The sequence below is a fragment of the Eleutherodactylus coqui genome, chromosome 1 (assembly GCF_035609145.1).
Source record: "Eleutherodactylus coqui strain aEleCoq1 chromosome 1, aEleCoq1.hap1, whole genome shotgun sequence".
NCBI lineage: Eukaryota > Metazoa > Chordata > Amphibia > Anura > Eleutherodactylidae > Eleutherodactylus > Eleutherodactylus coqui.
The window spans coordinates 391,453,455-392,030,170 of NC_089837.1; the positions used below are offsets into that span (position 1 = coordinate 391,453,455).

Sequence of the window (576,716 nt, forward strand, 5' to 3'; positions counted from 1 at the left end):
GTAGGAAACCCGCCACTCAAGGGGTTAAGTGGCCCCCCGTTCCAGCACAGTTACCCCACCCTACCGCTGCAGTTGCCAAAGCCCTATGCAGCCATTCCATACCTTTCTTTGTTCACGCAACCGCTGCAGCCAAACGCCGATTGACTGCAGTGGTCATGTGACCAATAAACATCACATAACCGCCGAAGACTGAAATAACGGGGACCGAAGAAGCTAGGTTTGACTGGGACAAAATTTAGAGCATGAGCAGTGCCAATTTCTTTTTTCTTCTTTTTATTTTAACCCATTCCATGCTCATAAAAAAAAATTCTCGCTGATCTTGACAAAACAGGTCCGAAGTCTAAGGCTGTACTAATTAGAGATATGGATAAGCTTACCCATTCTGACTTCTATCTACAGCATAGTGGTCACGGAAACCTGGCGTAGGTCCAATCACCTTTGCATCCATAGATGCACATATTTCCCAATAGTTATGACAAGTAAGTAGAAGTTGTTGTACTTGATGATTTGAAGCCACACAAGGTCTCTATGGCAGCACTGCAAGAGACAAGAAATCAGCCCCCCTCAGCGGTGCCACCCAGGCTACACTACTCCAAGTTATGAAGGGCCTTCGTTTTAATGGCTTAGTCAGAAACCAGTGACGTAGTATAACCAGTTGGGTACGTGTCACACAAGAGCTGAGCCGCTCTTCAATGCATAGTGAAACTAACAATTACTTTACATTGTGCTTTGGCACGGCACCAAAATAGAAGGCAACCATCTTCTCCGGCACAGCAGGTGGTGGAAGCAGCTAATATACACCACAAGGAGAGCTTGTGTCCCTCATATCTACTAGGAGGAAACCTCTTTATTACACTCAGAACCTACTGAAGCTTTACCAATGATATTAACCTCTTAGGGCCAAGCACAGTAAATATACGGCACTTGGTCCTGGGCTTTAACCCCTTCCCGCTCCAGGGTGTACATTTACGTCCTGCAGTGTCGGGGTATGTATAAAGAGATTGCAGTGCGACCCCGGAGGTCACATGACCATAAGGTCCCCCCTGTTACTACAAAGCTGCAGGGCCCTAGCAGACCCTGTCAGCTCTGCCAGTGACTGTTGTCACTACTTGGGGATGTTGTCCTCTGTACCTAGGGCTCATATGGATGCCCCAGCTACAGTGGAAAAGTGTGGAATTAAAAAAAAAAAAAAAAAATACTGAATAAGTAAACATGCATGAAAAAAAAAAAAAAAAAAAGTGACCTGCCCCCAACACCACCTAAGACTGTCACCATATGCGCCCTGTAATCCAGAAATGTACATATTATACATCAAATGTCCAAAAACAATTCCCATAGCTCTATATATACTTAAGGGGTTACGCTGGGCTCACACAGGGTGGATTTGCCGCGGTTTTGCCGCAGCAGATCCGCCCGCGGCTGCTAATCTCGGGATTAGCCAGCCATGTGTATGAGAAATCTCGTCCACACGGGACGGCTAATCCGCTGCGGTAAATCCGGTTGAAACCGCGGCTGCGGCCGCCGTGGTTTCAAAAGATTGAGCATGTCTGTTTACTTTCTTTTTTTTGTTTATTTACGTCGCGGCCGCGCTCTCCTCTATGGGAGCGCCGGCCGCAACGGAAAAGCAAGCGTCCGGGCCGCTTCAAAGCCGCCGCGGTTCTCCCGGTTTTTGCTGCGGCCAAACCGCGAGATTTCCGACGGGAATCCGCCCTGTGTGAACCCACCCTAAAAGCTACAACCAGGCTGTGTGACATTACCATTTACAGAAAAATATACAAAGTATCAAGGAGGATGTGGGGTAAAACATAGCAAATACTGACTGCTCGGACAGCCAGCTATACTGGGAGGGCTGCCTGAGCTGTTCTGTCCTCCGTGTAGAGATGGCTGTGCACGTGCGGTCCATCTTCATCCAGCTCTACAGGTTTAGAAACGACTGAGGGACCGTGCCCAACCACTGTTGTATCCCCTATAAACCAATAGAAGGTGACCACACATGCCAGGAATACTACTCACTGAGGCCTCATTCACACAGTTGGATCTTTGCTGTGGAATCTGGAGCAGGTATCCCCCTCCGGGTTCTGCAGCAATAACCCTTCATAGCATGCTATGTAAAAATAATTCTTCATGCACACGAGCGGAAACCAATTGCGGTTTTTTTTTCTTCTGCAAACAGAAACTGCAGCACGCTCCATTTTCCTGCGGTACCCGCACAGACAACTTCCATTGAAGTCAACGGAAGCCGGCCAGCCCACGGATTCTGCAGGAAAAAACAGGAGTTTACACAAAAAAAATTTAAAAAAACCCCTTTGTACTGTGCATTTCCAACGGCTCGTCGTGCGGACCATCCGCAGTACAGAAAAGAAGAAAATGCAGGTATGCGCAGATGCCAGCTGGGCAAAGGGTCAGGTTCCGCTGCGGGCTCTGGCATGTGGCCTTACAGTGCTTTCATACACTTTTTGGAGGGAAAAAAAGAAAAAGTGACGTCAGCCAAAGCCAGAGGTGGATTCAGCTGGAAGGACATGTATAAATAAGTGCTTAATTTGTTATTCCCTTATTTTTTGCATCCACTTCTGGCTTCTGGGGGGGGGGGGGGAGAGACCAGAAAAAAAACAAAAAACAAACAAAAAAATAACTTTTTTTAAAAACAGCTTTCTGTCTAGTAAGTAAATCAAAGGCTGGAAGCAGAACACTGATTTTGAGGGAGCCCAAACTATCTACATAACCATTTACCTCTCCGTTGGACACGACTGCGCAGAAGATCCTCACCAGACATTTATTGCATTTGCTGCTCATTTCCCCAACAAACTACAATGTAAGTCAAATCTGCATCAGTAATCCAATTTGTATCCAAGTTACTATTAATGGCCCTTTGACATGGGCCCACAGTGGGGTAAACGACTGCACAAGTGCCAGCGTCACCGCTATGGTCACTGCCGCTGGTGCAGAGCGTTTACACTGAGACTTCACCGCTCAGCCTTTCACCTTCTATGTGAAACGGGGAACATTTAAACGGACGACAAGCCTGCGATCCAGCGATTGTTTTTAAGCTGCGATAAGAACCTGTGCACAAATAGAGCAAATTGTGTTTGCATTTACACTGCACGGTTATCGCTCTAATTCATTGGTTTCAGCGAATTTTAAGCGATAATCGCCCCATTTAAATAGCCCATAACTGAGAAATGGGGGTAAACTTCCTGCGATACAATATTAAAGGGGTTTTATCATTAAACACTTACCTATTCCTCCCCAGGCAGTCTTCTTACAGCATCTTCTCCAGTCCCCCGGCTCACCTCACCTACAGCCCGATCCTCCTCTTCTGTGTCTCGCGGCAATAGTATATGAACAATCGCGGCAAGACATTACACGCAGTCACGGCAATTGCCCGGCATTTCTTGCTAGGCAGTGAACGTTACATCACTAGTGATCTAGCATACACTGACCTGCAGGAAGCAGAAGGCCTATGAATGGACGTTACGTCGCATGAAGAGGATCCGGCTGGCTAGAAGTGAGGTGGCCCGGTGTTCTAGAGGAGCCAGGAGCAGATCGGCGAGGAGTAGATGCGGTAAGCAGATTGCCTGTGGAGGAATAGGTAAGTATCTGATTTTTTTTTTCCTAATGACAACCCCCTTTAAGTAAAGTCTGCATACCCAGCAGCCCCTTCTGTTCTGAACGATGCATCTCAGACCAACATTCTCATACACTGCTGTGCTTTCTTATATTTATTCTCTTTATGATTTACAAGGCTTCTGATTAATAGACAAAATAGCATACAATAACTAAACAGAAAGAAAATAGTCAAAATAGAGAAAAAGGAAAAAAAATAGAGAACCAATAACCAAAGTTTTATCTATGAAAGAGCATAGTGTTACTAGAGATATTTGCACATTACCAAAAAAAAAATCTCTATAATCAGAGCTCAAGGTGGTCATTTCTTCTTATGTCAGGCAAAACTATGAGTCCCTTTCATTCTGATCACGTCGGCTGAAAACAGGCAGAAATGGCTTAGTGCAGTCAGGAGTTTAGCTCAAACAGTCCTTAGAAGACAGAAGTTAGGAACTTGTGGATATGATACAGTGCACTTACTGCCGCTGAAAGATACTTTCAGTTTTCTTAAAGAATTGCTTTGTCTACACACTTATTGCTGAGGCGGGTAGAAAGGTGGCTGGGGTAACGGGTAACCAGATGGCTGCGTTGGGTAAGGTGCCTGACCAGCCTGGGGCTGGTATAAGTAAGGAGGCATGGTTTGGCCATACATATATGGGTTATAGCCAACCGGCATAGGCATCCCGTAATACCCTGCATTGTATCCTGGGTAGGTGGGGAACGGAGGACCCTGTGCTTGTGATGGTATAGTGCCTGGGAGTGGCTGTGCAGGGGCTGAAGCAGCAGCACCCGCTAGGGCAGGGTTCATACTCTGAGCTGCGCTAACAGGGGCTGGGGCACTTGTGGGGATTGTTGGAGGAGGAGGACGAGGTGGAGGCTGCTTGTTGTTATAGACAGTTCTTGGCGCTGGTGTTGGAGTGCTCGAAGCGCCACCAGCAGCAGCATTCTGGTAACTTGGTATAGCTGGCATTGACGGAGCGCTTGGCTCTCTGGCGATACTTTGTTGCAAATCCTTCAGCAATTCATCTCTTTCCGTCTTCCGGGCAAAAACAATATCACTGCATTTCCCTTGGAATTTAAGCAGAATTTCTGTAAGGTCGTTGTAGAACTTTGTGCCTTCTCTCAAGTTAGCTACAAGTTCAATGTAGCTGTCATGGCCAGCTGCTAGTTTTTTCAAGACTTCTTCTCTTAAATTGGCCTCGCTGTTTGATTGCTTCATCTTTGAAAATTCCTGGTGAGAAACTTGGATCTGCCCGATGAGGTCCTCCTGCTTTGTAAGGTTCTTCTGTACTCGGTCAGTATAGCTTCCATAGATTCGGTCAAGCTCGGTCACAGACAGAGCTTCTTCGTTGATGGCTCCATCTTGCGCCAAAGCAGTAAGAAATTTGGTTGTCATGTCAAAGTTCACAGTTTTAATATCATTCTCAAGTTGCTCTCTTTCTTTCTTGACGTCATCCAACTTGGCCAACAGAGACTTTAAGGTGGTTACAACCTCACTGCCCTGCATGGTTTTTGCAGGGTTGGCTGAAGGAATTGATGCGTTGAGATCAGCTTCCCCCTTACATAATATGGCGATGGCTTCACGCTGAGACTGGTAACGCTCTTTCACAACCGCATCCGCTGTAATGGCCTTATCCAGAATATTGCGCAGGTTGGCGCCTTCACTTCTCAGAGGCTTATACAGTTCAATAGAAGGGGTTCTTTGCCATCTTTCCTTGAATTTGGATTTCAGCTCATTATCAGTCGCCTCTTCCTCATCCAGAAACTTAAGTGACGCGTCCTGAATTTCTCTATTGCGCAGGAGCAGCTCTGGAAGGTCTCGGATTAGTTGATCGATGGTTTGGATACCACCTTGCTCAATGACCGCCTTTGATTTCTGCAGAATGGACTGAGGTATACTGTCACCAGAAACATCTTCGATGGCAGCTGGAAGGTTCAAAGACGCCAGGACCCCATTACACAAGGTTGTGGCATCTCTCATCCTGGCAATTGTGCCGTTGATCAGTTCCGCCTTCCTCTGGTTATAGACACTCATGGACTGTTGTACAGCAAGCGGTACCATCTTCTCAAACAGGTCGGTGTACTTCTGGCTTAGCGGGACCGAGATCGGAGTAGGTTTGACCAGAGGAGCTTTTCCAATTGGATCAAGGTCTTTCAAGTCAGGGACTCTATCGTGGTAAATAAAGTCGTTGTCTTTCTTGGCGGCGGTCAGCGCTCGGTTGACTTTGTCGGACAGATCCTTGACGCTGACATACTCATCGTATCTGGAGGTGACAGTTTTCACCAGATCGGCGGCGTGCTGTAACCTGCTAATCTCTTCCCCAAACTTCTTCTGTTGCTTTGCCAGCACTGACTGGTGGTAGTCCGCATGGGCCTGCATGGTACAGTGCTTGGCCGCCAGCACCGGGAACACCTCCTTGGGCAGAGCGTCTTTATACTGGCACTGCTTGAGGGCATCTCCGTAGAAGTCTGCCGCTTGGTTGGCCAGCTTGGCTATCACTGCGTCCTTCATCTTATCTCTGGTGGCTTTCAAGAAGAAGACCTCTTGGGCCTGGGCCAGCATGATGACACTGAGGGCGCCCACCGTGTCGGGGGAGATGTCCACCGTGGGGTCCCGGTTGAGCGAGGACAGCACAGTGTCCTTGATGTGCGAGAATGCCCCGCTGGCCAGCTGGTAGAACTTGGCGGCGGCCCTTAGCGCCTCGTCGTTGTCCAGGTTCTGCTCGGAGGCGATCTGGCTGGCCAGGGCCCCGATATTGAAAAGCACGCAGGTCTTCTCATAGCCCAGGCCGGCCAGGCTGAGCTTCACAGAGCCGCCGAACAGGGAGCCCTTATCGAAAGCGTCCTTCCAGGTGAAGGTGAGGCACAGCGCCCCCTCGGTGAACGGGAACTTGGGCTCCACGGAGCAGAGCTGGTCGTAGTAGCGCAGCACGATCTCCAGCGAGCTCTCATGCTTGTCCAGCGGCCTCCCCACCGCGCTCTTGCGCAGCTTGTTCAGCTCGTCCACCGCCCGGCAGTACTCGGCCTGCTCCTCCCCGGACGGGTACGTGTTCTGGATGAACTTGGACAGCGGCTTCACCAGGTCCACTTCCGAAGTCTTCTTCAAGGGAACGGAGATGAAGGCGGCCATGGCTGCCCGGGAGAAGCTGCTTGTGCTCAGTGTCGTCCGAGCGGGAGATGTTTCCGGGTGCCGCCTCCTGCTCGGTCACACGGCTGTGAGTCACCTGCAAGAGAGTGCGCTGTCACTTCCTGCTGCCCTCCAGCCGCACCTGCCCTGCCCGCCCTCTACTTACATGCACAGCCGCCGGCGCGGGGGCCCAATGTGGCGCTTCAGTGGGAAGTGTGCGGCGGCGGTGGCTGTGTCCCGGCCCTGCACTACACGGAGCAGGAGGAGGAGGGGCCACGAGGGGTTGGCTGACGGACGACTTCCTGGACTCTCCCCTGTTTATGATAAGTTACAGAAGTTGTGCACAAGTGAGAGGGGCTTCACCTGAGGGGCCCCCGCTATGTGCCGCCAGCTGCTCCCCGGCCGGACACACTTAGGGCGCTAGGTGATTGCTGCCTTCTCCATAGTTGGATCATGATGAAGAAGCCAGACCTGAAGGTGGTGCTGCTGGGGGACATGAATGTGGGCAAGACGTCGCTGCTGCACCGCTACATGGAGAGGAGGTTCCAGGACACGGTCAGCACGGTCGGGGGGGCGTTCTATCTGAAGCAGTGGGGACCCTACAACATCTCGATCTGGGACACTGCAGGTAACGGGCTGCAGCACTGAAAGGGATCTCTAGCTGCACAGCAGTGTGGCTGCTACCCCCCAGCTGCAGGGGGTATTAGGAGTATGTGTGACCTCCAGGGACCCCCAACACTTAGGAGTGCTTCTTGTGGAGGTCCTCAGCTGTACGGCGTAGGCCGGATTCATATGACCGGATTTGCACACGCAAACTTTGTGCATGCAATACGCAGTGAATAGAACCCGCATTTTGTGGGCGCAATTCCGTCATGCAAAAAAAAAATGCAGCATGTCCTGTTTTTTTGGTGTGTTTGCAGGGAAATTGAATGTATAAAACTAATTAGCCCATCTCTGTGCGGACTGGAGCTGCGGGGCTCTTGCACGCACAAATATGTAACGCCTGATGTGCAAATATGTATATGCTTATGTGGATCCGGCTTTACAGATGTGCTTCTCTGTACCCCACCTGTCCCCGGCACATTGGGGGGTCATGTATGCTAAGTGTTGTATTTCTTTTGAGACCAGGAAAATGGGGGTCATCATATTAAAGGTTCAGGCACCCAGCCCTTAAAGGGATTGTTGGAGATAAAAAGGCAAACTACACAAGTTGTTCTAACTCTTATAGTTAGTGGTCTGCTATGCTGTATAATCCTCATCTACGGTTCCCGGCTGTTCAGGCTTTCCCATTTTTACATAAGACCTTTAACCCATGATCACTAAACCTCTCCAAGTTGCGCTGTCACTACATTCACAGACGAACAAACTGAAACTTCAATATTGTATTTACTAGTGACAAAGTAACTTCTATGAAAGGACATTTATTAAATGTACCCCAAACTATCATCAAACTAAATAAACTTCTTCCTTGCAGTCATTGCAAACCGGAGCAATGTGTTCGCCACGAATGGCCGTGCCGCAGGAGTGGCATGAGAACTTGGTCATCCTGTGCTTCTGGTATGGACAAAATGTGCAAATTCTGCATTTGTTTGGCTGTGCTTGAGAAGTACTTGCAACGGCACTCAGTTTTCAAAATATCTTTGATACTTGCTATAATATCCCTCCTAAAGTCACAGTATGGGACAACCACGGCTCAGCGAGGGTATCTGTGAGACGAATGTGTAGTGATCTAGGGTTAAACCGGCTTCACGCCTGCATTGGAACGTCCAGCCGGAGATTCCGTCGCAGATCCAGCTGAAAATACTGGAAGAAAAAGGGCTGCATGCATGAACGATGGCAGCGTTTACACGCAACGATTATCGCTCACTTGCCATCATTTGAATGAATTTTGAGCGATAAGCGTTGCGTGTAAATGGGGATTTAGTCTTGTGGATGGCAGCTGTCACTAAATAGATAGAATCAATCAGCATCGCTGCAGGATGTTTGTAAACAGAAGTAAAAAAAACCTAAGGGCGCTTTCACCTAAGATGGAATATCCTGCTGGACGCTGCTGTGAAATAATTCGCCATGCAGGATAATCCACACCAAAATTCATACGTCTGACTTGCATATCTTCGTGCAAAAAAGAAAATGCGAGAAATTCTGCATCGAAATCTGCATTTAGACCTGGTGATTGTGGCAGTGGATTATTTCGGTGTGTCAAAGCATCCTGCGGTTGTGTTCACACTTCGCTGATTTGGTGAAGTCTGCTGCAGGTTTGCTCCAAAATTTGCAGCAATTGAGCGATGCGTAAATGAACTCTAAGGTCGCTTTTACACGGCTGAGAAAATTGTGCAAGTTTTGTGTGTTGTGAGACACCAATATGAACCCCTTTCTTTCGAAGATGGTCATATACATAAACGATTCATTGAGCAGGGAACTTCGTGGCATGTCCTACCTTTGAGCGTTCCCTTGGAATGCATCGACCATTTTTTTTTCAAAGGGACAGGAAAACACATTGCACATGAGTGATGCGCATGCACTGAAAACAATGAGAAACGATGAAAGCCGCGCCAGAGGATCTCAACTGTACGGAAGTGATGGGAAACGTTTTTGACACCAAAACGCCTCACATTGCTGTGAAAACGCACGTTGGCCTGCACAGTATTGGGCCAAGTTTCACAGCCCAATATTGCGCTCAGCCGTGTGAAACTAGCAAAAGGGTACGTTCACTCCTAGCGGAAATGCTGCAGATTTTCGGCAGTGGAAAATTGCATGGCATTTCTGCATCAAAATCATGGGTGTCAATTTTGACTGAAAATCAGCTGCAGATCTGCAGTTGATTTCTCCCTGCTGCTGCTCTCGCCTCGCAATCAGCAGCCCTACACTGCAGCGCAGAACAGCCCTCACCCGCCAACCACGACTAAGCACTGCGGCTGCCAGTCAGGTGATGTGCCTACTTCCACATCGAGGTGCTTGGTAGCAAAAAGTATAGTAAAATGTGCTGAGGAACGTGAAAAAACGCATCATAATTTAGTCGGCAAAATAACAGCGCTGAAGCGCACGCAAATGTGCCTGAGCGCTGTATTAGAAGACGTAACAGGGAGTTGGGGGCTGTATTTTTATTTTTTTTAATACTTCAGTGATTCAGCTCTGTCAAACTTTTTAGGCATTAAACTGCTCACACTATAGTCCAGACACGGGCCAGGCTTCAAAGTGTTTGATGGAATTAGGATACAAACCCATAAAACATAGTTTTCTATACATGTCAATGTAAAGGACTTATTATTTTTTTAAGGCTCCTACCCACTAGCGATTTATTTATTTTTTTTATTTTTTCTTGCGCTGCGAGAGCGAGTGAAAACACACGCCTCGCAGCGCAAAGAAAACTTTGCAATATCGCTAAATGCTTTTAATGGGGCCACAGCAGCGCCCGCCCCATTGAAAGCAATGGGATAGCATCCTGGAACTTCTGCCACAGCTGTGGCAGAGGATACCTTTATCCCCGCGGTCCCCATGGGGATGAGGGAAACCCCTGTCACAGCTGTGGCAAAAGTCCGTGATGTACTCCCTATGTTTTCGATGTAGCTGGCGCTGCTGCCGTCACTGGCCCCGTTGAGAATACTGAGCGATATCGCAGATTTTTTTCTCTGTGCTGCGAGGCTGCAGTGAAAAAACGCAAATGAGTATAGAACCATTGAAAATCATTGGTTTCATAATTATCGCTCTTGCAGTGCAGGAAAAAATATCGCTAGTGGGTAGCCACCCTTATTAGGCTACCCACATACTTTAACCCTTTCCAATCCAGTTTGTATCCTGGTTTTCCTAGGGGGCTTACTCTTTTTCTGCCGTTATACAACGGCGCTATATGTTGCCTAAAGCCAGTACTGCATGAGGTGACACGTTGGATAGGCTCCGACAGCAGAGAGGCTGGCAATATACAGTAAGAGAACCCCGATGGACGTCTTCCAACATCAGAGCTGTACGGCTTGGAATCATAATGTCTTCCGGGGTGAGACGGGATTGGAGAGGGTTAATTCCAAATGAACATGTGACCAAACAATGATGTTACAAGTCCATGGGAGAGCATGCGCGCGGGAACTGAAAAAAGTTCGGGTTTTTTTGTGCCGTGTGTCGACTTCACTGTGTGACTGCGCTGCATCACAGGAGCAGGTGTATATAAAAAAGACATCACCTGTGTCCATGTGACTTAGTTTATGGCGTTGTGGGGCCGTGACGGGTTCTGTGTACTAAGGCCGGGCTCACACAAGCATGTTGTAAAGTGCTGCATGTATAATGCAGATCTAATAAAAACTGCCTGTTCACTATGAATGGGGACAGGGAGGCCTGAATGATCCCCTGCCGCGCCACCTCCTCTTACTGTGTAGAAGCAGAAGAGACATGATCCCTGGGGCGGCTGTCGGGCACTAAGGTGCCCAACAGTCATCCTGTGTAGAAGGGCCTTTACCTTGGGTACATTCCACAGTCCTGTCTGTCAAGTAAGTTCTCCGCCAACATCATTTGCCAAAGCCTCTAATGGTTATGGGGTTCTTTTATTCAGGCTTCATTCACATTTACATTTTGGGTTCCGTTTTTCTGCTGCGTTATGGGAGCTGGAAAACGAAACCCACTGGCTGAACGAATCTTCTTGACTAATCAGTCTATTCGGTTTCTACCCAGCATTTTACACAATGAAATACAACTGCATGCAGCACCATTCAGTATTCTAATGGAAGTCCGCTACAGAGGCTTCGAATGTAACCTCTGCGCCGATGTGAACGAGGCTAGTGACCTCCGCGCCGATGTGAACGAGGCTAGTGACCTCCGCGCCGATGTGAACGAGGCTAGTGACCTCCGCGCCGATGTGAACGAGGCTAGTAATGGAAGTGTTCATCTTTAGATTGTGCTACGGCTACCTCAGTAAGCTTATCAATTTGATGCAAATCCCTAGGCAAATGAATACTACTAGTCAAAGGGATATTCAGTCCTGCAATTGTGGAGTCCATGGAATCAGTTCTACATACAGTTGCAAAAATTATTCCATTACCCAAGAATACGTGTACTAGTTGTAGTCAGCCATGCGTCTCTCCTGACGCCTGAAAATATTTCCAGATTAGATGCTAAAGAACGCAAATCTGGATCTACAATATAGTGGCAAATATTGCATTTTTACCGTGGCTCTGGAATTGGAGTTGGTAGAAATGTACGGATTCTAAGTCTGGCTCCAAAATAAATAGTGGTAATTCTATTAATATACAATATTAAGCCTCATGTTACCTTTTTAATACTGTAAATTTGTTATTGCTAATTATGTTGTTTCTGTTAGCCGTTTAGTCGTTCACAACCCTCGGGGACTCCAAGGCTGGGTTCACACAGGGCGGATTTGCCGCGGAAATGCCGTCCAGAATTTTGCCGCGGCAAATCCGCCTGTGGCCGCTAATCCTGGGATTAGCCAGCCATGTGGACGAGATTTCTCAGAAATCTCGTCCACACGGGATGGCAAAGCCGACACTGCGGCGCGGATAAGCCGGCCGCAGCATGCTCACTCTTTTTCTTCCTTCGCTGCGGCCGCGCTCTCCTCTACGGGAGCGCTGGCCGCAGAGGAAGAGCGAGCGGCCGGGCCGCTTCAAAACCTGCGGCTAAGTGCCGCGGGTTTTGAAGCAGCGTTTCTCCCGGCGGAAATCTTGCGGTTTTTCGCTGCGGCCAAACCACGAGATTTCCGCCAGGATTGCGCTGTGTGGGAACCCAGGCTAAAGGTTCCCTCCCTCCATGTTTTTCGGTTTTGCACTGCTTCTTTCAGTTGGTTGATCTCCATGTCAGTATCTGCCTTTGACAGGATGCATAAACTATTTATGAGGGAATTGAAGCTGGACGTTTGGCCACAGTCTGGACTCTCGGTAACCTGAATCCCAATCCCTCCTTACTGTAATCTGCCCGATACGTATGTCTGATTCTAGTCTGATTTTTTTTTTTTTTTTTTTCTACATGAGCCACCAGTCTTTGTGAAAACAGCCCGGGTGAATAGCCTTACTGGCTACACTGGGTCTGCTGCTGTCCGTGGCATACATAGACTGGGTGGGCCCTTATAGCTTGCTGTGAAAAATGTTACCACATCTCCAAATTCCCATGTATTGAGCAACTGAAATGAAGAAGTAAGCAGCCCAGAACGTCCGCTCCTCTTGTGGAATGCATATTCATCAGTTGCTATCACAGTTATAAGTGATTCAAAAATATGCATTCAGTGGGTTCTGAGAAATTGGGTAATGGAGATTCTCATAGAGACTTTGGGATCCTACTGTTGGTGTGAATGTCGTGTAAATTTGTGTCCCACAAGCTGGTTTATAAAGTATGACCCATATTATTGTTGATGTTGATCATACTTTTTGGCTAATCTCACATATGCGCTCAGCATAATGCCGCAGCGTTTTGCCGCAGTTTTTTTTTTTTTTAATACTTTCGTTTTCGATCACCAATTCCTTCCTCTGACAGCGGGTTTTAGCGCATCCCATCATTGCAATGAGTGATCGGGTGCGCTAAATGCTGTTAAATAGAGCAGACAGCGCTCAAAAGGTGGTGTTACAAAATCCCGCCATCAAGTGCATGTCTGCAAGGCCCCATTGAAATCAATGGAAAGGTTATACTACGGCATTCAATGCGCCACAGTAAAAAGCCCATGTGTGAGAGTGGCCTGTGATGCAGGTTTTGTAGGATTTCATTTTGCTTATCAAAAGCAAGGATTTGGAAGAAAAAACTAATGGCCCTTTTACACGGGATGATTATCGTTCAGATTCCTGTGCTTCTGTGGAAATCTCAATGATAATTGTCCCGTGTAAACACATGCAGCAACTGAATGAGAATTGTTCAGTTATTCAGTTTCTGCATCCAGAAAACCAAACAACATTGCATTCAGTGTAAACAGCAGTCCTTCACTTCTGAATGACTGTCTTCTTACTGTGAATGGAGGCGGCGGGGGGAGAACGCTCCTCATCTGCTCCACCTCTACGGTGGCAGTGATACTCGCTCCTGTGTAACAGCACGGCAGCGAGCATCACTGTGATGTGTCGGGCATCGTTTGTCCGATGGCTCATCCCGTGTAAGAGCGGAGCCTGCAGAGAAAAACTGTAACGGAAAGATTAGTATCTCCTCCTCTGTTTTGGACCCCTTCCTGCTTTTGGCTTACACATACTGACCAAAATACAAAAGTGTGTAAGGGTACCTTTACAGGGGCGACTGTCACTCTGTTTTTAGGTGAGCTGAAAACTGCAACTTCAACAAATGAGCGATTGTCACTCCCTTGCCCTGTCAGGTCCCGTAATTACTTGAGTCACCGTTGGCATACCTAAAAGTACACTAAGTGGCCTAACGGAGCTTTTTGTTCTGATACATGGCTGAAAACGGCCTACTCCCCAGCACACAGCCATCTATTGGCTGGCTGCATGTCCCTTCCGCACCCATTGAACTCGGTACTAGCTGTGTGCAAGGAGCTCCCCCCGAAGAGCACCTGCAGGTTACCCTCACTTAGGCCTCCTTCCCACAAATGGATTTCCGCCGCTATTGAACCTAATAGTGAAATCTCCCGTCCTCGCCCGCGGCATGCTCTATTTGCCGCGGGTGTACGCGCTGATGGCTTCCATTGCAGTCAATGGAAGCCGTCAGTTCACGCTATCTCCCGCTGTAACACAGCGGAATATAGCGTGATAACGCTTTCCCGCCTACCGCCGCCGCGTCATATGATGCGGCCGGCGCGTCATGTGACGCGGTGGGCGTGTCATGTGACGCGGCGGCGGTGGGCGGGGAAGCATCATGCGGGAGCGAAGACGCCGGATCCGCTGGTGAGTATGGGGTCTCTGGGGGGGGTGCCGTGACGGGCTTCGCCGCGGAATATTCCGCGGCGGAGCCCGTCACGCTCGTGTGCAGCCGGCCTTAATGCTTCATCTTCAGTAGCGGAGGAGCTGGCAAAGTAAACGGTCTCATGCTTTTCCTTCTTTATTTTTTTTTCTCGTAACTTGTGTAAATCTCTTTTTATTGACTAAGGCCGCCTTCACACTGGCAAGAAAACCGTGCGAGATTTGTACGTTATGAGACAAACCAATCTCGCACAAACATGAAAGACCTTCTTTAAATGAGTTGATTCACATAGCGATGTTTTCCTGAATGACACGCGATGTGATGTTATGCACGAAACAAATTGCAGCATGTTCTACCCCATTGCTTTCAATTGGGCCTGCGGCAGCAGCACCACCCCATCGAAAGCAATGGGAGAAGATCGCGATCCTCAGTGACAGTGATGAGAGGCTGTTTTTACATGAAACCGCCCCGCATCCAAGGCGCTTTCACATGGTAGGGAGTGAGATATCGCCCTCACCAGTGTGAAGGAGCCCTAAGAGAACACAGTCAAGTTCGCTTAAGATCTCTTACACAGACTATGGACATCTGTCTCTATAAACATGTAGTATAGGAAATGACACCCTTGGAGAATCTGGTTGGTCTACGAATATGTACGAAATTCCCACATTATTTTAGACATAGGATCCCAAAGAGGGGGGTGTACCCAGGGAGCCTAAATAACAATTTGTTGTAGAAAAAAAGTAATCCGGTAACTCAAATCCAATACTTTTAAGTTCGGCTTGGTGAGCAGTCTGGAAAAGAGAAATCGACATCACCCATTGATCTCAATGGTAATAAAATCCTGTTGTCAACGGGCTGATGCATTTTGGCATCATTTGGAATCGTATACAAATGATCAGGGTTCATCATGATATTTTTCCTGTGTAAAAAGTACATATGAGTAGAAAATATTAGGACTCCCCATGTCACCTTTACTGTAAGTGACTTCAGCTTTAAAGGGGTTTTACCAGAATAATAAGTTATCCTCTATACATAGGAGAACAGGACACTGGAGTCCCGTTCTCAAGAACACCGGAGGTTACAGTGGTGGAACCCCCCACAATTAGCAAGTTATCCCCCATCTTGTGGATAAGAGGTGGTCTAGTTCATCAAGCTGTGTCCTCTAACCCCTCAGTGAAAGCCCTATGGTGTTCTTACGTCCTGTAGATGCAGGACATGTATGAAGGGAGATCGTTGGGTGATCTCTCTTCATACATCACGGGCCCTGGCTGTTTCTTACAGGCAACAGCTGCGGTGAGCCATGTTGCTCAACGGAGCCGTTAACCTTTTAAATGCCGCTGTCATTTCTGACAGCTGCATTTAAATTCCCCGAACAATGTTCAGTGGTCCCGTACAGCTCCCCGTGATGAGATCGCACAGAGTCCTGTGGGTGTCACGGCAGCCAGGGGACTTCTGAAAGGCCCCAGGACTCTCATGGCAGAATGCCTATCAAGGCATCCCTGTGGGGTGGCTTGATAGACTACCTGCCCTATAGCAGTATGATAGTCATGCTATGGCATTAATATCATACTGCAAGAGCGATCAAAGTATCACTAGTTGTGTTCCCCTTTGTAACAATAGAAATAAAATTTAAAAAAGTAATAAAAGGTCAAAAAACACTTTTGCCATATTTGTAATACAAGTATCTAAATAATAAAACAAAAATACATATTTGGTATCACTTCATCCGTAAAACTCAGATCTATCAAACTAACACATTATTTACCCCGCACAATGAATGTCGTCAGAAAAAAAAATGCAATAAACATCCCTATCTCCAAAAAAAAAAAAGCAATAAAAAGCGATCAAAAAGTTGTTTGTATTCCAAAATGGTACCAACCCAAACTACAGGACATCCTGCAAAAAATGAGCCCTCGCACAACTATGTTGACAGAAAAAAATTTAAAAAGCTATTGCGCGCAGAAGATGGCGGCAGAAAATAATTTTAAGTACCGGTAAATATCTTTGAAAAAAAAATACAAGTAGCACAGCAAAAATAGAACAATATAAGTTTGGTATTAGTGTTTCTTGACGCCACCAGGAACTCCTGGTGGAGACAAGACTGATGGGGGTGACACCCCCTGTAGCTGATTGGCTGCAGACAACGCTCCTCTCCAGGTCCTGGCTGCCAACTATTCTTGTGATGCTGCTGCTCGCGCCGCTGATCGAAGTGTCCCCGCAGCTGCTGTAATTATCGGTGGGCATTCCCAGCTGCTGTTCCAAGTGTTGATTGCTGGCTGGTCACTGTATTGCAGCAGTATGCCCTCCCTGCAGTATCGGCTTCCCACCCTCAAGGAAGCTGCCCCCTGCTGCTCATGTGACTGTGCATGACCTCCCGGGGTCTGCTGTGTCCTCCTGCATTCTGCTGTTCGGGCAGCCGTGTGCCGCTGTGGCCTCCCTGCTTCCGACGACACTGAGCGTTGGGAGGGGGGGAGGGGGTGGCGCTGGTTTCGTCCGACGGGGGTGAAGCCACTTCATGTTGCTGGCTTCTCCCTGGTACCGACACCCCTCCACAGTAAAAGGCAGCAGGGGGACCTCTTCTTGCTCGGCTGTGGGGAAGGCGCTTTCAGCTGTGGGGTGTGCTGCAGCAGACCCTGCTGTCTGCATCGCAAGGAATGGAGGCACGATGTACTCCAAATATATTTGTGTCGGTGTTGATGGCCACATTACACGCCACTGATGCCTGGAGGGGCGAGGTCCTGGGAAAGTGTTCGCTCTGGGGGATTCAAGCCTCCAGGGCAGATAACGTAACACGGCTTCCAAGCAAGCTCCTAGCAGCGTCCTTTGCTTGCATACAGGCTGATAGGGCCTTCCATACTTGCACCAATCAGGAGCTGCGGGTGTGAGAGGGGCGTTACTCCTGTCAAACCCCTAGCTTCCGGTGGCATCAAGATGCACTAATACTTATAAGTTTGGTATCAGAGTTATCGTACTGACCCCATAGAATAAAGTTATCAGGTCATTTTTGTTTCAGTTTGTGCGCTGTAGAAACAAGACGCACTGAAAGATGGCAGAATTTCATTTTTTTTCCCCCATTTCTCTCCACTTGAAATTGTTAAAAAGTTTTTCAGTACATTATATGGTACATAAAATAGTACCATTGTAAAAATACAACTCATCCCACAAAAAACAAGCCCTCATACAGCTACATCGATGGATAAATAAAGGAGTTGCGATTTTTGTTTTTGTTTTTTATTTTTTTTTCAAAAGGGGGGAGGTAAAAACGAGAATGGAAAAATGAAAAAAAGCTTTGTCACTAAGGGGTTAAACAGTCTAGAATACATTCAGTTTTGTGCAGTAAGGCTCTCTTCACACTTGTGGTTGATGTTTCAGTTAATAGACTGTTATGATAGTGCTGGATCTGGCACAGGATGGGCACGAATGGTTTCTACGTTCTTTCCATATTTGTATGGCTTATTCTACAACTGCATGTGTTCCTTCCAGACATGACTTGTAAGGGCTAGAGGGTAGGGCTGCACTTATCTCCTAGACAGCCTCAGGCCATCTGTCATCTATTCTCAGTTACTGAACAGTTCCAGTAATACACTGGAATTTAAAGGGAAAGTGCTATCAGAAAAAAATAAAAAAATAAATTAAAAAATATATATGTTTTATAATTTATTATATTAGAATTCTCACATTTTTGTGTTTTGAACATAATTATGATAAATTGTTTTTTATTTAATTTTATGTTTATCTGTATCCTAAAGCCCTGCATTTTTCTCACTGACTACAGAGCTTAATAGACTGATATTCCCTAATCTGTAGAGAAAGCTTCGCCGCAGTCGTCTCACTAACATCACAGGTAGCATTATACTGAGAGCTAACGCCTATATGTTGATAATAGGGATGAGCGAGTATACTCGCTAAGGCACTACTCGCTCTAGTAATGTGCCTTAGCCGAGTATCTCCCCGCTCGTCCTGAAAGATTCGGGTGCCGTCGCGGGGCGGGGAGCTGCGGGGGAGAGCAGGGAGGAACGGAGGGGAGATCTCTCTCTCCCGCCCGCTCTCCCCTGCTCCCCGCCGCAACTCACCTGTCAGCCGCGGCGGCCCCCGAATCTTTAGGGACGAGCAGGGAGATTACTCGAGCGAGTAGTGCCTTAGCGAGTATACTCGCTCATCCCTAGTTGATAACAGTCACAGATTATATCTATTGGGAATGGTGGATCCTATCTGCTCCCCCCCTCCATGCACATTGACCTCTGCACCAGTCAAGGAGCATATCTTGATAAGAAAATGAAGGGCTAATTCATACTGCTATGATTTCAGCGCGTATTATGTACGCCTGCATAGTACATGGTTAATGGAGTCAATGAAAGTATATTGATTTTTCATTGATTCATTCAAATGGATTAGCGTGTTAAAAAGATCGCAGCATGCTGTATTTTATTGAGTATTGCGCATGAACAGCCCTATTGTTCACTATGGATAGAGTATGCAACGCTGCCCATATGCAATGTATTGCCAACGCTGCCATGAGACAGAGCGGGGAATACGTTTTTTTTTAAAGTTCCACTGTGCATAACCGCGTGCGTGAGATACGCTGTCATTTGCAGTGCACTATCGCTGCCATATACCATGGCCGGCTCCTAGAGCAGTAAAACTCATTGTGACCCCATGCAGCGTTTTACGCATATGCTTGTGGGAATGAGCCCTAAAACATATTGGGAAAATGGAAACTGTTTCTCTATCTGGATTTAATTCATTTTAAGAAATTGGTGATATCGTCCCTTTAAATTCCTTCTATTTATATGGAAATTTCCCCATGACATCATGACAGCATACGCTGGAGGTTGCTCACCTGCTGACCTGAAGGGACAGGAAGAGGCAGAATATAAAAAGCACCTCCCCTCCACCAACACCAGTGTTTTTCCTGTCCCTTCAGGACAGCAGCGGCAGAACTCCAGCAACGCTGTCCCATGCCGGAGGAGGACTTACCGGCGAAGCGGCGGCGTGGATCTTTCGGGCAGCCCCGGCAAACCCAGTGGGAAGGACCCCATCTGGGAGCTTTCCGGGGACTGCGTGGGCCGGGGCCCAAGTACGGGTTGCCGGCACCACTGCGGCCGTCATTTCGGGCGGCGGCCGCCATCTCCGGTGGGCCGGGGTCCAAGTACGGGCTGCCAGCACCACTGCGGCCGTCATTACGGCGGCGGCCGCCATCTCCGGGTCCAGGGCCGACAGGAGCGCTCCAGGGGGCGTGGCTTCGGATACAGCGCGGTGACGTCAGGCGCTCCGCAAAGGGGGCGTGGCCTGGCGCGGCCGGCGCCAAATTCAAAAATCTGCTGCCCCTGCATCAGCTGGTGGTGTTTCTCCACGCTAAGGAACGATCCTAAGCACAGGAAGCGTTCCTGCAAGGCGCAAGATGTCGACCAGAGAGGACCCAGAGACCCTCCTAACTGTAAGTGGTCCAGTGGACCAACCTACACCTGCACTACATACACTTCCCGACTAACAGAGTTTCCCTTGTCTTACAGGACAGGGATACTCAAAAACCGAGGGAGGCTAGACGCAGGAGTAAAAAATGTCCAGTATGTCTAACCAAACTTGACGACTCCTGCACCAAAACGTTATGCGCTACCTGCTCCGCGAAAATTATGCAGGAGGAAAAAACTTCCCTTATGGCCGAAATTCGGTCAGTTGTCCGAGAAGAAGTGCAGTCCTCCCTCTCAGACCTCCAACCTGGGCCTTCCGGGGTTACACGCAGGTCGGTTCCGGCGGTGTCTGAGTCTGACTCCGACATAGCGGAAAATGTGGATTTTGACGGGGAAGTGACGCAGGAGGACAAGAAATATCTTTTCTCTACCGCGGACATGGATCAACTGCTAAAAGCAGTACGCAGGACCATGCAGGTGGAGGAAGATGTGCAGCAACCCCGCACAGTCCAGGAGGATATGTTCGCGGGGTTACTCCCGCAACAAAAATCTTCATTCCCCGTAAACGCCACGCTCAAGCAGCTGATTCTAAATGAGTGGGAGAGCGTGGATCAGGCTCCGCTAATCCCCAGGGAATTTAAAGAACGCCTGTTATTTCCGGGAGATGAAGTGTCCTTTTTGGACGAGATACCTAAAGTCGATGCTGCAATTGCCATGGTATCCAGAAAGTCCGGGTTGCCCTTTGAGGATACGTCCCACTTAAAGGACCCGTTGGACCATAAGGTGGACACATCCATGCGTAAAGCCTGGTCTACTTCCGGTCTCATCATGAAAGCTAACATCGCGGCCACTTCCGTGGCTCGTTCCATGGCAATCTGGTTGGACCAATTCGCAGCCCTAGTGGACCAAAAAGCCCCTAGGGAGGAGTTCGCAAGCGGCATCCCTCTGCTGCGAATGGCAACAGGGTTCCTGGCAGATGCTTCGATGGAAACAGTCCGCCTCGGAGCCCGCATGGCAGCCCTATCGAACACCGCCAGAAGGGCAGTGTGGGTGAAAGAGTGGTCAGGGGACGCAGCGTCCAAAAATAGGCTATGTACCCTACCGTTCCGGGGCGGGCGTATATTCGGACCAGACCTGGATCGTCTGCTGGAGAAAGCAGCTGACAAGAGTCACGGACTGCCTGCCACCAGACCACCCAAGAGACCCTTCACCCCTCATCCCTCGTCTACGTACGCCGGGAAGGGAAAGACCGGAAGATGGTCTTATCCAAAGGGCGGAAGGGGTAAGACTTTAACTTTTGTCCCTCAGCCCATACTTTCGGGCCCGGTAGGGGGTAGACTGACTCGCTGTGCCAATAGCTGGCGTAGTATTACAACTAATGAGTGGGTACTGCACCTAGTGGCGGAGGGGTACAGGATCGAGCTACTATCCCGCCCCCCGGACAGGTTTATGATAACCCCAACCCAGTCTCCAGGCCTAGAACAGGCTCTGTTGGAGGGCGTACGGAACCTGCAGGGTCTCGGCGCAATTATCCCAGTCCCTAAGAAGGAACAGGGAAAAGGTTTCTATTCCCCCCTCTTTCTGGTTCCCAAACCAGATGGCTCCCACCGCACCATTATCAATTTAAAACAACTGAATAAATTCATTGAATATAGGAGATTCAAAATGGAAACCATTAGAACTGCAACTCCTTTAATTGCCAGGGATAACGTAATGGCTACAATAGACCTTAAGGATGCCTATTTTCATATCCCTATTTACGCCAACTCACAAAAATTTCTGAGGTTTGCGCTGAGGGTAGAGGGGGAAATCCGCCACGTCCAGTTCGTCTGCCTACCATTTGGAATCTCCTCGGCTCCGCAAATTTTTTCCAAGGTCGTGATGGAAATGGTGGCCTTCTTACGAAATCAGGGTGTCATGATCATCCCCTACTTAGACGACTTCCTGTTGGTGGCAGATTCCCCGTCTGCTCTGAGATCACACTTAGAGTCCACATTGCAATTATTTAAGGAGCTTGGCTGGATTGTTAACGAGTCAAAATCCAACATGGAGCCAGAAACCAGGAAGAAATTCCTGGGTGTCATCCTGGATTCCAGTCTACAAAATTCGTCCCTTCCTCCCCTAAGAAAACATCTTATCATAGAGGAATGTTCCAACCTATATAAAAAACATAGGGTAACGATAAGAGACGCAATGCGGATCCTGGGACTAATGACTTCGTGCATCGGCGTGGTCCCCTGGGCCCAATTCCACAGTCGCGGACTCCAGTCACTAATTCTCCAGAATTGGGACAAGTTGCAGGCTTCGCTTGATCAGACAATCCCTATTTCTGCGGAAGCCAGAGCTTCACTCCGTTGGTGGGTGTCGTCGGACAACCTGTCTCAGGCATCCGATTGGAATTTGGACCCGGCCGTAATAATCACGACCGATGCCAGCGCCAAAGGGTGGGGGGCCCACTTTGAAGGCGGTTATGTACAGGGGGCCTGGGACGTTCACGAGAAAGCTAGCTCATCGAACTTTAGGGAGCTTAAAGCTGTATGGAAATCCCTGCGTAGCCTGCAAACACGATTAGTGGCGAAACATGTGAGGATCTTCTCAGACAATATGACAACAGTATCACTCATTCGCCACCAGGGTACCACCAGGAATCCTCCACTACAACGACTGGCGGGGCGGATCCTTCAATGGGCGGAAGGCACAACAAAGTCCCTATCGGCCTTTCATATAAGAGGAGCCGAGAACTCAGCCGCGGACTTTTTAAGCAGAAGTAAAGTGGACCCAGGAGAGTGGGAACTCCATCCAGAGGTGTTCAGCCTTCTTGTGGAGAAGTGGGGGGTACCAGAAGTAGACCTCTTTGCGTCAAGCGCAAACACCAAATGCCGGCTTTTCTTTTCCAGAGGCGCAGAGAAACAGGCCCTGGGCACGGACGCTCTCTCTCACCCCTGGGATTGGGACCTAGCGTATGCCTTTCCCCCTCTACCACTAATCCCGCTTCTGCTAAGGAAATTACTGCAGTCAACCCTAACAGTAATTTTTGTAGCACCATATTGGCCCAAAAGACCGTGGTTCCCCCTCCTGAGATCCCTGTCAGTGGGAGAGCCCTTCCACCTTCCAACAAGACCGGACCTACTGTCGCAGGGCCCTCTTCTTTACCCGGAAGTTCACAAGTTCAGGCTTACGGCCTGGAGCTTGAGCGGGTAAAGTTCCTAGGAAAGGGTCTTTCCCCTAAGGTTATTTCCACCATTAGCGAGAGCCTTAAACCCTCGACACACAAAATCTACTCCAAAGTCTGGAAAAAATTTTCGGAGTGGTTAGGCCAGGACATCCAGCAGCTGGATCAGCCAGACGTCCGGAAAATCTTAGATTTTCTCCAGGCGGGCCTGGATAAAGGTTTGAGTCCGAATACGCTCAAAGTCCAAATTGCGGCCTTGGGGGCATTCTTCGATCTCGCGCTAGCGGAGCACAGGTGGATTAGGAGATTTCTTAGAGGGGCGAGCAGATTACATCCATTCACACGGGCCACGGCACCACCCTGGGATCTAACCATAGTCCTTCAGGCCTTATGCGACCCCCCATTTGAACCGATTACGGATCTATCCATCGCCTGGCTGACATACAAGGTAGCCCTGCTTGTGGCAGTTACGTCAGCCAGACGCGTGGGGGAAATCCAGGCCCTCTCACGAAGGGCCCCATATATGACTATCCACCCGGACAAAATAGTTTTTTCTTTAGACCCATCCTTTCAGCCTAAAGTATTGTCAGATTTCCACAGGGGCCAACCAATAGTTATTCCAGCATTTTGCCAAAATTTCAAAAATGCAAAAGAACAAAAGCTCCATAATATAGACGTCAAAAGAGCGGTACTAGCGTACCTCGAGGCAACAGAAAGTTTCAGGAAGTCTGACAAACTTTTCGTTCAATTTCAGGGGCAGGCCAAAGGAAAGGCCGCTTCTAAAGATGCGATCGCCAGGTGGCTCAGGAGAGCCATCCAGGAGGCTTACAAGGCCAAGGGCATCCCCCCTCCAGAAGGATTGAAGGCCCACTCAACGAGAGCGGTGGCATCCTCTTGGGCGGAGAGAGCGCACGCATCGATTGAGCAAATCTGTAACGCAGCCACATGGACTTCAGGCCATACTTTCATCAAACATTATAGGCTGGACTTTAAATATAGTCAGGACGCATCCTTCGGTAGGAAGGTGCTCCAAGCCGTAATCCCTCCCTAAAAAGCCCATGCCACTTATTTGGTATTCCTCCAGCGTATGCTGTCATGATGTCATGGGGAAAACGGGAATTTTTTCTTACCGATAATTCCCTTTCTGGAAGACATCATGACAGCATACGGGCTTTTTCCCCCCCCTTACCAACATGGTTACCCTAGTTTGTCCAACACATGAGGTAATGTGTATGCTTTAACTTTGTTTTCTGAGGTGTGTGATGTCAATAAAAACACACCTTCTGGTTAAGTAACTGGTCACTGTGGTCATTTGGAACGCACTGGTGTTGGTGGAGGGGAGGTGCTTTTTATATTCTGCCTCTTCCTGTCCCTTCAGGTCAGCAGGTGAGCAACCTCCAGCGTATGCTGTCATGATGTCTTCCAGAAAGGGAATTATCGGTAAGAAAAAATTCCCGTTTTTATGGCAAAATAACTAAACTAGATATCGGTACTGTAGCGTTGGTTAGATAAACTTTTGGAATAATAACATACAGAATCACTTTATTAATTATCATAGTGAACGTACAATTAGGAAATATTCAGACATTAAGCTGTGGGTTTCTTTCTGCATAAATGCAGTTGATTCTCTAGAACTGCTGCAAAACAGCGGGATATTGGTGCAATCGCAGTAAGAAAAAAAAAAGGGGTAACATGACCTCTACATCCGAATATACCCTTCTTAAACATATTTGAAAACTACATGAACAGCAGTTCCCAAATAAATGCTGATTCAATAATAGGAATATATTATAACATTATGGTCTATGTAGTTCCCTAATATGTAAGGTCAGCAGTCTAATGACACAGTACGTAATTCGGGCAGGATTACAGGTAGTCTAAGTGTTTGGGCCTTGTCTATTGTGGGCTATAAGACTTGTTTTTACAGCATTGGAAGTTAGGCTGTATTAGATGGCTGTATGAGAGCTGCGCCGAAATACATCAGGCGGAACGTACAGCGAGTAGCACACAGACACCTGTCCTCGTGTTGTCTTATATTCACAGACCCCGCATAGTGCAATCCGAGGAGGAGCAGAAGTGTTGCAGATAAGTAGGAAAAATTGCAGAGGGGGTTGAAAAAAGCAAATCGAAGTTTGTTCGTTTTTTTTTTTTTTTCTCTATAGTGTATTTGTATAAAAAAAATGAAATGTTAGATGAGCCGCAGAGTGCTGACCTAAACTCTCCACCAAATGTCACCAATCTACGCAGGCCGATTATCATTCAGATTCCCATGCTCCCGCAACCTTTCCCCAATGTCAATTGCGGAAGGGCCACGGATCGGATGGCTTCCATTGACTTCAAGAGAAGCTGTCCACGTGGAATCCGCTTAAAAATAGAACATGCTACGATATTTTTTATTTTTTTTTCCTACGCAAGTGGAAAATCCCAATTTATTTCCACTCGTGTACAGGAAAAAGTAGTCTTCTGTACCATGTTATGGATGGTATTTGCTGCAGAATCCGGAGGCAGACGCCCGCTCCTGATTCCGCAATGCAAATATGCCCGTGTGCAGCCGGCCTAACTAACATCCTCAAGCCCTTTTCCATGTCAGTTGTAACCAGTAGTTTCCCATCTAGTATGTAATTGTGATATGTGTTTCTGTTCCCTTGTGCATAACCCTACATTTATCAGTGTTTAACTCCATTTGCCACTTTTCCGCTCAAGCCTTTAACATCGCCAGATCAGTTTGCAACCTTTCAATATACTCTCTTCTATTAAAGGGGTTTACTGAGACATTCACTATTTATGACCTGTTCTTCGCACAGACCATCAATAGTTGATTGTCGAGAGTCCACCCCTTCAGGAACCCTGGCAGTTGGTTGAAACCCGGGCCGCTGTCAAAAGGTGCTAGAAGCAGATGGCACTGTTACCATTGAAGCCATCCGGTTTGCTACATTGAATTGTTTAGGAGCTGTGCCTCCAGTATCAAATCAAGCCTCCATATTATGGACAGTGCCATGTGTTAATTGGTGAGATCCCAAGTGGCGGACCCCACTACTGATAACCAATAGTTAATGTCCTGGATGACCCATTTAATTTATACCATTTTGTATCGTTTGCAAATTTTTGGTCTTGCAGTACAATCCCACTATGAAATTGTTAGAGTACCTTCCCTTCTGCTCCATTGGCCGCTCCTTCTGGCAGCTGCATTTAGTGCTATATGGGTCCGTTTTCAGCTGCCGAAAGCTCTGAAGTGAAAGCGCAGGTACTTGATAATATATTAGCACCCTTCTCCTCTGGTTATTTTGTATAGTGCCAACTTATTCCGCGGCTCTTTCTAATCAGTGCAGCTAATTTTGTTTATTAGCCCCCCAGCAAGTTGCGTACTCATTTTATTGACTTTGGAAGGATGGAAGGCTGAGTCAACCTCAAGCCATATACCTGAACCAAGCACCTTCACATCATGGGTGACAGCATTCTGTTGCCTTAAACTGTCCGCGCCACATGAGGCCTCTATGATGTACGTGTAAATTTGGGTGGATGGGCGAGACTAGTAGCGACACATGGATAAGCTGGACTCGTCTCTTGCTTGGGAGCTGTAGGAACTAGCTGTAAGTTCTTAACCACTGTACATCACCTTTTGTAAGTGACGGACTACTGTAGTTAGCATGTCTTTCTCCACTTTATGCTACCATCGGTGAGTACATGACGTGCTCTCTTTATAGAGGATGGGGCCCAATACTGACAATTTGTGGTACCCTACCGGTAATTGTGACCCAATGAGAGTATATACCATTAATAATAACCACCCTTTGCTTTCAGCGGGTCACCTACTTTTAGTCCATACGCTTAGCTTATAGGGCTAAAGGTAGGTTGCAGATTCCCTTTATTTCCCTTGGAACACTGAGGTGTATGGCCGTCGGGACCCAGATCTTGGACTGTTTTAATCCTTTTAAGATACTAATGACCTTTAATGGAGAGTTTACTTCAATCACTCAGTATTTCACTTTCCTGTGTGAATACCGTAGCGTAAGGCCTCCTGCACACGGTCGGATTTGCATTGTGAAATCCAGAGCAGGATTCTGCCTCCGGATTCTGCTGCAAATCCAGCCTATATAGCATGCTATGAGAAAACGTGATTTCCTGCTCATGAGCGGAAATCGTTCGCACTTTTTACCGCTCACAGGTGAGAAGATGTGTTTCAAGGACATGCTTAAAACTGTGGGCGTTGAGAATTAACCCAATTGTCTGGGGTAGAACATTCCAGAGAATTGGTGCCGCTCTACAGAAATCTAAAAGACAAATATATGGAAAGGTTTGACTTAAAGGCTACTGATAACTTTCCTATGCGGGATAGACCTGGAACGAACAGCATATATGTATTGTTTATAGTGAAATGAACACACATTCCACATAAGTAGATTCTTAAAAAAATTTCCTATACTTGTGGAATAAACAGGCTATACATAGATTTTTTTTTTGTGTGTGTGATGTACATATTCCACATAAATAGATACTTGCTTGATAGATGTGGAATAAACAGGATATATGAATGTGTATATAGTTTTATAGTAGAATGAAGACCTATTCCACATGAGTAGATACCCAATTACTCTCATGGGCCTGATACACATGGAATGAACAGGCCATATGAAACGTCTTATAGTGGAATGAACACATTTCACAGAAGTGGATGCCTAATACATTTTTCTTGTGCTTGGTAGTCATAGAATGAACAGGATATATCTATACTTTACAGTTTAATGGCCACATTCACATGGAATGAACAGAATTTGTGTATAGGTTATACACCTATTCCATGTAAATAGCTGTGTATGCAGTTTCCTTTGCTTGTTAGAAATGGAATGAATAGGATATATTCTAGTTTATATTGGAATTAATACAATTTTAGCTTACGTAGACCTTATTATAATTTTGCTGTGCCTGATTGACAAGCAATGAACCAGATAGAACTGTGCTTTATAGTCAAAATAACACGTATTCATCACATGTGGATCTGGACTGGTCTGGGTATATATGCAGTGTTATACTTAACCCCTTAATGACACGGCCTATTTTGGCGTTGAGGACCAAGCGTTTTTTGGTATTTTTCCATCTCCATTTCTCAAAAGCCATACCTTTTTTATTTTTCCGTGGATGCAGCCGTATAAGGGCTTGTTTTTTGTGTGGCGAGCTGTAGTTTTTATTGCTGCCTTGTTTGGGTACATAGCCTATATCGTAAAACTTTTATATATATTTTTTTTTTTATGATAACAGGGAGAGAAAACGCATCAATTCTGCCATAGATTTTCTTTTTTTGTTTTACAGCGTTAATCATGCAGCATAAATGACACACTACATTTTTTCCTGCGGGTCGGTACGGTTACAACGATACCAAAATTGTTATTTTTTTTTTTTTAGGTTTTTACACTTTTTTGCAATAAACCCCCCCTTTTTTTTGGAAATCTTTTTTTTTTTTCTCTATAGCTGCATTCAAAGTCCTGTAGCTTTTTTATTTTTCTATGTACAGAGCTCTATGAGGGCTTATTTTTTGCGAGACGAGCTGTAGTTTTTATTGGTACCATTTTGAGGAATGTACGGCTTTTTTGATCACTTTTATTGCATTTTTTTGGAGACAAAATGCTAAAAAATGAGCATTCTGCCTTTGTTTTTTTTTAACGCTTTTTGTCGTACAAAATAAAAAGCGTATTCAACTTTTTGTACATGTCGTTACGGACGCGTCAATACCCAATATGTGGGGTTTTAATTTGTTTTTCCCTTTTTTTATGCTAATATTAGAAAAAGCATAAAAAAAGGTTGTGTTTTTTTACATTTTTTTTTTTTTTTTACATTTTTCTTTTTTTTACGCTATTTGAGTCCCTCTGAGGGACTTGCAGCACTATGCCTATGATCGCTGTCATAAGGCATGGCAGAGCTACTGCTCTGCCATGCCTTATCGCTTATACAGCGATTATAGGCAATACAGGACGCCAGTGTCTGGCGTCCTGTTGCCATGGTGACAGGCCAGGCTCTCGCGATGACATCGCAAAAGCCGGCCGGAGACACAGAGGGAGTGCGCTCTCTCTGTGAACTCTTTCCCTGCCGCGATCTACTTAGATCGCGGCAGGGAAGGGGTTAACAGCGGGACACCGGCTGTAACTGACAGCCGGCTCCCGCTGCGGGATAGCGCGGGATCTTATGTGATCTCCCGCTATCCCCAGGACGTACCGGTACGTCCTGTTGCGGGAAGTACCAGGCTCCCAGGACGTACCGGTACGTCCTAGGGCGGGAAGGGGTTAAATACACAATTGTTCATAAGGGCTAATGCCTACGGATGGATTATCGCTGTGGAAATCGCGGCCAGTAACCGCCACGAATTTCGCAGCAATGACTCTCCATAGACATGCTATGTAAAGCAATTCTCCCATGCCCACGTGTGGAAATCAACTGTGATTTTTTTTCTTTTTTTTTATTTATTTTTTTCTTTCTGTTCACGGGGGAGAATCGTAGCATGGTCTAATTTGGTCCATCTTACAATACTTCCACTGTGAGCACAGCGGAAGTACCGCGGGAAATCCCATCACCAACCACCGCCGGCGCGTCAGGCGCTGGACTGCACATGCTCACCGGCAGAGATTCTCGCCGCAGATCCATGGAGGTGAGTATGGGGTATCTGGGTGGCGCCGGATCTGATTTCGCTGCGATATTCCGCAGTCTGAATCTGACCCAGCATGAGGCCTTATGAAAATGTGTTTTTTTTTTTTGTGTTTTTTTTGGTAGGAACTACAAAAAGTCCCTGTTCATTCCAGGTCTATCAAGCACTGGAGGTGGATATGTATTAATTCCAATATAACCTATACATAGATCCTGTTTAAATATATTTCATGCTAAAAACAGTCTATTCTTATATGGAATATCTACTTATGTGAAATATCTGTTAATTCTGGTATATCCTGCCCATTCCAGGTCTGTCTTGTACAGGAAAAGTATTAGGCACCCACTTCTATGGAATATGTATTCATTACATTTTAAACTGTACGTAGAGTCTGTTCATTTATCATATCTCTTGTCTGTTCCATGTATATTAGGCACCTAGTTATCTGGGGTTGGTGCTCAGCTCAATAAAAACTGTACATCTATCCTCTTCATTCCACATCTATGAAGCAAAGAAAATATTTTAGACCTCCTTTTATCTGGAATATCTTTTCATTCCACTAAGTACCACACACACACACACACACACACACACACACACACACACACACACACACACACACACACACACACACACACACACACACACACACACACACACACACACACACACACACACACACACACACACACACTAAAACGATTAGGCATCGACTTGTTAGGAATAGATGTTCGTTCCACTATAAATGACATATATTCTGTTCATTCCACTATAATGCCCAGTACACATACCTGTCCTGGGTTCATGCTGCCATTGGTGTGGGTGGTATGAACATGGCGACTGCCTGAGTTCTCTAATGGCCCCCGCCTTTACTGGACCTCTGGCTGCTATAGAGCAGTCTTGGCTCCATAATCGCTTCCCACATTTGTGTAAGTTATGTCAGAAAGTGGTTAAAAGCCACTTGAATAACATAGTGCCTGGAGTATTCTGGTATTGATGTATCTTGTCACCACTGGAAGCTTAGCAGTTTGACAGGGCTTGGCTGCAGGAACACCCCTCTCACACCCATAGTTCCCGATTGGCTGAAGTCAGTAAGGTTCTAGCAGGAGCGTGTGTAATGACACTTGCCAGCCCTGGAGGGTTAGGGATTGTTTTTCTGTTTAGGATTACATTATTAGTTGTAAATACTTCCATGTTACACCTGTAACATAGAAGCATTTACAGTTAATAATTTAAGGCTAATGTTACGGTATCCTACCCACCGGTACGCAAGCCTGGGTTGCTCTAGAACTTACCCGCAACCCCCTGTCCCTGCCTACTTGCCTCCACTCCTTGCTAACCCCAGGCGGGCAACTGGGCGGCGGTCCGTACTCTCACTAGGGACCAAGAGGGGACACTGGCGTGCCAAGATGGAACAAGGTAGAATACCGACAGGATGGGCAGATGATACAACCAACAGAAAAATACAAGCAGACCAAGGCAGATGGGAGAACCTGGCAGATATAACAGAACAAGCTGACACGCTGGAGACCAACAGAGACAGGATGCTAGCACGCTTAAAGAAACCAAATAACTGGCAGTGAATGCAGGTCACTGCCTGCCTTAAAAACACAAGCCTCCACCCAGGGGTGGAGGGAGATAGACACTCCCACAGCACCAATTTAAAAGGTGCTGATGCACGGAGCTGACTACAGGTGCGCGCGTGCATGGCGCCGCCCGGACACGCGAGCACGCGTGCGCAGCGCACCAACAGCTCCACGCCAACCAGCCACCCACGCCCCCCGCAGCCAGACAACCAGCCGGGGGGGGGACACGCGCCCAGACCGCGGGACCCAGCGCCCCGCCGCCCCGGGAGGACCCACAGCCGCCGCACGGTAACAGCTAACGGCAAAACAATCCCTAACCCTAACAGGGCTGGAAAAGATCAATACACACAATGAAGCAATCAGTTTCCCCGTACCAGCTGCCCTACTTTCATCTCCCCTGCTCAACTGGTAGCCGCCACCTTCGCTGACTGTGTGATGCTAATGGCACTGCAGGAATTCCCCTGCAGTGAGGCCGTCCCTCCACTCCCTCACTGCTCCGGCTGTGTGTCTGCTGCCGCCCCCGGCGCTCCCAGCCTTGCCGCTGTGGTCCTTGACGGACTGCACTCTCCTGCCGCTGCTCCGGAGAGAAGGGAGATAGACAGCCAGGGGCAACAGCAACAGGGAGGTAACATCAGGGCCGGGGAGCTAACATAATGGCCGGGGAAGAGACTGCGAACACGCGCAGCGGGGAGCCAGGGAGAGTGACACCAGCAGCGGGGAGGTTAAATTAGGGCCGGGACCTGAGACAAGAGAATAATACTGGCATGCAGGGGAGGCATTTCTGCAGCCAATGAGGTATAGGGAGCGTCACCAGCCTGTCACTCTTGTCTCCACCACTACTTTCTGGTGGTGACAAGGTACAATAATACCCAGTATTCTGATGCTATGTCAAGAACATATACAGGCTAGGCAATAGTTGACCCGAGCAGAGTTTATGACCCAGAGCTGCCAGGCCGGAGTACTTACCAGTGAGCCATACCCAGATCCCGTGTTCTGAAAAACTGTATCCTCATAGGGCAGCCGCTAATGCAACTGTAGGTGCTGAGTGTCTAGTGCCATAGGCTCTGCTCATCATGTAAGCCATGCCAAAAGAGAGAGAGATTTGCCTGCACTTACAAAAGCAGGCTGGTTGCACATTACTGTATGTGGGACTATGTGCTGTCTGTTTATCCACAGACAGCACCCAGCCCCATAATAGGCCTATGAGGCTATGCACATTCCTTAGTCGGTGACTTTTCTAAACTACCATCCTCCATTTGTCTTCTACCCAGCGGTAAGGCTCGTGTCCAGACCACAGGCTGATCTCATGCCCAGCATTTCTTCCACTCTCCACTGTATTCTCTTTATGCAGTTCCAATGCATATTGCTAAATACACTTATTCAGAAGAATAAGGGCTCATGTCCACGGGGAAAATAGGATTTAGGATCCGCAGCGGATTTCCTGCATGCGGATCCGCATCCCATAGGGATGCATTGACCACCCGCGGGTACATAAATACCCGCGGATTGTCAATAAAAGTGATTTTAAAAAAAATGGAGCATGAAAAAATCTGGACCATGCTCCATTTTCATGCGGGTCTCCCGCGGGGACGGCTCCCGCGGGCTTCTATTGAAGCCTATGGAAGCCGTCCGGATCCGCGGGAGACCTAAAATAGGAATTTAAAGCATTTACTCACCCGCAGCGGACCGCGAAGCTCTTCTCTTCCTCACGGCCGCATCTCCCTTGCTTCGGCTCGGCGGATGTGCCCGGCGCATGCGCGCGGCACGTCGACGACGTGCCGGCGACGTGCCGCCGGCGTCAGGAATTCATCCGCCGGCCGAAAATGAAGATCCGGCCGTGAGGAACAGCTGATCTTCGCCGTCCGCGCCGGAAAGGTAAATGCTTTAAATTGCTATTTTCGGCGCTCATGTCCGCGGGGCAGGAGGGACCCGCTGCAGATTCTCCATGTAGAATCTGCAGCGGATCTGATTTTCCCCGTGGACATGAGGCCTTAGACTATGGGCAGCCATTTGGTTTACGCTGGGTCCACTCTGCTTTTTTTTAAAGAATGTTGTAGGTGTTAGAAAAAGTGGGGAAGTGCTTGATAAATGTTTATGATCGGTGCTCTTTTGACCATTTTGACCTTTTTAAATTTTAAATCCCCGGCTGCTGAGAGAACTACACTACACTGCTGGGGACCAAGCAGAGAAATCGCACCTGAGCCCTAAAAATCGTTGCAGGGGTTGCCAGCAGCCAATTGCTTTCAATAGGACTGCCGGCAGCAGCTTTGGCCCCATTGAATGCAATGGGAGAACATTGCGATCCTCTGCCATAGCTGTGACAGCTATGAAGGGGATTCTTTACTCCTCACGGGGATTCCCCTTGTCACTGAACACTGACAGTGCTGTCACAGAGTTCAGTGACAAGGGGACGTCCCACGGGAAATATTGACGTGCAGCACGGACCTACGGTACACGCATGTCCTATGTTTTGCAGGTCAGTGCGTTTGCACGCCTGTAAAACACGGACATGTGAACACACCATAGGGAACCAATGGTTCTAATAGGCACGTGGTTTTGTGCGCACCTATGTACACACACGCTCGTGTGAATGCACCCTTACTGCTAGAAGTTACTTGTCATGAAAGGAGTCTGTCATAACCTTTTTGAGACCCATATACTACTATGGGGCTCAAAGGTGCAGGAATGGAGGTTTGGGTAGCTGTGCCCCATTCCTGAGCTGTGTCCCTGCAAAGCTGACATGTTCACACAGCTGCATTCTGTTCATTCGGTTCTGTGTGAGCTCTCCTGTAGAGATAAGTGGGAAAGTGCATGTGCACAGCCGCCTGACGAATGTGAAGTTGTGTGCGTGTGCCAACTTCATGGAGACACAATGCTGGAACAGGGCACCCCGTGATTCCCTTCAGTTAAAGGGGTATTCGGCAGACTGCAAAATTCTTAAAATTTCTCTAGCGTTTCCACTTGTTCCAAACATCCAGCTAAATCCTCAAACTGAACTCCAGTACATTATTTATTTTACATATATTCTTTTTGGCCGACCTGCGCCCCCACTGCTTTCCAGACCGCTTCACATTTTCACGTTTTTATCTACAATGGCCACTGGGGAGTATAAAGACATCTCCCACAATGCCCTATCACTGATGAATGCTCATTCATGGCTGTACAAACTGTGTCGTCATTACAGAATGTGAGCAGCCTGACCAGTAACACGGCGGATCGTACAGGACGTGACCGTTGGATACCAATGCAGAACCAAGTAGTTGGGGCAGGTGGGGGAGCACAGAAAGCAGTATCTCTGCAGCTTTGTAAAACCAGTTCTAACATTCTATTTCAAAATGTCATGTTATCGCCTTCTGTAACGTGTAACTTTCCCTTTGAATTGCCGGAATACCTAGAATCAGCATGCCTTGTATTTCTGTGGGCAGTCTATATAAATGTCCGCCTTCCTTCTGCACGGTCTATAGGTGATTGTTCCTGGCATTAGGGTGGGAGAGCCGGCACACTGTTCTCTCGGCTTAAACCCTACGACGCTGATGAATGAATACCTGGAATTGTTGTGGTAGTTAATTAAAATCAGCAGATTAGTAAAGCTGTAAATGCTGTGGAATTTCAGAGCAGAAAATCCACAATAACCAAATTCACACTAACATCGTTTGGTTTTGCCGCGGCTTTCTGCATTACAAAGGCATAGATTGTCTTGCTGCAGATTTCGAGTGAAATTTTACTGCTCTTTGTGGAAGAGAGTTGCTAAAGTTACATTTGTGCACATAGCTTGTAGAACGTTTGCAGCCTAAGGCTACTCACACGTGTTCACAAAGCCATGTCCAAAACCTTTTCGAATGCATGCTACATTTTTGACAGCGGTACTTAACGCACCCTACCATTGTGATGGGTGATGAGATGCGCTAAAATGCACGAAAATCGCCGTGTTTGAGTGCTCGTCTCTGAGGCCCCATTGTACTGAGATTAGCGCAGCACTTCAAATGCCATATTAATTGCAGGAAAAAGCGGGCTGTGTGAGAGTGGTCTTAGGAAGCTAGTGCTCCTAGCGGTTCTCTGCTGCAATACGCCGATTGCAGTTCACATTTGGGCTCGTCTTATTGTTTGAATTGATGAATCGTTGTGCCTGTTGCAATCAGCGGTGCTCTGTCTGGGTTTTGCGGCGGAGAATCGTTGCATGTGCGTTCACACAGGCTGTATATGCTGTAGATTTTCCATAGCTAACCTGCAACAGGTGCAGAATTCCCATGATTATACTCTTTGCATAGCAAATAATTGACATGCTGTAGATTTAAAATACGCCGGGTAATTACACGTGGCGATGCCGAAATGATAAAAGTGACTTTGGACGTTGCACTAAGATACAATCTGGATGGGAGTGTCTGATCTCCCTGAGGAGGAACAAATAGCGTTAGCTAGACCGTTATATGTAGCGCGTAAATGGATTGCACAACACTGGCGTTGTGAACACTCCCAATACCAAGTTTTTGTGGGTTCTTTCAATTAGCTGTTGACATGGGAAAAGGCAGTATATATTAAAAGAAAGGCGGGCCCAATGTCCACAGGCAGATTTGATTTGCATAACCTGAGCGGGGTACCCGCAAATCAAGCTGCCCATAGGGATGCATTAGCGTCCACAGGACAGTAAAAAGCATGCAGATGTGTGTTTTTTGTTTGTTTTTTCTTATCCGGCGTGTGGATCGCACACGCAGGAAGAAACTGTAGCATGCTCTTTTTTTTCCTGTGGATCCCGCACGGACGGCTTCCATTGAAGTCAATGGAAGCCTTCTGATCCGCTGATGTCTTAGGCCGGCTTTACACTATTAAGAAAATTAATGAAAGATTTGTATGTTGCAAGACGCACAAATATGAACCCCGTTCTTTTGAATGGGGCCGTATACATCAGTGATGTTTTCCTGCATGGCACTGCAATGCTCTGCGGGAAACAAATCGCGGCATGTTCTAGCTGGTTGTGTGATCTCTCATTGCAGTGCCCATTGTTTTCAACGGGGCTGATGGCAGCAGAGCCGGCCCCATTGAAAGCAGTGGGAGAAACTCTACGATCCTGTGACAGCCGCGCTGGAGGATCCCTGCGTTTACAAAGTGATGCGAGGCTCTTTTCCCATGAAAACACCTTGCATCCCTGGGGATTTCACATGGTGGGAAGCGCAATATGGGGGCGGGATTCATGGCCCCATATCGCGCTCGCCTGTGTGAACTTAGGCCCCCCTGTACACGGGCGAGGCGGAATAACGCTAGCAATATTCCGCCGCATGGGAGAAAACTAATAGTTCTCTGCGGTGAGCCTATCTGACAGATAGGATCACCGCGGAGAATCGCTATAATTCTCCACTCATGGACAGGGAACTGCACTTTCCATAGCAACACTATATGGAAAGCGTGCACTGCGTTACCCACGGCCGGATTATCTCCATAAGTAGCTCAATGCACTATCGTGCGTGGACAGGAGCCCTTAGCCTTATGGTGCTATTTTCATTGTTGGACCTTGTATACCACCTCCTCAGGTCCATAATAGTCCAAAGAACACCACGACTACTGCAGTTGCTACATTTGGAACTTATTGATATAAATTATGACCATCTGCACTAATTTCTGTGTAGTTTGGATATCAGTAGGGAGTAAAAGGGAGATCGGAGTTGACAGGTTAGGGTCTTTGTTTTTTTTTGAAAAAAAAAAATGTAATAAAATTATTCAATCAAACCAAAATAAATGCAGGGTATGTCATTTTCTGTTGCATTTTTCTGCACCAAGCGGACAAGATTTGTTAAGCCTCATCTACATTGTTTGTACTATAAATGCTGCAGATTTTTTTTTTTAATAGAGAGTAAATTTACACTTCGTGTGAACATATCTGTTGGCTGATTCTAGCCAATAATGCATGTATTTTATTCCAGAACATTTCTCTTAGACTTCCAGATTCAGTGCCATTAACATCATAAATGTGCCTAATACTGACATGCTTTATACTACTCACATATTCTGCATACCAAGTCAAGTCTTCCCACTTCTGTAAAAATCCAGCATCCCACTGGCCTATTAGACCAATAGCTTCTTTGTTATCGCCATGCACGGTCTTCATGATGTACGTGGGGCAGTAAAATTATGGTAATACAGACCTAAAGTTCCAAAAGTTTGTATATCGGTCCTCAAAATTACCATTTTAAATAGTTCTATCTTTGCACTCAGCTGATATATTGCTGGATTACCAGAAGCAGTTCATGCTATTATAAATGGGGGCTTTGATGATTCAGTTTTCTATTAATGCCGTATTTAGCTGAAAATGGTTACTACAAAAAATAAGCACTTGAAATTTTTTTTCCTAATTTTAACATTAAAAAAAAAATTTTGAGTTGTGGCATCCATAAGAGTCCAATCCATTAAAATAATGTATTATTTATCCTGCATGGTGACCACTAGAGATGAGCGAGTATACTCGCTAAAGGCAATTGCTCGAGCGAGCATTGCCTTTAGCGAGTATCTCCCCCGCTCGAGACTGCAGGTTCGGGTGTCGGCAGCGGGGGAGAGTGGGGCGGAACAGAGGGGAGATCTCTCTCTCCCCCCCCCCCCCCCCCCCCCCCACTCCCTCCTGCTGACAGACGCTACTCACCGCTCCCCCACGCCGGCACCCGAACCTGCAGTCTCGAGCGGGGGGAGATGCTCGCTAAAGGCAATGCTCGCTCGAGCAATTGCCGTTAGCGAGTATACTCGCTCATCTCTAATGGCCACCGTAAGAAGACAAAATAGACAACACCAGAATAGCAGGGGGTTTTGGTTGGCCAGTCTCCTAGCAAAAAAAAAAAAAATCATAAAACTATCAAAGTCCTACGTAACCCAAAATGGTGGCAATTTAAAAATGCAGATTGTTCAAAAAAAATAACCCTTCACACAACCCCACTGATGGAAAAATGTATAAAACGCTATGGTGGTCAGAAGATGGCGATAGAAACTCATTTTTAAAATCTTTTGTCGTTTCAAAAATAATATATGGAAAAAAATTAAAACCTATTTACATTAAAGGGTATGTTTCATCAGACTGTTAAACATAATTAAATTTTTTTTTATATATATATTTTTTTTAGATAACACAGGATTCAGCATTCACAATTAGTGTGACCATTTCCCCCGATCAATGAACAAGGTCACAGAACATGCCTAGAACAGTCTCCCATAGGGGTCAATGGGTCCCCTCCTGTCCAGTATGTTAATGGTACATAAAGCTACTGTAAAGTATATCCCTTCAACCCCTTAATGACACAGTACAGACAGTTATGTCCTACGCGGTCGGGTTCAGGAGTCAGCTGTAAGAAGCAACTGGCAACAGCTGCCATCAAACTCATGCTGATCACAACTGTTATCCCTTTAACTGCCATCAATTCTGACAGCGGCATTTAAATGCCCCGCTCAGAATTCAGGAGTTCCAAATGGCCCCCAGTGATGAGATAGAGGGTCATAGTTGTCATGGAAGCCAGGGTTTTCTGAAGGCCCCAAGGGCTACCATTGCAGATTGCCTAACAAGACATGCCTGTGAAGTGGCTTTATGGATTGTGGTATAATGTATACATCATACTGCAGGGGCAATCAAATCATCGCACATTCTGGTCCCCTATGGGGACTAAAATAAAAAACAATCTGTTTTAAAAATTCTTATTACATTTTTTAAAATTATTTTTTTAATAAGTTCAAATAACTTTTTCTATATTTCTAATTTTAAAAAAAGAAAACGATTTGGTATTGGTGCGTTCATAAAAATCTGATCTATCAAAGTAATGTGTTATTTACCCCATAGGGTGAAAATCAAAGAAGAAAACTAATTCCTAATGACCCATAGAATATAGTTTGTTTTTGCTGCAGTGTAGCTGTTTACACCCATAGATGAGCATTTTTATGCTTGCCTAAACAAGACTTTTTCAGCCAATGAATGAATGTTTTGAATGAGTTGATCGCTCGTCCTTGTATACAATCCGAATGAGCATTCATAGGCATGTTCAGGCCTGATAATTGGCCCATGTAAAAGAACCTTAAATCATTTAAAAGCAGTACCAGAAATTCCACATGACTTCAAGGTTTGTGACAAAACCCGCAGTAAAAATAGCCCTTTGAACTAGTTTGGCAGCTTTGTGAATAGTTTACTTGTAGTGAAAATGATGAGGCTGCCAATGAGGTAACGGCCAGAGTACAAGAATGTTGTTACCGGAGTCTTGCAGACTTTCACTGTTTGTTTTCCTTCTGTTTTAGGGAGGGAACAGTTCCATGGATTGGGCTCTATGTACTGCAGGTCTGCTTCTGTTATTATCTTGACTTACGACGTTTGTAACATGCAGAGTCTGGTGGAGCTGGAGGACCGATTCCTGGACCTGACGGACACCGCCAGTGACGACTGCATCTTTGCTGTAGTGGGCAATAAAATCGACCTCACTGATGACCTTGAAGCAGCAGAATCTGATGGAGAAAGGCTTCGTAGAGGTAGTGCTACTAAACTTCGTAAACAGGTTCATACCGAAGATGCTATTGCTCTGTACAAAAGGATCATGAAGTATAGAATGGTGGATGAAATCCATGCTCCAGCTGCAGACAAGATGTGCTTTGAAACCAGTGCAAAAAACGGATACAATGTCGATCTCCTGTTTGAAAGTGTATTCAACATGGTTATACCACTGATTGTAAAGAAGAAAGCAAATGGACCAGATGATACAGTCAACCTGGCACAGAACCATCATGTAAAAAAGGCAAAAAGTGGCTGCTGTTAACCTGGTTTCTTGATGGTCCTGTCCAACTGGTTGGATTAGGCAATTTTGGTATAACAGCCGTTCTGTACTGTCAAATGTTGGATACATATACGGTATCCTTAAAACAAGCAGAAATTTGCACTAAAATAAAATGCCAAATTGTACTTTACTAAACAACTACCTACTAGTCTTTCAAATAAATCTCTACACTCGGGTTCCTTAAGCACTGCCTTTATAGCTCTCAAACATACAAAGATCATTTTAATGGTTCTGTTATGTTCTTGCTTAAGTCAAGGAACTTGAGCCGGTTTACTGCAGTTATTTATAAAATTCTGTTAATGTTCCACTGCATAAAAAATTCATCTGGAAATCTTTTCCTCACTCTGACTTGATTCAAGAAGTTTCATATCTGTGTTCAAGAAGTAACTTCATTTTGAAAAGATACTTTTGAAGATAAATTGTGTCCATTATGATTATTCAGAAATGATACTAATGTAATGTATTTTTGTAATGCTATGAATGTATATACATATATGATGTATAATTATATATAAATTATGACCATCATAACTGATGTGATTTGTCACTAATCTGTATCAATGACTGACTTAATATTAAATTCAAGAGTTTTCTTACCTACGTCTATTTTCATTGTCTTGTGATTGCTGCAGCAAAGGCTGAAGTCCTAAATATTTAGAGTTTTTGTATATAACCTTGAAACATACCAACTGTCTAATAAAGAACACCTGTAGCTATATAATGAGCTAGAATCCGTGTCCGACTAGAATATATTCAGTAATTATGTCTCTTGCTGTTTTATTATAACCTATTTTAGGAAATTTCATAAGGGGGGCGCTTGTAGATGTTTTGGATAAATGTAACAAACAGTTGTTCCATTGGTTAAGCCAGAGTTACAATGTGATGTAGAGGATGTGTCCCTATTAGGGCTCCTGCCCACTTGCATTTTTTTAACACTGCATTAATGCAGTTTTTTGTTGGTTTTTTTTTTAAATATTTTTCCAACCACATTGGATTTTGAGTTTAAAATGCCAAATCCAGAAGCGGACATGAACACAATAGTCTTCAGCATGAGTTCCCTTTTTCTGATCCAGAATATAGTCAGGTGTTGTGGTCAACTTGTTACGAAAGTCTGTCCTTTTGCAAGAGTCACAAGATTTCTCCAACATTCATGAATTTAAAAACAAAACTTTTATATTAGCATCCTTAAACATCCGCATACAAGCAGATGGGGAAAAAAAGGAGAACGATTTACATGTTTCAATCCCCACAAACTGGGCTCTTCCTCATGTCATTTCCAACCCAATACCTCTGGTTAATAAAAGATAAAATTTTAAAATAATTTTTGTTAACATTAGAAAAACACATCTTTATAAAGCAGTAATCTCTATAAATAAGAAATATTTACCTATTCTACACATGGTTGATAAGCTTAAGGGGATATTATAAGCAGGTTGTATCTTTTCTGCGTAAGTATATGACTATAGGAAATTTCCTTTCTCTTTCAGTTCTAGAAAGGTCTAATATTACGGCTAGCTACTAAGGGTTCATATAGATATAGCATGTCCATTTGTAGATGTTGCAAGAATATGTTGCCCAGTAAGATGTGTTTTTCTAATGTTAACAATAAGAATATTGTGCATTCCAAGATGCACCAACCTCGTGCGAATATGAACTCCATTCTTTGAATGGACTTATACAAATGAGCAATATTTTCCAATCTCCCATTGATTTCAATGAGACCTTAAATACATTGCAGGGTTCTCACATTCTGTGTGATGTGAGGTTTCCCATTGAAATCAATGGGAAACGCTGCCGATCACCTTTCACGCAAGAGGACTGGAAATTTTACAGAAGTGATACAAAGTGTACATGCCTGAAAATAGTCTTGCATCTGCAGGTAAAATTCACATGGCTAAATGTGATATCCAGAGGAGTTTCTTGTATCATTTCAGGCTCTGGGTCTTGAGAGGGTTAAAAAGCCTCATAAAAGTGGTGAGTGGGATTCAAAATTGAGAAATGGAGAAGCCTTTTGGATAATGGTTCCGGACAGTCATCATCCTGGAGTTTTGAATTACCGTTCTGAATCACTTTTATATTTATTGATATTTTGTGTTCGCATGTTCAGTTGACACTCACTGGTGGGGGTTAAATTAATGAGATACACACTGATGAGTTAAATTCCTCAGTTCACGCACTCACACTGGCTGCTTTCTCCTGTCCTGCCTGTGTGTGAACTTACACCAGGCTCACAGTATAATGTCATCAATCCTCTGCCTAACACTCAATCCAAATATTGCAAACTGATGAAAAAGTAGTGACAGCATATGGGGAGTCTGGCATAAGATTGCACAGGCAGGACAGCATCCAGTGTGAGCATATCAGCAGATGAATTTAACCCCTACCACCAGCTAGAGCAGGAACCGGTGGCCCTAAACATGCACAGGCGGCCCAGCCCACCCCTGCCTACGCTGCAGTCTAAACCTGACCCATTGCCATCAGTACACCAGATTACTGTAATCTACTTAAGAGCCACTAAGATGAATAATTTAGGAGCCAAATCAAATTTTAAGTCACCATGGTTAAATGTACATTTGTATTGTTAAAATGTATCTGTTTGCTATGCTGTAAATTATATTGATGCATTCAGAGTTCCACCACAGTACAACATACACCAATCATCCACAGCTCTTCTCCCAGTGATTACAGTATGTACATATCCAGAGTAAGTCCCCTTAGTATGATATAACCAGGGCTGCACCCTAACATAAAAAATCCAGTGTGTCTCCACTTGTGGTATATTAGTCACACCAGTGGCACCCCCTTCCATTATAATAATGACACATGGATTACACTCTACTGCTGCAGGCTTGACATTCAGTGGCAGACCAGAAAACAATGGCTGCCTCCATCTGCAGGCCCAACCTCCACTTCCAGGAGGGCACTGAGTAGCTCTTGCAAAGTTAGAACCAGGTGGCCTGCTTTGCTGTTGGAAAAGCACCAAGTGACCCCCTCAATTTGCAGGCCTAAGCTCATCCTGTAGGCTTCACCTTCATTTCCAGAAAGGCAAAAATGGTTCCTTCCTCCTGGAGGCCTAACCTCTGTTGATAGGTGGAGACTGAGTGGAAACTTTTGCTTTCTGAAAGGAACCAAGCAGACTCCTTCATTGTTAGGAAACGACTACATTTCCCCTTCCCCAATGTAGACATGAACTCCAATGCCAGGAGACAACTGGTCCCCTCCGTTGCCAGGAACGGACTAAGTGGCTCCTCCTCCTGCAGGCCTAATCTTCATTGCCTGAAGGCGAAAAAATGCCCCCGTCCTCCTGCAGGCCTGACCTAAGCTGATAGAAGGGGACTGAATGGCTCCTTGCCTTCTGCAGACCACAACTCTGATGCCAGCAGGGGAATTACTGACCTCTAATGCCAGAAGGGGGAAAAATGGCCCGCTCCTCTTGTTGACCTAATGTCCTTACATGATTAAAGGGACACTGTCATCACCTTTGAGCTCCATAAACTATGTTATGGCGCTCAAAGGGGAGGGGACACGTGGTCCGGGGAGCTGTGTTTCATACTCACGGGATGCCCTGTTCCTGCACTGGGTCCCAGTAAACTCCGCATGCACCAGCAGTTTGACACTTTCTGCTTATGCTCCTCCCATAGAGATAAATGGTACCACTGGTACCAAGAGGGAGTTACAATATCTGTCTACTGCCTTAGAGCTTATTCACACAAACGTATATCTGCCGCTGATTTTATGGCTGGCTGATATACTCTACTATCTGATGCATTGGATTCCAGTGCATCAGATCACACAGGCATATTCCTGCGGTGTAAAAGCGCCCAGCCAGCTGATGTACACCGGGCAGCAAAGCTAGTCCTAAAACTATCTTTCTGCCTGGAATATGTCGGACGCTGCATAGACTCCTATGGGAGCCAATGAGAGTGGCCTGGAGAAGGCAGGAGGTGGAGCTAGGCTTCGCCCCCTCCCATTGCTTATTGCGGACAAGGGGAGGGGGTGAGAGCTTTAGCTCCGTCCCCTCACATTGTAAACAACCGGAGGGGAGGAGGTGAGCTGGCAAGGTATTGCGGCCTCGACGTACACGCGCCAGACCTGGGCCGTCTGAATGGGCACACAAACATTAGATTTGTGTGCCCGTTCACATGTTCTGATGGTGAATGCACATAAAAATGCCTATGGCCATGTGAAGGAGCCCTTATTGTAAGAAAATGTGATCCATCGTCATCTTTCACCAGAGATTCACTATAGTATGTGCCAGAATTGCGATCAATTACAGCAGCTAATACAACTTTCTGTATAAGTGGGTGTTGAGTAGCCATTTGGGTTGTGGCCACACGTTGCCCATCAGATTTCATGAAGAAATGAGCCTGCTGCTACATGGACAGATCATAGATCTGTTTACCCTGTGATCTCTAGCAGTGCGGTGTAATTAGCCGCATGTCTAGGCTATGTATCAGTTGAAGTGCTGTGTCATTCTGAACTGTGTAGGTTACTTTTCAACTCCCTAACTTTTTTATTGGCATGCAAATAGAATACTTAAGTGCTTTTATTGCCTACATGATCTGTCCCCTGATGAACGAGCGGTGCTGAGGAAACGCATTGGGACCAGAATTCTATAACTGGCCCACATTTACATATTTAGCATTCTTCTTCAATCTCTTGTCATCTCTATTATTTTTGTTTGCATGAAATGAGAAGACTTTGCACTTTACTACCTATGAACTGGGGATATATATCTATTCAATAGTGTATCTCATCAAGATATTAATTCTCTGATATTCAGTACTGTATTGTGTTCGACCGGGTATGAAGGCTACAACATACAATAGACACATCAAGAATTATAAAATATACTTTTATTCAGGATAATTACAACAGCATTGACTTGGGAATCCCCCAAATCAAAATCTGAACACAACGAAAGCTAGTAATAATCATGATTACACCACTAGAAGCTGAACTATTGGCATGTAGTCCTAAAAAAGAAACTGTTGGCTGTTCTGCTATGTCTAGGTAAATATTCTCCATAGACTGACAGTTCTGACATCCCTCTGTTATTTCTTTTGGAAATCTATATGGCTACATCTCCAACTTGACATTACAATTCCCCTTGTCGGCTGGGTGTTTACTACAGTCTGACCTCACACTTGTGTATTTCAGTATTTTACATCAGGATTTGTAAGCCAAAACCGAGAGCGGAACGTGGTATAAAGTATAATGGAAAACGGATAAACAATACTGATCATATTATGTAAGTGTGGATGAGGCCTGGCATTATCAGCCCTGATTGGACAGCATCATGATATGGTGACACTCGTCCAGATGGGGTAAAATATTTGCTGATGTAATCATACATTTCCAATATGAATATCAGAGAAACCGTATAATGCAAAGTTCTAATTACGTGTGCTCCAGCATTGGTTTTTGTGAGGAATTAAATCTGTCAGCTGGAACACGTTGTCCAAACTGCAGACATGATGCTATAGAGCAGGAGGAGCTGAGCAGATTATATATAGTTTATGAGGAAAGATTCAGTATAATTTGTACCGCATTCATTTACTGCAAATATCTGCTCATTAGGATTGTATAGCTCCAGTGGGCGGTCCCTTAAGTGAATGACCATTATCTATGTATGACTGTGCATACAGAAAGAGATCTCCATCACTGATAGCTCCGCCCACTGGACCTTTAAGCTCAGAATAAGCATGGATATAAATGAATAAAGTACAAGTTATTCTGAATAGTTCCCCATAAACTATATACAATCTGCTCAGCTCCTCCTGCTCTATAACATCAGGCCTGCAGTTTGGACACCATGTTCAAGCTGACAGTTTCCCTTTAAAAACAGACAAATGAAAAGAGCTGAAGGGTCCTATTTTAGTGTTCTGAATATTTTGTGCATATGAACCCTATAGTCCGTGTGATTGGTTACATCTTTCTCTGATTTGCAATTAATGTTTGAAATTCAATAGTCACCCAGAAGTAGATGAGCTCAATTTAGAACTCCAAATGTCATGTAGTTAGTCGTTGTGCCTGCAGTCCTCTAGACAGAGGGACACGCTGGGTAAAGCGGAGTCTGCGTTAGCTCAATGTGCCTTTATGGGACATATTAAAAGGGATTTTCTTAACCCTTAACAACTCCCAAATGGTATTATGCTAATGTGACACGATTGGGGTTATCTATATGATCTTTATGCTCTGGATTTAAAATCCTTTTATGAATATAGAGTTCTTGGTGAATACCGTAAATCAACAGATTATATAATGTGTTGACCTGGAAATAAGGCCGCTGCAGAAATATTTGCTAGCAATGCACATATTTTTGTACTAATATATAATACTTTAATAACTGCCAGTGAACACTGTTAAATTGCAAGAAAATTGGTTGAAATGCTTCTTAAAGGGGTTTTATCACTAGCACAAAGCTCTGTTAGCAGTCGGGCCAGGCGTAAAATAAAAAAACACAGTACACTCCCCTCTCTTCAGCCCCACGGACGCTGCTGAGCCTCTCCCATTGCCCCAGCTGCCTTCCAGATTGTACAGGTGGCAGAAGTCAGGTGACTGCCGCAACCATTTAGTGACCGTCCAAACTCCTGGCATCAGTCCTCACATCCTGGGTGCCACAACGTGAGAACTTTGGGATAGTGACACTGTGGCCTCTGATTGGCCATTTTGGTCACCTGACTTCTGCCGGCAGTACACTCCAGAAGCCGGGACAGTGGGAGCCACTCGGCTACCTCCCTGGGGGCTGAAGAGAGGTGATTATATGATGTTATTTTTGCCTTGACTTTTTGTACTAGTGATCAATCCCTTTAAACAATGGTGCTCCTATTAATACATGACACTACATTTTCTTCTTGTAAAAACTTTTTTGGAACAGCAATAGGGTCAGAGGAATCACATTTAAATGTCTGGTGTTGCTGTGCCAATACATATGGTTAAACATTGTTACACAATATAACAGCAAAATAATCATGGCGACTTACTGCTAACAAGCTGCTGAGTATTAAATGTAAACTATATACTGTACGTACAAACAGTGATTGTTAGGCCTGTTCACAAGTAGTTGTTGCACCATCTAGTGTATAACATTCAGCACTTTGTAACCCGCGGCACATAAACTTGTCTGCTGATACCGAAAATAGGACAGACATGGCGTTCATTTACTACATACTATATTAAGGCCTAAAGATGAAGGCAATACCACATAATGTTACATTCATTTTATTTACACTGTTTTTACTAGATTTTATGTACAGTATAACATTTGTATTTGCTTAATCCTATTGCCATTCTAGCAAGTGCATCAGGGACCATAAGTGCAAATAATAATGTCTGAATGATACAAGTTTACTTAAGAAACAAATGATATATAAAACATAAAGGTTTATCGATACAGCGTTGCAAAGACTGTGGAAGTACATGGTGGCAATCTTTGTATAGTGGTAAAGAATGGGTATAAAAAAACCGATATAAGCAACCAGTATGATGTGATGCTGTGTGGTCTACGATTCTTCATTCTGAAAGCAGAAATACTTTTAGCCCTTGTCGTAGTGTGACACATGCTCCGGGTGCTAGCTGACAACTAAAGGATACTTGGATATGACTATAATGTGGTCACATTTTAGCTTTTTGACATTGGCCATTCATCTGGGTCACCTTTGGTTCTACTAAATTAAACATAAATTACCACAGTACTCTATAGTGATCTGACGTCAGTTCAGAGGACCGCCGGAGAGCCAGAGAGCTGTGGCCTTTCTGCGGCTGTGTGAAGCTAACCAAAAGTGTTCTGCTGGTTTGGGGTTGAGCCACTATAAGTCTTATATCATGGAACTGCATAATTTGCCTTTTTTCAGGCAATGTTATAATTAGAATTTCTCCATTTTACAATCAGCAATGTAATAATAGGCACCAGAATAAAGGTGCTGACAGAGGCAGGCATGATGCCTATTAACATGTAGGAAATGCTTTCCATTTACAGAAGAAAGTGTCATATCCACGATTCTGTACACGAAATTATTAAAGGGTGTGGCCCTTATCTTTTACCGGTAATCATTACAATTCAGCAATATAATCCACACTGGTCCTAGACAATGCAAAAAAAAACAATAGGGAAGGCACAAGAAAGAAAACGGTAAGTGCAGCAGTCAGTTCATTCACCAATCACTTGTTTTATTTTATTTTGTCTATAAAAAACAATCCAAATACCTTGTAGATAAAGTACTACAGCATGTATAAATGGAATTCTGAGTGGAATGACATTGATTCCAAAGGAATGGGTGAATAATAATATTTGTTTGTAACAAATGTGAAACCAACTAGTGAGGTAATAAGTTAAAATTGAGCACCAATAATACATTTGTTAACTTTTGCCTTATAAAAAGATAATAGACACAGAATTAACTTTATAGATTCTTCATGCAAACTTGGCAGCGGCTGATATGAGTTCGAATCAGGCCAGCTTTCAGTGTATCTGCAGATGGAGAACTCTGGAATGTCTTGTCAACAGTTGTAAGCCAGAAGCTATATTTGTTAGCAAAATAGTGGCAAGTTCCACGACCTCCATTGCATTCAATGAATGGAGTTGCTCTGAAGTCTTCCAAGCAGCTGCCAGGAGAAGACAGAGACTGTCCACCTCCCTCCTCACCGGCGGCCGTGTGCTGAGACAGAGATAGCAAAGTTAGAGTTGGATACAACTGTAGATTAGCAAGATAACACATAGCTAACACAATAAAATTATACCAATTAGAAAATACAAACCATTAGGTAGGAGTATCCAATCCACAAGCTTCTCCAACCATCAGGACAGAATGGGATGGAAGCATCTTGGCTATGGACGGCAACTGCAACTGCAGGAGCCTCACATACAGTACAACGACTTATATAGGGTTTAATTTCTTCTTCAACTACAGGCATCATAGGTATTGGGGCTGTTGTTGATAGCCAGTAAGATTTATCATTGCGACTGGCATAATAGCACAAATCACCAGGGTTGCAGTATAGGAAAGGCATTGTACTGAAGCGCTGCAGACAAGACCCAGCCAAACCTACAGGAACACAGCAAATATCATTATAAAATAGGATTGCAGGCTTTAATATATCCATTATCTTTATGACAATTATCCATGCTGGTGATGATGTCTACACATAGTCATGTCAGACTGCAGTTAGACAATCCACACAATGATTTGTAAGAGTTATTTCTTAGGTATTCAAATTTTTTCTTGGAAATAGGAGCAGATAGAAACATAGGATACATTTTAGAAGGTGCGGGCATTCTTCAGGGATGAGTGAGAAAAGTAGCATCGTCCACTGTGTAGAACTAACGTGACAGCAGCTGGAGTTTTCAATACTTAAAAAGGTGACATTCATGTTCCAAGAACAGCGAGTAATCATCCATTTTCTCCATTCGTATGGAAAAACACCCATTGACATTCATCTTCAGTTGAGTGAAACATACAATAAAGGTGTCATGAACGCGATAAAGGTGTGTTCATGGGTGTGACAGTTCAAAGAAGGCCGAACGTTGTGTGAGAAAGAACCAAAGGAGGGTTTCCTACGCACCAGCTGGTCGGACAACATGATTGCATGAGTAGTGTATGTGGTTATGGAGGACTGCTGAATGTGGAAGAGGTTGCCTGCAAAGTAGACATTTCCATAATATCCTGTATGAACACCTGAAGATGTGGAAAGCTTCCTGCAGGTGGGTTCCAAGAATGTTGACCAATAATCATAACACTGTGTGTGTGGCAATGTGTCAAGCGAACTTGACATCTGATGATGGCATGAATAGTGCCTTCATTCCATCAACTGTCACAGTGGATGAGACGTGGATGAAGGACGCTCTAAGTGGTCGCATATTTTCCAGTTGTGCCACCCTTGCCTTAGAAATTTTTCAGTGGGCAAAATAGGCTCCTGAAGAAGAGCTCACATCAGGCATGCAATTATGGTGTCAAAATTGTCAAAAATGTGTAAGTCAAGGGGAAGATTACTTTCAGAAGTGATAATACTTTGAGCTTTCTGAGGTAGGTAGCTTTTTAGAAAAAAAATTGGAGACCTTAGAACTTGAACACACCTCGTATATAGATTTACAAGTGGACAGCAAGATAGTTGAAAAAGAAACTTTATAAATAAAGAAGCTTACGGAGTGTCATTTTAGGTGACTTTTCAGAATGAGCGGTACATGACTTGTATCCACCATATATCAGTGCGTTCCCCTCTACAGGCTCTATATTTAATATTTTATTAAGGCTATAAGAAACAGCTGGCACCCGCATTGTATGAAGCGGTATCGACCCCCCTCTATACATAACCCGAACCTCCAGCCCGTATATGTACACACTATAGCATTAAGGGGTTAAAATAATATTCTGGCGATTCTCCATTGATTACGGCCTGTATGCTACGTTATTTTACTAGCCGAGCAGTGCCTTCACTTTCTGTAGTGACCACATGGTTTGTATAGTAGAACCAAATAATGCAAACGCAACAGCACTTGTGCGCACCTTATCATATAAGGGAGGCTCCCTTTGGTGTGTGTTGCGAGCTAACGAAAAGAGTCTGGATCCGTGACTCCTATAAAGTCCAGCAAGAGACTTGACAAAAGGCTGCGGCGACAGCCGAAACGTTGGCATCAAGCCCTGGCGTGGCTTTAATAAAGATGGAATTCTTTTAACTTTATACATTAAGGTATTTGGGCACCCTGTTTTGCGGCTCCAACATAATATCTCTTGATGGTTTGTATAGTCGTAAACACAGGCTTCTCAGTAACTGGCAGTGGGACATTGTGGGAGATGTAGGTTTTGTACTTCTGTCTGTTACACGTTTTTTTCAACTTTGAAAAATGTAATTAAAAATTAAGTTACCTAAGTCTTGATTGTGTGCTTTCTCCTGTCCTTCAAAATACAAGAGACTGTATCCACTCCACAATTTAGCCATACCAACAGGACACATAGGCTCTTGGTCGGTCTGGCTGTGCTTCACTAGGAGGTAGCCAATGTTCACACTTCTTCCTGGCATACCTGGCAATCCAACAGTACCTGGTACACCAGGGTTTCCTGTCAAAAAGAAAAAAAAATGTATGTTTCTACCAATCTAGTCCTAAAAATGTGCATTGCTGACATTACAAAATAGAGTCCAAAGAAATACTGCCGGCACAACCATGGAGCCCCATTGTAAGTTCTGTAGTCCAACTTCACAACCTAGAGCTTACCGACTGTTATAAAGTGCCATTTTTACTACTTCATCTGGATAAACAACATGTTTGGACCTTCATTAGCCTGAAAAAGACCTCAAGAGACCTAAACATTGAATGTATGGTCATTTTTCCAGATGAATCAATAAAGGTGATATTTTAATCCATCCTGTTACTTTGTAGTCTGCAGGTTACACAAAATGTGTTGAGCGCAATATATTACTGGATGTTCAAGAAATACAAAGTAGGTAAAAGCGCATTATCCTCAGTAATTATTGTAATGTAATACTGCAGCCATCCTTATTGTGTTACGGTTTTTCCCTGTTAAAGGGAACCTGGCACAGATATGCACAGTGCCCTCATGTAAGTGTTATTTTCAAATGCTGCAGCATTTCAGAATAAACACTTTTGAAGTTTGCCTGTTTGACTCGGTAAGGCCCCCTGTCCACGGGCGTTGTGATATCCTGCAGCAGAGATCCGCCGCACGAGCCGCCACCGGGCAGCAAGAGCCAGCTAACGGATCTCCATGGTGAGCTTATCTGACAGATAGGCTTACCGTGGAGAATTGCGGCAATTCGCAGCATGCTGCGAGTTGCCAGCCGCAAGTGGAAAATCGCTATGATTCTCCGCTCGTGGACAATGCTATGGAAAGCGTTCACTGTGTTCCCTGTGGCCAGATTATCGGCACAGTGAATGCATTGAAAATTCGCCCGTGGACAGGAGCCCTAAGGGAGCACTTAAGTCAAAGAGGTAGGTCGCTCCAGGCCCTGCCTGACGGTGTCATGATACGCAGGGAGATAAGCTATCACTGCATGACCCCTGGCAGGGAGTCAAGCACGGCTCGCCTTTTTGACCGGACTGCTCCGTTGCCGGCATGTTTCAGATACCATGGATGTCCAGCAGCTGTGTAGGAGCTCTAGTATGTAGAGCTTATCAGAAATATTTTAGCATCCAATATAATTAGAATAAGTGTGTAATATCTGGGCTCAACTAAAGCAGCTGACATCATTTCCTGGTTAGTAAGACCAAATGTATTGTAAGGATTCTAGCTCATATGTCATTCCCTTGTGTACTTCCTGATACAGTCTTTTTAGAAAATCACATCTGTACAGACTGTGAATTTTCATTTGAGTTTTAGTATAATTCAGTCAGCTACATTAGTTAGTAGACGTGCTTACCTTTAAATCCTAAGGGACCCCTCTGTCCTATAAGCCCCTGGTCTCCCTGGATGCCAGGTGCTGCATGTCTTCCAGCTACACCCGGAACACCTTGTTTACCTTGTGGACCTTGTACACCTAGAAAACAATTATATTTCTATATTAGATTTTGGTAATTATTCTACAAACTCAAAATTTTCCAGTATTCAAAACATCGCGGTAATCAGAGTAAAAGCGCACACTCCTTTCTGACACTTCATCTTTTTTACCAGGAACCTGATTTAATTTTTGATCAGTTAGGCTGCATTCACACCACAGTTATGGACTATGTCACAAATGCAGTACCAGTCAAAAGTTTGGACACACCTTTACATTCCATGCTTTCTTTTTTTAAAAGGCCACTCTGGTGATTTTTTAAATTCATCCATTATGCAGATATTTCACAGTATATAAAAGTGAGCTTATTTTACTTTGATTACTTATTCCTTTCTATTTGAAACTCCTGAGATAGTTTTCCTCATGTGATTTCAATTCTAAACAGCTCAACTCAGTTTGGACTTATGGATTCATTTTCTATTCAGATCCTCAGTTTATGTGTTGCTGTTACATGGATGCATTATGTAAACTTCCTACAGGGGGATACAGGTACTCGTATCATAGTTACTGATGATGATCACACAGCTGCTATCACACAGTTGTAGTAGAGGAGATCACAGCTCATCCTCCTGACTGTATACTTATGGTCTGTTGCTTATTTAGGTGAATATAGAAGGCAATGATAGTTAAACCATCTCCTCAGCAAGCAGAATGGTATAACTTTAGCTAATAGTGTGCTCTTGTATTATCGGACTGATTTGAAACAGAGTAAAAGATAACTCCCAAGATGGTTCCTGATCAGCATCAGACGGGAGGCTGCACTGCATATGGAAGTGACTGGAATACACAGAGGAGACCAACAGAGTGTTACAGGCAATCAGGTGAGGGGGCAGATATAGAAAAATGCGTTTTCGCCACAGTGGCCCCTTCATTTTCTAAATTGTAGATTCATATCGAAGACACGAAGACGATGAGCACATATGGAATTAAGTAGTAAACAAAAAAAGTGTTAAACCGGAATGTTTTATATTTTAGATTCTTCAAAGTAGCCTCCTTTTGCTTTGATAACAGCTTTGCACACTCTTGACAATCAATCAGCTTCATGAGATAGTCACCTGGAATGTTTTTTTAATTAATAGGTATCACTTGTCGATAGTTATTTGTAGAATTTCTTACCTTCTTAATGTGTTTGAGACCATTAGTTGTGTTGGGCAGAGGTTGGATTGGTACACCGTCCCTGGCTTACAGTATTTAGCCCTATTCAACTACTGGTATAATTCACATTGTGGCAAGAACCACTCAACTAAGTAAAGGGAAATGTCAGTCCATCATTACTTAAAAATATAAAGGTTAGTCAATCCAAAAAATGTCAAGAACTTTGAAGGTATCTTCAGCGTGAACTCATGAAAACCATCAAACACAACGATGAAAGTGGCTTTCGTGAGGACTGTCCCCGAAAAGGATGGCCAAAAGTTACCTCTGCTGCAGAGGATTAGTTTGTTAGATTTACAAGCCACAGAAACTGCAAATTGACAGCACTTCAGATTAGAGCCCACATACATGCTTCACAGAGATTAAATGCCAGACATATCTCAACATTAACTGTTCAGAGGAGACTGCGAGAATTGGGCGTTTATGGTCAGATTGCTGAAAATAATCCACTACTGAAGAACATCAACAAAAAGAAGAAACTTGCTTGGGCCATGGAACACAGTGAATGGATATTGGATCAGTGGAAATCTGTACTTTGGTCTGATGAGTCAAAATTTGAGATATATGGTTCCAACCGCCATGTTTTTGTGTGGTGCAGAAAAGGTGAGCGGATGGTTTCTACATGGGTGGTTCGCATCGTGAAGAATGGAGGGGGAAGTGTGATGGTGTTGGGGTGTTTTGTTATTCACGACCAAGAAGGAGAGTGATAAATCAGATGAAATATCCTCCACAACCACCCAAATGAGATTATTTGGGGTGAGCTGGACCACAGAATGAAGGAAAAGTAGCCAAGATGTACTCAGCACCTCTGGGAACTCCTCAAGACTGCTCGAAAACCATTTCAGTTGACTAGCTCATGGAGCTGATTGAGAAAACGCCATTGTATGCAAAGCTGTCATCAAAGCAAAAAAGGGCTACTTTGAAAAATCTAAAACATATTCTGGTTTGTTTCACACTTTTTTATTTACTACTAAATTCCATATGTTGCTTCGTCATGGTTTTCATGTCTTCAATATGAATCTACAATGTAAAAAAAAAGCTTGGAATGAAAAGGTGTATCCAAACTGGTACTGTATATATTGCATTACTTACAGAAATTACCAGTACCACACTAAGGTCTAAATCAAATTCCATCTTCGTTTCACCACATAAAACACAGTATATAATTAAAAGTTAACCAATTCATGTAACATTATATACTGCAGAGGAAATATATGCAAATAGAATGAATAGAGTTGTTCTTAAACCAATTACTTTCCAACACTTGAAACAAGGTGTATGTACTCTTTTTGTAATTTTGTAAATATGATAAATTGCACTTAAAGTGTAATATCTGTGTGTAAGTTGTATATAAGGGTAATTAGTCACTTTATGTAGTAGAAAACATTGTGGGTCATATTTACTAATACTATACAAAAATTCCTGTTGCCACACTGATGATGCGTCTGGGAGGGACTGACTTCATTTGACTTGTTTGATCTCAGTCCCTCTCCTTATGTGTGTTGTTTAGGAAGTATTGGTAGTAGACTACTGAAAATAATTGGGGTCAGTCTATGATTGGTTAGGCAGGGGTTTATAAGGATGGAATAAATAAAACACAAATCCCCGGGGGAAGGGAACAAAATGTGTGTTGGGGATCTACTGCACAAGTGTATAATGTGACATAATTTGGAGTAAATTTGATTGTGATATTGCACTTTATTCATGTTTCCTTCAGCTATTCCTATCATTGTTTTGTGCATTTTGAGACTATATAATTGAGAGATTTCTGAGGAAAGAATTTACATGTTTTTTGTAATTGAAGTTGCACTTTCATGTACTCCTTGGCTCAAGTGTTCATATCTAATTAGCCTTATATGAGCTGCTCCATAAATTGTATTTGCTACATTTGATATATCTCTCCTCCATTGTGCAGTAGTATATAATCTTACAGAAATTTGTCTATTTTTTATTATATACTGTGTTTTATGTGATAAATAATAATGATGATATTTGATTTATATATTGGCGTGGTACTGAGAATTTCTGTAGGTAATATATATTTGTCTTCAAGGGCAGACCAGTTTTAATGATCTATTAGGTTGGTAGTTAGCCCTTTAAGGACGCGGCTATTTTTTCTTCTTCAATTTTTGATTTCTCCACTTTGGAACATCATAATTCTTTCATTTATCCATCTACGTAGATGTCTGAGGGTTTGTTTTATGTGGGCCGTGTTGTATCTTTCAATGGAACTAATTAATTTACCATATAATGTACTGAAAAACTTAAAAAAAATTGGAGTGCGGTCTTGTTTCTATGGTGTACACATTGCAACAAATCTTACACGATAACTTTATTCTGTGGGTCAGCATGCTTATGACTATACCAACTTTATAAAGCTTTTGCCTTACTACTTCTAAAAAGTAAAATATCTTTGGAAAAAATAAAATTATTTTCTGCTGCCATAACTTTTTAATTTTTCCATCAGCATAGTCGTCTGAGGACTTGTTTTTTTGTGGGATGACCTATAGTTTTGTATTGGTATCATTTTGTTGTACATACAACTATTTGATAGTTTTTTATTTGATTTTGTCTTGGCGTCATGGTGACCAAAAAAAGCGCAATTCTTGCGGTGTGTATTTTTTTTAGACGATGTTCACCGTGCAGGATAAATATTGCATTACTATGATAGATCAGACACAGTGATACCAAACATGTTTATAGTTTTTATTTATTTTGGCTTTTGTATTATAAATCTAGGAAAAGGGTTTTTTTTCTTCACTTTTTCAGCTTTTTATTTTTTCTTAAAGGTACTCCAATGCTAAGGAGGTGTAATTCCAGCACCAACTTTCACACCACAGAGAAAAAAAGGTATTTGTGTCTAACATAACATACCTGTGCGACTTTTTGATGAATTTGTCTCATAATAGATCAGTACTTAGACCAAAGGTCGCACACGAAAGTCATATATTATAAATCACAACCTTTATATATTGTGTCTGCTGAAAATGTTCGCACCTTTTTCACCAAAAGCACCTTGGGGTCCCATATCTCCCCTGACGCCTTCAGGACCTATAATTCCTGTTATACCAATAACACCTGACTCCGCTTCCATTCGCAATGGTTCAGCAGCTGACCCTGGCGATCCAAGTACACCCTGCACACCTGTAAAAGATTGTTATAAAATGAAGGAAATCCCTGCCGTCATAATAAATCATCCATTATTTTCCAGACAGACAATACAGTTGATCATACGTCTTGATTAACATTACTTGATAGCTACAATTTTGTTACTCACCCTGTGGTCCTCGGTCACCCTTGGGTCCTTTAGGACCTCGGTCTCCTGGGAATCCAGATAATCCAAGTGGACCTCCATTACCTTGATCACCCATTTCACCTATTAATATTAAAAGCTAGTGTTATATTAACAAATATATAAAGAAGCACAATGAAGCTGCAATGGCAATATCATACACATTACCTTTAGCTCCCACATAACCAGGAATACCAATAAATCCTTTTGGTCCTCTGTCACCTGAAATCCCTTTATTACCATCTTCTCCTTGTGACCCATGTGGTCCTGGGTCTCCTTTAGCACCAGGTCGTAAGGGCACACCTGGTCTTCCTTGGGGACCTGGGTAGCCTAAAAGCAAATAAAACACAGCTCAAATGTGAATATAAACTTATGGTTGCGTGCATTTATGAATGGAATAATGACAAAAAAGAAATGTGTAATGAAATCCTAGGATATCTGTTAGTAAAGACAAAAATACCTGGCTGCCCTGGAGGACCTGCAGATCCAACATCTCCTGGAATCCCTGAGTAGTTAGAAAGGCCAGGAACACCTTGAGTACCATCTAATCCACGTAAACCCGTAACACCAGGCATACCTAATAAGTACAAAGTCCAGTGAATAATTTCCTAATGGCATATCTGTATGTGCAAATAGTTTAATACGGTAGCAACACACAAGACAAACTGTGGCAAAATAACAATAGTAGTGGACTGGTTTCCTCCTTTACATATAATGCTGGACTATACACTAGTTCCTTTCTACAGTATCCTTCCAAACTTTTTGTTCAGCATCCTTGAGGTCCAAGACTACTAGATCTCCTGGAGTACTCAACCATGGGTATGTCAAGCCACAACTAAGTAATTTTACAAATGTGTTACACATTCACTGGTTCAATGCCTCCCTCCGCTAACCAGCTGTTTGCATGCTTTTATTCACTCATTTAGAAACATGAAATTCATTGGGTGGTTCTGGTGAAACATTTGGCATAATTTTTAATGCTTGACCTGTGGGTATCGCATTAACCATATTTTACTGAGTATCTGGGAACAATCCTCAGGTAATATCTACATGTCCTATATATGCCTTAAGTTTAAATTTTCAGCTGGCTTTTTTGAAAAATGCTATTCACAAGAGGATTGTTCTTACTCAATGCTATTCTTTTAACAGTTTTTAATACTAAGATGGAACATACTGTTTCCAGTAAACATGGCACTGACCTGATTCTCCTTTGGCTCCTTTTAAACCTGTACTCCCAGATAACCCAACAACATTACTGTGGTCACCCTGGACACCTTTTTCGCCTATGGGGCCTTTCAAGCCCTGTTGTCCAAATGAATCTGAGCCTATAAAAATATATATACAAACATTGACATCTAGTTCAAAACTCGATTACTGTATTAAAGAGTTGATGTTAAGCATACCTGGTGTGCCTTGCTGTCCCTTAGTCCCTGTCAGACCGTCAAGTCCAGAGAGTCCTCTGTATCCAGGAAAGCCTGAAACAGAATGAAATGGGGAATTGTTCATGAAACACAGTAAATAAAAAACAAACAAGATACTTTTATCATATTGTGATGTTTTATATGTAGGTGCTTCATATTTATAACAATTACCACCACTCATGCAATTGCAAGAAAAAATGTAAGTGAACCCTTTGAAATTACCTAGATTTCTGCATGCATTTCTAATAAACTGTGGTCTTATTGTTATCCAAGTTACAATTATAGACATGCACAATCTAACTAAACTAATAACACACAAGTAGTTATATCATTCATGTTTTTTATTGAGCACATTGAGTAATACTCATAGTGCAGGGAGAAAAATGATGTGAACCTCTGCGTTAATTACTTCTCTAAGATTTGAATAGCAAAAGGTGGGTTATCTGCCACCACTTTTTGGAGTCTACCCATTTGACGATATCTTCCAGGCTATTGCCATGTTTCTACCACCTGAATAATATTATAAATATTTGTTTTGGAGAAATAAAAAGTGTTTAAGAAATAAATTGTGTTTTTTTTTAACGCATATGTATTGGCAAAACATTTGTAGCAGATAATCCACAAGTACGAAAAGGTGTTTCAGTTAAAGACATCAGATTGAAAGTACGGGTTTCATAGGTACTGATAAAAAGAAATTAAAGAAATACACACAAAGCCAGGTTACTGATGAATCTATTCATTTAAAAATAGAGATGAGCGAACCTACTTGTTTCGAGTAATTACTCGATCGAGCACCGCGATTTTCGTGTACTTCCGTACTCGGGTGAAAAGATTCGGGGGGCGCCGGGGGGAGGCGTGGCGGAGCGGGGGGTAGCAGCGGGGAACAGGGGGGAGCCCTCTCTCTCTCCCTCTCCCCCCCACTCCCCGCTGCAACCCCCCACTCACCCACGCCGCCCCCCGAATCTTTTCGCCCGAGTACGGAAGTACTCGAAAATTGTGGCGCTCGGGTGAAAAACGGGCGTGGCCGAGTAGGTTCGCTCATCTCTATTTAAAAACAGATTAGTTAGAGTGAACCATGTCTTAATGTAAACAATATTTGGAAGATGCGTTACAGAGACACATGAGGCTGGAATCAAAAGTGTTGTTACTCTATAATTCCATGAAAAACTCCAGTACCAAAAAAAGATGAAGATAAAACAAATAGGCTGTATTTCATCATTTAATAGTGAGTAAAACACCCTACACATTTTGGACACATTATGTCCTGTAGAAGTGCAGTACATAGAATGGCCTGTAAGGGACTGTAGACAGGCATTCTGGTGCCTAAGATGAGGGAAAACACCTGTGAGTGTAACAGAAAGTAGGATAAAAGTGTCAGTTCCTACCACACGGGAGGAGGGTGGGGAGGGAGGTATTGAAAGCCAGAGAGAGAGGTCCAGGTAGAGACTTGGACTGACAGCTAAATCGTGTGTCTCAGGAAAGCAGTACTGGTGCATTATGTCTCCACCAGAATTATGGGTGGAGACCTATAGAGTGACAGGTAACGCCCCCCAAGTTCTGGATTGGCTGACGTCCTTGTCTGGTAGCAGTGAGGGCACAGAGGATCTGGAGCTTCCCTGCGGATCACTTCAGGAGCACAATAGGCAATCCTGAAAGAGCTATGAGAGAACCCAAGGAAACAGCAGAAAACTTAAAAAAGACTCCTTAAGCTGTAAAAGCCTCTATTCATGTTTCAATTAGAAAAGCACTGAACGGGAATGTTGTTCCTGAAAGTATTCCACAAAGGAAACCATTGCTATCCCCCCCAAAATTGCGTCCTGTTTCAAGTTTGCCTAAGACTACCTGGATGTTCTACAATAGTTCATGAAAAATGTTCTATGGACTAATGAGAGAAAAGTGTAACTTTTTATATATATCTGGAGGAAAAAGATCACTGCATCCCAATATCAAAACCTCATCCCAGCTCTGAAGCATAGTGGAGGGAGCATCATGGTTTGGGGATCATTTGCTGATGTAGGTATTGGAAAAAATCAGCGAGGGATCAATGAAGTTAAAGGTGCAGCCAAATATTTTGTAGGACAATATAAGGGCAGCAGCTAGAGATGAGCGAGTATACTCGCTAAGGCACATTACTCGAGCGAGTAGTGCCTTAGCTGAGTATCTCCCCGCTCGTCTCTAAAGATTCGGGGGCCGGCGTGGGTGACAGGTGAGTTGCGCCGGGGAGCGAGGGGGAGAGAGGGAGAGAGAGATCTCCCCTCCGTTCCTCCCCGCTGCCCCCCGCCCCCCGCCAGCCCCCCGAATCTTTAGAGACAAGCGGAGAGATACTCGGCTAGGGCACTACTCGCTCAAGTAATGTGCCTTAGCGAGTATACTCCCTCATCTCTAGCAGCAACCCTTGATCTCAAGCATGTTGTAAAATGTAATGTAATTGCGCATGTACAGCTTTCATTATGACCCGATAGAGAGCAGTAGGAATCTATCGCGTGCAAAACGCAGTAAAATAGAACATGCTGCATTCTTTTTTACGTGTGTATTATATGCAATATATATACGCAAGAGAATAGATCAATAAAAATCGATGTACTTTCATTGACTCCATTCACCGTGTATTATGCGCACGTACATCGCAGGTGTAATACGCTATTAAAATACACTCTTGTGAGCCTGCCCTAATAGTTTTACCTATTCTAAATGAAACATAGCATATCATAAAGTCTGGAAAAGTAAACCTGGGTATAGGCTGTATGCTTTCCCCCACATATAAACTGTAATCCTAAGAGCAATTTGGCATGGGATAGAACAATACAAAGAAATGTATTGAAAAATAGGTTTGCAGCATTTATGTCACAGATGCAACAGATATAAAGAAAAATCTAACACTAAGGTGTTTATTAAAGGAAATATCTATTCATTTACAATCTCACCATTTTGAATATTAAAAACGGAGAACTATGCTAAGTTTTACCTTGTTGACCAGTTAAACCAGAGTTACCAATGCTTCCTTTTCCACCGGGGATACCAGAGAATCCAGGATCACCCTGCGCTCCAGGTAAACCTAGAAGACCTGGTAAACCTAAGGAAAAAAAATAAACAGAATCATTATGCATTGCAGCAAGTTCAAAGATCTAGATCCTACTGATAAATGGATTAACTCGAAAAAACAGCAACAATTAATAGTAGAAGTATGTAGTTGCAATCTACACGGACAATACCTATGCTGCCCCTTTCTCCTGCTGGTCCTGTTTCTCCTTTCATTCCTTCAATTCCTGAAAACCCTGTAGTTCCTTGGAATCCCTTGTCTCCAGGTCTTCCTTTGATTCCTGCAAACTCAAGATTAATCTAGTTATGTACTTTGTTCATATGGCATTATAACCCGCACATGCTTTACATAAACCATTTTTGATTGTATGATGGCAATAACTGAATATTAACTAACTAACATCTCTGCAACTCGTTTACTTCATTTCTGAATTAGCTGATTTAATAAGCTGCGTCTACAACCACCAATCTATTATGGTAGGGCACCCTGGAATTAGAAATACTAGAGTGACAAAGTGCCGCTAATTGGTAAGGGACATGCATGAAGACATCCTCCCTATTTATTCAGTCTACAGAAAATGTACATTTCGGCTCTGCTCACATATGCGCCTGTCTTTACCGTTATTTGGCTCCATCACAGGAGCCAAATAACAGAAATGACGGAAATGCCAGATCCAGTACAGAACAGGCACACATGGTGACTGATGGACTCTATTGACTTTAATGGGGTTTGTCAGGTATATTTCATGCTGCCATGCATTTCCTGGACAAAATAGTGTAGCATGCGGCACTATTCCACTGGGCATTTTATACAGAGCCTCCGACACAGATGTGAACAAAATAACAAAAAGGAATAAATGGCCAAAAATATAGAAATGTTATTAATTCATTAATACATCAAATAATAGAAATATGACAACTACTAATGAGGCAGATGAAAAATGGGAACAAGAGACTTCACTTCATAATTATAATATATAGGTCACTAAATTAGGAACTCCGCTAATAATTTACAGTTCAAAAAGAATATACCCAAAATAGATATATAAACACTAACATGAAAATGAGAAAGGGAGAGCAACAGTAACCATAGTCAAACAGCCATAATATTAAGTCCAAACATGAAAATATCCATTCAGCGTGGCTAATGCTAACTCTGACTCAAGCGCCAAACACAAAAATGGAAACACGCATCAATGCGCAGTCAGCTTCGTCAGGAGAAGGTTCAGTTTTTTCCATTATATTTGGAGTATAGAAAAGTGTAGTGGGCTCGGTTATTCTATATTCCAAATATAACAGAAACAGACACCTTATGAAATAGACAACAGAGGGGTGTCCATTTCACTAAGGCAAGTCAATGGTTCCGTTCCTTTCTATCTGGGGGTTCTGTCACAATGCTGTTTTCGGCAGCTGTGACAAATCCTCCTTTCACAATCCTGCGGTGTAGTAAAAAATGCTGTGTGAATGCTCCCTTAGGCTGCTTTCACAATCGCATTGGGGTTCAGTTTTTCTGCTCCATTATAGCAACAGGAAGGGGGAATCCCCTGGCTGAAAGTATCCGTCTTATGAAGGAAACGAACAGCACTGAACGGATCCCATTGACTATAATGGGGTCCGGTTGGTTTCCGCTCTGTTGTTTGGCATTAAACCTGACGAAATGCAGGACTTTTTCTTCCAGTATTTTGTGCCGGATCTGCGTCGGACCTCTGAAAAGAGGTTCTAGTGCAGATGTCAAAGCAGCCTTAGCTACACAAAAAACACTCATAAAAGAAAGTATATAAGGAAGTTTACTGAGTATCAATTTTCCCAACATTGATGTAAAATTTTCGTATGAATGCTCTTGTACTTTGGTTGATTAGTTCTCTAAAGATTATGTACCTGGTAATCCACTGTCGCCTGTCAGACCCTTGTATCCTCTCTCTCCAGGTATTTCAATAGTGTCTCCTCTTCCTCCTGTAATGAGAAATATGAGGCAACAATAAACCATTTATATACTTAATTTTATTGTTAGTTCATGAAAAACATTATCTTGACAGAACTTACCTGCATCTCCAAAAGAACCCCTTTCACCTGGAAAGCCAAACATTCCAGGCATGCCCTTTGAACCCTGTGTATGAAAGGAATGAGTGAAAGTTTTGATAATATACTGAAGCCGTAACAAGCTTTGATGGAACATCATTGTAAAATGTTGATGTGAGCCTAACGATTCTTTTGCTTAGGACCTGATATATAGATTTTCTTATTTTTGTATGACTGGCCTACAAATGTAACAAATCAGCTTTGGTCCTGAACACTCAATCCTAATACAGTTCGGTATTAACAACAGGATACAATCATAATGCTAGTATGCCCCGCCCCAGATGCCACTTTTATAATTTATTTCATAGAAAGTGAATGTAGAGAAGTCAATCACTATTTCGTCTCCTGATTTTTTTAAACACTTCCCAATGAGATGAACGTACCCTAGAGCCAGTAAAACCTGGAAACCCACGAATGCCTGGTGAGCCAACTTGGCCTGGAACTCCTGGAAATCCACTGTGCCCAGATATTCCACTTTGTCCTATATCACCTTGGTCATAGTTTGGCATTCCAGGTAAACCAGGCTGCCCAAGTTGTCCGGGATGACCTGGCATTCCTTTAGCTCCTATACAAATATACATACAATATTTAGTAAATCAATTTAATTATAGCACTGAAGTAAATTATATTTATAAAAGAATGTAAAAAAATATAATAATTAGGGATGAGCGAGCGTACTCGGAAAAGCACTACTCGCTCGAGTAATTTGCTTTATCCGAGTATCGCTGTGCTCGTCCCTGAAGATTCGGGTGCCGCTGCGGCTGACAGGTGAGTCGCAGCGGGGAACAGGGGAGAGCGGGCGGGAGAGAGGGAGAGAAAGATCTCCCCTCCGTTCCTCCCCGCTCTCCCCTGCAGCTCCCCGCTCCGTGCCGGCACCTGAATCTTTAGCCCCGAGTACAGCGATACTCGGATAAAGCACATTACTCGGACGAGTAGTGCTTTTCCGAGTACGCTCGCTCATCCCTAATAATAATGTCTATTACATAGATTTACTAGCCTTACCTTTAGGCCCTGTGAATCCTTTAAATCCAGGAACACCATGCTCTCCTTTGATCCCCTTCATCTCCATTAACATTTCTGGCTTCATTTCAGGTTTAGGCCCTGGTGAGCCAATCTGTCCCCGATCACCTTAAGGTTTACAAGCAGAAGGTAAGTTTACTTTGTTTTAGTTAGGATACTACTTATAATAATCTTTATATAGTGATAATATATTCTGCAACACTTTGAAAATCATTGGGTCTATTTACAGACAAAATCAGAGATTAATGCAGTATACAACTATTAACCAAACTGAACAATAGAAGTGATGGCCCTGCTTGCAAAAGCTTATAATCTATTTTATGGCATAGGGGTGGCACATGAGGTACAAGTGTTTGTTGCGTACAATGGTCCAGCTATTTTATATAAATAGGGTAGTATACATAAAGCTGCATGAGACGGTCAGCAGCCAATAACTACACATGTGCACATAAAAAGGATGTATGGGGTGTGAGGGATACTGTGATCAGGTTTGAATGGAGGGTGTAGAAATGGAGTAAATGGGAAAAAGATAGATTAGGGGATATGATATGCCTGCCTAAAGATATATATATTTTTATGGCATGCTTAAAATTTCTATTGAGAGCTGTTAATGAGAGATGATAATTACAATTATAAGCTGCTCAATTACCAACAGCTTTGAAAAATCCTGGACATATCTGTTTTTTGATCCTCTGTAAGGGGGCTTTCACACAGTGCAGTAATTCCGCCATGGCCGTATCCCCATGTCTTACATGCAGATTATATTGCTCTTAGCAAATCCACAGTAATTTTATGTCAAAATCCGCATGTAATGCATGTGGATTTTGATATGGGTTTTGTCATGGTAGAATTTTCTGCCACATGTGAAAGCACCGTAAGGATATGTTCACATTTGTGCTATGTTCACTTACTCTTCTCTTGTGTCCTAGAAAATGCTCGGTGATATTCCAGAAGCTGGACAGACCTCACTGGAGTCTAGGTCCAGCATATGCCTAGAATGAAGCTGAGCAACGGAAACTCAAAGTGCCTGTGTGAACCTAGACTAGTGTACTTTTACACAGGCTGATAGTTTAGCAATTACAGGCAACTTTGTTCTGTGTAAACATGGGGTCTGACAGTGCAAGTGAGTGAGAATAGCTCACTTGCCATTGTCGCTTGTTTTTTAGCTGAGCTTAAGACTGTTGGCCCAATAAACAGGCAGTCATTCATTTATGAACTGCCTGTTTACTCTTAATGGAGTTGGGCAGCTGGAAGACATCTCCGGCAGGCTCCAACTCTATTCAGTGAGCGAATATCACTCCTATGTGAAAGCACAGACGCAATAATAGCTGGGATGGCTGATGGGTGCCTAAAGGCATTGTCCAGTTGTAAACTATTATTGGCCTATCTGCAGGATAGGTCATCAATAGTAGATCAGCTGAGGTCTGCCGCCCGTGGTAACCTCTGATAAGCTGTTTGCGAGGACAGTGTGCTCATGCACTGAGCCGATTCCTGCAGGAAGCAGACAGCTCTGTTCTCAATGCAGTGGCCTGGTTTGGTATTGAAGGCACTGAAGTCAATGGGAACTTTGCCTGCAATGCCAAGCCTGACCACTACATTAAGAACAGAGCTTTCTGATCCCTGCAGAAACTTTGCCTGCAATGCCAAGCCTGATCACTACAGTAAGAACAGAGTTGTCTGCTTCCTGCAGAAATCAGCTCAGTGTATTAGCACACTGGCTCGGTGAACAGCTGATCAGCTGGGATCACAGGAAGCGGATCACCGCTGATCTACTATTGATGACCTAACCTGCAGAGAGGTGCCTGACAGTTGTCATGTGTAAAAGTACCCTTAGAAGCTGTTTCTACTGAGAAAAGAAACAATGTGTAAGGCTAAGTGATCATGAAAAACAGGCAAAAGTAAGAAAGGAGGTTGAGTTCACTAATTTTTCTGCATGAGCTATGCTATTTAAAGCTTTCAAAAAACTTAACACATTGTGTAGTCTTTGAGTAGTTTTATATTACGTATTCCTAATCAAAAATCTCAAAGCCTTCTACAGATAGTACGGAAATATATGTACTAAATATGAACTGAAACATCCTAAGCATGACATGCATATCCATTCCCAACTGAAATAAAATGTAAAGCATATTAATCTTTAGTGTAATAAATACAGTATTAAAAATAACCAAACTATTACTTATGCAAAGAAGATGAAAAGCTGCAAGGAAAGGTGTGATACTATTTATAATATCATTTTTAAACTGACCTTTTGTGCCTGGATCTCCTGGAATACCTCTATGTCCTGGTGCACCAACATTGCCAAATTGTCCCTTAGGTCCACTCCATGCAGGTCTTCCTTTTTCTCCCTTCATTCCTTCAAATCCTGACATACCAGGTGAGCCCTTTGCTCCTATTTTAAACACAATAATAAAAATGTTAACTCTTAAGGCTCTTTCACACGAGCTTAAGCGTTTTTACGTGTGTCCGCCCTGTCGTTTGTGCGCCCGTTCAAATGGCCCGGGTCCGGCGCATATACGCCAAGGCCAGATTGCCATCAGGCGGGGGAGACAGTTTAGCTCTGCTAGACTGCCTTTCCCCTTTCTGCCCCCTTGCTGGCTCTTGGCAAGGAGAGAAAGCGGGACAGGGCTGGAGTTAGTGTGCTAAGCTCCCACCTCCTCTCTGCCCCTTGTCGGCAGCTAGCAATCGGAGGTGGCAGAATGGGGTGGGAGCTAAGCAACTAGCTCTCGCCCTGTCCTGCCCCCTCCCATTGCAAACAGCCAGCAAGGGTCGGAGAGGAGGAGAGAAGGGGGAGGATGTTTACAAGTCACGCTGCTAAAGTCCCTCCCACCTCTCTTCTCCGACAGCTGTCATAGGCTCCAATAGGAGTCTATGCAGCGGCCAACGTACTTCGGCCAGAAAGATAATTCCAGGACTTTCTTTCCTGGCCGGCATAAAAGCGCCCATCCGAAATGCGCTATTTTGGCCAGCCGGGCACTTTTATGCAGCGGAAAATCACCTGTCTGATCTGATGCTTTAGAATCCAATGCATCAGATGGTAGCGTATATTGGCTACCTGTGAAAACGGCGGCCGATATACGCTCGTGTGAATAAAGCCTTATGCCATGAAGAACCAAATCTGGGCATTATTGAACATGGGAATTGGGAATTATTTCTAAGCACCTGACCAACAACATCACAGTCAGGTAGAAAAGCAATATATTTTGCTAGAACACCTTTTGTGAAGTTGACAAAAATATAAAAAAATTATATTGAAGCTGAATTTATTTACCTTTAGCACCAGGGTGTCCATCCATCCCAGTCAGACCAGAAAAGCCTGGATCTCCTGGTCTTCCCCTTATACCAGCAATGCCTACATTGCCTTTGTCTCCTGACTGTCCTTTCATCCAGGATTGTCCAGGTAAACCACTATCACCTCTATCTCCTCTTGGTCCAGGAGAACCTGTGAAATGTTGGCATAAACTTTGTAAAACATAAATAGTTAAAATGCAGTTTGAGGAAAAGCAGTTGCATTATAAAGATACAATATAGTGTAGGGTCATTCTTAAATTAAATTGAACATAAATTAGGCTGATGTTCTCAGTACACAATGTGCAAATTCCAGGGGATACATTCCAATATCTCTAAGGCATTTTCAATTTTATTACAGTTATTTAACCCCAGTTTTGCTTGTGTATGGAGATAATGCAAGTAAAGTAGTGTACATTATAAGAAGTACCATTATTTATCAAAAAAACACACATCTTTCTCCTTTTGTTTTTTACTGCTTAGATTGAAAAGACCATGAAAAATGCCATGACATGGTATTTTCTGTTGATACAAGGGTCGGGAAGGGTATCATCTCTCCTTAAGGAGACACCTAGGAAGTAAATGAGGAGACTTACAAGTCATCTCCTAGGTGTCTTCTCACACACCTTTTAGTTTCTCTCCTTAAGGAGAGATGATACTCTTACCAACGCATGTCATTAGCCTCTCACTAGCCAAGACAAAACCTACTGCCTATTGATGAAGGACAAAAACCCTGAAACAGCTGTATATGTATGGTTTTCTAGCTTTTGGTCTTCAACTCCCAATCATTGTCTTAAAGATTTGTTTTTTTAAAGGGTCTGACATTGATTTGCAGGAATGCTGCCATCTAATAGGTGGCTCTGCTGAGGTATTGTTCCATCTTCCTTATCTGTTGATACAAGTTAAGCCCCATTTACATGCAAAGATGATCGCTCAGAATTTGTTCAAAAGATAGTATGATTAACAGTTTGAGCAATCATTTTGCATAAAATACTAATGGGCACTAATGTCCATTAGTAGCTTATTACCTTCATTTGCATGTAAATGAGCCTCCCTGAGCTGTATGCAGATAATAGCAGGTGGTCTCTTATCTGCATACAACCCTCTTTGTTCTGCTGTGGGATTGCAGCTGAATACAATGTTATCAGAGCTCCTGTGGAAAATCACAGCCTGCGATCCCTGCTATCAACTTTCCGGGCGAAGGATGGATTTTAAACTCAACTAAAAATCATCGTTTGGACGAAAAAAGTAAATGATGGTATAATTTACATGCGACGATTATCGCTCAAAAGACATTGTTTGAGTGAATTTAGAGTAATAATCGTTGCGAGCAAATAGGGCTTAGCACTGCAATACATTGCTGATGGGTTTCATAAAATAATTTTGGATTACTACAATTAATGAACACTAATAATAAGGTGGGGGACCCACAACTTAAACTCTTTCAGTTTGCTGAATTCTATGAACACATGTACTCTTCCTCTTTTATAATGACCAGCTGCAGCAAAGATAACCTTTGCTACCTAGATGAGTCTGACCTTCCCTGTGTTTTGTGCTAAATCCTCACTTTCAGACTTGGCATTGACATTAAGGTACCTTTACACGGGCCAATAGTCACCCGAACAATCACTCAAATGAGCAATTATGGGCAACTGTTGGCCTGTCTACACACGTCTCTGACAGGGCACTGGGCGAGAAGTTGCTTAGTAGTAGTGTCTTTCTTATATCAGTATTGCTGGTCGTTCTGTTTCAGCTCACTGAAATAGAACAATTACTGAGCGGCTTCTTGCTCAGTGTAAACAGGAGTTGCTCAATCTCTGAGTGACTGCCTATTTACAGCAAATGGAGGTGGGCGGCTAGAAGTGATCTACATCCCATCTGCCCCCATTCTCTGCCCAACTGTCGCTCAGAACGGCTGTTGGTCACTTATTTGTCTGACAGTCATGTTCAGACAAAAGTAGTTTTTGCACACAAGTAGCCGCACAAAACAATCACCTCTCGCTTGTGCGCAAATCACGTGAACGGTGTAGAAGGCGCAGACTCTATTCACACATATATTACCTCTTCACTTGATCGCAGGTGCATGCTGCATGCTATCCAGCTCCCAATAGGAGTCAATGGAAAGTCCTGTGCAGCATGCAGCAAAGATAGGTCAGGTCCTTTAGATGCGTGTATGGCACTCGCATGTCCTATATTTGTTAGGTGCGCGAAGCTTCACGCCCCTAACAAATATTCATGTCAACCCTTTTTATAGCAACCTATTAGTTCCTTATAGAAGCGCGTTCTGTGTGCTGCTAGCAGCGTGAAAACTACGTCCCTCTGAACGAGGCCTAAGGTACTTTTATCCGTCTGGACCATACTGACTATATGCTCGTGAACACTACATTTTAAAGTGGGAAGAGCTGAAATACTAGACATTGGGCCTGAATGACAATGACATTGTATCTGAAAACAATGAAAATAGGCTGCGGCACATATTGGACCCCTGATATACAAAAGACGCATGTGGCATGCTATATTTGGCTCAACATGCCAAGCATATTAGACACATTTATGTTTCTTAAGCCACCTCATGGCTGAAGCACATCTGCAAAAAATCATGTACCTTTCCCTCATCACATTTTAAAGCTGGTAGGGTAGGTGTAAAAGGCATCAAGAACACACAATATATTTAGGGCACAGCATGACCTGCATTTTGACATAATCTGCGATACAGTTTTTCTCCAACACTGAATGGCTACTTTATCAGAAACATGGCCCGTTCATGGTTTGAGATCCCCTGCATGGAGATTAGACAAGCGTCCCCGGAGTGCAGCATAAAATCAAGTGAGCAGGTTTTCTGTGGATCAGTTTTAGCGTAAATCCAGTGATCTGAGTAACTTCCAATGAGGCATGGTCATCATGCCAGACTAGCCAGGACCAGCTGCCAACCTTGTGGGGCGTGTTGTGTATTGGTGTCAAGTGCATCCTGAAAATAGTCTGACTGAGGAAAAACATCCAGGGCAAGGGAATCCCGTGGACATAAATGACTCATCGATGAAAGGGGGTCAGAGGAGGAAGTCAAGAATCCTTCTGATGAATGTGCAGTGAAAAGTCAAGCAAATTGCAGCAGAATTCAATGCTGGTGCTTCAGCTAAGGGCTAATTCACAAGGACGTATGACTACAGCGCTGCGAGTCTCACAGCGTTGTACTCATCACAGCCTATTCGCTCTGCTGGCAGAGATCGCTTACAGGCTGCGATAGACATTGTGCACTGACGTCACGGACATGCACTCTGTGACTTTTTTTTCAAATTCCCCGCTCTGTGCAGAGCGGGTCTGCATATTAAACGCTGCCTTCTTGCAGGCATTACAAAGGGGCAGAGTAAGAAACGCAGAGAAATAGAGCATGCTGCGATTTATTTCTCCTGCGTTTTATACGCAGTGTCCCCTCGCAGCTCCAACACAGGTGTGAATGGAAGAATGACAGTGCCTCTATCTAAGTTGCAGTAATTGCAAGAAACTCTTCTGTCCGCACACGCCAATATTACCGTAGAACAATTTCAACTCCTATTGGAATCTATGCTATGATGAACTGCTGCGGTTCTGAAGGTCAAAGGAGATCCAACACGATACTTAATAGGTGTCTCTAATGAAGTTTCCATTCAGTGTATATGAAGCAACTGTTTTGTAACAAGTCATCTTACCTGTAAGTCCAGGGGAGCCAACTATTCCCGGCGTTCCTTGTTTTCCCGGCATTCCTGGAAATCCACCATTACCTGACAGTCCTGGCAAACCAGGAGCACCAGGAGTTCCAGCATCACCTTGGATACCTTTCTGTCCTGGAGTCCCAGATATACCATTTACACCTAGGGGAGAATAGTACAGTGACTCATATGAGCAGCACACATGTATAATGTAATCATTACATAAAACACACATTACCTACATCATGAAATGTTATATCAAGTGAACTAAATTTGATTCTTATTTGATTACTAAATATGGAATATAGCTCATAAAATCTCATTAATGTACCATTGGTGCTTCAGGTTGGAACTTCAAGCAATACTATATGTTTTGCTTGCACTAGTCTCTCTGGCCACAAGGTAGAGACTGTGTGCTGGTCTAGATCTTTGCTGTCTTAGGACCTCAGTCAGAGAAACTTCAAGGAAGAGAACCGCGCCACAGACTTTTTTCTTTTGCATGCAATTAAAATTCAGATCTTTATGCTATTGTGCATAGGTTTCAATAGTATATTACTGTGACTGTAGCAACATTTCGGATGCAATGTCCTACCTTGGTCTACAACAATAAAAATGACTAAACATAAGGTATGATTCATTAAAATATATATATACACTCTCAATATAAAAAACATAACTAGTAGAGTAATCAAACTACTAACGACGACCTATCTGTCTGAGTGGGTTTGTGAGTGACTTACATGCTCTGCCCCTGATCACATGACGGTGATGTCATTAAAGATCCTTCATCCCCAGTGAGGGAGTTACATGCTCCGCCCCTGATCACATGACTGATATCATCACACATCCTGTATGCACACAGTTGCTGTCTGGCTAGGTGGAAGTTATTCACTCGGGATGAGCATCACCGTCATGTCATCAGGGGCGGAGCATGACAATGACGTTATCACAGGTCCTTCATCTCCAGTGCTGTGCTGCTTCTAATCCCTGTTGTATGGGATGAACAATGTATGTAGCACAGCTGTGTGTGTGATGTGCATGTAGCAGAGCTGTGTGGCACATTGCGGCACCAGAAACACTGGTACTATAATTTCCTAATAATTTCTAGTAGACATATCTGGCAGAAAAATGAACAGTGGAGCTGTACAACAAATTGGCCATAGACTTCCAGGTCCCATCAGAAAAATTAACTGGTAGGTCAGGATATCCAAAATGTGAACAGAAGATGATATACAGATGATATATTGATGGCATCAAAATCATAGCCGATGTCTGGATATCTTTAATATTAGGTATCCTTAATCTCAGTTTGCAATAAAAAGAACCTATAGTATGGACAACAGTCGTATTAGAACAGATGGAGAGGCAGAACCCAGGTGGGAAAATCCACGTCAGATTCTGTGGTGTGAATATACCTTAGTGTGCGTGCACAACACTGCGGAGAAAATCCACAAATTCTCATGCGGATTTTGACTGCAGAATTCACTCACTGCATTACAAGGAATGAATTGGGGCTTAATCACATGAACAAGAAACTCATGCTAGTTTTGCGTGACGCGCACAAAACTCACACAAATATGAAATCAATTCTTTTGAATGGATTTATTCACATGAGCGATTTTTTGTTCCTTGCAGCAACGGGAGGAATTTCCTGTTGTTTCCAATGGGACTTGGAAATAAAATCGCATGGCAAACAAGCGCGATGTAATTTTTCCCATTGAAGTCTATGGGAAATGCTTTCTATCCTTAGGATAGAAGTGTATCCTTTTACAAGTGTGAAAATTGCAATTTCACAGAAGCGATGCTATTTTTAATCAAAAAACGCATCGTTGTGAAAATTGTACATTGGCCCGTGTGAATGTAGCCTAACATGGTAAAAATCGGTGTCAATTCTACAACAAATTGCACAGACTGCAGATTTCAAGATCTGTAGCATGACTATCTTCTGCAGCAGATTTTTTCCACTGTAATTGAATGGAGTTTGTTAAAACCCCATAGACTGACACTGTACAGCCCAAATTCCACAGCAAATCCATGATGTGTGAACTCAACCTTAGGGGGCATTCATATCACTAATTGGCCCAGCAGCCCATTAATTGGCACTAGTAGGCTGATTAGTGGACTACTGGGCCAATTAGTAAACTGCTGGCCATTCGATCCTGCAGCCCACTTGATAGCCATGAGACATCAGTCAGGGTGCCCACACTGCCAGGCACTGGTGGTACAAATCAAAGTTCTGCTCAGTGCTCATCACTTGCACAGTGAGAGGACAGCTGCAGTCTGCAGAAGTTAACTCACCCAGACCATGCGACTCACACAGCAGACAACGCTGGAAGGTGTCCTCACAAGTCAGGGAAGTCTGAGAGATGGAAAGAGCCTGGACTGTGGACTCCTGCATGAGCAGGTCTACAGCCAAACTACAAAGCCATAGCCGAACAACCCAAAGAACAGAACTGGGGGAGGAACTGCTTAGTCTTGAAGGAATTGCCTATTCTTGAAGGGACACAGGTGCAGCCCCATTGGGAAGTGGAGCTAACATGGCCACCTACAAGCAGAGGCAGCTTTAGCTCCCTGCCTGCAGTCAGCATCAGGTGACCAGTCACTGAGGTCAGGTCAGTGTACTGAGGGGGTGGAAATTAAAACTTGCTTTCCGTGAATGACAAAAACAACATGAGTGGCCCCCCCGATTTATCAGGTAGCGTGACCTACCTGTTCACATTTTGGATATCTTGGCTTACCTGTGAATTTTATCTTATTGGACCTGGGATCCTATGATCAACTTTTTGCATGGTTACTCTCTTTATTTTTCTGTCAGATCCGTCTTTATTTCTCTATGTAATGTTTTTTTCTTTTTTTTTTACTTTAACTATATATATGTATTTTAACCCACTTAGGACAAAGCCATTCTTTGTTTTTCCAGTTTTGTTCTCTCCACCCCACTTTCAAAAAATCATAACAATACCAAATGTATATAGTCTCTTTTTGTACTACTTTAAAAAAATAAAGTCTTTTTTTATTTTTCATTTCTATCGCCATCTACTGACCACCAAAAGTTTGTTTTTTTTGTCGATGCAGCTATGTGTAAGTTAGTTTTTTGCAGGATTTCCTGTAGCTTCTATTGCTACCATTTTGGAATATATACGACTGTTTGATTGTTCATTACTAGAGATGAGCGAGTATACTCGCTAAGGCTAACTACTCGGGCAAGTAGCGCCTTAGCTGAGTATCCTCCCGCTCGTCTGTAAAGATTCGGCTGCCGGCGCGGGTGACAGGTGAGTTGCGGCGGTGAGCAGGGTGGAGCGGGGGGGGGGGAGAGAGGGAGAGGGAGAGGGAAATATTCAGCACATCTATAGAAGTCTGGGGCTACAAAGTGTCAAGCAGTGTATGTAGAAAATATAAACATGAATCGATTATGCAACTTGCAGTATATATTAGATCTAGACATTTACATGGATTCTATATTTGGAGTCAAGAATGTATATCTCTCCTCTGGATAGAGAACAACTTTATCTTTTTCAGCCTAACCACAGCTGACCATACACAACAAGAAAATCATATATAGCATTGTGCCAGCGGTCACCAGCTTCATATGTAACATTAATTCAGCTGTCTAATTCTTACAAAAACTCCTTATTTGACATAACAAGTAAACCATTTCTGATTAAACATATTCAGCACATCTATATAACAAATGGAGATTGTGGTTTACTGCAGATGTAGTAAGTATCAAATTATACTACCTACTGCATTTTTAAGGCAGTTCTCAGTGACAAGCAATACATTAAAGGATATTTAGTTGTAAATGTAGAAAAATATTTGGGATGTGTTTCTAACATTTTTTGTTAAATGCCAGCGGCATGAAAAGACCAGCACTAAGAGTGAAATACCTTGTAGTCCTGAAAAACCTGGCTCTCCCTGCTTGCCTTTTGGACCTGGGAAACCATGAAGTCCAATATCTCCCCGAGTTCCTGACGGAGCACCTAGAAGATCACCAGGACCGCCCTTTTGACCATTAACTCCTTTAAAGCCTAGATTACCCTCTAGGCCAGGTAGTCCAGGTAAACCTGGAAATCCAGGAGTTCCGCGGTCTCCTCTTCTTCCTGGAAATCCTGCAGAAGACAGAAAAGATAGTGCTATAACTATAACCACAACTAAACTCTTAGTACAACACTACAACTGGATAACAACAGACAATAGTGCCTATGCCTAAACGTCAAAGTAGCTAGTTAGTGCAGCTAATTTGAGATTATGAATATTCTTAAGAGAATGTATATTACATGATAAAGATAGAATTATTAATAAATGTTAAGAAAAGAAGTCCTATGGCGTCCTAGTAAGTAAATAAAGTAAATGAATAAATAATGCTGGCTAGTTGGTTGGGCAGTGGGTGCATAACAGTGCAGAAGCATTGAACTGATCAGCATTGCTATGGGGGCGATATAACTGACTATTACATGGGCACTTACTTTTATGCCTGACATTTTTATGATGCATTGCGGCTGTTGCTGTTATAGTGGTACTGTATAATGATTTGACTTTAAGTTCCCTTTGAGTGTTTTTTTTCTCCAGCGAACTTATTGAATTTCAAAAAAGATCTAAATCATTGTTATTGAAACATAAAAATGTTTTATGCTCCACAACCGTATTTCTATATGCTGCAAAATATCAAAATAGAATAGTAGGTCAAGTACAAGTCACTAAGAATGGCATAGTAGCTTAAGAGACCCTGTCATTGTTTTTTGGGTTGCAATCAATGCTAGTTAATATATCCTTTGTTTATATTCAATTACTTTGTCTTTTACTGCATAAGTTACATCTACATGAATGGCGGGCATAAAACGATTCTTTACTTACGTGTATTCTTACAAAACTCTGGTTGATTATGGCTTCAATTGATGTGTTTTTTATTCCTTTTCTGTCCTCTATTTAGTACTAGTTCATCCTTGAGCAAAAGTTATGTAAGTAATGTGAGACAGAGCGATTGCAGAGGATGGACTGTATGGCAACTCTAATTTAACCCCTTAGTGACAGACCTTTTTTGCTTTTTTCCATTTTCGTTTTTTTCCTATCCCTTTTAAAAAATTGTAACTCCTTTATTTATCCATCGACGTCGCTGTATGAGGGCTTGTTGTTTGCGGGACGAGTTGTATTTTTGAATGGTATTATTTAATGTACATATAATGTACTGAAAAACTTCTAAGTGGAGAGAAATTGAAAAAAAACCGACATTCCGCCACCTTTTGGTGCGTCCTGTTTCTACGGCGCACAAACTGCAACAAAATTGACATGATAACTTTAGTCTATGGATCAGTACGATTACTATGATACCAAACTTGTAGAGTTTTTTTTTTGCTTTATTTTTTTTTTGGACCACTTTTACCGTGCAAAGTAAATAATACATTACTTTGCTAGATCAAACCCTTACAGACGCAGCGATACCAAATACATATTTTTGCTTTATTATTTAGATTCTTTTATTCCAAATATGGCAAAAGGGGTTTTTTTTGAACTTTTATTTCTTTTTCTTTTATAATTAATAAAACGTTATTGTTTTTTATTTTACACTTTCTTTCAGTCCCCAGGGGGGGACCACAACCAGTGATGCTTTGATCGCTCCTGCAGTATGACGTAATGCTACAGCATTACGTCATACTGCTTTTTGACAGGCAGTCTATCAAGCCACTCCACAGGGATGACTTCATAGGCAGTCTCCTAAGGCAGCCCTGGGGACTTTCAGAAGGCCCCTGCCTGCCATGACACCTGCACGGCTCCCCCGATCTCACAGCGGGGGGGCGGGGGAGGGGGGGGCGTACGGGACCCCCGAACATTGTTCAGGGGGATTAAATGCCGCTGTCAGAATTCACAGCGGCATTTAAAGGATTAATAGCTGCGATTGGCCACGCGGCCGATTGCAGCTATTGCCTGCGGGTGTTAGCTGTAAAAAAAAGCTGACACCCGCGTTGTATGGAGGGAGATAGCAGTGCGATCCCCCTCCATACAGGTCCTGTAATGGCAGGACGTGAAAACACTATTGGGCCGTCACTAAGGGGTTAAAGTGAATCCCTTATGTCATTTGAACTGTGCTGATTAATTTTTCAATATATCTGCATACCAGTCAGAGTTTCTGATCCAATTTCCTATATAGAGTATAAAGATACCTGTAAGCACAACTAGGGGGAGCATAGTGAGTGCTATCCTATTATTCAGCTCTGTGTAACAGTATGTAGTTAGTTACTAAACCTCCTTTAGTGGCAGCTGCAGGTAGTCAGCACGTCATGTTTTACATCTTACATCTATGAAGCGGGATTCAGAGCTCTGACTCGTAACAATGCACAAATCGCACATAAATATGAATCTTTTGAATGGATTCATGTACATGAGCAATTTTTTCTCGCACCACATAGCAGTGCAAGAAATAAATTGCAGCATGCTCTATCTTTGCGGAAAGTATCGCCCATTGTTTTCAATGGGACAGGAAAACACAACGCACGGCATGCGATGCTAGGACTTCCATCGAAAACAATGGGAAACAGTTGCCGATCCTCCAGCGCGGCTGAAAGCTGCGCCGGAGGATCGCGACCTCATGTAAGTGATATAAGGCGACAGAAAAAAACGCCTTGCATCCACCGCTACATCGCACGTGTGTGATATTGGTCCGAGTTTCACAGCCCCATATCAAGCTCGGCTGTGGGTAGCCTTCGGCTACTTTCACACGGCCGAGAAAATCGCACAAGATTTGTGTGTTGCAAGATGCACAAATTTCACACATGAATATGAAAAAACCACATTCTTTTGAATAGGGTCATGTACAAGAGCATTGCAATGCAGGAAGAAATCGTGGCATGTCCTATCTTTGTGCGTTCCCTCAGAACACATCGCCTATTGTTTTCAATGTGGCCTGCAAATGCATCGCACCGCGAGGTGCACGTAAGTGTGATGTGTAGTTTCCCATTGAAAACAATTACACGAAGACGCCTCGCATCTGCAGTAAAATCGCATGTTGGCAAGTGTGATATTGGCCTAATATCGCACTTGCCCATGTGAAATTAGCCTAGGGTTAACCCTGATTTGCCTGCAGCCAGTTTTGGCCTTCCTGACCAGGACCCATTTTTCAAAAGCTACATGTTACACTTGTGCTTTAACTTAAAGGGGTTGTCCCGAGGCAGCAAGTGGGTCTATACACTTCTGTATGGCCATAATAATGCACTTTGTAATGTACATTGTGCATTAATTATGAGCCATACAGAAGTTATAAAAAGTTTTATACTTACCTGCTCCGTTGCTGGCGTCCTCGTCTCCATGGTGCCGACTAATTTTCGCCCTCCGATGGCCAAATTAGCCGCGCTTGCGCAGTCCGGGTCTTCTCCTCTTCTCTATGGGGCTCCGTGTAGCTCCGTGTAGCTCCGCCCCGTCACGTGCCGATTCCAGCCAATCAGGAGGCTGGAATCGGCAATGGACCGCACAGAAGCCCTGCGGTCCATGAAGACAGAGGATCCCGGCGGCCATCTTCAGCAGGTGAGTATGAAGACGCCGGACCGCCGGGATTCAGGTAAGCGCTGTGCGGGTGGTTTTTTTAACCCCTGCATCGGGGTTGTCTCGCGCCGAACGGGGGGGGGGGTTTAAAAAAAAAAAAAACCCGTTTCGGCGCGGGACATCTCCTTTAAGCAAGTGATTCTGAGTCTGTTGCTTGTGGCACATTGTACTTTATATGAGTGGTGAATTTTGGTTGATATGTTTTGCAATTTTCAAACTTAGACTTTTTCTGCTTGTAAGGCCTTAGTCACACGGGCGTTTTTTTCCAGCGATTTGCGGATCGCATGACGGACGCGCATCCGCAAATCGCGTGACCGGGGCCAAAAAATCGCCCGAAAAAACTGCTCCTAGCCGCGTTTCAATAGAAATGGGCCAGAGCAGTGCAGCGCTGTCCAGCGCATTGAATTCAATGGAGCCGGCAATACAGCTGGCTCCATTGAAAGCAATGCGCTGCGGGCGATCTCACGATGAATTTTCGGGAAGGGCTGATTGGCCCTGCGCTGAGCCAATCAGAGGCAGCACTCACTCACCCATTCATGAATTCATGAATGGGTATGAGTGAGAGCTGCCTCTGATTGGTCAGGCTGTGACCAATCAGAGGCAGCTCATTCAGCAGCCGGGGATTTTAAATCCCCGGCTGCTGAATACTACAGAGAGCAGTTCAGGAGGACTGCCGCCGGCCGCGGCTGAACTCCGTCTGCCGGGACCAGGTGAGTATATATATATTTTTTTATTTTTACACATTTCTGGATGAATTGCAGGGAAGGGCTTATATATTTAAGCCCTTCCCGACAATTCATCCCGCGCTCGCCGGCAGCCCATTGCTTTCCATGGAGCCGGCTGTATTGCCAGCTCCATTGAATTCAATGGGCAAACATCGTTCTTCTCTGCCACAGCTGTAACAGCTGTGGCAGAGAAGAATAATTTGTCTAGTATATGTTCTCAATGGGGTCGGCGCTGCTGCCGCCGGCCCCATTGAGCGCATATAGAGAAGAGAACAGAAATAGGTGCGATCTGCGATTTCTGTTCTATAATTTATCGGACGAGCGCATAAAAAGCGCTCATGTGTCCGATACCATTGCAAAGCAATGGTTTTATAAAATCGCCGGACGCATGCGCATGCGCAAATCGTGCGAAAAAACGCCCGTCTGACTAAGGCCTTAGGCTGATTTTACACATTGAAATCAATGGGTTTCTATTCTCTGTGTTTAGCATGTGGAGATTTTGCATGCTTAAAAACATGCACAAACACACTCGTGTGAAGACGCCCTAAGATAATCATACCACGCACAATAAATGCGCTCTGTAGGTTGGTACCTTGTTGAAAGCATCCTTTTATTTATTTTGGATGTCAAAAATCATGTAATTATAGCAACATTTATTCTAATTCAGTTGAAAATTTCCAAAATCAATTTTTTAAGGGACTATGTATTAGAAATTGAAAACAATGGGCGATGCGTTCTAAGGAACGTGAAAAGATAGGACATGTAGCGATTTTGCAACGCAGCCTTTGGGGATGAGCTGTTCAAAAAACACACTTCATTTTTTTTAAAATCTGTTCACATAAGTGATGTTATCTTTATTCTGCGGGACAGTGAAGTTGCAGCAATACCACATAGCTATCTATCTTTTTTTTTTTACTATTTTTGTGGAATTTTTACCTTGCTTTACATTATTTATAAATGATATGATATCCTTATTTGTGGGTCACTGCGATTCTGACGATACCAAATGTATATGGTTTTTTTAGATTTTAATACTTTGGCACAATAAAAGCATTTTTCCCCTCCAAATTTTTTTTTCTTGTATCTCTATGTTCAGAGATTCATAGCTCTTTTATTTTTCCATCCAAAAAGCTATATGGGGGCTTGCTTTTGATGTTTCCATTTATGTCATTTGTTATTTCGAGTGCCTACAATTTTTCGATCACTCTTTATTTTGTTTTTTGCGAGGCAGGATAATTAAAATACATCATTTTGGCATTGTTCTTCTCTTTGTTTTTTATTCGAGATATGGAAAAAATAACATGTAATTTTATAGCAGGCATTGTTACTAACGCGTCAATAAAAATTTTGTGGGTTATTTTAACCTGCATTTTTCTAATGATAAATATTATTGGAAAAAAATACTGATTTTACTTTTTTTCAGGACCGGGCTTAACATATGAATACATTATGATTTTTTTTATACCACAATTGTTCATCTCACAAGGGAACGTGAAGATGCAATCATTTGATCACTCAGATAATACATTGCATTACTTATGGATCACAGTGAGAGAGAGAGAGAAAGAGAGAGAGAGAGAGTCATGCACCCTCCCCTATGCAGAGCATGGGGTACCTTGAAAAATGCTCGAGTCTCCTATTGACTTCAATGGGGTTCGTTACTTGAACCGAGCTCTCGAGCATTACAAAAAGCTCGGCTCCAGTAACGAGCACCTGAGCATTTTGGTGCTCGCTCACCTCTAATTGTCACATTCTTCACTGACAATACAGCCCATTATCGTCAGTGATAACAGTGATCCTCATAGGCCATCATACACGGCATACCTGGAGGTCATGATTTGACCCCCAATTTCCATGGCAACCATCGGCACCCCGTGTTTAGATCACGGAAGTGCCAGGGGGACAAAGGAAGGAGCCCTGTCCCACTCCAAACCCTCTAGATGCTGCTGTCTGCATTGACAGCAGTATCTACAGGGATAAATTGATTTGATTGGAGTGAAGCTCCATCCAAATGGTTGCAGTGGGACCATGACTGTAAGTCACAGTTGCGATACCACTCCAGTTACTGGGCGCTTGGCTTCTGAGTCCCCTGGTAATCAGCGTAAACTACTAGTCTGCTGAGACGTACATGTGTGGCATGTGTCGAGAAGGAGCTAACACAAATTAAAAATAGAACAAAAAGGAATGCAAGGACATTTACAGCTATAACAATGCTGTACTCTGCAGATGAGAAAATGCTTTAGCAATTTAAAAAAGCAATATTACCTGGTGGTCCTAGCGAGCTGTCAGGTCCAGGATCACCTCTGTCTCCTTTAAAACCTTGGATGCCATTTCGACCAGGTTCTCCCACTTGACCTTCCAGGCCTCTGATACCTAATATCATAAAAATAAAAGACATATACATTAAATAAATTGTGTAAATATATCTATAGGTACATATATATGGCTTGTGAATTACAACGTAGATCCTACTACATAGTCACTGGTTGAGTATGCCCAACAAACTATCAAAAGGAAAATTCTCGATAACACAGACACAATCCGTTTTGCTGGGTGATCTTTTCAAAATCAAAAAGTGTTTGTTCACCATTTCATGGATTACAGAAAACTTATATGTAGAAAATATTGAACAACTTTGTAAATTAATTGCATTAATGATCCTGAGTTGCATCCTGTATTACTTCAGAGCTGCATCCACAAGTCCGCTGGCCTCAGACCATTTTTTGTAGTCCCATAACATGGTCTTCTGATCTGCATCCTTCAGTGCAATGTATTTGTGCAGTGAACAAGTTAGTATTGGCACATAGCACTGTACTTTTTTGCATGCAAGACCTGTTCACATGTGTGCGCAAAACACCTTTGCCATGATTTAAAAGGTTATTTAGCCTAATGAGGTCCAGATATGTTCTCTTTTTCACGGAATTGCGCAGTGTATGCAACTCAGTATAGTAATCTGAAACCTGGAAAAAATAACTGTCCATTGTTTTACAGGAGCTCAGCTAAGCTGTTAGGCTTGCGCCTAGTTGTTAATCTGTTCTAAATAAAATCACAGAGGTGAGAGGAAAATTTACAAAGACATAACTCACAAAAAAGGAAGCCAAATATGCATCACCTGATAAATGCAGGTGTTACTTTGCATTTTGGCCAAAACATGTAAGCTGATGGGCCGCGGCAAGGCCACCACTCGTCAGAACCTATGCTATCTCTCTAATAACTAAATAAAATCACAGAGGTGAGAGAGAAAAAATGTACAAAGACATAACTCACAGAAAAAGAAGCCAAATATGGATCACCTGATACTGCAGGGCAGGCTCAATAACCATATCCCCAAGTAGAATGCAGACAGACAAATTGCAATATGAGGGAGCGGTTTTTGCCCTTATGATCAGTGCAAAATAGGTGAAAAAACAACTGAATTTATAATGTTACTCAACTTTTTTTATATAGACTATATATACAGTGTGCTGTAAAATGCTGCATGAATATGCAGTACCTTGAATTTAAAGAATAATATATGATATATGGGTGTATGTTTTGTAGCGACTCCATCAGTGCCATTTAGTTTTAAAAGTACCACACTATTTTTGCTCTACAAGTAGCAAACACATCATTGAGTGAAGCTGGGTTTTGATCAAAATATCATACATATAAATAATATTATAAAAGTTCATTACCATTAAATCCAGGCAATCCTGAAGGCCCAGGTGCTCCTGCTGGTGCAGGTGGTGGAGTTAAAGTACATCCATTGTCTGGGAATAAGGAGGTACTGTTATTTTTCTTAGATATTTCAAATCACATTCTCATAACACTGGCTTCAACTTTGTCTCACACTGGAGAAATTGACAGTCACATAGAGAGTAGTATTGCTAAGATGCCTTAAAGGGGTATTTTGGTCTATTATAACTGATAACCTTTCCCCTGGATAGGTCATGAGTAGTTGAGGGACGTCTATCCATCAGCTAATCATCCAGCCTGCTGCATTCTGCAGCTCTGGCTTCACTCCTATTGAAATCAATGGGAGTGCCACGCTTCCCCTATATTTCCTGCTCAGGATAAGATGTGACATTCTGACCATAAGAGGCGCAGGAGGCAGCATGGTGCTTCATTGATTTAAATGGGAGTGAAGCTGGTGCTGCCCCTGCTTCCTCTCACCATTAATGATGACATATGGGCGGCTTATGGACAGGGGGTTGGTATCACAGGGGATAGGTCATCAGTCCTTGATGGACAGAGGTCTGACGCTCCATTAACACTTTAATCATCTTCATATGCATGTAAAAGGACCTTCTTTTTCCTCCAGAAGTTGTTTGCAGAATATGTTTAAACACATGCCCAGTTGTGTAAACATCTGCTGGCAGATTCCATTGTTCTCCTCTTGGCAGAGTACACAGTGTACTCATTATGTCTGCAAAGCAAAACACAATCAGTACACTGTGTATCCTGCAGTTTTTAGAAAGATGAGTGAAATGCATTCAAATGGAATGTATTTGCTCAGTCTTTCAGCTGCTGAACGATTCATTTTATGCAGAGCGTAAATCCATCGTTCAAACGAAAAGTGCATGATGCTCACATTTACATGTAACGATTATCATTCATTTTCGGCCGATGGGATGAATTTTGAGCAATAATTGTTACGTGTAAAAGGACCTTAAGGCCTCTTTCACAAGGGCTACAAAATCATGAGATTTTGTAGTGATGCAACATCGCTACAAAACGCATGTATGTGAAGCCCATGGTTTCCAATGGGTTCTTAGACATGACAGATGCTTTGCAGCCTGAAAGAACCCACTGGAAACCATTGGCATCACATGCATGCATTTTGTAGCAATTTTGTAGGCCCTGTGGAAGAGGCCTTAGGCCGTCTGCAGGCGGCGGGGTCGGATCCCGCTGCAAGAATTCTTGCAGCGGGTTTCGGACCCATGCCCCTGCACAGCCCTGCGGCTCACCCACTCCCAGCGTCTTGCCTCTGCACTATGTGCTGGCTGCCGCACAGTCGGCGCATGCACAGAGCGGGGCTGGCCTGTCACCAGTGAAATAGAACACGCCGTGATTTGTTTTCCATGCATTTTTTTTACGCTGACAAATCGCAGCCATCTGCATAGGATTGCATTATCTAATGCAATCCTATAGCAGCGGGCATAGGTGGAAATTCTGCGGGAAATCCCGCCGCGGAATTTCTGCCCGTGTGCAGGGGGGCCTTAAGGCCCATTTAGACACAATGATAATCGCTCAAAAGGTGTCGCTCAAGCGACTTTTGAGCGATCATCGTTGTGTCATTTACAGTGCAAGATGATCGCTGAAGATGAGCGATCACCTTGCGCTGCCAGTGGAGGCTGCAGAAGACAAGCGAGGTGTCCCCGCTTGTCTTCTGCATACAGCTGTTTTCCCGCTCCGAGCGCCAGCTGTTATACAGCCAAGGGCTGGGAACGGAGGATGCAGAAGACAAGCGGGGATGTTTTCTGCACGGGGCACCCAGCTGTTATACAGCCAAGCGCTCCGTGCCAGGTATGGAGAACAGAGCTGGACCGCTCTGTTCTTCATACCCAGCCCGTTATCAGGGAGCGGGATACAGCTGAAACAATAGTATCAGCTTTATCCCGCTGTGAATTCCTGATGAGGTTCATCATTGTCTTTGAGCACGCTGAAAGACAACGATGAGCGATGGCTTAACGAAAACTGCACGATGTCAGTGCAATTACACACAACGATTATCGCTCAAAAGACAGCTTTTGAGCGAATTTTGAGCAATAATCGTTGTGTCTAAATGGGCCTTTAGACTGATAGGAAAAGATGCATAACAGCAGGTGGTAATACAAGAGTTAAAAGATTGTATGTAGATGACAAGAAAATCATCTGAGTTGATAAAATTTGAACTGTCTCAATGTGGCATGAAGTTGAGTGCAAGTACTATTCAGCGCAAACTGAAAGAATTTGGTCTAAATGCTAGAATTTCACAAAAAAGGACACTTTTATCACTTAAAGTTCGAAAGGATTACATTGGGTTAAAACCCATGTTAACTGGATGAAGGAACAATGAGACAGAATGATCTGGAGTGATAAGACCAAAATCTCCCTATTCGGTAGTGATGGCATAAAGCATCTTAGGAAAAAAATGGGGAAGGTTTGCATCCTGATTACCTTATAGCTACCATGAAGCACCTAGATAGTGTTATTATCTGGGGATGTATGACAATAAAAGGTATGGGCAGAACTGGTGTGATTAATGGTACTGTAAATGACATTAATGACAAAGTATAGCCCAAACTGAAGCTTTGTGAATGTGATCTTTTACAAGAAGCTTTTATATATTTCAGCAGGATTCAGCTACACGAACAATCATATTCCACTGCTAGAAGGGCCTGGAAATAGCCCTGATCGTAACCCCACTGAGAATCTACGGAGCCGAATAAAGAAACCTGTTAGTCAGAAGCAACCAAGGAGTAAAACACAATTATTAGAAGCAATAATACAATCTTGGTTGTACATTATAACACCTGAAGAACTAAAATAATTGCTTATCAGGTGCTATAAGGCTGTAATTAAGGCTAAAGGTTTCCCTTCTAAATACTGACTGACATGTTGAGAATTTTTAAATATTGGATTTTTCTATGAGTTTCAGTTTTCTTGTCTATAACTGCTGTTGTACTATGAATTCTTTCATAAAATGTTGCATTACATTCTACATTAAATTACCTTTGCAATGATAGAATTTTAGGATATTACTACAAAAAAACCTTTGCTGTTATGATCCATCAAACATCAAAAATGCACTTTTTTCAAAAGGTTTCCACAATTTTGTCCACTAGTGTACTTTCTACTGTCTGTCAGAAGCATTTATTGAAACAGAAAAAGATGGATCTTGCACCAAGTTGCAGAGCTACAAGTTGCACAGTTTCATCAGTTGCTATTTACAGGAATATTCTATCGATAGGGGCTAAAGTGATATTAATTCTTATTTTGTTACTTAAGAGTCAAGATTTTTTTCCATCGTCTCATTCCAGAAACCATAACTTTTTTATTTTTATATCAAAGTAGCTGCATGAGGGTTTGTTTCTATGGTATAATGTGTATTTTTCATACATATCATGTATTTATTAATTGACTTCTGAAATCAATGGAGTGGTAGTGAATATGTGTAACCCCTACTCCCTTCATACGAGGACCTTTGGAATGCTTGATCTTGTAATTGGGTCACAGTGGTCGAACCAATGATATACACTCTTTCTAAAAAAATTCAAGCACCTAGATGGAGTTGTCGTTCTGCTTCAAAACTCAGCAAATAGTTACATCTTAGGCAGATATGCAAAACATTAGAGTTCTGACGTGATTAGATGAACAGTCTTGCCATATGAGGCCCTAAAAGTGGTTCCACCCTTGGCCTATAAAAAGGCTCTCAGCGGATACTTGTGTGTAGCGGACCTCTTTTTCCACTCGTGTAGACCTTGTTGACCACTAGACGCCGCTACGCTGCAATCAGAGAGATTTTGCCCAGTTAACAGAGTTACAAAGGTGGCACATTATTGGAAAGCAAGAAGCTGGATTTTCATATTAACGAATCGCTCACCACCTGGGGGCCATTCTGACCAGACTGTTAGGAGGTGTTAGGAGCGGTGAATGCATGAAGGAACGCACACAAGGCAACCATGCTAAGGTTGCCTTCGACAGACCACCAGCGGATCGTCTGATTATCCAACAAGCACGAGCAGCTCCAACTGTTTCATTTTCTGCCATCAAGAGACATGTGGCACCATTGTTACAGGCCACTGTGGCTGTCAAAAGCATTTCCAGGTGCTTGACTGAAGGACATTTGGTCTTATAGCGCCTATTATGTGTACTGCCTTTGCAAACCACCATTGCCTCCATTTGCTGTGGTGTCATGAACGACAAAACTTGTCATGTGTGGAGACCTTTGGGTTGAGCTCCTTAATCCTGCCTTTGCTGTGGAGCAGCACACTGCCCCCACTGCTGGTGTGATAGTCGGGAGGGCCATCACATATGACAGTCTGTCCCCCGTAGTAGTGGTGCGAGGGACAATGACAGTTCAGTGATATGTTCAGGACATCCTGCAACCACATGTGTTGTCTCTCATGCCAGGGCTTCCAAGAGGCATTTTCTATCAGGATAATGCTCAACCACACACAGCAAGGGTGTCACATAAATGCCTCCATAACATTGCCATACTTCTGTGGCTTGCCCCAATAGAACATGTATGAAACTATCTGGGGTACTAACTTTTACAACCTATGAGTTTGCACGATCTAGAGGCTCAGTTACAACGAGTGTTGACCGATATGCAGCAAGATACCATATGGAACCTGTATGCCTCCATGTCTGCCCTTATCACATCTTGCATCCAAGCTAGAGGCGGCCCAACAGGGTGCTAGAGCCTCCATGCCCGCCCATATTACACCTTGCATCCAAGGTAGAGGTGTTGGAACAGGGTACTAGAGCCTCCATGCCTGCCTTTATCACATCTTGCATCCAAGCTAAAGGGGCCCAACAGGGTACTAGAGCCTCCATGCCAGCCTGTATCACATCTTGTATCCAAGCTAGAGGTGGTATAACAGGGAACTAGAGCCTCCATGCCAGCCCATATCACATCTTGTATACAAGCTATAGGTGATACAACAGGGTTCTAGAGCCTCCATGCCACCTGTATCACATCTTGCATCCAAGCTAGAGGCGGCCCAACAGGGTACTAGTGCCTCCTTTCAAGTGTTCAGTTTTCAACAATAAATCATGCCTTTTCTCTGATATTGTATTCATTTACTTATATCAATGTTACAATCACACATATAAAGTTTCATTGGATTCCAACAACTTCTAATAGGTGTTTGATTTTTTTAAAATGAGTACTTATACCCTGTCCTGTGAATATGGGATAACTCTATTACATGAGACAATCCCTTCTTTTTAAGTTTGTCAAGTATGGCCAAGTACGTAGTACCAATCATAGACCTGGGGGACTTTATTAGGCCTCTGGCTGTAAAGGTTGCCCATTGTTGCAGTGTAATCATGTTCCCTCCCTCTGTCGACCACCACTGTTGATCTCACAGGCTTATGTGCCATGACATGTATATACAGTGTGTGTATATATATATATATATATATAGCACTGCGTCCTTAAACAATGGCATTCCGTAATTAACATGTACATCATGGTGAGTCAGTGGGATAAAATAATATTAATAAAATATCTATATTTATAGAATTTATTCTAACGGTCACATTTGGCAAACAATTTTTTTACCCTTAACTTAACTTTTTAAATTGGATTGGATCAATACCGCTTAATACTACCGTAGGTTGAGACAGATTATTTTCAGAGTTCAAGAACAACCATACCCATGTGATATTGATAATGGCAAGTGGCTTGCTGTATGGAACTACCTTGTGCTAATGCCAGCAAGATTGTGCAGCCATGTGCTGCCAGGAGTGGTCAGAGTCTCGTCTGCAAGGGGTTTTGTGGAGACACAGCCTTATGACTTCTTGCCAAGTCATTACTGACATCTAAAGACTTAATTCAAGGAATGGAGAAGAATCTTATTTCTGGACAACTACTTGTTGCAGCTGTGCTGGTATCATCTTCTTGCTATCAGGCCGAGCCAGGTTTTTGCTTTATCTATGCCTTTCCTGGTACTGAGGGGCGTGGTGCCAGGTGAGTGATGTCAGCTCTCACCTGGTTCTATTTATTCTGCTCTATATAGCCTGGTTTAGGCTTGATTGCAGCACTGGTCAATTTAATATCCTCCCTCGATTGCTGAGGTGCACAGCCCGCTTCTGGAGCTCCTGGTCTTTCCGGAAGACTGCTGCTAAGCTAAGTAAAACTGTTGTTATTTGTTATTGCTGTTTGTATTATGTTCAGGGTTTCCTGGTAGGGACTTCTTAGTGGCCGAGGTTCACATGCAGGTCCGCTCTTTATCAGAGCGATCGGCCTGCTGATTAAGTAGTGTCACCTCCTGGGTAAGGGGTTTTTAGCGATGGATTTTCTCTTTAGTTTTGTTTCCTTTTTGCTACTGTTTTTTAGTGTGATAGTGGTGCTGATATTTAGTTTTATGTTTGCTTTTCACGGTTGTGCTTTGCTTGTGTTTTGCTGGTTGTGCTTCTTTGCGTTTGACTGCCCTTCACGTCCAGTCTGGATGTAACACTACTGTCATTTCTTATTACAGTCTACATAAATTATTGAGGCAAATCTCCGGGATCCACCCTAAGTAATGGACCTTTTACACGTCTTTCAAACGACTACATGAGCACTGATGTCACTGCTAAGGTCATCAGCGCTCGTGCAGAGCATTTACACAGAGAGACTTGCCGCTGGATTGCAGGCTTCTTGTCCACTTCTCACGCAGTGCTTCACCTCCAATGGGAAGCGCTGAGCGGGGAGCATTTACACAGGGAGAGAAGCCTGAGATCCAATAAGGTTTTTTAAGCTGACTGAAAAGTCATCTTAAACAACCGCGAACGACAAGTTTGAACAAATTTTGAGCCTTTACATTAACTGTTGCTCAATAATAAAAGTGAGGCTACAAAACAGGCCAGTCAGTTCACAGATAATTCAGGTATTCCAAGAGGGTTGGACAGGAACAGAACATCGCATTTTGATACTTTCTGATTTTGCTCACACATCAATCTGCACAAGGTTTACCTGTTCGTCCATCTGCTGACTGCTTGAAGCAATCACCTGTAATAACAAATATAATTGAATTAAAAAATGTATTTGTTTTACAGAAAAGAAAATGCCATTAAGGCCATTTCCACACGGGCGACTTTATTGTGCAATTTTGTCACAATGGGACAGTACTACAAATCGCATGTATGCAGAGCCTATGCTTTCCTATGGGTTCTTCCACACAAGCGATGTTTTGTAGCCTGCAACATTGCGAGACTACAAAATCGCAGCATGCTCTATACAGACACGATTTGCAATTTTTTGTAGCCAATGTTTCCCTATGGAGCCTTACTTTCTGTTGTATCGCATGAAAACGTGGTTTTCGTGCAGTGCGATGCAACTTTTACAGTAGGAAATCGCTGCGGTAAAAAAACAAACAAAAAAAATACATCGCCCAAGAAGCGCTATCATCTCTGGCACGGGTCTCCTCTTCACCTCCAGCACTTGTCTTCAGTCTTCTGCCAGCCCTTCCTGGATTAGAGGCTGGCAGAAGACTCTTGTGATTGTTTCATGAGCGCCGTGACTCAGCCAATTAGAGCCAGCGCTTGATGAACCAAACACAATCATTCTTTCAATTGGCTGAGCCACGGCGCTCATTTACCAATCACAGCCAGTCCTTTCTAGAGGAAGGGATTTTGACCTTCCAATCCAGGAAGGGGTGGCAGAAGACTAAAGACAAGTGCCGGAGGTAAAGAGGAGACCTGCACTGGAGATGACAGTGCTACCTAAGTGATGTATTTATTTTATGTTACTTTTACTGCAGCTAAAGCTTATTTTTGGGATAGGGCTTATATTTCAAGGCCACCCCCCCCCCCCCCCAAAAAAAAAAATCCTCGCACATGGTGCTATAAAGTCTTGCGACGTTGTAGTGACACAAAATCCTGTTAATGCAGCTATGTCATACAGGATGCAGATGCGATATCGCTGTGATTTTCTCGCTGCGATATCGTTGTTGCCCATGTGGAAGCGGCTTAAAGTACATGTAGATTTTACAGGTCATAAATAACTTCAACAATAGTGCGAGGTGTGGGGGAGACATAACTGTAAAGTAATGATATAGGAGTAACTAACTAATTTAAAGATCTTGTTATCTCACTCAACCAGAGTGCATATACTGTTTGGTTTCGATTTATGTAATTGTATAGTCCTTAAGGAAACTTAAAATGTTAAAGGGAATGTGTAATCAGAAAATGATTAAAATAACTGATGTAATTAATTGATGTAAGGGTACATTCACATGTAACGGAACTGGAGTGGATTTTCTGCAGGAGAAAATATGCACCAAAATCTGTGACAAATACCGCATTACAACAATAGTGCAGATTGTAACGCGTATTCACAGCAGACTTCACCCCTTCAATTGAAAGTCAAAATTTGCATTAAATGGTGTAGATTTTGACAGAGATCTTATTGTGCAGTGTTATCCGCAGTGAAAAATTGCTGCATGTGAGTATGCCTGTGTACATTTTATTTCTAGATAAATTATTTAAAATGAACCATACACCATACAATTATTAGTATAGGTGAATGTAATAGAAGGGGTTCGCTTGTGGTGTTTCACAGTACTTCCAGCTTCCCTCTTCTCCGATCTCAAACTGACAGGACAGTAACAGAGAGAGGCTGTTACAGCTCTTAAATGCAGGGAAAGTTTGTTACTACAACAAACCTTCTCTGCCAGCTCTAGGAGTTGTTGTCACACTGATGCTGTCATCAGAAACTGAATCAATCAGGTCCCACAAACTGCAACCAAACCACAGGCTGCTGGTAGTAGAGCATGCAATCCCCCATTGAGTGAAGAACATACATCTACATTGCTGCTACACAAAGTCCATCAATTAGCGAGTGCGACATAAATTTACAGTGGGCAATCGTGAAGTGGTTAAAACTCTGAAGCTCTGTTTATCATGACTGACTGTATTCACTAGTAGTCATTTCAAACAAACTTTATTCTTTCACTCATCTTAGCAAATCCACTCAGTGTAAACCAAAACATGTATTACCCAAAAAATCTATTATCTAAAATTAAATGAAATGCAAGTAATGTGCCAATCATCTACACAATCACTGAAAATAGCATTTGTAATTCATACCTGGAAAACCTGGAAATCCTGGAATTCCTGGAAATCCATTTTGACCTGGTTGCCCTGGAAATCCCTGTTTGCCTTTTGGTCCTGGGAATCCTATACCTGGCTGGCCAGTCTCACCTTTAGGTCCTTCAGAACCTGGAAGTCCTAGAAACCCAGGGTCGCCAGGTAGTCCTTTGGCAGCATCGCCCTATAACAGAGTATATGTATAACATGATTTTTTGAACATTCTGGATATCTCAGTATTTTATATATTTGCATAAGAATTCCAAAAAGAAGCATCAATCATGAAGCCACACATACAAAATATTTAATTACACTTTCTTAAAAACACTTAAAATCGATCATATCTCTTTTTTTTAGAACATTGTCATGAATGCTAGACACTATATTCTATATAATAAATGGCTAGTAACTATTAGCAGCCCACTTGTATGCTTTTCATTATTTCTGCTATGGTCTCAAGGGAAATGATTACTCAATAGTGTTTTTTCTTTTAAAAGCAGAAATCATGTATATTACTAATGGTATATTTTGTAAATGCATACATATGTATTGTATATACAAGGTGGATATGGAATGCAGCATACACCGGATATTATAAGTAATGCAATCCTATCAAATTATGTAGAGGTTATTGCAGTCACTATTAATTAGTCTTTATTCCGGTGGCAATTGTACTAAACATTTAATTGCTTCTATATTCCATGCATTTGGTTTTGGTTGCAAATTTAGTTTTGTTGGTTTACTCACAGCAGGGCCTGGGAAGCCAGGAATCCCATTAGATCCATCTTTTCCTTGAGGTCCTTCAAATCCTGCAATGCCAGGTATACCCAGATCTCCTTGAGCACCCTTTGCACCTTAAGGAATATGAAGTGTTAATTATTCACATAAACTACAGTACAGGTCACGACAATACTAAGCATCAATGTAGACTAAATCCAGAACAGTTATGAACAGGACATATATTGTATATTCTTTAATTACTATGGTGTTTCTAAAATCAGTTCCCGGTGGTATTATTGCCCAGCCGATATTCACTGCATGTATCTATTATTCTATATAACATAGTGCTGCAAGGTATTCATGCTAGTATGCACAAAAGACCAGTCCATAATGGCATACTGAAATGTTTATTGCAATTTGTAATATATTGCTCAATGTTTTCTTACTTTGTAACTTTCTTGAAGTTTCTGATTACTTTTGGTTTTAATGTATTCTTTCCTTTAGAGCAGTGCTTTCTTAACATTCCTAAGCCAAGCACTGCCGACTCAAATAAAGTACGTCAAGCTACCCCTAGGGTTATGATCATATACTATGCTGCCTATTAAAAGCATAACATGAACATAGTGAGAGGACCCCTTAGAGATAAGACATGCACCTCCTTGGATACATGTACTGTACCACAGCTTCTATTACTTTGTATATGAATTGATGGGAGAAGAGTGCAATTATATATGCAAGTATACTAATGACACATAGGCACTCAGCTATATAATGATATGCATAAGTGTCGTGTTAACCTGTGTCCAATGGGCATCTGGGAAGTGGCAAATGGGATGTGCACGTTTTATGAAATAGTCAACTTGACAAAAAGACAGTCTATGCTGCCGAAACACGTTATTGGATCTTTTGAGATGGTGCTCCATAGTCTTGTGCACAGCATAGAGATAACCTGGTACTATCCATCATATCGACGTGGTTGTATGAATGGTCTCACTAGTTTTACATAGTATGTGACTAAAACATTGGCTTACACAATTGTATACTATTTTACATACAAGATTGTTAAACTAACAAGATAAAGAATGCTTATTTTTGTAATATTGCAATATCTCTACTATAGGGAACCTGTCATCACCTTTAAGCCCCATAAACTATATTATGGGGCTCAAAGGTGAGTGAGCGGGAAGTCTGGGGAGCCGTGTCTCATAATTTCCAAGTTCCATTCCAATGCTGTGTCCCCTTAAAGTTGGCGCACACACAAAGTGACCCTTTTCAGATGGCTCTGTGTGCACACTCTCCCATAGAGATGAATGGAAATACACTTGCACTGAAACGTCTGAAAAGAGTTCCCCTGTGAGTGTGTGCCAACTTCACAGAGACGCAGCACTGCAACATGGCACCTGTGAGTATGAAGCACAGTTCCCAAGACTCCCCGTTTATTTTTCTTTTAGAATAGAATAACTCATTAAGCCAGAATCCAATGGAACATGTTGTGATTTTTTTTTTTAGCAAAAGACTGTAACTGTATATGAAATTGGAAGCATACGAAGTTACAACAGAAGGTTGTATGAAGCTGTAATACTGCCATGTGCATGAGGCCTAAGTATAAGCTATATAAATTCATATGGACCAGAAGAATGTGTAACATTGTCTGGAAAATTAGATATTACACCTATGAAGGTATGCTTTGAGAAACAATATTTTTCAGCAGCACAGAAAATTACAAGTGTGGATCATATATACATATATGTGAGCGCAGAGAACACTTTCACTCAATATGTATTATTTTTTTAATCTACATACGATTTATGTGTTAGACTCTGTTCACATTTATGCCAGAGGCTCAGTTCAGATCCAGTATGAAATACCAGACAAAAAATGTCTTGCATGCAGGACTTTTTCATCCAGGAAAATGTCAGACAGGATGAGAAGAGCTGAACGGATCCCATTATAGTCAATGGGCTCTGTCTTATTAAACGGAACCATTCAGCTAGGAAATTCCATTTTCCTGCTCTTATAACAGAACAGGAAACAGGGATCCCCACTGCAGATGTGCACATAGCCTTATCATTGCATTAATAACTTTTCTGCAATGTTCAGCATACACTATGTTGACAGAAGTATTAGGATACCCACCAATTCTGTGCTGTCAGGAGAAGGGGATATGCAAATTGGATGTGTGAGCATTAGGTATAAAGGAGAGTATCACACAGGGATATCTCAGTACAGAAACTATCAGAATGTCACAAGGTGTAGAGTTTACACAATTCCAACAGGGTGTGGTGGTGAGATGTTACCTAAGCAACCAATCAGTACAGGACATCGCAGTGCTTTTGGACTTTCCAAAGTCCCCTGCTGGCAATGCTATTCAGAAATGGAAAACATCTGGTATATGGGGATGAGGGGAAGCCACGAGGGTTCCGTTCACCTCCCCAGGGGTTCCCTTAATCCCAGCGGGGACTAACAGGAGTTTACAGCTGTACGTTTAAAACGTGCGTATGCGCTGCAAGTTTTAAATGTCCCGCTGTAAGCAATGGTGACTTCCTCCAACACCACTGCTGGGCAATTCCCCAGCATCGTGGGGCGAGAGAGTAAGGGATGCCCTCCACCTCTCCCCCCAGCATGGGAATCACAAGGGATTTCCCCATAACAGGAAGAGAGAGGGGTGGGGTTACAGGGCTCCCCTGAGTGTTTCCCCAAGAGCTGGGGTAGAGCTAGAGGGATTCACCCTCTAGCCATGTTCCTCAGAGTTGCAAGGGGGAAATCCCAGAGAGGAGACCTCTAGCCTCTCTCCGCTATAGTGATATCCCTCAGGGATCCCCTGTTGCTCTGCCTCCTCTCTCTCTGCATTATGGGGATATCCCTTGGGGATCCCTCGTAGCAGGAAGAGAGACAGAGCAGGGCTGTGGGTTAATCCCCCATAGCAGGGAGAGAGAGCGAAGCTCTGGAGGATTAACCCCTAGCAAGGAGAAAGAGTGGAGCTGTGGGGGATTAACCCATAACAGGGAGAGACAGAGCAGGGCTATGAGTTAATCCCCCATAGCCCCGTTCTCTCTCTCGCTGCTATGGGGAAATCCTGAAGCCCGGCGGGACTGCTTCTCTCTCTCTCTCTCCTCCTGGAGCAGCTGCACTTTTTTAAGCGCAGCTGCTCCAGTGAATGGGCGATTTTCATGTGAATGAAGCTTGGGTCTTCTGTGCATGAAACATTGCCCATTTTAGTGCAGTATAAGCACGCTTTCTTTGTGCACTTAAACAATGCTCATGTGAATGAGCCCAAATGGTCATCTTTGAAATGAACTAGAACACTGAATCCGTGCACGTTCAACACATCCATCATCCCCCGCATCATTATATGAAATGCCTCTCAAGAAATGGAGGCAAATCCCTCCACACATCTATTGGAATTTGGTGAAAAGCGTACCACGGGGGGTTACTGCAGTCACTGAGGCCAAAGGCGGTCCAACATCATATTGAAAAAGTGAATAAAATCAAATTTCCTCACCTTCTATGTGTGTCTGAAAACATTTGTCAACATAGAGTATTTTAGAATTTTGCACACTTCTGTAAATACAGATGTTATAAACATGCACAGTAATAAGTTACCTTTATCTTTAACAAAGATCATGTCTCCCTTCTCTCCACCAGGCCCAGGAAGACCGTTGAGGCCTGGAAGTCCCTTTAAAATTAATTGATAAATGATTAAATGACTCTCAAAACCATGGTCCACTTACAAAATGTTTTTACTTTAAATACTATATTACACATCACAAATTAAAGACAGCATTTTCTAGTAGTATTGGTATGTTGTGGTGGGTACATCTACAGGGTGGGCTACAGAAAAATAGCCCAACACCACAGTCTTATGAAAGCTGTCTAACAGAAAATCTGTCTTTGTTGCCCATAGCAACCAATCACAACACAGCTTTCATTCCTTATACTGCTGTGCTGTGATTGGTTGCTTTGGACTACAAAGATTTTCTTTTAGACAGCTTTCATAAGAGTGTGGTGCTGGGCTACTTTTTCGTGGCCCACCCTGTATTAAGAAAAAAATAAATACATGTTAGTTTTGTGCTCTTAACAATTTAATGAATTAAAACCTGACTTGCATTAAACTTCATCATACCCCCCATGCATACAAGCATGGGAAGTGGATCTGTCGCTGAAGACTGACTGGATTTAAATGTAGCTACCCATCTCTAAGTGCTCAATTAGGCCTCAGTCAGACGGGCATTTTTTCGTGCGATTTGCGCATGCGCATGCGTCCGGCGATTTTATAAAACCATTGCTTTGCAATGGTATCGGACACATAAGCGCTTTTTATGCGCTCGTCCGATAAATTATAGAACAGAAATCGCAGATCGCACCTATCTGCGATTCCTGTTCTCTTCTCTATATGTGCTCAATGGGGCCGGCGGCAGCAGCGCCGACCCCATTGAGAACATATAGTAGACAAATCATTCTCCTCTGCCACAGCTGTTACAGCTGTGGCAGAGAAGAATGATGTTTGCCCATTGAATTCAATGGAGCTGGCAATAAATAAGAATTTAATTCTTATTTATTATTAAACATATGGAAACACCTCAGAGGACCACCCCTTTGCTAGAATTAATAATTACATTTACATATCCTGACCTGAACACACTACATGGAATGAAAAGATTGCCTCTCACCAAAATCTTTTCACCTTGTCGATGTACACTAAACGATTGAGGTTATAGTGGAAGTACATAATGTTTTTTGTATACTCTCTAAGCTTCACACACAACCATCTTTTAAATTGAACTTTTGGTTTTCTTTTTTTACGGTGAACGTCTTTGTGTAAATAAGACATTAGTATATAATTAGACTTAATAGAGTTCTATATATAGGTGTCGGTTAAACAGGAATGATCGTTTGCTACCCTGTATATTCTGTTGCAGGAACAATTGAAATTCGGTGAGGTTCACATAACAGTTTTGCATTCTGTTGAAAAGTTTTTTCAAGAAGAGAAAAATGCCTTTAAATGGATGTAACAATGGGCAGGTTTACTAATACTGTCTAAATAAAAAAAAAGTTTTGTTTTTTTTTTCTTTCTTTTTTCTTTCCCTTTCCTTACAAAGGATTAATAGTGGTTGATTGAGAACCCCCTAAAAAGAGTTACAGGTGTTTGGTGGGGTCCTTGTGGTTAGGTTAATATGTATTAACTAACAATGAATCCGGTAATACCAAAGCATGTTAATACTAATCACAAGGAATTAACCTACGAGGGGTTATGACCACTAACAATTGTTTATTTATATTGTTACTTTATGATAATGTTGATTATAATGGTCAGTATTTTATTATGCAGATTTGCCTATGGTATTTGAAAAATGTATTAAAGATATATAACTAATAATTAAAGAGTACAAACTTAGACTCAACTGTCTTATAATGTACCACATTTATCTCAGTGTCTGTTGGTTGACAAACCTAGCAAATCTTAAGAGTGCCTAACTTTATACCACCATATTAGTTGCCCAAATTTATGGCAAATATTTGGCACATGATGGCACATTTCGGTCATCTTCCATTTCCACAAAGCCACATCGTTTTTTTTTTTGGTGCAGCCAAAAAAGCGTACAAAACACATCATTAGTGTGGTGCAAAGCTTGTAAAACAGTTTACTGGTGCACTTTGTGCTAGAAAACTGTCAAACATTTAATAGAAAACCTGCTCCAATGTATTTCCTGTTGCATCCAGTAGGTTGTGACTGGTATTGTAAAAATATATATCTATTCAGATCCTGTTCTTCAACATGAAAAACAAACCCTTCACCTTTTATTTCTCTCAACAGAAAAAAGGGTTAACCTGTGCTTCATTTTACTATTTTCTTTTAACACAACAGAGAACTCTCACCTCTATACCCGGTGCACCAGGCAGACCATGAACTCCCCTATCTCCTTTGTCTCCTTTACGACCATGTTCACCTGGTAAACCTGAAAATCCTACAGGCCCAGGCCCTCCAGCAGGTCCCCTTGAAGCTTCATCACCAGAGCATCTGCATTCACCCTCTTCCCCTGTAAAGAATTAATGCTTGAGCAATTCAACCATAAACATAGTTTTGAGCATCATTAAAAGTATGCTGTAATTAACTTATATAATTCAGATTATGAAGTACTTTGCATACTTTCATTAACCCATTAAGGAACAGGCACGTTGCCTGGTCCTGGGCTTAGAGCACCGCTGATAGTAAAATTACGGCAGTGCTTTAAGCCTCCTGACTCTGCAATCAATCAGAGGCAGGAACGGGTTATCAGCTGTTAGTAACAGCTGATAACCCGGAGAAGAAGGCAGGAGGGGTTTTTAACCCTTCCTGCCTTCTGCTCCCCCAAGTACACAGTGCTTAATGAGCACTGTGTACTAGAAAGTGAAAATACAATGTAACTTTCACATCAGGAGCCCCGGGGGTCATGTGACCGCCTGGGTTCCCTGCAACAGCAGAGCTGGAGGGTCAGACTAGACCCTGGCCAGCTCTGCCTGTGACTAATGTCACTACAGGGGTTGTTTTCCCCTGTAATTGGGCCTCCTATGGATGCCCCAGCTACAGTGGGAAAGTGTCAAATAAAAAAAAAAAAGAATGTCCCCCAGAGGTCTTACATGACATCATGGGGGACATAGATAGTAAAAAACATAATTGCATACATAAGTAAAACAACAATACATAAATAAGAAAGAAAATAACACAAAGCCAACGCCAACAAAAACAGTCATCGTACATGCCCTGTAAACCAAAACCATACATATATATCAAAACACCCGAAATAAATAGAGGAACCCATTCCCGTACTTTATTTTAGCATAAATATACTAAATTAAAAAAAATAACCATAAATGTTAAAAAAAATCATTTTTTAGCATTTTACTTCCAATAAAACTAAAAACTGAAAAAAAGTCAGTGAAAAAGATATTTTAAAAATTGCCCTATATGTCATGGAAAAAAAGCGCAGTAAAAATAATTTTGGTAGCTAAAGGAAACAAAATAGGGCAGTAAAACTGCCACATGGGTAAAATCCCTAAAAAGTGTTTGGTCCTTAAGGTACAAAACAGCTTGGTCCTTAAGGGGTTAATTTCAAGTCACCTTTGCTTCCTTTTGAGCCAGCTAGGCCAGGGAATCCATTTACACCTTCTCGTCCTTGGGGTCCAGGTGAGCCTTTGCGTCCAATGCGTCCACCTATAAATATATATTTAGATGTAAGACAAGAAGAGTACCTTTAGGTATAAAGCATAAAATCACAAAACACCTATAGAATAGTGTTTCTGTGGAAAACATATTTGTATTATGCAGATGTGTGCACAATAATCTTTCTGTCATAAACTTTATTACCAGATCATTAACCACTATATTTCAGTTTTGTTCCCTCACACTCAACCCACTAGGCAAGATGGCTGCCACCATATCCAGGAATGAATGGAAAGGTCTCAATATGCGTTTTCAGTGTTTTCTATTCAAGTTTTTGGGAACTATAGAAACAGATACATTCCTTGCCTGGCAAATTGGGAGCCAGAGGATCCCAGTACTCCTGACAGGAGCAAGTCTGATAGGTGAATTTCCCATATAGAAGACATATATTGAACATCTTTTGGGGATCACTGGAAAGCTGTCTTCATAAAATAAAGAAAATACTTTATTCTATTTACCAGGATATCCAGGTAATCCAGGAGATCCTTGTTGTCCAGGCTCTCCAGGTTCTCCATCACTTCCAGGTTGAAAGGCAGGAAAGCCAGAATCCCCTTGGGATCCTTTCTGACCTCTTTCACCCTTCAAGCCTCGATATCCTGGCGTTCCTATATAAAGAAATGTGAGACTAGCAGCATCGATTTACCAAGATCATGTAGTTAATATAATGATAATTAATAATTACCAGGGAATGGACTTGGTCTTCCCATTAAACCTGGGAATCCAGTATCTCCTTTGTCGCCACTTTCCCCATCAAGGCCGCTATTTCCAGGGAAGCCAATGTCTCCATTTGATCCTACAAATAAAGAGAGCAGATACAGATAATCCTTAACAGAAAAGTGCTTTATCATAATGTGTATGGGTTAGCTCCAAATTACAGAGAGAAAAAATCTTCAAGCTCGGATAACAAAAATTGTATAAACGTGTTATACTGTATGAAGAGTAAAGTGAACATATTTTTAAAACTCTTACAGTGTACACAGAAAGAAGTCTGCTTTTAGTCATGACTAGTGGTTGGGTTAGTGGGGTAAAGTCTTTGACTGCTGTAATTGCCATAGATTAATTATCTCAATGTTAATAGCACTACATAAGGCCCTTTTATATTTTTCCATCCCTTTGGCAAATAAAACATATAGGAACATATTCTTGAAATTACTCATTGTTTTCTATGGGCCAAATGTATGTCAATGTATCTCATTTTGGCATACATACTTCCAGAAAATTTCAAGAATACGTTTTTTTTCGGTGTGCTTTGGCGGAAATTTGCTTATTTTTGGTCTGCATTTTTTTCAGTTCACAGTTTTGGTCTGCATTTTTTTTTCAGTTTACAATTTCTTCTTAATGTTGCAAATACCATTATTTGATAATAAAAGCGAAAAAAGTTGACTTAGTCAAACTCATTCAAGAATATGCAATTTAGCCAGCTTCTTACATACTTTTGTAAAGTTTTGGGGATTTTGAAAAAAAATTGTATACTTTGCCAAATGTTATATAATAGTATTTTAATGAATATCTTAGGAGAACTGCAATTCTTAATGTGATTGTCAGAAACATCTACTTACCTTTTTGCGTTGCAGGTTGTGTAACATAGGTAATAGGTCCTGGAGCACCTATAGCACCACGCTCTCCCTGAAGAAAAACAGCGATAAAAATAATTGTGCTGACATACAATATTGCCTTGCATTTGCATAGTGCCATCCACAGAACAGACACAGTACTTGTTTTTTTCATACAAACACAACATGTTTTGTACAGTCTTTAAATATTATTTGGCACTTGGTTGTGATGTAAACCGTTTAATGTAATTAGTTTACAGTGTTGCACAATTTTTCTAGCTAGTGTACTTTACTCTAACTTTACATGTACTTTTTCCTTTTGTATGTTCTTTTGTAGTGTACGGGAATCCCATAGCTTCAGGCAGCAGACAGTAGACACTGTCTAATTCTTTCATCATTTTTTAGACTCTATATACTCATAGTTTCCTATTTGTCTGTAACAAGAAAGGGGATTCCCAGAAAACAAAGTTCCCTTTGAAATATTCCTTCAATCAGTCAGTCAATAAACCTATTTTCTTTTCTTTTGGCTATATCCTGCTAGCAGCTAACAGACGCAGTGATGTGGGAAGGTCTGAAATGTCTCAATGTAAATGTTGTTACTGCTTTTTTTGGATACATTCATCATTATATCTCCTGTGTATTTCTCCTGCTAGATAAAATGGAATAGAGTGGTTTAGTTACCCACTGTGACTCAAGGGGGTTTTAGATTTCATTCAAGATGTGCTCATAAAAAAGTTAACACAAAAAGCTGTGCATGAGCAGACATCTAAAAAACCCTATGTACTGTATATGGAAACGTTATAACCTATTTCCTCACATATGTGAATCAGCAAAGAAGCTTCCCCAATCACTGATTTTCTTTTTAGCTCTTGTTTCTATTGTTTCCAATATGGTTAAAATGTGGCTATGTGTATAGCCTCCATTGGCTACATCATGGCAACATATGGCTCAGAAACAGAAATTTGCTGATGGATGAACATGACAACTTTCAATATTTAATTCACAACACTTGAATACAAATCCTCTTTCAAAATGGTTTTAAAACTGGTAGCTAATAAGATTCTATCAGGAAAGAAAAAATCATCAACAGTTACAGGTATTAAATTTTGGTCACTTAACCTAAATGATGTACATTCTACTAAACTCTAGCCCCAATCTTGTCAACCTTGATACTCCCCTTGTTCCCCATTGCTGCGGTGTCCGCCTGCGAAGTCAGTACTCACTCTTTTTCCGAAGACTATGCACACACAATCTCATTTATCTCTATGGGAGTTCACATGCACTGCCTTCTAAAAAGAGTCACACTGGCTAAGTGAACACTGACTTTGCCAGGAATGGGGAACCCCATGAGTATGAAAAGAAGCTTCCTGGACTCCACGTCACCAAAACAATAATCACCAGAACTTAGTTTGTGGAACTTAGGGCCCCTGCACACTAGCATTTTTTTAATGCTGCGATATCGCTGCATTTTTAAAATGCAAATGTCAATGAGATGTTCTAATGTTTAAAACGTTTTGCACAAAAATCACAAGTTTGTTCTTTGCGATTTTTGTGCGATGCCTTTTTAACATTAGAAAGTCCCATTGACATTTGCAGTAAAAAAAAGCATCGATATCGCAGCGTTAAAAAAAATGCTAGTGTGCAGGGGCCCTCATGGTTAGTGATAGGTTCCCTTTAAAAAACACCTGTCATGTCTTCACACAACTGAAACTAGCTGCATACCAATACAGCCGGCTCTTCACTGATTCAAGTGCTGTTTTTTTTTACCTTCTAACGCCCAATTTGTTCACAGTTGGTTTTGTTAGTGTCTGTGCCCAATATTAGTAAATTGTCAGGTGGGCAGTTCCACCGCCTAGTGCCAATGAGACGTCACCTCAGCCATTGACACTGAACAGGGGAGATCGCCCACCTGACAATTTACTAGTATTGGGCGCTGAAAATAACAATATTGTTTGTGGACGAACAAGGAAAGGAAGGGGCTGTAAGGGTACACAGCCAGTTTCAGTTGTGACAGTATGTGACAGGGCCCCTTAATAAAGCAACAACATTAATTCCAGTGAATATGTATACAATCCTGTTTACCTTTATTCCTCTAAAGCCAGGTATTCCGGGATTACCATTTATTCCAAACCGTCCCTAAAAATAAAAGAACTTGAATTAATGTAGATATATTGAAAGGGCTCTCTACTTTGGACAATCTCCACTTATTAAAAGGGTCAGTTGATAGCTAATCACAAACTGTCCCTTGCAACCAGCTGTAATCTGTCGGTAAATCTGGTATTAAGTGTTCAATCTACCTGCAGCAGAAATTAAGAATTACACAGTGTGAATTCACATCAATGGGTGTTCTATGTAATGCAGCACACGGCAGATTCTACAGGTGTTTTTGTAATTGTTCTCTACTCTGCCCAAAAACTAAGGATCCTGATTAGAGAATCCCCTCAGTTAAATCCCAATTCTCTTATAGGGTATATGAAATTGAGTCCCTTTAAAGTAGATAGTGCTTCAGCAGACAAGCCTAACTGTATGCGATTTCTAGTTTGGTCAGGCACATTTTATAGTTTTTCAAGCAATTTTCAATATCTTACATTTTATATGTATGTGCTACATTTTGGCTGGATTTTCACATAGGAGCATATTTACTAAAACTGTCTATAAATCCACCTTTTAATTGGCTTTGTCTATGCCAAACATTTGCGCTAAACTTTTGTTACAATTTTTTTTTAACAAAAGAACACCCTTTTCTCGGAAACAGCAAAAAAAAATGTCCGAAAGTATCTAAAACACATAGCACATTTACTAGTGCATTGGCGCAAAGTGTTTTTCTGCATTTTTTGACATGTTTTTGTTGCCATTTTTCATGGTATTTTTAGGTCACAAACCCTTGCACATACGCAACTACATTTAAGAAGAATAAAACCAGGAAGACTGCGCATGACAGTGTGTGTGAGATACGCTGTCACGCACAGTCAAAAATCGCAGCCATAAGCGACGATACACCAGCTCACACAGCGGTAAAATGTTGTGTTATACATGCAGCATTTTACCACACACTCGCAGTTAAATATTGAAAAATGTACAAATACAGCGTTTTGTTGTATGACAATTTTGTTAAGTTTTTGGGTCTGTGGCGTTTGTTAAAAAAACACAGCAAGGATTGGGTAAGGGATTTTCTCTCTTATTGCTCCCATAAACTTCCCTATAGCACATCAAAAAATGTTATTAAAATGCATGTTAAGAATGTTACAAAAATCTACCAAAAACAAATAAAAAAGCATTAAGAAAAACTCTGAAATACTATTTCATGCATATTTTAAGGAGCCCTTTAAGTGAACCAGTCATGTCCTCCGATTAGTGGGCCTGGCCATATAGCTTTGCAGCCACCACCCTGCTGGCTCTATCACACCTCCTCTTTTTTCTGTACACCCGCCAATTGCCCCACACTGGTCTCCACTGGAATAGGTCTCCAGAACTTTGATTCTTTCTAGTGAGCAGTCTCTTCCACTCAGTGTCAATGGGTGTCGTTAGGTTTTCTTCACCCACTGATATCATCCATTCAAAGTAAGCGGAGGAGACTGCCCACTTGACAGATTCAAAGCTCCATGAGGGCCACAGATTGCAAAGCTATGCAGCCGGCTGCACTGATCAGAGGACATGGCAGATCCTTTCTAATGTTCAGTGAATCCACATTTCTTTTTTATAAACTCTTTATTGAAAGGTTTTTTCGAGGAAATAAGCATAGAAAGAGCATTAGGGAAAAAAAATACTATATCAATAAGACTGAAAAAATAGGAATATAAAAAGGAGCATAGCAGTATGAAAAGTCAGAAGCACTGCAGCACAGCTTCATCTTCCTGCAAATCAGTAGCCTACCACCTGTGCCTCTTCACTTCCTCTAAGTTCACAACTTCCTAGCATGATCTCTCTCTGAGTGCCAGGACATGCAGGGACTGGTAGGGTAACACAATCTGGTATGCCACCGGTTGCAGACCACTGCCTGGAACTAAGAGCTACAGATATGAAAATGTTTATCAAAACTATTGCCTGTATTCAACAATAAAATTACACATTATTTTAGTGAAGAGTTAACATTGAGAATGATATAAGCTTACATCATTTCCTGTTTCACCCGGCTGTCCATCGCTGCCAGAAAAACCCTACAAAAATGATTATTATTAATGTGCTGTTCAATTAGTATTTCAGATAATTTCTACTATCAGTTTTCATTTGATGAATTCATGAATAACAATACATATCCAACAAGATAATCCAAATTGACCTTTTACACAAGAAAAAATATTCCACAACATCTTCACGGAATATGCTATCATGGAATTCCACCAAAATCAGCGTGGCTGACTGCACATTGTGATGTGGAATTCTGCATGCAGAGCTTTTTCTTCCAGTAAAATGCTGGGTTGCTGATCGGAAACCCAATGGTCCCCATTGTAGTCAATAGGGTCAGTTTACCGCTGTTGGGTTCATCATAAAATGTAGCCATTCGGCCAGGGGATTCCCCTTCTGCTCCCCGAACGTAGCAGGAAAACAGAACTCCTGCTGCAGATGTGAAAGCGGTCTTGGTTCTTTATGTGCTGTTCACACTGTCTGTTCTATAGGCAAAGCTAATATACTGCACTACTACGGTAATACATTATATGAAAGAACTGTTTACAAGAATATTTTGCTGTAATTCTAACATTGTTTGATATACAATTTAACTTTATTAACATTGCCCTAGTTTATGAACTTTATTAACATTATTGCCCTAGTTTAGCTCCATAATAATAACATAAGAAGTTTCTACTCTAAGATACCATACAATGGCTATAAATTCAAGGATAACTCAGAAATTGTAAATTATCCTGAGCAGAAAGCAACAGCCCAGCCACGTTTATGCTCCCTGTTTTCTATTCAAAGTATACTATAGCCACTTCCTCCATTGGTTTTGAATGTTAGCGTGTCCTGCTTTTTTTCAACTTTAAAGGGGTTCTGACATGAAAAAAAGAAAAATTTTTTACTCACCTTGCCTGGCCAGGAGTGATCGCCAGGCATGTCCCTTCCATCCGGCATCTTCTTCTGTGGCTTCGTAAAGCAGAGCTGGAGCGGTCAAAATGACCGCTTCCTGCTCTGCTCCAACCGTCAGCTACTTCCGAGGGGAATGGACGGGCCGCCCACTGCAAACACGTCACAAGCAGTGCTTGCTGTGGGCGGCCCGTCCGTCCTGGCTGAACTCCAAGATTCTGCGCGTGCGCAGTGGAGACGCGACAAGGCCTGACTCCTCTCAGAGTGCACCTGTCTTCTGCGCATGCACGCAATCCTGGAGGGGGGTGGCCCGTTCTTGGCTCATCGGAGGAAGAAGACTGCCTGCTGGGAGATGACCCCCTGATGACAACAACAGAACACAAGGTAAGTATTATGTTTTTATGCTTTAACAGCCAGAAAACGTGGGTTCCCTGTCTCCATTAGGCAGACCAGAGGACATTGGCTGTTAAAGCATGAAAACATTATTTGTGTCAGAACCCCTTTAACTTTATGACATATTGGGGTTATCATATAGGAAATACTCCGAAGAGGAGTCTAACAATAACATTTTAGGATTCTGCATTATTCGTATTGACCTGTATAGTTCTGATTGGTGGTTGCACTTATTTGTTTTGACAATATACACCATGGAATAGGAGAAGGGGTAATGGGGCTACAAAAGCGCATCGTTTAAATCTCTCGCCCAGAAAGTGTTCAATTACATGCAGAAACACCTGTTAGAGAAAAGCACTTCTGTATACAGATCAAAGACATAAAACTAGCCAGGACACGCACTCACAGTGCCACAGGCCCCAGCATCCGTGGGGGGAGACATATGTGTGACAAGGTGTATACCTCTTAGATGTTATTGTTACTTTAAGAGAAAACAAATGCAACCAATATGCAATTAGATCCAATAATCATATACATTTTTTATATATTTCATAACATATGATTCACCCTTGTTCCTGGGAAGCCCATTACGCCTTCCTCTCCTTTTTCTCCGTAAAAAGCACTTCGCCCCTAAAAACAGAAGCATAATATACACTAAAAATACTTGGACAGGAAAACAGCATAATTATTATTATCTCTGGAATATTTTTTTCAATCATAATGTAACAATGCTTAAATGACGATAAACGATATCATTTTATTTAAAATTACTACAATCATATAAACATTATATTCATATTATCACAATTGTCAAAACACATCCAGTTAAAGTGGTTTTCTAAGGATCTAAAAAAAATAAACTAACTGATTGGCTGCAGCAGGGCATTGTTATATGGAACATCTTCACTGCAGGAGAATGAACAAGGACCAGCAGAATATCAGGGCCATTTCCTGCAGTTAGTGTGATTCCTTAAACTCTCAGACGACCCCTCTAGCTGTTCTTGTGCAGGTCAAAAAAAATATTTAGCAATGTTTCCATACTACATATAAAAATGTCCCTTCTAAAATACTGCAGTAAAGATGAATCTATTCAATGGATTATATGCTGGCACTTCATTGGGCTCTGAATGGAGCGCTATCACGTCCTCTTGCGTGCATAACTGCGCTCCTTTGGGCCCAATGTCCACAGGCGGATTTGTGTTCTGGAATCTGCACAGGACACCGGTGCAGACGGTTCGCAGTTCAAGCCGACCATGGGGAAGCATGGGGCATCTGCACTCTAATTAACACCAGCGGATTTGATTTGCGGATGCCACACGCAGAAAAGAAGTCGCAGTATGCTCCATTTTACCGCGGATTCCACGCAGATGGGCTCCATTGATCTCTATGAAATCGAGCGATCCACAATGCACCCGCAATTCATTTGCGGATTTGTAGGCATATACCACTCTGGCTGGTAAGAGACCAAGTAGGGAGGTGGGGAGGAAGGGGAAGGCAAGCATTTTGGGCTTGTGATTTTTTTTTTTCCGCGTGGACTATCTGCAGTACATCCACTTACATCTGCGTGGAAAAAAATTGCATCCACGATCGCCAGCAAGTATTTAAAAATAATTTCTACACTGACACGCAGGCCCTCTGCTGTGGAAATCTGCATGCGGAATACGCTTGTGCCATAGACATGAGGCCTTACTGTAATTTTTTTGCACTGCCGGGCCTGTTTACATATGCGCGGGACACTTGAATCGGCCTAGCAACTTAGTAGGAGAGAAAGCTTAATTAGTCCCTTGGGTAATCGATTAATACAGCGAAATCATGCAGTTCTTCGCACGATTTTGTTCAGGACAAGTGCGCATTTGCGTACCCCATAAACTCCTATGGGGCCTCAGGTGCACAAATGTGCACAAAAATAGAGCATGCTGCGTATTTTTTCGCCTGGTGGAAATGTGAGGGGCCCATTGAAATCAATGTGCTTTACTGGATGCGGTATGCATGAGTGATTTTGCGTGGGAGGGGGTGGGATGAGGGTGGAGCTAAGTGCTGCCCCGTCCCGCCTCCTCCCATTGCAAAGAGCGAGTGGGGAGGAGAGCAGAGGAAGGGAGTTTAGCAGCCACACTGCCAAACTCCCTCCCACCTCCGGCCACTGTCATGGGCTCCCATGGGAGCCCATGTAGCGGCTAACAGATTCCGGCCCAAAAGATAGTTCCAGGACTATCTTCTGGGCCTGACATTAAAAATGCTTGGCGCTATATTGGCCGGCCGGCGCTTTTACGAGAATATGGCCATGTGATCTGATGCATTGGAATCCAATGCATCAGATGACAGCGTATATGTGACCGTGAAAATGGCGGGCCGATATACGCTCGTGGAAAAAAAGAGGCCTAAGTGTGGATTTTGTTTTAAGGGCTTCTTCAGATGGGCGTGATTTAGTCCCATTATGCGGCTGAGATTTCAATGGCCACATAACAAGACGAAATGAAACCAATGATTTCAATGGTTTCGTTTTTACTAGCAGTATTTTCGGGCATGAATAGATGGGACTTGCTGTATCTTTCTCACATGTAGTTAATACTATGTTTAACAAAGATAGGGCAGGATCTATCCTCCTTTTTTCAAACTCGAATTCAAGCCTCAAATAGATAACAATGTGACGCAGAAATGACCATGTGGATTCATTCCGTCCCGTGTGAAAGGGCCCTAAAATAAGAAGCTGGCTGCGGTCAGATGTTATTCATGGACCGCCTGTAATTGGCTGAGCGTTCACATGCACAATGAATGACATCTGATTGCTGCAGCTTCTTCTGGGTTCGGAGTGGCCAGGATTGGGGCTCTGCACTGGTCCAGGGGCCACTGAAGGAGGTCAGTATGGCTTATTTCTTTATTTTACCACATTCCATGACTAAGGCCTCCTTCCCACGAGCGTGACGGGCTCCGCCGCGTAATATTACGCAGTGAAGCCCGTCACGGCGCCCCCCAGAGCCCCTATACTTACTTGCGGGAGATAGCGTGAAATCGCTTCCCCGCCCACCGCCACCGCGTCACCGCCCACCGCCGCCGCGTCACCGGCCGCGTCACGTGACGCGGCCGGCCGCGTCATATGGCGTCATATGACGCGCGGCGGTGGGCGGGAAAGCGTTTTTTCACGCTATCTCCCGCTGGTTACAGCGGGAGATAGCGTGAACGGACGGCTTCCATTGACTGCAATGGAAGCCGTCAGTGCGTACAGCCCGTCCTCACCCGCAGAAAATAGAGCATGCTGCGGGTGAGGACGGGAGAAATCGCGGTGCGTAATTCCGCGGTGGAATTACGCATCGTGAGCATTGTGCTATTAGGTTCAATAGAACCTAATAGCTGCGGGCAACGCAGCGGATTTTCGCCGCGAATTACGCGGCGGAAATCCGTTCGTGGGAAGGAGGCCTAACAGATTGTTTTTGACTCATGGGAAACCCGTTTAAACAATAAATCTGTTACATGAGAACAGCAGGCAACATGAATCAATCTGAAACAAAACACAGAGGTAAAATATTGGTTTGTAAACACATAGGGTCCTTACTTTCAATCCAGGATTTCCTCTCTCTCCTTTTTCACCATTCTCTCCCTAGAAAACATTAAGAAGAGATGCTTATTTAACCTCTTAAGTATTTGGACTTTTTTTTTAGTTTCTGCTTCGCACTTTCAGAACATCTTAACACTTTTATTTTTTCTGTCAAAAGGCTTGTTTTTGCAAGACAAGTTGTATTCTTCAATGGTACTATGTAATATATAAATAATAAATATTTTATATAATAAAATCTAAACATATAAAGTACTAAAAAACATTTAAAAATTTCTCAGTGGAGTGAAATTGAAAGAATCCCACAATTGCACCTTATTTGCAGCGACATTATTTTTACAAAGTACAAACTGTGTCAAAAATGTAATTATAACTTTATTCTGTGGGTCAGAACAATTACAACAATACCAAGTTTGTTGAATGCTGCCTCTGATTGGCTGAGCGGTGTGACCAATCACAAGCAATTCACAGCTGTCATTTAATGAATTGCTGAGCACTGCCTGTGGTTGGTCACAGCGCTCAGCCAATCTGACCCAGCGCTTTCAGGAGGCAGGGGTTTTTAAATCCCCAGCCAGGAGAAAGTGCTTCAGAAGAGTGTGCCAGGAAGCCAGGGAGAAGACGCGCCAGAGCTGGACAGCGGCGGAGAGTTGATGTGTGTGTACACACACACATATATATATATATATATATTTTTTTTTTTTTCCCCAGCAGCTTTCCAGTAGTGCCAGCTCCATTGAAAGCAATGGGAGCACATCGCGATCCTCTGCCACAGCTCTGACAGAGAATTCTTTTGTTCCGGCTGCTGTCCCCTCATCACTGAACAGTGTTCAGTGATGAGGGGACCTTCGTGAAACAGCTGCGCTTCTACAAGCACAGCTGCTCCACTAGTATGGAGCTTCGGTCATGTGCATTTTGAATATCCGCGCAGCTCATTTTTTTGGTTGCAAAAAAAATGCTCGTCTGACTGAGCCCTAAAGATGGATTCAGGCGTGCGTACTTTTATATTACCTTTCTTGTCTGCAATGTACCCACGCTGCAAAGTGCGCAGCAAGGCCAGTGATAGGTCCTTAACCCAAAGATAACCTATTTCAGTGTTGCTGCAACTGGTGGTCCTGGAGGGCTCAGTGGTCTTCCCCATGGTAAGTCGATTGTTAAACCTGCCTGAGATCCCTCCCATCAAGGAGGCCTTTCCCATGCCTACAGCTGTTTATGTACACTTAAGCACACATATTTTAATGATGGTTGTATTGAAATCTACTTTTTGATTGACACGACAAATAAATGCATGACCTACAGAGTTAAATGTTCCAGTACTAATACAATATGAAAGGAAACAAGGATCTTACCAGATAATCTAGTAAGGATACATCAGACGGCCTCACCAACTCTAGGTGGCATGGTGCACCTGTGGGTCCTGGGGCCCCTGGCTCGCCCTGAATAAGTAGGAAAACATCTGTTGCATTGTTTTGGGACTGTAAAGCCCTGTATGTGTAATCACGTAACAGACAATTTTGGATGAGATCTTGAAACATTTTTCTTATTTTCCTAGTACTAAAAAATAAACCAGTTTCTCATGTTTCCCATAAACAAAAACAAAGATGGTTTAGGAAAAGTAAGAAAAAATACAGATGGAAAGAAAGTGCCAGACAGAGACTGGTTTTCTACGTGACAATAGATGTGCTGCTGTTGCTAAGGTTGAACTACATATTCTTTCCATGTACACACACACAGAATGCGATCGATACAGATCTACTAAGGGGCATCCATTTCATTGGATGCACTATTAAAGGGAAGGTCTGTCTGTAGTGGACACTGATTTGTTGACTGGTTCTCCATTTACTGACACCGATCAGACAGTGGTTAGATATTATTCCAAATAATGTTATATTAGTCATACCAATTATAAAAGGACTGCTATACATTTATTATAGCATTTCTGTTACTATTATCATCATTACTATACTCTATTTTACATTTTATATCCTAAATATTGTTTACCTAAACCTAAATTGTGGCGTTCATGTCTAAAGTGAGTACTTTTCATGGCCAGCTAATTTTATTTCTTATTTAAACATTGAATAAAGTGACTTTTAACTAACCGGCACTAGGACCTGGGAAATGTATACATACAGTAAGCTGGATTACAAATGAAAGGGAAGCTCCATGAAAATGCCATTTTTATCATTACCCCCACACTAGGAGTTTTCAGACCATGATCTAGGTTGATAGGGCATACACAGGAAATGTTAAAGGTGTTGTCCAACTTGAGTTTTTATCTACAGTCTACCCATGTGGAACAAAATAATGCTCACCTCTCCCAGCAACCCACTGCTCCGGGTTTCCTCTATGATATAATATAGTTGCAGGAGGCTGAGCACTGATCGATCAGCTCTTTAGTATTGCAGAGACGTCCCGCATAGAGGCTGGTGCAGCCTGTAAACAATACATTGCGGGGCAGACCCAGAGCCCTGGTACTGTACATAGCAGGGAGCTGGGAGAGGTGAGTATTAGCTGATTTATTATTTTTTCACACCGGCAGCCTCTTTAGATAAAAACTTAATAAGTTGGACAACCCCTTTAAATCAAATACCTCAAATTAGAAAGTAAAATACAGAGCCTAACATCAGACAGAAAGAAGTTTACAAAATTCATAAATGAAGGATAAAAGCAAAGTCATGATCTGATTACTGTTAATTGGCATGGAAGGCCTGGCGGTCCAGGGGGGCCTTGTTCACCCTGTAAAGGTAGACATAAATATGGTGAGAAAAACCTAATAAGGTGACAATTCTCATATATTTCATATTCAGATTAACGCTCAAAAACATGATAGATATGGGGTTTGCTTGCATAATCAGTTTTCTAAGCTTATCAAATATGACTTTCTTAGCTTTAGCAACATCAACATCCCAGTATTCTACATTTTCAGAAGTCAGTAATTAAAAGACACATCACAATGAACAGAAGAAAGAGTAGCCTTGTTGTATTGTTGTAGCCAATAACATAATGAACAGCAACTGAAATTCAGAGAGGTAAACTATTTCAATGGTTAGGACTAATGGTCAACACCATTAGTTAACCATTAATTGGTTAACTTAACACCACTAGTTCTGCTTTGGTAATATGAGTAAATTGCCATGTAATACACTAAGGCTCACACTTATTTGTTCATTTTCTCCAGGTATTATGGCACACTCCATTTTTGTGTAAAAATGTGTGACTTTTTTCAGCACTTGCCTGTTTGTAAAGTGCTGAGAAAAGTCAGAATGCTTTACGTTGAATGGACATGGTCTACAACTTTTAGACACATTTATTAGTCCTAAAGCCAGAAAGTTGTGCAAATTTTGGTGCAAATCTACATCTGCTCATAGTTTTCTTCTTATGACTTAAAGACAGTCTGAAATGTGCCGTATTAAGAGGCACACCCCTTTTAATAAATTAGAGGCAATTTAATCCAACAATCTTTTTTTTTTTTCAGGCTGGCATATGAAATGTCAGCCTTAATCAATATGGACCCATGATTTCTTATAACAGCTAATTAAAATGGATCACTGCCCCAGGCTTGATTTAGTCTAGTGCACACTTGCATTAAAAAACTTGTTTGTGTTGCGTCCGTAAAAAGACCGTTTTCCATACATATGTGGTTCCGTATGAAGTTTTTGTGTCCGTGTCTTTACCTCAGTATGTCATCCATTTCTCATGTCCGCAAAAAAAAAAAAACAGCCCGTCTGCCTTTTTTTCTGCATTTCCCTAAACAAATAGACAGTAAACAGATGGCATCTGAGTGATGTCTGTGTTTCTTCTATCTCCACAGACTTGAAAGTGCGAGTCTGGTCCATAAATCGGATCAGAACAGTGCATACTCTGAGGTTTTCTTGCAGTCCTTCTGTGGTGTGTGTTGTGACACTGAATAATCTGGGTCCGTATGCTGTTTGTGTGGAGTCTGGTTTTTAATCAGACGTCACACGGGCATCAGTCATAGTATTCATTTGTGCTGCATATATGGAGGATATTTCTAAAGGCTGGTTTAGACACAACAATTATCACTCAAAAAATCTTTTGAGCAATTTTTAAGCAGTAATCGTTATGTCCCCGCTTGTCTTCTGCATCCAGCTGTTCCCCGCTCAGAGCACACGGCTGTCTTCTGCATCCAGCTGTTCCCCGCTCAGAGCACACGGCTGTCTTCTGCATCCAGCTGTTCTCTGCTCGGACCGCCCAGCTGTTATACAGCCAAGCACTCCGAGTTGGGTATGGAGAACAGAGCTGGACTGCTCTGTTCTGCATACCCAGCCTGTCTTCAGTGAGTGCGATACAGCTGAAACAGTAGTATCAGCTGTCTCCCGCTGTGAATTCTTGATAACTGATCGCTGATCTTTTAGCATGCTGAAAGATCAGCGACGGCTTAACGAACACCGCATGATGTCAGTGCAGTTAAAGAAAACAACAATTATCACTCAAAAGATGGCTTTGAGCGATTTTTTTTTTTTAGCAAAAATCGTTGTGTCTATAAGGGCCCTAACATTCTAATTAGCCCTGTGAACAGACCATGTTCTTGGCATAACCACTAGCTAATATTCCTTTTTTGATAGGATTACATATAGCATTGACTGAAATATTTTCTTGCATAGGAAAGTGTTTACCTGTTCACCCTTCTGTCCGTAAAATCCAATGCCTTTACTACCCTTCATAGAAATGACAAAAATAAGAATTAAGGTATAATGAAGAAGAAGAAGTTCCTAATAATTGACTAGTAATATTTATTTCAATATATTAAATATCAAATTGTTTTATGTTACACCCAGCTCCCCCGGACCTGATGCAATAAAATGACTCCAAAGTATAACACAAAGGTTACCCCACTATACAAAGATACTCATTTGCATTACCTCTTCTAAGTAATGTTAACCTGCCATATTAACTACAAGTTGCATGAATATTCAGGCAGCTGATTTCACGTGTAATGAGTAAGCTAGTAATATTTTATTCACAGAAAGGCATTTACTTGCAGAATGCAGAAATAAATGGACATAATATTTTTGATGTTCTATACACTAAACATGTTTCAGAAGGTTTAGTTTTTACTTTAGTTTAATAAAGTAGAATTGTTGACTATATTGTATTTCTATCATTCTTTTATAGTGTATATATTTATAACGTGTGTCTTTATAAAACTTACAGGTGGTCCTGGTGCTCCTGGAGGCCCTGCAGGTCCCTAGAGAGAAATCACACAGTATGTTAGAATGAACTATAAGTCATTTGTATGTTCTTTGAGCTTCACCAGCTATGCAACATTTTCTCTGTAAGGCCTCGGTCAGACGAGCGTGTATTTGTGCGCACAAAACCACGCGCCTATTACAACCATTGTTTTCCTATGGTGTGTTCACATGTCCGTATTTTACAGGCGTGCAAATTCGCGCACCTGCAAAAGACAGGACATGTGGTGTATAGGTCCATGCTGCGGATAAATATTTACCGTAGGGAGTCCCCTCATCACTGAGCACTGTGACAACACCGTCACAGTGTTCAGTGATGATGGTGCTGCACGCGGGGAATATTTACGCACAGCACGGACCAATGTGGTGCACGCATGTCCTATCTTTTGCAGGTGCAGGGATTTGCACACCTGAAAATACTGACATGTGAACACACCATAGGAAAACAAAGAGTCTCCTGCCACAGCTGTCACAGTTGTGGCAGAGGAGCATGATGTTCTCCCATTGCGTTCAATGGGGCCGCCACTGCTGCCGGCGGCCCCATTAAAAGCAATGGGCTTCAGCCAACCACTGCTGTGATTTTCAGGGAAATGCTTTAAATAAAGGCTCTTTTTTTGAAAATCATTCCTAGCTGGTGTAAAAAAAATAAAAAATAAATATATATACTCACCTCTCCGCCGCTGTCAGGGCTTGGCACATCTAGCCTCTTGGCTTACCGGAACTGTGCTAAATCTCTTTCAGCAGGTAAGGATTTAAAATTGCCGCCTCATGAAAGGGCTGCGTCTGATTGGCTGAGCGCTCAGCCAATCACAGGCAGCGCTCAGCCATTCATTGCATTCATCAAATGGCTGAGCACTGCCTGTGACTGGCTGAGCGCTGTGACCAATCACAAGCAGCACTCAGCTGTCATTCAATGAATGGCTGAGCGCTGCCTGTGATTGGCTGAGTGCTCAGCCAATCAGACGCATGCCCTTTCAGGAGTGGGGAATTTTAAATCCCCACCTGCTGAAAGAACTTCAGTACAGTGCAGGCGAGCCAAGCGGCTAGACGTGCCGAGCCCTGTCAGTGGTGAGTATATATATATGTTTTTTACACAAGCTAGGGATGATTTTCAGGGAATGGCTTATATTTAATGCCCTTGCCTGAAAATCACTGCATGGGTTGCCAGCATCCCATTGCTTTCAATGGGGCACCGGCAGTAGCGGCGGCCCCATTAAAAGCAATGCGCATGCAGCTTCGTTCACCCGCTTTTTTTATGCACATCTGTGCAGCGCTGTATTGCACGCATATGTGTGCGTGCTAAACAACGCTCGTGTGAATGAGGCTTAAAGCATTTTCTAGGTCTACATCTAATCCCATCATTCATACTTTCATTCCGTATTTACTTCACATTTAACTCAGTTATGTAGAGTAGATGTCTCTTCTTATGATGACCACTCTCTTATGTCTTACCTTACATTAGTTTCTATTCAAAGCATATTCTAGTAAAGAAAGCGTTTTACAAAGATTTTAAGTTTCATATGGGATGTTAATATCTTCTCATTTCGGACAGGTCCCTGTGACATATCCTTGCTTATCAAGGTAAATTTGTCAATTCATTTTCAATAGTTTGATTTTTTTAAATGTAATCATTGTATTATGTAATCGAGTTAATTTTGCTTGGAACTTTTGCATAAGGAGAGAATCATATTTTAGTACTACACAGAAAATAATGTACGAACATGTTGTATTTTAACAATAATGGAATAATAAGTTCACATAAAAAGTTAAGTGACTTTGTATAGTAAACGGTTTGCTGTGCATTCAGAATATACCTCAGCTCACATTCTGGTGTACATACCGATGTGCTGAAAGATTTCATAAGTCCCTTTAGCTTACAGTTAGCCAGTATGGCACACAGCGGTTTATATATAATATAAAAAAGGAAGAATATGATATTCTCAAAAGGCAATTTTAATATAGTGGCCACTCATATAGTAGTCTTATATTTGAATAGAATTATTGCTATACGCAATAATTAAATAAGTAAGGTCAAATGCACTTACAATAAATCCAGGTTGACCCATTGGGCCAATAAATCCTGTAACTCCAGGTGAACCTCTGGAACCCTGCAAAAGTAAAAAAATTATGACCGTTGAACAGTAACAAGACTAAAAATGTAAATTTCATAAATACAATAACTTACGGGAACTCCACTAAATCCAGGTTCACCAGGATCCCCCTGAAATGAAAAAAATCCAACCACATTAACAAAGTATGCATAAGCAACTTTATATATAGTAGAACTTCCTGTGCTCTTGTATGTTTTGTGCCCTGCGATAACTCACTGAATTTAGATAACTAAGTATGTTTAGGGACTTTTCACAGTATATTTTTTTGAACTATAAGTCATAAAAAAACATTATAGAAAAAAATCATTTGATGCATATCATTCATTTTGTAAAAACATACTAGTTTTACAGAACCTAAGACATGTAAAACATATCTGTTGGGTCTCAAGAATAGAACCAAATGCATAAGGTTTTATTTAAATGGCAGTGTAACTGTATGCTGTCATACAGCGATGCAATAGGGATAAATCCATAGGGGTACACAGGACATCACTGTACATCAATATGCCTCCAATGTGAACAGCATTATTTTCTTTCAGACTGAATACTAATCCAACACAAATAAAAGTGTGGCATGCTCCAATGTGCTGTATTATAAAGCAGGTACCGGTATTTCCTTTCATGGGGCTAGAAATCTCCAAATTATGGCTGTAGATGGTGGTCATTTTGTTAGTTTACTGGACTACCACTTTAAGTGCATTAGGCATTAAACTTGCCATATATTTTGTAGAATGTCTCCCCTACATAATTTGGCTTCATAAACATCCTATTGATATAAAGATTGCATAAATGCTACTTATGATTTAAAAAAAATTCTCATGATAGTGACATGTAAGACATTTAGACTAGTAGGTTTTCAGGTACTGAGAACCCCACAAATTGCTAATACTAGGGAGCATGGTGTTCATCTGAGTGCTTCTGCTCTTTGTATTGGTGGAGGTCTCAGCACCTGGATCACCACTGATCAAAACCTCAGACATATCAAAGTTTGTTTTTTAATTATAGGTATCTTTTAAACTATAATAATGATGAACTTACCCTGAGCTTCATTTTCAGGTCAAATGGAATGTGATAAGGTTCACCTTTCAGACCCTTGAAACCTTGTTCACCCTGTAATACAAAATAAGTTCATATTTAATACATGGGTAACACAATTTAAAAAAATCTAGTCCTCCTTTACAGGGCCACTCGAGCAAATATACATTTTTCCATCACTGCACCCCTCATTTGATTGCCTGTCACATTCTGGATGTCTCTTCTGCATAATGTATGCATTTCCATGCAGTGCAGCCTCCTGCCTTATATATAGCAGACACCATCTTGATAATAAATTTCTCCCTGTCCACCCCTTTCCCCCATGCTATGCTAGCAATTTCATAATGCATCAGTACAGCAACACATGGCTAGCGAGCGCAGTACCATCTCTGACTTCTGGAAGGACAATAATATTACCTCCTATGATCTAGATTCACCTAAATTAGCTAAAGACCATAAGTATACAGTAAAAACACGGAGTATCATGTATTTCATTAGAACTGTATGTGTAGCGATCTGGAATAGGGTTGGAGTCCCTTTGTTGTAACCACTGTGGATCAGTAGCATGGTCAGGGAAGCCAGAGGTCAGTACACGGGTAGTATCAGTTGTGGTACAAAAGGGGTAGGCAGGTAGCGTAGTCAGGGAGAAACCAGAGGTCAGTACACAGAAGCAGCAATTGGGACAGGAGCAGTTGGTAGAAAAACCTGAGCTGTCTGAGAGAACAATAACAATCCTTGCAGATTCTTCATATAGGTGGTTGTGATGACTGAAAAACTTGGCTTCCTGAGAGAGCACAAAGCCAAGTAAATCTCAGGTAGTCAGAATGAGATCACATGACCCACCTTAAGAGAAGGACTCCAGTAAGTTTCTGATAGAGAGGTATAACTAAACAAGGTAGTACTAGCTAACTCATCATCCTGCCTAGACTTTTCACATGGGTTTATGCAAGTTGCACCCAAGATCCTCGGGCACAACTTTCACTGGAGAGCACACATACACCCCATGTGTGTGCAGTCCGATACCCATGGGCAGTTGACATACTGCACTTAAGGAACAGCACATGGGTGAGAAAAAACGACTGTGGGAATGAGCTCTAATTCTCTTGCACCCCTTCAATTAGACAGGCGTCTCAAATCTGCCGCCTGTCTAATCTACCTATTTTTTGTTACTTCTCTGCCTCTACCCTTTGCCAACCCCTTCATTGATTTGGATTGATCCAAGGCGTGCTGACATAGATCATGGCCTCCTAGCATGCTTGTCTTTCCATGGCAATGGCCCAAACACAGTAATGATATGTTCACAGGGGGCAGATTTTCAAAATCATATCCACACACTGTGGAAAAAATCTGCACTAAATCAGTGTGGAAATTAACATGCAATGCAACATTTAAAACCGCAGCTTGTCAATTTTAGCAGTGGATTTACGATGCAGATGCCACCACTTTAAATAAGGGAGTGAATTCTGCACCAAATCAGATGCGTATTTTGCTCTGCGGATTTGCTACAGAATTTCCACTATGGACACACCACATCTAATCTGCCCCAATGGGAGATTATACCCTAAGAGCTTCGACAGATGAACGTATGCACAAAAAAGCGTATTTGCGCATCAACAAGTTTGGAAATGGCAATACTCAGGCTGACACTTGCGTGTCAGTGCATAGTATTGTAAATGTTGTGCTTGGAACGCCAGTTGACATGAGCGCGTTACTCCCTTTCCATTAAATAGAATGGCTATCTAAAGCCTAATAAAGGCAAGCAGTCTTCTTTTGCCTGCATTGTCCCCCTTTTCTTTTAACCTGCCATAGACTTCTATGGCATTTTTCAGCGTAAAACGCAGAAAGACAGGGTGAGTCCTATCTTTTCTCGCGCGCAGGAAACATGTTCATGAGAACTAAGCCACTGAAATCAATGGGTTTGATTCGTCACATTTTGTGGGCGTGAGTTTCACTCGCGCAAAAACATTCATCTGTTTAAGCCCTACGGAAGCATACTGCCTGTTGTCCAAGTGCTAAACACGACGCTCACGTTGCAATAAATATTATTCTTTCTTTAAACCTAATTTCAAAAGAGTTATTCAGAGATGCTATCTAAATATTACCATATTTTCCATGTATATATTACATAGTACTTACAGGGTAGCCTGAAGAACCACTTGGACCTTGTGGCCCAGCCTCGCCAGCGTCACCCTTTGTCCCATTACAACCATCCAATCCTGGCTTTCCTCTTGGACCACCTTGTCCAACATGGCCCTGTGCACATTATAATTTGAAAACATCACTGTACACAGAAAACAAGCAAACTAAATACATTAGTTTTAAGTGTCACATTAAAATGTACATTTAAAACCTAAAATTTTGAAGAGTTCATGTAATTTTTAAAAATAAATTGTAAGAAAAGTGTAATGCTGTCATACGTACAGGTACGCCATTCGCCCCTGGAAATCCGGTTACACCACTTTGGCCCTATAATAAAAAAAGAGTCCTGTGAGCCCAAACTCTTTTAGATTAGTCACCAAGATCCGATACATATGGGTACGGTTAATGGGAAACTATCACATAAATTATTGTTAACTTCTTTAAAATAAATGGCCATTTTAAGATTTTTATCTCAAAATCAATCATTTTATATAAATGTACATGTATTGCACTTTGCTCCTTCCTGGAAGCAGTACTTAATGACCCACTCTCCTTTTACCTGTTGATGAGAAATGCTTTACAATCAAATTAATAGACTTTTTTGGACCAATATATAGGGAATCATGTTTGGCCACCCAAACATTCCTCAATAACTTTTACATTTTTGTATATTTCCCTATGAAAATTGACATGCATAAAGATTATGGAGGAGATTTACAAAAACTGTCTAAAAGGTTGCCTTTGTTGCAACCAATCACAGAGTAGCTTTCACTTTTGAACAGCACTATGAAGAATGAAAGCTGAGCTGCGGTTGGTTGTTGTAGAAGATTTTTGTTTTAAAACGTTTTATAAATCTCCCTCTAAGTCCACCAAGCCATCACACCTCTGAACAAAGTGGACTGCACTCATAACGTTAAGTCATGACCTGCCAAACAAACGTTTGACTCGGTGTGCCACAAACATGTACTCTATTGAACACTGTGTGTTTATGGTTCATGAATACTGGCAAACTGGTTCATTTAAACATGGCAAAGGACATCTAGGAATAAGTATAGTAAAGGAAGTTTAACAAAATTTTGTATTCACAAATTTGAAAGAACCGGAGGTGTTACTTTCAACGAGATGGCAGAATATGCCACACATCTACTGAAAGCTATTTTAGTGACTGATTGTTTTAGAAAATTCTGTGGCCATCAAGATCCCACCACTTGCTTTCTTCTTGTGAGGTTTATTGAAGGGCCAAATATACAACAATAAGCTGCGAACAAAGTTGCAGCCATTGCCAGCATCATATTAGCAGATGTCTTTGCCAATGTGCAGACTCATATGCAAAAGTCCTTGGATTCTGAAGGGCCATCTGCAGCATATGCAGCAAGGTAAATACAGATCATCTTTCATAAGGAACCATACAAGAGTACAATAAAAGAGTTATTGAGGAATGCTCGGGTTTCCTAGCCAGAGAATCACCTGTAGAATACTATTTAACTTGGGTGAAATGATAAAATAAAACAAAAGAATAAAATAAGTTCTGTAATGATAATGTCTCATTTTACCTTATCTCCAAGCGGCCCAGTGATTCCTGGCTGACCTCTTTCACCTTTGTCTCCTTTACGACCCGGTAATCCATCTATCCCAATGAGTCCTGGTGGCCCTGAGATGCCTTGATTTCCAAGTTGTCCTGGTTGTCCCTGCGTAATAAAAGTATGAATATTAAAAACAGCATAGGCAATATGTTATCTAAAACATGTTGTGTAAAAATGGTTTTGACCAGATATGAGTGAACAATCCTATAATATTCCCACACCTTCAACTCCAGTGGGTCAAAGCAAAAAGCAAAAGGTGCAATGCAAAAACTTTAGGGAGAAAAGTGATCATCATCCAATAGTTTATACATTCCTTATTTGTGGCATGAATGCTCAATTATCTGTCATGAAGATTAATCTTTTTTTCCCCCAATTCTATAATTACTTTATTAATAGCTGGAATGAATATAACAAAAATGGAGGCTAAAGTGAAAAGTGATTAGATTTGAAGATGGAGTAAGCTATTCAAGTGGCCTCCACATACTTTATATGGCCGAAATTACATGGACACCTGACTGTCAAACCTATTTGAGTTTAGTGGATATCACATTCCAAAACCATGAGTGTTAATATGGGGCTGGGCGGTCTTTTATGGCTATAACAGCCTTCTCCCTACGGGCATTTGTGAACATGATAGCCAAAAGAGCATTTATAAAGTCAGCCACCAATGTTGGATGAGAAAGTCTGACTCACACTCAGTGTTCCAATTCATCCCAAAGGTGTTTGATGGGGTTGACGTCAGGGCTCTGTAACCACTTCCAAATCAAACATGTTAAATCATATCTTTATGAATCTCGCTTTGTGCCCAGGTTTACAGTTATTCTGGAACAAGAAGGGGCCTTCCCCAAACGGCTGGCACAAAGCTGAAAGCATACAATTGTCTAAAATGTCTTTGGATGATGTAGCGTAAACATTCCTTTTATTGTAAGTGAAGTAGCATTAACCATAAAAATCAGCTCCAAACCCTTGTCCCTCCTCCACCAAATGTTACTGTAGGCACCAAATGTCCACCAAATCCAGATTCATCCCTCAGACTGCCAGATAGTGAATTGTGATTTGTCCTTCCAGAGAACCCGTTTCCACAACTCCAGAGTCCAGCGGCAGCATGCTTCATGCCACCCCAGCAGATGCTTGGCATTGTGATATTAGGCATATGCTCAGCTGCTCAACTATAGAAACCCATTTCATGAATCTCTCGAGTCCCGACACACAGTGTTGTGTTCATGTCATTTCCAGACACCATGTGGAACTCTACAATGAGTGATACAACAGTGGGTAGGTGATTTTTATTTCCCACTATGAATTTGCATGGTCTACTGCTTCATGGCTGAGCTCTTGTTACACCTCCAATACCTCTGCTTTATTGTAATAACCCTTACAGTTGTCTGGTGCAGGTCTAACAGATCAGAAATTAAATGAACCCACAAAATGAAGCATCATATAATAGTATCATGTTTAAAGCAGCTGGGTTCTTCATACAATTCTGACAACTACAAATGTCTGTCTCTGAAGACTGGATGGCTGTGTGCTTGATTTTACGCACCAGTTTGTAATAGGTATGGCTTCACACCTGAACGCAGTAATTAGGAAGTGTCCAAATGCTTTGGCCATTAAGGGTGCTTTCACATGGGTCAGAATTAGCCCACACTACGCACCAAAAACGTATATTTGCTACTTATTCTACTGCTGCGGAATGCCACTCTAAAACCCAAAGGTCTAACTGCGGATGTTAATGTGGAAATGCAGGAAGATTAAAGCCATTCTCAGTTACGCATCAAAATCCACAGGTAGTCCTATGAGTTTTGGTGCCGAATTCACCACGTGTTGCCGTGTGTCTTGTGGATTAATTCTGCCCGTGTGAAAGCACTCTAAGGGTACCATCTCATGTAGCAGGCTACCACACGGCTGGGTTACTGCAACGATATAGCTGACAACTGGTAATGCGGATCCATGCGGCTTGCTAATGACCTAAGTGTTCACTAGCTGTAAGTTGTTAATGCTTGCATGGTTTTAAAAATTAACAGCTAGTGGCCACTTAGTTCATTAGTAAGCCGCAATGGAGCTGCATCACTAGTGGAGTTGTTTGACCATATCGCGGCCACAACCCAGCCACGTGTCAGCCGTGCAGCGGCCACTAGGTGGGACTGTACCAGTGTATCTTGTTAAGTAGCAGCTAAACAAAGGGCAGTTGTGCCAGAGCCTCAGATCTGAGATATCTGGACTCTCATCTATGAGCAGACATTTCAGTTAATGCATTCCAAGTTATATTGATTTTTTTTTCCAACAAACCTATACACGCACACACACAACCAGTGGAAGGAAGAGGCGAGGGCAGCCATGTGACTTATTTCCCATTGTTCTGTATTTCCTTTTTTTTTTACTTTTTTCAGCTCTTTCTTTCTTGTTCTTCATTTAAACTAAAACTGTGAATTTCAGTTTGTATATAATCATGTACTTATTAATGTTACCAATCTTGTACAGCAGAATATTGGGAAAGTAAGTCTTACTACTGCAGTTTCATTTTCTTCCAACAGATGGCGACCTAACATAACATTAGACAGCAAAGTCAATTTTCTATGTGTCAATGCCTTAATCTGGTAAACAAAATTTGAGGAAAGGATTTGTCATTTAAAAAAAAAAAAAAAACATATAAAAAAGTGACAAAGTGACTTGTTCATCCAATATATAACAAACCAGATATGTGAATTATAGAAAAATATGGGAGTTGCAGAATAAAACAATATAGTGCTTTATTACAGAGCCTCTGGAAATAAGACATATAATATTTTTTTTAATAAAAACGTCTTCCAAAAATAAAAAACAAAACTATATGCTTACTATCATGTGCTTACAGATGTTTGCTCATGGCAGCCATGGTCTGTTCTCTATTTTCAGTGCACAAAGTGGGAAATTTGTGCACTAAAAGTCTTCTGGTGTAAGAAAAGCACAAATTTTAATGCACTCCATATTTGCACTAAAATTTAGATTTTTAACTCTTTTGATTTTTTTTGCTGCTTTCGCCACTTATAAAAGGCAAGTGTGCTGGCAGCGGACCCACCCTCATTTTCTGGTTTTGGTTGATGCCTCTCACACAGTGAAAATCTATTCCTGAGGAGCAGATGCTGTTTCTTCACTAAGTGCTTCTCGCATTCAATGCAAAATCTATAATAGGGCACTACCTATCACGTGGCTTTTATAATACTGGCATCTATGTCTGTGGTAGAGGGGCTTCTTGGTCCTCTTTGAAGACAGTGTTTTATTTTATAATTCCATAATTTGCATCCCTGCCAGATCAATGATGCCCTAGGCAGCTGTTTGTTCCTCCTACCTCTCATCCTTGCTCTGCTTGGAACACTATGGAGTCTGTAATCTGAATAGGACCCATAACTATAGTGCAGCATTTATAATACTGGCGTCTTCTTATATGGTGGAGGGGTCCGCTCTGGCACTAGGGCTGAGTTGTGACTGATACTGCTATGCTCCCCTATAGCTATAGCTCATTATCACATCAGCAATATCAGCAACTTGTATGCAGAGTACAACTTTTTGCACAAAGAACTTTGAAGACAGTGGCTTATTGGTTTTGCTCTTTTAAAGTCATTTTTATGAAGATGCAAAAAAAAATTTCTTTAAAATGTCACTCAATGCTACATGTGCAATACCATACTATTAGAGATGAGCGAGTATACTCGGTAAGGCGATATACTCGAGAGAGCATCGCCTTTTTCGAGTACCTGCTGGCTCGTCCCTGAAGATTCGGGGGGGGGGGCGCAGGGGTGAGCAGGGAGTCGTAGAGGGGATCGGGAGGGAGAGAGAGAGAGGGATTTCTCACTCTCCTCTCCGCTCCCCCTCACTGCTCCGCGCCACCCCCAACCCCTGCTGCCCCCCGAATCTTCAGGGACGAGCCAGCAGGTACTCGAAAAAGGCGATGCTCTCTCGAGTATATCGCCTTACCGAGTATGCTCGCTTATCTCTACATACTATATAAATTAGTAATCTCAACTATGTTTTATACGGTTAGTTTATTAAAGGGGTTGTCACATGATGGGTGTGCCACCATCCGACTGGCTTACCCACAGTGATCCATGCATATTGCTGAACCCAAATCTAGGCTTATATTTTGGATATATAGTATCATATGGTAACCTTTCAAATTAATTGCTGTCCATGTTATGCATGGGTGTGCTGGTTGAGAACCCAACGGTCTCAAGCATATGGGAGGGCAAAGATGTAACCACTCCGTTTTGACTCACGTAAGCATTAGTAATATAATTTAAGGAAAAGGCTTCCCACCAACAGAGGAGTAAGGTGATAGTGAGTGTAATGCTGGCAAGTTATGAGTGATGCAGTGTACCCAGGTTACCAAGAAGAGGTTGTGGTAGGTAGAGGTAGATAATGACTTGCAGAACTATCATGGGTACCAGTCCTTGCTGTGTGGTTTAGACTGACACTGTGGCTGATATAGGGACTGAAACAGCAAAAGCAGTGAAGGATATTCAGACTGTGATCACAGGGGGTGTAAGACAGTAGGGGCGCAGTAAGCTGCTAACTGACACCAGACAGGGGTAAAGTGGAAGTAAGCTGTGTTCTTATAAGCTATCAGCATGAACATCACTGCACAAGCACCTATATAAAGTGCCTCATTGTCAGGAGCAGTTAATGTTTGGCAGTGGAACCATATTGCTGAAACTTTCTGCAAGGCTTTAAGTTGCATAGACTTCAGAGAAACGTAATCCTTGTGGGCCAAATCAACCTAAAGAGTTTCCCAGTGTGGCCGATTTGTGCCATGCTATATGTTCCAGTAAAGCTTATAAGACCTCTGTGACTCTGTATCCCGATAAGTCTGTCCTTCGCCTCGTAAGTATTCTTACATGGTGCCCCATCCTCATGGAACCCTTCCTGTTACAGGTACATGGAATCCTTGTGGCACCATATTACAGGACAGAGGACATTGTGTATGCTGTTATATGGTGCCACTGTTCTACACCCTATTAGAGGTGTATTCCCATATGCGGAACTATAACATGATCATGCGTCATTGTGTGCATGAGCCCTTCTTCTCTTTTTATTTGACAAATGGAATTTCAACTTCTAATAAATAATTGCTCACAGTACATCGTAACAACCTGATAGTGTTCATTGTGCTGTAATGCTTTCCAACTCCTTGCCTAAGGAAATTACACAATTGTTTGGAATTAAAGTAGTTCCAAATATCAATATGTCATGTTTCTCCCAGATGTAAAAATGGAAACGTGTAATATGGTTCAGTCTTCCGTAGCAATTCAGTGTTTAAGAATTAAATTTATGCAAAAATATTTAAAACATATCACATTTTTAGTAAGTGAATATGGCAACTGAAATAGAATACTTGCAAATGTCAATTTTCACATGTAGATTAAGCTTTGACTATGGTTATAGTGTGATTCAAATTCCTATTCACAAGGCCAATACAGGAACTAGATGCTTACATCACATGTGTAAAACACAAGGCCCACGGGCCAAATCCGGCCCGCCACCTTGTTCAATGTGGCCCACGAGCATGACCGGCATCACATGCCGGCGGCCGCTCACCACAGCAGTGAATACCAGCTGGGGGGGAGCGGCTCTTCTGCCGGTATTCAGTCTGCGGCGCCGATCCCAGGCGCACACTGTGACATCAGTGTGCACCCGGGATCCTTCTCCCCCCTCCCCTGGCTCTGCAAGAGCCGTAGGGAGGATGCGTCCGGACGTGCACACTGATGTCACAGTGTCCACCTGCGATCAGCGCCAGTGACAGTGAGCAGAGGAGCAGCGGCGCTTCCATAATGAGGAGGTAAGTATATGGATTTCAGGGGGCACTATTACTACTGGGGCTGATATAGGGGATACTATTAGGAATAGTGTCCGCTATATCGGCTCTAGTAAAAATAGCATTACTGCTGAAGCCTCTGTGGGGGTCATTATTACTGCGGAGGTCTCTGGGAAGGTCACTATTACTGTGGAGGTCACCATTACTGTAGAAGACTCTGTGGGGGTCACCATTACTCTGAAAGCCTCGGGGGGGGGGGCACTATTACTGCGGAGGTCTCTGTGGGGGTCACTATTACGGCGGAGGTCTCTGTGGGGGTCACTATTACTGCTGAGGCCTCTGTGGGGGTCACTATTACTGCTGAGGCCTCTGTGGGGGTCACTATTACTGTGGAGGCCTCTGTGGGGGTTACTATTACTGCGGAGGCTGCTGTGGGGGTCACTATTACTGTGAATGCCGCGGTGGGAGTCACTATTACTGCTGATGCCTCTGTGGGGGTCACTATTACTGCTGAGGCCTCTGTGGGGGTTACTATTACTTCTGAGGCCTCTGTGGGGGTCACTATTACTTCTGAGGCCTCTGTGGGGGTCACTATTACTGCTGAGGCCACTGTGGGGGTCACTATTACTGCTTAGGCCTCTTTAGGGGTCTCTATTACTTCTGAGGCCTCTGTGGGGGTCACTATTACTTCTGAGGCCTCTGTGGGGGTCACTATTACTGCTGAGGCCACTGTGGGGGTCACTATTACTGCTGATGCCTCTGTGGGGGTCACTATTACTGCTTAGGCCTCTTTAGGGGTCTCTATTACTTCTGAGGCCTCTGTGGGGGTCACTATTACTTCTGAGGCCTCTGTGGGGGTCACTATTACTGCTGAGGCCACTGTGGGGGTCACTATTACTGCTGATGCCTCTGTGGGGGTCACTATTACTGCTGAGGCCTCTTTAGGGGGTCTCTATTACTTCTGAGGCCTCTGTGGGGGTCACTGAGCTGTCAGTTCTCTGCGGTGAGCCATCTGACATGATTCTCCGCTCGTGGATGAGGCGGCTGTGCTTTCCATAGCAACGCTATGGAAAGCTTTCACTGCGTTACCCACGGCTGGATTATCGCTGCGGGTAACGCAGTGAACAATTGCCCGTGGACAGGCAGCCTTACAATTACAGTCGGCCCTTTGAAGACAACCATCAGGCTGATGTGGTCCTCCGTGAAAATGAGTTTGACACCCCTGGCTTACATGTTAGGTTAGGCCTAGTTCACATCATGTTTGCTTACAAAGGTGACATTATATATTTGTGTGTGTGTTTTAGATATATCTCACATAAATGAGTCTGAGAACCATCTATATTTCCTTAAAGTGTCCCTTTTACAGTGGCAATCTCCTCTTTGATTATGTTATAAAGAAAAACTAACTTGAATATAAAGTTCGGACTAAATATTCAGGTGAACACTGACATTTATGTCATGATGTGTATGCAGTCATCTTCCAGTTGGTTCCTTTCTGGCCAGCAAGTACATGAGCAAACCTTTATCGATGCCATTGTATGAAGATGTTTGCATTGTTGTATGATTCAATATCACATCCATGCAGCTCATCCATATATTGTACAATGTACAATTGCTGTCCTCAGGTCAGGCAACAATGTCACCCAATATAGTAATCTATATGTAGTCGTAACAATATACTTCATAGAAATCCAATTTGTACAGCATTAAAGCTATTTATGTACATAACTCCAAGTGAATAAGAACATTGTATAAAGAAAGACGTTATCTATCATTATCTAGCAACTACAGAGGAACTGAGACATTGTATACTACAATGCATGCAGAAATCACTTTGAGGGCTCAGCCAGATCCCTGCTATTAACTGTCAACAAAAATAGACCAAAGTAGATAAGATTAGGAGCTGGTGAGAGACAGAACATTTCATACACAGAAACATAGCACATAGAAAGCATTAAGTGTTGGTGGCTGATGAAGACCGAATGGATCATCTAGTCTACCCATGTTGTTAGTGATGAGTCATATTTTACAGACTGAAATACATTACTTAAACCAACAGGAAAGCAAAATGTTGGATGAGATGCAGAATGATAAAGCAAACTCTCCACTAAATTTCACTAGTCTAAAGGCCCTTTTAGATGGGACTCGCCCCCCTGCTGTTCGCTCCATGAGCGAGACAGCACTACTAGCTCCTGTGCAGGAGCACGGGAACGAGGACACACAGGGACAAGTGCCAGGCATTGTTTGCCCGACATTCATCCCATATAAACCCAGCTTTACCCAGGAAGAAGTGCAAAGCTGCCTTAAAAAAATTAAAATAGACAGATCACCGGGTCCCAATGGCATACACCCCCAGGTTTTAAGAAAATTAAGTAATATGATAGACAGAATATTGTTTCTTATATTTAAGGACTCAATAGTGCTGAGGTCTGTTCCACTGGATTGGCGCATAGCCAATGTGGTGCCAATATTCAATAAGGGGTCAAGAAGTGAATCTGGAAACTGCATGTCGGTAAGTCTTACTTATATTGTGGGTAAAATGTTTGAAGCCTTTCTAAGAGATGCTATCTTGGAGTACCTCAAGGAAAATAGCTGTATAACTCCATATTAACATGGGTTTATGAGAGATCGCTCCTGTCAAACCAACCTGATCAGCTTCTATAAGGAGGTAAGTTCTAGACTGGAATAAGAAGAGTCATTGGGTCCTGTGTATCTGGGCTCCTTCAAAGTGTTTGATTCTGTGCGGCATAAAAAGTTGGTATATAAAATGAGAATGCTTGGTCTGGGGGACAGTGTGTGTAAGTGGGTAAGTAACTGGTTCAGTGATAGAAAGCAGAGGGTAGTTATTAATTGTACCTACTCCGATTGGGTCACTGTTACTAGTGGGGTACCACAGGGATTGGTTTGGGGCCCTATTCTTTTTCATATATTTATTCATGACCTGATAGAAGGATTGTGCAGTAAAACATCAATATTTGCAGATGACACAAAACTATGTAAAGAAATTAAGAGAGGGCAGAATGTGGTTGTAAGAGGAACTGGATAAGTTTTTGGCTTGGGCAAAAAAGTTGCAAATGAGGTTTAATGCTAATAAATGTAGGGTTATGGGCAGGGGAAATACATGTCACCATTACATACAAAATGGGAAACCACTCGGAAACACTGACATGGAAAAGGACTTGGGGATTTTAGTTAACTGGAAACTTTTTGCGTTTTTTAACGCACCTCCTCATCATCACTGTGCTCCACTCCCTGCCTGGCCATGTGGCTACCTCCCTCTTCCTCTGCACTCTGTCGACTTTCTCTATGGCTGGTCGCAATGTCGGCATTGTGATCACTGCGGTGCTGCCGACAGCGCGACCAGCTGGTAATGCACTGAATGTGCATATCTATATGGCAGGGGGCAGCCTTTGTGCCCCCTCACCTCAGGGGCTGAGTCGGCATTGTGACCACAGATGGTACGCCTATGTTCCTGACTATTTTGTTTTCTGTGCACCTTGACCTCAGCTCTGTATTTTCGACTTCATCATTGCTTGCGTCATTCCATGACCATCTGTCTAGACCTCGTTATTGCCCTTGTGCCACCATCCCTGACCATAGCCAGTCCTCCTGATACACATCTGTTCACAAGTTTAGATCCTGTGACTCGGCCCAGTACAGCGTCAGTAGCCACACCACTGAGACTATCTTTATGAGTGATCTTATAGCAAAGATTATATCCAACTTGGAAGAGTCAAGTGTCAAAAGTAGGGTTCCCCAAGTGCTGGCTCCTCAGATAGCCCTAAGTCAAACCAGTGTGTAGCAAGGCAGATCCACATCCGTTTGACCAAAATATGGTATTCTGAATCTGGAATCTTACAAATACAATTCACAGAACTGTATACAAGTAAATGTAAGTCATTAAAAAGATGATGATACAGAAACAAATAGTAATGTGAGATTTATTTTTCACAGGAGCCCCATGGTATGTCATGCAAAACCTTACACCTGTTTTGAAGACACAAATTTCAGTAACAAACTGAGAAAGCGGTTCTGCCAAGCCAATTGTTTTGTAGTAGTGTGTGGGAGGGTTCTCAGGCACTCATAAAGCATCCAGCAGATGTTTTGTGTCAGCAGGCGTTGGGAGCTCCAAGGGCTACAGTACATCTGTCCTGGGTTTGATATTTGTGAGAACATTCTTTTCCACCAGAAGCGTTCCCTAATGAAATTTTAAATATCGCCAGCGAACAGAATGATAGTGAGATTCTCAAAATAAGAAATACTCAGATGACTGAGTCACTGCGGATGTGAAATTGGAAAAAAAGATCCCTCCAGGAAAATGAAAACGGAAATGGGATTATTTTGAGACAAAAGCTGATTAACCCTTACAAAGATAAGTGACGTCTTTACACTAAGGGAATTGAATGTGGTAGAAGCCGTTAATAAATGCAATCAGGAAGGATTCCTTTGAGTATTGTAGATAAGAAAATACAAATGTCACCCATCTTTGGAAAAAGAGTAGCGATGTTCCCATGCTAAGTGGGGTAAGTTCTTGGGCTGTATGTCAGCCTCAACCGCTCTTTTTTTTTCATTTTGGTTTTGACATAGTAGAGTCCGACCATCCTTTTAATAAAGTATTTAAGCTGGTTTATCTCAATAGACCACACAACTCGTATGCACAGAAGATTGGAGATATGGCTTTGAACAAAATGTCCTGCAGAGTCCTTGAAGTAAAGCAACTCCAAGCACAACTACAAATTGAAAAAACAGTCACAACACAATCACAAGTTAACTAAAACTACTTTTTGGGGTATTACAAGCGGTTTGGACATGAAACATTAACCACAGGTTAATGAAGTTATCCAACATATTTTTTTCTTTATAATCATGTTCCCCACCATAAAAAATAACAAACTAGCCTTTATTCACCTCTCCCAACTCCCTGCATCTCCTGCACCAATACTTCTGGGTCTTCACCGTGATGTAATGTTTACAGACTGCAAAAGACTGTGTATAGGACTTCACAAGTGGCTGAAGTCACTGCCAGAGTTCAGCGCTCTTCTGTCCTTCAAAAATACCAAAATGAATGGAAACCCTGTCAGAGACTAAAGTAATCTCCACTGTACTCAATAAAGGGGTTTTCCGGTACATTAAGAAAAAATTCTCTAAGCTCAAAATAGTGTGACTTGAAGTAAACAAATGAGTACTCACCTATTCCAGCAGCTCCCCATTCAGCATTACAGCTCCAGTTCAAGTTGCATGCAACCCAGAAGAAGTGGCAAGTAGTATGCCATTCATTGTGCATGTGCCTGCTCAGCCATTCACAGGCTTCAGTGGTGATTCTACCTTGGCCGCTGAAGCCTGTGACTGACTGAGCAGTCATGTGCACAAAGAATGGCATACTACTTGCCACTTCTTCTGGGTTGCATGCAACTTGAACTGGAGCTGTAGTGCTGAATGGGGAGCTGCCGAAATAGTGGGGTACTCATTTTTTTTACTTCAAGTCACACTATTTTGAGCTTAGAGAATCCTCCTAGTTCTGTTGCCACGAGTAGTGATGAGCGAGCATACTCGCTAAGCGCAATTGCTCGAGCGAGCATTGTCCTTAGCGAGTACCTGCCCGCTCGAGAGAAAAGGTTCGGGTGCCGGCGGCGGGCAGGGAGCTGCGGGGGAGAGCGAGGAGGAGCAGAGGGAAGATCTCTCCCTCTCTCCCCCCCGCTCCCCCCTGCTGGATTCTGCAACTCACCGCTCCCCCGTGCCGCCACCCGAACCTTTTCTCTCAAGCGGGCAGGTACTCGCTAAGGGCAATGCTCGCTCGAGCAATTGCCCTTAGTGAGTATGCTCGGTCATCTCTAGCCATGAGCACTGGGGCAGCAGCGCTGAATGGGGAATCGCTGGAATAGGTGAGTATTCATTTTTTCTTAATCTCCCAAAAAACTCCTTTAAAGTCTGTTGCTCAATTCTGGGCCTAAGTACTGTTTCTGTGATTCAGTTGGGACCCTGAGATAGAAGAAAGCCATGGTAAAGTTAAAAAAAAAATCACTGTGTGAAAGAAACCTAAGATGAAAGTAAATAATTCAGATATATAAGAGGTGACCCAGAGTTTTGCCAATGCAGCTTAGAGAGCTGACCTCAATTGATTTTTCATGTGAATTTGTGGCTAGGAAGCTTGCAAACATATATGGAATTTCCATGTTCAATAACAAAACTGCTAAAGAATTCAGGTGGGCAGCGTTACACACTCCTTGTAAAAAAAATAAAGCCCCAAAAAAGAGTTGTCATTTTGCTGCAAAACTCGGCATGCAGTTACATCCCAGGCAGATATGTAAATGTTGTTGGGATTAGATGAACGGTCTTACCACCTGAGGCCTTAAAAGTGGTTCCAACTTTGGTCTATAAAAAGGCTCTCTGAGGCTGCTTGTGTGTATTGACCTCTTTTTCCGCATGTGCAGAGCTTGTTGACCACTAGATATGACCCTATGACACAATCCAAGAGATTTTGCCCAGTTAACAGAGTTTGAGAGGGGATATATTATAATGAAAGGCAAGAAGTTGGATGGTCGTATCGATGAATTCATGGCCACCTGGACTGTTTGACCAGACTGTTAGGACATTATGGGACCAGTGGATGTGTGAGGTCATGCACACAAGGCGACCACCAGTAAAGAGGATTGTCTGATCATCTGACAAGCACGAGCAGCTCCAACTGTTCCATTGTCCGCCATCCAGAGACAGGTGGCACTATCATTACATGCCATTGCCTGTCAGAACCATTTCAAGGCACTTGGTTGAAGGACATTTGGTCTCACTGCACCATTATGTGTATTGCTTTTGACACCCACCCATTGTCAGACCTAGGGGTGTGTGCCTTAATCCTGCCGTTGCTGTAGAGTAGCCCACTGCCGCCACTACTGGTGTGATGGTCTAAGAGGCCATCGTATACAACAGTCGGTCATCCTTAGTAGTGGTACGAGGGCCAATGGTAGCTCAGCAAAATATTCATTACATCTTGCAGCCAAGTATGTTACTCTCATGGCAGGACTTCCAAGAGGCATTTTCAGGCAGGCTAATGCTCAGCCACACACAGCTAGGGTGTCACAGGAATGCCTCCACAATGCTGCCACACTTACATGGCTGTTTGATCGCCAGATTTTATTGCCAACAGAACATGTATGGGACCATCTGGAATGCCAACTTCGACTGCCTACAAATTTGCACAATTTAGAGGCTCAGACACAGCATATGTGGCCTGATATGCTGCAGGATACCATGCAGAACCTGTTGGCCTGCATCCAAGCTAGAGGTAGCTCAACAGGGAACTAGAGCTTCCCTTCACGTTTTCTGCAATAAATTATCCTTTCGCACAGTTATTGTAATCACTTATATAAATGTTACAATCACACATAGAAGGTTTCATTTGATTCTGACAACTCCTTCTAGACGCTTAATTTTTGGAACAATGAGTATATTCTTTCTACATTGAACTGTGTCCATACAGTTGACTGTAACTATCTATGGTCATTTTATGAACATGCCTTATAACAATTTTTAATTATGCTATTTTTTTTAAGAAATCACTATCTGAATGCCTAACTTAACAAATTAACATCAGTTTGGGAGAATTTGAACAGGTAATGAGAAAGATATTTCAGTCAATATACCATTACATTGTGGATAAAAGGGAAGGATGATTAATTTGGAGGCTGTAGATGGTAAACTCCAACTGATAAAGCAGGTAGAGCAGTCATTGTCATTTGTTCCTATGGGCTCTTCTTCGATCGGGCTCCAGTATTGTGAATCTGTTAAGTAGGCGGTCTCCACCACCCACTGTCAATGTATGATGTCAGATTTTATTGACAATCTGATATCATACAATAACATTGAGCAGTGGTGACTGCCCAATGGACAGATGCGCAGGACTGGGAGCCAGATTAAGAAGAGCCCATACGGGTGGACAGTGGTGAGTATGAAAAAAAGAAGTCTGAGGTGCCACGGCGGCAGAGATATGCAGCCAGTCCCACTTACTTTACAGTATGAGAGGTATTCTCTAAAGGCTGTGACCAGGGGCAAGAATGGGTCAAAGACTATGAAACCATTTTTTTAAATGAAGCAAATACTCTTGATTACATATATCCTACTGATTTGTGTATAGAGCTGTTTATACACTACATACCCTGAATAGTCTGATCCTGCAATGATACTCCATTTGTCACTTTCTAACATACATTTAGGTGCGAAAATGCTACAGCAGGATCTGATATTTTTCATCTAGACTAAATGCAACGTTGCTTTATTTTTTAATTTTAGATTCATTATGAGTAAAAAACCACCTTAACCCCTTCCCACCCCAAGCTGTACATGTACATCAAGAGAGGGAAGCAGTTCCCACAAAATGATGTATGTATGCACCATACGGATGGTGAGAGGTCAGGAGCTAAGCCTCTACCATCCACAGCGGCCAACACCGGAGATAATGTTAATCTTGGCAGTTAACACCTTACAAAGCCACAATCAGTGTTGACATGTAAGTAGTTAACAGAGGGAGCACGCTCCCTCTGTCATGTCATTGGCCTTCCACCATCCAACAACAGGTTACATCGCAAACTGGAAACCTGACAGTTGCCTCCGGGTTCGCAATTGCTGCTACTGCAAATGAAAAGAGATAATACACTCCAGTACAGAAGTACTGCAGCATATTATCTGACTGATCATAGGATCACATAAGTCCCCTAAAAAAGTAAAAAAATAAATAAATTGGTAAATGAATATCTAAGAAAAATAAATAAAATCCCATTGTTTTATGCACTTTACTGTTTCATTTTGTCAAAACAATGCATGTTTGTCATCGCCCCATTCGTAGTGACCAATAACATGACATGAACACACTGTTTATCAAGCATGGCAAACACTATTAGAAAGCAAAAAGACAAGAAAAAAACCCAATGTAATGAGGTTTTTATGCAAGAGATGAAAAAAGTTGTATGTACCCCAAAATGGCACTAGTAAAAAATATAGCATGCCACGCTAAAAACAAGCCCTCAGACATCTCTGACAAAGACATTATAAAGGAATGCAAAAATGTCAAAAATAAATTTCTACAGTAAAACTCCACTTAAAAAATACAGTAAAGTTGAAAAAAACTTTTAGAAAAACATAATTTTGTTGTCATCATAGTTGTACTGACCCACAGAAAAAAGTTATCACAACATTTGTGCTGCATGGTTAATTGCCATAGAAAAAAACTATTGCAGAATTGATGTGTTCTTTCAGCCAGTTCCTCCAAAAAGTATTAGAAGTTATGCAGTACATTGTACTGTATGTACCCGAAAATGGTACCAATAACTTACCACAAAATGGCTATGTCAATAGAACGATAACAATCTTACACATACAATACATTCCATAATGTAACTAAAATAACGAATACATAGAATATATAGTTGTATTTACAGTATAAATCACATACAATCATAAACTGGGTAGGCAAGAGCTAGAGCTTTTTTGCTGTTAACACCTGTTCAATTTACGGTAGTTAATTTGTCTCCTCTTCCAAGTTTAAATTATATTAGTTATGTGTTCACCGTTTCACCTGTAAAAAAAAGTGGTTAACCCTTTACAATCCACTGTCTGACCTCTGAAGACATTATGATTTAGGGCTGTACAGCTCCGATGTTGGAAGACATCCGTCAGGGTTCTCTTACTGTATATTACCAACCACTCTGCTGTAGGAGCCTATTCAACTTGTCATCTCATGCAGTACTGGCTTTAGCCAGCATATAGCGCCGTTGTATAACGGCAGGAAAAGAGTAAGCCCCCTAGGAAAACCAGGATACAAATTGGACTGGAAAGGGTTAAGAACCACATTAAAAATGCTATAATTCACAATAAAAATGCACAAATATGCGTAGATTGATCTATAGCAACCAATATATGATCATTCCTAATAAAACTGCCACCTCTAATGTGCCTCATCAACAACCTAAGGTGCCTCAACTTTGAAATAGCCTCACAATTTGAGAAGTGGGAAGGTTAAACATCAATTTTATTTAATTAGGATGACTTTACTGTAATTGCTAGAAGACGGTTGTACTAAGCATACTGTATGAATGACTGCCAGATGCTTGCAACATTATTTTCCATGGCACCCTCATGGGATACTGTACTTTTTTCTGTTACATATTTTACATTTAGGTATGTATCACTGCTGGTACCAGTGTGTAATAAAAATAGCAATGGTCTATTATCTCTGTGTCCTTTACATGTACAATACTGTATCTTGCTACATTTGCATTATTTTCAATTAACTTTGTTTAAGAATAATGTTCTAAAAGACCACACATGGTATTATTTTATGCTGTTTGTGGGACAAAGCATGCAAGACCTTGACGTTTATCATACTTTTCCCACGTTCCTTCTCTATGATTTGATTTTCCATTTCCATATAAATCACCAATGTAGCTGAAAATACACTACACAGAATTAAGTTTCTCACAGAAGGAAAATGAGAAATATTGCACTCTAAAGTTAATCTTTAAGATACATAGTCAGCAGAAACATGGAGTAGGAAGTAAGACAGCTATTGATTATTCAGTAAGGGCTCGTTCACACAAGCATGTGTTTTGCGTGTGCATAATGCACGCTTTTAAAAGAACCAATGGGTTCCTAAAGAAGTGTTCATATGTGCAGAATTTGAAGTGCAAAACAGCGCACACCTAAAAAAAATAGGGCATTGGCTATTATCTTTGGTGCGCATTTTGCCGGAGTTTCCATTGACTCCTATGGGAGCAGGAGTTAATGGAAACTCTGTTAATCCCCGCGGGAAGTCCCGTCATCAGTGAACACTGTGACAGTACTGTCATAATGTTCAGTGATGATGGGACTCCCTGTGAGGATGAAATATTCCCCTGCCACAGCTGACACAGCTGTGGCAGAGGAGCTTGTTGCTATCCCATTGCTTACAATGGGGCCGGCGCTGCTGCTGCCCCATTAAAAGCAATGGGTTGAAGGCAATCCCCGCAGCTATGATTTTCGGGTGGGAGGAGGGAGTGGAGGCTTGAAATATTAGCCCTATCCCAAAAATCATCCTTAGCTGCAGAAAAAAAATGAAAAATCTTAACTCACCTAGAAGCGGTGTCCCTGGTCCCCAGTAGTCTTCTTCTGCTTTCTGGTGGCCGTGGATTGAAAAATCCCTGTCTCCTGAAATCGCTGGCTCTGATTGGCTGAGCGCTGTGACCAATCAGAGCAGTGCTCAGCCATTCATTAAATGACAGCTGAGTGCTGCCTCTGATTGGTCACAGTGCTCAGCCAATCAGAGGCAGTGCTCAGCCATTCATTGAATTTAATGAATGGCTAAGCGCTGTCTCTTATTGGCTGAGCACAGGGACCAATCACAGCCATTCAATGATTAAATGGCTGTAATTGGTCTCTACGCTCAGCCAATCAGAGGCAGCACTTTTCATAAGAAAATGATGCAGAACGGTGCTGGGGAGCCAGGGAGAAGATGCGCCAGAGCCCTTACAGCGCTACTAGGTGAGTTAAGATTTTTTTTAATTTTTAGCAGCTCGGGGTTATTTTAAGGGTAAGGTTTATATTTTAAGCCTTTCACCAAAAATCCCTGTGGGGGTTGCCTTCATCCCATTGCTTTCAACGGTGCAGCAGCAGCGCCGGCCCCATTGAAAGCAATGGGATAGCATTGCAGTCCTCTGCCACAGCTGCGACAGCTGTGGCAGGGGATTCTTTCATCCCCGTGGGGAGTCCCTTCACTGCTGTCACAGTGTTCACTGATGAGGGGACCTTCGTGGAGAAGCTGCGCTTCTCCAAGCACAGCTGCTCCAGTGAACGGGCAAAGTTTCATGCCCTTTCACGCATTTCCTACACAAGCGAGGAGCACATTTTTTTCGCACATATAGGTGCGCAATAAACACGATCGCTGAATGAGCCCTAAGAGAAATTAAGTAATCTTGTAGATATGATACCTTTACAAACACTACTCAGAACTTGAGCAAAAAAGAAGCTCTGTGACAACACTAAAAGTTTGCATCTTGTTTTGGAATGTAGTATATAGTTACATAGGAAATTAATATGACATAATACTATTGATAAGTGGAATTTTCATCACTGCCAAATAACATTGATTCTGTTTCACTTTTTTAGATTTTTTCATATTTTTACAGAATAATGAAGGGGAAAGGTTTTTTGCGTATTTGACTGATTTTTCTTCTGCATTGTAATGTATTATACCTGTCAAACTTTTCTTGTTTTTCTTGCCGTCCCAATCTCCGTTTTGACACTGAAATGGAACCCGGACAGAACCATAGGCTGTAATATGTGTAACGGGAGACTTGTTCTGTGTTTCACAGGTTTTCTGTCCCTCTCCAGCCTTGTAGAAGGATAGAAATGCTTAGGTGACTGCACTTTTCTACCCTTCTAAAAAACTGAAAAGGGACGGCAACCTTGCGAAAAAAGTGGTCTCCGTTACATATATTAAAGCCTGTATTCAAGGTTCCATCTCACTGCTGTTTTCGGCATGTGAGATGCAACCTGAAGACAGAGAAAGAGGATAGAAAGAAAAATGAAGTGTCATGGTTTGCTGGTTGCGACAGTATTGTGGCATAGTGGCCACGGCGCAGAAATGGACTGCCGTCATAACATCCAAGCTACATGATGATACTTTTGGGCACAGGCATGTTGTCGCTGCTGTAGGTACTTTTAGTGTCGTTTGTCTAAGATCCCTCAGGGTCCTCCCGTCATTGCAGAGGATTCCTTGGGAGTCATAAGTTGTGAGTAACGTGGGTGTTTTATGTTTTCCATGGCTGACCAATCCACTATAATGGAAGTTTATATATTCCAGCCCCTACTCTTGCAGAGTGCTGATTATTCATCTGATGTTGGTGAATTTTGATCTGAGTGCTGCCATCTTGTTAACTAAGTTACTGGTGTATTTCTCTATATATTGATGTTCTATCTGCCATTTCCTCTGCTGTGTCTATTGTTATTACCATATGATTATTGGCATTCCCTGTTTCCACATAGGGAAAATTTAGGTGACCAAGGTTCAGGAAGTGGGGCCACTCTTATTGAGGCGATCACCCCGTATCTAGTGGATAGGGCTAGATTTTCCCTTTTTTCTCCCTTGGTTGTGTTTGGTGGAGGTTATTGTGTTATTCGTGTAACTTACTGTTGTTTATTCATCCTCTGTGGACATTGTCTTGCATCCATTCTGAGCAGGTGCGTTAACGCTTGGCGTGGATGTAACACGAATCATGAGAAGAGCTTAAAGCTGACAGACAGTGTATTAAGCCCTGACTCTGACATACACAGATGGCCTATCAACACCCCACAATTGTACCACAGGGAGCACTGATAAGATGATAACTATCAAAGCATTTAAGGTGCTTTTAGACGGAACGATTATTGTCCAAAAAATAGTTCAAACGAGTGAAAGTAAATGATAATCATTTGGTGTAAACATGAGCCAATGGCTGAATGATGAAGGATAATTCACTTTTCATTAGTCGTTCATTTTATGTAGGCATAAAAATCATCGTTGGTTCATTCACTTATCGTTCGGTCTAAACAGCATTACTTCAGTCCTTCTCATTCACTTATACAGCAAATGTGAAAGACTGAACGATTCCCATTTGAACTGCCAACGATGGACCTGCCTGTCTAAACAGGCTGTATAAGAGTGAATGAGCTACCGGGGACGTCACTTGCTCGTTCGCTTGATCAAGCGATAATCGGCTCGTCTAAAAGGACCCTCAGATGCTGCGGCATCTGAGGGATTAACCCTTTCCAATCCACTGTCTGACATCTGAAGACATTCTGATTGAAGTCTGTACAGCTCTGATGTCGGAAGACGTCCGGCAGGGTATTCTTACTGTAGATTACTGGCCACTCTGTTGTTAGGGGCCTCTCCAGCATGTCCTATACCACAGTACTGACTCTAGCCATTATATAATGGCAGAAAGAGAAAGCCCCCTAGGAAACCGTGAAACCACAATTGGATTGCAAAGGGTTAAACAATCTAACAATCAGGATTGAAGTTCTCTTCAGCTCCAGCTGTTGCAGCAGAATGCCAGCTGTAATATTTGTCTGCACCATCTCCACAATGTTCATTTACAATGCTTGCTGATACTGTAACTACATAGCACCACAGCTCTAAATGTATGCTACATTTCACCAATTGGATAAGTGGCTACAAAAAATGATCATTGAAGGACTTCTAGGGAGATCTTAACTCTAAAAGCCATATTGTCTGCATTAAATAAACCCAAAGTATGCTGGATTAGGAGTTGTTTTGTAGTTGTTTTTTGTAGAGTTCATTGGAAACTTAGTTTACGTTTGGTGACTACATCCCAAGACTGTTTGAGAATAGTCGAATGCATGCAACTAAACGACTATACAGTTGCATATATCTGCCATTGACTCCCATTTAAAAAACCAAAATATATTTCATGCAATTTGTATATTTTATAGTTGTTATGCATTTTCCTGATGTATATGCCGACATAAAGCACAGATGTAATGTGAACCAAGCTTTACTCCAGTATGACCTAACAATCTTACTAACTAATCTTTTCCCAACACAAAATACCTGTATTTAATATTTTGCTGCTTTTTTTCTTTTAAAAACTCAACTGCATGCAAAACTAATACAAGTATAAATGTTTTAGTTCAATATCGTGCTGTAATTCACTGCCCAATATCGCCCTCGCAATCCTTCTGAGAACCCCTGGATGCGAGGCGTTTTCACATAGAAACAGTCTCACATCACTATGGGGGGTCCCTTCATCCCCGCCCTGGCTGGAGATCGCAATGTTCTTCCATTGTTTTCAATGGGGCCGCCACTGCTGCTGTCGGCCCTATTGATACCTTGTGGAAACCCCTGGATGCGATAGCCTTACAACTCTGCGGGCTGAAGGAATCCCCTGCTGCAGCTGTCACAGCCGCAGCAGGGGATCGCGATATTCTTCCACTGTTTTCAATGGGGCCGTTGCTGCTGCCACCGGCCCCATTGAAAACACTGGGTGATACTGCAAAAAGGTAGAACGTGCTGCAATTTTTTTATTCATGCAGCATCGCAGGAGTGAAAATATCGCAAATGAAGATGAAAGCATTGAAAATCATTGGTTTCATAATAATGCGTTTTCACCTACTCTCACAACGCGAGAAAATCGCACAGTGTTAAGAAGCCCTCATTATCACCTCTGCAGGATCTGTTGTTGAAACTGCAGAGCACATTATCTTGAGTGGCAATTAGATGCTACCGACCTTGAAGAATAACGACTGCCTCCAAAAACATTGTTCAGTTTGCCAATAAAACTTGTTGTTCCATGCAGTATTTACAACCCTAATTCATACATCATACTTCTAAGAGGATCAATGTTGTTTGTACATTATGAGTTTTGAGTTCTTTCATCTCATGGCATATGTTCTTTGAGTTTCTCACTTTATTATACTGAAGGCCTATCATATCAGCAAACAGATCTCGTAGCATTTGATCAGACCCTTTCGAATCTTTCAACATTCCTCTATTATACATGATGACCTCCATTCATAAACTTCAACATCTGCACAGCATGATATCCAGAAATGTCAAACAGCCCACACAGAAATTCCTAAAATACTTACAGTAGATCTTAATAGCCTTCATCGCTTTGATAACTGGTGGTCTGCTACTTTGATTTATTGTCGTTAGATAATTTAAAAGTTAATCTTACAATATAAAACAACATTACTCTCATGCTTATTTTCTTTGCAAAATCTTCAATGTTTTGCCTTGAAAACCATATTCCCATTTTGGTCAATATGATGTAATAATGTTGCCAAACCCTCTCACCATACAATCTAAATCCAAACTGTGATAAGTATCTTCTTAGGTATTGAGTTTAAAAATGGATGTTATATTTATATTCAACAATATTTCTCCATATTTTCTGTATTATACTATGGATGACCTATCCTTGTAATAGGTCATCAATAGCAGATCGTCAGGGCTCAACACCTGACACCACTGATATGCAGGAGCTGAGGTGAACTGAAAGAAGCACAGCACCATGTGACAGGGAGAGAGCTGCAGTACCATTCCAGTCCACTAGACAGTAGACCATGTTGTACTTCTTGCAGCCACAGCTGTTGTGTGGATTGTGTACCTATCTTGTAGCTTGCTAGTAAATAAATCCCCAAATCTGCTCCTTGTTTTTTGAATAACTGTTAGATATAGGGTTACCACTGGGGGTGCCGGTGTCCGATTGGTGTGAGCTGCTCGTCCTGGTGCTGCGGGGGCCCAGGCTGGTGGCTCTGTCTGGGGTTCTCCCACTCTGGTGGATGGTCGCAGCGGCCAGCGGTGTGCCCTGCATCGTGTGCGCCCGTCCGCTGGTGCGCGCCGCCCGGGGAGGTGGCTTTATAATTCTCCCTGGGCGTCATTCTTCCAGCAATTTTCGTGGCATTTTGAGGCAGAGAAGCTCTGCTTGTGCTAATGATCTTACTCTATTTACTGAGAAAACATACAAAAATGCAGTAACAAAGTTATAGACACAATCCAGGCAAAACCTACGTACTGTGTTAAACCTAGGGCATGACATAGGAATGCTTTCTTTCGTGTTCTAGGCATACGTTTTTCCTGCAGTGTTCCTTTAATGGAGTATGAATGGGAATCACTAATCCTCTATTATTCTACATAATTTTTGTAACTATCGTTATGTCCTAATTTAATTCCCAGCGAGGTCACGTGGATTCTTGGTGTCCATTTCCTTGACACACACATTTTACAAGTTAAGTCCATCACTACTGCGTGCCAAAAGCATGATTTGACTGTTTAATGTGAAACCTGTCTGGTTTAATTTGATTAACATAGAATTTGCTGCGGTGGAAAATTTCTAACATGGTTAGGTGGTTTTCTACCAATTTAAACAATCCACGTACACAGATTATCTTTTCGATGCATATCTTTTAACATCTGTGCATGATGGAAAAGGCAAGACAGCATTGAGTGGCCTTCATTTTCCACACCTACTATATACTGGTAGAAAAATAAAGAGAGAATAACATGATATAATGCGAGAAAATCAACTTTCTCATAAGTCATTCCATAGTTTAGGTTATTTGCTTGAATCTACAGCTTCCAACATATTGGTGGTTGGCATGTCTACAGAAAAGAGTATTAAGTCAATTACAGGGGTTAGCCAGGGTTGTGTTAGCATTTTTTAAGTAATGTGTATAAAAGTGACCTGCGAATTTTCCCATGCATAAATTTCCCAAGTTTAGAAAAAAACATAAAACCCTATAGATGACAGATGACCAGTCCACATGCTCTCATATCTGGTGGGGGTCTGAGTATTCTGCAGAGTGATGCTATTTAAAGCTGTGTGTGATGTGAACTGGAGGCTCAGCAATCACTGCTAGTTCCTGGAGAGTCTGCTGAGTCACACCCGGCATCCTTCATAAAACATACAACAGTCCCATGAGCCAAGTGTAAAACAAAGTTAAAGAAGGTTTGTCCTCCCACAGTTATTCTTCAATTTATTGGGAACATCTTCCTGGTGACACGGAGGCATTCATAATGGCAGGAAGTCACGTCTGTGCTGTACTCAGACACAATATCATGCAGCAGCTGAACTAGGTTTCTATTCTTTTGATTGTAATGATTTCCCCATTTGTGAACAGTTGTTCTGAAAGTTCACAAGTTTCCAGGTGTAGCCATGCAACTTTACTTTCAAGATTTAGAATACCAACTACCATAATTAATGTTCTTTTTTTTGCTTTTATTTTACTTATGCTCAGATATCACATCACGTATAACTATACATTTGCAACATAATCCTACCATGGTGTCAAACATGACATAGAATGTTTGCCCTCACTTACAACTGCTTTACATCATATTATACTGCTTTATTAGCATGTCTCACTGCTAGTTTTCTGAAAGATGCTAAATAATGTTATAGTCACCGTCAAAGGGACAGTTGATCACATATGCAGTGCCCTTACTTCCCAGAAAAACATATGGCTCACTCAAGAATTTGCTGGGCAATCTAAACAAGACAGTTGTTGCTGTTGACTTACATGTAGGAATGCAGTCGAAGCATAGACAATATACAGAGTATTCAGTACTTTCATACACTGGCCTACATGGATTCTGTATTCAGCATGTAATCACACTGAACTGCCACTTGGCAATGAATACATTTTAATATTTAAGACATTGGAATGGATAGTAGTAAGGACTGAGTCCTTGACCGGTAGAAGTCAAGATAAAGTACATTACAAAGTTGGCTGCATGCAATGATAAAGCCTAATGCCACTCACAATACCACTTCCTCTCTGCACTCTAATACCAATAAAATATCATGCACCCTGTATTAGAAAAAGGCCGGGCTCACACAGGCTGGTTTGGATTGCAGATTCCGCGACCACCATCCATGCGGGTGAATGTGGGCATTGAAAGGCATGCATTTTAGCTTTTATGTTCACACTCCCAGATTCAAATGTGAATTCTGTGAGCGGCAGAAAAATTGCAGCGCATTCTATTTTGCCACGCAAATAGTCTCCAATGATGTCATCAATGGAGGCCATCCAACCTGCAGCCCATACGCAATTAACATTGCATGGCCCACTCAGGGGTTCTACAATTAGGCCGCAATCAAACAGAATAAGTCTATTCAAAAACAGAATTATCAATTTTTCCTGGAGATACACTTAAATTGTATTAGTTCTGAGTAGAGTGCTCTGATATGTAAAATATAGACTAAATTCCAAGCCTTCAGTATTGCAGTTACTAATGTAACTTCTACTAGCCACACATCTATCACTAGCATTCAAGCTTTCGGTCTGGAATCATGAAATGAAACAATAAAATTGAGTAGACACTTTAGCTTAATGGGTGTAATAAAAATGTTTTGAGAAGATACAAATTTAAAGCAGTTTTCTGGGACAAAACATCAATGGCTCAATCACCTAGACCTGCAAATAGAAACCCCATTTCAATTTACCGTATTTTTTAGTGTATAAAACGTGTTTTTTTTACAATGATTTTGCTCACAAATCGCACCGCGACTTATACACGGGATGTAAGTTTTCGTTGGAAACAATCCAACGAAAACTTACATGAATGTCGGGTGCAAGGTACCGCTCACGGGGTGCGGGAGCCCTTAGGGCGTTGTCACACTATCGGAGCAGGAAGGCAGAGCAGCAGTACAGAGAAGCAGGGCAGCAGTGTGGCTAGGTGAGTATGCCTGCACCCTCACACATATACATTACACACAGCACATACACAGTACATACATACATACAACACAGTTTACTCAGCAGCCGTCTCTACCGGCCGGTCTTCAGTCTCCTGTGTTTGGTCCCCATAGCAACCTGTAAAAAGCAACCTTTCACGAGACAGTGGGGATGCTGTGAAGAGCTACAGAGACCTGTCGGGCAGCACGGAGAGGATGGTCCGGTGAGTATAACAGTGACCTATAGTAACATAGTATGTAAGGCCGAATGAAGACAATGTCCATCTAGTCCAGCCTGTTTATCCTCCTGTGTTGTTGATCTAGAGGAAGGCAAAAAACCCCAAGAGGCAGGAGCCAATTGCCCTTTTGGGGGAAAAATTCCTTCCTGACTCCCTAATGGCAATCAGACTAATGCCTGGATCAACCCCTAATAGTTCCTACCTGTCTGTATACCCGGATTAACAATTAACCTAAGATTTATAGCCTATAATATCCTTCCTCTCCAGAAAGACATCAAGTCCCCTTTTAAACTCCTCTATGGATTTTGCCATCACCACATCCTCAGGCAGAGAGTTTTACAGTCTCATTGCTCTTACAATAAAGAACCCTTTTCTGTGTTGGCGATGAAACCTGCTTTCTTCTAGACATAGAGGATGCCCTCTTGTTACCGTCGCAGTCCTGGGTATAAACAGATCATGGGGGAGATCCCTGTATTGTCCCCCAATGTACTTATACATAGTTATTTGATCGCCCCTTAGACCTCTTTTTTCCAGGGTAAATAATCCCAATTTGGATAGCCTCTCTGGGTATTCCAGTCCCTTCATTCCATGTATTAGTTTAATTGCCCTTCTTTGAACCCCCTCCATCACTGTAACATCTTTCCTGAGCACTGGTGACCAGAACTGTGCTCAGTATTCCATGTGAGGCCTGACAAGTGCCTTATATAGTGGGAGGATAATGTTCTCGTCCCTCGCCCCTATACCTCTTTTAATGCACCCCAAGACTTTATTAGCTTTTGCAGCAGCTGACTGACATTGGTTACTCCAGTTTAATTTACAGTCCACTAGTACGCCCAGGTCCTTTTCCATATCACTTTTTCCTAGCAGTACCCCATTTAGTGTATATTGGTGGCATCCGTTTCTCCTGCCCATGTGCATAACCTTACATTTCTCAACATTGAACTTCATTTGCCATTTTTCTGCCTGAGCCCCCAGCTTATCCAGGTCCATTTGTAGCCGCACATTGTCCTCTGTTGCATTGATTATATATATTGTATAATTTTTGTGTCATCTGCAAATATTGATATTTTACTGTGCAGTCCCTCTATCAGGTCGTTGATAAATATATTGAACAGAATGGGGCCTAATACTGAACCCTGTGGCACCCCGCTAGCAACGGTGGCCCAATCAGAGTATGAGCCATTTATTACCACCCTCTGCTTTCTTTCTCTGAGCCAATTCTTTACCCAGATACACACGTTTTCACCCAATCCAAGCTGTCTCATTTTATATATCAGCCTATTATGTGGCACGGTGTCAAAGGCTTTAGAGAAGTCCAGATATACGAGATCAATAGACTTTCCCAGTTCCAGCCTAGAGCTTACTTCATCGTAGAAGCTGATCAGATTGGTCTGACAAGATCGACCCTTCATGAACCCGTGCTGGTGAGAAGTTATTCCGTTGTTCTCCTTGAGGTATTCTTCAATGCCATCTCTCAGAAACCCCTCGAATATTTTTCCAGTTACTGAAGTGAGACTTACCGGCCTGTAGTTACCAGGCTCACTTTTGGACCCCTTTTTGTAAATTGGAACCACGTTGGCAATGCGCAAATCCAATGCTACAACCCCGGTCTTGATACTATCCACAAATATTAGATATAGCGGTCTAGCTATCACATCACTTAGTTCACTTAGTACCCTTGCATGTATTCCATCTGGGCCAGGCGATTTATCGATTTTAATCTTCTTTAATCGGTTCCGCACTTCCTCCTGCATTGGGTATGAGATATTTTGTGTGGGGTTCATTTTATTCCCCTGAATCTACGCTTGAAAAGAATAGGTTTGCCTTCCCTACATCATCTATAATGATTTCTCTTGCATTATTTGTTAAAGGGCCAGTGCTCTCAGTGCAAGTTCTTTTGCTGTTAATATAGTTGAAAAATAGTTTGGGGCTGTTTTTACTCTGTTTGGTGATCAGCAGTAAATATGAGCGAGTAACGAACCCCATTGACTACAATGGGAGACTCATTTTGTTATTTTGTTATTTTTTTCCTCCCTGTATTTCTACCCACAGAGATTCCACGTGTTCATCTCCTACACCTATATATTCCCGTAGCCTTGGCAATAAGCACGATTTAACATACAGACATACCCCTCCCCCTTTAGAGGGATGTAAACGTAGAACAGTACTATGTACTGTTTTATGTTTAAAATCTTTTTTTCTTAATTTTGGTTCGGAAAGTAGGGGGTGCATCTTATACATGGGGCGTCTTATATACGGAAAAATATGGAACTTACATTGCTGAAACTGTATTAATTTTCCAATTGCATTGTAGGTCATGCAATATTGTCCCCAATAGTTTGTCTGCTTTCTGCGGTTGCCACATACATACAGCATGCATTGCTCTGCTTCCTTCTGACCTCAGTGAGCAATTATTTGTGACATTGTGTACTAGGTTGGGATGGATTACCTCAGATATAGACTAAGAATGCACAGGAGTATATAGAGAGTGTCGATAGGTAGAGTGGGTGCGAAATTTGCCTGCAACACCAAGCCAGGCCACTGCAGAAAGGAGGTGTGCATCGGCCCCAGCGTCTAGCTGATCTAGAATTGAGGGCATACTCTGAAGACAGGCCATTAATAGTTAATAACTAGACAACCCCTTTAAAGATGCATTCATGTTGCTTTGAAACAAAAGCCTGTCAACAAATGATCTTTCTGTAATACATTCTGTGGAATGTAGGGCAGTCATGTTCAGCTTTCAGTATTTTGAATTTCTAGACCAAATCAAAACTGGTTATCACTGCTGCCTTCGTTACTTGTAACATTGTCCACCACATGCTAGTTGTGGTGGACAATATTACATGTAATGACTCAGAAGGAATTGTAAACTGATCTTTTCTAGCTTAAAATAATCTACAGAACTAATATTGAATTCCCAAATAATATAAATAAAGTATTGTGGTGTCTTGAAAAGAGTTAAAGAACATCACAGTCTGTCATTTAAAACTACTCCCACACACAATTCCTATGTACTCCCTCATTAATGTTTACCACAAAAGACTATTCATGTCAGGAAAACTCATATGAAAACACCAGATCATTCAGAACCGCTCCATCCTTCCAATGCTCTTCCCTGCTAAACAACTTATTTTGATATAAGTGTGGAAAATCTGGCAGATCCATTTATTAATCCTGAAGTCCAGCTACAACAAACTATTCCTATACAATACTAGTATTTCCAGTCAACCCTGGAAAAGGTTCAGGATATCATTATTCAGACACTTGGAAATGACTGTGTGCAGTAATATGTTACAAACAAGGGTGTAGCAGTAGTATGAATAGGCCACTGCTGCTCTATTGCCACAACAGCCTTAAAGATGCATATGCCCACTAAATTACCTTTACTGCAGCATGAGAAATTGGTGATGGCATGGGGTAACAAGTATTTCTGCTATTATATTTGTAAATGAGACAACCCGTTTCAAGGTCTATGAAAGCTGATGGACAGGTGCCTATAGTGGGAAAAAGGGTTTAGTCTTCAGAGTGTTGTCTTTATTTTTTTTGATCGGGCATTACTAGCAAACGTGGCCATGAGGGGCATTATTACTTAATGGGGGTCATAAGGGGTACGATTTTTAATGCCGGCTATAAGGAGCATTATCATTAAAGAGGACGATGAGGGGCATTATTACTTAATGGAGGCCATGAGGGCATTATTACTGAGTGGGGAAAATAAAGAAGGCATTTTGACTGACTGGTGACACTTTTACTATGTGGGGCACCATGCGTGGCATTACTATTACCTGGGGAGATTGTGTAGAAGTTTGACGGGAAATTGAGCAGTCAAAGATGTCCCTGTGTCAAATTCTGCAGAGACAAGTTGTGATTGGGAGAAGTCATGTGAAACAGAAGTAAAGAGGTAAACCTTAGGGCTGTTCACACGAGCACGGTGGGTGCGCAATATAGCCGCGCGCAAAGACCGTGGCTATCCTGCAGTAAAGATCTCGCGATTGGGTTAATTCCAGCTACTTGAATTAGCCTGTTCACGTGATCGGAGGTGTGTGGTATGTGCTTTCCAGCTCCCATAGAAGTCTAAGGAAAGCACGCACCAAAGATAGGTCATGTCCTATCTTTGCGCACACCATGGAGCTTAGATGCGACCTTGAAGTTGCATGCCCTATCTTCGTTAGGTGCGCAAATTTAGCACGGCTAACATTCTTTCACAAGAATGCGTCTGTAAGAAAAGATTGATTCTCACCTCGCTTTCCCCTGAAATCTTCTCCAGCTACCCCGCCTCCCTGATGGCCGCTCTGTGAGCAAGCCAGAGGTACTCGCTCTTGTGTACCAGCATGTAAGCGAGTATGTGCGGGGACGAGTGTCGGGCATAGTTTGCCCAACATTTATCCAGAGTAAATGGGCCTTAAAAGTGGCTGTAGACTCATCAAGGAGAGAGCCCGCAATTTTGATACAGCCAAGGGCCCTTGCTAGCCTTAATGTGCCCCTGAACCTGGGTAGACAGTTTTACAGTATGTGTCATTATATGATTATAACACACTTCCAACAGTGCTGGCAAAAATGTTGTTGATAACGCATAGTTACATTTTTTTCATATGACTTAAAGTGTGTTGTATAGAAATTGTCTGCTACAAGTATTACAACATGTATATAGTAAATGGGCTTTGGTTCACATTACATAACCATTCTTAGTAGGAAGCGAAGCAAACAGCACAACCCAGTTAAATCCCAACCAACAAACAATAATGGGATGTTTATATTAGCGAAATAAAACAAAAATTTCCTTAAAAAAACAAGTAAAATTAATGGCACACGTGTTAAGAAGTAAACAGCTGGAATATTTGGAAGCGAAGCAATGAAGGGATAATTAAAACCACAGACCGAGGTTGGACAAGACTGCAGGAGCCCATCCAATAAAAATCTAGTTGTTTTGAACAGTGGTTCTGTTTTCTTTGGCCGCTCAGTTAATATGACAGATATCGGTTCCTTCAAAACCAGTTGTTTACTACTTTAGATCAATATAGAGTATGTGGGTCAGCAATGATGACTTGAGTTTACTGGATAAAGCAATGAAATTACTCAGAAGACAAAAGCTGAATTTTTACAAAAAAATATGGACTGTTTAGGTGGCAATGATTAAAGGAGATGTCCCGAGGCAGCAAGTGGGTCTATACACTTCTGCATGGCCATAATAATGCACTTTGTAATGTACATTGTGCATTAATTATGAGCCATACAGAAGTTATAAAAAGTTTTATACTTACCTGCTCCGTTGCTGGCGTCCTCGTCTCCATGGTGCCGACTAATTTTCGCCCTCCGATGGCCAAATTAGCCGCGCTTGCGCAGTCCGGGTCTTCTCCTCTTCTCTATGGGGCTCCGTGTAGCTCCGTGTAGCTCCGCCCCGTCACGTGCCGATTCCAGCCAATCAGGAGGCTGGAATCGGCAATGGACCGCACAGAAGCCCTGCGGTCCATGAAGACAGAGGATCCCGGCGGCCATCTTCAGCAGGTGAGTATGAAGACGCCGGACCGCCGGGATTCAGGTAAGCGCTGTGCGGGTGGTTTTTTTAACCCCTGCATCGGGGTTGTCTCGCGCCGAACGGGGGGGGGGTTTAAAAAAAAAAAAAACCCGTTTCGGCGCGGGACATCTCCTTTAATATACAATGTAACTGAGTGACAATATTTACTTTTCATCTGAAACTTTTCTTGATATTCTTTCTTTAATCAGTCTTTGATTAAATATTGGTATAAAGTATTTTCTTTTAAGAACTAATATATGCCTAATATTTATAATATACATTTTTTCATGAATAATATTCACAACAGTATTTTAACCCTTTGCAATCCAATTTTGGATTCAGGGTTTCCTAGGGGGCTTTCACTTTCTGCCATTATACAATGGTGCCATCTGCTGTATAGAGCCAGTACTGTAGTATGTGACATGCTGGAGAGGCCCCCGACAACAGAGCGGCCAATAATCTACAGTAAGAATACCCTGCTGGACGTCTTCCGACATCGGAGCTGTATAGCCTTCAATCAGAATGTCTTTAGACGTCAGACAGTGGATTGGAAAGAGTTAAATGCAATAAAACTGGATACGGTCCGCAGAGCAACCAGCTTCCCATCTAGTGCTCCTCAAGTCAATACAGTGAAGGGGATACCAGTAGATCATAGAAATCTTGCTTTATAGCCTTGTAGGAATCTTTAAGTAAGGTGGAATGGCTTTAGGCTACATACAACTGAGTGAGAATCTTGTGTGAGTTTCGTGCAAATATGAACTCCATGAAAATCCTTCCTTAGGCTAGGCTGTTTGAGCCTCTGATCTATGTAAAAATACCAAGCTCTCTTTTTGATATTTATAAATACTCGAAGGCCGCATTCACATGGTCAATAATGAGCTTGCCAACGTGCGTTTTACATGCCGATCTGAGGCGCTTTTAATTAAAAAATGTCACACATCCCTTCTCTGAAATTGTGATCCTCAGGTGCGTGTTTCACACACTTTAGAGGATCCTAAGTTTTTCCTATTGCAATTAATGATGCGGGTGCCATGCATTGTTTTTTTTTAAACGGTCCCATTGAAAACAATGGCCGACGCATTCCGAGGGAACATCAAAAGATAGAACATGCTGCGATTTTCAACCTCGCTGCATCGCTGTGAAGGGAAAAAATTGGTCCCGTGAATAACTCCATTCAAAATAATAGAGTTCATATTTGCTTAGGTTTTGTGCATCTCGCAACACACAAAACTCGCACAAAATACTCGCTCGAGTGAATGTAGCCTAAAGATTTTTCTTTGAAATGTGTAAAAAGAAAATAGAAAGGAACTGCAAGGGATATTTTTAAAATGAAACCTCACCTATTTTTATTTACTAATTAAAGGGAACTTGCACCAGATTTTTGGCTATAAAACCACCTAGAGCAGTAAAACTACGAAGTACTGCACATTTCCAAATTGACTTTGTTATACATCCTGGTGCAATCATGCCTTTAAAAAAAGATTTTCAAATTTCCTGCACTATATGCAAATCCTGGTGAATGGTCCAAAAGGTGGGTCTAACCATCTTTGGTGGGCTGTATTCCTCCCCTAACACCACCCTCTCTGCTACTGTGGCCTGAGGCGTGCTCCAAGTCATTAGAATGGAACTCTAACTCTCGTACATACGCGGGGAGCTCCGGGACCCACGCAAGCACTGTTTAGTTTAATAAATTTTCCTAAAAAAGGGACAGATGAACTGAGCATGTACTGGTGCCAACGTAATAGACGACAGCCTGGCAGCCCTGGAATCCGTCATCTGACTGCCATGCTAGCCCATCGGTACCCCATGATTGCATCTCGGGCTGGCTGTTTTAAGTGCGCAGTCAGTTTTAATGGCAGCACTTAAATATTTGACAGCTGCAATCGGAGATCATTGATTGCATCAGTTGCCAGCTGCTATTGGCTCTCAAAAACAGCTAATAGTCGCAGAAGGAGCAGAGAAGATTGATATATAGTTTTGTGGAGAAAGATTCAGTACAACTTTTTATTTATTGTCATTCTGGGCTTAGGGGTTGAGTAGGCGGTAAGTAACTGTTATTTTTTGCACTTAAACTCACAGTCCACTGCACTCTTAGGCCCAGGATGAGTAGGGATTTGGATAAATAAATGACAAATTCTACCATCCCCCATAAAACTATACATCAGTCTGCTCAGCTCCTCCTGCTCTATAACATGCTACCTGCTGAGCAGACACCATGATCAATCATTTTTGGATTTTGATTTTCCTCCCCATATTCAAAAAATCATAATCATTATTTTTTTCCAGGACAAGTTGTGTTTTTCAATTGTAGTATTTAATGTACCATATAATGTAGTGAAAAACTTAAAAAACTTCTAAGTGGTATGAAATGAGAAAAAAAAACGCAATTCCAACACCTTTGATCAGGTCCTGTTTTTATGGCATACACACTACCAAATATATATATATATTGCTGTACTGCTTTTAAAAATAACATTCCTTGGAAAGACCTAAAATTATTTTCTGTCTTATGAGAGCCATCACTTTTTGATTTTTCCGTCAACATAGTTGTGTGAAGCCAGTTGTGTGAACTACATCCCGTAGTTTCTATTGGTACCATTTTGGAGTCCATGATTTATTGACTTTTTTATTACATTTTTCTAGGAGATAAGGTGACCAAAAAAAATCGCAATTCTAGAATTGTGTATTCTTTTTATTCCATACAGGATAAATAATGCATTACTTTGAAGACTTTTATGGTCGCAATGATACCAAATATGTTTTCTTTTTTGGTTTTAATTTTTTTATTATAAATATAGGAAAAGGGGTTTTATTTTAAAACTTTTAATACCTTTTATTGTTTTCTAATAATTACTAAAACTTTTTTAAACTAATTTTTCAATTTTTTTTTTAGTCCCCATTTCGGACTTGAACTTGCAATTATTCAATCACTCCCGCAGTATAATTTAATACCATAGTATTACATTACCATAGCTTTACATTATACTGTGATCTGACAGGCAGTCTGTCAAGCCACACCATAGAAGGCCCCAGGTTGCTATGGCTGGGGAGGAGGGGGGGGGGGGGGGACACTTTAGAGCCCTGCAAAACTGATGCAACATTTACAGAGTTAACAGCAGCGATCAGCCAGCAGGTGTCAGCTGGGAAAAATAGTCATCACCCGCATAGTATGGTGCAGGATTGGCTCCCGATTGCCCTCCATACAAACCCCGAACACATAGGACAAAAAAGATTAAGAAGAGCCTACAAGAACTACCAAATCAAACATGAGGTTCTCGCAGTTTCAGCCGGCTTTGTTGTGCACTTATTGTGCAGTTTAAACACTAATTGTTCAGTTTTTCACATAGGAATGTAAAACACTGAACGATAAGTGTTGTTTAAACAGGATACACGAGCGCGAATGAGTTAGTGATGAGGTCGTGAGATTCTTGACCTGTGTAAAAGGGCCTTAAGACCTGTATCGTTAACACTCCCACAGAGAGAAAAAGTATAAGGTCTGGGAAATGTAGAGGCTATCATCACGACCTGCAAGACCAATCCATCTGTTTCATAGTTGCCTATTGAGCTTACTTCTGACTTTATTGTGAAAATGAATGGGATGGGGGGATTGGGAGGGGCTCGTCCTGTTGGAAGATAAAACCTGGAATTTCCTATTTCAGCTTTGGCAGAAGCCATATCTATGGCATGTCCAGATATGAAGTCCATGTGATTGAAGAAGGGGCTGTAGACTTTCCTACAGGTTATAGCACAAAACACATTCTCCTTGGTGGAGGCGCACACATGCTCCACACAAGTATCTGGGTTTTCCCTCTCTGAGATTCTGACATTACGTTTGTTAACTATCTGAAAGGTGGAAGGCGGATTCATTACTAAACACTAAAGATTCCATGAAACCATCGCTTTCTATTACAGTTTATATCAAAGAAAGTGTGATTGTTCTCAGTAAGAGAAACCAAGTAACCTTGTAGATATGATACCTTTTAATGGCTAACAATAAGACATGATGTTACAGCAAACTTTCGGGTTCTTCTTATCGACCCTTCATCAGGCTAAAGGTTGATAAGAAGAATCTGAAAGCTTGCTATAACATTATGTATTTTTGTTAGCCATTAAAAGGTATCATATCTACAAGATTACTGAGAACAATCTTTAACGAGAACAATCACACTTTATTCTACTCGCTAACATGGTAGCAAACTTTTTTTTTCATATTTCATAGCAAGAACATCGCTTCACTTTGTCGTTTGGCTTTAGGGCCTGTAACAATTGCAATAAGTAGGGAGAAGGTTGCAAACATTTGCGCGGATCCTTCCACACAGTCGGCTATGGGACGTCCAATTCCAGTGGCGTTTTGAGGACTTTGTGTGAAATTGGCAAGGACATGCTCCACTGTTTCCTTGCTTACTGGTGGAATCTCTTCCCTTATAATTGGAGTACCCCTTAAGGCCCATTTAGACACAACGATTATCGCTCAAAATTCGCTCGAAGGCAAGCTTTTGAGCGATAATCGTTGTGTGCATTTACACAGCAAGATGATCGTTCAAACAGCAGTTTGAGTGACAGTTTTAAGCGTTAACTCTGCATAAGCTCTTAAGTAGCCAACTAGCTACTTAAGAGCTTATTAGTGTGTAAATGAAGGCTCCTGCTGTATACAGAAAACATCTGGAGCGCTGTCCTCTGTATACAGGTGCTGTGTTCTCGGAGTACTCAGCTGGTATACCGCTGAGCGCTCTGAGCTTGGTATGCAGGACACAGATGGAGTGCTGTCTTCTGCATACTCCTGCTGTGTTCACATAGCGCTCAGCTGGTATACAGCTGACCGCTCCGAGTGGGGTATGCAGAACACAGATGGAGCTCTGTCTTCTGCATACTTCTGCTGTGTTCACGGAGAGCGCTCAGCTGGTATACCGCTGAGCGATCCGAGAAGAGTATTTAGGACACAGCTGGAGTGCTGTCTTCTGCATACTCCTGCTGTGTTTACGCAGCGCTCAGCTGGTATACAGCTGAGCGCTCTGAGCAGAGTATACAGAACACAGCTGGACTTCTTGTCTTCTGCATACTTCTGCTGTGTTCACAGAGAGCTCAGCTAGTATACAGCTGAGCGCTCCGAGCGGGGTATACAGAAGACAGTTGGAGCGCTGTCTTCTGCATACTTCTGCTGTGTTTTCCGAGCGGGATACCAGCTGAAACAATACTATTAGCGGTATTCTGCTGAGAACTCAGCGCAACGTCCTGATAAGATTTATCGTTGTCTTTCAACTTGCTGAAAGACAACGATGAGCGAGTCTTTAACGAAAACTGCACAATGGCCGCACGTTTAGACACGATCATCTCTCAAAAGATTGCTTTCGAGCAAATTTTGAGCGATAATCGTTATGTCTAAATGACACTTTGTTTGAAAATGACATTGCACACTAATAATGCTGGTAAACGTGAAAATCATGGACATAGAAGCTCTCCTGTCCTTGTTGGCAGCTATTTTGTCTCATATGCCCCTAATGACAACTACAACAGACTAAAATATTTTGGGCCTACTTTAGCAAAATTGTCTATCTCTAAGACAGTCCTTGCTGCCCATAGCAACCAATCACAGAACAGCTTTCATTTTACCCCAGCAGCTTGAGAAATGAAAGCTGTGCTGTGATTGGTTGCTATGGGCAAGCAGGACAGACTTCCTTTTAGAAAGTTTTGCCAAATGAAAGTTTTTAGGTTTCTGTCCATTGATATTAAATGGATGTATCTGAGTGTCATTAAACATGAGTTATAAGGATGTCACATCAGGAAGATCATTTCCAATAACCCTGTATAAATGTCTGTACTGAATCCCTCAACACAAACACGATGATGTCAATTTTATCACATTGCATAAAATAAAAGCTTGGTAATTTCTAAGACTAGTATAACAAGTGTATCAGCCAATGAGGACGTCAGAGCAGAGAAACTGAGATTCTGACAATTCTGCATAACATAATATACTGTAGCGCTTTAATGAAGAAAGTTATTTTTCAAGGCTCAGCTTTCAGATTTAATTTGTGTCTCTTGCCTGCATGGATGCCACAGATACCAAGACATGACTGATGTGCTTATGTATTGCCATATATAGTGTTCACTGCTACTGTACTGCTATAAAAGGGATAATGTGTGTACGTTGCTTTATTACAACCAGTCTTTTGAAGAAGGAAGAGAACAATTCTCTCGCTTAAAATAAATAAATAACAGGAAAGAATGAAAAACATCACTAAAAGGTTGGTTATACACTGCTTTGGTTGAGGGGTTTTATCATTGGAACAAAAGCTCGTCTTCCAGCTGGGCCCTGTCTAAAATAACAAATGAGGGCATGCTCATCTCTCCTGGCGCCCTGGAATGCAGCTGCCAGCCAGCGCTGGCATTGGTAGTGGCTTCCAGGTAGACAAGCTGGGCGGATGTAGGTTACCGCTGCGGCCAATCAGAGGCAGCAGCGTCATGGCTCAGGATATGAGCTCTTATGCCAGGAGCTCTGACTGTGATGCTGCGGCCTCTGGTCGCTTCTGCCGGGCCAGACTACCCAGGAGCTGCACTGATACCAGCGCCGGTTTTCACCTGCATCCCAGGTTCCCCGAAAGATGAGTATACCATCCTTTGTAATTTTAAGCAGAGCAAAACCCCTTTAAGTTTACATGGTAACAATATCTGTGCATGCCAATAATGTCTGGATTTCATCACACTGTTAAAATGATAAAAACACTGGAAACTTTGAATTCTAATTTATACATTGCAGTAATACATTTTGCTCCTGCTTTGTTCTCTTGGAGTTGTCCAGTTTCAAACTACTGATATCCTTAGAATAATTGATAAGTGAGGGTCTGCTGCCTGGGACTCCTTTCGATCAGCTGTTAGCTGGACCACTGCACTTGTACAATGAGCACATTTCTGCATGATGCAGACAGCTTAGTTCCCCTTGCAGTGGCCAGGGTTGGTATTACAGGCAAACTTCCCAATTAGGTAAACTTGCTGGAGAAATCAGCTCTGTGCATGAACAAACTGGCCTGGCAAACAGTTGGTCAGTGGGAGTCCTGGGTGGCAAACCTATGATTAACTACTGAAGGCCTATCCTAAGGGTCCTTTTACATGGGACACCTGTCGGGTAACAAGCTTCCCAGCGATTATTGCTCCTGTACTGTGATAACTGTTAAAGGGGTTCTGACATGAATAATGTTTTTATGCTTTAAAAGCCATTGTTCTCTGGTCTGCCTAATGGACACAAGGAACCCACGATTTAATGGCTATTAAAGCATAAAAACTAATACTTACCTTGTGTTCAGTTGTTGTTGTCATCAGGGTGGTCATCTCCCAGCAGGCTCTGTTCTTCCTCCACGAGCCGCCCCAGTCCGGGATTGCGCGCATGCGCAGTGGAGAGGTGCCCTCTGACAGGTGTCAGGAGGGGCCGCTTCTCCACTGCGCACGCGCAGAATCTCGGAGTTCAGCCAGGACGGACGGGCTGCTCACAGCAAGCACTGCTTGTGACGTGCTTGCTGTGGGCGGCCTGTCTGTTCACCTCGGAAGTGGCTGACGGACGGAGCAGAGCAGGAAGCGGTCATTTCGACTGCTCCAGCTCTGCTTCTACAAGCCACAGAAGAAGATGCCAGTTGGAGGGGACATGCTTGGGAATCGGTCCTGGCCAGGCAAGGTGAGTAAATTTTTTTTTTTTAATGTCAGAACCCCTTTAAGTGAATGGAGGTGGAGTGTGTCGGAGATCATTTCCAGATGCTCACATTCATTCCTAGTTAACAGGCAGTTGTTCATAGATGAACAGCTGCCTGTTTACTCAGACAGATCGTTGTTTGATTTTTATGCCTGCACAAACTGAATGATGAACGATAGGGAAAATAGATTTCATTGTTTAGTTGCTGGCAGTGTTTATACTGAACGATTATCGTTTAGATTAGTACTATGTAGTGAGAATCTGAACAATAATCGTTCAGTGTAAAATTGCCTGAGGATTTACTATCTCCTTAAAAACACAGAGCATACACTTACATCCTGTGCTTTGGAGTTCGTATAGAGGGGGATCGGGGCCCAATCCTGCCCCATACAACGTGCGTGCTGGCTGTTTTTTTTTACAGCTGACACTTGACATCAAAAGCCTGTTAAGCCTTTAAATTCTGCCCTAAGTTATGACAGCGGCACTTAAATCTCCTGATTGAAGCTCGGGGGTGCTGTACAACCCTCCCCTTCACACACACACACAATGTGATCTTGAGATACCATTCAGCTGCCATGGCAGGCAGGGCCTTCTGAAGCACTCCAGCGCTGGCATAGCTGATTGCCTGAATGCCTGCCAGATCGCTGTAGGATGTAATACCACATACTACTGCATGAGCGATCAAACGATCGCAAGTTCAAGTCCCCTGTGGGGCCTATAAAAATTGTAAGAATGAGTAAAAAAAAAACAACCTTGTATTTATTACAAAGAATAAAAAGAAGTAGAAGTTTAAAAAATCCTCTTTTTGCATCTCAATAATAAAACAATCAAAACAATAAAAAACTAAATATATTAGGTATAACTGCATCTAATCTATCAAAGTAATACATTATTTGTCCTGCATGGTGAATGTCCTTAGAAAAAAAAACAATGCCAGAATTTTGATTTTTGGTCACGCCATCTCTTAGAAAAAAATGTATTAAAAAGTGAGCAAAAATTTGTAGGCACTCCAAGATACTTACTAATAGAAATCACAAGACGTACTTAAAAAAATTAGCCCTCGCACTGTCGACGGAAAAATAAAAAACTTATGGCAGCAGAAAACAATTTTATTTTTTTCTGCAGATATTTAGTTTTTTAACTGTAGTACAGCAAAAAAAAAAAAGATATAAATTTGGTACCTTCATAATCATACTGAGCCACAGAATAAAGTTATCATGTAATGTTTTTAGTGTGTACACTGTAAAAACAAGACTCATTGTCAGAGATGGCGGAATTGCGTTTTTTTCCACTTCACTCCACTTAGAAATGTTTACGTTTTTCATTACATTATATGGTACCATAAACAGTACCATTGAAAAATACGACTTGTCCTGTAAAAAACAAGCCCTCAGACAGCTACGTCGATGAACAAATAAGATTGAATTTTTGAAAGTGGGGAGGAAAAAAACTAAAATAAAAATGAAAAACAAAAAGGGATGTGTCCTTAAGGGGTTAATGTTTGAGAAGTCCAGGTCTGACATTTGTGACTCTGGCTTTATACTGACAGAGCCACAACAGATTTTTCAGACATGGATCTGACAGTTTAATTCACAGCAGAACTCCGAGGCTGAGCCTCAGAGATCTGCTGCAGATTTTCATGCGGATCAACACACAGATTTAGCTGTAATCAATGGGACAAAACCATGTGCAGCTGCCTGACACTGTTTTCGTGCAGATTTCTCGTGGAAACCATGCCAAGAACTTTTTTTCCATAATGCGGATTTCGAAATCTGTGGGCGGAAAAAATTTGTACCATATGAACTACAAAAGAGTGTTAAAGTGGTGCCAAATCCACCAAGTGAATAAAGCGTAAAGGTGCCTGGTCATTCATAACAGGATTGTAAACTCTTCATAGTTAGGCTCTGTCCACATCTGTTTGGAGCCTCCAGAACAGATCAGGCACAAAACAATGTAGCATGCTCCACTCTTGTCTGGGAAAATTCCAGGTAGCTTGACAGAAGCTCCCATTACGGTCAATGGGGTCTGTTGAGTGCCGTTCATTTCTGTCATTTGAGAAATGCATCCTTGGCTACTATTCTATTTTTCTTTTCCCAAGTCGGAATAAATAAATGAAGCGTGGACTAAGCCTTACATGTAGACACAGTGGCTCACCTATATGCATAGCTGTGCCTGTTACTGTAGCTCTTCCTATTTGCTCCCAATGAAATGAATGGCTCAAGCTGCAGTATTAGGCACAGTCAACTGTATGGTCAAGCCGTTCAATGAACATTCCATTCATTGCACTCATCCTTGATCGCCTGTAGGTCAGACCCCTATCAATCAAACATTGATGGACTAGTCACGAAGAATGCCTTAAACTTCAGCTTATGCTTTCCCTAGCAATTTGTGTGACAGTTTCCCCAGATTCACTTTAATTGATGATAAACAAGGGCAACTTCAATTGCGTCTTTACTAGTGTTACTTGTTTTTTCAATGAGAAATAACTGTGGAGGCATTTTAATGCAGTGGTTCTTTACAGAAAAACTCTCCCTTTTGCATTAAAAGGTGACGTAATAGTAACTTTTTATGACCTAAATCATTCCAACCCATAAAGGAAATGATTGTAATTCTCTTACATGCAAGCACAAATTGACTTATACCGGTATATGTTGTACTAAGTAAATACTAAGAAAACATCTTCTGCAGAAACCACATCTTTTTACAGGAAGCTACCATACATATGTTCACATAAATCCAATACATTTCCATATGTGGACTTGGATGTTGTATATTTTGGTTTACATCATAGAATGGTATTTTGAAACATGCCTTCCACGATGAGCACTCTGCAGCTGTTAATTTAATTGTTCCCAGATCTCCAGTTTTTGCTTCAAGGACATTTATTTTCAACAAACGGAGGTAATGTACATGTTGCAATAGTTCAGATGACCCATGCTGACAAATAGCCGGATACTGTGGGAATTCATAACTAGCAGAATAATAAAGCAACAGGGAATAACCATTTACCCAAAGTTAATATACAGTTGTCTCTATTTTGCACATTTGTATCTGTGATATAAAGAATCCAGTTACTTATTCCAGGAATGTGACAGTCTGAATTAAACTGAGGAAGTCAAAGGCCATGAGAATCCACTGTCAACTCCCAAATGCAAAGTTAAAAACCACACTACTGTGCGCTAGATAGATTCACTGATCTACCTACCGTATTTCCCCGAAAATAAGCCCCACCCTAATATTCAGCTGTAAATATAAGCCCTACCCCAAAAATAAGCCATAGCTACACTATGTGACAAAAAAAGCAATACTCACCTAGCAGTCGCTGTCCGGGTCTCTCCCACTGGGCCGTGGCGCTTCGGCAGGCTTCCTTGCAGTCCTCTTGATGAGCCAATCACAGCCATTCATTGAAAAACATCATTGAATGGCTGTGATTGGTTCATCGAGCGTAAGCTTTGATTGGTTGAGGTGGTGCTCCTGAACCATTTAGAGCAATCGCTTGATGGATGTGGGGTATTCAAGCCCTATCACCAGCAAGAGATACTCCATCATCATTGACGACTGCACGGAAGCCTGCAGGGAAGCCGCAGCCCAGGAGGAGGGACCCGGACAGTGCCTGCTATGTGAGTATAATACACCCACTGAAAATAAGACCCTGTTCCTTTTTTTTTTAAATATATGACACAGTCTTATTTTACAGGGAAAATCTATTTGTCTTTTTTTCTCTTCAGCACAAGGTCCACAGTAAGGTTGGGACGTCGACACAAAAATATCGATAGTCAATAGTATCGACTATCGCTGAACAAACTATCGATTATTGTAAAATATCGGTGGAAAATTATCAATATATCGACTTTTTACAATGCTGTATAAAAATAAAACAGGTCTAGGGTTAATAAAGCAACAATCAACAAAAAAGTCTAGTTTTCTTTTAAAACTTTAAACTGTTGAATTTATTATTAACTTCTAACTATTAATAACATGAAAATATATTAAAGTTACCAATGAAAATAAAAAATTACAGATGAAACATATAATTAAAATTAGGTCTATGAAGAGAAGTTTTTCATCATTGGCCCCAATAATCGTTATCTAATGAGCCAAAATGCTCCTTCCAGTAGACATAATTTCACCAGCTTGACCGGGAGTGCAGAAAGACGATTGGAGGTAAACACATTGAAACAAGTTCCTGCAAGCTACAAGGAAGCCAGAAGATGGACGCTGGACCAGGCGGCATATTAGCCTCTTACTCCTCACTTCTACACGAGCCAACCTAAACAACCAATCACCGTGAACTAGCCAACCCAAATAACCAATCACCGTGAATCAGCCAACCCAAATAACCAATCACCGTGAATGAGTAAATCCAAACAACCAATCAGGTTGCGAATGGTGTGCATGTGGGGAGTAATATAGATATATGTGACCTGGCAGGATGTGAGCATGATCTCTGTGTGTTTGTGGGGCTGCGTGCCCTGCATTTTTTCGAAATGCCGCTGAGGAACCAACGGTCTCCATGGCAACTTGTAGACAATGCAGGGCCTGGTAATGCGAACGCAGTGCCCCGAACACAATTGTAATTGCGTTAGATGGGTCTCCTATCTTTTCTATGGGCAGTGCATTCGAGTTAGACGCTAAATGCACGACATGTCGCTTCTCCTTTTCTGGACGCGACCTTCGTGCGTTCAGCGCTGCCCTCCATCTACATGTGGAAATGCTTTCATTTAGAAACCATTGCCCACAGCTATCGCATTAGACGCAAGCGTTCAGAGCCTACGTCTAACGGCATGAACAAACGCATGTGATAAAGGGGCCTAAGACCCTACTTCTTCTAAGAGTCCTTTTGCCTGCAGCAAACCTTATTGGTGACAAAGAGTCACCTCACACTTTACAAGAGTTTCTAGAACTTGTTTTTAAGTTCAATAGTGATTAGAGCAAAACTACATCCTGTACAACACAAAGGGAAGGGCGGAATCTAAAGAAAGCAAATCTGGTCACCGGACCACAAGACACGCTTCTTCTTTACAAAAATATTATATCGCCTTAAACTATTGATGTTACCGATATATCGGACATAACAATATCGATGGAAAGTATCGCCAAAGCATTAGCGATATATCAATATTTCGATATATCGGTTTTCGATGTCCCAACCTTAGTCCACAGTGAAATCTAAGAGACCTGGTAGCGGGATCTATGGCCCCCCCCAAAAATGGACAAAGAAAGCATTATTTTTAATGAATGCATTTACTGTGATGCTGCAGAGAAAAAAAATGGAGTGTGCCATACTTTTGGGCAATATTGCCCCTTATTCCCTATGGACCTTAAAAAAACTTGCATTGCACTCTCAGTGCACCCGTACGCCATGCGATGTGCATGCAAGTGTGATTTTACTGTTTTACTATTTGCATGTGAAAATCGCAAGCGCAGCAATGCGAATTTGATGCATTTTTCTCACAATAATGTACTTGCCCATTGATCACTCGTGTAAATGAACCCTAAGAGGAGAAACTCTGACTGATACCACACTTGCAAAGCCGCAATTTTTATGTGTTTTCCGAAAAAAATGCACTGCATTGCGGCACTTGCGATTTTTACACACATGAAAAGCATAAATGCAAAGCACCTACTATTTCCTAGGGGAGTAAAAGCGCATTATGCTTTTCTGAAACTCACATGTGCATGCAAGCGTTATGTGTTTTTTTTTTTGCTTCCGTAGAAAAGAATGGGCAATTATTAAATGGAATCGGCCAAAAAATAGGACATGCTGCAATGTTTTCCTTGCATAGTTGCTTCTCACAACACTGCGAAAGAAAACTTGCACATGTAAATACAGCCATTAAAAACAATGGCTTCTTTTCTCATGCAATTTCTGTGCATCTCAAACGAACAGAAATCATGCAGGAAAATCAAATTGGCTGCACCGACAACAGGCTGAAGGATTAGCTGATCGGTGGGGATCTTGAGTGGTGGATCCCCCAATCATCTATTGACGACCTATCCTAAGGATAAGTCATCAAAAGTAAATGCCCAGAAAACCACTTTAAAACAATCAGGCAGAACTGAAGTAATTGTGTACTAAAAGTGGATCAACAAGAGCATATATACTTCAGAAATCAATGGTGTGAGTATACAGAAGAACTTTATGCCAGAATCAACCATTCTCTGCCAAATGCAAAGGAAAATATGGCAGAGCAAGAACCTAACATCACAGAAGCAGAATAGGGATTAAAAAACTTCCAAACCGCGAAGCACCAGGAACTGACAATTTGCCAGCAGAATTGATCCAAGCGGTCCCTAAAAGTATATCACTAGCTCTATATCAGAAGGTCTGGGAAACAAAACTTGGCCAAAAGAGTGAGCAAAATCTATTTTCATGCCAATACCAAAAAAGAGTAATGCACATGACTGCCCCAATTGCCGAACAATTGCACTGATACCTCATGCAAGCAAAGTTCTGCTGAAGATTATTTAGAAACGTTTAGCAGCAATCATGGAATGCAAAATGCCTGATGTTCAAGCTCGTTTTCGAAAAGGCAGAGACACTTGTGATCATATCTCAAACCTGAGACTGGAGAAAGCAAGGAAATACCAAAAATACCTCTGCTCTGCCTCTGTTTTATTGACTATACCAAGGCTTTCGATTGTGTAGACCATGAGAAGCTCTGGATTTGCCTCAAACAAATGGCTGTCCAGACACATCTCATTGAGCTCATAGGATCACTCTATCTCAGGAAGTACCATGTGTCAGAAAACCATTTGGGGACACAGACTGGTTCAAAATAAGAAAAGCTGTGCGTCAAGGGTGCATTCTGTCGCCATTTCTTTTTAGCATGCACGCCGAGGCAGTGTTATGAAAAATCAGCTTAGCTGAGTCCGAAATTGCTGTAAAACTAGGAAGCCGGAACATAAACAATCTGCGATATGCTGATAACACCCTTCTTGCAGAAAGTCAAGATCATCTAGAACAGTTAATAATGGCAGTCAAAGATAGAAGTGAGCTAGAAGGTCTCTTCTTAAACATCAAAAAGACAAAGATCGTAACAACTGCTGAAAATGGTAGAACCACCATCAAAATTAACAATGAAGAGATTGATGCTGTACCAGATTACATATTCATGGGGTCCAAGATAAGTTGCAAGGAAAATGCAGTTAAGAAATTGAATGAAGAATAGCACTGGGTAATGTGGATTGGCTAGAAATGGAAAAATAGAGACATAAGTTTCAGTATCAAATGCTGCCTAGTACATGCAATTATTTTTCCCATTGCAACTCATGCTTGTAAAAGCTGAAGAGGAGGAAGTTAGACACTTTTAAATTATGGTGTTGGAGAAGAATGCTTTGGATCCCATGGCCCATGTGAATCACTAACAAGAAAGTACTAGATTGTGTCAAGGCAAAAATATCCCTAGAGGAGAAGCTTTTTGAAATTCTGGACATATCAGGTGAGCTAATGGACTGGAGAAGAATATTATACTGGTATTTGTAGAAGTTCACAAAGGAGAGGTCATCAAAGAACTAGCTAGTTAGACACAACATGGCAGACACTAGCATGATTTTCCAGTTAAAAGAAGCCATACTTGATAGACGAAAATGGCGAGAGTTGATCCATAGGGGGACCCAAAGTCAGCAAGAACTGAATGGTTAATCATCATATTGTTCCCGTTAACCACAGTTGATTGACAATATAGCATGTCCATCAGTGCTCGTCATTGTTTACATGGTGCAGAGGATTGCTGGGGATGAATGATCGTTACTATGATCACTGTCCCACACACATTGCATTCACTGGCAGCACATCCACTGTTTACACAGGACAATCTGCTGCCAATGAGTGATTATTTTTTTTGTGTCCAAGTAAAAGATTCAATCAGCTAGCGAAACTAGTCTTTCCTATGACTGTCCATGCCTAATCATGTCTTCGTAAAAGGGCCTTTACTGCTTCATTAAGATATAACCTTTACAAAACCACTGTACCTTCTATGTAATGTTAATGACTATGTTAGCATGCTACCATCATGTGCTCGTCTTCCTCAGTCTGACACTGTGTTTAGCCTGGATAAAAAAGACGCAAGTCTTGCCTCAGCACATTCCTTCTAAGAATATTCATGCGTGTGACCGTCTGAAAATCTGCAGAACTGAGATTCCTGCCTACAGAGCACATACAGAAATTCTTGCTACTTGCTTGTAAAGACGAGTGCACTTTGCCAGACACTTCAGAAATCTTTCCCTTTTCTAGTAATGTGTGATGCACTTACACCCCTTATGATTCTTTCATATAGCAGGAGCTTTTAGTTTCTATAAAGAAATGATTAAAACAAGTGGGTGCTTAGAAGTCTTTGGCTTTTCCTATCTCACCTACTTCATAGTGTACAACAATATGCAATCAGAAACACCTTCAATGGTCACTAAATATAGAATGTAACAATCCACACAAGGTACAGAAAATCAGTTAGGAAAGAAAGCCAGGGCTTAGCCACACTGGCGTTACCCCCAGTTATACATTTCCGTTTCTTTGTTCCATTTGAGGAGCAGAGAAACAGAAATAAAAACAGGAGTAAACGCTTTCGCTGTGTTCCCCATTGATTTCAAATAGAAATATTTATGTTTATTTCCATTTAGTTATGTTCCATTTAATTTCTGTTTTTCAACCGGAAAACATAGCGCAGTTATATGGCAGACACCAATGGATCCCGTTGGCTATAATGGAGTCAGTTGTTGTAGCAAACAAATAGCGCTGCATACTGCACTATTTTTTCTGGTAAATTTGGCAGAATTGCCAATGGAGGTTATGAACGGATCACAAATTATCAAGTCCCCTCCATTGACCACTGGATCACTAAAGCTGGACAGATATCTATGTATACTAGAGTTTTCTCACTGGGAAATAAGCATATGGTGACTGTGGCTCGCCAACAAATGATCACTTTGTTTAACCATTCAGAGTGATAATTGCAACCTTAACCAATGATACCCATGTGCTGCACAAATCCTAAGTGGATTACCTCTCTGCTTATGTACAGTACCTTAACTCAGACACAAGCTATAGTCCACCTACAGTATGTATTGGTGCGAAGGAAAAAGCTGCCACTTTCCCTCTCCTTCGTCCTTTTGGTTTATTAAGGTATTGCTCATTGAAGTTCAATATTACGATTACCAAAATACAATAGCTATCAGATTTATGTGCAAAAGGACAATTTTATTAACTATATTCTTTCATCCTCATACATAGTTGTCACAGTTGTAATAATCCTACATAATATAATTGCGCTCTTGATGCCCGATACTTATATTTGTACTTTTTGGATCAGATACCTGATTACTCCTGCTGCTGTTTCTCCGCTTTCTTACAAATAATAAAAGATGTATGAACAACCCCCGATTTAAAAAAGACATCAACAAACTGGAGCAAGTTCAGAGGAGAGCTATAAGGATGATGAGTGGTCTGCAAATCATGTCCTATGAGGAACGGTTAAAGGATCTGGGAATGTTTAGCTTGCAAAAAAGAAGGCTGAGAGGAGACTTAATAGCTGTCTACAAATAACTGAAGGGCTGTCACAGTGCAGAGGGATCAGCCCTATTCTCATTCGCACAAGGAAAGAGTAGAATCAATGGGATGAAACTGAAAGGGAGGAGACACAAATTAGATATTAGGAAAAGCTTTCTGACAGTGAGGGTGATCAATGAGTGGAACAGGTTACCATGGGAGGTGGTGAGTTCTCCTTCAATGGAAGTGTTCAGAAGCTGGACAGACATCTGTCTGGGATGATTTAGTGAATCCTGCACTGAGCAGGTTGTTGGACCCGATGACCCTGGAGGTCCCTATCCAACTCTACCATTCTAGGATTTCGTCTTGAATTTATTTGTTTTTGCGTGAGAAGCATCAACAATTTGGGCCTGAGATGCCTTCAAGACCTTTATCACAGGGCTTTTTTTCAAGCCCTTTCCAAAAAAGCCAGTTTCAACTTTTGTGACACAGCCCCAATTTTTAAAAACTTACATGTGTCATTTTATGTGATAATAACTTTGGGATGCTTTTACTTTTCCAAGTGATTCTGAGACAGTTTTTCATTATGCCACATTGTACTTTGTAGTAGTGGAGAATTTTGGTTGATATGTTTAGAATTTCTCATTAAATGCGGTTGCATAATTTTAAAAAGATTTTACGTTTCTGTCTGGAAGTAAAATAGGGATAAATCAACAATTAGGTGTTCATATCTAACAGAACCCTTTAAAACATGAAAATCTGATTTTGATTCTGATTATATTAGTTAAAATATAATTTCTCCGACAACTAATGTGTTTTTTTAAAATTCACCCCTTTTAATAGGTGAATTTTTTTTAGGATGGTTAACAGAATCATTAATGACCTAATATGGAAGCAGACGGTTTCAGAATAGAACAGAAGTTTATTAGATATCAAGGAGTATCCCAGATTCCAGGTCACATGTTTAGCTTTGCAACTCAGGTGTTTAGTACAGGCTGAAAATGACATGCTCCAATGACATGTCACTTGATTTTTTTTCTGAAAATGACAAAGCCTTATGGATTTAAGTTTTTATATGAACTACAGGAATTGGGTCAACTAAATCTGATTTGTTATAGATCATATCTATGGGCATATCTATTTTTTATAAAGTCTGGGGCAGAGCAAAGGAAATAGTTGGTGACAAAGTCTATCATCTAGAACATTTTTTTTTAATTAGAAATTTTAAGCAAATACTGTATGTGAGTTTACACATTGTGATTATTGGATTAGTAAAGCAGACATATTGGTTTCCTATTTGTTCTTAGAAACTTGAAAGGAAGTTTCACACGTACAGAGTTTTCCACAACAGCTTTGAGGAATATGTCACCCTGGGATTACACACTAAAATCCGCACGACTATCTGCAGATTTTGATGCAAAATTGCAGGCAAAATTTTGCGGTTTTCAAAATCTGCATATTAGCAGTGCGTATTGTGGTGCTGAATACTCCACAGGAGCTGTCGGGAATATTGTATCCCATGTCAAAGGTCACAAAATTTTCTTCTGATTTGCAGGAAGCAAGGGCATAACTAAAGGTTCAGGGGCCAGGGTGCAGAAGTTCAGGTGGGGCCCAACACCCTCCATCTGTAGCCATACCCAGAGGCGTAACTTTAAGATTTGGGGCCCCAATACAACATCTGTAACAGTCATCCCCCCACTAATGCCTTATTCATACTACTAGATGGGCCTTATAGGCTTGGGTGCAACCGCATCCCTATAGTTACACCCCTGGCAGGAAAAGTGTCATGTACAACAAAATTCTTCATTTTAGTATTACTGGATGATAGATATTGTGCTTTCCATTTAGGATTGTAATCAGTTTCTGGTGAAAGACTTGAATGTCATAAATATATTGCTATCAATTATTCATAATACAAAAGGATTAATTTCTAAATGGCATAACTTTTTTTTTAAATTGGACCTCAGAAATAACCCTTTGTCATCCAGGGGGAAATCAGAGAGATGTAAGAAATTGGGAAGTAAATCTTTGTGAACTGATCCTTAGGATCTCTCAATTCAATGTTTAAAATATCTCAACGGTCCATAATTGACAGGCTACACTATTATTTTGATTGTAGGACATAGAACTCAGAACCACCAAGAATTCTAAATGGTTGGTGAAGCATGCAAATATGATGAATGTTTTTATTGGAAGTGCCCCAAAATGCATAGATATGGGCAGCGGGTTATTAAATAGAGTGCACAATCATTTTCAGTATAGATACCTCTTAATCTAATTAATTGTTATTGGAGCTAATGAAGAAATAAGAGATACGAAACAAATTATTACTGCTATAAGTAGAGCATTGTTGAACACAAGAATTGTGTTGATACCGGTGTAGTTGTAACATAAACACAGTAACATAGTATGTTAGGTCGAACAAAGTCCTATGTCTATCTAATTCAGCATGTTGTTTTTTTGTTCAGTCGCTTCCGACTCTTCGTGACCTCGTGGACCAGCCCACACCAGAGCTTCTTGTCGGCTGTCGCCACCCCCAACTCCACCAAGGTCCATCCCATCACCTGAAGGATATCATCCATCTTGCCCTTGGTCGGCCCCTTTTCTTTTTGCCTCCCACTTTCCCCAACATTAGCATCTTCTCCAAGGTATCCTGTCTTCTCATTATGTGTCCAAAGTACTTCGGTTTTGCCTTTAATATCATTCCCTCCAGTCAGTAGTCTGGTTTTATTTCCTTGAGTATGGACTGGTTTGATCTTCTTGCAGTCCAAGGCACTCTCTGAATTTTCTTCCAACACCATAGTTCAAAAGCGTCTATTTTCCTTCGCTCAGCCTTACTTATTGTCCAGCTCTCACATCCATAGGTTACTATGGCGAACAACATTGCTTTAACTTTGCGGACCTTCGTTGTCAGTGTGATGTCTCTGCTCTTAACTATTTTATTGAGATTGATCATTGCTCTTCTCCCAAGAAGTAAACGTCCTGGCTGCATTCTGCATCTGCAGTAATCTTTGCGCCTAGAAATATGAAGTCTGTCACTGCCTCCACGTTTTCTCCCTCTACTTGCCAGTTCTTAGTCAATCTGGTTGCCATAATCTTTCTTGTTTTTGTTTATGTTTAACTGCAGCCCTGCTTTTGCACTTTCTTCTTTCACCTTGGTAATAAGGCTCCTCAGCTCCTCCTCACTTTCAGCCATCAAAGATGCATATCTAAGATTGTTAATGATTCTTCCAGTGATTTTAACTCCAGCCTTCGATTCATCAAGCCCCGCTTGTTGCATGTTGCGTTCTGCATACAAGTTGAATAGGTAGGGTGAGAGTATACAACCCTGCCATACTCCTTTCCCAATCTTAAACCAATCTGTTGCTCCATGGTCTGTTCTTACCGTTGCTACTTGGTTGTTATACTGATTTCTCATTCCTAATTGAGCCCCAATGTTGACCCAGAGGAAGGCAAACAAAAATGACGTAAAGAAGCTATTTTTCCACATTTTAGGGGGAAAAAATTCTTTCCTGACTCCAAGTCTCGCAATCGGAATAATCGCTGGATTATCGACCTTTCTAAAAGTAATCAGTGACTATTACATGTAATATTGTAATGCTCAAGAAAGTCATCCAGGCCCCTCCTCAACTCTTTTATCGAGTTCGTCATCACCACATCCTTGAGGAAAGAGTTCCATAGTCCCACTGCTCTTACAGTAAAGAACCCCCTTCTATGTTGGTGTAGAAACCTTCTTTCTTCTAGACATAGAGAATGCCCCCTTGTTACAGTCACAGTCCTGGGTACAAGTAGATGTTGGAAAAGATCTCTGTATTGTCCACTGATATATTTATACCTAGTTATTAGGTTGCCCCTCAGCCATCTTTTTTCTAAAGTGAATAATCCAAATTACTTACCTGCTTATGCACATTCCCACCCACACCAAACTTTCTGATTTTCTATACCAACCTTCTATGTATCACAGTATCAAACACTTTGGAAACGTAAAGCTATACAAGATCCAGTGACTCTCCCTGGTACAGTCTAGAACTTACCTCGTCATAAAAGCTGATCAGATTGGTTTGACAGGAGCGATCTCTCATAAACCCATGCTGATATGGAGTTATACAGCTATTTTCTTTGAAGTACTCCAGGATAGCATCTCTTAGAAACCCTTCAAACATTTTACCCACAATAGAAGTTAGACTTACTGGCATGTAGTTACCAGGCTCACTTTTTGAATGACCTATTTTTAATTATTGGCACCAAATTAGCTATGCACCAATCCATTGGAACATACCCTGTCACTATAGAGTCCTTAAATATAAGAAACAATAGTCTGACTATCACCAAATTTACCATCTATTGCAGCCTGGAGAAACAAAGTTTATCATTCAGTGCTGTTTGAAAGAGTATTCTAAAATAATAATAATTAATGTGTGAAATTTCAACAAATTTGGATAAAATAGATAGTAAGAATTACGCTAGCGATTTAAAGGGGTTGTCCAGAATCAGGAACAAATTTGGCCTAGAAGTCAATTGGCATAAAATAATAATTACTTACCAGTTAAATCTCCCACCACTTCAGTGCTCCCTGCCAGTGTTTGTGTGTGTCTGCTGAGGGCAGTTATTGGCTGCAGTAGTTACTCGTGTTGACATAATGTCATCGTTGCAGAACAAAAAAAAAAGACTGACGGGGAGCAATGGGATTGGCGGTGCTGGATATAATGGGTAAATAATGCTATTTCTACTATTTTCTGTCATATTTTCCCTGCACTGAAAAGTGGAGGTTTGATTGTCTGGGTTTGCCCTTTTCATTCTTCATTTCTCTTCTTCCTCCTTTCAGTAGTGGTTAGATGGGATGAGTAGAGTACCGCAGGTTTTTTAACTAAATGAAAATTTTATATGTATGTTATTACTTGATATTGGAAAAAAATAATACATTAGCAGAAAAGAATAATTGAAACCAAAAATCCTCTAAATAAGTATTCATGGAACCTCCTTTTCTAAAACACGCACTTGCATACACATACAAGTACTGAACCACAGTTTCAGCTTTTAAGATTAGCCTGAAGTTCGTATACTGGTTGTCTATTGGGAATTTAAATAGCCTCAAATGATAAAGACGCTTATTCATCTAAAACAGGAAATATTTCGTTTCTGATAGATGGCCATTTGTGTGTGAAATAAATGACCCTGGAATATCTTAATCCCTGGTGAATATCCAAGGGAAAATATTCTTTTGTTCCCAATGGAGAAAGGGCCCTATGTCAAAGGACATAAAGTACACACTTAAAATAGCCAGTCTTCATTCAAGACAGTATAGATACCGATTTTAAAAATGTCATGTAAGGACACTCACTGTCACTGCGGAGAATGTTTCTCCCCCCACAGTGATATCTCTGTGAATGGATTGCTGGCCGGCATTCTCAGTCAGCGCACCATACTTTTCAGTCGGAGTGACGGAATCACCCCAGCAGGTGCGCCGCTCAGCAATCCCACTGAATGTGAATGGAGCCGGTGTACTTGCGTGAGCAGTGCTCTAATCAGTCTCCTTCTGAGTCAGTGAGTGGGATGGAACCCCCATTCGTGAGATTGGCAGTGTTCATAGCAGTAAAACCCCCCCAGAGTCAAAAAGTTATCCCCCTATCCCGCGGATAAAGGTTAACTTGATATTCTGGTACAATCTCTTTAACGACGAGCGATTTTCAGGTTTTCACTTTCGTTTTTTCATTCATGCCTTTTAACAGGCATAACTTTTTTTTATCAACATAGCCGTGTGCGTTCTTTTGTGAGAGGAGTTGTATTTTTTTAATGCTACCATTTAATGCACCATATATTGTAATGGAAAGCCTTTGAAAATGTTTTACATTTTTAAGTGGTGTGAAATGAAAGAAAACACAATTGCACTATTTTTCAAACATTTTATTGACTTAACTTTTTTGGTCCACTTCGGGGCTTGAATGTGCGACCATTTGATTGCTTATAGAATATAATGCAATACTTCAGCATTTCTGTATATTGTATTAATTAAAATTCATTTCAACTAAGGAGGGCTTAATATAAATACACAAATACACAGCAGCCCTGGGAGCCTTTACTACGTACAGGGCTACCATGTCAACCATCGGCACCAAACGTAGTGTTGTTTGCCTGTTCTCAGTCTGCACAGAGCTGACAAATAATTCCTTTTAATGTAGCTTTTACTAATGATAACTAAAACTACCCAGTAATTTATTTATTAAAATCAAAGATGTTCAGCTGTACTATGGCTGTATTGCCTTCTTAAAGCTTCTATAATTGGCTTTTTCTGTCTCCATACCTAGCTGCAGTCCAGGTATCTAACTACTGTAAATTGCTACCTGTAATTATTGGACCACTGAATTTGAAAATAATTGAAACACAAATAATAGAGACTCCGTAATTGAAAATACCAGTGAGGTTTGGTACGAGTATTAGGCCTCATGTCCACGGGGAAAATCAGGCTTGCCGCGGATTCTTCATGCAGAATCCCGCAGCGGGTCCCTCCTTTCCAGCGGACATGAGGCCTAAAAAGAAGATTAACTTACCTGTCCGGACGCTGCGGATCTTCTCTCTGTCGCGGCCGGATCTTTTTTCTTCGGCCCAGCGGATGTGCTTGGCATGCCGGCAGCGCGCCGTGCACATGCGCCGGGCACTCCATTTTTTCTTTTGAACTCCTGCTCTCCGGCGCTCCCACGCCGGAGAGCAGAAATTCAAGAGCGTGTGTGCCGCGGATCCGGACGGCTTCCATAGGCTTCAATAGAAGCTTGCGGGAGCCGTCCCCGAGGAACACCCGCACTAAAAATGGAGCATGCCGCGGGTGTTTTCCCGCACACGCAATCCACGCCTCAGGGGAAAATGACATCCGCAGGTATTTAATTACCTGCGGGTGTCCAATGCATCCCTATGGGGCGCGGATCACGCTGCAGGAGAAACGTTGCGGATTTAAAATTACAATTTAGCCGTGGACATGAGGCCTTAATCTCCAGATACCATGTACTCCCTATACTCCCTATACAAGCTTCTTGGTAACAGAAGTCTAATAATTTACGTGTCACATTTTGTTTTAGTAGTTTTAATGTTATTCTTATTTCCTTTTTGTAACCTTTTATATTACAGTGTGTATATGGATATTTGTTAGATTGCAAAATTTCATTTGTATACACCTTTCCACAATTTTACAGTGCAAAGATTTTCTTACTTTGTCTATTCTCTCTAAATTTAGTTTAAAAAAAAACAATGTTCAAAAAAGAAAAGAAAATGAAAAGAGACTATCACGGATGATTACACCTTCCAGATAAACAAATATTCGTCAACACTGGTATTTTATTATCTATCAGGCAAGAAGTATTCGTCATTCATTGATGGATCTTTCACACAAGGGCAGTCCATGCGCATTATAGGTGCGCACAGAACGGGCTTCTATAAGAATCAATGGGTTCCTATAGAAGCGTTCACATGAACGATTGTTAGATGCTTTGAATTTGCGCATGTAGCAAAAATAGGACATGCGAGTGCAAACTTGCATGTCAGCTCCGTGGTGCGCGCACAGATAGGGCCTGTCCTATCTTTGCTGTGTGCTTTCCATAGGCTCCTATGGGAACTGGAAAGCATGCAACTCGGATCGTGTGAACGGCCTACTTTCAAGTAGCTGGAATTAGCCCGTTCACACGATATTTAGACTAATATAGCCGCGAGCTTTGCACAATGCTATACTGCGTGGATGGCACTCGTATGAAAAAGCCTTGAAAGTAAGAATTAAAAAAGATTATGCATATAAATCAAGTATATGTCATAGTATTTATATTAAGATGCCATGCACCAAAATGTGCATTTTTTATATGCCAGAAAACTGACAGTTGGGGTTCAGGAAATCTGCTCCCATGTGTGAAGTAAGCCTTTTGTTGCTTTTTCTACATTAGCAAAATAAAGTGCTTTTCTGCAATAAACTAGAGAAATGTCCAGAAAGGAAGCTAAACTATGTCAATTTTCTGTAAACCGCATATAAAGAGGAGACACCATAATAAAAATCTCAAATGAATTTTATCTCAAAATATTATAATATGAAGTTTTCCGCCTTGAACTTCCTTTTCATTACAGTTTTTTTAGGGTCAAAGATGATCAGTCTGGGAGTTCTAGATACACTGCTGCAAATGTCATGAGAAAGTCTTTATGGTGCATGAGCATAGAACAAAAATAAACACAGACAAAACATAGACAATGACAGCATTAACGTTTTCTGAGAGCTATGATCGAAGCCTCTGTTTGAGAAGATCTTTTAAGAACCAATCACCACATTTCCAAAACTGTGCCAGACAACATGAAAAACAGGCCCACCACACCCATAGAACTGCAGTGAGGCTCTATGTGGGAAATAGTTTTCAGTTCTTGTACATTCTCTAAGGCATTAACAAGACACAGTACATTCACATTCCTCCTGGCTCAAAGAGATACATGCTAATAAACAAGATTGTTGTTGTTTTCAGGATGCATTTAATCCTTATGGTAAGCAGCTCTATGTAAGGGATCGTTCGCATCAGCGCTGTTTAGTACAGTATAGCTGCGTGCAAAGATTTTGGCTATACTGCTCTAAAGAATGCGTGAATGGGTTAATTCTAGCTACTTCAATTAGCCTGTTCACACGATCTGGGGTGCGTGGTGCGTGCTTTCCAGCTCCTATAGGAGTGTATGGAAAGCACGCACCAAAGATAAGTCAGGTCTTATCTTTGCATGCACCAAGCATTAGCCTCTAATGCGCACAGACAGCGCTCGTGTGAACGAGGCCTAAAGAGGCCTTGTCATAGCGTAAGGACAGCGAGGCTGGCTGCATAATAGCACTGCAGATGCCACCCTGCTGGCTTTGTTCATACCTGCATTCACTTGTATGAGCTGTGAATCTGTCAAGAGGGCAGTCCCCACTGACAATGGATGATGTTGGACCGTGAGTCGTGGGGACCACTCACTTGGCAGATTCACAGCATTGGAAACCAGATTTATGGAGAGCCCATACGGCCAAATGAAGGGGAGGAAAAAAAGTGACGACAAAGTCAGCAGGGCTATGCAGCCAGCCAAGCTGACTTTGGGACATCTGAGTAACAAAGATAAAAATGGAGGATAGAGCAAGACCCAGTGAGAGTGGTGAAATGGTTCTGGAGTACGAAGTGTTTCAAATGATGGAGTTGCCGCCAACCAGACAACGTGAGTATAGCAAAAGAGAGTGTGGTAAAATACTGGTGTGAAGGTGCAACACTCTAAGCTAGTTGAAGGCTAAAGGTCCAAGATGCGATATGAAAGCACTTCTTTTTTATTATTTAACAACATAAAGAAGCAGCAAGTGAATAAAAACGTGTTTCGGGGTCGAGCCCCTTCATCAGTTCGGCTGGATTAAATATGACAGGATGCCTGGGGGTAACACAACTTCCAAGGTTTTTTGATGTGCCAGAGGTCCTGTATGTGGCAGAGAGATAGGGAGGAAAGTTGCGCCTTCACACCAGTATTTTACCACACTCTCTTTCGCTTGACTTTAGGACATGACAGGTCCTCTTTAATGAAACAACCAACAATAAGGCCGCTTGCAGACGGGCGGAAATTTCGCGGCAGGATTTCCCACGGAATTTCTGCCCTTGGAAGCTGCCATAGGATTGCGTTAGCAAACGCAATCCTAGGCAGAGCGCCGCACAGAAACGTCACTCACCGGCCGCCGGCTCCGGTCAGCGCATAAGCCGGCTGCCCGGCAGCCGGCACATGAAAGATCCGGAGCTGCGGGGCGCAGGTGAGTACGCACTGCTCTCTGCAGGCGCTCGGGTCGGGTTCCGCGGCGAGAATTCTCGCTGCTGGATCTGATTCGGCCGTGTGCAGGCGGCCTAAGTCTAAACAACACAATAATCCATTATATGCACATGTGATTTTGGTGAGATACTCTTTTTCCAGAGACTATAAACATTAAAAATATGCTTAGTGACATTTTTATAATTGCTTGCTGTTAAAATAATACATGACACTGCATATAAAAAACAACTTACAGTACATACTGTAGCCACAAGTATTGATGAGGAAAGGTGTTTTATCTCGGCCGCACTAACTGCAGATGTAACATCAGTCTATGGCATTGAGGCAGCTTATTAACCTTTATGTTTTATCCAATACTCTATCAATCTCTAGACCTCCGTGTGGATAAAAACTTTCTGCTAACAGTGAGCAGCATAGACAAATGCTGTAGAATGCAATTTATCCACAACTATATCAAAAGTAGCGAGTTCAAAGAGGTTGTCCAGTTGTAAACTACAGATCGCCTATCAGCAGGATAAGCCATCGATAATAAATAGGCAGGGGTCTGTCACCTGAAAACCCCGCTGATCAGCTGTTTTCTGAGTCACTGTGCTTATACAATGAGCTGATTTCTGCAGGAAGCAGACAGCTCAGTTCTCACTGCAGTGGCCAGACTTGGTACTGCAGGCCAAGTTTTCATTCATTTCAGTGGAAATTTTGCCTACAATACCAAGCCTGGCTATTGCTGCAGTTAGCGCTACAACAAGCATTAACAGCGGTTATGTAACAGCACCCTTAATCAACTTGCAGCCGTTATTAATGTGGGTGTGTTTCAGGCTTTCAGCAGAGTAAGGCCCCTTTCACACTAGCGTTTTGCCTCCATTGAGTCTATCCATCTCTATTCCGTTTTTGAGGCAGAAAAAGAATGAAGTAGTGAGTTCACACTGGTGTTTCGCCTCCGTTAAACCTTTCTGTCTATCTGTTTTGCTTTTAGAGCAGAGAGGCAGAGGAAAACGAAAGTAAAACTTTCAAAGGGTTTTAAAAAAAACTGAATGCTCTCGATTTGCTTCAGTTTTTTTTTACTGGGCCAAATTAATCCTTTAAAAGAATCTACTTGGGCACTTGAAAATCCAGAAAAGCGAGCATTTAGTAATATCACAAGATACTCTGTGTTAGGCTACTTTTACATGGGCGAGGGCGATATCGCCCTCATTATCCATGTGAAAACCCCTGGGATATGAGGCGTGTTCTTGTGAAAACAGCCGCACATCACTGCAGGGATTCCCCTTATTCCCGCAGCAGCTGTCACAGCCGTGCCAGACGATCACAGAGTACTCCCATTGCTTTCAATGGGGTCGGCAGCATTGAAAACAATGGGCGATATTGCATGAAGATAGAACATGCTGCAATATGTTTCCCTATGCAGGAAAACATCGCTCACGTGTATGACCCCTTCAAACGAATGGGGTTCATATTTGGGCGAGATTGGTGCGTATTGCAATGCACAAATCTTGTGCAAATTTCTCGGCCGCGTAACACCGGCCCAACATTCTTAAATTTTGCTAGGATATCAAAGATCGTCAGGTTTTACACAAGCTTAGGAAATGCATGCAAGCTCTAGCACAGGCTTGTGGGGTATATTAAGAAGCATAAAAAGACACCAGTATGCAAACTTTTACAATGACATACCCACAGCAAAAGGAGTGTTGGAATACATGTATCTGGATGATCATTCTGTTGCAGAAACACCATGTGTGAACATAACCTTATGCTGATAATGTAATTTGCATTGAGGGATTTTGGAGTATCTTCACTAGCAGTCTCTGGATTTTGGACCCCCCTCCACAATGTAAGTATTTCCTTGTTACATTGACACCAAAAGAAGTTTAGCCATAAGGGACGTGACGATGCAGATGCACATTTACATCTGTGTGTGACTAATTTTGCAGACATATGCATGTTTTATGAATTTTCCACTAGTCCGATCAACCTCCAGCTTGTGAAACAGATGCCTTCAAACATAGAGCTGTGTCCCTGATGAGCATGCAGATGATGCAAATTGTTCTGCCAGAAACATGCGATCCATGAACCAAAGACTGTGATTCACAATCTCATACATTCCACACCCATTTATTAACAAGGGTAATATTGTTACAGGAGAAAAGCAAAGAAAACATCCGAATATACTAGTTGAAACAATGAAATACAAATCTATCAATCTTTATACATTTCATAAATGTAATAATAAATTTTGGTGCAGCAGCATTATTAATTAATCATGGCATTTTACAGAGCTTCTGCATGGAAGCTTGTAAATTTCATCACTGCAGCAGAATGTAGAGGGCAGCAGGAGACCAGGTACTGTCTCAAGGGATCAGGTGTATCATTTTTTAAATGTTTTTTCTGCCACCGATTAAAAAAATGTAGGACCTGCATAACCCCTTTAATATCCATTAGATAAAACTCAATGGTTGGAAGGTGAGCCCAGAAATTACAGGCTGGTAAATCTTGCTTCTATTGTGGGTAAAATGTTTGAAGGGTTTCTAAGAGATGCTATCCTAGAGTACCTCCAGGAAAATAGCTGTATAACTACATATCAACACGGGTTTATGAGAGATCGCTCCTGTCAAACCAATCTGATCAGCTTCTATGAGGAGGTAAGTTCTAGACTGGACCGGGGAGAGTCACTGGATCTTGTGTATCTGGACTTTTTCAAAGTGTTTGATACTGTGCCACAAAAAAGGTTGGTGTATAAAATGAGAATGCTTGATTTGGGTGAGATTGTGTGTAAGTGGGTAAGTAACTGGCTGAGTGATAGAAAGCAAAGGATGGTTATAAATTGTACAAACTCTGATTGGGTCACCATTACTACCATAGTGGAGTAGAAGGATTGTACAGTAAAATATCAATATTTGCAGATGATACAAAATTATTCAAGTAACACAGGAGAGGACAGAATGCAGTTGCAAGAGATTCAGGATAAGTTGGAGGATTGGACAGAAAAGTAGCAAATGAGGTTTAACACTGAGAAATGTAAAGTTTCGCACCTGGGCAGGGAAAATACACCTTACCATTACACACTAAATGGGAAACCCCTGGGCCAAACTGACATGCAAAAGGACTTGGGTATTTTAGTTAACTATAAACTTAGCTGGAGCATCCAGTGTCAGGCCGCTGCTGCCCAGGTAAATAGGATCATTGGTGCATCAAAAGAGGTCTAGGGGCGCATGACGAGAACATTGTTCTTCCTTTTTACATGTCACACAGTACAGTTTTGGGCACCGATGCTCAAGGAGGGCATATCAAAGTTTGAGCGGGTTCAAAGACTGGCAACTAAATTAAAAAATGGAATGGGACTACAATACCCAAAGAGGTTATCAAAATTTGGACTATTTACTTTAGAAAAAAGATAGCTGTTGGGCAACCTCATAACTATGTATAAATACATCAGGGGACAATACAGAGATCTTTGCCAACATCTATTTGTACCCAGGACTGTGACTGTAACAAGGGGGCATCCTCTACATCTAGAGGAAAACAGGTTTCTACACCAACATAAAAGGGGATTCTTTACTGTAAGTGCAGTGAGACTATGGAACTCTCTGCCTGAGGATGTTGTGATGGTGAACTCACTAAAAGAGTTTAAGAGGGGCCTTTCTTGGGTATTACAATATTACATGTTATAGTCACTAATTACTTCCAAAGGGTTGTTAATCCAGGGATTATTGCGATTGACACCCTTGGAATCAGGAAGAATTTTCTTTACCTAAATGAGGAAAATTGGTTTCTATGTATTTGTTTTTGTCTTCCTCTGGATCAACATTGGGGAGTGGGGTGGGGGTATTAGGCTGAACTAGATGGACATATGTTAGTAATTGCGACCCTCTATCTTTTAGTTTTAATTTTACTTTTCATTCCTTCTTGAATCCAGGACACTTAATTCAACGATCTACCTAAATATTAAATTGTACAAAACTGGTAAAATCTAAAGGAAAGAAATGTTAAAACTTAATATTAAAAAACAGTTATAGTTCAGTTGTTGCTTATGGTTCACGTCAAAATGTTAATTCAAGATATGAACAGGACAGGGAAAACACAGGGCCAAGTTCATGTCATCCATAAGTCTACCACTTAGTACACTCATGCTAATTTAACTTGCTTGTTTTTATTGTTTATTCATAGTATTTTAAATCATCTGTGTATTACATATGTACAGCCCTGGAAGTTAAAGGGATTGTGATCAGAAAGTGTCCTATTACAAAAACCCAATTTTTTGGTTAACCCTTTCCAATCCACTGTCTGATGTCTGAAGACATTCTGATTGAAGGCTATACAGCTCCGATGTCAGAAGACGTCCAGCAGGGTACTCTTACTGTATATTACTGGCCGCTCTATTATCGGAAGCCTCTCCAGCATGTCCCTTACTGCAGTATTAGCTCTAGCCAGCAGGTGGCGCCATTGTATAATGGCAGAAAGAGAAAGCCCCCTAGGAAACCCTGAATCCAAAATTGGATTGCAAAGGGTTAAACATATTTTTAAAGATTTTTTTTTAAATGTTTGGTCACTCTCTTTTTTTTTTTTAATCCATCCTTTTTTTAAACTGACAACAGAGTCCTAAGGTCATTTTACACGCACAGATAATCTTTCAAACAGCTTAAAGATTGAAAGATTTAGCAATGTATTTGCAAAATGTGTTAGGGGCCAATAACATTTTATCATCTTCGTTACATGTAAAAGGACCTCTAGGAGTTGTTTGCAGAGCCCAGAATGTAAACATGCCGCAAGGAGAACATTCTGCAGTCTTTTGAAAGAAGAGTGAAATGCATTCAAATGGAATGTATTTGCTCAGTCTTTCAGCGCCTGAACGATGGATTTCATGTGAAGTAAAATCCATCGTTCAAACGTAAAGTGCACGATGCCTGTGTTTACATGTAACGATTATCGCTCATTTTCGGGCGTTTGGACGAATTTTGAGCTATACTTGTTGCGTGTAACAGGGCCTTAATATTAGTCTCTTACTTCCTTTCTGCACAGAAAATTTTGCAGCAGTCATCTCCCTAACATCACAGGCAGGATTACACTGACAGATAAACACCTAAATGTATTTTGGTGAGATAGTTGATTTAACCCCTTGAGTGGCACGCCCGGAAATTTTCCGGGACAAGCTCCACTGCTCATAGCGACATAGCCCGGAAGATTTCCGGGCTATGTATCACTATGGGAGCTGCAGAGCACAATGCCACAAGCTGTGACATTGTGCTCTGCCTGCACAGACCCACAGAGAACAAAGCAAGGGCTTTGAAAAACCAGCAGAAGATATTGCCGATATGCCGACAATCTCCTGCTTTGTTTACAGGTTGCCATAGAGACCATCAGCTTGTCAGAAGCAAGCCGATGGTCTCTGTGGCAGGGAGAGCTAGTGCTTGGCTGTCAGAGGACAGCTAGGTCCCAGCTCTTACAGCAGAGATCAGAGAAAACCTCCGATCTCTGCTGTGTTAACCCTTTACATGCTACAGTCTATGTGACTGCAGCATGTAAAGAGCTGTCACTGCAGCATGTAAAGGGCTGTCACCATCGGACCCCCGGAATGTGATCAGGGGTCCTGATGGGTCCCTGTGGAAGTCCCCTAAAGGGACAAAAAAAAAATTAAAAAAAAAAAAAAAAAAGGGAAAAAATTATTTAAAAAATTATAAAAACACTTGTCTCCCTTTACTTTGTAAAAAAATCAAAAATACAATCACACATGTGGTATCCATGCGTCGTAATGACCCAGAGAAGGAAGTTAATACATTATTTAACCCCTTAATGACATGGCCCCTTTTTTTCTTTTTTCCCCATTTCTTTTTTTCCTCCCCCGTTTAAAAAATCACAACTTGTCCCGCAAAAAACAAGCCCTTATATGGCCGTGTCAATGGAAAAATGAAAAAGTTATGGGTCTTGAGATGCAACTGCAAAATTAGTTGAAATTCAATGATTAGACCATTTTAAAAAACCTGCCCTGGTGGGCACGACAGGGTGGTAGGAAACCCGCCACTCAAGGGGTTAAAGGTGCTTTAATTACCATTTTAGGTAACTGCACAGTGTGTAGAGCGGTGCTACTTCTGGCACACAGTGGTTTAAGCAGCTGATTGTGGGGGTCCCAGTCATCAGACCCCTACCAATCTGCTATTTAGTGACCTATTTTGAAGATACATTATCAATAGTTTACTCCTAGAAAATACCTTTATAATACTAAACTTCAACATTTGTGTCCACTTGCACCTTTGCTTGCAATATCAGATAATTGCCAGCCTAGCTAAGTTCAAAAAGTGGGCTGTCCACTTGAATACAGAACAGGCAATAATTTAAGCAATAGAAAAACAGCACACTAAGATTTACCAGACTACATCATTAAACAGCAAATATATTGTAAGCTTTTTCCTGAAATGACCTTTTCTTAGGGAATGCTATGCAGTTGAATAAACACTAAAATGCACTATATTTACGTCAAAGCATGACAATTCATGTGAACTTATTAACTTGCACTTAACTAAGTGGGCTAGAATGTAAGAATTCAACATCAATTGTATTTCACTTTTGATGCTTCATTAATGTCATAATATGTCACGGAAGAATTTGCAATTCCTAAATATTTGTTTATTCTGGGAAGCAAACTACTGAACACTTCTGCCAATAGGACAAAGTTCCAGCTTGTGAGGAGACAAGGACTTCCTTGCATGTGTCTCACTTGTAAGACTGTCACAGAACATTTCCCACAGCTTATAAATTATGAAACACAGTGGGAGCAGGGAGAGGAGGTAAGTATATGCTTATTTGTTATTTTACTGCAGGGGGGACTGGATTTACCAAAATTAGACAACTCGGAAAACCTATTTAACATGAATTAGACAGGTCATAAAAGTATGATAGGTTAAGCTCTAATCTGTCAGTAACAGAGAGGTTTCCAGAATGTGGGTCCTGAAAGCCTTACAGGGATGCACTGTCACGGCACACCAGCTCCAGCTTGGCAACGGGAACGGGGTGACGTCACAGCGTCAGCCCTGACCCACTTGATTCTTTTGCTGGTGCATGCTCACTGTCATTTTGGCGCTGAGGGCTGACAGGAGCACTTCTCTGACTGTGTATGTGCAGAATGGTTGGCTGGGAGGTGGGACAGCCCAGCCAGGCAATCACCATTAGTTTATAGACATTTATTCAATCTCCACCTCACAAAGGAAGCCGGTTACTCTCTGGTCTCACTCTTATCTGAAGGAGCTTCATGATGTTTCCCATAGTTATTTTCTCCAGTTCCTTCAGTTACGATATACATTTGCTGCTCAGGCCCGGTCAGTATCTTCGCTTATGGTTCAACACTCTTTTGTGAATTTTCTTGGGCATGCTAGAGCTTCAAAGGGTGCAAAATCCTATTTATATAGACAGATGGTCTCTGAGCAATTCCCAATAAAGATAAAGTAAAATGGGAAAGATTGAGGCCATATGGTCTGGTACTGTATAAAATTGAGTGCATTTTGTAATGGGGTATTAGAGATAAATAAAAAAATATATCTCATCAATAATGGTTTTAATCCCAGAATTTGTATATTGGGTATTGTTAATACTGTTTGGGGAATTTAAAAGGCATTGTATCAGGCATGGAAGCTGATTATTGCCTGCTGGATGAAGCCTGCCCCCCCCCCCCCAACAGTTGAAGATTTTGTCGCAAAGATAAGAGAGGTTATAGCCTTGGAAAATTGGATATATCAAAAAAGAGACAGCTTGACTAAGTTTGAGGAAATTTGAGGAAGTAGAGGTGAAGTAGAGAGGTAATAAAGTGTAGACGGTTAAGTAGAAGGTTAGGTTTTTTTTATATGTCTAATTTTTTGTGGGTGGGCGATTGGTGAGATTATGATTTGTTTTAAATATAGTTATGATTAATTGCTTTGTTTGGGTGGGGTAATGATACATTTTATGTATATTATGCTCAGACATGTATAAATCTGTAGAAATTAAGCGGTATTTGTATCTAAAAATGTAATTTAAATAAAATGTTCTGATTTTTTTAAAATGAAACTGCTGTTGACTGTTTGTTGTTCAGTCTTATATTAATAAATCGCAATGATGAAGTTAACTCTATAATGCAAATAAAACTTGAACATTTGAATAATTAACTATTTTATGTTCCAGTTTCAGAAAGTCATGTGGGTTGTGTTAATTTCCTCTAGCAGAATTCCATGAATTAGTTTTGGAGATAGTGATGTTACAAAGCTTGTGCTGTGCTGATAGCGATGAATAATGTGCCAAGAAAGCAAGAGTCCCGCATGCCACAAATGTTACACTGTCACCACTCACTCAGAGTCAGATGGTTTAAAATAAATTCAAGATATGAAAGAATAGGTTGTTTTAAATGGTCAAAGAGAAATATACAGAACAATGGGGCAATTTATTAATTCTGTCTATTAGGCAGTGTAAACTTAGACCGGGCAGTCTAAAAAATTGCCAAATCTATCACAGTGGCTCATAGTATATGATACATTTTGTGCCTCTTTAGACACTTTTTCTAACTTTACACCACCTGTTGGTTGGTCAAGCTCCCTTCCTGCTAAGACATGCATATTTTCCATTAAGGAACTCCCCATAACCATATTGAGAAAGATGCAAAAAGTGCCTAGAGGACATAAGAAATGTCGTGCAAAGCATGTACTGTATGCTACTTTTATGATGCCTTTGAGTCAGAGTTCAAGTGAATTTAGCTTAGCAAATCTCCCTAATATGATCTGTACGTATAAATGTCAGATGTCAATATACAGCCTCATAGAAATCAGTCTACCCAAGGCATATAACATAAAGTGGTTTCTCAGCTGTAAGATATTATAGTACAACACAGACATTTATTTTTACTGTCTTCTCTCCTTGTTGAGAAACAAATTTATGAAAAAGTCATGGTAAATAGCTCAGGAAAAAGGCCAGTTAGTTTATAATAATGAAAAATGGTAACATCATTCAAGTATACAAGGTTCACTTGTTTAAAATGGTAGGAAATACGATTTTAAGGTCAACAAAGGCTGCACAGTAATGCACTGGTCAGTGAAAGTCAAACTCTAAGGCCAAACTAGAGAATCAGTGAAAAATGTCAAATGCATGCCTTTGTGACACTGTCATTGTTGCTTCACAATCAGCGTTTACTGCTTTTTAAGAATTCACATTGTTGCTGCTATTGCAGTTATACATCCATACATATACAGAATACATTACATTATATTCCTATGTTTGCTCTCTCAGATTGATTCTACCATTTGGAAACTGTTCCAACAAACCAAATATCACTGAAGCATTTGCTGGTAGACAGACATTACCTGCATTACTGCAATAAAGTACAATTCTATCATTATTCAGCAAAGAAAACTTTTTAAAAAGTTTTCAACAAGTTTGAAAAACTGTTAATTTACTAGGATAGATTCTCATCAGCAACAAATGATGGGTTTGACATGATTAGCATGAAAATTTGCACCATCGCATAGGTTATCGATATGCAGGGGCATTCGGGGCATAAAGGGCTTTTTCAGGTAAATACTGTTGATGACCTATCCTCAGGATAGATAATCAATACTTGATCAGCTGGGGTTACAACAATTCATTATTGTGACATATTTGTGTCATTATGTGGGGATGTTACTCCAATTGCATATATTGGGTCAGGCATTTATTGCACATAGTGCTTTTTAGGTCATCTTAACATGTTTCTGGTACAGTAATAAAGTTGTGTATTTTTTTGGTATCTACATGTACTTTATGGCTTTTCTACACACTGCCTTTTCTCTTTCTTTTGCTTGGTATGCTTCATTATAGCGTGGGTCACATTCTATTTAATGGCACCTGACACTTTTTCTATAAAGATGAGAAAAAGTGAATAATTCCAGCCAGTTACTATGTAACCTGTAAGTCACTAAATATCTGAATATAATGGTTATAGCTGTACTGTAATCACATATATAGTCTGCAGAGCATCTGTGTGGAACTGATATTTACCACTATATGGTCAGTGCATGGTGGTAATATTAATCTTTGTATAGTAGTCTTTATTCAGTAGCAGTACGGTAATATTATACACAGTTATTGTGTAGTAATCATGGTACTTACTCGGGTGCCTTTTTCTGGGTAACACTGACATCCTCCACTGCAATCACGTCCTCCACAGGGTCCTGTGTATGACTTCCCACCCTAAGAACAACATACAATATAAAGATCAATACTATTATTTATTATCATTATTAATTTAAGGAAATTACTCAATGAACGCCGCAAATGGAAAATGAGAATGGAATTGGGTGAGGCCTAGAGATGAGCGAGCATACTCGCTAAGGCAAATTACTCGATCGAGTATTGCCTTTTGCGAGTACCTGCCTGCTCGTCTCAAAAGATTCTGGTGCCGGAGGGGGGCGGGAAGGAACGGGGGGAGATCTCTCTCACTCTCTCCCCCACTCCCTTCTGCTCACTCTCGCAACTCACCGCTCACCCACGCCGGCACCCGATTCTTTTGAGACAAGCGGGCAGGTACTCGCAAAAGGCAATACTCGCTCAAGTAATTTGCCTTAGCGAGTACGCTCGCTCATCTCTAGTGAGGACATAGCTTAAAGGGTTTGTCCACTTTGGACAATCTCTACTTGATAGTATGGTCCCTTGACAATACGCAGATTACAAAATGTGCCCACTGCTGGGACAACAACATTCATCTATAATCTGTGGGAAAAACTAGAAGTAAGGGCCCTTTTACACTGAACAATTATCATTCAGATTGTCGCTGGTTTACGCGGAATTGAACCATTATTATCAAGTGTAAACTCTGCCAGCAACTTAACAGTGATCAATAATTTGTTCGCTTATCGTGCGACATTCAGTTTAACCCATTTAGGATCAGGCACAGTAAATTAAGGCGCGTGGCCCTGGGCTTAAAGCCCAGCTGTATGTAAAATTACAGCGGGGATTTAAACCTCCTGCTCTGCAATCAATCAGAGACAGGATGGGTTGTCAGCTGCTATTGACAGCTGATAACCCAGAGAAGGCAGAATGGATTTTTAATAGAGATGAGCGAATATACTCGTTTTGAGTAATTACTCGATCGAGCACCGCGATTTTCGAGTACTTCCGTACTCGGGTGAAAAGATTCGGGGGGCGCAGGGAGGCGTGGCAGAGCGGGGGGTAGCAGCGGGGAACAGGGGGGAGCCCTCTCTTTCTCCCTCTCCCCCTCACTCCCCGCTGCAACCCCCCACTCACCCACGGCGCCCCCCGAATCTTTTCGCCCGAGTACGGAAGTACTCGAAAATCGCGGCGCTCGGGCGAAAAAGGGGCGTGGCCGAGTAGGTTCGCTCATCTCTAATTTTTAACCCTTTCTGTCTTTTGCTTCCCCGAGTACAGAGTGCCCAATGAATGCTGAGTACTGAAAAGTGAAAGCGAAAGTGTAACTTCCACTACAGGAGCCCGGGGGGTCATGTGACTGCCAGGATTCCCTGCTACAGCAGAACTACAGGGTTCTACTAGACCCTGACCAGCTCAGCCAGTGACTAATTTCACTACAGAGGATGTTTTTCCCTGTAACTGGGGCTTCTACGGATGCCCCAGCTACAGTGGAAAAATGTAAAAGAAAAAAAACATGTGAATGTCCCTCAGGAGGTCTTATATATAGCAAAAAACAAAATTACATACATAAGTAAAACAAAATTACAGAATAAAACAACAGTATACGCATAAGAGAGAAAATAACCCAAAGCCGACGTTGTAAACCACGCTCTGCTTTCAAAAAAATCCTAACTTTTTTCTACTTTTCTGTTGACATAGTTGAGGGCCTGTATATGTACAACCTGTATTATAATTTTTTTGAACTAATGTAAAAACTTTAATTGATGGTTGGTTATATATTGAGCAATATATTTTGTCTGGAAAGAATATTTCATGCTGATGGGTGAAGTAAAGCAAAGTAATTAGTTAATAGTTCCAGTGTTCTTTTTTCTGATTAAGGTTCTACTTAAGGTATTCAGAAAAATCCTAAGATACAGGATGGGTAAACCACTACACAGCAGTGTATACATAAAAGGAACAAAGCGTGTCTATTGATTCTTGTTTTATGTTTGAATGGTCCATTGTCTTTTTGCTGACTTGAAATACAATGTATGAATTCAAAGTACAAAATATTATGTCTTTAAGGCACATAAACTGTAATTTCCACTGTCTTGGTATGAGGAGAGTACATTTGGTGTTATCAGGCATTTAGGAGGTGTCTGGAATTGTCTATAAATACTGTGTCTTGTAGACCTCATTAAAATAGTATACTTCATTTCATAGAAAAGAAAAATCATTATGACCAGATTTAGGGCTCTTTTACACTAAACGATTATCGTTCAGATTCTTGCTGGATTACGGGAATCTGAACGTTAATTGTTCCATGTCCATCCCTGCATGATCCGAATGACGAACAATAATAAGTCTGTCTTTTGGATCGTGTAAGCATAAAACTCAAATGACGATTACCCTGTGTAAGTATGCTGTTGTTTACTAGAGATGAGCGAGCATACTCATCCGAGCTTGATGCTCGTTCGAGTATTAGGGTGCTCGAGATGCTCGTTACTCGAGACGAGCACCACGCGGTACTCGTCTCGATTAAACGAGCACTGACCATTGAATTCAATGGAGCCGGCAATACAGCTTGCTCCATTGAAAGCAATGGGCTGCCGGCGATCGCAGGATGAATTGTCGGGAGGGGCTTAAATATATAAGCCCTTCCCTGCAATTCATCCAGAAATGTGTAAAAATAAAAAAAATATTTATACTCACCTGGTCCCAGCAGACGGAGTTCAGCGCGGCCGGCGGCAGTCCTCCTGAACTGCTCTGAACAGCTGTGAGTAGTATTCAGCAGCTGTCATTCAGCTGAGAGCTGCCCCTGAGCCAATCAGAGGCAGCACTCACTCACCCATTCATGAATTCATGAATGGGTGTGAGTGAGAGCTGCCTCTGATTGGTCAGGCTGTGACCAATCAGAGGCAGCTCATTCAGCAGGCGGGGATTTTAAATCCCCGGCTGCTGAATACTACTCACAGCTGTTCAGAGCAGTTCAGGAGGACTGCCGCCGGCCGCGCTGAACTCCGTCTGCCGGGACCAGGTGAGTATATATTTTTATTTTTTATTTTTACACATTTCTGGATGAATTGCAGGGAAGGGCTTATATATTTAAGCCCTTCCCGACAATTCATCCCGCGATCGCCGGCAGCCCATTGCTTTCAATGGAGCCGGCTGTATTGCCGGCTCCATTGAATTCAATGGGCTAACATCGTTCTGCCGGGACAAGGTGCGTATATATTTTTTTTACTTTTACACATTTCTGGATGAATTGCAGGGAAGGGCTTATATATTTAAGCCCTTCCCGACAATTCATCCCGCGATCGCCGGCAGCCCATTGCTTTCAATGGAGCCGGCTGTATTGCCGGCTCCATTGAATTCAATGGGCTAACATCGTTCTTCTCTGCCACAGCTGTTACAGCTGTGGCAAAGGAGAACGATCTTTATGCTGACAGTGAGGGGGGGTCTCACTCTTGCCATTATTGTGGCTTAATAGTGGGACCTGGGAACTTGAGATGCAGCCCAACATGTAGCTCCTCGCCTGCCCTATCCGTTTCTGTGTCGTTCCCATCACTTTCTTGAATTTCCCAGGTTTTCACAAATGAAAACCTTAGCGAGCATCGGCGATATACAAAAATGCTCGAGTCGCCCATTGACTTCAATGGGGTTCGTTACTCGAAACGAACTCTCGAGCATCACTGAAAGTTCGACTCGAGTAACGAGCACTCGAGCATTTTGGTGCTCGCTCATCTCTATTGTTTACCTATGAATGACAGTCAGTTTACTGTGAATGGAGGCAGGTGAGTCGTAGCAATCCCCGATCCTGCTCCACCTCCACTCACTGAGTGCTTATCTCTCGGATGGCTGTCGAGTGCCCAACAGTTGTCGCGTGTGAAAGGGCTCTTAGCTGAACCTATTTAGATACCATTAACTAATCTATTAAGGCTGTTGTCAAGTTTAAATCATTTTTGTGGTGGGCGGTTCTTGGTATTAACATGCGTGGACAGCGATTTTGGCAAGCGGAAATAAAATCGCAGCATGTTCTATTCTAATGTGGATTCCACACATGGCTTCCATTGAAGTCAATGGAAACTGTCCTACTCGCGGCCCGTCCGCAATTGACATTGCGGATAGGTCACGGGTACCTGCGTTACTACCTAGCAACGGTGCAGAGAAAACAAAGATTTTTTAAAGAAACCTGCACTGCACATGACCGACAGCAAGCCGCCATGGTCATCCACAATACAGAAGAAATTAGGTCCACAGGGTCACCGGCTGCGGTCAGAGCCTGATTTCGCTGCGGACACAATGCGCAAGAGGTGAGTATCAGCTTCTTTGTGATTTTTGCATGAGGGAAGACTCTTTAGATAAAAGTAAAACAAGCCCCTTAAAGATAGAGAACTGTACAGTAGTTGAAATCTATTAATATTCTATTTAGCTATCTTTTAATTATCTTAATTTCACAGTTGCTGGATTTCCAAAGCTTACAACCACTGATAACAGGCACTGGCGTAACTATAGGGGATGCAGAGGATGCCTTAGGAGGCCCATAAGGCCTCTCTTCTTCATATAGGGAGCCCAGTACTATGAATAAAGCATTATAGTTTGGGGCCCTGTTACAGGTTTTGCATTGGGGCCCAGGAGCTTCAATTTATACCTCCCATAACAGGCATTAGTTGCCATGGGGGTTGACACCAACTTTTTCAGAGATATTGGAAAAGTTGGTGTCAACCCCCATTGCAGTAAATGCATAAAAATTTTTATTGAAATTTTTCAACAATGGCATGGCTGTTGTAATTTAAAAAAAATACATATGGCTTATCCTGGCCATATTACAGCAGAGTAATGACCATGCTATAAAACAGAGCTGCGAGATATAAAAGTTTTGTGCAACCTCGGCTGGAGGAAAAAGGTGGGTATTTTTTTAAGAAGCTTTAGTACTACACATGAATAACTTAGTTACATTTCATTTACTCAAAAGTCGTAAGGTTATTCTTGAGTTCTCCGTAGTTAGTTTACAAAGACGGAATCTTTTGTTGCTTAAATACAATTAGCCTGTAACGTTAGATAACGCGAGTGAAGAACCTGAATTACAGTTAAACTGAGCAAAGAAAAGCTGATGTTTCATTAGGAGAGTTTTTAGCATGAGATTTGTGGTTCTGCACAGCAACCAAGAATGCTGTTATCATCGTGCAAACAAACTGTACAATAAGATATAAACACATAAATATTTAAGTTCCTCTAGGTTTATCCAAATCATGTCAGCTGACACATCTTTCACGTCCATTTTATTAAGCCCTCATCCTTTATTTATTTTGGGAAAGTTTCCCCAGCAAGCAGCTAGCAACAAACAGTATGAGAAACACCTGAATGTGAATATTATAAATATTAGTAGACCGCAGCTGTGTTTTTTGGGGGGAAATATTGTAGTTGAGAACTAAACAAACATCTGTTTACCATATATAGTAAAGTATGTTTTTGTTTTTAGCAAGATTATAAAATGTCTCTAAAGCTGCTCATGGACATTGAATAAAGACCATTTTACACGGGATGAGTCTTGGGCAAACAATGCCCGACAGTCGTCTCTGTGTATACTCTCTCCCATGCCGTTACACAAGAGCGAGTATCGCTGGATCGCTCACAGTGCGGCCAGCGGGGAGGAGGGATGGCTGGAGGAGAGTTCTCTCCCCACTCTTCCACGACCCCTCTCCATTCACTGTAAGCAGTGGCCGTTCAGTACGGAACGGATGCTGTTTACGCTGAACAATGGTCTATTGATTTTAAGCATGCTAAAACTGAACGACTGGATGACTCTTGTCCAGTCATTCAGTTTCTGCATGCTTTTACACGGGATGATTATTGTTCAAAACCCCTTTATAGAGGAAAAAAAACTATGTTTGTGAGGTACCTCCATGGTTATCACCCTTCCCTCTTTAACCCTCCCCGTTCCCCCGGCCATCTTCTACTTCCCCCACTCCCAGTAAAGTTGTAAGATGCGTATAATGTATATTGATGGATGTAAATCAGTACACATTTGCGTTAAATTGTATTGTATATTTTGGAAATGCTAATAAAAATCAAATGTTCAAAAAAAAAAACCAAAACGCGGGAGCGTGGGGTTTGGAACAACCAGAACGATAATTGTCCTGTGTTAAAGGACCTTAACTGTTGGCCAACAACTATCGCACTTATTATTGACTACTGAGATAGTTCTTATATTAGGTGTTTCATCCAGAAAATGATTAGGCGAAGCAGGGGATTTTTCAAAGGAGTACAACTCTTTTACACGGGATGACTGACAGGTGCTAAAGCACCCAACAGCTGTCCCGGCGATGATCGCTCCTGCCGTACACCTCTATTCGCAAAAAAACAGTCATTCATAGATGAATGACTGCCTGTTTAAACTGAAAAATAAAGCAGCAGACCAACAATGATTTTATGGTCTAGATGAAAGATCCGATCAGTGATTTATAGCTGATCAGTCACACTGCATGTGTTTACTCTGCAAAATTATCATGCAAACCACTCGATCTAATGAGCGATTAGCACAATAATCATCCCGTGTAAGAGGGGATTGATAGACCCTGCTCATTTACACGCAAAGACAATCTTTCAAACAATTTAAAGATGAACAGTTCTAGTGATCATTTTACATAAAGTACTAATGGGCACTGATGCCCATTAGCACTTTATCAGCTTCATTTGCATGTAAATGAGCTGTCCAGCAGTTGTTTGCAAATCCCAGCATGTGGTCTGGACTTTGCACTTAGCTGCATTGTCTAAACAGGGGCTGCCATGGGCTGTCAGCTGAATATAATGTAATCAGCTGCTCCTGTGGAGAACACAGTGTGTGCTCCCTGCTATCTTTTCCAGCTTAAGGGCTCCTGTCAACAGGCGATAGTTCATAGCATGTAAATGGGGCTTTAGGTAAATACAACCTCAGATGAACAACAACACATGGCAAATTACAGAGTGTCATTATTTATTTAATAAAAAACAGCCAAAAATGCAGAAGACGTGTGAAAATTAAGTACGCCCCATGAATCAATAGCTTGTAGAACCACCTTTAGCGATAAATCTATGACTTTATCAGGCTCTCAAATCATTGTGGAGGAATTTTGTCCCACTCTTCTCTACAACGTTGCTTGAAACCTTGATTCTTTTCTTTCTCAGCCATTCTCATGTAGATTGGCTGAGGTGAGTTTCGGCCAAGCTTTAGTTTTTAGATAGTTGGCTTCACATTTGCCTCTAGGAGTTCATGGTTGACTCAAGGACTCCTGATCCTGTGACTGCAGAACAAGCCCAAATCATCACCCGTCCACAACCATGCTTTACAGTTGGTATGAGGTATTTGTGCTGATATGATGTGTTTGCTTTTACCAAATGTGGAGATGGGCATTATGGTCCATCCATTTGGTCCTATTTCCACTTTGGTCCCATCTGTCTAAAGAACAATGTTCCCATAGTCTTTTGATTTATTCAGATGCAACTTTGCAAGCTTTAACCATGCTGCCATGTTTTTTAAAGAAAGAAGCAGCTTTCTCCTGGCAACTCTTCCAAACAAGCCATATTTCTTTAGTCTGTTTCTAATTGTACTACTTGGAATTTGAACATTTAACACACTAACTGAGGGCTTTAGAGTCTTAAGTGTAGCTCTTGGGTTCTTTAAAATTTCTAGAAGCAGTAAGGATGTACTTAGTTTTTTACACATTGCTTCTGCATTTCGACCTAGCACTTGTTAAATAAATAACACTGTGTAATTTGTCTTGGTTTGCTGTTCATCTGAGGTTCTAGTCACCTAATTTTAAGACCGCCTAAGCAGCAGATGTTTTTTTAAATTATGCTCTAATACATAAAACCATAGAATTCAAAGAGGGCGTACTTAATTTTTCTTAGGACTGTAGATAGAACATTAGGCGGCCAGGCTATTGAGAAAAGCAAGGAAAAAGAGGCTTTCACACACATTCACACTGACGTTTTGTCTACCTAGGGGAACTCATACACCACACTAAAGTTAGAAACAAAACCAATGTTAAACAGAGAAAAACAGTTTACTTCTTCACAGTTTCCTGTTTGCTAATTGGTCAAGCATGCATGTTTATTGTTGTATGGAGAGGGAATAAACAGATGCCAGACACTTTTGCTGTCTCACGAGAAGCAAAGAATTGGACGTGTAGCATTTGAATTTGCACGATTCTTGTCTTTGTTGACTGCAGATGCTAGGGTACAGCTAGGCTTGCTTTATATATTAGATAATTATTTTGAATCCTATTACATTTGCTTATATAGAAGTAATTTAGTTAGCCTACTTTAAGTCAACAGCTATGCCTCCCAACCTCCCCATGCACAGCGCATGCTTGGTCAATCATGTCTATGTTCTCTAAATGGAAAGGAGAGTAATAGTCATTTTACATATTCCTATTATTACATAGTAACATAGTTGGTAAGGCTGAATGAAGACAATGTCTATCTAGTCCAGTCTATTTATCCTCCTGTGTTGTTGATCCAGAGGAAGGCAAAAAACCCCAAGAGCAGAAGCCAATTAGCCCTTTTGGGGAAAAAATTCCTTCCCGACTCCCTAATGGCAATCAGACTAATCCCTGGATCAACCCCTAATATTTCCTACCTGCCTGTATACCCGGATTAACAAATAACCTGCAGAAAGACAGCAAGTCCCCTTTTAAACTCCTCTATGGATTTTGCCATCACCACATCCTCAGGCAGAGAGTTCCACAGTCTTACAGTAAAGAACCCCTTGCTATGTTGCTGATTAAACCTGCTTTCCTCTAGACGTAGCGGATGCCCTATCGTTATCGTCACAGTCCTGGGTATAAACAGATCCTGGGAGAGATCCTTGTATTGTCCCCTCATGTATTTATACATAATTATTTGATTGCCCCTTAGCCATCTTTTTTCCAGGGTAAATAATCCCAATTTTAATAGCCTCTCTGGGTATTTCAGTCCTCTCATTCCATGTATTAGTTTAGTTGCCCTTCTTTAAACCCCCTCCAGCACTGTAATATCTTTTCTGAGCACCGGTGACCAGAACTGTACACAGTATTCCATATGGGGCCTAAAAAGTGCCTTATATAATGGAAGGATAATGTTCTCGTCCTTCACCCCTATACCTCTTTTAATGCACCCCAAGACGTTATTAGCTTTTGGAGCAGCTGACTGGCATTGGTTACTCCAGTTTAGTCTACAATCCACTAGTACCCCCAGGTCTTTTTATATATCACTTTTCCCTAGCAGCACCCCATTTAGTGTATATTGGTGACATCCGTTTCTCCTGCCCATGTGCATAACCTTACATTTTTCAACATTGAACTTCATTTGCTATTGGGCTCGAGTGTTCTTTTAAACCCTCATTAGCCCCACAACTGGTTTATGTATAGGGTTCAACAATCAACCATGAACAAGCAAACGCTTGTTCATCAGATGACTGGCTCATTTACGCAACCATAAAAATTATCGTTGCTTGGCTGCATATCCCCGTGTGTAGATGGGGAGAAGTGCAGCTGATCAATGACAGCTATATGGGGACAAACGATTGTGTCAATGATCAGTTGTCCCCATAGAGCAGATAAGCTGCCAGGGTATACGGGGGTAACGAGGACTGACTAGCATGCTTATTGTCAGTCAGTGGTCATTAGAATAGGCAGATTATCTGCCCATGTAAAAGGATTTATCTCTTGTGAGAATAAAAGCATCTGGTATGTTGAAATTCAACTGCTTGACAGTTTTCCATCCAAACATTTGCCATCAATGGAGAGTTAGTACAATCCTTCTGCACATTTGATGTATGACTGAAGTTGCCAAAATCCATCCAATAAGTTAGAGGCTAATTTGCACAGGATGTTTGGTTCTGTATTTTTATTTGCATATTTTGTCTTCTAAGCTCAAATCTGATTTGATTTGATTACATTTGAGCTTAGATGGGAATTCATGTAATACATGCAAATGGCAAAAGAAAAGCAGTTAAACATGTTTAATATTTGTATTCAAAAGAGTTTTATCACATAATAAATGCAATGCACTAAAACATGCAGAAATGTCCATGGCCTTTAATATCATATCTCAAGGGAAAATACCATACTTATATTTCTGAAGGTTTCAACTTTTTTCTTTAGATTATGGAATATCTAGTACTGCTAAGTCAAGATCAAATGGATATGTTTAGAACATTTTAAAGGGGTTGTCACGCGAAAGCAAGTGGGGTTAAGTACTTCTGTATGGCCATATTAATGCACTTTGTAACATACATCGTGCATTAAATATGAGCCATACAGAAGTTATTCCAGGAGGCTGGAATCGGCACATGTGACGGGGGCGGAGCTACGCGATGACGCGTACAAGGGGCGGAGCCAAAACGCAGCTGCTGCCGAGCCGAGCCGAAGGGAGAAGACCCATCTGCGCGAGCGCGTCTAAAAAAGCAAGAAGACACCGAAATTAGACGGAGCCATGGAGACGGGGACGCCAGCAACGGAGCAGGTAAGTGAATAACTTCTGTATGGCTCATATTTAATGCAGGATGTATATTACAAAGTGCATTAATATGGCCATACAGAAGTACTTAACCCCACTTGCTTTCGCGAGACAACCCCTTTAAGTGTCTTCAGTTTAACTGAGTGGTAGGAAATGATCCTCAAAGTATTCCCTTGTATGTAATAGCATGAGTAGTCTAAATTAGAGAGTTAACACTTCCCTCAGGGCTCAGTCACACGGGCATTTGTACACGCGTCTGTCAGTTGCATTTATTTTCCACATCTATATAGAACCAATGCTTTTCAATGACAGCGGTCACATGTGCGAATTTTACATACGCACAAACGCATGTGGCGAAAATTATAGGACACAACGATTCGCTATCTGCGTTCTGCGTTTCAATGTTGCGCAAAAATGCATGATTTGAAAATGTCTGCGATTTTTATTTTGTGACCACGCCCCACTGTACTCCCATCGTGGAGCACGACTAGATGCACGACAAAAAAGTTTCAGCCGCTCAAAGATTCATGCTCAGGTCAGACGGGCGTTTTACCGGCGCGGATAAACGCTGCTAGGTGCAGATTTTTTGCCGTGATGCCCGCTTCAGTCACGCAATCTTTTAAACGCATCAGTTATGCGCACAAGAATTAGTGCGACAAAGCGCCCATGTGACTGAGCCCTCAGTATGGTTCACAACAAAGTTCATGCCTTCTCCTTGGTTAGAATAGCTAACTACATTATCTAACAAATATTAATGTTGGGGAACTTTTTCAGCCACTGAGTTGAACTGAGAAACAGTTGATTGAAACTTTCTATTGCTCAGACAGAGTAAGGGCCCACTTAGACCTGTTTATTTATCATTTGAACAAGTGGACAATGTCAGAGTTTGCTCATTCACTCGTTCAGCATGTTTATAGAGGCAGATACACCATTGGCTCATTCATACGAGAAATTGTTCATTCAATCTCATTCACTGTGTAAGTGAATGAGAATGGCCTAACGATTGGTATTTAAACCGAACGATTAGAGAACGAAGCAAAAATAATTTTTATGCTTGCATAAAAGAAATGATGAATGAAAAGCAAATGATTTATCATTCGTAATTCAATCAATGGTTGCATTTACAATGAATGATTGATTCATTTTCGTGTGTTTGACAAATTTTTTGAATAATAACCATTCAGTGTAAAAGGGCCTTAAGCCATGTTGATGGTTTTCAATGCTCTCTGAGAATGGACAGCATGTTTATGCTGGGGAGGTTTAGACTTGACCTTGACACTTTCTTTTTTGCTTTGAAATAGTTGAGCTTTAGAAAAACCTCAATTCTTAAAATAAACAGCTGTATAAAGATGGTGCAGTTCATGAGCTAATCAAGATGGATCTTCACATTATGTATTCTTTAGGCAACTCCCAGCATGAAACCTCTGAAATGTAAAACTCGCTCCATGGCTGTGTATATACATGGGAGGGAGTCATGACCATTGGAATAACCACACTCGTAGGACACATACTCTTTTTTTTATTTAAGTTGTAAGTTCTTTGCTGTGAAGGCTGAACACTATATCTGCTGTACCTTGTCTGAGCTGTAAATAACTAGAAATGTCTAGTTTTCTGCCTGCTTCATATAAAAAAAATAAGTCCTGTTATCTGTTTACTGAGTTTACTTTTTAATTTAACTTATTTTTTATTTAAATCTCTAAATAGATTTAGAATGGAAAGAAAAACAAAGCTTGTAGGTCAATGCAGTTACATCTCAGGCAGATATGCAAATGATTAGAGTTGTGGTGTGATTAGGTGAACAGTCTTGCCACCTGAGACTCTCAGAGGCTACTTGTGTGCTGTGGACCTTTTTTCTGCTTGTGTAGAGCTCGTGAACCACTAGACATGTCTTTACGATGCAACTGCAGAGATTTAGCCCAGTTAACAGAGTTTGAGAGGGCCGCATTATTGGAATTTCCCGCTACCTGGGCCATTATGTTAGGAGGTTTTAGGACCAGTAGATGCGTGAGGGCATACACACAAGGTGTGCGCACTCAGGACGTTCTCAACAGACCACTAGTAGAGAGGATCACGTGATAAGCATGAGCAGCTCCAACTGTTTGGTTGTCTACCATCCAGAGACAGGTGGCGCCATCATTACAGGTCCCTGTGTCTGCCATAACCATTTACAGGTGCTTTGGTCTCACGATGCCCATTACATGTACTGCCTTTGACACCCACCTTCGCTTCCATTTGCAGTGGTATTGTGAACGATGAAACTGGACTGCTATGGAGTGGAAACTGACTGTCTTCACAAACAATTCCAGGTTTAGTATGGACACTGACAATGGCAGTCTTCTCGTTTGGAGACCTAGAGCTGAATATCCAAATCCTGCCTTTACTGTGCAGTTTAATGCTGGGCCGCACAGAGCAAGAGGGTATCAGGAAGCCTCCACAACATTGCCACACTTCTGTGGCCTATCCGGACGCCAGATTTATCGCCAATAGAACATGTATGGTACAATCTGTGAAACCAACCTACGGGTTTGCATGATTTAAAGGCTCTTACAGGAAATGTGCATCAATATGTCGCAGGACACCATACATAACCTGTATGCCTCCATGCAGATCCGTATCACATCTTCCATCCAAGCTAGAGGTGGTACAATAGGGTACTAGAGCCTTCATGCACTTGCCCCACAGCTGCTCCAGTGCATATTAGGCAGAGTGCTGTACATTATATAGTGGCTGTGCCTGGTATAGAAGCACAATCCCACTCACTTCAAAGAGATTGAGCTGCTTTTAGGCCATGTGGCCATTGAATGTGGTGGCCTGAGAAGAGGCCACGGCGCTCACTTAAGCACTGTGACCTCCCCAACAACTGATAGTTGGGGACTCCTTTAAATACCATATAGCTCATAAAATTGAAAAAACACAAACATTTGATTCAATTAAATATATCCAAACATGTCTGTTGTTAACATAAAGAAATATATAGACAACTATAAATAGATATACATATTTTACATAAAAGAACTATGTTAATTGTAATGTTTAGTTACTGCATATAAAGGAATGTACTGTACGGATGGTTATAAACATGTGTAAAAATGTATACATGTATTAAATGTAATATGAAGTCACCTGCAGATAGTTTATACCAGTATGGAAACAATTTTATTTTGCCTTTCATCATAGTCTGGGATACCTATGTATGTATCAATAAGCACAAGAGTTCCCAGAAGATGCAATTAAGTATAAAGAAACCAGATGTAGTCATGATAAACTCTGTTCATTGAAGTTTTTAAAACATTTATCAACTAAAAAGGATCCTTTTTTTATTAGGTAATTTACCTTAAATTTAAAAGCTGTCAAATTTGTCTATATTCCAGTTGAAGCAGAAAAGGCAAAAATGTATTGAGTTATTCATTATGTGAGTTATTGTAAGCTTTGACATTAGCATTTGTCCAAATGAAACAGGTACTCATGCCAGACACAACGCTATGTAAACAAAACAAGACATAGATAGATAGATAGATAGATAGATAGATAGATAGATAGATAGATAGATAGATAGATAGATAGATAGATAGATAGATATGAGATAGATAGATATGAGATAGATAGATATGAGATAGATAGATAGATAGAAAGATAGATACTGTAGCTATGAGGCTGCTGCTGTGCTAAAGAAATGAATGGTCAGTGTCCTGACCTGCACTGCTTCTATCATGGTTGAGAGGCCAGGGGTCAGCACCAGCTGTTATGGAGCTTAAAGTTAGGCATAGTGATATATGGGGCCAGGTACAAGCCGCTATGCTGCTCTAGCTGCTTTTGAAGTGAGTATAGGATTACTGTCTTGTTGTAATATGTTGTGTTACTCTGCCTTTGTTCTCAAGTCGTCAAACAAATTATTCACTTTATCCACACAATATTTTCAGTACCACTAGCTGCCACACAATCCCAAAGCACTGCAGAACCACTTTATACTTAAACGGAATCTAGCATGATAGCACCGTCCTTTTAGTTGGAGTAAGCTGCTCAAACCAAAAAAATGCCAATGAAAGCTACTTCATTGTAAGGAAGAAGGAAACCAGGACAATGGTGCACTATGATGAAGGAATTAGGCAGAAAGAGACCTTGCGAGCAACGTGTTTCAGCGCTAAATCGGCACCTACATCTGGTTTTTAGTGATATGAAGGCGCCGGTTCAGTGCTGAAATGTGCTGCACGCAAAGTAACTTCCTGCCTCATTTCTTTGTCCTAGGACACCATTGAACTTGTTTCCCTCTATGCATTAATCCAGAAGCTTTGTCTATCCAGATTCAGAAGGCTGCTGCTACCAAGATGCACCCCGTTGGTTGGCCTTTTGGCAATCAGGTTCCATTATTCCTATGCTCTCCTGTATTCCGCACTACAGATATGAACTGTGGAGCTCTGTTTGTTTTTTCTCTACTTCATTGTATAGATGTTGGCATCGAATCTTGCCTCTTGATCAGTCAGAACAAGTGGCAAATGTCCTTAACATAAGGTTTCCACTGAAATAAAACCAAGATATTTTCATATGAAGGAACAATTAGCCTAAATGTAGACTTTGATTCATCCTTGTACATATGGATTAGATCCCATAGTGTCACTCCTGTCACACACATTTATTCCCCTTGTGCTATTAAAATGGATTAATAGCTTCCAGTGTGTCCATGCACTTTCTCTCCCACATGACAACTGAAATTCAGATGCAATTTCCTTTTTCTCATGATACAATCTGTGAAACTTGTAGAGAAATTCTTCCTGCCCTTTAACATCAGCCAACAGCTTGCTCTACTAATATAAAACAGAAGTTAGTCAACTGACCTGTAAGGTTAAAGATTACTCCTGTCTTCTACAGTTATTTATTTCCTCAAGAAAAGCAGCCTCAACTCACAATTTACCAAACACTTTGTGAACAAATTTGATTTTCTCTTCTTATTTCTCAACCATTACTCTTCTTTATCTTCTATACCACTGAGCCAATAGATTCCAGAGGAATCCTCATATAACCTTAACTGAAAAAAAAGCCTTTCTGATTTTATAATGAAATTGTTAATTTATGTTTTTATAGTGATTTAAAGTGTGTCTTTTATAAGAAGCATTTTCTGTCTCCTCTCTTACCCCATTCCTTCTATGACAGTATCACCGACTGGGTTGATCAGGGAAAAGCGGTGGATATAGTTTATCTTGACTTTAGTAAAGCATTTGACAAAGTATCTCATACCATACTTATTGAAAAATGACAAAATATTGGATTGACAAGGCAACAGGTAGATGGATTCACAACTGATGATATTTAAAGAGTGGTCATAAATGGCTGCACATCCAAGTGGTAGAATGCATCAAGTGGGGTACCACAAGGCTCTGTCCTAGACCCAGTGTTGTTCAACATTTTTATAAATGATCTGGAGCAGGGAATTGAGGGGAAACTGATCAAATTTGCAGACAACACAAAGGTAGGAGGGATAGCTAACAGTGGGGAAGAGAGGAAGAGTATTCAAAAAGATCTAGAAAAACTTGCAGTGGGCAGCGACTAACAAAATGGTATTTAACAAGGAGAAATACAAAATCCTACATCTGGGCAAGAAAAATGAAAAAAACACATACAGAATGGGAGGAATTGGGCTAAGCAGCAGCACATGTGAAAAAGACTTGGGTATACTAATAGATCATAGCCTGAACATGAGTCAACAATGTGATGCAGCAGCCAAAAAGGCAAACACAATTCTGGGATATATTAAGAGAAGCGTAGAATCTAGATCACGTGGGGTAATTATCCCCCGTTACTGTTCCTTAGTCAGACCTCATCTGGAATACTCTGTCCAGTTCTAGGCACCCTACTTTAAAAAAGACATAGACAACCTGGAGCAAGTGTAGAGAAGGGTAATTAAGAAGGTGAGTGGTCTGCAAATCATGTCCTATGAGGAACAGTTAAAGGATCTGGGAATGTTTAGCTTGCAAAAAAGAAGGCTGAGGGGAGACTTAATAGCTGTCTACAAATATCTGCAGGGCTGTCACAGTGCAGAGGGATCAGCCCTATTCTCATTTGCACAAGGAAAGGCTAGAAGCAATGGGATGAAACTCAAAGAGAGGAGACACAAATTAGATATAAGAAAAAACTTTCTGACAGTGAGGGTAATCAATGAGTGGAACAGGTTACCACGAGAAGTGGTGAGTTCTCCTTCAATGGAAGTGTTCAAACAAAGGCTGGACAGACATCTGTCTGGGATGATTTAATGAATCCTGCACTGAGCAGGGGGTTGGACCCAATGACCCTGGAGGTCCCTTCCGACTACACCATTCTGTGATTCCTCTTGATATTTGTTAAATTGGTTTTATAGCAAGGTGTTAGAGTTGGAGTCTTAGAGTTGGTTTTGTGTGGAGTTGGAGTTAGTAGAAATGTACCGACTCCAACTTCAAAATAAAAATATTAAATTTTATATATTCATATATATATATTATGCCTGAAATTATAATTTTACTGCATTAAATTTGATATTACTAATTATTCATGAGCCATTTATGAAAGAGTCAGAGTTTGAGTAAGAGCATGGAAAATAGGAGTTAAGGCTCATGCACAGTGGCGATATTCCTGCACAAGTTCTGTCCAACTGTGATATGGAAGCAACTTCATTTAAATTGGTTCACCTACACAAGCGATTTTTCGCTCAGACAGCCGCATGTCCTATCTTTGTGAGAGTCTAATATGAGAAGAGAACATGTAATGTATGGTGACCCACACGTTGCAGAGTCCATGAACAGAGTGTCTGTGTGCTGTGCAATGCGAGTTGTGCCCCAGAATCTCATGCACCACTTGTAATCATCTGTGAGCATTCAGCCTAAGAATTGGAAGTTGGGCTTACCAGATCCATAGCACTGCAAGGGAACCAGTCAGCAGTTTCATGCTGCCCTAACCACAAACAGCATGAAAAAGCCACAACATCCCTCATTTCAAAGACTGGTGTTTTACTCTGAAACAATGGATGTTTCAGAGAAAACAGTTTAAATAATAGTCAGGCACAGGAAGAAGTATATGCAAATAGGAAGAGAACCGTCAACCAAGTCAAGCAAGGCAGGAAGAACCTAGAGGGCAGATGTACAATAGGCACGTCTCCCATGACCAGCTCTTTTTAAAAGCATGGGGCAGATTTATAAAACATTTATGCCAGTTTCAGGCATAAAAAAGATGCAATTTTTTTTGCGTAAGCTGATATTTGTGAAACATTTGCGACTTTCTTTCTGCACCAACCAAGGCTTCTCGGGAGGGTGCTCAACAGATCTATATATATAAAGCTGAAAGCCCTCACTGACTGACTGACTGACTGACTGACTGACTCACTGACTGACTGACTCACTGACTCACTGACTGACTGACTCGCCAAAAGTTCTCCAACTTCCCAATGTCGTAGAAACATGAAATTTGGCGCAAGCATAGATTATCTCCAAAATAGGAAAAGTAATTGGGTCCCAACTCGATTATTCAATTCTAGCGCAAAAGAATTGGCGTCGAAATTTTACGTACGTAATCTAAATCTGTCACTTCCCAATGCCTTAGAAACTTAAAATTTGGCACGCGCATTGATTATGTCATAAATAGGAAAAGTTCATAGGTCCCAACTCGATTATTCAATTCTATGCGCAAAAGAATTGGCGTCAAAATTTTACGTGCGGAATGTAATTTTTTCACTTTCCGGTGTCATAGAAACGAGAAATTTGGCACGAGCATTGATTATGTCATAAATAGGAAAAGCTAATGGGTCCCAACTCGATTATTCAATTCTATGCGCAAAAGAATTAGCGTCCAAATTTTACGTACGGAATGTAATTTCTTCCCTTTCCGGTGTCATAGAAACGGGAAATTTGGCATGAGCATTGATTATGTCATAAATAAGAAAAGCTAATGGGTCCCAACTCCATTATTCAATTCTATGCGCAAAAGAATTAGCGTCCAAATTTTACGTACGGAATGTAATTGTTTCACTTTCCGGTGTCATAGAAACGGGAAATTTGGCACAGGCATTGATTATGTCATAAATAGGAAAAGCTAATGGGTCCCAACTCGATTATTCAATTCTAGCGCAAAAGAATTGGCGTCGAAATTTTACGTACGGAATGTAATTTTTTCACTTTCCGGTGTCATAGAAACGTGAAATTTGGCACGAGCATTGATTATGTCAGAAATAGGAAAAGCTAATGGGTCCCAACTCGATTATTCAATTCTATGCGCCAAAGAATTGGCGTCAAAATTTTACGTACGTAATCTAAATCTGTCACTTCCCAGTGCCTTAGAAACTTAAAATTTGGCACGCGCATTGAATATGTCATAAATAGGAAACGCTAATGGGTCCCAACTTGATTATTCAATTCTATGCGCAAAAGAATTAGCGTCCAAATTTTACGTACGGAATGTAATTTTCTCACTTTACGGTGTCATAGAAACAGGAAATTTGGCACGAGCATTGATTATGTCATAAATAGGAAAAGTTCATAGGTCCCAACCCGATTATTCAATTCTATGCGCAAAAGAATTGGCGTCAAAATTTTACGTGCGGAATGTAATTTTTTCACTTTCCGGTGTCATAGAAACATGAAATTTGGCACGAGCATTGTATATGTCATAAATAGGAAAAGCTAATGGGTCCCAACTCAATTATTCAGTTCTATGCGCAAAAGAATTAGCGTCCAAATTTTACGTACGGAATGTAATTTCTTCCCTTTCCAGTGTCATAGAAACAGGAAATTTGGCATGAGCATTGATTATGTCATAAATAAGAAAAGCTAATGGGTCCCAACTCCATTATTCAATTCTATGTGCAAAAGAATTAGCGTCCAAATTTTACGTGCGGAATGTAATTTTCTCACTTTCCGGTGTCATAGAAACGGGAAATTTGGCAGGAGCATTGATTATGTCATACATAGGAAAAGCTAATGGGTCCCAACTCGATTATTCAATTCTAGCGCAAAAGAATTGGCGTAGAAATTTCACGTGCAGAATGTAATTTTTTCACTTTCTGGTGTCATAGAAACGTGAAATTTGGCACGAGCATTGATTATGTCATAAATAGGAAAAGCTAATGGGTCCCAACTCCATTATTCAATTCTATGCGCAAAAGAATTGGCGTCAAAATTTTACGTGCGGAATGTAATTTTTTCACTTTCCGGTGTCATAGAAACGGGAAATTTGGCACGAGCATTGATTATGTCATAAATAGGAAAAGCTAATGGGTCCCAACTCGATTATTCAATTCTAGCGCAAAAGAATTGGCGTCGAAATTTTACGTACGGAATGTAATTTTTTCACTTTCCGGTGTCATAGAAACGTGAAATTTGGCACGAGCATTGATTATGTCATAAATAGGAAAAGCTAATGGGTCCCAACTCGATTATTCAATTCTAAGCGGAAAAGAATTAGTGTCCAAATTTTATGTACGTAATCTAATTCTCTCACTTCCTGATGTCATTTTATATAAAGGAAACGTCGCATGGTTGCCTCCACGTGGTGTTTCCTGGGTAACGCAGAGAACTATGCAAAATGGTGAACATATTTTTTTTCCTCAGTATCTCTAAAGTAACCACGACTTCATAAGCTTTTCCGTGTGAACACCAGATAAACACCAGTACCAAATTAACTCGGGCGAAGCCGGGTATATCAGCTAGTTTATGTATAATTTGCATCAGAAACTGGCGTAAATTATGCCAGACGTGTACGCCAAGTTGGACCTGGCGTACATTTCTCTCAAGGCGAACAGAAGTATTGGGATACACTTAAATGAAGAGACCTATACCTCTCCATGTATTAAGAGTATCGTATGCAGGGGGAAATTGTACTAAGCCCGGCGTCGGATATGCTGGGCTTAGTAAACTTCCCCCACAGTTCTTTGTAATTATAGAGTTTGTCAGTAATACGCGTTACCCATTTTCGGCCAGCATGAAAGTAACAGATTTCTCTTAAGCACTGAAAACTTTTGAACGTGCAGCACATATAAATGGACACATTGTGCACTTAGGTTAGTACTTACAGATAAGAAGTGGAAATGTAGGACAGTGCAACTCCGTTGAAAGCTTTTTAAATGAGTAACATATGGTTTACATTTTATTCTAGAAGGATTGGTTAACCAGTGGAATGAATGGCAAAAAGGAGAAGTGATGTGATAAAGACCACTCAACATAAATGTAAATTCCAAATTGATTTATGGAGCTAAGCTGACAGTATTGTTAGAAGGATTTTCTTGAACTTTACTACTGATGATCTATTTTCAGGATAGGTCATCAGTGGTTGATCAGCAAGGTTCACTGTTCGGGGTCCCTGCAATAAGCTTTTCACTGGGACTGCTCATTGTTCCCTGAGACCAAATTTCTTTCAGCCAAGCACCTGGAAATGCTTTTGACAGCCACAGAGGCCTGTAACAATGGTGTCACGTGTCTCTAGATGACTAACAATGAAACAGTTCAAGCTGCTCATACTTGTCGGATGATTAGATGATCCTTCCTACTGGTGGTCTGTTGAGGAATTCCTGAGTCCGGTCACCCTCATGCATCCACTGGTCCCAACACCTCCTAAAAGTCTGGCCAGAATGGCCCAGGTAGCAGCAATGTGTCATTAGGACCATCCAACTTCTCGCATTCCAATAATTCACCCCCTATCAAAGTCTATTAATTGGGCAAAATCTCTTCCGCTGCGTCGTAGAGGCATGTCTAGTGGTCAACAAGCTCTACAAAATTGGAAAAAGAGATCCACTACACACAAGTAGCCTCTGAGAGCCTTTTTATGGGCTAAGGGTGGAACCACTTTTAGGGGTGGAGATGTAATTGCTTGTCGAGTTTTGCAGCAAAATGAGAACTCCTTCTAGGTGCTTGATTTTTTTGCATAATGAATATACACTCCCAGAAATTTCAGGGGAAATGGCTGGATGGCCTATATTTTCTCATTCTAAATTACCTGTTTGCCAGGAGTGCCAGGTGCTGTTTGTACTGGGCCATGTATTCTTAAAGGGGCTATGTCTGATGTAGGTTTTCATTCCATTTCATCAAGGTTCTTTTTCCTCTCTTCCATACCCCTTAACCCCTATGTTCTCATAATAATACTCTTTATATAGTGGTAGTGAGCAGGGTGTGTTGATACTATTGATAATATTGGTTACTATATAGTGCGTTTTGTTCAAGAACAGTATGGAAGTAAAATTTTATCAGTGCATGGTGGTAATATTTAGTCCTGGTATTTGATAACTGGAAATATACATAACCTTTTTTTTAACCTAGCAGCACCCTTGGAAGTACTAGAGTTCAGCACTGCCGCATTTTGCATGCTGTCTTGAATGTGATTGTGTTGGTAATGCAGTATTTCAGTATTTGGGGTCACATCCCTAATTTTGCCCAGGAAAACACTTTTTCTAAAACTGGCCATGTCTCTAGTGTACGCCTAGTTGGTCTAGGGTTCATATTACAGCAAGTCAATATTTCTAAAGGCCCATTTAAACCAGCCGATGATTGCTAAAAAATTGCTAATGGTCGATCGTTTTAGCGATCATCAGCATGTCTAAATGTGCGCCCATCGTGCGCTTTTTGGGCACTGCTAGCTGATCGTTAAGTTCAGTCCAACCTAAAAATCGTCCTTCACACTTATCAGCAGTTCTCTACACGGGGAGTGTTTTTCCGTGGAGAACAAAGGATCTGAGCGCAGATAATAGACCTCAGGCTATTAACTGGTAAAGTGGAGGCTTCATTTGCACATTTAATTGCTACTAAGTAACTGAGTAGCTACCTAATAGTTTATGCAAAATGTCGTTTGAGCGATCTTTTAGCGATCATCGGCTGGTGTAAATGGGCGTTAAGTTATGTCAGAACTAATGAAGAAGACAATAAGAAAACTTCAATCAATGAAATGGCCTGCACAGTCTGCAGACTTTAAACTCTATTGAGCTTGTTTGGGATGAACTGGAAATAAGAACGAAAGCAAAGCAACCTACAAGTGTAGCATATTTGTGGAAACTTTTGTAACAATGTTGGGAAGAAATTTCTGAACAATATCTCCATGCAATTCCAGAAAGAATGCCTCAATTGTGTAAAGCTTTTATATCAGCTAGAGGTAGCTACTTTGAAGAGTCAAAAATCTAGATTTTTATTTGGTGAAACAAAGTTATCCATTATTTTTTATTCATCTTAACTTGTTCTTGTGTTTTATTCTTTTATTTCAAAGTATATTTGAAATATAGATAAAAACTGGAAAAATTGAGATGTTCTAAAACTTTTGACTGGTCGTGTATATGTTTGAATATACCCCAATATTAACTTTGGCTGAGATACAAATTGTCATTTATTTATTTTATACTTCTTTATATTATAGTTGATTATAACATACTTACAGCATCAACAGTCTTGAAAAGCAATCCTGCTAGCATGAATAACACAATCCTGAAAGAAACAACAAATCAATAATATGCATTAGAGACGAGCTGTAAAGCGACACCATCAGGCATATCCTGCAATGTCCTTCCATTCTTTTCATACATATATCTACTGTATAATCCATGAAGAAAAACTGTTGTGTTTTTATATAGAAACGTCTAGTAGGGGTATGTTCATGCGGCGGAATTCACAGCGGAAAAATACCACGTCAAAATCTGTTTCTCTTTGACACGGTTTTACAAGCGGACCTGCATGTGGATTTTGCCTATTGACAGGGCAAATTCCACCTGCGGATCCACGTGAAAAAATGCTAAGAAACTCGTTTCCATACATAATTTCTTGATACGTAAATACAGAGAAACAAGATTTCTTGCAGTAAAATTCCGCATGCGCAAGACAAAACGCACATGCAGATCTCTGCAAAAAGATGCAGATTTTAACATGAATTTTACAGGCGCAATTCAGAGTGAATTTTTCCACGGTGAATTCTGCCATGTGAACATTCCCTAAGAATAACAGAGGAATAGTACAATGCAGAGTTTTAAGAAAAGATACTCCAGAATTGTTAGATTATAGGCCGGACAATTATTTACAATTGTGTCCGGAGAGTAGATCCTCTTAAATCCATGTAGGTTGTGAGGTGATACTCAATCGGATTGAGATGTGCAGAATGTGGAGAGACTGTCAACACCTTGAACCCTGTCATGATCCTCGTTCCTGAACAATTTTTATCCTACTGAAAGAGGCCAAAGCCATTAGGGAATACCACTGCTATGAAGGAGTGTACTTAATCTGCAGCAATGTTTAGGTAGGTGGCCGTATTTAGAACTTATGCTGCCCTAGGCACTTTTAGTGCTCACACAACTCCTATTGATGAGTCAAGTTAAAGCTGCTGCCTATATACTTTACATACCTGTTGGGAAAAGGCTTGTTAGGACAACAGTTATCTCTCTGGACTCCCATACACAAGCATGATCGGCTGAGAGCGCCTGGGTTTTTGTTGGTGAGAAAGATTTAAGCTACTGCTGGATCCCTCTGACAGAGGCTTATCTCCAGCATCAACATATATATGGAAACAGAACCAAGATTGTTGTATAAATATTAGAGATGAGCGAGCACCAAAATGCTCGGGTGCTCGTTACTCGGGACGAAATTATTGCGATGCTCGAGGGTTCATTTCGAGTAACGAACCCCATTGAAGTCAATGGGCGACTCGAGCATTTTTGTATATCGCCGATGCTCGCTAAGGTTTCCATTTGTGAAAATCGGGGCAATTCAAGAAAGTGATGGGAACGACACAGCAACGGATAGGGTAGGCGAGGGGCTACATGTTGGGCTGCATCTCAAGTTCCCAGGTCCCACTATTAAGCCACAATAGAGGCAAGAGTGCCCCCCCCAACAACTTTTACTTCTGAAAAGCCCTCATTAGCAATGCATACCTTAGCTAAGCACCACACTACCTCCAACAAAGCACAATCACTGCCTGCATGACACTCCGCTGCCACTTCTCCTGGGTTACATGCTGCCCAACCCCCCCCCCCTGCACGACCCAGTGTCCACAGCGCACACCAAATTGTCCCTGCGCAGCCTTCAGCTGCCCTCATGCCACGTCACCCTCATGTCTATTTATAAGTGCGTCTGCTATGAGGAGGAACTGCAGGCACACACTGCAGAGGGTTGGCACGGCTAGGCAGCGACCCTCTTTAAAAGGGGTGGGGCGATAGCCCACAATGCTGTACAGAAGCAATGGGAAATATAATCCTGTGCCACCGCCATCAGGAGCTGCACACGTGGGCATAGCAATGGGGAACCTATGTGCCACACACTATTCATTCGGCCCACACTGCATGCCCCAGTCAGACTGGGGTTCTTTAGAAGTGGACACATGCAGTTACAACTCCGTGTGGACCGACAGCATGGGTGGCTCCCTGGAACCCACTGGCGGTACATAAATATATCCCATTGCAGTGCCCAACACAGCTGATGTAACGTCAGCTGTAATGCAGGTGGGCTAAAAATTAATTGGATTACACTGTAGGCGAGGGCCCCCAAAAATTGGTGTACCAACAGTACTAATGTACCTCAGAAAAATTGCCCATGCCCAACCAAGAGGGCAGGTGAAACCCATTAATCGCTTTGGTTAATGTGGCTTAATTGGTAACTAGGCCTGGAGGCAGCCCAGTTAAAATAAAAATTGGTTCAGGTGCAAGTTTCAACGCTTTAATGAGCATTGAAACGTATAAAAATTGTTTAGAAAAATTATATGACTGAGCCTTGTGGGCCTAAAAAAAATTGCCCGTTCGGTGTGATTATGTGAGGTTTCAGGAGGAGGAGCAGGAGGAGGAGGAATATTATACACAGATTGATGAAGCAAAAATGTCCCCGTTTTTGATGGTGGTAGAGAACGATGCTTCCATCCGCGGGTGCAGCCTACGTATTGCTTAGGTATCGCTGCTGTCCGCTGGTGAAGAAGAGAAGTCTGGGGAAATCCAGGCTTTGTTCATCTTGATGAGTGTAAGCCTGTCGGCACTGTCGGTTGACAGGCAGATACGCTTATCCGTGATGATTCCCCCAGCCGCACTAAACACCCTCTCTGACAAGACGCTAGCCGCAGGACAAGCAAGCACCTCCAGGGCATACAGCGCGTGTTCAGACCACGTGTCCAGCTTCGACACCCAGTAGTTGTAGAGGGCAGAGGCGTCACCGAGGACGGTCGTGCGATCGGCTACGTACTCCCTCACCATCCTTTTACAGTGCTCCCGCCGACTCAGCCTTGACTGGGGAGCGGTGACACAGTCTTGCTGGGGAGCAAGAAAGCTGTCAAAGGCCTTAGAGAGTGTTCCCCTGCCTGTACTGTACATGCTGCCTGATCTCCGCGCCTCCCCTGCTACCTGGCCCTCGGAACTGCGCCTTCTGCCACTAGCGCTGTCGGATGGGAATTTTACCATCAGCTTATCCGCCAGGGTCCTGTGGTATAGCATCACTCTCGAACACCTTTCCTCTTCGGGAATGAGAGTGGAAAGGTTCTCCTTATACCGTGGGTCGAGCAGTGTGTACACCCAGTAATCCGTAGTGGCCAGAATGCGTGTAACGCGAGGGTCACGAGAAAGGCATCCTAACATGAAGTCAGCCATGTGTGCCAGGGTACCTGTACGCAACACATGGCTGTCCTCACTCGGAAGATCACTTTCAGGATCCTCCTCCTCCCCCTCCTCCTCAGGCCATACACGCTGAAAGGATGACAGGCAAGCAGCATGTGTCCCCCCAGCAGTGGCCCAAGCTGTCTCTTCCCCCTCCTCCTCATGCTCCTCCCCCTCCTCCTCCTCCTCAACGCGCTGAGATATAGACATGAGGGTGCTCTGACTATCCAGCGACATACTGTCTTCCCACGCCTCCGTTTCCGAGTGCAAAGCGTCTGCCTTTATGCTTTGCAGGGAACTTCTCAAGAGGCATAGCAGAGGAATGGTGACGCTAATGATTGCAGCATCCCCGCTCACCATCTGGGTAGACTCCTCAAAGTCTCCAAGGACCTGGCAGATGTCTGCCAACCAGGCCCACTCTTCTGTAAAGAATTGAGGAGGCTGACTCCCACTACGCCGCCCATGTTGGAGTTGGTATTCCACTATAGCTCTACGCTGCTCATAGAGCCTGGCCAACATGTGGAGCGTAGAGTTCCACCGTGTGGGCACGTCGCACAGCAGTCGGTGCACTGGCAGATTAAACCGATGTTGCAGGGTCCGCAGGGTGGCAGCATCCGTCTTGGAGTTGCGTAAATGTGCGCTGACCCGGCGCACCTTTCCGAGGAGGTATGACAAGTGTGGGTAGCTTTTCAGAAAGCGCTGAACCACCAAATTAAAGACATGGGCCAGGCATGGCACGTGCGTGAGGCTGCCGAGCTGCAGAGCCTCCACCAGGTTACGGCCGTTGTCACACACGACCATGCCCAGTAGGAGGCTCAGCGGCGCAAGCCAGCAGTCGGTCTGCTCTGTCAGACCCTGCAGCAGTTCATGGGCCATGTGCCTCTTCTCTCCTAAGCTGAGTAGTTTCAGCACGGCCTGCTGACGCTTGCCCACCGCTGTGCTGCCACGCCGCGCGACACCGACTGCTGGCGACGTGCTGCTGCTGCTGACACATCTTGATTGCGAGACAGAGGTTGCGTTGGAGGAGGAGGAGGAGGGTGGTTTAGTGGAGGAAGCATACACCGCCGCAGATACCAGCACCAAGCTGGGGCCCGCAATTCTGGGGGTGGGTAGGACGTGAGCGGTCCCAGGCTCTGACTCTGTCCCAGCCTCCACTAAATTCACCCAATGTGCCGTCAGGGAGATATAGTGGCCCTGCCCACCTGTGCTTGTCCACGTGTCTGTTGTTAAGTGGACCTTGGCAGTAACCGCGTTGGTGAGGGCGCGTACAATGTTGCGGGAGACGTGGTCGTGCAGGGCTGGGACGGCACATCGGGAAAAGTAGTGGGAACTGAGAACCGAGTAACGCGGAGCCGCCGCCGCCATCATGCTTTTGAAAGCCTCCGTTTCCACAAGCCTATACTGCAGCATCTCCAGGCTGATCAATTTGGCAATGTGCACGTTTAACGCTTGAGCGTGCGGGTGCGTGGCGGCGTACTTGCGCTTGCGCTCAAACAGTGGCGCTAGCGACGTCTGGACGCTGTGCTGAGAGACATTGCTGGATGGGGCCGAGGACAGCGGAGGTGAGGGTGTGGGTGCAGGCCAGGAGACGGTAGTGCCTGTGTCCTCAGAGGGGGGTTGGATCTCAGTGGCAGGTTGGGGCACAGGTGGAGAGGCAGTGGTGCAAACTGGAGGCGGTGAACGGCCTTCGTCCCACCTTGTGGGGTGCTTGGCCATCATATGCCTGCGCATGCTGGTGGTGGTGGCTCCCCGGCTGATCTTGGCACGACAAAGGTTGCACACCACTGTTCGTTGGTCGTCAGGCGTCTCTGTGAAAAACTGCCACACCGTAGAGCACGTTGACCTCTGCAGGGTGGCATGGCGCGAGGGGGCGCTTTGGGAAACAGTTGGTGGATTATTCGGTCTGGCCCTGCCTCTACCCCTGGCCACCGCACTGGCTCGGCCTGTGCCCACACCCTGACTTGGGCCTCCGCGTCCTCGCGCGCGTCCACGTCCTATAGGCCTACCCCTACCCCTCAGCATGGTGTATTACCAGTAGTGCAGAAACAGAACGCTGTAATTAAATGTGCCGCTTATTGGCCTGTGGTTGGAGGCTGACTTCACTTACCGAACGCACAGTAGAGCCAGAAAATAATTTTTCGCAAGCCTGCTGTAACACTTAGCTGGCTGCGTATGAATTAGGAGGACAACTACACCCAGCACAGACCCAGTACACTGAGGACAGTCACAGGCAGCCCAAATAGATTTTTTTCCCCAAATGTTTTTGGAAAGGCCCACTGCCTATATTCAATAAATATGTCTTCTGTCCCTGCGTCACCACTACTGGCCCTGGAGTATGTAAAATAACTGCAGACTGTTGCACTGTGGACTGGAATACAGCGGTGATTTAACAGCCAACACAGAGCCAGGAAATAATTTTGCGCAAGCCTGCTGTAACACTTAGCTGGCTGCGTATGAATTAGGAGGACAACTACACCCAGCACAGACCCAGTACACTGAGGACAGTCACAGGCAGCCCAAATAGATTTTTTTCCCCAAATGTTTTTGGAAAGGCCCACTGCCTATATTCAATAAATATATGTCTTCTGTCCCTGCCTCACCACCACTACTGGCCCTGGAGTATGTATAATTACTGCAGGGCGCAATGCTCTGCACGGCCGATATACAAAAAAAAAAAAAAGTGCAACACTGCAAAAAGCAGCCTCCACACTACTGCACACGGTTAGATGTGGCCCTAAGAAGGACCGTTGGGGTTCTTGAAGCCTAAAATAACTCCTAACGCTCTCCCTATAGCAGCTCCGGCACCAACAGCACTTTCCCTCCTCTATGGCAGAATAAATCTGTGGCGAGCCGCGGGAGGGGCCGATTTTTATACTCGGGTGACACCTGATCTCGCCAAACACTCACTGCAGGGGGGTGGTATAGGGCTTGAACGTCGCAGGGGGAAGTTGTAATGCCTTCCCTGTCTTTCTATTGGCCAGAAAAGCGCGCTAACGTCTCAGAGATGAAAGTGAAAGTAACTCGAACATCGCGTGGTACTCGTCACGAGTAACGAGCATCTCGAACACGCTAAGGCCTCATGTCCACGGGGAAAATCAGGCCCGCTCCGGATTCTCCATGGAGAATCTGCACGGGTCCCTCCTGCCCCGCGGACATGAGCGCTGAAAATAGGAATAAATGAGAATAAACTCACCTCCCATCCGCTCCGTTTCTTCTCTTCGCCGCGGCGTCATCTTCTCTGCGTCGCGGCCGGATCTTCTTTCTTCGGCTCGGCGGATGCGCATGATGACGTCGGTGACGTGCCCCGCGCATGCGCCGTCCCGAAGAAAAAAGATCCGGCCGCGACGAAGAGAAGATGGCGCCGCCGCGAAGAGAAGAAACGGAGCGTGTGAGTAAATTCCTATTTTAGGTCTCCCGCGGATCCGGACGGCTTCCATAGGCTTCAATAGAAGCCCGCGGGAGCCGTCCCCGCGGGAGACCCGCATGAAAATGGAGCATGGTCCAGATTTTTTCATGCTCCATTTTTTTTAAAATCACTTTTATTGACCATCCGCGGGTATTTATCTACCCGCGGGTGGTCAATGCATCACTATGGGGTGCGGATCCGCATGCGGGAGAAGAGTTAAAATCCGCTGCGGATTTTAATTCTTCTTTTGCCCGTGGACATGAGGCCTTAAGAGGCCTTGTCATAGTGTAAGGACAGTGAGGCTGGCTGCATAATAGCACTGCAGATGCCACCCTGCTGGCTTTGTTCATACCTGCATTCACTTGCATGAGCTGTGAATCTGTCAAGAGGGCAGTCCCCACTGACAATGGATGATGTTGGACCGTGAGTCGTGGGGACCACTCACTTGGCAGATTCACAGCATTGGAAACCAGATTTATGGAGAGCCCATACGGCCAAATGAAGGGGAGGAAAAAAAGTGACGACAAAGTCAGCAGGGCTATGCAGCCAGCCAAGCTGACTTTGGGACATCTGAGTAAGGCTGCCTGCAGACGAGCGGGTCGGATCCGGCAGCGAGAATTCTCGCTGCGCGATCCGACCCGAGCGCCTGCAGGGACGAGCGCGTACTCACCCGCGCCTGGCGGCCCCGGCTCTTTCCTGTGCCGGCTGCCGCGCAGCTGGCACATGTGCAGACCGGAGCCGGCGGCCGGGTGAGTGCGTGCCCCGCAGAAAATTAGGACATGCCGCGGTTTGTTTGCCGCGCGAGATTTCGCGCGGCCAAACCGCGGCCGTCTGCATAGGAGTGCGTATTTTAATGCACTCCTATGCAAACTTTGAGCGGCGGAAATCCCGGCGGATGTGCGCCGGGCACATCCGCCGAGCCGAAGCAAGAAAGATGCGGCTGTGAGGAAGAGAAGACCTTCCCGGTCCGCTCCGGATGGGTAAATTCTTTTAAATTCCTATTTTAGGTCTCCCGCGGATCCGGACGGCTTCCATAGGCTTCAATAGAAGCCCGCGGGAGCCGTCCCCGCGGGAGACCCGCATGAAAATGGAGCATGGTCCAGATTTTTTCATGCTCCATTTTTTTTAAAATCACTTTTATTGACGATCCGCGGGTATTTATCTACCTCGCGGGTGGTCAATGCATCCCTATGGGGTGCGGATCCGCGGGCAGGAGAAGAGCTAAAATCCGCTGCGGATTTTAATTCTTATTTTGCCCGTGGACATGAGCCCTAATACTCGAACGAGTATCAAGCTCGGACGAGTACGTTCGCTCATCTCTAATAAATATGCTAACCAAGCTTACTATATAGACATAGTACTAGGAGGAAGCTTATTACACAGGTACCTTACTAGAACCAAGTTTAATACACACAGTACCAGAACTAAACATATTACAAAGAGATGGCACCAGAATCGAGCTTAATACTTAGATAGGGTAACAGAACTGAGTTTACTACATAGACATAGTGCCAGAAGCAAGCTTATTACATAGATACCCTACTAGAACCAAGCTTACTACATAGATATGGTAGCAGAACATAGCTTACTACATAAATACGGTAGCAGAACCGAGCTAAATATATAGGTGAATCTGCATTCAAACCTACATTTGCACCCAATTCAGGTACCCCTCCGAGGGTTCTATCTGATATGCAAAAAACACTTTTCAGATGGAACCCCAGATGACTCTATGGGCTGTCATTTCTGAAAAGGAAACCAAAGCTGCAACAGCAGGTCTTCGTTTGTTTCTAGCATTTTAGCCAAACAAAATAGCAAAGAATACAAACACACACATGAACAATACACATAATCAACATAGTAACATAGTATGTTAGTCTGAAAAAAAAACATATGTCCATCTACTTAAGCCTATTACCCCCTACCAATATTGGTCCAGAGGAAGGGAAAAAAACCCTATAAGGTAGAAGCCAAATTTTCTGATTTAAAGGAAAAAAAATCCTTCCTGATTTCAATCTGGCAATCGGAATAATCCCTAGATCAGCAACTCCTCTGAAATAATTAGTGACAATAATGTAATATTATTACATGTAGTTTCTGTGCTTTCTTTTCGGCCCCTTTTTGAATATTGATCCAACTCTTTCAATATTAATCTTTTTACTATTTATATAATTGAAGAACAGTTTAGGGGTAGTTTTACTATCTTTGGCAGTAAGTCTCTATCTCAACCTTTGCTGCCTTTATCTGCTTTTTACATATTTTTTTCCCTTATAGGTTTTTAATGATTCATAACTGCCTTCTTGTTTTAGTAGTTGATATGCTTTCTTGTTGTTCTTAATTGCCCCCTTTACATCTTTTTTTGAGCCACATTTTTTCTCCTACTTCTAGACTTTTATTCCTGTAAGGTATGAACTGCTCACAGTAAGTATTTAAGATGCTTTTCCCATTTATTGTCATGTACATTTTTGAGGACAATGCCCCAATTAATAAGTTTAGGGGCATCTTTAAGCCAATTGAACATTGGCTTCTTAACGTTTATTATTTTTGTAACTCCCTGATAAAACTCCCCATTGAAAGACAAGTGGAAATTTATTATATTATGGTCACTATTTCCCAGATGCACCTAAACATGCTCTCTGCTCTTCGGTGAGGTCTGTTGGTTAATTTTAAGTCCAAAATGGCTGTCCTTCTCGTTGGGTCCTGTACAAGTTGGGTAAGTTAATTATCTTTAGTCAATGACAGAAACTTGTCACCTTTATGAGATCTGCAGGTTTCCGTTTATATCCAGATAGTTTAAAGGGGTTGTCCCGCGCCGAAACGGGTTTGTTTTTTTTTTCAACCCCCCCCCCCCCCCCGTTCGGCGCGAGACAACCCCGATGCAGGGGTTAAAAAAGAACACCGGAGAGCGCTTACCTTAATCCCCGCGCTCCGGTGACTTCTTACTTACCCAGTGAAGATGGCCGCCGGCATCTTCTCCCTCGGTGGACCGCAGGGCTTCTGTGCGGTCCATTGCCGATTCCAGCCTCCTGATTGGCTGGAATCGGCACGTGACGGGGCGGAGCTACACGGAGCTACACGGAGCCCCATTGAGAAAAGCAGAAGACCCGGACTGCGCAAGCGCGTCTAATTTGGCCATTAGACGGCGAAAATTAGACGGCAACCATGGAGACGAGGACGCTAGCAACGGAACAGGTAAGTGAATAACTTTTGATAACTTCTGTATGGCTCATAATTAATGCACAATGTACATTACAAAGTGCATTAATATGGCCATACAGAAGTGTATAGACCCACTTGCTGCCGCGGGACAACCCCTTTAAGTCGCTCATAATAATCGTTGTGATTTGCCGCTTAACCTATTTGCCTTAGTAGTAGATTTTCAGCGGCTTCTGTTATATTTGGTGGCCCACATATTCATCTCCCTCACATATATCTTTCCGTAGTGTGGGCTTTGAACAGGATTTTACTTAAAGACAAACCCCTCCTTCTTTCTGATTTTTACAATTGCTTCTGAACTGACTATAACCCTGTAAATTCACTGACCTGTTAACAGCTTTCATCCAACTAGGTCTCTCTTATTCCCACTATGTCATAGTTTTCCTCACACACTATTACTTCCAGTTCGTCAACATTATTGATCAGACATCTAGCATTACATACCATAAAGTTAAAGGGGTTGTCCCGCGTTGAACCGGGTTTTTTTTTTTTCAATAGCCCCCCCGTTCGGCGCGAGACAAACCCGATGCAGGGGTTAAAAAAGAAAACCGGAGAGTGCTTACCTGAATCCCTGCGCTCCGGTGACTTCTTACTTACCTGGTGAAGATGGCCGCCGGGATCTTCACCCTCGGTGGACCGCAGGGCTTCTGTGCGGTCCATTGCCGATTCCAGCCTCCTGATTGGCTGGAATCGGCACATGACGGGGCGGAGCTACAAGGAGCCGCTCTCCGGCACGAGCGGCCCCATTCAGAAAAGAAGAAGACCGGACTGCGCAAGCGCGCATAATCCGGCGATTAGACGCTGAAAATTAGACGGCACCATGGAGATGAGGACGCTAGCAACGGAACAGGTAAGTGAATAACTTCTGTATGGCTCATAATTAATGCACAATGTACATTACAAAGTGCATTAATATGGCCATACAGAAGTGTATACCCCTACTTTGTTTCGCGGGACAACCCCTTTAAGAGGTTTTTGGTTATTCTTTATATTAAGGTTATCTCTATTAACTAGTCTGTCAGTTCTAACTGTACTAACCCCTCCCATCGCTCCACCCCATTCTCATTACTTAATGCCAGATCTCTGCCTATACTCTCTTACCCTCTATTTCTCTAGTTACCCGCAGTCCCTAGTTTAAACATTCCCCAAACCTTGTATCTATCCCCCCCCATCCAGCACAGCTGTGCCATCCCCATTGACATGCAGCCCATCCTTATAGTACAACCTGTACCCAACAGCAAAGTCAGCTCAGTTCTTCAGGAACCCGAACCCCTCCTTCCTACACCAACTCTTGAGCCACGTGTTTAACTCCCTAATTTCCCTCTCCCTTTTTGGTGTGGCACGTGGTACAGGTAGTATTTTAGAGAATACTACTTTGGAGGTCCTTGTCCTAAGCTTACATCTTAGTTCCCTGAAATCTTTTTTAAGGACCCTCCACCTACCTCTAACTTTGTCATTGGTACCAATGTGTACCATGACTGCTGGATCCTCACCAGCCCCTCCCAGTAATCTGTCAAACCAATCTGCAAAGTGTCAAACTTGAGCACTAGGAAGACAACACGCTGTTTGATGATTCTGATCTTTGTCCGTCTCCCACTCCCTCTCTTATTCCCCTTCCTACTAAAACAGACATCCCACTAACTGTCAGAAGACATCGTGCTGCAGCAGTGCTAATCCAGTAATGGCATGCTCCTCATCTGCCAACTTTGCAAACGTGTTGGGGTGTGCCAGTTCAGGATTATCCTCGCTGGATCTCTTCCCTCTATTCTTTCTTCTAATTGTCACCCAGTTAGCTGTTTGATCATTCTCTTGATAAGTAAGCAGTAAACCCCTTTCCAGGTTACCAATGGATCCAATGCTGCAAGCAGTGCTTTTAGATTTAGAATCTGGGCTTCCAAATGCGCAACATGCTCACAATTTGTGCAGCAGTTTGCAACCTTATGCTTTTACATACACACACATATACAAAATACACATACCTATACTATGAAGAGAGTTTTACCAGTCAATAGAGAAGTGGAGGAATTGCCAGCACAAAGATGCATGAGTGGTATGGAGAGGCAGCTCACCCAGAAATACAGGGACTTCTGCCATTGGGACACTTGTACCTCCTGCCTGGAGCCATGCTGGTACCCATCTGCAGCTGCTGAAGATATGGAGCCCCGGGTGCCTCTCCTCCCCACTGCTAGTGTTATCATCCATGAGGAGCCCCCGGCACCAAGCATTGGCTGTCCTGAGGGCTCCCTGGCAGTTGGCTCCCACAACGCCCACAGTTAGCCAATCCTTGCACTTAGCATTCTCCACCCCAATGGGTCCCAGCTGTCTGACTGTATTGGCGCCCACAGTTTTTAGCAGAGCCCTACGCCACAAAATCACCCCCCATCCAATGTAGTGGGGGACAGGGATAATGAAATATGAGCCTGTGAAGTTATGGAAATAAAAAAAAATGATTACTCCAGTGCATAGTGGCAAATAAAGACACAGAAAGAATTGATGGTGGAGCAAAACCCAGTGGAAGTGATGAACCAATCAAGGTTCTGGAATTGTAAGTGTTTGCAATGGTAGCAGTACTGCCTGCCAGATGATGCTTCATCTTGGTGGGTGTGAATGTGACAAGGAGAAAGAGATAAAAAGCTGGTGATATAGGCGCAACACTCTATGCTTGGTAAAAGCTGAAAGTCATGGATATGATAGTGAAAGCACTTTTTTTTTTTAATGGACAACATAAAAAGCCAGCAAGTGAAAACGTGTTTCAGGGTCAGGCCCCTTCATCATTTCAACTGGATTAGAGTAAAAACAATTGGAGAAGGTGACACGGTTCCAAAGGTTTGTGGATGTGTCAAAAGTCCTGTACGTGGCAGGGAGATTGGGAAGAAAGATGTCAATAAAAAAGAAGTGCTTTCACTACCATATCCATGACTTTCAGCTTTCATCAAGCTTAGAGTGTTGCGCCTATGTCACCAGCTTTTTCACCAGTGGCAAAATGTCTGTGTAGGCAGTACATGTTAAGGTAACAACCACATGAATGTCAGGACCCTAGATTTCTTAGTAGAACATTGACCAGCGCATCCCATTGACCCCATATACAGCAAGCTACAATAAAATCTGTGTTCTGAGATCTTTCTTTTATAGCCACCATCATCTTTTCCAGCAAATTATGGTATAGTAGCTCTGCTGTGGGACTGACCAGTCAAACTAATGTTCGCTCTCCATCCACATCAATAATCCTTGAGTGTCCCTGACCCTCTCACCGGCAGACCACCTTGGACCACTTTTAGTAGTTATTTATGACTACATACAGGGAACAGCGCACAAGTCCTGCTATTTTGAACATGCAATGATACACTCTTCTAGCCATCCCAATCTCTTGTTAGTTGCTCAGATCCTTATGATTGTCAAGCATGACCAGGTGTGATATCTGAGGTCATTATCAAACTTGAGTGGGGAAGCAATGCCTCAGCCACCATACAGCAATGATTTGGCAGCCTTAGAGTTCCACCTGTTTGGATTACTCAAGAACAGTCAACATTCTTCTGACATACCGGCTGTGACAGACAGCATACAATCCTGGGCCAGACAGCAACCTCATTAGTATTTCCAAAGTGGCTTCACAGCTTGGGTTCAAAGGTGGAGAAAATGGTTGCAGGCAAATAGTAACGTCTTTGAGTCGCGTTATTCTATTAGGACTTCAAACTATTTCACCAATAAATTGGATATTTGTATCAAGCATAAATCTATAGCTATAACAATTTAGCATTATTTTTATGATGATCCTCGTAATTTTTAAGAGGATCGCTAAAGGTATGTTTTCAATGTAAATGCAATAATTTAAACATTTTCTGTATGTTTATTTTGTGCATATTCAGGTTCCCTTCATCTGGAACCATAAATGACAAATATGTAATAGAGGTCACCTGGAAGGGGGCAATTGCTTTTAAACAGCATTGTGAATTATGGCAACAATGAGCTTTCTAGCGAGTGAATGCAGTATACATATAACACCAAAAGATAAGAAAGCAACAGCTAATGAGAAAAGAAGAGTTTGTGAGAACCGATATTGTGACAATATACAATAACAGTGATGGCTGTAACAATTTTTTTTAACAAGATATGATAATTAGTACTACATTAAACTAAATGTATTTTAAAAGTTATTGCCGTAAGAATCATTTTATTTTATTATCCATCTTGTTGTTGTGAACTGATGTTTTGCAGGGAATAACTCAAAGCACCGGGAGAAAGAACATGTGACTAGCTTCATTGCCGGTCATGTGTTCTTTCTTCAGCGCTGCAGAGAGACGTCTGTCTTGAAGTACGGCCGTCTTCCTCCTGCAGTGAGGGCTCAGTCACACGGGCGCATCGGCGACTGTGTACGGGTGCCGATGTGCCCGTGTGACTGAGCCCTTAGTCTAATTTCAGAAGGGCAAGTCCGATATAGCGCTTGCCAAAATACAATTTCCAGACGGATGCGAGGTGTTTTGTGTCAAATACGCCTTGTATGACTTCAGGTAAGTAGTGACATCAGGGAGGTTCGCGGGGTGTTTCCTATTGTTTTCAATGGGAAACCTCATTGCATTTCACACCGTGCGATGCTTTGCCAGCCCCATTGAAAACAATGGGCGATGTGTTCCGAGGGAACACCCAGAGCTAGTACATGCAGCGTTTTTTTCCCCAAACCGCGATGCAGGAAAAGATTGCACATGTACATGATCCCATTTAAAAGAATGGGGTTATAATTTGTGCAAGATTTGCGTGGCTCGCAATGCACAAATCTCGCAGGATTTTTTCGCCTATGTGAACGTAGCCTTAGGCTATGTTCACTCCTGCCGCAACCCTATTGACCAGTGAGAGTCCAAGGTTGCAGGGCTACATAGTGATCTTTGGTCGTCTGACCCCTATCATGGCCAAAAGTCACCGTGAAGCTCTAGCATAAAACCATGTCGCATTTCTCTAATGCGCATTACAATGAAAATCCACATCAGAAATTTGCATAGTTGCCACGGATTTCTAATGCAGATTTCATTTGTTTGAGTTTCAAATCTGGGTGCGGGCTAAGCACATTTACTTACCATGACACATTCTTCTTCCATTGCTGATGGTTCCTATGGCATCTAATATGGAATTCTTTCAACACCATCCTGGCTACCTTTTCCGTGGATATCTACCAGAGAAAACAGGGAAAAGTAGAATATATAGACATTACTCACATAGCTGTAATCTGTCAGGTCCCTAATCATCCCGGCACTGGGACACTATAGTATAGTGACAGACAGGCTGATTTCATCGGTCTGTCATTTATATTGAGCAGCTCAACTAGTTTTGAAAGCTTACTTTTAAAAGTGTGCAACGCGGTATAGGAGTCTGGAGTCTCCCTTTAGTCTTCCCCACCCCTTGCCGTTGATTGACGGGTCTTTGCGTATGCACAGTAATACATAAACCTGTTAATGAGTGGCAGGAGGTGGGGAAGGCTGAGAGTCGGCAGACAATATAAAAATATTTGTTGGCGCCCCGAACTCAACTCAACCATCACTGCAAGTTTTCAAAAGCAGCTCAGCTGGTCTGTATGTAAGTGACAGGTTGCTGAAATCACCGGAAACAGTTCAATCTAAATGTATGCTGAGAACCTCATTTACAAGTATAGTAACTCTAGCAGTAATGTGGTTCAATATAATCTATATAGTCAGTGTTTGCATATGTCTTAGCCCTTAAAGGGGTTGTACTAGGATCATAAGTTATCCCCTGCACACAGGTCCGCTGAGACCCCCAACAATCTTGAGAATGGGGAACCTCGTCCCATTCTGTCATTGCAGAGGAATAAATGGAGCACTGGCCGAGCATGTGTGGCCACTGCTGCATACATTTCAATGGAGCTGAAGGAAATACCCATGTGCTTGCTGCTCCGCTATCTCCAGCAGTCCCATCGAAAATGAATGGAGTGGCAGCTCGCACATCCAGTATTCTTCTCACTGTGGGGAATGCAGTAAGCCCACAGTGAGGAGGACAGGGAACAACTGGAAATGGCACAGCTCTCTATATAGTATGTAGTGGCCTAGAATAGTATGGAAAGCTCTCTGAGCCTGCAGTACTATTCCAAGCCACTGCACAGTGTACGAGGCTGTTCTGTTTCCGGCAGACAGCAGCTCTACTGAGTATGTGAGTGGTGGGATCCTGCACTTCAGACTCCCACAAATCTGAATTTGATGACCTCTCCTGAAAAATATGTAAATATTGCATATGTGGATTATTTTGAATAGCATTACAACTGTATTTACTACACATATCAATTTGAGATTCTTAGGCTGCCTTCACCTGTGTTAGGGCTTAGTTCAGGGCTTCCATCTCTCTGCTCCATTTTTGGAGGAGAGAAAGTGATATAAAACAGAAAAAAACTGAGCCTTTTTATCCCCATTGATTCTACTGGGGTTTCAAAAAAAGGGAAAGCAAACAGAAAGACTTCTATTTGCTTCTATTCTGTCAGGTTTCCATTTTTTAGACTGAAAAATAATGCTGCAGACGGCATTATTCTTTTATCCAAAAAAGGAAACCTGACAAAATGGAACAAACAGAAGCCTTTCTGTTTTTTTGAAACCAATTGAAATCACTGGGGAATAAAACTTATCCTAAGGCCTAAAGCAGGTTTCAAAGCAGTCTTAGCAACATTTTGCTTGAATTGTGTGAGACCATTGGCCAGTGGCAAGGTGACCCCTTCAGATGGGACCCTACTCTTACAGACTTGCCTCTCCTGGGCCTAGGCCTACAAAATTAACTGAGGGCATCTTGAGGCCTTATTCACATGACCATATATACACTGCTATTAAGCCACATTCAAAGATCACCCAAAAACTGCAACTATGTGAAGTGTTGGTTTTGCCTTATCTTTTGCTGAGATACACAGGAAGTTCCCATAGACTTCTATGGAAGCCGGAGGAAAAAGGGAGGGGGAGGGAGTTTAGCTGCGTCCAACGCTCTGAAAAGCAGACAGCTGGCTCTATTTTATCATTAGTAGTCATTCCGAGGATTTCTGCAGATTGACAGATTTCCGTGCTGCAGCATATTTTTCTGCCAATGCGCAGCAGCTGCCTGTGTGAATGGCGGAAAATACGCAGCTAAAGTTCGGGACTTGATCGCGGGAATTCTTCATTCATGTGATTTTACAGAGCGTACGGGCGACCGTAAAACCGTGTACAGTCGTGTAAAAGAGGCCTAAGTAGCATGCAGCTATACTCTGCTGTCAATAGAATCAGCCTTGGACAGATCAATAGTGGTGCACATCCAAGATGGAGTCAGCCATGCGCTGATATAAAAGCATCAGAAATGTCCAACAACAAATACCTACTTAAGATGGTTCCTCATATTGTCCAACCGGCAATACTTTGTGGATATATGGCTAAGACCGTTTTACACAATTTTCCACAAGGTACAACACAGAAACCTTTCTTATATATGTCCTATAAGGCCGAATGCAGACGGCCAGGTCATATTTGGACTGTGCGATTCTCGCAGCGGGATGTGACCCTATGCCCCTGCAGTGGCCTCTGGCTTACCTGTCCGGCGTCTTCACTCTGCACTGTGGATGTGCAAGCTGGCACACAGCCGCCCATGCACAGTGCAGAGCCGACGCATCATAGCTTACGTGGCCATGCGAGCCTCGCAGAGGCTCACACTAGAATAGGACATGCTGCGATTTCCACCCCATGAGTGGAATATTGCAGATGATTTCCGCTCGTGGGCATGGAAATGCATTATTTAATTTATGTCCTATGGGCTGTATTTGCTGCAGGATCCGGAGCTCCAGATCCGGCAGTGCAAAAATGCCCGTATGCATTAGGCCTATTGTAGTAGAAAGTTAGAACATCTCTTGCTCCGGAGGCTTGGTGTGACAATATTCTACATTGTCATTTGAGCATCTGAATAGGCACCATATATAATGACACTTACCTGTGCAGGGAATACACAGGTGCCCACAGCTTCACCTAGTGATAGCTGATGGGGGCAGCAACCAAAACTCCCCAAGATCAGCCGATCACCATGGAGTCTACACTTAAAAACGGTGGCAATCTCTGCGAATGGAAACTTTACTGTTTATATTCTAAGAGTGTAATCCGTACAGGCCAAGCTTTAACCGTCATTGAGCTGAAATTTGTTGCAATGTACCAATTTCTCAACAACGGTACAAAGATTTCTCATGTTCCAGATGAGCAAACTTTTCAAAAGTTTGATTGAGCTGGTTCGCTGAATTTTGTCAAAAGGATCAGTTTGGTCTATTTCATAGTTCTAATCCTGTACTGCGGGATCCACCCATCTGTTGGCCGGCTTCTATGGTATCGTTCACATTGCAGATTTAGTTGCATGCAGTCGCTCCTTCTCAATCTGGGCTGGGTTGAGTGGGTGACTGCATATAAGTCTGCAGTGGACAGTTTGGCTCCTCTGGTTTATAGTCTGGCTTGCTGCATATTGCTAGGTTGTAAGGCCATTGCGCCGACCCTACGGCCATTGCGCCGGCTTAGCAGCGATTGTGCCTGCTCTGCACCTTATCAGGTATCGCATGTTTGGCTCTTTTCCAGTGAAATATGTTTTTGTGTTCCCCCTCACCTCTGTGATTTTAATTTACTTTACAATAAGATAGTGTAGGTTCTGACGGACGCGGTGTGGCCTTGCCGTTTGGCCCGTCAGCTTATGCGTCTTGGCCAAAATGCTAACTAACACCTGCATTTTATTAGTGTGTATCAATATCTCCTTTATGCAGTTTGCTATAGACTTCTGGGGGAGACCAAGATGTCAGCCAGTGCGGCCCACTGTTGAGATACAAGGCAACCCACTGTCGTGTCAGTGTGAGTTGTAATCCTGTATTGTGGGACGCACCCATCTATTGGCTGGCTTCTGTGGTGTCGTTCACATTGCAGATTTAGTTGCATGCAGTTGCTCCTCCCCAATCAGGGCTGGGTTGAGTGGGTGGCCGCAGTGGACAGTTCAGCTCCTCTGGTTTAAAGTCTGGCTTGCTGCATATTGCTAGGTTCTACGGCCATTGCGCCGGCTTAGCGGCGATCGTGCTGCTCTGCACCTTATCAGCTATCGCATTTTTGGCTCTTTTCCAGTGAAATATGTTTTTGAGTTCCCCCTCACCTCTGTGATTTTATTTTTCATAGGAACGCCTAAAACTAGTCAAAGAGCCTTGAAACTATGGTGGTGGTGGTGGCAATGCCATCCTAACAGCGTTATAGGCCCCCGAGCAAAGTAGTGTACTGGGGCCCCTACGACAATTACTCACAGGAATAAAGCAGACGAGGGAGTTAGTAACCTGCAACCTGGACCGGTGAACCGGACGTCTAAGTCTCTAGGGTCCATATTCCTCTTGCACTGTAGACGTCTCTTTGCTCATAGTGCCAGGCTACTTTACACTAGACAGTAACAGGATGATGCACTGCGCTTCACAAGATGATCCACACATCCATTCGGTGGGAAATCTCTCTTTTTATGATATAAATTATGGATAATTTACTAAATGAATTAGGGGTAATTTGAAAGTGAAACAAAGTGACAAAACTTAAGTCTTCACACATGGCACAGACAGATTGGAGCCAAGTTCATATCCCGCCACACAACATTATCATATATGATACAAGGTGCATTGAAATGTTACTATACATAGATTGGTATGGGGCCCCTATGTTTGTGGGGCCCTTGGTACAAGTGCCCATCAGGCCCATGCGTCAAGATGGCACTGGGTGGCGGTCCATCAATGCATGTGGCTCAGTGGTTAGCACTGTTGCCCTACAGTGCTGGAATGCCTGGTTCAAATCTGACCAAGGGCAACATCTGCATGGAGTTTTATGAAGTTGATGCAGCTGTTACTAACCACTGAGCCACAGCCATTGAACCACCACCATTGTTTCAGGGGTCTTTTAGTTCAATACTAGTTTTAGGGGTTCTTAGGAACTTCCTACTTGCTGAACCTGAAACAGGCTTCTATTGGTTGGGTTGCTCATCACTAGTCCCGGATCCAGGCTGATGGCTCTCATAGTCTCACTAGCTACAGTATGTGCAGCTGTTCAGTCAGCGATATGAACAAGAACATTCCCACTCCACATTTCCTGACTGCTGTATGACAGAATGGCACAACTACCAGTGCGGCTGGCGGCAGCACCTGCTCCTGACCACTGCGGTGGAAGCGCAGGTACTAGCGCCAGTGCCGTAGCAGGCATGAGAACGGCTCCTGTCCTACACTCCGCACACCCCGCAGCTCCAGCTCCGTCCCACATAACACAATGTAACGCAGCCATAGTAAGCCCCTCACTTACCAGCAGCCTGTCATGTCCCCCGGCCGGGCACGGCGCACTGTGTCTTCCCTCCGAGGCGCAGTGTGTGAGCACTTAGGACAGGCGAGGGGTTCCGCTGCATTGAGGTCCTGTGTGAAGAGGGTGGGGGATGTGGTGGGAGGGGAGTTAGCGCCAACAATCTGCGAACTTTCCTCAGCGCTCACACCACATTGCGCTCTTACAGGGGACTCGTGAGGAGATGCTGCCCGCTCACTTACCGGCATCTTACTAATACCCACCGACAACCTGCTGCTGCCAGGAGATGCCAGGACGCTGGACCATGAGCTGCAGGCTGCTGGCGCTGCTCGTCCTTCTGCAGCAGCTTATCAGCAGCTGCCAGGCGGAGGTAAGTGCAACTTCTCATGCCCAGGTCCCGCACTGACCACCACATATCTAGAGCAGTCCCTCAAGACAGGGGACCTTTGAGTGCTCTGCACGGTCCGGTGGACCGGAGTTGTGCCTTACAGAACGTTCTATACGGAGTGATGCTGCGGGGCAGATCAGTAACTGCTACATTGTAGCAACAACTATTGATCAACATGGAATAGTCATTTGATACAGTATTCCATGCTGAACTTACATAAGGTCTGATTGCTTTCTAGAGGATCCAGCATGTACTTCATGGTTCTTCAGGCAATGTTCATACTTGTGTTAGTTCCTTAATGACAGGCTTCTCAATTTGACACCAGATAACATCCATCACTGCATTATTCTAACCACTGAATATAGAGACTTCACAAAGCCAACGGGACCAACAGATTACAAAATGGGTCAAAACGACCCATCAAACAGAAGCTACAATATAAATCTAGGAAAACTAAAAATTGGGTTCACATCTGCGCTATGAGTTTCTGTTGTCTTCTTGGGAATAGGAAAACTTAATCCCGCCCGGAATGGATGCATCCTATAATGGGGTCCACCTGGGATTATTCTGGACTACATAGTGCAATGCTGTTTAGTGGGCCATTTTGCACCATCATTGGTGCAAGTGTGTTCGCATCAGCATTGCGGCTTCCGTTTATGATGGATGCCACAATGCTGTGCCGCAGCCATCGAACAACTGATCTTACTGACTTATAATGTGGTCTGATGGCTGTTACCAAAGGGAAAGCAGCTGATTTTACAATAGAGATGTCATATTCAGTATTTGATGCAAATATGATCGGCCTTAGGGCTTATTCACATGGGCGTATTTTTCAGCAGTATTCTGTGAGCCAAAACCAGGAGCTGGTCCAAAGTATGGAAGAAATGCAAATCTTTCCAGTATACTTTCTCCGTGTACGTTCAATTTCTGGTTTTGGCTCCCAAAATACTGATGAAAAATACGCCCGTGTAAAGGAGCCCTAAGGCCACTCTCTTTACCGCGATTACCATGGCGTTTCGAACGCCGCAATTTTCAAATGCTGTATGTCTATTTTGCCATGATTATTGCACATCATCACCCATCAGAATGATTGGGTGCATTAAAATCCGCTGTCGAAGGCAGTAACTTGCATCTAAAAAAAATGGCGGTAAAATCGCAGCAAAACGCTGCAATCAAAATTGCAGGGTTTTGCCAAAGCTATGAGTGAGAGTGGCCTAAGGCTCCTTTCATATCTGCATTAGGGCTAAGTTGAGGGTTACCATCTCTTTGCTCTGTTTTTAGAGGAGAGAAACTAGTTTACAAACCTTACTTTTCTTCAATGACTATAATAGTTGGGAAAAGGTGTGGAACAAATGGGCACGGCTATCAGTTTGCTACATTTATTATGGTCAAGTGAAAATTATTGATGCAAAATGTTGACAAACTTTAAAGAAAGTTGTTTGAGGAAGAACTGTGGAGCCTGTTTATTGTTTTAATTGTGCTAGAATTTCGTGGAGAAAACATGCAATTTTAGTGCAAGTCACAAAATAGTGATTTTTCTGTCATTTATGCCATGCCCTGACACTATTTCAAAAAAGTGGATGGGGTCCGGCCACACACAGCTCATCATATTTACTGTAGACCAGTGGTTTCCAAACTTTTTCAGCCATGGAGGCGTTTTTGAAGCAAAAGTTTCTCATTGAGCCCCATGGATGGTGTGGTCAGGGGAGGGGCTAGGGGCGTGGCTTATCACAGCATATGATTTTTACCGTCAACATTATAAAAAGGACCAGGCCGTTAAAAAAATAAAACAGGGAGGAATGCTGGAGCAATGGATGGGCCCTGGGTATACATTATATTTAAAATTAACATGCTGTGGAATTAAATCTCGCACCACATGTCAATATCGACACAGGTTTTGTGTAGATTTTTTCCACAGCGTGTGGATGAGATTTTCAAAATCTTACCCACTTTGCTGCTACAGCTACTGTAAATTCTGCAGCAAATCCGCCCCGAGTAGTAATAGTGATTCCCTATATTGGTGGTCCCAGTAGTACTAGCATCCCCTATATTGGCCCCAGTAGTAATAGCGTCCCTTATATTGGCCCCAGTAGTAATAGCGTCCCTTATATTGGCTCCAGTAGTGTTCCCCATTACGACCCCAGTAGTGTTAGTGCCCTCCATTGCTGCCGCAGTAGTAATAGGGTCCCTATTGCCACCCCAATAGTGATAGGGTATGCCATTGTGACCCCAGTAGTAATAGGGTCCCTCATTGCTGCCCCAGAAGTATTAAGGTCCCCCATTGCTGCTATGATCTTCAGATGCAGGGAGAGGTTTAGCAGTGCAGATTACAATAGGGGCGAATGGGTCGAGTCTCATGTGATCTGCATTGCTATACCAACCACAAGTCTTGCACGCTCATTTCCTCATTACAGGCCGTCTGAACACCACTATAGGAATGAGTAGAGCAGGGACCTAGACCCTCCGTCAGAGCCCCTAACAATCACTTGGGTCTTCGCAGAGTACACTTTGGGAAACCCTGCTGTAGACTATGCAAGAAAACCTACTCTAGCAAAAACCTACTCCAACTCCTCACTAGGGTATGTCTTTATCTGGTGCAGAGGTGCCACCAGATCAAATATATTAGGGTGTGCCTAGTTTCCTAAAATGTATAATGCTGAAATTACAATTTTGATGAATTTGTAAGGCCACTTTTATTGCTGCTGTAAATCATTGTGTGACATTTCTAATCTTGTTCTGAGACATATACAAGAGTTGAAAAAATGCATCGATGGGCCAAGGCTAAACAATGGTTGAACCAGAATTATCATGGATATACACCATAATTTTGCACAAGACACATGCTCCATAATTTGTACCCAATGCAATGTGTAGTGTGGAGTATGCTTATGAGATTAGTGCAATTTGTCTTACTACATGAGCAAATTGTCTTTCTAATGACAGTATAGATAAATGTGCCCCTATATGCAGCCACAGCCTTTAATTAATACAAATTGACCAGATATATGATATTTTTATGTCCCATCTTGCAGACTTTAAAGAGCTGCTCCTATCTTAGGCTTTTATGGTATATCCACATGATATGCCATGAAAGTCTGATAGGTCCCCGAGGTGGGCCCCTAGTATCTTGAGATCTCCCAACTGTGTGGTGGCTGGAGTTATTGGGAGTATGGATACAGCAAAGCGGTCTGTCTTCTGCTGTCTCCAAAACTCCTATAGAGGTAATTGGCAGTTTCATAAACAGTGCAGCTCAGTGAGATATGCTGCTTCCATAACATGGGAGCTGAAGAAACAGAGTAGCTGGCTGTTCTACATTGTTTCCTTAAATCCCATTTACTTTAATGGGAGTTACGGAAATAGTGCAGCACAGGCCAGAGGTGTAACTTGACACTTCTGGGCCCCAATGCAAAATCTGTAACAGGGCCCCCAAATATAGTGCCCTATTCATAGTTCTGTACTCCCTATATAGAGAAGAGAGGACTTATGGCCCCCCTAAGGCTCCCTGGCCTGGGTGCAACCGCATCCCCTATAGTTACGCTCCTGGTACAACCTACTTGGCTGTTTCCCCACTCCTAGGCACCCTGACCACTGAGTACAGAGGGGTATTCTCATTTCAGCTAAGATGAACCTATACAAGTAATAAACCTAACATATACAAGTAATGAACAGCCTGTAAAGGGAGGTTCTCTTTTGACCCCCTCAATTCTAGCCTTGGTCAGTACAGACCAGCCAGGTCACACTATAAATAATTACCATACTTTGTACTGGTTGTACACTTACTTGACACCACTGATAAAGTTCTCTGAAAAAAGGTATTAAACACAGTCCTATGTGTCATGAAAAAAAAAGTAGCCCAAGAAAAGAGATAGGTCAAAAAAAGATGTATCCTGAAAATAAGCCCTACCCTGATTTTTCAGTATTTTCTGGGGAGGCTTGAAATAAGCCTTATCCAGAAAATAAGCCCCAGCTACACTACATTAAAAACAAGAAATACTTACCTAGCAGGCTTGGTCCGGGTCCATCACGCCACTCTCTGGAGGCCTGCACTGTTCCTGCAGTCCTAACTGCTCGTACATCATCGCTTCCTGGTTACGGGATTTATAAATCTTGCCTCCAGGAAGCAATGGTTGTGATTGGTTCTCGAGCTCCGCGTCTCAGCCAATCAATTCAGTGCTCGTTGAACAAATCACATCCATTGCATTGGTTCATCCTGTGCTGCATTAATTGGCTGAGCAGTAGCGCTTGAAGAACCAATCAACAGCCATCTCGATGTGGAGGCGGGATTTATGAATGGGCTGAGCTGCGGCGCTTGAGAACCAATTACAGCCATGGCTTCCTGGAGGTGGGATCTATGAATCCCGTAACCCGAAATTGATGTTGTAATAGCAGCTAGGACTGAAGAACAGTGCAGACCTCTGGAGAGCGGCGTGAGGGACGTGGGACATGCTAAGTAAAATAAGGCATTTCCTGAAAATAAGACCTGGTGCCTCTTTTAGGGTAAAAGTAATATAAGACAGGGTCTTATTTTTGAGGAAACATGGTAGTGAATTTGATATTCTCTGTGTTATTATATTATACTGGATTGTTGTCCTTCACTGCCGTGCGTTTTCTATCTTTGTGTTGCATCTAAATGGCTGAAAACAATATTCAGACAGAACCTTAATATTTACGAAGTCAAATAGAAACCACTAAGGTTTCCATAACTGTAGGTGGACAGAAAAGTGTAGTTGACTAATATTGCAAAATTTCGTTCACTAGCAAATCCGCCAAACTGTCTGTCCGAAGGTTCAGTCTCATACTCCTTTCTCTTTCCTCTTCTGAACGAACTTCTAAACTGATTTATTATAAACTATGACTTGATCATAAATGAACTTAGATCGTTCAGAAGAGGGGAGAGAGCGGGTATAAATCAAGCCGTCAGACAGCTAGTCTGATGAATGTGCTAGTAAAGGGCATTCTGCAGTTTGCTGTGTACTGTGATATATAGAAGCTGCAGAAGCAAAACAGTTGAACATTTTTAATAAGACCAAAATACAGCAATGATTCTTAGTAAAGAAAATGCGCCAAAAGGTGTCCATAGTCTTCAATATGAGGAAAGTGCCGATGGAATAAATGCACTAAATCTTATTCTTTCGGAGTTTGTGGACACTGCTGTAGTAGATATGAGGAAGGCCACTGAGTTCCGGTCTCATCGATTCTTAATACATGATTTGGTCAGGATATCGTAAAGCAGTGCCAAACATAAGATACTGGAGTTTCCAGTGTATGCTTCAAATACGTAAGGAGTGATCCCATCTATTGTTGATATAGTCAGTTAGCTGTCTTAATCCTGAAAATAATGTAATTCTTTACATTATTTAACCTGTTAATGACTTGAGTGTTTTAGACCAGACACTTTTTACCGATTTTGCACATGTGGTGCTTTAATGGCCCTATTTTTTTTCTTGGGCTGTCAAAAAATTTTTTTCAGCCCTAAATCAGCTGCATAAAATATCATATCTTCGGCACTGAATTTTTGCCAGTGACTGAATACTAGCTAGGGTTATGCCTGATGAGTATTGCTGCTTTTGTGTCCGAATGTATGTCTTTTAGAGATGAGCGAACTTACTCGTTTCGAGTAATTACTCGATCGAGCATCGCTATTTTCGAGTACCTGGCTACTCAGGTGCAAAGATTCGGGGGGCGCCGGGGAGCGGGGGATGGCGTGGTGGAGCAGGGGGTAACAGTGGGGAACAGGGGGGGGGCTCTCTCTCTCTAACACTCCCCTCTGCAACCCCCCGCTCACCCACGGCGCCCCCCAAATCTTTTCACCCGAGTAGAGAAGTACTCGAAAATCGCGGTGCTCGAGTGAAAAAGGGGCGTGGACGAGTACGTTCGCTCATCTCTAATGTCTTTGTATGTTGTTTATGTGTGTTTCTGTTGGCCCACCTTAGGCCTCAGTCACATGGGTGTTTTGACGCACGAATTTTTGAACAGATCAGTTATGCGTTCAAAAATTCGCGTGACTGAAGCAGGCCTCACGGCGGAATATCCACTCAAAGAGAGCGCTGCCCGCTATCCCCTGCTATGGCTGTGACACCTGCAGCAGGGGATTCCTCGGATGTGAAACCCCCTAGATGCTGTCACATCCAGGGGTTTCACCTGTGGTCAATGGGGCCGGCGGCAGCTGCGGCGGCCCCATTGACATACAGAGAACATCGTGATCCCCTGCTACAGCTGTGACCACTGTGGCAGAAGATTTCTTCATCTCCGTGGGGAGTCCCATTGTCACTGAATGGGCTGCCTCTGATTGGCTGAGCACTTTGACCAATCAGCATCAGCTCTCAGCTATTGAATGACAGCTGAAAGCTGCCTCAGATTGGTCCCTGTGTTTAGCCATTCAGAATCAGCACTCACTATTCATGAACTCATGAATTCATGAATGGGTGAGTGCTGCTTCTGATTGGCTGAGCGTAGGGTCCAATCAGAGGCAGCTCTTAGCTGTCATTCAGTAGCTGATAGCTGTCTCTAATTGGTTACAGTGCTCAGCCAATCAGAGGCAGCCCATTCAGCAGGCGGGGATTTTAAATCCCTACCTGCTGAATACTACTTAGAGCAGTGCAGGAAAAGAGCCGGCTGGACGCGGCTGAGCCCCGGCAGCAGCAGAGAGGTGAGTATACATTTTTTTTATTGTTCACACATTTTTGGATTGATTTTCAGGGAAGGGCTTATATTTGAAGCTCTTCCCCGAAAATCACTGCAGCACTTGCCGGCAGCCTATTGCTTTCAATGGAGCCATCTGTATTGCTGTATTGCTGTGGCAGAGGATCGCAATCTTCACTATATGCTCTCAATGGGGTCGGCGCTACTTCCGCCGGCCCCATTGAGCGCAAGGTGAAACCCCTGGATGTAACAGTATTCACACTGACCACTGAGCCTAATAATAGTCTAACAGTTTCTGTTTATATATATATATATATATATATATATATATATATAACAGGATAACACTATTCTCAATAGATTATGGTCACAACTCACTGGCGACCCCTCTCTGCACACGAAAATGCTTAGAATTGCTCCAATAGAGGTCAATGGATCTCCTGCTGTCCATTGTGTCTATAGTCAATGAAGTTGCTTTAATACATATCTGGATCAACAAGGGGGAGATGGAGTGGAAACAGGCTGAACTAGATGGACATTGTCACCCTTCAGCCTAACATACTATGGCGCTATGTATATCTCTAGCAAACTCCATAGTCATGTACAGAAAACAGAATAAAAATTCTACAGTCACAAAATGAAAACAGACTACAAAATGAAAAATGTTTCACTATGTGGTTTAAATCAGAAAAAAATGATATAGGTAATACATTATCTTTCCTCTTACTAAATGGAAACTGTCAACAAACTGCTTACAGATTTGCTGTCAGGCTCAGACTGGCCCAGAAAGGAACAGGTGAATCCCCGGATGGGCCCTAAGCCAGGCTGGGCCCCCAGCTCCCTACACTCACATAATCTGCTCATATTGGGTAAATGGGAGTCCTCCAATTCCTGCTCACTGCATTATTTTGCGCAGGGCAGGCGCATGCAAAAAATATTGTAAAGTACACACGTGCAAAAGCACAACATCCATTGCACAAAGCACGTACTTCCCTTATAGTGTATTCATACATTTTGTAAAACCACGAAAAATGCTACAACCACAACAAAACCACTTACTCTGCACAGTCACAGAATATTTATTATGTGTATTAGATTTTAAGTGATTTTTAGTGTTGTGTTAGTAAACATTGTGTCATATATATCTGTTCATGAGCCGAGCTGTACTTGGTAGTCACACCATCCAAAATATTAGGAGCTGTACACACTTTATTACTGTTGGTGAAACATTAATAGGTAAAATATGCAGAGTATCCCAAGGGGGAAGCTGTAAGGTGGAACTGGTCACCGGACCATGAACTGAAAGTTAATGTGCAAATAGTTTTCCCATGGCAAGCAGTTTTAAAATGTAAATGTTCCTGACCGATCCTATTGTAAGTATACTCACATGGTCAGTATTTATTACACAAGACAATGCACAATGGTTACATTTAAAAAAATATGTATATTGTTGTATATAAATAGGGAAATGCACACTAGATATACCAGGCTGAAAATGGAGCCCATACCATAATAGAAATGTCTCTTGTATTTAATTTTGGATTCATTGAATGAACACTGACCGTGCAAATGAATGATAATAGGAAGTTATAGCGCATGACACGGCCGGCGGTGGGCGGGGAAGTGTATTCATGCTATACTTCTGCTGTGCTACAGCGGAAGTATAGCATGACATCCGGCTTCCATTGACTACAATGGAAGACGGACGCGCGTATTCCCGCAGCAAATAGGACACGCCGTCGGTAATTTCATGTGGTGGAATTACGCACCGTGAGCATTCAGCTATTAGGTTCAAGAGAACCTAATAGCTGCGGTGTAACACCGCGGATTTGCGGCGGAATTCCGTCCGTGGGCATTAGCCCTTATTGTGTGGCACAGCTGAGCACATTACAGCAAAACGAGGAATAAACAAACAAAACCTAGCCCGTCTGACCACTACCTAGACATGTAACATCTCTGGCTGACAAGATGTAGGCCTACTGCTGACACTTCAAACAAACGATATCCATACTATTTAGTGCATGGCTCGGAGATGCCATAGGAAGATTGACCGTGTTATTATTCATGTTGTATCTTGTGAGTTGTAAGTGTAGCTTTTTGCCTTTAATGTAAGGGCATTTAAATCTAAATTGGATGAATGGTATGTGAATTACAGGCATTTCCATAAACCCTCTTTACACTCAGGTTTTACAGGGTCAGATGTAATTGGAATAACTACCATAAGCATAAATTAAATATGCATTTCTTGAAGTGTCACTGTCAGGCCTTTATTGTTACTGTCTGTACTTCTTGTTTGTTCATCATGGGACATCTTAACATCAGTAGGCTGACTTTGTCATTGCAGAATATGTCACATTTTTGTCCTGGGAAAAAAAGGCTTGGGTCGCTTGCACAGTTATGTTTTGTGCCATTGTCCAACTGCACCATATTGGCTTTCCAATGAGTTTCGAAGCACACATGATTGAATATGAAGAGACAATGTACCCCTATGTATCTCAGAATGCACAATGCTCTTTTTGTCTGCAGTCATATAATCAATGAATACAAAGAAACCCGCTCTATTGGAAGCCATACATGCGCATGCCGTAATACTACATCCACCTGGCTTGACAGATGAAATAGTATGTCTTGGATCATAAGCATCTCCTTCCCTTCATTGCACTCTTCTTACTCCTTCATTCTAGTATGAGTCAAATTTTGACTCATTTGTTCATAGCATGTTATTTTTAATCTATTGCGGCTTTTTAGATTATTTATTTGGCATACTCTATTATTGTTTTCTGTTTATGATGTTCACCAGTGGTTTATATCTTGTGGCAAACTTACTCTGAAGTCTTTGCTTTATTGTTGACTTTGACACAAATACACCTATAACCTAGGGGGTGCCTTTCATCAGGCAGCTGTTGTGAAGTGGTTTTCTTTACCACGGAAATAGTTCTTCTGTCATCCACCACAGTTGTTTTCTGTGGCCTTGCCCTTTTGGTATTTCAAATCTTATTAGGTCTTTTTTGGAATGTACTGAATAGTTAATCTGGCCATATCTCAGTTTTATGCAATACCACTGATTGCTTTGTTTTAATGTTTTTAGTCTGAATAATATGGGTATAAAGGTCCCCATACACCTTTAATAACTGTCAACTGAACTATCATCTGTCAGACAGCTGTTTCCATGGGGTTCCCTATTCACAAGAACGTTTGACTCGGCCGAGCATTCAAGTGCTTAGAAAGTTAAGCTGCAGCCAAACACCTCTGATTCTGGTTTATCTCTTGGGGAACAAGAGGAATGGGCATAGAAATTCAGCATCACCAAGCCTTCTTTCCATCGACATCATCTGTCAGTGAACAGTTGAGCCACCTTCATATGCTTTATAGAGCTTATAGAGCTGTCTGGCTCCACCATTATCAATGGTTTCAGACAACTAAGTAGTCACTGAAGCAGAAAGGCCCCAGGAGGGGAATTAAGTAATCACTGGGTGGGACCCCTAAAGCATAACCTTTATTGATTTATTTAATGATTAAAAGGTCCTATATTTGGGACCAACATGAAAAGACCACAAGCAAATATACTTCTCTAATTTAGGCTACAAGCCAGTATTGAAGAAATGTCCAAAAATACACAATGGACCCGCCCAGGGCCAAGCGGTCCTGTGTATTTGGATTAGTATTAGAGTGATAAACGTGTGTCAATTTAAGTCTCTATAGAGCGTGACCAGACTAATACCCATCAGTGATAGTTCTCCATCTATGATGCTGCGATAGAAATATGCCGGTTGCCACGTAGATAGAGTACTGATATTTGGGTAAAATTGTGTATACTCCTAGCACAACGGCTGTTGTACACGTAGCTCTGTTCTGTGAATATATCGTTTTATATAACAAGTTCTACGCGTTTCGTCATGTAGGACTCATCAGGAACCAAAATTGATTTCAGAAACAGAACTGGTTATAAGAAATGGACACAAAAGATGGCCCAATATAGCCTATGAGATGCCCACACGGGGCGAACCTCTACTGCTCTGTACTATGGCTAGCTATCTAGGTATAGGTGGGTTAATCTCTGATAGTTGCCCCAGGTGCTAAATAGCTACCAACCTAACCTGTAGCTAGCTATCTAAGCTTAGATGAGGTTAGCTGAAGTGGCTATCTATGATGCATGTGGTGCATCAAAAGACTGCTTGCCCTAATAACCCCAAAAGCCCAACGCCCAAAATAACAAAGCAGCAACAGCAAAAATAGCTCAATATAGCCTATGAGATGCCCACACTGGGTGAACCTCCACTACTCTGTACCATCTGGGCAAACCTTTTCTTTAGCCTTCCATGTGCTGACTTCTTGATGAGTTTGTTTTTACCTTATCCATGTTTTTATGTGTGCATAGACTTCTAAATAGGCAGAGCTTCAATTGGGAGCAAGCTGTCAAAGGCAGCGATAAGATGGGGCGTGTCTCAGACTCCCACAGTCTCCTGTGGACACTGTAGCTAAACTGGAGTCATAGATCACAGCTCCACCCTGAAGTAGCTGAGCTAAAAAGCAGCCAAGGAGCAAGCACTGAGTATAACAAATACAGTAGCAGATAACCCTGTCTTGAAGGTACTTACTTGCATTCCATTTCAAAGCTCACAATTGGAAGTTTGCTCTAAAGCCAAATGCTTACATTGTAAACTTATAGTCAGAGACAAGATATGATTTTTTATAATGAACACTATTTGGAAAGTGATTTCATTTCATACTAATCCAAATACAAAGGACCGCTTTGCCCTGGGCGGGTCCATTGTGTATTTTTGGACATTTCTTCAATATTGGCTTGTAGCCTAAATTGGAGAAGTATATTTGTTTGTGGTCTTTTCATGTTGGTCCCAAATATAGGACCTTTTTATCATTAAATAAATCAATAAAGGTTATGCTTTAGGGGTCCCACCCAGTGATTACTTAATTCCCCTCCTGGGGCCTTTCTGCTTCAGTGACTACTTAGTTGTCTGAATCCATTGATAATGGTGGAGCCAGACAGCTCTATAAAGCGTATGAAGGTGGCTCAACTGTTCACTGACAGATGATGTCGATGGAAAGAAGGATTGGTGATGCTTAACTTTCTAAGCACTTGAATGCTCGGCCGAGTCAAACGTTCTTGTGAATAGGGAACCCTGTGGAAACAGCTGTCTGACAGATGATAGTTCAGTTGACAGTTATAGACAGTAGTAAACTTGTGGGCATATACTCTAAATCAAATTCTATATTACATATCTAATCAAATCCTTCAAATGAGGACAGAATAGTAGGGATGAAGGCACTGCAATCCAATAAAACATGCATGTCTCAGGTTTGGAAAAAAGGTGTGGATAAAGTACTGTGAGCAGATGGGTCAAAATATTTAGTATTTGGATGGATGAACAATAATATATTCTTAATATAGAATAATGTAGAGATGTCACACCTGTAAGCTCACCATCCGCCTTTAGATCTGAAGTCTCCCTTTTTTGCTTTTGGACTAATCACTGTGCACCATTCACTAAAAAAAACGGTTAAGTCCCAAATCTTATTTCTGGACAACTACTGTAATTTCTCATTACAGTCTAAATTGTTAAGGCAAGTCTCCACCCTAAGTAAGGCGTAGTTGTTAAAGTATGTAAAACTGGCAGTTATCCTATAATCATCTTTTTCTCACTGCTGTTTTTGCTCCTTGTAGTTTATAATTACTCTGTAGTTATAATAGGAATCAGCTTTCTATGCACTGAATTAGGCAACTTCACACGGGCAAGAACGATATCGGCCCGTGAATCCCGCCCCCATATCGAATGTGAAATCCCCATGGATGCAAGGCGTTTTCATGGCAAAACAGCCTTAGGGGATGAAGGGAATCTTTGGGGATGAAGGGTCGCAGAGTTTCTCAGATTGTTTTCAATGAGAGACATTACATCGTATGTACCTAGTACATAATGCGATGCTGCTGCTGGTCCCATAGAAAACAATGGGCGCTGCGAGACAAGAGCATGCAGCAAGCTAGAACATACCGCGATTTGTTACCCACATAGCATTGCATTGTGGTGCCATGCAGGAAAACATCAGTCGTGTATGACCCATTCAAAAGAATGGGGTTCACATTTGTGCGTCCCACCCGTGTGAAACCGGCCTTAACCTTTTCAATCCAATTTGTATCCTGGTTTTCCTAGGGGGCCTACTCTTTTTCTGCCGTTATACAATGGCGCTATCTGCTGGCTAAAGCCAGTACTGCATGAGGTGACACGTTGGATAGGTCCAACAGCAGAGAGGCTGGCAATATACAGTAAGAGAACCCTGACGGACGTCTTCCAACATCGAAGCTGTACAGCCTTAAATCATAATGTCTTCAGAGGTCAGACAGTGGATTGGAAAGGATTAATGATGAGTATGTGCTTTTATAAAACACACAATTTCAACAAGCACACTAGTAAAGCATGAATAGAGAAGGTGCAGCAGCCTGAACTTCGGTTAAACAGGAAATTGAATTTAGACATTGATTATATAGCTAAGTGATCCTTGTGTTATAAAGTAGCCAGTACTGAAGAGAATGCAGTAGGTATCTGTAAGTAATCATATTTTTAAGACTACAGCAGTACAACTGTGCTACATAACTGTAAATACAGATTTTAGGTTACATCATATGTTTTTCCCCTTTAATCCCAAAATTTCAATTTAGAATTCCATTGCTAGTGCTTAGGTAAAGTTAGATAGAGATAAGCTTAGTATTTGTAAACCCTAGTCTGTTCAGAAGGGCAACCAGTTGAATGCTACTCTGTATAGATATTGAATACAATAATTAAAGGAGCTGTCCAGTTGTAAACTATTGATGGCTTATCAGTAGGACAGAACATCTATACTAGATTGACAAGGATCCATCGTCAGGGAGCCCCACTGATTAGCAGTTCTCTGAGCCTGTATGCTTGTGCACTGAGCTGATTTCTGCAGGAAGTGAACAGCTCTGTTCCCACTGCAGTGGCCAGGCTTCGTTTTGCAGGCCCAACTTGCAGTGAAGTGAAAGTGAACTTGGCCTGCAATGCCAAACCTGGCCATTGCAGTGGGAATGCAGCTGCCTGCTTCCTGCAGAAAACAGCTCATTGTATGAACACATTGATCCAGCAAGCAACAGTTGCCGATCTATTATTGATGGCCTATCCTGATGATAAGCCATCAGTAGTTTACAATTGTACAACCCCTTTAGGCCTTCTGTCCAGGGGCGAATTTGCATAGCGAAATCTGGAGCAGGATTCCGCCTCTGGATTTCGCAGCAAATTCAGCCCATAGCATGCAATGGAAAAACGTGATTTCCTGCCCATGAGCTACGATTTAACGCGGAATGAAGTCGATGGAAACCGTTCATGCTGCGGCCATTCTGCAATCATCATCGTGGAATGGCCGAAGGAGTCACGTCATCGCTAGGACGATGGCGCAGTGTCCTCTCAACTGCGCATGTGCCGTCCGTCATATTCGCAGAACAAGAGGCCACGTCATCGCCATAGCAACGTCATGGCGTTCCATGTACTGCGCATGTGCTGCCCGGCACATTGGCAGTACAGGAGAAGATATCGGACAGGTAAGCAGCTATACCATACTTACAGCTACCAGGATGAATTCTGGTCTTGTGATGCTGGGGGGGGGGGGGGGTTACTGTTGTACTAGTTTATGTACTTAGAAGGTGCTGGGTGGTCAGTCTGGTGAGGTAGGTGAAGGAGTGAATGTCCATTTGTATTTTATACATCTTTGTTTCCTTCTTTATCATACTTTTCTGCATCATGGTATGTCTACCTGCCTCTATATTAGTATATTCACTTCCTTTCAGTTAATAAATAGTTTTGAGCCAACGTTCTGTCACTCGTTACAGTAATACTGCACATATAGCTACTGCAGTATACAAATGCAGCTAGAAAATGCATGAAAACATCCTCTGTAACCTGACCCAGAAGCATAATCCTAATGTCTTACTAACACTTTAGTTGTCAGCTAAATAATTTAAGAACCTGGCCTGCCAATGATTCTTGAACTAACTAGCTGAGAAGAATTGATTTGCAGTACATTTGTCGCAACGAATGACTTTACATGAAAAGGATGTTATAAGTTAATGATGTTTTTAAACTGGAGCGTCTGGAGTTTATTTTCTATCAGTGACACGTGTCTTCCATGGGCCAAGAAGCATGAGTGCCGTGTCTTTAATGTGGGTGTAAAGCTTCCCATGAAAACACACTGATGCACATGATTCATTTTATTCCCTGACTGAGAGCACTTTCACACGGGTGTCCATTTAACATGATGTAGGCGCGCCAAAAAATTGTGCCTATTAGAACCAATGGTTTCCTATGGAAACATTCAGACAAAGGAGTTTTAGCTGCGCACAAAAAGTACTCCGTGAAAAAAACCCAAAAACCTCAGTGACTGAAATTCAGCAACTCCAAATCCCTGCTGTACAAAAAGAAAGGACCTGATCTATCCTTGGTGCCACGGGCGCAGGAGTTTCCATAGACTCCTACAGGAGACTATGCGAGCTGGCCGGCAAATGGAGAAAGAGGAATTCCCTGTAACGGGGAGAGAAGGGTTACCCTGCAGAAAGTAATTACACTGACTATCATTATTCCTTTTAGCCCTTAAACTCCTCGGTAGCAGCATAGACATTAGTGGGTAGTAAAAGGCATAGTGACAGTCAGTGTAATTACCTCCTCCTCTTCCCGCTACAGGAAATTCCTCCACAGCGTTGAGAGAGAGAGAGGGGCTGGAGAGGACTCCCCTAGCAAGGAGAGAGAGGGGATGGGGAACACCTCCAGCCCAATCGTTTCTCTCCCTGCTATGGGGGATTCCCTCGGGGAGTCCCCTCTAGTCCCCTAAGCGGGTACTTATTGCGGTTTGGGACTTCAGGGGTGCTGCTGCAATCTCTCTTTCTCTCTCTCTCATCCCCAAACTCCCAAACTACAGCTGTTAATGGGTGATTTTACTGGTACTTAAGCTCGGGACTTGTGCGCGTTTTTGTGCACAGTTACTCACGTTTTTTTGACGCACTGAATTTGGGCGTGCGCAGGTCCCTCATGTGAAAGAGTCCTAAGTGCTTAAACAAATGTATTTGCGGAGGCATTTCTCACCCACATAACGCGACAAAGTGAAGGCATTGATTTCAGTGGATTTGTGCAGACGAGCGTGTTTCTGGCGTGCAAAATCTGCGTACGAGAAAAGATAGGACTTGTCCTATCTTTGTCTGCGTTCTGCAGAAAGCTGACATAGAAGTTTATGGCAGCTTAAAAAAAGTGCATTTCAGGGTGCCTACCCACTAGCGTTTTTTTTCACTGCGAAATTCGCAGGTTTTTTTTTTCTGCAGGGGGTCTATGGGACTTGTAATGTAAAAATCGCGATTTACCGCGATATCGTGATTTTGCACGATCGCGATTTTAGCTTTGCATGTCCCATAGCCCAAAGACCCCTGCAGAAAAAAAAAACGCTGCGAATTTCGCAGTAAAAAAAACGCTAGTGGGTAGGCACCCTCAGCCTGTTCCCTGCAATCTCCCATCCTAGTTCATGCACAAATAGGATCTGTAGCGTGAACATTTTTGCGCATACGCTCATCTGAAATCGTCCTCAGGCTAGTTTCACAAGGGCAAGTGCGATATCAGGCTGGAGCTCAGCCCTATATTGTACTTGCCAACATTCGATTTCCCTGCAGGTGAGAGACATTTTTGTGTCAAAAACATGTCACATCAATTCAAGGAAGTAGCAATCCACTGGTGCTTACAGACGCACGGGAGGATCGACAAGTGTTTCCTACGTTTGCCGGCCTCGTTGAAAACAATAGGTGAGCCATTCTGAGGGAATGCCCAAAGATAGTACATGCCACTCATGTATATGACCCCATTGAAAAAAATGGGGTTCATTTCGTGTCAGATTTGTGCATCTTGCAATGCACAAATCTTTTGCGATTTCCTTGGATGTGGGAAGGCGGCCTTAGGCTTCCATCACATCTGTGTTGGAGGTTCTACTAAGAGCCTCCATTGCAGCTTCCACTAGATTTACAAAAAAAAAAAAACAGCATCGCATGCAGCACTGTTTTTTTGCGTACGCCATGATGGAAACTGGGTGGACCTCATCATAGTCAATGAGGGATCTGACACTGCGGTCACTTTCATTGTCATGCGCTTATAACAAAGCAGAATAACAGAAGAGTAGATTTATTTTAACATGTTGTTAGACACATGTTGCTGTAGTATTCTACATGTGCCCTTTAATTTAGTCTGTGTATTTAATGTGTGGCCCCAGACAACGCTTCTTCTTCCAATGTAGCTCAGAGATGCCAAAATGATGGACACCCCTGTTTTAGAGTGAAACATATTTTTCAGTTCATGTTCCAGCAGTTATTTTACCCAGAGGGCTTATTTACGTAGGAAGTATTCAGGAACATTATCTCCACCCCCATGTTATTTTGGCCAAGCCACCAGTGTTGCTTCTAGGGATTTTCTGGTTTTCGATTAGAAATACTCAATAACTGTATAAATGAAAAGTTCTAGAACTTTCTAATATACTTTATGTTTCAATCCTTTACCATTTTCAAACTATGACTTTATTGTGAGTGAATGTGGACAGTGTAGTTTACATGCAGAGGCTGAAAACCATACATACAAGCTGCCTGTCTAAAGGCTCACTCACACGCGCGTATGTTGCCTGCGTAGTATCACGTGGTGCTAAAAGCCCATTGAATTTCATTGGGTCACTCACACCTGCGTCTTTTTCACATGCTTAAAACACAGCATGGCTTATTTGGGTGCGTATTGTACAGGTAATATGTGCCAATATTGGCAATGGGCATTTAGGATACACAGCAAATTCGCATGTTACCTTGCGTATATTGCTGTGTACGGCGTATTTTACATGTGTGAACAACTGCATTAGAGTTTCTTCACATGGGCATGTTTACACAGGTTTTTGCGCATGCAAAATCTGCATGCGCTAAACACGAATAATAGAATCCATTGATTTTCATGGGTCTGTTCTTATAAGCTCGTTTTGCGTGTGCAAAAAATAGGACCTGCTCTATTTTCCTGTGTTTTACGGAGTAATGGCCACATTGACATCTATGGTAGGTGCGCAAATATGCATAGAGTAGGGTGATACACTGCGCCTTTGTGTGCAAACTCCAAGGCTGGCATCACACGGATGTATGTGCAATAGCACACATCTTAGCACAACTTTTTTGCGCTATGAACAAGCTTTTTTTGTGCGTGTGTCATTGTATTTACTGCAGTTTTTCTGCCTGCAGGACATGGTTTTTGTACACAGACACAGACATACACTGATTTAGGGTGAATACCCACTTGCATTTTTCTTGCGTGTTTTTTTCACGTGATATTGCTGTGTTTTTTTAACAAGATTGTCAATGGGACTTTCTAATGTTAAAAAGGCTTCGCACAAAAAACACAAAGCACAAACTTACAGTGAATTTTTAACTTCAGAAAGTCCCATTGACAATCGCATTAAAAAACGCCGCAATATCGCGTGAAAAAAACCTGCAAGAAAAATGCAAGTGTGCAGGAGCCCTTATGTGGCTAATTCGGCTGATGAGTTCCAGATGTGTTCTTTTTCCTGCATAATTACGCAATGTTTCATGCATCTCCTAGCATATTTTGCGTTAATTTACACATCCCCATTGATCGCTATGGAGTCTCTTAGTGTGTATATGCATTTTAACAGCGCAACCGAAATGAGCAGGAAAAATACACACATGTGAACGAACCCATTAAAATAAATGGGTTGTATTTTCTGCATTTTGCATAAACACCTTTTACATGCGCAAATACAGCAATAAATATATAGAAACTGACACTTCAAGTGTGCTTCTCATTGAATTATAGCCAAGACTGATATATCACATGACCCCCTTCCCATTTACAAAGCCTGCACTGAATTCACCAAAAAATGCAGCCTCCCTCCTAATTAATACTTTTACACGTAAAGGCCTTTTACACACAACGATTATCACTCAAAATCCGTTTAAACGAGCAAAAGTGCATGATAATTGTTAAACGTGAAAGCGAAACTTTCACTCACGTGTCGTTAGCGGATGTTCAAACTGACTTTTCTGTCAGCTTAAGCAACCTCGTTAGCACTCACCAGCTCACTGGCTTCTTGTGCTTTGTGAAACTCCCCGCACAGCGCTTCCAATAGGAAACGCTGAGCGGGGAGTGAGAAGTGGACAAGCAGCCAGCGAGCAGCCGGCAGGACTTTCAGTTTGAAAGCACTGCACGAGTGCCAACGACCTTAGCGGTGACCTCAGCACTCATGCAGTCGCTGAAACAACTTTCGGCCCATGTAAAAGGGCCTTAAGTCGATTTTCTCATTATTACACCAGTTAAACGGGTGTGTCCAGACTTTTGTCTCACACTTTATATGTATCCCCTTTCATTGTAATGCTGCCTGTGATAATGCAATGACTACTGAAAAGTTTTCTCTACAGAACTGGAAGTGTTAGCCTATAGATATAGGATTTTTTAATAATATAGATCATGACATTGAAAATTTAAAAAAAAACACCAAAAATATTTTCAACATAAACAGATGATTTATACAATAGCTTGTTTTCTGATGACACATTCCCTTTAAATCTATCTATCTACATAACACATTTTGTATATTTTTAAATTATACCGGCTACATATTATATAGTTTGAGTAAAGATTTATGACATAAGACTAGTTCCACATTACTCACATTACTGTAGTGTACGCTATACTTTTATGTTAGCCATATGATAATGTGGGCCATTCACTTGTGGGGCCTTTCATTTTCCCTACTAACATGAGCAGCCAGGAAATGTCTCTTGGAGCGATTACTTAGTATCCCTTGAATTTCAGTTTGATTCTATCGACCTCAAGAGAAATAGTGGAATACAAAATCACTGCACATTTACAGTTACGACCCATCAGATCTCTAGCAGGCAAGTTACAGCATTCCACTTGATATATGATAATCCAGTACCCGTCGCTTGGCAATACTCTATTCTGTGTCCTTATATGAAAGTGTGTTGAACTTAAGAGAACAATAGCGAATGTATTATGTTTGATGTAATGCAAGAGTCGAGTTCTGACCTGCATTTTGGAAGTGGCTTTGCCTCAAACAATATTCCTAACAGTACAAACAAACCCTCATTTTATTTATATAAAAGCACAAAGGAAGCTCTCAGTATAGAGAAATAAACATCTGTTCAAAGTTGGAATGTAATGTAGGGGCACGATTTGTATTGTGTTTTACGGGAGTCCAAATACCGTAATTTATTCTCAAGAAGGCTCCTCATTTGATTTGATTTCATGTTTTATGTTACATTCATTCCAGAGTCACATGCACTTTATTTTAAACGAGGACAACTTGGTCATAAATTCAATTGGTTAATTAAGCTGTTATTCCCTTAATCTGAAGACACTACTAATTAGATACATGATGACAGTAGAAGAAATAAGATTAGTCTCTAGACTATTGACATTCTAGTCAAAACATATTACTCCACCCATGTGTTACAAGTGGAAGTGATGAGTCATGTTTGCATTCGTACAAGAACAGTTAAATCAGTCTAGCCGTGATAAGCGTTCACGAACATCCTTTCAATATATATATATATATATGTGCTTTGACATATTTTAATATACATTAACCCTTTCCAGTCCAATTTGTATCCTGCTTTTCCTAGGGGGCTTACTCTTTTTCTGCCGTTATACAACGGCGCTGTATGCTGGCTAAAGCCAGTACTGCATGAGGTAACACATTGGATAGGCTCCAACAGCAGAGAGGCTAGCAATATACAATAAGAGAACCCTGATGGATGTCTACCAACATCAGAGCTGTACAGCCTTAAATCATAATGTCTTCACAGGTCAGACCGTGGATTGGAAAGGGTTAAAGGCGTTTTCTGCCACCAGATTTTGATGACCTGTTCTCAGAATAGGTCACCAATGAGATTGGTTGGTATGTGACACTCGGCATCAAGCTAATTGAAGAGGCCGCGGTGTTCAATCATTTAACGTTACATTTATCGGTTACATGGCTTGGGAGCAACTTGGTTCCTTTGAATGGGATTTAGCTGCTATACAAGGCACAGCCGTTACATAATGTATGTTGCTGTGCCTGGTATGGACTGAAAAGACAGCAGAGTTCACCCGGGTGCCGCTGTCACTTCAATCAGCTGATTGGTGGGGAGCCAAAGAGGCAGACCCCCACTGTTCACCTATCCTGAGATTAGGTCATCAGTAGTTTGGTGCTGGAAAACCCTTTTAATTAGATCTCAGTCCATAGAGGTTTTGGTACATTTTAGGGTACATGCTTACTTGTGCCCATCCCCCAGCTTTATTTCTATTGTTCGGCTCCATCTTCAAAGCCCAACAGTGAAAATACCAGAACCCCCTGGCATGTGCCGAACCTGTACAGCATCGGGCAGAATCCCTTGACCATAATGGGGTCTGCCCGAATTCTGGCATTCTCTATGACATTTTCTCAGATGAAATAGTGCAACAGGATTTGATGATAGATCTGTGTCGAATGGAACCTCCAAAGCAGATTAGAAATGCCCTTAGCTGGCCATAGTTATCCACACAGCTTTTGTAGAGATCAACCAACAATATAATGTGTATGTGGGCCTTCTGTCATTCAACAGATGTGGTGCAAAAGGAAGATCAGGCATGTTGGAATTCAACATGTGGTTTGGCAATGTCTTTTTATCATCTCCACATGAAATAATTACCACGTAGCATATTCCCTTCCGTCATTGTGCATGCTTGGACAAGTTGGTGGAGACAAAGGAGAGATAGCTGTCAGCCAAATGACCTTTTGGCCAACAGCTGTCTCACGTGTATGGCCAGCTTAAGCCAAGTTTACACTTTGAGTCTCATTGACATTTTTCTGACACCACTTTTTATTTGCATTGGTGAAAAAACACATCCTCCAGATGTTACATAAAACACCTTCTTTTGCAAATGCACATATATGATTATGACATCATTTTTATGCCTAAGTATGGTCTGTTGGTTAAAAAAGTGGATAAACATGCTCTGTTTGCTGTCTGGCTACCTCTGTAGGTACAGTAAATTATTGTCTTTAACTGAATACAAAATTGTTGTATGTACCATATGTAAATAGTTAACCTTGAAACTCAGAACTAGAACCTTTCATCTACAGTATTCAGGCATTTGGAAGGAAAATGCATTAGAAACAAAATCATATTTTTTTTTCTGGTCAAATACAATCACTCAGTAGGAACTGCCACTACAGCTCATATATCTACAGGAGGGCCTTCCCACAAAGGAAACTCAGCTCCCTCTCCTTGTCCACCAAAGCTGAAGGTGTTAGGATCTGCCAGTAGACTTGACTAGCCAACTGAATGTTATGTGCCCTATTATGCTTGCACATACGATGTCCACCATTTGTCCTTCAGCACTCATCGCCTGTGTCTTATCTGAGGCATTTTTCACAGAGGGTTTTGATTTCTGTTGACTGACATGAATCCCCCAACAGCCATGTTAAAATTGGAAAAACCCTCCCGATAATGTCACTTTTTTAATTGCATTTTTATATTCCATGTAAATTAATTTGTTGCCAAACTTAGTTGCCTTAAGTGCAATTTTAATTCCTTAGTGACATCACTAATTTTAGCCTTAAGAGACAGTAAAACACATCCCTTTTCATGCTCCAGTGGTCACAACTTTTTTTTTTCGTCATTGTAGTTTTGTGGTACCTCTAATTTTGCGGGATGAGTTGTAGTTTTTATAGGAACCAATGTAGGGTACATATAGTTTATTGAAAAACTTAAATTATTTTTTTGCTGGGGGACGATGGACAAAAAACTATTTTACCATTTTTTTTGCGTTTTATTTTTATGGAATTCACAATGTGGCATAAATATTATCTTACCTTTATTCTATAAGTCATTATGATTATGACAACATTAAATTTATAGAAGTTTGATCATGTTTTACCACTTTTGCGCATTCTGAACACTTTTTAAAAAAAATAATTGAGTAGGGCCTGGTTTTTGTGAGGCTACTTGTAGTTTTTATTGGTACCATTTTGAAGGATATATGATTTTCTAAACTATTTTTTATTCCTGTTTGGGGGAGGCACGATGATCAGAAAACAACTATTTTGGATTTTTCTGTTATTTTTAAAATTAGTTTTCCATGCTCAATAAATCATGTAATATTTTATAGTACGGGTTGTTAGAGATGCCGTGATACCAATTATGTGTATTTTATTTTCTTTTAATTTTTTCAACTTTTATGCCGCTGTCAGATGAGCAATTTTTTTGCACATGAATAGGCACGCTTAAAAAGCAGCTGTATTGGAACCAATGCTTTCCAATGAAAGCGGTCAAATGTCAGTTTTTTAGAGGCGCTAAATAATCTCACCTGCAAAAGATAGAACATTGTGAGTGCAAATGCACCCGTTCACGCAATTTTTTTCTTCATGTGATGTGCAATTTTTTTTAGCCCGCCTATTCATATATCATAAAAAACCGCTCGTCTGACTGAGCCCTCAAAGCCTTCTTTAAGGGGAAAAGGTTTTTAATTTTTTTCTGTAAAAATGTTTAGATGCCATGGTCAGCAATGACCGCAGCATCTGCAGGGTTAAACGCTGTAGAGGAGTTATTCTATAAGCAAGTCCTTGTCAGTTCACTTCTTTTCTAGGAAAAACTCGAAATGTGACAATCAGAGAGCAAATATGCTTTCTGATTAATGGGGGGAGGTTACTAACATGAATAAAAATTCATGTCACTCCTTCCCTGGGACATGGAGATGTACGGGAGAATCACAGATCTTCTCTGCTGCCTCTGGTCTCTCCTTATCCTCTTTTTCTCTCTCTCTCTCTCTGTCCTCTGCACACACTAAAAATGACAGCTATATATTCAGTACTCATGACTCCACTACAGATAGCTGTCACTTTGGTTCTATAGGGACTATGAACCATATTGGTAGCCTTGAGAAAACCGGAAGTACAGCCATTAAAAGTAGAATGAGCTCTGTTTGTGCTATACTGTGATTGCTGAACGGACAGATCTTGTCCAAAACTGCTGGGGGTTTAATACAAACATGTAAAAATGTTGTTCACAAAGTACAGGAGTCAAACTAGTCAACAGAACAAAAGTGATGTTCTCAGGCATCTTTGCCATATATGAGAAGCATCCTTGTCAACCCGTAATACCTTGTTGGAGGTACTGAACCCTGCAAGCTTCATACGTGCATTCACCGAACCCTTCATAATTGGAAAAATAATATATGATTTTTTTCAAATTCAGAACATGGGTATATATTTTATTAGTGCACAAAGTGCCCCATGCATCAGTTGTACATAATGAACTCAGTGAATATTTACCGCAAATCAATGCGACTTTTGCAGTTGTCTCGCACAGACTAGTTCAGAAATGCGCGCCTTCACCGTGGCAAGTGCCACTCTCATATCATTTTCGCAATAAAGTCTGTTCCTTTTCTTCGTTTTTATATCTATCATTCTCGAAAAGGATTGCTTGTAAAGATACGTTGTAACAGACGGTATGAGTATATCAAGGGCTTTCTTAGCAATAAGAGGGTACACTACGGTTTGGGGACACCAAAACATTGTGGTTGTTGTTCTAGAGAGTTACTGTTGAACCCGGCTCTGCTGAGGTTCAATGATTTCGTCAAGGTATTCATTATTGAGGTCTGCTGTCCCAACATTAAACATGAACATCTGTCTCACCCATGATGGATATCACTCTCTGGTGGGGAAGTATCCATTGAGAGACTTGTGAGCTCATCTAAGTGCATGGCAATTGCTTGCTGCTTCAGTTCCCCGGGTACAGAAATGTCTTTGATTCCAGACACGTCTTCGATCTTACTTACACAGTTGTCCAGCTGGGAAAAAGTTGCGTAAAGTGTGTGTCTTGACCTCTACCGAACCCCTGAGACTGACTCACCAAACCCCAGGTTAAGAACCACTGTACTAGGCATAACACAGTTTTACCTGGTATGTTTCTTCCAAGGGCTTGTTTAAAGCCCAATGCCCACGACCATATTTGCACTGTGGGATCCAAAGCGAGCGTTCGACTCCGGATCCTGCGGCAAATACTGCCCATAGACATGCTAGGCAAAATGACTTTCCCTGCCCACGAGCGGAAATCAACTGTGATTTTCTGCTCGTGGGGGAAAAACGCAGCATGTCCTATTCTACAGCGAGTCTCACACGGATGGCTTCCATTGCAGTCAATGGAAGCTGTCTGTCCCACCGTGAGTCACCACGAATCCGTGTCATGGCCGGCATGATGACTCTTCATTCTCTGCACTGTGCATGGACGGCAGCGCACCATGCCGGCACAGAGCAGAGCAGAAAAGAAGAGAACTGACAGGTAAGTGGGGGTCATTGCCGGGGCATAGGGTCAGATTCTGCTGCAAAATCTCGCAGTCAGAATCCAACCCGGCCGTGGACATGAGGCCTTAGAAGGATCCCCATATATCCAGTTTCTCTCACCCCTGGTGATTATTTGCTATCGCTAGGGGAAGTGAAGTTTAAAAAAAGTAATGTAGCATTACAGGGCAGCCATTCATGTCATGCACGAACATGCCAGATTCTTTCTCTCTGTTCTTCCATATAGAGGAGCGGAAGGGCTTTCTATCCTGATACAACAACGTTAAGTTTGTTCAGCAGAAATCTGACACAATAATGTATTGTTCGTTTATTTATTACTGTAACAAGGCAGCTGTTACACCATATTTGTCATGCTATGGCGGACCCTAAAAAGTGTTGGCTGTGATCTCAAATTGGCTTCTGCCCTGTTTTCAGAATCATCTTCACCTTCAAGTTAACTTCCTGTAAGTTATTGTCTTGTAACACGGTTGCTTGGCAGCTGGGAGCTAATAGCACATGCTACCTAGACATCTGAAGAGATTTCCAGATGCAGTGTAATAGCCACAAGTTCTGCAAGAGGATATGCCTTTCATCAGTTTCCTTGAAGACCCTTATTGGGACCCCTGTGAAAATATTATCTCACTATAGATTTACGCAGGGAAGAACTTGAATTAGGTAATTTAAGTACACAATGAAATAGCAATTTACATTGCAATACTAAATGTAATGATAATATAAATGCTCTCTGTCTATAGGCCTTACATGAAATAAATGCTTTAGAGAATCCGTGCAAGAAATGGTTGTTTTGGGTAAAGAAATACTGACTAACGTGTTTCCATGAAATTGACTGAAAATTGAATACAGATGTTATTGAAATCTGTCAAATAAGCTAATTGCATTATATGTCCAAAAGCTGCTCTGGCAATGATCTGCAGTTCGCACGGGTATTTCATTTCAAGCCCTTTTTTGTTTGGAATGTCAGCCAAAATCTTGTTTGTGAAGTCTGGGAAGGTTATAAGGTTTTTTCAATGTATACATTTTCTATATAACATTACCTTACCGAGTTTGTTGTACTGTTTTATTAGTCTTTTCTGCAAGTTATTACTTCAATAAAGCAATAGTTTAGGCATGTCTTCATAGAGAGAAAAACATTGGTAAAAATAAAAGTGAGGCCACTTTCACATTTGCGCTGAAACCTGGGAGGTTATGTCGCAGATACGGCACAAAATACTGGAAGGCAAAGAACTGCGTGTGGTGCTTTTTTTTCCAGTAAAATGATGGACATTGGAGGGGAAACAAAATGGAACCCATTATAGTCAATGTAGTCCGTTCTGCACTGTTTGGTTCCGTCATAAGACACATCCCGTTCGGCCAGGTGATTCGCCTTTCCTGCTCGCCGAATGGAGCAGCAACACGGAACCCCCGACGTAGATGTGAAAGCAGCTTAAAGGGGTTGTCCCGCGCCGAAACGGGTTTTTTTTTTTTCAACCCCCCTCCGGTCGGCGCGAGACAGCCCCGATGCAGGGACCTAAAGAAAGCTTACCGGAGCGCTTACCTGAATCCCCGCGCTCCGGTGACTTCTATACTTACCGGTGAAGATGGCCGCCGGGATCCTCTTCCTCCGTGGACCGCAGCTCTTCTGTGCGGTCCATTGCCGATTCCAGCCTCCTGATTGGCTGGAATCGGCACGTGACGGGGCGGAGCTACACAGAGCCGGCATTCTGCACGAGCGGCTCCATTGAAGAGAGCAGAAGACCCGGACTGCGCAAGCGCGGCTAATTTGGCCATCGGAGGGCGAAAATTAGTCGGCTCCATGGGAACGAGGACGCTAGCAACGGAGCAGGTAAGTATAAAACTTTTTATAACTTCTGTATGGCTCATAATTAATGCACAATGTACATTACAAAGTGCATTAATATGGCCATACAGAAGTGTATAGACCCACTTGCTGCCGCGGGACAACCCCTTTAATACTGTATCTTAGCCTCCATACATACTACAGTATTACAGACCCCCGCTATACAGCTATGTAATATGATACCCATACAGTAATTTGCTATGGTGCCATTCTGTATCTTTATGCGTCTTTGATTTTCCATGATGTTTTATTCCAATTACAGCTCTATACAGAATGAATGCGAAAAAACATTGTGGCCAATTTAATTCTATATGAAGCAGCCTTATTCTCACCCAATAGCATTGCTTCTAAGGGAGAATATGGTACCTCACTGAGCCACCATATGGCAGGATGCAGAACGCCTACAGGGTCTGTCTATACAGCAATGCTGTGCATTTTTTCAGTAACTAGAAATTTCTTTTGTTTTTGTAAGCTCCCTTTTGTAGAAGAGGAGGGAATTTTAAGTCTATGGGCAGAAACACATGGGCATATGCGTTAATATGCTCGCCGCTACGGAGCGTATTTGTGCATGAACCAGTTTATTTTTTTGACTATTTAAACTCTGTGCTATAGTGCTATATTTTTAAAAAAGCAGGAAGATCTGTCCCTCCCAATCTTTTTTGCTCATAGAAAAACTATGTGCGAAAAAATTAGGACACGTCCTATCTTTTTTTGTGCTTAGTATTAATACATGAGAATCCCGATAGTGAAAACAAAACCACTGAAATCAATTTCAATAATTTTCATGGTTCCATATCGTGACTAAAACATGCCCATGTGTTTAAGCCCTAATGGCTTATAATGACTTGTTTAGCCTGGCTAAGCTTCCTTGACAGTGTCTGATCACTTCACACCAAGTTTGTATTTATTTAGTACTGAGGTTAACCAGCAGTGGTCAATATTAATTGCACTTGGCACTACAAGGTCGAGAAAAGGATGAGAATTCTTCGAATTGAACTTGCATTAAACCTCTTCTTTAGAAAAGAGTTGGGATAAATGAAAGAAATTAGGTAATTAACAAGTACCATATGCTGAGTCTGTTAACTATAATATCTAAAGTTCAAAACTGGGACATCATCATTCACTGTCAATGCAGCCTCCAGGAGAGTGCAGTGGAAGGTGTACAATTGCATTTACCTCCAGTTCTTCAGATTACTATTGAACACAAGAATGAGAGAAAAGTTTTATTTTAACACCTTATTATGGATTGCATTATTTGTGTTTCATGCAGTACTGTATTTGTCCAGTATATAGGATGGTCCAAAGGTATGGAGATAACTCAATAAATGGAAAACAGTGGTTGGGAACTCCATCCTCTGGAGGGGAAGGGGGCATCTCTGAAAGCAGCAGTGTCAAACATGGTGGCCATTTTAAAAGCCACCATCTTGAAACCAAGTCAATATTTTCAAATGGGAAGGGGAGCATTTGACATATGCATATGACAGAGATAGAGAATTAGATTAGAAACCCAAATCATGTACCTTTACCCATGGCAAAGTTATTAACAATTTTTCCATGACCTGTTCCTCGATTCCCTGTTGTTTTGAATTTTCAAGGCTATCCAGTCTTCTCCCATTCCCAATGCAATGAGCGTAACATCTTAGCAGAAATGCTTGCACAGCCGTCCAGGATCTGCTATTCCACACTTTGGATTTTTATTGTGTAAACCTCGGACTTGACATCATCCCACAGGAAGAAATCTAAGTGGATGAGATCTGATGAGCACAGGGAACACTCCACCAGGCCACGATGCCTAATCCACTTCCCCAGAAACTGCTGCTCGACAACTGGTGGACATTACATCCACAATATGGAGGGCACCATCATGCTGGAAGAACACTGGGAATGTGCCATCTTCATTGCACAGTCATAGGAACACTTCATCACATAATAACTGCAGTACGGTTGCCATCAATGAAGAATGGGCCCCCTATCTTTATACCCACACACCGCACTTCACTATTTGGATTTAGTGACTTGGTTCAAAGATGGAAACTTTCAAAAGGGCCAGTGTGTTGGACACTGTCCTTCACAGTTTTTCTCCTTTCCCTTTGCAACATATCACACACAAGACGGTGTTTTCAACCACCGTTTTCCCTTTATTTAGGTATCTACATATATTTGGACCACCTGGTACATTGAAGAAAGTCTATCACTGAAAATTAATTGCTGAACTACTCCCAACTGCACATTTGGCCATAAGCAGTATCTTACTCTCTCTCTTTGTAGAAGTGCAGTTTTTTGGGAGTTATGAGCATTCACAGGTTCACCGTGTTTTATGCAAATCAGTTGCAATCCATCTGATAACCAGACGTGCAACTCTTTCTGCTGGGTCCTCCTCTGCCCCTTTGCTTATCTATTGATTGGAGTTATAGACATCAATCATTAGACAAGGGAAGGAGCTGAGGAGGATTACGCAGCAGACAGTCCGGACCAGAAAGAGTTGCAAGTCTGGTTATCGGATAGATTGCAGCTCATTTGCATACAACACGGGGAACTTGTGAATGCTCTTAACTCAAGGACAGCTCCTTTTCTCTAAACTGAAGATGATTAATACTGCTTATGACTAGAACACCAATGCATAGTTGGGAGTACTTCAGCGGGGATTTTCTGGTAACAGACTTTTTTTAAACTGTGAGTTCCATATGAGAACCATTTGAGAACAAAAAGAGAAAACTAAGCTGTATTTCCCATTGATTGGCAATGGCAATTTTTCATACTGTGACCCATGGGTTATGTATGAAAAACTCTGTACAAACATACGAAACCTCACTAGAATAACATTGAGTAAGTGATATAATACAGATCTATACCTCCAGATGCCATAGATCAATTATATTGTCATATGCATCAAGCTTAAGGCCTTCTGCACACGGGCGGGTTGGACCCCACATGCGAGATTTTCGCAGTGGAGTTCGACCGAGTGCCTGGCCAGTGACCCCTGCATACCTGTCCAGCGGCGTCTTCTGCACTGCGGATGTGCCGGCCGGCACTCTGTCGTGCCTGCACAGTAGACACGGATCCCTTCGTTCTTCCGCAGTGCTCACTGCGAAATGCAAATCCGCCTGCGTGCAAGAGGCTTTAAAGACAGGAAAAAACAGTTCCATAACAGTTTTTATTATGTCACTATATTTGCATGCCATATGTGAGGAACTGAGGGGCGTGATAGTGGATGGTCGCTACGTCGCCCCTAGGTTCCATTATTATGCCTAGTGGGGCAGGAGGAAGATCATGTCTCGCTGTTAGAGACATGAAAGTCCAGGAGTGCAATGTAAGCTCCAGCAAGTAGTTGCTGGAGATGGTTTCTTTAAAAAATCTTTGGGCCTGGATTTTTGGAATGGATGGCAGGTTGATAGTGGGGCCATCCATTCCACTTCCTCCACTCCGGGTTATGTGCAAGGTTAATCAGCACAGGTGCTGAGGCTGGGCCAGGAAGAGGGGTATATAAATAGCAGTGTTCACTGACACAGGAGACATTGGATGGCTGCTGGACCCAGGCAGCCTGTTATACCTGCTGGAGATAAAAGCCCTGCTGTGTGGTGCACCTGCCGAATGTGACCTGTACAGGCAGGGACTGTCTGTTATACTAAATGCTGGACTATTGTTTTCGTGTCTGAAGCCAAGGCTGGATTTGCTAGCGTATCTTTAGTACATCTCACATAGTACATATTTTATCATTTCATAAGGTATTAACAACACATGAATAGAGATGAGCGAACGTACTCGGTAAGGCCGATTTCGCAACCGAGCACCGCGATTTTCGAGTACTTCACTACTCGGGTGAAAAGTACTCGGGGTCGCCGGGGGGCGGGGCGTGGCGTGGTGGAGCGGGGGGTAGCAGCGGGGAACAGGGGGGAGCCCACTCTCTCTCCCTCTCCCCCCCCCCCCACTCCCCTCTGCAACCCCCCACTCACCCACAGCGCCCCCGAGTACTTTTCACCCGAGTAGTGAAGTACTCGAAAATCGCGGTGCTCAATTGCGAAATCGGCCTTACCGAGTACGTTCGCTCATCTCTACACATGAACAGTACAGAGTACAGATTTCATAAATGTATACTGAAGAAATGGGAAGTGCATTAATAGAAATAACACAGAATCACTTTTCTGTATCTCCTCTAAGGCTAGGGACTGAAATCCCGCGAAAGTATCGCGGAATGTCAGCAGAGGGACTGCATTGGAATTCCACGAGATTTCCGCAGCTTGAAGTCCTGTGGGATTTGGTATAAATTTTCAAGCGGCTTATTCCGCTGCAGTCAGCTCTCCCCATAGAGAGGAGCGAGGTCGCCGCGGAAACGGCGAAACAATTGACATGCCGCAGCTTTGATTTTTGCAAATTCCATCCACTTTGCTGTATTAACCCGGGATTAAGAATTGCAGGCGGAATTTCCGTGCAGAAAGTCTGCATGGATATTCTATGGCAATTCTGCTCTGTGAGAACCCAGCCTTATGAAGAGAGCTAAAGACATACATTCTGGGAATTCATGAGAAAACAACTCGCAAAACTACCAAAGCACTCACTGTTTGCAGTCGGCTATTTTGTTCATTTTTTCCAAAGTCCTGATAAAAAGACAAAAAAGATCAAAGCATGACTTCTGTGGGGAACAGTAATATAATTAGGCTAGACAGAAATTTTTAAAACTGTGAAGCTTAAAGAGGAAATGCTGTTGGAATGGTAAAAGTTTTAACATGTCAATATGGGAACGGGTGGAATCCCTAAACAGAAACATATTACCATCAGTATGTAAAGCAACAACTAAAAGATGTAGCTTGGTTTAGAGCAAATGTCAGAAAGGTTTTTGGAAAGATCTTGAGACAATGTGAATCAGGAATTCCCTTCTGTTAGACACAACAATGGAATACAAAGAAGCTTTATTAATAGTTCTAAAAGGAAATGTGTCCTGCCATCAGACACAATGAGCTCTTACTCATAACTGGGTACAGCATTACACTAATCAGGTCAGTTTATTTATGGCCAAATTGAAAAATGACCAAATGTCATTACCGTCAGGCTAGCAAACACATGAAACCATATGTTTGTTTTTGAATAAAGAATTGTTGTAGTCTAATTATACAATGATCTAGAGTCTGTAACGTATAAAATATGTCTCTAGGAAGGATGAGCATGATTACTTCTGTGCCTTTGAATCCACATTCATAATTTAATTGATCAATTCATTTCATTCATAATTACAGCTTCATTAACAAGAGAAACAATAAGTCCTGTTAAATCTAAAATAAAAATGATGTCAGAGGCTCCTTGTTGTTCGTCTTTCCCAAGGATGTGGCAAACAGTCTTATCTTTTCATGTGGTCATCATAGTCTTGAATTTGTGGAAAGTCCACATTCCATTAAAATTCTGTTAACCCCTTCATGACCAAGTGTCATTTGCCTGTGTCTAGGTCATATTCTGCAGTTCTAGTATCCCCATTTTCCAAAAATCATAACTATTTTATTTTTCGGGTGACATATCTACATAAGAATGGCTTCACACGAGCGTGTTTTTGTGCGTACATAGGTGCGTACATAAGTGCTCACCCATGTACATGCAAAAACACGCGTGAATGCCTTCAATGGAGCCGCGGCTGCTGCCAGCTGAGAGCTGCCTCTGATTGGTCACAGTGCTCAGCCAATCAGAGGCAGCCCATTCAACAGGCAGGGATTTTAAATCCCGCCTGCTGAATACTCCTCAGAGCAGTGCAGGGAAAAGAGCCGGCTGGACGCGACTGAGCCCCGGCAGCTGAAGAAAGGTGAGTATGTGTTTTTTTTTTTTTCATTTTTATCACCATTTTTTCATGTTTTTCAGGAAAGGGCTTATATTTAAAGCCCTTCCCTGAAAAACAATTACAGGACGCAGGCAGGTAGATCCCTTCCCGCAGCTGTCATCTGTGACAGGTGTGGTAGGGTATTCTTTATTCCCGGCAGGGATGAAGAATTCCTTTGCTGCATCTGTCACAGATGTGGCAGGTGCAGCAAGGAATCCTTTTTCCTCACAGGGATGAAGGAAACATCTGCCGCATGTGACAAATGTGCTCTTCATCCCTGCGGGGACATGGCAGCAGCGGAGAGGTAAGTATTTTTTTTATTTTTTTTTACACTAAAATTCTTCTTTTTCAGGGAAGAGCTTATATATACAGCTCTTCCCTGAAAAAACAATTCAGGGGTGCTGGCTTTTAACAATTTATGAGTAGGGCAAAGTGGGAAAAAAGCACAATCGCACCATTTTGTATTGGTACCAATTTAGGGAACATACTACTTTTTGATCATTTGTTCTTCATGTTTTGTTCTTGGAGACTAAGTGATCAAATTAAGCACTATTTTGCCATTTCATTTTTCTTTCTGACAGAGTTAACCATGCTGGATTAATAGTGTGATATTATAATAAATTGGACCGTTCTGAATAGAGCAATTACATTTTTTCCATTTTTTTATATTTGTGATGCAATGTCTGAGAACAGTGCTTTTTTAACTTTCAATATTCTTAATTTTTATAATAATTAAAAACTCGTCATTTTACTTATTTTTACAATATTTGTTAGTCCCCGTAGGGGACTTGAACTTGTGATTGTTTAATCACTTATACAGTAATACATAGCATTACATTATACTGCACTTTAACAGGTGCGTATAAAAGACATGGCACAGGAGCTTCCCTAATAAGCAGACAATCATGGCAGCCCTGAGTAACTTCAGAAGCCCCCAGGCTGCCATGACACCCGGATGGCACCCCCAGGGTCTTATCACAGAGTAATAAGGAGCAATAAAATACTGTATATACATTTAAAATACCGATCGTTCAGGTCATTTAAATGCCGGTCAGAACTGACAGCAGCATTTAAAGGTTAACAGCCATAATCAGAGTCATCTGTGATTGCAGCTGTTGCGGGCAGCTGTTGGCTGTCTTCTGCAGTGTATGGAGCAGGTTCAGCAACCACATTATAAAGTAACAGTATGGTTGCACAGTGGAACAAAATCAACCAGAAGTAGGAAATACAGTGAATAATCAACTTGTGCCAGGGCATTACCAGGGCCCAAGGTAGGAGCTCCTTGGCTTCGGTCATGATATAGTCCTGAATGTCATATAGCAGGTTTGGTTTCAGCTTGAGATGAAGAATCTTTTATGTTGAACAGCATAAGGTTAAAAAAATAACTATGTATACACCGTGATCTGATGTCATGAAGCAATAAAATAATATACTGTTTGGAGATGTTACCCTTGAAAACTATGGGTTTTTCATGCATGAGTTGTTAGAGTGTTACCAAATTCCATATCTTAAGTTTGTCACTTGTAAGCATTATTAATGTGCAAGACATTTTGTAAGACATTTTCCTTTGCATAGAGGGTAATTGTACATTGCACTTTTCTAAAAGTGACCATAAAGCTCTTCATTCATTAACTTGGAAATCTGTCTTTTTAGTTGAATTGCCTATTGACCTTTATGGGAAAAATTCACCCTTGGCCATTTTCTAAGAATGGATGCAGCGTCTTTAAGTCTGCATTATAAATGGTACTTTGTGTGAAATAGAAACGGGAACATTCCAAAATATTCTGTGCAAATTGTGAGTATGGCAGGGGAGTAAGTATAATTAATTGTCTTAATAGTTTGCTCTCAAAAGAGAAAAAACATAATTGGATTTAATACTTGTCCATTTCTTCTTCACAGTGCCTTGTCATACAGAGTAACATTATACCAAAATGTAGTCTAGAAAAAATATTTTCTCAGATTAATAAGTGGGTCTTAATAGCTCTTAAATGCTGTACAATATACTAATTTATGCCATTTGCCTAAATGCCAGTCTTCTTAGGTCCTTATTATCCCTTGTTACATTCAGCTGTCTCTATAATGTGGTACAACTATAAACTAAGATAGAATACCAGAAAAACGATGTACTACCTCATAATGTATCAATATAAGGGCGCCCACCCACTGGCGATTTTTTTTCTTTGCGTTTTTTCTCAAGAGCAATTAGAATTGAATGTACTCCTGTCCACTGGCGTTTTTTTTTGCGTTGCGTTGCGTTTTTTAACATAGGAACTGTCAGTTGCATATGTGTCCTTATTTTTCTCCTAATGCACCCATGAAAGTCAATGGAAATTAATGGAAAAGCCGAGAAAACGCGGCAAAAAAAACGCCGCGAAAAACGCTGCGTTTTTCACGCACGAAAATCGCAAACGCCAGTGGGTGGGCGCTCTTATACAGGATACTCACTGGGCATGCCACACAGAACACATACATTTAAAGCCATTTAAAGCACATAAGGGTAACCATTAACCATGGGCCCTTGGTGAAGCACATTAAGTAGATACCACATGCATCATGTAAATGGCCTTTACTTGAAAAACCAGACACAGACCATAGAGAAAAAAAGCACTGTTTTTTTAACCCCTTAAGGACCAAGTTTTTTGTACCTTAGGCCCCCTGTCCACGGCCGACGCCTCCCATAGCATTGCTATGGAAAGCGCCGACACCTGTCCACGAGCGGAGAATCATTGCGATTCTCCGCGGTCAGCCTATCTATTAGATAGGGCTGACTGGCGGAGATTTGGCGGCGGCTCCTGCTTCTGGGTGGAGGCTCCTGCGGTGGAGCTTCGTCATGGGATACCACATTGCTCATGGACAGACGGCCTTAAGGACCATACACTTTTTAGGGATTTTACCCATGTAGTGGTTTAACTGCCCTGTTTTTTCCCTGCAACTACCAACATAATTTTTGCAGCGTTTTTTTGCATGTCATATAGGGCTATTTTTTTAGATCTTTTTCATTGACTTTTTTCCCCGTTTTTTTTAGTTTTATTGGGGACAAAAAGCTAAAAAAGTTTTTTTTTAAAAACATTTATAGTTTAGTTGTTTTTTTTTTTTAATTAGTGTATTTGCGCTAAAACAAAGTATGGGAATGGGTTCCACATTTTGTTTTGGACATTTTGATATATAATATGTATGATTTTGGACGGTTTTGGTAGTGGAACAAACACTTCCACTTTTTAGTACATAGCACTCATTGAGCGCTGTGGACTAGGGAAAGGAGAAGGCAAAAGGGCTTAAAAACCACTTCTCCCTCCTCCTCTGGGTTATAAGTTATCAGTGTCTGACAGCTGAGAACCCTACCTGCTTCTGATTGATTGCAGAAGCAGAAACTTTAATCTCACACCATATTTTTAATATCAACTGGGATTGAAGCCCAGGACCAATCGTTGTAAATTTACTGTGCTTGGTCCTTAATAGGTTAAGATAGTACAAACCATGAAATGGTCACTAACTTTTCAATCAACTTGTCCTCATGAGATCGCCAATGTGCTAACTAGCCAAAGTGGAAATGACATTTTTTTAACTTGAAATAATATCTTTGTGTTTAAAAATCCCTCCTACGTTCTGGCCATTAGTGCAAAGAAGAAAGTGGAGGGAGAAGAGATGGGAGATGAGGAGGGAGAGAAGCAGAAACTCACACAGATGTGTCTGCTGGAGCTAATGATAAGTTATTTACTGTGTTACAACTACTGGAATCACATCTATACTGCTCAGTACTGCTGTAGTGTCTGCCGTGGTGCAGTCATTTCTCTCTGTGTGTTACAGAGAGCAGAATCTACTGTTTGCTTCATGTACAGTGTATAAAAGACATCATAGCAGCTGTCTCCTCCTACCAGCTCAGAGAAAACTGAAAATTAGATTTACAGCTTATTCTGAAAGGTCCCCTGAAATGTTAGATACAAACAAATAGTATGAACTATGATACATCTAATAAGATGTATACATTGCATGTATTTCTCAAACATGGTTTGAAGAAGTACTATACATGTAGCAAATATTTTAAGGCATCTACAATATATTTTTCAGTTGCTGTTGAAGCAGAATTATGTAGGGAATACATCTGGTGTTGAGCTTTATACAGCGTATTGGAGTTGGAGTACACAGTGAACTTTTCAATTCTTTGAGGAACCTCTACAGATGTCTTGGCAGAAAATAAGAACACAAGTTTTATGTGCTGTAGTATAGTTTATATCATTTTACTAAAGTATAGTTGAGAACATTTAAAAGAAAATATGAACAAGAACATAGATATTTATAATTGCAGGTTTTCTTTACAACATACAGATAACTTTTTATGCATTTGTAGCATTCCTAAATAAAGGGATTTTACGATATATTTTAAACTGATGACTTATGCTGAGTTCTGAATGTAGATAGTGGGGAACTCTGCTGCCAGAACCCCTGGCAGTGGTTTATCCACCCAAGGACTAAAGGTTTTGACAGTGAATATCCGATTGGGAAGCCTCTATACACATTGGGATCATTCAGATCCGCTAACAAGTTACACCGATATACATCTAATTTGTATGGCCACCCGTACTATGATGGAAAGCCTCTTAAATTACATTGAAATTAACACTTTCACTGCAGTACCTCTAGCCATAGCAGTTAATCATGAGGACTCATAGCAACAGGGGAAACAGTGGTTTGTAAAAATGCAGCTGGGCTTAAAGTAGTAGGATGTTCATTCTTAAATTGATACCCTGTAGCATATTGTATATGGACTTATATTACTGTATTGATAATTGTTAGTTGTGGAAGGTGTTCATGAAATTGTGCAGAATAGGATATCCATCAGGAATATCTCCATCTTGTAAATAATTGTATTATTTCTGTGACGGCAATAAGTAGCATACAGAGGGATTTTTATGCTGGTATACATGGCTTTGTGTCGACTACCAGTTAGAAAACATAATATCTATTTGTATATACTTGTTTACAATGAGTAATTTAAAAGCCTACTGATTTCCTGAAAATCATGCCAAATATTCCCACAGTGATAAAAGTTTGTATTTTCAAGACACAGTATTAGCCAAATATTAGGTCAAACATATTAAAATATGCTCATTGTTGTGGTGAAATAAGCAATTCCAAGAACTGCCTTGAACTACCTGCTCACATTTAAACAAAAAATTGGATGTAATGTTACCTGTATAATATATATTATTTTTCTGATTAGGTTTCATGCAATCCATAAATATAATGATCTTGTTAAAATAAAGACTCATCCTTAAATATGTCTGCTAGATAGAGACTCCTTCCAGAGCAGTAAATTATAGTCAATTGCAGGATCAACCTTGAAGCCAAGTCTTCTGTCTGTAGTACTTCTCCTTGGCACCATCTGCATTCTGTATCTGCTCTTCTTGCATCATTGTAATATAGAGAATATTACTGTGCCAATATACTGCTATATTTTCTGTTCACTAGACATCCCCTTCCAAATGAAAGCTGATCAGCTGATCTCCTTCAATATGGCTGAGTTCCCAACCATCAGCTAATACTAGCATGGCACATCTTTTGCACATGTTGATTTCAGAACATGCCATTACGTACTTGAACTAAAAACAGATGATTATCTATTATTCTCCATAGCACTTCTGGCACCATGCTGCTGGTTGCTTAATAGCTTTTGTTGGTCCAGATTAACAATATGTATCATTCTACTGCTAATGCTTGTCTAGGCATGGGAATAATGCTTTTTCTTTTTTAGCATGGTATTTGCGTGTTTCAGACTTGGACCCCTTTTTATAGAAATGCACCCAAATGCACAGAGAACATGCAAACTCTATATAGATGTCTTAGCTGAATTTACTGTAAATGGCTCATGTTCTGTTAGGCCATAATACTAACCATAGAATCATCATGCTGTCCATGACTGAAAGAGATATGGCAGGCAACATTACTTATGCTTTACCACTCTTCCTTACACTCCCCTTAATAAACTGTTGGCATTTACCATATGTTCTCAATATAAATCTTTACAAATTATATTATAAATAGATCCATGGAAATAAAGACTTTTTGATTGTTAAGTTGTGTATTTATTTAAGCTTTATCTTTATTAGTCAGGACCCTGGACAGCACTGACAATACCATCACATGGATAGGCTTAGCTGGTCAAAGCCTTTAAAGGGATTGCCCGAGAAATGAAGAAATTACAGTGGCAGTAGTGCCCAATTTTTGTTTATTTTTGTGGAGCAATAAAGAGCAATAATATACTGTTTATATACAGTATATGCGACAGTTGCAGTTAATCACTCAACAATGATGCAAGCATGTATCGCACAAACATACTGAGTCAGGGATCAGTGGAGCATTGGTGATAGAGTGGCAAGGGATCTAGCTGATGAGTTATTTTTTGTCCAGAACATTTGTGGCTAGTTTATTTTCTCCTACAAACCCTTTAATGGTCTATTCATTATCTATTATATAACCCCAATTCCAAAAAAGGTCAGGCACTGTGAAAAAAAGTAAAGAAAAGAAAGAATGCAACAATTTGGATATCTCATATAACCATATATTATTCACAATAGAAAATAGAACACATATCAGAATTTGAATGTGAGACATTTTTTCATTTCATTAAAAAAATTAACTCATTTAGAAATTGATGGCAAAAACACATTTCAAAAAAGTCGGGACAGTGGTAAGAAAAGGCTTGAAAAGTAAGTGATACTAAAGAAAAACAGCGGGAGAATCAATTTTCTAGTAAGTTACATGACTGTGTATAGAAAAGGCATGTTAGAGAGGCAGAGTCTCTCAGAAGCAAAGATGGTCTGAGGTTCACCAATCTGAAAAGCCGCATCTAAAAATTGTGGAATAACTTCAGAAAAATGTTCCTCAACATAAAATTACAAAGACTTTGAATATCCCACCAACTACAATACAAAATATACTATGAAAATATTCAGAGAATCTGGAGAAATGCATGTTCACACGGGACAATGCTGACAATCAGTATTGGATGCCAGAGATCCATGGGCTCTCAGGCGTCACTGCATTAAAAACAGGCATCATTCTATAATGCAAATCACTGCATGAGCTTAGGAATACTTCCAGAAATCATTGCCTATAAACAGTTTGCTGAGCGATCCACAAATGCAAGTTAAAGGTGTATCGTGCAAAGAAGAAGACATGTATCAACACAATCCAGAAACACTGGCGTCTTCTGTGGGCCAAAGCTGTAATATGGACTGAGGCAAAATGGAAAACTGTTCTGTGGTAAGTTGATTCAAAATTTGAAATTCTTTTTGGAAACCCTGGGTGCCATATCCTGCAAACTGGAGGAGAGGGACTATTCAGCTTGTCATCAGCACACAGTTCAAAAGTCTGCATCTCTGATGCTATGGCATTGAATTAGTGCCTATGGCATGGGCAGCTTGCACATTTTAAAAGGCACTATTAATGCTGTATAGTATATGAAGGTTTCAATTCAGATGTCGTCTCTTTTAGGGAAGGGTCTGCATATTTTGGCAAGGTAATGCTACACCAGATACTACGTATATCACAACAGCATGGCTCCACAGACGGAGTGTCTGGGTCTTAAACTGGCCTTCCTATAGTCCAGACCCTTCACCAACAGAAAACATTTGACGTATTATAAAAAGACAAATCTTGCAAAGAAGACCCAAGATTGTTTAGCAGCTATAATCCTACATCAGACACAACTAGAACTACATTCTTCTACCAAAACTCCGGCAATTGGTCTCCTCAATTCTCAGACGTTTATAGACTGTTGAAAACTAAGAGGGGATGCTACACAATGGTAGACATACCCCTGTCACAACTTTTTTGAGATGTGTTGCTGCCATCAATTACTAAATGAGTTTAGTCTCATTTTCAACTTTTAATATGTATTCTATATTCTATTGTGAACAAAATATTTTCCAAATCATTGTAGTGTTTTTTTTTACATTTCTTTTCATTTTACGCTAATTAGAATTGGGGTAGCACACCAGGTGTTTTATAATCCGCTATTTATAATTAAGTACACTAGAAAATTATAATGCATTAGCAAGAAATACAAAGTGTTTGCAAACTAGATATCCCTTGTTGAATTTCAATGGTCTAGAACACAATTTACACATGTGCAATTAACTGAAAGAAGTCCCTATTTTATTTCTTACAAAGGAGTTCTACTTGAAAGAAGATTACATAATCAAGTATTTAAGACCCTTAATCAAGTTTTTAATTTTTCAGCATAACAAACACACTGAAATGTAACATGGAATATGTTTATTTCATTTTTTTAAGACACATGTCACAAAGGCCAAGGCTAACAATGCTGATAGAACAATATCTGTGTCAGGAAAGTTAGGTTTATGTCTACTTTCTGCCCGTCAGTTCAGTATGCACCGTTTTTTTCCTTCCTTTTATTGCATTTCACATAGACATCCAGTTGATTTTGATTGAAGTTTTTGACAATACCCAATAGTCATTATAACATGGTTTATTAAATCTTAAGATAATAATTTATCTAATTATTTAATGGGGTTCTACAGGATTAGGAAATTATAAGGAATGTCTTCCACAAACACTGACATACCTGTCCACTGATTATGTGTGGTGTTGCAGGTCACCTCCATTGAAACAGCTCAGTTCCAATGAGCCCTTTTAAGATTGTGCAGAAATATTGATAGATGGTTCATATCTTCTACAAAATGAAACCCTTCATTAATTGAACATGCAACTGTTGAATGAACTTGTTCTCTCTGTGTTGGTGGTCTTGTTGTTTTCCTTAGCTGTAGGTCAGAAAAACACATTTATTTATCTTTACACAGATGCAAGCAAGCAGTCTCCAAATGAAATGTTATGGAATGAATTGATGCTAGAGGCACTTTTTGGTAATCAAATACAGATTCTTTATCAGTCCAAAGAGCAATGGCCAATATTATACCTATCATCAGGCTCAAAGTAAGCAGGCACTCTCTTACCAAAACATAAAAGGTAAATCCAATCCATGACACTTAAAGGGGTTGTCCCGCGAAACAAAGTTGGGGCATACACTTCTGTATGGCCATATTAATGCACTTTGTAATGTACATCGTGCATTAATTATGAGCCATACAGAAGTTATTCACTTACCTGCTCCGTTGCTAGCGTCCTTGTTTCCATGGTGCCGTCTAATCTTCAGCGTCTAATCGCCCGATTAGACGCGCTTGCGCAGTCCGGTCTTCTCCTTTGCTGAATGAGGCCGCTCGTGCCGGAGAGCGGCTCCTCGTAGCCCCGCCCCGTCACGTGTGCCGATTCCAGCCAATCAGGAGGCTGGAATCGGCAATGGACCGCACAGAAGCCCTGCGGTCCACCGAGGGTGAAGATCCCGGCGGCCATCTTCACAAGGTAAGTATGAAGACGCCAGACCGCGGGGATTCGGGTAAGTACTATCTGTTTTTTTTTTTTTGATCCCTGCATCGGGTTTGTCTTGCGCCAAACGGGGGGGCTATTGAAAAAACAAACAAACCCGTTTCGGCGCGGGACAACCCCTTTAAACCTTCTAATACTACAGTCAATGGCATCTAAGTGCTTAGACAGAGATGGGGGCTATTCTATCACCTCATTGACACCAATGTTGGAATAGTTTTTCTCCTAAAAAAAAAATTGCAATATTTCAATACAGTATGTACCCCAAATTGGTGCCATCAAGAAGTACAATTCATCCTTCCAAAAACAAGACTTCATACAGCTACTTTGTTAATAAAATTAAAAAGTTTATGCTTCTCGAAATGAGAAAATGAAAAAAAATCTTCAAGGCCCCAAATAGTTGCATCTCTATAAAGGTGTTAAAAAGGTTTTTTTTTGTTACAATCAATGTTACATTACAATACATTCTCTTTAGAATATTTAGTTGAATGGTATCTCTTACTTTTTGAATGTCACAGTAAGCCTTTTTTGCTAATCTGTAGTGTAGCCATATGAAATGTTTGGTGGCATGACATAACACTGTCTTGTGAAAATAGATATGGGAGCCATTATTTATGTTGGGAAGTTTTTGTAACTTTGCCTTCCTATTCTTATAAGAGGAAATTTCACATTCCTCAGCAGGATGCAGATGGAGGTTCCTTCCTCCTCACATAATTCTGTTTTCTTTTCTTGGTCATCTTTTGTTCTCTATCTTTTTTGACTTGTTAGCAAAAGAAGCTCCCATATATGACCTTCTTTCACCGTTAAAATACAGTTTACAGACCAATCAACATCATATTCTCCATTATTCAGTCACTATTCAACCAATGGTTGAAGTAGATCATAGATGTGATCTTCAAGTAATTCATTTAAAATTGTGCATTTTAATGAAAGCTTCTCTTTTTTGACTTACAATGACTGTGTTGATAGACCAAGTGAAGCTGAATGGGAATTTATACCCTTCAATATATCTAATTTTCTTTTATCCAAATAGGTTCAAAAGCCTGTGCTGACTAATTTCTTAATACATATATATTTAATACAGTCAGAGGGTTTGATTAAAAACTTTGCACAGTTTGTCTTTTACAACTTCTACATACCGCTGTATGTATGTTTAAGCTCTTTATTGGTTTTCAGGTAAAATGACATAAAAAAGCTGTCATACAGAGGTACACTAGTCAGAACCCCCCCCCCCAAAAAAAATTATGGTGCAAAATTAAGTCAGAGAGATCATGACGTAATCCTTATTATTCAATAGCTGGTCAGCAGCACAAACTTTATACGCACAGCCGGGAAGTGATTTAATATGCATGCCCAAGGAAGGGATCTTGGCTCAGGATCCAAGTACACCATAAATCTATAGAGAGTCCAAGAGCAGCGTACGTGGTGCAAACACTGAGTCTGCTCTTGGACTCTATAGATTTATAGTAATCCTAAATATTGTAATTTACAATAAGTCCAATAACAGGAATAAGAACAGAGAACTGAACCGAGTAACTGAGAGAGAAAGTTAGGAGTGAAAAAGAGGAGGAGAGAAGCTAGACAGGAACAGAGACCACTGTGACTGAGTTGAGGGATAACTCATCAATCAAGTTCTGAAAAGAGGGAGAATCCTGATACAGAGTCCAGGCATTGACTGATAGAAGGCAAAGACGGTGTTTTACAGCTTTAGCACATGCAATTAAAAGAAGGGGCTTGTTGGTGTTGCCTCTTGCCCTGCACCATACAAACCCAACTTTGTCATTCTGTATAAGTGAGGGTAAAACCATGCCCAGTCTGATAGCCAGGGCCTTAGCCAAAGGTTTACCGTTAACGTTGATCAATGAAATGCAGTGATAGCACAAGAAGTAGGATCTTTACCAGGTCTTGGTATGACTGAGATCAGTGCCACGAAGTATTAGTAGGCAAACAGGGAGGTAGGTGAGATTTGGTTAAATACCTTTGTAAGGAAAGGTATAATGAGCTCCCTAAAGAATCTGAAGCAGGGCATTAACCCATCAGGCTTTGGAGACTTGCCCGCTGGGGAGGTTTTAATGATCTTCTCAATTTCAGCTTGTAATAAATCCTCCTCGAAGGAGGCATTGGGCATATCAGAGATAGTACAATCCTGCTCATATGCAGAACGCCGTACTATTTGTAGTGGCCATTTTGAGTACTGCAGCATTGCCAATCCCCTTCCATGTTAAAAAGATACACTACTCTGAACCACCACTTTAAAGAGGATGGCAGTTTGAGTACAAACAGGATTATACTCACATGTAGGCTTTGAAGAGGCTGCAGTACTTGGATGAGCACCGTGACCTGTTCAATCAGTTAATCGACAGTGAACATCCGCCAATCAGTTATTGATGGCTTATCCTGAGGATAGGGAATCAATGTTTACAGCTCAAATGACCCCTCTGAGTCCTGGAAAACCGTTTAAGGGCTGAAAGTTCTGTGGTCAATAAGGACTTAATCCTTGAAGCTATTGCTAATATTTTTTTACCATAGTGCTCTTTGAGAGATAGAAGGTTTTTAGTTTTGTTTACTGTATAGTATTTTAAGTGCTTTCTGAGCGTTACGTAATGTGGTGTAATGTGGTGTGTATGATACTGTTTAGGACAATGTTTATTTATGAGATGGAAATAGATACACCATGGTTTGACTGAAAAATATATAGCTGGTTTTAACCCCTTAAGGACATGGCCTATTTTGGGCTTAAGGACGCAACAATTTTTGGCGGATTTTCATCTCCTTTTTTCAAAAGCCATAACTTTTTTTACTTTTCTGTCGACGCGGCTGTATAAGGACTTGTTTTTTGCGTGGCGAACTGTAGTTTTTGTTGGTGCCATTTCTGGGTACCTAGAATTTATTGTAAAATTTGTATTATTTTTTTTTAATGATAACAGTGAGAGAAAACGCATCAATTCTGCCATAGATTTTTTTTACAGCATTAATTATGCAGCATAAACGACACATTACGTTTTTTCTGCAAGTCTGTACGATTACAACGATACCCAAATTCCTATTTTTTTTAGGTTTTTCCACTTTTCTGCAATAAAAACCCTTTTTTTTTTAAATCTTTTTTTTCCCTCTAAATCGCTGCATTCAAAGACCTGTAACTTTTTTATTTTTCTATGTATGGAGCTCTGTAAGGGCTTATTTTTTGCAAGACGAGCTGTAGTTTTTGTTAGTTCCATTTTGTGGTACGTACCCCTTTTTTGATTACTTTTTTAGCGTTTTTTTGGGAGCCAAAATGCTAAAAAAAGTTAGCGTTTTTTTTACGCTTTCTGCCGTTCAAGATAAAAAGCATGCGCAACTTTTTGTACGTGTCATTACGGACACGACAATGCCAAATATGTGGGATTTTCATTTTTTAATGCTAATATGAGAAAAAGCACCTGAAAAGGTTTTTTTTTACATTTATCTTTCTTGTACATTATTTTTATCTTTTTTTTACACCATTTGTGTCCCTGTTGGGGACTTTCACCATAGCACCGCTGATTGCTATGATAAGGCATTGCAGGACTTCTGTCCTGCATTGCCTTATCGCTTGTGACAGCGATCACAGGCACTGGCAGGACGCTGGTATCTAGTGTCATGTTGTCATGGCAACTAGTTGGGCTCTCTACGATTATATCGCGAGAGCTCGATGACATCACAGTAGGAGCGCGCTCCTTCTGTGAACCCTTCTCATGCCGCGATCTACATAGTTCGCGGCAGGGAAGGGGTTAACAGGGGTCGCATCCCCGGCTCCCGCTGCCGGATAGCGCGAGATCGCTTATGATCTAGTGCTATCCCCAGGATGTAAGTTTATGCCCTGTTGCAGGAAGTACCATGCTGCCAGGACATAAACTTACGCCCTGAAGCGGGAAGGGGTTATATATATGTTTATATGTGTATTTTTATGTATTTGGCACCATATCAGTCACTAAAATGCCATTGTTAAATAAACATAGAGGAATATAGGATTTCGAGCCTACATAAGATATGCGTATAGCAGTACAAAGATTCATAACGTGTTTGGTTCTGATTAATGAGCTAATAAAATGCAGGAAACCTTTTTTTTTTCATATACTTTTACTAAATGTAAAAAACGTAATTTGCTTGCACAAGAAAGAGCTTAAACAGACGAACGTGTTTGCGCACGTTTTTGCGCATGTGAAACTCACGCCTGCAAAACATGACAAAGCGAACCCTTTGATTTCAATGGTTTTATTCTCAAGTGCATGTTTCTTGCCCTATACAGGAACCTCCCTACCTTTCTGCGTGTTACGCAGAAAGCTGCCATAGAAGCCTATGGTTAAAAAAGTTACGGCAAAGTGTGACCCTGTGGACAACCTTAGTTCATGCGCAAATACGCTCCTTTGGGGCTAGCGTATTTGTGCATACATTCGTCTGTTGAAGCCCAAAGACAGTAAATTATATTTAATTCAGTTTACTTTACAAACTAGACGACCATGGTGCTCAGAAGCTGAGTATCACTTCATATGCACACTTTTAAAGCAACCCTTTGGTCTGTCTAGTACCTGATACACAGTACTGTGCACTAGTATTTATTATTAGTCTAAGGCACTATACACCTGCTTTGATTGACCATCTGTTTAAGCCTTAAGGCCCCTTTACTCAATCGCACTGAAAAATTGCATGAATTAAGAATAGCCGTGATCAAGTCCCGATCTTATTTAGCATCTTATCAGCCATACACACAGGTGGCCTCAGCGCATCAGCCAAAAGATACACTGCAGCGCAGAAATCCCTCGATCGACAGAAATCCTTGGAATGACTGCTAATGCTTACATAGAGCCATCTGTCTTCTTTTCCCAGCGTTGGATGCAGCTAAATTCCCTCCCCCTCCCTTTTTTTCAGACCCCTATGGGAGCTTCCAGCGTATCTCAGCCAAAGATAGGGCAAGACCTATCTTTGGATGCAGTGAATAAAATCAGCGGCCACAAATCACTCATCTGAATGAATATACTGGAATCCAAGGCTTCAGAAGGTCGCAAATTTTGCCCGATTTTTGGACGCAGCTAAATAGCTGCATATATACAGTCGTGTGAATAAGGCCTAAGGGTAACTTCATACGGGCGAATGTGATATCGGGCCTTGAATCACGGCCCTATATTACACTCGCTGACATGTGATTTCTATGCGGATGCAAGGCATTTTTTTCATATCAAAACCGCCTTGTTTCACTTCAGAAAAGTAGCGATCAATGCGCAGACCTCGCTTCGCATCACACTCGTTTGTACCTAGCATGGGGTGTGATTCTGCCACTGGCCCATTGAAAACAATGCGAGGGCACACCCAAAGATAGGATACGCCATGACTTGTGTAGGACTCTATTCAAAAGAATGCGGTCTGTATTCGTGCGAGATTTGTGCAGCTCACAACGCACAAATCTTACGCGATTTTCTAAGCCATGTGGCTCCATGTGAGTCCATTCCAAAAACTTTTTTTGCGCACTGTGTACTTGTTCACATGGGTGGGGGAATCACTCTGCTCTGATTTAAATGGCTACTAAGCCTAATAAGGTTCTGCTCTGCGCATGTTTGCGCATACCTGCACGTATCTATGTGCGCATCTGCTCACCTCCTGCAGACCTCTACGTGGCTCTTTGGTGCGCAAATGTGCACAAATTAGAGCAGGCCCTATTTTTTTGAAGGAGCCCTTAGACTACTGATGCATACTGTGCCCGGTGTGCATCAGGTACTCAGAGAAGCAGTTCAGCCATCTTCATTTCTCCAGGAACGGAAGGTCTCTAAGTTTTCACCTGTTATTTCGACCTTGCTAAAAAAGTAAGCAACACCCACTCAGGCAGAATCCTGTGCATTTCCAAATGGTGTTGATAACAGCTATGTATATAATAACTGGTTGTGTATAAGATATCTGAGGTACATTCGGTACTAGGAATGTATGTTTGCAGCTGTTTTAGAGAGTGGCAAGGGGTAAACTCAAATGACATGCCAAATACAGTTTGCTAACATGCATGTCGGAGACTGAAATCATGGGGAGAAAAGATGTTAGCTTGAATTTGCTATTCTGGTATGAGCAAATACAAAAGTGTAGGCTGAATACCACCCACTGCAGCAAACAAAATACGTTCAGTTTGGTGGTCAGACTCTCTTTAGTCATAGGGCAATTGTTGCCACAGCTGATTTGATTATGACATCACATGTGTGGTGCACCATCTGCCTCCCTGCCGGAGGCTCACCTCTACTAGTTGGGTTACGCTCGCTCGCACTGTGTGCTTTCCTGCCGACTGGTACTGACTATTCTTCCCACCACCTTTCCGACCCTGGCCCCTGCCTTGAGCCTACAGACACTGTGCTTTGTAAACACTTTATAGGCATCTGTGGCTAGCACATACTGTTAAAGGAATGTTGATGCTAATAAAAACCAGCATTGAGATGAACCTTACGGCTGTTATGATACTTCTGTGCAGCAGGCCCTGGAGTGGTGGTTGTAAAATAAAGGCAGGAAAATGAAAGAAATCAAGCTTGTTATAGTTGACAGGAAGCCTGGGAATAGTTTTAAGGCTATTCATTTGTCTGATCGTTGAGCCATGTAAATATGTCAACAATCGTATGACGAATGAGAGAACACCTGACTTCATGCTATCAAATTCCAGATGCAGCAAATGTACCAAGTCCTTTTTCTTGATTTACAAAAGCCTTTTTCTCTACAATGCAGTCATTGGACTGTAATGAAATTCATATGGACTATTTGATATACAGTACTTATAATTAAACAGGTAGTCTGAGTTGATTTTTTTAAAAAACAGTTTACCCGTGCCCGAAAAATAATAAACGAGCTTACACTCATCTCTCCCCACTGGTGACTTCAGGTCTCCTTGCTGACATAATGTTTACAGACCACATTCAGCCTGTGCCATCCCATAAACAGGTTGCTGCAGCCAATGACAGAGCTCGACGATGATCTCTGTGCACTGTCATTGGCTGCAGCAGCAGCTTTATGGGATGCCACAGGCTGACTGCAGCCTGTAAATAAAACATCACCAGGGAGATCTGGAGCTGGTGGTGGAGAGATATCAGTTTGTTTATTATTTTGGAGCAAAGGAAAGCTACTTAAAAAATCAACTCTGACAACCCCTTTAATTTTTACTGTACCACTTTTCTTGTAAAATGTAAATAACATAATTCAACCTTAAAGGGGTCTTCCAGGAGCAAAACTATTGGTGGCCTATCCTCAGGATAGGTCAATAGCAGAGTTGAGCGAACATACTCTGCCGAGCTTGATGCTCATTCAAGTATTAGCGTACTCGATGGTGCTCATTACTCGAACGAGCATCAAGCCATGTTCGACCCTTCCCCGCTGTGACGTGCCTGTTTTGGCCCCTCCACTCCGCGAAGCAGCTTGCGTCATTGGCAAATTGAGAGAGAGAGGGGAGGGGGAGAGAGAGAGAGAGGGAGAGGGATGAACCTAAGAAAAAAAAAAAAAAGCTCGCCACCCGGCGTCCCACATACAAAAATCCTCGAGTCTCCCATTGTAGTCAATGGGGTTTGTTACTCGAGTAGAGCTCTCGAATTTTACGAAAAGCTCAACTCGAATAACGCGAACTCGAGCATTTGGGTGATCGCTAATCTCTAGTCAATAGCAGATTGGTGGGGGTCTGCTACTCAGTTTTCCATTGCATTTCTTTCCAAGTGAAAGAGTTGCAATTACAAATTGGGCCACTGCACTACAGATGGCTCTTTGACAGTTCCAGCTATCCATAGCATGTCATCAGCTTTTTGCTAGCGGCGGACCCTAGATGATCTGCTATTGGTAACCTATTCTCAGGATAGAGAATAATTTTGGTCCTGGATAATCTCTTTAACCCTATAGTGACAAAGCCTGTTTGGAAATTAATGACCAACTAATTTTTCAGTTTTTACTCATCGTTGCATTCCTGGAGCCATACGTTTTCCATTGACATAGCTATACGAGAGCTTGTTTTTTGCAAGAAAAGTTGTATTTTGTAATGGCATCATTTTTGGGTACATATAATATATTGCATAAGTCTTGTTTTTTTTTAAGGAGGATTGGAAAAAAAAAAGAAATTCTGCTACTTGTTTTTTAGATTTCATTTTTATGGCATTCAATGTGCAAAATAACTAATGAGTTAACAGTATTCTCTGAGTCAGCGCAATTCCAGCAATACCAAGTTTATACAGTTTTTCATGTTTTACTATTTTTGTACACAAAAAACTCATTTCTTTAATGATTTGCTTTTGTTTTGGTGCATTCCAAGAGTCACAGAATTTTTGTTTTTCCATTGATAGAGCTGTATGAGAGTTTGTTTTTTGCAGGATGAGCTCTAGTCTTCATTTATCCATTTTTTGGGAACGTATATAACTTTTGTTTTTTATTCCATTTTTTTTCTAGAGACAAAATAACAATCTGCAATTCTGGCTTGTTTTTTATTTTTATTTTTAACGGTGTTCAACATGCAGTATAAATAATACATTGAATTAATTATGCAGGCGAATACGATTATGACAATACCAAATTTATATACGTGTTTTGGGGGATTTTTTGTAGGTTTTTCACACTTTAAAATTAAAAAAAACTATTCTTTGTTTATTGTTGCATTTAAAGACCCTAGCATTTTTCTTTTTTGTCAATAGTGTTGTAAAATGGCTTTTTTGTGGGATGAGTAAGGCAAGGTAGGAAAAAATAGCTAATTGCTTCATGTTTTTTGGCATTTTTTTTACTTTTATTTTTGTCCAACTAGGGGACTGGAATATCACCATATTTTATCATTCTTCTGATACACAGCTATGCTACAGTATAGCAGTGTATTAGAAAGCCTGTGCAGGTCAGCCAGAGGCTGAGCCTAATAGGCCACTGTATCTGGCTGTCCCACAGGCTATATTCAAGTCTGTGGGTACCATTGCAACTCATCGGGACCCCACAATCAACTCATGGGGTCCATTGGGTGACAGAGTGAGCCCCCTCACATTTCACAGTCTCAAAGACCACAGCGTGTATAGGGTTAAACAGCGGGATCGAAGGCTTCTTCAGTCTCCGCTGTTAGAGCACGTGCCAAGCTGTTGTCTCACAGCCGACTACCTGCTCCCACTGGCACAGGAGACCCACACCAGACTTCTGATGCAGTCACCATCAAATGATGGGACTGCAAAATAAAGCCCGTCATGAAAAAACGTATGGGCAGTCATAAGGGGTTAAATAGAAGGGTCTCACCCATACTACATAGAATTGGTTACTTTCTTAGGTAAAATGTCATGCAATTATTAACTGCAATGACCTCTAGTCCCATTCTGCACCACTGATTTGTTTTAATATGCTGTTCTAGCAGCATATTATTTGGCTGTAGTGGAAAGCATTAGGAGATTGTAGACATTTGTCCTTCATAATGTTTATAGTTTGCTTCACTCTTATCTCATAAAATGTACACTTTGACATTGACATTTTAATAATCGGAGATATAGTGCTTTCCAGATTTTGCTGGATTTTCTTCAGACTGTGCACTTTATTGTAAATCTTTTACAAATCTAAATCTCTTTAAATGCACTAATCTTATTAAAGGGGTTGTCCCGCGAAAGCAAGTGGGGGTATACACTTCTGTATGGCCATATTAATGCACTTTGTAATATACATCGTGCATTAATTATGAGCCATACAGAAGTTATTCACTTACCTGCTCCGTTGCTAGCGTCCTCGTCTCCATGGTGCCGTCTAATTTCAGCGTCTAATCTCCCGATTAGACGCGCTTGCGCAGTCCGGTCTTCTCCCTTCTGAATGGGGCCGCTCGTGCTGGAGAGCTGCACCTCGTAGCTCCGCCCCGTCACGTGTGCCGATTCCAGCCAATCAGGAGGCTGGAATCGGCAATGGACCGCACAGAGCCCACGGTGCACCATGGGAGAAGACCTGCGGTCCACCGAGGGTGAAGATCCCGGCGGCCATCTTCGCAAGGTAAGTAAGAAGTCACCGGAGCGCGGGGATTCGGGTAAGTACTATCCGTTTTTTTTTTAAACCCCTGCATCGGGTTTGTCTCGCGCCGAACGGGGGGACTATTGAAAAAAAAAAAACCCGTTTCGGCGCGGGACAACCCCTTTAATAGCAAGTGTCCCCAGTGATAACTGATGTAAAGATGATATCACAACTGTCAAATATTATAAATGTGCTTTAAATAGCTTAGTCATTACTGCAAACAATAATATAGACGATCATTTAGGCTAAGGAGCACACTTATGGTTTGGATTGAAATGTTGGACAATTACTGTACGTTACCCTGTGGCCATCCATTCCCAAGTCAGAGCTTCGTCCACGATTGACATAATCTACGAGGAGCGTGGCTTCGGCATGCTGGTATGAGGAGGTGAGATCCACAAACCAATTAGACTAAGTCAAGAATTATAAGAGATCTTTGAAGACATCCGATAATATTTCTATCAGATGACTCTTTCACTCACAACCTAAGGAAACCAGTGGGCCCTCAGACTCAAACATGGCGACGACCAGTGTGCTGAATGAGTGTCCTCTGCATTTTATTGAGGATGGGAGGATCTGAGTTAATTCTGCCACATATTTCTGAACTATGTGCCCTCACAACTCGACAAATTATCTGAGTGTGTCATTTTTTATATTCATTGCCTCCGGCTGAGAATTTTGATCATGCAAAGACTCAGTTTGAATGTATGTGCTCGACGTCAGGTATTTTTTGACATGCTTTCTCTGAAATATACAGATTACTAGTCTCACCAGCAAGTATGGCAGATCTAGCTTTACTTTCTAAAATGGATTTGGAACTGGTATTTTCTGAAGATCAGGTTAGGTTATATACAGTGACTCATAAATCATATAACGGAGGCAGGTTATAAGGTTTTATCTCATCGGTATAAAGTACCTTCTAGAATATATCCTGTTTTTTCTTCCATACCATCATGTGTTGGAGATGCAGGTGAGAGGAAGGTATGCTACTACACATATTTCTGGGACTATTCTTTGTTGGCATACTTCTGGTCTGAGGTAGGACGTATATCTTCTAATGTCACAGCTTTTTTCTTAGGCTGCGTTACCTACAGCGATAATGCTGCTGCGGGTAACGCAGTGAACGCGTTGCTATGGAAAGCACAGCCGTAGCATCCACAAGCGGAGAATCATAGCGATTCTCCGCTCGTGGGACCTAAATTGCGGCATAACACGATTTGCCGCGATTCTCCACGGTGAGCCTATCTGTCAGATAGGCTCACTGCAGAGAGCTGACAGCAGCCCCCCCTGCTCTCCCGTGGTGGAATATCACTGACGATATTCTGCAACGGCCATGGACAGGGGGCCTTACTGAGGTCTCTTGCCTTTTCCCTCCTCCACCTCTGGAACATACCCCTATCTAAATACAAACGCTCTGTGATTTATCATTTAGTTGATGCTTCCTGGGCTTGTATACCGGCCCTTTGGAAACAAACTAATCCACCTGCAGTACACCATTGGATTAATAGGGTTCAGGAGATGATGTTGGAGAATTTAACTTCTTATATTAAAGATAACTATGAGAAATTTCTGAAGACATGACATCATTGAATACGTTTCCAAGAATCGTCTGAATATAAATCTCTATAATATCTGTAAAGAGTCCAACAATGGCTTCAGTTGGTGAATAACTTTTCTCTTCTTTTACTTTCCTTTCCTATTTGAACGCCGGGGAACATTCTATCTTTTTATTTTTCTTACTTGAGTTTAAATAATGGTATATAATTAGAGATGAGCGAACGTACTCGGTTCGGGTGTTTTTGGACCTGAGCACCACTTTTTCCGAGTAACTGACTACTCAGACGAAAAGATTCGGGGCGGCGTGGTGGAGCGGGGGTAGCAGTGGGGAACAGGGGGGAGCTCTCTCTCCCCCCCCCCCACTCCCCTCTGCAACCCCCCCCGCGCCCCCCGAATCTTTTAGTCCGAGTAGTCAGTTACACGGAAAAGGCGGTGCTCAGGTCCAAAAACACCCGAACCGAGTACGTTCGCTCATCTCTATAAAAATGTAATAAACATAGAATTAAAAAAAATGACATTCCCTAAAAACACATCTCTTTTGGGAGGGCTATCCCTTAATCTAACTTCCCATTATCCTACTTTCTGCACTCAGATTCTGATCACAGTATTCCCTATATACCCTAATTGCAGCTCATATTTGTACATGTATAGATATTGGCTAGTGAACGACTCCTACAACTGTATGTATACCATCCTATTTATTTAGAAGATGGCTGGACCATTGTACAGAACAGGCACTTTTACCTTTTGTGTCACCTCTATCTCTTCATAGATTGTAAGTAGGGAAGTAGCTAAAGGCTCATCGGTCCGGGTGCAAAAGTTTATCTTGGAGCCCCCCAACTTCTCTTAACCCCTTAACACAGAGGTGTAACTTGAAGCTTCTGGGCCCCATTGCAAAACCTGTAACAGGGCCCCCAACTATAATGCTTTATTCATAGTACTGGGCTCCCTATATAGAGAGGCCTTATGGCCTCCTAAGGCTCCTGGGCCCGGGTGCAACCTCATCCCCTGCATCCCCTATAGTTACACCAGTGTTTTCAAGCAAGGCCTTCACTTTTAGTGATTCCATTGTTTATTAGTTTAGGACTGTATGTAATGTCTGATTTTGACTGTTTGTATACTCTTTGACTTGTAACGTTCTGTGGACTATGTTGGTGCCATATCATCATCATATTGTTGTTGTCAATACTTTTCAGGTGTTATGTACTTTGCATGTAGTGGCTGTGTCCCATTGGCATATATAGCTGGTTCATGTAACTTCATGTTATGGTAGCCAGTAGGTCTTTTTTATGCATAAATAAACACAATGCCGCTCTAGTAGCACAAACGCCTTTCATTTTGGGCCAAGTTATTTTAGTAGTAGTTGTTTTTTTCTCCCATAGAATGAATTAATTGGGTTGTAATGCATGCCTGTTATAGTATTAGTTTTCTTATCCAACAATTTTTTCATAAATATAAACATTATAGGATTTATTTCTAAATAAGTTAAAATCTCAATACCAAGGAATCCATCCTGGAGAATCTAGTTATTCTAGGATGGCAGCCAAGCTGCAGATATTTCCAAAGTTTCATAGTGAAGAGGTTGCTAGAAATTCCAGAGATAAGCAGAGCAGTTGATTGAGTTCCTTATTTGGTTGAGATGCTGGCAAGAAGAAGTCATTGTAATACACACCCCATCAGAGCACCAAACACATTCTAATCAGGGATTTAAAAAAGGAATGAACTACAAATGCTTGTAAACACTGTACTGGGTGGTAATGTAAAAAATATTGTCTAATGGTATACAGATTCATCAATAGGAGATCATTTTGAGTATAGTAGTCCTTTTAGGCGGGACAATTTAATGAACGCTGATCGACATGCATGTTGATTGGCGCTCATTTCACTTTCTTTTTACACTTGCCAAGCATTGCATTGCCTTATGGGAAGAAACAATTGCTAATGTGATCGTACCTTCCCATAGGCTGGCTGTACATATCACTGTTCACACTCAGAGTTGTATCGACGATCATCATTTTTATGCTTGCAAATGAGCCAATCAGTTGAAAAACAAGCTTTTGCTCCTGATTGTTGGTCCTTTTACATGGCCTGTTTGTCACGCAAATTAGTGTTGCTTGGGCCCAATAGTGAGTTCATGTAAAAGGACCTTAACATACAGTATATCAGCTGCTATCAGTAACTGGTAGTGCTGCAGATTACATAAAGAATTTGCACAGTATTGTGTCATGAGATGCCTCTAGCACAGTAGAACATTTAGAAGAATTCAGGATTTGTATAAACCGAGATGTAGAATGGATAATGAAATGGGGTGATGCTTGTTAATGACGTTATGTGCTCATATCCTGCATTGCTTCCATAGTTCTGTGTCAGCCGTAATTCAGCTGAGTTATAGTGCTGTAATGGAAACAGATGCAGGAACCTGTAAGGTGCTGAGCACAACACTTGTCAAACATTCTTTCCATTCCATTCAAAAGATAAAGCCATTGCTCTGCAGCATTAGTTTTTTAGCCTTTGTGTAGCACACTAACATAGGGCATTTGCTATAACTACAGTCAAAACTCTACTTGCTGTCTTCTCCTTTCATCAGTTTTCAGTTTCGCCAATTTTTCTAGTCAGTATTTTGCCTTCTGTTTCGCTGGCTGCTTCTAGTTTTGCCACTTCACCTCACAGGTTGCGCCCTGTTGCTCTCGCAGGTATCCAGGCACTCCGGCAGGCTTCCATGTCAGCTTCAGCATTAAAACACCATTTTCTTTCTGGTAACGTGGGTTGAATACCCTGCTTCCAGGAAGAGAATGCTGTGATTGGCTCAGGAGTGCCATGGCTCAGCCAATCACAGCCGGCACTTGATGAGCTGATGTAATTGATTGAATGGCTCTGATTGGCTCACCAAGCGCCAGCTGTGATTGGCTCAGGCTGTGGTCCTGAGCCAATCGCAGCATTCTCTTCCTGGAGGCGGGGTATTTAACCCATGTTACCAGGAAGAGAATGGTGTTTCAGCGACACAGAAACCTGAAAGACCACACGGAGAGCAGTGAGAGGGACAGGAATGCCGTCTTTCCAAACAGGACATGCGCAGCTACAATGCTCACATCTAAGGCCACCTGCAGATGGGCGGAAATTCCGCGGCGGGATTTCCAGCGGAATTTCCACCCCTGGAAGCTGCCATAGGATTGCGTTAACAAACGTAATCCTATGCAGACAGCCGTGATTTGGCCGCGTGAAATCTCGTGTGGAAAACAAATCGCGGCATGCTTTATTTCTGTGCGGGGCTCACAGAGCCCCACACTGAAACGTCACTCTCTGGCCGCCGCCTCTGCTCTGCGCATGCGCCGGCTGCCCGGCAGCCGGCACATGAAAGAGCCGGGCCCGCGGGAGGGGGTGAGTGTCACGCTGCTCTCTGCAGACGTTCAGGTCCCGTTGCAAGAATTCTCGCAGCCGGATCCGACCCGGCCATCTGCAGGCGGCCTTAGGTGCGTGCTGCTTGAAAAGATAGGACCTGACCTATTTTTGGTGTGTGTTGTGCCGGAGTTCCTATTGACTCCTATGGGAGCTGAATTTACACGCAGCACACAACACAGATTATGTGAACAAGCAAATTATACGCAAATGTAGATTGCGCCTTTGGATTCATTAACACAATTTTTCCACACTCGAACGGCGACCTTTTTGCGCGGCTATTTGTGTGCCAAAAAAGGCTCATCTGAACGAGGCCTAAATGTTTAACATTGATACTTTTTTTTCTTCTTTCAGACTATGCACAGTATTACCTTGCTTCACCAAATCATGTGTAAGTTAGTAACACAATTATTTTTGTTTCATTTTCATTTCCAGGGATGTAACGGGTGTGGAAGTAGCAAATGTGACTGTAGTGGAGTTAAAGGAACAAAGGTGAGTGTCCTATTTTGATCTAAAATCCATTTTACACGGAACGATAATTGTTTATATTCTCTCTAATCACAGGAATCTGAATGCCTCGTTCAGTGTAAATGCTGGTAGTGATTGAACGACTAATGATAATTTGTTCATTGTTCAGTTTCTGAAGGTATAAAATTCAAATGACGATCGGCCTTTGTAAGCAGACAGTTGTCCATCTATGAACAACTGCCTGTTCACTGTGCATGGAGGCAAGTGGCCGGAAGAGATCTCTAGTGCACTCCGCCTCCATTCATTGAGAAAACCTCGCACCTGTGTGAAAGCATAAAAGCGATTATCGCTGAGGCGACTGTTGGGCACTCAAGTGCCCGACAGTCGTTCCGTGTAAATAGACCCATATGCTTCAGAACCATCAGCAAACAGAGAGTATCATCAGAACATGCAATACAGTTTCAGTGAGCATAATGAGGCCGCCTGTCCACGACCGCGATGGAATATCACTTGCGATATTCCGCCACGGGGGAGGAGGGGGAAGCACTAAAAGGTCTCTGCGATGAGCCTATGTTAATGATAAGCTCACTGCGGAAAATCGTGGCATGCCGCGATTTTAATCATGCGAGCGGAAAATCGCTATGATTTTCCGCTCATGTACAGTAGGCAGCGCTTTCCATACTTATCGTATAGAAAGCGTGTCATGCAAGCTCCGTGAGCGATTTCTCGCTGCAGATCTCGCAATGACCCCTCGCCCGTGGACAGTCAGCCTTAGGGTTTTCACATTTGGCAGAATATTCCATTGCACGCAGAGGAATATTTTGCTGCACACCAAAATCCATGTCTAATATGCGGATCCTGGCGCTGATTTGCATATAAGATATTTCATTGCAAATTTGCATATAAGACATGTGGATTTTGGTGCGGATTTCTCTAGTGGAATATTCCACTGCGAGTTGCAAATATTCTGGTATGTATGAATGCACACTTACAGGGGAAATGTTTTGTTACATTACACCCATTCTACATAGTATAAAACATGCCTCCACAAAGTCCGTCAGAGAAGGAGCTAGTCTTCATTAGTGGCTTTCTGCAGTAGAAGGATCCTGAACAATAGACCCATCAATGATGTCAATATGACTTAGCAATATCTAAAAACCAGGTCAGATACTCCTGGATGATAACTCTCATTACAGATTGCCTAAACACTATATTTGTCAATGTATTTGTACTAGAGAACTGGAGTAAAATACTTCAATAGATCTGTGTTAATGTCTTTGAATTGACAAAATACAGGACAGGAAGTGTTGTCACAGAGAAGCTGCCGGTAGTTCTTATTTAAGTGGTTAATCCTGTTTTATTACGTAATATCATATTGCTAGGATATGGCACCATTCTATGATTGGTAGATGCTTGACCTCTGGGACCCCTTCACTGATCCTGAGAATAAAGGGCTCACAATGTTGATTTAGCACTGTATCCCCTTCTAAGATTTCCCTGCAGACCGTTGTTCCCAGCCACTGGCCGTGCAGAGGGTTGCAGACAGCCCCATTCACTTTAATTGGTCCATGCTGCATTTTCCTGCACAGCGGGTGGCCAGGAGAACTGTTGTACAGGGAAAAACAGTGAAGGGAACACAGGGCTAAATCAGTGCTGCGACTCTTCATTCTCAAGATCAAAGGAGATCCAAAGAGGTCAGCCTCCCACTGATCATAAAGTAGTGGTACAAAGTAATGTACAGATGGTATGTCCCACCCTATTAGCAAAGATTATCAAAGATGCACCAGAGGACAGATGTCTTTTGTTACAGATGTCACAACAATAATGTTAATATGAAGCATACATGGTGGGAATGTGCAGTGATCAAACCTTTGTGAAAAGCTATTAAAAACGTATTATCTGTGATTTGTAAACTCACAATCTCCTGAACACCTCCGTAGTGTTTCCTGTCACTGGATGCTGATGAATGTAGAGCAGTAATTAGCAATATTCTAATTGTAACCTCTTCCAAAATGGCCAAATATTGGAAGGACACTATGGCCTCTCCCCTGCTCGTATCAAACATCTTGGTTTAGCTCCTCAAAAAAAAAATATCTCAATTAGTATCCTCAATTTCTTAAAAATTGGAGCTCCTGGGTAAATTCTCTTTAAAATCAAGTGCCTGCTATTGTCTCATATCTAGAACTAGTCATATGGAGACACGCAAACATACAGATATCATTTATTCTTTGTTTGACTTAACTTTTCCATGTGTTCTAAAAATAATGTTTCTTTACTGTTTGAATAAAAGTAGTGGGACATCCAAGTAACTTTATCAGATGGGACTAACCATTTAAGACTTTCAGATATCTTAGTAGAATTAGCTTGCCTGCATGTCTTTGGAAAAAACACAGTTACCACATTTTAATATTATGTATGTGTATGGCAAAGGAAACCTGCGCATTCAATGCGTATGTGCGTATGTGCACACCATTTCAATGGGCCCGTCTGTCTTCTTTTTTGAATGCGCAAAGACAGTGTATTCGCGCAATTAAAAACAATAAATGCAGACGTAAGCGTTTTAAGGTGCACAAATAAGGAGCATATTTGCCCACCGAAGTGTTCTTATGACCGTGTAAACAAGCCCTATTAGTGACGCCCAAAGTAGCCACAGTAGTAGCAGTGACCCCCATAGTAGTCCCAGTGGTAATAGCAACCCCCCTATTGGCCTCTGGCTGGGCAGCTTTCCTACAGGCTTTCCAGTCACCCAGCCGGCAGCTCTGGTCTGGCAGCAGCAGCCACTACTGAGTCTGTGACTGCTGACCTTCCCCCTCGATGTCTGCACTGCATATAGGATGGCATAAGCAGACACCGGGCAGGGAAGAGGCCAGTGGTCACAAACTGCACTGCCGCCGGAGACGGAGCTGTAGACTTGGTAAGCTTGCTACACGGCTGGTGGGCCACATAAAATGAGGTGGGCTGAATTTGGCCTGCGGGCCTTGTATTTGACATATGTGATGTGGAGTGTTGATACAACAATGCTGTGAAATTCATTACTGCATTCAACATTCAGATTCCAGAACTCTTTCAGAAGTTCTTCCAGTATTTGGGAGCAGTTGTAAATTTTGAGAACAAAGGCGTTACACTGATTAATGTTAAAAGACATATATGAATCATTAACTATCCAGCCATTTTAGCTGTGCAGCTGGATAAACCCTTCCGGCATATGCCCACTTGCATGCCCACCGGCTATTATTAGTATTGTCCATAGTTATTGAGAGAGCAGTGACCAGATAAGAAAACAAACAGGTGTATGTGCACACTCAGAAATACATACAAATACACAGAGAAAAAAGCCGTAGGAGACTTTGTTTATGAATTAAGGTGGCCAAAGACTTTCAACAGCTCATTTGGCGGACAGCTATTCCTCCTGCTCTCCCCATACACATCAGCTCGGCCAAGCATGCATGTGTTCTCAATAGGGAAAGCCGAGTAAGCTGCTGCCAGATATCTCTGGCAGTGGTGTATTTCCCCTGGAGAACAAAAGCATTGGTTATGTTTCATTCAACATGCTCAATTCTTTTTTTTTCCCCGACATCTGTCAAACGAACATAGGATAACCACCTAATACACATTAGATGGTCCACTGGCCTTAGATTAGTGTGTATGGCCACCCCTAGTCTTTCCCATCCTGAAAAAATGTTGATCAAATGTGGAGCTTTACTTTAGTTGGCAGATACTGTGGGCATTTAAGTTGGCCATACATTTTAAATAGCTCGTTTGCCATGCATGAATGTTTTCTGTATAGGAAGACGGGAGTAAGCAGCTGCTAGACTCCCATAGCAGTGGCTTATGTCCAAAAACAAAAGAATTTGGTAGTTGAGATCCAATTGCCCATTCCTTCCCGTATCATCACTCATTGGGTACAGTTGGGTGGCCCCCTATGCATACTAGATGGGAAGCCAATCTCGTCGACAAGGTGGTTTCGCTGACATTAAGTTAATGCTCATAGCCAGCTTTGCATAAAAAAGACAGTCTGCCAAGGCCACCTAGATTTTTTGCTAGTACTATTTCCTTATTAGTTAATGACATGCTTATTATTCCAACCCAAACACAATTTGCATTCTTTGAAAGGAATTTCCATTCAACATCATTGTCATGAAATTGATTTAAAGTTGTAGAATTCCAAAACTGTGGAATTCCATGTATGATAATGCAAAGGCATAATCCTGACAGCTGGCTGGTTGACATCACGCAATTAATTTTACGTATCAGTATTCCAGCTGTATTTTATCCCAGAAGACTTGAAGGATGTTTTGGCATCCCACTACACATTAATACCAGTCTGGACAGCTAATTTGTCATGGATAATTTTGCTGGCTACAGTTTCCATCCTCTGGCTCAACTATGATAGTTTAATGAAAGTAGATTCAGCTGCGCTTTTCAATACAATTGTATATTTTTAAAAATTGTATGTTTTTTCTTAATTTCAGTCAATAACAAATATATCCAACTATATAAGCTTGCAATTGCATGTTGAAGGCTGCAGGTTCGACAGGACCATTTCAAACACTCAAACTGAATGCAGACGTATAAAGTGGTGTGAACCTAGCCTCATGTTATTTGTTACAATGTTTCATAAATAGTCATCCTGAATAATAGAATATGCAGAACCAATTGAATTATTTTGCATTTGATAAAATCATGGCATTTTCAAGTTAATACCCCAAGGGTATATCCAAATATCATTTTATTGTAAGGAGTCTATTGTGTAATTGAGCTCTTAAGGCCACTAAAGGTTGCACATATTTGCTTCAATGTCTGCCTTGTCCTTTACAATACACTCTCTACCAACATTGTGAGTTCACCAGCTGTTACATGTGCATGGTGAAAAATGAAATAATTTGACTCCACTCCCCTCTACAACAATAATAAACAGATTCAGTTTACTTCAGAAATAATGTTTAATAATAACTCATAAGAATAACAAGTCAAAATGGTCATTAATAGTGATGAGCGAGCATACTCGCTAAGGGCAATTGCTTGAGCCAGCATTGTCCTTAGCGAGTACCTGCCCGCTCGAGAGAAAAGGTTCGGCTGCCGGCTGTGGGGCAGGGAGCTGCGGAGGAGAGTGGGGAGATCTCTCTCTCCCTCTCTCCCCCCGCTCCCCACTGCTGACTGCCGCAACTCACCTCTCACCCTCGCCGGCACCCGAACCTTTTCTCTCGAGCGGGCAGGTACTCGCTCAGAGCAATGCTCGCTCGAGCAATTGCCCTTAGCGAGTATGCTCGCTCATCTCTAGTCATTAATATATAATGTATTGCTTTTTCACCTTTTAACCTGTAAAAGGTTAATTTGGTTTTATGTAGAGCACTACAGTATTTGCTAATTGTACTATAGCCAGAGTTCTGTGAAGAAAGCAGAGAGGTTGTTGTCTTGCTTGTCAGCACATTGAAGCAGCACTTCCTCTACCTTGTCAGCACAACAAGGCAGAGGAAGTACTAATGGCAGCTGAGAAGTGGGTACAAATGTACCTGGTGTAAGCAGTGATCTCTGAGTTTACTATCTTGAAGGGGTTATCCAGGTAAACAAAATTTTGGGGAAATTTCTGAGCATTGAATAAATACATAACAGAAGACATACTTCACACAATCTGTCACTGATGCCTGGTCCCCCTCTGCTGCTCCCCATTGCAGTGATGATGTCAGTAAACTCAGAAGGAGTGAACTCTGCAGCCAAATATTGATTCACTTCTATCAGGGACTAGTTGGAGCAATCATATGTCTCATTGTCAAGACATCATAGTTGCTGCAGTAGGAGGTAGAGAGTAGCAGAGGACTGGACACCGGCAGAATAAGAGCAGCGGCATATTGGCTGAAGCACGTATGTCATCTTATATGTTTTTCCCATAGGCTGCGCAGCTTCCAAAATATTTTTGGTTGCCTGGATAACTCCTTTAATCCCTTTCCGCCTCAGGACGTATATATGTACCTGGATGGAAAGGGATTCCCATGAAATGACATATTTATGTTGTATGCTTAGCACCAGCTCAGGAGCTGAGACCCACACTATCCGCAACAGGAGCCAGCTGTGATTGACAGCCAACCTTCCACTGTGATAGCCAGGATCAGTGAGAACACCGATCCCTGCTGTTAACCCCTCACATATGCTGTGACCAATGTTGATTGTGGCATCAACGTGGTTAACAGAAGTAGAGAGCTCCTCCTCTAATTTCATTTTCCTTTTTCCGTGAAATTGCAGAGGGACGATGGGTTGCCATGGCAATCAGGTCTTGGTCTACAATGGCCTGTCATAAGTAGGAATAGCGATATTACACTGCAGTGCAGGAGTATTGCACTGTATTATTTGACTGGTCTTGTGATCGCTCTTACAGTCTCTTACAGGGATATAAAAAATTCCAAAATGGAACCACATTAAAAAAATTGTAAAAAAAACTTTTTTTGCATACTTTTCCCCTTTTAAGCTAGAAAAAGTTGAAAGAATTAAACATGTTTTTTATTGTTGCATCCATAACGGCTCCTTCAGTATAACACAATTTTATATTGCACTGCCAATGCTACAAAAAAAGCAAAAAAAAAATTGAGCTAAAATGCTCTTTTTGTTAATTTCTCCTCCAAAAGAAAAAAGTGATCAAAAAGTCAAATGACAACTACAGCTCATCACACAAAAAAAGCCCTCAGAGAGCCCTCAAAGTTTGAAGCGTAGAAGTGTAAGAAGCTAAAAAAATATAATTTTTGTATCATTGAAATCATTCGAACCCACAGTAAAAAGTTATCATGTCAGTTATACTGAACTGTGAACTCTCATGTGGCTATGTTGATGGTAAATTTAAACATTTAAGGCTTTTGAAAAATGAAGATCGAAATCTCGAAAAAAATTGTATCCAAAATAGGCTATGTCATTAAAGACCCATTTACACTGAAAGATAATCACTCAAAATTCGCTCAAATGGTAGTTTGAGTGACAGTTTTGAGTGATCACTTTGCATAAACTCTTAAGTAGCTAATTAGTTACTTAACTTAGTATAAAAGTAAAAATAAAAACTATCCCGCGCCTTGGCAGAAAACCAATCTTTTTTTATTCTTTAAAACAACGCGTTTCAACACAATATGTGTCTTTTTCAAGTTCATACAGACATCTTCATATATGCTACCTTATATAGTGTGGGATAACATGTATGTGTGGCTCACTCCCCAATCATCTAGCGGCGTGGTTTTTTTTTTTTTTTTTTCTTTTCAATTAGGGTACTTTATTGTTCCCTTGTCTGTCCATGGAGCTCTTTTGGAATGCATTGCATTCCATAGTTTTTTTCATTAACCTTTATTGTTTTTGTTTCCATTGTCTCTCCTATTCACACCATAATCCAGGTCTGTTTTTAAAAATTTTTCATATAAAATTATTATCTGGGATTACTATCTATTCATTTTACTATATTCTACATAAAAACGTTTTATTTTTTATTGTGTATTTTTTTTGTTTATGACATATATGTGTACAACATTTACATTTCTTGCTGTTACATTTGAAACCACCTGTTATTGTTTTATTTTTCTCTTTAAATGGATTGTTTTTTTCTTTTTTATTTAGAGGATTTGATGGAGCTAAACTATTACCTATCGTTCTATTTTTTCTAAAAATAATTCTAGGGTTTTTTTCTATCGTAAATAAAATAGTTTAGCTCCATCAAATCCTCTAAATAAAAAATTCCCACATAAAAAGGGGGTACGAAAAACACAGTATATCTAAACATTTCCAAGAAAAACACAATAAAAACAGTGAAAAATTAAAACTAATTCCTTTAGAAACCATAAAACAAAACTCAATAATGAAACTGAGAAGAAAAGAAATGTACTGGATCTACCGTCTGAACACCTTAATGCCAGAAGGATTAAATTAAATACTGGAGAAATTTTGACAAAATAAATGCACTTACATAGGAATTAGATAAAAAATTATAAAAAATACACAATAAAAAATAGAAAGTTTTTATGTAGAATATAGTAAAATGAATAGATAGCAATCCCAGATAATAATTAACTAATTAGTTACTTAAGAGTTTATTAGAGTGTAAATGAAGGCTTTGCTGTATGCAAATGACAGCAGGAGCACTCTTATCTGCAAACAGCTGCTTTGTTCTCAGAGCTGTCCTCAGTATCCCGCTGAGAACTTTGAGTGGAATACCAGCTGAAATAATACTATCAGCAGTATCTGACTGAGAACTCAGCTTGCGGTGCTGATAAGGCTCATTGCTGACTTTAAGCTTGCTTAAAGTCAGCGATGAACAAACAGTGGACAAAAAGTGCGCGATGGGCGCACATTTACACACAACAATTATCTCTCAAAAAATGGCGTCTGAGTGAATTTTGAGAGATAATCGTTATGTCTAAATGGGCCTTAAGAAGTTAAGTGTAAGAAATAGCAACACATAATGCAAAAATCACATACCTAAAATTAAAAAAAACTATTGTATAATTTATTGACACACTATGAAGACATTAAAAACAGAAAAAAAACTGCCGACACAATAGGGGGCAGATGGACCTATGCAATTAAAGATAACGTATGAAAAATAACTCCCCCCCCAAATTATATACAAAGCAGAATGTGAACCATTAATGAATAAATCAGTATCATAAAATTAATGCTAAGATTAAAGACAACACTTCCCCCAATAATAAATAACTATCCAAAAGACAAAGTGTAAATAACAATGACATATGAAGATCACAACAAATAATATGAATAACAAAATATTAAACTCTATATATACTAATATAATGAACCTTAGCCAAACCCCATGATAAGGGCTAGGGATGCTGCCAGGGAGAGGAATAATAAAGAAGAAAGTAAATAAAGATAGCACAGGGAAAAAATTCCCACATTTATCACTATACTCAGATAGCTCCCTTATCATGGGGTCTGGCTACCATTGTTTATTTACTTTGGTTGTGCACTTTTTGCATATTGTGCAGCTGTTTCTTTCTTCTTCTTTAGGGCTTCTACCTACTAGTGTTTTTTTTAATGGGACTCTCTAATGTTAAAATCGCATCGCACAAAAATCGCAAAAGCATAAACTTGCGATTTTTGTGTGATTTTAACATTCGAAAGTCCCACTGAAAAAAACACAGCGATATCGCAGCGTAAAAAAAAAATTCTAGTGCGTAGAAGCCCTAAGGCTGATTTAGACAAAACGATTTTGCTCAAAAATCGCTCAAAGCCGTTAGTTGTGTCTAACTGCATTGATATCGTGCAGTTTTCCGTTAAGGAATTGCTGATCATTGTCTTTCAGCGTGCTGAAAGAAAACAATCAGCCTTATTAGGAGTTCACAGTGGGATACAGCTGATACTATTGTGTCAGCTGTATCCCGCTCCCTGAACACAGGCGGGGTATGAGGAACAGAGCGGTCAAGCTGTGTTCTTTATACCCCGCTTGGAGCGCTCGGATGTATAACAGCCCGGCGCTCCGAGCAGTGAACAGCTGGATGTATAAGACAAGCCTCCCTGCTTTTCTTCTACATCCCCCCCTCGGAGCGCTCAGCTGTATAATAGCTGGGCGCTCCGAACAGAGAACAGCTGGATGCAAAAGACAAGCGCCCTCGCTTGTCTTCTGCATCCCCTGCTCGGAGCACAAAGTGATCGCTCAATGTTTGAGCAATCACCTTGCACTGTAAATGCACGCGATTATTGCTCAAGTCGCTCAAAAGATTTTTTTCAGCGATAATCGTTGTGTCTAAACCAGGCTTTACACATTAGTCTTTTTTAACACGATAGCAGAACCCCACTTTGTTTAGGCTGGGGCCCATTTTGTTTTGTTTTGTCTGTCATTAAGAACTGAAGAACACAGCCTAGTTTCCCAGGCCCCTCTCACACATGCATTCCGTTAACCGCCGCTTGGAACCGCAGCACTTTACTACGATTTTGAGCAATGTTTTTGAAGGCACGTCACAGTGTTTGACAGCGCTTTTTACCGCACCTCATCATTGTGATTTGTGATGAGGTGCATTAAAAAACGCAAAAATGCTGAAAAATAGAACAGCAGCTCTCAAAATTCACAACATGGCAAACGCTGTGTTTGAGCGCAAGCCTGAGAAGCCCCATTAAAATCAATGGGAGCATGGTTAATGTGGCGCTTGGGAAGTCACAGTAATTGCGGTAAAAAGCGGTGTGTGTGAGAGTGGCCTTATGGAATAACAATTTTAGGTTTTCTTCATCTCTGAATTTTAAAAGCCATTTCATTTTTCCATCAAGATAGCCGTATGAGGACTTGGTATTTGTTGGACCAGTTCTATTGCTTAATGGCACAAGTCTGAGGGTCATTATCATGAGGGCTCCTACCCACTTGCGTTTTCTTAATGCTGCGATATCGCTGTGTTTTTTTTAATGCGATTGTCAATGGGACTTTCTAATGTTAAAAACGCATCACAAGTTGGTGCTTTGCAATTTTTGTGTGATGCGTTTTTTAACATTAGAAAATTGCATTGACAATCACATTAAAAAAACGCAGCGATATCGCAGCATTAAAAAAACACAAGTGGGTAGCAGCCCTGAGGGTGCCTTCACACATGTGAGAAAATCACGCATTTTTTGAGCCATGCGAGAGTTAATGAAAATGCTAAATTATAAAGCAAATGATTTTCAATGGTTTCCATAGATTTGCAATGTTTTCACTCATGCAATGCTGCGAGAGAAAAAAAATCGCATGTCCTATCTTTCTGCGTTTCGCGTTTTTTATCTCCCATGTTTACCTATGAAGCCTCCTTTTTATTGCATCGCAAAAAGCACAAACGTGCGATTTTCATGTGATGCGATGCGTTTTTAACAATAGAAAGTCCTATTGACTGTCACTCTAAAAAATCACGGCAAAATTGCACTCAAAAATCGCGATCGGCAGCAATGCTTAAGCGAGAAAAAGCAGCGCTAATGCTCAAAAATCATGGGAAAAAAGATGCTATTTTGCCGCGATTTTCTCGTGGCAAAATCACAAGCACCAGTGTGAAGGAAGTCTTACGAAGATATTAAAACTACAATTTTTTAGATTATTCTCCTTTTGCACAACAAAGCACTTTATTTTTAAAAATAATGTATTTTTGACTTTGCTGCATTCAAATAATGTTTTCAGCCATGTGTCGCCCATTAAAATGAATAGGCAGCATTAGCAGTATTGGTGAAAACGCGGCACAACTTGGTGCAGCGTTTTGGGCAGCACTGAATGCATTGCTAGCTGCACTACCAGAGAAAATAAAGTTATTCTCACCAATGCTGGCGCTATCCGGGTCCCTGGCACTTGTCAGAAGATCTTTTGCTAGTGACGGGGTTTGAAGACCCCGCCTCCAGCAAGAGATTTCACTGACTGGCTCATCCAGCGCCAATCACAGCCATTCAATGAATGAATCTCTCAAGGCTTAGCCAGTCAGAACAATCTCTTTCTGAAGGCATGGATGCTCTGCAGGTCCAGACATGTACCTGAAAGCCTGCAGGGACGGCGGACGGCACCTACTAAGTGAGTATTAGATTTTTTTTCAGCTTCCTTGGCTGCTTCATCAGCTGTGCTTGAAACGTAGCCAAAATGCTGGCATTACGCATGCCAGTGCTGCTGAAGTCGCAGTAAACGCAGCGTTGAAAAACGCAAATGCCTGTGTGAGGGAGGCCTTAGGCTGGGCTCACACAACTACATTTTCATTGTGTATTACGTGCACCATGTACACATGCATAATTCATAGTAAATGGCGCCAATGAAAGTACATTGGTTACATTGACTTTCATATATTTATTGAATATGTTATGCGTTTAAGAAAGAACGCAGCATGTTCTATTTTACACGCGTAAGAGTCCTATTGTTCTCCATGGGTGCATCCGAAAAGCAGTGCATACTCAATCACATTGCGGCATTTTTTACCCATGTTGCTTGGAGACATGAGAAGTAAAGAAAGCAGGTGCCGGTGCAGGATGTTGTTGTTTATTTGTTCAGTCCCTTCCGACTCTTCGTGACCTCATTGACCAGCCCACGCCAGAGACTCCTGTTGGCTGTCACCACCCCCAACTCCACCAAGGTCCATCCCGTCACCTGAAGGATATCATCATCCATCTTGCCCTTGGTCGGCCCCTCTTCTTTTCGCCTTTCCCTTTCCCCAACATCAGCATCCTCTCCAAGGTATCCTGACTTCTCATTATGTGTCCAAAGTACTTCAGTTTTGCCTTTAATATCATTCCCTCCAGTGAGCAGTCTGGCCTTATTACCTGGAGTATGGACTGGTTTGAGTGGTCCAAGGTACTCTCAGAATTTTCCTCCAACACCACAGTTCAAAAGTGTCTATTTTCCTTCGCTCAGCCTTCCTTATGGTCCAGCTCTCACATCCATAGGTTACTATGGGGAATACCATTGCTTTAACTATGCGGACCTTCGTTGTCAGTGTGATGTCTCTGCTCTTAATGATTTTATTGAGATTAGTCATTGCTCTCCTCCCAAGAAGTATATGGGATAGTGCGCATAAAATACGTTTTTTACGCCATGTATTACGATACAGTGTGAGCCCGGCCTAGGTATATTACTATTATTATTACTACTACTGTACCTGCAGTCTTGACTGGAAGCCATTTTTAAGTCCCTGACTGTCATGGCAACCCATTAAAGCCATGTGATTATGTTGTGGGAGGAATAAGTACGCTGACAGAGGGAGTCCCCTCTGCGAACCACTTGGAAGCTGCGCTGAGCATAGGCTGTGGTAGCGAAAGGCTATTATCTCCTGTCCTGGCTGCTAGCTAGAGATGGTGCAGTCACAGCGCCTGAACCCGCACCGTCACTGTACCGTAATAGTATGGTGGCTTGCACTAAGTGCATAACAGTCACAACATACCATTACACCATTGAGAGCAGGACTCTCCATGTCCAGATGTGCGGACTCTGAGTACACGGGACTGTTCTCATTTACTAATAGCAGATACATCTTAGAAATGGTGAAGAATTGAAAAACAAAGCAAAGTCCTTTTGCAGAACTCTTCATTTATACAGAGACTAATCTTTAAGTACATAAAACTGGAAGACCTCTTTAAGTGAGAATAGATTTGCATATTATATCCTTTCATTCTCATCCTAACATAGTAGATTGCTGCTCAAGTTTCAGCCAGAAATCGCCTTCATTCCCTTCATCTACTGTCCTGTTCCTTTCTGGGGGCGGACAATTGAAGTGAATTTCCAGATGCAAGAATTATTTACAGCAGGAACAATAAGTAGAATCTCTGCCTGGTGTTTTGTCCTTATTGTTTAGTGGTCAGTGGAACTTACACAATGTCCTATAAACCGGAGGAAACGACAAAAACATGTGGTAGCTAATCATTCCAGCAGAACAGATATTATTTGTATTGTGTCCATTTAAGATACATCCTCTTTCTGTATCCTTTTTGTGTCATATGTAAACAGTTTATGACAGGGATAGATGTAACCAGCAGAATGGTGTGCCACCAATGTCATACATACCTAGACACAGTCACAATACATTAAGGTGTGGGACAGTCACCTGTGCATGCAAACATGGTGCAATGTTATCTGCTATAGACACAAGCAGGAAGCTTCTGGCTAGAGCACACATGTCAAACACAAAGCCAGCATGCCGAATCTGTCCCACCACCTCATGTAGCCCACCGGCCATGCATTAGACCTAACAGGAATTCTACTCTCCCAGCCTGCAGCTCCGGTCTCGCAGCAGCAGTGCAGTCTGACTGCTGACCTCTTCCGTCCGGTGTCTGCGTGCGCTATTCTGTAGGCAGTGCCAAAGGGAGAGGTAAGCGCTCATAGACTCAGCAGCGGATGCTGCCTCTGGACAAATCAAACTCTTTCACTGCACAAATATGTTGCACTGAATCGTGCGCGATTTCGCATACTGTCATCTACAGCCCTTAGGGCGGCTCTAGATGGGCGTATTTCAAAATACGTTTGCTCCTGCACAACTTTTTTGTGTAGAGAACGATTGTATTTTGCGCATGCCTATGCAAATACTATGTCTATTTACATAGGCACTGCTCGTTCACATGGATGGGGCAATCACCCCCTCCCTGATTTAAATGGTTATTTAGTAGTGATGAGCGAGCATACTCACTAAGGACAATTGCTCGAGCGAGCATTGCCCATAGCGAGTACCTGCCCGCTCGAGCGAAAAGGTTCGGGTGCCGGCGGCGGGCATGGAGCTGCGGGGGAGTGCGGGGAGGAACGGAGGGGAGATCCCTCTCTCCCTCTCTACCACCCGCTCCCCCTGCTCACTGCCGCAACTCACCTGTCACCCGCGCCGGCACCCGAACATTTTCTCTCGAGTGGGCAGGTACTCGCTAAGGGCAATGCTCTCTTAAGCAATTGCCCTTAGCGAGTATGCTCGCTCATCACTATTATTTAGTCAAAGGAGGTGCAGGTGTGCGCAGACATGTGCAGCATTTTGCGCATACCTGCGCGTACATATGTGTGTATTTGTGCACCTCCCATAGACCTCTATGGGCCTCTTTGGTGCGCAAATAGGCACAAATTAGAGGAAGTCCTATTTTTTTGCACCTGCAAGAACTGTGCGCGCAAAATGAAGAAATGAGAATGAACCCATGGAAATCAATAGGTTCTAGTTTTTGCGTTTTGCGTGCAGAATTTTCCCGCGTGCAAAAATCCGCTAAAACAGGCTCATCTGAAGGAGTCCTTAGACTGATCAATCTATAGTGAGAGTCTTGGTGTGTCTGATGAAAGCACAAGCATTTTTAAATGGATAATTGATTTCTATGTATTGCACACCCTCTTGTGGTGAAAATGCAGAATTCTCATTTTTAACTGGAAGTTTTATATTTTTTACATATATCTTATAGCTAATGTCTATTATAAAATAGGTGATATTACTGTAGACTTTTCTGAACTCTCCTTTTTCTAATCAGCATTGTTGGCTTTACATCATTGAAGATCTAATGCTGTTCCTGCTGTAGAGGATGGTGCCATACACACATTTTTGTTTTAATTTAAATTATTTTTGAAGGACCTTTGAGAAAAATGACAATTCATGTATAATCACAAACTCATATTAGCTCTGGACAAGGCATAGTTATACTCTGCAGCTTCTGGAGAACACTATGATGTGTGTATTTGTGAACTACAGTGAGAAGATTTCAGAACCATTTCTAGCTTCATAACATGTTTCTATTCCCTTTGCAAGGGTGAACGAGGATTACCTGGTCTGCCTGGGGTTATTGGATTTCCTGGACTTCAAGGACCAGAGGGTCCTCCTGGTCCATTCGGACAGAAAGTAAGTTATGTATATAATTATCCTCTTCTGTGTCTTTTTATTATCTGTATACGTATTACATAATGTATATTCTTCTATTACAGGGTGATACAGGTGAACCAGGACTTCCAGGCACAAAAGGAAACAGAGTACGTTCTATTTACCCTGTACAGTGCTGCTTGGGTACCAAGCTCCAAGTGGTAGAAAAACATAGTTTGCCATGTTTTTATATAATCCTAAATACCAAAGACAAATAGAAACCATGTCAGATGGAAATCAAAGTAGTTTCTGTTTGACATAATTCTGTCCAAGATTCCATTGTAAGGGTGATTACCCATTACAGTTTTTTTTCACAGCGAAATTCGCAGCGTTTTTTTTCTGCAGGGGTCTATGGGACTTGTAATGTTAAAATCGCGATCGCGCAAAATCTTAACATTACAAGTCCCATAGACCCCTGCAGAAAAAAAAACGTAGAGAATTTCACAGTGAAAAAAAACCTGTAGTGGGTAGTCACCCTAATGCTGTTTTTGGCATTTGAGATGAAACCCCAAAATGGAAAAACACTGTATGAAAAGACCATAATTTATCTAGTGCTGGTGGTCACGCATGTTCAGAGCTCAGTCTCACGGTCCAGATCCAATTGTACAAGGCTTCAGGCTTCAATTCTGTTACTGTGCAGACCATCTAAGAACAATCAGCGCATTAGAAGCAGCTATGTATCATCAGCACCACACAATGTGCATGCTCGATGTGGAATCAAAAAATAGCGGGGGTTTCTCGATGCAGGAACATTTTGTGATGATTTCAGTTGAAAAATTATGTTTTGCGTGATTGAACAGAGAAACTATTTGTGGGGCAATTGTTTTTAGACATTTGTTCTTTCTGTTGACTGAGGAATGATTAAGTTATAAAGATTTACAGTAGCTATAAGAAGCCAATGTAATATGTATTCATATTCATATCATAACATGTTATACTACACAACAGCAGAATTCTAACCTTCTTGCTCACATTTAGGCGTATGACTCTTAATATCTCTTTATTTCACTCGCTCTCTTCCTCTCCCCCTTCTTAGTTCTCTACTGAATGTTGCTATGTTGCTTTTATAAAATCTGCTACCTTGTGCATTTTATATTCAAAGTGCTTTTCATTCTCAAGGAAAGTCATTGTTTTTTCCTTTCATTCAATTCAGGGGCCTCCTGGATCTGCTGGATTTCCCGGAAACCCTGGTCTCCCTGTAAGCATTGGTTTCATTCTAAGCAAATACGTCATTACATCTGAATATTGTATTTTTATCTGCTGTTCTACTTTGTCTTTCTAAAGGGCATACCTGGTCAAGATGGCCCTCCAGGCCCACAAGGCATTCCAGGCTGCAATGGTACAAAGGTAAATCATATAACATGCTTACTGATGATACATTTTTCTAATTCAAATAGTGTTGGTAATATTGTTTTACATTAACATACACTTTCTTTCTTGTTGCTAGGGTGAAATAGGACCAGTGGGCCCACATGGGCTCCCAGGCTTATTAGGTTATCCAGTAAGTACTATATATGGTTTATATACTATATCATACTATTATAGATTAAAGGGAACCTGCTGCCTCCGAACAGCACCAAAAACTAAGGTGACAGGGAGCTGGGGATACATTTTTTATACTCACTTGTTCCCCCATTCCCGCATTGCCTGCCGGTGAAGTCCATGTGTGGTCTAAACATCTTACTCTTTTTAGACTGTCATGCGCATGCTCTCTCATAAAGTTATATGGGAAAGCGCATGTATTGCACTCTCAGAAGAGTCAGATTTTCGTGTTGTGTGACTTCACCAAGGGGGCACAGCGATAATGCGGAAGTGGGTGAGTATAAAAAATAAGTCCCTTCCTCATCACCTCCCTCAAACAGTACCATAACTTAGCTTATGATGCTGTTCGACGCTGACAGGTTCCCTTAATGCATAAATACAGTGTGAAGAGAATCATAGTATCAGGAATGTAGTAGTAAGATCATACTCATTATGTACATTACATGAATGGGTTTTTTTGTGCGTTTTTTTGTGCACATACTAGGTGCACGCAACGCGAGGTCTCCCATTTAAAACAATGGGAGACCTCACGGAGGATCCCTGCATCCCTAAAGTGATGCAAGGTTGTTTTCAAATGAAAACACCTCACATCCTTCGGGATTTTAAATGGATAGCGAGGGCAATATGGGGGCGGAATTCACGGCCCCACATCGCACTCGCCTGTATGAAGTTAGCCTAAGTCCTCAGCATGCCTATTTATACTATGGATTTATGCAGCTCTTGAAATAATAGGGTTAAAATCGGCAGCTGATCTTCTACATAAACCACAGCCAAATCCTCACCATATAGGAGCGGATTTGGCCACTGAGGGTTTTCCGCTGTTGAAAGCCTACAGTGGCCCGTGTAAAGGCAGCCTAAAGTTTCCTTACCCAAATGTACACATTGTGTTTAGTTTGGAATATTATAGTTAATGAAGTCCGTTTCAGGCCATTCTCACATGACCGGATTTGAACTGCGGAATCCGCGATCATCACCCACACAGACAATCTGCAGTATTCCGCACGTGTTACAAGAATAGAATATTTGCATATTTGCTCAGATAAGCGGGTAGCGATTGTGATTTCCGCAAGCAGAATTAAAATCCCAGCATGTTCTATATTTGTGCGATGTCTGTATTGAAGTCAATGGAAGCCATCTGACCCGTGACCAATTCGCAATTGCCATTGCGGATAGGCCACCGGTACCCCTGGCATTGCCTAACAATGGCGCGGGAAAAACAGAGATTTAAAAAAAAATAAAAAACCTTTACTGTGCAACAGCAGTATAATATTGTAATCCAAAGGTACGCAGAGTCACCGACTTTGAATGACTGCCTACTCACAGTAAATGAAGGCGGGTGGCCAGAAGGGATCTCTAGTGTACTTCGCCTCACTGAATGACTATTGCTCTTGTGTGAAAGTACAAGATGGCTGTTGTACATTTAGGGCCACTCCAGAAGCACTCGCAATAGCACAACATTTTGTGCTGTGAAGGCCACGTTATCGTGCACGTATCTGCGCTTTTTACTGTACTTTCTATGCCCGCGCTCTGATATAAAAGACTGTGCAAGCTAATTAGTCCCCAGTGTTTTCAGTTTCCCCAATTGCGCAGTCTATTGTGCCATTGCGCAGAGATTGTGTGCACACACTCAGAGACTCCTATGGTGCCTTTGGTGTACAAATGTGCACCAAATTAGAGCATGTCACGTCTTTTTTGTGTGTGCCAAATGTGTGCTAGAGTGAGAATGAACCCAAAGAAAATGGATTCTATTCTCTCCACAAATGCACTTGTCTGAGTAAGAACTTAAGCACCCAAAAATCGTCCCATCTAAAATTACTCTTAGGCCTCCTTCACATGAATGCATGCAATTTCGCACGAGCCTCACCGCAACACATTTGTGCCGTAAACTAGGCACTTTTGCATGTGTATTGGTGCATTTTACTGTATTTTTGCGCACACAGGGCCTGTTCACGCAACGCCTCTGGTCCTGATTTAAAAGGGTATTTAGCCTTTTGAGGTCCATATGTGTTCTTTTCCCCATGGTTTTGCCCTGCATTTCATGCATCTGCTTGCATATTGCATGCGCATTTGCGCACCCCTCGGGGTCCCTTTAGTGTGCAAATGAGTACAAAATAGAGCTTGTTGTATTTCTTGCATATGAGAGAAATGTGCACACCAATACAGAAATATGTGAATGAGCCCATTGAAATCAATGAGTTTTTATTCTCTGCATATTGCACTGCAAATTTAGTGTGCACAAATGTGCCCGTGTGAAGGAGCCCTTACTCAAAGAGGTTCCTATCGTAAAGGAGGCCATGTTAAGTTGTTAGGGCGCGTATTGCAAGTCCTTAATATTTAAACAGAGGTTCTCTAAATGTAGACCTTTTTGTCAAGTGTTTTTGTTTTCTGCAATATTTGTCTACTATTTCAGTTTGTAATTAACCAATTTTGTTATTTTAGGGCCCTCCAGGTTCACCAGGAATGAAGGTACGTGGTAATGCAGTGATAAAGTAACTGATATGTACTTGGGTTTCATTGAAACAGTTCAGCCAAATGGAAGATATTAAAAGCCCTGTATTAGATTAGAAAAATATATTAACTTTCTTCTTGAAACCACCCCTGTCCATGAGCTGCATGTCCTCTCGTAGTTCAGCCCAGTAAACAGTTCTGAAAGAATGCAACTACCATATATACTTTTTTATTCTTATTCAATCTCTTTGAATATGTGGAAAGGTTAACGGCAGTGACAAACTGAACTGAATAACCCTATAGAATGACAAGAACTCAAACCCTTTGGTGAAATTACTTATTATTGATGGTTTACTGTCTCAGGAATAAGTGAGTAGTATTATGGGAATGATGCAAAAATGGAATGCATACTGCAAGCTAGGAAAGGTAGAATCGGATATGGTTTACAATGCAAAGGAGTTTAGCATATAAAGAAGAACTAGAGGTGTTCTACAGTATCTCTAGGATGGACAATTAATGTGTGGTTTGTGGAGGTCCGATCACTAGGACCCTGACTGATTAGTACAATGTAGGGGTCTCTTACACATATTCTTTTAGAAGGTTGTAATTGGAAGAGAAGAAGTTCAGAGATAGAAAATGTTGTCTTCATCTTCTTTGATCGTGTTTTATGTCCATTCAATTTGTATGAGACATTCAATTTGATTCCTCCTCCTGCTGCCAAATTCAAGAAAGAGGAGGAACTGGGTTGTTTTACTTCAGTCAATACCAGGTAAACTGATTTCCGGCATTTTTCAGTTGAATTACACAAAAATCAGAGAGAAAAAATAGTAGCTTATTCCATAAAATGCCAAGTGTATCGAGATATTCACTCCTAGAAGCATTGCTTTAAAGGGAGAATACCTGAGCCATACAGCCTTTTTGCACAGCTGTACAGGCCCTCTGCACAGGGCTTCTCCATTTGCATGTGCCCATGTAAATATTTTGTTCTCCATTTTTTTTCGAAATTCATTTCTTGATTTTTCATTAAAGGGATTTTCCAGACAGTGCCAGCTGTCAGTTCCGGGATACACCAGGTTTGGAGTGGAAGTGGCCAGCACTCATAATTGCAGTTGCATCTTTTATTAAAATCAATGGAAGCTACTTCGTAATTGCAGGTTCGGCTCCCATTGATTTCAATAAGAATTATATGCAATTATAAGCACCCGGCTACTAAATGGGGGTTGGAGCAGCAGCTTTCACTCCGACCCCCATGTATTTCAGCTGTGATAGGTGCTGCCTGAAAAAAAAACTTAAATTAAACTTCCCCTACAGCTCTTTTCATTCAGTTGATTGTAATATGTGTATTTTTTTTCCAGGGGGATCCCGGAGATGTTATCGGTATGCAGGGATTAATGATAAAAGGAGAAAAAGGTTTACCTGGAATCAATGGATTACAAGTAAGTTGAATGTATATAATTACTAGGTAGATACTTTATGATTAGAGATGAGCGAACCTGCTTGGCCACGCCCCTTTTTCGCCCGAATACCGCGATTTTCGAGTACTTCCGTACTCGGGCGAAAAAATTCAGGGGGCCGCCGTGGGTGATTGGGGGGTTGCAGCGGGGAACGGGGGGGAGAGGGAGAGAGAGAGGGCTCCCCCCTGTTCCCCGCTGCTACCCCCCGTGCCGCCACGCCTCCCCCCGCCCCCCGGCGACCCTGAGTACTTTTGACCCGAGTACTGAAGTACTCGAAAATGGCGGTGCTCGATTGAGTAATTACTCGAAACGAGTAGGTTCGCTCATCTCTATTTATGATCAATATACTTTCATTATTAATATATTGCCTATTTTACATTTACTCTTTATGTTCATACAGGGTACACCTGGGTTGCCTGGCTTCGAAGGCCCAATAGGTCCTCCTGGTCCACCAGGGCGTCCTGTAAGTATCTGTTTAAAAAATATGAGAGAAGCACAAAACAAAGTTATCGTGTAAATGTGGCGTGTGCCATCGTTTTTCACTTTTTATGCCAGAAAACTGGCATAAAAGCTTTAATAAGTCACTAATTAACCACCAAAAAAGACAGTATATAAAGGCACTCAAATGAAATTTTCATTTTTATTAATTAAATGTTAAAATAATTAATGTTAGAATATTCTAATCACTAACAATTTCCAAGTACACAATATAATTCCTAATAAATAAATAAATAACCTAACAAAAACCTAATAATAAAGTGAAAGATGCCAAGACTGTACATGGTATTATCCTTATTTTGTCAATCGATGATAACCTGCTTTGAATAATTAATTAATGTTCATTCATCTAATTGTCCTCAAACATAGGAGCAAAGACACCATATTTCATAGATAATAATTCATCATATTGTCCTTAAATACAAGGAAAAGGCCGTGATTCACATCACTAAAATATAGATCATAGAGTGATCCTTTTCTCTTGCTTACAGATCATACACAATGACAATATATATGTTCCTTGCAGATCCATGAGCTTTAATAAGTCCCCCATTGTACCCACGGTTTAATTGGTTTTTACACAATTTTGACTTTAGGCTGGATTCACATGAATGTATATCGGCTGGGTTTTCACGCCGAGCCGATATACGTTGTCTCTCTCTGTGGGGGGGGGGGGAGCCTGGAAGAGCCAGGAGCAATGCTCTGAGCTCCCGCCCCCTCTCTGCCTCCTCTCCGCCCCTCTGCACTTTTTACAATGGAGAGAGGCGGGATGGGGGCGGGCTAATTCTCAGAACGTAGCCATGCCCGTGTCCCGCCTCCTATGATTGCAAATAGTGCAGAGGGGCGGAGAGGGGGTGGAGAGGAGGCAGAGAGGGGGCGGGAGCTCAGTTCCTGCTCCTGGCTCTTCCATCCTCCCCCCCCCCTGCACATGAGGACGACGTATATCGGCTCGGCGTGAAAACCGAGCCGATATACGTTCGTGTGAATCCAGTCTTAAAGTAAGATCACAAAGTAACATAAAATAAACATTTCGGCGTGCCCTAAGTAAAATGATATGTGCACTATTACGTAGGAAATTTGCTATTATTAACATGTGGTTAATTTTACTTTATTTAGTATATTTTCTTTAGCTTCGGGTTCACTTTTATTAAACAGCCTAATGAGCAGAAGAACAGATGGCTTTCATTTTCTTTCTATTTCTACTTGATTCAAATCTATCCAAGTGTTACAAGAAAGTATTAAGACTATAGATGTTACAATACACCATCTGCACTATCATATATTGTAAGTGTATACTTCCATTACCTTATTGCTGAATTTTTTTCAGGGAGCACCTGGTCAACCAGGCCCGCCAGGACCAAAGGTAGGTATAGATTATATCTAAAAATACTTAGTTAATTTTAACATAAACCAGTTTTGTAAGGATCCTCTATTTCATATCGTTATAGGGTTCAATGGGGTTAAGCTTCCATGGACCACAAGGTGAAAAGGTAAGTATTTTTCTTTATTATAATTAGATAATGTAAGATAAATCAGTACAGGGCCAATATAATTATGCCCCTTTTAGAGAATGGCATTTTTTTACCATATAATGTAGCATTTTATTTTATTTTCAGAGTTAGACAAAGCATAAACGTACATAACTGTATGTCTTACCAGCAGCAATGAATTAGTTTGACTATTATTCAGATTAACAAATTAACTAAGGTTATTGACTCTTTCCAGTAAAACTAGATTCCCATAATTAAAACAGATAACATTAAATTATTTACTTTTAAGGGGGTTGTAAGATATAAAGGACATTGGTGGCAAAGGGGGGCAATGCACTGTTTCCCCACCATTCCCATCCTCTGGCCCATCATTGTGTACATTAGCTGAAGCAGTCGCATGGTTGTTTACCCACCTGCAGCCAATAGAAGGGCCTGAAATGGGCAAAAAAATCTTCGGTAGAAGCCTAAGTAACCTGGTGATGTCATGAGTCACATGATGCGGCACTAGAGGGCCAAAACGGCACTTCGGTGCCACTGTCAGTAATCTTAAAAGCTATTCTTTGGGGTAGAGGAGGGTACAAGAAACATTAAGATGGAAAACCCCTTTAATATCATTAACAAATGTTGCAATCCAGTAACGAATTGACAATTCAGGCATTATGCCATTGCTCCTTAAATGCATTTTACTTATGAAAATTATGTGTATGATGGAGGTCAATAACCATTAATGCTTGGAGGTCTAGATCACTCTCAGTTTGTCCTTACTTCTATCTATGTTCCTTTGTGTTTGACTACTAAGTGCAAGCCTTCTACTTGGTACAATAATTGTTTGTTACAGATAACTGAGCACTATAGTACTTTGTGCACAGTAATAACGCACCGTTGTTTGTTTGATGCTCACTTATAGTGAAATGTAACTTGAGGCCCATTTAGACACTGATTATCGCTCAAAAGCCATTTTTTGAGCGATAACCGCTGAGTCTAGATGCGCTGCCATCGTTCACTTTTTTAGCAAGCTAAAAGTCAGTGATGACTCTTATCAGTGCCGCACATTGAGTTCTCAGCGGGATACCGCTGGTAGCATTTTCTCAGCTGTTATCCTGCTCGGACTTTTCAGCAGGACACAGCTGAAAGTTTCGAGAACAAAGCAGCTGTTTGCAGATACAAAGCAGCTGCTGTTCTTGGAGCTGTCAGCGGTGTGACACTTCGCCTTCATTTAACTCTTAAGTAGCTAATTAGCTACTTAAGAGTTTATACAAAGATGATCGCTCAAAGCTGTCGTTTAAGCGATTTTTGAGGAATTATCTTTCAGTGTAAATGTGGCTAAAGGGTTTAGTCACACGTTACTATTTTTCATCAGCATTTTGTAAGCCCAAACCAGGAAGGAACATACAGAGAGAAAGTATAATGGAAAAATTTGCATCTCTTCTGTTTTTTGGACCCGCTCCTGGTTTTAGCTTACAAAATACTGATGACAAATACATGTGAATAAGCCCTAAGGGCTCAGTCACATGGGCGCATCGGCACCTGTACAGCGGCGCCGATGCGCCCGTGTGACTGACAGTTAGAAGACGGCCGTACCTGAAGACGAACGTCTCTCTGCAGCGCTGATGAAAGAACATATGACCGGCAATGAAGCCGGTCACATGTTCTTTCCTCCAGCGCTGCAGAGAGACGTCCGTCTTCAGGTATGGCCGTCTGCTACCTGCAGTAACACAGGCGCCGATGCGCCCGTGTGACTGACAGTTAGAAGACGGCCGTACCTGAAGACGAACGTCTCTCTGCAGCGCTGATGAAAGAACATATGACCGGCAATGAAGCCGGTCACATGTTCTTTCCTCCAGCGCTGCAGAGAGACGTCCGTCTTCAGGTATGGCCGTCTGCTACCTGCAGTAACACAGGCGCCGATGCGCCCGTGTGACTGAGCCCTAAGACTAATTACTATTTACAAGTAGAGATGAGCGAGTATACTCGCTAAGGCACATTACTCAAGCGAGTAGTGCCTTAGCCGAGTATCTCCCCGCTCATCTCAAAATATTCAGGGGCCGGCGGGGGACGGGGAGCGGCGGGGAGAGCGGGGAGGAACGGAGGGGAGATCTCTCTCTCCCTCTCTCCCCCCCCTGCTCCCCGCTGCAACTCACCTGTCACCCACGCCGGCCCCTGAATCTTTAGACACGAGCGGGGAGATACTCGGCTAAGGCACTACTCGCTCGAGTAATGTGCCTTAGCAAATATACTTGCTCATCTCTATTTACAAGCATACTTGAAAAATTCAGTGTGGATGTCATGTGGTCTGGACAAGTGTTTTTAATAGACCTTTGACAATTTTATACATTTGTTAAAAAGGTAAAGTCCCTTGGTGCAAGCACCGAGTCATGACTGACTCCTAGGGTCGACAGTTTATAGCAAATAAGGCAGCATCCAAAGGTGCAGAAAAGTAAAACAGCCTTTTATTCTCCCATAATAAAAAAGACAGCGACGTTTCGGTCAACAATTAGACCTTTGACTCCTCGGGTGACGTCACATTGTGACGTTTTCTTGGCAGACTGTTTTTGCGGGGTGGTTTGCCATTGCCTTCCCCAGATACAGTCAGCACACCTAGCTAATTAATCAGGCAGCTGCACTAAACTTTTGCCAATACAAGTTTTCATTATTATTTTATGTATACTATTCAGCTTATATTGAGAGCTCCAAGTAAACTATATTGCATATTAATATTTTCTGTCATTAAAAAGTCTTTGTTCATGATTTTGTGGACACCATTTTTTTTCTTTCTTTCTTTCGGCAGGGTGAATCAGGACCACCTGGGCCTCCAGGTCCACAAGGCCCAGCACCCTTTGCGAAAGGTTCAGTGTGGTATCGAGAAAAGGTAAGATGGGATTTTATACAATATTATAATACTTAATTTATACTTGCAAAAGCATGTCGGAACTGCAATATTGAATGCTGTCAAGGCTAGTTTAATACGGGGCAAAAATGTTTCATTGCATTAAGGCCCTCATTGTATAGTTATTAGAGATGAGCGAGCACCAAAATGCTCGGGTGCTCGTTACTCGGGATGAAAATTTCGCGATGCTCGAGGGTTCGTTTCAAATAACGAACCCCATTGAAGTCAATGGGCGACCCGAGCATTTTTGTATATCGCCGATGCTCGCTAAGGTTTCCATTTGTGAAAATCTGGGCAATTCAAGAAAGTGATGGGAACGACACAGCAACGGATAGGGCAGGCGAGGGGCTACATGTTGGGCTGCATCTCAAGTTCCCTGGTCCCACTATTAAGCCACAATAGCGGGAAGAGTGCCCCCCCCCCTTCCAACAATTTTTACTTCTGAAAAGCCCTCATTAGCAATGCATACTTTAGCTAAGCACCACACTACCTCCAACAAAGCACAATCACTGCCTGCATGACACTCCGCTGCCACTTCTCCTGGGTTACATGCTGCCCAACCCCCCCCCCCCCCCCGCACGACCCAGTGTCCACAGCGCACACCAAATTGTCCCTGCGCAGCCTTCAGCTGCCCTCATGCCACACGCTGGCCTCATGCCACACCACCCTCATGTCTATTTATAAGTGCATCTGCCATGAGGAGGAACCGCAGGCACACACTGCAGAGGGTTGGCACGGCTAGGCAGCGACCTTCTTTAAAAGGGGCGGGGCGATAGCCCACAATGCTGTACAGAAGCAATGAGAATCCAATCCTGTGCCACCTCCATCTGGAGCTGCACACGTGGGCATAGCAATGGGGAACCTATGTGCCACACACTATTCATTCTGTCAAGGTGTCTGCATGCCCCAGTCAGACCGCGGTTTTTTATAAATAGTCACAGGCAGGTACAACTCCGCAATGGGAATTCCGTGTGCACCCACAGCATGGGTGGCTCCCTGGAACCCACCGGCTGTACATAAATGTATCCCATTGCAGTGCCCTGGACAGCAGAGCTAACGTCAGATAAAATGCAGGTGGGCTTCGGCAAAATTAGTTGAAATTCAATGATTAGACCATTTTAAAAAACCTGCCCTGGTGGGCACGACAGGGTGGTAGGAAACCCGCCACTCAAGGGGTTAAATGTGCCGCTTATTGGCCTGTGGTTGGAGGCTGACTTCGCTTACGGAACGCACAGCAGAGCCAGGAAAGAATTTTGCGCAAGCCTGCTGTAACACTTAGCTGGCTGCGTATTAATTAGGACTACTACCCCCAGCAGAGACGCAGTACACTCAGGATGGTCACAGGCAGCCCAAATAGAATGTTTTTTCCCAAATTTTTTTGGAAAAGCCCACTGCTTATATACACAGTATATCTCTTTCACTGTCCCTGCCTCACCACTACTGGCCCTGGACTATGTAAAATTACTGCAGACTGTTTCCCTCTGGACAGGATGACAGCGGTGATGTGACGGGCAACGCAGAGCCAGGAAAGAATTTTGCGCAAGCCTGCTGTAACACTTAGCTGGCTGCGTATTAATTAGGACTACTACCCCCAGCAGAGACGCAGTACACTCAGGACGGTCACAGGCAGCCCAAATAGAATGTTTTTCCCAAATTTTTTTGGAAAAGCCCACTGCCTATATACACAGTATATCTCTTTCACTGTCCCTGCCTCACCACTACTGGCCCTGGACTATGTAAAATTACTGCAGACTGAGGTCGCAATGCTCTGCACGGCCGATATACAAAAAAAAAAAAATGTGCAACACTGCAAAAAGCTGCCTCAACAGTACTGCACACGGTCAGATGTGGCCCTAAGAAGGACCGTTGGGGTTCTTGAAGCCTAAAATAACTCCTAACGCTCTCCCTATAGCAGCTCCACCATCAGCAGCACTTTCCCTAAGCTATGTCAGAATGCATCTGTGGCGAGCCGCGGGAGGGACCGATTTATATACTCGGGTGACTCCTGATCTCACCAGCCACTCACTGCAGGGGGGTGGTATAGGGCTTGAACGTCACAGGGGGAAGTTGTAATGCCTTCCCTGTCTTTCTATTGGCCAGAAAAGCGCGCTAACGTCTCAGAGATGAAAGTGAAAGTAACTCGAACATCGCGTGGTACTCGTCTCGAGTAACGAGCATCTCAAACACGCTAATACTCGAACGAGTATCAAGCTCGGACGAGTACGTTCACTCATCTCTAATAGTTATGTATTCATGATTGTAAGGGCATTATTATAAAGCCATTATTCCAAAAGGAGACTCTGAATTGCCATCCCAAAGTTTAATTCCATTTAACAGTTACACCCAAGTACAAAATCGGCAGTGCATTCCAACATAGCTTTATGATTCTCCGTAGATTGATGTCCATGTAGATCAACATGTATGTTCCCCAAAAGTTTACCATTGCTCAGCAATGACACAGACCAGTAGGACTCATGCTTTGTTCTCAGTCGAGTAATCAAATCAAAAACTGTTTCTTGCACGATGCCGAGTAAGATACTACCAGAAAATATGTCATTGAATGTAACGAGAAATTTAGCAAGAATATGTTACATTCTGTTTACTTTTATTTTCTCTGTAATGATTACTTAAACATTAGTATCCTGCAGTAAGATGCATCGTCTCACGTCTAGTTTCTTTCACTAGTTTAAAAATGAAAATGTTAAGGCTTTCATAATGATTGTTTTTATAAACATGTTTTATATGATCTTTGCTTTCTCCATAGGGAGAAAAGGGAATGCAAGGTGATAAAGGTGACCAAGGTAGTACAGTAAGTGTTTCTACAGGGTATTATTATTTCAAGGGGTTGACAGAATTAGAAAACCTGGCTGCTTGCTTTCAGAAACGGTGTCACGCCAGTCTATTGGATGTGTGTGGTACTACAGCTTAGCTCCATTGAAATAAATGGGTCTGCAATACCTCACACAACCTGTGAATTGGTATGGCACCATTTTTCGAAGAAAGCAGCCCTGTGTTTCTAATCCTCTACAACCCCTTTAAACTTTGTTTTCTGTTTTGTTTTTTGTTTGCAATAGATAGCAGCATATAAAATCTCTCAAGGGATTTATTAATTACTTCCCAACATCCGCCATACATGTATGGCAGATGTAGAGTGTCATTGTGTAGAGCAGGCTCAGAGCTGAACCTGGACTATACACGGCAGGTTTTGGCTGTCTTTGGCAGCTGACACCTGGCCACAACTGCCGGATTTTGAGATAATTCTGATCATGGCAGTTAAACCTTTAGATGTCACTATCACTTCTGACAGCAGCATTTAAAAGGCCTGACAGAGGGAGGACACTTGCTCGCAGTAAGATCGCAGACAGCTGTTCATTCATCAAGGCAGCCTAGGGCCTTGTGAAGACCCCCAAGACTGCCATGTATTTCTGCCTTTAAAGCCATACCTGTGGCATGGAATAATGGGATGCCTGCAGAAATACAATAGGCAATAATGTAGTATTGCAGTATGTTGTATAAGTTCCAGTTCCCTATGGGGACTTTAAAAAAAAGTAAAAATAAGATGAATACATAAATTCAAAACATATTAAATGTTAAAACATCGCTACATCCGTAAAAGTCCAATTTAACTATCACATTATGTATCCAGCATGGTGAACACGATAGAAAAAAATACATAGTTGGCATTGCGCTTTTTTGGTCACACAAGTGATTTTTTAGCGCACCTAAAAAGTGGCTCTATTAGAACCAATGCTTTCCAATGAAAGCATTCACGTGTATGTTTTTTAGAAGCAATAAAAAAATCGCACCTGCAAAAGATAGGATATGCGAGTGCAAATACACACAGTTTTTCTACACGCGATGTGCAATTTTTTTTTAGCTCGGCTATTCATGCACTAAAAAATTGCTCATCTGACTGAGCCCTAAAAGTGTGGAAAAAGTAATATCTACATTAACATTGTACCAATAAAAAATACAGGTCACCCAGCAAAAATGAGCCTTACTCAGCTACATCAACAGAAAAAATGGTTAAAAGTTATGGCAAGTCAAAAGATGGACATGGAAAGCAATTTTCTTTTTTTTTTTTAAGTATTTCTTTTTTTGAACATTACAACATAAAAAAAAATTAAATTGGTATTACAATAATCATTCTAACTCACGGAATAAAGATAGCATGACCTGTTTACTACACTATGGTGGCCTATGAGGAATTGCGCTGACCCAGAGAAGAATGTTATCACATTATTTCTTTTGCTCGTTGAACACCGCAAAAATGAAATCCAAAAAAAAAGGGCAGAATTTCTCTTTTTCTCCCAATCCCCGTAAAGTAAATTAATAAAACTTAATGGTAAATTGTATGCATCTAAAAATGATACCATTGAAAAATACAACTTGTCCCGTAAAAAACAAGCCCTGACATGGCTGTTTTGATGGAAAAATTAAAAATTTATGGCTCCTGGAATGCGACGATGAAAGAAACTGAAAAATTGGTTGGTCATTAATGCGCAACCAGGCTTTGTCACTAAGGGGTTAAGGTGAAACTGAAAAAAACTTTACGCTGTAATCATATATTTGTTTATTTTTGTTTTAGGGTGATCCTGGATCAAGTATCAAAGGTGAAAAAGGAGAACCTGGAAAACCAGGGCCTAGAGTAAGTGCTTTCATTTTTATTTTCATAGAGACAAAGACTTGTGTATTATAGAAGCAGCTATCATGATCTTGTGGTTCAAGCCCTCCCAGTTCCCATCCCTACCTTACTTAGTATGAACCTGCCTAAGCTCATCGGGGAAAATTGATATTGTTGTATCTTGTCTCCACCATAAAAATGGGTGGAGACAAGATGCACACTCACAACCAATGCCCCCCACTGGATTGGCTGGGCTGGAGAGTGGGTGGGCATAATCTCCCCTGCCGGCAGTGGCAGGGTGACAGCGGCGGCTTATCTAATAATGTAAGCCTAACACTGAAACTAACCCTCCATCCAAGGCAAAACTCCCTCCCCACGCAATAGTCTACCCCGTTGTCTACATGTAGTACATGTTTTCATTTTATATATTATCATGTCTTTAATTTAGGGCAAACCTGGTAAAGATGGTGACAAGGGAGAAAGGGGATATGAGGTAAGTATTTTATCCCATAATAACAACACAAGCAATGCTATGGACTGTTTAATGCATGATATCTTAGTATTACATTTATCCAAGTATAGGTTCGTAAATCTTTTACAGATTTGCAATGCCTGTTGGAGTAAAAGGCAGCAAATCTATTAAGTTAAGCACATTTCTTAATAAATTTGGTGCTACTTTGGTCGTCCATGCCTCACTATTATCTGGCAAAGTTTTGCATCAGTTTCCACTAAATAATTCAAATTTCCCCCCATATCTTATAGTATGCCTTGTAATACAGAAAATTAGCTTTTACTGCATCTTCTGAGTTTTAGTTGTAACTCTTCATTCCTCACTGATATAATGATTCTATGGAAACCTCCTCCTCCTATGTACTACTACTACTATTGTGTTTCAGTGTATTATAAAATATATTATATTAGGTATACTATATAATGGTTAATGGTGCTCTTGAACTTGACAGGTTCCCTTTAACAGACAGATAAGGTGATAAAGTTTTTGAATAGAATGTAAAATTTTCTAAATTTAGGTTAGAAGTCTAAAATATTAAAAGTCATTGAAATGTAACAAATGAAGCAGAATTGTTGATGTACAATTTTAGTGTTTAATGCATTCCTTAAAATGTTCAGGGTTCACCTGGAAGACCAGGATTTGATGGAATCCCAGGACAGGATGGGCAAAGAGTAAGTACAATGTGTACACACTGCTCGCAAAGGTAAAGGCTACTTCTGGAAACAAGATATAGCTATTCCCTATCCTTCAGCACAGAATATGATCTGGGGATTTGCCTCCCCTCTTAGTCTCCTTGTTTTTGGCTCATAAGGGTATAATAGACTGGTACAATGTGGCTGTGGTATCAATGGTATAATACTAGAGTAGGAAAAAAGAAAGTACATCAGCTGTAATAAAAAGAAACAGGAAACATGCAAGAAGGGATATGGAGCATGGCCCAATGTAAGCTTTCACGTATTTCTTTTGGGCTACATGTGACCTTTTTCAACAATGTAATATCATTTTGGAGTATTACCTACTTGTCTTATATCTAGTATTTTGGGATCTTGTGGTAATTCATATTATTTGTTCCCGAACTAGATATGAACATGTTTAGAGTTATTGCTAATACAGTATATAAAGTGACAAAAACATTGTAGATATTACTTTAATGTTAGCTGAAATACATTCCCGGATACAACTTTTTTTTCTTAGGGAGAGAAGGGTGACGGTGGACCACCAGGACCCCCAGGAGTAGTAAGTTGTGGTTTTTATGCATAGATGTTACTTCTAATAAGATAACTTTGTATTCAGTATTTTCAGACTTACTTAGTGGACATCTAATAAGCATTGCTATTTAATTAAAGAGCATACATATATTGAGTTTAGATTAGAAATATGGTGATCATTTCATTATTGTCATGATTTTGAGGTAATACATGATGGCCAGCAAACAGTTACTGGAGAAAAAGGAGATACTGGACCACCTGGTTATCCTGGCAGCAAAGGAGAGAAGGGTGCCAAAGGTACGCTCTACATCTTTATAGTAACCAAGCTACACTTTAAGTGTATACTGCTATTTGTGTTACACTATCAGATGTCTACATATTGCTTTTTAGGTTTTAACTATGATTTTCAATTTATATACCATGACAAATAATAGTTAGTTTTCAAAAAATACCTAAAGTTATTTTGCTCGTTATTTTTAAGGTACACCTGGATTATCAGGAAGCCCTGGACAACCAGGTATGATCTAAAATAATATGTATACAACATTAATGTCTACTTGATCAGGAAGTCTGGGAAGTCTTTGAAGAAGGGGAATCTCAGAGTCTTGCATGGGTATCTTTTATCTCTTGTGTATGAGGCTGAGCACTTCCTTTCTTTTACCTTAACCTCCTCTAAGTTGTTACTGGTTGACCTATATCAGTGCTACAGATTGAGTCCTACCAGCCCTGTTTATCTGTGTGATACAATATATATAATGATTGGAGGGGTGAGGCAACAATCTGTGTTCTGGCAGTGAAGAAACTACTGCACGGACAGTGGGGTCTGTAGTCTCTTTGGTAAAGTCTTGGGTGCTGGGGTTTAAAATAGTTTTTGGTGCTCAATCCTGGGGTTTTATATTAAGTTCTAGTCTAGGATGCTGAAATGTGGGGTCTGCTAAAATCTATTATAATAAAGTCTGGCATGAGATTAAGTCTTGGGTGCTGAAATCTTGGGATGCATGAAGTCTAATGAGATAAAGGTTTGGGGTCAGATAAAATATTTGATGAAATTTGGGGTCTGATGATGTCTTTAGTCTAAAGTCTGGGTAGGTGCCGTAGTCTAGCTGCTAGTCTGGTGTACATAATTGAGCTTTGTCACTTCAAAATGCTATGATTTTTTAATCTAGTTTATGTGCACTTCTCATGATTGAAAAGCATTAGGTTGATGTTTGATTTATATTTTAAAGGGAATGTGCTATCAGAATATTGCCTATCGCATAAATCAAGTTTTTATATTAAACAGATTTTTAACCCTTAAAGGACCAAGCACGATAAATTTACAGTGCTTGGTCCTGGGCTCTATTCTCAGACGATAGCAAAAGTATGGCGTGGGATTAAAGCTCCTACTCCTGTAATCAAGCGGGAGCAGGTCGGGTCCTTGGCTGTCAGATACATCCGAGGATCCAAAGGAGAAGGGAGAAAAATTTTTTAACTGCTTTTGCCTTCTCCTTTACAGGCTACATAGTGCTCATTGAGAACTATGTAGTGCAGAGAGAATGCAGAAGTGTTACTTCCGCTATTGGACCCAGGGATTACGTGACCACCAGGTGCCTCCTGTCACAGCAGAGCTACAGAGTCCTAACTGACCTAGATCAGCTTTGTTAGTGACTATTGTCACTACAGGGGGATGTTTTCCCTTGTAACAGGGGCTCCTATTGATGCCCCAGCTACAGTGGAGAAGTGTGAAATTAAAAAAAGACAATGTGAATGTCTCCCAGAGATCCAAGGGTCCATTTACCCAGGACGAATGTCGGGCAAATGATACCTGACACTCGTCCCTGTGTTTTCTCGCTCCCGTGCTCCTGCACGGGAGCTAGCAGTGCTGGCTGGTACATGTACCGGCCAGCAGGGGGCGGGGCAGTGCAGGAGATTACTCTCCTCTTGCTTCCCCACCCCCCACCATTGAGATAACACAGTGGACGTTCGCTACTGAAGGGCCGCTGTTTAAACTGCATGATGAGCGATGAGCTTCATCGCTCATCTTTTATACTGCATAAAAGATCAGCCCGACATTTGTCCCGTGTAAAAGGACCTTTATATGATGTCATGGGGGACATAAATCTTTAAAAAAATAACTAAAAAAACTTACAGAATATATAAATAAAAAATGACCTATGAAAACCATCGCCATACGTGCCCTGTAATAAAAAACTATACAAATTATATATCAAAACTTCTGAAACAATGAGAAACCTATTCCTGTACTTTATTTTAGCATAAATATACTATTTTAAATATAAACAACTATAAATTTTAAAAACAAATCTTTTTTTAAACCACCATTCACAATAGTTGATGGTCACAGCTCATTTCCTCCTCCTCCCTCCAGAATGACCTTTGAACAATTAATAGAACACCCATAGAACAGTATTTTATCAAAGTCAATGTTTCAGCTCCTGTCTGTTATGAGATTGGCCAGTGAGTTCTACTATAAAGTATATCCCTAAATGCTGTTAACTGCAGCTGAAGCAAAATGGCCGATCCATAGAGATGTACAGACAATAGAATAGAAAAATGTAGATTAGAAAAACTGAATATAGGCAATGATTATCGCTCAAAATTCATCCAAACGGCCAAAAATGAGCGATAAAAAATGAATAAATCTTTTTCTTTGTATAACACCAACTTATTCCGCAGTGCTTTCAATATTTGTTACATGTAAACGTGGCACTGGGCATCATGCACTTTTCGTTTGAACAATGGATTTTGCTTCACTTAAAATCCATCGTTCCGACCCTGAAAGGCTGAGCAAATACATTCCATTTGAATATATTTTAAAAGACTACATGATGTTCTCGCAGCATGTTTATACTAGCCGCGAGGAGCACAATGCAATGTGCCAACAGCTGTTTCCACAGCTGGGCATGTGTTGAAACGCATTCTGGCCTCTGCCAACAACTCCTGGAGGTCCTTTTACATGCAAATGAAGATGATAAAGTGTTAATGGCCATTAACACCTTATGCAAATAGATCGCTAAATCTTTCAATCGTTTGAAAGATTATCTTTGCATGTAAAAGGGCCTTATGTTTCACTGTTTATAGTTAGTAAAAAATTTAGGCAATACATTCCCTTTAAGGTAAGAATATATTGTGAGTATATAGATTATAATATATTGAATGGCACAACCTGAAGTGATTTCTCAAAACTATGGTAAAAAAGGTATTATTCTACTTTACCATTGTCTTTAATTTTAAATTCATGACTACGTAAATGTTGTTCTTGAAATATGCAGGTATATCAATTCCTGGACCACCTGGGGCACCCGGATTAACAGGAGAAAAGGGTGAAAGAGGTGAATCTGGAATTCCTGGGTTATCCTTACCTGGACAGAAAGGCAAAGAGGGGCTACGTGGACCACCTGGTTTTCCTGGTCCACCAGGTCCAATAGGTAAGGAAATAGTACAACTGTTGGATGAAATGTGTACTTTTATAGACTAGAGTTATATTGCTGATGCTTTAACTATAATGAGTATCATATAGTCATAATTATTAGCAGAATAGACCAATATCTCGCAGTATGTCTAGTTTGATGAATTTATTATGTATTTATCAAAGATGTAGTAAAGTAACAGAGAAAAAACTAGTTGTGAATTCTATCACAATTATCATACATATTACCATTTGAGCCAACATGACATGGATGCATTTAAACTCTTACACCTTCTCACTGTCGTTGTACATGTATACCAACATTTTGATCCATAAAACTGAGCAAGTCTATAATAAATTTTGGTTGCTCTTTTGATGCATCTTTTTCAAATCTGTTTTACATTGCTATTTCATTGTTATTACAACAGACCCAACACAGCAATGCATTCCAGGACAACCTGGTGACTCCGGAGCTGCAGGAGAGCCAGGAGAACAAGGCTTCCCTGGGGAAAGGGGTCAGAAAGGTATGACTTTCACCATATATCTAAATGGTCAATGAATACTTTATATGCAGATACTTAGTCACTGATCAATTATAATATAGAGGTTATATATCAAGGAAATCTCTATTTTATCACTTGCCTGTATAGTAACCAGTGGGCTTGTCAGTGGAAAATCTGAGCTCTCGAGCAAAAGACTGGCATGTCATAAGAACTATGGGCCCTTTTACATGGACTGATTTCAGGTGTTTGACATTTTCTTTAAACAGGCTGATGCCACCTGTACAGGATACGAATGATGATTCATATGATATTGTCCCCCATGTACATTCATTGCTATTGGATGCACATCCTTTGTGTCCAGGAAATATACTGCCTAGATTGATGATTTTCCATCTGAATCTACCGTAGAATCTAAAGTCCAGTGTGCAAGCGGGTTGTTGTTAGGGGCAAGCTCCCTCCATGTTTTCCTATTTTGCACTGCTTCTTTCAGTTGTGTGATATCCATGGCAGTATCAGCTCTGACAGTATCAGCCATCTTGTCCTTTGGCGGCCGGGTCTTTTATCATTGATCTGTCCAAGCAAGTGATATATGGGGTCTTATACGATTCAGGACTGCTGTTTGTTAATCTTGCTGTCCAGGGCATTCGCAGCAGCTTTTGCCAGCACCACAGCTCAAACGCATCAGTCCTCCTATCAAATGTTTTCACAGTCCACCTTTCAAATCCGTGCACGACAAGTGGGTTAACCACTACTATTGGTAACTCCAATAAGAACTGCCACTTGTAGAGGAGCCAAAGGAACTAAAACTTTTTGTGTGTGCCATTCTCCCAAGGCGCTTATTCTTCCAATCAAACAATGTAATCAATTTTGGATATCCACATATTAATTGAAGCTCGGTCTGTGGGATGCAAGTTTTAGTAGGATTAAAAGCTTTCTTCAGTTGAAAGATAAGTTGCCAGGTCATTCTTCTTAAAAACGGAGATGCAGGTGACCAAATTAAAACAAATTATTTGGAGAGGTAGGATAGTGCATCGGAATATTGATAACCTGGGCTCACCTGGCGTGGACACCTGGACCCAAACTGGGTCTCTAGGTGCCTCACCTGTGGTCCTGGAAGCAAATCCTGGATGGCTCCTTCCTATGCTGGTGGAATCCACTCTTGGAGGGAAGAACTGCAAGGATTACGGGGAGGCTCTTGGAAAAAAAATGATTCCCCGAAACATGAAACAAGGAAAAATTCAAAATTATAAAAAAATTCCGCGCTCATAGGAAAGCCAAGTGACACTTAACTAGAAACAAAAGATGTGTTCCAAGGCAAACAGCTGAGACTTACTTTAAAGGAGGGGGATATGATAGACACAGAAGCCCCCTCCTAGTGATGATGTTCCAAGTATAAATAGAATCCTCCAATGATTATACACTTCAGTTGATCCTTTAGTTTTTAAAAAGCAAGCAGGCATGTCAAATTACAGCAACGCATTTCAGTGCACGGTGGCACCTTTATCCAGCCATAAAAACATAAAGCATGACAAACTTCTTTAAGATATATAAATGCTTGTCATGCTTTATGTTTTTATATCATATCCCTCTCCTTTAAAGTAAGTATCCACTGTTTGCCTTGGAATACCACTTTTGTTTCTAGTTAAGTGTCACTTGCCTTTCCTATGAGTCCAGGATTTTCTATAATTTTGAATTTTTCCTTGTTTCAAATTCAAACAAAGGTTGCTCTAAGCTTCATGGAGGTTTATTGATTTGACAAATCAGTATATTATTTTCACCCCCAAAAGGCAGAATATAAATGAATAACCACCAAAATGTAAAAGTGTTCCAATCTTTTTGAGAAGCTGCTAACAATTGCTGTTCGTGGAAATGCCATGTCTCAGAAAGAATTCTGGTGTCATCTACCAGTGCACAAAAACCTGAAAGAATTCTGTATTCTCACATGGATTTCTGGTATAATTTACTCCAGTTTCTGGTGCATGTAAATGTTATTATGTAATGTGTCAGCCTTGGATGACCACACCCCTTCCAACAAGCCGCATCCAATTTACAGGAAAGCTACATGGAATAGCATGGCTGTCAAAAAGTAGCATCATTTTTGCATTGAGGTATGTATTTTTTTGTACTGGGAGTCAGTGACTGCCGTATCAAAATGTATGGATATACTGTTGTACGCGTATATTTTTGCAGATCATATGCTTTAAGGCCTTTTCACACTAGTATTTTGCTTTCCATTTTGATGATCCATCGTGGGATCCATCCATAGAAATGTATTGAAGAGTAAGGTCTTCAGTTTTAATCCATTTCTATATTTTCCATCTACAGTTTGGTTTTTACACCAGACCAAAAGTGCAGCCTGCTATGCTATTCTTTCCAGTTTCAGAAACAGAATAGAAATGGATCATGCACTGTACTCAATTGGAGGCGAATGGAAATTGAAGACAGTCCAGACCAGTTGGTGGTGGCTGTTCAATGAATGTGGCTTCGTAGTTAGCCCTGCTGTCTTGCAATGCTGGAGTCCTAGGTTCAATACTCATCAAGAACAACATCAACTTTGAAAAACTTCATACAGCAATCACCCTTGGTCAGATTTGAACCTACAACTCCAGCAGGGCAGTAGTGCTAACAATTGAGCCACCACACCCTGTAACACTGGGGTTCTAGTTTCACGTCTGACTAATATCTGTATAGAGGTTGAACGTTCTCATTATGTTTATTCTTCTCAAGCATGGTAGCTCAGTCAGTAGCACTGCTTACCCACAGTTCAAATCTGACCATGGGCAATAGCTGTATGGAGTTTTTCAAAGTTGATGTTGCCCTTGATAAGATTTGAACCTAGGAACCCATGTTCTAACCACTGAGCCACATTCTTTGAAGAACCACCACCATGCTGAAAAACGAATATAAGCAGAAAGCTTACAGATTGATGCTTTCCATTTCACTTCTATTTTCTGATATTTGTTTTTAATAAAACTGGATCAGTCGAAAAATTGCTAGTGTGGACATTGCTTTAATTCTGTCGGAGGAAAAAAAAGCTGAAAAATGCTTTTCCATCAAATGGATACAAATTATGTATATCTGTACACCCTCTCTGATGGATCTGTCTGATTGTTTTATGGATGTAATATACTTGGAATACAGTTGCATCCTTTTTTGGCTGTGTACATTTTACTGGGAAAAAATCTATCCTTATAAAGCTGTTAAAAAGATTTTCATTTTTTTTAAAGGTGACAAAGGAGATGCCTGCCCTACGTGTGACACATTGCCATCACCACTACCAGGGCCACCAGGACCTCAAGGTCCTCCTGGGGAGCAAGGTATAATTTTTGTTGTTACTGTACATCAACTCATTAGTCTTTTTCTTTCATCCCTTCCACGTACCACTAATGCACACCATGTCATGTTCAGTGGATGGTATTACAGATACATTTCAGAATATGGTGACATTACATATTAAGGTCTGTTTCACACGAGCGCTGTGGGCGCGCAGTATAGCTGTGCACAGAAAGCGCTTCCATAGGAACCAATGGTTTACTATAGAAGTGTTCACATGAAAGAATGTTAGACGCGCTAAATTCGCCCACCTAACGAAGATAGGACATGCGACTGCAAGGTCGCATCTAAGTTCTTTGGTGCGAACAAAGATAGGACCTGACCTATCTTTGGTGCATGATTTCCATAGACTCCTGTGGGAGCTGGAAAGCACGCAACCCGCACTTTGGATCGTGTGAACGCGCTAATTCAAGTAGCTGGAATTAACCCGTTCACGCGATCTTTAGTGCAGTATAACCGCGATCTTTGCACGCGGCTATACTGCGAGCCCACAGCGCTCATGTGAACGAGCCCTAATGCATACCTGTATTTATACAGGTGCAAGTCAGTGTGACCACAGTCCCTATGCACCACAGTGATGCATTGATATATCCATAGCTATACATACATAATTGTTTATTAAACAGTTGCTATATTATATGTTGGTTTTAAACTGCTAAAAAATAAAACTTTATATGTTATGATGGTTCTTAATTATCGATTTTCACTTATGGTAGTTTTAATCTAATGTCGGTCAAAGGTGTTGCATCCCAAAAGGCACTCCCTTATTACATAGAAGCTAGCTTGGCGATCAGATAAAAGTTCCAGGCTTTCTAATCCCACATGATCACTTGTTTATCCTACATCAGAGGTGTCAAAATCATCTTCACCGAGGGCCACATCAACCTTATGGTTGTTTTTAAAGGGCCAATTGTAATTGTATAGAAGGTAGTAATAGTGTTCTCCATAGAAGTACCAGGGATGCTGCCCGGCCAGAGGCCAGTAGCAACCCCCCTATTGGCCTCTGGCCAGGCACCATTCCTACACGCTTTGCATTCACCCAGGCCACAGCCCTAATCTGGTGGCGGCAGCACCTGCTGAGTCTGTGGGCGCTGACCTCTTACCACAGCACAGAGGTCAGCTGTAACAGACTCTGTACTGCTCCATCAGGTGAGTAGAGGCAGCACTTGTCGTGATATGTTTGGGTTGGAGGGGTAGCCGCTGCTCTGACCACCGTGTATGTAGTGACAGGCATTGATAATTACAAGTACCAGCCACTACACGAGGGTCAGAGCAGTGGATTCCGCTCCAGCCCCAATATATCCCAGAGGGCACTACATGGATATCCTGCTTCTAGATTTTCTGCATGGACGACAGAACCCAGGATGGAACCAGTGCTGTTTTCACAAAATGAAATGTGAAACCAGCCTAACAGAGAAAATTAAGTTCTAAATAAGAATAATTATACAAGGATATATTATGCAATTAATCTGTGGAAGTTTAATTAAAATGAAAAAACATACATTTTTAAAGTGTTATATATTTTCACTCCAAATCAATAAAGAAAAACAGCAAATGTTGCTTGAATAAAAACCTCATTGTCTTTATATTTTGTTTGTATTTTTGATTTATTTTTCTTATTACAATAATTTTCCTCAAGGTACTTCTGGGCAACCAGGAACCAAAGGAGACAGAGGCGAACCAGGCTATGACGGCCTACCAGGAGAACCTGTAAGTAATGACTGTACTAATTATATGTAGTTCTGTAACTATAAAAAAAATAGGAAAATAAATTGTAATGTATTAATCAGAACCAGTATGAAATTGACCTGTGTATGGCCATATGAAGACCTGGCCAAGGTCAGAACGTTAAAATAGAAGGAGGAAATCAATTATGTGCCCTGAAATAGTAATAGAGAGATGAATGTATTCACCTACATTTTACTGTTATTATCCTGGGAGCTGAAGAGGTTTTACCAGTGTAAAATGTTAGATGCAGTAACTGGAGATTCTCATTATGGTTCTGTTCATTATCATTATTATTGCTGTAATTATTTTTAGGGTGCTCAAGGTACTCCAGGCCTTTTGGGGAGACCTGGAGCAAAGGGATCACCTGGTGAAATTTATTTTGAACCAAAATTGAAAGGAGATAAAGGAGATCATGGTTCACCTGGACAGCAAGGCCCTGCTGGAAGAGAGGGAAGACCTGGAAGAGATGGTCAGCCAGGACAACCGGGTCCCAAAGGTGTTTCGGTATGAGCAATATATTTTTTTATCAATTTTTTTGCTTTGAGATTACAGGGAATGTCTTATATCTCAAATTTAAGGTTACTGAAATAGGGTTTGTTCACATCAGCATCGGAGGTTCAGTTTGGATCCTCCTTTTCTGATTTATGCCAAAAACAAGACGAAATAGCACTGGAAGCACCGCTATGTCATCCTGTAAATTCTGGTAAAATGTTGGACTGCTGGTCGGCAATCAAACGAACCCCATTATAGTTAATGGGGGTCAGTTTGGCACCGTGCAGTTCCGTCATAAGATGGAACCATTTGGCCAGGGGGGTGCCATTTTTCTGATCACCGAACAGAGCAGGATGATGGAAATCCCCAACACTGATGTGAACAAGCCCATAGTATGTAGAAGATAATTCATTTTTTGTGTTTTAAGCTGTGTTACAGCTATGTATATTTTAGTTAAAAAACACTCTTGTAAAGGACCATATTGGAGAAACAAACCCTCTTTTACATCCTTACATCATGTTTCAGCACCGTGTGTGCACCTTACGGAAACAGAAATTAGTGAGAATTAATTGACAGAGAAATGTCTTAGATTTTTACAGTATTGAGAAAGTGATGGAATACAGCCTCTCTCACCAAAACGAGAGGATGACTGGGGGGCTGCAAGCAGTGCCTTATCTTTGGTGCATAATGTTACTATCCTGCCTTAAGGCCCATTTACACGGAGCGATGATCGCTCAAAGATCGCTCAAACGACAGTTTGAGTGACAGTTTTGAGCGATCATTAACTTTTAAGTAGCTACTCCGCTACTTAAGAGCAATTTAGTGTGCAAATGAAGCCTTAGCTGAAAGCAGTTAATAGCAGGAGCTCTTATCTGCGCTCAGATCCTTTGTTCTCCAGTGGGATACAATGCTATCAGCACTACCTGCGGAGAACTGCTGATAAGGCTGAAGGATGATTTTTAGGTTGGACTAAATTTAACGATGAGCTAGCAGTGCATGTAAAGTGCACGATGGCCACGTGTTTAGACACAACGATTATCGCTCAAGCAATCGCTTTTTTTTTAGCAATTTTTGAGCGATCTGTGCTACGTGTAAATGGGCCCATATTTAGGTCTCTAACAGTACAAAAGAGCTATCTTTAGGCTGCTCTCACAGAGGCGTTCACAAAATGTTGTGTTCAAAATTGCATTGTACAGCCTTTTACAGCACTTTTTAACGTACCCCATCATTGTGATGGATGATGAGGTGCGTTAAAAAGTGCTAAAATGTGCGAAAATAGAGCAAACAGCACTGAAAACTCGCGTCGTTAGAAACTCCGCTTTTGAGCGCAGGTATGCAAAGCTAATTAAAATCAATGGAGGCATTATACCGCGATTAGTGCGGCATTTGTAACGCCGTGCTAATTGCAGTAAAAAGCAGGCTGCGTGAGAGAAGTCTTAAAGAGTAACTAATCTTTTTCGTCATATATCAATAGTAGAGATGAGCTATTAAATGGGTTGTCTGAGTATGAAAAAGTATATTTAAATGGCTGTGCATGCTATAAAATAACAAAAGTATCAATACTTACATCTCTCCTACCCCTGAACACTCAACATCCTGGATGGGACGCTGCAGCCTCTAATTGGCTGCAGTGGTCACCTGATTTCTGTCTAGTGCTGACAGCAGGAGATTCACCCAGTGGGAGGAGAGAGGTAAGCATCGATTCTTGTGATATGTTATAGCGTGCCCAGCTATTTAAAAACATTTTTATACTCAGACAATCCCTTTAAGAAATGTAGTTTATGGGGCTCTACTACATCTAATTTGACTCTTTATCTCTGTTGCAAGTTTGTGCTCTGTCCTAATCAATGAATGAAAGAATGTGGCCATACAAACATAAATATAATATTACACAGGAGTAAAGAGTGATATTAAGATATTACAATATATGCAACTCACCTAAAATACAATGCAGTGTTACAAATTTGGTCTTAAAAGCAGCAGTGCATATACTGGACACTAATCCTATACAGTATCATATGTACACCATGCTTTGATAAGCGGTTGTAGTGTAGTAAGCAATATTGAGTTTTAAAATGAAAAAAAAAACAACTTTTTTTGATTCATATCAATATAATTAAAAGAGAATTAACCAATTTTAGCCAAGGTCAACATCCAAAAATGTACATCAGTAGTGTTCTGCAAGTAAAAACATTAATATATTTAACACTTTATATGTATTACACACTGGGACCAAAATATGCATTTGCTTGTCTATTAGTCTGTGCCACTGTTTACACAATTTAGGGAACAATTGGTGTCAAAGGTGAGCGTGGACCACCTGGAGACAGTGGATATCCTGGGATACCTGGACAGCGAGGTTTGCAAGGACCTCCAGGATCTGGTCCAGCAGGACCATCTGGGGAAAGGGGAGAACCTGGAGTACCAGGATTTTCAGGATTACCTGGCAATCAGGGTAAGTGCAATAATTTCTCATTTTCTGTGAAGTACTCCATAATACAAACCTAATTTCACAGAAATCCATTAAACTCATCAGTGCTATTGATTGCATACAATGTTTTGTCTTCTCTTTAGGGAGTAAGGGTGAACCTGGAAAATTAACTATTGTAAGTGGACCACCAGGACCAATGGGAAGTGCAGGTTCTCCCGGACTGCCAGGAGACCAAGGTAAAATAGGATTATAGTTTGGTTCTAATTTAAAATCACTCTCTCCTTGGTGCAATGCAAGTAAGCAGTCAGTACCTGTCCTGTTTATCCAATGATTCTCAGATATAAACTTTAACAAATTTCCCCCTAATCCCACATTACCAATGTACCCTACTAAAACTCAATTGAAGACACCTCCAGAACAGATTTTGCATGCTGACAATATTTTATGCCAGTGGCAGGCAAACATGGTGAGGTAGAGAGTTACTGTTATAGTGTTAGTGGCTTCCCCTATAGGGTTAACTGTTAAACATGGCAATGGCAGAGTTGCGACAAATTTAGTGACAGTTCAACCTGCATGACAATTTGAACTAAGCATGTCCAGAAGTATGCTTTATGATTGGCTGCTACCCAGACAATAAAGGGAATGGTTTGCTGAGCCACATAGGGAGGACTGGGAGTGTTGCTGTTAGCAAGAAGAGCAGCTAGAGAGGCATTTTGGGAAGACGCAAGATCCTAGAGAAAAGATACTGCCAGTGGGTGGAAGACACAGTGGCATGCACCCCCAAGAGTATTGAGAGCACAGCATCTGGACGTGTGGCAGCAGGAGCTGCATTACGTCTACTGTGGACACTGTGGAGTGAAGGTACTAAGGTCTGCAGAGAGGGCAGAGCTGAAAGTGCCTCTACAAGCAGCCTTCTAGACTGGTCAACAAGGCTGGCTAAGGAAAGCACCTGGACTGTGACAATTCCCAAGCGACAAACTGTGAATGAGACCACCAAATACTACATTAGGTATGCACACCACCAGAGACAAGACTAGTGACGCAACAAACTTGTTGTATAGAAGGACGGCACAGCAGTTACTTAGTAAAAGGGGCATTGCTTGCTGGGTTAAGGGCAGAGGCAAAAGTGATACTGAGATACAAGTCTTTATATTAAAGACACTTTGAGCTGGCTAGAGCACAGCGCTGTGCTCAGTTACATTGCATTGCTAGTCGCATGTGGTAAACTTTCTCAGAAAGACTGTGTATTGTATGACGTTAACTATACATATAGAAGCAGAAACCAAAAATGGCAACAGCACGCAAAATAAAATTGTTATCAGAGGTATACATACCTATAATCAATACTCTAACCACATTAAATAATGCAAGCTTCTTGGTATATAATTTGATCAAATTACATTGGCCCATCTACCAACGTCCAGGTGACCAAGCTTTTAGATGGGTCCTAACTAGGGATGAGCAAGTATACTCGCTAAGGCACTACTCGCTCGAGTAATGTGCCTTAGCCGAGTATCTCCCTGCTCGTCCCTAAAGATTCGGGGGCCGCCGCAGCTGACAGGTGAGTTGCGGCGGGTAACGGGGCAGAGCGGGTGGGAGAGAGGGAGAAAGAGATCTCCCCTCCGTTCCTCCCTGCTCTCCCCCGCAGCTCCCCGCCTCGCGGCGGCACCCGAATCTTTCGGGACGAGCGGGGAGATACTCGGCTAAGGCACATTACTCGAGCGAGTAGTGCCTTAGCGAGTATACTCGCTCATCCCTAGTCCTAACGCTAGTACCAGGTGGTCTAATCTCAACCTGGGAAAGTTGGGTACTTACCTATCCTTTTTTTTAAACTATACGTATTTTAATGTAACACAACTAGTCTTCACAATGTATCATCAATAGTTTTTTCTAAGTATTGTTGCTATCTCAGATTCTGCTCCAAGTATTACTTCTAGGATTTAGCTGGCGCAGATCGCATTAAATAACTATACAATAAAAGTTGGACTGCTCACTCATTCCTAAACTGTTAATGATCTACCGATCTATGTTGTAAAATAAACATTGTATAGTTTTGGTGATTCCCATCGGCTGCATCGTACCCTAAAACCTATGTCACATGAAACCACCTGCGACAGTAACTTGGAAGGGTCTTGACATCCACTTGGTATCAAGTTGTGACAGGACCATAGGGGAATGATGTGAAAGTTATCAGGGGCATTTATAGTTTCTTAAATACGCTATCCCTAAATGGATATTACTTTTTAAATGCGTTATCTAGCCCTAAAATATGTTTTTAAACCTGCCCAGGGTAGTGAAAAGAGAATTTTTTAAAACTCATGCTCACCTTCCCTGATCCATTTCTATCAATCCCTGGTCCCACGCTTCTGTTCACTTCCTGCTACAGCAGTGATGATGTCCTGATTATCTGACATGTGATCACTGCAGTTAATCACCAGCCAAAGTGAGCTCATGATTGGCTGCAATTGCCACATGTCTCTGGAGGCGGTGACATCATCACTGCGGCAGGTGGTCAAGAGCAGCGAGAGACTGGGCACTTACGTAACAGTAGCAGTGGAGGATATGGCTTAAGTCAGTATGACTTTTTTATGTTTTACCACCTACTCTGGGCAGGTTTAAAAAAATTTGGGTGTCTGGCTAATACCTATACTTTAAATTCAGTACTACAGAATATTTATGGCAGTACTGTACTGATCAGACACAGTTGCAGGCAAAATACACATCAGTGACTCACAGGTGATGTCTTCTCTGATTAGAATGCTTCTGTTACCGTATCTTTGCCCTTCAGCCCAGGCCACAATGAAGACTTCTTCCAGCTATAACTCATCACTGTAAAGTTTGCTGTCCAGATATTTTAGATTCCTCACTTTTCCATTATCCTTCCCTCCTTCTCAACACTGTTAGAGCATCACATCCTGATGCTCTAACAGTGTTGACCTACTGTTATCCCAAATTCTGTGCCTATTGTGCTAGCCAGTGATCCAAAAGAAGTACTGCAGTGCTAATAGTGGCATAACTATGGTCATCCCAGCAATAATATTGCTATACAGATAGTGCACAGAAAATAATAGTGACACACATAGAGCCCCCCAAATAATTGTGAACAGATAGGGCTCATGAAAGTAGTTACTGTCACACTAGCACCCCAGAAGATAATTGCATACAGAAAGTATGCTCCAACAATAATAGTGCCAAGCAGAGAGTGCTTTGTCAGAGGTAGTAACCCTAATAGTGTCACATGGTGTCAATCAAAAATAATTGTGCTTTGCAGATATTGGCCTCAATCAGTAATAGCACCCCTAAAATAATTAAGCCATGAAAAATGCATCCAACATTAATAGTAGCAGGTATCCCCCAAAATAACTGTATCAAATAGTGCTCCCATAGTGACCCCAATATTAATAGTGCATGCATAATGCCCCCAATATTAGTAGTGCCTCCATGTGTTCCCCAAATTACCTCTGGAAGCAGGATTGCCCCAAGCAGAGTGCCTAACCCTATGTACAAAATTACTCATTCTTTCGCCTCATGCAGCCCTGCAGACTACTTTGCCTGCCTATGCTGGAGAACTTCCCCTATGTTGAGCTCCCTATTTTTTTCCTCCTTATTCCCATCTACTCCTGACCCCTTTATTTTCTATTCATTTCTATCCAGTCACTGATCATAACTATATCATAATGGAGAAGAGGTTAGAATAATTGTCTGTTTGTGTTTACACTACTGGATAAGTGAATGTAATTTATTGTATTTAGATATATTTGCCTTGTCTAAATATGAAATACAGTATGCAGTAAACTTTAAACGTTTGTTATCTTCAGGTGAGAAGGGTGCTCCTGGATTTCCTGGAAGATCTGGGCTTCCTGGAGAAAAGGGCAATCCTGGTTTTGAAGGGAAAGGACTTCCTGGGCCTCCTGGTGAAAAAGGTTTGTTCACTCATATAACTTATACAACCTTATTGCTTTCTTCTTGTGCCCAATGTCTTGGCATATTTCTACAGTATATAGCCAGATTACATAATTTTAGCATTTGCTCTTACATCAGTACTCTAGCATTATTTATGTTTTCAGAATCATGTTGCTCGTTTAAAGTTACTTCTACGTTAAACTGCCGAATGTTTTCTCCAAAATTCTAAGCTTTGATGATTATTTCTTATGCATTTTTATGCATCTGAATTCTTTTATTATATTGATCAAAAATACAGCGGTCCCTCAAATTACAATGGCTTCTATATACAACATTTTCAACATACAATGGCTTGCTGGTCCATTTTAACTTGAAACCATATTTAACATACAATTTACATTTGCATTTTAGGGGGATTTAGGGTTTTCCATCTCTCTCTTTTGTTTTTGGAGCAGAGAAACGGAATTAAAATTGAAATTAACATTTCAATTTTTCCCCATTGATTTCAATAAGTTTAAAATAAAAATGCTTTCAGTTTGCTTCCATCCTGTTAGTTTCAGTTTTTTTTACTGGAACAGATGCATGGTTCAAAAAGTAGTGTAAAGGCTTATTCACATGGACAAATATCGGCTGGGTTTTCACCCCCGGACGATATACGCTGCCCCACTTTGCATTAGAGGCAGGATGGGGTGGGAGCTAGTGTGCTGAGCTTAGCTCTGCCCCGTCCCACCCCTCCCATTGCAAACAGTGGCAGGGGAAGGAACAGTCAGGAAGGATCCTTCTCTGAAGAGTGTTGATCCAGGGATTATTCTGACTACCATTATGGAGTCAGGAAGGAACTTGTTTCCCCAGAATGGGGTAAATTGCCTTCTGCCTTATTGGTTTTTTTTCTTGCCTTCCTCTAGATCAACATAGGGGAGTGGAAACAGGCTGAATCGATAGAGAGGATTTTTATTTGAGCTTAATTTTTTCTTCAAATGGCTTTTTATGACTGCTCTTGAAAGTCTTCTATGCACACGTGTACATGCTAGACTTATTAAAAGTAAAAGTATATTCTGAGTGGTGAGCCCGATTTGTCTTTGTTTCTATGAGTGCTAACAGTATTAATTTTAGGTGCATGATATTAATTTTCTAGGTCATCAAGGTATGCAGGGCACACAGGGAGTTGATGGTATCCCTGGGCAGCCAGGTCGTGAAGGTTTACGTGGTGAACCAGGGACTCCAGGAACAAAAGTAGGTAACAGTATATAGGTACACTGAAATGATTCAGTGTTAATATAAATATATATTACCCCAAAAAATGTTATGTGTAATATGTGTATACAGTATGTGTATGTATATATACTGAATGACCATTTTATCAGAGGCACCCATTTAGTAGTGTTTTTGACTCTTTTCGCCTTTGAAACCACTGTACTTTGTCATGGCATAGATTCCACTAGGTAGTGAAATCATTCTGCAGAAATATTGGCACATATGGGCAAGATAGCTATTTGCAATAGCTGCAAATTACATGGAGGTACTGACGTGGTCTGAACAGTTCAATAGGTAGACCAGCACTCAGAGGCTTCTTTAAAAAATCAATGAATTCTTTATTACTCAGCACAAAAAAGCTCAGCCAATCACAGGCAGCTCTCGCCTGTCATTCATTTAGCGAGAGCTGCCTGTGATTGGCTGAGGTGCTCAGCTAATCAGAAGCAGCTGTCTGTGATTGGCTGAGCACTTCAGCCAATCACAGGCAGCTCTCGCTGAATAAATGACAGGCGAGAGCTACCTGTGATTGGCTGAGCGCCTCAGCCAATTGGTTGAGCGCCTCAGCCAATCAGAAGCAGCTCTTTCAGCAGGTGGGGATTTTAAATCCCCGCCTGCTCAAAGTACTGCATTGCCGAGCCCCGGCAGCTGAAGAAAGGTGAGTAATTTTTATTTTAAATGCTACTTTGCTTTGGTTTTCAGGTAAGGGCTTATATTTAAAGCCCTTCCCTGAAAAACAATTACAGGATGCCGGCAGCTGAATCCCCTACCGCAGCTGTCATCTGTGACAGCTGTGGTAGGGAATTCTTTATTCCCCACGGGGATTTAGAATTCCTTTGCTGCATCTGTCCCAGATGTGGCAGGTGCAGCAGATGTGTTCTTAATCCCCGCGGGGAACACGGCAACAGTGGACAGGTAAGTATATATATATTTTTTTTACACTAAAATTGTTGGTTTTCAGGGAAGAGCTTAAGTTTAAAGCTCTTCCCTAAAAAACAATTAGCAGCGCCAGCAGACCATTGTCATCAATGGTGCCGCCGGCAGCAGCCGCAGCTCCATTGAAGACAGTGCATGCATTCACTATGGTGCATGCATGTCCTATCTTTGCAGGCGCACGCCTGTAAAGCACTGACATGTGAACACACCATAGGGAATACACTGGTCCTAATAGAAGCGAGTGTTTGTGCGTGCATATGCATGCAAAAAAACGCGCTCATGTGAAGCCAGCCTTAAACAGTAAATGCACTAGAACTGGTTGCCTACTAATATAACCCATCAAAGCTGATGACCAAAACGTTGTGCATTCTGACATGCTAGTTCCAGCATTGTATTTGGCAGCAATTTGCTTGACAGTGCATGGACTGTTTGTCAGAACAATTCTTGACATCCTCCTCTCTCCCTTTTCATCAACAAGTTGTGTATGTCCACAAGATCCCCTTTCACTAGATGTTTTTCTTCGATCACACCATTATTGGTATGCTCTCAACACCATTGCACTAGAAAACCCCACAGAGTTGGTAGCTTTTGAAATACTGCTATTGTCTGGCACTATTGACCATGCCTCATTTAAAGTCACTCAGGTTGCTCGATTTGCCTATTCTAATGTGAACTCAGTGAAAGTGTTCCTCAGAAAACTTGTTAACTTGATGTTATGTTGCACTCAATTGTTACACAGGTGTAAAAATTACATGTATTTTCAATAGGAAAAATTAAAAATCGTATTGCACTAGTATGAAACCTGCTCGTACATACAAGTTCAATTTGATTTTGTTTTTCTCATCCACTAAAAATAATGGGCAAGATTTCTGCAGACCCGCAGAAAAATAGAACATGCTGCAACATTTCCATCTCACATTGCAAAAAATGGGTTCTATTTTTGTGCAAATTTTATACAATGCGATAAAATCCCTCATGCAAATATGTCCTCCCTGATACGGTTGTGAAGCATAGGAAGTATATGGCATGTATTGGGAGAAATCTCTCCTAGTAAGTAAGGGAAGATAGAGGTGAACCGCCCATGGTGCACATCTACCTGAGCTTGGCAGATTATACTGACTGCGACCCAATTTATAAGATATAATTTCTCTTAAACACAATATTTTTTTTCCGAAAACCTATTGCAACTGTCTTTATTGCACTGATGTGTAAACAACTCAGATATTGTAATATGAGTTTATTGACAAGTTCCCTTTAAAGAAAAGATTGTGTCTGCTTGCCTTATATTTAGATTTTTAACAAAAAAATGCAAATGCCAATGCACTGTGGGGATCTCAGAAAGCTTTCACTGTCTATGTATATATGAGCATTGAGTTGCTAATAGATTCTGATTGACAAATCTCTTATAGGCATCTTGTATTTAGACTTTTTTTAATTCTCAAAGCAGGTTGACTTTAAGAATATTTTAAAATGTCTTTTTCAAATTTTGAGATATTATATCAAAATTGATATTACTATTCTTGGGCTACATGTGCTAAAAATATAAAAACAAAATAATGGTTTATTTAATGTTTATTTGCCTTTTCACCCTTTAGGGTGAGCCAGGACTTGGTCTTCCAGGCCCTAAAGGACTACAAGGGCCTCCAGGTCTAACTGGAGCTATTGGAGAAAAAGGAAACACAGGACCATCAGGTTTCCCTGGAGAACAAGGTCTTCCAGGAGTTCCAGGACATTCAGGAATTAAAGGTGAGGTCTGTACAGGATATCATGTATGTCACTGAGTTATTTAGTACTGTAAGTAAAGTTTTAACCACTTCTATAAAAGTTACTGCTGTTATATAACATGTTTAACTAAGTAGTTTCATTGTATTTTTTCTAAAAAAAAAAAAAAAAGGTGACACTGGACCAGTTGGAACGCCAGGCTTAAGAGGTAACCCTGGTGTACCAGGATTCGGCCCACATGGGGAACCAGGGCCTCAAGGACCACAAGGATCCCCTGGAGTTCCAGGTGACAATACCATTTATAAATATTAAACTACTGGGGACAGGTTAAAAGCTGAATACTATTAGGTAAATTTATTTACACATTATCGTGCTCTCAATAACTTTATTGTCAAAAAATCTAAGGTTAATCAACCACAATAATTTATTAATACAATCAATGAATGAATGAAAAGGAACTATATGAAATAATTCCTAATATATTACATGTGATAAATAAAGTGCAAAAAAAAAAAAAAGAATAAGACTGCGGTCAGACAAAAAGCGTCTCTATTCCAACCAATGCTTTCCAATGAAAGCGTTCACATGTCCGATTTGTACAAGCACGAAAAAAATCGCACCTGCAAAAGATAGAATATGTGAGTGAAAATGCACCAAAATGCACTCTGCTTTTACTACTTATTGAAAATGCACCTGTTCATGCGATTTTTCTACATGCGATGTGAGTTTTTTTCCCCGCACAGCTATTTATGCGCGAAAAAAACGCTCACCTGACTGAGCCCTAGGAGTGTATATGAACAAACTGGCAGCATATCAGGATGCAATAAAATATTGGTGATGAAGAATAAAAAAACATTGATTTTATTGCATCCTGATATGCTGCCAGTTTCTTCATATATGATTGGACTTTACATGGAGGCATTGGTTTTAGGCTCCCTACTGGCGATTGCATGGAGGTCTGACCCTGGATAGGGGATAATATTTTTGCTGTTGATACATCTTCTACACTGAGCCCTAGGAGGGAAGACCCATTAAGATGTACAATTAAAGTTAAAATGTGAGAAAATATGTGAAGTAAGATGCACAAATACAATGCAATAGAAACAATGACAAATACATTCATTATAATTCAAATATTACAAGTATCCAAATCAGGAACTGTGATAGAAGGTCACCAGTATCCACCGTAAAATCACTTGGTGTAGTATACTGTTCAATCCAGAGGACCTAAAGCACAGGATCCCAAGCAAACCAAGGAGAGGCTGTAGTGTAGAATAGAATTTAAAATCAATATAAATACATGATAAAAACACACATATTAGGGATACGGATATCATTCACAAGAAGGGAACAAAGCTTAAATATTCATTTAATCCAGCAGGAGCCAAATCTCACAATTCACCTACATTCCCCTTGAGGCAACAACTTTTTGATATCTCCTTCCCTGATGCCACAATGCACCACATCAGTCAAAATACTAATGACCATCTGTCTGTGAGTGATGAGTGACTTTGTGAGTTACAAGTGATGATGTCACCACCATGTGATTAGTCACTGGGGCTCTGAGCTCCACCCCTGATCACATGACGTTGACGTCAATGAGAGATTACAACCACCGCGGCATCAGTTGCTATGGATAAAGCAGTACTCAGTCTGGCAGTTTGTGGCTGGTTCTGAAACAGCGGCACACCTTTGTGGAGACTCCAATAAATTATACCTCACGAATGTACACATACATAGCTCGCAGTGCATATTGACCAACAACTTTGAAGCATAGTCCTTTACCGCTATCTTCACAGTCTCTTGAGCGTGATATCATGTCATCTCAAGTGCTAATGCCGCCAACACCAGTTGAGCCTTCATTTAATTGTGAACCGCTGTCCAGTGTTTAAACAAACCATCACTGTCATGCAAACTTGTCACCACAGAGGGTTCAATGCTGCCGTGAAGCTAATGCAGCTTACATGACACAGTGACAAGCCACAATTTCACCTCAGCAAGCAGTTGAAATTTGTAAATCTCGAGCAGCTTATATGCAAAAGCAATGAGCGAACATGACTCCTCAGCGAACTGCTAAAGTTCGTAAATGGTGGTACACATGCGAAAGCAATAAGCGAACATGTTTCCTTAGCGAGCTGCTGAAGTTTGTAAATCACATGCAGCTCATATGTGAAAGCAGTGAGCCAACATGTCTCCTCAGCAAGCTGCTGAAGTTCGTAAATCACATGTAGCTTATATGCGATAGCAACAACCGAACAAGTTTACTCAGCGAGCAGCTAAAGTTCGTGAATCACATTGTCAGCAAAATTGCAAATAAAGGCAATAGCTAATTATTTGCACGGAAATATTTTGACCAACTCCAATCTCTTTCACTATATTATATTAGTAAGTTGCGCATTGCCCCACCAGAAACACTGGTACTAGTACCTCTTACTATAGAGCAGTTAGAGTAAAAATTCTGATAGACTTTAAAGTACTTCTGATTAGTTTTTAACTCTGTTAAATCATCTGTGCAGTTTTGAGCAGCCACAATGTCCCACACATGTTTACGTGTACAGATGCTAAATTCTCGGGGGGGATGTCCGATATAAATCTTTGGAGAACTGCATGTAGCGTAATAGATAACATTACTAGTGCTGCAAGAAATATACTGCAAGATCTCATAGCCGATTCAAAGGAGCTACAATGTATTACGTTCTTACATGGAGTGCAATCACTACATGGAAAGCACTCTTTCACTTCCATGCAGGGAGCTAACTGAGAAAAAGTTAGATTTCTTGGGTACATAGTGACTATTTATAACCATATCACCAAGATTCTTACATCTCCTAGCTGTCAATAGCAGTTTTTGAGATAGGCCCATCTTCAATATTGGATCAGATCTCAGTATTAATCAATGCTTAGTTAGAATTGATCGCATTTTCACTATCATGGTGTTATAAGTCGAGATAAATAGTACATTATTTTCTATATCAGATGATCTCATACCTGATCTTAATAACTGAGACTCTGGCCCTCCGATATCCCTCTTTAATACATCTATTGCGATAGCCACGTTCCTGGAATCTATTACATAAATCCAATGCTTGTGTTTCAAATTTTTGGTCCAATGAACCAATCTGCCTCATCTTAAGGAACTGACCGACTGGGAGAACCCTAATAATGGAAGAAACATGGAAAAAAGAGGCATGTAATAATGAATTTACAGACATTGGCTTTTGAAACACATCACTAATATGTGTTCCTGTTTTCCATCAATTTTTATTTCCAAAAACTCAATTTTCATAGTATCATATTTAGCGTAAGCTTGATGTTACAGTTGTTATCATTGAGCTGGGACATAAATCTGACAAATAGAGATAAGCGAGCGTACTCGCTAAGGCAAATTACTCGAGCGAGTAATGCCATTTTCGAGTACATGCCCGCTCGTGCCAAAAGATTCGGGGGCCGTGGGGGTGAGCGGTGAGTTGCGGGAGTGAGCATGCGGGAACGGGGGGGGGGGAGAGAAAGATCTCCCCCCCCGTTCCTCCCCGCTATCACATGAAACCTGCCTGCATTCGGGGCGATCTTCCTGACAGGGATGACCCCGTGCTGGGACCTACCCGACAAACGAAACACAGCAGGACTGAACACAGCTCACAGGAACATACCAGGGATTTGCATACAATACAGAACACCATGCACCCTGAACAGGACTGTTCACACCACAAATCCGGCACATGTACAGACACATAGTCATGCTCACACCAAGACACACTAAACAAACAGAGCAAATCCAAGCAGCCTTTAGCAGAGGAGCTGGTATATATGAGTAGCAGACCTGGGGGATTGGCTGGCTGGAGAAATCCACACCCAGCCAGCTCAATCAACCCACGCCTGTGGGGCTTTGCTGCTGGAAACCCATGTAGAGCAACAGATCCCAGCCACACACCCTAACAGTCCCACTGGTTTCACTGCATTTTTGTGTACTTTCGGTAGAAAGTATAAGGTAGGAACCTGTCACGTTCACCCTGAGCACAATGCACACCATGCCAAGGACAAACGCAAGTAGTGGCTGGAGGAAAAGGATTGAGACAGGATAACGTGCGTACAGGCTGAACACCATAACAAAGTGAACTGCAAATAGGATTTGCGAGCAGACATCCAATAATGACTGACAAACACCAAAACACTTACCAAGAATATCAACACACATAAGCAGATGGAATAGCTAAAGTACGTAAAGATATTGGTTCGTAGTTTGGCCAAGATACTTAAGCTAATGAGCCCACGACAAGGGTCCTCATCTCATGAGTCCCTACTCTAACAAGACAACCTAAACCCAGGATTCCTGCCTGCAAGTGGGGCGATTGTCAAAATAGGGTTAGCCACGCTAGAACCTAGTGGCCTGGCTCGCCATAGAAGGTAAACGGCATACAAGCTGAACAAGACACTGTTCACATCAACAGATGAGGGAATTCCACCCAGAACCTCATGCATGCATCAACACGAAGCAAAACATGCATGACTCCAAACACGAGGGTTCTGAGAGTAACGAGGAGAAGGATAAATGACCAGGTCCCTCTAGCAAGAGGGGCTGGTATTTATGTGGAGCAGACCAGTGGTTATCGGCTGACTGGAGCAATACACACCCAGCTAGTTCAATCATCCCACTCCTGTGCTCTTGGAAACCCATAGAATTACAGGTCCAGGAGCATGACATGACAGAACCTTTGGGAATTTATTGAACAATCCATTTCTTTTGGTATAATTCCTTTATCCAGAGGCCTATTTAACATGTGTAAGAGCTCTGCTGCATACACAGTTCTATGCACATTTCTCAAAAGTACCCTTATCTCTCAAATAAATGCAAATTCTTCATGGCTGTAAAAAAGTTGAAATTATTATTAGCGGTAAAGGTTATGACCCTTTTCAAAACAAAGCACTGGGTGTCAGTCAAAGAAACATCAGATAAATTCATACCTCAAAATTAGTTGATTTCTTTCCATGTTTCTGAGTATGTACAATTTTATGTTTCGCCCGTATATAGGAATGCCCCTAGCAGATGAACTGTCAGAATGGTGACCATAATCTTCTAGCGTAGGATCCCTAAATCCATGTTGGTCAGGATGAGAAACTTGGGAAGACATGAAGTTTGATCTACATCTAGACTGAGATCTAAACCACTAATCCCCACTTATAAATACCTTGTTCCTTTCGGTCTATACTATCCCTCTGAAACTCCTTACATTTGACAATACAAATTTTATGTTCCCATTTTTGGAAATCCTTGTCAAGTTCCTCATTTAATTTATCCAACTCTTTACTTGAATGATCGGTTTTTATCACATTTTGAATCCCATCCACTTCCTTGTCAATATCTCTCAACATGGTGTCATTCAATCGTATCAACAACTCCATGAAACATTTGTTAGCAATTAGAGATGAGCGAGTATACTCGCTAAGGCACATTACTCGAGCGAGTAGTGCCTTAGCTGAGTATCTCCCCGCTCGTCTCTAAAGATTCGGGGGTCGGCACGGGTGACAGGTGAGTTGCGGTGGGGAGCAGGGGGGAGAGAGGGAGAGAGAGATCTCCCCTCCGTTCATCCCCGCTCTCCCCTGCCACTCTCCGCCCCCCGCCGGCCCCCGAATCTTTAGAGACGAGCAGGGAGATACTTGGCTAAGGCACTACTCGCTCGAGTAATGTGCCTTAGCGAGTATACTCGCTCATCTCTATTAGCAATCTCTTACCAACTATTTCTAAACTCCTCATCATCATTTTAAAATGAAGGGAAAACCTGTATTCTCTGCCCACTGGGGATCAAACTTTTAAAAACAGATTTTTCAAAAATGTTTTGTTTCACCATGCCTTAGTTATTTTAGATACTTTTAGTCTTGTAATGGATTCCTGCTATGCGATTTGTAAACTAAACAGAAGTTCTGATCCAAACCAGTCAACCAAGACTGATCCTGGGCTTTGAAAGCCATGATAGATTTGGATCCTGCAGCTGTGAGAACCACAGAAACGTGAATAGGAACAAGAAAAAAAGTAGGACCATAACAGAATCAATCACAAGACAGTAAACTCTGACTACATACACAAAACCACCCAAGCAATGCACTGTCATTAAGATTATTAACCCCTTCGGGCTTTTACCCACTAGCGTTTTTTAGCGCTGCGATATCGCTGCATTTTTTTTTATACTGCAAATGTAAATGGGACTTTCTAATGTTAAAATCACATTGCACAAAAATCCCAAGTTTGTGCTTCTGTGATTTTTGTGCGATGTGATTTTAACATTAGAAAGTCCCATTGACATTTCCAGTAAAAAAAACATAGCAATATTGCAGGGTTAAAAAAACCCTAGTGAGTAAAACCCCAACATTAAAAGACATACATTTAAATCCTAGAGATTAGGGGTTTGTATGGAGGGAGATCGAGGGTCGATCCCACGCCATTCAATTCGGGTGCTGGCTGTTTCTTACCACCGACACCTGTCCCCGAACAACAGCTCCAATAAGCAGTGCTGCTGATCGGAGCTGTTAAGTCTTTAAATTCTGACAGTGCTGTGATCGATGTTCGGGGGACCTGCACTGCCCCCTGCGATGAGATCGCAGGGTGCCGTGCAGTTGCCATGGCTTCTGAAAGCTCCCAAGGCTGCCATTGCGGATTGCCTTTCAAGCCATGCCTGTGGTATGACTTGATAGATTGCCTGTCAGATTGTGGTATAATGTAATGGCATTACATCATACTGCAGGAGTGATCAAACCATCACAAGTTCTTGTCCCCTATGGGGACTAAAAGAAAAATGTAAAAACTAGTTTTAAAACGTTTTATCAATTAGTTAAAAGAATAAAGGATAATAAAATGTTTAAAAACTAGAGATGAGCAAGCACCAAAATGCTCGAGTGCTCGTTACTCGAGTCGAACTTTCAGTGATGCTCGAGAGTTCGTTTCGAGTAACAAACCCCATTGAAGTCAATGGGCGACTCGAGCATTTTTGTATATGACTGGTGCTCCGCTAAGGTTTTCATTTGTGAAAATCTTAGCAAATCACCAAAGTCATGTAAAAAACACAGAAATGGATAGGGCAGGCGAGGAGCAACATGCAGGGCTGCATTTCGGGCTCCGAGGTCTCACTATTAAGCCACAATAGTGGCAAGAGTGAGACCCCCCCCCCACACACACACTGTCAGCATAACGATCGTTCTCCTCTGCCACAGCTGTAACAGCTGTGGCAGAGAAGAACGATGTTAGTCCATTGAAAGCAATGGGCTGCCGGCAAGCGCAGGATGAATTTTCGGGAAGGGCTTAAAAATATAAGCCCTTACCTGAAAATCATCCTAAAATGTGAAAAAAGTAAAAAAAATATATACTCACCTTGTCCTGGCAGAACGATGTTAGCCCATTGAATTCAATTGAGCCGGCAATACAGCCGGCTCCATTGAAAGCAATGGGCTGCCGGCGAGCGCGGGATGAATTTTCGGGAAGGGCTTAAAAATATAAGCCCTTACCTGAAAATCATCCTAAAATGTGTAAAAAAAAAAAAAAAATGTATACTCACCTTTCTGCTGCAGCCGGAGTTCAGCCGCGTTTGGCTGGCAGTTCTCCTGAACTGCTTTCTGTAGTATTCAGCAGGTGGGGATTTAAAATCCCCGCCTGCTGAATGAGCTGCCTCTGATTGGTCACAGCCTCAGAGGCAGCACTCACTCACCCATTCATGAATTCATGAATGGGTGTGAGTGACAGCTGCCTCTGATTGGTGAGGCTGTGACCAATCAGAGGCAGCTTGGCCATCTGATGTAAAAAGAGTTCATCCATATCTTCTACTTGTCCAGGTGGCCTATAGTAAATGACTACTACTATTATAATCTACCATTGTTATATATCTTGATGGGTTAAACAGTATAGCATCTGTTATATTTTTCAGGAAAAAAAGAGCCACTATATGGTTTTATTATGCTAATCTGTAATTAGAATCCATATGCAATAGTATAATGTACTATAGTGATTCAAAGTAGTAAATTAGGAGTCATGAAAATTTATTTTGTATTGCTTTCACATCCATTTCTTCTAAGATGTTATTTTATTTGGTTAATATTTATTACCTGACCTTGCTATACTCTGCAGGCCCAATTGGAACTAAGGGAGAAAGAGGCTATACAGGCGTTCCTGGAACTGACATGCCAGGACCAAAGGGAGACAAAGGTACAGGAGGCGTGCCTGGCATAATGGGCATGCCTGGTGTACCAGGGATTCAAGGTCTACCAGGAACAGATGGGTTTCCAGGTCTTCAAGGTAACATGTATATGTTTTTTAATATTACTTAGTTTGCAAATGTATCTAGGCTAAATAGTGTAAATACCATTAAAATGTGTTTTGTCTTTTATTAGGACATAAAGGAGATATGGGTTTGATGGGAGTTCCAGGAATCCGAGGCCAACCAGGTCTACCAGGGAATCCAGGTCAACCTGGAGAAAAAGGTAACCTAAGTCCAAGTTACATACATCAGGACCTTTTTAAGAAATAGCAGAGCCAACACAAGGAATAGGTGGAGTAGGTAACCGTCATGTTGCAGCAGGGACTCAGGGGAACAGTTTATATATATATATATATATATATATATATATATATATATTGCACAGATTTGATGCACATCTCAGTTTTGTCACTTTTATGCAACAAGAACTACAAAGACTGAAATGTGAAATGCTCACTGGCATTTAGTATTATGTACATATATATATATATATGTTAAGAGTTTAATTCATTCCGTGACGGAGCTCTTAACCCAAAACACTCGTAAGTCAAATCAATTTTCCCCATTGAAATGAATGGAAAGTCTATCAATCCGTTGCGGATCATATAGCTCTCCCACTGATTTCAATGTGGATGACGTTGCCACATTCAAAGCAATAGGATGCCGGCACCCCCACTGTGATTTTCGGGGAAGGACTTTAAATATAAGCCCTTCCCTGAAAATCATCGCTAGCTGTAGTAAAAAAATAAAAAATATATATACTCACCTATCTGCCAGGGCTCAAGTGCATCTAGGCGCTGCTTGTTATCCCTGCACTACTCTGAAAATGCAGGGAGAACAAGCGGCGGCTAGACACGCCTGAGCCCCAGCGGGCAGGTGAGTATATATTTTTTACCACAACTAGGGAAGATTTTCTGGGAAGGGCTTATATTTAAAGCCCTTCCCCGAAAATCACTGCCATGGTTGCCGGCAGGCCATTGCTTTCAATGGGGCTACCGACAGCAGCGGTGGCCCCATTGAGTACAAGGCTTGTAACCCAAGTTCTTGCTCTTAAATCAGAGCAAAAATTCGGAAGAGAGCCTGCTCTCAACTCAAAAAGCTTGAAAGCTGAGGCACTCTTAACCCAAAGTATCACTGTATAGGTGTGTGTGTGTGTGTGCAGGTCTTGATGCCAGGGAGTGGAGCAGAAAGGCTTTAAAGAGCTGCTATGTAAGTATATAAGGGTCTCAAGTCTGCATTAGTTAGGGAGTCTGATCTGTATTTATTTAGGGGTCTGGTCCAGGATCTGTATCTAAGGGGTCTGTTCTGTGGTTTCTATTAGTGTAAGTAGTTTGGTCTAGGCTCTATATTTCTTTAATGGGTCTGGTTTGGAGTATCTATTTAGGGGTCTGGTCTGTGGTCTGTTTTTATTAGGTAATCTAGTCTCGTTTTTTGTAATCTTGTCTAGAGTCATTATTATTTATGGGAGTCTGGTTTGTGTTTAAGGGGTCTACTCTGGAGTCTGTTTTTATTTTGGAGTCTGTTGTCTGTATTTATTCATGCTCTAATCTGGGGTTTGTATGTATTTTTTGGTCTGATGTGGAATATGTATTTATTTTAGGCCTGGTCTCGAGTGTGGTCTGGGTTCTGTACTTATTTTAGGGTCTGGATTTGTTTTCAGTACTAAATTTATTTTCAAGTTCGATCGTATTTAGGGTCTAACTCTGGAGACACTTTTCAGTCTACCCAGGGCTAGCTCCAGGTTTATGCGGGCCCTTGGGTGACAGTGGGGCCTTTTCCAGTGTGTCACAACACATTTGGCAGTAATTTACAGTGGCACATAAAGTGACCATATAGTGGTAAATACCAGCTCTACACAGATGCTTTGCAGACCATGTAAGTGATTACAGTACTGTTATATGCAATGATCACAGATAGTGTCCTCTCAGAGTGGAGTTGTTCAGTTTCCCTTTTTTTCTGCATCCAGCCCAAACTGCCATGACAGCTTCTCTCAGTCACAACTTGTCTCCGTGGAATATGACACACAGACACCTTTGGATCCTTGCTTTTCCATTACCCTCCCTACGTAATCTACACATTTTTACAACCCCTGTGATACCCCGCACAGTAGTGCTGTTCTCATTTTTGTGAACCCTGTAGGCTCCATGCAGCAAGTGCTGCTTATAGTGACCCTCACACAGTAAAAGTAGCAGGGGCTTATCAATAATGACTTTTTTATGTCCCCACTCAGGAATAATACCCTATTTTGCCTCCACTCAGAAATGCTGCCCCTTTTCTCCACATTCACCATTTTCCTCATTTAAAAATAAAGCCCCAGTTGTCCCACTTTAAAAAAATGCCCAAATTTGCCACCTTTTAAATATAATGCCTCCATTTGCCACCTTGGAAAATGGTGCCCCCGACGACCCCTTGTATGTAATTAAAAAAAACAGTCCATACTCTGGTGTTGCTCTCCTGCAACTGTAATTGTTGCACTGTCCCCCGGCGCTCATTTCTGCGTGTGTGGTCATGTGACAATCACATGATTGCTATGGACATGAGGCCGGGATTGCCTATAGCAATAATGTGATTCTCACATGACTGCACAATGCGGAAATGAGTACCGGGGGACAGCACGCCCTTCACAGCTGCTGGGGAGCAACAGGGAAGGTGAATAAATAAGTAAACTTATGGTAGTTAGCACTTGAAGTGGACTCTGTGGCTTATTGGGCCCTGGCATCTGCCCAGGTTTGCTGGGTGCTAACAATGGGCCTCAGTCTATCTGACCAGGATAGGGAGAAGCTAGTAGAAAGCTGCATTGATGACTCTTCTCTCCATTCCTTGATGCTTTTCAACACCTCAGTGACCACCCCATGGGAGTATCCATAAGGGGAGCTAAGAGTACTCACCCCTGCCCTCTGTGATGTTCCGCGGCATTCTGGTCTTCCAGGACCTGACACGGGCGTCTGCGCACGTGCGCTAGACGTCCTTACGTCATGCGCACGTGCAGAAGGCCGGGAGGCCCGGGAAATTTTAAAACTCCCTGCTCTCAGCTAGTGTGAGTAGCCAAAATCAGGGAGCTGTTACTGGGAACTGCTGTATGTGGTTCCCAGTCACATGATCGCTGTTATCCAACGAATAAAAAGTAAAAAAAAGTGTAGAAAAAAAAGAAAAAAAGTTTCTTTCATCTCCCCTCACGGACCATATCCATGAGGGGAGATGAAATTACATACCTAAGGACCCCAGATTTATCAGTGGACCTTACCCCGGCTTCTGCACATGTGGCGTCGCTAAAGTGGCGGACACATGCGCAAAAGCCACTGATTGCCAGATTCATTTAAAATCTCCCCGCTCCTGGCTACCAAATGTAGCCGAGAGCCTGGAGAACTCACGGGGGGGTCGCGGTACGCGTTCCTTGGTCACGTGATCGCCTCCCGATCCAATTCGTGAGGAGATTTAAAACTACTTACCTGAGGCCTCCGGCAATGACCCCCGACGGGATCTTTATCTGCAGACCTTTACCGAGTTTCGGCACATTCACCCATTGTCAAAATGGTGGCGCAAGCCCTGAAGCTGGGAAGAACCTGGTAAACTCCTTGCTCCTGGCTACTAAAGGTAGCTGAGAGCCTGGAGTAGTGACCAATGACCGCAGTAAGCGGTCTCCAGTCACGTGATCACTGTTATCCAATGGACAATGGCAATCACGTAAAAGTTAAAAGATAGTTGAAGTTTGATGCTCCTTTCGGTTAGGGCCCTGTTATGCATACAGACCAAAGATTAGGGCCACAATAGGTATGTTTCTGAACACGGGACAAACAGGGGTATCCATTTTGGGGTGAAAGTCTTCATTCATATGTGTGCTGTAAAAAAAACAAAACTGTATTTATAATGACACAATTGCCAAAAATCATAATTTTTCCTTCTGCTTCACTTAGATTCATTCAAAAACTGTGGGGTCAGAATACACAGTACACCCCTAGATGAATTCATTAAGGGGTCTAGTTTTCAAAATGGGGTCATTTGTGGGGGTTCTCTATCGTTTTGGTGCTCAAGGGCTCTACAAGTGGGCAATGGGGCCTAAAAGGCCTTCAAGCAAAATGTCTCTTCTGAAAGCCACCGTCTTCTCCTTTCCATTTGGACCCCATTGTACATAGAGACATAAGATTAGGGCCACAATAGGTATGTTTCTGACCACAGGACAAATAGGGGGATCCATTTAGGGGTGCAAATCCTCACTTTCATATGCACTTTAGAAGAAAAAAAAAGCTGTCTTTAAAATGACATATTTGCAAAAATATGAAATTTTATTTTTTATTTTTTAAATTGCATTTCTCCTTTAACTCCTGTGCAGAAACTGTTAGGTCAAAATACTCATGACGCCACTCAGTGAATAGATTAAGATGTGTATTTTTTAAATGGGTTCATTTGTGGGGGTATTTATCATTCTGACACCTATGAGCCTTTGCAATCTTGGCTTGGTGCGGGAAAAAAAACGAAAGTTTTTTAAATATGCATTCAAAATAAAGTAAACGGATGGAAATATATATCTCATCAAAATATCAGTCTATTTGTACCACCTAAATGACGTACAATATGTGGCAAAAAACAATGTCAGAATTACTTGGATATGCAAAACCTTTAGGGCTCCTTCCCACGGATGGATTTCCGCCGCGTAATACGCGGCGGAAATCCACTGCATTGCCCGCAGCTATTAGGTTCTATTGAACCTAATAGCTCAATGCTCACGGTGCGGAATTCCGCACCGTGAAATCACCCGACCTCACACGCGGCATGCTCTATTTGCCGCGGGTGTACGCGCGGACGGCTTCCATTGCAGTCAATGAAAGCCGTCCGTCACGCTATCTTCCGCTGTAGCACAGTGGAAGGTAGCGTGAAACCACTTCCCGGCCTACCACCGCCGTGTCATATGACACGGCCGGCGCGTCATGTGACGCTGTGGGCGTGTCATGTGATGTGGCCGGCGCGTCACATGACGCTGCAGCGCGTCTTGCCGAAGCGTCATGCCGGACGTAGGACGCCGGAACCGCAGGTAAGTATTGGGGTCTCTGGGGGGGGGGGGGCGCCGTGACGGAGCCCGTCACGCCCGTGTGAAGACGGCCTTACGGTGTTATTCTATGTTAAAGTTACACATGTCAAATTTCCAAAATTTGGCCTGGTCATTAAGGGGCAAACAGGCTTGGTCACTAAAGGGTTAAACTGCAGCATTTCAGAGAAAAACATAAATGTCTATAATGTGGGTGCCTGTTGGGATTTTATGCTGCACATGGTTTGGAAAGCTTACAATTGCTGACAGGTTGGTGACTTGATGGTTGAATCTACCTATTGATAGTTTGAATTATTATTACTATTGTTGAATAAATATAGGTGACCCTGGCTCAACTGGGTTCCGGGGTGAACCAGGATCTGAAGGTTCAAAAGGTGAAAAGGGTGAGCAAGGTTTGCAAGGACTTCCAGGAACACTTCCATCCATGGAAAATATGAAGGGTGAAAAAGGAGATCAGGGCGACAGAGGTACACTCATTCATGTGCTCTGCACTTACAGTCATTCATGTGCTCTGCACTTACAGTCATTCATGTGCTCTGCACTTTTAAAAGATTTAATATAATCTATGCTTTTAAACAACATTTGAAATTTATCTTCAGGACAAATTGGACTTGAAGGAGAAAAAGGATTTCGGGGTGATTTGGGATCCACTGGCATGCCTGGAAAAGATGGGGAGCAAGGCATGCCTGGGAAGCCAGGTGACAATGTTAATTTATATACTTATAATAATAATCATCTTTATTTGTATAGCGCCAACTTATTCCGCAGCGCTTATACTTTTTGTATACTAACATGAATTCTTGAAAAACTTTTGACTTCAGAACCCCACCTATAGTAAATTAACCAAACACCCCTTCTTTATCATAGGACCAAAAGGAGAAAAAGGTGGCCAAGGGCTTCCAGGAGATACAGGTGTTCCCGGACAGAAAGGGTCCATTGGAGAAATGGGTTTGCCAGGTAAAGTAAAAAAATATATATATATAATATGTGTCAAATTTACATAGATCCTTCTGAAGTTGCACTCAATTTCACATGTAGGGCCCACTGGACCAAAGGGTGAACTCGGTGTTCAGGGCAACCCTGGTTTGCCTGGGGTTACTGGAATCAAAGGTGAAAAGGGGATTAAAGGAGAATTGGGTCTTCCAGGCATTGGTATGCAGGGACCTCCTGGTATAAAGGTAATTACAAAAATCCACATTTGTGCAAATGGGGTTAATTCATGTAGTAATGTAAAGGGAACCTGTTACTTGCCTAAAGCAGCATAAACTAAAATACGGTGCAGTTAGGCGAGGTGGCAAGGAGCCGGATGTTGTATTTTTTATACTCACCCATTTCTTGGTTCCCGCAGTGTGCACCCCTGAAGTCCATGCACCACATGAAGAGCTGCTTCTTTCTAGAGTCCCATGTGTGTGCTCTACTACACAAGTCTATAAGAGAGCGCGCACACAGGACTCTGGAAAGAAGCTGATTTCCATGTGGTGCTTGGACTTTTTCTGCAACAGTGGTTATACGATCAAAGATCGCAGTGTAGCCATGCGATCTGGCAGTCTCATAGACGTCAATGTGGTTGTGTTGTGACTCACAAGTAGCCACGACCGCAACCCACAGATTGCAAAAAATTAAGGTCTTTTATTGACATACAGTCATTAGTAAGAAAAGTTAAATTTAATATATTGGTAACTTCCGGAGCTTTCTCAAAATATTGTCTTGTCCAATGCGTGAATACTGTATGTACTGTTGGTCAAGCTGTATCAAGCTGTATTCCATAGCTTGATTGTTCTGCCTTCATGCACTCAAATGGACAGTTATGAGATAACCTTAAAGCAGCCCTAATGGCTTGAAGTAAAATTCTCATTTAGGTCGGGCTCACATGACCATATATGTAAGACCATGCATGAATCATGCAGGGTTATACCTCTGCGGAGCCAGCGTTGAGCTGGCCTATTGCCGCGAATGGCAGCGATATTGTACTACGCATGACAGCATATCTCACTCATGCTGTCATGCGCAGTCTTCCTGATTTTTTGGGGGGTTGAAATTTCCTGCGCTGTCGTTTCACAACGGCACACATATATGCAAATGTGCAGATAAGTAGAGCATGCTGTGGTTTTTTTTGCGTGACCAAAACACTCACACGTAATACTTAAATGTGAACAAACCCATTGAAATCAATGGTTTCTGTTCCCTGCATAATGCGCGCGTAAATTTTTTGTGTGCAAATACACGCACAAATACGCCCATGTGAAGGAGCCCTTAACCCCTTGAGTGGCGGGTTTCCTACCACCCTGTCGTGCCCACCAGCGCAGGTTTTTTAAAATGGTCTAATCATTGAATTTCAACTAATTTTGCAGTTGCGTCTCAAGAGCCATAACTTTTTCATTTTTCCATTGACATGGCCAGATAAGGGCTTGTTTTTTGCGGGACAAGTTGTGATTTTTTAAACAGGGGGGAGGAAAAAAAGAAATGGGGAAAAAAGAAAAAAAGGGGCCATGTCATTAAGGGGTTAAATAATGTATTAACTTCCTTCCCTGGGTCATTACATGGATACCACATGTGTGATTTTATTTTTGATTTTTTTACAAAGTAAAGGGAGACAAGTGTTTTTATTTTATTTTTTATAATTTTTTTACTTTTTTTAATTCTTTTTTTTTGTCCCTTTAGGGGACTTCCACAGGGACCCATCAGGACCCCTGATCACATTCCGGGGGTCCGATGGTGACAGCCCTTTACATGCTGCAGTGACAGCCCTTTATATGCTGCAGTCACATAGACTGCAGCATGTAAAGGGTTAACACAGCAGAGATCGGAGGTTTCCTCTGATCTCTGCTGTAAGAGCTAGTACCTAGCTGTCCTCTGACAGCTAACAACCAGCTCTCCCTGCCACAGAGACCATCGGCTTGCTTCTGACAAGCCGATGGTCTCTATGGCAACCTGTAAACAAACCAGTGCAGGAGATTGCCGACATATCTGCAATATCTTCTGCTGGTTTTTCAAAGCCCTTGCTTTGTTCTCTGATGGTCTGTGCAGGCAGAGCACAATGCCACAGCTTGTGACATTGTGCTCTGCAGCTCCCATAGTGATACATAGCCCGGAAATCTTCCGGGCTGTATCGCTATGAGCAGTGGAGCTCGTCCTGGAAAATTTCCGGGCGTGCCACTCAAGGGGTTAAATGGATGTCTGTGACGAATGCCATACTTTGGAATTCATTACCCTAGAGACATATTGTATCTGGTTAGCAAATAAGATTTTTAAAAATATTGTTTATTTAAATTTTCAAAACATCTACATTTAAACAGGAAAATGTTTCATTATTTCATAGAGTTGTAATCAGCAATTGTTTTTTATAGGATCCTGTAGGATGGAAGTATAGTCCACTCCACTACTCCACTCCCTTTTTAAGTGCACTGATATATACCAGCCGTCCGGAAGTCAAAAGGATACTCTTTTGGCCTCCACCTGATAATGGACCCCTATGGATATGTATGCTAGGAGCTTATCTGACATACATGCTAAATGTAGAGCAAAAATGCATTGTGAACCCTGCCTAACCTACTAAGTTAGACTGCATCCTTATATCCAAATAGTAAATTGCATTCCACTGAAGCCTGTCTGCAATACAGAAAATAAAAAGTAACAGCTTTCCTCTGCAGATGTATATATACTGTGTAATTTTTTAATGAATTTTTTTTTATAAAATACATTTGAATGTAGGGTGATCATGGAGTTGATGGTCTTCAAGGCTTACCAGGTGACAGGGGTGACAAAGGTAACATTGGTGTCCCCGGAATGCCTGGACTACCAGGAACAAAAGGAACGACGGGCAGTACAGGGTTTCCAGGTGATTAGATGTTCTGTCATTTTAAGTGAATATTGTGAGAACACGTAGACAAATGCAGCTTTAACATATATGGTTACATATGCCAATAGGTAACCCAGGTATTCCTGGAGAGAAAGGAACAAAGGGGTTTCCTGGACAGGATGGTGTTCCTGGATCAAAAGGACAACCAGGTGAGAAGCCTAACTGAACAAAACACTTAACCCCCTTGTAACTGGACTATTATGCACCTTAATCACTAAACTATTTTTTCCCCATTTTTTTGTTGTCATTATCAATTTCCAAGAGTCATAATACTTTTCTTTTCGTTGTCATGTCTATATGAAGGCTGGCTTTTGGTAGGGCAAGTTCTGTTTTTTAAAGGCACCACTTCAGGGTAGATATAATGTATTTATAAATGTTTTAGGGGGAATAGTGAAATAAAAAAAAAAACTTTGCTATTGTTTTTCGGGGTTTGCTTTAATCAAGCGATATAAATAATATAATAAATTTATTCTCGCAATCAGCACAATTAGGATGATACCAATGTTATATATTTTTTTCAACTTTTCCACAATAAAAACACTTAAATTGTATTTGCATCATTGCAATCAAAAACCCATTATATATATATATATATATATGTGTGTGTATATGTCTATATATATATATATATATATATATATATATATACATATATATAGTAAAGATTATACACACCTATACAGGTACTTGTCATATTAATTCACTGTCCCAGGACTATACCTCCTGGCTTGTGAATGGACTATGAACACTGGGCTAAATTTATGCAAGCACCTACGTATGGGCAAAAGCACATGGGCATACGATAATACCCTTGTCGCTACGGTGTGTATTAGTGCTTGAACCTGGGGTTTTTGTTGGACTATTCAAACTCCGTGCTATTGCGGGAGGATAGGTCCTGCCCTATTTTCTCACACATAGTATTAAGTACCTGTGAGGGCTCACACCCACTTGCGTTTTTTTAACGCAGTTGTCAATGGGAATTTCTAATGTTAAAAACGCATTGCAAGTTGGTGCTTTGCAATTTTTGGCCCATTGACACTTGCATAAAAAAAACGCAACGATATCGCGTGAAAAAGACGAGCAAGAAAAACGCAAGTGTTCAAGAGTCCTGAGAAAGACAGGGCAAGTCCTATCTTTTCTCACGTGTACTATTAACGTGCGAGAATCCCGGGAGTGAAAACTAAACCATTGAGATATCAATAGTTTTGTCCCATTATGCAGCTGTGATTTTTATTCTGTGGGTCAGCATGATTATGGTAGTGCCAAATGTATTAATTTTTTTATGTTATAGTACTTTAAAAAAAATAAAATACCTTTTTTAACTGCTTCCTGTCACAATCTTTTGACCCCCATAACTTTAAAAAAAAATTTTTGTCGATAGTGTGAGGGCTTGATTTTTTTGCAGGGTGAGCAGTAGTTTCCATTGGTGCCATTTTGGGGTACATTTCACTTTTTTATCGCTATTTGTTCACTTCATTCTTAGGCCGCCTGCACACGGGCGGAAATCCCGCGGCGGTATTTCCGCCACTGAAAGTTTGCATAGGAGTGCATTACAATACGCACTCCTATGCAGACGGCTGCGGTTTGGCCGCGCGAAATCTCGCGCGGCAAACAAACCGCGGCCTGTCCTATTTTTGTGCGGGGCACGCACTCACCCGGCCGCCAGCTCCGGTCTGCGCATGCTCCGGTCTGCGCCGCAGCCAGCACATGAAGGAGCCGGGGCCGCCAGGCGCGGGTGAGTACGCGCTCGTCCCTGCAGGCTCTCGGGTTGGGTCCCGCGGCGAGAATTCTCGCTGCCGGATCCGACCCGCTCGTCTGCAGGCGGCCTTAGAGAGAAGGTAACAGAAAAAACTGAATTCTGGCATTCTGTATTTTTTTCTGATGGAAAAATCACAGTATGTTTTATTTCTTGAAAATCGCACTTGCATAGAAAATCTCAATTTTACAAGCGCGATAAACTCGGACCGATATTGTGCTCGCCCATGTAAATGCAGCCTAAATGTGTTTTGCTTTTGGTAAATGTTTAGGTGAACATGGAAATCAGGGGCCTCCAGGCTCAATTGGAGAAAAGGGAGAACCTGGCTATGATGGGATCCCTGGAACACCTGGTGAAAAGGGTGACCCAGGTAAGTCAATTTGGTTTATTATTGAATTAATGATATTTATGGATTAAAATATATTTCATTGTTCCATTTCATAACTTATTTGGCTACTTCTCTTGTGTTAATTTTGTATGATAATAATAATCTTTATTTCTGTAGCGCCAACCTGTTCTGCATGTATACATGTGGTATATGATCAGTTTAAAACAAACGGGTGGGGTTGATACAGGAGGTACAAGGCGGGGCTCTATTGTGACACTTTGGTACCTAGCCTGCATAATACAGCTAGGGCTCTTTACTCACCATTAAGAGCGCATGCTAAACCAGCTCTGTAGGTGCTAGCTATATATCACAATGTCAACTAGGAAACATTATGTATAAGGTTCCTGATGAAACGATGATATTTAACGTAAAAACGCGTCAAACCTCTTTTAAATTTACACTTTATTTTTCAGGGGACTGTGCTTCTAATGTGTCACAGTTAGAGATGAGCGAACGTACTGGGTTTGGGTGTTTTTGGACCCGAGCACCGCTTTTCCCGAGTAACTGACTACTCGGACGAGAAGATTGGAGGGGCGCCGGGGGTGCGTGGGGGGTTGCAGAGGGGAGGGGTGGGGGGAGAGAGCGAGTTCCCCCCCTATTCCCCACTGCTACCCCCCGCTCTACCACGCCGCCCTTGCCCCCCGGCGCCCCCCGAATCTTTTCGTCCGAGTAGTCAGTTACTCGGAAAAAGCGGTGCTCGGGTCCAAAAACACCCGAACCGAGTACGTTCGCTCATCTCTAGTCACAGTACTATGAACTTATTCAATCAATAAGCGTTGCTCAATAACTGTATTTGCACGCAGGATCTAGTACACAGACAGTGTCAGCTAGTCCTCTTTTGAGTCCAGTAGTGGAATTTGGACACTGCCATTTATGTATCTGAGCTATATGAATCATATGGTAGACCAATTGTTGTTCTGCCTAATAGTTCTCAGTAGGACTTACTTTATGGCTCGTGTCATTTTACAGTGAATTAGTCTCCTCTATTGAGACTTCACTATACTGACACATATACATGAGGCCAGCCCCTCTAAGTTTTGTTTACTAAAGCCTATTGCAAATATGATCCAGTAACAATAAGAAATTGCGTGTTGTGTGTTGTTTTGTTTACGTTAAGCCCTAGTCTAATTTTAATTTAATCCTAAGAAATCTTATTATTTTAATGTGTCTATAACTGTGAAGGGCTTCTTGATACTCAATATAGACAATTACTGCCTCAGGGATTACTCTGGCTTGCATTATAGTCAGGAAGGTTGCCTTCCTCTGGACCAACAAGGAATAGGTTAAAACAGGCTGAACTATATGGACATTGCCTTCATTCAGCCTAACATGCTATGTTCAGCTGCTGTCGGCTCTGGCGCATCTTCTTACTGGCTTCCCGGCATTGCTCTGAAGCACTTTCTGCTGGCCGGGGATTTAAAAATTCCCACTTCCAGAAAGTGCTGGGTCTGATTGGCTGAGTGCTCAGCCATTCACTAAATGACAGCTGAGCGCTGCCTGTGATTGGTCACAGTGCTCAGCCAATCAGAGGCAGCGCTCAGCCATTCATTGAATTTGAAACGGGACAAATCAAACCCATTGAAATGGGTTTGTTCTCATGAGTGTGGTTCTCATTCGACTTGCCCAATCTTTCTGCGTGTTATGCAGAAAGCTGCCATAGATGTCTATAGCAGTTTAAACAAAGAAAGGGGAAGGGTGTGAGCCAGCGTACAACCCTTGTTCATGTACAAATATGCTCTGTTGCGGCAAGCTTATTTGTGCATACGTTTTTCTGTCGAAGCCCTGGCAATGAGCTTTCGGTCTCCACCTTTGCTACTTTTATTTTTTTAGTTACATATTTTATTATTTTAACAATGCATGTTTAGTATCTCTTTACTGCCTTCTTGTTTTAGTACGGTAGTTGAAACACTTTCCTCTTGTTATTTGTTGAGCTAGTATGCTTTGTAATTTTGTTTTTAACCAAATGCAGAAGTAGAGTCTAATGTCAACCATACACATGATATATCTTCCAACTTCACCATGAATATGAATCTTTGTATTGGAAGTCTATTTTAATAGGGAGAGATGAATCATCTGGCACTGATTACGTCTTGAGGGAACAAAGTATCAGGCATGTTAAAATCCTACATGCCACCTTTAGAAGGAGGTCCGGTGAGCCTCAGTCATATGTTAGAATGTTGGTCAGTCAAGACTATTAGGGAAAACTTGCAAGCCCAGAAAACACACAATATGAATGAGGTTTTTAACAGTACCTTCGCTTAAGTGTAAAATCTTGATGTTGTGTTTCACATCCTACAACAGTGCAGTAGAGATGCACAAAAATATTACAGCACGTAACACTTAATTTCATTGGAAAACTATTTAAAATAATCATCTTATGTGCTATATGACCAAGAAGCATTTGTTAGCACAACAGTTTAAAGCTCCTAAAAAAGTTAGAGGCAAAAGGTGCTGTAACCAAACTACCTTACTCACTCTGACAATTTCCAAATTAAAAAGGAAAAAAGTAACTTTATGCTGAAATGTGATATTCCAACTAGCCTCAATTCCATAGTAGCTAATTTAATCTGTACTTTGTGAGCTGAAGTTTAAATAACAAAATAATAATCTATGAATGTAGTATGGAAGCAAACATGTTTACTCTTTTTCTCATTATTCCTCATTTGTCTATATTTCTTTAGCAGTATTTATTCATTGTTCACTATATCTAAACAGTATTTGGTTTACCTATGCTTTATTGTAGCATATTTATGTCATTTTAGGTTCATCTGGGAGAGGCATTCCTGGATATCCTGGTGAACGTGGTGAAAAAGGTAAGAATGTGTAGACATATACAATACAGTTACTTTAAGTTGTAAACATGAGTCTGACTAGTGTTTTACAAATATCAGAAATAGTTTAAAAAATCTCTAGTTAATTAACTTAATAAATTCAACTGGTGTGTGTTTATGAGTAAACAGATCAGTAGAGTTACAAATTAACGGCTTATTTACATGGCCATGTTTGTGGGCTTAACCCTTTCCAATCCACTGTCTGACCTCTGAAGACATTATGATTTAAGGCTGTACAGCTCCGATGTTCAAAGACATCCGTCGGGGTTCTCTTACTGTATATTGCCAGCCTCTCTGCTATTGGAGCCTATCCAATGTTTCACCCCATGCAGTACTGGCTTTAGCCAGCATATAGTGCTGTTGTATAACGACAGAAAAAGAGTAAGCCCCCTAGGAAAACCTGGATACAAATTGGATTGGATAGGGTTAAAAGGAAATTTATCACCCCACAGGCTGACTTCAGACAAACATTTATTACATCTTGGGAAAAGGGTTAATTTTAGACCTTGTTCAGACAGGTGCGAATCTTAGGCTGACCACATGTCTAATGATTTGAACTAACAGCATCGTAGATCCTGGTGACCAATGTTATTTTAGTCTCAAACAATAATTTTTTATGCCCAAAATGACTTTGGATTACAGTTTATAGTCAATCAAACTGTTGGCAATCACAAATGCAGGCGTTTGAAGTCGTAAATATGTTGCCTTATTATTAAGGAGAGAATCAGATAAAAAAATTGTATTAACAAAATCGAATTAGGGCTGTGTGAAACCAAGAAGATACCAAGATAGATGGAATACAATTTTTCTCCAATATTTTTCATTCTTTGCCTAATTTTTGTGTTGTAGGTTTCAAAGGGGATGGTGGTTTACCTGGCTCACCTGGAGCCCCTGGCTTCCCTGGCATAAAAGGCGATCAAGGGTTTCCAGGAAACCAAGGCATACGAGGCTTACCTGGTGCTCCTGGACTTCCTGGAATTGCAATGGAAGGACCAAAAGGTGACAAGGGACAGGCTGGTCTTCCCGGATTCCCAGGTAAGGAATAAACATTTTTGTTGTGTTTTATATGAAGTAAATAGAAATCAGATCAGATTATTATTTAATTATTAAAACTCATCTTTATTATGTCAGGCCACATTCACACGAGGGTGTGCTGGTGCGTACATAGATGCGCACAAAACCGGTGCGCCCATGTACGTGCACAAACACGCATGAATGCAGGTCCGTACGGCATTACTGTTAATGGGGCCGCAGCTGCTGCCTGCGGTTTCATTGTAAGCATTGGGCTCCTGGCAACCCCTGCAGTGATTTTCAGGGAAGGGCTTTAAATATAAGCTCTTCCCTGAAAAATCATCCCTAGCTGCTGTAAAAAAAAATACTCATCTCTCCAGCTATCGGGGCTCTGTGCGTCTTCTCTGCTCTGTCAGTGTAATGAAGTTCTTTCAACAGACAGGGATTTAAAATCATTGCCTACTAAAAAAGGGCTGCGTCTGATTTGCTGAGCACTCAGCCAACCACAAGGAGTGTGCAGCCTTTCATTGAATGACAGCTGAGCGCTGCCTGTGATTGTTCACACCGCTCAGCCAATCACAGGCAGCGCTTAGCCATTCATTGAATTCAATATTTAAAGCCCTTCCACGAAAATCACTGTGGGCAGGGCCGGCATCATATTGCTTTCAATGGGTCAGCCGGCACCAGCGATGGCCCCATTGTAAGCAATGGCAGAACATCGCAATCCTCTGCCACAGCTGACACAGGTTTTGTGCGGACGTATGTACGCACATAAACACACTTTTCTGAATGAGGCCTCAAATAGTACTATCTCATGAGTTTTTACTATTATGCAAATTCAGATTGCGTATATTCAAATTCAGATTTGACAACAAAAAACCTTAACTGCTAAATTCAACACTGAAGAATGATAGTAATTTGGTTTTGTATAATGCTTTGAAACAGAAGGATTGCCTGCTGTATAATCAGTGATGCTTCTAATATGTCCTAACAGCATAGCAGTTAGTTAGCTGATGGCTGCTGGCAGTGGCGACTAATGCTATGAATCTGTTTAAATATTTCTTGCTTCAAACAAAACAATGTGAATTCTGAAGAAATGAAGCTATTCGAAGGTTACATACCATGTTGTTTCAGGTGCTCCTGGACCTGTGGGTGCTGCTGGTGTCTCTGGACAGGATGGAGAAAAAGGAGAAAGAGGTGACAGAGGCTGGCCTGGAGCCCCTGGTTTTCAGGGAGTAAAAGGTGAACCTGGTTTCCCGGGTCTTCCTGTAAGTAGTGATCCCACTTTAATTGCTGTTTTCAATCTTCACACTTTAATTTTTGTAAAATGTTTTGGTTCCTAATTCCTTTCTTTTATTTGTAGGGGGATGCAGGTTTTACTGGTCAACCAGGAGGTAAAGGTGATAGAGGTCCCCAAGGAGTACCAGGATTACCAGGTAAACAAAGTAAAATTGATGTTTCGATATAGATAAAAAGAAGTTATTTTATAGCAGCATTAAATTCCAGAGAGCAGTAAGTATGGAATATGGAATATGGAAGGGTTTGAATGCATAACAAACAATAACAACAAAGAAGTACCATAGATATAAATAACAAATTAGTACAGAAGGAGAGGAATCCCTAACCTCAGTGGCAAGGGTATAGCTATAGCATTCATAGGCCAGATTAGAAGACACCTGTGTTATACATGGCTCATAGTGCTGTAGATGGTGGACCTCATTACAGATTTTGCATTGGGGTCCAGGGACTTACTCTTGTGTGCAAAGGCTTGCAATCTACAAGGACACATGGAAAAAGACATATAGTGAAGGTGGGAAATACTATGACAATTGTGTAATGAAGACAGGGTTATTTCAGCTTCCAAAACTTTCTGAAATTATGTGTTTCAAGTTTCTTTTTTCCTTTCAATTGGTTTTCCATACAAATAACATGTACAAGAATGATGCATGGTGTATAAATATGTCAAAAGAACAATTAATTACAGAGTGTAATGGAAGTGAGAAACATGAATACCATTAAGGGTGGCTTCACACGAACGTGTGTAGGTGCGTACATAGGTGCGTACATATGTGTGCACCCCTGTATGCGCAAAAACACGCATGTATGCAGGTGCGCATTGCCTTCAATGGAGCCGCGGCTGCTGTCGGCGGCTCCATTGAAGGCAATAGTCTGCCGACACCCTGTAATTGTTTTTCAGGGAAGGGCTTTAAATATAAGCCCTTCCCTGAAAAACAAGGGAAACTAGTGTAAAAAATAAAAAAACACATACTCACCTTCCTTCAGCTGCTGCGGCTCAGCTGCGTCCTCTCTGCGCTGTCCCCATTTCTGCAATGCAGTTCTTTAAACAGCGGGAAATTAAAATCCCTGCCTGCTGAAAGAGCTGCTTCTGATTGGCTGAGGCGCTCAGCCAATCACAGGCAGCTCTCGCTGAATGAATGACTGGCGAGAGCTGCCTGTGAATGGCTGAATGACAACAACCCCTCCTCTCATTGCCTTACAGGTCATTCACCTTTCCAAATCTTTGGATAAGTTCAACAAAGCTTTCCCATCCTCCCGACCACTTACCGAATTAGATTGTATCTTTTCAGCACAATGCTGCTCCAATAGGAAACTATCTCTCCTTAACCATTTCCAATCCACTCTCTGATGTCTGAAGACATTATGATTTAAGGCTGTACAGCTCCGATGTTTGAAGACGTCACGACAGGGTTCTATTACTGTATATTGCTAGCCTCTCTGCTGTTGGAGCCTATCCAACGTGTCACCTCATGCAGTACTGGCTTTAGCCAGCAGATAGCGCCATTGTATAATGGCAGAAAAAGAGTAAGACCCTAGGAAAAACAGGATACAATTTGGATTGGATAGGGTTAAAAGGAAATTTATCACCCTACAGGCTGACTTCAGACCAACATTTATTACATCTTGGGAAAAGGAACTCAATATAAAGCAATCACATAGCAAGGTGAAATGTATCTTAGCTAGCTTACATAGCCATTCTAAATGCATAAGACTGCAGGAAAACCCTTATAAATTGCTAACAAGATGGTATAAATCTCCAGAATGGCTGTTTGCTTGTCAACTGACCGATTCCAATCTTTGCTGGCGATGTAATGATCATGTGGACTGCTTGACTCATTTATGGTGGTCATGCCTGGTTTCAGAGGATGCTGGGATTTTAGCTGATGTAGTATTAGGACCTTAGAAGTCAAATGAGGCATCCTACCTTATATGCTACTTGGCTTGGCTGTGTGATTGAGATTTGGATTGGAGTGTAGTGGAGGGAGAACTGTGGCTCACTTAGATCTTTGTGGCTGAATTGAGTGATTCTCGGGGAGTCCCCCGCTTGTAGCATCATGGAGAAGGCGCCAGAGGAGAATATTCAGACAATAAAGTATCTACTCACCTACCCTTACATCGGCTGTGTCCCACAGTGCTGCTCGGGCCTCTGTGCCTATGTTTGTGTACAAGCTGCAGTCCTGCCTGGTTCACCGGGACATAACAGTCACTGCAGCCAATAACAGAACACAACGATTGAGCACCGAGCTCTGTTTTGGGGTGCAGCGCCTGGGACATCCTGAAAACAGGCTGGGGAAGTCTGTAAATTTGACGTCAGAGAGGATACCCGTAGTAGCACCATGGGACACAGCAGGAGTGGGGAGAGGTGAGTATGTGCTTATTTGTTATTTTACTACATGGGGAGCTGGATTTACAGAAATTGTACAACTTTGAAAACCCCTTTATAGGTGAAAGAGTATTGGGTGGAAGGCTACAGTAAATAATGGTGCAGCAATCTAGACAGGATATAACCAGAAATTAACATACATTTACAAATGTAATTGACAAAGCCAAACTGGTAAACATTTAAATAGAAAGATAGAGCTATTAGTTAATTTGAACTTCATTTGACTACCTCAGTACACATAATCCTATTTTTTTCTTTACCTACTTTAGGATTTAAAGGTACAGAAGGTCCTTTGGGAGAGAAAGGATATGATGGAGACCGAGGAGAGCCTGGCCCAAAAGGTATGCAAATGTGTAAAATTCATCTTGAATCCCACCTCTCATGAGATAGGTGCTCCTTAAACATTGATATATCAAAAGTCATGAGGCAGGAAGTAATATCATGTGGGACCCTTGATAGCCCGACAAAGTGCAGCGACTCAAAGTGTCATTGATTCCACAAATGCAAAGAAGATATCTGTATAGATGTTGAGCCATGCCATCTGGAAAGCCTCTCACAGATTCGTGGTATTTATGTGTGCAGGATCTCGGTTGTGAATGTACTTCTCAATTATATCCTATAAATGTTTAATTGGGCTCATGTAGGGTGAATTTGCAGGCCACACCATTCATAGGAAATCTTCAGAAGGCTTCTTGAACCAAATCTGGACAACCTAAGAACGATGGCATTATCCTAATAAAATGTCCCATCATTTTGGGCGTATATGACATACATGAAGGGCTGCAAATGGTCACCAAGCAGTGAAATGTAACGGGCACCAGCAGAGGCGTAACTTGAAGCTTCTGGACCCTAATGCAAAGCCTGTAAAAGGGCCCCCAACTATAATGCTTTATTTATAGTACTGGGCTCCCTATATGGAGAAGAGAGGCCTTATGGGCCCCCTAATTCTCCTGGGCCCTAGTGCAAACGCATCCCTTTTATCCCCTATAGTTACGCCAGTGGGCGTGTTTAAGTAGATGTGGGAATCCAACCCATGCCATGAAAACACACCCCACATCACAGTGGAACCACCACCAGCCCGTACAGTACCTTTTTGACAACATGGCTTAATAGGGTCTGCACTTCACAGGAACACTAACATCAGCCTGAAACAAGTGACTCATCAGACAACACCACAAGTTGACAGTCCTCTAGGGTCCAGTTAGCAACCTTGTGAGCTCAGGTTAGGTGCTGTGTCTGATGTTGTGGTACAAACAGAGGCACTCTGGTGAGTGTTATGCTTCCATATTCCCTGAAAGCTAAAGAAGTTTGCAATAACTAGTAGGATATGCATGCAGAGCCTCCTGCATTGCATATGTATGTGATTTCTGCCAGGTGGATAATTCTAGCCAGACTCCACTCACAAATAAAGATTTTCCAGTTTATAGAAGTATGGGCATTCTCAAGCTGTCACCTGAGGCAACTTCATAACCAATTTACAAACTGCTATTCCATGACTTTTGGCATATCAGCATATAGGATCACCTACAAGAAGTAAGTGAAGCATTAAAGGCTGTTATTACAATGTATCTAACACAGAAAATGAAGCAGCTAAAATTTGTCGAATACCCTAATATTTTGTGTATGCACCTCCTGTAGACCTTTGTGCATTAGATTGAAGCAGCTACTGCTGCATAGTTGCAGACTACAAACAAACCTTGTGTATAATCTCATCCTCAAGTCATGTATTACTCTACTGCTTCTTGCTAACCTTCTCCTGAGCACTTTACGGGCATCTGTAGTCAGACCAGGTTAATATAATTAAAATACTGTGTATTATATACTGTACATCCCTAAGAAGACCTCATAGCTGCATTTTCTTACGAACATTACATGTTGCACATGTCAATCGGAGAAAGAGAGAATATATGGGCACATAAGCTGAAATACTGAGAGAAAGAGAAAAGGGAGAATGCTTGACAGGAAATATCACTTGAACTCTGAATGTGCTGTACAACAAGCAGTCATGTCAGAAATTTATATTAAATATAAATGGAGTAATACAGAAATCTTCCAACATCATAGTACAACTGAAATGTGTCAAGACTGACAGATGTGAAATGGGGCTCCTGAAGTGACAAAGGAGTCACATGAAGGTTTTGCACTAGGAGACCTGTCGAAACCTTAAGTGCAAAATCCTGGGTGCCAAACTGGTGCAGGGAGATAGATCCCAGAATTGCTAGGGGGCCAGTGGCAAGTCTTTCCCTGATTTCTGTATCACAGGTGCTGGCCTGTGGGCCATGACGGACATAGTGGGTCCAATCACTGCCAATGGCTTTCAACAGGGCATCCATTAAATGAAGAAACTCATTGTTTATGCGTTCCAACTTATTTATTAATAGAGCCACAGAACTTACAGTGGTAGTGTTCCACAAACAACCTCACGAATTAGAAGGTGTATGGTGGCATGAAGAGGAATGGGAATGAGGCAAATGCTAGGACCTTTCTGAAGCATGAATTCACCTCCAGACTCGAATTTTGAAACAAACAATCTTGCCAGTAGAATCTCTAGAATTCCTGTAGTTATGCCCAGGTTACCAAACTTCGACATATTTCTGTGACTTCTCTTTTAAAGAGTGTCAGATTTTTATATATTTATTTGCAAGTGAAAAATACTTTATTACATAGTTATGTAATACACAATGCTACTTTCTTTGTTCTTCTTAGGATCACAGGGCCCACCAGGACCTGGTGGTCAATTCCAGTTATTCAAAGGAGAACCTGGCCCTCCTGGACTACCAGGTCCCGCAGGTCCTAAAGGTATTCTTGGTTTCCCAGGTCCTAAAGGAGAGCAAGGTTGGTGTGCTGTCTTAATCAAATCAGTTCTATATAAATAGAATACTAGCTTTTGAATAAAAATATTTCACCTAACTTTCTATAGGTTCGGTTGGTGCAGTTGGCTTGCCTGGCACAGGTGGAGTGCCAGGGCTAAATGGTATTCCAGGGCAGAAAGGAGAATTGGGTCCCATTGGCCCAAGTGGTATGCTATTGTACATTTTTTTATTATCTAAGGAAAACATGTCACCCAACTAATTTTTGTATTTCAGTAAGATAACTTTTAACAATCACTAAAACATAATTAAATACATGTAGATATTTTATCAGTTTTTTTAAACTTCCAGGTCCAAGAGGTTATCCAGGTTCACCTGGTCAAGATGGCGTACCCGGTCCAATGGGCTTACCTGGTCCAGCTTCTATGGCTCATGGGTTCCTAGTGTCAAGACACAGTCAAACAACTGAGGTTCCTCAATGTCCCTTTGGGACAATTCCAGTCTATACTGGTTACTCACTGCTCTATGTACAAGGAAATGAAAGGGCACACGGACAAGACCTTGGTAAGACATTGGCCCTGAATGTATTTTATTATATTACATTATCGGTGTTCTGTGCTTCATATTAGTCATACTAATGTTGAATTTTCAAATACGTCTCTGCATAAATAGTACTAATTGTGCCAAACTTGCAGATTCAGTATGAGAGCTACCTGTAATCATATTTTCAATTTTAGGTGCTGCGGGAAGCTGTCTTCGTAAATTCAGCACAATGCCTTTCCTATTTTGCAATATTAATAATGTATGCAACTTCGCATCAAGGAATGATTATTCCTACTGGTTGTCCACTCCTGAGCCAATGCCAATGAGCATGGCACCTGTAACTGGGGAAAATATCCAGCCATTCATCAGCAGGTAACCAAATTGACTTTTTAATCATTTATTTTGTCTTATTAAAATTACTATGCCATGTAATGATTACACAGAGCTTGAAATACAAAATTCTGCCCATTTGGTATTTGTCAGATTTCTATGTAGATAAGGATAAGTATGTTGTTTTCTGCAGTTTATTCAGACTTTTTTGTTAACTATCTTACAGTGAATGGCCATTAAATTATTTTGTATGAGGCCACATAAAGGTACCTTTACATGGTACGACTGCCACGCGCATAAGCGCCCGAAATGTGTGCCAGCATCTATTGCTCCTATAATTTTATACAGGAGCGATAATCTGTCAGAGAATGAAGTCAGAGCAGCTGGAGATCTCTTCGTGCTGCTCACCTCCTTTCACAGCAAACAGGCAGGCTCTCAAAGATTGAGCAACTTCTATTTACATGGAGCGGGAAGCCGCTTAGTACTCGTTCCATTTCAGTGAGCTGAAACGGAATGACTAGCAACTACTGAGTGATATCTTGCACAGTGCCTTGTTGGAGGCCCTGTGTAGAGAGGTCGAATGTTGACCAAAATTGCTTATATTCAATTGGATGGTAAAGGTACTAGAGATGAGCGAGTATACTCGCTAAGGCTAACTAATCGAGCCAGAAGTGCCTTAGTCGAGTATCTGCCCGCTCATGTCTAAAGACTCGGATGCCGGCGGCGGGCGGGGAGCGGCGGCATCCCTCCTGCTCACCGCCGCAACTCACCTGTCACCCGCTCTGGCAGCCGAATCTTTAGACACGAGCGGGCAGATACTCAACTAAGGCACTACTCGCTCGAGTAGTTAGCCTTATCTCTAAAAGGTACCTTAAGAAACAGATCTTGTAACGTTATGTTGAGTGATTACCTGTGCACTTGCATGTGTAGCTGAGCTATGCAGACCTGGGGATTATGATTTATAGATTTTTTTTTTGAGATTTAGAAATACTAACAAAGTACTATACAGTGACTTGTGCCTGGTGCTTTTCCCAGTGACTCCAGTTGACCGGGGAGTCCTGTCCGAGGGCTTCTATGTGAACAGCTTGGAGTCTGGTTGTGTAGTAAGGCTATTGCCAAACCAAGCAAGTCCTTTAAGTGATTCAGTATTTGCTTTTGCTTGTTTCACTTAGTTTGCAACACTGAAAAAATAATAGTGTCGCTATTACAAAGTTAAATTATTAATCGCTAAGATTAGTTGAGTTCTTCTTGAAATTTAAGTCATGATTGATTTCAGCCATACTGCCAAGGCAAATAAGATCATGGGGAGCATCAAAAGCAGGTCATTCTTCTTCCATTTTACAAATTATTAGTCAGACCTCACATGGAACATTATGTACAGCTTTGGGCACCAATACACAAGAAAGATGTAGTGGAGCTTGAGCAGATTCCAGGGTGGGCGACCAAAGTAATAAATGGGATGGGTGGACTACAGTACCCAGAAAAATTATCAAAATTAGGCGTATTTAGTTTATAAAAAAAAGACCTTCAAAGGGTGATCAAATAATATGAGAGAGATCTCTATATTGACACATGATATATGAATAAATATATCATGTGCTAAGATAGAGATCTCTCCAATGACCTATTTATATCTCGGAATGTAACAAGCGGACATCCTCTGTATTTAGAGGAAATTAGATTCCTACACCAACACAGAATGGGATTTTGTTTATTGTAAGTGCAGTGAGACTATGAAACTCTATGCTTGAGGATGATGGTGAACTCGCTAATAGAGTTCAATATGTGCCATATAAATGGATGATATACCTACAAAAAGGAGTATTGGATAATTTTTACATGATTTGCTTTTTCTGGATTTACTCCATTCACATGGCCTTAAATTAAAATACTGTAGTCAATATATCTATTTCAATTTACTCCCTTGTCCTCTCTCACCTACGCAGTAGGATCCCCTAAGTATGACTCCACTATAGACGACACAGGGACTATTTCTTTTACTGCTGTGTGGAAGACGGTTAGTCTCCAGCTCTGGGTTGGGTCATGGTGAAGCTTCAATAGTTCATTTGGTACTGTACATTGCATAGTTTAATGAAGTTTTCCTTTTCTTTCTCTTTTTCGGGCAAAATACTCAATTGTTCATTGCATATTTTGTTATGTATCGTGTATTCCTGAGACATTGTTTGCCAGGCTTAATTTGTGCTACATGTTATTTATATGCTCTGTACCCACGATATGGGAGAAAACCATGTTATACTAAAATGTGTATGTTGCTATTTGCTCTCATGCCTGTCTTAATAAAGTACTTTTCTAAATAAAGAAAAAAAGAGTTCAAGAAGGGCCTGAATGCCTTTCTTGGAAATTACAATATTACATGTTATAGATACTTGAATACTTCAGAAGTGTTGCTGATCCAGGGATATATTATATTTGCCAGATCTGGTGTTGGGATATATTTTTTCCCCTGAGATGAGGAAAATTGGCGTCTATCTCTTGGGGTTTGTTGCCTTCCTCTGACTCAGTATTGCAGAATAATAGGCTGAACTAGATAGTTGCATGACTTTTTGTCCACCTTATGAACTAGGCTACTATGTTACATTGCAAAACTAAAAGATCTGTGTTGAAGATTGGTTGTATTTCAATGTTTTCTTAGAAATTTATAGTTTTTATACGATACTGAAGATCAACAAAACCAATAATTATTTTAATAGGTGCACTGTTTGTGAGGCTCCTGCAATGATAATGGCAGTTCATAGTCAAACAATTCAAATCCCCCCATGTCCAGATGGTTGGATTTCATTGTGGATTGGATATTCATTTGTAATGGTGAGTGTTTATTTTTCTCACTGAAATGTTTTGATATAGATTTCTTTAATAGATTTCATGCTTTAAGTTTGATAAATGTAAATTTAATTTTCTAATGTGTATCTTCTTCACAATTCTAGCAAACCAGTGCCGGTGCTGAAGGCTCAGGACAAGCTTTGGCATCACCAGGGTCTTGTTTAGAAGAATTCCGCAGTGTGCCTTTCATTGAGTGCCATGGGCGAGGAACCTGCAATTACTATGCCAATACTTACAGCTTTTGGCTTGCTACAATAGAGAGGAATGAAATGTTCAAGTGAGTGGGCAATTCTACCTACATACATACAGTAAATGGCTTATTTAGTCAATATGTTTTTGCACTTATGGCATTGGGGATGATGTACTGATGTTTAAGTCTTAACATTTTTTTAGCCTCTCACTCATTTTCTTACTGAAGGTGGTGATGGTTTTCCATGGTCAGTAGATCTGTTAGTATTTTTTAATTTTTGAAATAATCATAAAGGTTTCCATTTGGAGATATTTCATTTTATGCAAATATCTGGGCCTGTTATACATGTTACTCTACCCTCTTGTCTACCTGCAAGAGACTTAAATATTTCTGGCAATTTTAATGCACTATTACTATTTATTTGCTAACTTTATCATAGTGCAAAGGAAAGAAACATTAACATTTGGCACTTACGAAAGTCTGAAAGCATTACCAGTTATTATTTATTTTTTTAGGGTCTTCAAACTTAGTTAACTTATTATGCCTCTACCGAAATCAACTTTAGACAGATTCAGAACTTACTACATACTATGATCTGTGAAGCATCTTAGGGTATTATGGTCACAGTCAACAGACCTGGGTTACTTTATGCAGCTGCATGAGGATCTAAAAATAAACAGAAATTGCTCAAAACCAGAGATGATTATAAAAAGGTATAAATGCTTACTACATAGCAAACCCCCATATCACTGCCAATCACCTATAGGAGGCTGCGGTCAAAAGCATTGTTTAGCATGCAGGTGGTCTGTATGCAAGAAGAAAATCTCAACCGGGGTCAACATCCCAAATATTGTACATAACACTTAGATAAGCAATAGGCATTTTGGAATCAAGTGCTGTGGACTGAAGACTAAGATCTTTGGCTGCAATCGCCAAACAGAAAAAAAAACACTTGAAAACACAACACCTTCCTACTTGTTAGGCATGATGTAGATTTAATGTGGTTCTTTAATGCCTTGGGGTTAATGTGGCAAGCATTGGTAACAAAGATGTTGTATAACTAGAAGGATGAGTGCATTTTCCCTAAAATATTAACAAATACTAGAGGCCAAGGTCCAAAGTCAATGAAGAAATGAAGAGAAGAAGAAAGTGATTTAAAACATACATAAAAATCAAACTTGAACTACTTCAAGAAGCACAAAATGGGGCAGATTTATGAAACTGTCTAACTGTCTTAGTTGCCCATTGCAATCGATCACAACCAGCTTTCATTTAGTATTCTGCTCTTGTAAAATGAAAGCCGAGCACTGATTGGTTGTTACTGGCAACTAAGACAGTTTTTTTTTTAGATAGTTTCATAAATCTACCCCATTGTGCCTGGAATTAAATAAGTGAGAACCTATGGGAATCTCTTAAACATTTTCATATGTAAGACAACCAAAGAATATTTGTGAACTAGAAGAACTCTGCTTTGAAGCATTTGAAAGAAAAACTTAAATAAATAATGAAAAATACTGCCATTTATTGATTATGAAGTCAGACAAAGAAAAGTATTGACTGCCAGATGTCCAGACCTGAGTACATGCCATTGTTTGTGTTCAGTTTTTCCACTGATAGTAATGGGGCATCAAACTTAGCAGAGTTATGTATTATTTATATAGATGAGCGAGTATACTCGCTAAAGGCAATTGCTCGAGCGAGCATTGCCTTTAGCGAGTATCTCCCCCGCTCGAGACTGCAGGTTCGGGTGCCGGCAGCGGGCACGGAGCTGCGGGGGAGAGCGAGGAGGAACGGAGGGGAGATCTCTCTCTCCCTCTCTCCCCCCCTGCTCCCTCCTGCTGACAGCCGCTACTCACCGCTCCCCCGCGCCGGCACCCGAACCTGCAGTCTCGAGCGGGGGAGATACTCGCTAAAGACAATGCTCGCTCGAGCAATTGCCTTTAGCGAGTATACTCGCTCATCTCTAATTATTTACCTTGATTGCCTGCTTAGAAAATACAGATCATCTCTTGCAGAACTTGGTTTTGATTGAATTTCAGTGTTTGCATATGAAATAGCTCATCCCTACAACTTACCATTGATATGTTACACCACCCCATTACACATGGTTAATATGCTACCATAGTTTATACAGACTAATTTGTTAGCAACTTTTATGTCCACAGGAAACCTACCCCATCAACTCTCAAAGCTGGAGACCTCCGCACACATGTGAGCCGCTGTCAAGTATGCATGAGACAGACTTAACGACCAAAGTTTGACCACACATGGTGCTATTTGTGTTATGCAAGAAGCCGGATACTATAGCAATGTACCTCACTATTGTCCACGAAAAACAATAAAGTGCATTATGGGAACTTATGTAACTAACTCTGTTCCTAATGCTTCTTGTCTACTCAAAAGGAAAGACAGCCAAGACTAGATTCTTTTATTACATACAAGATGGCACTTTGAAATTATGTTTATAATGCACTGATACTTTCCAGCAACCGAAGCTGATTCCTTAATTCATAAGGTGCTAGGAGATATGCAGTACCTTATGCTGTTGACTCCTCTTATTTTTGTACTATATTATAGATTCTGTTTAAGAAATATAAATATTTGTTAAAAACCATTGAATGTTTTGATAAGCATATAAGTGTCCATTGTCTGTACAAAGAAAAACTTAGAGGTGTGGTAAGTGGTAGCAATAAGTTCCATTGTCTGACATTTTAGATACCATGTAAATGACAGTAAAAATGCTCCAACACGACCCAAATTCCATTAGTAGATGTACAGCAGCTAAAAAGAACCTAAAAAAAGCGTTTTAATGCAGGTTGTGAGAGACTTGAGCTTTAGGAACAGCATATTATTTTGACATGAAGCTGAATTTTAAATGTATGAGATACAATTGTCTCAATGTTGCATCTTTGTTTCCCCATATCATTCAGTACAGTATCTGGAATATAAAAAACATATTATTCATGTATATAATACAGCAGAACACATTCCTAAGTATACATTACTTACATATAATAAAGATACAATTTTTCCAGCACCGAATTTATATTTTAGTAATTTATGTCAGCAAAATAGTATGTACTAATGTTAATTGATATGTACATTTTTTTTATAAATATATATATATATATATACTGTACAATGTAACACTTATGAGGCGAGCTCCCTGCTGTATTCTGTGTCTTTACAAATTGATTCTACCACTTGCAAATTGTATGAAAAGCAATACCATGAAGCGCAATGCATTTACAGTTGGTTATTTGATATTTTGACAATGGAGACATGATAAAGACTGGGTTTTCATACATAGATTCTGACCACCAAAAGAATATGCATGCATGTTTGGCGTGAGTTGCCCATTTAGAAAGTAATATTTAGTTAGGAACTGAAGAATTCTCTTCTTTTTCTCATCTTAGAATAATAAAATACTACTATCATGAATACTAACCTAACTCACCGTGTTTTACAATCTACAATCAAAATTATAATTTTAGCAGGTTAGCTACAGATAGGATAAATGTATACATACCAGTTGATGTTGGGTTCACATCAGTGCTAAGTATTTCTGCTGTGCTGCTCTGTCCTAGGAGCTGAACAATAGAAAAACAGCAGCGTTGGATCCGGAATATACTGAGCCTGAATGGCGCCAGATGGACCCCACTAACTATAATTGGGTCTGGTCGGCTTCCAACATGTTGACAGGAATTTTCCCAGATAACATAGTGCAGCTATGGCAAATGTAGCCTCTGGCGCAAGTGTAAACATAGCCTTAAGGCCCATTTAGACACAACGATTATCACTCAAAATTTGCTCTAAAGCCGTCTTTTAAGCGATAATCATGGTGACTAAATGTGCTCATCTTTCACTGCTCGGCCGAACGATGGTTTTCAGTTCTGCTTGAAAACCATTGTTCAGCAAAACAGCTGATAGCAGGACCGCACGCTGTGTTCTGTCCGCGGAGAGCTGATTACAGCTTATAACATTGTTACAGCTGTTCTCAGTTCTCAGCCCCGCCAGCAGAACAGCTGATAAGCAGTACCGCAGGCTGTGTCTGTTGTCCATGGTGCTGAATTCTCCACAGGGAGCCCATGGTTGAACAATGGAGCTAATTACAGAGTTCAGACCTTCTGCTGAGTTCTGTAACAACTCCCAGAAGCTCATTTGCATGCAAATGAAGCTAATAAAGTATTAATAGTAATTACTGCCTATTAGTACTTTATGCAAAACAATCACTGATCTTTCAATCTTTTGAAAGATATCTGTATGTGTAAATGGGCCTTTACATTGATATTGGTTTTACAGGTGTGATTACAAGCTAAATGCTGCGTGTGTAGCCTCAGGAAAAGATATAACACTTCCACTGGGTAAACATAATATCCAATCTAGTTTGATGTCCCTTGTTCCACTTGAAGGAAAGTTTTATTGCATAGGAAATTATTGGTACCCCACTAATTCTGCGCTCTATACCTCTTTGGTCACATGAAAGTAAAATTAAAATGAAATACTAAGCACTTTCCAAGATATAGCTCATTATATGAAAACTACATCACCATCTTGTTCATTCAACAACCACAACTAAATATACAGTTGACTTACAGTAAATCTGAAAAATGCCATTGTTGTAGGTTGTGAACTATGATGTCTTGTTTTGCTTCCACTAGCCATGGCAGTAGATATTAGTAGCTGAGTCACATTTTCCTAGGTATTACGTTTAGAATTCTGATTGGACAATACACAGAGGCTGATGCATTTTCAATTTTGTTTGGAGCTTTGAAGTACCTAGAAGGTTAAAAGTGTGGTCATTAATGCGAGTAATTGATTACTATTATCATCAGGTCAGAGGACAAGGAATATGTGTCTTATTCAGGAAATGAAGCTAATTAATGGAATGTTCACACTGGGTGGATTTGCTGGGCAATATATGCAGCAGACATTCTGCAGCTGAAAGTCTACATCAAAACCCAAATTTAGTGTGGATCTTAACGTAGTTTTTAACCCAGATTTTGGTGCGCAGTTTATCCCCCCTACCCCCATTGAGAAGAAGTAGATTCCGGTAAGAGTAAACAAATTCAATGGGTTCTATTCTCCGTGTTATGCTCGCAGGATTTTAAGCCCTTAGGATTAGAGATGAGTGAGTATACTCACTAAGGCCGCCTGCAGACGAGCGGAAATCCCGCCGCGGGATTTCCCGCGGGATTTCCGCCGCTGAAAGTCTGCATAGGAGTGCATTACAATACGCACTCCTATGCAGACGGCCGCGGTTTGGCCGCGCGAAATCTCGCGCGGCAAACAAACCGCGGCATGTTCTAATTTTCTGCGGGGCACGCACTCACCTGGCCGCCGGCTCCGGTCTGCGCATGCGCCGGCTGCGCAGCAGCCGGCACATCAAAGAGCCGGGGCCGCCAGGCGCGGGTGAGTACGCGCTCGTCCCTGCAGGCTCTGGGGTCGGATCGCGCGGCGAGATTTCTTTCTGCCGAATCCGACCCGCTCGTCTGCAGGCGGCCTAAGGCACATTACTCGAGTGAGTAGTGCCTTATTCGAGTACCTGCCCGCTCGTCTCTAAAGATTCGGGTGCCGGCAGGGGGCGGGGAGCGGCGAGGAACAGAAGGGAGAGCTCTCTCTCCCTCCCCCCCCTGCTCCCCCCTGCTCACTGCCGCAACTCACCTGTCACCTGCGCCGGCATCCAAATCTTTAGAGACGAGCGGGCAGGTACTCGAATAAGACACTACTCGCTCGAGTAGTTTGCCTTATGCTCGCTCATCTCTACTTAGGATCATGTTTAAAACCAGACCTGCTAACCTCCAGTAGTTTAAAAAGGAAGCAGAGCACAGGAGAACGTGAACTAAGTTTTAGAACAAAGTTGAAGGAGCCTGTACAGAGGCACGGGGAATTCTATGCAAAATTGTCCATCCATACAACACCATTACTATATTACTGAAATATAGCAATGCTTCTAGATGAATACAGCAAAATATGTAGTGAAAATGTTAGCCAGGATAATCGATATGACATACTTTTATGGCAAAAAAGGCATTCCAGATACCTTTATTGGCTAACCAGAAAATACTATATTTGCCAGCTTCTAGTGCACAGAGGCCTCTTCATCAGACAAGTTAACAAAAGACTGTACAGCATGGACAACACTATGAATAAAACAAAGGGTCAGAGTAGCGCTCCACATAGTAACTTGCTAAAGATGTGTAATATAAGTAAAGTTGACGGGACTTACCCGGTACTTAATGGGGTTCCTTGTCAGGGCACCACACTAGTATCTCCATGTCCCGGCAGACTTGTAGTAATAAGAGGATATTCCTTGACTATCCTTTTCCCTCGATCCTTGAATTAGGAGAGCTGCTTTGTGTACTTGTGTCCCCCCCAAAAAGGGAGGAGGACCCAATAATGGATAGCTGAGAGAAATCAGGGAAATAAACAACCAGCACTTCCGAGGACGGACCATAGGATTCTTCTATCATATATAGTATAGATTTCTTTATTGGATATGCACGCGTTTTGGCCCGTTATATTGATAAAGGCTCTAATATAACGGGCCGAAACACGTTGCATATTCAATAAAGAAATCTATACTATATATGATAGTAGAAGCCTATGGTCCGTCCTCGGAAGTGCTGGTTGTTTATTTCCCTGATTTCTCTCAGCATGGACAACACAATATTCACTGAACCCCTAACTGTATGTTCACACAGTGGAAATTTGCCACAGATTTGATGTAGAATCCATGTAGATTCGGTGTCAAAATCATGGCAAATCAACGCCTGTAACGTGTCCCATTCATTTCATTACGAATTCCGCCCTATAGTCTGAATGGAGCAGATTTCTTTCTGCACACAGATTTCAAATTTGGGCACAGAAAAATAACAAGTGATATGCCACGTCTTGAAGCAGATTCTGCAAGAAATCCACATTGAGAATTTTACATGAGGATTTGCCCATTGACATTTGGCTAAATATGCATGGGGATATGTGGCAAACATGGGGGCAAATGTGCAGCAGAAATATGTGGATTCCTCTGTGTGAATATGTCATCACCTCTATTGTCCTTCCATCTATAAAAAAAATCCTTAGAATGCTTAAATTCATAATGTATCTCCCATGTAAAAACGTCTAGGTGTAACATCTCTCAAATGTTGTGTTTTTCTTTGTCATTCATTTGTTAACTGCCTGATGAAGGGTCTTCAGAAGGGTCTGTGCTTTCAAAGCTTGCAAATATATTTTTTCTGGTCAGCCAATAAAGATATCACTCCTATGATACCTTTGTCTTTCTTGACACAAACGTATTCTACATCTACCAGGGGATAACAACTTCTTTACTCAACATTTGATGGAGCATGACATTATTCAATATCTGTCAGATACATATGCAATACAACATTTGTATGTCTCATTATGAAACCACAGAGGTTTATTAGAAGTCTACAGCTTGGAGCAGAGGCGTAACTTGAAGCTCCTGGGCCCCAATGCAAAACCTGTAACAGACCCCCTAAATATAATGCTTTATTTATAGTTCTGGGCTCCCTATATGGAGAAGAGAGGCCTTATGGGCCCCATAAGGCTCCTGGGCCCAGGTGCAACTGCATCCCCTATAGTTACGCCAGTGGCGTGGAGACTGTAATAGGGCTGTATGCATGTGGCTTAATTCTAAATGTTATATGCAGTTTGCAAATGTTATATAATATAGTTTGCAAAGTCTGGTAGACTGTACTTTGTTAACAATACATTCTAAATGGTACAATGAAGCAGAGTTATTAGTCAGTGAAAGGATAAGGAATGCATAATAAGAAATTATAATTTTTCTTGGAAAGATATGCTTAGTTTATTGCATACAGGAAGAATCCCATTTGATGATATAGCTGATTTGAATAAAATCCTAACATGGTGTTACACAAAAGAAAAACATACCCCAGTAGATCATAAAAATGAACCAACACTGTTGAATTTTCCTAAATGTTCAAGTAGTATATTTCTTTTAGGCATTGTATACACAGAAGAGTGTGTTCATGGAGGCTGTAAGGAGGAACTATGGCCCAGTGTTATAAAACCATTCCCTTTTGTGTCACTCCGTGGAGATCTGTACAGCAAAATAAGTTTTTACTAGAAGAAATGCTTCTAGAGGAGCACGGCTCTGTAATTCTGTATCTGATGGTGCATGCTATAATTTTTCTTCTGCCATAGTTATATAGAATCAGATAGAAAAATCTCCAGTATGAAATCTGACACATACATACATACTGAGGCCCATACATACACACTGTGGCCTATACATACATACAGAGGCCCATACATATGTACTGAGGCCCATACATATATACAGAGGCCCATAGAAGTCTATGTGTGCCATACTTTGGCTCTGTACCACTTAGGAGTATTACAAATGTGCATAAGGCCTTAAAGGGGTTCTCCTGGCTTTTACTATTTATTTACTGTTTACAGGTATTTGTCGCTTGGGATCCCCAGTGATCAGCTCATCACCCAGTCCGCTGTCAGTGCAGACCATTATTGGGGTCAAAGCAGGAAGTCTGATAGATGGTTTTGCTCCCACCTATTACACTTCTGGATCCCCGTTGATCTATTGATTACTATTGATGATAGGTCATCATAAATAGTAAATGCCTTGAACACCCCTTTAATCCAATTTTCAAGGATAAGCAAAAGTAATTGTATTAATTCTAGGAGAGTCGATAGAGGCAGTAATATCAGATCTGTTGTCCAATATCACCATTGGGTGATCAATTTTTTTCACATGTAAAAGAAAAAATGACATCAGCATATTTCATGTGGCAAATCAATCTTTTGAAATGATCATCATTTAATAATGGATGATGTGACTTTGTTGCATTCTGAACAGAATTTCATGATATGTGTCTCTTAATGCTTTTATGGGCTCAGTGATACTAAACCGACCTGTCATGTAATGGTAAAATCACCCTCATCTAATGTTTTTCTTTGTGCTACTAGATTCCTCACCAATGTTTCTTATATTTTTATGTTTAGTGAGTGTTTTATATAGAAATTCCAATCCACCCTTTTACAGTTGTTAAGGCCCCTTATGTTTTATTGATGTTCATAACAAAGTATTCAGTTTTTAATAAACACTTGTGTATTTTTTTACTGACTTGACTATATTAAGTGTACTGCCATTCTCCAAAACTATAGTATCCCCAGTTTGTGTTCTTACTGAATGATATCACAAATCTAATGAAATTTCACCATAGTCACCTAAAAACTATGTAACCTGGCTTAAGAACGCGCACAGTTGTGTGCCTACATGCATCTGAGAAATCACATATAATGATGTGATATGACATTATTATGTCGCATGGTATAAAGGGAAGAAATTAATGTGATGGCATTTTAGAAAGTTTAGTTTAGAGAGTAATTTTCATTCCAAATAAACTTTAATGTAGAAGATGTTGAAATTGGTTCTTCCAGATACTGTATGTATTCTGTGAATGTGTTATGTTTCCTTATCATTGATAAGTTGACTAGCCGTAAGATCCCTGTTCTGTGTATGGAAACTGGATCTATGTCTAGGGATACTGTGCTCTTTCCTTTTAGCCCTTTCCAATCCACTGTCTGACGTCTGAAGACATTATGATTTAAGGCTGTACAGCCCCGATGTTGGAAGACATCCGTCAGGGTTCTCTTTACTGTATATTGCCAATCTCTCTGCTGTCTGAGCCTATCCTCATGCAGTACTGGCTTTAGCCAGCATATAGCGCCGCTGTGTAACAGCAGAAAAAGAGTAAGCCCCCCTAGGAAAACCAGGATACAAATTGGAATAGAAAGGGTTAATCCTGTGTGATTTCGCTTTCCTAGGTCAGTTTCTTCAGGCTCTCTGATTTTGCTATGACTACTTGGCGCCTTTTTTGTTGTACACAAAACATACCAATACTGTGAATTTTTCATATGATAGAGCAATACAAAGCCTAGTCCGGTGATAGAAAAACATTCAAGAATGGAGAAAAGGCAAGCTTCTTCATGTTTTCCAAGGCCAACAGAGCCAGAATGAATAATAACATATGTTATGTCCTTTTATGCAAAAAAACAACAGCAAATTCCAGTTACCCCATATGTGTTCAGCTGTAGTTTATTTAGGTAATAATAGTTTCAACCCCAAGGCCTCATTCACACAGGCATGTTCAGTTTTGTTCTGTGAAATACGTAGCATTTTCATAGACCCAAACTGTGTGTATACCCTGCACATTGCATTTTTTTGCACATGTATTCACCGCATTTTTCAAACGAAGAAAGAAAACATGCACAAAGTCCGCATTGATTTAATCTGTAAGTTTGCACGTAATAAGAGTGCAAATACACCCACGTCGGATCTATCAAAGTAACGCATTATTTACCCCGCACGATAAAGAATGACGTCAGAAAAAAACCATAACGCCAGAAAAGTGCTTTTTTTGTCACCCTGTCTTCAAGAAAAAATGCACCTAAGGGCTTATTCAGATGACCGTATATCAGCCGGCTATTCATGCCATTGGATATACCGCGTCCCTCTCCACAGGGGGAGGAGGCTGAAAGAGTCGGGAGCAGTGCACTGAGCTCCCGCCCCCTCTCTGCCTCCTCTACACCCCCTCTGCACCCCTCTGCACTATTTGCAATGAGAGGAGGTCGGACGAGGGCGGGACTAAGTTCTGAGAATTAGCTCCACCCCCGTCCCAGCTCCCCTCATTGCAAATAGTGCAGAGAGGTGGAGAGGGGGCGGGAGCTCAGTGCACTGCTCCCGGCTCTTCCAGCCTTCTCCCCCTGCAGAAAGGGACGCCGTATATTGGCGGGCGTGAATATGAGGCTGATAAACAGTCGTCTGAATAAGCCCTAAAAGCGATCAAAAAGTTGTATGTATTCCAAAATGAAACCAATGCAAGCTACAGGACGTCCTGCAAAAAGTGAGCCCTCGCACAACTATGTCAACAGAAAAATAGAAAAGTTATTGCGCTCAGAAGACGGCAGCAGAAAATAATTTAAAAAATTCAATAGCTTTGAAATTAAAAAAAGTACTACGTAAAAAATATATATAACTTTGGTATCGTAGCAATCATACTGCCCCCTAGAATAAAGTTATCATGTCATTTTTGTTGCAGTGTATGCACCATAGAAACAAGACGCACTGAAATATGTCGAAATTTAAAGGGGTTGTCCCGCGGCAGCAAGTGGGTCTATACACTTCTGTATGGCCTTATTAATGCACTTTGTAATGTACATTGTGCATTAATTATGAGCCATACAGAAGTTATAAAAAGTTTTTTACTTACCTGCTCCGTTGCTGGCGTCCTCGTTCCCATGGAGCCGACTAATTTTCGCCCTCCGATGGCCAAATTAGCCGCGCTTGCGCAGTCCGGGTCTTCTGCTCTCTTCAATGGAGCCGCTCGTGCAGAATGCCGTCTCCGTGTAGCTCCGCCCCGTCACGTGCCGATTCCAGCCAATCAGGAGGCTGGAATCGGCAATGGACCGCACAGAAGAGCTGCGGTCCACGGAGGAAGAGGATCCCGGCGGCCATCTTCACCGGTAAGTATAGAAGTCACCGGAGCGCGGGGATTAAGGTAAGCGCTCCGGTAAGCTTTCTTTAGGTCCCTGCATCGGGGTTGTCTCGCGCCGAACGGGGGGGGGGGGGTTGAAAAAAAAAAAAAACCCCGTTTCGGCGCGGGACAACCCCTTTAATTTTTTTTTTTCATTTTACTCAACTTTAAATTTTAAAAGTTTTTCTGTACATTATATGATACATTAAATAATACCATTGAAAAATACAACTCGTCCCAGAAAAACAAGCCCCCTGATCTCTATGCAGAGGGATAAATAAGAGTTGTGATTTTTTAAAAGAGATGAAGGAAAAAACAAAAATAGAAAAAAAGAAAAGGGCCATGTCCTAAAGGGTTAAAAAAAGGACTACATACAGACAGCATATTATTCTATGGTGCAACACATACTAATGAGTTTTTTCACACAGACATGAACTGTGTGAAAAAACACGATGCATGTGCTGTTCTGATCCATTAACCATTATACAGACGGGCTGCCCATCCAAATCAATAGGGAGAAGAAAAAAACAGGCAGCAGGTGGATGCCATCGGTGTGCAGTCCGTGTGTGGTTTGGTATATTTCTAAAAGAGGCATAAAAAAAAGAATTAGTCATTTTTCAATTTTTTTTGTTTTTGAGGAAATGTTAAACTGATGTCAATTAGAGGAAAAAAAACTGATACACAGAGCGAATACGACTGAATACAGCGGCCACAGGGGGCGGCACAAGGATAAAAAGCATCCTTTTTTGTGAAAGTAACATAGACTTTTTTAATGCAAATATGCATGTAATCAAAACTAGTCGCAAAGCAAAAGAAGAGAAGCATATTGTATGTGAGCTGTTGCAGCCTTCCAGTAGGTGGTGCTCACGCTCTGCCTTTTAGTTGGTTTAAGTAAGTATTTTGTTGAATACTTATATGTTTTGGTTAGAATAACAGCACAGTCATATATATCCTCAATATAAGGGCTTTGACAGACGAGCATGTTACGCGATACGCTTGTCCTCTGCAATTGTACGTTTATTTTGAGCTTGCACCTGCGCAAATATTGAGCGTATTTCCTCAGGCACCACTCATACACACGTGCCGGGGAATCACCCCACCCTGATTTAAATGGCTAATGATCCTAATGCGGTACCGGTGATCGCTTGTGTGTGCTGCTTTTAGCACACACTCATGCGTGCAGATGTGCATGTTTGTGCACCTCCCATAGACCTCTATGGGGCTCTTTGGTACACAAACATGCACAAGATAGAGCATGTCCTATATTTTTGCACTTGTGAAAACAACAGGCACAAAATAAAAATGGGTTCTATCCTCTGCGTTATGCATGTAGGATTTTCCCACGTGCAAAATCGCAGTGTAACACGTTCATCTGTGTAAGCCCTAACTGTTATGATCTTGTGCCAAAGAAAGCAAAATGTATGTAGAGAATGTTAAAATAATATATATCCAATTGTTGCTGGTATGACATGGTCTATACACCAACACTGCCACACTACAGTACTTGAGCTATTGAGCTATTTCTAGTGCTGATCCCATCTAAATGAAGCTTGTAAGTTCAGCTTATGACATGTCACTTTCCATTGGGCACACTGCTAAGGCTGCATCAAGAGATGGTATAAAGGAGTAACCCATTAGCTTGGTACTGAATACATGGTAATGTATACATAAATGAGTTAAATCTAAATATATAGTATACACAGTTTTTATACTTAGGACAAATGAAACTATATTGATGCTAGTACTAGATGTCGGGGCATCTCAGCCTATTATAAAAGGGATTTTTTAAAGCTTGGAAACAAATTTTGCACAGAATTGTCTCATTCCCAAAATGTGTGCAAACATATGTTTACAAACAAGTAGGAATATGAAGCACAAAATCGTTTATTTTTGATATTTTAAGTTGTGACTTTGCCAACAGTTTACTGTAAAATAATAGCATAAGTATATATGAACATGTTACAATCAAACATTTTACCTTTTTCTCTACTGAAACCACTAGCATTGTCTTACATCAGTTATTTCTTCTGTTCATACAGTGCCAACATGTTCCACAGAACTATACAATATTGACATAATTCACAAGTCACTGTGCAGCGTCTCAGGAGCGGGCCCACAGCCGAGGAGATAGCGGCGTAGCACAGGACCCGTCCAAGTTACTGCTGGGGGAGTTTCACAGTATAACTCAAGTAGTGGTTGGTACTGTTGTATCTTGTCTCCACCACAAGTATGGATGGAGACCTAGTGAAGGACAGTATCCGCCCTGTTTATGCCCCCAAACTGCTGATTGACTAGGGATGGAGCAGGCTCTAGGAGCTGGCTGAGGAGCAGCATGACCGGGCACAGCGGGATGCAGGCAGGCAGATGCTGGAGTTGCCCCATCTGTATCTGGGAGACGACAAGGTAGGGCGCCGTATACGGGAGAGTGGCGCTGTGCAACACGGGAATACAGCGGCGGGGAGAATGGAAGCGCAGGAGCACTGATGGCACCAGGCAGAGCACTGGGGTGAGTGACAGGAGGCGGGAGGGTAACTGCTGGCAGAGGGCCTCTGCGGGAGGACTGGTGCACAGCGGCGGCGAGATTCACAGCGCATGAACGCCAACTGGACCACGCAGAGCGCCGGCCTAAGTGACAGGAGGCGGGAGGGTAACTCAGGAGCGGCACTTCCGCCGAATAACAGCCTGACATTTACATGCTGGCTGCAGGGGCCCAAGACGGCCGGTAGGGCTAACACATGCGTCACTTTCCTTCTTAATGCAATATCGGAAGAGGAGCAATCCAGCCACAGCAGCGGTGTCGCAGTAAGGGAACATAGTTGGCCAAACACTCACAGCTCCGGCCTCTCACCTACAGTGTCAGGAGCGAGGATGGCAGCACATCGGGTAAAGTGTCAGCCTCCAGCAGCCAATCACCAACTGTGGGCATCACCTGGATGTGACCATACTTGTGGTAGAGACAAGATACAACAGTACCGTAGTGGTTTACCTGAAAGTCCTTTTGTCACTTGTGATGCCACCGTTCCTTCCTCTGCGGTGAATTCCAGAAAGTTGAAATAAGTAGTCCACACACAGAAACGTTTCAAAACCAAAGCTGGGAACAGTCAGCAGTGCTTGTTTACTTGAAGAAAAGTATTTACAATCCAACAGTAGAATACAAATGCCAGCAGTAAAATGGTGCAGAACACAAAGTGGTGTGACAGGGAGGATTCACAGGATGACAGACAAATCCAAAGTCTAAGTTATCTGTGGGGCTCTGTACCCGGCCACTCTCCTTCATTCTCTCCAGCTCTCTACCGGTCAACACTCACATTTGGAAGACAGGCACTCAACACTGCATGGCGCCTCCTCTCACTCTCTTAGTCCTACAGGCCACCAGTGAGAAGGCCTGAGTGAATTGGGCCCAGGGCACACACAAGGCATTCACTTGGCCTCTTCCATCCTGGGGTTCCTTATAGCACAAGGCGCAGTTTCACCCAACCATTCCAAGTCTCTCAGATTCCCCAGACTAAGGACCCTTGCATACACCTTGCAATCACATATATATTACATGGTCGCGTGACATACAACAAGGTACATTTTCCACACATAACCCAGACAGTAGCCCATTCAATGCTGAAGAGGTGCAATACACATCAAATTCATAGAAGACACTGACAACACATAGGCACAAGACAAATGCATTCACACTTATGGAGGGGCCCCGTTAACTCTGGGCTACTACACCTGTCTCCAATGGTGCTATACATATTTCAGACTACCACTAGGAACAATTTTACAGGAACATGGTACACTTACCTGTACATTTTTGGCATTTAGAAGGAAACCAATGTACTTGGAGGAAACCCACCAAAGCACACAGAAAACATACAGGCTCTTTATGTGGAAGATATATTTTTATATGCCACATTTACACATTGAAAGGATTTGCTTTGTATATAATCACCTAATTTGGGATCTAATTAATTGATTGGCGGCTAACTCCGATATCTCTATAAAAATGACTCAAGCAGTAGCTATACGCAGTAGACTCATGGGCCACTGTTCTCATGATCACTGGGGATTTCAGGCCTGGACTGATCATCTACCCTCCCAGTCAGATTCCCATTGGGCTGCCCGGTCTGCCCCTTTAAAATCTAGACTTGATTCCCCATATGTACTAGGCCACCCAGCTGACCTTGCTCACAAGGTTCTAAAGCTGACATCAGGACACTGTGTGGCAGGTGTAGTGCCAGAGATCTTCTACCTAAGCGCACAGCTCAGCCTCTGTTTACTTTCCTCTTTCTCCTTACACCTGTGGATAGAGGATAATTTGCAATCTTGTTACAACCCCTCTAAATCACTTAGGGATCCAAGAGAAATTTATTTTGCCCCCCACCCGTGTCAACTGTACTTCAAGATAGTGCTCATAGTTCAGAGGGCAGTTATTCGCTTACATTGTTTTTTAGCCGCTTGCTACTCATGTAATATCAGCACACACTGCTTCTTCCCTGGCTGCAGATTAGTGCACTTTATTTTTCTCGCTGTACGTCCTGTCTGTGACACCCTGTTACTGCAGTTTTCTTAGCACATGGTATAAGTATACTGCATGCAGGAAAGACGGCAGCAATCGAGGCACACAGCGAGAGTCAGCTGGAGAAGTAACCATGTGCACTATTACAGGGACGGCAGGCACTTGAACAACAATGTAACTGAATTCTGGTCCTTTTGCAATATAAACATTAGCTTGGAGCACAGATGATACGAGGGGCAAAAGACATTTATCTTCAGTACTGCCCCCTAAACATGGCTACCCTAAGCACGTGCCCTCAGGTGCCTAGTGGCAAATATGGATACCATGTCACCAGTGGAGCACTACTTGGAGCTCAGAAGAGATTGCTGTGGTTCTGTTATTAGCAGCACCTGAAAGGTTGCTGTCCCCAATGGCTGTGACTCTGCTGTCACTGATAACACTGTAATACAACAGCCTGCTCGGAACAACACCGGTAACATTGCAGCCTTCCAGCACCCCCTCTTGAGCACCTACACTGTAAACAGCCATATTCCTATAGACTGCAGAGGAAGTAATCTGCCAGAAGCTTCATCCCTGTGATTGGTGGAGCAGCAGACGCTCCACCAATCAATAAAGCTCCCTCCCTCACCTTCTTCTGCAGTTGCAAGAGATCTGTGGACAGTGTAGTGTGTAAGGGAAAGACTCCCCCCTCAACCGAACCGATCAGGCAGAAGGCAGGGGTTCCAAACAATTGCAGGTTTATTTTATTTTAAGGAAAAAACAGCCCTGTCTACTCCTGTGGCTCCCCCGTTCCCCACAGATAGATGCCCTAGGCACTGGACTTCCAGTACTTATTGGTAAATACAGCCCTGCATACATTTATCACTTATTGTTGTGGTGCACTGATCATAATCAGGAAGTGGAGCCAGGGTGGGCAAGTTATTCTAGAATAGATAGAGGCTATGCGGACGTCACTCACATAAGTACATAAGTACAAACGATTGATGATTTATTGGGGCATTTCTAAGCAGTGTACGCCCGGCATGCCAAAGACTTCGGGGGCACTGATGTCATTCAGCATGAGATCCCAATGGGCGATGCATTTCCCATTTGAGAGAGATACTGTGAGATACCACAGAAAGTGTACCAAGAAGTGAAGAATCTGCTAAACCAGATGCTGAATTCGGGAGTCGTCCAAAGTAGTCAAAGTCCCTGAGCAGTGCAGAAGAAAGACAAGAGTATCCAGTTCTGCATAGATTACCGCAAGTTGAATGTCTGCATCATCCAGGATTCTTAGCCTTTAACAAGAATTAAAGAGTCCTTCTTTGGATTGTGAAAGGTGAAGCATTTTTTCTACCTTGAATCTCACCAGTGGATACTGGAAGGTATGCCTATCGCAGAAAGGGACAATACAGGGTAGGCCACAGGGCCAACTTTTATAGTCGAACTTCACTATACACTACTGATCGAAGATGGAGAACACGCAGATGCATTGTCATGAGTAACACTAGAAGTCTCTGTGGAAGAAGCGGATGACCGTTTGGAGGATGAAGAAATATAACAGTTCTTTTGGTGATATCCTCTGGTTGCTCAAGATTTGGTTCCATAATGTCTCTTCTGGCTTCCCCAAAAAGCAGCATGTATGGGGTGTGACTCATGGTATTGTGGACATGGTTGCTGTAAACCCACACAAGTTCAAGCAGCTAATCAGGCCACCTCATCTTTTTATCATCCTTCAAAGTGCATAGCATTTGTAGCAAAGTTCTTTTAAAAGCATTCACATGCTCTATTCTCCTAAGGATGATAAGAAGTAGTCTTTGACTTTTCAATTCCATGAGTTTCCCTTGCAAACAGGCCCCATTTTTTAGAAGTTCCCATCTACAGTAGCAGCCCAGTCAAGTGGAGAAGCCCAACCACCAATGCACCTTGGAGAACAATAAAAAGATGAGGTGGCTTGACTAATTGCCTGAACTTGTGTGGGCTTACAACAACCGTGTCCACAATACCATGGGTTATACACCATACTTTTTTGGGTGAGCCGGCAAAATTATGGAACTGAATCTTGAGTAACCAGTGGATAGCATCGAAAGAACTGTTATATCTTGGATCGGCATCTGTTGAAAACAATACGACAGCTTGCAGGACAAGGACTTCAAGAGAAGGCATATGCGACCAAAACCCCAGTGCAAGAAATTCTGCTGCAGTCTGCAGACCAAGTAGTGGTCCGAGAAAAACATCCAAAAGGAAAAGTAATTGAGAAGTGGGAGGTAGAGACTTACAAAGTACTGAAATGTGTCTTCCCTTATGGATGTATGAAGTACAGTCAAAAAGTCTTGGTGCACATCCCCGAATCTTGCATCAGAACCTGTTAAAACCCTGTCAATTCCAGGAAGATACACATTCCCAAGAGGTAACGTCTCAACGACTGCTGAGCAAGAATATGAGTTACCTGAAGAGCTGTAGACCCCACCCGCAACTTCTGTGAGTCCCAGCATTACGGACCTGGAAGCTTTGACTTCAGAACCATCATCTGAGGCTAGAGAACAGCATGAAATAAGCTACACAGCTGCCCAAACTGAGGAAAGTCACCAACCAAGCTAATCGGCCTAATGTAATGGTTTCTCCATTCTGGCAAATCTCTGCACAAAATTAAATACTTTGGTGAATGTTGCAAAACTTCATTAATGGTTTCTTCACCGGAGGACTGGTAAATTTAAAGTGGGGGGTGTGAGAGTAAGGAAGCCATGAAAACTGCAAACATATTTGAGAAAACTTGTGCACTAATGTAAACAAATATTTAGAATTGGCATGAGTTTCTTGAGAGGGGAGGACAGCGGTGTGAGGGAGAGACTCTTGGAGGGGAGTGCAGCTGAGGATTTGGTGTGACTGCCTGAATGGAGATGCAGCTGAGTACCACTGTATACCACTGCCTGCACCAACCCTGAGGACTACTGAGAGAGGGCTCGGCTATCTGCTTGTCTTATTTGTACAGGTTGTTCAGTCAACCTCTTTGTTAACAAAAGACTGTGTGTAGCATTTCACCAGAGTTGAGTTCATGTTGCCTTTATAGACCTTAATTGCCCACTTTACAGAATACTTCATCATACTTGTGAAATCTGTTTCTATACATCATGATTGTTAGTTAGCATAGTCAGGAATGAGTATTTAGCATTAAAGTCATATAATGTCTTCTAATGTGCCTTTTCTTCTGTACTTGCATAACCAATTTTCCTCTACAGTTCTTTGCTATAAAATAAAGGATATACCATACGTTTTTATAAGCCTGGTTCCTGTGTCGCCTGCCCCTACCACAACACATATCTTTTAGGAAACCCTCAGTGTTTAATGTTCACTTCTTCTCTTCCCTGCTACAATATCTCCTGTGGTGTATGAACTGACTGTAGCTCTTGAAAAGCAGGGTTGCAAACAACAAAGAGGTAAATTAGGGAAATTGTTGGTCTTTAAAGGATTAGTAAACCTGACCATGCATCAGCTTAAGCCTAATCTTTGCTGTTCGCCTCATTTGGATGGAATAGGAATATGTCCTTTGACCCTAGAAAGATGAGCTCATGCCCAAATATCACAACAGCTGCATACAGGGCATACATATTAATCCATAATCAATTCAATAAGTTATAAAAAAGACATGTTGAATACGATCTCCCAATATTAAGATTGTGTGTGTGTATGTATGGGGTTAACCCAATTAATATGCCTGTGCCTACATAGTTAAAGTAGATATATGTATCAGCAGGACCTTGACGGAGGTCACATGGCCGAGTCTAATATTGCTCTGATGTAGTGAACTGCCAAGAACTTAAAGGGAATTTGTCAGCTAAGTTTATGGGTTCGCAGTAGCTTACTTGCTGAGTCCAGGGAAGTAAGCTTTATACATGCCTTCCCTGTCTGTTCCCCCATGGTCAATGCTCAAAGCTCCCACAAATGCACTAAAGTATGCACTAAGCAGTACTCGCATTTTATATGTAGAATGGGAGGATTACTTAGCATGTATCTCAATGCATTGCAGCGACTAGTCTAAGTGCTGACAGCGGGGAATGACAGGCTTCAGTTTCCCAGTTTATATTCAGACAGTTAAAGTCCCCCATAATGAAGACCTCATCATGATTTCCTGCTTCATCTATTTGGTTCAGTAATAGATTTTCATTAGTCTCTGTTATATTTGATGGCCGTATGAGGATTCCCCCCCACACACACATGTTTCTACTTACAGAGACTCCACATGTTCATCTCTCTCACTTATATCTTCACATAATGTGGGCTTCATATAGGACTTTACATAAAAACAAACATCTCCCACTTTCTGGTTTTAAAGATACCTTTGGAAAAGACTGTAACCCTGTAAGTTCATGGCCCAGTTACAGCTTTCATCCAACCAGGGCTCAGTTATTTCCACTATGTCATAGTCTTCCTCGGACATTATAATTTACAGTTCTTGAATTTTATTGATCAGATATTTAGCATTAGCCACCATACAGTTTAGAGTTTTTTAGGTATTTTGGATATACAATACATATAGTTAAATCATAGAATCATAGAATGGTAGAGTTGGAAGGGACCTCCAGAGTCATCGGGTCCAACCCCCTGATCAATACAGGATTCACTAAATCATCCCAGACAGATGTCTGTCCAACCTCTGTTTGAAAACTTCCGTTGAAGGAGAACTCACCACCTCCCGTGGTAACCTGTTCCACTCATTGATCAGCCTCACTGTCAGAAAGCTTTTTCTAATATCTAATCTATGTCTCCTCCCATTCAGTTTCATCCCATTGCTTCTAGTTTTTCCTTGTGCAAATGAGAATAGGGCTGATCCTTCTGCACATTTTTCAGCCCTTCAGATATTTGTAGACAGCTATTAAGTCTCCCCTCAGCCTTCTTTTGTGCAAGCTAAACATTCCCAGATCCTTTAACCGTTCCTCGTAGGACATGATTTGCAGACCGCTCACCATATTGGAAACTCTTTTCTGAACTTTCTCCAGTTTGTTGATATCTTTTTTAAAATTGATGATGCGGTCTAACTAAGGAAGAGTAGAGGGGGATAATTACCTTGTGTGATTTAGACTCTATGCTTCTCTTAATACATCCCAGAATTGTGTTTGCCTTTTTTGCTGCTGCATCACATTGTTGACTCATGTTCAGCCTGTGATCTATTAGTATACACAAGTCTTTTTCACATGTGCTTCTGCTTAGCTCAATTCCTCCCATTCTGTATGTGCTTTTTTCATTTTTCTTGCCCAGATGTAGGACTTTGCATTTCTCCTTGTTAAGTACCATTCTATTAGTCACCACCCACTGTTCAAGCTTGTCCATAACTTTTTGAAAACTCTCTTTCTGCAGTGTTAGCTATTGCTCAATTTTGATCAGTTTCTCCTCAATTCCATCATCTAGATCACTTATAAAAATGTTGAACAACACTGGGCCTAGGACAGAGCTTTGTGGTACCCCACTTGACACATTCTTCCAGTTGGATGTGCATTCATTTATGACCCCTCATTAAAGGGGTTGTCTCGAGGAAGCAGTGAATTTTTTTTTTCCCAGTCCCCCTAATTAAGCATACATTACTAAGCCCCCCTGTAAATGACTTTTCTAGCTGGTTTGTACTTACAGTTCCAGCGTTTCAGCAACTTATAAAAATTTTCCCAAGATGGCCGCCAGCTCTTTTCCCATCGCTTGCTGTAGCCCGACGTGCGCGCTCCCGAGACGCTACCAGCTGTGTCTCCCTGACAACCAGACGCCCCGCAGCCGCCGACCGGACCCCTGGATTGAACACGGCCGACCAGTCACCCACCGCCAGGCAGCAGGTAACCGGCGCAGCCCCCCGCCCCCCCGGCACAGCGACAGCCCCCCCCAGCACAGCGACAGCCCCCCCCATCACAGCTACAGCCCCCCCATCGCAGCGACAGCCCCCCCATCGCAGCGACAGCCCCCCCATCACAGCGGCAGCCCCCCCCCCCGGAGCAGCAGCAGCCCCCCCATCACAGCGGCAGCCCCCCCCGGCGCAGCCCGCCCCTGCGCAGCGGCAGCCCCCCCGGCCCATCACTTACCTATGCGGCGGGACGGAGGGACAGCTGGGCGGCTTCTTGGGACAGCTGGGCGGCTCTGCACCTTCCTCTAACAGAGGATGGTACAGAATGGCCGCTCCAGCGTGCTCCCGAGCAGTGACAGCTCGTCTGCGCATGCGCAGAAGAGCTGTAGCGGGGAGCACACTGAAGCGGCTCGTGCTGAAAGGAGAAGAACGGACTGCGCAAGCGCGTCTAAAAAAGCAAGCTGCCAGCGAATTTAGACGGAACCATGGAGACGAGGACGCTAGCAATGGAGCAGGTAAGTGAATAACTTCTGTATGGCTCATATTTAATGCACGATGTATATTACAAAGAGCATTAATATGGCCATACAGAAGTGTATAACCCCACTTGATTTCACGAGACAACCCCTTTAAGTACAATCACTTAGCTAGTTCTGAATCCACCTACCTGTTGCCTTGTCAATCCCATATTTAGTCATTCTTTCAATAAGTATAGTATGAGATACTTTGTCAAATGCATTACTAAAGTCTGGTTATACTATATCCACCGCATTTTCCTGATCAACCCAGTCCGTGATTCTGTCATAGAAGGAAATTAGATTTGGCTGGCATGACTTGTTTGTTACAAACCCATGCTGGCTCTGTGTAATTACTCCAGTCTCATCCAAGTACTTGCATACATGCTGTTTAATAATGTGTTCAAAGATATTTCCCAATCAGAGAAGTTCTTCAGTTCATTACAGAAGCTGTTGTGGTGTTCACCTCTAACCATGGTGGACTGTTCGCTGATTCGGATCATCTGAGAATAAAAGCGTAGTGTTAAGGCCATATTTACACGGTCAATATTCTTAGGCAGGACTCTTATTGCACAGAACATAGACACTGTGTCCGTATGTTATATGACACTGCACATTTGTATGTACTATTCTCATGCGATACTTGCACAACAAAAGGATATGCTGTAATTTTTCTGTCTTGCAGCATAGCTGCGAGAGAAAAATCGCCCATGCAAATAAACCCATTACAAACAATAGGTTCTGTTTTCGTGTGAGTTTTGTGCATCTTGCAATGCGCAAAACTCGCACGAGAATATCAGCTTAGTGAATACAGCTTAAGGTTATGAATTTTGTGTGAGCAGAGCACTCCCTTTTTTATACGTACGTTAGAAAATTGTGAATGCTGTTCATAACGGTCTTCAATATAATTGCTCTTTATATCTTCCGCTGTGCTAAAAAAACATCTATCTATCTATCTATCTATCTATCTATCTATCTATCTATCTACAGAATTAGCTGTCAGTCATACATTAGGCTGCATTACCATAATGTAATGAAATGCATTTCCCTGTACTTCTATAGAAGCTTGGAAGGAACATGGGTACATTTTGTGATTTCAATGTTCTTACTCTGTTCTTGAGAACAAAGGTTTGTACTTGCTTCTATTTGTGTTCAGAGTACTGTGGGTAAATTTAGCATCTCGCAGATGTGCTATAGCAGACTGCTATTATCTTTTTCTGTATTTAGCATCTCATTGTTAAGTGCTGCAAACCTTTAATTGTTGCTTTCTTTGCTCTGCTATTTTACTATATGTTTACTGAAGAAACAAGCACAGTGCATCCATGCATGCTAAATACTACAATATTTATTGTTCCATGACATCTATAACAGAACGCACAGACATTCATACTGTTTTAAAATATACAGACATATTATAATATTCCATAGTCTACATAGTCATAGATTGCAAGTTTTTGCCTTTACCCTAACTATTGCATTTGATTGCTAGTTTTATACTATAACATCTAACATTGTCTCCATATGTACCCTCTGATTTGTAAAGCGCTGTGGAATATGTTAGTGCTATATGAATAAAGATTATTATTAGTACATGCAGTGTAAAGTTCAGTAGCACAGAACTGTTCAGAATGGGGGTAAGCCCTCGGGATAAGACTTAGTCTCCAAAAATAATTTATAGAAAAAAACATCAGCAGCCCGAAATCAAGGAAAAGTGAATCTTTTTTATTCACCCGTATGTAAACAAGCAACATTTCAGTCCATTACCTTAGGGATTTCTCAAGCAATGTGTCCAAAGTAATATCAAAGTCTATATGCAGTGTTTACATTATCTATTTTGTACCATCTCTAAGTTACACGACATTTTACTGGCTGTTCAGGCAGAAAGCTTAATTTAGAGTTTTTCTGCACCCTTATTACTAGAGAGCACATGACCCGGGTATAACGGAGTTGTTCCTTGCTGTAGCCCAGCCATCTACCAAACCCCCTCCCCCTCCTGCCACAGTTTGGTTGATAAACTGGTTTCTGGTATAGGGATGTCTGTATTGAGTTGTTCTAAATTTTTATGGTAGTGTCCAAAAAGTTGATTTCTGTATACGAGTAGCTTAATATCAGGTTTATGGTGGGGTGAAATGCATTGAATCTCTCATTGAATTTTATTAGTTCTTGTTCAGTGTTGGTCCAGATGATCATGATGTCATCAATGTATCAGAATTGGACCAATGGTTTGTTGATACAGGAGGCCAAAAAGTCACTCTCCAGTTTTGCCATGAAAAGCTTGGCATATTGTGATGCCATTTTACTGCCCATGGCGGTCCTGGTAAGTTGCAGAAATATCTTTGTCAAAGGAGAAATAATTGTGTGTGAGTATAAATCTTGTGAGTTGTAACAAAGACTCAGAGGTAACCCCATTGAGGTGTGCCTGGCAGGCAGTCAGTCCATTGTCGTGTGGGATGTTGGAGTATAAGGACTTCACATCCATTGTGGCCAGGATTGCACCATCTGAGAGGAGACCTATAGTTGATAGTTTGTTCAGTAGGTTCATGGTGTCCTGCAAGTAGCTGGTTGTATTCCTCACCAGTGGTTTGAGGACACCTTCCACCCATCCTGAGATTCCTTCAGTGAGGGTTCCCACACCAGATAATTGTCCTCCCTGGGTTGTCAGCTTTGTGTAGCTTGGGAAGCATATAGAATACTCCAACCCTGGGGTTCTCTGGTATCAAGTCCAGACGTTTTGTGGAGCGCACAGACAGACTTCGGATGACCCTTCTCAATTCCCTTACATATTTCTGAGTTGGGTCTTGATCCAGTTTGGTGTAGTATCTGGTGTCCATCAGCTGTCTTTCTGCTTCTTTCTTGTAGTCTGATGTATTCATGAGGACACTAGCACCACCCTTATCTGCAGGCTTAATAGTGATCCCCTTGTTGTTTTTGAGTGCTCATAATATCAATATGCAGGAAAGAAGGCCCATCTATGCACTCAAAAACAACAAGGAGATCACTATTAAGCCTGCGGAAAAGGGTCGATAAGATCAAGAGAAATGTGTTCTCCTCCCCTCTGCATCTATATGTTATAATTATGTGTCACCAAAACTAATTTTATTCATTAGCCTCACAAAGGGGACGAAATATTCCCGAAAGCTCGCTATAACATCATGTATTTTTGTTAGCCATTAAAAGGTATCATATCTTCAAGATTACTTGGTTTCTCTCACTGAGAACAATCACACATTATTAGTTATATTACATATGGGGTCACTTAGTTTTGCACTTAGCATTAAATAATCAAGTCGCGACCCCTTAACTTTTCCTATTTAGAACCTAAAGAATGGTTGTGCCAAATTTCAAGTTTGTACAACACCGCAAAGTCAGAAAATTAGTGGCAAGTCAATCAGTGAGGACTTTTGTCTATATATATATATATATATATATATATATATATATATATATATATAGCCAGTTTATACTAGCATGGTCAATATCACTACATTCAGGAGGATGCATAACTTATACCAGCTGTATATATACAATTATATACAGGAGATGCCCAGGTAATATGAACATGGTTCATATTACTATTTACAGGGAGATGTACAACTCATACCAACTGTACATATATAGTAGTTATATACAGGAGATACCCAAGCTATACCAGCATGGTCCATATCACTATATACAGGGAGATGTATAACTTATACCAGCTGAACGTTTAAAATTATAGACACAAGATACCTAGGCTATGCCAGCATGGTCAATATCACTATATACAGGGAGATGTACATTTTATACCAGCTGTACATATATAATTATATACAAAAGATACCCAGGCTATACCAGCATGGTCCATATCACTATAGACAGGAAGATGTATAACTTATACCAGCTATACATATATAATTATATACAGGAGATATCCAGGATATACCAGCATTGTCCATATCACTACACACAGAGAGATTTATAATTTATACCAGTAGTACATATATAAGTACATACACAAAATACCCAGGCTATACCAGCATGGTCCATATCACTATAGACAGGGAGATGTATAACTTATACCAGCTGTACATTTATAATTATATACAGAAGAAACCAAGCTTATATCAGTTTATTCCACATCACTTTACACAGGGAGATGTATAACTTACACCAGCTGTATATACATAATTATATACAGAAGATACCCAGTTTATACTAGCATAGTCCATATCACTAAATTCAGGAAGATGCATAACCTATACCAGCTGTACATATATAATTATATACAGGAGATGCCTAGGTAATATCAGCATGGTCCATATCACTATATACAGGAGATGTCTAACTTATACCAGTAGTACATATATAATTATATACAGAAGCTACCCAGGTTATACCAGCATGGTCCATATCACTATATACAGCGAGATATATAACTTATAGCAGCTGTACATACGTGCGGGAGAAGCCTAGGTAATATCAGCATGGTCCATATCACTATATACAGGGAGATGTATAACTTATATGAACTGTACTGTACATATATAATTATACACAGGAGATACCCAGGATACCAAGTGGCTGATTTTAGCTATTAAGCCTCTAAATGCCCTGATTTTTGTTTGGAAGATCCTGAATGGCTGCCCCATGATGAGATCACAAGGTACTGTTTTGTTGCCATGGCAATCGGGGGCATTTGGAAGCTCCCACTGCTGCCATGAATAAATGCCAGTGGTATGCCTTCATGGACTGCCTATAAAAATGCAACATAAGATCACAAGTTCAAGTCCACTATGGGAACTTAAAAAAAAAGTTTTCTTAGTTATTCGCAAAAATATAACTTAAAAAAACCCTTCCCATATTGATATTTTAAAAATCAGGGCTGGCCGCCCCGCTACTTTTTCTTTTTTTTCATCATTAATCTTTTTTTTTTGCTGCACTAGGGTATGGGGCGGGGTATTGTCCTTACCTCATAGGCAAGATTAGGAGGGAATTGACCCTCTCTTGTTTAGGTCTACTTCTATGGCGTGAGTGGGTATGGCAGTTTAGTATCGACAAAGGGCTTTAGAGACTAGTAGCACGTAGGAATACTAACTGAGCTATCTTAGCTAGGTGACATTTAACCAGAAGCTAATCAATTTTAGCATGAAGGGACACCAATTAAGGCTATTTTAGTCAGTTGCCACTTAATGGGAGTTGTGTAATGCTATCCAAGCACCGTTTACTTTCAACTCATGTGGGTAGTTTCTAGCTTAGTTTTAGGGCAACGCAATTGGGGCTGCCATTACCCTCCTAGGTATTGGCACTTCTAAACCCCTTGTGTAAAAATCACGCAATACTATCTCTTAGCTCAATACTTCACAGACACTTATGAAAATAACCTTAGGCATATGCAGCAATAATAATTATACTAGTCATCCATGGTGCTGTTAACCATCTTTACATCTTCTATGGTCTCCGGCATCCCACGTGTTTTCTATCATGGTTTGTGTATTGAAGGCGAAAGGGCCATAGTTGGTCCTTCCTTTAATTAATGAACACGACTAACCAGTTCCTGAAGAGTTTTAAGATCCAATGCATTGAACCGAACAAACCATATCGAACATATGAAGTGATATGTAAACTTAATTTGGTTGGACACACCCCAAAGTGAGTGAGTCCATTAGCCAAATCCTAAAGGTATATATATATAACCTATATATATATCAGGTTACGTGTGCTTGACTCTATCCTGATATTTGCAGGACAATGTCTTAGGGCTGCAACATTTTCTATAGGGATTCTCTCTATTAGGGATCCCCTAGAACAGTCATGGCGTACCTTTTAGAGACCAAGTGCCCAAACTGCAACCCAAAACCCACTTATTTATCACAAAGTGCCAACACGTCAGGGGGGCGGGGCTTATCCTAAGCGCTGCGGAATATGATGGCGCTATACAAATAAAGATTATTATATTATCCTGACGTATGATTTTACCTCTATCATTCTAAGAAGGACCAGGCTTTTTCAAAATAGACAGGGTACAGATTTTGACTGCTTTTTAGATGCTAAATGCTGCAGAATTTGCCACAGAAATTTCCATTGATGACATTCTGCAGCATTTCTGCCATGTGTAAACATACCCCAGCAGTAATAGTGACCCCCCCACAGCAGTCCCAAGTGGTAATAGTGACCCCCGACAGCAGCGCCTGGTAGTAATAGTGACATCCCACAGCGGCCCCCAGCGGTAATAGTCACATCCCACAGTGGCCCCAGCGTTTCCCCTGAGACCAATATACTTTCCCCCTCCTGCTCCTCTACTCGGCACTGATCCCATTGCACACTGTGACATCAGTGTGCTGCCGGACGCTCCTCCTCCCCGCGGTGGCCCTAGTGGTAATACTGACCCCTCACAGCGGCCCCAGCAGTAATAATGACATCACACAGCGGCCCCAGCGGCAATAGTGATATCTCACAGCGGTCCCAGCGGAAACAGTGACAGCCCTCAGCGGCCTTAGTGGTAATAGTGACATTCCACAGCTGCCCCCAGTAGTAGAAGTAGTAGTAGTGCTAGCGGCACTGATCCCGATGCACACTATGACGTTAGTGTGCTGTCAGATGCCTCCTACCCTCTGCTCTCGCGGAACCAAAGAGGAGACAGCAGGGAAGGGGGAAAGAGGATCCTGGCTGCACACTGACGTCACAGTGTGCGCCGGGATCAGTGCCGATAGCAGCGCTGCTGAGTGAATGCTGGCAGGGGAACCGCAGCGCCTGCCGGTATTCACTAACGCGTTGAGCGGCCAATGGCGGCATGTGCCCGCAATGAGGGCTCTGCGTGCCGTCTCTAGCATGCGTGTCATAGGTTCGCCACCACTGCCCTAGAAGATTAACTAGTATCTAAGAATCTAGCATCAAGGAACTCCATAGATATATCTTTGTGGGATATCCTGGGTACTATACACTGGGACTTGATAGTTACGTGTTGCTTATTTGTCTGCTTTGTATTAATAGTCTATTGTCCAAGCACCTTTTAATAAAGAATTTATTCACACATGTAGTTCAGATTTTGTGTAACATATAACTTTTGCCACGTTGCCTGTAACCTTCTAGGATGAATTAGAATCACACCGGGGTTCTTGATGTGGCGTCTCCATCATCAGTATGAGCGCTCCAGTTTTAAGTAGGGTCTCCTCATATCAGTAGGTTAGGGTAAGTTCCCCTCTTTCCTCACTGTTATGTTTCCGTGTATGATATTTTGTATTATCTGCATTTCCATTCTAAGTGTTGGTCTGTCCAGTAGTGAAACCATATTTGTGTCCAGCTCAGACATAGCATCAAAATTTCTTTTTACAAGAGTCCGTATGGACAGACACATTTTTCTAATTCTGTAGCTTTTTGGATTTAATCATGAAGATAAAGCGTCCACAACACGCTAGAAAATTAGTGGAAATTTTGGTAACATTAACACTTGATTTATACAGTAGGTCATTTTCTGATGACACACTGACACATTCCTTTTATGTGGGAATTTGACAAGGCATTGAAAGTGAGGAAGGAAGGACGGGTCTGTGTCAACTTAAAGACATCAGGGCTGATAGTGTAACAGAAAGTTTATTCATGCAGTACAGTTTTAGGGGGAATAAAAAAAGAAATAGCACAAATTGGAGTTCTGTTTCAAAGAGCTCCAGAATTCTTATTTTATGGGGAATACAAGAATTTACTAATGAGGAGAGGACAGTCTTAGTAAATTCCCTGTGGGGAATTTACTAAGACTGCTATTGTATAATCTCGTTTGAAAACTGAGTACATTGGATAAGATGCAGCAAATTTATTAAGAGGTGAATGTTTCTTAATAAATTTAGCACATCATTGCCTGTCCATACAGCAGCTTAGCTAATATCACTGAACTCGGTTAAAACTTACATGCTTCAGTTAGTACTACTGTACAGTTGTAACTGGATTCACACTACACTAATATATATGCTCAGCCTTTCTATCCTGGGATACAGTCTGTATCTTCAGAAATGGCATCCAGATGGAATCCTGGACAGAACAAAGACTTTCTTTAGTTAAAGAGAAACTAGGAAGGTATCTGTTTGACATGCTTCCAGTTGACTATGTACTAGCTCAGTTTGTCCAGTGAGAATAGTGGGTTTCCAATACCCTATTACTGGTATGGGTTTGCCATTGGTGGCAATGAGATCCAGGAAGTGCTCAGGGGATGGCACAGGATCTGCATGATCCCAGTAGCACTCGAAGATATCGCAGTCACTTGGGAACCAGTGTCTAAGAATGCTGAAATGTGTATGACTTCTACTGTTATCAGGATTTTAGGGCAGTGTCCAATATATTTGGACATCCACTGTTTGTGATACTGCACGGGTCCTATTGTCTTTCCTCCAAAGTGGCAGTCCATGGGAATTCCCTATTAAAATTGTGCATGTTATGGAAGTATGTAATGCGTGCAAAACTGATTCTGATTTCTCCAGGGAGAGCTAGACCCGTCTTTTTAGAGCATTTCAGCAGAGGGTTGAGAAAGCCCATGAGAGTACAGATGTCAGGTTTCCAAGTGATCCCCAGTGACTGAACCGAAAACTTGATTCTCTAGTTCCCCCATCCATTTACACAGAGTTGCTCCACTTTGTGCTATTTCTGACAGCTGTTTCTGGATTGTCCCCAGTTGCTGGTTCTGAGGAACTTCATCCTCCTCAGATTCGGTTGCTTGGGTGGTCTGGTAAGATTTTCTCCCACTCTAGCAATTTTTAAAAATAAAGATGCTGGCCCTTTAAATTTTCAAAATTCCACAGAAAGGTCACAGATGCCAAAAGATTGCAACCTGCCACAAGCAGGAAGAGGCCTGCAGTTTCAATTGGGTGGCTCAAGAGCCATGTCATGGTGGTGATGAGTGCAGTTTGCTCTATACAATCTTGTATATACACTACCGTTCAAAAGTTTGGGGTCACATTGAAATGTCCTTATTTTTGAAGGAAAAGCACTGTACTTTTCAATGAAGATAACTTTAAACTAGTCCTAACTTTAAACAAATGCACTCTATACATAGCTAGAATAGTCATTTACCACATTAGCAGCAAATGCCTGGTTTTTTGTGCAATATCTACAAAGGTGAATAGAGGCCCATTTCCAGCAACTATCACTCCAGTGTTCTAATGGTACAATGTGTTTGCTCATTGGCTCAGAAGGCTAATTGATGATTAGAAAACCCTTGTGCAATCATGTTCACACATCTGAAAACAGTCTAGCTCGTTACAGAAGCTACAAAACTGACCTTCCTGTGAGCAGATTGAGTTTCTGGAGCATCACATTTGTGGGGTCAATTAAACGCTCAAAATGGCCAGAAAAAGAGAACTTTCATCTGAAACTCGACAGTCTATTCTTGTTCTTAGAAATGAAGGCTATTCCATGCGAGAAATTGCTAAGAAATTGAAGATTTCCTACAACGGTGTGTACTACTCTCTTCAGAGGACAGCACAAACAGGCTCTAACCAGAGTAGAAAAAGAAGTGGGAGGCCGCGTTGCACAACTAAGCAAGAAGATAAGCACATTAGAGTCTCTAGTTTGAGAAACAGACGCCTCACAGGTACCCAACTGGCATCTTCATTAAATAGTACCCGCAAAACACCAGTGTCAACATCTAAAGTGAAGAGGCGGCTGCGGGATTTTGGGCTTCAGGGCAGAGTGGCAAAGAAAAAGCCATATCTGAGACTGGCCAATAAAAGAAAAAGATTAAGATGGGCAAAAGAACACAGACATTGGACAGAGGAAGACTGGAAAAAAGTGTTGTGGACGGATGAATCCAAGTTTGAGGTGTTTGGATCACAAAGAAGAATGTTTGTGAGACGCAGAACAAATGAAAAGATGCTGGAAGAATGCCTGACGCCATCTGTTAAGCATGGTGGAGGTAATGTGATGGTCTGGGGTTGCTTTGGTGCTGGTAAGGTGGGAGATTTGTACAGGGTAAAAGGGATTCTGAATAAGGAAGGCTATCACTCCATTTTGCAACGCCATGCCATACCCAGTGGACAGCGCTTGATTGGAACCAATTTCATCCTACAACAGGACAATGACCCTAAACACACCTCCAAATTGTGCAAGAACTATTTACAGCAGAAGCAGGCAGCTGGTATTCTATCGGTAATGGAGTGGCCAGCACAGTCACCAGATCTGAACCCCATTGAGCTGTTGTGGGAGCAGCTTGACCGTATGGTACGCCAGAAGTGCCCATCCAACCAATCCAACTTGTGGGAGATGCTTCTAGAAGCGTGGGGTGCAATTTCACAAGCTTACCTCAACAAATTAACAGCTAGAATGTCAAAGGTGTGCAATGCTGTAATTGCTGCAAAAGGAGGATTCTTTGACGAAAGCAAAGTTTGATGTAAAAACAATGTTATTTCAAATACAAATCATTATTTCTAACCTTGTCAATGTCTTGACTCTATTTTCTATTCATTTCACAACGCATGGTGGTGAATAAGTGTGACTTTTCATGGAAAACACAAAATTGTTTGGGTGACCCCAAACTTTTGAACGGTAGTGTAGGTGAAGGTATGCAACATGATTTGACTGTGTAGTGAAATTAGAAAGTCATTATGCCAGTGTCTGATTGAATTGAACTTTGTCAAGAAATAAGACTAACACTTGCATTTAAGTAAACTGCAGGCACAACATTTACTGTTGAACATGGTAGTCAGAAGGAATTTTAAACAGTAGAACTTACATACAGTTAGGGCCAGAAATATTTGGACAGTGACACAAGTTTTGTTATTTTAGCTGTTTACAAAAACATGTTCAGAAATACAATTATATATATAATATGGGCTGAAAGTGCACACTCCCAGCTGCAATATGAGAGTTTCCACATCCAAATCGGAGAAAGGGTTTAGGAATCATAGCTCTGTAATGCATAGCCTCCTCTTTTTCAAGGGACCAAAAGTAATTGGACAATGGACTCTAAGGGCTGCAATTAACTCAGAAGGCGTCTCCCTCATTAACCTGTAATCAATTACGTAGTTAAAGGGGTTGTCCCGAGGCAGCAAGTGGGTCTATACACTTCTGCATGGCCATAATAATGCACTTTGTAATGTACATTGTGCATTAATTATGAGCCATACAGAAGTTATAAAAAGTTTTATACTTACCTGCTCCGTTGCTGGCGTCCTCGTCTCCATGGTGCCGACTAATTTTCGCCCTCCGATGGCCAAATTAGCCGCGCTTGCGCAGTCCGGGTCTTCTCCTCTTCTCTATGGGGCTCCGTGTAGCTCCGTGTAGCTCCGCCCCGTCACGTGCCGATTCCAGCCAATCAGGAGGCTGGAATCGGCAATGGACCGCACAGAAGCCCTGCGGTCCATGAAGACAGAGGATCCCGGCGGCCATCTTCAGCAGGTGAGTATGAAGACGCCAGACCGCCGGGATTCAGGTAAGCGCTGTGCGGGTGGTTTTTTTAACCCCTGCATCGGGGTTGTCTCGCGCCGAACGGGGGGGGGGGTTTAAAAAAAAAAAAAACCCGTTTCGGCGCGGGACATCTCCTTTAAAAGGTCTGGGGTTGATTCCAGGTGTGTGGTTTTGGATTTGGAAGCTGTTGCTGTGACCAGACAACATGCGGTCAAAGGAACTCTCAATTGAGGTGAAGCAGAACATCCTGAGGCTGAAAAAAAAGAAAAAATCCATCAGAGAGATAGCAGACATGCTTGGAGTAGCAAAATCAACAGTCGGGTACATTCTGAGAAAAAAGGAATTCACTGGTGAGCTTGGGAACTCAAAAAGGCCTGGGCGTCCACGGAAGACAACAGTGGTGGATGATCGCCGCATACTTTCTTTGGTGAAGAAGAACCCGTTCACAACATCAACTGAAGTCCAGAACACTCTCAGGGAAGTAGGTGTATCTGTCTCTAAGTCAACAGTAAAGAGAAGACTCCATGAAAGTAAATACAAAGGGTTCACATCTAGATGCAAACCATTCATCAATTCCAAAAATAGACAGGCCAGAGTTAAATTTGCCGAAAAACACCTCAAGAAGCCAGCCCAGTTTTGGAAAAGCATTCTATGGACAGATGAGACAAAGATCAACCTGTACCAGAATGATGGGAAGAAAAAAGTTTGGAGAAGAAAGGGAACGGCACATGATCCAAGGCACACCACATCCTCTGTAAAACATGGTGGAGGCAACATGATGGCATGGGCATGCATGGCTTTCAATGGCACTGGGTCACTTGTGTTTATTGATGACATAACAGCAGACAAGAGTAGCCGGATGAATTCTGAAGTGTACCGGGATATACTTTCAGCCCAGATTCAGCCAAATGCTGCAAAGTTGATCGGACGGCGCTTCACAGTACAGATGGACAATGACCCCAAGCATACAGCCAAAGCTACCCAGGAGTTCATGAGTGCAAAAAAGTGGAACATTCTGCAATGGCCAAGTCAATCACCAGATCTTAACCCAATTGAGCATGCATTTCACTTGCTCAAATCCAGACTTCAGACGGAAAGACCCACAAACAAGCAAGACCTGAAGGCTGCGGCTGTAAAGGCCTGGCAAAGCATTAAGAAGGAGGAAACCCAGCGTTTGGTGTCCATGGGTTCCAGACTTAAGGCAGTGATTGCCTCCAAAGGATTCGCAACAAAATATTGAAAAAAAAATATTTTGTTTGGGTTATGTTTATTTGTCCAATTACTTTTGAGCTCCTAAAATGTGGAGTGTTTGTAAAGAAATGTGTACAATTCCTACATTTTCTATCAGATATTTTTGTTCAACCCTTTAAATTAAACGTTACAATCTGCACTTGAATTCTGTTGTAGAGGCTTCATTTCAAATCCAATGCAGTGGCATGCAGAGCCCAACTCGCGAAAATTGTGTTACTGTCCAAATATTTCTGGCCCTAACTGTATACACAGTTTAACGCTTGATATATGGACAAATAAGCCCTGGGGAGGCAGCACCTGAGATAAGGGAAAACTATAGACAGACTGACTAGGACTGAAACCCCATATTACCTAATTAACAGTAAATTGCCAGCCTGAAACATGAGCTACAATTCTCCAGTACTCACTCAGCTGGACCGTCTGGAGGTTCTCTGGACTTGGCAGCATGTGGTGTTGTCTTTTTGGGCTGGTTGGTGAAGCATGGAAGAAAGGCACGTCTTGGAAGGATTTCTGGTCTTGAAGACGCACATAGGCTTCCCTCACTAATGCCTGAGTGATCGCCCAGCAGATAATTCCCAGCTATGTGTAATGCATAACATTTAGAGCTAGTTCACATATTTGGTTATGCCTATTTATGTGGGATATGTATTGGTATAGTTTCTTTAATAAAGAAAAGCATATCCTTTTTAAACATTTACCAGCTCCATTTTTCTTTTGAAGATACTTTATGCTGCTACTGTGTTGCTACTTGGGTTTGGGTGATGAAGTCGGTCTTTCACCTGGCTGAAGTTAAAGGATTGTGCAGGAGCAGACATTCATGTGGGAAGCAGCCACCGCAGCAAGTATATGAACTTTTTCCTTCTAGTAAGTATTAGGACATTATAGTATTAGTGTTTCAGGTGGCACATCACACTCACAGCAGCTTGATTACCACAAAAGACAAAAAGAGCTTGGTTCCTCCCACAGCAGTGACATCACCACAGGTCCTTCAGCCCAACTGAGCTCTGTGGTGGTGGTAGGTCAATGTGTTCTGTCAGGACTGCTGAGTTATGTAGGAAATCATAGCACCAGTGTTTCTGGTGGCGCAATGCATCACACAGCTCTGCTACTTAGTACATGCACAAGCACAGCTCTACTACACCCCACACATTACACACACAGCTTGGCATTTCCCACAGCAGTGACATCACCACAGGTCCTTTAGCCCACGGAATCTCTGTGGTGGTGGTAGGTCAGTGTGTTCTGTCAGGACTGCTGATTTATGTCTGAGATAATAACGGCTTAGCTGTATCCTCAGTATGTTATTTTTGTCTTCCCCTTCCAAGAGCTCTAACTGTGTCCTTTTTCCATCAGTCAGACTCTGTGTTTTGTATATGTTGTAGGACCTTTGATGGCGTCACCAGGGGTGGAGTGATGACATTACCAGGGGTGGAGCATAAGAATCACTCACACACATACATACAGACAAGTGGTCATTAGTAGTTTGATGGCCGCAGCAGAATGCAGGCAGCGAAGCCACTCCAAAATTCGCAGCGAAAGCCCATGGGTTTTGAAGCTACATTTCTGCCACGGAAATCTCGTGGTATTTCCGTGCAGTCATTCCACGAGATCTCCACGGGATTTCAGTCAAGCGTGAACCCAGCCTTAGAAGTCAAAAATGCCTTTTGCTGCTCAGACAACAGGGTTGATTGTATTCCCCTACACCTACATAACTGATGTACAATAAACAAGTTCCCTATGAGATTATGAAACACAGAGGGATTTCTGCAGTAATTTTTCATTGTATTTTTTTAGAATGTTTGGCCATTGTTAATGTCCTTTGTTAGAAATTCAGTGATTTAAGTAGGGTGAATATCCTGAAGGGACAATATAACAGCATCTCTGCACTGTACAGATAAGGATGCAGTTCTGGTGCTAGATGAAACATTTGGCACTATGTCAGTTTTTTGGAGCTGTCAAACAGATGGCACAAACATAACATTTGCATTTTACTAATACAAATCTAAGCAATCAGACATTGTCCTTATCCAGAAATGTGATGATGAATATGAATACTATCAAAATATCTTTCAATAATGTTTTTTCCAGCAATTTTTGGCGATTCTATTCTAGTAAACGTAATGCGCTGACAGAATATAAAGTACTAAATAGTAATACATTATCATGGCCAAGGAATGAGTCTTGTTGTATATCAATATGCTTTTCTAGCTCCGGTAAAAGGAACTAATGCCTGAGTGATCGCCCAGCAGATAATTCCCAGCTATGTGCGATGCATAACATTTTGAGCTGGTTCACATATTTGTTTATGTCTGTATTTCTTCCATATTAAATCTAATATGTGTGCAGACAGATAAAATGCTGCAGGCTGCATTCTTAACATTTCCAATCTGCGAGTAGGTAAATTTATTGGAGGAAATGTGAACACCTGCACGTGTATATACTCTGCAATTTATTAACACAATGCCAGTGGCATTTCATTCTGATTCATTTGTCATTGATGGTATTGCATAAAGGGGATAAATCAAGCATTCAAAATTTCATGGTTAACATGCCGTACATCAATATTCAACCTACTATAAAGAGAAAAAAATGTAATGTTATATAGGCAGGGGAAACTCTAAACATGTAATGTGATATAATGATATCTAATCCTTTTGGTCAGTATTGTAATACTCATTGATCTGTTACTAATTTTAACCCTTTCCAATCCACTGTCTGACGTCTGAAGACATTCTGATTGAAGGCTGTACAGCTCTGATGTCGGAAGACGTCCGGCAGGGTATTCTTACTGTATATTACTGGCTGCTCTGTTGTCAGGAGGCCTCTCCAGCATGTCCCATACCACAGTACTGGCTCTAGCCAGCAGATGGCGCCATTGTATAATGGCAGAAAGAGAGAGAGCCCCCTAGGAAACCCTGAATCCAAAATTGGATTGCAAAGCGTTAAAGCATACCTGTACTTTCAGATGACCTTCAGAATAAGCAGTTGTGTGTACATAAGGAATGATGCTAATCCTAGTCGTTATATGACTTATATTCTACATTTATCATCAGTTTTCCCTTTATCAGTTGGAATTACTAATTCTCAGTCTTCTCTAAGCTCTCAGGAGCAGACTGCAATATGTTGTCTTCTATGCACTGCTTATGAAGAATATTGCAAATTTTGCCCCCTACATCAGTGTAGCATATACAAAAAACAGCATTATGGAGAACATTATACATCAATACTATACAGTACCAATATTATTTCAGGAGCTGTAACATATGTGTGTCTCTGCTTCTGTCTCCCTTGGTTTCCTCCTCCTCCCCATAGACCTCTATGGGCAGCATGAGAGAACAGGTCTTCGATTCTTGTAATCCGTCCTGGTGTCTCTATCACTAGATGGACTTTATTTGATAACAGGCAATGGACAGCAAATGAGAAGGAAGGGAGATGCCTCGTGGCCAGGAATTTAGGGTGATTTTTAGGATTAAAAAGTAATTTCAGATAAATTAAGTGATTTACACTTTTTCTAATTATCACATTGGCTGTCACATGAACATAAAACCAGCATTGGGAACGCATTTTGGGGTAAACCTGTTTTTCAGTCACGCTGGTGCAACGGGCGACAAGCGGGAAGAGGTCTGTACTCTCTGAGCGATTTCTAAAATGTGGCTGAGGAGCCGTTTCACGGTGGCAATGAGTGCAGCACTCGCTTTGTAATCTTGTGCAACATTGACGGTATGCAACAGGATTGGGATGACTAATGGAATTAGATGATCGTGACACCAGTGCCTGGATTAAGAGCGCCTGGTAGCGAAATAGGACTAATGCACGTATGTAGGTAAAGGACAGGCATGCTATTTACTTTCAGGCTTATGGTTGTCTGCATTATTCTTATGCACCAGAAATTGCATGTACAACTTGCATATATACTGTTTAACACTTTATACACAGATAAACAAACTTTGAGGGGGCAGCACTTGAGCTAAGGAAGAGCTATATGGAAAGAACTGACAAGAAAATACCCTTTATAAACCCCACTAACAGCTTTGCCATTCCTGAAACACTGTGCTTAAGTGTTCTTTAGTACTCATAAACTTCTATGAAGATTCTTTACTTGTCTGAAGATCTGCAGCTGCATTGCTGTCCGGTAGAAAGCAGGGCTGGCATGAACAGACCTCATGTTTGGACAAACAACCAGTTTCTCAGCATCTGTCTGGGTGATTTATGGGCTGCTGCACAGAGGATTGCTTTAAAGTTTACATAATGAGTCTCTAATTACAGCAGGACAGAGGAGGAGGTCTTTACATGGCTCTTTCCTCCCATTCCAACTTGGGTCCCGTCTCGCCCATCCGACTGAATGGCTCACTTCTCCACTCCATACTCCCTCCATATTGCCTACATACTGCCCTCCACTTCCGTCTTTTAATACTGTTTTAAATTTCTAAGTTCTCAATACAAAATGAGCAAGAAGAAGCCCCCCTTTTTTCCCTCACTCCCTCACTCAGGGGGCCTGTCACTAACTGATTTACAACGGTGCCTAAAACCTTAACTCTTTAGTTTCCTGACTCCCTCTTGTTATTAAATGAATTCCAGCCTAACTACACTTTGTCAAATGAACTGGTAGTTAGAACAGTTGCTCTTAACTTGCAGGTAAAGTACTTTTAGCCTGTAGTGCCAGTTCAGGTCACTATACTGGGTGGGACATAACTTCTAGGACTTCAGGGATAGGGATCCCAAAAATGCTGGTGTAGCTAGTTGTGGAGCTGGGGACATGGCAGGAAAAGTGGAGGATAGGTTCACCCCCGAAACACATTTCCTATGCCAGATTTTGAAATACCTAATAAAAGAGAGGTTGGATAATATATCTTACCGTCCCACTATCTTTTCTGAAAAGTCACGCCTATCCACCAGTCTCTTCTTTCTATAGCTTTGCACACATGAACATAAATTGGCTCAAAGTGCAATGGTCATTTAAATATACATAATAACAGTATTTAAGGCTGAAAAAAGGCCTATGTCCATCTAGTTTAGCCTATTATCCCCAATGTTGACCCAGAGGAAGGTAAAAAAAACCTCATGAGGTAGAAACCAATTTTCCTAATTTTAGGGGAACAAAATTACTTCCTGACTCCAATAAGGCAATCAGAATAATCCCTGGATCAACAACTCCTCTGAAGTAATCATTGAATATAACATGTAGTATTATTACACTTAAGAAAGGTATCTAGACCACTCTTCAACTTTTTCATTGAGTTTGCCATCACTACTTCCTCAGGCAGAGAGTTTCATAGTCTCACTGCTCTTACAGTAAAGAATCCCATTGTATGTTGCTGTAGAAATCTTCTTTTTCTTGACCACATGTGTCAAACACAAGGTCCATTGGCCAAATCCTTCCAGCCCACTGCCTCATTTAATGTATCCAGCCAGCCATGAAACATTCTACTCACACATCCTGCAAGTTTAGTCCGGTGGTGGCAGTGCAGTCTGACTGCTGACATCTCCCCCCCAGTGTCTGCATGCAGTGCAAATGCCAAGGGGAGAGGTCAGCGGTCACAGACTGTACTGCCACCACCAGACCGGAGTTGCAATCTGGGTGAGTGGAATGTCTGTAGGGATTATGCCTGGCCAGAGACCAATAGGTGGGTCACTATTACTACTGGGAGTACAATGGGGGTCACTTATTACTACTGAGACCCTCTATGTACCTCTAACTTTGTCATTGGTGCCAATGTTAACAATAACCTCCTCACCAGCTCCTACCAATAATGTGTCTACCTGATCCATGATGTCAAACTTGTGCACCAGAAAGACAACACACTGTTGGATGATCCTGTTCTCTGTGGCAGATTGCCCCCTAATAATTGAATCTCCCACTACCTGGACCTGTCTAGCCTGTGCTGTGCTCCTATTCCCCTTCTTACTGAAGCAGATATCCCACTAACGGTCAGAGAGCATATCGTGCTAATCCTGCAATAGCATTCCACTCATCTGCCAACTCTGCAAACTTATTGGGATATGCCAATTCAGAACTAGCCTCCCTGGCACTCTTCCCTCTACCTCTCCTTCTGTGATCCAGCTATCTGCCTGATCATCCTGCACTCCCATACTACCATCCACCCCACATCTGCCCTCGCGTGTGCCTGCTCAGTGAGCAGCAAACTCCTTTCCAGGTTGTCAGTGGACCTCAGTGTTGCAAAATGCACATTTAAATCTAGGATCTGGGCTTCCAAGTGCGCAATATGCTTATATTTTATTCAGCAGTATGCACCCTCGAATGGCTGTTCAAGGACTACATACATGGCACAGGATGAGCACTGGACAGCATTGTTAAGCATGGAGCACATTCTAATGAGGATGGTACAGATAGAAATCAAGTAATTTAATCACGTAAATGATAAAAGTAAATATATATGGGTAACTCCCTTCTAAAGGCCCCCAACTTTAAGTCACACACACGTAAAAAAAAAACATTTTACATAAAGCGCACATCGCCACGCCCCCGCAGTCACTTTGTTGTTTGGTTTAACCCTTTAGTGACTAAGCCTATTTGCGCCGTAATGACCAACTAATTTTTCAGTTTTTTTAATTGTCGCATTGTTAGAGCCATAACTTTTAGGTGATGGTTGAATTGAGTAATATAGTGGTCGATTCGGTATGACTGCAGGGGGCACTTGATTGCGGCAAGCAGGGATTGCAATCAGTAAGACAGGGAGCGTGTTATCAGGTGAACTAGAGAGGGGTTTAGTTTAGGGGATATGGTATGCCTTCCTAAGGAGGAGCCTTTTTAGAGCACGCCTGAAGTTTCGTGTTTTAGGGATTGCCAGGATAGTTTGGCGTAGTGTGTTCCAGAGGACAGGTGCTGCTCTGGAGAAGTCTTGGAGGTGGGAATGAGGGGTATGAGTTAAAGGGATGCTTAATCTGATTTCACTAGAGGAGCAGAGGGCTCAAATGTAGGGGGGCGCGGTGCTGTTGAGAAAATTAGTTGAGAGAAGTATATTAGCCAAAAAGATCTCAGTTTATAGTCAAAACCAGCATGTAAACATGTTTTCAGGTATTGGAGCCTCCTCCTCAGTACTTGCTGCGGTCATGCATCCAAAGATGTTAACCATGTGCATGAAAACAGAGTCTTTAGATGTTTGTTTTTTTAGCTTGATGAGTTGTACTCTTTAAGGGATCAGTCAGACGGGCATTTTAACGTGCACATTTTTTGTTTGCAGAACGCAAACGCACTAAAATTTGCATGACCAAAGTGGGCGTCACGCAGGAAAAAAATGCACTTGGCCCCTTTTTTACATACATAAAGTGCACTGCCCGCTATCCCTTGCTGCGGCTGTGACAGCTGCAGCAGGGGATTCCTTAGATGTGAAACCCCTGTATGCTGTCACATCCAGGGGCTTCACCTCTGGTCAACGGGGCTGGTGGCAGCAGCGGCGGCCCCACTGACATACAGAGAACATCGCGATCCTCTGCCACAGCTGTCACAGCTGTGCCAGAAGATTGCGATCTTCACCGTATGTTCTCAATGGGATCGGCGCTGCTGCCACCGGCCTCATTGAGCACAAGCTGTCGCATCCAGGGCTTTCACATCTAAAAAAGATGGATGGCGCAGTTACTTGTGTTTTAAAATCTGCTGTCCTATATTTACTGCTGCACATTTTTGTGCGCAGGTAAATATCGGGCATATGACTGCTACCATTGAAAAGCACTGGTTCTATATAGATGCGGATTGTAAACGCAGGAAACATATGCACATAAAAACGCCCTTCTGACTGAGGCCTTATGGTACAATTTTTAGAGTCATATGATGTTTTGATTGATTCTATTATATTTTTTTGTAAAGTGAGATAGAAAAAGTAGATATTTCTTTATATTTTTTTATTTATGGTGTGCACGGTGTGAGTTAAATTATATACTAAATGTTTTCTTTGTGTAATTACGAAAGCGGCGATACCAGATTTGTAATTTTTTAAAAATAGTTAAGCTGGAAAAGTGGAGGTTTGGTGTTTTTATTTTTATTTTAGTTCTCTGTTACTATTCTTTTAGTATTTTTTTTTAAACTTTTCAATTTTGTCCCACTAGGGGACTTGAATATCACCATCTTTTATCATTCTTATAATACATTGTTATAATTCAGTATAGCAGTGTATTATAAAGCCTATGGAGCTCAGCCAGAGGCCACTGAAGCTGACAAACTCGGAGGCTTTATTCAAGCCTTCGGGTGCCATAGCAACCCATTGGGACTCTGAACAGATTGCGGGGATCTGATGGGTGAAAAAGGGAGCCCCTTTCCTCTGTAAGCCTTTTAAATGCCACGTTCACATTGAATACAGCATGTAAAGGGTTAAACTTGTTTGAGCAAGTGCCAGACTGTTATCCAAAAGCCAAGTACATGCTTTCTCTGACATGTAGACCCGTGTCAAGCTCCAGATGCAGCACCATAAAAAGGCAATTGCATTAAAATGAAGCCCCTTAACGGCCACCATAAAAAAGTCATATAAACAGTTAAGGGGTTAGATAGCTTAAAGCAAAAGTAACTTCTACAATGAACTCTCTTCTGAAAATGATTTATACTAAAAAGCATTACAGTCCATTCAATATTTCCAAGAGCTAAAGATGTTTTATGGGTTTTGCTGGGCAGATCAGGATAAAGTTTTGGCTAGTTTTGTAAGGGATCTCAGGTGCTCAACATAACAGTAGATTCGGGACAGGTACTCCCAGTCAGGCTAAAGCCCCAGTGAGTGTCTTCATCTAACTTGTATATCCCATCACAGGGAGTGCTTCCTTTGTGGGACTCGCAGGCAGTGCTGTGGCATACTGAGTCGGTCCCACATATGAGTAGCAGAAGTTGGAGGCCTACACTGGCACTGAGTGCAGTGACTGAGGTGCAGAGCCCACAGCTGAGTAGATGGCGGGGTAGCTGTTAGGGATGTCACGGTGGCACTACCATCTCCTTCCCTGAGGGACACGTGCAACCCTTTGCCAAGACCCTGACAGGCCTCTCCAGGCAAAGCTGGTGGTGCGGTTACCTGTATAAAACTCTGTATTAAAACTTTGGTATGTGTCACGGGTGACGCCACCGTTCCATCCACTGCAGTGAACTTTGACAATGGTGCAATAAATAGTCCACACACACAAGGCTGTGCTTTAAATAGACTGAAGCGGGAACAGTTGATAAAGCCTTTCTTTACTAGAATATCCAGCGGGGATAATACACAACAGTTCTTGCATTGGAGGATTGGCTTTAGGACAACTTCTATTTGTTAGGAGGCAGGGAGGCTACTCAGGGGGTATCTTGGTGCATACAGTCCTTGTTATCTGTAAGATCACTCTCCTGGACGACTTCTCTCACTCTCACTCTCTATGCCGGCCGACACTCACTGTTTGCTTGTCTGTTATGGCACTCTCTCAATCCTTCCATTATAGCTTTGGGACTCTATAACAAGTGGGGATAAGACAGGGTATTCTCCATTCTCAGTAGATGGGATATCGCTCTGCTTCTTCCATATTGAATAGGCCATAGGTGGGGCTTTCTTCTTCCTCTCACACTCCTCTTAAACAGATTGTAATCCACTGGTAGACTTGCACACCCACTCAATTACTGTAAAGACTGCGTGACTTGCACACCTTGCAAACACATATCTTGCATGCTCACATGACAACATTGGATACACACAAACTGTTACATTTTCCAGACATACCTAGACATTAACCTCTCCTATGCTGCAGCTGTGCAATACACATAAATCACAGACAAGACAATTGCACAGTGCATCCACATTAAAGACATGACAGACATTTAGGGACACATCTATGGGCATTTATGGACAGCTATCAAAGGGGCCGATATGTATACTTGGGCCACTACATGAGCACCACCAAACGCGCAATTTTGGGACGGTGATGAAATGAGACTCAGTAAGAAGATACGGCTTCATTGCAGGCTTTTATCTCCCCTGCGATGTGTTCGTGAATAAACTGATTGTGGCGCGCCCCAACTTGCCCCATGAAATGTGTGAATTACATGTGGGTGAAAAAGATATTACAGTTGTTAGGGGGGCTCAAGGAACTTAGCCAACAGCTGCTGGGTGCCCAGATAAGCCTGGACGGTGGTACCCAGTTAGGCTTGACTGGGATTATTAGGCCCAAAATGCACTTGCACATGATGTTGTTCCCTTGGCAGCCACAAAACTGAGATAAAGTTTTTTGGGTGGCTGCCCAATGTCATTACCCTTTCCTGGACCAACCTGAGAATCTGGCAGAGGGGGCTCAAGGAAGAGTAGCTCCATCAAGACCTTTCCAACAGACATCTGCCATCCAGGTACATTTTGCCTTAGTTTTAACTGGTTACAATGACCGGAGCCAAAGCAGTCCCAGAGTCAGAGATCCATGGAATGCTGAACTTCATAAATAGTAACTGGTGATAGGATCCAGTAATGAAGGGGGGCATAGAGGAAACATTGTGTTGCAACCTGTCTTACAGTTTCAGCAGTTATGTGACATTTGACCTGGCCACCTGGATATTATGCTTATATTGTTTGCATTGCGCATTGTATGTACTGTCACTTTAAATTCTGTTTAATGGAAACGCTCTGTTTTAAGACTGTACCCTTGAGTTCCACAAAATGTGGCACCCCAATGCTCAGAGAAAAGCAAAGTACCACAATAAATTCCATTAAAGGTAATTATGGTACACTCACGCTGATGAAAAGCGGAAAGAGAAATGGTTACTTAGATCAAAAAACAAGACGCTGGCTGAGAAACCATTTGCGAGCTGGGTGGATAACATGGAGGACTCCGCATCCTGAGATCCAGGTAGTCCCCTGACTCCCCCACTCCCAAAGACTACAACACCTCTCAGCTGATCCCAATCCTGGGGCTGCGGACGTGGCAGTAGTGCTCCCTTTTCAGTTTCAAAAACAGCATTTTAACATGTTTTTCAAGGCATTTTTATTGGTCTTGCATTTGTTTAGTTCAAGATATTGTGTTAACCCCTTTCCATCCTATGATATACATGTACGTCTTAGGAAGAAAGCGGTTCAAGTGAAATGCCATACATGTATGGCACGGAGATAGAATGGAATTAAAAGCCAAGCCCTTGCTGTCTTTAGCAGGAGCTGGCTGTAACCAACAGTGGGCTGATGGCTTAAAGTTCTTTTACACGGAACATTTTCGTTAGGGTTCCTGTGATCCAGCAAGAATTGGGAGGGGTATTGTCTCTCCTTGAAGAGAGCACCCAGAAGGTGAGTGAGGAGACTTATAAGGTCATGCATGCTCCTCTGGGTTATATGCAAATAAGGAAGATGGAACAATACCTCTGCAGCACCACCTATTGAATGCCAGCTTTCCTTCAGATCACTGTCTGATTCTTTATACAAGTCTTAACAATGATTGAAAATTGAAAACCTAGCCAAATTCCATACACAGACAGCTGTTTCGGGGTGTTTGCCCCTCATCAGTGTGCAGTAGGATTCTAGCTTTGCAAGTGAAAGGCCTATGACGTGAGTCAGGAGGGGTATTGTCTCTCCTTGAGAAGAGCACCAAGAAGGTGAGTGAGGAGACTTATAAGGCCATGCATGTTCCTCTGGGTAATATGCAAACAAGGAAGATGGAACAATACCTCTACAGCACCACCTATTGGGTGCAGCATTCCTGCAGATCAATGTCTGACTCTTTATACAACTCTTAACAATGATTGGGATTTGAAAACTAAGCCAGATTCCATACACAGACAGCTATTTCAGGGTGTTTGCCTCTCATCAGTGTACAGTAGGATTCTTGCTCGGCAAGTGAGAGCCTATGACGTGAGTCAGAAGAGGTGTTGTCTCTCCTTGACAATCACATTTTTCATTTTTGGCTAAAGATATACTTTGAAGCATAATTAATTAATGTTTGAGATTTAAATTAGTTTCCAATACTGAAAGTAAGTAGTTGGACAGTGTGATGGCAAAAAGTTTGAGACAGACAGTATTCTGCTGAGAGACTTCAAGTAAAGGCTTATTTTTCACATTCCTGAAACTTCCATAATACTAAAAATGGGACACTCACATGACATGGATTTTTCTCAGGTCATAGTGTCCTACACATACTTTCCTTTTTTTAGTACCAAATATGGAAAAACAACTTCAGAAACCTATTTCAGTAATACATCTGTATTTAGTAATATAAACATCAAGACTAAAAAATGAACATCCCTCAGTGAGAACCCAATCTTTCAGTTTCCTGTTATTCACTGTATATCAGACTTATCATGAGTCTAGTTAATGTTTAAGAAAAGCTATAGCAATGTCAAATGTGGAATTCTGACTTAACCCCTGAGGGGCTTTTAAGGAATGGGTCTATTTTGGTGTTAATGACTGCGGGAATTATTTCATTTTTGTGTTGCTGCTTTCAAAGAACCATAACTTTTATTTTTCCATTGAAGTAGCCATAGTAAAGCTTGTTTCTTGAGGGTTGCTTTTGTTCAATGCTGCACTTTTGGGTATATATGTAGTATAGCTTATTAATTTTTATTACCTTTTTTGAAAGAGTAGGAAAAAAAATACAGCAACTGTGTCATTCTTTTATGGGTTTTAGATTTGCACTATTTACCTTGCAGCATAAATAACATGATAAAATGGGTAGAAACGATTACAGAAATAGCAAATATGTATCTTTTTATGTTTTACTAGTTTCGCACAATACCAGCACTTTTCATTAATAATAAAGTTTTATGCGGCTGCACTCAATAACTTTTCTTATTTTTCAATCTCGTAAATTCTCTAGTAGAATCTGGCTTAGATTTCAGATTTGGCCCATGGATGATACAAAAATGCGCTAAATATATTAAGAAGCTTGTACCTCTAAATAAATTTGGTATACTTCACGCTGGCATAGTCTTTGCTTAGACCAGTTTATAAAATGCTGTGCTAAGTAAATCTAGCTTTTTACTTCTTTTTTTTTTGAGGAAGAAACAGATCCAACCCCCAGGACAAGTCTCTTATATAAACCCCCATTACAGGGACTCACCATACCTGACGCCCGAGCGTCCAGCAAATCCCTGCACAGGGAAAATTCAAAAGTCCCTAATACATTGGGCTAAGTAGTATTTTAATAAGATGGGTTTATCAGAAGGACATTTTATCCCACAAGCCATGGGCAACACGCCACATTCCTGAGGACAGCAATACATGTATTGTGGGAGTACTCCCAAAGTATCCACCAGATTAAATAGAGGAATATGTACTATATCCACATGTGGGTTACCCCATATATATCTACAAGTAATTATTAGGACATTATAGTAGCAGTGTTTCTGGTGGCACATCACACTCACAGTAGCTTGATTACCACACAAGACAAACACAGCCTGGCTCCTTCCACAGCAGTGACATCACCATAGGTGCTTCAGCCCACTGGATCTCTGTGGTGGTGATAGGTTAGTGTATTCTGTCAGGACTGCTGAGTTGTAGGCAATCATAGTACCAGTGTTTCTGGTGGCACAATGAGCCACACAGCTCTGCTACATGGCACAGCACACACACAGCTTTACTGCACACCACACATCACACACAGCTTGGCTCCTCCCACAGCAGAGACATCACCACTGGTCCTTCACCCCACCGGATCTCTGTGGTGGTGGCAGGTTGTTGTCTTCTGTCAGGACCGCTGAGTTGTGTCTTCTGAGATAATAACGGCTTAGTTGTATTCTCAGTATGTTATTTTTGCCCTCCCCTTCCAAGTGCCCTAACTGTGTTGTTCTTCTGTCAGTTAGACTCTGTGTTTTATATATATTGTAGGACCTTCGATGGTGTCATGAGGGGTGAAGCAATGATGTTACCAACTGTGGAGCATAAGAATCACTCACACACAAACATACAGACAAGTGGTTGTTTGTAGTTTGATGTGTTCACTTTACGTCTATTTTATCATTTTATGTGTATATCTATATTCTTTCATCTTAGTATATGTATTTCACAACAACATATGGTTTTCATTATTATTTGATATTCTTAAACAATATGTAACTCCAATATGTACAGTGAATTTAGAGTAAGTTTGACACATACACATATAAACAATTTTATTTATTCATTTTTTTTTATGCACAGTGCATTAATATGAATGATCACACACATATATGCATAATATCCCTACATACATACCTGCACTAACCAGGACACATTTATATACCTTACATGTATAGCGTATCTGTATGAATTATGACATTTATATACGTTATCTAATATTTTTATTTCTGACCCCCATTAACCCCAAAATGTCCATATATTTTCCCTCCACAAGCATAATGTCTTATACAATATTAATGTATGATTATGTATACCGCTTTTAAACATGTAGGATGTCTTTTTATGTATGATAATTTTTATATGTATAATTATTTTGTGTACATTTTCATTTAAATTTTCCATATTCATCATATTTGTGCTTGAAAAAGGAGCCATTCTCAGCTCCGAAACGCGTCACACTCATGTCCATTGCTTTCTTGTATGCTGGGATTCACCATTAATGTGTATGGATTAAAGTATCATATAATCATACATCCAGAGAGAATATGGTTTTTCCTCAACACACACTTGGGGACCATAGGGAGGAGAATTCCCCCACCTCATAGTGGGGTCACTCCCTTCACTCCAAGTAAATTCCAGCATACTTTCCTTCTTGGTGGAGCACACTCACACTGTTTAAATTTATTTTTTTGAGGGGGGTCACATTTTCATGTTATAGTTTGTAAAACTGATGTTTGCTATTATTGATTGATTATATTTTTTTGGAATTCTGTATTATATTGTCCTTGGTAAAGGTACAGTGGGTTTGCTGTTTATTATGGTAGGCACCCTGTTATGTCATTGTGGCAGTTTTATAAATTTTTTTAACTAGTTCAGTCTTCCAGTGCATTGTTGCTCATTTGTGGAAAATAGTCATGTCAGGCATGGGACTGTTTTTTAGGCCCCAAGCTGCCATGGCAGAACATTGGTGAGTCATTAAGGTCCATACAGACTTTATGAATGAAGATGCTAATAGAGGGAGATCAACTGTTCACTACTAATCAGTGCAGAGAGTAAAGGTCCATTTACAAGCAAAGATAATCCTTCAAAAGGAGTTGAGCGATTGCTTTGTATAAACTGCTAGTGGACATTAATGCCCATTAGTAGCTTATCACCTTTATTTGCATGTAAATGAGCCTCCTGGAGCTGCATGCAGAGAATAGTAGGTAGTCTGTTCTCTACATTCAACTGCTTTGTTGTGCCACAGGGCTGCAAGCTGAATACATTGTAATCACGCTCCCGTGGATAATACATCATCATGGACAGCAAACACAGCATGCAGTCTGTGTTACCTTCTCTCCAGCTGAACAATGGATTTTATGCTCACCTAAAAATCATCGTTCAGCCGAAGAGTGAAAGATTGGGGCATTTACACACAAAAATTATCTCTGAAATAATGGCTTTTTCATGAATTTTGAGTGATAATCGTTGCATGTAAATGCGCCTTTACTGCAAAGAGTGTCTCACTGTCTGAAGGATCTGTCATGTCCAAACATTACACAGACAGCACATTGACTTAAATAGCTGTGTAGCATTTCATTTTCACTGTGTTGCTGCTGTAGGGTAATCAAAGACTTTTTGCTTGATTCCACCACTGAATATAAATGATTTTGAGGGTCCCAACAGTGGAACAACCTGTGATCAGCTTATTGTTGAGAGCATTTGTAGCAAAAAAGGATTTTCCAAAGCAGAAAATACCTTTAAATGATCAGCAATATTTCAACAAATTTGTGATTAGCATATATTGTATGATAGCCAATATGATCACCGAATCATAAACTGTAAAACACTTTATTTACCCAAAATGACAGTTTTAGAGTTAGGGAGCAGAATCTCCTGTTTTCTCTATGTGCAATATATTGAACACAGCATAGCAGCAGTATCCTCACACCAGCTCAGAGAGAAATGAAAATTAGAGATGTAGATTGCAGAGAAGAAAACTGGTGATAAATGCAGGATACAAGTTGAATGATGATCAGATAGACTGGTATTCCTCATGTACACATATATGGCAGCTTCTCCTAAAAAATCCAAAAGGGCAGGTAGGCTTTTAGTAATTGGGCTATTTGAATTGCAGTGTTGATACAGCGTTTAATGTTTAAAATGATCATATGCATACTGAGTGAAATCTACTTGATTCCTATTTTGTTTGCATTTGCTTAGTGGTTGTGATTCACTGAACACTGTACTCTGATTCTATGTGGCAGATGTCATAAAAAGACTCATATCACATCTCCAACCACTCTGCAGACATAGACAGATAATATCCTGCTTAGCCCTAGCTTTAAAGCACAGTGAATCTGCTTATGCTAGGGTGAAGGAAAAGTTGAAAAGGTCAATGGTAAATTGTTTGTTTTACCCTAGCTACCTATAATTGTAGCAGTGGATGAAATTGGCTGTGTTTACCAATGATATTTCAGAGAACTTCACACAAAGTTTATTCTTTTATTGTGATTTCATATTTGTTGAAGAATCTCTTTCTTTTCTGAGCCTTCAATACTAATAAATATCCCTGAAAAAATCCCATTGAATGTTAAAAAAGTTTGGCTCTCTAAATGCTTCTGTAGCTTGATGTGCTTGGACATGCATCTTAACAAACCAAAATATAGCTATCTATAGGAATAACGTCTTTCAGTAGATGGAACATCATGATAAAAGTCCAACTCGCCAACGACGTACTAACGTACTACTATTTTTTAGCTGGCTGTAGCCTGTGTTCCTTTCACAAGTTATAAGTTACCAAAATGAACAACTTGTAGTTCACTGCAATAATTCGTCACAACTAAAGATGAGCGAGCATACTCGCTAAGGGCAATTACTCTATCGAGCATTGCCCTTAGCGAGTACCTGCCTGCTCAGAAGAAAAGGTTCTGCTGCCGGTGGCGGGCGGGGAGCGGCGGGGGAGAGCGGGGAGGAACAGAGGGGAGATCTCTCTCTCCCTCTCTCCCCCCCGCTCACCCCTGCTCACTGCCGCAACTCACCTCTCACCCGCGCCGGCAGCCGAACCTTTTCTTCCGAGCGGGCAGGTACTTGCTAAGGGCAATGCTCGATCAAGTAATTGCCCTTAGCGAGTATGCTCGCTCATCACTAGTCACAACCTTCCAAGTTAGCCCATGCGCAGAATCTTATGGTACGTCCGCACGTACTAGAGATGTTGCAGATTTTCTGTGCAAAATTGTATTTGGAAAATCTGCAGCTGAATACAGTAGCAGCAAAGAAGATATTAAGAAATCTGATCTTCATGTTGCATAAAAATTGCCATGGGAAAATTGACTTGTCGTGTGCACTTTTAAATATGCAGCATGTGCATTTCTATAGCAGATTAGTGACAGATTTTATTTACTGAGTTCAATGGAGAAGTCAAAATCCACAACAAAACCAAATTATCAGCATATTTTCAGCAAAATCCACATGTGTAGGTATCAGAAATATACATATTGTTTTCATAATCTGAAGGAAAATCTGCAGAGGCAAATGCATAGCAAATCTGCAGATTTTCATCTGTAGATTTATCTGAATACTTCTCTACAGCAAATGCATTTAAGGGCCATTTATCATTTAGAATGGTTCAAATTACTATGTAAATGCACGCGGCGACTAAAGGACTAAATTAGAATTGTTCAGTTGTTCAGTTTTTGCATGCAAAAAATTGAACAACAAGCCATTCAGTGCAAACAGCAGTTGTTCTCTTTGGAATGACTGTCTACTTACTGTAAATGGGGGGAATGCTCCCTGGCTCCCTCCGCCTCATTGGCAGCGCTTTCAGCAATGCCAGCAATACTTGCTCCTATTGCAGTGAGCCAGAGGTAGCTTGAGTGGATAGTGTCAGTTTACACTTTGTCACAGTGGCAGCTACTCTGACAGATATGGCGACTCATGCAGCAGGCGGTTGTTAAGAGTCTCTGCGTAGTTTAGGTACTGACTGCTGATATCTGTATGTGATGCCAATGCCTTTATATGAGAAAAACCTTACTTATGGTAATGAAAAAACGAGACCAGTCCAATTGGATGCCAGTAAACTGAAGGCATGTAGTTTACTATGTAATGTCAGGTCATAGAGACAGTTCACTCTTGTGGATTTAGGAGCAATGATAACAACAAGAACAGTTACATTTGTATCCACATTGACAGTGTCAGATTTCTTACTTCTCTCAGGGTGAAGGTTATTTGGATACAGTAAAGATTTTCCCTTTACTTTGTCCGGGACTGTCAGTGACAGGCTGGAATGGCTTGTGCAGGGTAGATTATATTCCACTGTTAGTTAACTGCGCAAGGGGAGGTAACACTCTCTATTATGATGACCTCTCTTTCTGACTAGCTCCAATTTCCTTACTCAGGATGAAGGAGAAACTCCACTACTCTCCGTTCTTCCCCCTTCTATCTCTACTAATGACACACTCGTTGTCTCACCGCACTGTACCCTTCTCCTGCTCTTGTCTTTGCCCTCTTCTGCTCCCAAGCTCCAACTCCACCTCCCAACTGACAACACTTAAAATTGTTTTTCCATGCAGGCTCTGGTGTCGCTAACCTGTTGCTCTGGTAGATATCGTCTATCTCAGGTGGGGCATTTCCTGTGTCCCCTAGAGGCTCATAGTGAGATCCCAGGAACTTATTAACTCTTTTTGACTACTCTGCAGGCCCTCAGGGTCACTACACTGCATACCAGCACAGGAGCAGGTATCACTGGGATGAGCTAAAAACCTGTGGCTAACTACAAGTGGATAAATGGTGCATGACTGCTCGCCCAATTTCGGCCGTTTGAACGAATTGTGAGCGATAATCGTTGCGTGTAAAAGAAACTTAAGGTTAAGTGTTACAGAGCTGTACTCTGCATCAACGCACAATGTGTCAGTGAGGCACTGTGGGAGATGACGGAGATGTTCTTCATTATGTATGTGTATTTTCGTTTGTTCAGCTGTGTAGGTCTGAGATGGAGGAGTGTTAATGAAATTGTATTTTTCCTATAGTTTGTTTTCGTATTTCAGTTTTTGAATCCGCTTGTGTCAGCAGCCATCCCTCATACATAAAGAGAGTGTATGTTCCAAAGTAAACAGAAAAACCCAGGATTCTCATCTTTTACAGGTAACCAGCAAAGAAAGGGAGAAGATTCATCAGTTTGTTGCTAACTTTGTCATGTGGGAAGACCCTGCTAAGCATGTCTGCTAATTCCCTTCCCTTTTTTGATTACCTCATGAAGACTCCCAATGAAAATGACCTATCAGCACACAATATGTTGTAATGTATCTGAATGTCACACCTTCTTTTGTTTGAGTTACTATATAAACCTTTCCCTACCATTATTGAAAGGTAGATGCCCTTTGGTTTTACACACTATATCTCGTGTTGTTCATTGGCTTCTCCAAGCTTGAATTAACCCTTTTAAAAATAATTTGGATACCTGAGGCATGTCATAAGAGTGCAAGATTTTTCTCTAAAAGCGCCAAGGGGATAATATATATGGCATGTGTTGAAAAATAAAAATGTTTGAAATCAGAAGCACATAGAATTACAGAACAGGCCCAGAGCAGTATATCAACAGATTCATACAACACAGAATTGTAACACATAATCATTATTAGGATGCTTCTGCAGTATTCATTTACGAACAATCTCTGCCTTATTAAAAGTGGTTGAAAACAACAGCAAGTTTGACTTTGCCTTACTTCATAGGTATGGTACCAGAACTAAATTTAATGCACAGATAAGGCACTAGAACTAGGGTTACTCCATAAATATGTCACCAGAACCAGTTTACTACATATTGTACCTCCATGAATGTTGCAGAAACCAATCACTATTGAAGCACCACAGCTGGCAATAACCTGCAGATGGAAAAGAAGAGAAGCAGCAGCACTAGCCATTCAATATACAAGAAGTGCTAAATGGTATTTTTTTATTGGAAAAAACACTGCAGGAAACACAATATGACTGCCCCTGACTCCTGTCTCCTACTCCTGCAAGATGCCCCCATGTATCCACTGGTCTCAATACCTCCTAACAGTTTGGTCAGAAACGTGCAGTTCGCAGGTAATTCATCGATACGACCATCCAGTTTCTCACATTCCAATAATGTGCCCCCTCTCAAACTCGGTTAACTGGGGGAAACCTTTTCAGTTGCATCATAGAGACTTGTCTAGTGTTCAACAATTTCTATACAAGCAGAAAAAGAGATTAACTACACAGAAGGAACCTCTTAGAGCCTCTTTTTAAGCCAAGGGTAGAACCACTTTTAGGGCCTCGGATAATAACAGCGTTCATCTAATCACACCACAACTCTAACCATTTGCATATCTGCCTGAGATATAACTGCATGACGAGTTTTGCAGTGTACAATTCTGATTAGATACAAATCCTTTCTTTTTCTCTTGGGTACATCTTAATACCACAGGCCAAGTTTTAATGTGTAAGATTAAATTCAGCAAGCTCTATCTATTGAGTGTGTTATCAATAATAAATGTTAAAAAACATCAACCTCATACCTTTAGTCAAAACGAGAAAAAAAATTGAAAATGAGTAATGGGTAGATTCAGTGCAAACAACTTGGTTTGTGTTTTCTAAATATGTTTAGTACCTTCAAAAACATGCTGAGTGAACCTTGGCTTATACTGTCAGATAAATTTTTGAGATTCTGAAAATAGCAAAATTACATCAATAAGCAGCATCAAAATGATCACAATCTATGAAAAAGAGAACTGCAGCGTTTATGCTACATGTGAAAGCATCCTTAGATGAGAAACCAAGTCCAAAGCTGTTTACTTGTTGCTATGAGGGACAACATATTTAGATTTATTTACCCTTACAAAATTTATGCAAAAACATTTTCATTACCTCTTATAAAAGGCTTCAGAGGCGAAAAAGTTTCCGTAAGTATCCCCTCTCCTGTGATGCCATCTGTTTAAACAATGCATTGCACATCAGAGTCATGGTGTATGTGGAGATGAGGGACCCATAACTCCGCTCTGACTCTGATCTATTTACTAGAATAGCTTTAATTACACATAACCCAAATCTGTATTGGTTAATTCTTTTGTCTATGCTACAAACAATTTACTGTTGTACTGCTGAGCATAACTTTATAACAGTCATGTATCATTAAAGAGCTTCAGAGAGACAATAAATAGCCTTTTTCTCAGGATGAAACTTACCTCAGGCCAGACTGTCTAAGCAACAGACAAGAGATGGTAGATTTGGCCATTAAAACATTAAATGACAATACAAGGCAAAGAATATATTGTCTATTTATTGTATTATTCTTTTTTCTACATTTTATAGCTTTCATTCTCTAGGATTATTACAAATGATCTTTTGAAATTGAAACTCTTATGACTCATGTTTAATGACACTCAGATACATAGAAGTGAATTTGAGATGTAGAAACAGTTTAGTTTCCTGTTTTATTGCGTTTTTTAATTTCCACTCACTTCTAGTGGAATTACAGAATTAGTGCACAAAAGCCAATTCGGCTATTTCCATAGTCCTGGCCACCAGTGCGTGGGGTTGTGAGAGAATCCTGGTATCTGGCTCAGGGCTTCCCTGGTTATCTGGGAGGATGTTGGTAGCACAGAAGTTCTGGGAATAGCTCACACAGGGTCCAGGAGCCAACATCTATGTTTTCAGTAACTTTAATGAAATGTAAAAAGAATTAGGCAAACAATTTAAGACCCATTCCAAGGGGACTCACGACTATGTACCGGTGACTTACTGCTGAGGATCCGTGTTAGCGGCATTACTTTGAAAGTCAAGTTCCCATGTATCAGGTTTTTCCGAATTCTTACCCAATAACTGCGGCTGCAATTTAAGTCCCTCCTTCCCACTGTAACAAATTTCTTAAAAGTCCTTACCCAGTCACTATTAATGTAGTCTCTGTTAGCTTTGCATCACATCAATATTGTAAGGAAGAAGAAAAGAGGGAAATGCGGAGGCAGAAGTCTCTGCAATGCTGGTATTCCGCTCAGTCTTTATCCAAAAGAAATGTTTGTCCTATTGAGGAGCGCACACCTGCAAGGATTAATCCTGTGCACCACAGTTTCTTTAACACTAGGTTGTATCCCTTGCTCCTCACTACACAGCATGGCTGCACAGATTCACGGGAGTATCACCAGTTCCTCATACTGCAGCACAGCTGAACAGACTAACTATTTGCTGCCCTTTCCTGTAGGTTCTTAAGAACCACAACACATTACATAATACGTGACAGACTGCCGAAATCAGTGTGTGTCTCACTATAATTTGCTGCCTGCATTGTGTTTATCTGCATAGAGTACATGACAGGTTCCATTTAATGAAGATCAGTTTGTATGCCTTGTATTGAAGCACAACATGCAATGCATCTAGAAGGGGTTGCCCGGGAATAAGGGCATTTTTTCCACTGATGCTCATTGGAGGTCTGCCACTTGGGATCCTTACAGATCAGCTAATTCCTGGGTCAGCTGTCAGCACAGACAGTGCCGTGGCCCAGGTTGGTATTGCAGACACTGCAGTACCAAACCAAGCTATTGCAATGTCACTGCTATATGCTTCTAGTGCTAACCACATTGACAGCAACGCTGGGGCAACAGCTGATTCATGAAGATCCCAAGCAGCGGATTTCTGACGATTAATATAAAAAAATGACCACATCCCAAGCAACCCATTTAAGAGCTGCTAAAAAAAGATAGAACTGTGTCTCTGTGTCTGGTGTGATGGTTACACTAAAAATAATCCTAGACATAAGTGAGAACGAATCAAGCAATCTATAAGCCATGTTACCTACGATAAGCTCACCTGACAATTTGACGTTTTTGGTTCAAACATCCTATTGACAGTTGATTGGATTTTACAATACAGTACGTCTTTGCCACTTCTTCAGTATCCAGGTGGTAAACAAAATATAGCTAATGGCATTTGTCTGCCATTTTACGTACTATATTTCAAAAATATTTGAAATCTAGCATGTAAAATGGGGGTTTACAACAGTAGGGTAATGAGTCTGGTGAGTTTCATCTCATTTCTATTATAAGTCATAAATGATCATGAAGGATCTGTCACATCCATAATGGTTCTGCAAAAATATAAATCAGGATGCCAGTATGAACAAAGCCTAAACATGAGGGTAAGAGAGGAAGCAGCAGCGGGAAATGTGAATGGCAAAGCTATGTCATCGTACCAGGAAGAGTCTGTCTACTCTGCAAACATTGAGAAAGGGCGAGTTAATGAAAATCAGCCAAGAAAAAACATCCAATATCTATGGTGGTAAAAGAAGGGCATTTTATTTTTGTACAAACGTTTAGTATGGCATTCAGCACATGATGATGGCATCCACTTTCCATTTGCTCTATAATGGCATATGGATGTCATAGAGGAGGTTCACTTGCTCTGGAATGCCATCTATGAGCCAACAAATGGGCTGCTAACAAAGAGACGTTCTTGCTCTGGCAGACTTGAACCTTTCATATACAGTACCAGTGCCATCTTAACGCATGGGCCTGATGGGCACTTGCCTGGAGGCCCCACAAGCATAGGGGCCCCATACTAATCTATGTATGTTAACATTTCAATGCACCTTGTATCATATATGATAATGTTGTGTGGCAGGATATGAACTTGGCTCAAATCTGTCTGTGCCATATGTGAAGACTTTCATTTTGTCACTTCGTTTCCCTTTCAAATTATCCACTAATTCCTTTTGTAAATTATCCATAATTTCTGTAATAAAAAGAGAGATTTCCCACCGAATGGATGTGCGGATCATCTTGTGAAGCGCAGTACATCATCCCGTTACTGTCTAGTGTAAAGAAGCCTGGCACTATGAGCAAAGAGACGTCTACAGTGCAAGAGAAATATGGACCCTAGAGACTTAGACGTCCGGTTCTCCGATATAGGTGGCCGATTACTAACTCGCTCGTCCTGCCAAGTTTTCTCAATGTTGTCCTATGCCTTCTGCATCCCCATATAATATATATTTCCAGGTGCATAAACCCTTTAATCATGTTGATTAGGTGTTGCTGCACAGCTCAACACCAATTTTGTTGGAAGTGCCAATAAACTAAATATGTTTTATTTTATTGACAATTGACACTTCTATTCCTGTGAGTAGTTGTCGTAGGGGTCCCAGTACATTGCTTTGCCTGGGGGCCTACAATGCTCTTAAGACGACACTGTACAGTACTAAATTCTCGAATGTATAGCCAGCATGTATACTAAACGTATGAAAAGATGGAGGTTTCTGAAGCCAGACCTGTGGAAAGCACCAGGTCCCTAGGCTAGCTTCAATTTACAAAGCCCTTTTCTTTCTAAGACAACTGATTTAATACAAACCTTACATTTTTATTTCTTTACCCCACTCAGTCTGTAAATCTATCTGTGGCCACACAGCTATCGGTCTACCGCTGGTATTTTGTTTCCTTTTCTAAACTCATTTTAGTTATGGGCAATGTTCTTCTCTCAAACTGTGACAAAGATTTAGATCCATCCACGGTCTATAAACTGCTGTCACACAAATTGGGATTGATATTTTGTTTACTATTTTGGTAATGTATTTGCCCAGCTATAAAACTTGAAGCAAACAAATGAGAATATTCCAAAAACGTCCTATTATAATTCATGTTACTACATTTTGCTGAATGTGCATAGACAATACATTGAAGATAAACTCTTCAGAGAGAGACATTCACATTACTTCTCTCAAAAAAGCTCTGATCCATTGAGAAATTGCTGCTAAAATAAACCTGACCCCAGTGGTGTTGGATTATTCATTTAATGCCATTGCTTCAGTTAGAACAAGTCTTAGAATATGACAATGCTAACAGGATGTTTTTCTTTGAGATTAGGAAAGAATTATCCATTTAGACAAACTGCCAGTGACTCATCTCCCATCACTGCATTGTAGAAATGTGCAGTTTATAAAAGCTTGAACAAACTTGTTGTATTCAAATATAAGAAACAAAATAATGAGCTTTGTTCCCTTTGTTTGCAGCCAAAGAACTCTTTACAGAGGCAAAGAAGGCAGTTAATGAAGAGGACTGACAACTGCTCACACAATGTACTTGAGCCTTGTTTCTCTGCTTATGATTGCCCAACGAGTGCTAGGAAAGCAATGCATTAAATGCAAAAGAAGGAGAAAAGCAAGTACAGTATGTGAACTTTTCTTGTACAATAAACCACCAATTCACATTTTATGCAATGGAGTACCAGGGACTATAATGAGCAAAGTCCTTTCCTTTGCGTCCGACCGCCATATCAATACGCTGTTTGTAGCACCGAGCAAAAATGTATTACAGGCAGCAGCGCTATGTGGCTGTCTATTATAAAGACCTGTATGAAGCCACGTGCTGCCAACGAAACACTTTTGCTCGCGACTGCAAAAGATACTTCTACATATATATTCCTGCAAATAGGATGTAATAGTACTTATCGAAGGCTATGAGTAATAGAAAGTACAAGCAAGAAAACTGACCTTTAAAGTTGGAGCACTTTAACCTGTTCAAAATATTCTCTCCTAGAAGTGGGGAATACTTCCAGGCGATCGAGTAATCCTCGTTCTGTTGTGCAGAGGTCAAAGAATCTTTTCAAGTAGTGGAGTTGCAAAAAAGAACAGTCTCACAGGCATCAGCGCCACTTTCCAGGTGATTGGAATAGTGAATGATTCTTCAAGGCTTTTATTCCATTTTTATGGCGTAACAGCCACTAGTAAAGCACTATGTAGACATGTAAAACTCTCTTTTGGTCTTCCAAGAGCCAGTCACATACTTGCACCCTCAGACTTACACATACTTACAGCCAATAGTAAAGCACTATACGGGCATGTTAAAACTCGCTTTTGTTCTTCCAACAGCCAATCACATATTTCCACCCACAATACTAACGGGTGTCTATGTGTACATTGTCCATTTATGTATGAATGACTGGGTCATACAGCATTATGTACCACTCAGTCATAGCATTTGACTGGTTGTAGAAATAAACTGAAAGAAGGACTGTAATTTTTTTAAAATTCATAATTGGAACCCACCTACGGTACTAAATGATAGCCTAGGTGGCTTACTCCGCTTCCCCAACCCTGCCTATGTATCACACACATGACTCCATAAAGCTAGCTGAAGGAGAATTGCTTGCTGTCCTCACTGGTGGTCACCTATAGTAAATCAATATGGAAAGGACTACCTAGTGGTGGAATAGAAAATTGTAAGAATGAGACTACAGGCAGAAACAGACCACTGGGGATCCATATGCAAAAAATGAAACACTGATGTCTACTGCATGTCTAAAGACATGATATATTTACAATGGTGGATTATAATAGGGACAGTAGGGAAGGCCACCCCAAGCCCAAGGCTCCAGGAGGATCACTGCCCTCCAAACTTATCCTATTAATAATCTGTAGCATTCATGTTACCTGGAAGTCACTGAAGGACCAGTGGTGCGGACGGTAGAGGCTGGGAGCGAGAGGAGCAACACAGATGAATATGGCTTTTTTAATTTTCGTAGCTACAAAGGGCATTACTGCTAAATTAGACTGATGCAACGGCTTCTGTGATGAGTACTTACAGATCATGCATGGTGGGTGGTAAGGGTAGCATGTAGACTCTATATTTAACATTTCCCAAGGCATAAGGTCAGGGGAAGATGGAAGCCAAGGAAGAAGTTCACCATTTTTACGACCTGCACGGCTAATCCATCTGTTTGGTAGTCGGCTAGTTTGGTAAACTCACTTCTGACTTCATTGTGCAAATGGGGGGAGGGGCCTCTTTGGAAGATGAAATCTGGGATCTCCTGTTCCAGTTGTGGCAGAAGCCATATCTGTAGCGTCCACGTACGAATTCCCCGGGATTGTTTCCTCATGGAAAATGAAGGGGGGCGTACAGTTTCCCACAGGTTATAGCGCAAAATACATTGAGGGAGTTGTGCATATGCTGCATGTAGGCATGTGGGTACCCCCCACCTAGATCCTGACATTCCGCTTATTATGTGGACCTGAAATGTGGAATCGCTAAACCCTAAAGCTTCCATGAAACGTCGATTAACATTGCAGTTTGCATAGTCTTGCAGAAAGAACGTCATGTCACTTTGTCATCTGGTTTCATGGCCCATAACAATTGCAATAGATAGGGACAACGTCGCAAATGTTTACGTAGAATCTTCCACACAGGCGGTTGAGGGACGTCCAATTCTCTGCTTGCTCTGACAGTGGATTTCTGAAGACTTTGTAGCTGAAGGCCCTTGGACTCTGGTGCAAAAATTCAGTTTGGGGCCCCTGTATGCAACTTGTTTGGATGGCTGTTGGTGACATTCCATCCGTAACTTTCCGCTGTATTGCTGGGTTTCTTAGGGATCTTCCTGAATGGACAGAATTAGACCTGCTGGCATTTCTTAGATACAATGTTGTCCCTATAGGAACTTTTACATAGGGCGGAATATTCCACAACAGCATTGCATGCCTTCAAGCAGACTGTTCAGCACCAAAATCTGCACTGTGTTGATCTTGATGTGGAGTTCAAAATAGCAGAATCCTCCCTGTAATTCCGCATCAAAATCAGCAGTTAGCAGTGAGGATTTTGGTGGCGGAATACTTCGCCTGTGTAAAAGGTCCTTTAGGCTGTTTATACAAGGTGAATTTAAATAAAAATCATATTAGAAATTTGCATGGTTTTTGCAGAATCTTTCACACAGCCGGCTGCGAAATGTCCGATTCGCTGTTTGCTCTGATGGTGGATTACTGAGGACTTTGTGTGAAACGTGTGCGGACACACTCCATTGTTTCCATGCTTACTGGTGAATTGCTGGATGATTTTCGCGTACAGATGCAACTTTTTTTCTTAAAATTGGAGTACCACTTACAAATTGTGTGGCCACTGGGTGGATCTTCACCAATATTTGTTTGAAAATGACACTAATCACAGACTGGTAGACATAAAAATCATTTACATAAAATGCCCTCTAGTCTTCGTTAGCAGTCATTTTGTCTCATATGCCCTTAGCGACGACTACGGCAGAATAAAACTTTTTGAGTCCATGTTTACCAATCACAGCACGGCTTTCATTTTTCCTCAGCAGATTTAGAAATAAAAGCTGTGCTGTAATTGGTTGAAATGGGCAAGAAGGACAGAATTACTGTTAGGCTGGTCTCAAATGGACGGTTTGGATTCCGCATGCGAGAGCCTGCAGCGGAATCTGGCCCTGGCCGGCATTCGCGTGCAACAGTTTAAATCTGTATTGTGCATTGAGCTAACGGCTTGCCGTTGGAAGTGCGCTGTGTTTTTTTCTTTCCAATCACTGGTTTTTCAGAGCTGTTACTATGCGATAATGTGGGTACCCACGGTCTCTTCGCTATGTCAATTACGGATAGGCTGCAGGTTGGACGACTTCCATTGACTTCAATGGAAGCTGTCCGTGCGAAATCCGCAAGAAAATAGAGCAAGCTGTGATTTAATCTCCGCAAGCAGGAATCACAGTCGCTGTCTGCTGATGTACGCGGACATGCAAATGTTCTATTTTCTGAATGAATGCAGAATACTGCGGATCGTCCACACGGGTGATGAACACGGATTCCACAATTTGAATCTGGTTGCGTGAGACCAGCCTTAGGAAGTTTTGTTTATTTAAAATGTTTAAGTTTCTGTTTCCATTGATATCAAATCTAAGTATCTGAGTGTCATTGAATGTGAGTTATGATGGTTTTAATTAGGAAACCTAATTAGTAATAACTGTGAAGATACTGAGCATGAATGGCACTTTAGTGAAAGCTATAACATGCAGATATAAAAATAGTACAATAAATAGACAACATATTCTTTGCCTTATATTGTCATTTAATGTATTATTGGACAAATCTACCATCTCTTGTCTGTTGCTTAGAGAGTCTGGCCTGAGGTAAGTTTCATCCTGAGAAAAAGGCTATTTATTGTCTCTCTGAAGCTCTTTAATGATACATGACTGTTATAAAGTTATGCTCAGCAGTACAACAGTAAATTGTTTGTAGCATAGACAAAAGAATTAACCAATACAGATTTGGGTTATGTGTAATTAAAGCCATTCTAGTAAATAGATCAGAGTCAGAGCGGAGTTATGGGTCCCTCATCTCCACATACACCATGACTCTGATGTGCAATGCATTGTTTAAACAGATGGCATCACAGGAGAGGGGATACTTACGGAAACTTTTTAGCCTCTGAAGCCTTTTATAAGAGATAATGAAAATGTTTTTGCATACATTTGGTAAGGGTAAATAAATCTAAATATGTTGTCCCTCATAGCAACAAGTAAACAGCTTTGGACTTGGTTTCTCATTTAAGGGTGCGTTCAAACGTAGCGGAAATACTGCAGATCTGTGGCAAAATCCACACCATTTTCGCATCAAAAATCCTTATCATTAGGGCTTCTTCACATGGGCGTTGGCATTTTTACGTTCGCCTGCCGGCAACGTAAAAACGTGTGAATGGGTGCACAAATCTAACATTTGTGTGTCCGTTCAGATGGCCCGGGCTTGGCATATATGCAATGCCATCAGGTGGGGGGAGACAGTTTAGCTCTGCTAAGCTGGACCCCCCTTTCCTCCTCGCCGGCTCCACGCAATGTGAGGATGCAGGATGGGGCCTAAGCTAGTGTGCGGACGGGGCAGGATAGGCGGAAGCTTACCAACTAGTTCCCTCTCACCTTCATTCCGCCCCCTCCCATTGCAAACACCTGGCAAGGAGTGGAGAGGAGGAGAGAAGGGGGAGGATGTTTAGCAGTCATGCTGCTAAACTCCCTCAGACCTCCCTTCTCCGGGCAGCTGTCATTGGCTCCCATAGGAGTCTATGGCAGCGCCTGTATTCTGGCCAAGAAAAATAGTTCCAGGACTATCTTTCCTGCTCGGCGTAAAAGCACCCGGCCGACCAATATAGCGCTGGGTGCTTTTACGCTGTGCAGGAAAGATAGTGGTAGTACGCCTGTTTGATCTGATGCATTGGAATCTAATGCATCAGATGGTAGCATATATCAGCCGGCCATAAAAATGGCGGCCGATATACACTTGTGTGAATAAAACCTTAGGCTGGATTCACTTGAACGTATTTGCACAGCAAATTATGCATTCCAAATTCGTGCATGCAATACGCAGTGAATAGAACCCATTTCAATTGAAGGCTTTGCTCACCTAATCATATTTTATGTGCGCATTTTGCTTGCATAAAAAAATATGCAGCATGCTCTATTTTTTCACGTATTTGCGCAGGAAAAGAGCACATATTGAACTAATTACACTAATTATTCCTTTCAATGAATGGGAACATGGTTGCGCATTTTTTGCACGCGCAAATGCACACGATTTGCATGTGCAAAAAGTACAGTAAGACACGCACATGTGTGCACAAATATACACCACCAATTGCACAAATATGTGGCGCAAGTACATATGTAAATGCACTTAAGCCCGTCTGACATCGGCTTTATTGCAGATTTTGACTAGTATTCAGCTGTGGACCTGCAGCTGATTGGAACCTACAACGCCACTTCTGTCATCTTTTACAGAGCCCTCACTGCAGTGCTCATGCTCACCTGGCAAGCGATACTGAGGGCTGCAGCCGCCGGTCAAATGGTGCAGAGGTAGATACATACATGCAGCCAGGTGGGGCTTAATGGAAATGCTGTGGATTTTGCCATTGAAAGTTCTGCTATGGATAATCCACAACATTTCTATTACGTATGAATGCACCCTAAAGCTACTTTTGCACAACGCGACACAGCTTGACAAGCACCAATCACTAAGGATGGTGCTTGTTTATATGGCCTTTACGCAGACCAGTGCAGTCTGTATAGTGGATGAATGTTGTTAATAAGAATTACAATATTATAAGAATTACTATATATTAGATTCAATATAGGAGGGATAGTACAGGGAAACATCCACAGACTCTTAGCATATTATTTTATACCTCTCCTCTGTATTTTAATATGCATATGATAACGTGAGTTAGGCCCAATGCCCACGGCCGTATTTGCACTGCGGGATCCGGAGCAAGCATTTGCCTCCAGGTCCCGCAGCAAATACTCCCCATAGAACATGCTATAGAAAACACTTTTCAAGCATTCGGCCTCATAGTTAGAAGCATACTTTCATACTTGGCTGTCTTTTCCATTTTGGGAAGTACATACAGTATCCATAAATGTTTTTTGCAAAACCATGGCTGATTTGTAAGTCAGACCATTGTACTAGTACTCACATCATCTGCCCCAGTAATTTATTGTTGTGACAGATCTGACAATACTTACATGAGGGGCTTGGATTAGAAAAATAGAAGCTAAGGGAAATCTTCTGGATCAATGCACTAGAAACTAGATGGTTGCTTAGCCTTACATCTACAATGTTATTCTGTTAAACAATATTTGTATTACTGATACTGTTTGTGTATACCCTGAACTATGTGTATGTTTAGCATTATAAACTCTATAACAAGCTTGTAAGACTATAAGTAAGGGAGAATGCAAACGAATTCTTGCAGCGGCATGCGACCTGTGACCCGTGGCTCATCTCCTCCGGCATCTTCTCTCTGCACTGCGATGTGTCGGCTGCCGCACAGCTACACATGCGCAGAGCAGAGCCGGTGTGCCAGCGGGGACATTTCTGTGCGGGCCTCGGCTCTGCTAAATTTGTTTACCGTGCGAGTTTTCACGCGGTCAAATCACGGCTGTCAGCATAGGATTGCATAAATTAATGCAATCCCATGGCACCGTGCATGGGTGCTCATTCTGTGGAAAATCTTGCAGCGGAATTTCCGCCCGCGTGCATTCACTCTGAAGGACAACTATACAGCAGTGTAGTTCCCCTGTCTACAGAAAATTGATACAAATCCAGTGCTGATTTTAGGCTGGGGTCACACAGGGCGGATTTGCAGCGGAAATTCCATCCAGAATTTCGCTGTGGCAAATCCGCCTGCGGACGATAATCCTGGGATTAGCCAGCCATGTGTACGAATATGTGGCGCAAGTATGTCCACACTGGACAGCCAATATGTCATGGCATAGCCGGCAGAAGCCAGCACTGCAGCGCGGATTCCCCAGCCGTAGCATGTCAGTTTTTTTTTTCGTTGCGGCCGCGCTCTCCTCTATGGGAGCACCGTTCGCAACGGAAAAGCGTGTGTGGCCAAGCTGCTCCAAAACCCACGGCTAGGCGCCGCGGGTTTCGAAGCAGCGATTTCCACCGGGAATACGTCCCGTGTGATCCCAGCCTTATAGTTTTAAAATTGGGGAAGATTTTACAATTTCTTAGAGTTTTTAAACTGATAAAGTGGCAGCATGGGCAAGTACATGGCAAGTAGATTGTTTTGTTGGTAAATGTACAGTAATGCACCTAGGCCAAAGTAATAGTAATACTGCATATACATTCAATGGAGCAAAACTGTGGATACTAGAGCAAGAGAAGGACTTGGATATAGCGATTTTGAATGTCAGGCAGCTGCAAAAGCAAATAACATTTTCAGCAGAGGTGTAGTTGGGTCTTCCTGCACCCAGGGGATACAGGTAACCCCCTTCCTCTGACCGATTAATAAATGAATGTAACAAAACTTTAATATTTATTTATTTTGTTTCTAAATTGTGGAGTCTGGACTTGGCCAACCGAGGGTAACACTCTACAGTGTGGATTCTGGGCAGTCGAATATGCACTGAACAGCATGTTGGCACAGTTTGTAAATAGACTGATATTGGTTATGCGGTTTTGCAGGTAAAGCCATTGTTCAGCCATTTAACAATCGATTTGAAACCACACCAAGCAGTATCTTGACACAGTTCTCAGTTTTACACGCCATTCTGTGGTCCTGCTCTAAGGGGTGTAGCTAAAGGCTCATGGTCCTGGTGCAAAAATTCAGTTAGGAGCCCCTGTGTGCAGCTTCTTTGCATGGCTGTTGGTGACATTCCATCCGTAACTTTCCATTGTATCGCTGGGCCTCTTGTGGACCTTTCTCAGGGGATGGAATTAGTCTGACATTTCCGCATTACAATGTTGTCTCTATGGCATCTTTCACACGGGACAGAAAATTCCACAACGACATTGTAGAAGATGCCCTCCTGCGGAATGTTCAGTACCAAAATCCACATTGGGGATTTTGATGCGGAATTGGAAATAGCAGAATCCTGCTGGTAATTCTGCATCAAAAGCCAAAGTTAGCAGTGCGGATTTTGGTGCAGAATACAGGGGTGGTGTATTCCACAACACAGCATGACTGGTCCCTGAGGCTGCTTACACAGCGCACATATCTGACATGGATTTTCATTAGTCCGAACCAAGGATCTAGAAGCGGGTTTAGCAAAATCAATAGGAGAAAAACGATTTTCTGATGCAGACTCCACATTAAGAAGTGACATGTTGTTTCTTTTTCTTCTGCATGTGGATTTCAAGTTAGCGTGGAGAAAAAAAATCCACTGCATACACTCCAGCTCAGATTTTCATTAAAATTCATGTGAGACTTCAGACACGGAGGTAGCTGCAGATTTGATGTTGATTTAGCGCAGATACCAAATCTACAGTGAAAAACACAGTGTGAACATGGTCTTAAATGACCCATCAGTGCAATCAAGGGTGTTGCTGGGGTCTTAAAAGATCAGGAGCACAATCTTAGGCTTCGTTCACACAAACACTGTTTTCGCGCATTACAAAACCAATGGTTTCCTATTGAAGCGTTCACATGAAGGAATTACAGACGTGCTAAATTCTCGCACAAATCAAATATAGTACATCCGACTGCAAAGCTCGTATGTAACGTCCGTGGTACGAGAAAAGATAGGACCTGACCTATCTATGCTGTGTTCTTTCCATACACTCCTGTGAGAGCTGTATAACATGCACCACACACCTCGGATCGTATGAACGGGCAAAATAAAATAGATGGAATTCACCCGTTCACGCGATCTTTAGTGCAGTATAGCCATGATCTTACGGCAAAAAACTCCTATTGAGGCAGAAGCTAATTTTCTCCATTAAAGGGAAAAAAAACTTCCTGACTCCAATCTGGCAATCAGAATAATCCCTGGATCAACAAGAAAACATAAAAATGCATATGGTCGTGTGAAAGAGCCCTTAGTTAGGCTAAGTTACTACGATAGGAAAGTGAAAAACAATTAATAGCTTATTTTGACAAATTGTTTATACTTTGACTTTACCATAATCATTAATTCATTTCTCACCCATACATACACATTACATGCTGAGTAGTTTTGCACATTGTGGAATGCATTGCATTACTTAAAATTTATAAAAGAGAGTAATATTACATAGTATCAAATGGTCATAAGTACCAAATGTAAAATGAGAATGCTAGGGAAGGAAAGAGAGAGGACAGAGGGACTAAAAAAGACAACTAAATCCTAGTTTAGAACTCAGGGGTTCTACATACTTTATTGTTATATATAGATGATGAATAATTGTAATCAGCACCAGGGGAGATGTTTTTCTTTAATTACAAAATACAAATGGTAATAAATGAAGACATAATTGTGGTGTAAGCGAAGTAAGTAACTTAAGCCCCATTTACACACCAGGATGATTGATCACAATTTGTTCAAAAGATAGGGAGAATGACAATTTGAGGGATCATTTTGCGTAAGCTGCTAATGGGCACTTATGTCCATTAGTAGCTTATTAGCTTCATTTGCATGTAAATGAGGCTCCCTTAGCTGTATGCAGATAACAGCAGGTGGTCTGTTATCTGCATACAGCCCTTTGTTCTGCCACAGGAATGCAGCTGAAAACAATGTTATCAGCGCTCCCATGGAGAATCACAGCGTGTGGTCCCCGCTATCAGCTGCCTGGCCAAATGATGGATTTTAAACTCAACATAAAATCATTGCTTGGCTGAAAAGCTTAAGATGGTAGCATTTACATGCAATGATTATCGCCCAAAAGACATCGTTTGAGCGCATTATGAGCAATAATCAATGCATGTAAATGGGGCTTAACTGTGGCTGCTTTCACTATTATTAAGGGACAGAGACATTTGAAATGAGGATTTGAAAAAAATTTGTACCAGCATCCTCCTTGTACTACCTATATCTGTCAATGGTCCCGAGTAGATCATTTAAATGAGGCATCACAAGATTTATAACCCATACTAAAAGAACTCGCCTACTTTGGCTACAGTGAACTAGACCGAATGCAGACCAATGATAAGGGTAAAACAGCAGGGAATAAGATGGTTGTTAATGGTTGCTCTGCTGCTCTCCTAAAATGTGGACAATCGTGATCTGTGCCAGTAAGCCAAATGCAGTGGTAAAACAAATAAAAAAATAGGCAGCTGTTATAACCTGCTACCTGCGTAGTTGGGTAGGGAAAGATGTCAGTTTATCATGATGCCAGTCCGTATATGGGTAGGGACCCATTCCAGACAAAAATAATATATAAATGGGAGAACTAAACAATAATAGGGGTAGTAGTCCTTGTTCCTGAAGCGTTAGTGTGGTACCTCAGTGCAGTATGTCAGTGATGGGAAGCGACTCCAGGCAACAGCCTTTAGATAATGAAACAACTTTTAACCATTTATTGGTAGGGCGATAAAGAGTACTTGACATTGCAGTGATGACATAGATTGCATTACATTCATTTGAGTAGATGACAACTTTAAGTCACATTTGGTAGACATTGATTAATCCTCTCCTTTCCTCAGGGACCTGACATTAAAGGCATTACATTTGGGACTTTCCAGCTCTTCTCCCTGGCTTTCAATATCCCTTGCTGACTTGATCTCCTCTTCCAGCTTTCTCTCTCTCTATCTCTTTCCTTCCTCTTCTGTTCTTTCTAACAATTCCGGCTGTGTTAGTACTCACGCTTTTGATGTCCTAGCTCCCCACCGCACTGGCTGTTAATAAAGATGGTCTCCCTGTTTGTCCCCGATCTCCTTCAGACTCTTCTGAGCTGGCTAAACTGATTAACCCCGCCCACTCTCTACTTTTTATACTCTAAGTCCCCACCAATCCTGAGCTAAGGAAAAGCTAACTAGCCAATCCCAGATCTAGCTAGGGGTGACTGACAGGAGTGAGAGCAGGTTAGGGTGTATTCTGCACAGTCATACAGTGTTAGGTGGTAGGAACACAAAACTTTAACCCATAATTGACCAAAGTGATACACACATAATTACACATATTTCCAAATTTACACACAATTTACATTAAGTAGCAATAGCAGTGCTATAGGACTCCATGTTCGGGGTACATGGCTTTACACCAAACTAAAAAAGTTAAGACATCTTTTAGTCAAATATGAATATTTAAGGCCTTTCATCATTACTAAGCTATTCATCTAAAAGCATTGTCTCTACCTGAAAAAAATATACAGGTGACGGGGAAACTTTCCATCATTTTCATCAATATAAAATAAACTGCAGTGTGTCTATGGACATGGGCATAAAGACATGTGTAGGCAAGACAGACTTTCATACAGCTGTGGACCTCTCAGAGCAGATACCAAATACATGTAAATTACTTGCTTTCAGAACCTTTGACATAGAATCAAAAATATACATTTTGGATTTCTATGTATCATCAAAAAATAAATAGAAGTAATGACACAGTGATCTTACAGAATCTCTCACAATTGTAGAATGAAGAAATTTTGGAACAGAGCAACCAGAGACAAATCTAGCTCCCTGCTCCTGCTTATCCAGCTTTATCAAAGGAACTGTATATTGGGGAATTCTGGAATGTAATTCCCAATAGCACTGTTCAGTAATACAAAACATCTTTTTAAACAAGTCTTCATTGTTGACCACTGCGTCACCAAAAATGCAGTTTAATTATTAATTATGTTTATTAGACTGATATAGTGTAGTTTGTTATCAGAACATCTCTGCCCTCTTGTATATACATTATGTACTACACACTGTACCTCCCACTCATCATCACATAGCATCTACAGGGTGGCTACAGGAAAGCAGCCGACACCACACTCCTATGAAAGCTGTCTGAAAGCAAATCTTTAATGCCAATGGCAACCAATCACAGTGCCGTTTTCATTTCTTATACTGCTAAGGTAACAAGCAAACTGCGCTGTGATTGGTTGCTATGGGTAACTAAGATTGTCTTTAATACAGCTTTCATAGGCCGCCTGCAGACGAGCGAGTCGGATCCGGCAGCGAGAAATCTCGCCGCGCGATCCGACCCCAGAGCCTGCAGGGACGAGCGCGTACTCACCCGCGCCTGGCGGCCCCGGCTCTTTGATGTGCCGGCTGCCGCGCAGCCGGCGCATGCGCAGACCGGAGCCGGCGGCCAGGTGAGTGCGTGCCCCGCAGAAAATTAGGACATGCCGCGGTTTGTTTGCCGCGCGAGATTTCGCGCGGCCAAACCGCGGCCGTCTGCATAGGAGTGCGTATTGTAATGCACTCCTATGCAGACTTTCAGCGGCGGAAATCCCGCGGGAAATCCCGCGGCGGGATTTCCGCTCGTCTGCAGGCGGCCATAAGAGTGCGGTGCTGAGCTAGTTATCTGTGGTAATCCTGCATTCCAAACTTCATTAGAATGTTATCTAATGGGAAATATATTAATTATATGCGCTAAGAATAAAGGAAAAGTTTGCTGAAGCTTTTGAAAAATTACGCCAGTGTCTACTAAACTAGGCCAGTGGGGAACATGGGAAGGGACCTCCATATTGGTTGCCCTGAGTGTTTCATGTATTCAAAATAGCTGATGCATTTACATTATAACTATATATATATATTACAGGCGCCGTCCTGGGACAAGCTTTCCATTAGTATGTTATAACACATCAAGTAACTAGCAAAGATTAATTTCCTTAGATGTGCTGCTTCATTCATTTTGCTGGTAATATCTGATATTCAGTCAAGATTTCACGAAACTCAGACATATTTTTTGCAGCTCTGCTAATTGGTATAAATCTTGTCTGTTGTAATTAGATTAGATTAGTTTGCTAGTTGGTCTGCCTTGAATCCACTGAGAAAAAAACATTAGTTTTCTACTGTTCACTGTTGCTATTTCTGCAATTTTACCCATTTTAATGACCAAATATTGCCATAAATAACCATTCTCCTCCCGAATATGACCCATTCTGGCATTAGTAGACAATTGATATTAATGCACTATTCATCATAAAAATGTAGGTTAAATACACATGTTTTCTTATGATATAATGCATGTAATGAAATCAAACTTCAACTTTCAATATGATAATGAAATAAAATGCAATGGACAAACCACTATATATTTAGTTTTACCCAGTCTGCTGGAAAGTATGTGAGAGCGCCAGCTTGTGGTGGTTTAAATGAGTAATGATGAATGGATGCATGTCTGAAAGTTCCACATTCCCGACCCCCACCATCATATTTAGGACTGTGGGTTTACCTTTTTAAACAAGCACAAGTAGACACTCTAATCTATAACTGCCCTGACAGCCATGGATGCCTCACCACTGGTAAACCCCATTTAGTCCATACGTTGAGTCTTCTATATATGTAGTACTGGTTAGCCCTATAATGCCCCAAAAGCACAAGAAAAGTCAGCTCCAATATACTCAAAAATATATACATAGGTTACAGAAGTTTTGGGTTCTTTTGGGGAATTAAACAAATCTGGAGTTTTCAGACCTATGAATTAGTAGTATTTCTGTAGGAGGAAGGATGAAGCATAAGCTGAAAATAACACCCTGCTTTCAATGAAGTATAGCGTTGGCTCCGTGATGCTCTGGGGTGCTTTATTTCCTCTAGCACTGGAATCTTGCACTGATTGGAGGGCAAAATGAATTCAAGTATCAGGAAATCCTAGAAGAAAACATCATGCCTTCTGTGAGGAAGCTGAAGCTTGAAAGACATTGGACATTATAACAGGACAATGATCCAAGCATACCACAAAAGGCCCATTTAGACACAACGATTACCGCTCACAAATCGCTCAAAGCCATCTTTTGTGCGATAATCATTGTGTGTAACTGCACTGACATTGTGCAGTTTTCGTTAAACCATCGCTCATCGTTGTCTTTCAGCATACTGAAAGACAGCAATGAGTCTTATCAGGGATTCACAACGGGATACAGCTGATACTAGTGTTTTAGCTGTATTCCGCTCCTTGATGACAGGCGGGGTATGAAGAACGCAGCTGTCCAGCTGCGTTCTCCATACCCCGCACGGAGTGCTTGGCTGTATAACATCCAGGCTCTACGTGTAGAAAACATCTGTATGCAGAAGACTAGCGGGGACACCCTGCTTGTCTTCTGCATCCTCCACTCAGAGCGCTCGGCTATATAACAGCCTGGTGATCCGAGTGGGAAACAACTGGATGCAGAAGACAAGTGGGGACACCCTGCTTGTTTTCTGCATCCTCTGTTTAGAGCGCTCGGCTGTGTTAAAGCTGGGCGCTCCGAGCGGGGAACAGCTGGATGCAGAAGGCGAGCGAGGACACCCCACTTGTCTTCTGCATCCTCCACTGGGAGTGCTCGGCTGTATGAAAGCCGGGCGCTCCCAGCGTGGAACAGCTAGATGCAGAGAACAAGCGGCTTCCCGCTTGTTCTCTGGATCCTCCGAAGTGCAAGGTGATTGCTCAACGAGCGATCATCTTGCGATGTAGATGACAACGATTATCGCTGAAAAGTTGCTCAAAAGACATCTTTTGAGTAGAGATGAGCAAACGTACTCGTTTAGGGCATTTTTGCACTCGAGCACCGCATTTTCTGAGTAACTGACTACTCGGACGAAAAGATTCAGGGGGCGCCTGGGGCCGGGGGGTGGCGTGGTGGAGCAGGGGGTAGCAGTGGGGAACAGGGGGGATCTCTCTCTCTCTCCCCCCCCACTCCCCTCTGTAACCCCCCGCTCACCTTCGGCGCCCCCCGAATCTTTTCGCCCGTGTAGTCGGTTACTCGGAAAAAGTGCTGCTCGAGTGCAAGAACGCCCTAAACGAGTAAGTTCGCTCATCTCTACTTTTGAGCAATGATCGCTGTGTCTAAATGGGTCTAAATTCCACCAAGTTTTGGTTTCAGGAGAAGTCCGGGAAGATTCGGAAGTGGTCGTTACAGTTAATTGACTTGAACCACATAGAAAATCATTTGTGGGATTTGAAGAAGGTGGTTGCAGCATGCAAACTCACAAATGTTAATGAAGTGGAGGTCATTCCATTACCCATGAAGAATGGGCTAAGATTCCTTAGGAATGCTTTCAAAAGCTGGTGTTGGGCTATGCATCAAGTTTCCGGCAGTTAATAACAGCAAAAGGGTGCTCTACTAAGTACTAAAGATATTTTGAATAATTCTGAAACTGTAGTAATTATTAAATGTGGCATTTTGTGTTAAATTTAGAGGACCCACTCGTTACATTAGTTGTGTTGAGCTATTTATTTTTTTCCTGCTTGTTTTTTTTGCAAACAGCTGAAAGCTTGTACATTTGGCAAAGCAAGACAATTTTAAATAAGGGTTAAATAATTTTCATTGCAACTCTACCTATTCTACAACCTTAAATCTACATTTTTGTGTATTGAAGCAGTTGTATTGATTAAAATAGGAGGGCTATGATATGTTTATCCTCTGAAATCAACCCCCCCCCCCCTTGTGATAGTGTTTTTTAATAAATTGGCCATACTTACATTGCTACATAATCAATTTTCAAAATAGTGATAAATACCAGCATCTTCTGTTAGCAGGGGAATTGGGTGGACCATCCGTCTGTTTTTACTAGGAATTGGGTCATGCACTTTTGGGAGAAATGTGGAATAAGGCCTTTGTTTTTTCACTTAAAATAGCTGTTTCCAGTCAGTTGCAGGAATTGAATTCCAAGCTGCTGTCCCAATGATAGAACACCTGTGATGCTGCACAGAATATGTAAGATTTCACTGCTGTGTTGGAGAGATTGTCTGGAGTCAAGTACGATGCTGCACATCTGGTGTAAATGTTCTCCCCTGTTAAAGCCTTACGGAGAAATGTAATTTAATTTTATAACTCCTTGTTTGGATCATCTGTTGCTTCGCCCCATGAGTTGGCCCAGTGATCAATGTTTCCTGGATCCATTTCTGTAATAACTACATCACTTTTTTCAAGCTGCTACCCCCTATAGGGCAATGTGGATAGAAACTCTAGATACTTTGATGAGGTATGATGAGACGAAAGCTAGCGAAGACAACACTTACTCTTCTCATTACTCTATTTGGCTTCTGTGATCTTGGTTAAAGTCCAATCCAGACCCCCTCCCTTTCCTCCTTTTTACCTTTTCTCCTTCTTCCCCCGGTTTTTCCATATAAGTGTTGTCTTCTTTTATATTGTGGTTGGGTTCTACTTCTTACCATACAGGGAATTTATATCTGGAGCTTGGTTGACTGTGTACATTACTTCGACTTTGTTCTGCACTTGCAATGTTGTATTGGAAAGCCTTTCTAGCTGTTACATCGGCATGTTTTTTTTCCCTCTGGTTGCACAGTTGAACCTAAATACCAGAATCTTCCTAGGCCCAATGTTCACGGGCAAAATGGAATTAGAAAAAATCAGTGCGGGTGTCCCGCACGCATAATTCGCGCCCATAGGGAATCATTGGGCACCCACAGGTAGTTAAATACCTGCAGATGTCATTTTTCCCTGGCACGCGGATTGCACGTGCAGGAAACCACCTGCAGCATGCTCCAGTTTGTGCGGGCTTCCCGCACGGACAGCTCCCGTGCCTTCAATTGAAGCCAATGGAAGCCGTCTGGTTCTGCAGCACGGATGCAGCTGTCACTGCATCCATGGCGTGGGACCGCAGAAAGATAGGAGTTTAAATAAAAATGTGCACAGCATATACGCGCGGCACACTGCCGACATGCCGAGCATATCCGCCAGGCAGAAAAAAGAAGATCCGGCCGCGACAGAGGAAGACCCGCAGCATCCAGACAGGTAAGTAAAAGCTATTTCTTGGCCTCATGTCTGCAGGAAAGGAGGAACCCACTGTGCGATTCTGCATTGGGAATCCGTGCGGGCCCAAATTTCCCGGTGGACGTGAGGCCTTACTTTACTATGTTTGCGGAAACAATATAATTTAGATCGCCTGCACACAAATGGATTTAAATTGCGGACTCTGTGATCGGCACCTGCGCAGATGATCTGTTGTAATAATTGCCCATTGGCAGGCATTAACTTCCGCAGATTTGAGTGGAAGTGCGGATGTGAAGTATGATTTTTTTTTTTCAGCAGAAGAAAAATAGCAGCATGCTCTATTTTAGCGTGAATTTCACACGGATGGGCTCCATTGATCTCTTTAGAAGCATTTTAACCGCAGTACATTCGCAAATACATTGCGGATGGGTGCGGATTTGTAGGCGGATACTTCGCAGGTTGCCAGGAGACCAGACAACAAAATGAATAAACGGAAGCAGGAATGCGGTGAGAAGACAGCGCAGGATAGATTTTTTTCAGAGCTGCACCCACCATTGTCTGGTGCATGGTATTCAATATGGGCAGGTTCATTGCTCTCGGCATCGGACGCAACTCTTCAAAAAAAGTAGTGTACACCAGCCAAGCCAAGGGAACTGTATCTTGTTCTGAAGGCATGGTTCTAAGAGCAAATGCAGCAGCTCTCACCACAACATAAAATGGTTGGGCAATTTTCTAAGGGGTTGGGCAACCTAATAATGTGCTTGTGATTTTTTTTCCCACGTGGACGATGCTCTGTGCATCCATGCAGAAAAACTCTCCCATCCGCAATCGTCCGCAACCATTCGCAATTCATTTCCATGATGAATCACATGTCTTCTTTGGCGGAAATTCGCTGCTTTGGTCTACATATACACATAAAACAGCAGGAAATTCTTAACTATCTGCAAGGTTGCTTTATTTTTTTTCCAGATGCATTGAGACAAAAAGAACTTTTAGTTGTGAAGCTGGATAGTCACGTGAAGAGTGTATAGTAAATAATCTGACCCGCTCGTGTGCAGTTTGTATACTGTATGTAGCCACTGTAGCAATGTAGGGGGAAAACACGCCAGGCCACGACCAAATGCTGAGTGCCTTGTCTTTATTTAGACTTGATGAACAAAACTGAAAAATACTGGCATTCTCCAGATAACATAAAATCCAAGGAAAGTCCTTTTAAATAAGCAGTCCAGCAATAGTAACACAAAAGTCTCTGTAAATTCCAATAGGCAAAGTAAAGCAAACCTTCCAGCAGCGTGGTGCAGTGTCTCCAGCTCAGCACTCCCTGTGAGCCTCTGCTGCTCACACAGGACACACCCCCTTCACACTGCAACCTGCACCCTTTTATGCACCTCACCTGCCTGGGCCAGGTGGAACTGAGTCCTGGAGTGAGAGACGGACCGGGTTTACATCACAGATGCTAGTAGTCTCTGCGATATGTACCGTCCGTCCCACACTTTACCTCTCACTCTACTACATACCCCCCCCCTCTGCCCCAAGCCAGGGGGCTGGGCACCAACCACCAAACAATGAGCCCTTGAGAGGGCATCCGCATTACCATTGGCTTTTCCTGGCCTGTGTTCAACTTCAAAGTCAAACTCCTGTAAGGCCAGGAACCACCTTGTTACTTTGGCGTTGTTCCCTTTCCTCTTGCTCATCCACTTTAGGGGGGCATGATCTGAGACCAACTTAAATTTTCTACCCAGTAGGTAATATCTCAGCGCATCTAGTGCCCATTTTATTGCCAAGGCCTCTTTCTCCACTATTGCGTAATTTTTCTCGCAGGGGGTAAGCTTCCGGCTTAAAAACATGACAGGATTTTCTTCCCCATTTACCTCCTGTGACATAGCGGCTCCCAGACCCACATCAGACGCATCTGTATGGACTATAAATGCTTTCTTGAAGTTAGGTGCCACCAACACAGGCTGCTGACACAATGCACGTTTCAATTCTACAAATGCCTTTTCAGCTTCTGGCGACCATTGTGCCATTACCAATTTTCTCCCTTTCGTGAGTTCTGTTAACGGGGCTGCCATAGAGGCAAAATCAGGGATGAAACATCTGTAATAGCCCACTATCCCCAGGAAGGCTCTCACTTGTTTTTTTGTCAGGGGTTGGGGCCAGTTCTGTATGGCCTCTACTTTCTTGCATTGAGGTTTTACCAAACCCCTTCCGACTATGAAGCCGAGGTATTTAACTTCCTCCATGCCTAAGGCACATTTTTTGGGGTTTATCGAGAAACCTGCTCTTCTGAGAGAGTCCAATACCACCTGAACCTTACTGAGGTGGCTCTCCCAAACCCGGCTAAATATTACGATGTCATCCAGGTAAGCTGCTGCGTATCATTTGTGGGGACCTAGCAATCTATCCATCGCCCTCTGAAACGTGGCAGGGGGAATTTTTCAACCCAAAAGGCATTCTCCTATATTGGAAACAGCTGTCTGGAGTTGAAAAAGCTGTCTTCTCTTTAGCTTCCTTTGTGAGGGGAATTTGCCAATACCCTTTCGTTAAAGCTAGGGTGGTAATGTAGCTGGCTGGGCCTAACCTCTCAATTAGTTTATCCACCCTGGGCATGGGGTAGGCATCCGACTTTGATATCTCATTGTGCTTCCGGTAATCATTACAGAACCACCATTCCCCTGAGGGTTTTGGCACCAGCACTATTGGGCTTGACCATCCACTCTTAAACTCCTCAATTACCCCCAGTTCTAGCATTTTTTTTATTTCAGCGGACACTATCTCTCTATGAGCCTCCGGAATTCGATACGGTTTTTGGCAAACTTTTACTTGGGGGTCTGTGAGAATCTCATGTTCAATGACCTTGGTGCGACCCGGCAGGTCAGTAAATAGGTCTTTATTGCGCTGCAGAAACTCTTTACACTGCTGTACCTGGGACTTTGACAATGCCTCAGCTATTGTCACATCATGGATGTCACTCGCTGACTCCATAACCAAACATGGTCTGTCCAGAGAGTCCCGCTCCCTCCAGGCTTTCAACAGGTTCACATGATATATTTGTAGAGGTTTTCTTTTCCCCGGCTGATGAACTTTATAGTTGAACTCACCCACTTTCTCTACGACCTCATAGGGCCCTTGCCACTTGGCCAGGAACTTGCTCTCTACCGTTGGGACAAGCACTAGTACCCGGTCCCCCGGACTGAATTGCCTGACCTTTGTCGTTCTATTATACACACGGGCTTGGCTTTCCTGAGCCATGAGGAGGTGCTCTCTCACCAGGGCATGACTTTAGACATTCTGTCTTGCATCTGGGCCACATGTTCCACCACACTTCTATGCGGAGTAACCTCGGCCTCCCACGTTTCTTTGGCAATATCAAGCAATCCACGGGGTTGTCGCGCATATAACAACTCAAACGGTGAGAAGCCCGTGGATGCTTGTGGGACCTCTCGGAGGGAGAACAGCAGGTAGGGAAGCAGACAGTCCCAGTCTCGTCCGTCCTTCTCTACCACCCTTTTCAACATACTTTTTAAGGTTTTATTAAACCTCTCTACCAACCCGTCGGTCTGAGAATGATAGACAGAGGTACGTAACTGCTTAATTTTCAGCAGTTTGCAGAGTTTCTTCATCACTTTGAACATAAATGGAGTCCCCTGGTCCGTTAGTATTTCTTTTGGTATACCCACTCTGGAAAATATATAAAACAATTCTTTTCCAATACTTTTAGAGGAAGTATTGCTCAGTGGAACTGCTTCTGGGTACCTGGTTGCGTAGTCAACTACTACCAAAATATACTGGTGACCCCTAGCCGACTTTACCAAAGGCCCTACAAGGTCCATGGCAACCCATTCAAATGGCACTTCAATTATTGGTAACGGGACCAACGGGCTCTTAAAATGTGGAGCAGGAGCGGTCACCTGGCAGGTGGGACAGGATTGGCAAAACTCTGCTATTTCCTTGTAGCAGCCTGGCCAGTAGAATCTCTGCAAGATGCGCTCCTGCGTTGTTTCAGCCCCCAAGTGGCCGCCTAATATGTGTGTGCGCCAAGTGTAAGACTGTGTGTCTATAGGAACCAGGTACTAGAAGCTGCTCCACTACCTCATCTCTAATTTTGGCCACTCTGTACAACAACTCGTTTTTAACGGCGAAGTGAGGGAAGCTCTCTGCCGCCCCTATACTCTGTGGTGCACCATTTATAACAGACACATTCTCAAATGCATATTTCAAAGTCTGGTTATTAATCTGGGCAGATCCAAAATTACCCGGTGCCACCTCAAGATCAATCATCTGAGGTTCTGATAGGTCCTCGTCCTCAGTTACCCCTGCAAAAGGCAACTCGTCATTATGGACTCCACTGTCCTGGTTACCCGCTGGTAACAAATTGGTCCATAAGTTCCAGAAGAGGGGGAAGTCTCTCCCAAGGATAACCGGGTGGATCAAATTTTTCACCACCCTAACCTTGTGTGCACACACTCCAGAGTCAGTGTCTATGGATACCTGGGCAACTGGGTACCCTTTTGTGTCACCATGTATGTAAATAACCCCCAGTTTTTCCCCCTGGAGTAACACAGGGGGAAGGGAGGCCCTGATCAGCGTCACCAAGCTCCCGGAGTCGAGGAAGGCCGACACCTTGACCCCGTTCACTTTTACCTGGCACCTCTGGGGCTGTGGGTCCTTGGCCGGCGTCGCACTGCATATCAGATGTGAAAACCACGAACATTGCCGACCATATGTATAGTCCATGTCCATGGGCTCTGTTTTTGCTGGACAGTGGGCTGCAACATGCCCTGGCTCCTGGCACTCCCAGCACTGCAGCGGGGTGACTTGGCTCCTCCTGATAGGCATCGCTCCCTGCGGATTCTGTGGCTTCTCCTCCATGCTGACCCGGGATTCCTTCCTCTGGGCATCCAACCCAGGGTTGACACCACGAGATGCGGCTGTTGCCGGGAGAAGCGCCTCCTCCGCTGTGAGATATCTCTCTACAAGGCTCACCAATTCATCTGCATTCCTGGGATCTCCTTGGACAACCCAACGCTGCATGGGTCTAGACAGGGACTGCACAAACCGGTCCATCACCACCTTTTCGAAAATTTGAGCAGGTAATGAGGTCTCTGGCTGTAGCCAGATGAAGCAGGTCAAACATTTGAGACCGGGGTGTGCTCTGACTGCCATGCTGACTCCCAGGCGAGCAATGATTTCGGCTTTTAACTTGGCGTATTCTCGGGCATCCTGCTGTGCCAAATCATAATACGCCTTCTGGGGTGCTCCAATTAAGTACGGGGCCAACACCTCCGTCCACCGCTCTTGAGGCAATTGCGCCCTCTCTGCCACCAGTTCAAAAATGGCAAGGTAGGCCTCCACGTCATCTTGTGGCGTCATTTTTTATAATGTCCCTGTTACTGTTTTTAAAGCGTCCATCTGGGCATGTTGCCTGGAGGGATCTACAGTCTCTTTAGTCTGAATGGCCTCAGTCAGCATGACCATTTGCTTTACCAGGAGTTGGTTTGTCCCCTGTTACATTTGTTGCTGTTGCACACACACTTGCACCAGCTGCTTCACCAACTCCTCCATAGTTGTCGTGGCAGCTTGCATTCTTATTGTGGCTTTCACCCAGGTCATGTACCCGTGGGTCTTTTACTGCCTGCATCCTCCACCAATTGTAGCAATGTAGGGGGAAAACACGCCAGGCCATGACCAAATGCTGAGTGCCTTGTCTTTATTCAGACTTGATGAACAAAACGAAAAGTACTGGCATTCTCCAGATAACATAAAATCCAAGGAAAGTCCTTTTAAATAAGCAGTCCAGCAATAGTAACACAAAAGTCTCTGTAAATTCCAATAGGCAAAGTAAAGCAAACCTTCCAGCAGCGTGGTGCAGTGTCTCCAGCTCAGCACTCCCTGTGAGCCTCTGCTGCTCACACAGGACACACCCCCTTCACACTGCAACCTGCACCCTTTTATGCACCTCACCTGCCTGGGCCAGGTGGAACTGAGTCCTGGAGTGAGAGACGGACCGGGTTTACATCACAGATGCTAGTAGTCTCTGCGATATGTACCGTCCGTCCCACACTTTACCTCTCACTCTACTACACCACATTGTTGACATTCTCATTGTCTGGGATTTTTAAATGTTTTTATGGGGTCTGTCGTTGGTGCATGCCATAATAATACATTTTTTGGGGAGATTTTTGATACGTTATTAGATAAAACATGGTGGCATGCTCCAATACATGCCATATATTAGGGCTCTTCAACAGCTATTTGGAGGCATGATATGTTGGCAATTAGGGGCCTACAGGTCCATAATACAGACCTATAGGACTTCCAGTTTCTCTCTTTTATACATTGTCTGATGTCTCATATTTTACTAATTAAACATTTGTTATAGTAAGAAAGTTAGTTAACAACCAAATTAAAACTGTAACTAATTTATTGTACATTCCGAAAACATCCCCTTGATGGCAGTGCAGTCAATAAAGTTATGAGTTACTGGAGCCAATCACAGCATATAACATTCCCAAATGTAACATTTTAACAATTAATGCTTTGTCTGTGGCTGACTAGCAAAACTTCATAGTTCATATAACTCTGCTATGGATTGTTTGGTTGTTAATATTACGCTGGTGCCTGTCTGGCTCATTTGGATACATGGATATAAAGTTTATTTTAATATATGATCCATAGACAGAATGACTCCAGAATTATAAGAAAACCAATGACATAAAAGCATTTGGAGAGAACATGACAGCAGTCTGTGTGTTTGTATGCGTGTATGGAAAGTCGTAAGAAAGGAGGGGGAGGTGTAAAGTGAATAACAAGTTTAATTTGCTGAATAAATTCAATTACTACACGTTTGCCGGGAGACAGAGAAAATACAGCACAGTGGCACACTGTGCAGAACAGCATCATGATCTCTGGGAATACTAAGAGACAATTTGTTCCATGCAGTTCATTTCAGAAAACTTTATGAAAGTGTTCTAAATAGTTTTCTATGTGTGTCTATTCTCCACCCTTCAAGTGTCTTGAAGTACCTTCCATCAGGCATCACCTTATACTGTATATTAAAATAACTTTTTCACTTATGCTAAAAATGGTAGTAAAATCAATAAAGCAGATATACAATGGCTACATCAGCTGCAAAAACTAAGATCATTTACTGTACACTCTTCAGTTGACTATCCAGCTTCACAACTAAAAACTCTTTTTGTCTCAATGCATCTGGAAAAAAAATAAAGCAACCTTGCAGATAGTTAACAATTTCCTGCTGTTTTATGTAGACCAATGCAGTGCTATGGTAACAGACAACAGACACCGTGTAGTCAGGTACTGCAGTCAGATTTGCTGCTTTCTCTTCCCTGCCTGTTGCTAACTAAATGTAATTTGGTAAGAATTAGGGGACGGGCAGAAGGGGATATTGACTGCTATCAATCTGTTGGCTGTATGTTACCAATGAGATTATGTATAGAAATCCATATGGACAATATATTCAATAGGAAGGTTTTAGCAAGACTGCTTTCAAACTTAATTTTATATGCATTGGGACAATAAAAACTGGGTTGCAAAGATGGACATAGTCTCTGTTTGCTTGATGATAGACAATGTCCATCTCTAAGGCCAACTACTAAACTCTGTAGATCTGTCCTGTCCTGCATCTTCTAAAAGAATGCTCACTTTAGCCTTTTTTTATGTTTTCGGATCAACAGTCCATCAGGCAAGCCTTTATTTTTTCTGGAGACACTAAAAAAAGGCAGATCAGCACTCCCCAAATGTAGTAATAGAAATTTAAATCAACTCACCCAGAGTGTAGGGGTGACCACTTTGGCTGTCATCTCACCATTTCACTAGTACTCCGAGGATGCTTATAAGGTGACCGCATTCTCTAGAACATCCAACTGGAGTGCATCTTGCCTTCGACCAAGATTTCAACAGTAGCAAGAACCAGGGTATCGATAAACATAAAGAAGTGCTCATGGAGCCTATATGAATAAAAGTTCATGATATTCTCAATAAATCAAACCCACTTTCTTCACTGCGTAAATGGGGAGGGAGCAACTGATCGGCTGTTCGTACAGTAAAGTAAGGCCTTATATGAATGAGCAAGTGTGATTTGAGTCAGTTAGAAACTGATTTCACTGTGTGTATTTTACATCAGCTTTTGTTCAGTTGTGTTTTTAATGCAAGAGTGTCTTCCAAATGCAATCCGTTTCTCACATGTGTGAAAAAAATGGAGGTGGCTCAATTAATGTAATTGAAAATTCCCAGGAAAGTCAATGGATATGTGAAAAAAACTGAATTTACTCGCATGCCATGCAAGTGCATTCCTTTTCTTTTTATGCATCCATTGACTTGAATAGGTGATTGTGGTCCAAGAATCGCACCAGAATAGGACATGCTATAATTTTTTCACATGGACCATCAGTCCGTGAGAAGAATTGCACATGTGAATACACCCATTAATCTTCTGTTAGTTTCAAATTTGGAAAGAGCTCAAACATTAAAAATTTGTTTGAATAAGGACTTATACTTTGAAGAGATGCAGAGCTTCATAGTACTGGTTGAACTTTAAGACCAGTTTCAGATGAGAGTATTGCAACATGTCCGTAAAACTGATCCGTATTACGATGTGTTACAGATGACATTGCAACCATATCATCAGTATTTGATCAGTATTAGCCTCCATATTGTTTTTATTTTCTACAGGGTAAATACTGATCCATGTAATAAGATTTAATAGCAATACAGAGACAGAGACGCAAAAAACAGCTCATGCTGTGTTTACATGTGAATAGATACATAGATGTACATTAGTTCCATATTTTTGTCCCAATGCAGCTTAGGACCAACATGGGAGTCGGCGATGGTGATATGCAGCCTTACATCTTAGCAGTGTGAGTGATGTCTCAGGCAGCAAGATCCAGAATACTCAAACTGAAGCTCAAAAGCTGAGGTGAGGCATGCAAAAAGTGGTATTCAAGAATTCAAATTTCCATCATCCACAGATGAAATGTTTCAGCTATCCTTTGGCTTTTTTCAAGCATAGTCAAAATGTTGCATCTATGGATTAAAATCAATATTTGATTTTAATCTACCCTGATCTTATGATGGTAATGTCATCAGAGGTCCTTCATCCCTGTGCACTGAATGAGGGATTTCATCTGATCAGTCACTGGGGCTCCAAGCTCCGCCCCCGATCACATAATGGTGACGTCATCACAGACCCTTCATCCCTATGCATTAAATGAGGGATTTCATGTGATCAGTCACTGGGGCTTCACACGGCTGCTGATTTAGCACCTGTGATGATGTCACCATCATGTGATCAGGGGCGGAGTTCGGAGCCCCACTGACTCATCACATGACAGTGACATCATCACAGATCTTGTAAGCACATGGCTGCTGTCTGGCTCTGCTGGTTTAAGACCTGTGATGACGCCACCATCATGTGATCAGGGGCGGAGCTCAAAGCCACGATGGCTGATTACATGATGGTGACATCATCACAGGTCCTGTAAGCATACGGCTGCTTTCTGCCTCTGCTGGTTTAGCAACTGTGACCAACTGCAATCCCTTTCACTATATTATATTAGTAAGTGGCGTATTGCCCCACAAGAAACACTGATACTATAATTTCCTAATAATTACAAAATGTATTTAGATAATCAACATGGCATTCTTGAAAGCATTGCAGACTAATCCACCAAAACTGAAATCTGCTTGAGGCCTCAGTCAGACGGGCGTTTTTTCGCGCGATTTGCGCATGCGTCCGGCGATTTTATAGAACCATTGCTTTGCAATGGTATCGGACACATGAGCGCTTTTTATGCGCTCGTCCGATAAATTATAGAACAGAAATCGCAGATCGCACCTATCTGCGATTCCTGTTCTCTTCTCTATATGCGCTCAATGGGGCCGGCGGCAGCAGCGCCGACCCCATTGAGAACATATAGTAGACAAATCATTCTCCTCTGCCACAGCTGTAAGAGCTGTAGCAGAGAAGAATGATGTTTGCCCATTGAATTCAATGGAGTCGGCAATACAGCCGGCTCCATTGAAAGCAATGGGCTGCCGGCGATCGCAAGATGAATTTTCGGAAAGGGCTATAAAATATAAGCCCTTCCCTGAAATTCATCCAGAAATGTGTAAAAACAAAAAAATATATATACTCACCTGGTCCCGGCAGACAGAGTTCAGCCGCGGCCGGCCGGCAGTTCTCCTGAACTGCTCTGAGTAGTATTCAGCAGCCGGGGATTTAAAATCCCTGCCTGCTGAATGAGCTGCCTCTGATTGGTCACAGCCTCACCAATCAGAGGCAGCTCTCACTTACCCATTCATGAATGGGTGAGTGAGTGCTGCCTCTGATTGACTCAGCGCAGGGACCAATCAGGGGCAGCTCTCAGCTGAATGATAGCTGAGAGCTGCCCCTGATTGGTCCCTGTGCTGAGCCAATCAGAGGCCCGCTTCTAATGAAACGCGGCTAGGAGCAGTTTTTTCGGGCGATTTTTCGGCCCCGGTCACGCGATTTGCGGATGCGCATCCGTCATGCGATCCGCAAATCGCGGGAAAAAACGCCCGTGTGACTAAGGCCTCATTTTGATAACTACTGAGTTAGAAAAGTTGGGTAACCTATGAACTATTCCCACATGTGAGTGTGCAACCTCTCCTATCCAGTGGACCTTGGAGCTCTGTTCTACCCTAATCTAATTGCTACATAATTAGTGAAATGTCTGGATTTATGCAGTTACTGAGAAAAAAGCTGAATCAGAATTCTATGATAATCTGTCATTGTTAGAACTGCCAGTTTGTAACACTATTGTGGAAATTAATGCAATTAACTATTTTAATTCTTTCATGATCTTGTATAAATAAATATTGATAATCTTGTATAAAAAAGACAAACGTATTATAGAGGTGATTCCTTTATTGGCTAACCAGAAAACTAATATAAAAAAGCTTTCAAAGCAACTCAAAGGGGTATTCCAGATAATTAAAATTGCTTTACAACCATTCTGTCCTGCCTAGTTGCTACTGTCCAAGACATGTGACTGCTGCAGCCAATCACTGTTTATAGAAGGTCACTGCTGTGGCCAGTGAGTGGCTGCAGCAGTCACAGGCGCTGATCAGCCACAACCAGGAAGGATAGAGTGGTTGTAAAGTAATTTTAAGTCTCTGGAATACCCCTTTAATGCCCCTTTATGGTGGCTTTTATGGAAAGCATACAAGCTATTTACAGTCATTTGTTGATCACAGCTAACAAACTGACATGGTACTCCCCCTTAAAATCAATTACTGACCAATCATTATACATTTAAATCACATGTGCACATTTCTACAAGCTTCCACGTATGCAAGCACATTTTCGACACAAATGTGGCATGCACCAAAAGTTGTAATTTTCACTTCTAACAGAAGTCTGGCACAAATAGGTAGATAAACTCATCCCTACCTTCTTCTTACGGCATTACATCTTGCTTTACACAGAATTGTTTTCAATTTCTGAAGTAGAGATTGTCCTTATCACCTCAAAACAGCTACAGTACATAGATAAAAATGTTGATAAAAGCCCTTTTTTGAGACCATCTATAATTACACGACTGTATTTTGTGCCAACTAAAAGAACACTTACAGACACTCTTAAATGTCCTCTTTTTTATTAGTTGCAGGTGATGTGCAAAAATTTGAGAACTTTCTAAAATCAAAACTCCTTCCACTTGCTTTTCTATTTTTGTTTTAAATTCTATATAAACATCAGTTCTGTAAATGTGCTTTGATGTCTCTTTATCCCTTCAGGCGTTAAAAAACACTGGATGCAAGGACGGTAAATGCCCTGTTTGGCAAATTAAAAATTTGTTGAAAAAATATAAATATTGTTTAAAAAAATGGCAGCATCAGCTCTACAGATCTTCTAGACAAAGCCGAGTAACCAAAGCACTTTAGTGTGGCTTGTTTGTTATTTCCATACAAACATGTCTTGCTGTCTCTTCTGTTTACATTGCCATCATGTTGAAAGGATTTCCAGGGATAGAAAGTACAGAACCATTTCAATTACACACAACCTTTCCGAAGCCAATTCCTGGAAGGAGCATAAAAGGATTAAATCTAATTTTGTACACTCCAGCTCTTGCGTGACAGACATAAAGCAAAAACAGCAACATAGTGGACTTGGGTGTAGATTGGCTGATCTTACCTAACTAATCTAACAAACTGCCGTTGTAACTTTTAATTACTCCCACTGTTACGACAACTGTGTTTACTAATAAACAGTTATCAACTATTATATATACTGCATGTATGTACATATATATTGTGGGTCCAGAAAGTCTCCAGACCCTTTCACTTCTTTTTACATTTTGTTATGTTGTGGCCTTTTTTCCCCATCATTCTACACACTCAAAACCACATAATAAGTGAAAATAGAATGTTAGAAATCTTGTATTTTAAAATAATTTTACAAAGATGTCTGTTTTCACATTGTCACTATGGGGTATTGCGTGCAGGACAATAGGGAAAAACTTGAATTTTTTTCTAATTTGCACAAGGCCACAACATAACATAATGTAAAACAAGTGAAAGGGTTTGAAGACTTTTAGACCCACCATATACATATATCTATATATAAACTGAATGAGTCTTAGAAGTGTTGGCAAGTCATCCAGGTGGTTGGTGGAGGTGGGGTGCATAGAGGAGAGTCTGACCTGCACTGGTTAATATATAACTTTAATAATTTCCTTGCTCATAGTTATTCCTCGTCTGTCTCACAGCTTGGCATCTGATAGGCAGTGTGTGCATCTCCCTTCCTACTTCCCTGTGTCTGACGCTTCACAGTGGGGGGAACTACAGCAGTGGACACAAGGGACACTGCAATTTCATGTGACTCCTTTCCTCAAGAGAGGTACTGATTGTCACTTTGCCAAAGCCAGGTAGTGAGTGAACATCACCAGCCAATTTTCAGCTTATTTAATTGCTGAACACAGATGTCAAGATTTATGCTAAGGTGCTGGCAAACTGCCTGGCTACTATTCTTCTGGACTTGGTTGGGCTGGAACAAGTGGGATTTGCCCACCTAAGACAGGCCCCAGATGAGACTAAGTGAATCTTAAACCCTATCAGATGAGTTGTACACCTATGCTCCTTGATTTGGACACAGAGAAGGCATTCGACCAGATTCACTGGGGCTATCTGGAAGTCACCTTATTTAAATATGGCTTTACGTATTTAATTAAATCCGCTATTCTTGTAGTTCTTCTGCCAGGGTACTCATGTCTGAATGCATCTCACAACCCTTTCTCATTTCAAACGAAACGAGACAGGGTTACCACCGTCACCTCTCATATTTGCTCTGATGATGGCAAAATTGGTTAGGACATCTTCTGAAATTAAAGGTATCCATGTAGACAGACAAGAGCATAATAAGTTTTTCTCTCATATGTCTAGTGTCATCTTGTCTCATCCTTCCCGATCTAGCTTTTAGCTTTTTCTTTTGAAGACTAGTTTTATTCCTCCAAATTATGTAGTCATTGTCTGCCATATTCTTCTGCCAGCTAGGGCCGTAATTGTTAAAAATGGAGATTCTCAATTACTCCTTCTTTATTAGAGGATATAAATGTAGTTTACCATACCCAATAACTTTAGCAGCTTTATATGCATAGACATGCTCTGTTAACGTTGATTTCTTCTGTTGGCTTCCTTAGACATTATTCGTGGCTGTACAAAAAACTGTTTCTAAAATGAAACAATTGCCAAAAAATGAAAATTGTAATTTTTCCTTCTGCTGTGCTTCAATGTATTCAAAAACTGTGGTGTCAAAATATGCAGTGTACCCCTAGATGAGTTTGTTAAGGGGTCTAGTCATGTGTGGTTTTTTTTATCGTTTTGACAGCTCAAGGGCTCTACAAGTGTGCAGTGGGGCCTGAAAGACATTCAAGCAAAATTTCTGTTCTGAAATCCAATGGCTGCTCCTTTTAGTTTGGACCCCGTTGTGCATACAGACATAAGGTTATGGCCTCAATGGGTATCTTTCAGAACACGGGACAAACAGGAATATCAATTTTTAGGTGCAAATCCTTATTTTCATGTACACTATAGAGAAAAAATTGGCATCCTCTAAATTGCATTAACTCTCTGGTCAAAATACTCATGACATCCCTCAGCAAATACATTAAGGGGGTATTTTTTAAATAGTGGGGGTATCTATCATCCTGACACCTATGAGCCTTTGCAATCTTGGCTTGGTATAGGAAAATAAAATGTTCCTCAAAAGTTTAACAATTAATATTACATTTGAATGTCTCCTAAATTGCCAAAAAAAAATGTTTTTCGAATGTGCTTCCTGAATAAAGTAAACAGAGGGAAATATATATCTCATCAAAAATTTGTACAGTATCTTTGCACATATTTGACTAATTGCAGTTGAAAATGTAAAAAAAAATATTTTTTCAAGTTTCCCAATTTTGTCACTTTTAATAAATATACACAAATTCTAGCAGTCTATTTTTACTACCTAAATAAAGTACTATATGTGGCAAAAAACAATGTCAGAGTTACTGGGATATGCAAAACCTGTACAGAGTTATTCTATGTTAAAGTGACAGATCAGATTTGGCTTGATCATTTAGGTGCACACAGGATTGTTTACTAAAGGGTCAAATGGCCGGGAGCAGCGTTATTATACAGTTAGGGCCAGAAATATTTGGACAGTGACACAAGTTTTGTTATTTTAGCTGTTTACAAAAACATGTTCAGAAATACAATTATATATATAATCTGGGCTGAAAGTGCACACTCCCAGCTGCAATATGAGAGTTTCCACATCCAAATCGGAGAAAGGGTTTAGGAATCATAGCTCTGTAATGCATAGCCTCCTCTTTTTCAAGGGACCAAAAGTAATTGGACAATGGACTCTAAGGGCTGCAATTAACTCAGAAGGCGTCTTCTTCGTTAACCTGTAATCAATTAAGTAGTTAAAAGGTCTGGGGTTGATTCCAGGTGTGTGGTTTTGGATTTGGAAGCTGTTGCTGTGACCAGACAACATGCGGTCAAAGGAACTCTCAATTAAGGTGAAGCAGAACATCCTGAGGCTGAAAAAAAAAGAAAAAATCCATCAGAGAGATAGCAGACATGCTTGGAGTAGCAAAATCAACAGTCGGGTACATTCTGAGAAAAAAGGAATTCACTGGTGAGCTTGGGAACTTAAAAAGGCCTGGGCGTCCACGGAAGACAACGGTGGTGGATGATCGCCGCATAGTTTCTTTGGTGAAGAAGAACCCGTTCACAACATCAACTGAAGTCCAGAACACTCTCAGGGAAGTAGGTGTATCTGTCTCTAAGTCAACAGTAAAGAGAAGACTCCATGAAAGTAAATACAAAGGGTTCACATCTAGATGCAAACCATTCATCAATTCCAAAAATAGACAGGCCAGAGTTAAATTTGCCGAAAAACACCTCAAGAAGCCAGCCCAGTTCTGGAAAAGTATTCTATGGACAGATGAGACAAAGATCAACCTGTACCAGAATGATGGGAAGAAAAAAAGTTTGGAGAAGAAAGGGAACGGCACATGATCCAAGGCACACCACATCCTCTGTAAAACATGGTGGAGGCAACGTGATGGCATGGGCATGCATGGCTTTCAATGGCACTGGGTCACTTGTGTTTATTGATGACATAACAGCAGACAAGAGTAGCCAGATGAATTCTGAAGTGTACCGAGATATACTTTCAGCCCAGATTCAGCCAAATGCTGCAAAGTTGATCGGACGGCGCTTCACAGTACAGATGGACAATGACCCCAAGCATACAGCCAAAGCTACCCAGGAGTTCATGAGTGCAAAAAAGTGGAACATTCTGCAATGGCCAAGTCAATCACCAGATCTTAACCCAATTGAGCATGCATTTCACTTGCTCAAATCCAGACTTCAGACGGAAAGACCCACAAACAAGCAAGACCTGAAGGCTGCGGCTGTAAAGGCCTGGCAAAGCATTAAGAAGGAGGAAACCCAGCGTTTGGTGATGTCCATGGGTTCCAGACTTAAGGCAGTGATTGCCTCCAAAGGATTCGCAACAAAATATTGAAAAAAAAATATTTTGTTTGGGTTATGTTTATTTGTCCAATTACTTTTGAGCTTCTAAAATGTGGAGTGTTTGTAAAGAAATGTGTACAATTCCTACATTTTCTATCAGATATTTTTGTTCAACCCTTTAAATTAAACGTTACAATCTGCACTTGAATTCTGTTGTAGAGGCTTCATTTCAAATCCAATGCGGTGGCATGCAGAGCCCAACTCGCGAAAATTGTGTTACTGTCCAAATATTTCTGGCCCTAACTGTAAGTAAACAATAAACAGATTTGCTAGCTATCTACAAGGCCCATCTTCCTAATGAACAAGAGCAAGTGCACTGGTGGGACAAAGGTGATGAGTTGAAGAGTATTTTTCCTCCTCCTGAAATGTGAAATGTTGAAGATAGCAGCCTCTTAGAGACCTATAGTGATACTAACTGTCACTTTGGCGCAGTCCAACTTGGTAGGAGCTTCCGCAGAGATCAAGATCTCTGACTGTAATAGAAGGACCACTCTAAGAGGTCATGACACTTGTTGTTGATAAAGAAATTTGTTAAACTATGTTAGGAAAATGAATATGACTCCATGTTCTAACCCTTGCGTAGCCATTTTGTGAGCAAGTAGCCATCTTTTGTGTCAATTATTTTGTACTTTTCCTCTAACAAGATTTGTTAAAATGTATTGAAGAATAAAAAGGAACCTGAATGATTACAACATTCCAAGGCCCTAAATTGTCTTGGGTTCACTGCGCCCTGTTCTCCTGTCTCTCTCTAAACAATTATTGGTTATAATTAAAGTACCTTTGTATTCTGAGAAGTTAATCATGTAGGATTCCACTGTGTCTGCGCTGCTTTCCCTTCAGCAATTTAGATGTTAAATTCCTTATCTTGCATATTTGTTTCTTTGACCAATGGTAAGAAATGAATTATAATAGATTCGAATTATTGTAATTAAATCATGTGCTTCTATAGAAGCTGCCAAGTGTCAATCAATAGACAGATAACTTTGATCACGCTGAGAGTTGATGTGGTGATAGTTATTCTTCTGAGCGTACATCTAACATTGAATTTGGACCCCAATAGCATATCGTATAGCAAATATTGGTTTGCACTAACATTTTTGGCACCCAGCAGCGGCATTGGATTGACTCCAGACCCCAGCGAAGAATTTTGTGACTTGCACTTTCCTGGAGAAAAAGCAGAAAGAACGCTCTACAAAAATGTAAGATTTTTTACAAAGTGTCTGTTTTTTTCTGAGGCTGTGACTGACCATCTGTACTACAGGACGGAGGGCACACTGTTTTGTTCCATGTAAAGAACCAGCAGACAGAGCGGTATGCTTTTGGGTAGAGTTTGGAATCTCTATGTGAATGCCTGAATGATGTGCAGACAATTGAGGTGAGTGTTATAGTTCTATAATGTACATGGTTTTATTGCCCTGAGATGAGATTGTGAATGAATGCTACTGTAGCAAATTGTGTGAAAAAGTTTGCTGTGTGAGTACTGAAGCTGTTATATGCTGGTGGCTTTGGAATGTGTGGGTTTTGGTGACATTTCACTACCCCACTTCCTTCTTCTTCAACCTCTGACTGACATTCTTGTTAGACAGTGAACTTCCAAAGACTAATTTGTTGTAAATTTACCGTATATACCGGCGTATAAGACGACTTTTGAACCCCGAAAAATCTGCTCTGAAGTCGGGGGTCGTCTTATACGCCGGTAATACAAAAAAAAAAAGTGTAAAAAAAAAAATCATTACTCACCTCCCCCGGCGTTCTGTCGCGCTCCGGCAGGATGTCGCTCGCTCCTCGTCCCCGGCGCAGCATTGCTTTCTGAATGCGGGGCTTGAAATCCCCGCCTCCAGAAAGCTAATACACACGCCGTCAGCCAGTTACAGCCATTCAATGACATCATTGAATGGCTGTGATTGGCTAAAACACACGTGGCTTCAGCCAATCACACTATTCAATGACATCATTGAATGGGTGTGATTGCTAACACACGTGCGCCTTCAGCCAATCACAGCCATTTAATGCTGTCATTGAATGGCTGTAACTGGCTGACGGCGTGTGTATTAGCTTTCTGGAGGCGGGGATTTCAAGCCCCGCATTCAGAAAGCAATGCTGCGCCGGGGACGAGGAGCGAGCGACATCCTGCCAGAGTGCGACAGAACGCCGGGGGAGGTGAGTAATGATTTTTTTTTTCTCCACTGTATTACCGGCGTATAAGGTGAAAGTTGGGGGGTCGTCTTATACGCCCCGTCGCCTTATACGCCGGTATATACGGTAACATTGTAGATTATAGCAATTGAATTTAGAAAATTTGGCAGATATACATGTATTTGAAATATTGTATCTGACCAAAGAAAGAGTTTCTTCAGACTAGCTTAATTTGGCATTATCTTTAAAGTGAAGTGTTTAGTTTTTTGTGTTTTTCTCTGCTCTGAAGTACGTGTCCTTCTGTATTGGTTATAGAATCTGATATTTAAGCAGGATAACAGAAGTATGTAGCAACGTTGTTTGAGTATATTACCCAGGATGAGGTACCTAGGTTTGTTTATGCTACCTGATGGTGTAGCATACAAGGCACAGGCATTGAAAAACATTTTTTACCAGTCACGGGGAGCTCAACAGACTGTTAAGAGGAAAGTAAAAAAAAAGTAAGAGTCTTTACTAGGTATGGATATGTGCCGTGAGTGGTAGAAGAAAAAATTCCTGGGGGCTTCTCTTATCAAAGGGGAGGGGGGGGGGGGTTATAAGGGCTTGTGTGGGTGGTGACAAGCCAAATGCAGCCTGAGAGAGAGAAACTTTAGGTACGGCTATGGGTGGTATACTAAGCAATAGCATTGCAGATGGCTGAAAGATTGCCAAACAGATTGTAGGGGAGAGAGGTGTTCAAAAATGAAGAGTCCCCCCTCTACCCACTTACATTCAGGCAATGAGAGACTCTGAAAAAATTTATCTGTGAACATAGATGTGTTTTAAAAGACAACTATGAAAGAGAGAATCCTGATTATATGCTGACAGTACCTTTTTACAGTACTTGGACGGGCGGGCCTCATTTGCGGACTGGTTAGTCTCCTTATCAGTGTTTTTTGTCCAGATTCTGACTAATGTGATGCAGCGGGGTGGGGGGAATGGGGCAGTCCATGGGTTGTGCTTGCATGTCCAAAATGCTATTATGCTGTTAATCATTTTTGGGTAATGTGTGTTTCATCATATTCTATTCATATTGCTACTTAGACACTCTGAGATAGATACCTTTTTAATTACTAGTGACTGATGTTTGAAGTTGTTTAAGGATTCTGTCTCTTCTATAATCATTTGCAGTGCTGAAATAGCTATTATGTTCTCTCACAAAGAGAGATAAGAGTCATGTTATGTGTTCAGGGCTTCACAGAGAAGGAGAGGGTGAGTGTGTCGCTGTGAAAACTAAACAACTGCTTGCTTGCAGAGAATAAAAAATTGTGCAGTGTTAGATAAATTGCAGGTTTTGAATTGATTGTGGGTTTAGTACTATGCAGTATTTTGATGTAGCATGAAGAAGCAGACAGTGGGTCCAGAATCAAAGGGGTGGAGCTAGATGATGTAAAGGTATGTAATGGGTCACCCTCTCCTCCACAAAGGAGGGGCTGAGAATCAAAGACACTGATATACTAAATGCTGAAAGCTAAATCTTGGGCTGTCATGAAAAGCTGTGTGGGAATAACATTATTTCAGGAAAAGCTGGGTGGATAAAGACATTTTTGCATTTGACAAATCTGATGAGGCATTGCAAGCAGAATCCGATTAATAATAATTTTGCTTACAGGGATAACACATTTCCAATGTGGATAGATTTTTGTAAATTATTTTGGCCTATTATAGCTTTTCCACTTTTAAGTGAATGAAATCCTACAATTAAAATATTTCCATAGCTCCAAATTCAGCTACATTCTTTCCGCTAAAATGTGGAAAGGGAGTACTTGGGGTAATGTTGACCCTTCCGGATGGGCAGACAACTATTTTCAGTAACAATTACAGGATGATGACAACTGTCTGCAGCTATGGCTCGACTTTTCCTTTCCTTTGCATGGCCCCTATATGTTTTGGAAATTGGTGGAAGAGATTGTCTTCATTAGAATTGGGCCTCCATGTGATGCTGAAACAGTTTGGATGCCACTACTTCGGGCTTAGAGTGATGGTAATTTCCCTAAACGTTGAACTTTGGGAGTGGACTCTGTGGATTAGTATCACATGGGCAAACTGTATTTTAATTAATTGATCATAGATAGTTGCAGCTAGGTCAGGCCCATAGAAATAAAAGTAGCTACGTTGAATCCAGCTATATTATTTGCACGTGGATTGAAAAGGGGGAGGAAATGGGAACAGTAACCACTAACCAGCCTGAAAATACTCTGTATTTTTTTTAAATCACTAGATCTCACAGAACAAAATTGCATCTGAGCATGTTAAAAATAAGCCAATTACTAATGCAAAGTTTGAGGTTTTGTACATTGTTCCAGAATATCATGAAAATAAACAAGCAGAACAGGTTATACACTTATGACCAATATTGGTAAGTGGATGGAATAACCACTTCTTTACTGGGACATATCCTCGGAGGTTGGAGATGATGGCACTCACTGCAATGTGTAGAACTGGCTTGAAGGTGAGCACCGACCTGAGGTACACTTTTGGAATTGCATTCGATTTTGTGGCGTAGTGGAAATTTTTGTTGCTTTTTGCTGAACTATTGGGTAAACCAATCTAGAAGGCAGAAGTAGTGTTTCATTGTCTTTGTACAAGTTCACACAGATCTTCCCAGAGAGCCTCGTATTGTGCAGAGCAATGGGGCAGCAGAAATGCAGTCCTAAGATCTCGCTGACAACCTGTATGTTGTGAGTTCAATCCCTGCATGTTTCAGGTAGTCAGCCAAAGGTTGACTCAGCCTTCTATCGGTAAAATGTGTACCAAGCTTTCTGGGGGGGGGGGGGGGGGGATAGACGATGACTGGGGAAGGAAATAGCAATCCGCCTGCAAAAACAGCCTGCTTGCATCAGGGAACTTTGCCTTTGCCTACCTTAGATCTCTACCAAATTTCACACCAGTGATGTAACTCTGGAGAGTAGACGCAATAGACATACTCTCCTTAACTGAGGTATGGCTGCTAACTTGGTTGCACCCGGATTGGGTGTGGATATTTTCTCTGTTGCTTATTGCAGGAACGAGTCTCTGCAAGAGACTATGAAGAAAGAAGAATGGACCACACACTGACAGGATCTGGAGAAAGGTTAAAACTCCTGTGCTTTCCTAGCACCGTTCTATACCATGATGTCACACTTGAGCCATGAGCTACCCCATCACTCTGAGGAGGTATTGTGTGGTATAGTGTCTTCTGTTTGATTTGCCCCAGGGTTCAACACTGCTGTGACCTGGTTTATACTGGGCTGCATGGTATGTGCCTGTTACAATCCTGACCAACTGGTTAACATACCCATGTCCTCCTCACTGCAAGCCAAACTATCTGTTTCAGGGACTGCAGATGACTGCATGCAGCTAACAGGGGTAGGCATCTTGGAGTTTATATTGGTTTGCATAGACCTCTTTTGAATTAGAGGTGTTGCTTGTAGAATAAGATAAATAAAAATGCCAATGCCAAACCTACAGTTAAGAGATTGACAAATGAAGTAATTATACATTTATGTATGTGTTGTTGTGGAGAAAGCCGAGGCCTGGAGCTGCTTCCTCTGCTACCTGTGACTATGTAAAGCTGAGTACAGCAGGTTTATATTTATTTCTTCTTGTTTTTTGTGTTATTCCCCTATTCCTCATAGGGTTAAAGGGGTTGTCTCGCGGCGAAAGCGAATTTTTTTTTTTTTAAATGGACCCCTGCATTATGCCCTGTGAAAAAGAAAGCATTTGTTAGTTTTTAAAAAGCACATTGCGCTTACCTGCATCAGCGTTCTGCAGCTTCTTCATTTCTTCTTTTAAAGATGGCGCCGCTGGTCTTCTCCCACGGTGCACCGCGGGTCTTCCCATGGTGCACCGTGGAGTTTCTTCTTCTGTCTTCCGCATTCCACTGCCGATACAGCCACCTCATTGGCTGATTGGCACCACGTGACGGAGGCGGAGCTACGATGACGACGCGGTGACCAGCTCTCCGGGACGAGCGGCCCCATTCACCAGGCAGAAGACCACACAGCGCAAGCGCATCTAAAAACGCCAGAAGACAGCGAAATTAGACGGAGCCATGGCGACGGGGACGCTAGCAACGGAGCAGGTAAGTGTATAACTTCTGTATGGCTCATATTTAATGCACAATGTACATTACAAAGTGCATTAATATGGCCATACAGAAGTGTATAAACCCCACTTGCTGCTGCGAGACAACCCCTTTAAGTAGTAACTGAGGTAAGAGGTCAGGTTCGTCCTTGTCAGGATGGTTAATTTGCTAGTTAGGCAGGTCTGTTCCCTGTTTTAGTTTATTAGGGAGAGTTTGTTCCCTTTTATGCAGTTCTTTTTATTGTTCTGTACTGTTTGGTATGCAGTAGCGTGCTGTTTTCAGGTTACGTATACAAAGCGTCTTGTGCAGACATGGCAACATATATGCATATGCTGTATCAGAATGGGAGCTAGTATCACTGGCTCACAGCGGGGAGGCTGCAGGAGATTGCTCTCCTCACGCTCCCCCACCCCTCTCTATTGACATAACATAGCGACTGTTCAGTATTGAACGGTTGCTATTAACACTGAGCAATCAGCAATCTGTTCATCGCCCATCGTTTATGCTGCATGGGAGGTAGTATGTGCGGGGACGAGTGTCGGGCATCGTTTGCCCGACACTGATCTCGTCTAAATGGGCCTTTAGCCAGTGGAGCAAAATGTGACTGTATATGTATATGTGTCTTCGGATCTCTTTCATTAGCCTGAGGAAGAACCTGATGTAGGTTCAAAAGCTTGCTATGACATCATGTCTTTTTGTTAGCCATTAGAAGGTATCATAACTACAAGATACATTTGTTTCTCTTACTGACAACAGTCACATTTTTCTACAGTCCTGGCATGAGAATCTCACTTCTCATGTGATTGTTTTATGATAAGAGTTAACTCATGTGTTTTCCTTGACTCCAGATCCAGACTTAAAGTTGTGTTTTAAGATTACTGGGTTGTCCTCAGAAGGACACATGGGGAAAAAGTTTGGAACAGAGATTTGATGGACCATACCAGATCTAGTTGACGAAAGCCACTTCAGTCAAATTGAAAAGAAAAGGAAACTGGGTCCATGCCAACTACTGTATGCGAGTCTCCATCCAAAAGAAAGAATCAAATATCTGCTAGACTATACATATCTTTTAAGTTATGATTATAGTACCATGGTTTTGGGCTTCAATAATATGTTAAAGAATAATATGTTAGAAAATAATTGAGACAATACGTGTGTTAAAATCATGAAGTACTTGTAGAAAATTAAAGAACTGTTTTATGTGTACCCATGCTCCTATAATATCCTCCTCTACCCTTTATTGTTATACCCTTCGTTACCTCATTATGAAGGTGGTCAAGTCATGAAAAAATATTTTTTTGTATGTATTCATGTGTATGTGTATATGTATGTGTATATATTACCCGAAAATGGTTACACATGGCTCGTTGACCTGGTGGTAAGGTTTTTTGAACTGAGGATCATCATGCCATCTCATTTGTGCAGGAAAAAGTGTCACTGTAGACTGTATCTCTCCTGAACAGGATGTGTGTGTGTGCGGAATTCACAAATAATGTAGTGCCTCTGTTTCCAAATCACATTCCCTATGGGGATTAGAATGGGCTACCAAATAAAATAATATACAATATGTGAGATAAAATGGTACACAATTGTGCCAGAGCTATGCTTACCACATAATCGTCTGTCATAAATGGTTAGCTCTGTCCAGAGGAGCTGCAGATAATTGGCTGAGAACAATAGTAAACCTCATGTAATGTTTATGGACTAGGCCTACTAGATGATTTTATTTGCCCAATCATACTATGGGTGAGAGATTAGTTAATGCAAGTTACCGATTGTCTAGATTATAACATTTTCTAAATATTAGGGCTAGCTAACTGACTAAGGCAAGTCAAGATTAATTAATTTTTGTTGTTAACTAACCAATATACAATAGTGCTAGTATGTTTTGTATTTTGTTACACTTAGGTATTATCATGCATCGAACGCCTGGCTACAATTTAGAACTAAAGGGAATCCTGTGTACTGGTTGAAGCCTATGATAGACTTTCCACACTGCTGAGTAATAGTGAAGTAAAAGCTCTGGGAGCATCACTAGTGGGGGGCTGGGGACTGGCGATAAATAATGACAGGGTAATAAATGGTATGTCATGTGATTTAGCAAGAGCACTTAATGCTACCTTATAGGCTTTTGACTTATTACTGGTGAATGTACAAGGTGCTTAGATTGCTGTTCTACAGAACAGAGCTACAATTGATGCTATTTAGTTATAGATGTAAGAAATTTTGTGGTATTTGTTATTTCAACCTAACTTATAGTTTGATTGACTTCCCGGTTCCTAGTTCAGTGTATTTTGGTGTTTTTGCTTATTTTTCTGCATACTTTGTAGTATAGTGGTAAATTGTATATTCCTTAGTTGTTGCATTCAGTGTATACCTGATATAGTATTTATACAATCATTGATTCACAGGTCCGTTAATACACAGATTTGTAAATTATGTTTTGCTGAAAAAGAAAAATATGGTTATGCTGTTTAGGTGAAATCCAACTCAGATACGACTAAATGGTTGCGTCATACTTCATCATCTATCCCAGTATGCAGCATACATGAATCCTCTGCTCTCAGACCCAGGGTAAGAATAGAAGCATTAGGGACGAGCTGGGACCACCCTACGTGGGTGTAATCAAAGGACCATAGATGGTTCTTTGGAACCTCCATCTTCCTGGTTAGGTAAGGCAATACATTCCCTAGTGGTTAGCTCAAGTTTTTGGGATGAGGAAATAGGTCATGTCATTGACGGTATGGGGAAAGAGCTGTGTAGCATGATGAATCGGCTGCAAAAGGGGGGACTGTTAGAGAAATAAATATGAATCCATGTTCTATTCTTTACATAGCCATTTTGTGAGCAAGTAGCCATCTTCTGTGTCAATTATTTTGTACTTTTTCTTTAACAAGATTTGCTAAAATGTATTGAAGAATAAGAAGGGACCTCAATGATTAGAACATTCCAAGGTCCTAGTGTTACGATCGTGTGGGCAAACTAAGCACAGGGCCCACACGATCGTGACCAAAGGATATGGATACACACGGGTTTTGGACAACTGGCCCTGAACCACAGGGAGGATGACATAGCCCTACCTGAGCGGGGACATCGCTTCGATAAAGGGTGGCCCAGTGGTCTTCGGATCTGGGCCCTAGCTGCTCCTAGGAACCACACACCAGAACAGGACACATACACATGCCAGATGACAGGGACAGAACAACAGGACACACAGAGCCAGAAAACACAGCATACATCAGCCAAAATGCAACCACTAGTAACAGATGATAAGCTATATATAAATACCAAGTATTAGTTGACCTTTTTATCAAAATGTGGAAGCTAGCGGGCCACTTCAAGGCTCCTGGCTATACAGCTAGTCCCTACACTAACCAGGAGTCCAGCGGGACAGAACACAGATCACACAGCAAGCTGCAACAGGACAGAACCCAGATCACACAGCAAGCTGCAATGGCACGGACTCTACCGGAGACTACAACATATAGTGCAAACCACGCGGACTCCAGCCGGAGCTCACATGCCCACAGAGGAAACTCCAACACCAAGTCTATGTGTCCTCATATAGGGGGGATAGACAGTCAGCCTCCATGCTGACATAGGAAACTGTGTCAGGGATCCACCAACTGACACACAGAGTGAGACATAAGACCTTTGGAAGCCGCACCTGTCAGGGGAAGGGAAAAGAGGTGCTGCATGTGATGCAGACTAGGACTACAGGTGTCCAAACCATCTTTAGGGAAGCAGAGAGACACAACAGACCTACATGCAAACACAGATCTGAGTGGGAACAAAACAGATACATCCAAACAGTAAAAGACCAGTATCAACTACTGACAGGAGCTGGGTTTATATGTGCTGCAGGCTAAAGGAGATTGGCTGCTGGAGAATACCACACCTAGCAGCTCAATTAACCCCAACCTGTGAAGCTGTGCTGTTGGAACCTTAGTACTACAGATCCCAGTAGCACACGTAACACCTAGATTGAATGTCTCGGGTAATTGCGCCCTGGTCTCCTGTCTCTCTAAACAATTATTGTTTATAACTAAAGTACCTTTATATTCTGAGAAGTTAATCATGTAGGATTCTACTGTCTCTGCGCTGCTTTCCCTTCAGCAATTTAGATGCTAAATTCCTTATCTTGCATGGTTATGTTTCTTTGACCAATGGTAATAAATAAATTATAATAGACTTGAATTATTGTAATTGTATTGTATTGATCATCAATAGAGTGTTAATCAATAAACAGATAACTTTAATCACGCTAAGAGTTGATGTGGTGATAGTTATAACTAAAACATCTGTGTCATTCTTGGGACCCACTCTTAGGCTTCACAGACATATGCTCAGAGACCGTGTATGGCTGTGAATGGCACTGCACATGCCCGTGAATCACACGCTCTCAAACATGCGGAGTGTGATTTTTAAATTTATTACTTAAATTCCCAGCTCTGTTCAAAACGGGTATGCATATGACAACATTGTCCATACGCAGTGTATTGCAATGGACAGAGTATCATACGCAGCCCATACAAGTGTATAGAGCTCACACTGCGTACATATGCAGAAAAATAGAGCATGCTACAATTTATGTCTCTTGCGTATCGATATACAGTGTCCACATGCCGATGTCCGATGTGCATGGAACAGTGAAAGTCCATTATATCAAGTATATGGAACCCCTCCTAATTATTGAAGTCAGGTCTTTAAGCCATATGCATTCCAAACAGATTAATAAAATAAGTACACAGCCGTGCATGCTATCTCCATGGACAAACGTTGGTTGCAGTATTGACAATAACTTAATATGGTGCCATCTGGTACAGTTTTTAATGGTTCTGATCTGCTAGATCTGCCTTGGTCAACTGTAAGTGCTATTACTCTAGATGCCTCCAACTTTGTGTCAACAGTTTAGGGAAGGCCCACAACTTAGAACTATATATATATATATTTATGTGTGTGTGTGTGTGTGTAACCACCCATTGTCAAAAACCTAGACACCCATTGACAAGCACCTAGAGGGAGTTTTTGTTTTGCAGGAAAATGTGCAAATGATTTGAGTTGTAGCATGATGAGTTGAATAATCTTACCACCTGAGGCTCTAAATGGTTCCACCCTTGATTTTTAAAAAGTCTCTCAGAACCTCCTTTTGTGTAGTGGATTTCTTTTTCCACTTGTATATACAGTAGCTTGTTTACCAGTAGATGCCTCTGTGATGCAATCTAAGAGATTTCGCCAAGTTATTAGAGTTTGAGAGTGGACACATTATTGGAATGGTAGAAGCTGGATGGTCATATCACCTAATTTCCCACCACCTGGGCCCATCTGATCAGACTATTATGATGATCAGACTGTTAGGATGTGTTGGGTCCAGTGGATGTGTGAGGACACACATGCAAAGCAAATGAGCTCAGGATGCCCTCGACAGACTACCTGTAAAAAGGATCAACTGATCATTTAGTTGTCCACTATCCACAGACAAGGGCACACCATCATTACAGGCCCCTGTGTCTGACGGAACCATATCCTGGTGCTTGCTGAAAGGCATTTGGTCTCACAGCACCCATTATATGTACTGCCTTTGACACCCACCTATCATCACCTCCATTTGCAGTGGTGTTTTGAATGATGAAACTTGAGTGTTACGAACCTGGTTGTCTTCTGTGATGAATCTAAGTTTAGTTTGGGCACTGATGATGGCCATATTCATGTCTGGAAACCTAGTTATGAGTGCCTCAATCCTGCCTATGCTGTGGAGTGGTGCACTGCCCCACCACTGCTGTGAAGGTCCAGGGGGCCATCACGTAGAACATTTGGTCACTCCCAGTAGTGGTATGAGGTACAATAACAGCTCAGCAGTATGTTCAAAACAGCCTCTAGCCACAGGTATTCTTTCTCATGGCAGGGCCTCTAAGAGGCATTTCCCAGGAAGATAAGCAAGGGTGTCACAGGAATACTTCCACAACATTGCCACACTTCCGTGGCTTGCCTGGTTGCCAGATTTATCGCCAATAGAACATGCATGAGACCATCTGGGACTCTAATTTTGATAACCTATGAGTTTGCATGATCTAGATAAGTTGCAGCAAATGTGGACCGATATGCCTGCCCATATCACATCTTACATCCAAGCTAGAAGTAGCCTAACAGGGTACTAGAACATGCCCTGAAGTATTCAGTTTTCCGCAATAAATTATTATTTTGCTTTGATATTGTAATCACTTTACAATCACTCATATTAACTTTAATTTGATCCCGACAACTCCTTCTAGGTGCTTGATTTTTTTGACAATGAGTGTAATATATATGTGATAACCGTGTACGTATGAATTCTACAGGTGAACATATCTGCTTCTTCATATATTAAGTGGGTGGAAAGATATAGTACTTTCAGTACAATTTCAGTTGAGTATACAAATAGACTGTGCTGGAGAATCTTAGACTGAGACAGATTGTACAGTACAGATGAGGCTTGGCAATATGTAGAAAAACAGGTGAAAACACATTCTTTTCTAATTTTGCAACTGGTTATGTCACAAAGTCTTAACACTCTAACTGTGCTGGTCACTGTGTTCTACCAGTTGTTTATTGCAAGGTGACACATCACTAAGAAATTCTGTGTATTTCATGTTTACTTGCTTTTTCTAAAAAGTTTTGGATAATTACTTTTATAGAACTGGGAGATGAAGTTGATTAGGCTATCTCTTTTAAAAAGACAGATTTTGTTACATCTTAAGCTAGCAATACACATGAGATAGCTGTTTCTTCCAACTCCTCAATAAACATTCAAACCGGAATGTGCATGTTTTATTGCAATGGAGAGGGAGGAATGAGCAGTTGCCAGACCACAACACAGGATTGGATATGCTGAAATCCAACATGCACAATCCTTTTCCCCCCACATCTGCTATTAGGGAACTATCAGGTGTCCCCTACCTGATAGGAAGGCTTCATCGATTCATGATGCTTGCTCCAAATTCTGACCCTCCAATCAGCATGGTGGTGACTAGGGGATGTTTTTCTGCTGCTTAGGAATTCAATTTTTGTGTTTTGCCCACCGTCTTTCCTTCATGTTTCTAATGGGATTCAATTAGTGCACAGTGACATTTCTGCATCATAATCTTATCACTATGGGGCTTGAATCCCGTACCTGTTAAAAGGTCTTTAATTAAAAACTGCTACATTCAACTTTGCAGTGGAAAAGATTTCTGCTGCGTAGTTAAGGATGTTTTGAAGAATTGTTTCTAACATACAGGAGATGTATTTATGCATCTAAAGTCTGCGGAAAAGAACACAAGAAATTCCGCAAGATGGTCCACAGAACACATTCCGCAGTTAAAAATACAACAAAATCTGCACCAGAGCTACATCATGTGGCCTGTTCCATCCAGTGTAAAAGAACCCTTAGGGCTCAGTCAGACAAGCGGTTTTTGTTTTGTTTTTTGCGCAAATAAAAAAAAGCTCCATGCATGTTAAAAATGCGCGGGACTGAAGCTCCATTCCCATTGCTTTCAGTGGGGCTGGTGTTACTGTAGCCAGCCCCATTGAAAGCAATAGGATGCAGGCAACCCCCGCAGTGATTTTCGGGGAAGGGCTTGAAATATAAACCCTTCCCTGAAAATCATCCCTAGCTGCTGTAAAGAATAAAAAAAAATATATACATCACCTCTCCACCAATGTGCAGCTCCGGCGCGTCTTCTTGCTGACTTCCCGACACTGTTATGAAGCTGTTTCTCCTGCCGGGGATTTAAAAATCCCCGCGTCCTGAAAGAGCTGGGTCTGATTGAGCACTCAGCCAATCACAGGCAGCGCTCAGCCATTCATTGAATAATAGCTGAGCACTGCGGCATAGACCTCATTGAAATCAATGGAAGAGCATCGCTATCCTCTGCCACAGCTGTGACAGCTGTGACAGGGAATTCTTTTGTCCCCACACGAAATCTTTATGCGTGTATAGACCTTGCCGGTGAATGCATGTCCTATCTTTTGCAGGTGCAAAGATTTTGCGCCTGTAAAAAATGGACATGTGAACACTACATAGGAAACCAATGGTTCTAATACACATAGCCGCGCGCAAAAAAAAGCTTGTCTGAGTTCACCCTTAGAAAGCATCAGCATTTGAAATGGTTGTCTGCTCTTCTAACCCATCCATGCTATGGAGTGTCATGTTATGTATTTGGCGCACCAGAGTTTGTATTTGGCTGCTGTTTGTTTGACTGTGCACTGCCTGTTCTTCAAAAGGATCCTCAACATCCTCCTATGATCCCTTATCTTGACATGTTTTGTAAATGACTCCTCTCATCCACATGATCTCCTTTCACTGGATGTTTTTCCTCAATCACACCATTCTCCGTATACAATCAAAACCCTTGTGTAAGAATCCCTCCCAATTCTGAAAGTTTTTGAAATACTGCCACAAATAAGCATGTCTTATTTCAACTTGGTCAGAGGGCTTAATTTTCCCATTGTAATATGGGTTCACACTGAACTTGATCCACAAAATAGTTGCTTACTTGATTTCATCATATAGTCTGGGGTCATGTATTTAATTTCCATACAAGGGAGGCCCTATCGTAAAAGGGCAGGTGTCTCTAAAAAATATACATCTAATAAAATTTATTGTAGCTACCGTATTGTTTTACAATATGCATCTTAACAAAAGAACTATGTATATTTTACATCTAAGCATACTACTAGAACATTAAACAGGCAATGGAAATACATTGACTGCAATCCAAATGCACAACATTTCTAATAAATTCTTCACATTTAGAAACACATTTTTGAGAAATTATAGTTATGATATTTTATAGCTAACAGAAAATGTTAAAAGTGAAGAATAAGGTTTGTTACTGTAATTCATTTTATTTACTTTTAATAGAACAGTTTTTCTTGTGGAGAAAAAACATTCATAGAATTTTTCCTCAGGGAAATTAAGTAGGATTCCTCTTCATGTACTAGAATACGCATTTTATTACGGAATTATTTCTTCCAGCTGTATTCTCTTTTTATTTATTCACTGCCCAAAAGTACAGAAAATTGTTATTTTTATAATTTTTAGGAAAAAAAATTGTGGCTTATGTATAATGGAACCTAGATTTTAGTAGAAACAAACAATTAGAGACAATGTAATGAAATATATTATTTTGGGAAGGGTGGGGGACTGCTGTCTTAAAATGGTCAAACAACTGTTTCCATGGTAACTACTGACAGCTGAAAGAAAAATGTAAAATTAAGCATTTTGGTTATGGTCAGGGAAACAAAGCAGTTGCACATTGTAAACCTCCAGCTGTAATGACATATTACTTGGCACAGTATTTTTCAGGCAGGCTTAAAATTACTTCTCAGAGTTTGATGCTACAAATTGTTAAAATATTTAACTTTGAGGTTGATTAGAAAAACAGGATCCATCACCAAATTATGTTCTAAAGTGGTAAAACGGACCTTGAAATACAAAAATTAGAAAATCAAAACTATAATTTAAGTGTTTAGTATTCAATGATGTATTGACTTTTCAGCTGGATCTATTCATTTAAAAGGGGAAAGCAGCTAACATTATCAAGAATGTAAATCTCAATAATGATTTATTCAACAACAGTTTCCATAGTGTATGAAAATTTTGCCCAAAAGCAAAAGTTAAAAAACCTATATTATTATATGTTAAGAAAGGGCACACATTTCGACAGACACACTCTAAAATCTTGTAAAAACACTTCTTAGAAGAGGAAATGTTGTTGTAGCTGCAAAAGAGGGCCCAAAACAGGGAATCAGAACATAATCAATAGTTATAGAATGGTAATTCTAACAAGGTCATGTAGTTTTCTTAATGTTTTATTACTTTTTCATTATTTTCTTTAAGATGTTTTTTTTTATTGCTGCATTTAAATACCCCTAACATTTTTTCTCTCGATTGATGATGCTGTGGGAGGGCTTTTTTTGCGGGATGAGTTGTACTTTTTAATGGTACCATTTGGTAATTCATCTGACTTTCTATTTTGATTATTTGAGGAAGCAAGATATGTAAAATTAGCTATTTTGGCCAGGTTTTTAATATTTTTTTAAATCACGTTCACCTTGCATAATGTTTTACCGTTTAGTGGGTCATCAAGAATGCAGTGATACCAAATTTGTGATTTTTTTTTTACATAGTATGGCCGCCTGCACACGAGCGGAAATCCTGCCGCGGGATTTCCCGCGGGATTTCCGCCGCTGAAAGTTTGCATAGGAGTGCATTAAAATACGCACTCCTATGCAGACGGCCGCGCTTTGGCCGCGCGAAATCTCGCGCGGCAAACAAACCGCGGCATGTCCTAATTTTCTGCGGGGCACGCACTCACCCGGCCACCGGCACGGAGCGGGGAGCTGCAGGGGAGAGCGGGGAGGAACGGAGGGGAGATCTCTCTCTCCCTCTCTCCCGCCCGCTCTCCCCTGCTCCCCGCTGCGACTCACCTGTCAGCCGCAGCGGCACCCGAATCTTCAGGGACGAGCACAGCGATACTCGGATAAAGCAAATTACTCGAGCGAGTAGTGCTTTTCCGAGTACGCTAGCTCATCTCTAGTCTTCAAGTGCCTTAGCAACCTATAGGGGCAATCAGGGGCAAGTCTGACTCACACCCCCTTCACACCCACTGCAGGCCGGCCGCTCTGAACTCTGTCTGCCGGGACAAGGTGAGTATATATATATTTTTTATTTTTACACTTTTCTGGATGAATTGCAGGGAAGGGCTTATATATTTAAGCCCTTCCTGACAATTCATCCTGCGCTCGCCGGCAGCCCATTGCTTTCAATGGAGCTGGCTGTATTGCCGGCTCCATTGAATTCAATGGGCAAACATCGTTCTTCTCTGCCACAGCTGTTACAGCTGTGGCAGAGAAGAATGATTTGTCTTCTATATGTTCTCAATGGGGTCGGCGCTGCTGCCGCCGCCAGCCCCATTGAGCGCATATAGAGAAGAGAACAGGAATCGCAGATCGCAGATAGGTGCGATCTGCGATTTCTGTTCTATAATTTATCGGACGAGCGCATAAAAAGCGCTCATGTGTCCGATACCATTGCAAAGCAATGGTTTTAAAAAATCGCCGGACTCATGCGCATGCGCAAATCGCGCGAAAAAACGCCCGTCTGACTAAGGCCTTAGTCATTCCTTTGTACTTTTGCTATTATTGTATCCTTTCCAAGATCAAAGAACTTGTTGGAAAACACCGATCCAGAGATCAAGTCCTTCTGAAGCAAATAGCATTCATTTAGTCTCCCCCACCTAAGATAGGCATAAGAAAATAAAACCTCTAATTTAGGCCTCCCTCACACAGGCGTTGCTGAAAGCGCCGCAATTTAGGTCGTGGCGCTTTGCATGCATTTTACTTTAGTTTTCGGCTACAGCAATGCTGGGGCCGATGCTGGCATTTAGCACTCCTTATCATTGATGAGGAGCGTTAAATGCCCAAAAATAGAACATGCACAGCTCGAAAACCGAGCGGCTGTCTGAGTGGTCCCATTGAAAACAAAAGGAGTGTTGTACCGCAATTAACGCGGTGCTGAAAGTGGTACGTTAATTATGGTAAAAAACGCCTGTGTAAGGGGGGCTTTACACACACAATCTGCATCTGGTCCCGGAGAGGTCAAATGTAATCATTTAAATGAGTGAATGTGAACGATAATCGTTCAGTCTAAATGCACGCCAATGAACGAATAACAAACAAAAATTTATCACTTTTCATTTGTTGCTCATTTTATGCAGGCATAAAAATCACACTATGTAACACACTTTTTGTCCTTGACAAGTCAGTGTTATTTCCTTCTTTCTTATGTCTAAAAAGTTTAGAAAATGGCCCTTATACCTTCAAAGTTTGCTTTTGTGCTCAGGAGAATGAGTTTTATATTTTGCATATCCCCATATACGTAAATGGGTAACAAATTTTTATTTTTATAAACAGACAACATCTAGATCAGAAGTAATGTTTATTTATACTTCAAAACAAAGACAATGTTACATGTGCTGCTGGGATCTGTAGTTCTAAGCTTCCTAGCAGCACAGCTACAGGTGGTTGAGGGTTAATTGAGCAGGCTGGGCGTGGTACTTCCTGCTAGCCAATCTCCTGGGTCTGTGCTCACATATAAACCCAGCTCCTGGTCAGTCTCTGGCTGGTTCCCAAGGTGAGCAGTCATGTTACTTCTGTGTTCTGTAACTTGTTATCAGTTTGTTCCCACTCTGATCTGTGTTTGCAAGTAGGTCTATTGTGTCTCTCTGCTTCCAGTGTGTCCGTTGGTGGATCCATGTATAGCAGAAAAGGTGGCAGCATATAGTGATGCACAAAAAAACTCCTTGTCTAAAGGAACATGCTTTATTGTTTCATAGTTTAAAAATAGCCTATTTTTAAACTATGAAACAATAAAGCATGTTCCTTTAGACAAGGAGTTTTTTTTGTGCATCACTATATGCTGCCACCTTTTCTGCTATACATGTTTCCCCAAGGGGCTTATGTCCATAGCCCTGTTGGTGGCTCTGCATCTATCTAACTAGATTTTTTTCGCTACAGAGAACTAAGATTCTCCTCTATTTAAAAATACTATTTTTCTCTAATTTGCCTCCCCCCTAGTATTTTTTACTCTGGTGGGGTAGAGTGAGTGCCGTGGTCTTTTGCTTACTCCGTTGGTGGATCCTTAACACAGTCCCCTGTGTCAGCTCTGTGGCTGACTGTCTATCCCCCTGGTATGAGGACACATAGACTTATTGTGAGTTTCATCTGTGTTCATGTGAGCTCTGGGTAGAGTCCAAGCCGGTAGAGTCCGTGCCCTGGTTGTCGTTCCTTATGCAGGCCTGGGGTGTGATCTGAGACCCTCTTGTCCGTTTGTACGTTTAAATTCTGTCAGCTTGGTGTTAGCTTGCTGTATGACTTGCGATCTGTGTCCTGCTCTGTTGCTGCATTCTGTGTGAACTCGTTTCGGTTCTGCTGGACTCCTGGTTAGTGTAGGGACTAGAGGTATAACCAGGAGCTGTGAAGATGGCCCGCTAGCTTTCACGTTTTGTACAAAATGTCAACCAATACCTGGTATTTATATTCAGCTTATCATCTGTTACTAGTAGTTGCATTTTGTATGCTGTGTATTCTGGCTCTGTGTGTCCTGTTCAGTCCCTGTCATTTGGCATGTGAATGTGTCCCTTTCTGGTGCGTGGCTCCTAGGATCAGCTAAGGCTCAGATCCGAAGACTGCTGGGTTGTCCTTATTGGGGCAATGTCCCTGCTTAGGTAGGGCCACGTCATCCTCCCATGTAGCACAGGGTCAGTTGCCTGAAACCCGTGTAAATACCGTGTGCATGCATTCCATCCCCATTTCTCTTTGGGTACGATCGTGTGGGCCCTGTTAGTTTTACCCACACGATCGTAACAGACAATATTTTAAATGTGTGGTTTTTCTAGATTTACGATTGTACTGCACACCACTTTCCCGAATTAGTCCCCATATGTAGTCTCCCATCATTCTCTCATTGTACTGTCCTTGCTATCAACGCTCAAAGGCCATAATATCTTGGTAGAAGCATTTGCTGTGCTCCTCTGAGTATTCTCCCATGTTCCGCTTGAAGTGATCGAAGTGAGCATCAAGGATATGGAGTTTTAGAGACATCCTGCAACCCATCTTGTCATAGTTCTTAACTAGAGTTTTAACCAGCTTCACATAGTTGTGGGCCGTGTAATTCCCAAGGAAACCTTTAACTACTGCCACAAAGCTGTTCCAAGCTGCATTTTCCTTTCTGGTCAGCTTTTTTGGTAATTCAGTGCACTTGATGAGCTTCTTTACCTGTGGTCTAATGAAAACACCTGCCTTGGTTTTGGCCTCAGAGCTTTGGAAAGAGATCTTCTAGGTGTTTGAAGGCTGCTGAGTCAGGGTTAAGAGCTTTGACAAACTGTTTCATAAACCCCAATTTGATATGGAGTGGTGGCATCAGCACCTTTGTAGTGTCCATCAGTGGCTCCCACTTGACATTTTTCTGTCCAACTAAAAACTCCATTCGCAGGGGCCAGTCCTGATTATGGCAGTGTGAGTCAGTGTTCCTACTGTTCCAAAAGCAAAGATAGCAGGGGAACTTCATAAAACCACCTTGGAGACCCATCAGGAATGCCACCATTTTAAAATCTCCTATGACCTCCCACTGGTGCTCATCATACCTCAGTCAGTGCAGTAAAATCTTCACATTTTCATACTCCTCTTTGAGATGCACTGAGTGCTCCAGGGTAACGTGTTCCCATTATGAGGAAGGACAGCCTTGAGGCTCTTGCACGAACTGTCAATGAAAAGGCACCACTCATTCTCACTGTTTGTGATGCCAATTGCATCAAAAAGACCTCTCAGATCGTGGCAGAAACATAGTCCATCTTGACTAGTTAAGAAACTTGTAAAAATGTGGTGGCACTTCCTTTAGTCTGTTACATGTACACTTTCATCCAAAAGGTTCCACTGCTTGAGCCTGAAGGTCAACAGCTCAGCATTAGATTTTGTGAGTCCAAGAGTCCATGCAGAAGGAAGAGTTGTTTGTATGGTCAGTAGGTTCCCTCCAAATTCATGAAATTGCAAGCCTCATGGCCCTTTTCTCTCCTCTGTATTATCCTGCAGAACAACCAAATGAAATCAATGTAAAACTAAGACATCTAGTTAGCAACAAGTACCTAAATTTTACTTTTCCTTCTAGAATTCTTTTGCAGTTCTCACAGGCGAAATGAGGTACCCATGTTTTTTCCTGATCGCATTACTTTGATAGAGCAGTCTTTTATGGATGTGGCAATACCAAAGATTTATTTTTGTTTTATGATTTAGATTCTTTTATTATAGACATGGCAAAAGGAGGGGGGGGGGGGTGTTTAAACTTATTACTTTTTTTTTACTATTAGTAAAACTTTATTGATCTTATTTTTACTATCTTTTTTAGTTCTCCTAGGGGACCACAACTAGCAATGTTTTGATCGCTCCTGCAGTACGATGTAACCCTATAGCATTACATGATACTGTGATCGGGCATGACTTGATAGGCAGTCTGCTAAGACAGTCCTGCGGCCTTTTTAAAGGCCCCCAGCTGCCATGACACCCGCATGGCTCCCAACGATCTCATCAAGTTATTATGATCATTTGTCTCCATACATAGCAACAAAATCTCCCTCATTACATGGGGAGAAGTGCTATGAGCAGAGATTATTTTTATTGTGGCATGAAAGATACAATCAGCCGATAAACAAGGCTATTGATTAGGCAAATAAACATTGGGGGGAAATGTTCATGCCCATTCATTGGTCCATGTAAAAGCGTCTTTAGCTTTAAAAAATCAATGCCTAGATAAAATGTTCAATATGTTGTTTAGTATAATCCTATTCACATAAGTGAAGTTAAACATAAAATGACAATGAAACAAGTGGCTTAACACACGTATTAGGTCTGCAGCTCAGACTTGTCTGTCTCCTGCTGTTTTTGGCAGATCCAGGCGTCTTCGTGCTCTACTTGTAACTTGCACTGCTACATACTTCTCTCCAGCACGTCAATGGTTATCTGCTTCAGTGCTCCTAGTTCAGCTGTAGGTGATTGGTAATTACCTCCCTATTTAGCTAAGCTGGGACCCCCCCCCCCCCTCTTTGCCTGAGTGTTGTTTTGTGTATGGGTCTACATTCGCAATCCCTAACAACACAGATTACACAGGCATTTATCATGTTTTCACACAAAGTCTCTATGGCAGCAGATGCTTGTATTATTGAATAAAAATTGCATTCTCAAAGTCTTTATTAGAAAGTAGGACAGTAGGATATCCAGATACTCTGTAAAGTTTATTATGGCACTAACTGACCAAGAAAGTTGGGTTCAAATTACAGGAAGCACTGAGTTATTTACACAAAAGTAATGGTGTTCTGATTACAAAGCAAGGTCTTTGTAAAATGTGGTAGCCTACAGTCTCCAGCAAGGTATAAAAGGATGTAGTGATCATAGCACCATTTTCTTCATAGCATCTATTAATTAATATCTATCCTTTGAAGAATGATGAACAGTATGTATGATTTAGAGCAGTGTTCTCCAACTCCAGTCCTCAGGAACCGCCAACAGGTCATGTTTTCAGGATTTCCTCAGTGTTGCACAGGTGATGTAATTATTGTCGGTGCCTCACACATTGCCACAGGTGTTCTTACTATAGGATATCCTGAAAACATGACCTGTTGGTGGTCCCTGAGGACTGGAGTTGGGGACCCCTGATTTAGAGTACCTACAAAAAAAAAATCTTCCATTCTTGTAGACACAACCCAAATTTTCCTTTTCTAAAATGTTAATTTGCTAAATACAATGTATACTGAACAAAACATAGAATTAAAAAGTTGTGTGTAATATGATGCATAGTCAAAGTTCAGATGACAAGTTTCATCCCTGTAATATGTTCCAAAACAGCAATCTACACAGATGACAAGTCAACTTGTAAAGCATGAACCATAAAAGGTCATATTAAGGAGCATTTTTTGTCTAATCCTTTCAAGTAAAATACATAAAGGGCTTTGAGAAAAACTGGATGAAATTCTTGTCTTTTCAGGGTAAGCATGTAACAGATGAACTAGAAAATCAAATTGTCTGTGGCAGCAGGTGAACATAAAGGCTGCTATCATAATAATTAAGGTACAGAGTGTTACAGGCAGATGTAGGTTTGTAATTTAAAAATTTCCACCTCCTCTTTGTTTGAGTAGCACACAGCGTACCATGAAAGCATTAAGTACTTGTTCCTTTTCCTCGCAGGATTATTATCACTGCCTATTGTCTGAGGCAATGCTTTATGTATGGCCTCAGTATGTTTTCATGAGTGTTCCTTATCTTTCTGAAAATGTCATCCTGCCACCAAGATGACACAGAACCAGTTTAGTTTCTCACAAACCATATCTGTGACAAAATCATTTGTATTGTAAGTTTTCCTCTGTGCATGGCAAGTTGACTCAGTAATAATAGTAATAAAGAATCAATCTGTGTTCTGTTTTTAAAACTTTGCATTTTGTTTTCGGAGGAAAACAGAAGGTACGAGGGAAAGCTGTTTTTTAACAGAGGACATGAATAATTTTCGTTTTATCCAAGAAAAACAACTTAGTCATGTTCAATGTCAAATCTAAAGAAAAAAGTACAGAGAATGCAACTGCTTAGAATACTAGCTCTAAAATACATAGAATTCTTTAGTACTGTTATGGTAATTTCATACATTCTATGGGGCTTCTCCAGGATTAATGCTGCGGTAAAGCTACATGGCCCTTCTACTGTACTTTGATATGCCTCCATGAGGAGTTTTTTTACTGTTAGATTTTATATGGATGTATTCTCCCCAAGAAGCATTGTGGCACTTTATACACAACCGATCCAAAACGACATTGCTGTCAGTATACACAGTTCGTAGAATAAGTCTAAGAATATATATAATGATCATAAGTTAAAAACCAATTGCCAACGGTTGTGTAGGTTCCCCTCAAGCCAACAAAACAGCTCTGATCCAGCAAGGCGCAGATTCCATAAGATGTCCTGTTGTATCTAGCACCAAGACCTTAGCAGCAGATCCTGTCATTTGTGATGTGTGCCCTCCATAGATTGGGTTTGTTTTTCCTGCGCATCCCACGAATGCTTGATCAGATTGAGATCTGGTGAATTTGGAGGCCGGGTAAAGTCCTTGAACTCTTTGTCATGTTCCCAAGTACTATTCTTATATATGGTTTTGGTGCTACTCAATTATATGTAGTTATCATTATTGTCATTTATAAACACTTTATTCTTTAAATATATGCATGTAATTAACTAATCAGTGCTATTGGATCCATGGTTTAAATATGAAAAAAAATCACAGAAAATAATTACTGTTATACTGAGGCAAGAGGGCAGGCACATAAAGCACATAAATCTCTCAACATGCAGCAGCCAAATTGCTTCATGGAGGAGAAACAAACACCTATCAAGGACACTATTGAAACAGCCACTCACAAACTCTCCTAATATTGAGGGGGTGGCTGTTTTAGTGGTTATTCCTGTACAAAAGAGTAGATACAGGGTGTCAGGTAACATGATACATGTAGTGCACCATGCAGGCTTACAACCTACTAGTTATGCCATATTTAAATTCAGTGGGTTGTCCTGCACACCACAGGTGAACCACGCCGGCACCTTGGGTTCCCTTAGAATTCTAAGGCCTCCTTCCCACGAGCGTGACGGGCTCCGCAGCGTAATATTACGCTGTGAAGCCCGTCACGGCGCCCCCCAGAGCCCCTATACTTACCTGCGGGAGATAGCGTGAAATCGCTTCCCCGCCCACCGCCGCCGCGTCACCGCGCGTCACCGCCCGTCACCGCCCACCGCCCTTGCGTCACCAGCCGTGTCACGTGCACGGCCGGCCGTGTCACGTGACGCGGCCGGACCGCGTCATTTGGCGTCATATGACGCTCGGCGGTGGGCGGGAAAGCGTTTTTTCACGCTATCTCCCGCTGGTTACAGCGGGAGATAGCGTGAATGGACGGCTTCCATTGACTGCAATGGAAGCCGTCAGTGCGTACAGCCCGTCCTCACCCGCAGAAAATAGAGCATGCTGCGGGTGAGGACGGGAGAAATCGCGGTGCGTAATTCCGCGGTGGAATTACGCATCGTGAGCATTGTGCTATTAGGTTCAATAGAACCTAATAGCTGCGGGCAACGCAGCGGATTTTCGCCGCGAATTACGCGGCGGAAATCCGTTCGTGGGAAGGAGGCCTAAACCGCACTGCATGTTATTGATATTTATATCAATAACATGCAGTGCGGTTTACAAGGTAGGCTGCCTGTCCATGGCCGTGATGGAATATTGGTAGCTCTATTCTCCTGTGGGGGAGGAGGGGGGAGCACTGACAGGTCTCAGTGATGAGCCTATCTAATAGATAGACTCACGGCGGAGAATCGCAGCAATCGCAGCATGCTACGATTTCAATCCTGCGAGCAGAGAATTGCTATGATTCTCCGTTCGTGGATGTCGGGCTGCGCTTTCCATAATTAGTCTATGGAAAGCTTTCCATAGCGTGAACCGCGATTTATCGCAAGCGGATCATTGCCCGTGGACAGGCAGCCGTACTGGCTGATATTTTGGCCAAAATACGTGAGCTCACAACCCATGTCATGGGTACTTGATTATTGTGGGTCCCTACACTACCATTAGTTAAAAGGGAAATATCAAACAGACCAAAAAAATCACAGAAAGCGGCCAAATACTATTTTTTTATTTGTTTGATATTTCCCTTTTTGTGATTTTAACTATGGTTTTAATATAGTCTCCTTGTATTGTTTGTGTCATATGTTTGTCTTTAATAAAGTGGTTGCTTGGCTTTATACTCCTTTTGTTAATAGTTGGTGTGGGAGTAGCCCTATACTATGGAGAGCATTGGTATGTAATAAATATGCTCAGTTTCTTTACTTGGAAATCTGTCATGCTTTTGTATGAGCTTACAATATTTAGGAAGGTTGCACATGACAAAGCAATATCCACATGAATGCCAGGAGTCAAGGTTTACAAGCAAAACATTGCCCAGGCATCATATTGCCTCCACCAATTTGCATCCTCATGGTGCATCTTGGTGTCAGCTCTTTTCAGGTAAGTGATACACAAACACCTCTCCATACAGGTGATGTATAGGAAAACATGATTAATCAGACAAGGCCACCTTCTTCCATTACTCCATGGTCCAGCTCTGAGGGTCATGTGCCCATTCTGGCACTTTTGGCAGTGGACAGGAGTGGGCCTGGGCAGTTGTGCTAGTCTATGTTTCCCAACCTCATCAGTGAACCTTGGGCATCAATGAGCTTGTCACTGATTTACTGTTTGACTTTCCTTGGACTGCTTTTGGTAGGTTACAGCATCTCTAACCAGAAACACTCCAAAACACTTGCTGTGATGCTCTGACCCAGTTATCAAGCCTTCACAATTTGGCCCTTGTCAGAATCACTTTGATCAATATGCTTGCCCATTCTTTCTATACCCAGCACAAAAATTAATTATTCATTCCCTATTATATCCCACCTCTTAACAGGTGTGGGATGTAATCAATGTTATTCACTTCATTTGTCAATGGTTTTATTGTTATGGTCGATTGTTGTATGTGCCATGTATAAATATACTAGTTGCTATACCCCGCTTTGCCTGACTTAATTTGGTACAGGTCTTCACCTGTTGTTCACACATAAAATTTTCATGAAGTCATGGTTACTTCAGTGGAACCGAGGAATAAAATATGCATGCACATAGAGGAGCGTTAGATTCTCCTCAGGCTGCATGTACCAATGTCCCCCTGCAGAATGTGCCACCCCTCCCACTCTCCTCACTTTTTACCCTTAAGGGTAATACCACTTGTTATTCAAATATAACCCCAGACTGGAGGTTGCAGCCCCTTCTTAGCCTTAAAGACATGCTTAATCCCTGCAGTCGATGGCCGCTTCCTTATGTACTTTACAGCTTTTCAGTATATGCACAGAGGTCAGTTAGATTTTCCTCAGTATATGCACATAGTGGTCAGTTAGATTGTTCTCAGTATATTCACATAGAGGTGAGATAGATTCTCCACAGTATAGGCACATAGAGGTCAGTTAGATTGTTCTCAGTATATACACATAGAGGTGAGGTAGATTCTCTTTAGTATACAAATCATTTCCCTATGCTTTATGATTTCTGAAAAAAGAACTGTCATGTATCGCGGATTTTCACAGTTTTTCATGCTTAGATTTGAATATTGAAGTTGCAACCCCTTTATTTTTCCTATCAAGACGTAATGAATGGATGTGGCAAATTTCATGTTTGTGCGGTTCAGATGTGTGTTATTAGTTACATCACATAGGGGGTCACTTCTTTTTGCACTTAAAATTGAATACTGAAGTTGCAACTGCTTTACCTTTCCTATTTAGGACCTAAGCAATGGTTGTGCCAAATTTCCCATTTGTACGACACCGGGAAGTTAGAGATTAGGAAATAACAGGGGTTTACTCAGTTTTGCACAGTAGTGTCCCCTTTACTTATCCTATTTAGGACACAAAGAATGCTCGTGCCAAATTTCACGCTTGTACAACACCGGGAAGTTACATTAGATAAGGGTGCACTTACTTTTGCAATTAGCAATGAATAATCAAGTTGTGACCCCTTTACTTTTCCTATTTAGGACATAAAGAATGGTTGTGCCAAAGTTCATGCTTGTATGACATCGGGAAGTTAGAGAATGAGATTAGGTACATTACATAGGGGTGCCAATACTTTTGCACTTAGCATTGAATAATCGAGTTGAGACCCCTTTACTTTTCCTATTTAGGACCTAAAGAATGGTCATGCCAAATTTCATGTTTGTATGACACTGGGAAGTTAGAGAATTAGTGACGACTCAGTCAGTGAGGGTTTTTACCATTACAAATATGGATGTGCATGCCAGTCTCTTTTTTTTTTACCCCATAAGGCTTTCTCCACACACTTTTTAGTAGTGTTTTTCAAGGCTTGTAAAAATGCCATGAAATAAAGTTTTTTTTACAATAGAGAATTATATTTGAAAAACACCAACACCTTTACAAAAAAAGGCACAACTTATAATATGGTGCTTTTCCTAAAAAAGCTGTGTGAAATCACCCTAGCTTGTATTTACATGTCCAAACTTTAACTGATGTTGCATATTTCAGCTTAGATGTCATGAAATACAAACCATTTTTGTTAATCTAGAGGCCTGCATGAAGAAGTGTGAGGGTAGTGTGAAAAATGCACCACTCTATGGCTCATCCACCACTCATATGCAAATACAAACAACTCCTCTAATAGGTACTTACTTCTAAGAGGCTCACACATTCCTTGCAGAAGGCAGTCATGACTAGAGCTTCTCTCCTCACTGTTAATCTTGCATAGCATCTGGGATCTTTTTCTGTCTCTCTTGCCCTCCTCTGAAAGTATGGACAGCGGTTGAGGACGTAGGAAAAGTGGGAGACTGATCCTTCCATGGCTTGCAAAATGCTAGAGGGGAATGTATGAAAAGAATGGTAGAGTCGACCAGGTGTCACCCCATACATCCTAGGAGAGTGTAGTACTCTGTGCAGTTGCATTTGTTGGGCACCTCTATTATTGGCCCTGAGTACAAGCAAGCATTACATTATTACTTGCCTTTTTTAGCTTACTCTAGTTCTTCAAAAAATAATGTACTAAAAACTGCTTTGTATTGATTGTTCTACTCATGGATGATCATTATTTGTTAAATATCCCATTTGCAGTGCATTAGTAATTTTACAAAACCTTGAATTTACTGATTCTCATAAAATGTACACCTCTTTCCTATCATGAAAAATGAAGATTTTAACCCCTTCCCGATCCAGGGAGTAAGTTTACGTCCTGGCAGCGGGGTACTTCCTACAACAGGGAGTAAACTTACGTCCTGGGGATAGCGCAAGATCACTTAGCGCGGGAATCGGCTGTCAGTCATAGCCGGCCGGAGATGCGCCCCCCCCCCGCTGTTAACCCCTTTCCTGCCGCGATCTATGGTAGTTTGCGGCATGGGAAGGGTTCACAGAGGAAGCATGCTCCCTCCTTGACGTCACCAGGCTCTCGCGATATAATCGCAGGGAGCCCGGCTGGTTGCCATGGCAACAGGACGCCAGTATCTGGCGTCCTGTATTGCCCTAGCCTGTGATCGTTGTATAAGCGATAAGGCATTGCAAGACAGTAGCCGTGCAATGCCTTATCACAGCGATCATCAGTGCTGTGCTGAAAGTCCCCCAGATGGACCCAAATGGTGTAAAAAAAAAGATAATAAAAATGTACAAAAAAGCATAAATAAAGGTAAAAAAAATTAAAATCCCACAAATTTGGTAGTGTTGCATCCGTAACAACGCGTACAATACGTTGCACATGCTTTTGACTGTGCATGGGAAAAGGTGTTTTAAAAAAACGCTAAAAAACAGAGGCAAATGCAAATTTTTAGCATTTTGCCTCCCTAAAAATGCAATAAAAGTTATCAAAAAAACCATATGTACCCCTAAATGGTACCATTAAAAACTACAGCTTGTCTCGCAAAAAATAAGCCCTCATAAAGCTCTGTACATAGAAAAATAAAAAAGTTACAGGACTTTGAATGCAGCGATTTAGAAAAAAAAGATTTCCAAAAAAGGGTTTTTATTGCAGAAAAGTGGAAAAAAACGTAAGAATTTTGGTATCATTGTAATTGTACTGACCCGCAGAAATAATGGATTGTGTCATTTATGCTGTATGATTAACGCTGTAAAACAAAAAAAATCTATGGCAGAATTGACGCGTTTTCTCTCTGTTATCATAAAAAAAAATTATAAAAGTTTTACAACATAGTCTATGCACCCAAAAATAGCACTGATAAAAATTACATTTCGCCATGCAAAAACAAGTCCTTATACGGCTGCATCAACAGAAAAGTAAAAAAGTTATGAGAGTGATGACATTAACTTATCCTATATAATAAAACATCACTATCTCTCATTAAAGCTGTGCTACTTTTCAGCCTGCATCTTCTCAGAACAACATCTTGCCAAATCTATCCTGTCACATTGGCATGCATCATGTGTCCTTGAAACAGACAAGCACACTCATTCACAAGACCTTCATTCATACTAGAAATAGTCACACATAGCAGACTCACTCCTACTGAGCCGTTTACACTTTCTTTTTTTCATTAACTTCACATCATTAAAAATTCTGCAAAAAATCATAGGTTAAACAATTGGATTTTGGCTTTGTACTTAGGCTTTACAAATTGGTGAGCAGACATTGCACAATATGTAAATTGACTGACCAAAAGTTACATTAAACCTAATGCTTTACACTACAAGCTAACAAACTATGTCAATATTAAGGCCTGCACTGACTTTGTTGGCCCCTGCTGCTCCAGTGATTAGATTTGGATACAGTGCCATCTCGTTCATGATATTATATAACTATGGCATCCAATCATCGCAGTCATTGCCCCAAGGTCAAATTTAAAATTCATAACTGTTCTATATAATACAGATGATTGGATTTATATTTTGTGCTATAACCACATCTCTTACTTCTACTTGATGCATAATAGTAATTTGTTGAGCAAATAGGGTTCAATGTGTTCTTCTGTGAACTTTGATACATAGAATAAATTATGTACATACCCACTTTGTTCACATTATCTAGAACTCTCTGGGAACATTTAGCATAAATGTGCACATTTTGTAGAGCAGATTACCCCAGTGTTCTCAATAAATCATTTCTGAAATTATGAAAATATGTAAACTTCTTAAACAATGTCAGCTAAGTTCATCTGGCATATGATGTGCATTAGTGTTCAAATATCTCAGTCCCTGTAGTATAACAGCATGAACACACTGAATATATTACATACTGTTCCCATGAGAGATGCTTCAAGTTTTGACACTATAAAGAGAAGAAGATAAGCTATGTACATTATGTTAGTGTGTGTTATAATGGTAGTGAAACCTTATATTTGTAAAAGCACTTGTCCATCAACAAGACAGCCTTTGAAATCTTGGTATTTGACAGGTGGAACTGGAACAATTTGCATATGTTATCCTTTTACTTTACTACTGTCAATTTTCAAGTTTATGGGAAATCGTGCTTGTATTTCCAGCTTAGTTGCTGTTCATTATAGCATCTTAGTCTCCCTTTTAACTAATGTTCGTTCCTCAATATGAAGTACCAGACAGAAATCTCTGTTGTCAGTGGACATTGGGCTTCCAGATGAACCCACAGAAAAATAGAAAATAAAAGGCAGAAAAAGACCACATGGTCCATCTGGCCTGTCCTTATATTATTTCCTTTAGGACAGATCTATGCTTATCCCACGCAACTTGAATTCATTTATTGATTTTCCAACTACATCTGCTGGAAGTTTGTACCAAACATCTACTACTCTTTTAGTTAAATAATATTTCCTGATGTTGCTGCTGGTTTTCCCCCAACAAATCTAAGATTGTTCCCTTTTGTTCTAGAGTTTAGCTTCCTAATAAAAACACTTCCCCTCTTGATCCTTATTTCACGTCTCCCGCTCTCTCTTCTTTCCTCCAGGCTACACAAGCTAAGTTGTGTAAGTCTTTTCTGATAAGTTTTGTTCTTGAGACCTTCTATCATTTTTGTAGCCCATCCTTGGAGTTGTTTTATTTTATCACTGTCTTTCTGTAAATGAGATCTCTAGAACTGAACACAGTATTCCAGATGTGGTCTCACCAGAGCTTTAATACAGCAGGATCACAATCTTCTTCTTTCTACTGGTTATACCTCTAGTTGTGCAGCCGAGCTTCCTACTTACATTTTTGGTTGCCTGACCGCATTGCGGACTTATTTGAGGCTGTCAGAAAGCAGCACGCCTAAATCCTTCCCTTCTGAAGACCCAATATGATACTCAATCTGAGAATTTCTTCCCACTAAGTGCATTATCTTACATTTAGAAACATTGATCTGCAGTTTCCATAGTTTTGACCATTTATCCAATAAGGCTAAATCTTTCTACATGTTCAAGACACCACCAGGAATATCAATCCTATGGTACATTTTTTTGTGTCAGCAGCAAACCTTACAAACATATTAAATAACTCCTTCAATATTTCTTTTGCTATAGCATATCCTGCTATAGGCGTTGGTTAAGTCCATGCAGGAAAGGCAATGGTCCCCAACTTAATTTGAAAGATTACCTGATTGGGTGGTATAACTATGACCGGCATGAAGATTTTTTTTCATGACTGATGCAGCACTTAATTGATTTTATTACCTTTCTCACTTACTTCATACTGGGATTGTTGACAGTTTTTTCAGACGGGCAAATCTAATGCCACCCCCTCACATATCAAAATTGCTTAGCAATTGGTAAGAAAGACTTGGAAAGAGAGTTACTATGCATAAGCTCTATGCAATATGTAGTGCTGTGCAGTCACATAAGCATATTGAGCAATATAATGGTATCGCTGAACAGCTGCTTAGTATTACAAATGTCCTTTTAGTCAATTTTGTGGCAGTAACTCAATGCATAAAGGAATGCACATATAGCCCAGAGGTTCAATTGTTCAGAATGGTGAAGAGATAATGATCTGAGGGACATTGACAAGGGATTGGTCATAGAAGATAAGGTAATTTGAGTATTCCAGAATTTGCAATTTGCACATGAAAGTCTCTTAAATCTAGCACTCGAAGAAAAGGGATTGCAAAATGAAAACATACTGTGAGCAACAGTTTGCAGATATCTTGTCAAAAGAGGTCAGAGGAGAATGACCTGACTGGATCAAGCTGACAGAAATGCGACAGCAATTCAAATGACTATGCATTACAACAATGGTTTGTTGAAAAACATCTCTGAACACACATGTCAAACCTTGAAATAGATGAGCTACAGCAGCAGGAAAGCCCAGCAGCTATCACGCCTGACACCTAACGGGAAATGTATGCTTACATTGGGCATGGCCTTATTGAAAAGCATTACCTGTTCTGACAAATCCTAATTGCATAATGACGTTAGTTGGTTCAGACTTTGCATTCATGGTTACATCCCACCATGTGTCAGTAGTTCATGATGATGATGATGATATAACAGTGTAGAGAATGTTTTCCTCATATTAATTCCCTTAAAGCAACCCTCCAGGCCTGGACAAACAAAGATGGCTGCACCAACTTCTCTACGTAATGCACCACACCTGATTTGATTGACCAGTGCTGCCCACATGAGCAGTGCTGGCTAGCTAGAGCACCATGTAGTATCTTAGACTACCGATGTATACAAATGCACAGTGTGACTCAGATAATCAGAGAGGTTGGTGTGGCCATCTTTGTTTGTCCAGGCCTGGAGGATCACTTTAATACAAAATGACAGTTATGACAATTGTTTTAATGTCACAATCTGAATATCTTTTTATGATCATACTCTATCCATCTTTTGAATAACTCCTGAAAGAATGCTATCAGCTGCTATCCCGCTGAAAACATATGATCCCGCTGAAATCAGTGATAGCTATAAGGGCTAATGCCCATGGCCGTATTTCCACTGCGTGAAACGCGGCGTAAATCCGTGGCGTTACACCGCAGCTATTAGGTTCTATTGAACCTTATAGTGCAATGTTCAGGCTGCCGAATTCCGCAGCATGAAATAACCCTCGGCATGTTTCCTATAGTTATGCCAATAGTCAGCGCTGCCTTGAGGGTTTCCAAATACAGTACAGGGGCTCAATGTGTGGCTCCATCTATATACCACAGGATATTTGCGGAACAGCTTGTAACAGACCAATGTCTCAGAATGGAATAAAGCCCCTAGTACACCGCACAGTTATTGTGCAAATCGAACGGTTTGCACAATAATTGTGCTCTGTGAATGCATGCAGTGAAAGACTGATCGGCACTAAATCGCTGATCGGATATTTCATGCAGACCTAAAAGTCATCGTTTGTACTGGTTGTCTGATTCTCCCCTCTCAAACTCTGAGCATCACCTTATGGTTTTTCTGAAATGTCCCTCTGGATCATTCTAGAAAAACCAGAGCTACATGCCAAACAAATGCTGCCTGTTCACAAACTGGCGGTTAGAGTGTGGCAGACGTGTAAATCACTCGCCAAGTATGTAGGGACACCCCTGACAATTCCTCTGTGAAATAATAGAGCGCTCCCACACCTTGTAAATTACCAGATAAACAGCATTGGGTAAACCTAGGAATCACCACAGTGGAACATTTATATATTGATGGAGTACTAGCCTCCTTTGAACAGTCACAGCAACTTTACCAGGTCCCAAGGACCGGTTTCTATAGATACCTACGAGCTGTAGGTATCTATAGAAACCCGTCCTTGGGACCTGCCCTTAGGGCAGAATTTCCAGAACCCAGACAACCCTTTTCTCAGTATCTCTTGATATCTGATATCGGTGTTATATACCCATCTACTGCATTCTAAAATTTCCTGTTTGCCAATGGCAGTAATAGATAGATGGAAAGAACTCATCCACTCCCTCACCAAGGAGTGGCAATCTCCTCATATACGATGGTATCACCATCTGCAAATAACAAGTTAACGCAATTGTATATACTTCATCAGTGCTGTCTAACACTGACCAGACTTTACAAAATGAACTGGATGCCTACCAATCATTGTCATCAGTGCCAGACACTGGGCCCAAATTTTAATCATCTAATATGGAGCTGCCCAAAGATTTATGCGTATTCGAGGGAGGTCACAGAATTCCTAAGCCAGCTAATGGAAGTGCCAGTCCCACTTGATCCGAGCATATGCTTATTGGGAGTCTTGGACGAGGAGCAATAGCAATTTCATGACCGGATATTCCTCATTCAAGTATTGTTTATGGCTCGCAAGACAATAGCTTTCAGATGGGTGGATAGGTGGCCACCAACGTTCTCAAGGTGGCAGAACATTGTTAATTCCACTTTGCCATACGAAAAGATAGTCTACAAAAATAGAAAATGCCCAGAGAAATAACAGGCTGGGGTGAGATGGTGTGGCTTATCAGATGCAAACATTACACAGTATTTGCTTCAAGGCATGTTGAGTAGGACTGTACCTGGGTCTGCCCAATAAAACGGGTATCAGCTGTTAAAATTCCAATGTTTTGGAAACTTAATGTACCAGTGTGCTGTATTTATATATTTGATGCAGATATTGTATCTGTGCAATCCTCCCTTAATCTGAAGAATTCACGATGTATGCAAAGTTACTTAAGTATATACTGTATGGTATATTTCCTGTTCAATAAAACGAGTTTAAAAAAAGTCTAGTTCATCTACCGCTGCATCATTCTGTGTAAATAGGCCATGATGCATCTATGAAGCCTGTTTCTGTGAATGGAGATGGGTGGGCCGGAATGATCTCCAGCTTTCTCCGTCTCCATTCACTGAGCAATGATCGCTTCTGTATAAAAGCATAACGAGTGATCATCGCTGGAATGGCTGTCAAGCACTGAAGTGTCGTCCCATGTGTAAGGGACTTACGTTTAACCATATTGAGGTTCCTGATAATTATAGTCTTGTTTAATTATGTAAAGATGCCTACTCATTCCGTCTGAATCTATAGCTGAAAATCAAATGACTTAATCCGAAAAATGTATTTAGCGCCTTTGAATCTCCATACATGCCAAGTGTTTAAAGTAGAGTACAAAATCTGGAGGATGTCCAGGCACAATATTACATACTGTATATCCCAAATGCCCCTCCTCTCAACCTAAACCATCTGTTCTTCTTGCCTTCCAATTTATTTCTTCTTTGGATCTGAATTCTATAATATAAATAAACACTTCTCTTGGCAACCAATAGTATCTCTTAATTCCTAAATGAAGTATGATAGTGTTTGCCTCTGATGATATAGTGTGTTTTAGAAAATACTGATGCCTGATATTCCTAGCTATCTGTACGGGATAATGAATGTATTATTCTACCCTCGTCTGATCATAAATAATATAAAATATAAGAAGAGGGATACAGTATGAAACACTTTCATAGTGTATAGTCCTATATTGTACTTGGGTGTAATTACACTGTAGAAAGAATGCTTACTTTGGAAAATTGGTTTGTACTTTGACAAAGATTGGGCACATTTGATAAAAGGCACGTGCAAGTGGCAAAACACACCAGATAACCTTTGGCCGAACATTCATTCTGAAGGGATATAGAATCCTAGAATGGTAGAGTTGGAAGGACCTCCAGGGTCATCGGGTCCAACCCCCTGCTAAGTGCAGGATTCACTAAGTCATCCCAGACAGATGTCTGTCCAGTCTCTGAAGACTTCCATTGAAGGAGAACTCAATACCTCTTGTGGGAAAATGAGGATCGAAGTCAGGACTTTCAGATGATCAGACTAATGCGCTACCTACTGTGCTAATGAGTCAGCTTGCTTTCAATCTAGAAGTCAAATGCGCTATCCATTGTGCTACACAGCCACTCAGTGAGCTGGTGTCAGCCACCTCTGATAGTGGCTTATCTCCCTAAGAACAAAAGGAATGGGCAAGTTAAAATTCAGCTGCCATCTGCCAGCGAAGTATAGTTGAGAGTTCTTGGTACACATTTGTTGATCAGCTAATGAGGGATTAATGCGAGGTGATGGAATGATAGCTAAGGTAAACGGTATGGTGAAACTATCTACTGGCAATCCATCAGTACTTTTCTTTTCAGAAAAATGGTAGAAAACATAAAACAAAAGCATGGCAAAAGCAACAAGTAAATTGCAACAAATGTCTGTGCATGTGCAATTGAGGATATGGCATTAATTTGTAAAATATTTAGCTCTTCACTTTTTTTTTTTTACACATTTTGCTACAATACACCTTAGGCTGGGCTCACACAACCATGAACTTTATTCTGTGGGTCAGAATGATTAATGGTGATATCAAATTCATAAAGTTGTTTAGATTTTACGACCTTTAAAAAATAAAGAGCTTTATTTTTTAAACAAATTATTTCCGTTGCCATATTCTCAGACCAATAACTTTATTTTTGGGGGCTCGTTTCTTGTGGGCAAGTTGTAATTTTGTATGGGTACATTTTCATTCTTTGGAAGTTGGGGTAAAAAAAATTCCCGCAATTGTGGTATTCTGTGCTTTTTTTCACCTGTGGGCCACTAAATGCCATTTGTTATTCTGCCACTTATGGTTTCTGATTAGTCCTGTATGATCTGCGGTATGGTAATGGGTAGTAGCATTCTTGTTTGTGACATTTAGGCCTCATGTCCACGGGCAAAAGAAGAATTAAAATCCGCAGCGGATTTTAACTCTTCTCCCGCGCGCGGATCCGCACCCCATAGGGATGCATTGACCACCCGCGGGTAGATAAATACCCGCGGATGGTCAATAAAAGGGATTTTAAAAAAAAATGGAGCATGAAAAAATCTGGACCATGCTCCATTTTCGTGCGGGTCTCCTGCGGGCTTCAATTGAAGCCTATGGAAGCCGTCCGGATCCGCGGGAGACCTAAAATAGGAATTTAAAAGAATTTACTCATCCGGAGCGGGCGGGGAAGGTCTTCTCTTCCTCACGGCCGGATCTTTTTTTGCTTCGGCTCGGCGGATGTGCCCGGCGCATGCGCGCGGCACGTCGGCGACGTGCCGCCGGCGTGACGAGTTCATCCACTGGCTAGAGATGAGCGAACACCAAAATGCTCGGGTGCTCGTTACTCGGCACGAAATTTTCGCAATGCTCGAGGGTTCGTTTCGAGTAACGAACCCCATTGAAGTCAATGGGCGACCGGAGCATTTTTGTATTTCGCCGATGCTCGCTAAGGTTTTCATGTGTGAAAATCTGGGCAATTCTACAAAGTGATGGGAACGACACAGTGACGGATAGGGCAGGCGAGGGGCTACATGGTGGGCTGCATCTCAAGTTCACAGGTCCCACTATTAAGCCACAATAGCGGCAAGAGTGCCCCCCCCCCCCCCGCACTGTCAGCGTAAAGATCGTTCTCCTCTGGCACAGCTGTAACAGCTGTAGCAGAGAAGAACGATGTTTGCCCATTGAATTCAATGGAGCCAGCAATACAGCAGGTTCCACTGAATGCAATGGGCTGCCGGCGATCGCAGGATGAATGGTCGGGAAGGGGTTAAATATATAACCCCTTCCCTGCAATTCATCCAGAAATGTGTTACACTAAAAATATATACCGGCGTATAAGGCGACGGGGCGTATAAGACGACCCCCCAACTGTCACCTTATACGCCGGCAATACAGTGGAGCAAAGAATAAAAAGCATTACTTACTTCTTCAGACGATCTGCGCAGCTCCTGCAGACTGTCACTCCCTCCTGGTGTTTGCAGGCTCTTGCTCGCTCCTGGTCCACGGCAGACTAAAGCTTTCTCTACGAAAGGCTTGAAATCCCCGCCTCCAGAAACACAGCCAATCACAGCAATTCAATGACATCACTGTCATTGGCTGTGATTGGCTGAAGGCACGTGTGTTTCTGGAGGCGTGGATTTAAAGCCTTTCGTAGAGAAAGCTATAGTCTGCCGTGGACCAGGAGGGAGCAAGAGCCTGCAAACACCAGGAAGGAGTGACAGTCTGCAGGAGCGCCGCAGATCGTCTGAAGAAGTGAGTAATGCTTTTTATTCTTTGCTCCACTGTATTGCCGGCGTATAAGGTGACAGTTGGGGGGTCGTCTTATACGCCCCGTCGCCTTATACGCCGGTATATATTTTTAGTGTAACACATTTCTGGATGAATTGCAGGGAAGGGGTTATATATTTAACCCCTTCCTGACCATTCATCCTGCGATCGCCGGCAGCCCATTGCATTCAGTGGAACCTGCTGTATTGCCGGCTCCATTGAATTCAATGGGCAAACATCGTTCTTCTCTGCCACAGCTGTTACAGCTGTGGCAGAAAAGAAGGATTTGTCTTCTATATGTTCTCAATGGGGTCGGCGCTGCTGCTGCCGGCCCCATTGAGCGCATATAGAGAAGATTTATGGCCTTTAGAAGGACCGTTGGGGTTCTTGAAGCCTACAATACACCTAACACTCTCGCTATAGCAGCTCCAACACGATAGCACTTTCCCTGAACTAATGTCAGAATGCATCCGTAGCGAGCCGCGGGAGGGGCAGATTACAATACTCGGGTGACACCTAATCTCCCCAGCCACTCACAGCAGGGGGGTGGTATAGGGCTTGAACGTTGCAGGGGGAAGTTGTAATGCCTTCCCTGTCTTTCAATTGGCCAGAAAAGCGCGCTAACGTCTCACAGAGGAAAGTGAAAGTAACCCGAACACCGCGTGGTGCTCGTTAAGAGTAACAAGCATCCCGAACACCCTAATATTCGCCCGAGCATCAAGCTCGGACGAGTACGTTCGCTCATCTCTACCGCTGGCCAAAAAAGAAGATCCGGCCGTGAGGAAGAGAAGACTTTCCCCGTCCGCTCCGGATGGGTAAATTATTTTAAATTCCTATTTTCAGCGCTCATGTCTGCGGGGCAGGAGGGACCCGCTGCAGATTCTCCATGTAGAATCCGTAGCGGGCCTGATTTTCCCCGTGGACATGAGGCCTTACTGGGAGCTGTTATTTCACATGATACAAATATAGCAGGGAATAACCTCATTTTGCAATTCTTGCCTGCTTTAATATAAATTCTGGTTCTGTCTTCATCTTAGGAGTTTGGCTCTGGTGCTATATTTATGTACTGAGCTCAATTCTGGTACTGTACATATGTTCTGGGGACATTTTTATATTATGAGCTTGGTTCTGGGTTTGCATTTACGTTATGAATAGGTTTAGATGCTGTATTTAGGCTATGACAGACACTATTACTGAGTGGAGAGTAGGTTTAATTAAGTGTGGTTAACCCCTAAACGCCACAGGGCGTAAGTGTACGTCCTGGCTGCGGGGTACATTACTCAACAAGACGTACACTTACACCCTGTGGATAGTGCAAGATCAGAAGAGATCCTGCACTATCCGGCAGCGGAAGCCAGCCGTCACCAATAGGCAGCCTCCTGCTGCAACAGCGAAAGTGCATCGGGACAGTGACCCTCACTGTTAACCCCTTACATGCAGCAATGTATGTAGATTGTGGCATGTAAAGGGCTCACAGAGTGAGCTCGCTACCTCTGTGACTTCATCGGATGTTATCAATATTGATGAAGTCACACCTGCATAATTGATGTTTTAAATACTACCATGCTGTAGGCAAATGTAGCCAAGAGGTCTGCTGGACGGGCTGGACCGAGTCCCCTAGCTGCATTTTTTTCAACACAGTCCACCTCTCCATCATCCTGTGCATGGATGAACTAGATGGCGTCATCCACCCACCCCTCTGAAAGCTCACACTAAGCTGTGCCATCAGCTCTCCATGCATATACAGAAAAGCTGCCCCATTTGAGGGCAGATTGAAGTAGCTTGTGTGTGCATGTGCAGGAAGCAGACGGCACAGAGCATTGTGAAAATCCAAGGCACAACTTTTACAACGCCCCAATGCATATACCCATAACAGAAAAAACTGGTGTGCTGCATATATTACGCATTGGAATTCCCCTTTAAAAACGTTGCGGTTGACCCTGATATCAGACACCAGGTTTTTATTATTACAAGAATGACAGAGCCAAAATAATACACATTAAAAATCTATACAAATTATAAAGTGGTTTTGACACTGCAGCTTAGTTATTGCTAAAAGCGGCAATTTTGTTGCTGCCAGAGGGAATATAAAGTACAAGTTCTCAGTTCCTTTTGTTGTCAGCAGCAGGAAGTATCTGTCTGCCACTAAAGCACATAAACTGCTGCCGCACAAAATGTCAGCCTCTGAACAGCAGATATTGACAAATTCTGCTAAGTCATATAATATGTTTGCACATTTCAACAAAGTGAATACATTGCAGATCTACCGTATATACAGTATATCATGGCAATAGCATTGGAGACGTAATTCAAGATGTTTGTGTATTCTGTATTAGAATGATTAAAGGGGTTATGCATCTATGTGATACATGTGACACTAGGGTAATTCTTTATTACTCATTGCATGATATAAAAACTTTATTCGCAAAAGAGTTGCCACATCTGTCAGTTAGCACGGGTCATCTATAATGCAACAGCAACGCACCGTTCAAAAATAGTTGCATCTGCTGTGGCAATGACTTGTGGGGGGTGGGCTCGGCCACCCCCAGGCCCCATTTGTTGCAGAATATAGAATAAGTACTCCCAGAACAGGAAGTCGAAGGCGTTCTTGATGTCCGGGGCCAAAAGTGTTAAAGGAGTGTTAGTTTTTTTTTTTTGAATGATCAATAATATTTATAACTTTTCTTATATTATCTGGGGCTTGTCTAGAAGGGATGAACCCCACCTGATCTTTATGAATGAGACCTGGAAGAGGTTGATTAAGGTTGGCTACCAAAATGGATGTGAAAATTTAGTAGTCTATATTCAATAGTGACAGAAGGGCATTAAGTTGCAGCCTAACATCTCTGATCTCCTTGGTTGTGGTCATCGAGGGAAGACGCTGGTTATAGATTTCTAATAGGAAAAGTCTTCTTTCTAAAGCAAGAGAGGCTTGAGACTTTTCTTTTTTTTTGAAGAGTATAGGCGAATAAGCTGTCCTTGAATGTAGGCCTTATGAGAGAGCCATATCTATTGAGGTTGCATCTCAGGGTTAGAATTATGACCAAAGAATTCAGAGATCTGACTGGAGATTTGTAGTGAAATATTAAGATGGCAAAAAAACCCGCCATTTAAATACAGGTCTGTGGGCTTCATCATTAGGAATCTCCGAAAGGAGTAGGTCGTGGTCAGACCATTCACTGAGGTAATGTCTTGCAGTCGTTAGGAAGGGTAGGGGGAACATGGACATTAATATATAGTCAAGTATGGAGTAAGTATGGCTTACTGGTGAAAAAATGGTGTATCCCCTCTTATTTCCATGTATCTTTCTCCAGCTATCAGCTAGTGCTAATAGAGACAATTTGTTTTCCCATTCTTTCCGTTGAGAGGCCGAAAATCTATCTGGGGTATTACTTGACCTGTCCAAGGTTGAGGAAAAAAGAAAGTTAAAAACTCCCGCCCATAATATCTTATATTATAGATATGTAAGACGTTTATTAGCAATTAACCGTATAGTGGGAAGGGGATTCTCTGAGGGAGCAGAGATGTTAATTATATGCAGGGATTGATTATGCAGTTTACCCAAAACAATACAGAATCTACCCTCTTTATAACTTTCTGTCTGTTCGATTTTGATCACTTTTTATTACATTTTTTCTCAGAGATGAAGTGACAAAAAACCACCAAAAAACATAATTCTGGCGTTTACCATGGGAGACAAATAATGCGTTACTTCGAAAGATCATACTTTTATGAATGCCAAATGTGTTTTTGTTTTTTATTAATTTGATTTTTTATTATAAATATAGGAAAAGGTTTTTTTAAAAACTTTTACTTCCTATTCTTTCTAATAATTAATACAGTATAATGTAATACTATACTACTACATTTTTAAGGCTATCTGACAGGTATCCGATCATGACATGGTAATCAGGCAATCAACTACGGCAACTCTGTCTTCCACGGCAACCGAATGGCACTTTGTGATCGCATTGCAGGGGGGTCAGAGTCAGAACTGACAGTGGCGATTAAAGGGTTAACAGCCACGTTCAGCGTTCAGGCTGGTTGCGGCTGTTGCTGGCAAGTGTTAGCTATAAGAAACAAACGACACCAACATTGTATGGAGCCAAATAACGCAACCACAACAGCACTCACCTATGCGTACCTGCATAGCTTATCATATAAGAGAGGCTCCTTTCGGTGTGTGTTGTGAGCTCCCAAAAGGAGTCTGGATCCATGACCCCTGTAAAGTTCAGCAAGAAATGATGTGATGGAGCCGCAAAGCAGGGTACCCAAATATGTCAATGCATAGAGTTAAAAAAATTGACAAAGGCTGCGGGGACAGCCGAAACGTTGGCATCAAGCCCTTGTGTGGCTTCAATAAAGATGGAATTCTTTTAACTCTATGCATTGATGTATCCTGTAGATTTTCAGTGCAGATTTCACCTGTTGAAATAAAGAGGTGAAATCTTCATCAAAATCCACACCAAAATTCTTGTGCAATATGTGAATTTCGGTGTGGATTTGCATCAAAATCTGTAGTGGATTTTCTGCTGCTAAATAATGTGCTACACGTGAATGTAGCCTAAATGTGGTTAAAAAAGAATTTCGTGCATGTAAATAGCTCATGCAATATTGATTGCTTCAGTACAGAGGGACATAAATCAAGGAATGTGGGTTGATGTTCATGTTGAGTCTGCTTACATTAAATGTAAGGCTCACACTTTAAATGACACTAATCTTTTGGGTTAAAAGGGTTAAATTCACACAAGTCTCAACGCATTAAAATAATGCATTATATATTTAAAATAGCAGCAGACAAGTGAAAGACATTATATCGCTCAATTAATTAACTCACTGAAACCCTCTTTAACTAGTTGATCAGTTTTAAAAGTTAAAGGGAATCTGTCACTAACTTTCAACCCTATCAGCTAAGCTTATGGGCTGAAAGTAGGTGACCCATGGAGTCCGTGGATGGAAGTGTTATACTTACCTTCCCCTTCTTACCCTCGGTATCAGCGCTGGAAGCCACCGCTGCAGTGTATTGAGCTGCGTTGCTAAGTAGTGCGCCCTTTATAAAATTAGAATGGATGTACTACTTAGTGATGGCTTTCAATGCTCACACCGAGGGAAATGACAGAGGAGGGAAGTATAACATTTACATCCTGGACTCCATGGGTCACCTAGTGTCAGCCCATAAGCTTGGCTTACAGGGCTATAAGTAAGTGACAGAGTCTCTTTAAGTGACATAAATAAACTTTTTTCCAACATGAACGTTATGTTCTAAAGCCATTTATTTTAAACACAATTATGTAGTGCTAATACATTCATTACTGTGTAAAGAACAGCTTGCCCTCGCATTTCTTGCCAACCCACCTGTGATCATATTTTTGTTCCAAAAGAAGTTATGGTTAGAAAAAAAACTTGCTTATGAGGGCAATCAGAGAAACTATATTAATGCATACAATAATCTGTCTGCAAATGTAGATCGCTGATTATTATTTAAAACAGGTTTGTTGGTTTAAACAATTGAGGGCCTATTCTGAGGTTAGGCATGTAATAGTAGATTAGTGGGGATCTGCCACCCGGGACCTCCAGTGATCAGCTGTGCATTGACTGATGTGCTACAAGTTAGATCTGATTTCTGCTGGAAGCGGCCAGGCTCCGTATTGCAAAGTTCCCATTGAAGTGAATGGAAGCTTTGTGTGTAATATCAATCTGAGCCATTGCAGTGGGATCAGAACTGTCTGTTTCTGGCAGAAATCAGCTCCTGCCAACAGTAAACCAGCACAGGGCACAACTGATTGCTGAAGGTTCTAAAGCTTTCTTTTTTAAGACAAATGTATTCGTAGATCGATGAGACACACATAGGCTATTAGATGAGTAAAAGTTTTCAGAAAAGTTAGAGCAAATGTTAATGTTTTACTTTTAAACATAACTTGTCTATAAGAACAATCTTCGTCTCTTCTGTATTGAACAATGCAGTCAACTACTCTTTTCAATATAACTATACGCTAATAAGAAAGCATATGCCATGCAATATTATGGGTATAAGGTTGGTTGCATTTGGGACATACACTACAAACCTATAGATAATTCCTTTATACATGTGCCATTATGGTAATTACAGATGTAATGGAGTGCAGTCTTCTTCTCAGAACTCTCTCTTTCAAACATAGTAATAAATGGCGAATAATGTTTTGTTTTATATTATTACATCGTTTGCTAGTATGTTTGTTATTTTTTTTATTCTTGGACCTTCTAGCTCATGTGATCAGATCTGACAATACCAGATCTTTACTAGGATGCTCATTGAGAAAGTGTCATGATAGTCTTCATGGGAGTCTGAGCAGATCTAGGGAGTCATGGGAGCACTCTTGGTCTCTAAGGCTAGTTGAAGCCTCTGCCCTCGCATGCGAAGGGTACTTGCAAATGGACACGACAGATGTTCTATTTGCAATATATGAAAACTAGACATTTGTCAGAATGTGGAAAATCAAGTAACTATCGTTCGTTTGCAGCTTATAATAGCTTCTATTACTTGAAATTTGGTATTTGATTAATCCGTTAATGACCAAGCACCGTAAATATATGGTGCTTGGTCCTGGGTTTCAATGCCAGCCGATAGTAAAAATACATTGCAGAATTAAAGCTAGGAGGAAGCAAGTTGGATGCTTGGCTGCAAGGACAGTTGAAGGACCTGAAGAAGAATACAGAAGCAATTTTTAACCACTTCTGCATTCTCTTTTACAGGCTACAATGCCATTTCCCGTGTGGGACCCAGTGGTCATGTGATGTCAGAGATGTAGGGTCATAGAAGACTTAAAGCAGACTTACACAAGCCTAATTTCATTGCGTATTACATGCACGATATAAGAGTGCATAACACTCTATTACATTGCGTATGTGCGGCTTTTATACGCAACATCCCTAAGTGACAAAGCAAAAGATTAAAAAAAAGAAACAAGTCAGGCAGTGCATGACAGCATGTGTGAGATATGTTGTCATGCGCAGTGCAAAATCGTTGCCCTATGCAGCAATAGCCTACTCACCGCCGGCTCACAAAACAGTCACACACTGGGTTATACACGCAGCAATTTATGCATACGCTTGTGGGAGCCAGCCCTGAGGCCATGATCACACAGCCTGCTTTTTACCACGATTAGCCTGGCATTTGAAATGCCATGCTGCTAATCGCGGTACAACAACTCCATTGATTTCAATGGGGCTTTGCAGACTGTGGTGTTTCTAATGCCAAGATTTTCGAATGCTGTCTGCTCTTTTTTCATGATTTTTAACGCACCTCATCACCCATCACAATGATGGGATGCATTAAAAAAAACTGTCAAACACTGTAGTGTTCCAAAATGCCCCACGAAATCGCGGTTTAGAATGCAGCATTTTGTGAACATATGTGTGAGAGCAGCCTTAGACCTAATGTAATTATTCTCTACTGCTAAAACTGCATTTTATTCTCTCAGCATTCATTTTTAGCCCGTTTACAAATTTGTCATTGGTTTTCTCCAAAAAGATAAATGATGTATTATTCTGTATACTTTAATGTATTCTAAAAGGCTGAATCATGTATTCTAGGAGACTGGAATCACTTTGGTTGGGCATTCAAAACAGATGATACATATGGCTGGACAGTTCAGCTAAGGATGGGAATTTTATCTGGCTTCTCAGACCCTGATAGTAGATAATTAAAGCATGTGATATTTTTATTCACAAATTATCAATATTATTGTTTTACTTCTGAAACAAGAAGGTTACATTTTTGCCATTGAACTTAACTATCGATAATATGTTTCTTTAGTATAATTTATAGAATCAATATATATTGACTATCGTTATTAAGTTACTTAATAACTGTTTGTATTTCTATTCTATTAAAATGTAATTGTAACAAAAACCAAATGATGTAGAATCATCAGGGTACACTGATAGAAGGAATAAATCTTATGGTTTGCCATTCCTGCCATGAATATCGCATTTCAGAAATACTGGAAAACATTACAAATTCTACAGGGAGTCGTATAGTTTGCAGTTTCCGATCAGTAAGCAGTAAAGGGCTAGTAAATTATTGTATGTTATCTTCCATTCCATCCTGTCCCAGTATTAGGCAGGCAGAATGCCATGTTATATGCTATTATGTCCAATGCAATGATTTTCTAGAAGAATACGATCTGATTTCCCTTTTACTGCTTCTTTACGACCTTCTGAATGATTCATGGGAATTTGTGTGGGTTAGTTTCCAGATGAATCAGCAAAAGTGAAAGTATTATACGTTTTTAGCACTGCTGTATACAATAATGGAAGACCAATATTTTTAATCCTTTATGTCAGCATACAGAGTATATTTCTTCATCATGATGATTTTCCTGACTATAAAAGCCATATAGTTTACCACTAAGTGATAACCATGATGTCTATTTTAATGTTCCCCAAAATAAATATGTGCTTCTGGTCTTCAAGTTAGAAATGGCCAAATTGTTTACCACATTTGCAAACTTTAAGATGCTTCAGTGTTAGGGCTGGCCAGAGCAGGTGGATAGGGATCCCTACGCCAACCCTCTCCCGTGTCCCTACCTACTTGCCCCCCTGGGCTACGCCCCAGGGCGACAACTGGGCGACGGTCCCTGCGCTGCACTAGTGACAGTGACCCCAAGAAGGAGGGACTGGGAGACCGACGGATGGCAACCGTGAGCTGACTAGGACAACGATGTGCCGAACAGAGAATAGTCAAGACAACAGGCAGGGTCAAACCAAAAAGTCACAAGTGGAGTACCGGAGGGCAAAAACAGAAGCAGAGTCAAATGCAAGCTGAGGTCAAATCAAAAGACACACTCAAGATGCAGGAGGGTAAAGCAGAAGCAGAAGCAGATATACACTATAGTCAGGTCAATGATTCCGGGTGTAGTCAGAACAAGTCAAAACAAATACTGGCACTGGAGTCTGGGCCAGCAGGGTTTATATGCAGACCTCCCCACCCAGAGGGGCGGGGAGGACTCACATGATGACTGGAGGGGGTCATAAAGCCACTTCCCCCCAGCAGCACGCACCCACTAGAGCACCGCGCGGCCGACCAGCGGACTTGCGTGCCCACGCAGGACACGGGATGCGCCACCGGCCACCACGACCAACAACCAGAGTGGGGCAACCCCAGACAGCCCGAGCGTCAGGCATGCCAGGACGAGCAGCCCGCAACAATCAGCCCCCAGTGCCCCCCAGTGGTAACCCCATCTCTAACATTCAGACTACAAAGCCCCATTTACAAGCAATGATCATCGCTCAAAATTTTCATCTTTCACTCTTCAGCTGAACAATGATTTTTAGGTAAGCATAAAATCCATTGTTCAGCCAGAAAGAGATAGATGGGACTGCATGCTGTGTTCTCCATGGGAGCAGCTGATTACATTGTATTTAGCTGACAGCCCGTGGCAGCCCATGTGAAGTCAATGCAGCTGAGTGCAAAGTCCAGACCACATGCTGTGATTTGCAAACAGCTGCTGGAGGCTCACTTACATGCAAATAAAGGTAATAACCTGCTAATGGACATTAGGGCCCATTAGCAATTTATGCAAAATGATCGCCAAAACTGTCAATCTTTTAATCGTTTGAAAGATTTTCTTTGTGTATAAATGGACCTTAAGACCTACCTTAGTTTAGATAACAGAAAAAGGGGGAAAAGAGGTTTTAGACTATCAATTACAACCAAACTAGGAAATTGTAGACAAGGATCAGCAGTAACAGAGATGTTAAATCCTAATAGTTTTTTCCTTTGCTATGTACCTTTATTGGTGGTCTAGTTGGGAGAGTGGTTAGTAAGTAAGATGATGATTATAGACAGGGTGTTTGGAAATCTAAAACTATACATTAAAAAAAAAAGTAGACATGTATTTTAATTGCATAAAATAATCTTCATTAAGAAGGAATTTCTGCCTTCACTTCAGGTGGCGAGGCTGTCTGCTACATAGTGATTGTTCAAACAGCTGCTATTTCAGAGTGTCATAAAACATATGTCACCATGAAATAAAGCCCCTGAATGACCCTGGTTAAAAAGCATATTGTGAGTGATTATGCGGTTACATTTTATGTGAACATCACATGTTTTGCGCAACTAAGGCTACAGTCACACCATATTTGGTCACAAAAAAATGACAGTATATGTTGAAAACTATATACGTACTGTATACAGATATAGCAGGAGCTGAAATTATCTCTAAAATGTTTCTTTCTAAAAGTTTTCTTGCAATTCTATGGAAAACCACAGACCATACACATCCTGCAAAATGCAACATTCAACATGCAGCACTGACAAACTCAACTCTACTATGTCTGTCCTCAGGGGCGTAACTAAAGGCTTAGGGGCCCTGATGCAAAAGGTGAGCTCCTCCCCCCCCCCCCTCTATCTGTATCTTTACCCGTACCTATACCTAAACCATGCTGCACAGAGGCGTAACTTGAAGCTTCTGGGCCCCAATGCAAAATCTGTAACAGGGCTGCCAAATATAATGCTTTATTCATAGTACTGGCCTCCCTATATGGGGAAGAGAGGCCTTATGGGCCCCCTAAGGCTCCTGGGCCCAGGTGCAACCACATCCTCTGCATCCCCTATAGTTACACCCCTGTCTGTCCTACAATTTCTTTGTCACTAGAAAAGACTGTTGTTTTATATATTATTCAGTTTCACTGAATCTGTTTGTCGTATTGACATATCTTAGAAAAAATTGAGATTCTCAAAAATTTTTTTCCAAGGTTATGGGGCATTTGTACCAAGGTCCCATAAACTATGCATGTTCAGGTCCTTGTGCATTGTCCAGATATCCTGAGACATTATACTTGAACTCTTCAGACTCTACTCACCAACCTATTTTTGCCAATATCACTAGTAGTGTTGCTATTCTTCATTGGCTCTGTGATAAAATCATGCTGATTTTCCTAAAGTATAATCAGGTTAGTCCGAACTGAAAATCACGGGAAATCAAATTTCCAATAAAGCCTGCTGCAGACGTCAAGGCGCCTTGCTGATGTCACCTAATTTGTCCTCCATCTTGTAGTATTATTGGACGTCTGCATCACATGACCTAGCCATATAAAACCTAGGCACAATGTAAGCAGTGGCCATTTTACAGTTATGCGCAAGACAGAGAAGCTACATCACGTTTATTCACCTTAAAGACAAGATATTCTACAGAAGATATATTCCTGCTGGGTGTGAAAGTTTGTATACTGGGGTTATGTTGGAGGGAACAGAGAAAGAAGCTGCATCACGTTTATATGCCTATATAACATATGGTCTGTTGTTAATAGGGGCAGATATTCAAAGTATATATTACTGTTGGATGTAAAACTTTGTATACCAGCAGAGAACTTAAATGAAATTTTATTGGAGGGAGCAGAGAAAGTTGTTGCATCACTTTTATATGCCTATATGAAACATGGTCTGTACACTGTAGGAGCAAAGCAGACAGACAAAATACGCTTTGGCATGGGGAATATTGCAGTTCTCTGTTTGTGGCCTCAGACGTCGTTCAAAATTGCCAGTCTGGTTATTACAAACAATAATCTGTGGACTTCTGTTCTCACATATTGTGCCTCCCAGGGATTGTGGCTTATTTAGTTAGCGGTGCTTTTTTTGTTAATATAATATAAAAGGATAACCAAACAGGGAAACAGCTCATACACACAGTGTGTGTCAGTGGCCTCAGATGTCATTCAAAGTCGCCATTCTGGCCACTCCAAATTATTTGCAGGTCTTATGTAGCTAGCAGTGGTTTTCTGAGAACTACAAAGTTAGCTGATAAATTACATAAAACTACACTAAAAAAGTGAAACAAAAAAATAATTAAATAAATAAAAAGGAAACTTGAAGAAAGCAGGTGGTAGGGGATGTAACGGTGGTGGAGGAAGTAGAGGATGGGCCAAGTTGGTACTTTAAATGGCTGCCATTGAAGCAGCAGCTCCACGTTATGCCGGAGATGAGGCAAGCCCAATGCCATTCCTTAGAAGTGGTTCTGCTCATGCAGCGCACCAAACAGATTGTAAAGTGAATAATAGCATGCCTAAAGTACCTCTACCTCCTCTTCCTCCCAGTCACAGGCACACAGCAGCCAGGTTGTATGGTGAGCCCTCCACAGGCAATGTGTATTTAGGGGAATGTGGAAATGGAGGTGCCAGCTTCAGGTGCTTACTGTGAGAAGGAGAAGGAAGAGGAGGCAGAAGATGATGAGATGCTTGACCCAAAATGGACAGACAGGGAGAGTCATGATAGCAGCTTGTAGGATGGGGAGGAAGAGGCAGACATTATAGGGCAGCACCAGTTAGATCTACTCACAGGAATTGTGCATCTGTGGTAAACATTTAAAATGTGGTACAAAGGTAAACAACTTCAACACAGCATGTATGAACAGTCACATGAACTCTCACCACCCGCTGCTTTGGAGAGCTCACCTAGTCTCTCTTCCACTGCCTCTTCATCCTACCTGATCATACAGTAGCCTTTGAACACAAAGAGGCGGTTAGTGTAAGGGCAGTAGCACACCTACTTCAGGCCTCTCCTCTGCAATTGACCATCAGGCTGCAGGCTTCAGAGGCAAGAGTGAGAAACAGAGTGCAGAAGTTGAGCTGCCACAATTACCTTCACCGACATTAACATCTATCCATCCCCAGCAATAGGAACATAAAAAAATACCACCACAAACATCCAGGATCCCAGAACCTGAATGTAAGCATTGCACAGCTGCTTTTGTAATAGAAATGCTGCACTTTAGGCTAGTGAATACAGATGCCTTCCACAATGTGATGCTTCATGCTAACCAATAGTACCAGATGCCCAGACACTATTTCTTTGCCCATAAAGCTATCCCTGCCCTCCACTGCCATGTATATGATAATGTGTCCCTGGCATTGAAGAACGCTGTCAGTGGCAGGGTGCACCTGACCATGGACACATGATCCAGCAAGCATGGCCAGGGGAGTTACAAATCCTTAACAGCACACTGGGTGAGTAAATGTACTGCAGATGGGGCATGAAGCCAAAAGTGGTGGTCCATGTTTCATGTTACCCCCAAAGTTGTGGGACATTCATCCTTCTCTACCCCCTTCTCTTTCTCTTCCTCCGCCTCTTAATATGACCTTTCAACACCTTCCACATCGTCACAGATATCCATATGTGCCAAAATCCGACCTCCATTTAGTGGTGCACATGGTAAATGCAAAAATGCTGTCCTAAAACTCATATGTCTAGGGATAAACAGCCTGATGGCAGAAGAGCTGCTGACAGTTTTGCAGACTTAGGCTGACACGTGATTGACCCTGCAGAATCTGAAGCCAGGCAAGCTCGTGTGTGACAATGGGGCAACCTACTGGCAGCCCTTCACATTAGCGTTCTCACACTTGTACCTTGCCTGTCCTATATTATGAACCTGGTAATGTAGCGATTCTAAAAAATATCCCAGATTTACACCCATATTGGACTTAATATTAACCAGCAGATCTGACAGAACAACAGGGGTGCAGGTTGGGGGGCACCTGGGACATAGTGACCATAATATAATAAATTTCAACTTGTCTTTCAAGAGAGAGTTTTATAGGGGAGCTATGAAAATACTCAAGTTTAGGAAGGCCAAGTTCGATCAACTTAGTAATGCCTTTAGCCTTATGAATTGGGGTAATGTCTTACCTAAATACTTACCATGAGCAGTTCATACCTTACATGAATAATTGACTTAGTAATACGAGAAAACCAATGTGGCTCAATAAAGATGTAAAGGCGGCAATAAACAGCAAAAATAAAGCGATTAAACAACTAAAACAAGAAGGCAGCAAAGAAGCACTAAAAACTAGAGATGAGCGAACACCAAAATGTTCGGGTGTTCGTTATTCGGAACGAACTTCCCGTGATGCTCGAGGGTTCGTTTCGAACAACGAACCCCATTGAAGTCAATGGGCGACCAGAACATTTTTGTATTTCGCTGATGCTCGCTAAGGTTTTCATGTGTGAAAATCTGGGCAATTCAGGAAAGTGATGGGAATGACACAGTGACGGATAGGGCAGGCGAGGGGCTACATGGTGGGCTGCATCTCAAGTTCACAGGTCCCACTATTAAGCCACAATAGCGGCAAGAGTGCCCCCCCCCCCCACTGTCAGCATAAAGATCGTCCTCCTCTGGCACAGCTGTAACAGCTGTAGCAGAGAAGAACGATGTTTGCCCATTGAATTCAATGGAGCGGCAATACAGCATGTTCCACTGAATGCAATGGGCTGCCGGCGATCGCAGGATGAATGGTCGGAAAGGGGTTAAATATATAACCCCTTTCCTGCAATTCATCCAGAAATGTGTTACACTAAAAATATATACCGGCGTATAAGGCGACCGGGCGTATAAGACGACCCCCAACTGTCACCTTATACGCCGGCAATACAGCGGAGCAAAGAATAAAAAGCATTACTTACGTTTTTAGATGATCTGCGGTGCTCCTGCAGGCTGTCACTCCCTCCTAATCCACGGCAGACAAGCTTTCTCTATGAAAGGCTTGAAATCCCCGCCTCCAGGAAGACACGTGCCTTCAGCCAATCACAGCCAATGACAATGATGTCATTGAATGGCTGTGATAGGCTGTGTTTCTGGAGGCGGGGATTTCAAGCCTTGAAATCCCCGCCTCCAGAAACACAGCCAATCACAGCCATTCAATGACATCATTGTCATTGGCTGTGATTGGCTGAAGGCACGTGTGCTTCTGGAGGCAGGGATTTAAAGTCTTTCGTGGAGAAAGCAATACTCTGCCGTGGACCAGGAGGGAGTGACAGCCTGCAGGAGCGCCGCAGATCATCTAAAAACGTAAGTAATGATTTTTATTCTTTGCTCCACTGTATTACCGGCGTATAAGGTGACAGTTGGGGGGTCGTCTTATACGCCCTGTCGCCTTATACGCCGGTATATATTTTTAGTGTAACACATTTCTGGAGGAATTGCAGGAAAGGGGTTATATATTTAACCCCTTTCCGACCATTCATCCTGCGATCGCCGGCAGCCCATTGCATTCAGTGGAACATGCTGTATTGCCGCTCCATTGAATTCAATGGGCAAACATCGTTCTTCTCTGCTACAGCTGTTACAGCTGTGCCAGAGAAGAAGGATTTGTCTTCTATATGTTCTCAATGGGGTCAGCGCTGCTGCCGCTGGCCCCATTGAGCGCATATAGAATGCATCCATAGCGAGCAGCGGGAGGGGCAGATTTCAATACTCGGGTGACACCTTATCTCCCCAGCCACTCACAGCAGGGGGGTGGTATAGGGCTTAAACGTTGCAGGGGGAAGTTGTAATGCCTTCCCTGTCTTTATATTGGCCAAAAAAAAGCGCTAACGTCTCAGGGAAGAAAGTTTAATTTACCAGAACACCGCATGGTGTTCGTTACGAATAACGAACATCCCGAACACCCTAATATTCGCACGAATATCAAGCTCGGACGAACGCGTTCGCTCATCTCTACTAAAAACCTATAAGGAAAAAAATACATTATATAAAAATCAGATAAAATCAGTAAAGATGGAGACAGAGAGACTTATTGCTAAAGTAAAGTAAACATAAACTGTTCTTCAACAACTATATAAATAGTAAAAAGATTAATACTGAAAGTGTTGACCCTTTAATAAATAATGTAGGAGAAGTTGTAGAGGGAAATGAGGAGAAAACAAATCTATTAAATAGCTTTTTCTCCAGTGTATTCACAGAGGAAAATGAAATGTCAGATGAGATGGGCCCTATTCTTTTTGATACATTTATTAATGACCTGGTAGAAGGATTATACAGTAAAATATCAATATTTGCAGATGACACAAAACTATGTAAAGAAATTAACACTAGAGAGGAAGCAAAACAGTTGCATGAGGATCTGGATGAGTGGGGGGCTTGGGCAGAAAGGTGGCAAATGAGGTTTAACACTGATAAATGTAAAGTTATGCATATAGGCAGAGAAAAAACATCACAATTACATACTAAATAGGAAACCACTGGGAAACACTGACATGGAAAAGGACTTGGGGGTTTTAGTTAACTGTAAGCTTAACTGGAGCAACCAGTGTCAGGCAGCTGCTGCCAAGGCAAATAGGCATTGTTCTTCCTCTTTACAAGTCACTGGTCAGACCACACATTGAATATTGTATACAGTTTTAGGCACCAGTACTTAAGAAGATCATATCAGAGCTTGAGCAGGTACAAAGGTGGGCAACTAAAGTAATTAACGGAATGGGTAGACTACAATACCCAGAGAGGTTATCAAAGTTGGGATTATTTAGTTTACAAAAAAGATGGCTGAGTGGGGACCTAATAACTTTATGTAAATATATCAAAGAACAGTACAAACATCTCTCCCATAATCTGTTTATACACAGGACTATGACAGTAACAAGGGGCATCCTCTGCATCTAGAGGAAAGATGGTTTCTACACCTGCATAGAAGGGGGTTCTTTACTGTAAGGCCTCATGTCCACGGGGAAAATCAGGCCCGCTACGGATTCTACATGGAGAATCTGCAGCGGGTCCCTCCTGCCCCGCGGACATGGGCGCTGAAAATAGGAATTTAAAAGAATTTTCCCATCCGTAGTGGGCGGGGAATGTCTTCTCTTCCTCACGGCCGGATCTTCTTTTTCGGCCGGTGGATGAATTCGTCACGGCTGCGGCACGTCGCCAGCACGTCGCCGACGTGCCGCGTGCATGCGCCGGGCACATCCGCCGAGCCGAAGCAAGAAAGATGCGGCCTTGAGGAAGAGAAGACCTTCCCGGTCCGCTCCGGATGGGTAAATTCTTTTAAATTCCTATTTTAGGTCTCCCGCGGATTCGGACGGCTTCCATAGGCTTCAATAGAAGCCCGCGGGAGCCGTCCCCGCGGGAGACCCACATGAAAATGGAGCATGGCCCAGATTTTTTCATGCTCCATTTTTTTTAAATCCCTTTTATTGACCATCCGCGGGTATTTATCTACCCCGCGGGTGGTCAATGCATCCCTATGGGGTGCGGATCCGCGCGCGGGAGAAGAGTTAAAATCCGCTGCGGATTTTAATTCTTATTTTGCCCGTGGACATGAGCCCTAAGAGCAATGAGATTATGGAACTCTCTAACTGAGAATGTCATGATAACAAATTTGATAAAAGAGTACAAGAGGGGTCTGGGGTCATTCATAACTTCAAGACTTGTTGATCCAGGGATTATTCTGATTGCCAGATTGGAGTCAGAAAGGAATTTTTTCACCTAAATGAGGAAAATTGCTTTCTATCTCATCAGTTTTTCTTTTGCCTTCCTCTGGATCAACATTGGGGGGTAATAGACTGAACTGGATGGACATATGTCTTTTTTCAGCCTTACATACTATATTACTATGTTATGTTACTATAACCTTCTGTAGAGCAAATTAATGAACCCAATTTTTACTCCCATTGACTTTAATGGGTATCGGAATCGACCATCCTGATTCACAATGATTTTTGTGAAATCAACCAGATACCGACACAAACTAATTATTCCACTAGTCGCTCATCAGTAATCACAAGCTCCAATTTATAAGGGTTTTCACACAATTGACATTTATCTCCTATTCACGGATTGTGATAAAGGTCTGATTACTGGAACCCCATGATCACTAGAACTGGGCTCTCGAACCATGTATGCAAGTCTGTAGTGAGGAGTTTGAATGGAATGACGGTTGAGCATGCAAGCTACTGCTCCATTCAAGGTTTTTGGATTCATGAAAACAATTGAGTACAGATCTCAGCTATTTCTATCAGTCCCACAGACTATTAATGGAGTGGCAGCACGCATGCTCGACCCCTGCTCCATTTAAGGTCCTCTTCAATCTGATACTGCAGTGTTGAGGAATGGGGAGCTTGGTGATGGAGGTTTTCCAGTGACCAGAAAATTATCACATTGTCAATTATATGATTGCACCATTTTCAAAGTACACTCCCTCCCCAAGTTTTTAAGGCGACAATGTTTAATTACCTAATTCTTATCCTTTATTCAAACAGAGCATAAGATATCAAAACTTGAATAAACCAAATCCCCCTCCCCCCCAAAAAAAAATTCCCACTGCTGTTTATCGGATCAAATACTGTAAAATGAATGAGGATACATATTATACACAAGTGTAAGTTATTACATTCATTGGAAATATTAAAAAATGTTGTATTCCACACTTTATTCCCTCTACTTTTTAACCTAGGTAGTGTGATACAAGTCTGAAAGCATGATTATTAGTGATACATGACTGTACCTCATGCCTCAGATGTCTTGGCGTTGGCTCACTGAGCATCTATATGGTTCATTACAATATCTCTGTAATACAACACAAATCAATTCAAACATTTCCCAGCATCATAGACCAGCACACTTCACACGAGTTTAAATCAGCGCATTGCACTCAGCCCTGAAATAGATAAAAAAGATGGCACATTAATCATGTGTACGTGCTTGGAGTTACTCTTCTGCTAAGATCAAATCTAATGGTAATACAGAATGTATAGAATACACTTTCAAAATGTGCATGTGTTTGTTAAGAAATAACAGTGACTACCTTACAAACAAATGCTAAATGTGTCAATCAGCAGGCTTGAACTGCCCCCCCCCCCCAATGGTGGTGGTGAATCCCTCGTAGGCCCTTGATGTAGGAGTCGGCCCTGACCCCTTTAAAAGTTTAGTAGCACCTCCCGCTATAAACTACATACAGAGCTGCTATCTCTTTCATGGAGACAGTCCTGCAGAGCTGTGGAGACAGTGTCTTTGCAGAGCATGCATGTATAGATGTTCATAATGTGTGCCCAAACCGCCAGTCAGCTAACAATGCACTTAAAGGGGTTGTCCCGCGCCGAAACGTTTTTTTTTTTTCCAACCCCCCCCCCCCGTTCGGCGCGAGACAACCCCGATGCAGGGACGTAAAGAAAGCTTACCGGAGCGCTTACCTTAATCCCCGCGCTCCGGTGACTTCTATACTTACCGGTGAAGATTGCCGCCGGGATCCTCTTCCTCTGTGGACCGCAGCTCTTCTGTGCGGTCCATTGCCGATTCCAGCCTCCTGATTGGCTGGAATCGGCATGTGACGGGGCGGAGCTACACGGAGCCGGCATCCTGCACGAGAGGCTCCATAGAAGAAAGCAGAAGACCCGGACTGCGCAAGCGAGGCTAATTTGGCCATCAGAGGCCGAAAATTAGTCGGCACCATGGAGACGAGGACGCCAGCAACGGAGCAGGTAAGTATAAAACTTTTTATAACTTCTGTATGGCTCATAATTAATGCACAATGTACATTACAAAGTGCATTAATATGGCCATACAGAAGTGTATAGACCCACTTGCTGCCGCGGGACAACCCCTTTAAGTAATATCAGCTGTGGCTTAAGTTCATAAAGGCACCTTTACATGGCGCAATTATCACCCAAATAATTGCTGGAAATAGCAAATTCAAGCGATAGTTGTTTACTGTACACGTGGCCTCCAATAAGTTACTAAGTGACAAATTGCTAACTTGTCAGAGTTGCTTGATTTTTAGCTCACTTAAAAACCAAGATACTATTGGACCATGTAAACAGGCAGTCGTTCATCTAAATGACTGATTGTTTGCAATAAATGGAGCCAATATATGGCCCTCTCTGCCTCCATTTACAGAACGACTATTGCCCCTGTGTGAAATCACAGGAGCAGTAGTCTGTGGGTTGGCTGTGAGCTCTGTTCTGGTACTGTGTTTATGTTGGAAGCTCGATTCTTTTATCACACCTCTGTAGTAAACCTGTTTTTTATGGTATCTATTTAGTAAGATATGCCATAAGCTTAAGGCCCTTTTAGACACAACGATTAATGTAATTAGCTTTGTTCTGTTAATGTATCTATGCAGTAATCTGGGTTTTATTACCATATCTATGTAGTAAATTTGGTTCTGTAATCATCACATTCTGACTATCACCTTCTGCTCTCATTTAGCTTCCCTGTGAGCTATATGGATGTATTAAAGGGATTTTGTCACCATGGGCAGCATGAACCTGAAATGGTTATGCCTTCTGCCCCTATGTATGTCTTATTCTGAAACTCTGCAGTGTTTCAAAAAAATATTCTTTGATGTTTGACTCGGGAACTGCACTCCCCACACACATCATGCACAGTGGGAGCTCCCTCCCGCTTTATGTATAGGGAGAGAACTGTCAATCTCCATGGGCCAACGAAACCCGCCCCCAAGAATCGGAGTTATGTTTCTAAATCAAACTTCAAAGTATGTTTTTTTTTTTCTGAAATACTATGTTGCCAGTGGTTCAGGCAACATAATATGACAGATTTCCTTTTTCTGAGTAACATAGAAGAAAAGCTGCACTTCTGGATATGGCAAACTGCTTAATCTAATATAAAAAAGCCTACAGGGTTTTTCTTGCACCACACTTTGACCCCTGTGCATGACCTTTGTTGGATGATTTTGGTGTCATTAGATTTGTTACATCCTCACCACCGCCGTCAAATCATACAATTGGAGTTTGATTCATTGACTGACCTGTCAGGCCAGGTCAAAGTTCCTATATTAAGTCTAGCGGCGCTGTTGTACTTCTGCGACCCTAGGGAGAGTCAAACGTTGCTAAGTGATGTTCATATCAAGTGCTTACCAGTTCGATTGCTGCCATGTGCCCAAAGTGTGGAAGACCAAGCCATTGACGGAGAACAGTTCAAGCTGAATCCTCGGCTCGACAGTTCTTAAAACATTTACAACCACTTTTCCAAACATTTTATGTTTGTGTAGCAAACATCGGGTCCATCTAGTTTAATTAAATGATAATTTAACTGTAAAACTGAATATGCGTTCTTATTGTATGGATGAAAGGTGGGCCTTTAGAATCTATTTAGCTGATGAGCCTTATGTACCTCAGTCCAACACTTTCAGCCAGTCATGTCATTGTGGAAATAATGTTACTAATAAAATCAGAGTTCTGTTGCAAATTTTTGCAGATTTGAGCAGATCCGGTTGTATCTGATGGCCTGGCTGTAAACGATGGACTTTTTGATTTGTTTAGGGTGCAAGCTGTCCCAATTGAGGTATGTGGGCCGATGAATTGGTTTCCGGTATAGGGATGTCTATATTGAGTTGTTTAAAATTTTTATGGTGTTGTCCAAAAAGTTGATTTTGGTATATGAGTAGCTTAATGTCAGGTTTATGGTGGGGTGAAATTCGTTGAATCTCACATGGAATTTTATTAGTTCTTGTTTGGTGTTTGTCCAGATGATTATGATATAATTAATGTAGCAGAAGTAGGCCAATGGTTTGCTGGAGCAGGAGGCCAGAAAGTCACTCTCCGATTTTGCCATGAAAAGGTTGGCATATTGCGGTGCCATTTTACTGCTCATGGCGGTTCCAGTGATTTGCAAGAATATCTCGCCAAAGGAGAAATAATTGTGTGGGACGATGAATCTTGTGAGTTGTAACACGAATTCAGAGGCAACGCCTATTGGCCTCAAGGTGTGCTTGGAAGGCGGTCAGTCCATCTTCATGTGGGCTGATGGAATATAAGGATTACACATCCATGGTGGCTAGGATGGTGTCCTCCGTTGTATTAATTATCTTGCATAATTTTGTATCATCTGTAAATATTGATATTTTACTGTGCAGTCCCTCTATCAGGTCATTGATAAACATATTGAACAGAATGGGGCCTAATACTGAACCCTGTGGCATCCCACATATGACAGTGGCCCAATCGGAGTATGAACAATTAATTACCACCTTCAGCTTTCTATCACCGAGCCAGTTCTTTACCTAGTTGCAAACATTTTAGCCCATTGTGTGGCATGGTGTCAAATGCTTTAGAAAAACCAATTATACAAGATTAATAGACTCTCCCAGGTCCAACCTAGAAATTATTTTCTTGTAGAAGCTAATCAACTTGGTTTGACATGATTGTCCCCTCATGAACCCATGCTGCTGAGGAGTTATACTATAGTTTTGCTTGAGGTATTCCAGGATGGCAACTCTCAGAAACCCCTTCAGAATTTTTCCAATTATTGAAGTGAGACTTACTGGCCAGTAGTTAGCAGGCTCTCTTCTTCACACCTTTTTGTATATTGGAAACAATTTAGCAATGTGCCATTCCAGAGGTACAAACCTGGTCTCAATAGAGTCTCTAAATATAAGAAATAGTGGTCTATCTATCATGTCACTTAGCTCCCGTAGAACCCTTGGGTGTATTCCATCTGGGCCTGGTGATTTGCCGATTTTAATCTTTTTTAGCTAACTCTGCACTGCCTCCTACCTTAGGCAAGTGATGTTTAATGGGGGGTTCATTTTATCTCCTTGTATCTCGTGTAAATAAAGATTCCATTTGTTCATCTCCTACACCTATATCTTCTGGTGGTCTCGGCAGGATTTAACATAAAGACATACCCCGCCCCTATTCTGGTTTCCACTGTCTCCTCTGAAGAGGGTGTAACCCTGCAAATTCACTGTCCAGTCACATTCTTTATCAAGCCAGGTTTCTGTTATGCCTATTATATCACAGTTTTCTTCAGACATTCTCGCTTTAAGATCACCCACTTTACTGATCAGACTTACATTCGTTGCCACAGAATTCATATGGTTATAGTTATTTGTATTCATTATTCTACTTATGGTCCTATTAGATGCTCTGTCAGTTCTATCTGTACTAACCTCTGCCCCCGCTCGACCCCTATTTCTCTTCCTTAATCCCAGAACTCTGCCTAAACTGTCTTTCCTCCTATTTCTCTTGTTGTCCCCCCAGTCCCTAAATTAAACACTCCATCAACCTTCTAGCCATATTCTCCCCAAGCACAGCTGCACCCTCCCCAATGAGATGTAGCCCGTCCCTACAGTAGAGCCTGTAGCCGACAGCAAAGTCAGCCCAGTTCTCCAGGAAGCCAAACCCCTCTTGCTTACAACTCTGGAGACATTTGTTTACTTTCCTAATCTCCTGCTGCCTTTCTGGTGTGTCTCGTGGTACAGGTAGTATTTCTGACCAAACTACCTTGGAGGACCTTGCCCTGACCTTAGATCATGGATCCCTGAAATCACTTTTAAGGGTCCTCCATTGACCTCTAGCATTGTCATTGTGCCAATGTGTACCATGACTGCTGGATGCTCACCAGCCCCTCCCAATAATCTGTCAACCCAATCCACGATGTGTTGAACTCGAAAACTAGGAAGGCAACACACTGTTCGACGATCCTGGTCCTACCCCAGTGAGTGCCTGTTGAATGAGCAGCAAACTCCTTTCCATATTGCCAATGTGTCATAATGTTGTAAGTCGCTCATTTAGATCCAAGATCTGGGCTTCCAAATGTGTGATGTACTCGCATCTCATACAAGAGTATGCACCCTCGACCGGCTGTTCAAGGCCTGTGTACATTGCACAAGATGCACACTGGATGGCACTGCCAAGCATGGAGCATATTCTAGTGGGGATCTAATGTTTAACTTAAAAAGAAATGAAAACAAGCCAGAAGCCAAACCCCTCGTTGATATAATAGTTGCCCAATAGGGCAGATATGCACACAATTTGTAAATGCAGAGAACAAAACTATTTATAGCACAACACGGGGAAAGGGAAATCTCATCCTATCATACTAATAAAAGAAAACCCTACCTGAAAGCTGGGCAATCATCCCCACAAGGGCAGCCCCACATCTGGAACCGGAAAGCAAGCTAGACTGTCCCTAGGTGATGGTAACTGAGGTGACAATTGACAGATGTAAATAACAATTGATACAGCATTACTAGGAAGCAGATGTTACAAAACCAATCGAAGTAAAAAGAGTAGAAAATTATCTGAATGTATGATGGCCCCAGAAGGACATGGACCAAACCAGAACTCCACCATGCAGATGAATAACTGGCAACATATGAGATGAGGGGCTAGAATAAATATACTGCAATAACAGATGATTGCCGTCCTGGGCAAACCACCTGCCAGCTGACCAACCAAACTCCACACCAGCAAAAGATGTGTTCAGGTTGACGCGAAATAACAGGGCATATGTGCCAATGTCATGGTCATGTGGGTGTGCACAGGGGTACTGCCTGTCTCATAAAGAGCAAAGTGCACACACCCAGCTTTTTCATCCCCAGCCATGCTAGCAGGTATCTGAGCAATTAGTCCAGTTTGTTATGCAAAGATGTGGATTTTTTTCTAACTGACTTCTAACTTCAACTTGTTTTTGGACCACACTATCTTTATCTGCTGCCTTCCCTGACCCTTGGCCAGCTACACTACCGTTCAAAAGTTTGGGGTCACATTGAAATGTCCTTATTTTTGAAGGAAAAGCACTGTACTTTTCAATGAAGATAACTTTAAACTAGTCCTAACTTTAAACAAATGCACTCTATACATTGCTAATGTGGTAAATGACTATTCTAGCTGCAAATGCCTGTTTTTTTGTGCAAAATCAACAAAGGTGAATAGAGGCCCATTTCCAGCAACTATCACTCCAGTGTTCTAATGGTACAATGTGTTTGCTCATTGGCTCAGAAGGCTAATTGATGATTAGAAAACCCTTGTGCAATCATGTTCACACATCTGAAAACAGTCTAGCTCGTTACAGAAGCTACAAAACTGACCTTCCTGTGAGCAGATTGAGTTTCTGGAGCATCACATTTGTGGGGTCAATTAAACGCTCAAAATGGCCAGAAAAAGAGAACTTTCATCTGAAACTCGACAGTCTATTCTTGTTCTTAGAAATGAAGGCTATTCCATGCGAGAAATTGCTAAGAAATTGAAGATTTCCTACAACGGTGTGTACTACTCCCTTCAGAGGACAGCACAAACAGGCTCTAACCAGAGAAGAAAAAGAAGTGGGAGGCCGCGTTGCACAACTAAGCAAGAAGATAAGCACATTAGAGTCTCTAGTTTGAGAAACAGACGCCTCACAGGTACCCAACTGGCATCTTCATTAAATAGTACCCACAAAACACCAGTGTCAACATCTACAGTGAAGAGGCGGCTGCGGGATTTTGGGCTTCAGGGCAGAGTGGCAAAGAAAAAGCCATATCTGAGACTGGCCAATAAAAGAAAAAGATTAAGATGGGCAAAAGAACACAGACATTGGACAGAGGAAGACTGGAAAAAAGTGTTGTGGACGGATGAATCCAAGTTTGAGGTGTTTGGATCACAAAGAAGAATGTTTGTGAGACGCAGAACAAATGAAAAGATGCTGGAAGAATGCCTGACGCCATCTGTTAAGCATGGTGGAGGTAATCTGATGGTCTGGGGTTGCTTTGGTGCTGGTAAGGTGGGAGATTTGTACAGGGTAAAAGGGATTCTGAATAAGGAAGGCTATCACTCCATTTTGCAACGCCATGCCATACCCAGTGGACAGCGCTTAATTGGAACCAATTTCATCCTACAACAGGACAATGACCCTAAACACACCTCCAAATTGTGCAAGAACTATTTACAGCAGAAGCAGGCAGCTGGTATTCTATCGGTAATGGAGTGGCCAGCGCAGTCACCAGATCTGAACCCCATTGAGCTGTTGTGGGAGCAGCTTGACCGTATGGTACGCCAGAAGTGCCCATCCAACCAATCCAACTTGTGGGAGATGCTTCTAGAAGCGTGGGGTGCAATTTCACAAGCTTACCTCAACAAATTAACAGCTAGAATGTCAAAGGTGTGCAATGCTGTAATTGCTGCAAAAGGAGGATTCTTTGACGAAAGCAAAGTTTGATGTAAAAACAATGTTATTTCAAATACAAATCATTATTTCTAACCTTGTCAATGTCTTGACTCTATTTTCTATTCATTTCACAACGCATGGTGGTGAATAAGTGTGACTTTTCATGGAAAACACAAAATTGTTTGGGTGACCCCAAACTTTTGAACGGTAGTGTATATCATTAAACAACAATTCCACCTGTCTTGGCCTCAGCTCAGTTCCACAACCATGCTGCTTCTCCGACACTGCGATACAATTATCCTGATCAGTTTGCATCAGCTGCCACAATACCAAGACTACTTATGTGGTAATGGCTTGAGGACTACTTTAGTGAAGACCAGATCCGGATTGTGAGAATAAAGGCCAAATACCAAGAGACCCCTAGTTGCTGCCTTTGAAAGCAGCCCTAAGTCAAATTGGATTTTAGCACAGTGGGTCCACACCAGCTGCGAAAGTTAAGTTTACTTTCCTTCAATATCCCCAAGTCTTTTTTAGTAAGTCACCATTCATAAGGAATTTTTTAATGTAGATTCTGCACCAAAACCCACATCTTTTCACTATTTCAATGAATCCAATGGGACACCACACTGGGGTTCAAACTGCATTGATTTTTTTGTGTGTGAATTTGAAATCAGGATGTGAAATGTGATTGTTCCCAGCAAGAGAAACCAGGTAATCTTGTAGATATGATATCTTTTAATGGCTAACAAAAATACATGATGTAATAGCGAGCTTCCGAACCAACGCAGGGTTCTTCTTCAGGCTTAAATGGAATAGATCCAAAGAGGCATGAATATTTATACACACTTATAACATACATACTTATGACAAATCACAGATATGGATGTGATTGGTTTGCACTTAAAAGGAATTCTGTAACAGCAAACAAACTTTTTTTGTCTGGGCACTGATAGCGGAGTGAAAGTTTTATGGTCCCTAAATTACAGCTGGGGGGGGGAGAAGGTCATCAGGCTAGAAATGCTACAAGAGGTGCACAAACATTTTTAACTAAACACTGATAAGGGGGTGAAAGTTTATGGTCCCTGAATTACTGTTGATGGGGGTCTTATATGTGCAACAAAATGTCTCATGCCTCCCATTCACGCATAAATCCTGGGGAACAATTTAACCCAGTATTCAGCGTATGAAAGGTTGTTATCAATTTATATTCCCAAATTCTTCTGTGGTACTTCAGCATATACTACAGTATAATCTTTATTGTACAACGAGTTTTGTCATCCACAGTGACTTTATCAAGTACATATCATATTCAATTCCCACAGGTTTAAATAGTATGGTACATTACCTACATCCTGTGTGCTCCTATCAGATCCCCCGTCTCCTGCCGTGCCCGGTAGGTATTATCCCATAGATATTGCATAAAAACTGCAGGATCTTGGATCATACCAGCTCTCCACCCCCCGCAACAGGGAACATACCCAACGGAGTGACGCCATCACGTCACGTGATTACGCATTGCATCAAACGCACGGCACGTAGTGAAACGCCGCCAGGCACGGCAGGAGACGGGGGATCCGATAGGAGCACACAGGATGTAGGTAATGTATCATACTATTTAAACCTGTGGGAATTGAATATGATATGTACTTGATAAAGTCACTGTGGATGACGAAACGCGTTGTACAATAAAGATTATAGTATATGCTGAAGTGCCATCTGGAGAATTCATATTGGAAAGGAGCGCGGATCCATTTTTCTATTTATCTGCTTACCTTTTTTGGCTCAGTTCCCATATTGGGATACGGAGGATCCGCCTGCTCTCCTGCTTTAGCCCAGCAGGATTCAGATCACATCTGGCATTACAGTACAGGCTCACCAGGATACTGTGTGTCAGTGGAGACTCCCCAGTGAGCTCCACTACACACCGGGTAAGTTACACCCATTTCTTTGTTTGACATAGCTTTGATTGGATTTATACCTTCTCGAGCGCTATCCTCACTGTTACTTTGTTTCATATCTACAAGATTACCTGGTTTCTCTTGCTGGGAACAATCACATTTTGCTCTACTGGCTAACACGGTACCAAACCTTTGTTTTCATTATATTTGAAATCGGGGTCATGGAAATAAAGCTATCGACATGTTAATTCATTGATGTGGAGCCCACTTATGGATTGGCAGCATTGTGAAATAAAAATCAATAATATTATCGCTGGATTTTGATTTAAGTCCAAGTTAGAATTTTCTAACGTGGATTTCTCACTGTGTGAACAAAGCCTAACATTTTTAACCAGTAATTAACTTTTTAATACATATTAGTAATTGTAAAATTTGCTTCCATAGCCCAGGTACATAACCTTAAATTTAGTTAAATTAAACCTTATTTGCTTCTTTTTTTCCAAGCCTACAGCCTCCCCAATCCTTCTGTAATATTCATGTTCATATGCATTGTCAGACTGGCCTGCAGAGGGTGCTAGATAGGCAGTCTGGTAGCTAAAGAGAGGAAAGATAGGGTTAACACCTGATGGGTATAGCAGGAATTGGGTGCAAATAAGCCAGAAGCAAGAGGGAAGTTACAGCTTGGCAGTGCAGGACAGGCTGCAAGCTCAGGTCCAGTGTGGACCAGTTGGGTCTGTCACCCAGTCTGAAGGAGGAAGAGATGCCCTACAGACGCCCTAGGAAGGGTTAGTGACAGAACCCTGTGGGTTGTGAATCCCAACTTTTGTGGACTGTATATAATTTCCTTGTATGCTGTAAATAAAGGCTGGGAGGAGCCAGATTGCAAGAAAAGCGTCTGTTGCTGGAGCATATTTTGTGTGAGGTGGCCATTGCGGTATCCCACAGTGGGCGATCCTCTGGCAAGTAGACCCCAACTTGACAGAATATATATATATATATATATATATATATATATATATATATATAAAAAACTGCAGTATAGTGTTACTGTATAGATGATATGCTAATTTTTTTTCTGTAGGTAATTACAGTTATGATAATACCAAATTTATATACTTTTTTTCTACTTTAACATAATAAAACCTTTTTTTTTAGCAAATAGTTTTCTTTATTGTTACATTCGTAAAAGTTTTAGTTTTCCATTGATAGAGCTACATTGTACAGGTACATAAAAGTTTTGGCAAATTTTAATCCATTTTTTTTCTTTGGGAGGCAGGCTGAATGAAAAAACTAAATTTTGCAGTTTGTGGGGATTAAGGGTAAATACCAGGACCACTCGGGTGCTTCCCTTGTAAATAGCCCCAAGTCTAAGTGGTTTGCAGCACAGAGTTTCCGCACCTGTTGCGTCACACAGCAGTTTTCTGGCATTGGTTGTTAAAGTAAAATTTAATTGCCACAATATCTTTTTCAATTAGGCACACTGTTCACAAGGAATGGTGAACAAACAAAAAGCAGAAATTTGCTATTGTTTATTGATTTATTTATGTTTCCATACCATGTTCACCATGTGGGATAAATAATGTGTTCATTGTAGCATAGATCCTTACAAATGCAGCATTGCCAATTATTCACAGTTTTAATTTTTTTTATTCCAATAGCAAAAGAACTTTGCAAGTGGAAAGAAGGTTTTACTTTTTTTTTTATTTTGAATTCTGTTTTTATTTATATTTTGAACAGTTTAAAACTCATTTTTAGTACCAGAAGGGCACTTGAACATGCAATCCTTTGATTGCTTCTTTAATACATTGCAATATTTCTGTATTTTAATGTATTGTGTCTGTCATGGTTGCCTATCAGTGTAACAAATTAGGCACTGCCTCTCTTAACTCCATTCCTGGCCATTGCAGCCAAGTATTAACTTTATTTTACAGCCAACCCCACTGTGGATGCTGTAGCTGTAGTTCTAGATTCCACCCCATCCTTGCACCATAAAAGTATGGCATGGTACAGAAAATACCTGTTAACTGCAATATACTATTATGGCGCTTGTGGGAAGGGATTAAAATTAAAAAGCTGCCAGGTCCATAAAGAACACATTGTGAGTTTTCTGTTATTTGTGTCTTTCATACACTGGAAGTAAATTGTGCTTTAAAGTTAATGAACATAATAATTTCAACTAACAGTTCAACACTCTGCTACTAACTTTAAGCTAGGAGAACAATGAAGCACAACAGACATCCTTGACATAAGCTCTTCTAGGGTAAGGAGAGCTTGACTGATTATTGTTGAAAACTAGACATTTAAGAAATGACATTTAAGTAAAGAAACAGTGGTATTTACTGATCAGCAAATAACATTAAAACCACTGACATACATGATGGATAACATTGCTTATCTCATGACAATGGTACATGTTAGTGGATGGGATATATTGATCAGCAGGTGAACAGTCAGTTCTTAAAGTTGATGTGTTGCAAGAAACATAGGCAATGTACGGATCTGAGCTACATTGACCACAACAAGAGTATCTCCAAGATGGTAGGTCTTGCTGGGTATTCACAGTATGTACTGGTTAGTCAGTCTAGCAAGATTGGTCCAAGAAAGGAAAATCAGCGAACTCACAACAAGGTAATGGACATCCAGGATAAGGTGTGTTCTGGGGAAACTTTAAAAACTGAGGGCCAGAGAGACTGGGTGTTAGAACTTCGGAGGTGCGCTTTTGTGTATGGACCCTTTAGTTTGTTTCCAGTGACTCCGTACAATCAGAACTTTGGGCCGAACATTCCAAATCTGGTATCTTTCTCTTATTTTCTCCTTATTTTAAGTACTGTCTGTTGTGTATACTTGTAAACCTTATCTCCACTGTAACATCTTTTTCTGTATATTTTTGCATATAGAAATATTTAACGCTGCTAGTCTTTTTTAGAATAAATCTGCAATTTATTAGTGAAACTTGTGCGTTTTAAAATGAACCATAACTCCGAAGACTTAAAAATTCATAAGTGTGGTTCCAGCTTACCTGGGAAGCAAAAGCTGGTGGTGACAGCGAGAGTGTGTGGGTATTGTAGAGTGCTGGAGTCATTAGACTGGATCAGGGGGTGATTTGAGCTTTCGTTCTGCATGTGTGCAGAAGCCTGGGAAAGCTGGGTATTAGTCCGTTTGTATTCTAATGACTCCGTACTTGCAATCCTGCTCTGCCGTGACAAGTGTTTGCAGCAGTGAGAGCGCTCAGATTAGTCGATCCGGGACAAATCCGTAATAGAGGCGGAATGATACCATAATTTTTATCTTGAATGAAGATCAAAAATGTATATATTCATATGTTAGAAAATAAAAATGTGCTTACATAGGTAATTGAGGGTTATGAGTCCCTTTTAATAATAATGCAATGATTACTTCTTTCTTTAGCATTAAAAAATCTGAAACATTTAGAAGATTTTTGTTGCACTATAGCAATGAGTAAAATAGATCAGAGATCTGGTACAAAAAAAACCATCACTTAAAAGAAATTATTAAACTTATACTTTAACCCCTTCCCTCTCCAGGACGTAAACTTATTTGCTATTTATGGCGCAGGCTCAGAGGCTGAGCCTGTGCCATTCAAAGGGTTCACAAAGCTAGGGTGCTCCCTCAGTGATGTCATTGGTCCTCCACTATGTAATCACGGAGGGCCAATGGATCACCATTGCATCTCAGTCTAACATGGCCTATAATTGCTTTTATTTGTTATAATAAATTGCAGTATAGAAGTACTACTGCAATGTATTGTTATAGATATCACAGGTTCAAGTTCCCTACAAGGACAAAAAAAAATAAAACAAAAAATGTAAATAGTTAAAAAAAAAACATACGAAAATTTGCGGTGTCTTCAAGGGGTTAATAAGAAATATGTAGCTCTTTTTTTCAGCTGTAGTGGCACTGGAGGAAATTTTAATACTTGTCTCTTATCTTTATATTTTACCGTATTACAGTTTACAGACAGATATACAGCTGATGAAGTTATAGATTAAAACTTTAAGAGGGTTTTCAAACTAGACTACGTCTAGATAAAATGTATATTTCTGATCTGGCACTATATGTATAGTATATCTGTATTAACATAAAATCCAGTAATACTTCACAGTGCACTTTGTTCTATAATTTGATGTGCTTTATGAATTCCTTCACATTTTCTATCCAAAGAAATCGACTGTATTTCTTCTAATTAGCCATAAAATCTGTCCAGCGTCATTGTCTTATAATTTCTTTGCAGTTATGTTTAATGTATAATTCAAATAGAAGAGAGTTTGCTGAAGTTTTACTCCAGAGCACCATGGTACAAGCTTTATATCAATAAAGACTGACATTTTTATTGAAATTTTTTTACCGCTCTCTTCGTACTTAACAGGTTTTCTGTTTTTACATAAAATTTGACAAACTGCCATGTATATACAAGAAAAACCATTAGTAGCAGAAATGGTTAGATTATATTTTTTCCTCTATTCGGGTTATTTATTGGGGAATATGTATTTGCATTGTACGTGTAGCATTGCATATTGCCTTCGAAGCAATGTTAGAAAAACAATTGTATAGGAAGAACATCATGGACTGTGTTTCTTTGACCAAGAAGTGGTACAAAATCAGCAATGAATTAGGTGGAGATGTGTAAAGCCCACTGTCATTGGACTCTGAACCCTGATACAGCAGAAATTAAGCCACGAGTCATGCTTTACCATTTGGAAGTCTGAAGGGTGAATCTAGGTTGGGAGGACAACAGAGGAGTGTTTCCTAATAAAATATATATTGGAAAATTCAAAGTTTGGTGGAGTAAGAATAATGGCCTAGGGCTTTTTTTCATGGTTTAGCATAGGCTTCATAGTCCCTATACAGTATATATCTAATACTACAATGTAAATAACATTTAAAAGATGTCTCTCACTTCATGTTTGTGGCAACAGTTCAAAGACAACCATATCTGTGCATGTCCCTCATGCAGAAAATTATTAATAAGTAACAGTTTTCTTGAATTTGGTGTGCTATAACTTGAACGACCTAAATCCCGATGAACGTCATCTATGAAATGATACACCATATACAAGTTATTTGCACCATCAGTGCCCAACCTCACTGATTATCTAGTTCCTAAATAAATTGTAGACATGCTCCTGAAACGTGTTGAGCGAACCGAATCAGTAAAACCCTATTACAGGCTGGACTTCGCGAAAGGTTTAGTTCAACATAAACTCAAACCAAACTTTTAGCAAAGGTCTACCCAAAACAGAGTTCTCTACTGGTTCGGTTCGCTCTACACTATACTTGAACATTGACGTGTAACACTATCTAAGAGCCATAAAAGCCCTGGACGACACTCTCAGAGTTCTTATACAAGGCTTTTATGGCTCTTAGATACACCAGTTTTAGGAGTTCTTGTGAACTTTTGGTTTGGTTCAAACTAATTCAGACTGGAATGAACATTTTGCGAAGGTTCGGTGAACTAGCCGAACTCCTCAAGCTACTGAAAAGCTTTTGGAGAACAAGAAGGAAAAATGTAACATCAGCTCTTCTCAAACTGCAAGGCAGCATTACTAGTATGGCACCATCTAGTTTCTGGGGAGACACAGCTGAGGAGGTAGATTTTACAGAATCATATTATAAAAAAGGCTATATCTCGCTATTTTCATCTGTGTCTATTCTGTATTTTGGAGTCACAGAAATGTTGCACACTTGTAAAATGTGCTGCAAAATGGTGCAAATTGGATTTTCCCTATGTCTATGACTGATACAGTTTAAGGCCTTAGTCAGACGGGCGTTTTTAGCCGCGATTTGCGCATGCGCATGCGTCCGGCGAATTTATAAAACCATTGCTTTGCAATGGTATCGGACACATGAGCGCTTTTTATGCGCTCGTCCGATAAATTATAGAACAGAAATCGCAGATCGCACCTATCTGCGATCTGCGATTCCTGTTCTCTTCTCTATATGCGCTCAATGGGGCCGGCGGCAGCAGCGCCGACCCCATTGAGAACATATAGAAGACAAATCATTCTTCTCTGCCACAGCTGTAACAGCTGTGGCAGAGAAGAATGATGTTTGCCCATTGAATTCAATGGAGCCGGCAATACAGCCGCTCCATTGAAAGCAATGGGCTGCCGGCGTGCGCGGGGTGAATTGTCGGGAAGGGCTTAAATATATAAGCCCTTCCCTGCAATTCATCCTAAAATGTGTTAAAATAAAAAAAAATTGTATACTCACCTTTCCGCTGCAGCCGGAGTCCAGCCGCGGCCGCTGTCAGTTCTCCTGAACTGCTTCTCGGAACTATTCAGCCGGCGGGGCTTTAAAATCCCCGCCTGCTGAATGATCTGCCTCTGATTGGTCACAGCCCTGACCAATCAGAGGCAGGTTTCACTCACACACCCATTCATGAATTCATGAATGGGTGAGTGACTGCTGCCTCTCAGCGCTGAGCCAATCAGGGGCAGGTCTGACTCACATCCATTCATGAATTCATGAATGGGTGTGAGTGAGACATGCCTCTGATTGGCTCAGTGCTGAGACAATCAGGGGGCAGGTCTGACTCACACCCCCTTCACACCCACTGCAGGACGGCCGTGCGGAGCTCCGGCTGCCGGGAGAAGGTGAGTATATATATTTTTTTTATTTTTACACATTTTAGGATGAATTGCAGGGAAGGGCTTATATATTTAAGCCCTTCCTGACAATTCATCCCGGGCTCGCCCGCAGCGCATTGCTTTAAATGGAGCCGGCTCTATTGCCGTCTCCATTGAATGCAATGCGCTGGACAGCTCCGGCCCGTTTCTAATGAAACGCGGCTAGGAGCAGATTTTTGGGCGATTTGCAGGCGACTTGCGCGCACCGGTCACGCGATTTGCGGATGCGCATCCGTCATGCGATCCGCAAATCGCGTGAAAAAACACCCGTGTGACTAAGGCCTAAGCAGGAAGAAGTAGAAGCGATTTTGTGATAGGACCAACTAATAAATACTTAATTAGTTCACAAATAAGAGGAGTGTGGGAGTTTTATGGTCACTAAATTAATGTAAGTTCAGAGGCTTGATGCCCCCTGCTATTCCTGAAACAGGTGCCCCCCCTATCACTGCATCAGATCTCACAGATCTACCCTGCCATATGCCCGATGAAAAGGCCTCAGTAGCCTCCAATTCTTGCTTCATTTTTTCGTTGTTGTCATTAAAATCTATCATCGCTACAAGATTATTTTGTTTCACTTACTGAGAACAATAACCTTTTTTTCTACTGGCCAACACCGTACCAAACTTTTTCTTTTTACCCAATAAAGAATTGTGAAATACTGTATAGAGCTTATTCCTGGAGAATCACCGGGGCTAAGTTACCAATGTATTTATAGCAAAATACTATATCGATGAAGCTCTTGCATCATTTTTTCCAACAGGCCGGAAATTGTTATAAAAGGTGGGTGGGGCTTCCAAGTAATAATAATATTTAAATAGCGACAATATATTCCGCATTGCTTTACAAATCATGATACACATTTCTGGTCAAAAAGTGTCAGAAACTAACAGCAAGTCTGACCTGGCATTGTTTAAACCCCAATCAGTTATAAACCAGAGACACACTAGGGAGCAACTGATGCACCGCTCAGAATGTATGCTAGTATTACTAATTATCCCATATAGTAAAAATAAATTAATCTTGTTATTTGTATAGCGCCATCTTATTCCGCAGCACGTTTAGGTAATTTATTTATGTATTACCCCCCACCAAGCTGGGTGCTCATTTTACCGACCTTGGAAGCATAAAAGGCTGAGTCAACCTTGAGCCAGGTTCGTTGAACCACGCAGGGATTGAACTTGCAACCTTCAGGTCGTGAGCAAGAGCTTAGGACTGCATTTCTGCTGCCTTAGCACTCTGCGTCATTTATTAGCTTCTTCTTTCTTATTCACATGACTCCAATATTTACCATATATATATTACATGGATTAATATGATCACTAACCCTTGAATATCTCATTAAATGAGTACAAGAGAATTTAAACATCGTCACAAGTATAATCATAGTCCTGGGGAACCCCTTTAAAATTTGCAGCAAGAAATCTAAAAAAAAACATGCTCCTGGTACTAATAATAGTGATATTATATTAGTTACATACCATTAAAGGAAAATAGTGGAATAGCATATGCAAACTTAAAAAATAGCATGGATGCTTTAAAATGATGTTTGCTAACCAACGTTAGCTATGAACTCTATGATTCAACTAATGTAGGCCAACTCAGAACATTTAAATCTGTTTTGGATTAGCAAACCTGTTTGTACAGCTTGTTATCTTTAAAAATCATTAAATTGCAGAGACCTAAGTACAAAAAGTCCAGGCATGAATCAAAACAACAGCCTTTATTTGTACAGCGAGACTGTAACTAATGGCTGTGACACTAGCATTTCATTATTTTTCCCTTCAGTCATGTTTTTCTTCAAGATTTCTTTTAATACACACTTTTTCAGTAGGTGTAAAAGGGTGTCCTAAAGGGATAAGTTCATTTATTACTGGAGAAGCTGCAGTACAGTAGTAAGCTCTTCAATGCAGACACAGGATGGTTACCTTTAACAGAACTTTAAGCAAACTACAAACATTTTCCTAACAAAATCAGTCATTTTACATTATCTTGCAACACAATGATGGACTACAATGTCATAGTGAATAAGATGATACTCATCTTAGAGGGAAAGTTTGCTTGGGGGAAAGTTTGTGCCTAAAACATATAGTTATGCTTGTAATAAGGCCTCAACATCAAGTCAATTAAGTGTAAAATCAGACAGAATTCTTCCTGAAAACAAACCTTTCCAGTGGGCGATGTTTGGGCTTCGTCTACATCTCTCTTGTTCCATTTGACTGGTAAGAAGCAATATGTTATTATTAGAGATGAGCGAACGCGTTCGTCCGAGCTTGATATTCGTGCGAATATTAGGGTGTTCGGGATGTTCGTTATTCGTGACGAACACCATGCGGTGTTCTGGTTACTTTCACTTCCTTCCCTGAGACGTTAGCGCGCTTTTCTGGCCAATTGAAAGACAGGGAAGGCATTACAACTTCCCCCTGCAACGTTTAAGCCCTATACCACCCCCCTGCTGTGAGTGGCTGGCGAGATCAGGTGTTCGCCTAATATAAAAGTCGGCCCCTCCCGCGGCTCGCCTCAGATGCGGTGTGAGTTAGATGAGGGACAGTGCTGTTTATACCGGAGCTGCTGTAGGGAAAGAATTGGTAGTTAGTGTAGGCTTCAAGACCCCCCAAAGGTCCTTATTAGGGCCACTGATAGCTGTGTGTTGGCTGCTGTTAGCAGTGGGATTTTTTTTTTTTTCTCAAAATCGCCTCTGCAGACCGTTGCACCTGGCATTAGGGACAGAAGTGCTGCATAGGCAGGGAGAGTGTTAGGAGTGAGTGTAGCCTTCAAGAACCTCAACGGTCCTTTCTAGGGCCATATTTATCCGTGTGCAGTACTGTCCAGGCTGCTGTTGGCTGTGCTGCATTTTTTTTGGGCTTCTCAAAATCGCCTCTGCAGAGCATTGCACCCTCCATTGATACTGCAGGGAAAGAATTGTATAGGCAGGGCCACAACACAGTTATTATTCATAGAATATACGCAGTGCTGCCTGTTGGTGGGAAAAAACTGAAAACAAATCTATTTGTCCAGCCTGTGTCCGTCCTTACGCCTGTGTAGACGTGTGAGCTGCGTGAAAAACATTGCTAAATCATACGCAGCCAGCTACGCTTTACTGCTGGCTTCGCCATTTGCTTTCCTTAATTGGGAAAAAAAAATACCTGCTCTCCAAGAGTTATAATAACTCTGCTACCCTCACGTTCTGTGACACATAAGCAGGGACACAGCGCAGTTATTAAACTTCGCAGGTTCATTGAATATACGCAGTGCTGCCTGTTGGTGGGAAAAAACTGAAAACAAATCTATTTGTCCAGCCTGTGTCCGTCCTTACGCCTGTGTAGACGTGTGAGCTGCGTGAAAAACATTGCTAAATCATACGCACCCAGCTACGCTTTACTGCTGGGTTCGCCATTTGCTTTCCTTAATTGGGAAAAAAAATACCTGCTCTCCAAGAGTTATAATAACTCTGCTACCCTCACGTTCTGTGACACATAAGCAGGGACACAGCGCAGTTATTAAACTTCGCAGGTTCATTGAATATACGCAGTGCTGCCTGTTGGTGGGAAAAAACTGAAAACAAATCTATTTGTCCAGCCTGTGTCCGTCCTTACGCCTGTGTAGACGTGTGAGCTGCGTGAAAAACATTGCTAAATCATACGCACCCAGCTACGCTTTACTGCTGGGTTCGCCATTTGCTTTCCTTAATTGGGAAAAAAAATACCTGCTCTCCAAGAGTTATAATAACTCTGCTACCCTCACGTTCTGTGACACATAAGCAGGGACACAGCGCAGTTATTAAACTTCGCAGGTTCATTGAATATACGCAGTGCTGCCTGTTGGTGGGAAAAAACTGAAAACAAATCTATTTGTCCAGCCTGTGTCCGTCCTTACGCCTGTGTAGACGTGTGAGCTGCGTGAAAAACATTGCTAAATCATACGCAGCCAGCTACGCTTTACTGCTGGGTTCGCCATTTGCTTTCCTTAATTGGGAAAAAAAAATACCTGCTCTCCAAGAGTTATAATAACTCTGCTACCCTCACGTTCTGTGACACATAAGCAGGGACACAGCGCAGTTATTAAACTTCGCAGGTTCATTGAATATACGCAGTGCTGCCTGTTGGTGGGAAAAAACTGAAAACAAATCTATTTGTCCAGCCTGTGTCCGTCCTTACGCCTGTGTAGACGTGTGAGCTGCGTGAAAAACATTGCTAAATCATACGCACCCAGCTACGCTTTACTGCTGGGTTCGCCATTTGCTTTCCTTAATTGGGAAAAAAAATACCTGCTCTCCAAGAGTTATAATAACTCTGCTACCCTCACGTTCTGTGACACATAAGCAGGGACACAGCGCAGTTATTAAACTTCGCAGGTTCATTGAATATACGCAGTGCTGCCTGTTGGTGGGAAAAAACTGAAAACAAATCTATTTGTCCAGCCTGTGTCCGTCCTTACGCCTGTGTAGACGTGTGAGCTGCGTGAAAAACATTGCTAAATCATACGCACCCAGCTACGCTTTACTGCTGGGTTCGCCATTTGCTTTCCTTAATTGGGAAAAAAAAATACCTGCTCTCCAAGAGTTATAATAACTCTGCTACCCTCACGTTCTGTGACACATAAGCAGGGACACAGCGCAGTTATTAAACTTCGCAGGTTCATTGAATATACGCAGTGCTGCCTGTTGGTGGGAAAAAACTGAAAACAAATCTATTTGTCCAGCCTGTGTCCGTCCTTACGCCTGTGTAGACGTGTGAGCTGCGTGAAAAACATTGCTAAATCATACGCACCCAGCTACGCTTTACTGCTGGGTTCGCCATTTGCTTTCCTTAATTGGGAAAAAAAATACCTGCTCTCCAAGAGTTATAATAACTCTGCTACCCTCACGTTCTGTGACACATAAGCAGGGACACAGCACAGTTATTAAACTTAGATAATTCATTCACTAGAGGCAGTGGGGCCTTTCGTTTTCCAAAAAGGGCAAAAATTATATTTGGCCTGCAGTCTTGCGCCAATTTATTTCCTGCCTGGGAAATCTAATCACTGGTAATACAGCATGCTGAGGGGTAGGGGTAAGCCTAGAGGACGTGGACGTGGACGTGGCCGAGGACGCGGAGGGCCAAGTGAGGGTGTGGGCACAGGCCAAGCTCCTGATCCAGGTGTGTCGCAGCTGTCTGCTGCGCGATTAGGAGAGAGGCACGTTTCTGGCGTCCCCACATTCATCGCCCAATTAATGGGTCCACGCGGGAGACGGTTATTAGAAAATGAGCAGTGTGAGCAGGTCCTGTCCTGGATGGCAGAAAGTGCTTCGAGCAACCTATCGTCTACCCGCAGTTCTGCGCCGTCCACTGCTGCCAATCCGAATCCTCTGTCTGCTGCTCCTCCTTCCTCCCAGCCTCCTCAGTCCACTACAATGACACCTGCTCAGGAGCGGGAACACTCCCAGGAACTGTTCTCGGGCCCCTGCTTAGATTGGGCAGCAGCGGTTCCTCTCCCACCAGAGGAGTTTATCGTCACTGATGCCCAACCATTCGAAAGTTCCCGGGGTCCGGGGGAAGAGGCTGGGGACTTCCGCCAACTGTCTCAACAACTTTCTGTGGGTGAGGAGGACGATGACGATCAGACACAGTTGTCTTGCAGTGAGGTAGTAGTAAGGGCAGTAAGTCCCAGGGAGCAGCGCACAGAGGATTCGGAGGAAGAGCAGCAGGACGATGAGGTGACTGACCCCACCTGGTGTGCAACGCTTACTCAGGAGGACAGGTCTTCAGAGGGGGAGTCAAGGGCATCAGCAGGGCAGGTTGCAAGAGGCAGTGCGGTGGCCAGGGGTAGAGGCAGGGCCAGACCGAATAATCCACCAAGTGTTTCCCAAAGCGCCCCCTCGCGCCATGCCACCCTGCGTAGGCCGAGGTGCTCTAAGGTCTGGCAGTTTTTCACAGAGACGCCTGACGACCGACGAACAGTGGTGTGCAACCTTTGTCGCGCAAAGCTCAGCCGGGGAGCCAACACCAACAGCCTCACCACCACCACCATGCGCAGACATATGATGGCCAAGCACCCCGCAAGGTGGGACAAAGGCCGTTCACCGTCTCCGGTTTGCACCCCTGCCTCTCCCCCTGTGCCCCAACCTGCCACTGAGATGCAACCCCCCTCTCAGGACACAGGCACTACCGCCTCATGGCCTGCACCCACACCCTCATCTCCGCTGTCCTCGGCCCCATCCAGCAGTGTAGTTCAGCGCACCGTTCAGCCGTCGCTTGCGCAAGTGTTCGAGCGCAAGCGCAAGTACGCCGCCACGCACCCGCACGCTCAAACGTTAACCGTCCGCATCGCAAAATTCATCAGCCTTGAGATGCTGCCGTATAGGGTTGTGGAAACGGAGTCCTTCAAAAGTATCATGGAGGCGGCGGCCCCGCGCTACTCAGTTCCCAGTCGCCACTACTTTTCCCGATGTGCCGTCCCAGCCCTGCACGACCACGTCTCCCGCAACATTGTGCGCGCCCTCACCAACGCGGTTACTGCCACGGTCCACTTAACTACGGACACGTGGACAAGCACAGGCGGGCAGGGCCACTACATCTCCCTGACGGCACATTGGGTGAATTTAGTGGAGGCTGGGACAGAGTCAGAGCCTGGGACCGCTCACGTCCTACCCACCCCCAGAATTGCGGGCCCCAGCTCGGTGCTGGTATCTGCGGAGGTGTATGCTTCCTCCACTAAAGCACCCTCCTCCTCCTCCTCCTCCTCTGTCTCACAATCAAGATGTGTTAGCAGCAGCATGTCGCCAGCAGTCGGTGTCGCGCGGTGTGGCAGCACAGCGGTGGGCAAGCGTCAGCAGGCCGTGCTGAAACTACTCAGCTTAGGCGATAAGAGGCACACGGCCCACGAACTGCTGCAGGGTCTGACACAGCAGACCGACCGCTGGCTTGCGCCGCTGAGCCTCCAACCGGGCATGGTCGTGTGTGACAACGGCCGTAACCTGGTGGCGGCTCTGCAGCTTGGCAGCCTCACGCACGTGCCATGCCTGGCCCACGTCTTTAATTTGGTGGTTCAGCGGTTTCTGAAAAGCTACCCACGCTTGTCAGACCTGCTCGTAAAGGCGCGCCGGCTCTGCGCACATTTCCGCAAGTCCCACACGGACGCTGCCACCCTGCGCACCCTGCAACATCACTTTAAGCTGCCAGTGCACCGACTGCTGTGCGACGTGCCCACACGGTGGAACTCTACGCTCCACATGTTGGCCAGGCTCTATGAACAACGGAGAGCTATAGTCGAATACCAACTCCAACATGGGCGGCGCAGTGGGAGTCAGCCTCCTCAATTCCTTTCAGAAGAGTGGGCCTGGTTGGCAGACATCTGCCATGTCCTTGGTAATTTTGAGGAGTCTACCCAGGTGGTGAGCGGCGATGCTACAATCATTAGCGTCACCATTCCTCTGCTATGCATCTTGAGAAATTCCCTGCAAACCATAAAGGCAGCTGCTTTGCGCTCGGAAACGGGGGCGGGGGAAGACAGTATGCCGCTGGATAGTCAGGGCACCCTCCTGTCTATTTCTCAGCGCGTACAGGAGGAGGAGGAGGAGCATGAGGAGGATGAGGAGGAGGGGGAAGAGACAGCTTGGCCCGCTGCTGACGGTACACCGGCTGATTGCCTGTCATCCTTTCAGCGTGTATGGCCTGAGGAGGAGGAGGAGGAGGAGGAGGATCCTGAAAGTGATCTTCCTAGTGAAGACAGCCATGTGTTGCGTACAGGTACCCTGGCACACATGGCTGACTTCATGTTAGGATGCCTTTCTCGTGACCCTCGCGTTGCACGCATTCTGGCCACGACGGATTACTGGGTGTACACACTGCTCGATCCACGGTATAAGGAGAACCTGCCCACTCTGATTCCCGAAGAGGAAAGGGGTTCGAGAGTGTTGCTATACCACAGGACCCTTGCGGACAAGCTGATGGTAAAATTCCCAGCCGACAGCGCTAGTGGCAGAAGGCGCAGTTCCGAGGGCCATGTTGCAGGGGATGTGCGTAGATCGAGCAGCATGTACATCCCAGGCAGTGCAACAGTCTTTAAGGGCCTGGCCAGCTTTATGGCTCCCCACCAAGACTGTGTCACCGCTCCCCAGTCACGGCTGAGTCGGCGGGAGCACTGCAAAAGGATGGTGAGGGAGTACGTAGCGGATCGCACGACCATCCTTGGTGACGCCTCTGCCCCCTACAACTACTGGGTGTCGAAGCTGGACACGTGGCCTGAACTAGCCCTGTATGCCCTTGAGGTGCTTGCTTGTCCTGCGGCTAGCGTGTTGTCGGAGAGGGTGTTTAGTGCGGCTGGGGGAATCATCACAGATAAGCGTAGCCGCTTGTCAACCGACAGTGCCGACAGGCTAACACTCATCAAGATGAACAAAGGCTGGATTTCCCCAGACTTCTGTTCTCCACCAGCGGACAGCAGCGATACGTAAGCAATACGTAGGCTGCACCCGCGGATGGAAGCTACGTTCTCTCTCACCATCCAAAACGGGGACATTTCTGCTTCATCAATCTGTGTCTAATATTCCTCCTCCTCCTCCTCCTGCTCCACCTCCTGAAACCTCACGTAATCACGCTGAACGGGCAATTTTTCTTAGGGCCACAAGGCTCACTCAAATAATTTTTCAGAACAATTTTTATAAGTTTCAATGCGCTTAAAAGCATTGGAACTTTAACTTGAACCAATTTTTCGTTACACTGGGCTGCCTCCAGGCCTAGTTACCACTTAAGCCACATTAACCAAAGCGATTAATGGGTTTCACCTGCCCTCTTGGCTGGCCATGGCCAATTTTTGGGATGTACATTAGTACTGTTGATACAGCAATTTGTGTGGGCCCTCGCCTACAGTGTAATCAAATTAATTTTTAGCCCACCTGCATTACAGCTGACGTTACCTCAGCTGTGTTGGGCAATGCAATGGGATATTTTTGTGTACCGCCGGTGGGTTCCAGGGAGCCACCCATGCTGTAGGTGCACACTGAGTTTTTAATACATCTGTACACTTCTAAAGAACCCGTCTGACCGGGGCATGCAGTGTGGGCCGAAGCCCACCTGTATTACGCACGACATTACTACCTCAGCTGTGTTGGGCAATGCAATGGGATATTTCTATGTACCGCCGGTGGCTTCCTGGCACCCACCCAGGCAGTGGGTCCACAGGGAGTTAAACCTACATGTGTCCACTTGTAAAGAATCCCAGTCTGACTGGGGCATGCAGTGTGGGCCGAAGCACACCTGTATTACGCACGACATTACTACCTCAGCTGTGTTGGGCAATGCAATGGGATATTTCTATGTACCGCCGGTGGCTTCCTGGCACCCACCCAGGCAGTGGGTCCACAGGGAGTTAAACCTACATGTGTCCACTTGTAAAGAATCCCAGTCTGACTGGGGCATGCAGTGTGGGCCGAAGCCCACCTGTATTACGCACGACATTACTACCTCAGCTGTGTTGGGCAATGCAATGGGATATTTTTGTGTACCGCCGGTGGGTTCCAGGGAGCCACCCATGCTGTGGGTCGACAGGGACTTCACAATAGGGAGTTGTACCTGCCTGTGTCTATGAATTAAAAAGCCCGGTCTGACTGGGGCATGCAGACACCTTGACAGAATGAATAGTGTGTGGCACATAGGTTCCCCATTGCTATGCCCACGTGTGCAGCTCCAGATGGCGGTGGCACAGGATTCTATTTCTCATTGCTTCTGTACAGCATTGTGGGCTATCGCTCCGCCACTTTTAAAGAGGGTCGCTGCCTAGCCGTGCCAACCTCTGCAGTGTATGCCTGCGGTCCCTCGTCATGGCAGACGCAATTCTAAATAGACATGAGCGTGGTGTGGCATGAGGGCAGCTGAAGGCTGCGCAGGGACACTTTGGTGTGCGCTGTGGGGGGGAGGGGGTGCGGTTGGGCAGCATGTAACTCAGGAGAAGTGGCAGTGGAGTGTCATGCAGGCAGTGATTGTGCTTTGTTGGAGGTAGTGTGGTGCTTAGCAAAGGTATGCCATGCTAATGAGCGCTTTTCAGAAGTAAAAGTTGTTGGGAGGGGGGGGGGGCCCACTCTTGCCGCTATTGTGGCTTAATAGTGGGACCTGTGAACTTAGGATGCAGCCCAACATGTAGCCCCTCGCCTGCCCTATCCGTCACTGTGTCATTCCCATCACTTTCCTGAATTGCCCAGATTTTCACACATGAAAACCTTAGCGAGCATCGGCAAAATACAAAAATGTTCTGGTCGCCCATTGACTTCAATGGGGTTCGTTGTTCGAAACGAACCCTCGAGCATCACGGGAAGTTCGTTACGAATAACGAACACCCGAACATTTTGGTGTTCGCTCATCTCTAGTTATTATGTATCACTAGATACCATTATTGCTTGTATTTATCATTCTTTGTGCTTTTTGCTAAAAGGGGTTTTTCAGGATTGGTGAAGAGAGAAAAAAACATTGTGGCACAACACATATCCATAAGGCTACATCCACAAGGGCGATTTTTTTTTCTGCACGATTTTGTTGCAAAGCGACAGTGCTATAAATCACATTTATGTAGAGCCCATGCTTTCCTATTGGTTCTTCCACAAGAGTGATGTTTTGTAGCCTGTGACATTGTGGCAAGTAGAGTGCTCGCCTACAGATCGCTGACCTCTTGGTCTAGAAATGCGCAGCATACGTATAGAAATGGCTCCAGGAGACTTGCTTTTCTTTTAAAACTTGCACCTGCCAGTAGTTATTTATTAGCACAGAGCACAGCAAAGTACAGCATATCACACAGTCCAAGGTACATAACCCACAGAGTCCTGTCACTAACTCCGCCTGGAGCATCTAAAGGATGTCCTCCCTTGGGCAATGAGCCCAAACTGGTCCACACAGATCAGGCTCCAAGTTCCTGACGTGGCGTCTCCACCACTTCCACGGGTCCACACTGGACCTCTTGAGTGTGACAGGAATAGACTTTTATGCTGCTTCCTGCCACACCCAGCAGGTGTTAACCCTTTCTTTTAGTGTTAGAAGTCCTGTCTGCAGCCCTCTACAGGCCCATCTATGTACTGCATTGCCACACCGCATATACATTATGTTTTGGCAGGACCGTGTGACTTTTGTATGTATATGGGAGCCTCCTGACTTTTGCTCAGCAGATGATGTTGAGGAAAGAAGGATCAGTACTTTAAATTTCAACACCCAATCCTTTTGTCTCCCTTAGAGATAAGTAGCTGCCAGAGGTGTCTGGATGTGGTTTCTCCACTGCCCCTTGTCAAACAAACACTCTAAATCAAGAGTTCATGATTTGAGTGTGTTAGAGCAAACAGCTGTCAGCCAAACAAGTGTTCAGTCAACAGCTATAAAAGGTGCATTTTTTGCATACTTGTAACATGTAATGCTGCATCTTGCATGTACCAGGTTCATCAATACCATGATGCTTTAAACACATTCCAGGCCACTTTAACAATAGGTCAAACGGTCTACTGCATTGGACGCCCTCTGGCAGAAGACTCCCTGGCTGAGACAATATTTTAGTGGATACAGATATATCTGAATACTACAAGTGGCACTCACCCCATGCCCATCATCTCTCACGTTAATAACTTTCTCAAAGCAGCCAAACATATCTCCATCCCTCCATGCCGAACCTCACAAAGTCATGGTTGTGGCAATGCAGAAGCTCTTGTCGAGCTTAGCAGTATAGGACTTCCTCAACAGCTACTGTCACTGCTGTCCCCCCCCCCCCCCCCCTCCCCCCAGTGTAGCAGAGGAACATCAGGGGTTGGGACCAGCCACAGGGGGGCCGAAATGCAGAAAACAAAGGAGAAGGGCCAGATACAGGAGAAAATACAATTAGAGTCTTTACAAAGGTATCACTTAGGCACGATTACACTAAAGGGCTTGACTTTTGGGGCACAATTTACAATGAAGAATGTGGCAGGGCCTACTTCTGCACTGTACCCATCAAAGTTTTAAAATGGCCGTGCATGTTTAGTTTACAACATGCTGTAATACATATTTCCCAGGGGGTTGTATGATTTATTGAATACATCAGATTTTCTTGTAAATTAAATACACAATTTAAACCACTTGCATGCATAATGAGAGCAAAGACATTTACAATACAACACCTTGTACACTGGCAATTTTCACATGATTTATATAATATTACCATCATAAATCTCTCATCTCGAAGGTACAGCATGCAAACGTACTCTTTTCCTGGAGGGAGAAGTTATGAAACATTGTATTATCTCTGTAAATTAAGTTCATGCTTTAATCGGTGCCATCAGTAAATGACCTATTGTAAAATCAAGTTTTTATGTTAAATGTTTTTTTTTTAATTTTTGTTCACAAGGTTTTACACTGATCACTAAGCCTAATAATAGGCTGACAATTTCTCTTCTGTGTAGATTACTTTTAGGTGGTCATCTCATTATCTCACAGGCGGAATATTACAATGAAAGAACAGCTATAAATCAATAACAGGATGCACCATTTATTGCACAGGATGTTCACAGTTTACCAATACCTACTCTCCCACCCCAATTACCTCTGCAGAGGTCACAGAGCACGCCTTCAACATTCTCCCATAGAAGTCAACAGGTCAGCTGCTGTCCATTGTGTCTATGGCTCATTAGGCTGCTGTAAAACATATTTCTTAATGCTATTAAATGCAGTTCAGGCAAGATGACAGCAGCCCCCATAGTGATGTACAGAAAATAAAATGAAAAATCTACAATCAGAAAAATATAATTTGCTTCAATATCTATTTTATTAAGTGAAAAAATGTAGACGATATATGTTCACTTTTGTATGATTTTAACTTTTTTGATATTATAGGGATTGAATCAGAAAACCATGACAAATTTAAAGGAAAATATTGTTTTGGGTTGCAAGCATTTTTTATTTCTATTCTTTTTTCTACTACATGGTGAAGTTTTTTAATGTTTTATATTTTCAAAGACTATCGCCAGTAAAGCCTCTCAGATGGTTGTAATTTTTGCTTAGCTAAGGCATTTTTCAGTTATCTCCAATGAGTCATGTTTAGGGAATTACTGCACATAAAGGGTATTACATGAGTAATCTATATGGTTCTATTTTATGTATTTTATGTATAATGATTATATATATATATATATATATATATAATACTATACTACTGCCCAGGGTTACCTTGGTACAAGGTTGGAATAACTAACTGTTCATAGAGGCACATATTTTCCTCTGGATAGGCAGATGATGAAATAATATGTGCTCAGAAGAACTTCTATCTCATTGGATCTTCCCATTTTTCCGGTCTCATACTATGGTATGGTTATGAGCCAGTGATTTGTTTAACTTTTAAGGCTCTTTTACATGGAACAGCAATTAGGTACAAACCTTCATTAGAATGCTTGTTTGCACAATCATCAGGTTGTAAAAACTGCATCCAATCAGCTGAGGAATGAGCAAACTCTAGTTTGTGGGCTGATTGCATCTTTTGTGCAGCCCACCAAAAAATCATCATTGTCAGCAGCACATCTCTCTGTGCGAACAAGGGATTTGCTGCTCACAGCAATGATTCTCTACATAGGATGATTGCATGAGTCTAAATCAGCCAGTGCAAAAAGTTTAGGCAAACTACACCAATTATTGTAAACAGCACACATTTAAATGCTTAACTTGGCCAATGTAAAGACTGCCCATACACATTAAATAACTGCTGGCTGATAGCTATGTGTCCTCAGATAAAGACACTGCCAAACACCACTGTTAGCGGCTTATTTTAGGAAAACAAAAATCCAACTTCCCTATCCTTATCCTCTCCGACATTTTCCATCAGAGGAGAGATATGGGCTGCCATTCGCATCAGATGTTTGATCAGTCCTACCAAAATTGGTCTGTTCTGCTGATCTACTGTATATTTAATGTGTCTGGCCATCGTTGCTCTACAAAACTTATTAGGCCACAGAATGGAAGACCTCTATGATCCTTCCTGCTGACTTCAGCATGGTTTTGCAATGTTTTGGCATTAAGAAGGTCATCTTTTAGTTAGGAGCTTGCTTGCCTATGCCCAAGTGTAAAGTTCACAGACAAGTCAGTGCAAAAGGAAATGGCAATTAATCTTTGTAGGAAGAGGAGTTTCTCCCATAACAATTAATCAACATTCCTTTTTCCAATGCTTTCTCTGTGAAGGCCAATGGACTGGAGACATTCACATTTCTCTTAATTTCCCTAAGTGAATCTTGAAATCAATAAACACACTTATAGCCCACATTTTGAGTGTAAAGCGTTTAATACATATTAATATCAAAGTTGAGAATATACATACCGTATATACCGGCGTATAAGACGACTTTTGAACCCCGAAAAATCGGGTCTGAAGTCGGGGGTCGTCTTATGCGCCGGTAATACAAAAAAAAAAAAGTGTAAAAAAAAAAAATTTCATTACTCACCTCCCCCGGCGTTCTGTCGCGCTCCGGCAGGATGTCGCTCGCTCCTCGTCCCCAGCGCAGCATTGCTTTCTGAATGCGGGGCTTGAAATCCCCGCTTCCAGAAAGCTAGTACACACGCCGGCAGCCATGACAGCATTGAATGGCTGTGATTGGCTGAAGGCGCACGTGTTAGCAATCACACCCATTCAATGATGTCATTGAATAGTGTGATTGGCTGAAGCCACGTGTGTTTTAGCCAATCACAGCCATTCAATGATGTCATGGCTGCCGGCGTGTGTATTAGCTTTCTGGAAGCGGGGATTTCAAGCCCCGCATTCAGAAAGCAATGCTGCGCCGGGGACGAGGAGCGAGCGACATCCTGCCGGAGCGCGACAGAACGCCGGGGGAGGTGAGTAATGAATTTTTTTTTTTCTCCACTGTATACCGGCGTATAAGGTGACAGTTGGGGGGTCGTCTTATACGCCCCGTCGCCTTATACGCCGGTATATACGGTACTTTTTGTATCTCTACTTGAACCAGTGCAGTGATCTTTTATTCAATTTTTTCCCTGTCTATTGCTGATAATCTACAGAAAGTGTATACTTCATTGCTGTTATTTACAATAGTGGGGCTATAAGATACATAGTGCAAACTGAGACTAAATAGTCTTAACCCTTTAGTGACCAAGCCTGTTTGTGCCTTAGTGACAGAGCCATATTTTGGAAATCAGGCATATGTCATTTTAACATAGAATAACTCCGTAAAGGTTTTGCATATCCAAGTGATTCTGACATTGTGTTTTTGCCACATATTGTACTTCATTTAGGGGGTAAAAATAGACCTATAGAATTTGTGCATATTTATTAAAAGTGCCAAAATTGGGAAAATTTTGAAAAAAAATTATCATTTTGTCACATTTTCAATTGCAATATCTCAAATATGTGCAAACATACTGTACAAATTTTTGATAAGATATATATTATCACCTATTTACTTTATTTGGAATGCACATTTGAAAAACTTGTTTTTTTTAACAAACAAATGTAACATTGATTATAATTATCAACATTTTGAGAAACACTTTGTTTTCCTGCACCAAGCCAAGATTGCAAAGGCTTAGTGGTGTCAAAATGATAGATACCCCCACAAATGACCTCATTTTAAAAACTACACCCCTTAATGTATTCACTGAGGGGGGTCATGAGTATTTCTACCACACTTTTTTTCCTGGAATTAATGCAATTTAGAGGAGAAAAAATAAAATTTCATATTTTTGCAAATACGTCATTTTAATGGCAGTTTTTTTCTATAGTGCACATGAAAATTAGTATTTACACACCAAGACGGATACCCCTGTTTGTCCCGTGTTCAGAAACATACCCATTGTGGCCCTAATCATATGTCTGTATGCACAACGGGGCCCAAAATGAAGGGAGAAGCTGATGGCTTTCAGAACAGAAATTTAGCTTGAAGGCTAAAGAAGATTGAAGATTGTAGTCCCCACAGCACACTTGTAGAGCCCTTGAGTGGCTAAAATGATAGTGAACACCCACAAATGACCCCTTTTTTAAAACCAGACCCCATAACGAATTAATGTAGGGGTCTACTGCATATTTTGACCCCACAGTTTTTGAATAAATCTAAGTAAAACAGAAGGAAACAATTACGATTTTCTTTTTTTTTTGCAAATTGTGTCATTTTAAAAACAGGTTTTATACAGTGAACACAGGAATGAAGACTTTCACCCCAAAATAGATATCCCCATTTATCCTGTGTTCAGTAACATACCTGTTGTGGCCCTAATCTTATTTCTGTATGCACAATGCGGCACAAACCGAAAGGAACAGCCTGTGGCTTTCAGAACAGACATTTTGTTTGAAGGTGATTTAGGCCCATTTGCCCACTAGTAGAGCCCTTGAGCAGCAAAAATGATGGCGAACCCCCCCAAAATGACTCCATTTTGAAAACTAGACCCTTTAAAGAATTCATCTCGGGGTGTACTGCGTATTCATACCCACAGTTTTTTAAAGAATCCAAGCAAAGCAGTAGGAAAAAATGACAGTTTTCATTTTTTTGGCATTTGTGTCATTTAAAAAAAACATTTTTTTGTACAGCACACGTGAATGAAGACTTTCACCCCAAAATGGATACCCCTGTTTGCCCTGTGTTCAGAAATATACCCATTACGGCCCTAATCTACTTATAGGACACATGGCTAAGCCTATAATGGAGGAAACACTCATTGGATTTCGGGCACAACTGAATAAATTCCAGGCGCATTGCTCACTTGTACGGAAAAAAAAATGACTACCTAAAAATAATCCTCCCTTCCGTACCCTTTTTGGCATTCACTAAATCTTAGATAAAAGTAATAACGTAAAGTGTGCAATATGTTTGAAGACAGGGGTAATTATGGGGGCCTAGTTAAGGTTGGGATGGGCACATGGGTATCCCAATTAAACAGGGTATCCGTCCTCCTCCCATGCTTTTTTCGGGGGTATTTCTTGACCTCAGCGACAGGGAGGGTGTGTAAAAAGGGGCGTTTCGTGAGCTTGCTGAGGTGCGACAGTCTCACACAGAAGACGCTCAACAAGCTGCTCCTAGAACTGCAGGAAGGTAAGCGTTCCCAGAGACTTCTTATAAATTACATATTACAAGTAGCGGTCTGAATAATGCCGGGTACACACAGCTATACACTTGCAGAGGCCCGCAGCAAATTCCAGCTGTGATCCTGGTCCTGGCCCTGAGTACGGCCGCGTAATGTACTGCGCATAACTGCCTACTCACACAGGCGGTCATGCGCAGTACACCCCTTTTTGTTTGTATTTCCTGCACCATCGGTTAACAATGATGTGAGTACCCGCAGCCCGTACACAGTGTAGTTGCGTATGGGCTGCGGGTATATCTGCGACCATGAAACACAATGGGCTCTATGTTGCGGATATCCGCGATAAAATAGAACATGCTGCGTTTTGTTTTCTGCAAGTGGATTACATAACTCCAACCCGCTAATGTGGGGGGAATTGCGTAATCCAGTGCATTTGATTGATCTGTGTATTAACGCAGATCAGACTCATGCGGGATCCCTAATTTCTATCTGGTTGTGCGAGACCGGCCTACTGAAGATTGCTACCTTTTTATCATGTGACCAGGGACCGCTCAAGAGGCCACCACTCATGTAGCTGTTATGTCCACATCCCACGTGGCTTTAATCCTCTGGGGATGCATATTTTTACATCCCTGAGGATTAAAACCCACTTAGCTAGGACGTTAAAAGGCAATGGGGCCGTCACTAAGACTTATCACAGTAGCTCCACAGAATGGTAACATTTATTTAATTTTAAGACTGTCTAGTCTAATGCTGCGTTTACATAGGACGACTGTCGCCTAAACGATTGCACAAGTGGGGAGACGTCACCGCTAAGGTTGTTAGCCCTGGTCCAGAGCATTTAGTCAGGCAGATTATCGCTGATAATGGCTGAATTCTCGCACATTGCCTCACATTCTGCGTGAGGCGCTGAGCAGGGACCGTTTACACGCAAGGAGAAGTCAGCGATCCAGTGATGATTTTTATACTGGTTTAAAGTGAGCAATAATGAAAAGTGAACAAATAGTAAGTGATGTTTTTGCATTTAGACATGATTATTGCACAAAATTCATAAAAACGAACTAAAATGCATGATAATCATCCTGTGTAAATAGCCCTTTAGTTCAGACCACTTTTTAGCTCACTTAGGGTGTGTTCAGACAAACGTATGCGTTAATTCACGCGTACATTTGCACGTGTAAACGTGCGTGCAAAAATGCACGTGAACGAAGGTCCGTGCTTTACTTATGCGTGTTAGCAAATGTGATGTTGGCTGCATGGAGCGCATGTAGATGCGCTTCATACCTTGAGCTGTATCAGCATCCCAGCCAATATACATGGCGCCAGTATTTTAAGTATTGATAGTTGTGAGCCACACGATTTTTCGCGCCCCAGTGAACTTTGGATTACTAAGTTTCTTCCTTTATATAACAGGCTGCACATCGTTTATTGGTGTTTACAACCAAACACATCCGGAACACAACATGGAGTGCTTTATGCAAAGAGAAAGACACAAAAGCATTTAGCTTTAGCATTAAAAAAAAAAAAAAATTTACATTGCTGTCCATTGGGTCGTTCACACGAGCGGACTCGTGTGCAGCGTGTCCCATAGGAGCCAATGTTAAGAGCAGCGCAGTACGGAGCAAACTGGTACGCATGTCCTTTATTCATTGCTGCGCGCGTTCGCACGCAGTAAAAACACGCCCATGTGAACACTTCATAGGAACTCTATGGTTTTAAATAGGCGCACAGTTTTGTGCGCGCGTATTTGCACGCGAAAACACGCTCGTCTGATCGAGGCCTTAGAATACATCAAAAAATGGAGCAAAATTTGACACAATTTGCCACAATTTGCGCCATGGGTCCTATTTATTTATAAACACCCCTTTGTTGGACATAGCAAAAACAGTGTTTGAAAGTGTCTAAAACACATAGTAAATGGAACGCAAAGTATATTTGGCAGTTTTCTGGTATAATTGGTACCAGAAAACTGCCAAATTTTCAATAGCAAATAGCCAATGTGTACATTTTGGAATCACAAAATGTGACTAACTGACATTATGACATAATTACCCCAATAATACCACATCCTAACAGCATTAATACAAATAACAAATAAAGGCTAAATCATATTTGAGGAAATCTTGAAGAAAGGTCAACCTACTGGGATTTAAAGAGGATTATTTGCAAGACCGACTCTTATCTTTCTTTATACGTCAGTAGAATAACTTGATATGGGCATTAGGGACATTTCCCTATCATAACACCTCTCATGGGTAAGAGTGCAGTTCCTAGAAAAGAACAATGAAACAGAAGAACAGCTCAGAACACAAACACCTCTTACGTAATGCTTCCGCTTTCTACATCAGCCAATGTTACACAAAAAGTTAAACAAATACCATGTACTTTGTCCTTAGTTCTACCGTAAATCTATTCTTCAGTTGACAATTTCTGTCAGTGGCACAAATATGCTTGAAAATTGGTAGTTATTTGCTTTTAAAACTCTCAATACAGATTGTGACACTCAAACAGATACATCTACCCTGTTTCCCTGAAAATAAGACATACCCTGAAAATAAGACATAGCATGATTTTCCAGAATTTTTAAGGATGCAAAATGATTTTTCAGGCTTTTTGAGGATGCTTGAAATATAAGCCCTACTCCAAAATTAAGCCCTGCTAACAGTTAATTAAAAAAGTCAATTTAAATAGTGTCCAGGCAGCTATACATGTAAAAAAGTTAAACCTTTTTGAACAAAATGTAATATATGACAGTGACTTATTTTCGGGGAAACACGGTATTGTACTGTAAAACTGGACAGCTATTTGTATTTAAATTTGTTACACTTGGCTACAAATATATCTAATCTGCTTTACAGTTGTGATCTGACAGAAGACCCCAGAATGCCAAATAGGAGGCTTGTGTGGCTAAAATGGGAAAGCAGTCAATTATGATGTCATTACTAAGTGTATTAACCCATAAGTATAGGGCAAATATTGTGTTGAAAGATATCTGGGATATCTGTTAATATTAATTCAATACAAGTAAGTGAAGCAGCACAGTAAAAGTTTTTCAACTGTGGATGCAGAGTCTCCAACGACAAGACTCCAAGTCCATATTAGAGACCAGCAAAGCAGGGAAGAAGATGCATTCTGATGTCTTCTATGGGGAAAGCAATCTTTATTCACCCATGGTTTTACAGCAACATTTCAGCTCTTCAACTGAGCTTGAAAATGACTCCAATGATTGCATAATTGTTCAGTGTTTTAATGATGTAGTGGCAGACTGTTCTGCTACTAGATCTGATTTTAAGGGCATTGGGTTAGAGCTCTATTGTGGGTAAAATATAACAAGATATGTATGACCTTTGCTTGTGCACTTCAGATAAAAACTGGCATCTGAAACACCAGACTTAATAAACCTCCCCCTGTATGTTCAGATGAGCAAAGCTTGAAGGTTTCCTCTTTAAAGGGGTTTTCCCATTATTCAAATTTGTTTTACAACCACTATCACTCTGTTCTTCCTAGTTGCTGCCTATTAGGACTTGTGACTTCTGCAGTCACTGGCTATAAAAGGTAACTACTGAGGCCAGTGTTTGGCTGCAGAAAGTAAAATGCACTTTCACTACGGGAGCCCGGGGGGGGGGGGGGATCATGTGACCCCCCGGGATTCCCTGCTACTGCGGAGCTCCAGGGTCAGACTAGACCCTGGCAGCTCTGCAAGTGACTAATGTCACTACAGGGGTTGCTTTCCCCTGTAACTAGGGCTCCTATGGATGCCCCAGCTACAGTGGGAAAGTGTCACATAAAGAAAAAAAAAGAATGTCCCCCAGAGGTCTTACATGACGTCATGGGGGATATAGTAAAAAAACATTAATTACATAAATAAGTAAAATAAAATTACAGAATAAAACAATAATATATACATAAGAAAGAAAATAAAACAAAGCCAACGCCAACAAAAACTGTCGCCGTATGCGCCCTGTAAACCAAAACTATACTTACTATATATCAAAATGTCCGAAACAAATAGGGGAAACCATTCCCATACTTTATTTTAGTGTAAATATAAAAATAATTTAAAAAAAACTATAAATGTTAAAATAATAATTTTTCTTATCTTTTTACCCCCAATAAAACTAAAAATACGGGGGAAAAAAGTCAGTGAAAAAGATATAAAAATATAGCCCTCTATGTCAGAGAAAAAAAACGCAGGAAAAATAATTTTGGTAGCTAAAGGCAAAAAATAGAGCAGTTAAACCGCCACATAGGTAAAATCCCTAAAAAGTGTCTGGTCCTTAAGGCACAAAACAACCTGGTCCTTAAGGGGGTTAAAGCAGTTTTTCCTCTACAACACTCTCTCTTTCACTTTCCTTTATCTAAGGTTACCCACGAAAGGATTCCCACCAGTCCTGGTTATCTGGGGGGAGGGTTGCTTCCCACGGATTAAGTTAGCTAGTAATGGAGTAACAGCGGTTTAATCGCGTGCACGTCCTTGGCTCCATATCTAACAGTGGCTCGTACAACTCACAGTTGTGTAGACGGTTCCCAGTTCTGTTCTCCTCCACTCTGTACTCAATCCTGCAGCTTTAGGTGCTTTTCTCTCTGCTGTTAGCAACATTGCTTCTCCAGCACTGCTAAACACCTCCTGACAACAACTCCCCACTCCTTCTCTAACTCCGCTTTCACTTCCTGTTTCTTTTGTGCCCTTTCTTTCCAAACCACACTCCACATCCTGCCTCACCCTGCTCACTTTCCCAGGCTTGTCTCTTCTCCTTCCCCCTCTACCAATCAGGGTTTTGTATGACAGCAGCCGAACTGGAGCAAGCTGCTATTAGGCTGCATAAATTAAGCCCATGAGAAAGCGGGAGACAGGGTCTCTCCTCCACAAAATACCCTCTATATCTCTGCAGGAGCACATAGCCAGGTACCCGAGGACTTCAGATTGTGTGGCTATCTTGTAGGACCCTTGGGGCCACTACACTAAGAGGCATAGGAATTTAAAATACAAACACCTGCCTAGCAAACCTTGGAGCTCTAAGCCACCTATAATATATATCATTCAATGCTGCAACAATTTACTGTATACTGTGCTTTATAGAGTTCTATTAAGTAGCTAGTAGCTATATATCAAGCAGGTCACTGCCTCAGACTAAGGACTCTGCCTAAATAATATCGCCAGGTCTGCGTGTTTGAGCTAAGAGAAACATAGAAACTCCCACCCCGTAACATGTTTCGCCAACGTAGTGGCATCTTCAGGAGTTTGTGTTCTTGATACTATAGTTTCTAATATTTTAATGCATTTTTTATATTTTTTGTACAACAGTTGTGGTATCATGATTGATGGCTTGCTGTAATTGGATATATTTACACTTAGGTGTAACTAGACACTTGAGAAAAGCCTCAGCATGGAGCTACAACTTTGCACACTTATATGTTGGAATGGATCTACAATTTTAGTAATAGTAAATGCTGCCTCATCTTCTGGCTTGCTGGACCTGGTACACATGGTCTGGTAGAACATATTCCCCCCTCTCTGTTTTACCTCAAAGATCAGGATTTCTATCAATTCCAATGTATATGGAAAATCTAGTTCTTTACTCAGTCAAGTTCATCAACCAAAGGGTTTTTTAAAAATCATTATTGACTTACAAAAATGATTTAATTAGAATTAAACTTACTAAGTCCCACCAATACTTAGCATATACTGTGTGCAAATAATGTATATTTTATGACTTGTGATATAAATACACACGCAAAATTACATCTGTCTGGGCTTTGAGGTATGTTAAGCATTAAGTGAACAGTCATTTCTTGAATTTCATGTGTTAGAAGCAGGAAAAGTGGGCAAGTATGGCCGTTTAACTATTTTTTAAAGGTTAAATTTAGTGTTGATTCAGAAGGGTTTGTTGCCTCGGACATATACAGGAAGGGAATGTCAGTCAATTCATTATTACATGCGGGATCTTCCCATCTTAGATCTCTCATTAATAATATAACAGCGGGCCAATTTTTGAGAGTTCACAGAATTTGCTCAATCAATTGTCTTTTTGTACAAGAGGCCAGGGAAAATGTTTTAAAGAACGTGGATATACCAGCTGTGCAGTTCAACAGGGGTGTTTTAGAGCAAAGTCAGTATAGTATGATGATCTACAAACATGAGAGAAAAAGAAACAACAGATACAATGAGATTTACAGTGATCACTCACTATATTGCGGTTCTATGATTGCGATTTCAGTGCATCGCAGATTTTAGATAGACCATATATAATTCTGTTTTTGCTAAGTTTTTCGCTGTATCTTGGAATTGTGCGGTATATACCGGAAATACAGTACGCCAATAGCGCTTGCCAACGTGAGATTGTACATGGTACACTATTGGCTCATGGAACGTGTTCTCTATCAGGCGCTGATTGGCTCATTGATTGTAGCATCGGTCTGTTTGTTCACTTTTTTGATTATTTGGCAGATCACCCGGCAGATTGATTTGTGTAAATATAACGCCGCTACTTCTCTGATTTTCACGTATCGCCGGGGTTTCTGGAACATAACCCCCGCGATAGACGAGGGATCGCTATATTACACAGTTCAGTCCCAAGTGGAAACAGATGAGGCAGATTCTGGAGAAGTATTGGAGCATCTTATTAATGGATCAAAGTATTTACCAAAAGTTGCCTGATCACGCATCAATTACTTATGAAACATCTCAAAGTTTGAAAGATAAATTAGACTGCAGTTATTATAAAGGAATAACCCGTGGACCAAGAGACCAAAATGGGGGAATAAAAACCATGGAGGGTGTGTTGCAACATGGATGTGACCATGATATTTTTTGATTCAGAACAAAGTAAGCAATAGAAAATCAAACATGCTATAAATTGTGGTCCTGTAGGAGTTGTGTATTTTGCCATTTGCCCCTCTAACTCGATTTATATCAGTTTAACAACTAGAGAATTTAGGTGGTATCAGAGATCATGGATTGAGAAGAGGGGAATATCTATTAAATACAGTTACACCAAAGGGACTGAATGAAAAAAATGTTTTGTCCCTTTTTTGTGATCTGTTCAGCCATGTCTGTTTTTGTACTTATTCTTGCGTTCCCATGTGTATATGGGTAGAGGCTTTAATGTTTTTATGTGAATCTCGTTTCTGTTTCTTCCCTCGATAGGTCTTTGATTCCTTATCACTTGTAAAGTATATGGTGTACTGGACCCATATCGTGCTTTATATAAATTTTATTTCTAGTCCCAAGTCATTATGTGGGACTTTTCTTAATATAGCACTTTATATATTTTTATAAGCGGTTTTTTAAGTAATATTTATATTTATTGCACTTTATTGAATTTGCACTTTATTATAAATAGAGTTGCTACTTTCCATTCTCATTTATTTACTGTCATGTTTCACTGGGGAGCACTATTGAGCACTTCTTTACACTTGTATATATATGGCTCACTGGGCTATTTTTCTGTTGGAGTATCATGCTCATATTTTAGGGAGTATACAGGGTAAATATAGGTACTCAATGCTGGAGTGAATAACTAATATGGCGCAATAATTTAGAATGACATCAGGACGTTCTGAGGCATGTGAAGTAATAGAGGATGCACTATCGTTATTTGAGGAACCAATGAAACTTTAATTTCCTATGGAGATCAGGTGTGTATGCACAGATATATAGCCATGATTGAATCTGATATTCCTCGGGAGGAAGTTGTACATGAAACACATGTCTGCCATAGTGGTTTGTGTCTCGATTATTTTTGCTGCTGCTTTCATGTTTTACTCACTATGTCTTACAATATGTATGTATATGGAGGGGTAAATGGTATGTTGTTGAGGCACTGATTAACCCCTTAGTGATGAAGCATGTTTGTGCCTTAGTGATGATGCCAAATTTTGGAAATCTGACATCTATCACTTTAACATAGAATAACTCTGTAAAGGTTTTGCATATACAAGTGATTCTGACATTGTTTTTTAACCACACGTTGTACTTCATTTAGGCGGTAAAAATAGACTGATAGAATTTATGTCTGATTATTATTAGTTCCAAAATTGGGAAAATTTGGAAAAAAGTGTTATTTTTCCCATTTTCAACTGTAATATCTCAAATATGTGCAAATATACTGTACAAATTTTTGATAAGATATATATTTCCATCAGCTTACTTTATTCTGGACGCATATTTGAAAAACTTTAGCTTTATTTAACCATTTAGGAGACGTACAACTTTAACATTACTTAGCAACATTTTGAGAAACATTTTGTTTTCCTACACCAAACCAAGATTGCAAAGGCTCATGGGTGTCAAATCATAGATACCCCCACAAATGACCCCATTTTAAAAACTACACCCTTTAATATATTCACTGAGGGGTGTCATGAGTATTTTGACCGCTCAGTTTTTTTTTCAGGAGTTAATGCAATTAAGAGGAGAAAAAAATAAAATTTCATATTTTTGCAAATATGTACTTCTAAAGGCCTTTTTTTTTTCTATAGTTCACATGAAAATGAGGATTTACACTCCAAAATGGACACCCCTGTTTGTTCTGTGTTCAGAAACATACCCATTGTGGCCCTAATCTTATGTCTGTAGGCACAATGGGGCCAAAAACTAAAGGAGCCTTTGGCTTTCAGAACAGACATTTTGCTCGAAGGTGTTTTAGGCCCCATTGCCCACTTGTAGAGCCCTTGAGCGGCCAAAACGAAGGATAAACCCCACAAATGACCTCATTTTAAAAACTAGACCCCTTAACAAATTCATCTAGGGGTGTACTGTATAAATTAACCCAACAATTTTTGAATGAATCTAAGCAAAGCAGAAGGAAAAAATTAAGATTTTCATTTTCTGGGCTATTGTGTCATTTTAAACATTTTTTTTGTACAGCGCGCACATGAATGAAGACTTTTACCCCAATATGGAAACATACCCATTGTGGCCCTTATCTTCTGTCTGTATGCACAACAAGGCCCAAACTGAAAGGAGTATTAAACTTCAACTGTGTTTTAACTTTTACATGATTGCCATTATCCATTGGATAACGACGAACATGTGACCGGACAACACTCACTGCGGCCCTCAGTCACTGTTCCATGCTCTCGGCTACCTTTAGTAGCCAGGAGCAAGGAGATTTTAAATTTCCAGAGCCCTCCCCATCTTCTGCGCTTGTGTCCGCCATTTCGGCAATGGGCGCTCACGCTGAAGCTGGGGAGAGGTCCGTGGATATGTATCCCATCAGGTGACATCGCCGAAGGCCTTGGGTAAGTAATTTTACCTCTATGATCTGATCCATGACGGAGGTGAAACTTACATTTTTTTTATTTTTACGTGATCACTGTTATCCATTGGATAGCAACAATCAAATGACCAGGGACTGCATACCTTAGCCTCCATGAAATCTGTAGGCTCTCAGCTACGTTTGTATTTTAAATTACCTTGGCAATTTGCGGCTTCTACGCATGCGTCCACCACCTTGGCAATGGAAGCGCGCGCAGAAGCTGGGGTAAGGTCTGGAGATAAATCTGGGGGCCTTACGTATGTAATTTCATCTACCCTCACAGATATTATCTTCAACTTTTTTTACACTTTTTAAACCTTTTGTTTACCTTTACATGAACGCTGTTATCAATTGTATAACAGCATTCATGTGACCGAGAACCGCATACAGCGGTGCCCCATGTCATCATCCTGCTCTCGGTCACTCATACTAGTCTGGAGGAGGGTGATTTTAAATTTCCCAAGCCTCCCGGCTTTCTGCATGCGCGGACGCTGGCATCAGGTCCTCAAACACCAGAAAGCCGAGGGACATCGCAGAGGATGGGGTTGAGTACTCTTAGCTCCCCTCACAAATTCGATCCATGGGGGGAGCTAAAGCGTTAACTTTTTAAAAATTTCTATTAACTTTAATGCGATCGGCGCTATCTAATGGATCATGGGGGGCTCCCTGCGGCCCCCCATGACAGCTCCTGGTTGTTCCTATTAAGGCCCCATGGCTTTAATCCTCAGGGGATGCATGTTTTTGCGTCCCTGAGGATTAAAGGACACAAAGCCAGGACATAAAAAGGCAATAAGGCTGTCACTAAGGGGTTAATTTATTTGTTTGTATGTGGATCTCGCTTTTTCATCATGGATACTGCTATCTATTTTAATGTTTTTATTGGGTATAAACTTGGTAAGCAATAAAGATGCATTTTGTTTCCAAATAATTGAATACCACATGTAACTTTTGTAATTTCTGTAAATTTCGTATTGTTTGTGTTCCCTACGTGCCTCGAAAGTGCTGGGGAATAAATTGGCGCTATACAAATAAATATTATTATTATTAATAAATCATCACAGAATATGGAGCTGCATAGCCACAGACAGGTAAGAGTGCCCATGTTGACTCCAAAAGCATCTACAAAGAGCACATGAGCATTGGGAGCAGAACATTGAACAATGGAAAAAAGTGGCTTGGTATGTTCCAGGTACATGTTCATTTCTTACCATTGGAGTAAATGGCACCAGGATGCACTCTGAGACTAAGTATATGGAGTAAACCAGGCAGCATCTGATGAGTTTCAAGAAGTAAATTCCTTTTATTCCTCCATAGCACAAAAAGACGGCGACGTTTCGGCTTCAACTGAAGCCTTTTCGCTTTCTTTTTGTACTATGGAGGAATAAAAGAAATTTACTTGTTGAAACTCATCAGATGCTGCCTGGTTTACTCCATACATCCTGTCTACTATTTCTGGCTTTGATCCGGGCCTTGCTGGGCTGGTGCATTTTCCACCTCAAGTTGGTGATATCCTTATTGAGTGCTGCGTTGCCATACATTACTTGCACTCTGACACTAAAGCTGTTAAGAAAATTGTAGATCAATGTATCAGTTAATTATTCTATATTGCATTGTAGACTAGAAATATATAGCATGATACTAGTATAAGTAGTGAAGGGGTTAAATGAAACCCTTCTATAGGCCTGCATGTCTTCTGAGGTAGACAGATAAGAGATAAGACAGTCTACTAGACCACCCATGTATGCATGTTTATAGATAATGTACACAGGAAACGGTATAGACTAAAAGACTCCCTCCCTTGCATTCCTTTCTCCTGAATTCATAACGGTTTTTATTGTATGTTATAGTTACACCTAAGGAGGTGTAACTTATGTTAATCATTTTTGTTTTAGCCTATTATGTATTCTTATTAATCTTGGAGGTATATACTTTTGCTGTGATGTCATTTATGGTACATAAGCTTCGAAGACATTAGAATAAATTAGAAATCATCTGATACCGCACAGGCTGGTGTGATTTGGATTTCTCCTGGGTCCAGACTTCTGCACGAGATCTGGGATCGTCTTCTTTTTGATCAACACATAAATTCTCCTTACAAGGCCCAATGTCCACGGGCTGATTTTAATGATAAAATCCATGCCTCTAGCCACCCATAGGGATGCACTAGCATCAGCAAGGCAATTTAAAGCATGCGGATGTGATTTTTTTCTGGCATGGGGATCGCACGTGCGGGAAGAAATCGCAGCATGCTCCATTTTTCCACAGATCCCACGAGACGGATTCCATTGACGTCAATGGAAGCCGTCCAATACACGATACGTTCACAGTGACAGCTGTGGCTGTGCCGCAGATCGGACGGCCCCCTTTGACCGCTTCCGTGGGAAAGCAGGTGATTCCAAACAAAAAAATTGCACTACATGGAGCGTTCGGACGAATCCGCCGTGCTGAAGAAAGAAGATCCGGCTGGCACAGAGAAGACCTGCATTGGATCTGAACAGGCGAGAAAGTGTATTTTTATGTCCATGTCTGCAGGCACGGCTGGATTCTGCTGCTGGATTCAGCAGTGCAATATGTGAGTGCAAGTGGAGATGAGGCCTTAGGCAAGCGGGTGAAAGCAGTATGTTCAGTCCCAGCATTCATAAAGATGTTACTTTGTTAAATATCATCTGCCTAACCATAGTTTCTGTAATGATGCGGGTTGAACATAAGATGGCAGAACTGGACTTCAACTATAACTTTTACCTTTCCTGGGTACTCATGATGTCTCACAGTACTCAGAGATACCCCAAGAACTTACAGTAATGATTGAATGCCTGTGATTGGTCCTGCACTCAGCCAATCAGAGCCAGCTTCCAGAAGATGGGAATTTTTAAATCCCTGGCCAGAAGAAATTTTGTAGAACAGTGCCGGAGACAACACGCGCTGGAGCCCCGACAGCACTGCTAGTTGATGTATTCATTTTTTTTTTCAAGTAGCTAGGGGTAATACTTTAAGTCCTTCCCCGAAAATCATCCCTAACTGTAAAAAAAAAACATAACTCACCTAGAAGTGCTGCCCAGTTCTTCTCTATGGTCCCTGGCAGTCTTCTTCTGTATTTCTTCTGCGTGGAGATTGAAAAATCCCTGCTGCATTAAAGTGCTGCCTCTGGCTAAAAGCTGTGCCCATTCAGAGGTAGCGCTCAGCTGTCATTCAATGAATGCCTCTGATTGGTCACAGTGCTCAGCCAATCAGAGACAGCTCTTTCAAAGAGTGGGGATTTTTCAATCCCTGGCCACCAGAAAGGCAGAAGAAGACTGCTTGGGACCGGGGAGAAAAGCCAGACAGCGTTTCTAGGTGAGTTAGGATTTTTTTTCTGCTGCTAGGGATGATTTTCGGGGTAAGGCTTACATTTCAAGTCACCCCCACAAAAAAATCATTGCTGCAGGGGTTGCTACCACCCCATTGCTTTCAATAGGGTGGTAGCAACGCTGGCGCCATTGAAAGCAATGGGATGAAATTGCGTTCCTCTGCCACAGGTGTGTCGGGGAATTCTTTCATCCCCGCTGGGAGTCCCATCATCACTGAACACTGTGATAGTGCTGTCACAGTGTTCAGTGATGATTAGACTCCCCGCGGGGATTAATGGAACCCTCGGGGAGTTACCTTATCCCTGCAGGGACTAAGGGGTTAACAGCGGGACATTTAGCCAGAAGCACCTTTTAAATGTCTTGCTGTAAGCAGCAGAGAACCTATTGGCAGTGAAGAAGTTTCCATTAACTCCAGCTCCCATAGGAGTCAATTGGAATTCCTGCAAAACGCGCACCAATGGCGCGCACCATATCCTATCTTTTATAGGTGCGCGCCGTTTTGAACTACAAATTCTGCGCATATGAAAGCTTCTATAGGAACCTCTTTTAGAAGCATGCATTATGCACGCACAAAACACATGCTCATGTGAACGAGGCTTAAGTCTTTCCCTAATTTATTACTGGCACTAATTCCAACACCAGACACCACTGTCCCTGAATAACCATAAAGGAAGCCCTACCTGAAATGTTGTTTACAATGGGAAGGCACTAGGACCCAGAGAACAGAAAACAAAACTCCTGTTGTTTGTGAAAGTTTCAGATTAAGTACACCCCTTCATGGCAATGGCATTTCCTAGGGCAGTAGCCTCTTTTAGTAGAATAATGCTTCCTGCCTGTCTGCAAAAATTGTTCAGCAGTACATTGAGGAACATAAAAAAAGAGTTCAAGGTGTACACAGAGACTCCTTTGATAGCAAGACACATTCAATATTCAGGTTGCATGGTCCTTCCTAGCAAGCAATCCATTAATTTAAAAAATATATATATTCTTTATTTTCTAGATTTTTTTCAAACATTAACCATTATACAAAATGACAAAACAGATCAGTTTGGGTCAAACAATATTGAACTCAGAGATATTAAACAGTATATAAAAATCCTCAATAACGATCTTCCTTCGGGGGAATGTGTTTACTACGAATAAAGTAAAGAGGCCAGAAAACCAGCCATATCAATGAGTACCACCCAGAGTTAGCAATCCATTCATTGGAAAAAAAAACACACTTCTCTTCTTTTCAGAAATATATATTCACCCAAGTGAAGTTTAATTGATAGAATTTCAATAGTCTATGTGAAGGTTAACGCTCCAGCTCATCTGTAGGAGACAAGCATGTCCTGGCATTTCAGTATTTTTTAATTAACTATGCATTATGTACTAAATTTTTATTACCTTTTTTGCATAACCCCCAAATCCAACAATAGATAACCTTTTTTTTTAAAATCTAAACCAAAAACAACAGTGTAGGCCTCTTATAATCTGTGATTATCTGTAAGGACAAGAAATAGTATCAAAGCAATCTAAGACTGATGCAAATCCAACATTGAGCAATAGAGATGTTTTTCAAGTGTACTTGTTATGCTGCACTAGTATAGACACATAGTAAAAAAAAAACATCAAGCACCTAGAAGGAGTTGTCGAAATGAAACTTTCTATGTGTGATTGTAATGTTGATATAAGTAAGAGACTATAATACCAGAGCAGAGGTATAATTTATTGCAGAAAACTGAACACTTGAAAGGAGGCTCTAGTACCTTGTTGTACCGCTGCTAGCTTGGATACAAGACGAGATACGGGCTGGCATGGAGGATCTAGTACCCTGTTGTACCGCCTCTAGCTTGGATACAAGATGTGATACGGACAGGCATGGAGGCTCAAGTACCCTGTTGTACCACTGCTAACTTGGATATAAGACGAGATACGGGCAGGCATGGAGGATCTAGTACCCTGTTGTATCGCCTTTAGCTTGGATACAAGACAAGATATGGGCAGGCATGGAGGATCTAGTACCCTGTTGTACCGCCTCTAGCTTGGATACAATACGAGATACGGGCAGGCATGGAGGATCTAGTACCCTGTTGTACCGCTTCTAGCTTGGATACAAGATGTGATACGGGCAGGCATGGAGATATACAGGGTCTGTATGGTATCCTGCGGCATATTGATCCACACTTGCTGTAACTGAGCCTCTCATGCAAACTGATAGGCTGTCCAACTTGCTGTCCCAGATGGTCCCAAACATGTTCTATTTTTTATAAATGTGGCAACCGGGCAAGCCACGGAAGTGTGGCAATAATTGTGGAGGCATTTCTGTGACACCTTTGCTGCGTGTGGTTGAGCATTACCCTGCTGGAAAATGTCTCTTGGAAGCCTTTCAATGAAAGGCAACATATGTAGCTGCAGGATGTCCTGAACAGATCGCTGAGCTGTCATTGTCCTTCGTACCACTACTAAGAGTGACTGACTGCTGTATGCGATGGCCCTCTAGGCCATCACACCAGCAGTGGGGGCAGTGTGCCACTCCACAGCAAAGGTAGGTCTCCAGACACAAACACAGGAGTTGCGAGTGCCCAAACAAAACCTGGATTCATTGTTGAAGACAACTCGGTTTCACTTTGTAGTTCATGCCACCACTGCAAATGGAGGTGACAGTGGGTGGGTGCCAAAGGCAGTACACGTAATGGGTACTGTAAGATCAAAAGTCCTTCAGCCAAGTGCCTGGAAATGGTTCCAACAGACATAGAGGTCTGTAACGATGGTGCTACCTGTCTCTGGCTGGTGGACAATGAAACAGTTGGAGCTGCTCGTGCTTGTCAGACAATCAGACTATCCTCTCTACTGGCAGCCTGTCAAGGGCGTCCTGAGCCTGATGTACTCACATATCCACTGGTTTCAACACCTCCTAACAGTCTGGTCAGAACAGCCGAGGTTTTGGGCAATTTGTTGATACGACTATCCAGCTTCTTTCATTCCAATAATGCACCTCCTCTCTAACCCTATTAACTGGGTGAAATCTCTTTGACTGCGTCGTTGAGGCGTCTAGTAGTCAACAAGCTCTGCACAAGCAGGAAATTAAAGCGGTCCACTACACACATGTAACCTCTGAGGGCTTTTATAAAGTCTATGGGAGAACCACTTTTTGGGCCTCCAGTAGTAAGACCATTCATCTAATCATGCCACAACTCTAATCATTTGCATATCTGCTTGAAATGTAACTGCATGCCGAGTTTTGCAGCAAATAACAACAACTTCAAGAAGCTTGATTTTTGTTGTATTGAATGCATATGTAATGCATATATTATGAATATGTAGAACTCCTGGATGCCTTTTAAAGACGTGTTATCACATATAAAACTTCACAGTAAAATATTATAGATCATATATTTGGAACATTTAGCATTACTTTAATGAGAGGAAAAATACTGTATTAGTAAATGAATATTCTGTATGACATAGTCAGACCAGGCATTTCCTACCATTATAGCCACAGACTGTAGTTTCCACTAGGATCTCACTTTTAGTCATTTCACTTACTGGAAAATATTTGAATACATTTTTATATTAGAAAGTCTGCGTATCCAGCCATGCTTTTGGTTTTCCTGGCACATACAAAGGCTTTCCCTCTCTCAAATTTGGCCGTAGAAAGAGAGCATGTCAGGTAAGTGTGGTTCCTACGTAAAATATAGCAATAGATGAATAGATAGATGGATAGATAGAGCTGTGTGTGCACACTGTTACACAGTTACTTCCCATGCAATAGTTGCATGCATCCCAGACTACACAAAAAATACAAGTTGTTTATTGTGTGCAAGACAGTACACAAATATAACTCAGTCACAGGTCATACTCTACAGTCAAATCCCGAGGAGAGGAAAACTATACATTCTAAAGAAAGAGAGAACTATAAAACTTTTGTTTTCGACTCCTCTAGTCTTTACTTGAGCAGCACTGGCCAAAAGCGCCATGAAGTTTCTCAGCACAGTTGCATGAAGATAGTTGACTTACTTTGACTAAAGGTACCTTCACACAGAATGACTATCACAAGACCCCGACAGCCATCTGAGTGACTATAAATCCTGTGCTTTCATATAGGCATGATAGTATGTCGGAGAATTGAGGCAGTGTAAGCCAAAGATCTCTCCCACCGCCCACATCCTCTCACAGTAAATAGGAGTCATTCAAATATTGAATGACTCCGGTTTACACAGAGCAAGAAAATGCGTTGTTGTCGGTCTATTTCAGTGAGCTAAAAGTGAACGACTAGCAATAGAGATGAGCGAGCATACTCGCTAAGGACAATTGCTCGAGCGAGCATTGTCCTTAGCGAGTACCTGCCCGCTCGGTAGAAAAGGTTCGGGTGCCGACGCGGGTGAGTGAGCAGGGGGGAGAGAGAGATCTCCCCTCCGTTCCCTGCTGCTCTCCCCCGCCGCTCCCCACGCCCCGCCGGCACCCGAACCTTTCTTCCGAGCGGGCAGGTACTCGCTAAGGCCAATGCTTGCTCGAGCAATCGTCCTTAGCGAGTATGCTCGCTCATCTCTAACTAGCAACTATTGAGCAACTTCTCACTCAGTACCCTGTTGGGGGCTGTGTGTACAAAGGCTGACAGTCACCCATAATTGCTCGTTTGAGCGATTATTAAGGCAACTATGGGCCCGTTTAAAGGTAACTTAAAAATTGTTTATGCCTTTGACTAGGAGTAGAACAGTTCTTCTCACCAACATATCATCATGATGACATGGAGAAAATTTGCTGAAACCTATGTATTTATAAGAGCTGGGATGTGAATGATGTGTATACTTACAAACGGTTACTCAGGCACTCCACCCAGTGACAATAATTAGTCATTCTTGTTTACATGCTCTAAAGTAGTTGA

General features: G+C 41.9%; 4 protein-coding genes and 1 long non-coding RNA gene across 5 annotated transcripts; 3 read left to right on the plus strand and 2 right to left on the minus strand.

Annotated features, from left to right (window-relative positions):
• Positions 1-3,706: 3,706 nt before the first annotated feature.
• Positions 3,707-7,009, minus strand: PDCD6IP (programmed cell death 6 interacting protein). The gene is made up of 2 exons (XM_066579839.1): positions 6,897-7,009; positions 3,707-6,827 (listed from the first exon to the last, which is right to left on the minus strand). Exon 2 carries the CDS (start codon positions 6,731-6,733, stop codon positions 4,136-4,138), a length of 2,598 nt encoding a protein of 865 aa, XP_066435936.1. The 5' UTR covers positions 6,734-6,827; positions 6,897-7,009; the 3' UTR covers positions 3,707-4,135.
• A 155-nt stretch (positions 7,010-7,164) lies between these two features.
• Positions 7,165-40,744, plus strand: RAB20 (RAB20, member RAS oncogene family). The gene is made up of 2 exons (XM_066579846.1): positions 7,165-7,358; positions 39,617-40,744. Exons 1-2 carry the CDS (start codon positions 7,184-7,186, stop codon positions 40,126-40,128), a joined length of 687 nt encoding a protein of 228 aa, XP_066435943.1. The 5' UTR covers positions 7,165-7,183; the 3' UTR covers positions 40,129-40,744.
• A 4,238-nt stretch (positions 40,745-44,982) lies between these two features.
• On the minus strand, positions 44,983-234,022 carry COL4A2 (collagen type IV alpha 2 chain). The gene is made up of 49 exons (XM_066579857.1): positions 233,886-234,022; positions 228,657-228,748; positions 213,783-213,831; positions 190,958-191,038; positions 123,135-123,269; positions 121,864-121,908; positions 121,579-121,695; positions 119,446-119,517; positions 118,482-118,517; positions 118,342-118,404; positions 116,260-116,295; positions 115,724-115,765; positions 113,775-113,822; positions 112,433-112,519; positions 111,087-111,131; positions 108,104-108,166; positions 106,234-106,278; positions 104,204-104,257; positions 102,128-102,194; positions 101,251-101,361; positions 101,027-101,173; positions 100,467-100,559; positions 99,245-99,405; positions 96,971-97,043; positions 93,395-93,501; positions 92,648-92,831; positions 90,534-90,569; positions 83,563-83,637; positions 82,154-82,261; positions 75,518-75,739; positions 71,631-71,792; positions 67,928-68,098; positions 66,905-67,048; positions 64,639-64,764; positions 64,020-64,201; positions 63,601-63,664; positions 63,436-63,510; positions 61,731-61,838; positions 61,484-61,591; positions 58,501-58,572; positions 58,297-58,422; positions 57,558-57,674; positions 57,266-57,427; positions 57,083-57,181; positions 56,803-56,949; positions 52,519-52,635; positions 51,012-51,203; positions 48,907-49,193; positions 44,983-48,806 (listed from the first exon to the last, which is right to left on the minus strand). The coding sequence occupies exons 2-49, from the start codon at positions 228,722-228,724 to the stop codon at positions 48,552-48,554; spliced, it is 5,184 nt and encodes a 1,727-aa protein (XP_066435954.1). The 5' UTR covers positions 228,725-228,748; positions 233,886-234,022; the 3' UTR covers positions 44,983-48,551.
• A 23-nt stretch (positions 234,023-234,045) lies between these two features.
• On the plus strand, positions 234,046-380,348 carry COL4A1 (collagen type IV alpha 1 chain). Its single transcript, XM_066579867.1, has 52 exons — positions 234,046-234,249; positions 291,696-291,752; positions 306,905-306,994; positions 307,078-307,122; positions 308,166-308,210; positions 308,297-308,359; positions 308,460-308,513; positions 310,994-311,020; positions 312,358-312,438; positions 312,857-312,919; positions 314,282-314,317; positions 314,403-314,444; positions 317,233-317,313; positions 320,096-320,140; positions 321,920-321,979; positions 322,404-322,448; positions 323,084-323,137; positions 323,661-323,702; positions 323,878-323,971; positions 324,156-324,191; positions 326,947-327,102; positions 327,512-327,607; positions 330,814-330,903; positions 332,559-332,629; positions 332,960-333,151; positions 335,426-335,594; positions 335,714-335,806; positions 339,389-339,493; positions 340,609-340,706; positions 343,256-343,406; positions 343,555-343,668; positions 351,493-351,660; positions 351,756-351,845; positions 356,987-357,133; positions 357,266-357,364; positions 357,534-357,623; positions 357,705-357,844; positions 360,378-360,504; positions 360,594-360,674; positions 362,553-362,651; positions 365,432-365,482; positions 366,350-366,535; positions 367,646-367,779; positions 367,875-367,947; positions 370,463-370,534; positions 372,900-373,028; positions 373,114-373,212; positions 373,355-373,567; positions 373,741-373,918; positions 376,588-376,702; positions 376,822-376,994; positions 379,073-380,348. The coding sequence occupies exons 1-52, from the start codon at positions 234,166-234,168 to the stop codon at positions 379,152-379,154; spliced, it is 5,025 nt and encodes a 1,674-aa protein (XP_066435964.1). The 5' UTR covers positions 234,046-234,165; the 3' UTR covers positions 379,155-380,348.
• A 3,142-nt stretch (positions 380,349-383,490) lies between these two features.
• Positions 383,491-386,033, plus strand: LOC136579790 (uncharacterized). The gene is made up of 2 exons (XR_010786923.1): positions 383,491-385,198; positions 385,239-386,033. It is a non-coding gene; the product is annotated as an uncharacterized lncRNA (long non-coding RNA).
• The last annotated feature ends 190,683 nt before the right edge of the window (positions 386,034-576,716 follow it).

Bases quoted from the DNA above. Each gene is read 5' to 3' on its own strand.
- RAB20 (XM_066579846.1), top strand. From the start codon at position 7,184: ATGATGAAGAAGCCAGACCTGAAGGTGGTGCTGCTGGGGGACATGAAT. The intron at 7,359-39,616 runs GTAACGGGCTGC...CTTCTGTTTTAG, and splicing joins CTCGATCTGGGACACTGCAG to GGAGGGAACAGTTCCATGGA.
- COL4A1 (XM_066579867.1), top strand. From the start codon at position 234,166: ATGCCAGGACGCTGGACCATGAGCTGCAGGCTGCTGGCGCTGCTCGTC. The intron at 362,652-365,431 runs GTAAGTCAATTT...ATGTCATTTTAG, and splicing joins TGGTGAAAAGGGTGACCCAG to GTTCATCTGGGAGAGGCATT. The intron at 366,536-367,645 runs GTAAGGAATAAA...ATGTTGTTTCAG, and splicing joins TGGTCTTCCCGGATTCCCAG to GTGCTCCTGGACCTGTGGGT.
- PDCD6IP (XM_066579839.1), bottom strand. From the start codon at position 6,733: ATGGCCGCCTTCATCTCCGTTCCCTTGAAGAAGACTTCGGAAGTGGAC.
- COL4A2 (XM_066579857.1), bottom strand. From the start codon at position 228,724: ATGGTGTTGAAAGAATTCCATATTAGATGCCATAGGAACCATCAGCAA. The intron at 191,039-213,782 runs GTAAGTATGTTA...TGTTGTTCTTAG, and splicing joins TTTTCAAGACTGTTGATGCT to GGTGGGAAGTCATACACAGG. The intron at 115,766-116,259 runs GTAAGTTTTATA...ATTTCTATGAAG, and splicing joins CAGGAGCACCAGGACCACCT to GGTAGTAAAGGCATTGGATT.